Source organism: Prionailurus bengalensis, chromosome B4 (assembly GCF_016509475.1).
Source record: "Prionailurus bengalensis isolate Pbe53 chromosome B4, Fcat_Pben_1.1_paternal_pri, whole genome shotgun sequence".
NCBI classification, from domain to species: domain Eukaryota; kingdom Metazoa; phylum Chordata; class Mammalia; order Carnivora; family Felidae; genus Prionailurus; species Prionailurus bengalensis.
Window position 1 is genome coordinate 61,100,108 of NC_057358.1, and position 576,716 is coordinate 61,676,823.

The window sequence follows — 576,716 nt, forward strand, 5'->3', positions numbered from 1 at the left end:
AGTTTTGGAAGAAATAACTTCATTCAAATAGGAACTTTTAAAAAACTGCCATAGAACCATCCAAATATATCCTATATAATTATTGGAAAAATCATGAAGAGTGTTTGCCATTAATTTTTAAATGTTAAGAAGCTGTTGCTTCCATTAAATAGGAATTCCAAGTGTAGACATGAGAGTGTAGGAAAAATAGAGTGAGGCAACAGAATGTAATATAATTTTGATTGGCAATCTCACAAGAAGTGGAAGAGTAGATGAAACCATCAAAGAAATAAAGACCACGCTGGATGCAGCACAAAAGAGAATGCACTATAATAAAAACATAGGAAGGGACATAAAATATTGTAAAGGGAGCAAAATAGAATAGAAAGTTAAAAAGAGATTAGAAGAATTAGAAATGTTAGACCTGGAAAACAAATATAAAGGATCTAACAGACAATATCAACACTAAAAATAATGTTGTCTCCAAGAATGAAACATAAATTATGAAAAAATAAAAATATTTAAAGATATAATTAAAGAGAAGTTTGTAGTATTAGAAGTAGCCTTAGATATTTAGATTGAAGGGTCACATATAACATGAGGTAGGAAAAATTGCCTTAAAAAACAGAGAAACACACCCTGGTAAATTTTCTGGATTTACAAATAAAGAAAAAAATTACTTGAATATCTTGTCAAAAAGATAATTAAGATGGGCTTACAGAAAAGTTTGTAGAAAAGTTCATAGAATGCTAGAACATGGACAAGAAATAAAAAGAATAAACTAAGAATTTTATATCTGTCCAAATTTATTCAGAATAGGTAAAGATAATCCTCTAGAGGAAAACTTTCAGTCAACCAAGAACTGAATGAAAAAAAAAAAAAGTAGTGGAATGGTGCATTGAATCCATTTAACTGTCAACCCCAAATGTAAAAAAAAAGGGAGAGAGAGAGAAAGTTTATATTTTGGGGGTGAAAATATTTATTTATTTAATATTTTTTAAATGTTTATTTTTGAGAGAGAGAGAGAGAGACAGAGTGTGAATGGGGAAGGGGCAGAGAGAGAGGGGATGCAGAATCCAAAGCAGGCTCCAGGTTCTGAGCTATCAGCACGGAGCCTGATGGGGGGATGTAAATATTTAAAAAATGACAATGTAACAAATAAGTAATTAACAGAAAACAAAAGACAAATATGCTTAAACACCAAAAAATATGCTCAGTCTCACAAGAAAAGAAATGGAAAGTTTGTAATGAATAGTAAAAGACCCCAAATAGCCAAAACAATCTTGAGATTGAATTTAGAGATTACTTAAAAATAAAATTAAAAAAAATCACACACACTAGGGGTGCCTGGGTGGCTCAGTCGGTTGGGTGTCCAACTTAGGCTCAGGTCATGGTCTCACAGCTCTTGAGTTTGAGCCCCCCGTTGGGCTCTGTGCTGACAGCTAAAAACCTGGAGCCTGCTTCAGATACTGTGTCTCCCTCCCTCTGCCCCTAACCCACTCGCATTCTGCCTCTGTTCTCTCAAAAATAAATAAACATTAAAAAAACACTAAAAAGTTTCTATACATCAAAAGAAACAACAAAGTGAAAGGATACCCACAGAATAGGAGAACATATTTGCAAATCATATATCAAAGAGGAAGTAAATATCCGAAATATATAAGGAATTCATGTAACTCACTAACCAAAAACTAAGTCATTCAATTTAGAAATGGGCATGGGACATTAGACATTACAAAAAAGGCATACTGGTGGCCAACAGGTACATGAAAATGTGCTCAACACCACTGATCTTCAGGGAAATGCACCTCAAAACCACAATGAGAAATCACCTCACATCTGTTAGAATGGCTGTTACCAAGAGACAAAAGATAACAAGTGCTGGTGAGGATGTGGAGAAAAGGGAACCCTTGTGTACTGTTGGTGGGAGTGTAAATAGGTACAATGACTATGGAAAATAATATGGAGTTTCCTTAAAAGATTTTAAATAGAACTACCATATGATCCAGCAGTTCCACTTGTACATATTTATCCAAAAAAAGTGAAATCACTGCTTTGAGGAGATAGCTGCAGCCCCATGTTCATTGCAGCATTATTCACAATAGCCAAGACGTGGCAATAACCTGTCAGGTGACAGAGGAATGGATAAAGAAGATGTGATACACACACACACACACACACACACACACACACACACAGAGGAATATTATTTAGTCATAAAAAAGAAGAAAATCCTACCATTTGCAACAATATGAATGAACCTTGTGGATATTGGTAAGCACAAACTATCAGTACACAAGGTATAAAACAGGTCAAAAAGTGCAGAGCAATGATGCATAAAAAAACAAAAAGAGAAAAATTATGCTGAGAGCATATTAAACACAAGATAAACATCTCTGTGATTAAATTCAATAGAATTCAATATACTGAAGACTTGGTCAGCTGGGCTGCAAGATAGGAAGCACATTGCAGGAGGTGTCATAGTTTAGCAGTTGAGAATGTAGACTTCGGTATAGAATTGCCTGGGTCAAATTTTAGTATTTTGCATGTTAGCTACATGACCTGGAACAAGTGTCATAACTTCTTTATGCCATGAATTAAAGATATGGCAAAAGATATGCCATACCAATATTAAGCAAAGCTGCTATCTTAACATTGATATCAGACAAGATAGATTTGAAAGCAAAAAGCATTAATGGAAATGAGGACTTCCCTGACATAACAAAAGTAATGATCCATGAAGAACGTATATCATGAGCTTCAAATTATATTCAATAGACAAAAACCAAAAGAGATATAGAAGCTCTATTTTTTTAAGTTTATTTATTTTGAGAGAGAGTGTGAGTGGGGGAGGGGCAGAGAGAGAGGGAGAAAGAGAGAGAATCCCAAGCAGGCTCCACACTGTCAGTGCAGAGTCTGATGCAGGGCTCAAATTCATGAACCATGAGATCATGACCTGAGCCAAAATCAAGAGTCAGAAACTTAACCAACTGAGCCACCCAGGTGCTCCTAGAAGCTTTAAATAAAGAAATTTATATAGCTCTATACGCCCCCCCAAGAAAAACATATATTTCTTGCAAATGCATATGGAATATTTTTTTAAATCAACTATGTGTTAGGTCACCAAGGACATCCTGATAAATTATAAGAAATTAATATATATAGACCACCACATTCTCTGACCATAATGCACTTAAATAAGAAGTCAACATTAAAAAGTAGTTTTAAAGAACCTATATATGTTTGAATTTTAAAATATTTCCTGTTAGGCAAATATTTAAATATAAATAACAATAAAAGCAGTACTATATATAACACCTGAGAAATATAACAAAATGGGTACATGGTAGCAAAAGTAAAGCCTTTAACATACTTAAAATAAAAAAAAATGATTTGAAACAAATCAGTTAAGTGTTCAATTCAGGAATGTAGAAAAAAAAGGAAAATAATAAAAACATTATACATGATAGGGAAATAATAAAGATAAGAGCACAAATTAATAAGTAGAAAATAAAGAAATGATATAGAGAATCAACAGGTCTCAAAACTAGAGCTTTAATGGAAAATTTAAAAGTAAAGAGCACATATAATCACTAATTAAAAGGAGACATAAATATGGATACAATAAAGATAAAAAAACAATAGGAACATACTAAATCAACTTAAAATTTAGTTGAAATGGGGATGCCTGGGTGACTCAGTCAATCAAACGTCTGACTCTTGACTTAGGCTCAGGTCATGATCTCACAGTTCATGAGTTCGATCCCCACATCAGGCTCTGTGCTGATAATGCAGAGCCTGCTTGGGATTCTCTCTCTCCCTTTCTCTCTCTCTCTCTACCTCTCCCCCCTTCACTCTCTCTCTCAAAATAAATAAATAAACTTAAAAAAAGAAAGAAAACTACAGAACAATTCCTAAATTGACATAACAATCTAAATAAAATATTACAAACTGAAAACAGTTTATTAAAACAACACATTCATCATGTTCAAGTAGTATTTATTCAAGGAATGCAAAACTGTTTCAATATCAGAAAATTTGTCAGTCATACTAGTACATAATCAAATCACAGATGCAGGAAAAGGTAACAATATTGATACACTTATTTATTTATTCAACAGATATTGATTTAGCACCTACTTTGTGTTAGGCATTGCCCCAGGTAATGGGGAATATAACATAAATGAACAGAAGCCTCATGGATTTTACATTCAAGTGGATGAATGGGAAGATAATCAAATAAACAGCTGAATTATATAACGTCATGCATGATAATTGCTACAAAGAAAACCAAAGCAGGATAATGATATAGAATGTGATCAAGAGTGCTATTTTGAGCAGATACTTGGATGAAGCGAGGAAGTGAGACAAAGTTTTTACTCAGAGAGGACATCAGGCAAAGGGAACTGTGAGTGTGAAGTCTCCAAGCTAGGAGTATGTTTGGATCAAGGATCAAGGAGGAACATTTAGGAGCCTGCTCATTGGGATAAGAAGCAGTATAACTTGGATGGAGTGACTGAGCAAAAGACAGAAGGTGAGATTAGAGAGATTGTTAGAATCCTGATCATTTTATGGTTTTGTGTGCCAAAATAAGGACTTTGGATATTATTCTTGATATAATGGAAACCCTTGGAGGGTATTCAGAAGAGTGACAAGATCTGATTTTTGTTCTAAATAACCTCTCTAGCTACTGTGTGGAGAATAGTCTATACTAGTGCAAGCATAATTGATATGAAAGCCAGTGAAAGGGGGTAAGCCAGTCCCAAGAAAACAGCCATATCCCAGACAAAATGCGTTGGTGACTTCTACTAGAGTAGCTGCAGTGGTAAGCATGATTAAATTGATTCATATATAAAATCTGGTAGCAATGTATTGATCACGGTTTTCCAAAGAAACAGAACCAATCGGATATATATGTGTTTTGTCATAAGGAATTGGCATGTACAATTATGGTGGCTAACAAGTTTCAAGATCTGCAGTTGGTAAGCTAGACCCAGGATAGCTAATGGTGTAGTTCTAGTCCAAGTCCAAAGGCCTGAGAACTAAGAGAGCCTGTGGTGTAGTTCCAGCCTTAAGGCTGGTAAGCTTGAGGCCCAGAAAGAACCAATGTTCCAGTTTGGGCCTGATGGCAGGAAGAAAACTGATGTCCTATCTCAAAGGCAGTCAAGCAGCAGGAATTCCCTTTTACTCACTGGAGGATTAGCCCTTTGTTCTATTCAGGCCTTCAGCTGATTGGGTGAGGCCCCCCACATTAGGGAGGACAATCTGCTTTACTCACTCTACTGATTTAAATGTTAATCTTGTCCAGACGCAGTATCACAGACATACTCAGAATACTGTTTCACAAAACATGGCACCCCATGTCAAGTTGACACAAAGTTAACCACCATGGCAAACTAGGAATAGTCTCTAGTAAGGAATAGCTATGAAAAACCTACAGATATCACACTTCAAAGGTGAAATTTTAGAAGTGTTCCCAGCAGCAAGACAAGGATTTCACTATAACCACTTGTAGTCAACAGAGTTTTGAAGGTGTCACTGAATAGAATACAAGAAGAAAAAGATTAAGGGTACAAAATTTGAAAAGGAAACAAAACCGTCCTTATTTGTAAACAATGTGATTTTAAACAAAGAAAATCCAGGAGCTCTTCAAGCTACTAGAATTCATAAGAAAGTTCTATAAATTTACTGGACTCAAATGAGCATGCTAAAATAATTGTCATTTCAACAAACCAGCTAGAAGATTAGTAGAAAGGAATACATATAAAATACCTAGTAATAAACCTAATACCTGATAGTTGAGATCTGTAAGAAGAAATTAAATATATTTGAAGAACAAAAAAAATATTTGAATACAGTCATGCATTCTACATTCAAAAATTGTAAAGATGTCGATTTCCATTCAAAATACTCTATAAAGTTAGTAAAACTCTAAACAAAACATGCAACTTTATAGAACTTGACAAGCGATCTTAAAATTAATATAGAAGCACAAAGAATCAAGAATAGCCAAGATAAATCTGAAGAAGAATAAATTGGGGGAGGGGGAAATTTGTCTGAGCAAATAAATCAAGAATTTATAGAGCTATAGAAAATGAGACAGTGTGGTATTGGCATAGGAAGAGACAAATAAACCAAAGGAACATAATAGAGAGCCCAGAAACAGATACTTGCATATGTGGAAACTTGAAATATGACCAAGGTGGCACTACAAATCAATGAGAAGAGGCAGGACTGTTCAATAAATGGTACTGGGACAATTAGTTAACCATATGGAAAAAATAAAGTAAAATTGGATCCCATTCTCACACCATATACAAAAATAAAGTCCAGATGGATTAAAGGTCTAAATGTTAAAAGCAGCTTTTGATAGAAAATATGGAATATCTTCATAGCCTTTAGATGTGGAAAAACTTTTTAGACAAGACACAAAATGTAGAGCCAAAGATTGGTAAATTTGATGACACCAAGATAAATTTTAAAAGGCCTATTGTACTTAACAAAGACACAAAAACAAAATGAAAAAAGAAACCACAGAATGTGAAAAGATATTTATAATTCATATAAATGACAAAGGAATTTATTTTTCTAAGTAACTGAATGGAAGAATGAAAAAATCCATTAATAGGCAATTCAAAGAAAAAGTAACCTAACACTAAACATATGACATGCTGCTCAACTTACCAATAATCAGAAGGGAAAAATAACAGTAAGACATCATGTCAGATTGGCAAAATTTAAGTAATGACTGTACCAAGAGTAACACTGATGCTCATAGACTGTTAGTAAGCATGTGAACTGGTACCACTACTGTGGAGAGCAATATTGAAATATTTCATCTCTAACTTAGCTATTCTACTGGTAGGTATATAGCTTGGAAAAAATTTCACATGTATGGGAGGAGATGGTTGTAAGGATATTTATTGCAGGTTTCTACTGAAAACAATTTAAAATATTTTGTCAGAGAGAGAAGGAGGGAGAGAATGAGTGGGGGAGGGGCAGAGAGAGGAAGAGAGTGAGAATCCCAAGCAGGCTCCATACTTTCAGTCCAGTGCCTGATGCAGGGCTCAAACTTATGAACCGTGAGATCATGACCTGAGCTGAGATCAAGAGTCAGATGCTTAACTGACTGAGCCACCAGGTGCCCCTCTAATGAAAACAATTTATTTTATTTCATTTTATTTATTTATTTTTAATTTACATCCAAATTAGTTAGCATATAGTGCAACAATGATTTCAGGAGTAGATTCCTTAGTGCCCCTTACCCATTTAGCCCACCCCCTTCCCACAATACCTCCTGCGGTATTTGTTCTCCAAATTTATGAATCTCTTCTGTTTTGTCCCCCTCCCTGTTTTTATATTATTTTTGTTTCCCTTCCCTTATGTTCATCTGTTTTGTCTCTTAAAGTCCTCATATGAGTGAAGTCATATGATATTTGTCTTTCTCTGACTAATTTCATATATATATATACACACACCACATCTTTATCCATTTATCCATCGATGGACATTTGGGCTCTTTCCATACTTTGGCTATTGTTGGTAGTGTTGCCATAAACACTGGGGGTGCATGTGTCCCTTCGAAACAGCACACCTGTATCCCTTGGATAAATACCTAGTAGTGCAATTGCTGGGTCATAGGGTAGTTAGAGTTTTAAGTTTTTGAGGAACCTCCATACTGTTTTCCAGAGTGGCTGCACCAGCTTGCATTCCCATCTAATGAAAACAATTTAAAAGCAGAAATGTTATTCACTAGGAGAACAGATTAATAAATTATGATATAGTCATATAGTGGAATACTATATGGCATTTGAAAATAATGCACTAGAGATACATGTATTAAGGTGAATTGTCAAAAGCATAGATTGAAACACAAAAAGCGAGTTGCAGAATGATACGTACAATAGTTTACTGTTTGAGTAAACTTTAAAAACCAATAAACATTGCCACCTCACGTAGTATTATTTATATTGATGAATATATAAATGCTGAGTAAAGATATAAATTATGCATGGGACTTATAAAACATTAAATCTGTGACTGTAGTAGAAAGTAATAAATTATATGTATCTTATAATTATATTATTTATATCTATTATTTATATGCTGATTATTTATATTCCACATTTATTTTATATACATTACGTATATACATTTTATATATATGTATATATATCGAGAGAGAGATAAAAAACACATCCATACCATACTCCCGGCATGATTTCAATAAATTAAGAACTGATTTGGAGTGGTTCTTAAAGCATACAACAGTCCTACTTCTCAATACAAATACCACACACAATCCCTATCTTCTAGCCCCTCACTTGGCATGTGGAAGGCAAGGACCACTTTATATTTGTCTTTTTATCCTCAGTATCTGGAAAAATGAATAAAATAAAGCTTCTCAAAGTGTTCTTTGTATTTAGAATGTGATTGTCGGCAGTCTGCCATGTTTCTAGGGTGTATGTCAGAGGATTTCTGAGAAACCTGAACTATCTTCATAGAAGATGATTTGTTAGAGAATCAGATACTGCAGTTTTCAAATTAAATACACGTATCCAATGAAAATGATTTAAACTGGAAGCACCAACGTCATAGAACAATTTTCTACAATGGCTATTCTCCTTTCAGCTGGAAATAAACTTGGAAGGTGAGGCTGACACTAAAATGGAGAAGGGTGCCTTGGTGGCTCTGGCTCAGTTGGTTAAACATTGGACTTTGGCTCAGGTCATGATCTCAGGGTTTGTGGTTTCAAGCCCCATATCCAACTCTGTGCTGACAGTGCAGAGGCGGCTTGGAATTCTTGCTCTCCCTCTCCTTGTGTCCCCTCCTCCCCCCCTCCCCCCCCCCCCCCCCGCCTCACTTTGAATGAATGAATGAATGAATGAAATGAAGGAGAAATTTCAGAGTCTAAAATAAATGAGCTGAACAGAGTTGCCCTTCCCTGAACATCTGAAGACAAGCTATAGCTTTCATAAAGTGCAAACTACCGGAATTCCCTGCGCTGGTTCTTTTTGCCCCTGTTTACCGTGTGGCATCAACTTGAGAAGCTTGATTAAAACAGTTGTGTCAGAGGCCTTGATGAGTTAATGCCCAAATGGGTTTTTAAAGTCTTAATTCTTCATTCAACTAGTAATTAAAATCCAAAGCTTAACTCAGTTAAGACTTTTTTTCTTCCATTGAACAGGTAGCTTGCTTGTCACGGCAGGGGGTTTCTAAACTCTTTAAGCCCTGATTAAAATATTTTTACAAACACAAGACACAATCACCTGATATTATGTAGTTGCTTTTTTTTCTTTTAATCTTGTGGTAAAAATGTAAGCTGGTAACAGCAAAATTTTTTTTCTTTTTCACTAATTTAACTCTACCAATTAATTTTACTGAAGATTTATTTCATTGAAAAAGTGTTTCACACTGTAGAAAATTTGGGAACTACAGAAAAGCAGAAAATGGAGAATAAATAAAAAGTCCATAGTCCCCTCACTTAAAGATTACTCCTATTATAAAGTTGATGCATTTCCTTTATTTTCATTTAATCACTTCTGAATGCAGTTTTTTGGTTTGGGTTTTACATCATTATAACACACCACAGCATCATTTTTTGGATTTTGTTTGTTTTTGCTTTTTAAGGAAGTGATAGAAACCTAAAAACACTTCCAGGCTAGTAGGGCTTACCTTATTTTATTTTATTTTTTTTAAGCAAGATATATAAATCAAACTTTGGTTGCATTTTCTTTGGCATGATTCTTAAGCTAGATTTTTTAGCTCATTCTTTAGCTCATGTAGGACTTGAAAGGTTTATTCGTCAGGGAAAGAACAGGGACTTTGGAATCTCACCAACTTGGGTTGGAATTATAGTTTCACCTCCTGGTAACTATATGTCCTAAGTGTGTTCACTGTAACAAATATGCACATGGTCCACTTTTTGTATGACAGACACTATTATTCAGTCTGAAGCAATGTATTTAAGCTCTGAGAACCCCCATTCTTTACTCTGTAAAAGGAGAGGAATACACCCTCCCTTGCAGGGCTAATGAAGGTACTAAAGGAAATATAGGAGAAGTGTGCATCATCAAGTACAAGTTTCACTGAATGATGCTGATTTTAGTCACTTAGAAAAATCTCCATTGATTTTAAACACATTAGCATCAAATTACACACATGAGCGCTGTTAATGACAGAAATAATAGTAGTCAGTTACAAAGGAGCTAATTCTCTCAGAAGAAGGTATTTTAAGTAAATCAACAAAAGGGTTTCTGGAAGATTTCACAGTAGCTGCTGTTTGCTCAGATCTATAGAAGTCCAAAAAGTTGAGACAAAGATGAGGAAGAAAAGAGGAGGTGGAAGGCAAGGAAGGAAAGATGAGGAGAGATACAGAAAGAGACACATAGATGGAGAGACAGAGACCCATACAGAGAAAGAGAGAGAGGGAGGGAGGGAAGGAGGAGGTGTAGGAAAAAGAGGAAGGAAAGGAGGGAGGGAGGAAGGAAAGAAAGAAGAATGGCTTTGACTTGAATAGGAAGACTAAAGAAATATATGCAGTATGACTTGATTAGAAGAAATGCAAATGTCTATAAACAGCTAAAGATACAAATCGTAAAAGAAGAGGAATGAACCTCAGATGAGAAGGAAATACTAAAGAGTAGCTGCATTGGCTGGTGGCAATAAAGGATGAATTGGTTCCATAGCTGGATGGGGTGGTCATTGTGATTTTATTCCAATATACAAACATTTTAAGAACAAAAGCAAAACACTAATTGCCTCCTTCTGACATGGAAATCTGGAAAAAGTTTGTGTTACCTCAAGTCCTTCGGGTTAAATACCTTCTGGGAATAGTCTAACCCTAGTGACAGTGTATTATTCAAAAAAGTCCTAACGTTGACCAAGCTGTCACACTCCACTCCTCTTCTCCATCTAATTGTTTTCCCCAGAACACCTCTGAATGGAAAAAGAGTTTAGGGCAGGTAAGGAATGGAAGCAGTGGTATGCCTTCCTCCCATCGAAGTGTATTGATTGTAATGAAATAAATAACCTCATTGTTGGGTTTGTCTCTCTAATCTTTTCAATTAAACACCAATGGGAAAAGGAATACACAATTTATAGCAGAATATATTTGTTTATCAGTACTAAGTTGCATTAACTTGGAGTTTTATTTTCTTTGTTGTTTGTAAAGGAGAGCATATAAAATGTAAGGGTTAAAAATGTACACTGTATAAATACTAATGAAGAGGTGAAACTCTGAACTTGGCTTTGGAGGCAGATGGTTGCAGGGATGGGTTCACATGGATCAGAGGCTGCCCTTCAGCAGCAGCTCAGATCCCTCCTCACAAAGGCAATGGAGCTTTTACTATAAAGAAGTGGAAATTCTTTTGATGAGTTTTCAGCGTAATTATTGAAACGCATATGTGTGCTCCTTGCCTGATTCTCTGGTTTCTAAGTTTCGGTTTTACCTCTTTAAGAGGATTACCAGCTCTTGATGGCACATTTGAATGTCTTTTATATTTCCTTCCCTCCTTTGACCTTCTCAGATAGGTCTGATTTGATCGTAGGTAAAGAATGGACCCAAATCATGACTTCTTCCATCCCTTAATCAGTTATAATCAGTACCACTTTTAACCGACTGTAAAATCCAGGGGGGGGGGTTTCTTTTCTTTTCTTTTCTTTAATGTGAAAAGCTTCATCTTTACCTAGAGGATTTTAAGCTGAGGTATCTCTCCCATATATTGTAAATCCTTTCCTTTTATGAAATTTGGAGAAGAGTTTAAAAGAAGGCATTGAAAATAAAAAGATCTATATATACAAAATAAACATAAAAATCTTTAAGTATCGTTATGGCAAAATTACATTAGTAAGAAAGTAACATTAAAACAGAAAAGCCATTTCTACATGAAGCCAAATTAAAAAAAAAATTAAATACAAAGAAGTTCAAATAGGAATCTAAACAAAAAATGAAATAAATGTATAAGGATTGCATGTATCTAGGGAATGATAACTTTTAAAAGAAAGATATACAAGAAGGGGCAGATATTATAACAGTAGTTTTGGGATGCCCTATTTCTAAATGTTTTCTTTAAGAATGAGGTTTTAATTATCAAAGGAATGTTTAAAGTGAATTATTGCATACATGTATTACTTTAAACAATCTATTGTGAATACCATGTATCAATCATTTTATACCTTTGAAGTTTATACTTTGACATCCTCAAAGCGATGAAGAAAAATCAAATTCAAGCCCCAGGGTGTAAAGAGGAACAGGGAAAGGTCAGGTTGAATTTTTTTCCATGTTAATGATGGTGAGAGTGGGTTTAATTCTTTATTGAACAAAGTGGACCTTTGTTTTGAAACAGCTTCTCTCCTTTAGAAAATTGGATGAAAACAGCCAACTTAACAGCAGATGAGAGAATTTCTTGCTGTGAGGAACAAATGTAATGCTTAATCAAATTAAGAAGTGCCACAGAAATCCACACAGATAGGATAGAATGCCAACTGGCTTGGGCACAAAACTCACGGCTTCGTTGAAAATATCCAGATGCAGTGAAAATATGACATCTCTTTAAATATCTTCCTCTCTCTTTTTTGTTGTATTGCAAACATTTTGATTCCAGGTTCTCCCCCACCCCCGTCACTCTCTCCCCAATTTTCTAATGGCATACAAATACCATAGTTTTAAATTCTTTGGCCTGTTACAACTGGCATAACTTGTTTATTCTTCTTCCAAGAAATATCTTATGTCTAACCTTTCTTCATATTCTGATGCATACTGATAACAAAAGGGTCTCTAGTACTTTTTGTTTCAGATTAGGAAAGAAAAAAATATATCATACATCATGTACAGTCCAAAATAAACAAAACTGAAATGCTCTTAAGCATCTGCTTTGCTCTAGCTTTCAAAGTACTAGATCTGTAAAGGAGGTTCTTTTAGAAAGCACTTTAATAATAGAGTAAATTAAAGGAATAAAGATTTCTATTAGAAAAAACAACAATTTTGGGAGGGGCATTTACATTTTTTTGGTCATGTTTGGTAATTTATTTCCATTCTTACTTAAAAATTTGAGAATAGAAAGGTCTTATTTCAAATTATTGCAAAAATGTTTTTCTTTGATTAGTTAAAATGATCCTTTAGATTAGAAACTGATGATAATAGAATGTATTGACTTAATGCTATTTTTAGCTTTTAGTTGCAAAGTAATATATCATTAGTCTTAATCATTATGTGACCTGCAGAAGTAACACAGGCATTTTTCTCCTTACCTCGCAATTTCCAAAATATATTGCTGTTAATTGAGAAGCATTTTTTCCCCCATCCATATAAGGGAAAAAATTGCAACTTCCAATTTCAAGGTTTATAGATTTATCACTTTTAGCAGAAATAATTTTGAAACAAAAAATTGAAATAATCCAAATCTCATTGTATAGGTAAGTAAAAGTAGTCCCTCAATTATTTTCTTTTCCTTTTAAAACTAATCACTAGGTAACATAGGACTTTCCAGTAATTGTGGATTCTTTAGATTTTGGTTGCTGATTACACTGGTTTGTAAAGGTTTGTGTAGCTATAATATTGTGATAGGCATTCAATTAAGAAAAGAAATTGAAAAGTTTTTATCTTCTAAGTATCTTATAGATGAATTACCATCATTAACTAATCACAAAATAAGTCCATACTGAATTTTAATGCTATAATAAATGTGCCCTTTGATTATAATTTTTATTATATGTAGAAAAGTTTCATCTTACTGTACACTTTAGTTAGTTTTATGGAGAATTTATCTTTGTGTTCACTATAACACTTAGGTACAGCCACATACATAGTAGACGCTTACTAAACAATTGTTCTTTGTAAGAATGTGAAGCCAATATCATTTCACATAAAATGATCTCACGTGAACTTTCCTGTTCATTTCCCAGAAAAAAAGATTTTTTTGAATAACTCTTGTCTCCTCCTGGCCTTCTTTCAACTGTAAACACGTCCTTTGGCAGTCTTTGAGGTAGACTTTTCTGCAACTTTGTTTGCTGATTAATTTACTCACATTTAATGTTTCATTTATTGATGCCCCCATACATTCGTTAATTTCCCGTTACCCCAGGAGACCATTATGCAGGTAAGGACAATTATCTGATTTATATCAGTGATCCAACAACCAATATCTTTTACTTTCCTCTGTTTTGCTAACTCTGGAGGAAATTAAAACAAGTATCCTCCAAAGCGATGAAGGCAAAAATTACATATTTGCCCTTCTTCCCTCTTAGCATCTGACTTTTTTCCAAAATGAGTTAGTGGTTTCAAGTGTAAAAAAGTACTGAATGCTTTACATCACAATACCTTTTTTTTTACGTAACACTATTCACTCAAAAATGCTGTAGAATCCTAAACTCTAAAATACACACACATCTGGAACTGACATTCTATAGTTACGGACGCAAAGCCCTTTAGACCCCATCAGTTTCATTCTGCAGTACTGATTCTGCACCTATGAGAACTAAGCAATTATTGAGGCCAACAGTTGGAACAACAAACGTGTATTCTTGCTTTGACTCTGAGGAGAATGATAGTGTGCTGATCTGGTAAAAATCACCACAACAGGAAAAGCCGTGCAGGTGTACTCATGTTCGGCCCCCCTCCCTGACTCACTGCCATCTTGGGTATGGCTAGCCATTTTGACCATCATGTTACTCAAACGAAACTGCTGACCAAGGAATTTGCTGACCACCTACCTCACAGAAGTATTGTAAGGCTCAGCTGTTAAGCTTTTGTGAGGCAATCTGAAAACATAAGGCGCTGCGTAAGCGTTAATGGTACTGACTGAAGCGTTAATGGTACTGACTCAGCGAGGAAAGGGAGCACACCGCACATTAAATCAGGGGCATTGTTTCTTTCAGTCTTTTGTGGTCATTTCCTGAAGGGGAAAAAAGTACTCTTCCAGGGTGACCAGGTCTGAGCCTGCCCCTGGGAGGTAACTAAGAGGAATTTAAAGACCATAAAGCCACGAATGGACTGTATTACTTTTTTAATCTGGGGAAATCAAGGGTTTTTTTAATTAATAGAATTTTTTTTCAGAGCAGTTTTAAGTTCATAGAAAAATTGATCAGAAAGAACAGAGAGTCCCTACACACACACACACACACACAGAATTTCCCTTATTATTTATGTCTTGTATTAGTGTGGTATGTTTGTCATATTTGATGAGCCAATATTAATACATAATGATGTATTAATTGACTAAATTAATTGACTAAATTAATTGACTAAAGTCTATAGTTTTTACTTCATACTCTTTGTGATGTTCACTCTGTGGGTCTGAAAATGTTTTTGTTTGTTTGCTTTAGTGAGCCAGAATGGGGGAGGGTGCAGTCGAAATCACACAAACAATATGTGAGAAAGAATGACAAATGGCACCACACTTGGTTTTTACAATGGAGAATGCTTTACATCATTCACTTACATTGTAACTGAATATGCTAGAGAAGAGGGGGAAAGGCTGGAATATAAATGCATATTACCCTAGTCAGGATGATTACAACAAAATATTGATAGAAATTTATAATGAAAGAATATTTTTCTGGGGAGTCTAGAGTCGTGCAAAATTTATTTCAAGCAAATGAGGTGGGAGAAGTCCTTAAAACTCTCCCCCGTGAGGGATCAATAAAAACTTAAGATTAAACTTGGGGTGGGCTTTGGAAAAGTATCAGGGTCACAGAAAAAGGAATTTAAAGCAAAGAATATGGGAGGGTAATTTTGAGAGTAATTCATATCTTTCAAAAATAAGAGCCTGAAAATGTTTGAAATGTGACTTTATGAAGCCAAAAGAAATGTTGGAAAAGAGAAATGCTCAATCAGCATGCTGACTTTCTTATTTGGTTACCATTTTTCTTGTACAGAACCAGCCTTAATCTGTCCAGGGCAAACCCTTCACCTACTTCCCTCCAAGAAATATCAGTTTATGACTTATTATAGCTATCAATGAAATATGGAGCCCCGTGAATGAAAAAGTATTTTTGTGAGACTTCTCATTCCTTACTTAAGCTCAAGTAAGGAGTTTGCTTGCAATTAGATTAAAAAAAAATGATCTTGAAGGCTGTAATAATGAGATGACATGAGAAAGAACAAATAGACAAAATACCAGGCTTCATTGAATCTGAAACAGTCATCACCTGTAAGAAGCACTGTTATCTTATGCATCACTAAAGAAGAGAAAGCTTTCCCAATTATAATTTTAACAAGAATCTTAATTTGAAAGGGGCAAATAAGAAAAAAATGTGCCTTAGAGTTGATGAAATACAGTTTACGGAGTAATCTGGAAGAGGAAGAACTTAATTCTTTCAGACTGTTTAGAAATGTATTCGATTGCAGGTAACCTATTAAAGGGATCCTTAAATAGTTTTGCATGCAATCCTCCACTAGAAAGATTGCTCTCCTTTTTTGCCATTATGTTTTGTTGTACTGAATGTTACTTATTTGCCAAAAACATTACCGAGTTGCTCAATTTTAATCCCCCAATCTTGAGATACTCTTCTTCTCAGAAAAATTTTACCTTGAATCGGTGTCAGTTTGACTTAATTTCCAAGTTTCCTGAACTCACTGAGCTTCGGTTTTCTGATCTGTAAAAAAGCATCATAATAGTGGTGATTTTAAAAGGTTATTGGGGCGTCTGGGTGGCGCAGTCGGTTAAGCGTCCGACTTCAGCCAGGTCACGATCTCGCGGTCCGTGAGTTCGAGCCCCACATCGGGCTCTGGGCTGATGGCTCAGAGCCTGGAGCCTGTTTCCGATTCTGTGTCTCCCTATCTCTCTGCCCCTCCCCCGTTCATGCTCTGTCTCTCTCTGTCCCAAAAATAAATAAACGTTGAAAAAAAAATAAAATAAAAGGTTATTATGAGGGACAAAAGAGCACAGTGCCTAGAATCTCATGAACAATAATAATGATACCAACTACTGTCGTAAAGGAACCAGACCAACTGAGTTTACCTTCTTTCTCTACCATTTTCTAGCCATGTTAACTTGGACAAATTGATTATTCTCTGCACCTCAATTTCTTCATCATTAATGGGTTAATGACAGTGGTCTTTCAGGTGCTTATAAGGGTTCAGCGAGGTAGCTAAAACACAATATGTCACCTTCCGTACATTATGCCAGCCATATTCTACTGATTCACTCAAAATGGGATACTAGTGCATGGCATCTATTGAGCATTTAGGTGTTCAAACACTCTATTGTCATTTACTCATTTAATCCACACAATAATCTTAGGAAGTAGCTATAGTTATTATCCTCATTTTACAGGCAAGGAAACTGAGGAACAGAGTAGCTAAGTAACAGTCACACAGCTTTGGCAATGCTGAGCATCATGTCCAGGCAGCATGGCCCCAGAGTTTGTATGCTACTCAGGCTACTTCCTCACAGGCCTAGACTTTACCCTTTGGAATAATATAAGGGAGCCTGACAGGCCTTCTGCTAGGCTAAAACAATGTAGACATAACAATAACCTGAGACATGAGTGGCCACCACAGATGTCCTTCCAGTGGAAGGCAAAGGCAAGGCATAGGACATGCTGTTAAAGAGGAGGATTGCTCACAGCTACAGCATTTGGCACGCAGCTAAAGTTGAGTCACTGAGAACTCTGCACAGCCACATAAGCTGGGGAATAACATGGAAGGTATTTAACAATCTGTATGAACACGTAAACCCAGTGTAATAATGAGCAATCCGTCCCTTAAGTTAACAAAAAGAGAAATAGTTCTAGGCAAATCTGGACATTTATGAAGACAGCCATGTTTCAGGATGAAAGGAATGAAATACTTGTGCTTGAAAATATTTAATAGACAAGTCAAATGAAGTTCAAGGGAAAGCAAGCAGATCGACTAAAATGGTATAGGGAAATGGAAAGATTTAACAATCCAGGGCTGAGAAAATGGCAAGAGAGCTGGTAAGAATGGAAGAAGTATGAAAACTGGAAAATCGTGTTAGCTTATGACCTTGGACCTCCCATTGTACTTGTAAGTAATAGTGCAGAGTTTTAAGATTTAATGTTTCTTTGTTTCGTGTGTGTTTATGTGGGTTCCTAAGCAGGATTGTAAACTCTGGTGGCTGCGGCGGTACAGTGGAAAGCACACTAAATTCGGGATCAGAAGAGAGTTATCTAAGACCTAGCCTGCCTCCCCAGCCAAATGCCCACAGACACACCACTTCCTCTGTGGCAAAGCTTCCTACCCGAGACGTAAAGATAAGAATATCTACTTCAAACAAGAACGCATATGGAAGCACCGTAACAAATGTGTACCACATCACAAATATGAGGTGTTCAGCAGCAGGGAATAAAACAACGACAGCAGGAGATTAGAAGAAAACACTTGAGATCTGAAGACCTGAGATCAAGACTTTTCACTCAGCAGGTCCGTGACTTTGGCACAGAATAATCCAATAATGCCACCTCACCTCTCAGAACTCCAGTTTCCTCCTCTGCAGAACGAGTTAATGGTACTCAACTACTTCAGTGGATTTTTGTGTGTGACACACAACAGCCCCTACACTGTACAGAGCATCACCGAATTTTCTAGACAAGAGAACTGTGGGATAATGGTTTTTTTTTCTGTCATTGTTATGATTCTCGTAAAGTCTGTAAAAGTTCGGTATATGAAATAAAAATAAATACGTGTCAGTTGATGAATATAAGTACATAGTTATCTTAGTGGAAGAGAGCCATATGTCAAATAGAGAGCGGATCTGTTACCTACCCCAGAAGTTCATGTTGTAAAATGCCTTCATGGGAGGGTTGGTCCAGATGATCTCTCAATGTTCCTTTCAGTTATACGGTTCTGGGAAATCAAATAGAGACGGAACAAAGAACATAACAGCAGAAATGAAATTACTGCTTTTCTGTAGACAGTGCTATTTGTCTGAAAATTGTAAAATGTAGATGGGAAGGAGGAAATAACAGGTCTGTGATTCATGACACTGAATGTTAAGAAAAGGTGGGTTTTCTTTGTGGCTATAAAACAAACAAAAAAAGTATATAAACCCAGTGTTTAAATGTTAATTTGCTACAGCACATCATATGTTTATAGCAAGAATTTGATAGAAGCATCAGAATGAAAAAAAAAACACAAAAAACAAATCCTTTCCCATCGCTCCATGCTTATAAAGAAGACACCCAGCTGTCTCCAGCAATGCATATTTACATTTCTGCAGGGAATACCCTGACCCTTTTTGCTGTACAGACCATGAAACAATGCTTCCATGATGGGTAACATGAAATATTTCAGAACAAAGGAAAACCTTGTGGTTTCTTAGATAAAGAAAAGGATACCCTATCTTGCATTTCTCGTACTTGCTGCTATGTGCGTGGTTTATCTATTAGCGAATGTACCCTGGGTGCTTTGTGAACAGCCTTCAGACTTGCTCAGCTATCCACATTTTAAAGCAGCAATTTGAAAATCCAAAATGCCTACCACAGTATCTTATATGTTACAGATTTTTAGAGGAAATTCGGCCAACAATTAAATTAACAAGGAATTGATTATTCTGAAATAATATCCGGGCACGGGACATGTTTCTTCCCAACCTTTCTTTCTCCAAACACACTTTCATCCACTTCGAGTTTACCTTATACTGCAGCATAAATCAGTGAGGAAAAAAAGAGCTCACAAAATTCCATAGCATTCCATTTTACAAACTGTAATAACTAGGCTGTTCTGTAAAATGTCTGGTCAGGGAAAAGGCTGAAAGTACTGACTAAAATGAGGTCTGAGTTTCTTCTGAGAATTAGAATTCCTTGTGCTCTTCCAAATCCTAGATGACATAGATAATGGAAAATTAATTTTAATGCTAATGATATGCTTAAATTGGCAAAGATCAGTAGTTATTATGGCCTGGGTTTTGTTCATGTCTTAATTTTGCCATTCTAAATTTTTGAGCAGGTTTTAAAGTACTTAATACAGCACTCCCCAGACTCTAGTGTTTACCTTCCTCCAAAACTCCATCTTTCATTATTTCACTTTCTTCCCACGCAGAGAAGTTAAGTAAGAGGGCTTTGGAACAAGACTACAACTGAATTCAAATCCCAAGGTTTTTGCTAGGCTGTGTGGCTATGGATGAGTTATTTGACCCCTCCATAAAATGGGATGATATCTCACAAGATGGTCATTTTTATGAGTAAGTGAGGAGTAAATGAGATGGTATGGAGAAAATGCTCTGGATTAATTTAAGGTTTCTGACAGATGTTAGTTATTATTACTCCACCTCAGAAGTGAAAGTTTGTGAATATTTAAACTTTTTTTCTAGCTGATGTTAGGAGTACTTTCAAGTGTTTTCACTTCTGGGTTATAATAGAAGTTGGCCTATTACAACTATGTGAAACTGATGAACTCTACCCAAAGGAAATAGATTATATATGCAAACTAAAAAAATTTTAATGAAACACAAATCTGAACAACCTTAGTAAACTGATTTTTTTAAACTCCAAACTCTTTTGTATCTCTATAAAGTATGCCTTAAAAACTCTTATAGATGTGTGAGTTTGCAGTTGACTTTGGCAGTGGTGGTGGGAAGGACAATTTGAGTAAAATCGAATTTTAGAATTGAAAAGGACCTTAGATGTACAAGCGTTAACATGGACTCTGGACTTGGACTGCCTGGGTGAGAACACTGACTTACAGGCTTTGAGGCCTTGAACAAGTTACTCAACTCAACTACGTTGTCACTTAGTTTTCTCATCTGCAAAATGAGAATATTATTAGTATCCACCTCATAGTGTTACTGTAAAGATTAAACGAGTTAACATATTTGAGACTAGAGGGACGTCTAGGTGGGTCGGTCGGTTAAGCGTCTGACTCCTGATTTCTGTTCAGGTCATGATCTCACAGTTCATGAGATCAAGCCCCTACCGCCCCTCCCCCACCTCTCTCTCTCTCTCACTCTCACTCTCTCTCTCTCTCTCTCCAAAATAAATAAATTAAAAAAAAAGAATTTGAGAGTAGAATAGTGCCTGACGTCTCCAGTGAATTCCCATTAAATGTTAGCTATTGTTATTATTTATTATTATTATTTTATAAATGGGGCTATCAAGGGCAAGGGAGGAAGTGAATTTCCCAAGGTCATATTTCAGTTAATGGTAAGGGATAGGGTCCAGTATTTCTGATTTTCCATCTGTTGCTCTTTTCCCACTAACATCAATTTACTCTTGATCGTGGCCTTGCCTCTATATACCCTTCAGTTCTCTCACCCTGTCACCTACAGCTTAGCCAGTGCAGATCTGGTCATTGATTTTTATTGCTGGTGATGTCCAAAGATTAACTTTGGACAGTGAACAGGCGAATAGATAGAGTTTGAACTAGAGAGAGTTTGAAATTTCTGCTCAGTTCCCATCTATGGCCTTTTCTTTGCTTAACCATGAAATACACAAACAAAGAAAAACAGAAACAAAACTGCAGCAAAGCGAGAGAGGAATAATAAGAAAAATGTTCAAGAGAAATAAAAACTGTAGCTCTTGCTCAAAGATTCATGAGGAACTTGAGCGCACTACTTAGACCTGTCCCCAGACCCGCTAAACAGGGCACACAAGGAGAGCATTTGGGTGCAGATGAGCTGGAGAAGGGGCCTGCACAGTTTCCCCTGAGGAAACTGCCCTTTTCAGAAAGAAGCGGCAGACAGAAAGGGCGGCAAGCTTGTGAGGGGGAATATGGTGAGCCTCACTTGCTGCTTATCTCTTTGCACATCCGTGCTTCACCACCCACTGCAGCCCCTACCTGTTTAACCTCCTGTGTCACAATTCCAGGTGCACTCATCAGCGTGCAAAACAACACGTGTGAAGGTGGACAGATTTGCATAAGAAGATGGATAAATCAAACCCGAAAATGGGTAACGACATGAGCAAGTCATCAAGGTAGGCTTGTAACCAACGTTTCCAAGCGAACGAGATACTTAATAGTCTTTCTAAAAACGAGTGTGGATTTCTTTTTTGAGGTTACATTTTTTGGCTTTGTTTTGGACAAGTCTTCTGAATTTATTTTAAATGTTAGAAATTGGGTGTCTGCTATTAGGAGGTTGCTTGAGCTTGGATGTTTGTGCTAAGATTTCTTTAGGCAACTTTTTCACCAAAACAGACCTAACCAGCCAAGAATGAATACCAGGGATGAGGGACAAAACCTGAAAAGCTCAAGCAGAAGCAGAGTTTTTTTTTGTTTTGTTTTTGTTTTTGTTTTTGTTTTTTTTTTAATCAAGTCTCCCATATGTATAACATAGAGGTTAAAAGTATAGATTCTTGAAGCCCTGTGACACCACTTATTAGCTGGGTGACCTTGAACGAGCAGCCAATGTTTCCTTTGCCTCAATTACTTTATCTGTTAAGTTGGGATAGTAATAGTCCCCTCTCTATGGGCTGTTAGGAGGATGGAATGAGTTAATTCAAGCGAAGTACTCACAAGACCTAGCATAAGGTGAACACTCAGTAAATGTTAGCTCTGACTCTTTTGAAGACGATCACTTGCATTGTATGCTATGATACACTCTCGTTTGTTTAAAATAAAAATAACAGATTTCTACCCTCAAAAAATCAAGCAATTTATCCATGTATCCAAGAAGAATACATTGAGGACATATTAAGGGCTGATGCAATGGTAGGCATTGCGAGAGATACAAAAGATAAATGAAACACACAGTTGGGTCTCAGGGAACTTAAGGGCTTCTAGAGAAAATGCATGAAGTAGAGAATGGTCCAATGATAAAATAAATATTTATTTAAAAAATAAATATGTACTGACCAACTACTAGGTACCAAATTTTACTTTAATTAGCTAGACTCTAAATCCTGCAAGGTTGGTATTATTTTCACCATTTACTACTGTGGAAACAGGAACTCAGGGAGGTCAGGTAACATGCCCAAGTCACGTGATTTGCAGGTAATATGACAGGTAGTAATTTGCAGTCACATAATTTGCACGAGGATTTGAAGTGAAGTCTGAATTCATAGCCTGTGCCTTTTCTGCTGCACATCCATAGTTCCAAATCACTAAATTCGTGGTCTTGGCCTGGAAGTTGGTAGCCCCAGATAATAACTGGCAACCAAGGAGGAGCAGAGGTGGGAAACATTGTGTAGGGATGTTTAGAAAACGAGAGGAGAGAAAGATCTCAAAGAAAATCCAAATCCTTGGCTCTATATTGGAGAGCTTAAGCCAGGAAAGGACAAAGGAGAGAGGTGGGTTTCACCTCCTGTACCGGCTCTGCTTGTCGATGTCTGCTGGGATACACGGCAGAGAAGTGTTACCGATCACCTGTACTCAGTGGGAGGAGGGTCTTGTCCAGTGAGCAGTCTTCTGTGGGCACAAGGATGGGGCGTGGCAGTATGGTATCTGCAAGTTCCAGCCTGGGGTAAACAGTGAGCCAGAAAAGCAATTAAAGCAGAAACAGATGAGGATAATTAGAAGGGACGGCTCCAAAGGGTAGAAGGAGGCAGTGAAACTAAACAGAGGATTGAGTTATTTCTGTCCATCCCTTGATGTCTGGAAAAATGGCCTTTTTTGGTTCAGACTATGGTACCACGCCCTAAATAACACTGCAACTGTTCTCAGCACTGTCCCCCTAGTTTGGATTCAGTGGTATCTGCTGGATTCTGCTCCCGAATTGCCCTGAATAGGACAACAGCCTATTGGACATGTCCATGTGGACGTTCCACACATTCCTAACTCTACTGCATCAAAATTCAACTCCTCTGGGGTGCCTGGGTGGCTCAGTCGGTTAAGCGCCCGACTTCAGCCCAGGTCACGATCTCACGGTCTGTGGGTTCGAGCCCCGCGCCGGGCTCTGGCTGATGGCTCAGAGCCTGGAGCCTGCTTCCAATTCTGTGTCTCCCTCTCTCTCTGACCCTCCCCCATTCATGCTCTGTCTCTGTCTCAAAAGTAAAATAAACGTTAAAAAAAAACTTTTTTATAAAAAAAAAACAAACAAAAAACCCAAAATTCAACTCCTCATGTTTTCGCAGAAAACCTTCTCCTTTTTCAGTATTCACCATTTTACTTTAATGGCATCCAATCCATCCATTCATCTAACATAGAAACTAGTTCTATGTTTAAATAATAAAAGGCTTCCCTCAAGCTTTCTGTTTCTGTTTATGTGCTATCTCTCTCTTCTCTATCCAAAGGCCAAATGAGTGGATTCTTTGGATGAAGATATGTCACTGCCATTATGGGGTGGGCAAAGAGCTGTCAGCGCATGGAGTCCCCAGGAAAGCTCTGCCGGCAGGTAAGCCAAAGCCGTGAGATTACCAGGGTTCATTTCCCATAACTTTATAACAATGTAGGAGGAAATATTGGAAAAGTGTATCTTTCGTGAGAGGAAAGAGAAGCAGAAAAGTTGGGGATATCCTAAAGCTTCCAAAAAGAAATGAAAAGGCACTAAGAAAAATAAACATTTTCTGCTTTGTTATTTTGTGTAGAAAATATTGTCATAAGGAAACAGGCTTAGGACGTTTTAACACTGGCTGGAAAAAGACGAAGGCTGAAAATACAAATTGGACAGTCTTTTCTTCTTTTGTTCTGCTATCCCCACTAATCCTTGAACCACCTGGATATGTATCTCGATTAGACACGGCAGAGGTCATAATTGCATAATTTGGCTTTTCACTAAAGCCCTTATAAATTGAACTTTTATTGATGTAGCCCCAAAGCCTTGGTGCAATATTTATATTATGAAAGCACTGACATCATTTCATATAATTTAGTGTTCTTGGCATACTCAAGAGCCAAGAATAAAACCTAGGGTGCCACAGGTCAGGCCCAAGCTACGCAGGCAGGACTGTCTGTGGGAAACTTTTTCTGTGTCTGATCAGGTATAGATTAAAGGTGACACAAATTTCTTTCTTTATTTTAAATGTTTATTTTATTTTTGAGAGAGAGAGAGAGCACAAGCAGGGGAGTGGCAGAGAGAGGGGACAGCCTGATGTGAGGCTCAAACTCACAAACCATGAGATCATGACCTGAGCCGAAATCAAGAGTCATTCACTTAACTGCCTGAGCTACCCAGGCACCCCAACGTGCTACAAATTTCTAAATTTTATTTGTCCCAAGTTTACTAGGGGTTTTAAAGGATAAATCATATAGGTCAGAGTAAAAGAACCCCATGTGTTATATACGTCAATACATGAGTTGCCCTTTTGAACTATGTTGCTCTATTCATATATATATGTGTATATATATATTTTAATGTATATGTATATATTTTTATGTATATGTATTACATATATAGTTAGTTGTATATATATGTATACATATACATATGTATATATACATATGTATGTGTATATATGTATATATACATATGTATATGTATACATATATAGTTATATGTATATATTTTTTTTTAATTTTTTTTTTCTCAACGTTTATTTATTTTTTGGGGGACAGAGAGAGACAGAGCATGAACAGGCGAGGGGCAGAGAGAGAGGGAGACACAGAATCGGAAACAGGCTCCAGGCTCTGAGCCATCAGCCCAGAGCCCGACGCGGGGCTCGAACTCACGGACAGTGAGATCGTGACCTGGCTGAAGTCGGACGCTTAACCGACTGCGCCACCCAGGCGCCCCTATATATTTTTAATGTATATGTATATATGTGTGTGTGTGTATATATACATTTTTTTTTTTTTAATTTGCCATGCTACCCTGGGTGGGTCCTATAAGCTGCTCCAAGCTGTAATGTCCTCATCCATACAGCAGGGGCAATAATATTGCCTAATTCACTCACCATTTTGAAGATTAGGCTAAGCAATCCTGGCACATGGTGTGAGCTCAAATAATGTTGTGTAATAACAATAATAATTCTACCAGTGAACTATTAATTTTGAGACAAAGGAATGAACCCCTGGAAAATTTCTCTACTTCTATTACACAAAAGGAGAGGAAAAGAATATCTGCAAAGTACCCTTAATAGACAATGCTGGGATTTCACCTCGTTTTTCTTAGCCACCCCTTTTATCCCTTTTAAATCAAAGTACTGTAGGCACATAATCTGAAAAGTCAAGTAATAAGTGCTATAGGAATGATGGTGGAAACAGCAGCTACCTCCACTATTTCCTTTCCACCCAAATCCTGCTCCCCAGAGGTAAGCCTTTAACTCTTAGTTCTTCTGGCATTTTTAAATACCAGGCCTGTGGTGATATTTTTCTCTCTTTCCTTATATTTCAATATTAGAATGTATCCATTGACTTCTAAGTAAGGGAGATAAGATGGCTGCTTTTTAAAAATTTTTTTTTTAATGTTCATTTATTTTTGAGAGAGAGAGAGAGAGAGAGAGAGAGCACGCACAAGCAGGGAAGGGGTAGAAAGAAAGAGGGAGACACAGAATCCAAAACAGTCTCCAGGCTCTGAGTTGTCAGCATAGAGCCCGACATGGGGCTCAAACTCATGAACTGTGAGATCATGACATGAACTGAAGTTGGACGCTTAACTGATTGAGCCGCCCAAGTGCCCCATGTTGGCTGCTTTTTGAATTTTACACACACACACACACACACACACATCCTCCTTATCTATTAGGAGACTTACATTATATTTAGCATCTCTGTTTTTCCATTTTGATCACCATTAAGTCACATGATGTGCTGTGATTACATTTGACTTATTATACTTTTTAGTTGTCCTTAGAAGTAACACATAGCATGTTTTTGGCTTTGTTTTTTCAATTTCTTTGTTTTCTAGGTATATATTATTAATGTCCACTCAAATTCTGTCTTATCTATGAAACTGCTGTAAATGCAATCCCAAACATATTGGGTAATTTATCAATTCTTTTTTTTTTTTTTTAGTCACATCCTCTTCACTGTCTACTACTCTATTCCAATCCAAATGGGCTGCTCATTGGGAGTACTACATAGCTGCTCTTGGGATTTCCTTTGCCATCACCCTGGGATTTCTCTCTTCTGTTGGGGCTCCTTGTTGTGGGTTCCACATCTTCCTCTTTTTTTGATTTACTTCCCCATGTTAGTGGCACATACATATACTCCGGTAGCTAACAAAGATGCAGGCAAGGCATGTTGTTTGAGTCCTTACAAGGCAGAGGTTGCTGGTTGCTACCAATACTTCTCTTCTCTCAGGGTGACGGAGTATTTAGGTGAGCCCATGCTACCTTCCCAGAGTGGAGACTACATATTCCAGCCTCTTGAGCAGTTATGTGTGAATACTGTGACTGCAGTCTAGAGAGAACACTAGAACAAAAGCATAAGACCCTTCCATGAGAGAGAGCTGTAGTGCACCCTCTTTCATCGCTGGAATGTGGGCACCACGCTAATGATGGGACGTGGGGCAAATCTAGGGATGATGGGGCAACAAGTTGTGAGGGGTCTGGGTCCTTGAAGACATCATGGAACAAGGCCTCAATGCCAGCTCTGGACTGCACAACCCTGTGCTTTTTTATATAAGAGGGAAATAACTTCTATTTGAAGGAATAACCTGATCCTACTATTATACCTTTCACGTAAGAACGTTTCTTTATCTTTACACTTGAGTGAAAATTGGGTTGAGTTTAGAATTCTAAGTTGGAATGTTGCCTTTCAGAATTTTGAAGTTTTTTTTTAGCTGTCTTCTTGCTTCTAGGATTGTTGAGAAATCTGTTGCTATTTTGATTCTTAATACTTTTGATATAAACTTATTTTTAATCTCTCTCTCTTTAGAAGCTTTCATGGTCATTCTGATATTTCAGGATAGCCTGCTTTGATATGGGTTATTTTTCATTTGTTGTGAAAGGAATTTGAAGGGGCTCTTCAAAATAGAGATTCATGTGTCTCAGTACTGGGAAACAATTTGTTTTTTTGGATAATTTCTTCTCCCCTCTGTATCTATTTCTGAAACTTCTATTACCTAGATATTGGACTGTTCAGACTGATCTTCTCAATTTCTTCTATGCTCTTTCATATTTTCAATCTCTTTACCTTTTATAAATCTATATTCTTCCATGCAACTCTCCTATTGAATTTGTATTTCTTCTATTATTTTTCATTCATAACACACTCTTTGTTCTCTAAATGTATCCTTTTCAAATAGCAATCTATTTTTGAAGGATAATGATCATTTTTTAAAAAGTATTCTTTTCCTTTTGGGGCGCCAGGGCGGCTCAGTTGGTTAGGCGTCTGACTCTTGATTTCAGCTCAGGTCATGATCTTACCATTCGTGGGCTTGAGCCTTGAGTCAAATTCTCTGCTGACAGTGCAGAACCTGATTTGGGATTCTCTCTCTCTCTCTCTGCCCCTCCCTGGCTCTCTGTCTTTCTCTATCAAAGTAAATAAACTTTAAAAAATAAATGAATAAAAGTTGTTTTTCCCTCTTTCCTGAATTAGCTATTCCCTATGAATTTCTTTTTGTCTTTGCTTTGGTCTCTGTCATGCTGGAGCTTTCTTCAAATATATATTTGGCCATATGTTCAAATATAAAAACGATCTACCAAAGAGCACACTATGAAGTCTCTGTGTGTGTAGGGCTGGGGAGCAGAAGTTTCTCACTGCTCACAATATAAGCTTTCACTTACATCTCCTATTTTAAATATGGTGCCTCATCCCTGACCACTACCTGGCTCCTCTTATCCTGAGTCTCTGTTAAATTTCTCCAAAGACTAAACTTCTAGTGTTTCTACACACTTGAAGAAAGCTAATCACCTGGTCAAATGAAGTTGGAGAGGAGATTAGGGATTTAATTTCTCTTACAGAAATTTCAACTGATCCACCTTCTTCTTTTTCTTTTTCTTTTTTTTCTTTTATTTCAAGTTTATTTGTTTTGAGACAGACAGTGTGAGCAAGAGAGGTGCAGAAAGAGAGAGAGAGAGAGAGAGAGAGAGAGAGAGAATCCCAAGCAGGCTCTGTGCTGTCAACTCAGAGACACACAGGGCTCAATCTCACAAACCATGAGATCAAGACCTGAGCCAAAATCAAGAGACGTTTAACCAACTGAGCCACCCAGGCTTACTTTTCAAATCTACCATCTACCCACTTCTTCTGTGGCATCTGGTGCCTCCAACTCCTGAGACTTTTCAAGGCTCTGCACTAGATTTCCACTTTCTCTTCTCTATTAAATCAGTTACCTCTCATATACTTGCTTTCCAGTTTTGAAAAAAAAAATGTATTGACAGTCCTTGACCCACTAACTGACAATTCATTGACATCATTTTGCCCTTGCCCTCTCAGAGCTTATGTTCTAGGGGAGGAGATAGATAATAAAAACATTTAAAAAATGTCTAATGGTACTAAATGCTATGGAGAAAAGTATATTAGGGTGAGGGAGTGTGTGACAAGAGTGCTACTTTTACATGAACTATGCAGAGGAGATCCTTCCCTTAAGGTAACATTAAACAGCAACCTGAAGAAAGTTAGGGAAGGAGATATGCAGACATCTAGGGGAAATGGGCTCCAAGCACAGAGACATTCAAATGTAAAGCACCTGAAGTAGGAGCAGGAGGTCCGCCTTTGTAAGGAACAGCAAGGAGGACAGTACGGTAGGAAAGGAAGTGAGGTCAGAGACTAGTGATTTGGAGACCAGTAGTGGTGACCGTATTGTTGCAGGGACTTGTAGCCATGACAAGGACCATAGACTTTAAGTCTATGGAGGCCACTGACAGGGTTTTGAGTAGGGAGAGGTTGGATTAAGCTTCTACTTTGTATCCAATGTTGTCTCCTCTCCTGTTTTCTTGGTCCTTATGAACTTTTTATCCTTTTATTGTCTATTGTGCTTTTCATGAAGTTTGGTTATGGTGTGCAAGAGTTCAATCCACCTATTTGACCAGAATTCTGAGCCTCATCTTAAGAATCTAACAGGGAGTTATCTCAAAAAAATGGAATGACCTGCCTTGAAAGCCAGAAGCATGGATGATCACAGCCACTCCAAAACAAATGGAATTTTGCTTTCTGTGACTCCCTGTGGATCTACACAGCAAAAATGAGCTAATGAGACAAAGTACATTCTTGGACTGTCCCACAGTACAATGGTTCTCACTGGGATTGGACCTACCCTCAAGGGGGCATTTGGAAATGTAGCCACTCAGCCCAGAGGCATTGGAAAAGTGTGGAGACTCTTACAGTTTTCTTGCTGAGGGTTCCCCTTCCCTCTGCCACTGTTGTGCCACAAAGAATTATACTACCCCTAAATCCAATAGCAATGCCTATTGAGAAACAGCTTTAATCCTTTACCTAAGAGGGAATCCAGGAATCCCAAGCTCCTGTATCACTCGAGAATGTGAATGAGTCTGGGGTGCCTGAGTTTGGCTCTAACCCTGTGGCTTCTTCGGTGTCCTGAGTTACACATGGAGGCATACTGGATGGTTACATTTGAGTTCAAGCCTTCACTTTCCCTAAGTCAGACTGTGAGCTTCTTCAGGGAAAACTAGTGCATCTTGCATTCACCATGGTTGTAGTCACATAGTTTGTAAATAAATATTTGTGGATAACCCTGAGTTCTGACACTAATTTTATGGTTGAGGCAGTACTTGTGAAGCATGTATCTTCAATGTTGCCAAATCAGACTTGTGTCAATTAGCTCCTCTAATGAAAAATTAGTATGGCACATTTTGCTCTGGCTCCCGTGTGGTAACGCAACCTTCCTTCTTCCTCAAAACTCTGCGAGGAATAATTGCCACATGACTACAGAGCACCATGAGAGTGTGAAATATTATGTAAGAAGGAGGTGAGGTAGGTCATTATTACATAATGCAGTTCTTCCTATCATGGCTTGGCTGTAACATGGAAGGCCTTGGAGGCAAGCCGCAGAGTGCAAACTGTGTCATCAACACACATCAACTCTGAATAATGAATACTCACCGCTTATAATCATAGATACAGCTGAGCCCACAGGAAATACCTAACCTGCAATCAATCTCCTCGTCGCTGTGGTCTGGCAGGACAGGTGATACCTGTCTTCATGAATTTTTGTGTGGGGAATTCATTTTCATTTCAGAATCAAAATCACAAACCTATATTGACCAGTTGGAAACATGTTGATGGTCTATCATGCTTTTATTTGTTTTTACAACAGCAACAGACCATCCATGGCCACCGCTATTTGTTTATATGACAGCATTTTTCATGTAAAAAGTTATTTTCTTTTAAAGTACTTTCACAATCTTTCACTTGTTCGTCTTCCAACAGTCTTGTGAAGGGGTTAGTAAAAGGGACTCGAACTTATGATAAATGGAGATTGGAAAGCCCAGGATGTTGAATAACTTGCTTACCGGTATCATGGGAAAGTGAATAAATAAATGGTTAACAACCTCATGGTGAACATCACAGTAAAAACATCACATTCTTTGGGAGATTATAGTGCCATTTCTTTGCTATAATAAAAACATTTGGTTTGGTTTGTTAGCCAATTCCAAAATCTTTATCAAGGACTTGCAACGTGTCAATGTGTCAGGCACTATGGAGACCAGGATGTGGTTTATGCTGTAGTTTAAATAACTTTTGAAATAATTAGACAATCCCTACAACCATGTAAAGTATATGAAAACAGAATAAATCAATACCTTTATATTTTTAAAAAAGATACATATTGTGTGTATAATTAATAGAACTTGCCTACAATTGGCAATCAAAAGAAGAGGAAAAAGTGTTAAAGAAATGAGGTAAAACACCATATTTTAATAGCATTAAACGAATAAGAATAGTAAATGCAAATGGCTTGTTTCAGTACTAATGTAATGCCTGTTTGGACTCTGTTGAATATTCAGAAATTAAGATAAAAATGTTGCAGAGTAATGTTTACTTAAAAGGGAAACAGGGATACTTACATATATGCTAGATGGATTAAAGATTTAAGCACATATCAGAAATGATAATATTAATAGAGGTAAACTGCTTTATAATTTTGAGTCAGGGATGTCAACAATCATAAAAGAAAGGATAAATAGATAAGTAGGTAAGCATTATAAGTTTCTATAATCAAAAGAAAACCTATACAGACTAATGCTAAACTTCACATAAGTTTCATGTTAGTATACCTAAGATACCTAAGATACAAGAAATATTAACAAATTAATAAAAATATATATACTCCAGGGGCACCTGGGTGGCTCAGTTACTTAGGCGTCCTACTTTGGCTCAGGTCATGGATCTCACAGTTTGGGAGTTCAAGCCCGCATCAGTATCTGTGCTGACAGCTCAGAGCCTGAAGCCTGCTTCAGATTCTGTGTCTCCCTCTCTCCCCCTCCCCTGCTCTCATTCTGTGTGTCTCTTTCTCTGTCAAAAATAAATAAACATTAAATATATATATATATATATACTCCATTTAATATACATATATATACACTCCAATAGAAAGGTAACCAAAGACCCTAAACAGGCAATTCACCAAAGAAGAAATATATATATGATTAACAAATGGGTGAATACACATTTTCCTTCATTAGTAACCAAAGAAATGCAAACTTAAACAATATTTTTCACATATTAGATTTGCAAAGATTAAAAGAATTCAAATATCCAGTGTTGATGAAGTTGTGAGAAAATGGACATGATCGTTGGTGGAAACAAGTTGATCTGGTCTTTTTTTCAGACAGCAATCTGACAATAGATTCCACAAATTTTTATTTATTTTTTATTTATTATTTTTGAGAGAAATCGTGCATGCATGTGTGTGGGTAAGGCGGGGGAGGAACCGGGAGAAAGGGAGACGGAGGATCTGAAGTGGGCTCTGTGCTAACAGCAGACATCTCGATGTGGGGCTCAAACTCAAGAACCATGAGATCATGACCTGGGCCAAAGTTGGATGCTTAACCTTCTGAGCCACCTAGGTGCCCAATTCCATATATTTTTAGAGGCATTACCTATACCTATTCCTTAGCGGGAATTCTAAGGACAAACAAGAGCATTAAGAGTCGGATACATTAATATTCAAAGCAGCATTATTTACAGTGTTTTAAAAAGAGAAAAGTCAAGCAAAAGGAGACTACTTTCAAAATTATAGTTGGTCTATATTTCAAACTCAAGAGTGAAAATGCCCCCAAAGCCAAAAGGTCCAGAGATGAATCCTATTAACAGATGGACGTATGGCTTTTCAGGAGGTTTTATATAAATGTAAATATATAATTAACACAAATGACAGCATATTGAACCCTCTGTTCTGATGTTTGTTTTTTCTTTTTTAATTTAAATATGTTGTAGGCATCTTTCTTGGGCTGAAGAGTTGATATATATAGTCATTGGTAAAGAAAAATATTTACCACATCAAGGAAATGAGGAAAAGAAAAGTTTACAAAATAGCATCATAGCAGTGATTCTTGAACGGAGAGATGGGAAAAATGAGAGAAGTGGATTTTTCATTGATTCTTCTTTGTCTTCTCTCAAAAAATTAGATTTGCTTTTGTAGAAGTCATGTTTGAGTAAGGTAGAGAGCCATGTTTACTTTGAGAAAGATCTGCAAATGGCCCTGAATCAACAGCTTCCCCCCAACCCCCCCACCTCTGGCCTTCATATAGACTCTTCCCAGGTTCAGAATCATGGATATAGATATATCTATCTATCTATCTATCTATATATATAGATAGATAGATATATATTTTTTTAGGATAATAATGTATATGAATACAAGCACAGAAAAAATATCCACAAGAATGTTGACAGCAATTATCTTTGCAAGGAAAATATTCAGGTGATTTTTATTTTCTTTTATATATTTTTGGGGATTTTTAATAAAAAACAAGATTTTCATTTTAAAAAAATGAAGCAAACAAGAAGCTTGAAGTCCTTGAAAACCACGACTGGAGAAATCAGGTGACAGCAGCCCAATATGCAACCACAATCAAAACAAGCTAAAAAAGTTCATAACAATGGATATCTTCTGTACTAAACCATAATTACATGTTTTAACCCAAGAAGCTAGATAAAGTCAAGTGTATGGCATAAATGACCCAAAGAAGCAGAAAAAGTTTAAGAATCTACAGCTGGAAAATGATGATTAAGTGTCAAAAACATTTAAGTTTTTAAAATCATGAATCCTATTAAAAACATATAATCATCCTATTTAAAAAAGGGGGAATGTCCCCATAAAATTCGTTAGGAATTTAAAAGAAAAACATACTTTAGATGAAGGACAGAAAACTTGGAATTCATAACCTCCAGAAGAGAATGGAGACTACATACATTAATGGGTTAAAGCATTATTGCATAACAAAATTAACATTAATTAAAGGAAAATGGAGAATTGGGGAGTATGGCTCTAAATACTTTAGTTTGAAATTAGGCAATTTAACCACACAATTCCCCATCAGATATCCTCTTACTACTCTTGCCAGAGACAGAGACCTGAGTTGGATGAACCTGTGTCTGATCAAAGGTCAAAGGCTTTTTTTTTCATTATAAATTCCAAATTAATGGAATATAAATTAATGACAGCTTACTATTTATTATTTGTACTCACAACTGGTAATTTAAAGATGTAGGTGAAATATTAATGGGATAATTTTTTTTATAGCTATGCTAAGAAGATTAAAAAATAACACACAGTTAATGCTAGTCTATTTCTTGTTTTCCATGCATTTGGTGTTCAAGTTTGACTTGCAGTTTAGTAGAATTTGGCTGTATTGTGTCTAGTGCTTCCGGTTTCTGGGCTTGGCAAAGTCACTCCAAACAAGAAGAGCAAGTCACCCCAAGTAAAGAGCAAAATTATTAGTGGACATATGAGCAACTATTACAGATAAAAAGGGGAAAGATAGGGTTCAAAGTGTTTAAGAGGTAAAGCTTTGACCAGGCCTATGGCTCATGGAGGTTCCTTTACTTTTATTTCCTATTGAGAGAACTATTCTTCCAACTTGTCACTGCTTTTTCAATCTGATATCACCTATCGTCCAAAGAAGGAAGTTTCATTTAAAGGGAAATGTCTTTGCAAACTGATCTTAATCTGCACTTTTGACTATTATTCTTCACCCCATTCCCATCCGGAATTAGTAGAACTCTTCTTCCTGAAAAGCTTTATCCGGCATTACAATTATCCAGGTATTGGACTATTTAAGTTCATAATTCTTTGCTCCAAAGGTTCCCAGAATTATGACAAGTCATTCTTTTGTTAACATGCTTCTTTCCTTGTTCCCTTTTCTCCTGAACACACAAATACCTATTCTATTTAGAAGTTCACTCGATCTAGGCTCTGTTCCCCCACAATCTCCACCCCTGTTGAAGTCATAAGTTTCTGAATACGACCTGGTAGTCTAGACACACTGTTGATGTGTTTGTTGTCACGTACAGGATCTTATAAAATCAGAGACGTGCATGTAGATGCAAGCCTGCTAGAGGATTTTGCAAGGTAGATGGTGACGCACACGTCCATGTTTTGTTCGCTGGGCAGAATTGACCCCACAGGCTGTAAGATTGGATACTATTTTCCAAATATTTCATGTGGAAGAATTAACAATGAGAAAGCCAAACCTAATTGCTCTTATTTCATCAGTTAGTAGCAATAGGCAAAAGTTTCTTTCAGTTCATGTACTTGTCTTGAGTTAAGTAACCATTTCTTTTGTTATAAATGAATCTGGTTCTTAACTGTTTGCTTTACTATGCAGTTCTCTGCTTCTCTGAAACTCAGCTTTTAAGAGATTTAAGAAAATTATTGGATAATATTACCTATTGTCCAAATGGTGCAGGAAAGGAATACCAAATACTTTCAACTAGCTGTTCTAATAATGTCTGTATTTATTTATTATTCATTCAACCAACATGCATTCAGCATGTATTACACGCCAGGCATAGTTTAAACTGAAATAAAGACATTTCTCAGGGACCTCAAGGGTTCATGGAGACCCCCCCATGTTATAAACTATGACACAGTGAGAAAAATGCTAATAGAGAGGTACACCTCCATGCTTATGGATGAAAAAAGTAATAGGAAGATGCACATGTATGTGGGGTGGAGGTGGGGGTGATGTTCATGGAATTTTCAAATACCGAACAGGAATTTGCCAGGTGCCTGAGAGGGGAAGAGTATTTCAGGCAAATGCATCAGACTCTCCAAAACCTTGGAGATGTGAAATAGCCTGGCATGTTTGGGAAACTGCAAAAAGACAGTTAAGGCTGAAGCAGAGGCAGTGAGTTAGGGAAAGTAGGGAGACACAATCATAAAGGGGGGGGGAGAAGCCAGACTGTCAAGGACCTTTTATGTTTATCAAGGAAAGGAGCTGATAGGGGTGAAAAGTCATTGAAAGGTGTTAATCAGAGAAGTGTCCTGATTAGTTTTGTACTTTAGGTACCAGAAGCAATAGTGTAGAATACAGAATCAGGAGGAAAGGAAGGTGGGAAAGCCTGTAGGCAGGGAGGTCTGGTCGGAGGCTAGTGCAACAGGATAGGTTAGAAATGATGAGAGTCTGAAGAAAGACAGAAATTGTGGTCATGGAGTGGATTCCAGAGATATCCATAGACTCAGACTTAATGACCTACTGGGTAAGTGAGTAACAAAGTGGAAGTGATCCTAAAGCTTCTGACTTGGACACTAAAATCAAACCAAGTGGAGAATTGGAAAGAACATAAAGGGGATTTAATATTGGATAAGTTTAAGGTGTTGGTGATATATCTACTAAACGTGTCTGGTAGGAGCCTAGAAACACAAATCTGGAGTTCAAGGGAATGGTCTGTGCTGAAGATAAAAAGTCGAGTCATAAATACATGGTACCTGGTATTACAGGAATGGATGAGTGTGCCATGAGGAGTATATAGAGAACAGACATGAGCAAGGACAGACTCTTAGAGGAAAACCAGGGCGTGAAAGGACCTAATGTAGAAAAAAGAAGCCAAGGAGGGGGAAGGAAATAGAGCAAATAGAGATAGAAGGTGATGAAGTAACCACTACATAAAGAAAGGCAGGCATTTCAAATGGAGTTTGGTAAATATTTTGAATTCTAGGAAAAATTTGTTGCAATAATAATTGACCAGTGCCTGTTAAATTTTGCAGCCCCAGGGCCTTTGGAGACCATCACAAGACAATTTTCTGAATGAAGGAGGAAGCCAGATTGCAATGGATTCACAAGTGGAAAGGAGAGGAGTCAGTGACAACACCAGGGTTGGTTACTATCAAGTTTGAGTGTGAACAGAGGTAAATGAAGGTGAGCTTTCTTTCCCTCTTCTTTTCCACTTCTTTTCTCTTTTTCTCTTCTCTCTTCTCTTTCTTCCTCCCCCTTTTCTTCCTCCTCCTTGTTCTCTTTCTGAGAAATAAAAGAGTTTTAAGCTACAATAAAGAGGTGCTATTCTAAAGAGATGCTTTTATTAGGGACGTTACTATAAACATCTGCTTTTGGGAACAATTCTTTCATATTAGGTTTTTCTCATCTGTAGTTATGTTTCTAAGGGCACTGATCTGTAGTAAACCAGCCTCTATGTTAATAGCCTTCTCCCTAAAGCAGAATTCTACTGTATTTACTTACACAGAAGCGTATGCGGAGTGAAGCCACCAGCTAAAAATTGCAAGAATACTGAAATTGACACTCTTTCAGCTCAATGTGTAAGAGTGCCGTACTTATCATAGTCTTTTGAATTATTTTCTTTATTGAGTCTACTTGATAGATCAAACAGTAACTTTAAAACTACTCAATAAGGATTATTTTGTATAAAGTTGAAAGCATTATGGGTAATTTTATGACAATTATGTATAACATGCTCAAGTCTCTCCTCAGGTTTCTTACATATGTAAAAAGAAACAAAATGCATAAGGTGCTTTAAATCCATATGGTTCTTATATTTGGGAAACTTAAGACTGCTTTTAGATATTACCTTAGTAATCCTCATGGATTTTTAGGTTATTTTTTTTTCTGAATTCCATATCATCACCTCAGGTGGAAAGTAAGATATGTGTCATTATGACAAATTTTGCCTCTATCCCAGGAAATGTAGCTCTTGCAGACAGTTTTGGCTGACTACTTGGTTTTGAAAGTCCCACTAAAATGAACTACTCTGTTAACTGCTTTTCTACTCACAGCCTGTATTTTACAGGTGGGAAAACTTACATGTATAGCTCCACAGAACTTTAGGGCAGAGAAAAATATGGAAAGTTAGGACTGTTTGTTGCTCGTAACCGAAAAGGAGAGTAACTGGAACTGATAATAGAAAGGGTGCCATGAATCCAGGCAGGTTCTATCACTTATTTCTTGTCTCCATTTAATTTCTCTATATTTTCTAATCCTGCTTCCTCTGTATCCTGGTCAGTAAGGTAGAATATGGCCCAGGTTTACGTGCCATGACATTAAATATGCTCAACAACATTATATACTGAAACTTTCTCTCCACCACAGTTACTAAGCCTTGGGGAAGAGACATTGATTGATGCCAGATCATAGTCCAATCAGCCATGGGCCAGAAATGAATGCATGGTCTACAATGGTTTTGGGGAGTATATCCCTGTAGCTTGGGGTAGAGTAGGAGTTAGTTAAGGGTATGGTTGTAGACTAAGCAGATATTCCAAAATGTGCCCATCAGAAAAGCTACTCCCCCACTTTGTCCATACCCCCTGCCACAAATATACCATTTTATAGGTAAGGAAACATTCCCTAGAATATTAAATTATTTGGCCAAGGTTATAAAATGAGAATTCCTAATCCAGTGCTATTTTGGTATGTGACTTAACTTTCTTGACGGTGGATGTATTAGCACTAAGAAACTTTACCAAAAAACCAGTTTGCTTCTCTTCATATCACTCTGAATCTCATAGTCCCCTTTCTCTTATTTTCCTATTTGTTTCTTTCTAATAAATTAGAGAAAATGCTACATGTAAGAGAGACAATTTTTCAAAAGATCCTACCTCGGTAATATATTGACTTATCAATTTGTTTTTATGCTCAATAAGCATGTTTTATATACAAGTGGGAGGGAGAGTTGTCTCTAGAACATGAGGATGAAAGAATCAAAACACATGACTTCTACTCTCCCCAAATAGATTTCCTGAATAATCGAGAAAATAATATATCTATATATGAACAAAATAGACAGCATAAGCAAATGTATAGCAATGTAAGCCAAGCTGCATGTAAATTTCTGAGGAAATAGAAAATAAGAAAAAGGATGAAAACTTTCAGTAAGACTTTCTGAAGGCCAATTTTTAATAGATCTTACAGGAAGATAGTGGTTATACCTCAGAGGCTGCACATTTATGGTCCACAGGTCAAATCAGGTTTACTTATGTTTTCTTGAGTAGTACTTTAAAAAAATAACTTAAATTGTAATGCCTTTTTTGTGGGACCTGCTCTTCCCATTGAGCCATACTCTGGACCACTCAGTATTTTATTGCATTCTTTACTCTACCATGAGTATGTTGCCTGCCTCACCCTTGATGATATTCCCTGGATGTGGATTGCCACGATGAAAGAAATGTACAAATCATTTATTCTTGGGAGATGAATATATACAAAGGCAAAGAGCTGTGAGCCACAGATATGTGCATATAAACTAGGGATGTAGTAGAAACAGGCCTGCATGAAGCTGAGAGACTATTGGACTATGGGTGGAATTACACAAATGAAAATGGATAGTTTCAGAGGGCCCGGATGATAGAGGGCCATAAGCACTATGGTCAGAGAATTTAGATTTTTTTTTTTCCATTAAGCAGTTTTCTGTCACTCTAAGTTCCTGTTTGAGAGTTACTTGAGTTATTTGAGAAAAGGTACTTGACTACCATATAATGGTTCAACTTGAGGAGGAAGATAGGAGCTCAAAACCGTTTCAAAACCTGTAGGAAATAATAGTTTGGATACGGGTGGTAGTTCTGACAATAGAAAGACAGAAAGGAGCACTGGCAGGTAAGAGAAAATGGAATCAGACAAGAACAATACAGGAAAAAGAAGTTATGAGGCTGCAGTTTCCTCAGAGGGTAAGAAAATTGGAGAGAAATGGCAGAATATAACATTCTGTTACAAAGGTGATGAAATAAATAAAAGCTGGTTTTCATATTAGCACACAGCAGCTCTCAATCCTGTTCGTGGGTCTATTTCCTGCCAACAGTTACTCATGGCTCCAGCTACTTGACTCTGCTGCTTGTCAAGAAAAGAACAGGCAGCCGCATGGGGTCTTCTGTATTTTATTCATTACAGCTTCTTTTATTTGTTGTTTTAATGTATTTAATTTACTAAATTATTACAGATGTTTTATATTACAATGCTAATAAGAAAAATATGAAAAGATGCCCAACTTCTTTTAAGTCTGGTAGAAGTGGAAACATTTTTCCTTTTGCCTGTTCAAGTTTCAGTTGATCCTTTTTGAAAATGCTGACTGAAAATGGATGGTCCATACTAATTTCAAGTAGAAGGAAAGAGGAACAAATTTTAAGTGACATTTTGAAGAAATCATTATGTATTCGGCTTTGAGAAGGTTTGAGACATTGAGAATGTCATGAGGACCTCTTGAAGATGATCACAAAATGCATTACTATTCTTTTCTGGGATCTTCATTACTAGTTGAGAACACTAAGTATACAGGAAATGCTTATAACATGCCAGCATTATTTGGTGTTAGTAGTTGTTGGAGTGTGTGAAAATCTTAGACCCAACTTTTGTGGGTGGCTTTTGTGGGAAGTACACTTCATGTTGCACAAAGGGAAATAGTCTCCCCAAGAACTGTATTTATGTGTGATTCATATATGTGGATTAGAACACTTAGGGGAAAAGCTCAACAAAAGAAAGCAACTTTCCCTCGGGGCTTCATGATTTACACAAATTAAATTTGTCACTGTTAAGACAGATAGAGCAGGCTCACTTAAGATCGAACGCTCCAAACCCTGGGCTGCATTAAAGCTCATGAGATAGCCACAGGTAACTACATTAGATTTTCTTTGAACTGGTCCTCTAATTGGAGCCCTGTCACTGCAGAAAGCAATTGAAATTTAATTAAGGGACAGGAAACTCCCAAGTCTAATTTTGTCCTGGAGCCGCTCTGTGGGTTGTCTCTCAGGACTTCAACAGCTGTTGAGTGAAGGTTTTGGCGCGGATGCTAAAGGCTGCCCCGGTGAGGCAGCTCCCAATCATGCTAGGGCATGATGGCTTATTTCTAGGTAGGCTAACTCTCCACCTCCGTAGACACTTTGTGTTACACTGATAGACTCCTGTTTGCTTTGATGCAGTTTGTAAGGGCACCTTCAAATAAGGGCCAAATGTAATCATTATAGAAGTAAGTTCTTTAAATTTAATCGTGATAGAAGTAAGTACTTCAACAAAGAACTCGCTTTTTCTTTCCTCTATTCCACTTGTAAATTTCCTGGTTGTTTCTGATACCAAATCCCCCCCAAATAGTCAGGTCATCTGAACTTCGTGGGGAACGCTGAAATGCAATTAAGTGAGAAAATGTAGAAAATATCTTTGCAAAGAGTGAAGAAAACTTAAGATGTTATCAAATATTCTTCTAACAAAAACAAACTTCTTGAGACACATTTATAAATTTCTGTAAGATTCATGCCAAGAGGATAGCAGAACTCCACTTCTTCCCATAGCTCCTTGGAGTAGACCCAATGTGCTGTCTTAGATAGGAGCATGTCTTGCTACTCTAGTGGATTTCTTTTAACCACTCCCCAGGCATGAGGAGGATCTTTAACTGCCTGATTGGCTTAGATTATTTGGAACACAGCTGATTTTTAACGATACAATATACTAATCTGCGGAGCAACGTTGTATAAATATCATACCTACTGTGCAATGCCTCCAGGGAATAATAAAAACGTTGTATTAATATTTTCATAATATGAAGAACTTAATTGCCAATGAATAATTCCTATTTTGTCATATGATCTAATATGTATATAACTACTTGCAAGTTGAACCGGACTAAATTTTTAGAATGGCTGAAGTCCTGAAGGTTCGATTCAAAATGACAGAGTCATGCAGTGGTGAAAGCCTGGGTCTCAGACTGAGTGATGTCAGAACTACCCTTCAGGTATAAAGCAAAGATTTTGAGTGCTGCTCTTGTTGGCATGTTTTCACTGATACATGTGTTTAGGGACATCAGATGGAGCAGAGGAGAAATGTGGTGTGTTACTTCGAACACATAATAAGCCATCGGACAACTGAAAGACATACTGGGGGCCAGCACTGACTGAACTCCTTTAACTGTTCTTTTCTTTGGGAAATGTAAGGGGGGTGGGGAGTTGGATGGGAATCGTTTTGACCAGATTGCTGGTGGAGGCTAGACCTTCACGCTCTACCGACACGGGTGATGGTGGATGTTCAACTTTTGGCATTGTTGGCAATCTTTGCATATGGAGGAAATATGATTAGTGAATATCCCCAACTCACCAATTCTGACCTTCTCAACATTGCTGACGCTTCTAAAACTGGAAGTTTTACTTCAAATGAAGAAACAGTGGGATACTTCACTCTTCTTCCAAATATGTTGTTTGAGCTTCAGAATCTCTCTGACATATTGTTACCATGTTACTGTGCGCTGTAGATGCAACAGACTGGTTAAAGACCAAGTCTTAACCGCAACCATGTATTTCCTTTGTTTTATATATTTAGGTCAGATGCTAAACATAGCTGTAACATATTTTCTTTGTGGTTTAATTTCCTTTGTGATTATTTCTTTTATTTAATGGGAGTGTAAAAATGTCCCAAGGACTAAAAACAAATTGCAGCTCATTTTTAACATAGGCACTAAGAGGTACTCTGTTAGTTTGCCTTTGGGTCAAGATTAAACTTTCAGGATCATTTCGGGTTAAAAATGCAACAGTGAGACATTTACATTTTCTTAACAAAACATAGGGGACTATATTCATGTGGCATTCTTTCATACCCCCTTGGGCCCAAGTCTTATAACAAACAAGGAATGAGAAAATGTGGGCTCCACAGTGACTCTCAGTATATCTCTGGTCTGCGCCTCCCCAGAGATGCCCGCGAGGCGCCTGCACGCAGCACCAGCCCGTAGCTTATAATGACTCCCCAGAGATGTGGAGGGATTCCTGGACATGTAAGAAGGAAAGGCAAACTAAGTCATCAGGGCAGCACCCCAGGACCACCATGAACTTCACAGCAGTGCAACGAGTGATGTGTGTCCATCTTCTAAGTGTTAAAGCTGCAAAGAGGTTTTTCATTACTATCCAGCTTATTAATGTGTGTTTGCTTCTGGCACTTTATTCAGTTTATGCCCTGATAGTGAACAGGTCTGTTTTAATGGTATGTGTAATTCTCATTTCTCAGTAGAGGTGTTGAAATATTTGCTTCTTAAACAAGACAGAGTTTTTTTCTTTCTTTCTTTCTTTGTTTTTTTCTTTTTTCTTTCTTTTTTTTTTTTAACAGTCACTTACCTGTTCATTTAGTAAATAGCAGAAATATATATTTTTATCCTTTGGCCATTATGAACATAAAGTATTCATCAAATCCTAAAAGGCATCCTTAATAGAATATCCTTTGATTTTACCCAGGACTTAATATATTTAACACCTGGATAAATTTAGAGTTCTTTTGAACTAAATGAAATCACTGAGAATCTAACAGCTACCAGACAGCTGTTAATAGTTTTAACTACTTGCAGTTGCCCAGAGGAAAGAAAATGTGGTCCATATAAAAAATGCAGTGAATTACAATGGGAACAATGGTTTAACTTTAATAAAGGGGAGACCTGTTTATTTTAATAGGACTAATATTTCAATTGTTAAAAAATTAAAAATTATCATTTTAATTTCCTTGAATTAAAAATAATCCCTGAAGAAATAAATCCATGAAAAAAATTAGTAATGGCTTTCTTCCTACTCATATTCTCATTATGGTTGGAGAATATAGTTTGAAATGACATAGATATGTGCTTTTCTAAAAATATTTTTATTTGAATTACAAAGTGCAATTTTTTTCTAAAATTATACTGAGAGTCAATATTATATTAAATGAATGGCAAGATAAACATACAGACAATCTTAAACAGTCTCTGTCTTTTTCCAGGAAGATGTCAAATATTTAAGGAAAGGAAGACATAATTATTAAATGAATATTAGTCTAAAAATATGCAAAATTAATCAACAAAATCAGGCGCTTACATAGCTGATTTTTTATTTTAATATTAATAAAACTTTCCTAAGTTCTTGTTTCTTCACCCAAGAAAGGTATAATCCCCTGCACCACTTACCTAATTTGTGAAGATGTATTTTATTATATAAACAAATAATTGGGTATAAACATGATTACACAGATTTAATTCACAATGTTAAATACTAACCATGCTGATTTTAATAAAAAATATTTCCCTAATAAAATCTTATTACTAACCTTTTTTTTTCATGAAACATGTGTTTCCACCACTTCCAAAGACCTGGTAATCGTTCATGCAAATGAAAAAAAAAAGTGTATGTTTTCCATAACACGCATAAGTTGTTCCACAAACATCTGGTAACGAAGCTTTGAAAGCTGCTAGATTCTGAGCCAGCCCAGGTGTTCACTACAACATCTCTAGAACTCAGCAATTGCCTGCAGTAATTTGTTGCAACTCGTATTGGCATTTTTACGGTTATGATGAGGCAAAGGGTGATGACATCATGTTCTAATGTTACGAAGGTGCTGTGAATTCGGTGTGAAAATTCCATCAATGAGTGATTGTTACTGAAATTGACTACATTGGTGGCCATCACATTTTGCCAACTGCAACATCTGGGCACAAGTTAGTAGTGGCGCACCTTGTAAATAACTTAATTGAAATTAATTGCCAGAAGTTTGCAGCACCCTAGGTAGTTTGTAAGTACCATTTCTTATTCTGCAATGTTTTGCACTTGGAGAATTTTGTATTCTCAGATTCTGTTTTAGCAGCTTGGGATGAAAGTGAAAAGTGTAGAAAATGTGTGACGAAACAGCAGGACCACAAGGAAATAAACATTATGTATGAGGAAGAAAACATTGCTATCTATCTGTATACCTACTTTCACTGATAAAATATTTTTCTCACAGAAGTAATTTTAAAATTAATGTATAAAGCAGTTTTTTTAAAAAAGGGCAGTTGAATGATTAGACATAGGTCCCTATTTCCCCAGAAAGAAACATCTAGTATTTTGCCCATGTTGTATTAAATGCTCACTGTGCTGATATAAACACGTGAAATTATTATATACTATAAAACCACATATTTGAAGAAACGAAGAAGCTGTTCGGTGGAAAAACTAGGAGACTGAATCGGAAATACGGGTCCTGTCGTTGCTGCCATATTCTGAAGCGTTTAGAATAATTTTCTAGGTTATTCATAGCTTCATGCATCATAAATCCAAGGAAAGGTAACCAAAAAATAACAAGGATACTGTAGTCAACAAAAATGAATTTTTCAATAAATAATGATGTCAATTCCTTGCTTCTTCCCTTCTTCACTCCTCTTACCTTTGAATTTTTGCTTTTCAAAAAACATTTCAAGAATGGAAAGACGATTAAAGATATGAAATGTTGGTAGTTTAAAATTTGACATGAAAAACCAATTAATAAAGTTTACATTTGCCTTGAAAGCACCACAGCTTATATATTATAATATAAACTTCCATAATGCCCTCAATATTTCGGAAACTTTTATAAAATCTGTTTTAAAAAATAACTATTGTTTTGTTCTGTATGTTCAATAAGAAGATCTACAAAATTAACTTTTTTGACTTTAATGCAGGAAGAACTTTTTCTAACTAGTGTGATTCTTGTTATTTAAAGAAAAATTCTGCAACTTATATTTTTTCCACCCCTACCAAGAAGGTTAAAGCTAATTTTTTTGGTAAATCAGTAGTTATCCTGAGCCCACACTTTCTGAAACAACCAAATTCCTTTTTCTGCCCTTTTCCCTTTTATATTTCTTCGCTTTTGTGCTTTTGCACTTGCTTCAATAATCACTTATATCTGTGTTTTCTATGTAAATTAAAGTAGATAGGGGCTAGTTAATAAATATTCTAGAATATCTAGGACTACCAATTGGTATTCTTTCACATAAAATATTTACAATTCAAAAAATCTCTTCTTCTGAAAGGGGTGGGATATTTCAAATTTTATTTTTTTCTCCCTATAGCTCACTATAACAAAAAATTATACTTTATATAACAATATTTTGCTTTGTTTTTGATAACAGAGACCCTTATGTTCACACGTGAGCTTTTGATATGACAATACAACCTAGCTATTCCAAAAAAAAAGAAAGGATTTGAATTCTTTTTTGAACAAAAAGAAAAAAAAAATTGTATCTCTATACTTATTCATAAAAGCAATCTTAGTGCTTTGTCATAATGGACATATTGTTCAGGCAAAGTGGGTTCAAGGCACTCTGCAAATGTAAGAAAGGATTCCATTTAATCTTTGCTTTTGTTAGGAACAAGCGTGGAGAGTACGGGCAAAGAAGCAGCTTTAACTTATGGTTTTAATCTTAAATGTTTGAATCCCTGTAAGTTTCCCTGAGGTTAATATTTTAATGGTATCAGATCAAATTAAGTAGAGAATATGTGGAAGGAATGGCAGGCAATTAACAGAGCCATACAAAATCAATGACAGTTGCTTTTTAATCACATTTCCACTCAGCTGTTTTTTCCTACAAATGAATAGATTTTACAATAAAAATGTATAAATCTTTGGAGCTATAGATAGAGCTATATGATCTTAGGATAAATCTTTATGATTTAAGGAATAAAATAAGTCCCTGTTCTTAAGGATCTTGCTATTAATAACAACAGCTACATTTATTAAAGCTATAAAAGAGCCTGAAGTAGAGAAGTGAGTCAGGGATTTTTGCTAATGAGTTGCAGAACTGACTATTCCAGAAGGTTCTTAGTAGGCAGTCCTGAGCAGTGCTAGAAATAACGAACAGAATATGATTCAGATACTGAAGGCAAGCTAAAAGAGATTTCTCAACTGGATATAAATGAGTAGTTTTAATTATTTGATAAAGCATTTTTCTTGCTATATTCCACCATTTTTTTTTCGTACATTGTGGTAAGAGAATGATTTCAGTCCAAAACAATTGCAATGGCCCTGAGAAGGTCCTAATAACATTTGGGTAGTAGAAAGGTTAGTAGTGTGGCAATTGATTTTGAAGATGTATTCTTTCATTCCACTAATTTTGTAGCACCTACCAGGCTCTGTGGATATGGAGGCCAATAAGGCTATAGCCTCATCCTGTACTTTGTGCTCATAATAACTATCCTAAACTATTGAAATATGTTAGTTACATTTTATTTTAAAAGACAGGTACAGAGACAACAAAGCAGACCTACAGTGTTAGATGTCAAGAGAATAGTTATGCTTGGAGAAGATGGGAGATGGGTAGAGAAATGAAGGGTACACAAAAGAGGCCCTTGAGATTCTGGTAGTTTGTTTTTTGATCTGTGTGTTGGTTCTATTTGTGCTTCCATATTCACTTTGTGAATATTCATTGAATATACGCTTATAATTTGTGCACTTTTCTTAAGTTATATATTTGTAAAAATTTACATAGAACTAAGGAGAAAAAAGAGAGAGAACTGTTTAATACATACTTAAAAGATATGCCCTCCTTTTTCTTTGTCAACCAAGTTTCGTCATCTTTTTGTTACTATTCAATCCACTACAACATTCTAGTATAGTCCATATGATAGGGGTCTCTATGAGATTGCTAATGACAGAATCACCATCTCTCATGGCCACTCTTGGCTTGGGTCCTTTTGACTTTTTAACCATTCTTTCTTTTCTCTAAATAAGATAGTTCAACAAAAAATTTTTATCTCCTAATTTGACTTTTGTGACACCATACTCTTCGGGTTCTTTTTCTAATTATTAAATTGTTCTCTCCTACCCCCTTCACTAGATTTTCTTCTAAACATTCCTTAGATATTGATGCTCTGTTTTTTTAAAATTTTTCTCTTTGTTTACCTTCTTCCAGGGGAATTTGATTCAGAGATTTTATTTTTGTTTTTTTTTGTTTGTTTGTTTGGTTGGTTTGGTTTTAACTACAGTCTATTAATAATGCTCAAATCCTTATCTCCACCTCCAAAAACCTGAGATCTAGTTCCATATTTTAGATTGTCTACTTGGCATTTCCACCTATTTTTCATATAAATATCCCAAACTAAGTAAGTTCCAAACTCAAATTATTGTCTCAACTCCAGAAGTCTCATTTTCCTCCTTTATTTCCTGTCTCAATTAGGAGTTCATCTTTAAGCCAGTCATCCAAGGTAGATATTTCTGAATAATTCTCTATTCTATCCTTTCTCTCTTTCAATTCCCATATGAATAAGCCACCATGTTGCTATTAGTACCAATTAAATATTTCTCAGATTGAGCCTCTCTTCTCAATTCCTTTGAAATAAGTATAGTTTGGACCCTCATTATCTTTTCCCCCCAGAATATTTTTATATCCTCATATGTAGATCCCCTGCCTAAGATGTGAAAATCCTTCTCACCTGTTTTTTACATTGTTGCTGGAGTCAGCACACTGCTATTATGTTTGCAGCACCATTCAAAGGGAACTTCCTGCTGGCACAGCACCAGGAACACAGTTGGCTAACTCTTCTTTTAACATCTTCCTTTTGAGATGCAAGAATGGCTAATCTCAGCAACAGCACTAGAATTCAAGGAAGGGTGCCATTCACCTGTCATAATGTTCAAGAGATTTCCATTGGTTATAGGGCAAGTGTAGCCACATTTTAAAAAATGACATCTCATATGTATTTTAACTAAAATTCAGGAGAATGTGATCTCTATAAAATGACAGAAGAGAGCAAGTATATAAATTAAGACAAAGGGAGGTAATTAAAAAAGGACAAAATTTCAAACTAGTTGAATTAGAAAAGAGGACATTTAGAAAATTAAAAATGCAATGGGATTTCAAATAATCTTCATAAGAAAAGAAGCAACAGTGCAGAAAATAAAATCAGCATTTAGAAAACAAATATGGAGAACAAAGCGTGGGAGAGGAGATGATAGATCTATATATTATCTATTATAAACAAGAGTGTAAAGACCATATGTCTTTTCATGTTATCTCCTTGTTCCTTAGAACAAATTTCTAATTGTAGACATATTGGGTCATATGATTTAGAAAAGTTTTAGAATGTGTTACCAAATTATCTTATGAAATGGTTAGATTTACTATTTTACCAATAGTGACTACAAAAACAAATTGTTTCCTATCCAAGCTCACACAACTATTACAAATCTTTAAAAAAAAATCTTTCTTACCCTATTTTAAATCCCATTAATGTTTACCCTTAATCTTAGAAAATATTTTGTATTGGACATCTCTTTTTTTTATGTTTATTTTTGAGAGAGAGAGAAGGAGACAGCATGAGGGGGGGTGGGCAGAGAACAAGGGAGACAGAATTCGAAGCAGGATCCAAGTTCCCAGCTGTCAGCTGTCAGCACAGAGCCTGACCCAGAGCTCGAACTCACACTCACAAACCATGAGATCATGGCCTGAGCTGAAGTCAAACACTTAACCAACTGAGCCACCCAGACACCCCTTTATTAAACATCTCTTAAGAATGTTTTGACATTTGCACCAGGTTTGCATCAATAATTCCAACAAATATTTAACTTTAACTCAGTGTTGAACTGCCACTGATGCTCATTTCAATTTTTTCATTATAATTTCTTCTCCCTTTTATTGTTTATTTTTATGCATTTCCCATTGGACAAGGACACATCTTTAAAAATGTTTTCATTAAGAATATTTAGATGGTATATTTTCTGACCCCTTGCCTATATGAGAATGCCTTTCTGTTGACTTCATATGTATAGGACACTTTAGCTGAGTTTAGAACTTTTGAGTAATAGAAGATTCTCTCAAAAGTAGGATACATTTTCTTTTTCAGTGTTATAATAAAGCCCAGGACCAATCTGATTTTTACTCCTTTACAGGCAATCTGTGTTAATGGGCTGCTATGTTGTAGAATATTTTGTTTTGTCTTTGAAATTTAAAATATTTATCCTAATATGTCTAGGTATTAGTATCTTTTAATTAATTTAGACTGATTCAGTTATTGAACTATTTCCATTGCAAATGTACATGTTTCTTCAGCTTTGAAAAGTTTTCTATTATAATATTGGTTAAATTGAGAAGAAGAGCACAGATCAATATTTACTCATGGAATTGAGGTGGGGGGAAAGGGGGAAACGAGTAATAGAGGTATCAGGCCCTGAAGTTTTTGTGAGTTATTTCTAATTATCAAGCAATAGGTAATTCCCATGTGATAAATTTAAATTCTTTCAGAATACAGGAAAAGATAGAAATCTTCTCAATTCATTTTCTTTTTTTTTTTTTTTAATTTTTTTTTTCAACGTTTATTTATTTTTGGGACAGCGAGAGACAGAGCATGAACGGGGGAGGGGCAGAGAGAGAGGGAGACACAGAATCAGAAACAGGCTCCAGGCTCTGAGCCATCAGCCCAGAGCCCGACGCGGGGCTCGAACTCACGGACCGCGAGATCGTGACCTGGCTGAAGTCGGACGCTTAACCGACTGCGCCACCCAGGCGCCCCTTCTCAATTCATTTTTAAATGCAAATGTAATCTTGGTAACAAAATCAAACAAAGATAACATAATATGATATAACTGCAGAAATCTTTCATAAATATAATACAAAAAGCCCAACTAAATAAAATCTTTTTTAAGTTGATAGTATATTACCAAATACACCAAAATGAGGTAGGGAATTTTTTTCAAATATGGCTTAATACTAGAAAACCTATTAATATAATTTTATCACATTAAAAGAAATTATATATTCATTGCAATAATACTGATCTTCTTAAATTGGACTAGATAGTTGTTCTCTTGACATTACTTTTCTACCCTTTTATTGCAGAGAAGACGCCACAGATAGAATTTGCCAATAAGAAGCCCTGACATGAGATTTATTAGGCATGAGAAGGAAAGGCCATTATTCTCTGGAGGCAGTTGCAGACTGACAAATGAGCACACATGAGATTTACACTGCTTTCTCAAGAATTCTTGAGAATTACCTGCTGTGGTGTTACAAACTGAAATCTTTACTTTTGAACTCCCTGACCTTTGTTTCCCCTGTTTTTCTAAGAGTTGCATAAGCCCATGATTCCTATACTAAACTCTTGGCACCTGAATTACATGGAGTGCCTTCTGTGTTCCTGGTCGATCCCTGATTGATAAAATACAGAAATTATATTTGATAACATTCAAAATCCAATGCCTAATCCAACTTATGTAATATATATCATATATAGTAGATCAAATTTAACAAGTACATAAAAAATTAATAAAACTTTTCTTAGATAAATCTTGAATAAGTGGAAAGGTGTACCTCATTCTGGGATGTTGAAGATTCATTATTATGAAGATATCAAGTACCTTCAAATTAATTCACATATGTAATAAAATTTAAATGAAAATTCTCATCAGAACTTTTTTAAAATTTTAAAACAATTTTTTAAAATTTGATAAACATTTCATAAAGCTTTCTTGAGAAAATAATGAGCAAGACTATTTATGAGAAAAGAACAATACATAGATAATTGGCCCAATGAACATTAAACCAAATTATAAAATTACAATAATTAAAAATGCAATACAGTGTCATGTCACCATAGACACAGATCAATAGAGGTAGAATAAAAAACACAAAATCTAGTATATATAGGAATTTAATAATAACAAAGCTGTATTTAATTTTTTGTTGTTTCTCCTCCACCAGATTAGTGAACTCTACTGGTGTGTTTCAATTTTTGAATTGACAAACAACTCCAATCCTCACTCCCTCATCAACTGCTTGGGGTTTGACATTTGGGTGCCTAGAATAAATTGCTTACAGTTCTTTTCATCCAAATAAGTGGGCTTTTTTGAAATGGTTCTTGTTCGCAGCCTTAAAGATATATTTGAAATTGAAAGACAATACTGTTAAAAAGTCCATACTACCCAAAGTGACCTACTGACCCAATACAATCAAAATCCTATCAAAATCTCAACAGTTTATTTGAAGAATCAGGGAAAAACATCCTAAAATTCATATGGAATCTCAAGGGACCCGAATAACAAAACAGTCTTCAAAAGGAAGAACAAAGTCAGATGTCTCATTATCTCCTGATTTCAAAACTTACTACAAAGCCATTCTATTTAAGAGTGTAGTATTGGCATACAAACAGATATACAGACAAATGGAATAGAATAAAGAGTCCAAATTACACTTTTGCACTTATGGCCAAATGATTTTTCACAAGGGTACCAAGACCATTAAATGGGGAAATGACAGTCTTTTCAACAAATGGTGTTGCGATAACTGGCAAGACACCTACCAAAAGAATGAAGTTGGACCTTTCCCTTACATCATATACAAAAATGAATTAAAATGGATCAAAAACCTACACGTGAAGAGTTAAAACTATAAAGCCCTTAGAAGAAAACATAGGGAAAAGTCTTTATGACATCAGATGTGTCAATGATTTCGTGGCTATGACACTAAAACAAAGGCAGCAACAACAAAAAATAGATAAATTGGACTACATAACATAGTGTGCGTACTACATAATACTAGTGTGCATTAAAGGGCATGATCAATAGAGTGAAAAGGGAATGGGAGAAAATATTTGCAAATCATGTATCTCACAAGGGGTTAATATTTAGAATGTATAAAGGACGACAGCCCAAAACCAAAAATCCCCAAAGAACCCAGTATAACAATGGGCAAAAGACTTGAATAGATATTTCTCCAAAAAGCTATACAAATGGCTAACAAGCACATGAGGAGATGCTCAACATCACCAATCATTAGGGAAATACAAATCAAATCCACATGAGATAGTACCTCACACTGATTAGAGTGACTGCTATCAACACCCCCCCCCCCCAAAAAAAAACAAGTGCTTGCGAAGGTGTGGAGAAATTGGAACCCTTTTGCTCAGTGAGAATGTAAAGTGGTGCAGTAACTATGGAAAATAGTATGGTGCTTCCTCAAAAAATTAAAATTAGAATTACCATATGATCCAGCAATTCTACTTCTGGATCTATACCCAAAAGAATGGAAAACACCTTTGTGAAGAGATATTTGTATACCCATGTTCATAGCACCATTACAATAGTCAGATGGTGAAAACAACCCAAGTGTTCAGTGACAGTAAAACTGATAAACAAAATGTGATATATACATTCAGTAGACTAGTATTCAGCCTTAAAAAAGAGAGGAAATTTCAACACATGCTAAAACATGGATAAACCTTGAGAACGTTGTTAAGTGAAATAAGCCAGTCCCAAAGAAACAAATACTTGATTCCATTTTTATGAGTTACCTTGGGTGCTCAAATTCATCCAGACAGAAAATGGTAATTTCTAGGTTCTGGGGGTCGGGGGGAGGAGGGAATGGAGATTGATTGTGTAATTGGTACAAAGTTTCAGTTTTGCAAGATGAAAAGAGTTTGAGATAAATGATGATAACGGTTGCACAACAATGTGAATGTATGTAATACCACTAAACTGTACACTTAAAAATGTTTAAGATAATAAATTTTATGTCTATTTCATCATAATTAATTAGGTACATATGCAACATATGCAATATATATTGGAGATATATCTATAAAAGGGAAGACCAGAGATGTTTAATTCTCTTATGCTTTCTGATGATAACTATAACCTCATTTCCTGGTACCTCCCTTTTTCCCCTTTAGGAGAATACTAGCCAATGTTGTGACCTTTCCCACTGCCAGAAATCTTGGGACTAGCTGAATTTTCTACTCTCTCCTTGTTTTCTAACAAGTCAGTGTGCTCAGTGTGCTTCTTAAACTAGATACCATCCTTCCCCTCATGTGGTTTACAATCCAGGTTGAGGTGTATAAACAGCAAAAGGGGCAATCATAACAGAATGTGATGGTGTCAATTTCTAAAATGTTCACCTGAAGTCCTGATGGTACTGAATTCAGTAGGGCTTCCTATGGTAACTTAGCAGATGTAGGTGACTAAGCAAAGTGGTGTTAAGAATAGCATATTGCCTTACAGTTCTAATTGGACATGACATACACTGAGAATATCATATACAATATTCCAACAAGATAAAAGGCTTATTTTTGTTTTAAATTATATATGCATGAGAGCAGGGTTGAGAGGACATAATTAGCATATAAAAGACTCCTTTGTGGTTAACACAGAAAAAAATTTAAAGCTGCAGGGTCCAAGTATGAATAAGAGCTATTTGATTAGCAGGTATTTCAAGGGTCAAGAGTAAAAGATAGGAATATAGAAGTCAAATGAGGAATAGAGAAGTCAAATGTGGAAAATTTACTACTAGACCTTTTTTTTTTTTTTTTTTTTTGGTGGCTAAGAAACAAGTCCATGCCACTTATGATGTCATTTATTTAATTTGAGTAGAAAAACTAACAGATGAGATCAAGGCAACTACAAAACTTCCTATATGATTGAAAAAATTTCAACAAAAGCAGATGCTTCAACTGGAAAAGTTTCTTTCACAGCTTGGTTTCTGGGTTTTGTAACTGTCAGCAGAGTTGGGCAAAAATATAACAATGTATTTGGGCAAATGAGACTCCACCACAGGCTTTTTCAGCTAATACATAAAAAAATTCTAAAAATATTAAAGGAAGTCATATTTAGTTCTTTTTGTTTATTCAACCAGATTGTTATTGATTCCTTTAAGTGTTGTATTATAGTTTTCTGTTAAAAAGAAAAAAAATGCACAGAATATGGTTGCATCAGTGAAAGGTTGCAATTCTTTCCTTTTCATTAAGCACAAATTCACCATTTGGTGATATTATGGTATTCTTAAATTTTTAGCAACAATAAGTGTAACAAACCTTATTTTCCTCAGTGGTGGGAGAACACTTTGAAATTTGCCCCATTTAACATAATGATGCAATTTAAGTTTGGTAACCCTGCGTGCTCAATACGTTCCTCTTAAAATTTCACATTTATAAATTTCAAAACATTTGAATAAGCATTTGTTGTTTGAGTAGACTTTTGGGGGTTTCAAGAGCAATGACTCCTCCAAATGTATCTTAATTAATTTAAAAGAACAGAGAAAAGTGAGTATTTAGCTTCATACAGATTTTGACTAGGATAGTCTAAGATTTTTGGTGAATCTATCAATTTATTTCCCAAGCCTGCTTCTCCTGTGTCCTATATTTCAATGAATGAAGTTGTCATTCTCCCACACAGCTCAAAACTTCAAACTATGTTTTGACTTCTTTTTCTCCTTATCCCACCCACATCTGCTTAGGTTTTAACTCATGCCAATTTTACCTTTACAGAACCTCTTACTTGCCTCATTTTCGATCTCAAAGTATGCAGGATTATTGAAATAGCCTTCTAACTCAACCCTCTACCTTTGGATTCTTACTTGTCTAATCCATCCCTCACAATACTGTAAGATCAATTTTCTTAGTATATAGGGCAAGTGCTAATTTAGGTCCGCTCCTACAACTTCCCATTGTCAGCTCAGTTTTGGGAGCATCTCATCCTGGTATTCAATACTCTCATGGACCTTGTTCACAATATAGCTCTCTAGCATTATTTCTACTACTACCTTTTACTTTCTCTTAAGCTCATAGGTCCTTTAACCTGCCATATCCATAATGTTTTCTTTATCTAGGATGTGCTGTTATCACTTTCAATATGTCTAAGAATTTTGCCTCAGCTGCAAGATTCAGCTGAGATTCTGAACCCTTCCCAAAAGGCTTCATGTCTCCATCCTCTGAATTTTCATAACATTTTATATGTATCTACTGCTTTGTACAATTCTGATCATGTATTTAATTTTTCACTTACACTTTAGTCCCTTGATAGATTTCAAGCTCATTTTGAGCAGGATTTATAGGTGCTTTATCTTGTTATATCCCACACTCCAATTGTTCAACAAAGTATTCAGTGAATTATTCAATTGTGTATAAGATTGAAAACTCTTGAGAATTCAGGTATGAGACATGTGAAGGAAGGCAATTTATTCACGTTTGAATAATATTATGCATTTGTGAGTCTAAAGAGGAGAACTGAGTTTAGTAATCCCAAGACTATTGTCATAAATCTGAAACTATAACATAGGATTTACTAAAAGCTCATTACCTTATGTCTCATGTAGTGATTGATTAATTTCTCAGTATTAAGAATTCTATGTAGGGGGAATAGATACAACAAGTCTAACAAAACAACTTCCATAATCTATTGTCTTGCCTGATTTCTGGTTCTGATTATTTGACATTGTCCCATAGGAGACATCCAATGCAGGAAGCAGTAGGGCCGATTACTGCACACTGCCCTCTGGTGAGCCACAAGGGTAATCTGGAGGGGAAAATTCAGGGTTGAGAATATAACTCACGCTCCATGTCCAGGATGCCAGCTGGTGCCAAAGAATGATGTCACATTTTGTGATGTGATCACTTCTCTCAATTGTGCTCTCCTGAGTCTACCAGTTCTTTCCATGTAGGTCATCAAACGGCCATCAGCTGGTAAAATTTTCCTCTTCACTTAGCCAAAAATGGATCCAGAATACTTGTAATGAGTTTTACTAAACCAAGAATTAAAAAAAAAATTACTATTACTTCCACCATGACCTTTCTCTGCATCTTCAAATATCCCTTAGCATTGCATGAAAACAATGGTAAAAAATTTCTCCTCAGTTTGTAAGGAAAATGGACTTTTAGTAATTGCCATGCTAAATTCTTCTACATTCTCATTAACAAGTCCTATTTTATCTATAAAAATATAGAGCTTTCTTATTCTTAAAGAGATGGCCAAAAACCAAATAACCAACTTAACAGCATTAGAAGTACTATTTGACTTGGAAGGACAGCAAGTATATCTGGCTTTTGACCATATTAATACTGCCATACTGCTGGGTGATATTATTCATTTATTCATTACCACCTGACCAAATACTATCCATGACTAAAAGGGATAATTAAAAGTTTCAGAACAGACATGGAAATGCTCAAAACTCATATTCTAGGAAGGATACAAATAACCCAGTGACCAATGAGGTGTTTCATTGGTTTCTGCAATCAACTGTATTTGCTGTTTGTATGCAATGACGTTTGTTATTTTCTCATCTTATTCTTAACTTAGGGAAACTACATTTTGTATGAATGATGCCAGTAATGGGTAATCTTAAAATAAGTGGATATTGCCTTTCTGAAGAAGAAATAAAAAGACTTGCAGAAACATGGAATAGTGCCATCTTTTTGTTTGATGGCATGCTAATCTTGTTTAAAAAAGGAAAGTCCCCTTTAATAAAAATTTTGACTCTTCAAACTCCAAGAAACTGACCTTGCTTTAGAAGCCCATTCTAACCTTCTAAAATGAAAGCATAATTTTTCCTTATGTTCTTTATTATGTAGTTGAAAGTTTAAATTACTTTAAACTAAAATCCTTTCTTGACTCTCAATCTTTTAATTTTCTGAGGCTGTTTACATGCAAATTAAGTAAACTAGTTTTTACTTCTTGTTAATTTATTTTACTTTCAAGTAAAAAAAAACATTCTGTGGGAGGTTTTATACTGGTTTCTGCTGAATTGTTGCTTAAATGTGGGTGAAGGGATAAATGAATTCAGAGAGAAGTTTAAATAAAATAGCATGTAAGCTCCTTTAACCTCCAAAATTCTATGTTTCCCATGATATCATACACTGGTGAATACTTATTTTAAAGCTTTAAGTATTAATCATATATGTAAGATGTATTTAAGCCCAGTCTTTGTACTGTTGTATGTTATGTGACTGAAAAGTTACCATGAGGAGAACTGGTATAAACAAAATTTGTTTTTCACCACAGAAATAATGTTACTCAGGCTTTGATTAAATAGCTACCAACTCTGCCTAGTAACCATTTAATCAAACAGGATATATTGTGTATTTTTCATTATAGTAAACCCTTATAGAATAAAGTAAATATTCATAAATCAAACAGGGAAACTGATAGCATTATGTGTGAATTAACACAATATTATAACCTATTATATAAAGTTCTTCTTTTGCCTTTTCTTATGTCTAATTTTTTTTAATGGATACCAACCAAAGAGTGAAAACAACCACCAGGGTCATAGAATTTAAAAGGCTTGTTTTAAAATGACTTTGATTATTAGTGTATATGATGTTGACACCTTTTCCTCCTATAGGGCTTTCTAATTTAAAAAATTAATAAACTTTATTTTTTTTAAAGCAGTTTTAGAATCACAGGAAAATTGAAGCCTAACACATCATCAAGGGCCCCCAGTTAGAATGGAAGCATATGAAAGGCAATTTAAAAAATGGAGTTCTGTCCAAGGTTTAGCTTACAGTGGGTTCACTGGCTGCAACAGAAACTGCATGGCCTGCAAAGCCTAGAATAAGTTGCTAAAGAATGCATAGGTAGTGGGCCCATCATATCTCCATTTTGATTCACTTGTCTGGCTCCTCCAAAAACTGGATGGCACCTGGAAGTTGACCATAGACTATCTCAAGCTCAATCAAGTAGTATCCCTGATCACAGCTACTGATGGTGCCAGAGGTGGTTGTTTGTTAGAGTTAACCCACTTTGTTAGAGTGAATTAATTCAGCCTTAGGTACACAGTACATAGCCAATGATTTGTGAGTGCATTCTTTTCCATCTCATTCAGATTACAGCATCAAAAACCAAGTGTGCATGTACATGGGAAGAACAAATACATGTTAACAAAGTAGTAGCAGAAAGGAAGTAGAGGAGAGAGGGTCAAAGAGTTTCTTACAGTACTGGATGTGAGAGGGATTGATGGTTGTTCTCCAGAATACATTATCCCCTTCCTCTTTTGTAATAGAATCTCTGAGTTTTAGCAGGGCACAAAAGCTGCCCAGCTGAAAAAAAAAAAAAACAAAAAACCAAAAACATTTCCCAGCTTCCCCTGTAGCTAAGCATGGTTATATGGCAAAGTTCTAGCCAATGGGATGCGAATTGAAGTCAAATGTGTGCCTTCTGTGCCATCCACTTAAAAATAAGAAGTATTACCTTTACTTCCTCCTTTCCCTTTTTCTGCCAGTTAGAATGCAGACATGATAGCAGGAGCCGGAGCATGTCAATCAGACCATGCAAAAAAAGCCATGTGTTAAAAATTGGGAGAGCAACAAGATGTGAGGAGGGGGTGATGGCTCTCTATGGAACCACCAGACCAGCCCTGGATTACTTTGCATGTGAAATAGAAATCAAGACTTTGCTTGTTTAAGTCACTGTTTTCCAGCCTTTGTTAAAATTGCTTAAACTAGTGTCCTAACTAATGCAGACCGTACAAAAGCAATTAAGTGAGGTTGAACAGAAAGGTTTTGTGGAGGATGGATAATGAGTTTGTTGTGGAACATGTAATTTGCCTATGGGACATCTAGGTGCATATCTCATAGGCAACTGTAAGGTATATTCTGAACTCAAGAGATAATTGTGGCTGGAGAGTTAAAAAAAAACTTCCATGGGATCAAAGGTGGATAATATGCATGAGTTTTGTGGACATGTAGAATGCATTAATGTAGGCTGAGTGAGAGAAGACTCTATACAGAAGATGCCAGTGTATTCCAGAATCATGTGCATTAAGGAGATCAAGTTGGTGGACAGTAGAAAAAATTAACCACAGAGAATGGCTAAATCTGAGTGAGAAGAGAATAAAGGATGAAAACTTGTGGAACAGCTACTTGAAGTGGAGGATAAAGAAGAAGGGAGACCCTATGAATTGGAATGAAGACCGCAAGACTGGTCTGAAAAGTCAGAGAATCCACAGAGAATAATTTTGTTGAAGTTGATGGGGGAGTGAATTTCTGTAAAGAGACAGTGGCTGGTAGTCTCAAATGCATGTATATTTTAGTGAATATATATAGTTAGGAGCTATCTATCGATCTCACATTTACATGTACTGAATGTAAAGCATATTCATGTCACTATAGATTGTTAACAATAAATCTTCATGCTATTACAAACTTGGGTGACATGTTGCCTATGCAATAATCACATAGTCATCAAGGATTTATAACATTTTACTGGAAAACAGAGCATACCATTGTTCATACTCTTTGTAACAGGACTCATATAATCCATATTTTACTCAAAAGCCTATCAAGTATTTTCATAAGAGTCTAGATTTTGGGTATCTCATATACCTAATTTTACTAAAAAAAAAAAAACTTTGGTGAGGTAAAAGCTAATTTTATTGTTACTTAATCTTTAGGTACTATTATTTAAAGGCATTGTTAACATTTGTTACATTGTAATTTGGGGTAGAAAAATTAGGCAAATTATCATAATTATGTTGGGTTTAAGACACATCTTAAGCAAAGATTCTGATAAATGTGTTAAAATAATACAAAAACTTATAATGTGAATAACAGGCAAAACAATATTTTAGTTGCTGGCTTTTAGTATATTCACCTCTTCCCCTACAAAAGCAGTGGGTTTGTGGCTTATTCCCAAAACAGATTTACACAACTGCAGGTCTCATACACCCTGTGCCTTAATATCCTCATAACTTTATATCCTTATAACTATGCTTTTGAACTTAGAAAACTATTATCAAAGGAAAAATTGACTAGTCTTTCCTTTATTTATAAATTAAATTGTTGCCAGTTACTCCTGCAGTAACAATGTAAGAAATGCACAGGCAGAGTTGGTCTCCAATAGGGACAACTTTCAGATTGGTATAAAGACGTGGGATTCTCTTTACCATTAGGATTATTTAATATCCAAGACTTAAAGAAAGAGAAATAAATGGAAGGGCCTTCCACTGTTCATATGCAGTACTTGGCTTTTCCTGGTCAACTTAAAAAAGTGATCAATTCTCGGGAGAATGCTGCGTGGGGAGAATGCTGAGTGGGATTCGACCATGGTCTTTCAAACTCCATTTTTCAAACTTCAGAGTTTTCTCATGATGTGTTAATTTTGTGGTGCACCAAAACTTTTGAAAAAGTTTAATTTAAATTCAATTTATCTTTATTGTAGCAGCTCTCACATGGCTTTCTGCCCAGAGTATTGCTTGCTCCATCTGCAAAAGTGGTAGAGTAACTTCTAAAGAAGCGATATGATGGTTTAATATAGATGCAAAACTTAGCTCACTTTTTGATTTTTCAATATTGTCATAAAAAGTACTGTTTAGCAGCCAGAGATGTGACATTTAAGCATTGGGAGTTATGTGAATAATTTAGGTGTTAGAATTAATCTAAAATATAAAAAAGATTCCAGCATTGATTTTTAATGTTTTTAGACAGTTTCATTCCACTGATGCTTTCTTTTTAAGGATATAATGAAGAGTAAAGGAAGTAGAGTGGACACATGTGCTTCATCTCTGAGTTATCATTTGGAGTACATAGTTAAATGCAACTCATTATGTAAATTAGTTTTTATTAATTTATCATAATGATTACATGGATGAAATGCTGGCTTCTTTTTGTGTATTAGGCACTGAGATAATAAGAGAAGAAGTTCATATTTTTTTATTGACATATAGTTGACATACAATTTTATCCTAGTTTCTGGTGTACAACATAGTGATTTAACAAAGTGATGTACATTACAAAATAATCAGAACAAGTCTAGTTATCATCTGTCACCATACAAAGTTATTATATTATTATTGACTATATTCCCTATACTGTACTTTAAATCCCTGCGACTTATGTATTTTATAACTGGAATTTTGTATCTCGTTATCTCCTTCACCTATTTGTCCCATCCCCCCAACCTCCAACTCTTTGGCAACCACCAGTCTGTTCTCTGTATTTATGAATCTGTTCCTGCCTTTTTTAAAAGATTCCATATATAAGTGAAATCATATATTTGTCTTCCTCTTATTTCATGTAGCATAATGCCTTCTAAGTCCATTCATGTTGTTGCAAATGGCAAGATCTCATTCTTTTTTATAGCTGAGTAATATTCCTTTATGTATGTGTACCACATCTTCTTTATTTATTCATCTATTGATGGACACTTAGGTTGCTTCCATATCTTGGTTGCTATAAACAATGTTGCAACAAGTGGGACTGCATATATCTTTTCCAATTAGTGTTTCCATTTTTTTTTCAGATAAATACCCCAAAGTGGAATTGCTGGATTATAATGGCACTTCTATTTTTAACTTTTTGAGGAACTTCTATACTGTTTTCCACAGTGGCTGCATCAATTTACATTCCCATCAACAGTGCACAAAGGCTCCTATTCTCCATATCCTCATGAACACTTATTTCTTGTCTTTTTGATACTAGCCATTCTGATAGCTGTGAGGTGATATTTCATTGTAGTTTTGATTTGTAAATTTCCCTGATAATTGGTGATGTTAACCATTTTTCATGTATCTGTTCGGCCATCTGTATGTCTTTGAAAAAAATGTCTATTCAGGTCCTTTGCTTATTTGTTAATCATATATATATATATATATATATATATATATATTGGTGTTGAGTTGTATAAGGTATTTATGTATTTTAGACATTAACCCTTTATGGGACATATCATTTGTAAATATCTTCTCCCATTCAGTAGTTTTCCTTTTCATTTTGTTGATGGTTTCCTTCACAGTGCAAAAGTTTTTTAGACATTAAGGGAGTGATTTTTTGCCCAGTTATGAATCAAGCCAAACTGTGCAAACCAAAATGGTGGCTAATGACAACTTGCAAACTAGTGTGAAGTGAGAGATCATGTATCTCCTATATAATGGAGATTTCATAAATGGGTTAGATGCTGCACAGAATTCATAAGAGACCTGCTTAGAGGAGGGACCTGATTGAAGACTTTCTTAGTGTACTCTTTCCATATTTTATATATATTGTTCTAAAAACATATCTGAAATAGTTTCCATTGGTTTAATGTGAAAGCTGAGTATCATATGAATCTTAAAGAACTGCTCAGGGACAGTACATCATTTTCAGTCTCACTCTGGCATGAACATAGACAAAGGGAAAGCGAAGAAGGTGGAAAAAACTCCCATTTTAAGAAAATGGCAATTCATTTTCTGACATTTAATATGAAGATAGAGATACAAAATCTTTCTACCAGTTAAAACTCTTGGGATTGAAGGTAACAGAAAACCTAATTCACATTGGATTAAATGATAAATGAAAATTGTTTGGATAAATGAAAAGTCCTATAGAGGTGAGAGAAGCTTTAGAACTGATTTGATCAAAGCTTCAGCTGCATTTCTCTGAATTATATCATCTTTGTTCTATAATCTGTATCTGTTTTTATCCTCAGACTGGTTTCCTTTATGGTCACAAGATGACTATTAAAAGCAATAGGAATTACACGCTTTTCCGCTTGGATTCGCAGGAAGACAGAAAGTTCCTTCCAACAAGCACTGAACATTGGTCCTGAGTTTTGTGCCTATTGGATGATCCCTGAAGCAATTCTTATGGTTAGGGTAATGCCATGATTGACTTGGGACTGGGTCTGCCTGCCCCCACTTACGGTGGCAAGGGGTTTGGGAGTAACTTCTGGCCTCCACCAATTAGGACTAACCGTGGAAAAGGTTAGGGTTAAGCTCATCCAATATATCTGAATACTACCCAATGGGGGCAGAGTGAAATGCATATTTGGATAACAACTGCCACATCCACTGTAGTGTACCCTATTGCTCACCACCACTGTAATTAGTGAGCATCTTCTTTCTGTCTCTGCAAAGTGTTATATCTTCATCTGGAGTTCCTTGTGCTCTAGCAACCAGTGACAAGTCACCTACTGACCACAAATGCAAAATGCAATGAAAGAGAAAGGACAAAGTAATTGCAATGAAAACTCCCAATTAAACAGGGTATATCTGGAAACATTACATAGTAGTCACTGATCTTTGTCATAATCTGTAGACAGGAGTAGTTAGGATTCCTGGATAGCAGTGGTATGGATTCTTTTGGCAGGTACTGTTTTGCTCTCGGTGTTCTTTATGGCCCCGTCCAAGATGGTCATTGGGGGAAGATGCTCTTTTTAAGAGGTTACACTATTTTGGCAGCTTATTTCCTATCAGGTTGAATGTAGAAGTCTGAGGCTTAAGATTAAATAGTCACAGGCTATTATCAGTCAGGCTTGAGGTTTATCTAATAATATATCTTCCTGCTAATATTAGGTTTTTGAACTAATTGCTTCTTGTTGCTTCTGTAGGCAAGTAACTATGGTCAGAGACCATGTGTAGTCCAAGTTTTTATATCTTGGAATTTCTCTTTACTAGTAGCCCTTCACACTCTGCCAGTCTGAATTTAGTTTAACGGCCCATCCCAAGATCTCAGTTTAATGGCATCTGCATTGGGGATATTCTAAAAAATGAACCTACAGTCGGGAGGGAAGGGCACAGTAATTTATTCCTTGTCTCCATAATAAGCGTGATGTCTCCAGTCACCTCCATAATGAGTGTGATTTTTCCTCCAGTTAAGCAGAAATTAAACTGTTCCATCGTTGGCATACTGAAGATTATTAGGATTTTAGACATTTTTTGTTTGAGGGCCTGAAGGGTGCTGTTCCTAAAAGTGCAGACTACGGAGTTTGCTAGCTTCTTATAACCTTGGTCATGCAAGGTAGGGACTGTCTCTGAAATATTTTATTCAATCTTTGTATCATGAACACCACTGGTTCATCAATGAGAGTCAATTTATAACATCCATTATGCTAATAGAGAGCCCCTAATTTCACTTATGAAAACCTGTTTATCACATCCATTGATTAGCAAAGCCTCAGGTGTTAATGGAAGATATGATAGCAGAAACATTTATGGTTGCTACGTTTGGAATGCAGTCTTTCTGAATAAATGCCAGCTGAATACATCTAAGGTGGGAAATCTAGATTATGGCAACTGACAACCATTAGGGGATAAAGTAAATTAAGTAACACATATGTGCACATTTATATCACATTACGTACAGGAAAGTATCTTGAGGGAAAGTATAATAGTAACAAATTCAAACTGACTTAACCAATATTAAATACACTATTCAGTATTCAATACTGGGGAGAGTAGCAAAACGGTCAGACTCCATGCTGGTTTGATTTGAAGGCTCACATAATGGAACAATCGAGTATAGAAAGAGAAAGGGGCCAGAAAAGTGCTTATTTAAAAATTTCACAGTTTGTATTTTACATCCTTTTGCTTATATACAATGTTATAGATCTTTGTTTATTTGATCAAGGTTTTAGCTCCATTTCTCTTTCATTTTCTTGGTCACAAAATGACTGCCTTCGGCAACAAGGATCATATGCTTTCTCATTCACATCGAGAGGGAGAGGGAGCCATACTACACAATTTTGGGGCAAAAGTCCTATGATTGGTGCTCAATACCAAACCATATGTGACTAAGGGAACACCATAGGTCAGGGTTATCCTGATTAGACTCACTTTGGGATAAAGGTGAGGTTAATTCCACCCAAATTTCTCAGGTGTGTGCCACACAGTGTGGGAAGAGTGCAATAGATTTTGAGAAGGCAAGTATCCGCTACAATCATTTTCAAAGCATATAAAGATACAACAATTACATTATTTTCTTGTTGGAGTAAACAAAATGAAACTAAACTCTAAACATACGTAGTAAAGACTCTGACTCCATATTTGGTGTTTGAAGGTTGACAACTTTCAAGCCTTCATCTGTTCCCTCTTGCCCTACATCTGTGCAGGCTGATGAGAAAGCCTGGGTGCTCCCTTCTTTGGTGCCAGTGGGAAATTCAAGCCACACAAGCCTTGGCCCCTACGTAGGAATTTTCACCCTAGCACCATGCCCTAGCCACCATAAAACCCCCAAGAGCCAGTCTCTCTTCCAACCTCCTTCCACCCTTCTCGCGGCCATTTTGGACTTTTTGGGAAACTTACCCTGCTGTTCCTAGAAAGTCTCATTACATGACCAATAAATCTTCTTACATCCTCTTGGTGCATGTGTGGCATCAGAAGTCTTGAAATGTGGACCAGCTTTTAGGTGGACATCCATCTCATTTCTGTGGATGACTGCAACTGCATATAAACTGCAATAGGACTAAGTTGTGGTGTTTCATTATTCTTACCAGCAAGTGTAGCATCTTCTTCCTGAATCCCCTACCTCTTTGAATAGCACCAGAAACCAGGAATACACCTTCAGTTCTTTCCTATGTTTTTGCTGCCTACATGCCTTTCAAATCCTTTTAGCCAATTTCATGGGTACCACCTCTACTCGGGCTTCCACAATTCCTCATTCTAGTTGTTCTATCAGTCTTCTTTCCCTGTTTTTCCAGAGAAAAACCCGTTCCCTATCTAATAATCCAACCTGCACACAGCTGCTAAAGTAATTCTCCCCAACCCCACTTAAACAATCCATTTGTTTTCCATTGCCTACAGGATAGATTTCAAACTCCTTCACAGTTTATAAAATTCTCCAACCCTCTTGACCCATCTACAGTTCCCATTTCTCCTGTCACATTCCCACACATTCCCACCTTTGCCTCCACTATACCAACCTCCACACTATACTTACCTCTACAGTTCATAGGCAAGGAGATACATACAAAGGTATAAGTGCCTGTGTATGGAGCACTCTTTGTCTCTTTTTAGCTTGGCCAATTCCTACTGGTTCTTCAATACTCATCTTGAGCTTGACATTTTTGAGAAGTACTTCTTGTTGAATGCAGGTTGAATGAGGTGCTCCTCCTCCACATGTTAACAATAAACTTGATTTCAGTGCTTGTTCTCACCCTATTTGATATGATTATCTACCTTTTCCTCCAAATTTGATCCTCTTGAGGGCAGGAACCATGTTTCTCATCTCAAAAGGTCACAATCTATTAGGGTGATGGGCCTGCAAATACATACATTACAAAGGTAAATAATAATACAAGATGGCTTATGAAAAATACCCTGAAAAGTAATAGAGTCATAAGTCCTAACGTAACAGAGGGATAAATTCTAGTACACTTAAGTTCTTGAAGAGATAAGAAGAGGACTATGGAGAAATTAGAACCTTCACACATTGCTAGTGGGAATGTAAAATGTTTTTCACTTTGGAAAACAATCTGGCAGTTTCTCAAAAGGTTAAGCAGAATTAGCAAATGGCTCAGCAATCCCACTCCTAGGTATATATATCCATGAAAATGTTATGTTTACCCAAAAACTTGTATATGAATGTTTGTAGAAGCATTATTTGAATAGCCCAAAAGTGGAAACAACTCAAATGTCCACCAACTGAGGAATGGTTAAATGAACTATGAAAACATGATGTGAAATGAAGGAAGCCAGTCACAAAAGACTACATATTGCATGATTGCATTCATATGAAATGTCCAGAATAGGCAAACCTAAAAAGATACAAAGTGGATTAGTGTTTGTCTAAGCCTAAGGGGCAGGGAATGGGAGGAATGGGGAGTGACTGACAAAGGGTATGAGATTTCCTTTTGAGGTGATAAATATATTCCAAAGTTGATTGTGGTGATGGTTGCACAATTCTGTGAATATACTAAAAACCATTGAGTTTAGACTAAAAAAGAAAAAGTACAAATTACTATGTGAGGGAGGGAAAGACTTCATGGAGGTGGTGAAATTTGGATCCACTGATAAACAAATGATGTGAAAAGCAGAGGCAGTGTGTTGTGGTGAATAAACAAATCCTTTCATCGGGCAGGCCTGGCTTTGGATCCTACTCTACCACTTGGTTAAATTACTCTCCGTAACTCTTTATCCTTATCTAAAAAGTGAATATATTAATATACTTACTTTGGAGGATTAATGTTATGGCAAATTAGATAGTAGATTCAAAATATTTAGCCAGTCACATAAGATAATTATGCCAGCACATAGCAAATGTTCAATAAGTATTAGTTTCTATTATTATCGTAAGTCTGTTTAATATTGAATATTGGAGTAAGTGGGACAGAGGAAACATACAGACATATCAATGAAAACTCTCAGAAACTCATCTGAGGTTTCCAGCAGAAAGGGATGAGACACAAAATCATACAAAGGTAACTGTACTTGGTTTAAGAAGCATTTATTGAATATCTTTCTTCTAATCACTAAATACTATGATATTGATGCATATACAAAAACAAATAAGAAGCAGACTCACAGATATACAAATGAAAAGTGGTCTTTGACTTCGTGGTCTAGTAGATAGGTAAATAAATTTGGGTAAGAAAGCATCAATCTGCTATAATGGGAACGTGTTCATGATAGAAACACACGACAGAAAAAATGGATGTAGAAGACCGACTTTTGAGCTCAATATTGGGACTACTCACTAACCACCTGAGCCTCCACTTCCTGGAGAATTGTTAGGATTACTTGTTGACATTTTCCACTGCAAGTACACAGCAGAGATTATTAAAGGCTTGAGTCAATTTTGTTCAGTGGAAAGATGAGAAAATAACATCCAAAATGTTAAAGAATTCCTGTCATACAATGACTATGAATGTTCCAGAGATTTATGCTTAAAGTTCCCAGATTTTACTTGTTTATTTTTCCCACTAGACTATAAACTCCTTGAAGGCAAACATCTTGAATGAAATCTGGTCCATTCTCAGATTGCCACAACTTAGTCCAGTAAGCCAAGTAGACATTTAATAAAAAAATTGCTAAATAAATGTTCTTCAAATCTCTCCCCTGACAAAGATGGAAGAATCATTGACAAGTGACTTGCTAGTTGACTGTTCCTCTTTAACAGTTATTGACACTTTGATATGAACACACACAAAAAATCTATGTAACCACTCTTCTTTTGAAATAAAACCCTGACAGTTATGTCATTCTCTTTTCTTTTCTTCAGGAGAAATTATTTGACTGAAGGCTTGGAAAAAAGTGGCTTGGCAGCTGAAAAGAAACTGTCTCTGAAACAGAGATGGCATATATAAGTTGGTGTGATCCGGAGCTGAGACCAAGAACAAAAATAATTCTCAAGCAGAGTCTTTGACTGATGTCATATGGTCTGGAGAGGCTCTGGGTTTAGGTGCCTTCTGGTGCTTGAGTGTTCAGATATGCAGAGAAGAAATGGAGCAGTCGTCCAGTCAACTGTCTCTTGAGCACTTACTACCTGTCAGGCATTTGGCTAAGTTCGTTTTTATTGAACTCTGCCTGGAGGTGGTGAAAACATCAGGCAGGCTTTTCTCAGGAACAGTCCTATAGAATCCCAGATGGGAGTATCATTTTGCGGATGGTTTTATTTGCATACATTAGGCATAGGAACTGCGCCCGTCATTCTAGAGGAATGAGAAGCTATAATCAATAGGAGGTAGTTTCTGCGTCAACCCCTTTCAGAAGGCAACCCTTCATGGACTACTCAAGCCATTAGAGGCGTGGCTCTGAAGATGGGGCCCTCAGCTCGGGTCACGTGACGCGCGTGTTGGCGTTGAGTGACAAGCGCAGCTGTGGGCGGGCCTTGGAGGAAATCAACTTCCGGGGGCAGAGGTGCTTGAAGCCGGGTGGTGCGTGGGCTATCCCAACTTGTGTGGCTGGGGTCGCGTTCCCCCACGACGGGTTTGGGGTCGTGCCCCGGGTGTGCGCTTGCGGGGCCGTCTGCTGGGGTGGCTCACCTGGCTGTTTGGGTGAGCGGCGCGGAGGCGGCGGCGGCGGGAGCCAGAGCGGGGAGCAGGTAAATGGAAGCTCGCCTTCCGGGCCTGGGTCTGGGGGGCCGGGGCCGCGTGAGGCGGGGGCGCGCCCGAGGCGGCTTGGGCGCGGGCGGGGAACGCGGCCCGGCTTCCGCCTCTCGCTAGCTCCGGCCTCTCCCCTCCGAGGTGGCCGGGACCGGGAGTTGGAGGTGTGACCTGCTTCGGGCTGGAACGGATTCCTGCTGCCTCGGCCCTGAGTGCCAACCGGTACTTGCTCTGCCGGCAGGTTTCAGCCCTTGTACATTCCAGAATCCAATATTTCCGAACGTCTACGGACAAGTGCACGTGATTATTGTGTCACCGAAGCTCCCACCGAACAGAGACTTAGATCCTTGCCAAGTTTTCACCGATGGCGCCTGATTTATGTTTCCCCTCTGCTTCGTTGTGTACACCGGCGTAAAAGCTCTACAACACCTGTCAGCCACATTACCTTATAGATACTCTGGGCCACATGTTGCTATACAAGGGGCATTTTGAGGTTACGGCAGGAGACAGTAACTTTCCAAGTGGTGAGGCATCCTTCATCCCTGTAAGTGCGCCCCCTTTCCCCACAATAAAGATGTTTCTTCCGTCTGCCCAAGTTGTATACTGTGGTGGAAAGCTTTGGACATGAAATCTATTTCTGGCTTCACTTTAAGGAGTGGTAACCCTATTAAAAGTAGAGCTGGATGTTTTTTTGGTAGGATGGTGTTGCTGCTACTTTTACTTGCTTCCATGATGCGAGTTGGGGCAGAGCCTGATTTCCTGGAGGGTGAAATCCTGGCCACAGCTGTAGGTGACTCAGCGTCCCCTTAAGAATTCCGACTCTTTTACTTCCCTTCCCTTCTGAACTGTGCAGATATTGATACCACCATCCTCTCCAAATATTTATCCGGGCGGTAGTTGGTGATGGCTTTTGGGAGTAGTTTAAATGCTGCCTGGTGGAATGATTGGGTTGGGCTAACATTTCACCGTACAATTTAAGACAAAATACCCAGAATATTTAGTTGGGTGGGACCACAGGGAGTGACAATAGATTCACTTTGTTCTCTGACATCAGAGAGTTCTACACACTTCTAATCATCCCATTTGCCCTGTGCTACAATTTCTGTTGCAATGAGGGAATTGGCTGTACTTACTGTACCTGTTAGGTAAATAGAGCAAGGGGGAATGCCAGGGAGAGCGCACCTGTGTGGTGCTGGCTAGCCAGTAAATTGTGTGGTCGCCAATTGCCCTGGTTACAAAGTTGGCTGGCTAGGGTTGTTCCGTGTGCTTGGAAATCTTATTATGAATTGGTTTCCTAGCAACAGTATAAGCCAAATGGAATAAACATAAAACAAAGTGATGAAAGTTAAAATTTACCTCTTTTATTACATGGGAAAATGTATCTTCTTATTGGAGTAATCAGCTCAAAACTTTTTAGAGCTTTTTGTAATCATTTTAATACTTACACCAGAAAAAAGAAACTGCAGAGTCATCAGAGAGGGACAGCACTTATTTTTTTAGTGACAGGACAGCACTTTATTATTATTATTATTATTATTATTAGTGACAGTAAAGAAAGAAAAAGAAAGAACGATGGTTACTAATGAGTTGATCTGAAGGTTAAATGGATAAATAGGAATTTGCCAAGTAAGAGGCACCCCTAGCTTGTAGATACATGACTTATAAAGTATATAGGATTGTTACAAATAAAGAAAGCTATTTGAAAGTTTATTGTATTTCTCTTAATAGAAGTTGGGGTGGCAGTGCATTGGGCTGGATGAGACCATTTCCATTAGTAAATTGCAAGTGAAATGTTAGGTAAGTTGTTTCTGAATTCTGGCTCATAATCACAATGTTCCTTTATCAACCTGTTGCTTGTGACCTTTGGTCTTGTTAGCTAATCAAATTTTGTTATTTTCTGTTCAAACAGAACTTAATAAAAAAGGCAACTCTTTTTAGGTTAATTCTTTGTATTAGTATCTGTTCTTATTGATAAATCTTGATGGTAAATTGATTTTTTTTATTTGTAATATTTCTAAGGATTTTTTGGTTTCCTCACTGTCTTACCCCCACCCCCAAACCCAGTGAACTGGAGGTAGCTCATTTAATTTGATGTGTAATTTTCAAAAGGGCATGTCCCGTGTCCTTTGAAATTTAGGTTTATTGAGGTATAATTTACAATTAAAATCATCATTAGGTCAAAAGTTATATGTGGATCTTTGACAGTGAGAGGGTTGGTGCCTCTGACCCTTGAGTTGTTAAGGGGTCAGCTGTATTTCATTTTCTTGTCTGATTGCACTGGCCAGAACCTCCAGTATGATGTTGAATAGGACAAGTATGAGTAGGCATCCTTGCCTTGTTTTTTTATCTTAGTAGGTAAGGCATGTAGTCTTTCACCATTAAATAGTTAGCTCTAGGTTTTTTGTAAACAATTTTCATCAGATAGGGGAAGTTTTGTTAGCCTCTAGTTTGCTATTTTAGCATGGGTGAATATTGTATTTTTTTTCATTGTGGAAATCATAGTAGATTATAGTAGAAAATTGGGAAATAAAGAATCCTATGAAGAAAAAAACGCTAACCCATTTCTGTTAACATGAAATAAGTTCTGCAAACATTTTGCTGGTTTTTCTTTTGGTCTTTTTCTTCTGAAAACATTTTAAAAACAGAATTGTAAATATTGTTTTATATTTTTCTCTTTTCAGTAGCATTACATTGTAAGTGCTCGCTACATCATGAATTTTTTGATAACTTGATTTGTAAGTTCTTGATTTATAGTTAAGCTTTCCCCATTAGAATTAACATTAAACATTTTTGTGCATAACTCTGGTAAGATTTTTTTTAAAGTTTATTTTTTGAGAGAGCACCTGTGTTTATGAGAGTGGGGGAGGGGTTAGATAGAGAGAGAGAGTGAATCCCAAGCAAGCTCTGCCCTGTCAGTGCAGAACCTTACTCCTGGCTCGAACCTGTGAGATAAGGACCAGAGCCAAAATGAAGAGTTGGCTTAACTGACTTAACTGACTGAGCCACCCAGACACCTCTCTTCAGATTCTTAATATACACTGCCTCTTTGTTTTATTTGATATTCTTAGAATTTGTCCTCTGCGTTATTTATCGTAATAATTTTGGAGCAAAATGTGGTAGTCGACATATTGACTTTCTGGGCATCACTTTAAGATAGAATCCTAGAAGTTTAGAAACTCAGAGTACCTTAGATTTTATCTAGTTCAAACCATTTCTTTTATAGGTTTAGAGTCTAAAATGATTGAACAGCTTTTCTGCATACATTGTTTTTTTGCTGCCAATAATCTAGATAGAATTCTGGATGCATTTAGTGTAGTGTGAAATACTTTTCATGTTCTTCTTTTGATAAGAATTATGGAAATCTTTGAGCCTAGCATTATATAGATGCATATGCAGAGTTGCTAAAAACTCCTTGTCTGTTGTTTTATTGAATTCCACCCAGTACCTTTCCAGGTAGGTAGTATTTTTCCCACTTCATAGCCAGAGAAATTGAGTCTCATACAAGTGAGCAAATTTATCCAAGGTTGCATTAATAGTAAGTCGTAGAGCAGGGTTTTGATAAGAAGTCTTCCTGAATTTTCTTTTATTCATATGCTATACTGCCAATACTGAGTTCTTGTAAGTGTTTTGTGTATCTTGTGTTTATTCTGAATCTGTTTTAATTTTGATGCTTAGAATAAGCTCATTAAGCAAATTAATAACAACATGAGATGGTATCAGTCACTTGTAAAATGTTTATCCAAATTTATGTCTTTGTATATTTTTAAATTTTAAATTAGTTAGACATTCTTTACCTGTACCCTCTTTTTTTTTTACTGTTACAAAGAGTGTTAGCTATAGGACGTATAATCCTACTTAAAGAATTAGGGATATATTTAGTATTACTAGCAAAGGATATAATTTTTAAAATTTTGAAATGGGAAGCATTTTTTAAAATTACAGGTTTAATAGATGAAGAGCAGAGTTAATGTTATTCACTTTAAAATGCAACATGTAATAATTCTATCGAAGTGGTTTTCCTTAGAAGGGTATGTCCGTTTTGGTATTTACGTAACTCAGTCCAACACATTGTTGTCATATAGAGTAACTATACGAACTAAGTAACCACTGTTTTGTAAAGCATGAAGTCACTTTTTCCGGCTATTTGGGGAAGACTGACTTTTTTCCCTCTTTGCCAGCCTTGTTATCATTGACCATGTGCATCTCCTACCAAAAGAAGGCCTAGCTAATGGAGAGGCCAGCCAAATTGCCTTTTATGTTGTGTCCAACCTTGTGGTAAGATTTGCACAATCATTTCAAGATGCTTTACTTTTGTATTATGAGAATTCAGAACTTCTACCATTGTGGTAAGGATAGTGTTGTGGTATTATGTAAGATCCATTAATCTGTGGATGTGCTTCACTGATAGGGACTCACATGAATATTACTAGAAAAGTACATGGGTAAGGGCACCTGGGTGGCTCAGGTGACTGACTTTGGCTCAGGTCATGATCTTGTGGTCAGTGAGTTCCAGCCCCACAACGGGCTCTGTGCTGACAGCTCAGAGCCTGGAGCCTGCTTCGGATTCTGTCTCCCTCGCTCTCTGTCCTTCCTCTGCTCACACTCTGTCTCTCTCTCAAAAATAAATAAAAACATTAAAAAAAAAAACTACATGTCTACATGTGTAGACATCATTGAAGATAGTTGGTAAAAGTGAGAGTATCATTATTTTAATTATGGATTTAATAAAGACAACTTAACATGAGGTTATACCTTTCATTCCAACAGTTTGCCCACATTGGACATGAAAAATTGAAAATAAGCCTATGAAACCTGAATGGCATTAAATGGGCCACCCATTTGAATCACAGGACAAATTGAAATGAAGATTTATTTTCTATTCTGCTGAATGGGAAAACAGTGTTTATTAACTGCTGATGGTTTTCATGAGGCATTTAGATATTTTAAGTTACTTATTTTGTCTGTTATGCAGAAGAGGTATATTTTATTAATTTCTTTTTAGGACTAGTTTCTGCTTAAAGTGAATGGTGTAAAATATCTCCTGCTTATTTAGTATATGTGATTTTTTTTCCATAGTCATATTAGTTAAGGATGCTTGTATAGTACCTTTTGTTGCAAGAACCTTTTGTAGGAGACTTTATCTTCATTGGTGTGCTGAGTTTTATTTTCTATAGTTCCAAATTTAGGTGTTACTGATCTTGCTTCTCTTGTTATAAATAGGAGAGGTAAGAAATGCCACAGGGTTATTCTCAGTGTCGCAGTCATGCACATACAAAGTGATTTCCATATGGTTGATGAGAAGTCCTCTGAGCACTTAGAATCTAGTCAGATTGCAAAATGTTTTATGGTGTGATTCCTACAAAGTACTTAGGAGTAGAAAATCTTATGAACAAGTGAGGCAGCATATACATGAAATTTTTAGATGATTTTTCTTTCACATAGCAGGACCATGGATATTATCATAGTTACTTTCATCTGAGCAAAATAATTTAGCAGATTGTTTAGGTGGTAAATTGGGAATTATAAGGTGGATCTGATTCTTTAACCAGCATATACTTTTTTCCCCCCACTTAAAGTATTCCAGAAGGCATCTATTGATGAACTGTGCGTGTGTGTGTGTGTGTGTGTGTGTGTGTGTGTGTACTTTGGGAAGTATACTTTGGGAAGTAAACTTAGGGTAGTTTTTCGTCATTATTTCTTGCAGTATTCTTTTTGCCCCTTTGTCTCTTCTGGAACTGCCATAGTTTTTATGTTGGCATGCTTGATGGTTTCCTACAGGTGTCTGAGGATCTGTTCACTTTTCATTTCTTTTTCTTTCTATTCCTCAGATTGATTAGTCTCAATTGAGAAGCCCAAACATTGGCCCCTGGGTAGGTTTGTCTATTACCTATTGAATGTATTGAGTGTATTTATTGGTGTATAACACACAATGTTAATCATGGAAAAGAAACAGAGGCATTTAGAAGGATAAAGAGTGATCAAGGAAGAAATCAAGACAAAAGCTTTAGCATTATTAACAGAAAGTTGGGAGTTAGAAAGGAGGAGTTATTGATAGGCTGAGAGAATAATGAGTGGTTTGGGATACTAGAAATTTCAATAGGGTGAATAACAGGTTCGGTAGGAATGATAGGGTAGTACAAATAGAAGTATCAAAGTTGTAGTAAGAAAATGAATTTTACAGGTTAAAATCCTGGAATTGAAGCAGTTATGTCAATATCACAGGTATCATAGGGACTACCTGTGTTTATGGACCAATTACTGCAATGATATATTGTGATGTATGTAATGGCAGTAATAGTAACCACTATTTATAAGTATTGATAATGTAGCAAGTACTGCTCCTGGACACTTTCAAACATTTTTTAAAACACTTCTTTTTGATTATTTTTTTATTGAGGTGAAACTTACATAACATAAAAGTAATCATTTTAAAGTGTATAATTAGTGGCATTTAGTACATTCACAATTTTGTGGAACTCTATCTGGTTCCAAAATATTTTCATCACCCCAGAAGGAAACCCAGCACTCATTAAGCAGTCATTCCCATTTTCCCTTTTCCCCAGCCCCTAGCAAACACAATCTGCTTTCTCTATGGATTCACCTGTATTTTGGATATTTCATATAAATGAAATCATATAATGTGTAGCCTTTTGTGTCTGATTTCATCCACTTAGCATAATGTTTTTGTGGTTCATCTATGTTTTATTACTATTCCATTTCTTTTTATGCCTGCATAATTTGTTATATATATAATATATAGCACTTAGCACACTTTGTTTATCCATTCATCTGTTATGGACATTTGGATTTCCCCACCTTTTTGCTATTGTGCTGATTCACTATTGTGAATAGTGCTGCAATGAACACTTGTATACTAGTATTTGTTTGGGTACTTGTATTCAATTTTGTTGGGCGTATATGTAAGAGTGAAATTGCTGCATAATGTGGTAATTCTGCGTTTATCGTTTTGAGGAATTGCTAAGCTATTTTCCCACGTGGCTGTATATATTGTATGAGGATTCCAATTCTCCACATCTTCGTCAACACTTGGTATTTTCCTTTTTTCTCTTTGGTTATGGCCATCTAAGTGGGTGTGAACTGCTACCTCATTGTGGTTTTAATTTGTATTTCCCTAATGATAATATTGAGCAGTTTAAAGTGTCTTTTGGTTATTTTTGTATCTTTCTTAAAGAAGTGTTTATTAACTTCTTTTGCTTATTTTGAAATTGGGTTGTTTGTCTTTTTGTTGTCGAGTTTTAAGAGTTCCTTTTTAAAATTTTGTATATATATTGGAGAGCGCATGCAAGTGGGGAAGGGGGCAGAGAGAGAGAGAGAGAATTTTAAACGAGCTCCACGCTCAGCTCAGCACAGAGCCTTATGTAGGGCTCCATCCCACAATGCTGGGATCATAACCTGAACCTTAGTTCGACACTCAACTGACTGAGCCACCCAGGTGCTCCTGAGAGTTCTTTATGTATTCTGGGTACTAGACCCTTATTAGATATATGATTTGCAAATGTTTTCTCCCATTCTGTAGATTGTCTTTTCCCTTTCTTGATAATGTTCTTTGATACAAAAAACTTTTAAATTTTGATTAAATTCAATTTAGTAAGTTTTTCTTTTGTTGCCTGTGCTTCTGGTGTCATACCTAAGAATCCATTGCCAAATGAAGGTCATGAAGATTTGCCCCTATGTTTTCTTCTAAGAGTTTTGTAGTTTTAGCTGTTTTATTTTGGTCATTGATCTAGTTTGAGTTAACGTTTGTTAATTGTGTGAGATAGGAGGTCTATGAAATTTTTTAATTAAATATTTCAAACCTTTAGGGTAATAATACTGCATATATTTTTATATCCACTTATATGGTGCTTGCAGATTCTGGGCACTGTTTTAAAGATTTTACAAATAATTAACTCATTTAATTAATATCCAAGTGTACTCACCACTCATTTTTTCTCATATTGACATTGCCTTTTGCTTCATATTTTTAAAAAGCAATAATTACTATTGCTATAATTTACACCCTTGAACCCATCCTCTTCTCTCCTTGTCCAAAGTGTAGCACTATTCTGAAGTTGTAGTTTATCATTTCTTACATGCCTTTTTAACTTCACTGTGGTTGTGTATCCATAAGAAGTACGTGTGATGTCTTTTTAAAAAAAAATTCATGAAAATGGTGTCATATTTTGTGTATTTTGCTGCCACCTCCTTTGTTTATTCAACAATACATTTTGAAATTTATCTATGTTGATACATATAACACTAGTTTATTCATGTTCATTGATTTATCGTGTTGTATGATTTTTACTAATTATTAATCAATTTCCTCTCTCTAAATGACTTCTAGGTTATTACTTTTTTTTTCTTTTTGCTATTTTAAACAACCTGGCAATGAATTTTTTTCTTCACCTTCTCTGATGCACATGAATTTTTCTAGGTTCTGTCATAGAATTTGCTGGTTCTTACTGTAAGAACATCTTCAAGTTAAATATTACTAGATTATTCTCCAAAGTCATTGTTCCAATTTTTACTCTTACTATTAATATCTGAGAGTATGGCTCTCCATCCTTGCCAATACTTGGTATAATTACTTTTGCATTTTTTGCTAACCTGGTAGATATAAATCTCATTGTCACTAACATATCTTTGTCACTGATTACTAGTGAGATTGACCATTTTTCCACATATTTTATTTCTGTCCCTGATTACTAGTGAGATTGACCATTTTCCACATACTTATTAGTCACATGGATAATTCTGTGAATTGTCTATTCATATATTTGTCATTTTAGTGGGAGTTTAGAAGAGAATGGTGGTAAACATGGATGTTCAGTACTCCATATTTAACTGGAAATGCCTCCTACTCATTCTGGCTTTGGATGCAAGTACTCAAGGCTTCTGCCTGTGAGAGAACCTTAATTGACCTTCCAGAGAAGTTCAGATTCCTTTCTTCCCTCAATCTTTGCAACACTATGTGGTTGCATGTATTTTTAAGCTTATTTCTCTCTCTTTGCCAGACTTGACGGCAAGGGCCAATTTTGCTTACCATTATATCTTTAGCACCTCACAGGTGCCTTGAACATCATAGGTGTTAGTTAATATTAGTTGAGTTAATGAACAAAGGGAAAATCAATGATGAATGAGGGAGCTGATATACATAAGACATTCTGAAGGAGCCAAGGCATCCGAGGAGATGAAAGCATGGGGATGGGCATGAGATTTCAACACTTCTAAACTTTTATTGTAGTTTACGTTATATATTGATATTTTCTTTACTAGTCTAAGTGGCTGTATTGATCATTATATTCTTCAGTAGAGCATGGTTGGTTTTTATTAAATAATTGTTGGATGAATGAAAATCAGATCTTAACTGACTTTAGGTTTTAGAAATGGATGCTCCACACTTCAGATTGTTGATAGTATATTATTTTGTTTATGAAGTTACTTAGTTACCCCAATATATTATTGGTGTATATGATTTTACTTGTGTCTTTGAATCTCAGGCATGTCTTTTGTAAACAGTACCTGATTGGATCATATTTTTTTATCCATTCTTCCAATTTTTGTCTTCTAATTAGAGTTTTTATTAACCCTTGTGCATTTAATATAGTTACTGGTAAGATAGGACTTATGCTTGTCATTTTACTATTCGTTTTCTGTATGTCTTAATGGGTTATTTATTTATTTATTTTGGCTCCTTAATTCCTGTATTACTATTGCTTTCTTTTTTGTTAAATAGATATTTTCTAATGTGCCATTTTAATTCCTTTGTTTCTTTTACTATATATTTTTTTTGAGTTATTTTCTTAGCAGTAGCCTTGGGGATTATAAACAATATGTTAATTTATAATAGTCTGTTTGGTGTCTGTTTGGATTAATACCAGCTTAATCTATAATATAGTTCTATTTCTTCCCCTTCTTTTTGCTATTGTTGCACAACTTCTTTCTACACTGTATGCCTGTCAACTCAGATTTGTAGTATTTGCTTTGTGCAGTTGTCTTTTAAATCAGATATGAGAAAAAAAAGAATGACGAAAAAATATACCTTTGTACTGTTTTTTATATTTATCTATGTAGTTACCTTTACTGGTATTCTTTATTTCTTTATGTAGGTTCAAGTATTGTCTATTATCCTTTCATTTCAGCCTCTGGACTCCCTTTAGTATTTCTCATAGATAAGAACTGCTGGTGATGAGTTCTCTCTGTTTTTATTCATTTGGGTATGTCTTAATTTCTTCATTTTTGAATATTAGTTTTGCTGAATATAGAATTCTTGGTTGGCAGTCTTTTTCTTTCAGCACTTTGAATGTGTCATCCTACTGCCATCAGGCCTTCATGGTTGCTTATAAGAAATCAGATTAAAAATCTTTTCTTGGATTCCTTGTATGTGATGAGTTGCTTCTCTCTTGCTCCTTCCAAGATTCTCTTTGTCTTTGGCATTTGAAAGTTTGGTTATGATGTATTGAAGTGTGGATCTCTTCACATTTATCCTAATTGGAATTGTTGAACTTCTTGGATGTGTAAAGTAATTTTTTCATCAAATTTGTGGACTTCCATAGCCTGATTTCTTCAAATATTCTTTCTGCCTGTGCCCCCCCCCCCCCCTTTTTTTTCTCTCCTTTCTTTCTGGTGCTCTCATTATGCATATGCATATGTTGGTATGCCTGCTGGTTTTCCACAGATCTTTGATGCTCTGTTCATTTTCTTCATTTTTTTTTTTTTCTTTCTGTTCTTCAGACTGGATGATCTCAAATGATCTGTCTTCAGGTTCAGTAATTCTTCTGTCAGCTCAAACATGCTGTTGAGATCTTTTGGTAAATTTTTCATTTCAGTTGGTGTACTTTTTAACTACAGATTTTTTTTGTTGTTGTTTCATTTCTGTGATTACTGTCTTTTCATTAATATTCTCCATTTTGTGAGACATGGTTGTCATAATATCCTTTAGTTATTTAGGCATGGTTTTCTTTGGTAATTTGAGACTATATCAATGAACACATATAAAGTAGTTGTTATTGATATCTTTGTCTAGTAAGTACAATGTCTGGGTTTCCTCAGGAGTAATTTCTATTGACTGCTCCTTCCCTCCCGTATATGAGCTATACTTTTTTTGTTTCTTTGCATATCTCATACTTTCTGTTGAAAACTAGATATTAAAAATTATAGATATATAGTGTATGTAATTACATATTATATATTAGATGATCCATAAGTGTATTGTATGCTAAAAATGTATAATATATATGACATGGAAATTTTGGATATCAGATTCTCCTCACAGGGTTTGTTATTTTTGCTGTTTGTTGTTGGTATTATTGCTGTTTGCCTGTTTAATGACTTGGAGAACTCTGTAAATTCTGTATTCTTTGTCTTGTGTGGTCTCTGAGCATTATTGTCTGTTATATTATGCTATTTCATCTTTTATAATTGGGTATTAAATAGAGGAAATAGGGCTTGTGCATTATAATTAAAAAGGTCATTGAATTGTCAAAACGATTATGCTGGAAGGGGAAAGTAAAGAAGCGTTTATTGAATACTTACTATGTGCAGTGCTGTGACATATTACTTGGAGAAATTGGATTTTCTGGTTAATATATTTCCTAGTAAAGAAAGCCCACCAGAAGCCAAGTATTTTTTGCTTTGGTGAGAATCTCTTATACTTTAACTTGTGGATTTGAATGCCTTAGTAATCCAAGGTAACTGAATTCTTTTCTTCCCTGTCCTGTCCCCAAGCATTGAGCTGACTGGCTTAGCATCTTACAGTACCTGAGAGTCATCATTGGGAATATTATTTCCAGTGCTATAGAAGAGATTGGGATGATTGTTATCTTCAGTTGATAGGAACATGGGGTTAAAATGTAGTTGTATTATATCTTTGGGTTCTTAGAAAGTAAACATATGTGAGTTTTTGTATTTTACTTTATTTGCATCACCTTTGAATTTGAAGAAGACATAAATGGTTTGCCACTATTTGTAAATGTTACGAGAGATGCTTTTTTATATTTACATTAGTCTGTCCTGAGGTGCATTTATTTTTTTTGCAGTGAAGCATACGGACATTTCTTTGAGAAGTAATGCCATATTTCACCAATCAGAATTCCCAAAACAAGTAATTTCAAGTTGTCATACTCGTCATGAATTTAAGGATATGAAGGACCTGCTTAATATTACTAAGTTTTTCACAGGAGAGTGTCAGGTTAGGTATTTTCAAGGTGTATCTCTCTTTTTTCTTTTATTTCTCTTACTATGTTTGAATCCTGTGTAATTTTGGGCCAGGTATGTATTTATTTACTTATCACCAGACAGATATCCCATGCTTGGGTGCTGTATATTGCTGCCAGAGGCAGCAACATAAAGTTGTTGAAGATGATAGAATGTGTTTCTAGAAGTATAGTTAATTCTTCTGTGGTATCTAGTTAATGTAAAATACAAAACACCAACCAAAGACATTTGTACACAGTTAAGGAAGTATATGTTATTAAATGAACTTAGTAAATAAAAATAGTGTCAGTGCCATCACCCAATAGCTAGCATTCTTTGGACTTGATTATATATTTACTCATAGAGGAATAGCATGAGTTGACATTTCTGTAGGATTCTGACAATATGGCATATAAAAAATGTTGGTAGTGTCTAGATTGCCTTTTGGGAAAGCCTTGGATTTTTAGTTAAAATGGTGAAGAGAGAAAGTCTTTCAAATATTGCTCATAAGGGGTCAGGTTTGTTAGGGATATAGCCAATTGTAAAGGGAAGGAGAACTTTAAGTGTGTTTTAGACATGAGTATTGGGTTTTTTTTTCATTAACACACATATTTTATTATGTTTTTCTGGAGGAATTAGAGTCTGTAAGCATTAAAAATCTTTCATAGATAAATTTTTACTCAATTAGTAAGTTTGGTAGTGAAAAAATTACAGGTAATTCATACTAAAGTTAGGATCAGATTTTAAAAAAATTATCTTGGTGATGGTACTGGTACTTTAAATTGGAGAAGAAATTAAAATTAGTGGTTAGAACAAGTTTTATATCATCATGGAAAAAAGTGAGCAAATGAGTCCTTTATGTGTTTCCCTCGATAAACAAGTCTATTTCAGTTAAAGGGCTTAATTAGCAGACCTCTGATAAATACATAAACAAGGACTTAATAATTGTCAAAATGGAGCTTATAAAAGTTAAAATAATGGACAACTGAGATACGTTGAGAAGCAAAATTCAGTTCAGTAGAAATCTTTATTGAGCCCTGACTATATTTCAGGTACCTATAGTAGCTACTGAAGGATACAGAAATAAATGCCACTTGGTCTTCAAGAACCTCACAGTCAACTAGTTGAGAGTAATATAAGCTAATACATTGTAGTGAGGATATAGATTGGGAAGGTATGGGCTTCTGAAATTTGATCAGGGACATGTGGGAAGACCCCGATGAAGCTGGAGACATTGAGGCCCCCAATTTTGATGAGTATTCTTTCTTTGCCAGGAGGAGTGCGCCACCCCCCCCCCCCCCTTCAGTGTTGGTGACCTCCCCATCTGTTGGGAGCTTTTTTTCTTACTCCCCAGTGGGAATGACTTCTCCACCTCTGTTTGAAGTCTGAGGGGATTCATTCTGAATTGCCTAAGGGAGCTGTAATGGCCTCCCCTGAGGCAATTGCCATTGTAAGAAAATGCTGATTCTGGGACCTCATCAAAATAAAAAGCTTCTGCACTGCAAAGTGAACAATCAGCAAAACTAAAAAGGCAACCTACAGAATGGGAGAAGATATATGCAAAGGACATATCAGATAAAGGGTTAGTATCCAAAATCTATAAAGAACTTACCAAACCCAACACTCAAAAAACAAATAATCCAGTGAAGAAATGGGCAAAAGACATGAATAGACATTTCTCCAAAGAAGACATCCAGATAGCCAACCGACACCTGAAAAAATGCTCAACATCGCTCATCATCAGGGAAATACAAATCAAAACCACTAGGAGATACACCTCACATCTGTCAGAATGGCTAACATTAACAACTTGGGCAACAACAGATGTTGGCGAGGATGCAGAGAAAGAGGATCTCTTTTGCATTGTTGGTGGCAGTGCAAGCTGGTGCAGCCACTCTGGAAAACTGTATGGAGGTTCCTCAAAAAATTAAAAATAGAATTACCCTACAACCCAACAATTGCACTACTAGGTATTTATCCTAGTGTTACAGGTGTGCTGTTTCGAAGGGACACATGCACCCCAATGTTTATAGCAGTACTATCAACAATAGCTAAAGTATGGAAAGAGCCTAAATGTCCATCGATGGATGAATGGATAAAGAAGATGTGTATATATGGCAATCAAAAAGAATAAAATCGCGATTTGCAACTATGTGGATGGAACTGTAGGACATTATGCTAAGTGAAATTAGAGAAAGACAAATATCATATGACTTCACTCATATGAGGACTTTAAGAGACAAAACAGATGAACATAAAGGAAGGGAAACAAAAATGATATAAAAACATATAAAAACAGGGAGGGGGACAAAACATAAGAGACTCATAACAGAGAGAACAAACAGGGTTACTGGAGGGGTGTGGGAGGGAGGATGGGCTAAATGGGTAAGGGGCATTAAGGAATCTACTGAAATCATTGTTTCACTATGTGCTAACTAATTTGGATGTAAATTAAAAAAAATAAAATTAAGTATTATCTTGAGAAAAAAAAAAAGCTGATTTCCTTAGACCGGCCTCTACCAACCCCTCTTTGCTTCTAGATCTGTAACTAGATTCAAATCCCAGCAGGCCTCTAAAAGTGAGGTTTAAAGTGTGACTCATGAGGAAATGTGCTATACTCCAAAAGAACTACTTGAGTTTTCTGATTATACAGACAGAAATCCAAGGAATATGCGTGGGAATGGACACTTCCCAGGGAATCCAGGGAATATGCGTGGGAATGGTGAATATGGACCAAAGGTAGGCTTCAGTAGATTTGGAGATTGGGATGTTAGAGTGGATTTGTCATTTAAGACCTATTCACCGAGACTAAAAGGGTCTAGAAGAGATACCTTTAACCAGTACTAAGAGAAATATATTGTGAGAGGTCCCTGGCATCCTTGAGCTCTGTGATTACTGTTATGTATAGGCTAGGCCTTAGAATGCAGTCACTCAATTGGGAAACCTAAGTGCAATGGGAGTAAATGAATTCCAAGGTGGTACGGGCCAAGTAGTGGTACTCAACTGCCAAAGGTAAGGTGAGCATGGTTTGGACAGCAGAATCAAAGCAGCAATTAAAATAGTCTGTTTTATCTAGACTAGTGACGTTGGCTACTTGATTGTGGTGTTCCTGGTGAAATAGGAATGCTTCTAAATTCTTACTTGATTTGTATAAATAGAGAAGTTCTAGTACAGGTGAATAAAAATCTAGCCTGAATCATAAAAACAGAGTCATTACCCTTCAATCAATTCTTAGACTTGAATATTTATAGATCCAGAACCCCTTGAATGAATGGATGGCAGCGTCCCCTTAAGGAAAGACCCTGGTATATGGCCAAAAATTTATACTGTCAATTTTTCTTCAAGTTTTCCCCAAAGGGACCTGTGGCCCTTTACCAGGGAAATTGTGCACTGGGGAGAGAGTTAATTAGACTTTTTGGAACTACTGGACACTGGCTCTGAACTAACACTAATTCCAGGAGACCCAAATTGTCCTTGTGGTCTACCAACAGAATAGGGGCACATGGGCGTCAGGTGATGAATGAAGTTTTAGCTTAGATCTGTCTCACAAAGGGTCCCCAAGTCCATCCATTGGTTATTTCCCCAATTTCAGAATGCATAATTAGAATTGATATACTCAGCAGTTGGAGAATCCCCATTTTAGTTCCTTGAGTAGTGGAGTGAACACTAAGGGAGGCCAAATAGAAGGCCAAATAGAACTGCCTCTACCTAGGAGAATAGTACACCAAAAGCAATATCTCATTACTGGGGAAATTGCAGAGATTGGTGCCACCATCAAATAATTGAAACATGCTGGGATGGTGATTTCTGGCACATCCCCACTCATTGTGTGTGCATCCCCATTCATCTTGCCCAGTGCAGAAGACAGATGGGGCTTGGAGGTTAACAGTGGATTGTTGTAGGCTTATAACCAAATGATGATTCCAGTTGCAGCTGCTTTACCAGATAGGGTTTTACTGCTAGAGCAAATTATCCCCAGGTACCTGATATGTAGCTGTTGATCTGACAATGCCTTTTTTTCCATCCTTGGCAGCAAGGTCCAACAGAAGCAGTTTGCTTTCAGCTGGCAAGGTCTAAAATACATCTTCACTGTCTTACTTCAGGAATATATCAAGTCTGAAGTCCAGTGTTATAAGATAGTTTGCATAGATCTGTTTGCATAGAAAAGGAGTCTCCTTTTACTTCCATAAAATACCGCGTTTGTGTATTAAATTGATGGCATTATCTTGATTGGACCTAATGAGCATGAAGCAGCAACTATAGACTGATTAGTAAGACATTTGAGTGTCAGAGCATAGGAAATTAACCTGATAAAAGTTCAGGGGCCTTCTGTCTGAGTGAAATTTCTAGGGGTCTAGTGGTATTGTGTAGGTGTAGATACCCTTTCTTTCTTTTTTTTTTAAAAAAATTTTTTTTTTCAACGTTTTTATTTATTTTTGGGACAGAGAGAGACAGAGCATGAACGGGGGAGGGGCAGAGAGAGAGGGAGACACAGAATCGGAAACAGGCTCCAGGCTCTGAGCCATCAGCCCAGAGCCTGACGCGGGGCTCGAACTCACGGACCGTGAGATCGTGACCTGGCTGAAGTCGGACGCTTAACTGACTGCGCCACCCAGGTGCCCCAGATACCCTTTCTTTAAAAAAAGTTTTTTTTAAATGTTTATTTATTTTTGAGAGAGACAGAGTGCGAGTGGGGGAGGGGCAGAGAGAGAGGGAGACACAGAATCCAAAGCAGGCTCCAGGCTCAGAGCTGTCAGCACAGAGCCCAACACGGGGCTCACACCCATGAAATGTGAGATCATGACCTGAGCTGAAGTTGGATGCTTAGCTGATGGAGTCACCCAGGTGCCCCTGTAGATATCTGTTTTAAGTTGAAAGGTGAATTATTGTATCTGGCCCTTTCTACACCCAAGAAAGAGGCACAATCCCTAGTAGACCTCTTTGGATTTTGGAGGCAGTGTATTCCTCATTTGGGTGTGTTATTCTGACTCATTGACCGAGTGACTCAAGAAAGTGCGAGTTTCGAGTGTGGCCCAGAACAAGAGAAGGCCCTGCAACAGGTTCAGGTTTCTGTGCAAGCTGCTCTGTTGCTAGGGTCATATAATCCAGCAGATTCAATGGTGTTTGAGGTGTCAGTGGCAGATAGGGATGTTGTTTGGACCCTTGAGCAAGCCCTGATTGGCGAGTCATAGTGCAGGTCTTTAGGATTTTAGATCAAAGCCTGCCATTCTTGTGGACAATTATGCCTTTGTGAGAAGGAGCTGTTGGCCTGCTACTGGGCCTTCAAATCTGCTTAAGCAGAGGCCATCAAGTTACCATGTAACCTGAGCTGCTTATTGAATGGGTAATTATCTGGCCCACCAAGCCATAAAGTTGGGCATGCACAGCAGCACTCTAGTCAAATAGAAACAGTATGTATGTGATCAGGCCTGAGCAGGCTCAGAAGACACAAGTAAGTTATGTGAGGAAGGGGCTTAAATGCCTTTGGTCCCTATTTTGCTAGCATTTTCTTTTTCTAAGACTGTACCTATAGGCTCATGGGAAGTTCCCTCAGGTCCACAGACAGGAAGAAAAGCCTTGGACATGGTTTATAGATGGTTCTGCATGAAATGCAGGTACCACCTGAAAGTGGACAGCTGTACCACTACAGTCCCTTTCTGGGACGTGCCTGAAGGACAGTGGTTAAGGGAAATTCTTCCAGTGGGGAGAACTTAGGGCATTGCACCTGGTTGTGCACTCTGCTTGGAAGGAGAAGTGGCCAGACAGATGATTGTATTCTGTTTTGTGGGTTATGACCAGTGGTTTGGCTGGATGGTCAGGGACTTGGGAGGAACATGATTAAAAACTGGTGACAAGGAAATTTGGGTAAAAGATACGTAGATAGACCTCTCTGGACAAACATTGTGAAAATATTTATGTTCCATGTGAATGCTCACCAAAGGGTGACCGCAGCAGAAGAGGATTTTAATAATCAAGTTAATAAGATGACCCATTCTGTAGATAATAGCCTCTTTCCCTAGCCATCCCTGTTATTGTGCAGTGAACTCATGAATAAAAATGACCTGCGGGCAGAGATGGAGGTTACACATGGGCTCAGAAACGTAGATTTTGACTTATCAAGACCTGCCTGCCTGATTATAACCAATGCTGAGTGCTCAATCCATCACCAGCAGAGGCAAACACTGAATATGACACCATTCCCTGGGGTGATTAGCCAGCTAACTGGAGGCAGGTTGATTATATTGGACTGCTACCATCATGGAAATGGCAATGATTTGTTCTTACTGGAATAGACACTTACTCTAGATGTGGATTTGCCTTCCCTACATGCAGTGCTTCTGCCAAAACTACCATCTGTGAGCTCTACGGAATGCCTTATCCACCACAATCGTATTCCTAACTGCATTACTTCTTATTAAGGAACTTATTTCAGCACAAAAGCAGTACAGCAATGGGCCCATGCTTATGGAATTCATTGGTCTTATGTTTCCTACCATCCTGAAGCAGCTGGCTTGATAGAATGGTGGAATGGACTTTTGAAAACTTAATTTACAGCCCTAGCTAGGTGCATCAGTACTTTGCAGCACTGGGGTGAGGTTCTCAAGGAAGTTGTATTCTCTGAGTTAGTAGTATGTGGTATATGATGTTGTTTCTCCCATAGTTGGGATTCGTAATAGGTTCAGGAATCAAGGGGTGGGAATGGAAGTGGCTCTGTTCACTGTTATCTCTAGTGGCCCATGACCAAAATTTTTAGTAACTATTTCCATGACTTTTTGCTCTTCTGGCCTAGGGTTTTAGTTCCAAAGGGAGGAATGCTTTTACAGTGATTCCACTGAATTGGAAGTTAAGACTGCTGCATTGCCACTTGGACTCCTCATGCCACTGAATCAACAGGCAAAGAGGGGAGTCACTACTGGCTGGGTGACTGATCCTGACTATTGGGGGAGAAATTGGACTGCTGCTTCACAATAGAGGTAAAGAAAAGTATGTCTAAAATACAGGAGGTATTTAGGGCGTCTCTTGGTATTACCATGCCCTGTGATTAAGGTCAATGGAAAACTAAAATAACCCAGTTCGAGAGAAATACTGATGGCCCAGACCCTCAGGAATGAAGGTTTGAGTCATCCCATCAGGGAGTCATGACCAACTGAAGCTTTTGCTAAAGACAAAAGAAATGCAGAATGGGTAGTGGAATAAGGTAATTATAAATACCAGTTACAACCATGTGACCAGTTACAGAAACAAAGTCGATAATAGTTACAAGTATTTCCTTTTAATTTTATTATGAGGGGCGCCTGGGTGGCTCAGTCGGTTAAGTGTCTGACTTTAGCTTGGGTCATGATCTCACAGTCTGTGAGTTCGAGCCCCACGTCGGGCTCTGTGCTGACAGCTTGGAGCCTGGAGCCTGCTTCAGATTCTGTGTCTCCCTCTCTCAGACCCTCCCCCGTTCATGCTCTGTCTTTATCTGTCTCAGAAATAAATAAACATTAAAAAATATTAAAAAAATTTTTGTTATGAATCTATTTGTGTGTGAATATATATACACACATAAATTTTTAAATTCTGATTTCTTTATGTAGCATAAAATACATTGAGCGTATACATAGTATTTTAAGTAGTGTCACTTTTATGTCATAGTATGTAAAATTTGGGATATCAAGGAGAAGAGGAAATATCACTCTCAAGGACTTTATCTCATCTTCTGGGGAAGAGGTTAGTGTGTTTCCGGATGTACACAGGATAGTTGTATCATCTTAGGCTTAATTATGACCTTGTTACTGTCCTTATTTGGAGATTAAGTGTGGTTTAAGGAGATGTGTATGGGTGCCAAGTTGAGTAGGGATGGACTTGTGATGGTTAATTTTATGTTTCTAATAGGACCACGGTGTGCCTAGATATTTGATCAAATTTTACTCCGTCTGAGTGTATCTGTGAGGGTGTTTCCCGATGAAGTTAACATTTTAATTAGTAGATTGCCTTCCCTAATCTGTATGGCCCTCATCCAATCAATTAAAGACCTGAACAGAAGAAAAAGCTGAATAGGAGAGAACCCCTGCCTGATTGCTGAACTGGGACATTGGTCTGCTTTTGGACTGGAACTTACATCATTGGCTCTTCTGCTTCTCAGGCTTTTGGACACAGACTGGAATACACCATTGATTCTCCTGGGTCTCCAGCTTGCCAACTATAGATCTTGGGTCTCCTCAGCCTGTATAACCTCATAAGCCAGTTCTTTTAATCTTATTTCTCCCTGTCTCTCTTCATATATACAGTAAAACCTTGGATTGCAAGTAACTTGTTCTGCCAGTGTTCCAAGTAACTTGTTCCGTGTGTGTTTGGCAAGATGAGTGTTCCACAAGATGAGCAAACATTTCTAATAATAACTTGATAAATGAGTGATGTCTTGTAGTGCATGGTATGTGACCCTGAATGTCACATGATCATAACTGAGCTGATGGCTGTTCTCTTTCTTGCTCACTGTGGGATTGTGGGTGATTGTCAATGCAGTGTCACATTTCTGCGAAATCCTCAAAAGTAGGCAAAAGCAAGTGTCGTTGGATAGGTTCTTTGTTAAAGTTGCACGAAAAGAAAAAGATTCCATTGAGCCAATAGATAGCAGTGATTTTGTTAGTGATAGTGAAAGACATCTGCATAATAACCCACCTCTCTCTTGTCTCCTTCACACTAGCCACAGAAGGTTTTCAAAGGTAAGTGCAGGTTAATTTATTTTTCTTTATATTTTGTATTTATTATTTTGTATTATAGTATCTTAATCATTTTTATATGAGTATTTTTGGGTTGTGGAACGAATCATCTGAGTTTTCATTATTTCTTATGGGGAAATTCACTTTGATATACAAGTGCTTTGGATTACAAGTGTGATCCGGAATGAATTATGCTTGTAAACCAAGGTTTTACTTTATATTTATCTGTAGGACTCTGACTAGTATACTCACCATAAAAGTAAAAAAAAAAAGTATTTTTCTCCCAGTACAACCAACAGGTTGTCTTTGGCATAGTGGAATGTCAAAAATGGGGCTATTAAAAAATTTAAATACTGTATGATCATCTTACCACTATATATCTCAAGAAGAATTGCCTTGTAGTTTACTTAAGAAATTACCTTTATTCCTTATAGTATCCAAAAGCCAACTTGAATGTAGGGGTACCTGGATGGCTCAGTCAGTTGAACTCCCAACTTCGGCTCAGGTCATGATCTCATGGTTTGTGGATTCCAGCCCTGCATCAGGCTCTGTGCTGATAGCTTGAAGCCTGGAGCCTGCTTCAGATTCTGTGTCTCCCTTTCTCTCTCTGCCCCTCCCCTCCTTGTGCAGTTTGTCTCCCTCTCTCAAAAATAAATAAATAAACATTAAAAAAAAAAAAGAAAAGAAAAATGGTATAATCTATTTAAATTAAAAAAATGTTTATTCATTTTTGAGAGAGAGTCTGAGCACAAGTTGGGGAGGGGCAGAAAGAGAGAGGGAGACACAGGATCTGAAGCAGGCTGCAGGCTCTCAGCTGTTAGCACAGAGCCTGATGTGGGGCTCGACTGACAAACTGTGAGATCATGACCTGAGCTGAAGTCGGATGCTCAACTGACAGAGCCACAGAGATACCCCAAGAGTATAATCTATTTAAAAAATGACAATATAGAGGGGAGCTAAAAAAAATAATAAAATACTTTAGATGATAAGTCCTGTATAAGGAGAATTTATAGTAAACCTCTTAGAAATCAAGTCTAAGACCTCAGAATTAGAGACACATTTAAGTAGTGTAAGTAGATTAACAAGTATATTGATATTTAATCGCAGTTTATAATGATTTCTGACAAATAACCTGCTTTTGGCTTAAACATATTTTGTAAAACTTAGGTGCTGTTATAGCTATCATTCCCTGAGTTTTATATTGTTTTTGTTTTATTTTATTAACCCATGTGTATTTAATGTAGTTACTGGTCAGATAGGACTTATGCTTGTCATTTTGCTATTTGTTTTCTGTATTTCTTAAGTGGGTTTTTTTATTTATTGTTTTGGTTCCTTAATTTCTCTATTACTGCTTTTTTATTAGATATTTTCTAGTGTGCCATTTTAATTCCTTTGTTTCTTTTACTGTGTATTTTTTTAGTTATTTTCTTAGTGGTGGCTTTGGCAATCACTTTGGTAGTATAGACATTTTAACTATTTTTTCTTGCAATCTATGAGCATGGAATGTCTTTCCATTTCCTTATGTCATCTTCGGTTCCTTTCATCAGTGTTTTATGGTTTTCAGAGTATAGGTCTTGAATTTCTTTGGTTAGGTTTATTCCTAGGTATCTTATTATTTTTGGTGCAGTTAATTTCTCTTGCTACTGCTTCATTCTTGGTGCATAGAAATGCAACAGGTTTCTGCACTTGATTTTTTATCCTGCAACTTTACTGTTTACCAGTTCTAGTAGCTTTTTTAAAATTTTTATTTATTTTGAGAGAGAGATAAGAGCACGTGAGGGGAGCAGAGAGAGAGAGGACCACAGAATCCCAAGCAGGCTCTGTGCTGTCAGTGCAGATCCTGATGCAGGGCTTGACCTCATGAACTTTGAGATCATGACCTGAGCCAAAGTCAAGAGTTCAACACTTAACCGATTGAGCCACCTAGATGCTCCAATTCTAGTAGGTTTTTGGTGGAGTCTTTCAGGTTTTCTATATATAGTATCATGTCATCTGCAAATAGTTTAAAGTTTTACTTTTTCTTTAGTGATTTGGATGCCGTTTATTCCTTTTTGTTGTCTGATTGCTGTGGCTAGGACCTCCAATACTATGTTGAATAGAAGTGGTGAGAGTAGATATCCTTGTCTTGTTCTTGGTCTTAGGAAAATAGCTCTCAGTTTTTCCCCATTAAGGATGATGTTAGCTGTGGGTTTTTCATAGATGGTCTTTATTATGTTAAGGTATATTCCCTCTAAACCTACTTTGTTGAAGGTTTTTATTATGAACAGATATTGTATTTTGTCAAATGCTTTTTCTGCATCTATTGACATGATCGTATGGTTCTTATTCTTTCTCTTATTGATGTGATGTATTATGTTGATTGATTTGCAAATATTGAACTACTCTTGCAACCCAGGAGTAAATCCTACTCGAATGTAGTGAACGATTTTTTTAATGTATTGTTGGATTTGGATTGCTAGTATTTTATTGAGGATTTTTGTCTGTATGTTCATCAGGGATATTGGCCTGTATTGGCCTGTAGTTCTCTCTCTCTCTCTCTCTCTCTCTCTCTCTCTCTCTCTCTCTTTCTCTTTTCCTGTGGTTTCTTTATCCAGTTTTGGTGTCAGGGTAATGTTGGCCTCATAGAATGAATTTGGTAGTTTTCCTTTCTCTTCTATTTTTTGAAAGAGTTTGAGAATAGGTATTTACTCTTTAAATGTTTGGTCAAATTTGCCCATGAAGTCATTGATCCTTGAATTTTGTTTTGGAGTGTTTTGATTACTGATTCAATTTCTTTGCTGATAATTGTCCTGTTCAAGTTTTCTATTTCTTCCTGTTCCAGTTTTGATAGGTTATCTGTTTCTAGAAATTTATCCATTCTTCCTAGATTGTCCAGTTTGTTGGTATATAGTTTTTCATACTGTTCTCTTATAATTGTGCATAATTCTGTGGAGTTGGTTGTTATTTCTCCTCTCTCATTTGTGATTTTATTTTATAGGGTGCTTTCTCTTTTTTCCTGCTAAGTCTGGATAGAGCTTTATCAATTTTATTGATTTTTGTTTTCAAAAAACCAGCTGTTGATTCCACTGGTCTGTTCTTTTTTGTTTTTTAGTTTCTATATCATTTATTTCTTCTCTAATCTTTGTTGTTTACTCCTCCTGCTGGAAGCAGGCTTTGTTTGCCTTTCATTTTCTAGCTCCTTTAGGTTTAAGGTTAGGTTGTGTATTTGAGATTTTTCTTGCTTCTTGAGATAAGCTGTCTTGTTATATACTTCCCTCTTAGAACTGCTTTTGCTGCATTTCAAAGGTTTTGGACCACTGTGTTTTCATTTGTTTCTAAGTACTTTTTATTTCTTCTTTTGTTTCTGGGTTAACCCATTCAATGTTTAGTAGCATGTTCTTTAACTTACATGTATTAGTGGTCTTTCCAGATTTTTTCTTTTGATTGACTTCTGGTTTCATAATGTTGTGATCAGAAAAGATGCATGGTATGACTTCGATCTTTTCGAAATTGTTGAGGCTTGTTTTGTGGCCCAATATGTGATCTATTCTGGAAAATGTTCCATGTGCATTTGAAAAGAATGTGTATTCTGCTGTTTTAGGATAGAATGTTCTGAATATGTCTGTTAAATCCATCTGATCCAGTGTGTCATTCAAAGCCATTGTTTCCTTGTTGATTTTCTGTTTAGATGATCTGTCCGTTGATTTAAGTGTGGTGTAGAAGCTCCCTACTATTATTGTATTATTATTTATTAGTTCCTTTATGTTTGTTATTAACTGTTTTATATGTTTGGGTGCTCCCATGTTCAATGCATAGATATTTACAATTGTTATATCTTCTTATTGGACTGTCCCCTTTTTTATATAGTGTCCTTCTTTGTCTCTTTACAATCATTGTTTTAATGTCTATTTTGTCTGATTTACGTATTGCCACCCTGTCTTTCTTTTGGCATCCATTTGCATGATACATCATACTCCATCCCCTCACTTTCAATCTGCAGGTGTTTTAGGTCTAAAATGAATCTTTTGTAGGCAGCATATAGATGGGTCTTGTTATTTTTTATTCATTCTATCACCCTATGTCTTTGAATGGAGCATTTAGTTCATTTACATTCAGACTCATTATTGATGGATATGTATTTATTGCCATTTTATTATTTGTTTTGTGGTTGTTTTCTGAAGATTTTCTATGATCCTTTCTTGCTTTCTCTTTTTCATGGTTTCTTTTGGTCATGTTTTACATCCTTTAATTTTGTGAGTTCCTTGACAATTTTTTTAATAGAAATATTCATTTTTACTGCTTTTGTGTGTTCTGCCTTCACACTATCATTTTTGACCTTCCTTTTTCACTTAAAGATTCCCCTTTAATGTTTCTTGCAGGGCTTGTTTAGAGGCCATGAACTCCTTTCATTTTTGTTTGGGAAACTCTTTATTTCTCCTTCTATTCTAAATGTATCATGCCACTGCTTTCTGGCTTGGAAAATTTCTGCTGAAAAATCTGCTGATAGCCTTATGGGGGCTTCCCTTGCATGTAACTGTCTTCTTTTGTCTAGTTGCTTTTAATATTTTCTCTTTATCACTGTATTTTGTCATTTTAATTGCAATATGTCTTGTTGTGGATCTGCTTTATTGTTTTTATGAGGGGGAGGTTTTCTGTGCCTTGTGGATCTGGATATCTGATTCCTTCCCCAGATTAGGGAAGTTTTCAGCTATTATTTCTTCAAATAAATTTTCTGCCCCCTCTTCTTTCTCTTTTTTCTGGGACTGCTGTAATAGAAATATTATTACCTTTGATAGAGTCACTAAGTTTTCTAAGTCTGTTCTCATTTTCCATAATTCTTTTTTCTCTTGTTTGTTCAGCTTGATCACTTTCTGTTATTCTGTCTTCTAAGTCATTAATTTTAATTCATTCCTCTGCTACTTCCATACTTCTGTTCCTTTCATCAGTGTTTTCTCTTGTTTTGTTTATTGAGCCCTTTATCTCTGCTGTGTTATTCCAGATTTCTGTGTTAATGGTCTCACTGATGTCCTCTGGTCTTTTATCAAGTCTAGTTCATATACTTATGATCATTGCTTTAAATTCTCCATCAGGCATGTTTCTTACATTTGTTTTGCTTAGATCTCTGGCGTTGGCCTTGTCCTATTCTTTCATTTGGGACAAATTCCTCTGTCTACTCATTTTGTCTAAGTCTCTGTGCCTGTTCCTGTGTTTTAGGAATGTCAGCCATGTCTCCTGTTCTTAAGGGTAATGGCTTTATTAAGAAGAGGTTTTATAGAGCCCTGCAGTGTAGAGTCCCTTGACCCCATGGCCTGGTGCCTCTGGGAGTATCTCCAGTGTGTGCTGCATGCACTCTGCTGTTGTGTTCTGACCACTTTATCCTTCAGGGCAGTTGCCTGTAGATGCTCTCTTTGCTTATTGTGGGCAGTGTTTGGTCCCTGGGCTGCTTATGGTACATGGTTAACTAGGTGTGCTCTGGTCTGCTTGTGAAATGAGATCGTCCATGCTGTATGTTTGTGGGCTATTTGCCTGCCTTGTCTCCAAGAGCAGCTCCAGTGCCCTCTGGGCTCTCCCTGAGCCAAACACACTGACTTTTAAAATTCTAGCCCCACTGGTTGTAAGAACTCATGAAATTCAGCCCCTCTCACTCTGAAAGCTAATAGTATGGGGATTTGTTTTCCCTGTGCCCTCCCCTATGTGTTAGTCTGCCCTTCTCCATAACCATGGCTTCCTCCCCACTGCAGCAGCCAGGGTCCATTTTTCTCCCAACCTGCTTCTCTGCATTCTGCTTTCTTCAGTGTGGTCTCTCCTCTACCTTTAGTTGTGGAGTTTGTTCTGCCAATCTTCAGGTTTATTTCTGGGATATTTAGGATGATTTTATAGTTATCTAGTTGTATTCGTTGGATGAGTTGAGCCTGCGGTCCTCCTACTCCACCACCATCTTTCCCTTTTCTCTTTAAGCTTTTATTTTTATCACAATCTCATTTTATATTATTGAAAATAGTCATTAGGCCCCTGTTCTCCCTGCTGAAAGCTAAGGTGTTAATTAAATATATTGGTGGAATATTCGTGAATAATAAAATGTAATCCTATGCCAAATAAAGATACTGCTTAAATTAAAAGGAGAGGAGAAACCCATGAACAGTGGTACTCAGTACTCAGTTTGTTTTTGTTTTTTTAAAAGTAAAGTAATTTGAAGGAGTAATCATGAAGACTATAGGATTTCCCCTTTCATAAAACATTTTTAGGGAAAAAGAATGATTGTTTTGATGCTTTCAGCATTTAAAGCTGGTTAATTACCACACATTCTTTCCATTGTGATTGTGTAGCAATGTTGAGGTCTGGAATCATGGAAATAATTTCAAAACTTTTTTTTCTTTTTTTAAATCAACTCTTAGTAGAGTTCTTTCTCTGTTGGTTCTCAGGCTTAGAAAACATATAGTGATTTTCTAAGCAGGGCAAATCTGTGTTCTTCCTGCAATTCAGTTACCTTAACATGGTTTCAGGAATTAAAAGAAAATGTATATATTGTACTTCAAAAATATTACAGAACTCAGTTATTCTAATCAAGAAAGGTGTGCCATCTTTATGGGAAATAATGTGTAATGAGTTGTAGACTTTGCCAACTCTCTGGGAGGAAGGCAACCATAATAATTGAATAAAGCACCATTAATTGGTTATATATGTGAAGAAGTTGAAGCATGTATTTTTGTGTTAGGAACGATAGCTTTCTTTTAAGTAGTTATTTGTTCTTAGCCATTCTTTTTTTTTTAATTTTTTTTAAAAATTTTTTTTTCAAACGTTTTTTATTTATTTTTGGGACAGAGAGAGACAGAGCAGGAACGGGGGAGGGGCAGAGAGAGAGGGAGACACAGAATCAGAAACAGGCTCCAGGCTCTGAGCCATCAGCCCAGAGCCCGACGCGGGGCTCGAACTCACGGACCGCAAGATCGTGACCTGGCTGAAGTCGGACGCTTAACCGACTGCGCCACCCAGGCGCCCCTGTTCTTAGCCATTCTTAACATAGTGGACAATTGGTCAGAGTAGTGCTGTTCTAATTGTTCTTCATCTATGAAACCCAAACTGAGTGTTATTGATGACTTCACGTGTGTGTGTGTGTGTGTGTGTGTGTGTTGAGAGAGAAAATCATTATGAGGGATGTAAATAGCCTGTTACTTTTATTTTAAGAGTTTCTTTGTTTTAGCTTTTCTGAGTATCATGAAACTACTGTTGTAACTGGGTACAGTGGTGCAAAGACCCCTGGTTCTGGGGATCCTAAACAGAACAGGGTCAGCCACTTGCTACTGACAAAATGGTGGTGAAACAAGAAAGGAATTTATTTGAGTGAGGCCAACACCGGAAAGACAGCAGATTAATGTCTCAGAGACTGTCTCCAAAATGCTGAGAATAGTTCCAGGTTTATATAAGCAAAATGTGGGACAAAGTCAGTGGGTACATGCAAGTGGGCAGTAAATGTCAAGTTGATCATGGTCTTGGAATCATCACATTGGGTATTGCTGGTGTATGGGCATCCCTTTTGCTTGAGGGAGTAGTTTCAGTTCCCATTAGGGAGTGCTTTGCCTACAAGGTCTTTTGCCTGAGTTAAGAGATTAGCTGGAAAGAAGAATTTAATAAATTGGAAGTTTCAGACTGAGGTCAAAATGGAGGTAGTTGAAATCCTCTATTACTATCCAAGACGTCAGAGAATCAGTTATAATGATGGTGGAGGAACCAATGCTTAGGAGAATTGCACTTTTGTTTGTATCACTACCACTGCTTTCCTTTTACCATAGCACATGTGTCTTTCTCTTGTGGTAAGAAAATTATGGTAAGAAGATTAAATAAGCTCTTAATGTGTTACCAGGGAATATGTAAAATGAGCTAGATGATAATATTGTGGTACGGACAGTAGAGATGATATGACAGAATAGGCCACGTAATTGAATATGTGTATATTTAAAGATATACATATATACCTGTATATATATTTCATATTAAATTGCATGGGAATATTGAAATCCTCCACTCTGTTGTGTCTTTGAAGTACCCTAGTGTAGTACTGGTTTGCACACAAATCAAGTTTGGTTGTGCATATTTAAGTTGTATGTAGCTCTTGGGAAAGTTTTAGGAAATTTTCTGAAATAGTAATTTTTAACTGACTACCTAATCTATTCATACTTGGAGATGTGCTTCACATTTTTTCCTATATATTTGAAAAGTTGAAGTCAGTAAGTCAATCAAAAATAGTAAGTATTTATTACTGAACAACAAAAAAGGGCAAACTTTTCAGAATGGCTGGAAGAGACAGATGAGACTGGAAATGCAAATTTGAGCCAGATTTAAGGAGCTATAGGATCTTACAGTCAGAGTACCAACACCATAATGGTATGATAATAGTATGTAATCATTCTGTTATGTAACAATTTGAAAAAATAAGTTTTGTGTGTATGTGTGACAAAGGGTGGTAGTATGATAGAAATTTAAAAAGTAAGACAAACTTATACTAAGTAGAAAGATGATCATAATTTGGGTATGCCTGATAACTTCCCCAGTCTCAGGCAGCCTAGCTTACTGTACAGAGCTTTAAAAAGCCTGATGTAGTGATGTCCTGTATTTCACTTTGATCTAAGGTTATCTTTTTTTTTTTTCTTATTACGTCTATTCCACCCATCCCTGTTAATTTTCCTTAGTTTTCCAGTTTGATGACTCCATGATCCTTTCTCACTTCCTCTGTCCTGTGTTTGATCTTTTGGACAACCAATTTTAAGCTTACCTACATTAAGCACTCTGAGGCAGTTTGAATACTGTACACCTTTTTTCTCTACTTTTCAATCCCTCCCTAGTTTGGTTTTCGTAGCAGTTGTAGTTCTACCTAAGATAATTTTTCCTCTGGCCTCACTTTTTTTTCTTTTATTTTAATGTAATTTATTGTCAAGTTGTTTAGTATATAGTGTATACAGTGTGCTCTTGGTTTTGGGGGTAGATTCCCCTGATTCATTGCTTGCATACAACACCCAGTGCTCATCCCAATAAGTACCCTCCTCAATGCCCATCACCCATTTCCCCTTCCCCTGCATCAACCCTCAGTTTGTTCTCTGTATTTAAGAGTCTCTTATGGTTTGCTTCCCTCCCTCTCTGTTTGTAACTATTTTTCCCCTCCCCCTCCTTCATGATCTTCTGTTAAATTTCTCAAGTTCTACATATGAGTGAAAACATATGATACCTGTCTTTCTCTGACTTATTTCACTTAGCATAATACCCTCCAGTTCCATCCACATTGCTGCAAATGGCAGATTTCATTCTTTCTCATTGCCAAGTAGTATTCCATTGTATATGTAAACCACATCTTCTTTATCCATTCATCAGATGGACATTTAGGCTCTTTCCATAATTTGACTATTGTTGAAAGCACTGCTATAAACATTGGGGTACACGTGCCCCTATGAATCAGCACTCCTATGTCCTTTGGATAAATTCCTAGTAGTGCTATGGCTGGGTCGTAGGGTAGTTCTATTTTTAATTTTTTGAGGAACCTCCACACTGTTTTCCAGAGCGGCTGCACCAGTTTACATTTCCACCAACAGTGCAGGAGGGTTCCTGTTTCTCCATATTCTCGCCAGCATTTGTTATTTCCTGAGTTTGTTAATTTTAGGCACTCTGACTGGTGGAAGGTGGTATCTCAGTGTGGTTTTGATTTGTATTCCCCTGATGATGAGTGGTGTTGAGCATCTTTTCATGTGTCTATTTGGCCTCACTTTCAAGAAATACTCATTAGCTGGACTACCTGCCTAATGTGCTCTTTGTACTTTGTGCTCTTTGTGTACTTTGCTCTTTGTGCTAGAGGAAGGGACTTAGCACTAGTGACAAGTGTTGAGGCTGTGATGAAAACTCAGAGTTCCTTTACACTATTTATTTATGTATGCTTTGATTAAAAAATTATCCATTTTATTGAGGTGTAACATTTATACAACTAAAATCAATAATCTGGTACTATTAAAATATTAAATAAATCAAAATAACCAGTAATACTTTGATGACGTTTGACAAATATTTACATATAAGAAACCACTACTACATTCATGATATAGAACATTTCCATCACTTTGAAATATTTTCTTATGGCTATTCACAATTGATTCCCATCCTATCATTCCTGGTTCCTGACAATCTGATTTGCTTTTTGTCATTGAAATTTTGCCTTTTTTTAGAATTTCGACCAATTTCACCTGAAAGAAACATTGTAGATGTCATTTTGTGAGTTTTTCTTTCACTTGCTCTAATGAAGGTTCATCCATACTGTCGTGTATATAAGTAGTTTTATTGCTGAGTAGTATTCCATTGAATGGATATACTACAGTTCCTTTATCCATTTACCAGCTGAGGGACATTTGAGTTGTTTCTGTTTTAAAATTTTTTTACTATTATGAATAAGACTACTGTAAGCATTCTCTGACAGGTTTTTATGTGGATATATATCTTCATTTCTCCAGAAGTAAATAGCTTAGCTAGGAGTGGGATTTCTGGGTTATATGGCAAGTTGTATGTTTAATTTTATATACTACTGTCAAGCTGTTTTCCAAAGTAGCTGTACCATTTTTCATTCTCAGCGGCATCATGTGAAAATTCCAAGTGCCTACAGTATCTTTGCCAAAGCTGATATTTTGGGCTTTTTAATTTTAGTCATTGTAGTAGACGTGTTCCTGCATCTTTTAGTAGGTGTTTGCCTATTTTAGTAGATTTTTACTTGCATTTTGGTATTAGTTTGCATTTTTCTAATGACTAATGATGAGGACTTTTTTTCATGTGTTTTAATTGTCATTCTCATACCTTTTATGAAACTTTTAAAATATCTCTTGCCATTTTAAAGAATTGAGTTCCTCTTGTTATTTAGTTCTAGGAGTTCTTATATTCTAGACACAAGACCTTCATCATATATTTTTAAAATATTTTCTCCTAATCTGTGGTTTGCCTTTTTATATTCTTAACATTACATATAGTTTCAAAATTTTAAACTTGTCAAATGTATATAGCAAAATTTATCATTCTAATCATTTTTAAATGTACAGTTCAGTGGCATTCAGTACATTCACATTGTTGTGCAGCCATCATCACTATCCATCTCCAGAACTTTTATGTTATTATAATTGGTATTGTTTATTTTAATTTTCAGTTATTAGCTTCTAGTGTATAATAAGGTGCAGTTGATTTTCTTATTATCAATCTTGTATTCTTCATGTAACTTTTTAGCAGATTCCTTAGGATTTTCTATGTAGACAATAATGTTGCCTGTGAATAAAGATAATATTACTTCTTTTCTACTCTGCATGCCTTTTATTTCTATTTCTTATCTTATTACACTAACTAGGACCTCTGGTGAGAGCATGTAGAGCATGCATCTTTGACTTCTCAAGGATCTTAGGGTGGGTGAGGCATTCACTCTTTCACCATTAAATATGATGTTAGCTGTGAGATGATGATGATGATGATTTTGTAGATAGTCTGTATCAGGTTGAAGACATTTTCTTCTGTATTCACTAAGATTTTTTTTTTTATCATGAATGGGTTTTAAGTTTTGTCGACATTTTTTCCCCGCATTTATTGAGGTGATTATATGTTTTTTTCCTAGGGTGATTTATATTGATTTTTTAAAATATATTCAGTTAAGCTTGCATTCCTGGGATAAACTTTACTTTTCATGATATATTATCCTCCTTATATATTACTGGATTTGATTTGTTAAAACTTTGTTAAAGTTTTTTGCATAGGTGTTGATAATGGGGTATTATTTTGTATTTTATTTTGCCTTAATGTCTTTTTCTGGTTTTGTTATCAGGTTAATACCACGTATCAGTTCACTATTCTATTTTCTGAAAGTTTGTGAAAAATTTGTTTTTTTCTTATATTTCATACAATTCTTCAGTAAAGCCTTTTGTGCCTAAAGTTTTCTTTGTGGAAGGTTTTTAACTGTGAAATCAACTTTAATACATCCAGGGCTAGTCAGTTTGTTTTTCTAGAGTGACTTTTGGAAGTTTGTTATCTTTCAAGGAATTTGCTCATTTCATGTAAATATTTGAAAACATTTGCAAGAAGTTTTTTATAATCTCTTATTCTTTTAAATTCTGTGTGATTTCTAGAAATGTATTGATAATGAAATTCTTTCATTTTTGACATTGGTAATTTGTGTCATTTCTCTTTTTTGTTTTCATTCTGGGTACATGTTTATTAATTTCATTGATATTTGGGAAAAATCCTCTTATGTTTTCTTTAATTTTGTCTGCTTTATATTTTGTGTTTTATTGATTTCTGTTCTTTGTTATTTTCTTCCTTTTGCTTGCTTCGAATTTAATATGCTTTACATTTTTAGGTTGCTTAAGGAGAAATCTTCGACTACTTGAGTCCTTTCTTCTTTTCTAAATATAAGCATATAATGTTTATAAGTTTTCCTCAAAGCGTTTTTCTAGCTGCACCTCACAGATTTTGATATGTTATATTTTCAGTTGCACTCAAAATTTCTCTTATGATTGATTCATAATGGGTTATTTAGAAATATGTTGATAATGGGGGGAATTTCTAGATTTCTGTCATTGATTTTTTAATGTATTATTTCTGCGCTTAGAGAAGATATTTTGTGTGATTTCAGTTTTTTAAAATGCATTGAAACTTTGTGGCTCAGAATAGCATCTATTTTTAAATGTTATATGTGCACTTGTAAATAATGTCTATTCTGCATCTGAATGGTAGAAGTTTTCCAGAAATGTTAATTAGATTAAATTGTTTGATAATATTGTTCAAGTCTTGTATCCACTTACTGATTTTCTTTCTTATTTTATCATTACTTCAAGAGGACTGTTGATATCTCTAGCTATGGTTATTGATTTACATATTTTTCATTTCAGTTCTGTCACTCCTTGCTTCATTTATAATGAAGCTATTATTAGATGCATACACGTTTACGATTGTTATGTCTGCTTGATGAGTTTACTTCATCATTATGAAACCTCTTTATCCCCAGTAATCTTTGATCTGAAGTCTAAATTTATCTTTTTTCATTTATTTTTTTTCCCTAGCTAAAGTGAATTTCTTGTGGCATATAGTCAGGTCTTGCTTTTTATTCAGTGTGACAATTTCTGCTTTTTAAGTTGTTTAAACCATCTGTATTTAATGTGATTAACAATACAGTTGAGTTTAAATATATCATTTTGCTAATTATTTTCCCTTTTCCCTGCTTTTTCTTCTTTTCCTAACTTATGTTGGGTTTGAGGTTGTTTTTTGTTTTTGTTTCTAATGTTATGCCCATTATGGGGTTTCTACGTGTATATTTTGGCTAATTCATTGTTTTAGGGTTTGCAGTATATATCTTTCGTCTACTTTCAAATAATACTCTATTTCAAATATGGTGTAAGTATTTTACAACAGCATTCCTCCATATCCTCTCTCATCATTAATGGTGTTGATATAATTTGTTTACTTCTACATATTCTTTAAAACCAACAAGGCATTATTGTTGTTTTTGCTTTATGTAGTCAGTTATCTTTAAAATTTTTAATTTATCCTCATAGTTACTATTTTTGGCACTCCTAATTCCATTTGCACCAATTCAAATTCCAATCTGGTTTAATTTTTCTTCTTCCTGAAGAACTGTATTTAGCATTTCTTTCAGTGCAGGTTTGTGGCAGAGAATTCTCTCAGCTTCTGTTTGTCTGGAAAAATATTTTTATTTCCCTTTTAAATTTTAAAGATAGTTTCTCTGGACAAAGACTTATATGCTATTATATTATTTTCCCTTATACTTTAAAGATACCTTTCCATTGTTTTCTGGCTTGTATGGTTTTGAATAAAAAGTATACTTATATTCTTATTTTAGTTCTTTTTTTTTAATATAATGTGTCCTTTTTCCTGCTTAAATTAAAATTTTCTCTTTTATTGGTTTTCTGTGATAGAGTATGATGTGCTTTAGTGCAATTTCTTTATGTTTAGTCTGCTTGGGTGTTTAAATCTCTGGTTTTCTAGTTTATAGTTTTCATGAAATTTAGAAAAAATTCAACTATATTTCTTCAAATATTTTGTTCTGTAACCTTCCTTTATTTCTGGCTTTCCAGTTACACATGTTTTAGATTACTTGATATTATCCCACTCTTTTTTTTTAAAATTATTTCTCTGTATTCATTTTAAGTAATTAGTATTGCATTTTTTAAACTTCATACCTTCTTTTGCTCAGTGTTTCATTTGCTAGTAATCCTGTCCTGTGTATTTTTTATTAAAAAAAATTCTCTGGAAGTTCCATTTGAGTCTTTTTCATATCTTATATGTCTGTCATCATCATGATCATTTTTTCTTCTTTCTTATGCATATGAAACATACTTGTAATAGCTGTTTTTATGGCCTGGTCTACTAATTCCATCATCTCTTTCATTTCTGTGTTGCCACTAAGTGCTTTTTCCCCTGGTTATAGATCATATTTTCTTGATTTTTTGTCTTGGTTTTATCTTTTCTTTTTTAAATTTCTTTTTATTTTTAATTGAAGTATAGTTGACATACAATATTGTTTTAGTTTCAGGTATACAACATATTTATTCCACAATTATATATATTATGAAAAACTCACCATGATGAAGTGTAGTTACCATGTGTCACCATACAAAGTTATTACAATATTATCTTCCTTATGCTGTACTTTTCATCCCTGACTCATGTAATTTATAACTGCAAGTTTGTGCCTTTTAGTCCCCTTCACCTATATTGCCCATCCCTTCTCCTCCTCCTTTCTGACAATCACCAGTTCTCTGTATTTATGAGTATGTTTCTGTTTTTTGTTTGTTCATTTGTTTTGTTTTCTTAGACTCCACCAGTAAATGAAATCGTATGGTATTTGTCTTTGTCCTATTTCACATAGCATAATATCCTTGGTTCATTGATTTTGTAGCAGATGGCAAGAGTTCATTCTTTTACATAGCTGAGTAATACTCAGTTATGCACATGTATCACATCTTTATGTATTCATCAATCAGTGGATACCCAGGTTTCTTCTATATCTTGGCTACTGTAAATAGTGCTGCAGTAAACATAGGGGTTTATTTATATATTTGAATTAGTGTTTTCATTTTCTTTAGGTAAATACCCAACAGTGGAATTACTGGATTGTATGGTATTTCTTTGTCTTTTTCTTTTCTTTCTTTCCTTTTTTTTTTTTTTTTTTTTTTTGAGGAACCTCCATACTGTTTTCCATAGTGGTTGCACCAGTTTACATTCCCACCACGAGTGCATGAGGGTTCCCCTTAGTTCATGTCCTTGTCGACATTTATTATTTCTTTTTCATACTGATCATTCTGGGAGATGTGAGGTGATATTTCATTATGAGTTTGATTGATTTTCATTTTCCTGATGATTAATAATGTTGAGCATCTTATCATGTGTGTTTTGGCCATCTGTATGTCTTTGGGAAAATGTCTGTTCAGGTCCTCTGCCCATTTTTTAATCACATTATGTTTTTTGTTTTTGTTTTGTTTTGGTTTTGGGTTTTTGGTTTTTTTTGTTGAGTTGTTTGAGTTCTTTATATGTTTTGGATATTAACTCCTTATTGGATATATCATTTGAAAGTATATTCTCCCATTCAGTAGGTTGCCTTTCATTTTGTTGATGGTATCCTTCACTGTGTGAGTTTTTCAATTGATATAGCCCCAATTATTTATTTTTGCTTTTGTTTCCCTTGTCTGAGGAGACAGGTCCTGAAAAATAATGCTAAAGGTAATGTCCAAGAATATACATTATATGTTTTTGTTGTTGTTTTGTTTTTTAAGTTTTATGGCTTCAGGACTTCTATTTAGGTCTTTAATCTGTTTTGAGTTTATTTTTGCATATGGTATAAGAAAGTGGTTTAGTTTGTACATAGCTGTCCTGTTTTCAAGCATTATTTACTGAAGTGAAGGTCTTTCCCCATTGTCTATTTTTGTCTTCTTTGTCATAGATTATGACCATGTTAACATAGATTTATTTCTGGGCTCTCTATCCTGTGCCATTGATCCATGTATCTGTTTTTGTGTCAGTACCATACTGTTTTGTTTACTATAGCTTTGTTAGTATAGTTTTGAAATCTGGGTTATGATACTTCCAGCTTTGTTCTTCTTTCTCAAGATTGCGTTGGCTGTTTGGGGCTTTTTGTGGGTCCATACTAATTTTAGGATTCTTTTCTTCCAGTTCTGTGGAGAATACTATTGCTATTTTGATAGCAATTACATTGAGTCTATAGCTTGCTTTGGTAGTGTGGAAACTTTTACAATATTAATTCTTTCAATCCATGAGCATGGTATATCTTTTCATTTATTTGTATTGTTTTCAAATTTCTTTGATGCAGTTGTAAATGGGATTGTTTTCTTAATTTCTCTTTCTGCTAGTTTGTTACTAGTGTTTAAAAATACAGTAGATCTCTGTATATTGACTTTGTACTCCTGCAGTTTTACCAAACTCAATTTATTAGTTCTAATAGTTTTTTTTTTTTTTGAGTCTTTAGGGTTTTCTACATATAGTATAATGTCATCTGCAAATAGTGACAGTTGTATACATTCACCAATTTGGATGCCATTTATCTATTTATTTTGCCTATTTATTTATTATTTTGCCTGCTGCAGCTACGACTATCCATATTATATTGAGTAAAAGTGGTGAGAGTGGACATCCTTATTTTATTCCTGATGTTAGAGGAAAAGCCTTCAGCTTTTCACCACTGGGTATGATGTCAGGTGTGGGTTTGTCATATATGGCCTTTATTATGTTAAGGTATATTCCCTCTAAACCCACTTAGTTGAGAGTTTTTACCATGAACACATTTTGAATTTTTCCAAATGCTTTTTCAGCATCTACTGAGATGAGTATTTTTTTTTTTTTTACCAATCATTTTATTGATATGATGTATCACATTGATTGATTTGCTGTTAGCAATCTATCTCATCCTTGACATAAATCCTACTTGGTGAATGATCCTTTCAATATATTTTGAATTTTTTTGTAAATATTTTGTTGAATATGTTTACATCTACATTAATGGGGGATGTTGGTCGATAATTTTATTTATTCTTATTCTGTAGTGTTCTTGTCTGGTTTTCATATCAGGCTAATGCTGACCTCATAGAATGAATTTGCAAGTATTCCTTCTTCTGTTTTTGGAATAGCTTAAGAAGGATAGGTATTAATTCTTTAAATGTTTGGTGGAATTCACCTGTGAAGCTAACTGGTCCTAAGCTTTTGTTTTTTCGTGGTTTTTTGATTACTGATTCAGTTTCATTATTAGTAGCCAATCGGTCTGTTCATATATTCTTTCTGTTTTAAAATTTATTATTATTATTATTATTATTATTATTAATGTTTATTTACTTCTGATAGAGAGACAGAGAGGGAGAGAGAGAGGTGTGAACGGGGAAGGGGCAGAGAGAGAGGGAGACACAGAATCCAAAGCATGCTCCAGGCTCTGAGCTGTCAGCACAGAGCCTGACATGGGTCTTGAACTCATGGACCACAAGATCATGACCTGAGCCAAAGTCAGATGCTTAACTGACTGAGCCACCCAGGCACCCATATATTCTTTGCTCTTGATTCAATCCTGGAAGACTGTATGTTTTTAGGAATTTATCCATTTCTTCTAGGTTGTCCAATTGTTGCCATATGATTTTTTGTAGTATTCTCTTGTAGTCCTTTGTGTTTCTGTGGTGTCAGTTCTTTCACTTTCATTTCTGATTTTATTTCAGTCCCTTCTCTCCCCTTCCCCCCCCCCCCCCCCATGAGTCTAAAGGTGATATCAGTTTTATTTCACTTTTCATAGAACTGGCTCTTAGTTTGTTGGTCTTTTCTATATTTTGGTCTCTGTTTCATTTCCACTCTGATCTTTATTATTTCTTTCCTTCTACTGTGGGCTTTGTTTTTCTTGTTCCTGTGAGTGTAAGTTTAGATTACTTATTTGCAATTTTTTCGTTTCTTGAGGTATACCTTTATGGCTATAAATTTCCCTCTTAGAACTGCTTTTGCTGTGTCTCAAAGAGTTTTGAACCATTTCATTGGTCTCAAGGTATTTTTTGATTTCCTCATTCATTTCTTTATTGACCCATTGGTTGTTTAGTGTTATATTGTTTAGCCTCCATGTATTTGTGTTTTTCTTGTAATTGTAATTTATTATAATTGATTTCTGCTTTCATAGTCTTGTGGTTTGAAAAGATGCTTGATAAGGTTTCAGTCTTCTTAAATTTATTGAGACTTGTTTTGTGGCCTGACATGTGATTTATCCTGGAGAATGTTCCATGTGCACTTGAAAAGAATGTGTATTGTTTTTGGATGGGAATGCTCTGCATATATCTGTTTAGTCCATTTCGCCTATTGTGTCTTTCAAAACCACTGTTTCTTTTTCGTTTTTCTGTTTGGATGTGTTCATTGATGTATATTAAGGCCAGTTTTCCCCTTTATGTTTGTTAATGTTTGCTTTTTATATTTTGGTGCTTCTATGTTGGATACATAGATATTTTCAGTTGTTTTATCTTGTTGGATTGATCCCTTTTTTATTATGTAATGACTTTCTTTGTCTCTTATTACAGTTTTAGTTTTAAAGTCTATTTTGTTTTATACAACTGTTGCTACTCCAGCTTTTTTGTTTGTTTGTTTGTTTTGTTCCATTTGCATGGAATGTATTTTTCATCCATATGTGTCTTCAGGTCTGAAGTGAGTCTTTTGTAGGCATGATATAGATGGGTGTTGATTTTTTTATCCATTAGGTCACTCTAATGTGTGTTGATTGGACCATTTGAATCATTTACATTTAAAGTAATTGTTGATACATATGTATGTATTGGCATCTGTTAATTGCTTTCTGGTTGTTTTTATAGTTCCATTCTATTCATTTCTTCTTCTCTTGCTCTTTTACCTTGTGATTTGATAACTTTTTTAGTGTTATGCCTGGAGCCCTTTCCCTTTATTTTTGTATATCTATTTTTTTTTAAAGCTTATTTTATTTATTTTAAGAAAGAGAGAGAGTGAGCAGGGGAGGGGCTGAGAGGGAGGTAGAGAGAGAATTCTAAGCAGGCTCCATGTCAGTCCAGAGCCCAGCATGGAGCTCAGTCTCAAGAACCATGAGATCATGACCTGAGCTGAAACCAAGAGTTGGATGCTTAGCCAACTGAGCCACCCAGCTGCCCCTATTTTTTCTGTATCTATTATAGGTTTTGGTTTGTGACTACCAGGAGGTTCATATATAACATTCTAGCTATACAGCAGTTTATATTAAGTTGATGGTTGCTTAAGTTCAGACATACTCTAAAAGCACTTCGTTTTTACTCCTTCCCTCTACGTTATACATATACGATGTCTTTTTTTCCCCACATCTTCTTATTTTGTATATCCCTTAACTAATTTTTGAAGATGTAATTGATTTTACTACTCTCTTTTAACTTCATACTAGCTTTATAAATGATCTACTACCATTATGATATGTTTATATTTATCAGTGATATTTTTTCTCTTCGTAATTTTCTTTTTTCTAGTATGATCTTTTTTTCACATAAAGAAGTCTCTTTAACACTTCTTATAAGGCCAGTTTAATAGTCATGAACTACTTTAATTTTGGGGGGGAAACTCTATCTCTCCTTCAGTTCTTTTTAAAAAATTTTTTTTTTCCAACGTTTATTTATTTTTGGGACAGAGAGAGACAGAGCATGAACGGGGGAGGGGCAGAGAGAGAGGGAGACACAGAATCTGAAACAGGCTCCAGGCTCTGAGCCATCAGCCCAGAGCCTGACGCGGGGCTCGAACTCACGGACCGCGAGATCGTGACCTGGCTGAAGTCGGACGCCTAACCGACTGCGCCACCCAGGCGCCCCACTCCTTCAGTTCTTAATGATAACCTTTCCAGGTCGAGTATTGTTGGTTGTAGGTTTTTTCTTTTCAGCACTTTGAATACATCGTGCCACTCTTTTCTGGCCTCAAAGTTTGTACTGAAAAATCAGCTGATAGCCTTGTTGGATTTACCTTGTGCTGAAGTATTTGCTCTTTTCTTGCTGCTTTTAAGATTCCCTCTTTATCTTTAATCTTGGACGTTATTATTGTGTGTCTTGGTGTGGATCTCTTTGGAGTCTATCTTGTCTGGGGCTCTCTATGGTTCCTGGTTTATTTCCTTTTGCAGATTAGGGAAGTTTTCAGCTATTATTTCTTCAATTAAGTTTCCTGTCCCTTTCTCTCTTCTCCTTTTGTCTCATTTCCTATGATGCAAATGTTGGTACACTTGATGTTGTTCCAGAAGTCCCTTAACCTCTACCCATTTTTTAAAATTATTTTTTCTAGGGGCGCCTGGGTGGTGCAGTCGGTTAAGCGTCTGACTTCAGCCAGGTTCGATCTCGCGGTCCATGAGTTTGAGCCCCGCGTCAGGCTCTGGGCTGATGGCTCGGAGCCTGGAGCCTGTTTCCGATTCTGTGTCTCCCTCTCTCTCTGCCCCTCCCCCGTTCATGCTCTGTCTCTCTCTGTCCCAAAAATAAATAAACGTTGAAAAAAAAATTAAAAAAAAATAAAATTATTTTTTCTTTTTGTTGTTGAGTTGGGTGGTTTCCATTATCCTGTCTTCCAGATTGTTGATCTGTTCTTCTGTATCCCCTGTCTTGTATTGACTCCCTCTAGTGTAGTTTTCATTTCAATTATTACATTCTTCAGCTCTGATTGGTACTTTTTTTTACGTTTTTATTCTCTTTGTTGAAGGTCTCACTGAGTTCATACACTCTCCTCTCTAGTCCAGTTAGCATCTTTATGACCATTACTTTGAACTCTTTGTCAGGTAGATTTCTTACCTCCATTTTGTTTCATTATTTTTATGAGGTTTTGTCCTTTTTGGTTTGGAATTTATTCCTCTGATCCTCATTTTGTCTGATTGTTTCTGTGTATATTGGTCAGTTATATACTGCTCTGGAAAATAGTGACCTTATGTAGAAAACTTTCTATGGGTCCCAGTAAAGCAGTTTCCCTTGATCACCAGAAACAGGCATTCCAGGGGTGTCTCCTGAGTGGGCTGTGTGTGCCTTCCTCTTTTGACTGGGCCTCGACTACTACAGTTGTGCTGGTAGGTATGGCCGGCCTTCTACAACCTCCCCCAACTTGGAGTTGCTTTAGAGGCTGCCTGCCTCTGAGATGTGGCAAGCTGGCATTTGCTCTGGAGGGGTGCCTGCTGGGATGGGCAGGTTAGTAGGATGGGTCTGCAGGGGCACACTTGGGTGGGGTGAGCTGTTTTAGCAAGGAAGATGGAGAGTGTTAGAACTGGCTCTTGCCTGTGTCAGGCCACCTAGGCTGAAGAAAGGCTAGAAAAATAACTCCTACCAGTACTTCTGTTCTGGGGGAAAGTTCCTGTTGACCCTTGCCCCTCTGGCACATGCCCTAAAATTAGTTGGTACATCTCCTTCACCTATAGAACCCAGGTGCTCTTCAAACTGCTGCCATTGTGCTTGGTCTTGGATGAGTGATATAGTGCTCTGGCCCTCTAAGACGGATCTTGGTTTCCTATACCTCTTTGGTTCTCTTGGAGTTATACCTGCTGATTTTCAAAGCTAGACATTATGAGACTTGTCTTCCCAGTACAGCTTCCTAGGGCTCAGGATATCCAATGTGGGGCCTGATCTTCTTGCAGTGGGTTTTGTTCCTGACCACTTCTCAGTCCCTCCTGCCCTTCTTGATGTGGCTTTTTCTTTATATCCCTGTGGTCAAGAGCTGTTCTGCTAGTCTTCAGGTCATTTTCAGAATGAGTTGCATTATGTGTACTTTCAGCCTCAGTATGTCTGTGGGTGGAGGTGAGCTCAGGATGCTCCTACTCTGCCATCTTCTCTGTAGTCTCATTCTGATTTTTTTTTTTTTTGAATGGCTGTTGATTTTGATTGGATTCTGATAATTTGAATTTTCACTTGTTGATTGCTAAATTTTGTTGTATTATTTCAAATAGTGTATATTGTTCCAGTTCTCATTTATTTGAAATCAGTTGGATTATTTTGAGGTATATTTTAAAGATTTGTTAGTGTGGGTCCAGAACAAGCATATTGTAGGACAAGTTTAACCCCACTACTAAGGAGATGCCCTCCTGAGGATTCAGCTGAATCTCAATGCATTACAAGGTTTATCCACTCTGACTAGTAGGAACATAAACTGTTGCCAGCTGTGTGTGAGCTCCAGCTGTTGTCCCATCTACTCACTTTTGTTTGTCTTTTCCTAGCCTTCTGTAGTTTTCTGTCACTCGTGTATGGGTTTTACTCATCCCAAGACTTGAGCAGACTTTTTTGAGATTCTTACCCAGTGTAGTTTTCTCACTTCTATGCAACTAGAATTTCTAGTTGCCTTATAAACTTAACTTTTTGCCTTATAAACTTTTAACTCTGTTTCCTTAGCTCAGTTTTGCTTGGGTTCCCCCACTATGTCTTCTAGTTTGTAAACTGACTCCAGGTTGTAAGCAGGGCAATTATAGTGCTTGCTTTACTTTTTTTGCTTTCTTTCAGGTATTACAATCCTATGCTGCCTGTTGTCGAATATCCAGAACCCACTGTTCCATATATCTTGTTCAATTTTCTAGTTATGTTAGTTGAAAGTTAAGTCTGGTCCCCATGTCTCCATTTTGATTGGAAGTAGAATGGTATCTCTATACTGTAGTTTAAACTGTTTTTCAACCTTTGTCATACTTTTCCTTTGAAGTAACTCTAGTACAGAAGATAATTGATCCTGTAGGAGTGGGTCGCACTCAAGATGTCTGTGCGTAAACTGCTGGTGATAGGAAATATGTGTTTTATTTTTTCTGTTCACTCTTTTTATCTTTTATTATATTTTATATTTTATAAAGTATTTTATAAAAAGTAGAGTGTCTTCTTGTCCTTAAGTCTTTGTGTAAAATTTACACACTAGGAATATGCACTATATTTTTTGGTAGTTTCCTGTATCTTAGACATGACTTCCCACTCTTAGTAAACGTTGAGAAACAGACATTTCTCATTTCTGTATCCGTAATAGATTATTATAATATTTAGAAAACACACACGCATTTTGGTATAATGTGAAGAATTTTAGTCTAAAAGATTTATGCTGTTTGGTTAATTAGAGATTCCCTAATAGAGAATAGAGTATAGTTGCAGGGTTTTCTTGCTCATTTTCTGAAATGAGTCTAATCTGATCTTTCTCCAGATCTGTATTCTTTCTGACTAGGTGACAATCCCAGTGCTCTCTATCCTTGGCATTATTCTCCTTTTCACTGTATTGAAACTATAGTTTATAAGATAGCTGCAGTTGCCCTTGGAGGGCTCTAATGCTTTGGCTTTTTAGGATTCATGCATGTGGTAACAAATACCACCAGTAACATCATCTCTAAAGGATGAGGACTATAGATATGTACAATTTAAAATTATTTCTTTTGGAAACTCATCTATTTTTCCATTCTTTCTTTATTTCTTCTGGAAATTATATGTGTTCTTCAAGGTTATGCAAGCTTTGACAAGCTGTGCTTTGCCAGCCTATCCAAGGGAAAAGTCAGCACCTTATATACAGCCAAAGTAGAGGAGAAAAATCCCCAATTTTTATGTCATTGTGTCGGGAAATGGAAAGCATAGTGGGTATGTGTGCATATATATGTAAACTTGTAGCTCTGCATGCTGTTGGGTCTATATTGTGTTCTTTTTATGTCTTATAGGGACAATATGATACAGGCCATGGTAAAAAAAGGTTTTTTTTAATTCACTTTTTAAAATAGGTGGATGTTGGGGCACCTGGGTGGCTCAGTCAGTTAAGCATCTGACTCGGCTCAGGTCATGATCTCGTGTTTTGATTTGTGAGTTTGAGCTCCACCCTTGGCTGTCTGCTGTCAGCACAGGGTCCACTTAGGATTCTCCGTCTCCCTCCCTCTCTGCCCCTCCCTGGCTTGCATGCTCTCTGTCTCAAAAATAAATAAATACTAAAATAGGTAGATGTTTTTGTGATGCTGACTGTCAAGATAAAATTTCTATTTTTAGTTAATGTATCTGGTATCTATATGATATTTATATACATAAATGAAATGTTTATGTAGCCTTTGCATTTTACCCTAGACTTTGTTGTGTGCTAGCTTGTGTTTGACTCTGGTTTCATTTGGCCTCCTTTTTCTGAGACTTTACCTATTAAATGTACACAGCCTACCTTCTCGTGTTCCAGTGCAACTTTATGTTACTCATCTACTTTTTTCTTTTGCTTGTGTCCTGGACAAGATTTCTCCCTCTATATTTATTCTTTTCTCCTTTGAAAGTCACCTCTTTGGTATACCATTTCACTAGGGTATTATTATACAATTTGATAAATTGAGTAATTCTCATGTATTAATGATACTGCTACTGATCTTTTATTTAATTTTAAGAGTTTTTAGGCTTTATTTTTTCTTGCATTTATTGCTGTTTTCTTTTTTTTAATATGAAATTTATTGTCAAATTGGTTTCTATACAACACCCAGTGTTTATCCCAATTGGTGCCCTCCTCAATGCCCATCACCCACTTTCCCCTCCCTCCCACCCCCCATCCACCCTCAGTTTATTCTCAGTTTTTAAGAGTCTTTTATGGTTTGGTTCCCTCCCTCTCTAACTTTTTTTTTCCTTTCCTTCCCCTCCCCCATGGTCTTCTGTTAAGTTTCTCAGGGTCCACATAAGAGTGAAAACATATGGTATCTGTCTTTCTCTGTGTGACTTATTTCACTTAGCATAACACTCTCCAGTTCCATCCACATTGCTACAAAGGCCATATTTCATTCTTTCTCATTGCCATGTAGTATTCCATTGTGTATATAAACCACGATTTCTTTATTCTTTCATCAGTTGATGGACATTTAGGCTCTTTCCATAATTTGGCTATTGTTGAAAGTGCTGCTATAAACATTGGGTACAAGTTTCTGGGTTTTTTTTTAGATTCTTACCATGAGGAAAAGATATGTCTTTTTAAAACAAGTTAAGTAGTCTCTTAAAACCATCAGGTTCTTGGAGAAAATTGTTTTTCTTGAAACTCAGGCCAGCAGAGGTATGTCTGTATTGTTTCCTTGGTATCTACAAGTCAGGTATTTTCATGGATGTTCTGCTCGTCCCAAAAAGAGAGCCTAAAGCTGAGTTTTTCACTTGGGGAGTGCTTAAATGCTCCACAAATCAGTGACCAGATTTGTTTCATTTTGTGCCCATGTGGTTTCTGTGGGTAGTTTGTTGTTTTAAAAACTTTCAAAGAAGAGCATTTTTTTTTTTCCTGGCAATCATGTGTATCCCATGTAAGTATTTTTCATTATTAATAATCTTGAGAAGAACCAACTCCAGGTCATAATACATTTGGCTAAAATCATAAGGTTTTATCCAGTCATCCCATATGATTTGTGTCTGGTTTGCCAAAATCCATTAATTTGAAATTCCCAAAGGGCAGAGTAATGGTTTCCTCTCCTGTTTCTGTCACCAACCTGATTTTATAAATTATTTCTATCAATTTTGTGTAAATTAATAGTCTTTAAGAGAAGTTCATGAGATATATAGATTTAATTTCTTCTAGGCCTATAGGCTGGTTTTACTTTGGGGTGTTTCCACCCCTTCTTTCATACTCTATATAGAAATTTCCCTTTCTGTTTATGACTTGAATTCCAGCTTTCTTATTGTGTTTTGCTTTTCATCTTCTTCCTCATTTAGGCTTAGTGGTTAGAAATCTTGTCTTTAATTGAATTTCAAAGTGGTTGAGTTTTTGTCATTTTCCGTTCTCCTGTCCAGCAGTGAGGGTTTGCTTCTGTAGGTATGCTGCAACCTTTTAATAATGAATTTGGTTTTAAAGAGAAATTGAATTAAATTCTTGAGTTATTTCAGAAAGTTGTAACATCATGCTATTTATATTTCTGGCCACAGTGAGGGTTTTCATGAAAATGAAGTTTTGTAGTGAAGTTTTTCAAAGTGAAGCTTTTGTGTCTCAGCTTGTAGGCGTGAAAGGTGTCTTTAGGATTTGGCTAGCCCAGAATTACAATGTTAAATAGTCCACATAAATTTTTTAGTTATTAAGTGAATACTATTTATAATTAGGAAGTAAACAGAAAGAAAACCTGAAGAACCCCTTCTCTGAATTTTCTGATTTAACAGAGGACGAAACTGAAATCTAGATAGATTCCGTGACTGAGATAATCTGCAATTTAATGGAAGCATTAGGTCTAAGCGCCTAGAGCCCTGACCCCCACATCCAGTGCTCTTTCCACTCCCTTGGAATCTCTTACTATCTTATCCCTAATAAAATAACAATTTAGTGTAAAATGTGATAACATTCTGGTTTTAAAATACTCTAATACATTTTTGTGATATAAGTTTGAGTGATGAAAGCTTACAAATTCATACCACATTTTCCTCTTGTCCTATAAAAACAGTATTGTCTTTGAGGTTATCATTTGGTTTAAGCCTATTCTTCATTGTATTAAAGTAATTTTTAAAATTTTCCAAAGCTATGAAAACATGCAAATAAGAACTTCCTATTTAGCATTTATTGATAGCCTATTTAGCATTATTTTTTTCCTGTCTTTCTAACTGAACCTATTTTCTTCAGGCATCTAACCCTTCTTCACATGAGTCAGAAAAAGGGGTCTTCTTTCCTCGATCCAGGATTGAGAGTCTAAGTGAAACATGGAAATTCCCTTTCTTTGCTAGTGACAGGTTCAAAGATGGGCAGATCACAATCTCAGAATATCTTGGTCACTTTGTTTCCAGCCTGTTGGTAAAGCTCCACACAGGCACTCAGCCAGGGGAGTTTACAGAGAGTTCCTGAAGCTTTGACTTGTAGTGCTTAGAGCCTGCTGTATCTGTGTGCTTCCTCTTACATTTGACAATGGTTATACATTTCCTTATTGTTTAAGCTCGTTTGCTTTTGGAATTTCTGTTACTTCTGGATAAAAAGTATGCTATCTGATGTATCTCCTAATACTTTATTTTACACTGTGAAAGATGATTCAGTAAGAGATTTTGGCTACTAAATTGATGTGAATTCAAGGAATAGGGGAGACTTTCAATAGATTTGAAACTAGAAGAATCTCTGAAGAGATTTGTGACTGAGAGAATTATAAAATCAGGGCTCTGTAGGCATCATAACCCATTGTGGTTTACCTTTCATCTTTTAGCTCCACTGAACTTTTCCTTTTAAACCACTGACTCCCTAAATCCAGTAGTTTCTGTTCATTCCTTATCTTCTTTGATCTCTATTATGCCTGTTTCTATTCTTGTACAGTTTTTCCTTATTATTTCTAGGGCATCATTCTGTCTTTGTATATTCATGATCATCTCTTTTAAATTTCTTTTACTAACTTACTTTATTTGACCTATCCCTTGAGTAGTAATGGTTTTCTATGTTGTTGTTGTTGTTGTTGTTGTTGGCCTAATTAAAAAAAAACCCTTTTATTGTTTAGAATAATTTTAGATTTATAAAAAATTGTGAACTCAGTACAGAGAGTTCTTATATACCCTACTCACAGTTTTTCCTATTATTGATATATTAGTATGGTACATTTGTTAAAATTAATGAACCAATGTTTATACACAATTACTAATTAAAGTACATGACTTTTTTCAGATTTCCATAGTTTTTATCTACCTTCTTTTCTCTATTCCATATTCCCATAAAGCAGGATATCATATTACATTTAGTTGTTATGTATACTTCGGTTCTTCTTGGCTGTGATGATTTTTTAAACTTAACTTGCTTTTGATGACCTTGACAGTTTTGAGTAGTACTCGTCTGGTGTTTTATAGATTGCCCTTCAATCAGTTGAGGTTGGTCTGATGTTTTACTCACATTTGGAATGAAGTTATAGGTTTTTGGGAGGAGACCATGTATGTAAAATGTCATTTGATCATGTCATATCAAGGGTACATACTATCAACGTGACTTAATCATTGCTAATGTTGACTTGAATCATTTGGCTGAGATGGTTTTTGTCAGGCTTCTCTGCTTTACATTTCTTCTTTCCCCTCCTTTCCATATGTATTCTTTGGAATGATGTCGGTGTGTTCAGGCCATACTTAAGGAGTGGGGAGTTCCTCCTTCTTGAAGATAGAGTATCTGTATAAATTAATTGGAATTTTTCTGCATGGAAAATTTTTTCCTTCCTTCCTTCCTCCCTTCCTCCCTCCCTCCCTCCCTCCCTCCCTCCTTCCTTTTGTCATTTATATCAATATGGACTTGTGGATATTTATTTTCTACTTTATTTGGCCTAATTTTTTAATTACTGTATTTATATTGATGCTTTCTAAATATGTTTATCTTGGCAATTCTCACTTCTGTTTTAGAAAGAGCTCTTTCTAGTTAACTCCCTATTGGACTGTATTCCACTGGCTTTTGTTTTTGTTTTTGTTTTGAAACTTTAATTTTTTTTTTCAATGTTTTTTATTTATTTTTGGGACAGAGAGAGACAGAGCATGAACAGGGGAGGGGCAGAGAGAGAGGGAGACACAGAATCAGAAACAGGCTCCAGGCTCTGAGCCATCAGCCCAGAGCCTGACGCGGGGCTCGAACTCATGGACCGCGAGATCGTGACCTGGCTGAAGTCGGACGCTTAACCGACTGCGCCACCCAGGCGCCCCTGTTTTGAAACTTTAAATGTGACCATATTGCCTAGACTCATACTAATCATTTTATACCTCATCTTTTTCATTTTATGCCTCATTGTCCTACCTAAACTTTCTTTTCTACCTGCTTTCTCAAGCTAGAAACCAGTGGAATCTTTTAGTTTTCCTTTCCCTTTTACAACCCCCATTAGTTGCTCTTATTTGGATTATATTTATGTCTTTCATTTCCCTAAAACTAACCTATTACTTCCACCCTTAATCCACATTGCTTCATAGACCTTTTTCTAAAATACATGTCACTTATTCAGAATACTTACATCCCTTCTCAGAATCCTTCAGTGAGTTCTGTCTCTTGACTCTAATTTAACTGTGATTTTAGGCAAATTACTTGGTCTTTCTCTAGCCTAAGTTTTCTTTTTTAGAAAGTGTAGATAGATAATGATAGACATCTTCTGAGGATTAAAAGTGGTAGCATATCTAAAGAGTTTAGGTATGTGTCTGATACAAAGTAGTACACTGTACAAGATAGTTATTTTTATTGTTTTATGGCTCCAACTCCTTAGAATGACCTTTCACAATTTGGCTCCTACCTACTTATCCAGCAGCTTCATTTGTAGATATTCTTCTGCCATGGGCACCTTTGCATTCAACAGTTTCATATTACTCGTATTTTGGGTTTGCCATACTATGTGCTTTTTATACCTGTCCTTTCTCACATGTTCCTTTGTCAGAAGTGTTTTTATCTTTCTTGACTAACAGGAAAAAGTGGCTTTTGCATATCTCAATATTCAACTTAAATATTCCCACCATGCAGAGTTAATCATCACCTTTTCCTATTCCTGCCACTATACCATGTGTATAGATATCTAATGTATACTATATATATGTTTGCAAGTTTGTCTTTGTTAAATTGTGACCTCCAAGGGGAAAGGAGTAAACTTAATTTGTCATTACATTGCCAGCATTTAATATCACTCAGTTAAATTTGTTACATAGACTGCCTTGCAAGTGCTGAAATCATGTCTAAGTATCCTTTACTAATGGTCAGCAGGCTTCTACTTGAACCCACCCTGTAGTGGCACATTTATAATTGGAGAGGTGGTGATTACTTTTAGCCGGGTCTAAATTTTAGAATTTTAATTTTATGTAGATTTTAAATCTCTTTGCTTTTGGCTTTCATTTGTCTGTTCTTTGGAGCCATCATTAGTCTGCGCATTCAGCATTGTGCAAATATTTGAGCACCAAATATGTTTGAAGTACGTTTCAAAAATCTCTTGGTTAGAAATGAAATAAACCTGAAACACTCCAGCCTAAGAAAAACAAATTTGACATTGATATTCTCCAGACTTTTTTTGATTATTTACCTCTATCAGGTATCAGGTATACGTCCAATATTGGTGTGTTTATCTACTCATTGTGTGTGTGTGTATGCATGTGTGTATGACTATAGTCATACGTACATTATAAAACAGACACAAATATAGTACTTCGCCAAAGATAATATAAAATACGTGTATTTTATTTTAGATGGAGTATTTCTTCTCACATTCTGATGGATCGTCTTGCTTGTCTCCTGCTCCTCCTCAGGGTGGTATGTGCACACCATCTTAAAGACGTCTGATCTACGTAATCAGACTCTGTTATGGGTAGGGTTGGAGCTGGTCTTTGGGATGACTGAAAAGATTCATATGCCTTCAGGAGATTTGCTTTGTTTTTCTTCTTAATTGCTTCACTCTTTCAGACCAGCTTCTCTCTGGGGCTAGGGCCATGGTTGCTAGCTTTGGGCTTGAGCCTTTACAGCTTTCATTTGTTTATTGAACAGATTCCAAATGGAGAATGTAGTCTGTGCCAGGCACTATTCAAGGTATTGAAGATACAGCAATGAGTATTAAAAAGAAGTATATTTAAGTGATAAGTGCTATGTAGAGAATTAAAGTAAGATGATGTGACAGTGATTAAGTGACTGCTTAAGAAAGCCTTTGTCCAGAGGGAATGTTAAAGCTGAGATCTGAATCAAAAGAAATAACTAGCTCTGTAAATATCATGAAGAAGAGCATTCCAGGGAATAGCTTAGGCAAAATATTTAAAGTGGGACTGAACGTGCATGCTGAGGAAGTAAGATAAGGTGGTGGAGTTCATAACTTAGTAGATAAAGAGAGTTTTGTGAACAGAAAGGGAAGGGGCTTCCTCCCTTCTATATCTAGTTGGAAACATCCCAAGGAAAGATTGATTGATTGAGCTATAGTTTCCTATCCTTAGGACTAATTATTAATTGTGTTATTTTATTTAGTTCAGTTTGAGCAAATTGCCCACAGTTATGGCTAGGAGAAGCTTGGAGGGAAGGGTGTTGGGTTGGCAAAATTAAGAGATGCCACTTACTATGTGTGCCTTATAGTACAAGGGGTTTTCATTTTGTTATCTAAGAGTTCTGTTTTAATACATTTGAAGATAGCTATTGTTTCTTTGTTGACTTTTTATGAAGGCTAAACTTTTGTAGTTTTTTTCAATATCTCTTCATTCTTCTCTGAAATAAGTCTTTAACAACATGTATTATTTCAACAGTACATGGTAGTGGTGAGGGTGAAAGGTGGAAAGAGAAAATGAAAGTCTCAGTTCATTCTTCGAATATATCCATTCTACTCCCGGAACAACCATTCATGTGTAAAGGATACATGTAATGTGATGATTCTCTGTACTTTATTTTCTAAGACAGGGAAATTGACCAGTGTATTTTAGGAAGCATTTTTTAAGTTAAAACAAAAAGAGTTTTCAGATGTCTCTGCATAACGGAGAAAACTTTAACTCATATTGTTTCATCTTCCAAATATTTTGAGTGATAGTTTTGCCTATTGTTTTTTGGTAGTATTAAAAACTTTGATCCAATATGACGGTTGCAGCTGCATGGTTTGCATTTTGAATAGTAGTGGGTGGACATAATATTGATTCATTGGTGGTATTTACCATTATGGGAAAAACTGGATACCAGATTTTGATGTTTCTGAAATGATGCAGTTTGTAGCATATCAGCACTATGTGATGTTTTGTAACAATCTTAATTTTTTTTAGTTTATTTATTTATTTTAAGAGAGACAGAGAGAGCATGAGTGGGAGAGGGGAAGAGAGAGGGAGAGAGGGAGAATCCCAAGTAGGCTTCACGTGGTCGGTGCGTAGAGTCCTATGTAGGGCTCAAACTCATGAAACTGTGAAATCGTGACCTGAGCTGAAATCAAGAATCTGTCTCTTACCTGACTGAGCCACCCAGGCACCCCAACAAGCTTAATTTTTTTTTTTTAATTTTTTTTTTTCAACGTTTATTTATTTTTGGGACAGAGAGAGACAGAGCATGAACGGGGGAGGGGCAGAGAGAGAGGGAGACACAGAATCGGAAACAGGCTCCAGGCTCTGAGCCATCAGCCCAGAGCCCGATGCGGGGCTCGAACTCCCGGACCGCAAGATCGTGACCTGGCTGAAGTCGGACGCCCAACCGACTGCGCCACCCAGGCGCCCCAACAAGCTTAATTTTTGAAGTCACATGGAATAGGTGTCTATAAGGAAGCAGGAGAGTCTAATTTCTATAAATTAATATGATGTATACTTTTTTTTTAACGTTTATTTATTTTTGAGACAGAGAGAGACAGAGCATGAACGGGGGAGGGTCACAGAGAGAGGGAGACACAGAATCTCAAACAGGCTCCAGGCTCTGAGCTGTCAGCCCAGAGCCCGACGTGGGTTCGAACCCACGGACAGTGAGATCATGACCTGAGCTGAAGTTGGACGCTTAACCGACCGAGCCACCCAGGCGCCCCTGATGTATACTTTTGATAAACTGTACAATAATTGTATTTGATACCATGTTCTTTTTAAGAAATCATGTTATTATTTATTCAATTTATAGTGCTTGAGCTAAGTTAGGTTTCATTTCTAACCTAGAAAGAACTCTTACATTAGAGTTCCAAGGTGAGCCTCATATATTTGAGTATATTTTTATTTTTTTTTAATTTATTTATTTTAGAGAGAATGTGAATGCTCATGAGAGCAGGGGAGAGGGTCAGAGGAAGAGAGAAAGAATTTCAATCAGGCTCCATGCTCAGCATAGAGCCTGATGTGGGGCTCGATCCCATGACCCTGGGATCAAGAGTCAGACACTCAACTGACTAAGCCACTTAAGTGGCTAAGTACTTAAGTACTTAATTAAGTACTAAGTACTTAATTTAGATATTGAAATGCTATATATTATGGATTTTAGAAGCTTTAAGAAATTCCCTAAAAATAGAGATCTGTGGTAATTAATTGGCTTTACTACTACTACTACTACTACTACTACTACAGAATTTTAGCAATGCCTGTCTGTATTGTAAGTTTGGGTTTTGAATAGTGGGTTGTGAGAAATAAATTGGAAATCTTGTCTCTGTGGGTTGGAATCTGGTGTGGCTTCAAATGACAAACAAAATATTTTAGCATGTACATGCCAGGTAAAATTTCAAATGGATTTTCCATAGGGTACAAACTTTTGAAGCCAAATAATATAAAGGGATTTTATACTTACAGGCAGACTCCTGTTGAGTTACATTGGTTTTGTTAATTTATGGTGGGGAAATCAATAGCTGATGAAGCAAACAACTAAAGAAATATCTTGTACAGTTTGTTTCTGTCCACTTATGACACGTTGTTTGGGGAGGAGTTTTGAGGTGACGTGTAAGACTTGGTATCCTAAAAGTCTGGTGGGTTTTTTCTTTATATTTTTAAAATGACAGGTGTATTTCAAGATCTAGAATATCTTGTTTTGCTTCAAGGAATTGTCCTAGAAGAATTGAAATTAGTTTCACATTTATAATTATACTTAAATGAAGATATATATGTTTTCTTCTTTTCTTCTAATTTATTTGAGAATTTTAGGAAAGGAATATTGTGCTGCTAGTAGAGTGGCCAGTGTACAAGGGTCTAGGTGAATTTATTGTCTTTCAGCTTGCATTATTCTTATTTATATGAGTGGCTGGAGATGTCACATGTAATTTGAGGTCTACATCTGGTTTTATGTTGAGCGAATCTGATTTAGGCTCGGCTATCTTCAATGGTGATTTTCCCAGCTGTAAATTAGGAATTTGGCATAGAAAACTGTGTGGTTTTGTGTAAGTAGAATTCAGATTGTGATGTTTTCTGTCACTTCATAATTCTAATTTTAGAGTTTCGGTTTTTAAAGCAGAATAATTCACTCCAGAAAAGTCTAAAATCTGATTACTCATATATTGCCAGGAACATTGATGGTCAATGGTTTGAGTCAAACTGAGTATCTTTTATTAGAAATATGGTGAATAGTTTTACTCATCCACTCAGAATTGTAGCCATGAACTTTATTTTGTTTTCTTGATTTCAAGTTTTTATTTAAATTCTAATTAGTTAACATATATGGTAAAATTGGTTTCAGGTGTAGTGTTTAGTGATTCATCACTTAGTATAACACGCAGTACTTTTCTTTCTTGTAAAGACTACAGGAAACCCTTTGTATTTGCATTCTCAAATGTCTTGGAAGCAGAGATACTACAGGATTTTTCCTTCACTGGTAATAAAAAGGGAGGAGTAGGGGATAAATGTGCAGCATGAACCACTCGTTGCTGTTTGCCTTTCCTTAAAAAAAAAAATTCACCTTTCAAATTAGTGGTCTGAAGTGGACAGACCACTGGAATATGGCAGGTACCACAAAGTCTTTCCTTGTAGTTATTACCTACTTGTGCAGTGCCATCTATTTGATTATAAATGCCTTGAGGATTGAGTTTACTATATATTCATCTTTGTATTCTGTTACACTTAGCTCCTCACATAATTTACACAGATAAGTGTAGCGGGCAGTTGAGTTAAATTGGATTGGCTTGAATTGGAGGGGATGAGGATTAGGCAGATGGGAAAACAGGGCTAGTCTGAGGGAAGTTAAAAGTCTTTTAGTCCTTCTAGATATCTTGTTTTAGTTTAAGTAATCAAGATGGTGATGTTTTATTTACCTTTAAAACCGTTATAGTTGACGAATCAGAAATTGTAGCATATCCTTCTCTGTTGCCAGCTGGCAATTTACCTTTCAATAAGCTGTTCTGGTTAATAATTCTGGTGGCTAAAAAATACCATTACATATATTGTTTCAGAGGATAATTCTCATGAATTAATTTCTAGACTAACTTCTTCAGTCTTTTTCTGCTCCCCACCTCCCCATTTAAAAAACGAATGTGGAATTTGCATATATTGTGAAATGTACAGATAGGGGGTGTAGAATTCATTGTGTTTGACATATATATAACTGTGTACTATATACTCCAATCAAGATAGGAAATATTTCCATTTTCCCAGAAAGTTCTTTCGTTGACCTTATGCTGTCTCTATAGACCATTTTACCCCATCCTCTGATCCACTCTTCTGATTTCTTTTACATAGGTTAGTTTTACCTGTTATTGAACTTCATATAAATGGAATTACACAATATGTACTCTTGGTGACTGGCTTGTCACCCAACATGTTTTTGATTTTTTTTTTTTATTATTAAGTCTGTTGCTTTAGTCTGACACATAACATAAAATTTACTGTCTTCACCATTTTAAAGTATACAGTTCAGTGGCATTAAGTGTAATCACGTGGTGTTATCACCACCATCCGTCCACAGATCTGTTTTCATCTTGCAAAACTGAAACTTCATCCTTATTTCTTAATTAAAAAAAAAAAACAACGTTTTCTAAAAAGAACATAGGGAAAAAAGAAAAAAAGCATAGGGGTGCCTGGGTGGCTCAGTTGGTTAAGTGGCCAACTTCGGCTCAGGTCATGATCACAGGGCTTGAAGGCTCCTGAGTTTGAGCCCTGTATCGCTCTGTGCTGACAGCTCAGAGCCTGGAGCCTGCTTCAGATTGTGTCTCCCTCTCTCTCTGCCCCTCCCTGCTTGCACTCTGTCTCTGTCTTTTTCTCAAAAATAAATAAATATTTAAAGAACAAAAAGAGCTTATATTACAATCTCCTTTATCCAACTCGATTGGATATTGCTTATAACATTTTTTTTTTTGGCTAGAGTGGTTAGTCATAAAAATGTTATGTATATACCTTAAAACATAGTATATATTTATAACCCAGTGTTTTGATATTAAGCCCACATCTTTTCTATGAACATAGGTCTCCTGATTGAAATTAATCATGGCCTTTCTTAAATCACATCTATCACCATTATCTTCAATATCTAGTTTCATTTTCCTTTTAGGTATGATGAGACAGTTGAAAAATAGTCCCAGTGGTTACTGTTCTAAATTTTCTAGTCTTACTTCTTGAAAATATTTTTTTAAAAAGCAACTAGACTTTATCAAATTGTTATGAAATGTTCAACTTACTCAGGGAAATGATGACTTCCAGTTCTTATAGATTTTAAAATATTTAATCATATAATTATATTAGCAAATAAATTGGATTAAATATGTTTAGAGCAAAACAACTGATTCTTACTAGTGTATAGTCAACTCATGGGAGGATAGGTATAGGGTCATGTCTTAGTAGCCTTGACACTTTCCTTCACACAGTAAGAATCAAAAGCATTGGGGCATATATGTTTCTTTCATGATTAATTTATGAGTTACTTAATGGAAGACAAAGAAATTTGTACTGTAGATACTAAGTTGATAATTTAAAAGTCTCTAAAAGTTTCATTATTGTACTATAAACAGGTAGTCTGCTGTCTTCTCTATTGTCATAGTGAGTTTATTTGTACATAAAATTAAATTGTAGTTTTGGTTTGTTATCTGTCGTTCAGCACAGAACTCCCAAAACTTAGTTGCTTAAACAACTATTTTATTTTGCTCACAATTTTGTGGGTCGGGAATTTGGGAAAGATTTTGATGGCTGTGTACTGTTGTGTCCTCTAGCACTGAGGCTGCCATTTCTGGAAGAGTGGGAGATTCATTAGGTGTTTTTCTCTTGATGTGGTCTCTCCACATGGCTATTTTGGGTTACTTTACAACATAGTAGTCTTAGGATAGTAAAATTTCTTCTGTGGAGAAGCATCATCCAGAGCAAGTTTTCCAAAGTACAGGAAGTGAAAGCCATCAATTTCTTAAGGTCTAAGCCTAGAAAATGGTACAGTGTCGTTTCTGTCACATACTAGTATTCAAAGCCATCATGGACCTCATTCAAGGCATGCCATAGATTGACCATTTTAAATCTGATACAGGCTTAAATGGTGTATACAATTGATGACATTTTTATTTTTAAAGGCCTGAGAATATTTCTGGTGGATGTCAGCATTGAAGTCTGTGGAAGAACACATGGGTCTATATTTAACTGATTCAAATTATAAATGAATATGAAACATCTGGAAAGAGTAAAACTGATGAAGGGTAGAATGCTGGCAGCAACATCATTATAGTAATGGCTAATTTATCAGTTCTAATTTATCAGTTAAGTTCTAATTTATCAGTTCAGCTCCTGTTCTACCGTTCAGTTTGAGTTATAGTGCTTCATAGCATTAAAAAAAAAAAAAGGAGGAAAACAAAGTACAGTAACATGAATTTGAGTTTTAATCTTTTGGCAGGATGCAAATCCCATTTGGAGTCCTGGTAAAAGACATTTTAGACAACAGTGTGAGTTGGTTTTAAGTGGACTAGGTCATTTTAAAATAAATTTAATGGTTGCCAGTAACTGTTTTCTTCTTTATTACTAATGCTAGAAGTAGTGTCATTTATGTACATGTTGGTAAAATTTACTATTGATTTTAAATATAGTATCCTTTATCATCTCTAATGATAAAGGAAAATCAGATCTTCTGAGTATCATTTCATTTCAGTAACACACTATGGTCTTTTTTGATGATCAATGAAGACTCAGGGAAGAATATCTAAAATGGTCATTAGAAATAATTTATTTCATTAGGCTTTGTTGTACTTTGCTCTTCGAAATAATACACTTTTATTAAGATCAGCCAACATTTGAGCATGTGTTATGTTTTGTTAGATCTGAGAATATCTAGGTCAAAGAAAGTTGATTTACTCTGTCAAATGAATGTAATTAATAATGTTGTTGAATTATTTTTTGAATAAAGCAGGAATGGAAATACTCTTCCTTTCCTTGTGATTGTTTGGTGCTGGCACCTGTTTTCCTGATGGTGTCAAGAAGAATTACTTTCAGATGTTAAATCCACTATAATTTTAAGAGATCCTTCTCTTTAGGCAGAGTGGTATTTCCAGTGACTTTTAAAACATTGTTATTAGTTATGACTCATTAAATTTCTTATGTACTTTTACTCTGTTACATAATTCATAGAAATTAATATTTTTTGTAGTCATTAACTTATTTCCCTTATTTTATATAAATATATATTAGGTAGAGGCAGTTTTCTGTGGAAGAGTGTTTCTGTTTGGTTGTATTCTTTTATATATAATATAGATACCATGAGTGACAGTATAAAATTACAGTTACAAGCTTAATGTCACTGTGTGTTTGTATGTATTTTAATTTGGGTAATTTCTTTTGATTTATTTTGAAGTTTACTGATTTTTTTCTCGTTATTCTGTAGAGTCATGATAAGCCCAAAACGAATTTCCTGCTCTGATAGTGTGTTTTTAATTATCAGCATTTACATTTTCCTTTTTTTTTTTTTTGGTAGTTTCCATCTGTCTGTGGATATCCATTTACATATGTTTTCTAACTTTGCATTATATTCTTATATTATGCACAGTTGCTTTTTTTTTTTTAAGTTCTTGTCATCTGGATCATTTCTTGGACTAGCTTTGTTGATTTATTTGTCTCTTGAGTCATTTATTTCTTCCTTTCTCCTTCCTTTCCTTGTTTGTCTTATAATTGTTGTCACCCTCTATAAAGAAGAGTGACATAAATTGTATTTATACCATAAATTGGACATACCTCTTTTTCTTCAGGTCATTGATGTTAGGGTTTCTAAAATATACTAAATTAATGCATTATGAAACTAAGGCAGATATGTAATAAATTGACAAACTAATTCAAAGGAAAATGCATTGTAAGCCAAAACATTTTAAATGCTTTTAAAAAAAATGTTCATTTATTTTTGGGAGAGAACAAATGGGGAGGGGCAGAGAGAGGGGGATGGAAGATCCGAAGCGGGTTCTGCTCTGACAGGCTGAAAGCAGGGATCCCATTGTGGGGCTTGAACTCAAGAACCACAAGATCCATGACCTGAGCTGAAATCAAATGCTCAGCCAACTGAGCCAGCCAGGTGCCCCTTGAAACATTTTAAAAGAGAAATATTTAAGTTTCATTTTACATACTTTTTGAATGTATGTATGTATAAGTAAAAGAAAACCTTTTTATTTTAAAATAACTATAGATTTATAAGAATTTGCAAAGATAATACAGAGAAGTCCTGCTTATTACTTACCTTCCAGTTTCCCAAGTGGTTTCATTTCGTGTAACTACAGTACAATATTAAAACCAGGAAACTGATATTGATAACAATGTGTGTGTATAGTTTTGTGTCGTTTTATTGCATCTGTACATTTGTGTAACCATTACTACATCAAAATACAGAACTGTTCCATCATCAATAAGATCTCCTTTGTACTACCCTTTTATAGTCACTCCTACTCCCTCCCTCTCCATCATTCTTTAACTTCTAGAAACCACTCATTTGTTCTCCATATTTACAACTTTGTCATTCTGAGATTGTTATATAAATGGAATTAACAGTATGTGACCTTTTGAGATTGGCTTTTTTTTTCACTCAGTGTAATGCCTTTGCATCCATTCAACTCATTGCATGTTTTGATAGTTTTTTTTTTCCTTTTTCTTTTTTTTTTTTTTCCTTTTTAATGCCGACTAATACTTCAGTGGTGTGGATGTGGCACAGTTTGTTTATTATTTTAGGACATTTTGGTTGTTTCCAGTTTTTGGCTATTAAAAATAAAGCTATGAACAATTACGTTCAGATATTTGTGTGGATGTTAAGTTTTCCTTTTTCTGAGAAAATCCCCAGAAGGTCTACTGCTAGATCTTATGGTAAGTATTGTTTAACTTTTAAAGTAACTGACAAATACATTTTTCAGAGTGGCTGTACCATTTTATATTTGCACCATCAGTGTTTGAAAGATTTTTTCTCTACATTTTTGCCATCATTTGGTATTGTCACTGCTTTTTATTTAACCGTTCTAATAAGTGTGTAGTGATACTGCACTGTTTTCTTAATTTACATTACTCTAATAACTAGTGATACTGAATGTCTTATAATTTGCTTAATTGTCATTCTCTGTGTGTATCCTCTTTGGTGAAATGTTTATATTTTATCCATTTATCCATTTTCTAATTGGATTTTGTTTTGTTTTGTTTTGTTTTACCATTGAGTTTTGAGACTTCTTTATGTGGACTTGAGTCCTTTGTCAGCAGATACGTGGTTTGTAGATATGTTTTCCTAGTCTGTAGCTTTTATTATGGCATTGTATTTCCTTTTCTTTTCTTTTTTTGAAATGATTTCAGACATATGGAAAAGTTACACATAGTCCAAATAATTCCTGTATACTCTTCACCCAGATTTCCCTAATGTTAACATTTTACCACATTAAAAAAAAAAAAATTCTCTCTGTCTCTGTGTCTCTCTCTCTCTGTATGCATCTGTGTGTGTGTGTGTGTGTGTATACATACACATATAGGCAAAAAAATATACTTATTATAACAATAGGAAAACAGTCTGAACAATAGAAATACAAAAATAAAGAACCTCTGGATTTGGTCATGATGGCGTAATACAGATTGGATTACCATCTTACTATATTTTTACTTTTTAAATTTTTAATTACATCCAAGTTAGTTAACATAGTGCAATAATGATTTCAGGAGTAGATTCCAGTGATTTATCCCCTATGTATAACACCCAGTGGTCATCCCAAGTGCCTTCCTTAATTTCCCTTACCTATTTAGCCCAACCCCCCACCCACAACCCCTTCAGTAACCCTCAGTTTGTTCTCTATATTTAAGAGTCTCTTGAGGTGCCTGGGTAGCTCAGTCAGTTAAGCTTCTGACTTTGGCTCAGGTCATGATCTCACAGCTTGTGGGTTTGAGCCCTGTGTCGGGCTCTGTGCTGAGCCTGGTACCTGCTTCGGATTCTGTGTCTCCCTCTCTCTCTGCCCCTCCCCTGTTCGTATTCTGTGTCTCTCTCAAAAATAAATAAACATTAGAAAAAAATTTTAAAAAGTCTCTTATGTTTTGTCCCCCTTCCTGTTTTTATATCATTTTTGCTTCTCTTCCCATATGTTAATCTGTTTTGTATCTTAAATTCCATACATGGGTGAAGTCATACGATCTTTGTCTTTCTCTGACTAATTTCGCTTAGCATAATACCCTCTAGTTCCATCCACATAGTTGCAAATGGAAGGATTTCATTCTCTTCGATTGTGGAGTAATAATCCACATATACCACATCTTCTTTATCCATTCATCCACGATGGACATTTGGGCTCTTTCAATACTTTGGCTATTGTTGATAGTGCTGCTATAAACTTGGGGTGCATGTGCCCCTTCGAAACAGCACACCTTGGATTATCATCTTACTTCAAATGACTATAATACTGGACAAGATAATGAAGCAACTATTTTTAGGCATTCAACAAGAGACAGCACAGGGCTATGGTCCTTGAGAAATAGGAGGCATAGGAAGTTTTCCCTGACCTAAGCAATGGATACCAACTAGGGTAAAGGAAACAGAGGTTAGAATTCCAACTGATGCAGTCGGAATTTGCAGGCAGGGTATTGGAGAGGGAGTTGCATAGAAGTAACTTAAGAAATCTGCATAGGGTTTCCTTTAAATGTTAAAAATCTTAAATACATATGCACCTAATAACAGAGCTTCAAAATACATGAAGGAAAAAGTGATTGTGTAGGACAAAAAGACATATTTGCAATGGTAGTTGAAGTTTTTCCTCTCTTACTATTTGTTACAAGTAGAGAGAAGAGGTATAAAAAACTTGAACACTTTCACCAATGTGACCTAGGTGACATTTGTAGACCGCTACATTTGTAGACCACTATACCCAGTAGTTTCAGAATATACATTCTTTTCATATGCACATGGGATTTTTACCATGTCTTCCTTTTGGGTATGTAGTGGAGAGCTTCACGATGGACATTTGGATTGTTATTGTGTACTTTTAACTTTTTTTGTGTTCAGTGGCTATGAAGTAGCTGTAGCATTCCATTGTTTTAAAATTTACATTTCCCTGGTGATCTTTGAGGTTGAGAGTCTTATTTATTCAACAAAAATACATTGAGCACCACCTCTATGCCAGTTACTTCTAGGTGCTGGAGATAAATTGGTGACCAAACTGGTAACAATTCTTGTTCTTGTGGAGGTTCTGTTCACTGTGTATGTGGGAGGCAAACAATAATTATAATTCAGTAAATATGTGAAAAAGTGGTGAGTGCTGTGCAAGGAAGGAGGAATCAGGAATGCTGAGGGGAAGGTTTTATCATTTAACATTGGATAGTTTCAGTGGAAATGATACTTGAACCAAGACCTGGGAGAGGTAAGAAAGGCAAATAGTTGTCTGAGGAAAGAGTATTCCAGGTAGAAAGGATAGTCCATGCAGTCTTAAAGCATTAAAAAAAAAAAAGCTGGCTACTTGTATTAATATTATCCAAAATCAACTTAAAAATCATGTTAGGGCTTGGTCATTTTATAATGGTAAAAAGTTAACTTTATAAAGAAAATATAGCATCAAATATACAGCAAAAAATGGGTAGTTATGTAGAGAGAAAGTGGTACTATTATAGTGAAAAATTTTAACTGACCATCGATAAAGGTAAAAAAAAAAATCAGCAAGGATGCAGATCTGAATAATACACTTTGTGTACATACATAGAACTTAGTATATTTAAACTAAAAAAGACATATAGTCATGGCTAAATCAGAGATTAAAAAGATAATGAGAAATAAAAGGCATGTTAATCAAAAGGAAGAAGTAAAATTGTTTTTGTTCACAGATGATATGATATTATATGTGGAAAACCCTGAAATTACACACATACACACATAAATTGTTGGAACTAATAAATGAATTCAGTGAATCAGCTGGATACAGAGTCAATACACAAAAACCAGTTGCATTTCTATACAGTAACAATGAACAATCTGAAAAGGAAATTAAGAAAACAGTTCAATTTACAGTAGCACCAAAAAAGAATAAGATACTTAGGAGTTAACTAAGGATTGAAGGCTTATACAATTAAAACTATAAAACATTTCTGAAAGAAAGACGACATAAATAAATGGAAAGGCATCCCATGTTCATGGATTGGAAAATTTAAGATTCTTAACATGTCAATACTAATCCTAAATGATGTACAGATTTAATGCAATCTTTATCAAAATCCCAGTGATATTTTTTGCACAAATAGATAAACCATCCTAAAATTTATATGGAATCTCAAGGGACGCTGAATAGCCAAAGTAAACCTGAAAAATAGAACAAAGCTGGATGACTCACATTTTTTAATTTAAAAACTTACTATAAACTAAGCAATCAAAATAGCGTGGTACTGGATAAAGACAGGTATATAAATCTGTGGAATAGAATAGAAAGCCCAGAAATAAACCTTCCCATATATGGTGAAATGATTTTTGGTAGAGGTACCAAGATCATTGAATGGACAAAAGAGAGTGTTTTCAACAAGTAGTTCTGGGAAAAGTAGATATCCACATGCAACAGAATGAAGTTGGAATCTTTACTAATAGTATATACACAAATTAATTCCTAATGGACCCTTGATCTAGTGTAAGACCTAAAACTAAAAAAGTTTAAAAAAAATAGAGGGCAAAACTTTGACATTGTATTTAACAATGGTGTCTTCAATATGACAGTAAGGTGTCTTGCATAAGCAAGAAAAAAAAACCAAATTAGACTTGATGAAAATATTTAAAAGTTTGTGCATCAACAGGTATAAACTGTCACCAGTAAAAAGTTAACCTAAAAAATAGGAGGAAATATTTGCAAATAAAGGATTAATATCCAGGATATACAGAGGGCTCCTAAAACTCAACAACTGAAAACAAAGCACCAGATTAAAAAATGGGTGAAGGATTTGAATAGACATTTTTGCAAAGAAGGTATGCAAATGAACTTATGAAAAGATAGTCAAAATCATTAATTTGCATTAGGGAAATACAAATCAAAACTATAATGAGTGGCGCCTGGGTGGCTCAGTCAGTTAAGTGTCTGACTTCGGCTCAGGTCATGATCTCATAGTCCATGAGTTCGAGCCCCGCATCAGGCTCTGTGCCGACAGCTCAGAGCCTGGAGCCTGCTTCGGATTCTGTGTCTCCCTCTCTCTCTCTCTGCTCATGCTCATGCTCTGTCTCTCCCCTGCTCATGCTCTGTCTCTCTCTGTCTCAAAAATAAATAAAAACATTTAAAAAAATTAAAAAAAACCCCTATCCAATAAAGAAGAAATAGTAAGTGTTGATGAAGATATAGAGAAATTGGAACCCTTGTGTGCTGTTACTGGGAATGCAAAATGGCGCAGCTGTTGTGTAAAATGGTACAGTAGTTCCTCAGAAGTAAAACTAGAATTACCATGTGATCCAGCAATTCCACTTCAAGGGAAATACCCAAAAGAATTAAAAGCAGGTTCTTAAACAGGTATTAGTACACCAATGTTAATAGCAGTATTTTTCATGATAGCTAAAACATGGAAACAACCCAAATATCTATTGAGAGGTGAATGGATAAACAAAATGTGATATACATTAAACTATTATTCAGCCTTAAAAAGGAAGGAATTTCTGTCATGTGCAACAATATGGAAGAACTTTTAAGGACATTGTGCTGTGTGAAATAACCCGTCACAGCAAGGCAAATACTATATTATTCCAATTATGTGAGATACTTAGAGGAGTCATAATCATAGAGACAGAAAGTAGAGGAACGATTGTCAGGGGTTGGGGAGGAGGGGAATGTGGAGTTATTGTTTAACATGCAGAGTTTCAGTTTTGTGAGATGGAAAGTGTTTTGGAGATGGATGGTGGTGATTGCACAACAGTATGAATGTTCTTTATGCATTGTATAAGCTATACAGTGTACTGAACTGTACAATTAAAATGGTTAAGATAATAAATTTTATGTTTATTTTAGCACAGTAAAAAACAATATAATGACAATATTCTTAGCAACTATATGTCAACTGTTTTTTTTAAACTTAGTCACATTTCTAGAAAAATATTGAGAGAGAAATTAAAAGTCTGAATCATCCTATAATTATAAGAAATAGAATCTTCCCACAAAGAAAGCAACAGGCCCAGATGTTTGCTAAGCAAGTTTCTACCAAAATTTTAAGAAATACATTATTCCAATCTGTTGCAATCATTTTAATTAATAGAAGAGGGGTATTGCACCAGCTAGTTCTGAAAGCCCTCCATAACCCTGATTTCTAAAACAGATGAAGACATTACAAGAAATGAAAATTACAGGGGCAACTGGGTGGCTTAGTCAGTTAAACATCTGACTCTTGATTTTGGTTCAGGTCATGATCTCACAGTTGTGAGATCTAGCCCCACATTGGCTCTGTGCTGAGTGCGGAGTCTGCTTGAGATTCTCTCATTCTCTGCCTCTCTCTCAAAATAAATAAACCTTTTAAAAAATGAAAATTTTCTCATGACTGTAGATGCAGAAATCTCAAATAAGATATTAGCACATTGAAACCAACTTTGTAAGAGAAGGCAGACACTATTGCCATGTTGGGTTTATTTCAGGTATACAAGAATGGTTTACTATTATATGATCCATAAATGTAAATGATGACAGTAGATTAAAAAGAGAAAAATCATGATAACTTCAATAGATAACAAAAATTTGATAATCAATGTAAATTCATGGTAAGAATGCTTAGTAATTAGGAAAATAGGGAAATTCTTTAATCCACCGGGATAATTAAAAAGTCATCAGCACATAGCTTTTGAAGTGGGGAAATATTAAAAACATTTCCTTTAAAAACAGGAATGATATAGGCATGGTTACCACCCATCTATCACCCATTCTAGTTATTATTGCTACGTAACAAGTCCTGTTAAACTTAATGACATAAAACAGCTATTATGCTCATGGGTTCTGAGAGTCAGACTAAGAAGGCTTGTTACTGATCCACCCTTGGTAATACATCAGTGGTATGACTTGAACACTAGATGATGACTAGGGGATGGGATCATCTGGAAGTATGTTCATATATCTGGTGATTTGATATCAGTTGGTAGTTTGGGGACTCAGGCAGTCAGTTGGAAAATTTACATATGGCTTCTCTATGTGGTCTGTCCAGATGGTGTGGTTTGGCCTTTTTCACATCATGGCAGCTAGGTTCTAAGTGCAAACAGTACTAGAGCAGAAATGCAGTGCATTTTTATGCACTATCTGGGGAAGTTATACAGTGTTAGTTCTGGTGTTGTGTATTGGTTGTGGAAGTTGTAATTATCTACATAGATTCAAGGGGAAGGACAGAGACTCCACACATCATTGGGAGAAGTATGAATGTTCTAGTCTTAGAAGAATATGTGAGTTGCGAGATGTTTTTGTCCCTATCTTTGGAAAATATAATCACCTTGCCTCTTGTGTTGGAGGACATACCAATGCTTTAAGATAAGAAAAAGTAATTAGAGGTGTTAAATTTGGAAAGGAAGAAATGAAAGTATTATCTGGAGTCAGTATGATCACTTACATGTAAAGTCAAAAGAATATAGGTAAATTATTGGATGTAAGAGTTTTGCAAAGATGAATATATATAGACAGACTAGTATACAGAAAGTAATTGCATTTTTTGTAACAGTGACAGCAAACATACTTTAAAAGGACATTAAAATAGTGTCATGGGATATCAATATCTAGTAATAAACAGCAAAGACATGTAAGACTTCTTTAGGGAAAATTGTACTACTCTATTAGTAGACATTAAAAAAGACTTAATCACTGTATATTTGAGTTGTAAGATATACCATGTTCATGGGCAGAATGGCTGAATATCAAAGACTTCATTTCTACTGAAATAATTCTACATCCAGAAACAAATCCACTTATTTATGGAGCTTTGGTATCTGATAATGATGGAATATCAGATTAGTGAGGAAAGAAGTTACTATTTAATAAATGAAATTGACAAAAAAAATGGATCTCTGCATCCACCATATATAAAAGTTAAATTGCAGATTGTTTAAGTATGTAAGTGTCAAAAATAAAATATTAACTTTGTAGAAACTATGGGTGTATATCTTTTAGACCTAAGGATAGTAAAGGATTTAAAAACAAAGGCTAAAAATTGCAAAGTTATAAAAGAATAAATTAATAGAGTTAACATACTAAGAATTTTTGTTCATCAAAAGCTACCTTCAAGGAAGTGAAAAAATAAGTTATAAAATGGAGGATATTTGCAATATACAAAGCTGACAATGATTAATATCAAGAATATTTTTTAAAAGTTGTATAAATCAAAAGTCACAGACAAAAAGCTATTTCACAAAAGAGTATATGGTAAATAATCATGAAGAGATTTCAACTTCATTAATAATTGGGGAAATCAAATTAGGTATACACAGTGAGATACCATTTAAAACCAAGTGTTGGAAAGGGGGAGGATTCACAGATCTTTTATACATTACTCCACAACTACAATTTCTGCAACCATTTGGAAAATAGTTTTTCATGATCCCGTGAAGTTAAATTTAGACAAACTTTACAACCCAGTGATTTTACTTGTAGGCATATACCCAAGAGAAATACTGTGTATATACAAAAGTAGATGTCTTGGAGAATGTTCATAGCAGTTCTGTTCTCAATAACAAAGTAGACACTCAAATGTCTACTGACTGGAAAGTGACCGAATAAACTGTGGTATATTATGGTAGTTAAAAAATGAATGGTAGCTGAAATAATACTGGTGACATAATATGTGAAAAAGTTGTCTGCCAAATTTATATGTCATGGGATACCCTTTAAAAATAGCCAAAATAAAAATAGTATACTTTTTGGTAGTAGTTACAGATGAGATAAAACTTTATTAATTTGAAAGCAGGGGAATGATGAAAAATAAATTGAGAATTGTGTCCTAAGGAAGGGTTACATGTAATTTATTGTTAGGATCTTTAGTTTATGCTTGGTGGTGGGTTTCCATAAGCTGATTTTATAAAAAAACAAAAGTAGTAATAATAATAACAATAACAACAACAATACCAGATGCTTTAGGGCAGGGATATGACAGGGAGGCCATGTAGCTAGAACAGAGTAGGTTAGGGGGAGTTATAAATGAGGTCAGGGAAGCACTGGGGGCCTCTAATTAGATCTAATAGAAGAAAAAACACATTCTTAACAGGGGTTTAAAACTATTTATGAATAAAGTATTTGAACACTAAGTTTATAATTTCACTCTTGTCTATCCAGAAGAGTTTTGTGGATATTGTATCAGAATAACCATGTTCCAGGTAGATGTGATTAGTAAATATATCTATCCAGATAAATGGGACTTCACTATAAACAGAAAAAAAATGTAAATGAGAGCATTTGAAACCATAAAAGAAGTGAAACACTTTCTTATTGGAGAGAGCATTAAATTTGTGATCTTCTGCACCTGATAATGTCAACACTGTTTTTACTGTGTTGTTGTATAATATTTTTCTCTATTTTTTCTTGTATAGTGTTTCCTTTTATACCTTAATATTGTGATATAATTGTAGGCTTTTTATAGAACTTATTTTTACTTAAAATTTTTTTTTTCTTTTTAAATGTTTTTTATTTTTGAGAGAGAGAGAGGAGAGAGAAAGAGCAGGGGAGGGGCAGAGAGAGAGAGAGAGAGAGAGAGAGAAAATCCGAAGCAGGGTGCAGGTTCTGAGCTGTCAGCACAGATCCCGATGTGGGGCTTGAACTCATGAGTCATGAGATTATGACCTGAGCTGAAGTCAGATGCTTAACTGACTGAGCCACCCAGGTGCCCCCTTATTTTTACTTTTAATGATTAATGCCAATGCAAGTCACAGCTTTGTCTTCGTGCTTACTTTGCTTATCAGTGAGGCTCCAAAGTTCATGCCTTAGAGAGATGGATTTTTCATTCTTAGTTTGAAAGCTTTGGAGTTGACAATGACATGATGATAGTCTTAGAGTTTAAAACTTCATTGTTTTGTAAGGAGTTGTCCAGTGTGATAAATGGATTGGAGAGCAGGATGACTAGTAAGTTCTGATAATTTTCAAGAAATAGTGGTAGATATCTGAATCACAGGGATGATCACTAGAGGAGAAAGGAAAGGAAGAGTGGAGAAACTAATATAGGATTGAATAACATACTTGACTACAGTGTAAAGCAAAGAATAAAAGGTGATACCTAGCTTCTGCATTTTGCATGGATTAAAGAATGATGGTAATATTATTGACTGAAAATGACATATTCAGAATAGAAAATATTTAGAAAGTTCTTTTTTTGTTGTTGAAACTTAAAAAGAAATTTTTTGGTTTTTTTTTGTTTTTGTTTTTGTTTTTTTATGGGGCACCTGGGTGGCTCAGTCGGTTGAGTGTACAACTTCAGGTCAAGTCATGATCTTGCAGATCGTGAGTTTGAGCCCCGAGTCAGGCTCTGTGCTGACAACTCAGAGTCTGGAGCCTGTTCGGATTGTGTCTCCCTCTCTCTCTGCCAATCCCCTACTCAACGTTCTCTGTATGTCTCTCCTTTCAAAAAATGAATAAACATTAAAAAAAAAATTATCTTTTTTTTAATGTTTATTTTTGAGAGAGAGAGAGAAAGAGAGAGAGAGAGAGAGAGAGAGAGAGAGAGAGAGAGAGAGCCCATGCACGAGTGGGGTAGGAGCAGAGCAAGACTAGGACAGAGGATCCAAAGCAGGCTCTGTGATGATAGCAGAGAGCCCAATGTGGGGCACGAACTCGCTAACTGTGAGATCATGACCAGAGCTGAAGTTGGAGGCTTAACCGACTGAGCCACCCAGGTGGCCCATTCAGGAAGTTCTTTATGAAAAAGAAAGGAATTTGATTTTAGTCATAGAATAATATATTTAGAGGATCTTACAATGCAATATCTTAGAAGTCGTGTAATAATTTTTTTCATTTTACATATGAGGTCACTGAGGTCGAGAGAGGTGTGGTGATTTGGCCAGAGTCACATGGTTCAAATATAAATTCTTATATGACTGCAGGGTATGGATGTATTAGTGATGAGGATGGTAGCAGAAACTAGGTTATAAAGGGTCATTCATTCCGGCCTGACTAGTTTCTAGATTTTTTTTTTATCTCTGCAGCAAGGGTTTCTTCTACGGTTTGTCTGCAGCAAGGTCTTCTATGCTGTTTTCAAGCCCAGCTAGTATTCTTATGACTGTTGTTGTAAATTCTTGTTCAGATATATTGCTTCTATCTATTTTGAGCAAATCCCTGGCTGTGGTTTCTCTTTGATCTTTCTTTTGGGAAGAATTCTTCCATCTTGTCATTTTGTCTAGGATTCTGTCTTTTGCGTGTTATGAAAGCTTGTTATGTTTCTTGCTCCTGAGAGTAATGTTCTATTAAGAAGGGGTCATACACTGTCCAGGGCTTGGCACAAAGTTTCATTAATTTCTTGCTAAGAATTTTGACTTCGTAAAGTAACAAGGCGCCACTGAAAGGTTTTAACTAGGTGACTATTTAAAAAGATCACTTGGGTAGCAGAGTGGAGAATGAGTTGAAAGGAGAAAATTGGAAACAGAACTGTTTTGAAGGCTGATGGTATAAGCCAGATGAAATATAATGGGGCTCTAACTAGAGTAAAGATTTGGATACTGAGTGGAGGAGATGGATTCTAGAGGTGTTTAGGACGTAGGATTTGGTTATTGATTGGATGTATGAGGTGAGAGAGAAAAGGAGGCAAAGGTGACTGCAGGATTTTGTCTTGGCCAGCTGTTTTGTAGATGGTAATACCAATCACTGGGTGAAGGTATTTTGGAGGAACAGTAAATTGACTTTGATGGGAGAGATCTTGAGTTCAGTTTTGGTTGTATTGAATTTGAGGTGCCTGCCAAATTGGAAAAGTGACTATTCAATTGTCTGTTGTTTATGTGGGTCTGGAGCTCAAGAGGTGGATCTTAACTAGAGATTTCTTAGCTTATATTTTAAGTGATTCTGGGGAGTGTTTCTGAAGTGAGATAAAAAGAAGGGGTAGGTTGGAGTATTTAGGAACACCATCATCTAACTGGAAGGCAGAGGAACCTACAAGGGAGATTGAGAAGAAGCAGCCAGAGAAATAGGAAGAAAGAGGGAAAAGAAGTATGGTTGTCTTGTAAACCACGGGGTGAGAGTGTTTTGAGAAGGAAAGACTGGTCAAATGTTGTTAGTGTTCAAAGAAGACAAGGAATTGAAAGTGTCTTTTTGCATTTAGTGAAAAGGAGGTAATTGGTTGCAGGCATGGGCTGTAAGAATACAGCACTTATGAAGTTGAGCTGTGAAAAGGAGAGGTCTGTGGTTGGAAAAGAATGTGTAGTTGAGGATGGTTTTGCTTTTGTTTTTGTTTTGTTTCATTTTTAAAGATGTAGGAACTGGAGCATGTTTCAGTGTTTTCAGAAGAGCCAAATAAGAGGAGGAAGTTCAGTATTTAAGAGAAAGAACGATTGAGAGAGCCAAGTCTCTGAAAACACAGATGGAGGAATTAGCTTTAAGAACACAGAGGGATTCCTCCTTCAGTGTGAGCAGAAGAAAGTGGGATAGCTTGGTACAGATGCCGGTAACTATAGTTTTGGTAGAAAGAAGTTAAGGAACTTCTCTAAAAATGCCTTCTGTTTTAGCAGGAGGATTGGTCATGTGTTTTGAATACAGAAAGGAATGAAAAGGTTGGAAGTTTCAGGAGTATTGAGAATCTTTGACATAGTTTCTGGAGAATTAGAAGAAGTGGCTTAAAGAGAGAAAAAAATGGGTATGGATAGGCAGCACTGTGAATCCAGCGAATTACAGTGAATTGTCTTAAGTTCTCGGCAGAAGTTAGGTAATTGGGTATTGGTGGTGGTTCTTGGGGAGAGCCATTATCAGTTGCCTTGTACCACTCCAGATTTGAGTCAGTTGAGAAGTAGAACCAAGTCATAGGAATCAGAAAAGTGCTTTTATTATTAAAGGTTTAATGTAAATGTGGTTTGGACTGAGGTGGAAATGAGGTCTCTCACAAGTTCTCTTCTGAATTCCTATTACTCATCTAGTCACAAGCTAAAAAACATGTCTTCATGCTAAGGAAATGAAGTTTTTCTCTGATGAGCTTCACTCATGGGAGCTGCACTGGAGGAATAATATGTTAACGGGCACACAGTTCCCAGTGAGAAACACGAAGAGCTTGTACTGTGTATGCACAGTACTGTGTATGGGAATTCTATACATTAATCTCACCCAGTAGGACACCTATGGATGTCCTCCTGTCACTTATTTTGATTATTTTTCTCTTGGAGAGAAGTAAAGATGAGAAAGAGACTGTAGTATTTCTTAAATCTTGTTTCCTTCTATCTAGAGGACTGTGTCCTCTTTTAAAATGTGAGAAGAGGTGATATCTACCCACTAATACTCATTGAGGGTGGAGATTTTGCCAGATAGGGGTATAATTCATACAGTGAGAATTTTGAGTTGACAGTAAAATAGCCATACAAAAGTATTTATTATTTGGTTGGAAATATATGACTGAACCCAGTGAGGTGGTTAATTTTGGAAAATTTGAGTGGAGCATTAAGATCATGAGAGTGAATGCACTATTTCAAGGAGAAGATAATGAGACAGGATCATAGATCCATCAGCTGAGGGAAAGATTGCTCTGAAGGAGTTAGAGGAGGTAGAAGAGTTAACCAAAAAGGTTGGAAAATAGAAGAATTAGCCAAAGAGTTGGAAAATAGGTAAGCATTTGGAGAGTCTAAGTGTTTTGCAATTTTTGTTTCTTGTTACCTGCTGGGATATGTAAATTTTCTTGAATGAAGGCTGGCAAAGACAAAAATTTAAGTACAGATGAAAATTACATAAAGGAAAATATTTAGTTACTGGAACTATTAATTGTTTTGGGGATGTTTTCCTATCTGATCATTTATGAATAGAATGTTTTTCAGGTAGTGAATATCTCAGTTTTTTTAACTTGTGACGGTATTTTGCCATTGGCAGTGGTATTTATAGTATAGCAATTATTTTGTAATTCTGCTTCATCCGGGAAGTGTCAAAGTTATTATTAATCCTAATAATAATTGGACACTTAAGAGAGAGGAGTGTAGCAGCATAATTTCTTTTAAGATGTAGGCCTTCAAACTCATGCCTTAATATGCATAGAGCTGTTTTAGTGCTAGCAACTTGATCCTCTACCACTCAAGTTCCAACATGTTTTTCTTGGAGAAGTAAAAGGGGAAGGGAAGTCATGTGGGAACTATTAGCAACTCATTTGTTTTCATTTAGTGGTTTATTCCAAAAGCACTGATTCAAAAATATTTTTTGAGACCCTACTATGTGCTAGGAACTGCTCAGTTGAAGGTACCAGAGAGTTAAAAGTAGATAAAATTGTCCCGACACTACCTCAGAAGAGCTTACAGAAAATTAGGTAAATAAATAATATCCTTGAACAGATAAGCCTGAAATTCTGATCTTAGATGGTTAGACTCTTTAAGGTAGTTCAGTCTTAGTGGCTATTAATTTTTAACCTTAACTAAGAGGTGTGTATGTGTGTGTGTGTGTGTGTGTGTGTGTGTGTGTGTGTGTGTGTTTCCTTTGTTCTGCTTTCTTCTTAACAATTTATGTTTGCCCAGGATAGTAAAAAAAAAAATCACTTGTTTATTGCTTCTAGGAAACATGGCATGAAAAAGGATCAAATGGAAAAATACTGTGACTGTGAGGATGTTGGTTAGCCAGTAGTTTTTCAGATGGGCTAGAGATTGAAGTGCTAAGTGGACAGTGTCAACTAGTAGGACACTTTGGGATGATTGAATCATTTGGATGATCTCCGGAGATTGTACTTTTTGAGTCACTCACCTAAGGTTTTTGTTTTTTTTCTCTTAGACTTTTTTTCCAGCTCTGGTGTTTGAGGTACGCTTTTCCATTTTGTAGAAACACTTACAATAAATGTTAATGAATAAATGTTATAAAGGAGACTAACATGAAAAATTTTAATTTTTTCACTGGTTAAATACTAATTTAAAGCATTTATGCCTTTGTTTATAGTTTTGTTAAAAGTAACTTTCCCTGAATTTTATTTTTCCAAATATTTTGATAGAAATAATAGATGGTTGGTCATTGTGCCATGATGTCTTCTAATACTGTTGTTAAAGAAATCAGTTATATGTGCCCACAGTTTAAAGTTGTAAAATACTTGTTATGAAACATAACCATCTCCTATGCCTGCTCTTCTCTTCTAGCCTCTCCTTTTCTTGTTTTCTAGAAGCAAGATGTTTAGTACATATGGTTGATAATTTTAGTGTTTACCAGTATATCCCTAAACATGTTTATTATTGCTACTTCTTCATTTTTCAGTTTCATACCCAGCAACTTTCCATTATGGAAGATGAAGCTTTAGCTGTCTTTCATCACCCTCTCTACACTTCATACCACATGCTTCTTCTTTCTCTTAGCTTTCCGATATGGTTTTAGTATAATTTTTGTGCCATTAGTTATTCATTGTTTATTATTGCCATGTAAATAGTATTCATGGCTAAAAAATATAGTACTGTTATAATGTTTACTTTTCCTGTCCAACGTATTATTTTTTCTTTTTTTAATTTGGTTAATGTTTTAATCACTAATTCAACTCTTAATTCTCCCACAGTTGTTTAAAATTACTCTCATGATATGGTAAAACACATGAGAGTCTATTAATTGGATTTGCTTGAGTCCTCCCAGGAGCTTTCTGATCTGCTTTAATTTAGGTGGGTTGCTCTCTGTTCTTGTGTTATAGATAGCTTGGGAACTCACTTTACCACTATTCTGGGAGAATTTCCTTTGGTTTTCACTTTGGTTATATCACCTATTTTCTTTTCTAACCCCATTTCTTCCTTGTGTCTTATTCCCTTGGTTTACTCTATAGAATGGGAAATAAAAATTTTGACACTTTGAAGTATGAATATGACTTTAGTCTTCCCACACATTAGTTATTTGTTGGTTTGGCTGATTTTAGAATTCTATCTGCTAATCATTTTCCCTCATAATTTTAAAAGCATTGTTCCCTTGCCTTTCACCTTCCAGCAATGCTGTTGTGAAAACTCTAATGTGATTATATTCTTTATTCTTCGTACGAAACCTATTTTATCTCTCTGGGAGCCTGTAGGATCTTTTCCTTGTCTCTACTGTGCCTTAGTGTGGGTTTGTTCTTCTATTTTCTTGGATAGTTGAGGAACTATTAAATCTGGATATCGTATCCTTTAGTTTTAGAAAATTCTCTTTTTTTTTCTCTTTCTTTCTTTCTTTCTTTCTTTCTTTCTTTCTTTCTTTCTTTCTTTCTTTCTTTTGGGAGATAGAGAGAGAGAGAGAGAGAGCATGAACAGGGGAGAAGGGCAGAGGGAGAGAGAATCTTAAGCAGGCTCCATGCTCAGCACAGAGCCTGATGTGGGGCTCGATCCCATGACCCTGGGATTATGACCTGAGCTGAAATTAAGAGTTAGACACTAACGGGCTGAGCCACCCAGGTGTCTCTAGAAAATTTTCTTGAATTATTTTGTTGATGATTTCTTTCCTTTTGTTTTCTCTACTTTGTCTTTCTAGAATTCCTGATAATTAGATATTGCATATTCTGGACTGGATCTTTTAATTTTCTTATGTTTTTACTCTGACTTTACATTTCTTTTTCTTTTATACTCCTCTTTTAATAGGAATTTCCTCAGCTTTAGTTTCCACCCTGCAATTTTCATTTCTGTAATCATTTTTATTTTCAAGACCTTAGTCTGGGTGCACATCCCTCTCTCATTTCTTCCCCCTCTTCCCCCAAATGAAGGCTTCCTGTTCTTATTCCATGGATGCACTATCTTCTGTTGTTAATTCTCTGAAAGTACTAGTTAGGGTTTTATTTTATTTATTTTTTTTTTTTTAAATTTTTTTTTTCAACGTTTTTTATTTATTTTTGGGACAGAGAGAGACAGAGCATGAACGGGGGAGGGGCAGAGAGAGAGGGAGACACAGAATCGGAAACAGGCTCCAGGCTCCGAGCCATCAGCCCAGAGCCTGACGCGGGGCTCGAACTCACGGACTGCGAGATCGTGACCTGGCTGAAGTCGGACGCTTAACCGACTGCGCCACCCAGGCGCCCCTGGGGTTTTATTTTTTGAAAATTTTCTTGTGTAGTCTCTGTTTCTTTCTCTTTGGTTTGGTCTCTTATTTTTTATATTAGATACTTTCTTCGTATCTTTTATTGTCCTTGGCCATCTGCTCATATGTAAGAGTGAAACACTACTAATAAGGTAACAAACACTTATATAATACTTAGAATGTATCAGAGACTGTTGTAAGTGCTTCATCTATTTTATTTATTTAATCCTTATAATGACTTTAAGAGCTAGTTACCATTATTATTATTAGTAGTAGTAGTACTAGTAGTATCTCTGACAGATGAGGAAACTGAGGTACACAGTGTTTAAATAACTTGCCCAGTGTAACACATTTAAGTAGCAGAACTAGAATTTGAATTGAGGCAACCTGACTTGATAATCTTTTCTTTTAGCCTTTATACTATTCATTATTTTACTGAAATCAGGAGCAAATTGGAAATTTTCTGCATATGGATAGGATTTGTCAAAGTAGTGATAGCTGAGTGAACTTTTTTTTTCTTTGGTGGTGCCTCTGATGACATCCTTTTCATGAGTTGATTAGATTCACCAGAGAAGAATCTTCAACTCTGATGACTAGAGATTGAAACCTAGCTGCTGGCAGTTTGGTTGCCAAGTGATGAAAGAGGACTGGGAGAATGGGTCTCAGTACTGAATACAACTTTGACTTAGTCCAGCTGTCTCGGTGTCCTCTAATCCAGAGACCCTTGGCTTTACCCTGTCCAGGGAATAAACCCAGTCTTCTGCTGTGATGAAGAACTGTAAGTTTTCCTGTTGTGCAGATTGTAGAATGGGATCTTGGGATATACCTGCCACTTTTATTTTGAGTCTTACCTTTACACAACTTTCATTGACATGCATTCCTAAGCCTTTTGTGGATTCTTTGATGTAAATGTGATTGATCCTTATTTTCCACACTAGTAGTTTTAGATTCATCTTTCTTGTATTTGCTTTCAGAATTTTTTGCAGTATTCTCATTTCACATTCTCTTTGACCCTGTGTTTATGCAGAAGCAAACAATCAAAACAAATCTTTGCTATCTTTTAGGAAAAGACTAATAAAATGCATGTTCTTAATGTGCCATTTAAAATTCTTTGTTAGGTCTGTTGAAATAGATTTCTCAAATATCTCCCCCCTGAAGCATTTATGATGCTCCTACTAGATATATCACATCTGTAAATCTTTCCTTCCACCTTAGACACTTTTTCTTCTTTCTTAAGGCTCTTTTATAGCTCATGTTATTAAAATTTGCATTTTTTTTTACACTCTTCTCCCCACCCCACTCTTCCTAGACTGTAACACCTTGAGGATCTTGACTGCTCAGTTCTACAGAGTCGCGTAATAAAAATTTGTTACATTAAGTGTTGTATATATGTTTTCCTTGTAAAATATCAGCAATATATTAAATACTGAGAATAATAAAGGAGGGAATTTATATACTAGCACAACAGAAGAGATCAAATTCAGATATAAAGAAGTCTGAGAATTGTTAAACTAGATACTGTGAAATCTTTCAATGTAGATACCTAATCATAACAAAGTATGCATCTTATCTCCTGCCATGACACCAAAAGATGAACTAATGATCTGCCAATTTTTTGGTCAGGCTCATGACTCTATAACTTATGTGACAGGTATATTTGGTGTTGCTGTATTATAGTTGTAATTTAATGGGATATAATGTTAAATGCTAGAAATATTTTTAAAAAGGATAAATGCGTTTTAGATAAAATACTGTTTTAAATGTGATGGAGTAGCTAAATCTGTAAAGAAGACCACACTTGTAATATTTCTTTTTAAAAACTAATTTTTGTGTTTTGTATTTAGTAAAATTGATTTTCACAAATCAGTGCTGTTAATATTACTTCCTCCTGCTCTTTGTAAGGCTTAGAAAGAAACAGGAACTATTGCAGGATTTGAAAGTAAATTATTTGGAGAAATGTTAATGCTTTAAAATAATATTTCTCTAATTATTGTATTTTAAGAAACTCAAGGCACATTTATTCTTTTTTTTTAAGTTTATCTATTTTGAGAGAGAGAAAGAGAACCAGAGAGGGGCAGAGAGAGAGGAAGAGAGAGAGTCCTAAGTAGGTTCTGCACTGTCAGCGCGGTACCCAAAGCAGGGCTCCATGTCTATCTCACAAATCATGAGATTAGGACCTGAGCCAAAGTTAAGAATATTGGATGCTTATCGGAGTGAGCCACCCAGATGCCCCAAAACACATGTATCTTTTAAAATGTGTTAATATTTCATTTCTTTGAAAATAAAGTAGAAGACTACCATCTGCATTTTAATATGTAGAGGTTGTTGGGGTATGGAAAACATCAATGGTCGTTAATACATTCTTTTGTAGAGTTAAATCAGTACTTAAAAAACTGATGGTGTTTGGTTCATTACCACATGCAGACAAGCTGAAATGATTGTTAAATATGGCTATTTGTTTTTGTTTGCAAGTTTTCTGGTATCTTACAAATAATTTATTGGGATGTAATTTACAAAACACATAGAAGCATTACTCTAGAAATTCTATTTTTTTGAAACCATATTATTTGGATATAGTGTGGTAGATGCTAAAAATATTTTTTAATTGTCTACTGAGATTCGTGGGATACATGTGGAAAACACAAACTTAGTGTTTATAGTTAGACTTGGTTAATTCTCAGTATCCATATCACTCTTATTTCATAATTTCTTCATAAAAAATGTAATCACATACAGATTTCTATTTGCTTGAGACACAGAATTAATGTGAATTCCATTTTAAACTAACCACCATCAAAAGTTTCTGAAAGTCTGGTTTGTATTTTTTAAGTGTTGTATGTGGATGACTTGGTTAGCTCTGATTTTTTTGAGAAATACATCTTTAAAAAATTTTCATCAAACTACTAAATTGTAGGTAATGGGACAACAGTGGTATCTCATTTTGATTAATTTAATGCCTTTCCTTTTTATAATGTACTTCTGTCTACATATATTCCTTTTAGTGTCATTACCTACTGTGTTTCTGTGAATATAAGTTTTCTTTGTCTATTAAAACAATCCTTGAGATTGTGTTTTACTGTGTATTTTTCTCTGACTAGTTTTTGAATTTATTTTTGAAGGCATTAATATTAATTTCATTGACAAGGCAAGACATGACTATAGATGACTACTGCTTCATCACTTAAAGCAAAGTGCCTTAGAAAATCCCTTTAGAATTATCGCTTAACATGGTTTAATTTGTTTTGCTGGTTTTTTAAGAAGTTGGAGAAGGTTGTTTTCCTATAATCAGGTTCATCTTGTATTAGTGAGTCAAGGAAACTATAATTAATAATTTGGATAGTTCACTTTTGAAAGATAAGAAAGGAAACCAGTTATTGACTAGAATAGTACTTGGACCACTGAATCACAATTTATTATAAACTTATTTTTCATCTAAATGTATACCATCTATTGCTTGTTTTACTTTTCAGGGCTTTTTGGTTTTTTAGTGGTTTGTTAGATAAAAGCTTTTTCTTTTTATTCTTCTTAAAGCCCAGGTACTCATGTTTTTTTCCTTCCGTTTTTATGACACACATTTAGGACAAAATAAAGCATGTATTATCTTAACTGCTTGTCTGTCTTAACACAGTTTAAGTGTAAAGAAGAGAGGAATTCAGGATATTCACTTGTGTTTTTCTCTTCGCTGGTCTCTCGTGAATACATGACTTGATTTATCTTGATCAGCCTAGTAACTTGCTCCACATTTTTCCAAAAGTGCAAAGTAGTTTCAGCTAAAAATACACATATCAAAATGCTCCAGAAGTTGTGGCCACAGCTCAAAAATGCTGATCAATTTTGAAAATCTAAATCAACCTCGGCCATGAAACCGAGGGAAGAACCTTTGTGGTAGGGGACAGATTTCCAAAAATTCACCACAGTCCTGTTCTTAGCTGGAGTTTGTGCTGATGTTGCCAGACAACTGAGGAATAGATGCAAAAAGCAGGAAGCATTATTGAATTGAGCCCTAGCGCCAATTTGGGAAAAGCAAATTAAAATGTAAAAGAATATTTTTCCACTCCTGGCGTCTCAACACAAATGGCAAAATACATGGTTGCTGAAAAAGTCACAGCAATTGCTAATTTTGCCTGAATGGCTAATTTTGCCAAAAAACCCCCAGTCTTTTTGCATTAAAAAATGCATACCCATATAGTTTTTAAAAAGTAGTTTCTTAAAACCCAAATGAAATAGTTTTAGTTTGCAAGTCAAAATGTATATACATTTAAGTAAGAAAAATATTTTGACGTAAATAACTGTGTGTGTGGGCTTGTTTCAATGTCTTCTGATATTTTTCAGGTGTACTTGAAGAATGGATGATGATGATTTTGGTGGTTTTGAGGTATGTGCAATTACCTTATTTTGCTTATGTAATTGCTTTAACTTTGTGGGATTATAATGGAGTATACTATTTTGAAAATGTATTATCTGTCATTGGTACTCAGGATCATTTCTGGATCATCTTTAATGTAAAACTGGAATAAAAAAAAAGAAATCAAGGAGAATTAAAATATATCCCTTTTGAAAGATAAAAATGATTTATTATTATTGAACATCTGGCCATGCCCATCAGAATGGTTTGAATTGAAGCAATTAAGTGCTACTAGTGGAAGCATTAAAGAAGTTGTAAAAACTGTCAGCTGATGATTTTGCTGGGATACATGTCTATTAGGAAATACTTGTGAGATGAGGGATGAGTATTGCAGATCTGTCACATATTTTCATGTTTACACCTGTAATGATTTGATGTAGTATATTAAATACGTAGCCTTTTGGTGGCTTATAGAGCTAATTAGTATGTTTGTGTTGTTAGATTATTCTCTCAGGTTTGAGTTGGATGCTTTGTAAGTGGAAATTGTTAGCTGAAGAAGCACTGTCTTTTCCGTAATCCTTTTCAGTGTGTGTTCATTTTATTGAAATATTTTGTAACCCAGTTATTTTTATGGAGCCAGTATAGTCTTGCAGGAAAATCTCTGGATTAGGAGTCAGGATGCCTGAGCTCAAGTCTTGGAACTACTAAGTGAGCTCTGTGATTTTTTTTTTTTTCCTTTTTTTAGTAAGATTTTCACCTACTTTGGAATTTGGTAAAAAGGAGATTGTTTTTTAAAAATAGGGAGTTTAATTAAAGACATTAATAGAAACAAGATATTAAGTATATACTCAGTATTCTGAAAACCATGAAAGAATGGTGTGAGTTTTTTTAGATTAGGGTCCTTTTCTCGTCCATTGATCTTTTTATCTGTCAAAATGGAGGTATTTGGAATATGAGCATACCTGTTTTATTTCATCTAAAACTGGTGTTTGTTTTTTTTCCATTTTCTTTTTTATTTGTATGTTTTTTTTCCATTTTCTTTAATATTTTGGGTGTTTTTTGGGTGATTTAATCTTTTACTGAAATGTAACATTTAAAATTTTGTTAAAGTTCCTTTCATTTTGAGGATAATATATGTTTCAGATATCATCTTAGTTTATTGTTTAGGAGTTGTCAGTTATTTGAAGGTTAAAACTTAGTTTGGCCTCCTTTGTTTAAACCATGCTTGATTTATTATATCAGAGAAAAACAAAGTGGGTAGTTTACCTCAGAGTAAAATTATATTTCATTGTTACAGTCAGTGGATCTATTCTTTTCAGTATTAAATATTCACAATGTTAACCAATTATTCTAATTTAATTGGTTATTAGGTTTCTTTCTTTTTGCATCCAATTGTAGAAATATGGAAGGTCTCTGTCCTTGGTCATATAAACCATGTTCATTTTTCATAGTTTATAGGTAATAATTACTATATTTTGCGTCACTTAGCTTCCATGGCAGATTGTCTCAATTGACTGCTTTTTGGCTGACAACTCAATGCGGAATCCAAATTGAAATTCTGGCTCCTTTTCTCAGTAATAATTTTGCTGTGACCTGGACACTTAAGGGAGAGAAAACTCTTCACTCTTACCCACAAACTCAGCATGCAGTAATTGACTGTCCTTTACTTTTAAAACTGTTTAGTAGGAAGGCTTGTTAATTTAAAACACCAGCTTTAGGAATTCTCTATTAGAGTTGATTGCCAGTAAATCCACCTGGTAGATTATTCAAGAATATAGATGAATCCTATTTCTTTAGATTGATCTCGATTAGCTTTTGTGCTAATTAATGAAAAAGATTTGGTGTTGATACTTTTAAAGTAAAATATATTTTTTCTTACATACACGAGCAAATTTGTGGTGAGTTAGTTTAGAGTTCTTAGGTATAAAGCTCACAAGTGAAAATGTGATGAAGGATATGCAAAATAAAAATTTCATTGGCACGAGATATATTTTAATAAGGAAGGAAGGTTTTTACTTAAAAATAATGCAGCCTGAGTACTGGGGGTGGTGAGTAGTGGTTGTGGTGGTAGCAATGAAGACTGAAAAGCAGTTGAGTAATTTGGAAGGTATATCACAGAGAATATGCTTGTAGAATTTGGAAGGCTTGATTGCAATTAGCATTTCTACTTTTTAGATATTCTAAAATAAATTTGCCTTTTTTTCCTAGGCTGCAGAGATTTTTGATGGTGGAAATGGCGAAACCCAGACTACGTCTCCTGCTATTCCTTGGGCTGCTTTTCCTACAGGTACTACTATGCAGTAAGAGAGGTTTTTCTTTTTTCTTTTTTTTTTTTAATTTAACATTTTTGCCTTTTCTTTGAAAGCCTTTTTACTTTGCACTTGGCCTTCTTTGATCTGAAAAATGGAATGACCCAGATTTAATTTAGGTTTTTCTCTTAACAGATTATAAATTGCATAACAAATTCTGCAGTGTGGCTTGAGGCATGATTCCAAAAATGATATCATGAACATTAAATGAAATTAAAGTATAATTTACATTTCTAACTCATCTTAGTTTTAGGAAAATGAGGTACCAAATAATATTTTTAGACTGCCTGGTTAATTAATTAAAAAGACTCCTTATTCTTATATTCTAAAAATATTCTAAAATAATTTTACATCTTCACCAGTATTTAAATTTAGAAGTGTTTTTGTTTTTTTTTTTTAGGAAGGTCATTCATAAGTATTAAAAATAAAAATTTAGCCATCCAAGATATCAAATGCAAAAATAAATTCTAGTGTTTAGAGATATTTTATGGAAGACCTAATGTTCAGTATTAATATAATTCATGTATAAATAATATTTTGAATTTTCTAGACTTTTTGCTCTGCCAAATCATTGTAAAATTGGAGGTAGAAGATAAAAGGATCCTTCTTTAACAGCTCTGTTTAGTCTTAGATTATTAGAGTTATTCATCCTAAAATGTTTTTCTAGTGCTTATTATGCATTAAGTACTAGGGGAATGTGTCCTTTACTTCAAGAGAAGATAGGCACATACGTACTTGTAATATGAAGCAGATTTGTGATTTGGGAAGAATGATGATTTCGTCATCCATTCATTTTAGCAAATGTTTATTTTAGGCCTCATATGAGTCAAGTACTGTCCTAGAAGGTCAGTATATATTATCGATCTGGGCTTTGAAGGATATTTATGATTTCAATAGGCAGAGAGGGGAGAATGGGGAAAGATTTTGAAGAGAGAAGAATAAATGAAACAAAGGTGTAAACATGGGAAAGTATGACCTAGTTAGGGTGCTCATTCTTGTTTGAGGGCTTTATGTTTGTTGTTTCCTTTGCCTGGAATTTCTCACCTTGTTCCCCATTGCCACACTCTCCTGCTCCCTTACTATACTAACTCCTCTGTTTTTTATGTGTTATCTTTTGCTTTAATATCTCTTTTTCTGGGAGGCCTTCCCAGAGAACCTTCCCACACCTATGTACACCTATTTTTTGACTTGCATTTTAGGTTGTAAGTTTTGTGACGTTAGGTGCTATGTCTGTTTGTCCTGTTGTTATGTCTTACATGTCGAACACAGTGCCAAGCTTATAGCTGGCCCTAAATAAATATTCATAGAATAATTAAAGAAAAACATGAATGAATAGCTGAATGAATGATGACTAGGGTGACAGTGGAAATCAATAGGAAGAATTGGAATAATGATATTTATATAACAGTTTAGGATTTTCAGTGTGTTGTCACTTTTTTGCTTATTGTAAGGTAGATAGGCCAGCTTCAGTATACCTCTTGTACAAAATGATGGTTTATAAAATTTTGGAGTTTGATACAGATATATATGTTTAGGAATGAAATCTAGTCTTTCAGATTATATTTCCATTCTTTTTCAATAACTCTTTTGTGGAAAAAAAACCCCATCATCAGGGCTGTCTGGGTGACTGGATGTGAGGGAGAAGGAGAAGTCAAAATTGATATTTGAGATTTTAAGCCTTGGTTCTGAAGGAATGGTATTTCCTTGAACAGAAATAGAGACTTTTATTAAAAAGTTAATTTGGGACGGTTTGAAGCCTAATGAATTTGTCCTAGATGTGTATTTAAGGTATCTAGAGTTCAGGAGAAAGGTTAGGGCTGGAGTTCTTGGTTTGGGAGTTTCTTCATGGATATGATAGTTGAAGTTGTAGGTGATAACTGGAGGAAACAGTATGTAAAGAGAATAGGGTTAAGTAGAGAAATTTAGATGTCCTTAGTTGGGGAACAGGAGGAAGAAAAGGACAGAAGGTCGAGAGAGAAGGAGAGTATAGGCTAGGCATCAGGAGTAGAACATTTCAAAGAAGGGATGGTCACTGGTATCAAAGGCTATATGTAGCAAGGTCAATGAGATTGGAGACTGAGAAAAACCTCACAGTCAGAGGCGGCTTTTAAAGAAATGGTTTCAGTAGATTAGAAGTTGAAGACAAATTGTACTTCTTTACTATGTGTGAAAGCAAGAACAGAATCCATTTTGCTATAATTATTGTGGCAGTGTAATAAAGAATTGTATATTGTGGGCAGATTATCTAATTCCTGTTCTCCAAGAGTGAATGTTATATGTCCCATCTATGTATCTATATATCTGTAGGTCAAGTCCTCAAAGCCTAATTAGAATTAAAGAACAATTCCTTTAGTGTGCACATGCATACACACACGCACGTGCGTGCACACACACACACACACACACACACACACACACACACACAGTTTCTCCCTTACTCCCTTAAAAAGTCAGATCTGAAGTCTTTCTGAATTTCCTTGGTGACTTGCAGAAGTGGAGGTAAAGAAACCTGGCCACAAGCTAAAGTTAAGACATGGCAGATGTTTGCTCAGCCAAAATAATCTTTCTCTTTTGTTGAAGATGGTTTCTCTTCCTCTGCTTGCTGGTATTGTATTGTTTGCCTCTGATTCAGGTATCCGAAGTTGTTTAGACAAGAGTGATCTGAACATCCTAATTAGTATAACAATTTAATCATTTCCACACCAAAGTCCAGAGAAATAGGAAGCTTTAAGAGATCTAAAGTAGATTCTTTTCAGTTTTAGAAAAGACGAATATTCTCCTTTTGTCTGGTTTTCTACCTACATCCTAGCAGTCTGTAATCTATATGAAAGATCTTTTTAAAAGAGATGAATATTAACCAAGTTTTACTACATCTTAAAATCCAAGAAGATTACTCAGAAACATTTGGTTTAAGTTTTTAAAGTACTTGGGGGAGAATAGAAATTTTCCTTTTCGAGATTAGGATAAAAGATTTTAAGCAAAGAATGTAGTAGGCTTAGTGTGACTAATGATTATCTTGCTTTAGGGCTGGCAGTTAGTTGGAGGATGATTTCATAATAGCAACTGGGATAATTAATTTATCATGTAAACAGTGTCTGTTTATAGCTTACAATACTGTTAATGAATCGAGGTACCTCAAAACATGCATCTCACTGTACTATTAGGATCATTTACACAGTGGGACTTTTTAAAATGCTAGTTTCTGTGCAGAGCTGATGATGATATTAAAAAGTTGCCATTGAGAATAAAGGAAATTCACATGTTAATTTTGTATACAAACTGTTTCCTGTAAGCCTGTATCTCATGGCATTTAACCATGTATAGCATTTAACCTGTAAAACGTGTCTCCACACTTCCATCATCATGGGAGTTGGAGAATGTAAGTAAGAGACAAGTGAATATGAGGTTATCAATCTCCTTTTCTTTCTGCCTTTACTGTCAGTACAAGGGTGATAATTGTTACTTTATTTTAGTGAAAGATACTCAATGAAAACAGTTGCCTTTATCAAGCATTTTCCTCTCTATTTCATGGCCTTTCCTTCTAGCTTTATCTTCCATGGTTATTCTTTTTGAAGCCTGTAGCCAAACTTTGATCTGCATTTTGTTTCTGGATGATGTCTATTATCACTTTGCCATTGCTCTGATTTTCATACCTTCCCTCATCTCCTATCTGCTTGAGTCTCACTTTTCTTTCAAAATAAGGCATAGAGCTTTTACTGAATCTATATTTCATAACTCTTCTTTCTTCTGAGCTATTATATCAGTTTTTTTCTGCACCACTTGCTTGGGACTTAGGTCATGCCAGTTGGTATTTTTTTTTTAATTGTGGTAAAATGACACAAAATTTACCATGTAACTGTTTTTAAGTGTATAGTTTAGTATCATTAAGTATGTTCACATTGGTGTGCAGCCAATCTCTAGAACATTTTCATCTTGTAAAACTGAAACTCTAAAGCCCTTAAACAAAACCACCCATTTGCCCCTCCCCCAAACCTCTGGCAGCTACCATTCTACTTTCTGTCAACTCTAGGTAACTCATGTAAAATAGAATCATAGTGTATTTGTCTTTTTGTGACTGGCTTATTTTACTTAGCATAATGTTCACAGGGTTCATCCATGTTGTAGCATGTATTAGAATTTCCTTCCTTTTTAAGCCTGACTAATATTCCACTATGTGTACAGACCACATTTTGTTTATCTATTAATACATTGATGGACACTTGGGTTGCTTTCTTTGACTGTAAATAATGCTGCTATGAATATGGGTGTACTAATTTATATGAAAAAATGTATTATCATTATGACTGCTACCTTTACATGTCTACTTTAGACTAAACTTTGGTAGGTAGAGACTATTTAAACCTTTATGAATTCTAAATACTTAGTATAGTATTTTACCTTGATAGTAAATAATGCTCAGTAATTATTTCTTGATGATTAGTAGAACACATTTGCTTTCAAAAGTAACTCTTTTCAAAAAAGTTTTTAATTCCAGTTAATTAACATATGGTATTGTATTAGTTTCAGGTATACAATATAGCGATACAACAAGTAACTCTTTTTAAGTGTTTTTACTTCTTTGGAGGTAATTAAATAGTCTTTCAACCACAGGGTAGAGGAAGCAAACCTAAACTTGCCTTAAAAAATACAGTAATCTTGGAAATCTTAGATAATTACTCAAATATGGCAAAGAAGGTATACTCTACGGTTCACTGAACTTTCATGGTCATTACTAATACAGACAAGTGACCTGGAAATAATGATTAACAAGAGTAGTCACAGATTTGCAGAAAAAGAGAATCGCTATTTTGCTGTTTTTTTGTTTTTGTTTTTTTTCCCCTGATTTCTTGTCTGGTCTTACTGTGTGTTAGCAGGTAACAGTCGAGAACAATAGAAGTTAGACTAAATTTTAGTTGACAAATATTAGGGTCTAGACGTAATAATAGTATCCAGTTTTCTTTTTTTCTTATTTATGTTTCTAAACATTTTTCCAAAGGAAAATCATTCCAGATTCTGCATAGTATATAAGATCAGAAAGTTTTTGAGTTATAAACTCATAGAACTGTATTTTGTAGAATAAGAGTTTTTCTAAGGCAAGGAAATCTTGTTTTTTGAAATCATCTTCAAGTATCTTTTACAAATTTGTATAAGACTGGTAGTGCTCTACTTTTTTTAGAAATTTGTTTTCCTAATGTTTATTTATTTTTGAGAGGGAGAGAGAGGGGGAGAGAGAGACAGCCCAGTGAGGGAGGGGCAGAGAGAGAGGGAGACGCAGAATCTGAAGCAGGCTCCAGGCTCTACACATCAGCACAGAGCCCTACGCAGGGCTCAAACTCACGAACTATGAGATCACGACCTGAGCTGAAGTCAGACATTTAACCGACTGAGCCACCCAGGTGCTCCGGTAGTGCTCTACAGAATATGGACATACATATATAGATGGATATTCTAATTTCTTCTCTTTTCCTCATTTTTACCTTTCAATGCAATTTGTCCTCTCTACCCATACCTTTCTGAAGGACTTTCTTTTTATTTGACCTTACAAGTTCTAAGAACATTAGACTGTAGTCTTAGTTTGGGTTCAGTATGTTTTCTGATTGCTTTCCAATTGCAGCAGATCCAAAGTTTCAGAATCCATGGGATTTATTTAAATTAATTCTTTAGTTTTTTTGTTTGTTCATTCGTTCACTAATTCACTCATTTATCAAATGTTTGAAAGTCAGCTGTGTGTCAGACACTGAGTGCTGTGTGCTGTAGACCTCATTCCATTTTCAGTGATCCCATATGGAAATTGTCAGCTCAAATCACTGATATCTCATGAAATGCATTGTTAATATTGATAAGTGCTTTTATCAATAACTTTAGCTTCAAATATTTGATACAGGTTTCATGAAAAGAATATTCGGTCAGAAAGTATTGTCATGTTGCCATTGTGTACAATGTGGGTGGTGCTGTTTTAGAGGCAAATGACTGTTCACTTTTTACTTTTAACTTTAGAAATATAAATTGTCTAGAAGGCGAGGTGGGAGGCAAAACCTTGAATACTGTCCTTTCCAATATGTTTCTAAGTTCCTTGTAGCACTACACAGAACCACATTAGAATGCATTGACCATCAAAGGGAAAAACAAGCGGTCTAGATAGATACTTTAATCCAAATTAGCTCCTTCAAAACAGCTTATATAGAGGGCAAACTAAACTGTCTGTCACAAGCCGACCCTTTAGAAGGAGTAATGGGAATTGGACCAGCAGATGTTGAACCAAATAACTTAGATGTGGTTCACTTTGCATCTGGAGCTATTTGCATACAAAGCCAACAGGAAAGTTCAAACATTTTTCTCAAGACATTGGCAGAGAGAAACCTGGAAGACAGATGCCTTTTTGATTTCATGGTTCAGTTTTTCCATTCTCCATTCTCCTGGCCAGGAAAACCTAGGACAACAAATCGGTCATTTTATTAATATCCCATTACTCTTCTTGCTAACCCTGTTTTTCCAGTAGAATCTGTGTTACACATCTACAAGAGCTCAGAACCTGAGTCCACACATTTTTGTTTGAGAAAACATTGTTGTGATTTTTTTCTTCAGAATAATCTGTGGTTGGTACATAGTCATAGTAAACATTAACTGAATTCATTGGTCTGATCTATATTTTAGGTTAAATTTGAAAGTGACTTATATTCAAATACCTGTATTATAATAGGCAGTATGGGTGATGTTTAAAAATTTCCCATCCGTTCAACTTTGTATCCAATTAGACATTTTTTGCCAGGATGTAAGCTGGATTTCCATGGTAGTGTAATAATTTTGTAGTATCTTTATACAGATTACTTGAATGGATGATTACCAGATACCTTCCTTTTGCTACTTTCTTTAAGTTTTTCTTACTTCCCAGATTATTAACTCATTTTTTTCTTATTCTGGAGCCAGTTTTTATAAATGAGAACTAAGATGATAGTTTCTATGAAGCTATGAGTTATTGCTATACATGTAATATTAGTTTTCATGGAGGCTTTCAGTAATTTCTGGAAGTTCCTATCTTTATTAATACATATAGTATGGACTATATCAGTGATATTTGTTATGACCTTGAAGATTGGGTTTATAGTGTGGTTTAGAGTCAAATAACTCTGACTGTGAAGTGAGGAGTACTGGCTTTGCCTTCAACTAACTGTGTAACTTCTCTGAAACTCAATTATTTAATCTATAAATCAAAGAACTAGATGGTACCTAAGTATTCTTCCAGATTTTGAGTTCCAAGTTTATCTTTTCATTTTTTTCTGTAATATGAGAAGCTTCCACTAGGTGAATCATGGTGCCTGGTTTTAACTTCATGGTCCTAGTGACACAGCACTAATCTAATAAATTACATTTACTCTATAAATAGTTATAAACATGGAACAAAAATATGAATATGAAATACTATCATATATAAGAGAAACTTGTTTTTTTCTATGTATTTTAATTATTGTCAGCTACTATTTAAACTGAATCTTACAATATTTTATAGAACAATCTTTATGTGTTCTAATTCTGAACTTGCTTTTTAAAGACAGTGGTTTGATTTTTAGGATATTACAGAGTACATTAAAATTCTTAAAAATAGAGCTTTATAGGGATTTTCTTGTATTAATGAGAAATGAAGTTTGGCAGCAAATCTTGTTTCTTTAAGATGAAGATAGTACTCTGACTCTTTATCATCATAATCCTGAATTAGCCAAAAAAATTTTTTTTCATTAAAAAAATTTTTTTTTAATGTTTTTATGTTATTTTTGAGACAGAGGGAGACAGAGCATGAGCAGGGGAGGGGCAGAGAGAGAGCGAGACACAGAATCCAAAGCAGGCTTCAGGCTCTGAGCTGTCAGCACAGAGCCTGATGCAGGGCACGAACTCATGGGGCGTGAGCTCATGACCCGAGCTGAAGTCAGACGCTTAACCGACTGAGCCACCAAGGCGCCCCAGCCAAAAAAAAAAATTTAAGCCCTTTTTGGCTCAATGGCTCAGTAAGAGTAGGAATCATTGCTTAGTGCTTTTATGCCAGTTTATAAATTTCTGTTTAGCTGTCTTTCTGACTTATGTTTCTTTGGTGTCAGAAAATACACTTTTTATTGTTTTTGACAGTCAGGCATATACACACATATGTAGTAGTATAAAAGCATGAAAGAAATGGGATATGAAATTAAAATTCTACAGTGAAAGTTTCTTTTCTATCCTGGTCCTATAATCCCACTCCCTTGATATAACTTGTTTTACATTTTCTTTTGTAGCCCTCCAGATATTGTACAGGGGAACAAAAACATGAATGCCACTTCCTTTTCTTTTTACAAAGATGACATTATACTGTTTATTCACACTAACACCTCTTGCTTGTTTCTCAATAGTAACTTGGAGATCTTTTTACAGGAGTATTTACAGATCTTCCTATTTCATTTTAAGAGTTGCACAGCGCTCTTTTGGGTGTGCCGGCATTCATGTAACTAGTTATTTTCCTCTCAGTTTTCTGATGTTCTTGCAATGAATATTTTTTTCCCCTTGACTTTTCCTATTGTTTTGTTTTTGTCGTTCTCTTCTCATTTAACATTTTAGTGAGACTTGTTTTATAGAAGTATCCATTTATTGAGGTGTTTGGAAGCTTGCAAGTTGTGTTCCCATATTCAGGATTGTTTATGGAGAGAGATCTCGATACAAATTCAGAAAAAGGGATGCAGTGAATATTCTTGTATGTATTCTGTTTTAAAATGGGTGACAGTTTATATTGTTTCTGTGATTTAATGGGAAGGTTATTTAAAATTAGCACATAGTTCACTACTAATATAAGCAATTAGCATACTTGTTTTTTTAACTCTAAATAATGTAAAATTTTATATTTATATGGTCACACATGAATACACATTTGCCATGTTGAAGGTGATGTTAATTTTATGAGTCCTTCGAAAATGAAATCTTTAGATGGTCATGGAAAAATTAATGGTAGCATGGTAGGTTGAAATGCTCTTTAGATGTCACATTCTATTTTTATGTGTAAAATGTTAGAAGTTGTTTATAATATCTCCAAACTAGAAACAACCCAAATGTCAATCAAAAGTAGAGGCTTAATATTTGGGGGTATATTTGTATAACAGAACACTATACACCTGGAAAATTAACGAGCTCCAGTTACATATAACAACATGGAGGAATCTCACAATCATATATACTGTCCTTAGAGTATCTTTAAGGGATCAGTCAGAGGTCTCAACTGACAAACTTTTCTATAATTTCTGATCCTAGTTCTGGGATCTTTGAAGTCTAGATGATCAGCTTCCTTTTGGAACAAGAATTTTGGAATTCTTGTTCTTCCTGAGAATGGGGGCTACGTGTTTTGGTTAGGAAGCCAAGTTGAGAACTCGTTTAGAGTGAGCCCCATGTCTGAATCTTCGAAGGGCAGTAATCATTATCCTGTTCACTCTAGGCTGGCATGGGATAGGGAGCAGGGAGTAGACCTTAGATATGGGTGCTGTGGATGAATAGTACAGTGTGAGACTAGAGTAAATTTCAGTTTGGCCTAAAGTCTCTGGTATGGAGATGAGAGGCCAAGGCCAGATCTGAAGCTAACAGAACTGCTTGTGTCACTCTCTCCTTCTCCCCTGCTTTCCCTTTACCCCTGAGATTCTTGTTTTAGACTCCTAGGCCTAACTGTAGCTAGAAACAATAAGTTCTTCTATTTTGGGAAATCTCAAGTGACCAGATGGCTGGGGCCTGCAGGAACATGAGACTGACAGGACAGTAGAACCAGCATAACCAAAGGCTCTGACCTGCACTGTGCACACTTAATTTGATGTCTCTGGACACCAGTGGTGTCTCTAATGAACATTGTTGTTGCTCCTGAGGATTTCAAAGCAGCTTGCATTGATTTGCTCAGCCAGGTTGAGTTTTCTGGCACTTCCTTCTTTGTTTTGAAGGTTGGGTATTTGATGGTCTCAAACACTGTGTCTGTCCTACTCTTGATGCTATTTTCTGCAGACACTGCTTTCCTAGTGTTTCCTCTTTGGGGAGTGCCATGATTTCATGAGATTTTTGAGTCTTCTGATCCTTTTCTCCTCCTGTTTCCTCTTGGTGGTTCTTTATTCCATGACCCATCCATCAGCAAATTCTTTAGGTTACTTTTCTTTTTTTTAACCATTCCCTTAACATTGTGTGAGCATGCATCAATTAAAACATAAGGACATTTTTGCCGACAGAATTGTTCATTTGTCTAGTAAATAAACATTTTTGAACTTATCAACCCATTATGTTCCTAAAGGAACAATATTAAAGTATTTTAAATTCTTGGTCTTATAATCTAAATACAAGTACTTTGCTTTGGTGGAAATATGTTTGATAAAATTTGTGAATTTTATTTCTCCTGAATTTTTAAAGATGGACAGGCCTCTCCTTGTTTATGATCCTGTTTGAAGTTTAGGTGTGAGACTATTTACTTCTACCATATTTTAATTCATTTTTTTTCCTATTCAATAAGTATTTATTGTGTACCAAATACATGGGAAACAATGGAAAACAAACAAAATAGAAAATGCTGTGACTATTCAATTAACATTTGTTAGGTGGAGTATAGATGAGTTGTAGTTCAACAGCAGACCACCAGAAAATTGAAATAGAGAAGTTTTTCAAATATTAACATTCAAGGCTATAAGTTCCCCTACGATTATTACATTAGGTACATTTTGCCAGTTTTGTTGCTTAAAAAGTCCTTCAATGATAAATGTTTTCAAATATTCAGAAAGAACTGATGTTTGTTATTTTAATTAATTAATTTTTATTTTAGAGAGAAAGAGTGTGTGCTGCGGGGAGAGGGGCAGAGGGAGAGAGAGAATTTTAAGCAGGCTCTACACTCAGCATGGAGCCCGACATGAGGCTCAATCCTATGACCCTAGGATCATGACTTGAGCCGAAATCTAGTCGAACGCTCAGCCGACTGCACCACCCAGGCACTCCTGATCCTTTAGGTATTTTAAAAGTATTTATTAATTTCCAAGCATGGGGGTTTTTCTGATTATTTTTATTGTTGTTATTTCTTAACTTGATTGCCTTATGGCTAGAGAAAGTAGTTTAATAAAAATTATTTATAATTTATGAGACTTTCTCTGGAACACAGTGCTGTCTGAGGATGAGCAGCATTGACATCCCCTGGGAGCTTATTAAAAACACAGGCTCAGGCTCTGCTCTTCACCTGCCATTCCAGAATCTGCATTTTAGCAAGATCCCCAGGTGATGCTTAATGTACATGAATACTTGGGAAGCCTTGATGCACTAGACCTGTCTAGATACTAGATTTGACAGTTGCAGGATGCACATATTTTATATAAAAATTAAATTATACAAGTATTATAATCTCTTATGATGGTGGATTTTATAAACTTTTTGAAGTTGTGTAACTTTGTGCTTTGTCTCAAGATTATGTTACTAGGTGCATTCATATTTTCAGTATCTTTCTGGTGTATTGAGCTTTTATCATTATGTAGCAATCTTTTTATATATCTCTGGGTTTTTTCTTGTCCCTCAAACCTACTTTGTTTGATTATAAACATAACAGCTTTATTTTGATTAAAATTCAACTGGTATTTCTTTTTCTATTCTTCTGTTTTTCAACATTGCATTCTTGTGTTTTTTTATATATGTTATTCATAAAGAGCTTAAAGCTAGATTTTGTTTACCCAGTCTGACAGTCCTAGTTTTTGAATTGGCATATTTGTCCATATATGTTTTAATGTAATTACTGATGTACATATGTAGTTCTTTTTTCTACCGTTGTAGTTTTGGCTTTCTATGTGTAAGGCCATTTTATGTTTCTTCATTTTCTTTTTTAGCTTTTTTGAATTGATTTTCCTATTCCCTTTTTCTCCTGCTCAACCAGTTTGGAAATTATGTACTCTGCTTTGCTTCTTTTGGTGGTTTCCCTAGAAATTTTAACAAGCATTCTTAACTTGCTAAAGCCTGAAGCAAATTAGTGTCTTTATCCTCCTCTTGAAAAACATAAGGACTGTGGAATCTGAACTTCAATAATTTTCTCTCTGGTAATTATGCTATTGTTGGCAAGTATTTTTAACATATCTATTCCCCAGAATCTGCATATATATCAATATATAATATATATTTAACTCTACAAGGCATTGTTACTATTATTATTGTTTATTCAAAGTATATTAGATATACCTGCATATTTACCATTTTTTTCTTTATTTCTCCTTGCAACTTAGACTCTGCATCACAAGTCACTTTCCTTCTGCTTAAAGTTCGTCTTTGAACTTGAGAATTTTCCACAGGGGGGACACTGGCGAATTCTCAGTATATACTTGCTTGGAAATGCTTGTGCTTGTTCTTATTGGTTAGTTTCACCTAGATAGTTCTAGACTGACAGTCATTCTTTTCCCCCTGCACAATATGATTATTACCCCTCTGTCTTCTGATTTCCATAGTTTTTTTTTTTGAGAAATTAATTGGGTCCATTAAGTTTTGCTTCTTTGAAGTTAATCGGTATTTTCTTCATGGCTACCTTTATGATTTACTCTTTTGTAATTGGTGTTCTGTAGGTTGGCTGTGGTATAGCAGGTAGGGATATGTTTTATTTGCCTTGCTTAGGTTGTGTTGGGCTTTTGGAATGTATTGAGTTGAATCTGTGGATTCAAGAAGCCCTGTGATCTATAGATTCAAGAAGCCTTACAAATCACTTATGGAAAATTATATCATTTCTAGGAAACTCTCAGCCATTATCTCTTCAAATATTTGTTTTGCTTCATTCTCTCTCCCCTCTTCTTTTGGAACTCTAAAATTAGATAAATGGCAGTTTTCTTCTTTTACCCTATCTCCATGTCTGTTAACCTCTTCTTCACATTCTGATATGCTACAGTCTGAGCAATTACACATATATCTTTCATTGCACTAATTCTTTCTTCATCATTGTCTAAGCTGATGTGAAACCTATACATGAGCTTATAATTTCTTTTTCTTTCTCTTTTTCTCTCCCACTCTCTTCTTCCTCTCCTTCTCTTCTTCCCTTCTTTCCTTCCCCTTTTCCTTTCTGGTTTTTCCTTTTTGATCTTCTCTCCTCCTCCCCCTCCCTCTCCCTCCATCTTCTGTCCTCTCCTTTCCCTGATTCATTGCATTATTAGATACAGGCTACTTTCTTTCTTGCGTTCTAGGATGGCTATATTATTTTTAGTTCACTCTTACCAGGAGAATATAGTCCTTTGAGGTCCCAAATTTGTGGGGGAGGTCCCTTGAGTGGGGTCCTGAACTTTTACTTTTGTCCACTGTGTCTTTAAGGTCTTGAGAAACAAAGCTAAGTTTTACAAGCTTGACAAATGTCTTCAAGGCAAAAAATTGCTTATATCTTTTTGTTACATAATTTACTTAATTACTAAATTAATAGTTACGTAATTTTTGCCTGAGTGTTTCTATTTTGCAAGATCCACGGTTAAGTTGATATTTTAAAAATATTACTCTATACTTCTAATTGCTTTCTGTGGATGGGTTAGCCAGGTATGTAGTCTCTCATACTTTTTGAAAGAGAAGTCCTAGGATTTTTATTTTTAAATTAAAAAAACTCTTTACCTATAGAACCTACTTCTTTGGTGACTGGTTTTCTTTAATTTCATTTAAGGTAAAACAAAAATACTGACATGAAAAATTAAGCTTATAGACTCTTGTTTGCTAGATTCTGATAATTAGTGTATGTCTACTGCCAATACATTGTGTATTTTAATTTATTTCAGAGTCTTATACCATCACTAATTTATTTGCTATGGCTTAATTAAATATTATGATGTCAAATGTGCTTATATTAAAAGTCTTTTTTTTCTGTAGCACCTGGGTGGCTGAGTTGGTTGAGCATCTGACTTTGGCTCAGGTCATGATCTCATGGTTTGGGAGTTTGAGCCCCACCTTGGGCTCTCTGCTGTCAGCGCAGGTCTTGCTTCGGATTCTCTGACTCCTCTCTCCGCTCCTCCCCAGCTCACGTGGGCTCTCTCTCTCTAAAAAATGAATAAACATTTTTAAAAAAAAGTCTTTTTGGGGTGCCTGGGTGGCTTGGCTGAGCATCAAACTCTTGATTTTGGTTCAGGTCATGATCTCATAGTTTCCTGGGTTCGAGCCCTGTGTCAGCCTCTGGTTTGAGAGTGTGGAGTCAGCTTGAGATTCTGTCTCTCTCTTTCTCTCTCTCTCTCTCTCTCTCTCTCTCTCTCTCTCTGCCCCTCCCCTGCTCACACTCTCTCTGTCTCTCTCAAAATAAATAAATAAACTTAAAAAAAGTCTTTTTTTCCTTATATCCATGAAATATGTAAATTATAAATTTATATCCCTTGATTATCTTTAGGAATATTGGTATCTTTACACTAACTGAATATTACATATATATTATATATATAATTCTTACAAGTTTTGATTTACATTTTTTTAGAAAGAAAAGGCATTGTTGGTCATGATAGTGTTTAGAGTTTAAACCTGATATCATTTTGGATTCATTGGGTGTAAACCAAAGAAGTATATTTATTTCCTAGGCTCTTTTACGGTTAAAGTGAACTAAATAGACAATCATACTTCACGTGTATAATAAAAATAATTAGTTGTCTTTTTTCTCTTGATGGGAAGGATATGAATTACATGAATTGTTTACTTCTGGAAAGTAGTTCACATTTTTATGTTTCTGTTGTACAAGTGTATAGTTCTGAGTGTAGCCCATGAAGTGGTAAACATCTGGGTTTGACAGATAAGTTGTAATTTTTGCCTTATTCAGAGTGCTGAGTCAGTCTTAGGTTTTTGAGTCTGGATTAGTCTCTCAGTTTCTTGGGGAAACTGAATTTTAAAGTTTTCATAGAAGCACAGTGTTTTTGTATGTCTGGAAGTATAGATGTTTAACTGGTTTGATTTAGTTGTAAAAGCTCTTCATTGTTTTGTTTATTGCAAATATTAAGACTTCTTTGTAGACTCCCCAAAAAAATCTAATGTGACAGGATCCATATTGTAAACTTTTCTGTGTTTGTTGAAATTTATGTAAGTATATTTTATGGGTTAATATATAGCTATTACATATATAATTTAGAGAAATTTCAGTTAAAATTTTTTTTAATGTTTATTCATTTTTGAGAGGCAGAGAGAGATAGATCATGAGGCGGTGGGGGTGGGGGAAGGGCAGAGAGAGAGGGAGACACAGAATCCAAAGCAAGCTCCAAGCTCTGAGCTGTCAGCACAGAGCCTGACATAGGGCTTGAACCCATGAACTATGAGATCATGACCTGAGCCAAAGTCAGACACCTAACCGACTGAGCCAGCCAGGCGCCCCAAGAAATTTCAGCTTTTTGATTTCAGATTTTTAATTTTATAATTACACTTTACTTACCTGCTAAGATTTATGGGAAATTAAATTTCAGTGATTTGTTGTTAGTTTTCCTAAAGGCTAATTGAAGCTGTATTTCATTAGCCCATAGCTTATACTGATGTATTTATAGGTTTGTTAAAAAACATAAACATTTCTATGTAAAACCGACTAAGGTGAACATTAAAATTAATAAATGTTTTGGAAGTGGAAAGGTCTTATATTAAAGCATGTTTTTATCAGAATAAAGTACAAACTCATGTTTTTGCTTATTTTATACTTTTTAATTATAATTTTTTTAATGTTTATTTATTTTTGAGAGAGAAAGAGCGTGAGCAGCAAAGGGGCAGAGGGAGAGGGAGACACAGAATCTGAAGGAGGCTCCAGGCTCTGAGTTGTTAGCACAGAGCCCAGTGTGGGACTCAAACTCACAAACTGTGAGATCACCTGAGCCAAAGTTGGATGCTTAACAGACTTAGCCACCCAGGTGCCCCTTTAAATTTTTTTGAGACAAAGCGCGATCGAACTGGGGAGGGGTAGAGGGAGAGAGAGAGACCTAAGCAGGCTCCATGTCCAGCATGGAGCTTACTGCAGGGCTCGATCTTAGGACCATGAGATCATGACCTGAGCTGAAACTAAGAGTCGGATGCTTAACCAACTGAACCACCCAGGTGCCCCCAAACTCATCTTTTTAAAAGTAATTCACATTTTAGAGATATATAAATACCTTATTATGATAAAGGGGAATTTCTAATATTCATCATGAGTTCTATAGCTACTATATGCCAATGAAGTGAGATTTTTTAAATGGGGTTAGTTAATCATTTTTGGTATATCAAATGCTTTGTCTTGAAATGACATTGGCTTTGGTTATTCCAGTTGTTTCGCTCTAGGGGAAGCTGAATACAAGTATGTTGGTCAGTACTCTTGGTCTCATTCTTTTGCTTAGTGCATCAGCTTCCTCTTCGTTTTCAGTTCTGTCAAACTAGTTCAGATTTATAGAACATCTCACATGAATTATGGCAAATATTATCTTAACTGATTCCTTTTCTCCTAATTCATACTGTACATGGTTTCCAGAATAGTCTTTATATAGAGGAGTTCAAAACCCCTAAGCTCTTTTGTCTCATTTTCCAAATCCACCCTTATCCGCTAATGGCCTAACTATGTTGACTTGTCATCACTATTACCCTTGACATACCAGTGGTCCAGTAAAACTGAAATTACTTGCCTTTCCCAGCAGGTCTTTCTAGTGTGTCCCTAGCTCTGTTTTTTCTTGTTTTGTTCTCGAGCTGGAATATTCTCCACTACATGTTCAAGTCACACCTTTCTTTCAAGGCTTGGTTTACATGTCTCTTTCTCCACTGAACTTCTTTAACCCCTTCAATTTCTGCCAGAGGAAATAACCTTTCTTTTCTGTTAATTACTGTTTTGTTTTATCTATGGCATTTTATTCTGTTAGTTCGTCTTTTTTAGGTTGATGGTTATGCCAGCACATACCCCTGTTTTTTTCTACATCTGTAATCCTTGCTTTTGGATTCTTCACTTCATTATCATCTTCTTTCTCCCTTCCTCTTAAAAGTTGTTTTCTAGGGTTCTGTCCTTGCTTCTCGTATTTTTTCACTGATGAAATCTTTTAATTGAGGGTATTTAGGTTTGTGCTTTTACTCTTGCCCTTCTTCAGAGCTTCAGACTTAAAATTTCAGCTGCTCTCTAGCTCTATCTGGCTGTTTTTCTTAGGTACCTTAAAGTCAACATATCTAAATCTTATCCTCCTTTTTACTGCTTTAAACCTACACTCTTCTAATATTTCTTTTCTCACTTAATAAAGTCAGCATTCAGTCAGGTGTACCAGCCAGAAAACGGTTATTTCTAAATCTCTCTCTCTCTTTTAATTTCTTACAACTAGTTGACTAGGGCCTCTGTAATCACCATATTTCTTTTGGGCTTTTTACTTTTCAATTATGTTGCCGTTCCCTTAAACATATTCTGTGGTTTCATGTCTCCATACCTTTTTTTTTTTTTTGAGTGTAGTTGACCCATTGTTCATATGCTCTTCTCTTTGCCTAGAAAGTACCAGTAAGAATTATACAGACTTGTCTATGAATCCCAGCTTCACCATTAAGAGCTCTGTGATCTTGGCCAAGTTAATTAGCCTTTCCAGTACCTGTTTTCTTGTCTGTAAAATGGTCATAATACCTGTTAAGAAGAAGTATTCTCAAGATTAAGTGTGAATACACATATGCATATATACATGTATATTATATAATCTACATTGTATATCTCTACATTGATATATATGTAGATATCTAATCACATATATATATATATATATATGATTAAAGGTGATAGTATATACTATTAAAGATTAAATGAGTATGCCTGAGATGGTGTTATTTAAGTATTTTCCCCTTTCTCTTGCTTTTCCTTTATCTCACAAGCTACATGTCCTATTTTAAGTCCATCTAGGGATCACATCCTTTGTGAAGACTTTCTTATAAAGATAAAGATAATCTTTTTCTTCTTTGCACTTAGACTTAATCTTCTACATCTTCTATTATTATAATTTGTTTACATGTATCTTCACTACAATGTGATCCTTAGGGTGGCAAACTGTCTTATCTTTTTATCCTCTTTTTAGAAACCTTCTAAATATGGCACGTATGAAACTCATCAACTTATATACAAAATTCTGTGTGCATGAGTGTATGGACCTTTCTGGAGAGGAAAGTTCATAGCTCCTTTTAGACTCTCAGAGTTATCTGTTACTTAAAGAAGGTGAACACTCCCTGTGCCAGCACATGGTATGATACTTGCACTCTGGGGCACTCTTTTATCTAAATATATATTATATACATAAAATGTAGTATTAAATCATTCCTGTTAGTCTAAAAAATTAGGCTTAGCCTAAAATATGTTACATCATGTCTTTGTTTGTAAAGAGCCTATTTTTATCTACCTGCTATATCAGGGTTGTTCGGGAATATAAACAGAGGAAAATAAGTGCTTTGAAGACAGTAAATCTCCAAATATATTTAATTAAAAAAAAACATTGTCTCAGAAAACATTATGATATGAGCACATTGTCACCTTTAAAGTCAGAATGGCTAAAATTAACAATTCAGGAAACAACAGATGTTGGTGAGGATGCGGAGAAAGGGGAACGCTTTTGCACTCTTGGTGGGGATGCAAACTGGTACAGCCACTCTGGGGAACAGCATGGAGGTTCCTCAAAAAATTAAAAATAGAACTACCCTACCACCCAGCAATTGCACTACTAGGTATTTATCCAAATGGTACAAAAATGCTGACTCTTAGGGGAACATGAACGCCAATGTTTATAGCAGCACTATCAACAATAGCCAAAGTATGGGAAGAGCCCAACTGTCCATTGACAGATGTAGTGTAGATAGATAGGTAGATAGATAGATAATGGAATATTACTGGGTGATCAACAAGAATGAAATCTTTGCTGTTTGCAACAATGTGGATGGAACTAGAATGTATTATACTAAGTGAAATAAGTCAGAGAAAGACAATACCATATGATTTCACTCATATGTGTAATTTAAGAAACAAAACAGATGAACATAGGGGAAGGGAAGGAAAAGTAAGGTAAAAACAGAGAGGGAGGCAAACCATTAGAGACTTTTATTTTTTAAAAAATTTTTTTTTCCAACGTTTATTTATTTTTGGGACAGAGAGAGACAGAGCATGAACGGGGGAGGGGCAGAGAGAGAGGGAGACACAGAATCGGAAACAGGCTCCAGGCTCTGAGCCATCAGCCCAGAGCCTGACGCGGGGCTCGACCTCACGGACCGCGAAGTCGTGACCTGGCTGAAGTCGGACGCTTAACCGACTGCGCCACCCAGGCGCCCCAAGAGACTTTTAAATACAGAGAACAAACTGAGGGTTACCGGAGGGGAGGTGGGTGGGCAATGAGCTAAATGGGTGATGGGCATTAAGGAGGGCACTTGTTGGGATGAGTACTGGGTGCTATATATAAGTGATAAATCACAAATTCTATTCCTGAAACCATTATTACACTATTTGTTAACTAATTGGATTTAAATTAAAAAAAAAATCAGTGTACAGAACAGAAAGTATGTGACTCTTTTTTCTAGGATTTGGCCTATTTAAGTAAGAGTCTTGCTCTTATTTTTATAATACTGGAGGATCTTATAAAGTTTAATGTAATATTAGGGACAGAAAGAACTTTAGAGAGTTCAGAAAGCATTCTTTTTTTTTTAGGTCTTATGTGTGAAAACATTTTAAATAATTTTTCATATTACTTACCCATTCTTCTGCTCTCTCAACTATTTCTAGTAGGTCCTTAACTTTTTCCTTGTACACATTTCTTGTTTGAAATTACCTACCTGCTGTGTGTTTTACGATTTAATCTATGCTGAAACACTACTTTCACATCCAGAAACTGGTTATAAAAACATTTTGTGTATAAGGTAATTATATTCTGTCTTATTCTAGATGTCATTTATGTTGGATGGGTAATAGATAATACAGAATTTTTTATTTTTTAAAAAAAATTTTTAATGTTTATGTTAGAGAGAGAGAGAGAGAGAGAGAGAGAGAGAGAGAGAGAGAGAATGAGCGGGGGGAGGGGCAGAGAGAGAGGGAGACACAGAATCTGAAGCAGGCTCCAGGCTCTCAGCTGTCAGCACAGAGCCCGACGCGGGGCTCGAACTCACAGACCGTGAGATCGTGACCTGGGCCGAAGTCGGATGCTCAACCAACTGAGCCACCCAGGCGCCCCCAGAATTCTTTTTGTAATCCAGATGTCTGTAACAATTATGGTTGGGATGTTGGATTAGGAGAACATATAAATAGGTTAATGACTCCTACTTCTTTATGAGCATCTTCCTATTAAAAACAATTGCCAATTAATGATTGAAGAGTCACAAAACAAGATATTATGCAATATGGCTTTCTATTTAATCTGGGAGATTTGTACTATCCATTTTTCTGTCTGTGTTGTCTTTTTTCATTTATTCATTACTTTGTTCAAGAAAGGGTTTAAAGTATTGGGATGTTTGCTGGCAGTGGTCTGTTTGGTTCAAATAAATTGGAAGGCCTTTAAAAATTTATTTATTTATTCGTTCATTCATTCATTCATTCATTCATTTAGAGACAGAGGCAGAGAGAGAGAATGAAAGAGAATGTGTGCAAGCAAAGGGAGAGGCAGGGGGAGGGGCAGAGAGAGAGAGAGAGAGAGAGAGAGAGAGAGAGGAGAGAGAGAGAGAATCCCAAGCAGGCACCGTGCTGTCAGCGTGCAGCCAAGCTTGAGCTCACAAAACTTTTGAGATCATGACCTGACCTGAAGTCAAGACTCAGATGCCTAACTGATTGAGCCACTCAGGTGCCCCAGGAAGGTTTTTATCCATTAAGCACTTGTGGGAATATTTGAGTATTATATATTGTGTGGACATGGTATTTGTATCATACATGGTTTACTCAGAGAAGCAGAACCAGTAGTAGATACATATCGAGAGATACATTGCAAGTTTTGAAAGATAATTTTACACGATTGTGGGGACTGCTAGGCAAGTCTGAAATCCATTGGGTAGGCCATCAGGAAGGGCAAGTTCAAACTGTTAGGCACAGTTTGAAGCTGCAGCCCAAAGTGGAATTTCCTCAAGTAAAAAAAACCTCAGCTCTGCTTTTGAGGCCTTTCAATAATTGAATCAGGTCCACGCATATTATCTAGTATGATCTCCCTTACTGAAAGCCAATGGATTATAGGCTTTAATCATACAAAATACCTTCACAGCAACACCTGGATTAGTGATGCATTGAAAAACTGGTGACTGTAGTCCATCCAAGTTGACGCATCAGAAGACAATCACATTATTCTTATTCTTTTGTGTATGTCTGTGTATCTATTGTAAATTTTATGATAATCATTTAATTTCCCCTTAGTTCTGCCATTAGAAAGTAGCTTTCAGTCAGGGTATTTTTTAGGAAGTAGCTAAAGTTGTAATTAAAGAAACTATTTTAACCTAATCTGTTAATCTTATTTCTGTTATTGCAGTTTTGTAAGTTTCTCAAAACTGCTGTCTAATGCTGCTGAAAGGACATACTTTAGTTTGACTTCTACCATAGGATCCTGAATTTAATGTCAAAAATGAGATAATCTGTATGTATAGAAAGGAGTTGTAAATCTTTTAATTGAAAGATAAATGTTAAGAGGTAGCAGGAGGCTTCGTAATATAATTTAAAGGTAAAAATGTATATGTAGCACAAGTAAGAGACAACTAAAACAATGAAAAATAACTATATTCAAAATATTTACAAAGAATAAAGTAAAGCCTTGAATGCTACCATTAGGTTGGTAAGTTTTTCCTACCTTTAATGGTTTTCATCATCCTGTTCATACCAAACAGTTTTTCTATTCCAAAATAAGTCTAAATAATATGATGTAAGGAGCATTCTGGAGTAGTGATGCTATTCGTCATAGAAGCTGAAATATATGAAAGAATGCAAGTTGTAGAATCATTGATAATTTTGCTAATCTTACAAGATTATTCTGAATTGCCTATAACTCTAAAACTCCATTTTAGTTGCAAAATATCTTTATTTTTTTATTTTTTACTTTTTATTTTTAAAAGTTTTTATTTTGGGGGAGAGTGCAAGCAGGTAAGGGGCAGATAGAGGGGGACGGAGGATCTGAAGCGAGCTGTGTGCTGACAGGCTGACAGCAGCGAGCCCGATTTGGGGCTCGAATTTACAAGCGGTGAGATGATGACCTGAGCCAAAGTCAGACACTCAACTGACTGAAACACCCAGTAGCCCCTCATCTTTATTTTATTGCCATTTTTGCTTTAGATTTTTAACTTTAAAATATGCATGGCACATTGTTTCATGAAAATTAATGTTTATATATTGGCAATGATATGTCTTTCTAGGGTGAAATAAGCTCTTTTTGTTGTATCCTGGTGGGGGGAACACTTTAGAGGCGCATTTGAATAATCTTTTTTACAAGTAGTCAAGCTGCATGTTATTGTTTCAATTGTTTGTTTCTTTCCAAGATTACTATTGTTAATAGATTTAAGTCTCTAGTCTCTTTAGATTCATATAATCTTATAGGTTGCCCGCTGTTTTCACTTGGATGTCTCTTAGATGTTCTAAATTAACATGTCCTTCTCTAAAGATACATCTTTTGAGTTACACCTTCTGGTTCTCTGCCCCCTGGGAACATGATGAAGTGGAATGCCATCCTTGTTACCAGGCAACAGGATAAAAAATGACCCTGATAAATAAGTTATGTCTTGTCTAGGGGCTCTGTGAATGAGCTGTATGCACTTGGCTGGAAGGCATAGTTTAGGACTTTCCTGAGTACGTTAATTTTTGTAACTAAACATGTCTGTTTTGAGACCCTCATAGCAATGCCCATTAGGTTGTTTCAAGAGATTCTCACTCTTATGGAGCTTGTGGCTGACTTCCAAGCCAAAATGGGCTTCACCCTTGCCTATGAGGACCTTGTCTACTTGCACATGAGCTGGGACTTGGGTTGAGGGCAGAGGCTAAGCCTTTTTATTGCTGCTGGAACTTTTCTTGTGAAAGAAACTTTTGATGTTGCTTGGATGCTATGTTTCTGTCCTATGTATTACAAATGAGTCTGATGCCCCTTTATGGTCCAGGATAGTTTTAAGAGTCCAAGTGTCTAGGTGGAAATAAAAGACCCTCATGTGGGTATTACAAAGTCCAGATCTGAACTCCTCCTTTTCTGCCCTTTTTTCCAGCAGCAGGCTTTTCCATTTTAATTGTTGAAAACTGCATCCTTTCATTCACTTAATCAAAATGCTGGAGTCATCCTTGATTCTTCTTTTTCCTCTTCTGCGCTACATCTGAATAGTCAGGGAATCTTGTTGCCTATTCTTTCAAAATATATACAGTATTTTGTCAATTTTTAGAACTTCCACGCTTATCCTGGTTTGGGTCACCATTATCTCTTGAGTGTTTTACTGAAAAAGCATACTAAACAGATCTTCTGCCCTTGCCCACAACAGTCTATTCTCAACATAGCTAATCCTTTAATACATAGGATCATCTCTACTAACAATTAAAGTGACTAATAGAAGTGCCCTAAAGGGTTTTGTTTTGTTTTGTTTTGTTTTGTTTTGTTTTGTTTTGTTTTGTTTTGGTGGTAGAAAATTTATTTCTGAGACAGGTATTTCTCTCAAAATTTTAGGGTATTTTCTAGGCACATATTTGCTGTTATATGTGGAATATTAATAAGCTTTGCTTTCTTGATAAAATTATACCACACTCATGATAGCTTTTGAGGATGCCTGATGCAAATTAGGTTTTCTGCACTCTTCTAACACTCCCTGTTTTTACCCTTTGTGATTGTACCTTTTTGTACTTAATGTCTATCTATAGAAATAGCAATTATCAGTCAGTCTTTCTCCATCTCCACAAATATGGCCAAGCTTTACTTAGTTTTTTTGAATTGTGTAATCTGGGACAAAAGCACACTTTTATGCATGGTCAACAATGAGGATTAAATAAAAGTAGGTTTATTCTGAATTGATATGTTTATTTGTTTTTTTCTCTTCTCTGTTTTCTTTTTCTTTTCTTTTCTTTTCTTTTCTTTTCTTTTCTTTTCTTTTCTTTTCTCTTCTCTTCTTTTCTTTTCTTTTCTTCCTTTTGCCTGGACTTCATACTACTCCCTGTGAAATAGCAAATACTGTTTATTCCTGTAAATAGCCTCTAATGAAGCAAAATTTTTAATCTCTGAAATATAACTCTGTTTTCATAAACTTGAAAAGTTTCATGGAATGTTCACCCAAATGCTGGGTGAACCCAAATACCTCTTATGGAGGTAGGGAAAGAACTGCTATTAGGAATCAGGAAAGGTCCATTATAATCTTAATCTGTTATTGTTTAGCAGGATAATTTAGGCAAGTCACTTGAATTTTTTTAGTTCTCATTAACTGTAAAATGTAAAATTTCTTATATATGCTGTCTTGGTTACAGGTACTAGGATGTTGTATCAACATGTTAATTTTGGCACACTTTCTTGAAAGAATCCTCAGAGATGGGCACATCTTTTTTCATTAAATTTGCCTCTGTTCAAAGTTGGGAACTGGTTCTTGCTGAGTATATATATATAAATACATATATTTGTATATTAGGTTGTATATTTGTCAGTATATTGAGAGCAGATTCATTTTTCAGAGATAGACGAAGCATATTAAGCTTAAATATAGAACCAGAATGCCAATTTATTAATTTACAATGAGAAATTTCTCTGCCAGATAATGGAATATTCCATTCTCTACCTATAGGCAGAACAAATGGTAACCAGATTGTGAGCAGAAGGTGTGTGGTGAACATGGAATTAGAATAAATAAATTGAATTTAATGACTTATGGTGAGAGCATGTTTCTTTCACATTATAGAAGTGGATTTGCCAAGAGGACTGGAATAACTTAAAATGTTGGCTTAAGTGTCCTTTTCCCTGGATAATACTTGGATGAACTCTGCCAGTATTTGTCTATATATCTTTCCTTTTATTTAAGTTTGTGTAGCTGATCAACCATTCTTCTATCTGGTTGCTTGTATTTTTTATTTAAATATATTGGATAAATTAATATTTTATATTTCACTCTTTTTGCCTTTGGAATGGTTCTCTTTTATTTAGGAAACTTTGCATACCTATATGATTTGATCACCTATGTGATGATTCTTCTTGATAACTTTAGTTTTTAAAGCAATTCCCCAGTCATTATATTATTTGATTGTCATAATTTTTTAAAATGTTTGTTTGTTTGCTTAGAGAGGATGTGCACATGTGCGCACACATGGGGAAGGGACAGAGAGAGAGAGGGAGAGAGAATCCCAAGCAGGCCCCATGCTGTCAGCACAGAGCCTATAACGGCTCAATCTCATGAACTGTGAGATCATGACCTGAGCCAAAATCAAGAGTCAGATATTTAACTGACTGAGCCACCCAGGTGCCCCAGAGTTTTTCTTTTTCTAAACTATACCCTTCATAAACCATAAATTAAGCTTTCATCAAGTCAGTGTTAGACAATTGTGTTTTATTTTTTGTTAATTATAGATGGAAGACCATATTACAGTTAACTATCACTACTTTTGGTGAGTTGAATACTGAATATTCTAAACCTTAGACTGACATATCCCTTAAATGAACAATTCATAAGGCTTTGCACCAATTCCATGAGTTTGTAAGTATATGTTTTTTTAGCATTTGTATTTCTTACTAAAATTTTCATTTTTGGGGGGTGCCTGGGTGGCTCAGTTGGTTGGGCGTCTGACTTTGGCTCAGGTCACGATCTCACGGTTTGTGGGTTCGAGCCTCATGTCGGGCTCTGTGCTGACAGATCAGAGCCTGGAGCCTGCTTTGGATTCTGTGTCTCCCTCTCTCTCTTCCCCTCCCCCAGTCACACTGTCTCTCTCTCTCTCTCTCTCTCTAAAAAATAAATAAACATTAAAAATTTTTTTTTTAAATTTTCACTTTTTTGCTTAAGTCTTCTATGCTTATCAACAAGCATAACTTTGGTACTTAATTGGACTCTGTGACAGACATTCCTTAGGTGAAGGCATTTGCCTCTTTATTTTTATTTTGAGATGTAAACCGTTTTCAGTTTACTTCAGTTTATGTTTCATTAATTTTAATGAATATAATGACAATAGATCTTAAAATAACATTTCTTCTGCATTTGAGCATATACAATTTCTTGGAGGAAAAGCTGAGAGTTTAGGTGTCTAATAGCTGCTGTTGCTTTAAACTTGTTGGAAACGGGATATAAAGACATCCAGCAGAGTTAAGAAGTTTATGATAATGTAGTAGGCCCAAATTTTGCTTTAGAGAAGGCTGGTCTGGGGTTGTTGAAAACTGTTAGGACTATAACGTTTATAAAAGCTATATACATGTTTTATATACACAGTCATTAGATGCTGGCTAACTTTGATGGGAATTCTTAAATATAGCACTCTATTGGGTAGTATAGATGCTTCAGACTTAAATGTGGGCAAAATACTGCAAAACTCTAAAGTGAACAGTTTCATTTGTTTTTAAAACTTTTTTTTAATGTTTTTTTTTTTTTTTTTTTTTTTTTTTTGAGAGACAGAGAGAGACAGAGCGCGAGCAGGGCAGGGGCAGAGAGAGAGGGAGACACAGAATCCGAAGCAGGCTCCAGGCCCCAAGCTGTCAGCACAGTCTGACACGAGCTTGAGCCCATGAACTGCAAGATCATGACCTAAGCTGAAATGAGACGCTTAGCCCACTGAGCCACCCAGGCGCCCCGTGAACAGTTTTATTTGTATACAATGATGCTCATTCTTTGAAAACTCTGAAGTTATTATGAGACTATTTATTTCACTTTAGGAGGCTGAGTTAGCTTCTGACAAATAAGAATTTCTTTTTGTGATCTACTGTTACTTGTCGGTATGTTGCAATGAAGTTTGTTTATATTTCTATTTTATGATTTAGGTAACAAGAGAAAAATATTTTAATTTTAAGGCACATAGTGATTAAGTCAAAAGTATTAATATACATTATAAAAAGATTTAGAGCACGAATATCATGGGCATATAGGAAGAAAATTGTGAGAATAGTAGTTCTTTTCAGAGAATAAGAGAAGAAATCTGCAATTGAAGAAAAAAAGTACACATAGAATTGAAAATATCTCCACAGCTTAAAGAGAATAGAAATTGTGGCAAGCTTTACATTGAAGGCTTAACGAAAGAGAGGAAAGAAGAAGTAATTGTGAGACTTGCATTTTGCTAATATTCCCATACTGTAACTACATTTCCTTTACCATTTGAGTAACTGGAAGGGTGGATGTGAACTTTAAAGTAGTTTTGTTTTCCATTATTTTGTTTTCTGTTGGGAATAGGATATGGTTAAGAATTTGAGAACTGCTGGTTTTACTTTATTCTTTTAATTGACATTTATAAATTACTGCATATGTGCTATTCAGGCATGTTTTTCTTTTTAGACTTTGAATAACAGAACAGTAACTTCTGTTGTTGTTATCATTTAAATATACATTTCATTGAGAACATTAGTTTTATTAAATACTTAAGTTTTTATCTCTCTTTTTTTTCTAACTTTATGCTTTTACTATTAGGTGGTCTATATTTTGATTCCTTGTCTTGTATTTCTCATTGTTTACATCCTAAATGTGCGCACACACACATACACTTGCATGCACACACATACATACACAAATGGCAAAGATATACATGATTTTAATTAAAAAAATTTTTTTAATCTTTATTTTTGAGAGAGAGAGAGACAGAGTGTGAGTGGGGCAGGGGCACAGAGAGAGGGAGACACAGAATCCGAAGCAGGCTCCAGGCTCTGAGCTGTTAACACAGAGCCCGACGCGGGGCTTGAACTCACAAACGGTGAGATCATGACCTGAGCTGAAGTCGAATGCCCAATCAACTGAGCCACCCAAGTGCCCCGTAATTTTTTTTTAATCATTGTGGAAAGAAGGGTGTGAGCTTTGGAGTCAAACAGACGTGTATTCTGATCTAGCTGTGAGATCTTGGACATAATAAACTTTGAATCTTAGGGTCTTCATTTATAAAATTGTAGTTTTGGTAAGGATCGAATTGGTTGGCACACAATATTTCTTACAATGCCTGGTACAAACTATGTACTCAGTCAGAGGCACTTGGCTTAACTGAAATTTGAGCTATTCTTTTTGGTCATAAAGAAAAAACTTTTCAAATGAAAACTATGCATTGTTAACACTGAGCAGAGGTCTCAGGGTTATCTGAATCTATCCCTGTGTACCGACTTTGAGCTATTTTACATTTTATAGTTTTCTGTAAGTTATATGTAATTGATAGACATGTAAATTCTGTGATGTCTAGTAGAGTTTTGATCGACTTCCTTCTCTCCTTTGGGGAAAAAAAATTGATGTCCATTGCTATTCATTTCAATATTCCTTAATCATCATGAATTTGTGCTATTTTGGATTTTCCTTTGACTGATTATAACATTTCCTTGGTTCCCTCGTTGTTGGAATAGAATAAAATCTTTCCTGTGTATTCCCTTTATATCTCTGAGTCAAATTTTACCCTGTGTTGGGACAATTACCCTTTTATGTTATATTTAAAGTATTTAATATGTAAATATTTCCAAGAAATATCTAAATAAATTCTCAAGAGTAAAATTGGTTTATTAAACACCAATTATGTGTAACACATTAGTATTTTATTTTAATTATTTGATATTTGGGATGTTCCAACAGTGATATTAACTCTGCAAACAATGGGAGGCCTTTCCATAATATCTAACCAGTTAGTACTTTAGATGAGGATTTATTTATTTATTTTCATTATTTCAATACTGATGGGATATTCTTGGGGTAAGTTTTCCAAAGTAAAAGGTTGCAGATCTTTCATTGTCTTGATAGTAATGGTAACTCTGCAATTGTAGTTTGAATAAGTGAATAGGTAATAAAGGAGTCACAAAAAGAGCACAAGCACTTTTTTTCCTTAACTACCTCATCATGTTGTAATGAGTTAAAAAAATTATGTATGTATATGTATAATTGACATATTATATTCATTTCAGGTGTACAACATAATACTTTGATATATGTATACAAGTATACTTTGAAGATATTGTAGGTTCAGTTCCATACCAGCACAATAAAGTGAATATTGCAATAATGAGAGTCAAATGATTTTTTTGGTTTCCCAGTGCATATAAAACTTATGTTTATATTCTACTTTATCTCTGTTAAGTGTGCAGTAACCTTATGTCTTTAAAAATACATACTTTAATTAAAAATCTTTTTTTAATGTTTATTTATTTATCTTGAGAGAGAGTGTGAGAATGTGTGCAGGAGCAAGGGAGGGACAGAGAAGGAGAGAGAGCCCCAAGCAGGCTTGAAGCTGACAGCCTCCCCCCAACTTCCATGCGGGGCTCAGTCTCACTAACCGTGAGATCATGACCTGAGCTGAAATCAGTAGGATGCTTAACCAACTGAGCCACTCGGGTGCCCCAGTTGAAAAATCTTTATTGCTAAAAAATGCTAACTATCATGTGAGCTTTCAGCTAGCCATATGTAACCTTTTTGCTGGTAGGGAAGGTTTTGCCTCAGTGTTCATGGCTGATGATTGATCAGGGTGGTATTTGCTGCAGGTTGAGATGGCTGTGGCAGTTGCTTAAGATAATAAAAAAGTTTGCTACATCTATTGACTCGTTATTTCGTGAACGAATTCTTTGTAGCATATGATTCCATTTGATAGCATTTTACCCACAGAACTTTTTTCAGAATTAGAGTCAGTCCTCTCAAACCCTTCCACAGCTTTGTCAGCTAAATTGATGTAATGTGTTAAATCCTTCTTATCATTTCAACAACCTACACAGCATTTCACCAGGAGTAAATTCCATCTCAAAAAAACACTTTCTGGGGCGCCTGGGTGGCTCAGTCGGTTGAGCGACCGACTTCAGCTCAGGTCACGATCTCACTGTCCGGGAGTTCGAGCCCCACGTCGGGCTCTGGGCTGATGGCTCAGAGCCTGGAGCCTGCTTTCGATTCTGTGTCTCCCTCTCTCTCTCCCCTTCCCCGTTCATGCTCTGTCTCTCTCTGTCTCAAAAATAAATAAACGTTAAAAAAAAACACAACACTTTCTGTGCTCATCAGTAAGAAGCAACTCCTCATCTGTTACAGTTTTGTCATGAGATTGCACAAATGCAGTCACATCTTCAGGCTCCACTTCTAATTCTAACTCTCCTCCTATTTCCACCACACCTGCAATTACTTCCTCCACTGAAATATTTAACCCCTCAAAGTTATCCATGAAGGTTAGAATCCATTTCTCCCAAACTCCTGTTCATATTGATATTTTGATCTCTGTCCATGAATTACAAGTATTGTTAATGACAACTAGAATGGTGAATCATTTCCAGAAGGTTTTCAATTAACTTTGCCCAGATCCATCAGAGGAACCACTGCTTATAGGAGCTGTAGCCTTATGCAATGTATTTCTTAAATAATAAGACTTGAAAGTCAAAATTATTCCTTGATCCATGGGCTGCAGAATGGATGTTGTTGGCAGGCATGAATACAGCATGAATCTCAATTTACACGTCTATCAGAGCTCTTGGGTGACTAGGTACATTGTCAGTTAGCAGTAATATTTTGAAATGAATCTTTTTTTCTGAGCATAGGTCTTAACAGGGGGTTCTAAATATTTAGTAAACCATGTTGTAAACAGATGTGCTGTCATCCAAGCTTTGTTGTTCCATTGATAGAATATAGGAGAGTAGATTTAGCATAATTCTTAAGGCCCTAGGGTTTTTGGAATGCTAACTGGGCATTGGTTTTAACTTAAAGTTACCAGTTGGATTAGCCACTAACAAAGAGAATCAGCCTGTCCTTTGAAGCTTTGAAGCCTGGCATGGACTTCTCTCTAGCCATGAAAGTCCTAGATGGCATCCTCTTAAAACAGAGGAGTAGATGCTGTTGCATGTACAATGAAAATCTGTTGTTTGATGTAACCACCTTGATTAATTATCTTAGCAAGTCTTCTGGATAATTTGTTGCAGCTTCTACATCAACACTTGCTGCTTTACCTTGCATTTTTATTTTACAGAGATGGCTCCTTTTCTGAAACCTCATGAACCGACCTCTGCTAGCTTTATACTTTTCTTCTGCAGCTTCTCTCATCCTTCATAGAATTGAATAGTTAGGGCCTTGCTCTGGATTAGGCTTTGGCTTAAGGGAATGTTATGATTGGTTTGATCTTCTTTCCAGACCACTAAAACTTTTTCCATTTCGGCAACAAGGATGTTTTGCTTTCTTATCATTTGTGTGTTTGCTGGTGTAACAATTTCCGTCAAGAAAATTTTCCTTTGCATTTACAAATTGGTTAATCATTTGGTACAAGAGTCCTAGCTTTCACCCTGTCTCAGCTTTTGACATGCTTTCCTAACTAGGCTTAATCATTTTTAGCTTTCTATTTAAGGTGAGAGATGTACAACCGTTCCTTTCACTTGAACGCTTAGAGGCCATTGTGAGGTTATTAATTAGTCTGATTTCAGTATTATTGTGTCTCAGGGAATAGGGAGGCCTGAGGAGAGGGAAAAGGATGAGGAAATGGCTGGTTGGTGAAGCAGAACAGACAACATTTGTTGATTAACTTTGCTGTCTTATATGGGCATGATTTGTGATGCTCCAAAACAATTACAGTAGTTAACATTAAGATCAGTGACCACAGATTATCATAACAAATATAATAATGACAAAGTTTAAATGTTTTGAGAATTACCAGAATGTATCACAGAGACATGCAGTGAGGAAATGCTGTTGGAAAAATGTCATTGATAGACCTGCTTGATGCAGTGTGGCCATGAACCTTAAACTTGTAAAAAATGCAGTATCAGCAAAATGGAATAACGTGAACTCAATAAAATGAGGTACGCCTGAATATTGCAAAATGATCACTACAATACTTCTAGTTAACGTTCACATGTGATTGCTTACTTTTTTTAACGTATGAATATTTTTTATGATCTGTTAGCAACTTTCAAATATGCAATTCAGTATTATTAACTTTAGTCATTATGCTGTACATGACATTCCTATGACTTATCTCGCCAGTATTTATTTCTTGTCTTTTTGGTAATAGCCATTCTAGTATTACTGTTCCTTCGAGGTGTGGGGTGATATGTCACTGTGGTTTTCATTTGCATTTTCCATGTGATTAGTAATGTTGAGTACCTTTCATCTACCTTTTGGGCATCTGTATATTTCCTTTGGAAAAATGCATGTCTATTTAGATTCTCTGTCCATTTTAAAATGGGATTGTTTGTTTTTTTGCTATTGAGTTGTATGAATTCTTGATAATTTTTGGATATTACCCCTTATCAGATATATGATTTACAAATGTCTTCTCCCATTCGGTAGGTTGCTCTGTCATTTTGTTTATGGTTTTTTTTTAATGTACAGAAGCTTTTAGTTTAATGTAGTCTCACTTGTTTATTTTTGCTTGCCTTTGCTTTTGGTTTCTACAAGAAGTTCGTAAGGACCCAGCTTCCACAGACTGGGAAGTCAAAAACTGCCTCAACAAATCAGTTTTTTTTTTTTTTTTTTTTTTTTTTTTTTTTTTTTTTATTTTTTTTAAATTTTTTTTTTTTCAACGTTTATTTATTTTTGGGACAGAGAGAGACAGAGCATGAACGGGGGAGGGGCAGAGAGAGAGGGAGACACAGAATCGGAAACAGGCTCCAGGCTCTGAGCCATCAGCCCAGAGCCTGACGCGGGGCTGGAACTCACGTACCGCGAGATCGTGACCTGGCTGAAGTCGGACGCTTAACCGACTGCGCCACCCAGGCGCCCCAAATCAGTTTTAACATACTGCTTTAACTTAAGTTGTGATACATGTTTTTTCCTCCTCTTTGGAAATTGCTTAGAATTTGCCTATGTTGGGTCACTTTTGTGTGAGCAAGAGTTGAAAGATTACAAATCTCAGATAGTAAGTTGGCTTAAAGATATATTTATGGTTCTGAGATATTTCTCCTATAATTTTCAAAATTATTAGAGTCATTAGATACTACTGCCTGCATTTTATTAGTTTGTTTCTTTTTTTTTTTTTGGTTGCTATGGCATTTTCTTCCTACTATGATAATGAAGAAATAGTGGGGATTTAAGTAGATTATTTTTTAATTTCCCTGTTCAAAAAGCTTTATTATATGATATGAATTTGTGTTGACCATTCTAGTGATGGATTTTGAGGACTCTATTTCTGTATGTCTCTTTTACGAATTGAAACATAGTTTTTTAGTCATGTGCATAATTCAAAAAACTTCTCATTATAATTTGTAGTGTATGGTGTTGCCAAACTGCTTTTAGGAACACACCATTATTTCTCAGAGAGGCAAGGAGAGGTGGAGCCTGTATTTACAGAATACTCTGGAGAGTAGTTAAAAATAACTATATTGGTAGAAATTTCATGAATTTTGTAATCCCTCTTTTATTAAGAAAGTGACTGAATCTATTCCTTGTGTTCTTGTGTCTTAGCCTTTTAAAAGCTATTATATATTTCTCCTTAAGTCTCTAATCTAGATATCCTAGGTAATATCTTGACATCCATTAAGTAGTAAATCAAGGGGCATTTCTTGAAGGGAACCTTCTTGGATATAAGTAACACTTTTCTAAACACTGTTTTCTGCCACTTAAAATAAAAAAACCTATCCACTTATTTTATATTTACTAACAAACCTTCATATTATTATTATTATTATTATTATTATTATATTTAGATAGTTCTCAGTTTTTGCATATTTTTTGTTTTCTGTAACTGAGTGATTTCCTTACATGAGTGAAGTTCAAAGTCTCAGCAGTGAGCTCTGAACCCGAAGAATGGGTTCATGCATAGACCTGATAATAAATTAGGATATCAGAGGATTTCAGGGAGATAGCAGTTTGTGTAAGGTAATCACCAGCCTCTATGAAGTGAAAGTGTGCTGAAAAAGAGGAGCCTCGATTGGATGCAAGAATGTCTGGGGGTGCCTGGCCTGGGTAGCTCAAGTCAGTTGGGCGGTCGACTGCATCTCAGGTCATGATCTTGTGGTCTGTGAGTTCAAACCCCGCACTGGGCCCTGTGCTGACAGCTCAGAGCCTGGAGCCTGCTTCAGATTCATGGTCTTCCTCTCTCTCTGCCCTGCCCCTGCTTGTGCATGCACTCTCTCTCTCTCTCAAAAATAAATAAACTTAAAAAAATTAAAAAAATAGAATGTCTGAATGAAAAAGTCCAAAATTATTTTTTAAGTTAAAAGTTGTAAAAACGATTACCATTTTGTTCACGTTCTCTTTGTGAATTATTAACCATTAGCGGAGATCAACAGATTTCTTTGGGCACAGTTAAGAGTGCATGAGAGCATTTACACCTGTTTCTTGTTTAGATTTTACAAGAGTTATTATGCTTATGTAAACAAAACAGAGTTGACCACAGGCGGAATTACTGGAAAAAAATTGCATACTATTTGGAAACTTGGTCTTCCTTTGCTTATGCGGTGTTCTGACGTAGTGGGCTTTTTTTTGTATTTTAGAAGAGGTCTGTTAATGAAAAATGATATGCCCGATGACTTTGCTGATTACCATTACAAAGTGAAAGATGAAGATGTGCCATTCATTGCACTTTTGATTAGCTTTATAGCTGTAATGAGTATATGCTGACCTTGTATTCTCTGTCTTAGAAAACCAAGGATTTCACATTTGAAATGAAGCAAATTGTGTCTGTACTCTTTCTTGCTTAAGATTTAAAAGCAATCAAACAAACAAAATACCCAAAGAAACAAGATTTTGTATATTTTCACTTCTTAAAAAAATTTGGCCGAGTTTTTATGTAGATGATGTTGCTGCTGGTTATACTTGATCTTATAAAGATTTTTAACATGAAGACTGACACCAGTCAGCTTTTTAATAGACCAAAGAATACTGTAGCAGTTTGAAACTTTAACAGCTGTATGTTCTTGGCTAGGTGAGAAGATAATTATATTTTACATATTGGCATTTGTAATTTTCTAAGCAGACATGTGAAATGTGTATCATCATTATTATTACATTTTTTTTAATGTTTATTTTTGAGAGAAAGAGAGTGAGACACATTGTGAGCGGGGGAGGGACAGAGAGAGAGGGAGACACAGAATTTGAAGCAGGCCGAGACTCTGAGCCGTCAGAGTCTGATGTGGGGCTTGAACTCACGAACCATGAGATCATGACCTAAGCCAAAGTCAGATGCTTAACCAACTGAGCCACCCAGGTGCCCCCATCATTATTATTGAATAATATTTTGGTCTCTCTCTGTATATGGACAGTATTTCCCAATGTGGCTTTTTTTTAGGGTAAATTACTGTCATTGGATGGTCACCTAAAATGCAGGAAAAATGTGTGAATTATAGCACAGTGAAAAAAACTTAGAGAGTAATGCATTTATATGTTCTCTTCCCATGGCACTACCCATTTGTTTTCTCATTTTATTTTTAAAGTAGGATGTGGATTATGACATATTCAGTAAACATTCATATTATTCAGTTAAACAAATGCCTAAAACTTCCACTAATACCTCATAAGTTGAAAGCATATGTAAATTCTAGGCATTTGAGTTTCAACTTCTTTTGTCTCTGGAATAAATATTGTGATTAGCAGGATGCCACTTAGGCTTGCACCTTCAAATCTTGTGTTTATTAGTCTGTTGCTGATTCTTGACATCTTTTCAGAAAAGCATAATTTATTTGAGTGAACTAATTCATCCCTATTTATTTTTAGTTTGAATTAGAGTTTCTTCCTATCTTACTTACCCAGAGCAAGTTTTGATCAGTGGGATAACATAGCTCATGAGGGTACTACAACCAGGAAGGGCACTGAAACAAGAAGTCTTCAGAATTAAATTTTTAGGTATGTGTACTTATTTTTTTCTGGGTTATATTTGAAAATTACACTCATGAATCTGCCATTTAATTTAAGAACTAGAATATTACCAATTCTAGTACTCTTCTGTCTTTTCCCTATGCCTTCCTCCAAAGGGAACTGCTGTTTTAAAATTTTGTGTTATGTTTTCCTTACTTTTGTAAATATATTGTTTATTGTATATGTATGTGTATCTCTAAAGAGTTTTGTTTGTTTATGTGCCTTATAAAAATAGGTCAATACTGTGTAAACTCCCTATGATTTACATTTTTCCACCCAAATTTATGTTTCTAAGACTCTTCCGTGTTGTTGCATATACCTATAGTTTCCTTATGTTCACTGATGTAAAAACTCTAATGTATGATTATGCCACAGCTGACTTAGCTGTTCAACTGTCAGTAGGTATTTTGGCTGTTCTCACTTATTTGCTATTATGAAGAGTATTGCTGGGGGGTATTCCGATACTTGTTTTCCATGATATCAAGTCTTTATTTGGCAGTTCTGCACAGGCAAGACTTTTGTTTAGACTAGGTAGTTTTTTCCCTTACGAGCAATTCTTCAGATCTCTTATTTTCTATTGTATAATTTCTCTTTTTGCTCTTTCCTGTTTTTATTTTGACTTACAGAAAAGCAGTAAGAAGTGAAGAAAAGATTCCCGTATATCCTTCATCAATTTTCTTTAGATATTAACATATTACCATATTTGCTTTATTTTTATTCTTTTTCTTCCTTCCTTCTCGTTCTCTTATTTTTTCTTCCTCTTCTCAATATTTAGCATTGTTTTTGTTCTTATGCCTAGGACATATAGTCAAAATACCATGTCCCAAATTAATTTGGGTTAGTTCTTGACCTCCACCCCTCCCCCTCCCACACTTTGTGGTGTGAGAAGATTATTCATTTGAAATATGGTTTAGTTCATTTATTACTCTTTGTATTTTATTTTAGGATTCAATCCCTTTATTCCCCTGCTTGTTGATTTTAGTGTTATTTTACTATGTTTACTAGTGAAACATTAACATGGTTTCAAAAGTCAGAACCATATTAAAAAAGCACACTGATAGACAAGGTATTTCCACCATCCCTTTCTTCTGTTTTTCCACTTCATATCACCTGTCTCGCACCCAGCAGTCTCATTACTTTTGGCTTTATTCTCTTCCCTGTGTTTGTTTTATGACAAATGAGTAGGTGCATGCGTCTGCGTCTTTTCATGTATTTAAGGACTGTTTGTGTATTTTCTTTTTGGTGACTTGTCTGTTCACATTTTTGCCCAGTATTCTATAGGCTGTTTTTTTCCTAATTTTTTTCCTCTTAAGTTTTAAGTGTTTTTAATATATATTAGGAATATTATTCCTTATCTGTGATACATATTATGTATCTTTTTGTTTATTAGCTTTTAAAAATTTTATTGAAGTTAAGTTTTGATACCTACAAAGTTTTTATATATTTATTCTCTAGTCACATTTGTTAATTTTTTCTTTTATTGTATCTGGAATTAAGTTCTAGTTAAAAAGCCCATTAGTACATGCAAGGTAAAGAGGAACTCACTCATATTTCTCTTAATATTTATATGGTCTCAATTTTTAAGTATTTGGAGTTCTGATCAACTTAGAGTTTACTTTTTTGTCTATAGTGTGAAGTAGGAGTCTAATTTTATCTCTTCCCCATGGCTAATCAGTTGTCCTTGCACTGTCTATCTTTGCCTTAGTGATTTGAAATGCCATTTTTATCACGTATCTAAGTTTTACACATACATGGGTCTATTTCTGGACTTTCTGGTGTATTCTTTTGGTCTGTTTATTGCTGCACCAAAACAACACACTGTTTTATTTATAAAGGGTTTATCGTATGTGTTAATATAATTTAAAATACAGTGTGTCTTAAGGTCTGTACTATGTTTTAGTATAGTTTAATTTGGTATATTATAATGAGGGGGTAGTATCTTCCTTACACTTTTGCATGTTTAGTATTTTCCTGCCCATTTTTGCATTTTTACTTTTCTATGTGACCTTTAATGTCCATTTGTCTAGCTCATTTATAAAAAAGCATATTGATGCTTTTATTGGAATTATATTAGGACTGTTAATTAACTAAGGGAGAATTGACATCTTTGTGATGTTTAGTTGCCCTATCCAGTTCTAGGATGTCTTTTCCTTTTTTCAGGTCTACCTTTGAGTCTTTCAGAAGTGTTTTAAAATTTTCCTCAGATTTCATGTTAAATTTGTAACTAAGTACTTTATCTTCTTTGTTGTTATGGAAGATAGTATTCTTTACCATTATATACTCTAAATAGTTATTGTTTTTACAGGTGATTGCTATTTCGTTTAAGTTTATATCCTGCTACTTTATTGAATGTGTGTATTGTTTTAGTTAGTAGGAACATGAAATAGTTGTCTTCCTTTTCCTGTTTTTATACTTATGTTTAATTTGTCTTTTTTGTCTGCACTGGCCTGTCCCTTTAGAGGAATGTTCCATGGTGTGGAGGTAGTAGTCATCCTTGTTTTGTTCCTGTTCATTTAGGAAACAACTTTGGTTTTTTTCCATTAATTAACATGCTGATTTTAGGACTAAGGTCTATATCATGTTAAGAAAGTGTTCATCAGTTCCTATTTTCTTGAGTGTTTTTAACAGATACGGGTATTCAGTTTTATCAGAAGCATTTTCAGAGTCTTGGCAATAATCATGTCATTTTTATCTTCAAATCTGTTAATATGGAGTATTTTGTTAATGAATTCCTTAATAGTGAACCAGCCTTGCATTACTGGAATGAATCTAACTTGCTCATTGCATATCATTTTCTCGATATGGTATTGGATTCTTTTTACTAATATTTTACTTATAACTTTACCTCATTGTAAGTGATACTCTAAAAATCTCTAATTATTCTTTTTTTGTACTGTCTTTATCAAGCTTAGCTTTCAATGTTACATTAATGTTACATAACGCTAATGACATTTTCCTTTATTTTCAACGTTCAGTAACAATTTTAGAGCATTAGGATTTTTCATTTTTTGAATTTTTGATAGAAATTTTCTTGAAGTGCTTTATCAGTGGGGTTGTTGCCTGATAGCTTTATTTTTTTTCCAAAAGAAGTTGATCTATTTTTAAGTGGTTTTTTTTTTCAAGCTCTAATCAGAACAACTTTTATAAGCTACATTTTTGTGGAGAATTGATCATTTTATTTAAGTTTTCAAATTAATTTACTTAGAAGCCTGCAGAGGAGTTTTAGTATTAAAAAAATTCTTCTGCTTTAATTATTTCCCCTTGTCATTTAATTTGTATATTTGTACCTTCCCCCTTTTATTTAAAAAAATTTTTTTTAATGTTTATTTTTGAGAGAAAGAGAGCATGCAAGAGAGAGCGGGATGGGGCAGAGAGAGAGGGAGACAGAGGATCCAAAGTGGGCTCTGCGCTGATAGCAGCAAGCCTGATGTGGGGCTCGAACTCACAAACTGAGATCGTGACCTGAGTTGAAGTCCAGCGCTTAACCGACTGAGCCACCTAGACACCCCTCTCTCTTTTATTTTGAATAAGTTAACTACTATTTTGTTTGTTTTTTTTTTTTAGAAATTCAGGGATTTTGTTAATAAGATTTACTTTCTTAGTCTACTTCAGTATTTGTATTATCTTTATTTTCTTTATTATGCTTTTTGAATTTTCCTTCTATTTTAGTTTGTGAGCTAGGCATTTAATTCATTAAATTTTTTTAATTGATTAAAGTGTTCAATACTTAGATTTTTTCCTAATCATTGGTTTAAATGTATTCCATAGATTATATATAATGTTTTGATTAAAATTATTTCTTAGAAATTCTGTCATATGTTGATAGTGGGATATTTAAATTGTATTATGGTTGGGTGGTAATGGAGCAGGTGAAAAGAATCCTGGATAATCTTGTTTTGAATGTTGAAAAATGATAATTTCAATGACAACTGCCATATACTGAATATTTACCATGTACCTATCCGGTACAATGAAGTGATTTATATACATCATCTAATTTAAACTGTATAGCTTTGTTTTGAACTACATATTATTTCCCCATTTTCAGATGAAGAAATTATGACTTAGATGGGTTTAGGTAATTTGCCCAAGGCTGTGTAATGAGTAAATTGTTACTGTTTAAATTTATTTATTTTTTATTTATTCCATTTATTTTTTTTATTCCATTTTGTTATTTCCGTTTATTTTTTATTTATTATTATTTTTTTAAGTTTATTTATTTTGAGAGAGAGAGAGGACACGAGTAGGGTAGGAGCAGAGAGAGAGGGAGAGAGAATCCCAAGCAGGTTTGGCACTGTCAGTGTAGAGCCCAATGCGAAGATTGAACTCATGAACCATGAGATTATGACCTGAGCTGAAACCAAGTGTTAGATACCTCACTGACTGAGCCACCCAGGGGCCCCAAATTTGAATCCATTTTTGACTCCACAGCTCTGGCTTTTACTTAGGTAGTATATTGTGAGGTCACAGAGGTATTGAACAGTATGGCATAATTAGAACTGTTAGTAGCACAGTGTGACTGCAGTGAGGTTGGCACTTAATGGTATCATTTCTGGCTTGGGCAAGTAGTTCTTTGAGGTGCTGTTAATTAAGATGGAAAGCATGAAGCAAAGCAGGTTTCTATAAGATGATGGGTAAGTGTGACATACTACTACTAAGCAGCTAAATGGAACTGTCTGGTAGTTGGGTAAGTATATGGGACTGGAGGGCTATAGGTGGTGTGTGCTGAGACATATGAATTTAGATATTATTAGCTTGTAGGTCATTATCTAAATAATAGGTTTTGAAAGTGGTAATAATAATGTGGACATTGGGAAGATCAGAGGGTGTAGGGAAGAGTGAAACTTAAGATTGAATGGAGAGGAGCACCTGGGTGGCTCAGTCAGTTGAGCGACCGACTTCGGCTCAGGTCATGATCTCATGGTTTGTGAGTACAAGCCCCGCGTTGGCCTGTGCTGACAGCTCAGAGCCTGGAGCCTGCTAAGGATTCTAGGTCTCCCTCTCTCTCTGCCTCTCCCCCACTCATGCTCTGTCTCTCTCTGTCTCAAAAATAAACATTAAAAAAAAATTAAAAAAAAAAAAGATTGAATGGAGAAAGAGCCTGAAAAGGAAACAAGAACAAAATAGTCAAACTGTTCAGAGGAAATATAGGAGATGGTGGTATCGCAGGTGCCAAGGGAGGAAGTTCAGAAACAGGGAGGATCATGATAGCAAGTGCTCTGGAGAACTAAAGAAAGATCAAGTGAGAAGTGTTCATTTAACTTAATAGTAACTGAAAGGAAAATTATTATCTTAAATGATGGATCCAGTGGAGTCATGAGGGTTGGGGGAGGAAGAAAAAAAAATGGAGCAAATCATTTGGAGACAAGAAGTTTGGTTCTAAAGGGAAAGTGTGATAGGGTGGCGGTAGCTAGGGGAAAGTGTGAGGTTGAGGGTTCCTCCCTGCCCCTCTTCCTACTTTTCTCCCTCAGCCTCTCCCTTCCTCTTCCCCTTACGTATCTCTTTCCTTTCTTTTCCTTCTCCTCTCCCTCCCTTTATTCTACCCACTTTTCCTTCATGTTTTTCCTAATATGATATACTTGAACATATGTTACAGAGTGAGAATTTAACTTGGGACAATTTGACGTCTTAGATTATGGCTGTAAATATGAGTGACATAAAGAGATTTTAAAATGTTCAAGTATTAGATCAGAATGATATTTTGAGAGTTTCTTGAACCCAGGGGGCTCCTGGGTGGCTCTGTCGATTAAGAGTCCAACTCTTCGTTTCGGGCCAGGTCATGATCCCACAGTTTCGTGAGTTGGAGCCCTGTGTTGGGCTTTGCGCTGGCAGCATGGAGCCTATTTGGGATTCAGTCTGTCTGTCTGTCTGTCTGTCTGTCTGTCTCTCTCTCTGTCCCTCCCCACTCCCCAACTGGTGCTTTCTCTGTCTTTCTTAAACTAAACTAAAAAAAAAAAAAGACAAATTCCTTAAGTCTCCTCTTAAAAAAACAAAAGTTTCTTGAATCCAGGATCATAGTCACATATACCCTTTATGCCCAGAAATAAATGTAATTGTCTGACAAATTTTAATGATCTTTGAAGTAGTAATGAAAATAATACCCGCACAGTGCTAAGTGTTTTACATACTTTAGTCAATTTAAGCCTTATCACCACCTCTTTGTCAGTTTTACAGACAAGAAAACTGAGGGAAGTTAAAGTTGCTAGTTGTTCTACACCTGCTACAGCAATATGATTCTAGAGTTTATGCTGTTAATCACAAGGCTGTATTCCCTCTCAGTGTACTATAGTACTTATTTTCATGCCTTTAAAAACTCATTAGTAATATTTTTTGTTACAAGTTATAATTCAGAATTAGAAGCTAAACTATTTTGACATTATAGGGAAATCTGTTAGCATACCGAATAGTGAAGATTAGAAAAAAGAATTTCGGAAAAAGGTGTATCAAGTACAAGCATGAATTGAAATTCTGGTTTTCTGTATTTTACTTAAAATAGTGAAATGTGTGTGGGACAGGTAGAATCCCTTATACAGTATCTTAAAATTCAGCATTATGACACAATAATAGCATAGATAAGATAATTGAATGATCCTATAGGGTACCAGTCAGAAATTGATATATTCTTTAGTTTTTAAATACCTAATGACCTTATAAATGTCTTTCCTCAGAGAAAAATGCAATTTCCATTGTGAGCTGCCTTCCAGAATTTATGGTAGAACTTCACTGACGTTGCCACTGATGCCAATGTGGAATAAAGGTCTTTATAATTTAGAAAGTCAAAATGTATACATGGGTTACTGCTAAAATTCATTTAGTTACTCTTCCTAAACTTGAAAGCACATAATGCAAATACTTTTGAATTTTTAGAAGAACATTTGAAAATAAAGTAATATAATTTTTGTATTTTATCCTTATCAGTATTTTTGTCTTATTTCATCTTGGCAGGTAGCTTTCCTTTCATGACCTTTGTATTTGAACCTAATCACAATCTAGTAATGTTTTGTTGTCAAACTAATTTCAACATTACTTTTTTATAGAAGCAATTCAAATAGATTTTAATATGAAAATTCTTTTGCCTATTAGAAGTTAACACAGAGGCAGTTGGATCAGCTATTTTAAAGTAATGATTCCTCCTTTTAGGTCAGTTTATTGTAATAAATATTTAATTGATTTGACTTGCCAACTGGGTCATAGGGCCATTGCCTCATGAATGCATCTGTCTTGCTCGCTGTTACCTTCTCAGTGCCCAATGCCTGTGACTAGTATGCACACTAGTGCTTTTTCTTAACTGAATGTAGATGGGTGATACATTTGAGTACTTTCAGTCAGAAATGCACTGCTTATGGTAGTGTATTCTTATGTAAACACTAAGACACTATTACATTGTTTTATTGCCTAGGTCTCACATGGAAATGTCATGTTAAATTTAGAAATACTAGTTTTAGGTTTCAGAGAATGGTCCCTGTGGAATAGTCCTGGAATCTTCATTTTCAGTCTCATTGCTTTTACTTCCCTTATCCTTTCTCCTTTCCTTCCCTCTATTCTCTTTCTTCCTCTCAACCTATTCTTTCCTTTCTCTTTGACAATCCTTTATTTATTTATTCTCTAGTATCTGGAGTCCATCTTTCTCCAGCTTCTCCTGAGATTATACTGGACCATGACCACTCTTCTCCTTCAGTTGGCTGCCTGTCTTCGGAACCCATCATTTCATCACCAGAGAATACACACACAGATGACAGCATTGTCAGTCAAACTGTTCCTAAAGCACAGGTAAAGACAAGTGTATTTTGTACAAGAAGTTTGCACGCTTAAAAAATTGCTTGCTGGTTTAAATGAGGCCTTTCTGATTTTTTTTTATTTACTTATTTTTCTGAAAGAAATATTTTATTTTGACTTGGAGGCTAATATCTATAATTCCAAAAACTGAATAATATGTTTTGTGGCATAATTGCAAAGTATTTAAGTAGCTATAGTTACCAAAATACAGTTTTGAGTATATCATTTGTTAAAATTGGCTTAGCTTTGCATTTCAAATCTTGGACTTCAGAAGAAAACAATAATTACAAAAAAATATTTCTCTATTCAGGGAAGCTAACCCTGTGTTTTTAGATATTAGAATGTTCATTTCAATTTTAGAGTAGAAACCAAAAAGACAGTAGTCATGGGGTTTATTCATTCACATATTTATTGATCCAGGCATTGTTTTAGACGTTACAGTTAGTCCAGATTTCAAAAGTGAAGTACACAACCTTGAGTCACCTGTTATCTTTACTAGAGAGTGATGATCAAGTAGCAGTTATTGATACATTTCAAATTCTGACTTACAATTTAAAATATATACAAATTCTGGATGTGTGTATAAATTTAAGGACTGGTGGGTGTCAGATGTGTGTATAGTTAATTGTATGCCTTTAAGCATAAGAAAACGTTTTAAATTTTTAGTGCTTTGCTTGCAAAATAATAAATGCTTTAGACTCTAAAGTTTAGAGACAGTTTATTTCTTAACTACAAAGATCAGGTTGTTGTAAGTTTGAGGTCTTCTGTTGATTTACTTAAAGGGTGAAATAATTTCAGAACCTTTGCTACAACTTAATTTCCAAATGTGGTTTCTGGTGCCCTTTGGATGTTTTCATTATTGGTACAGTGTAAACTTTCCCTCTTGTGTATTTTTTTTTTTTTAATGTGGTTTAGATTCAGCAATCAACACACACTCATCTGGATATCTCACTTTTTCCATTGGGTTTAAATGATGAGAAAAGTAATGGAACAATTGCTCTGGTGGATGATTCTGAGGATCTTGGAGCCAATGTATCAAACATACAGCTTCAGCAGAAAATTTCAAGTCTGGAGATTAAACTCAAAGTTTCTGAAGAAGAAAAACAGAGGATTAAAAAGGTATATTTACATTTGCGTAAAAAATAAATGTTTGAATCGTATAAGACTTGAAACTTGATATAGTCCCAATGTCTGATTAAGAACTCATGAGTTGGCGCTCCTGGGTGGCTCACTTAGTTGAGTGTACAACTCTTGATTTTAGTTTTGGTCATGATCTCAGGGTTGTGGATCAAACCCCTCATTGGGCTCTGTGCTGAATGTGGAGCCTGCTTAAGATTCTCTCTCTCTCTCCTCCCCTCTCTAAAATAATTTTAAAAAATAAAAAAAAAAAATAAGAATTAATAAGGGGAAGAAGATGCTGTCTTCCCTTGGCTGTAGATTTAAGTTAGTTTTATGAGTGTATCACTTAGAAAAGTCTTTGATAAGCAATTGCTAATCTTAGATATGTACTTTTAAAGATATGAACATCTCTACTAGATTTTGTTCCTCTAATGTTTTTCTTCTGATTTATTTTTATTTACTTTGAAAACAGGTAGTGTTGTATTTCTTATATGATTAGAAGATGTATAACATTGACTTGTCCCTATGGGAAGTTACATATCATGGGATATTTGCCTAGAGTACTTAGATACATAGCTATTTTAGTGAATTATTTATTTACGTTCTCATTTCTTTTTCCTACAAATATATCTATAAAAAGACTTTTGCAAATTTATAGAAAGTATATGTAGAGATAGTTTGTGCTGATTACAGTTAGTTTAGATGCTATTATTCATTTATTAGTGTAAATAATTTTGGTGTTATGTTAATGTTAATATTGGTCTTGAAATGATAGGGGGGCATATAACTTGTAATATTGTTGAACTTTAAACCACACTCGTGTGAGTTCTTTCCTTACCAAATGTTTTATGCTGTGTTCATTGAGAACACTGAATATATTGTATGCCATTATAAAATATTATAACATTTATGCTTGGATTTTTCTTTAGGATGTGGAATCATTGATGGAAAAGCATAGTGTCTTAGAAAAAGATTTCCTTAAAGAAAAAGAGCAAGAGGCCATTTCTTTTCAAGATAGATACAAAGAACTTCAGGTAAACCCGGTGAATTTAAAATTTAATATGTGCGTCTTTTGCTGAAGTATGTAGTGTAATTTCAAAAAGTGTTTAATAAATACTTTATGAAGGGTCAGATGCTTGCTTAAATATGTAAAATAATTAACCAACAATGGATGAAATTGATGATAAATGCCATTTTGAAAAGTATGAATCTGTGAGAAGCCCTGAGTGCTAGTTGAGACTCAGTTTAGTGTAAGATATGGTTTCTGATGGATGAAACTTAGAAATTGATTTTTGGAAAAAGAAGAAACTGATATTCTGATTTTTCTTACTGTGATTACATTGAAAGAATTTGGAATCCTGTAAATTCCAAACTGAGATATTTAACCTTTTTCATAAATTGTAATTAATGTCTCCTCTTCTTCCCCCCAAATTTTCTTAATAAACTTGTTTCTTCTACACTTTCCCGTCTCAATAATTGATAGCTCTGTATTTGCAGTTGCTAAGGCTGATACATTTACTAACCATGTCTGTTCCTTTATCAAAACTTATTAGTTCTACCTTCAAAATGTCCAGGTTTTGACTGTTTGTCATTAGGGTCACTATTCTGAGTCATTCTTATCTCTCCCTTGGAATACTAAAGGCTCTTCTGACTAAACTTTTTGCTTCTGTCATTGCCCACTTACAGACCATTCTTCCCATTGCAGCCAATGTGGTCTGTTTAATACTTAAAGCTGATCATGTGTTTTCTCTGCTCTGAAACCTTCATGGCTTCTCATCTCACCCAAATTAAAAGCCAAGTAAGTCCTTAAAATGGTTTGCAAGGCAATGCATTCTCTTTTATACCTCCCTTCCCATCTTTTCCCTGCCTCTTTCTCCTCAATCATTGTGGCTTATCCCTATGTCTGGAACACTCTTCTCTCAATTCTCTGCATGGTTTTCTTTCTTGTATCATTCAGATCTCTGTGCAAACACTACTTTATCAGAGAAGACCTTTCCAGATAATACTGACATCCCTATCAACCTTCCCATTCTGTTTTGTTTTTCTCCATAGCACTTTTTACTCTTGACAAACTATATATTTAGATGTTTATTTGCCTAGATCATTTTAATGGTCTCCTAAGTGGTCTTCTAGCCTGTACCCTTGCTCTTCTCCTTAATGAGTTTTTATTGCAGCAGGTAATGTTTTTAAAAATGTAAATCAATTCATGTCCCAACCTCAATTCTCAGTCTCCTTCCAATATAAATCTTCTGGCTTCTCCAATTTTTCCAGCTATTTACTTACACCAAAGTTCTTAATAAGGTCCAGGTGAATGTGTGAGTCTGTGTCGGAGAGGGCATTCCTTGGCTGTTGGAGTGGTGAGCGGAGGGAAATGGTTTGTGATTCATTCACAGTCTCTCTGACTGGAATGCTCTTCTGTCTGCATAGATCTGTTAAAAGAAAGAAAAAAAGCAAAACTTGAAAATAAGGGAAAGGGTGAGCTGTGTTCCTTCACTGCCTTACGGGGATATTGTTTAATAGATTTAGGATTATATTAGAGAATGTACTTTATTTGACTCACTGTTTACTATTGATTGGAAGTCTCAGATATGTTGACATTCCATGTTAATTTTTTTTCCAGAAGAGACGTAAGTAATATCTGTTAGAAAAGATAACTTCAAAAATACTCTTTATTGCCCTATAGGACATTGGTGAGTTTTTGTCTCCAATCTACCACTCTTAGTCTAACACACCATTATTTATGTTTTCTCTGTCTCTCTCTATATAAGAAGTATATATGGAACATATAGATAGAAATATAGAAAATATAGAAATATAGACTATATATAGAAAACATGGAATATATATGAGATATATGTGTGATAAATATATATACACACATACCTTCAAATGCTCTTTGAACCAGTCTTAACATCTGATTCCCTCAATCTTAACACAAATTATTCATTTATTAATAAATGAGGAGAATAAGTTCTTGGCATATGTTCAATTTATATTTATACAATTCACATTTTAACTGTTTGAAAATTATACTTTTAACATTCTCACTGAACCCTAGCCTCCTTCAAATACCTGCTCAAGTGGTACTTTCTTGTGGATGTTTTCCTTGACCATGCAATAGAAAATAAGACCGTCTGTAAATGGTTAGCATTTCCTAGTTACCTTTCTTTGCTTTTTTCCTCTTCCTCTTAGCATTTATTCACCTGTTACTTTGTTTTGATTTGGTTATTTTTTGTTTTCTCCCATCAGAATGTAATCTATGAGATTAGGAACTTTCCTTCCCAGTACGTAGAGCAATACCTGGCATATAGTGTGAGCTCACTTAATATTCTTGAATGAATGAATGAATGAATGAATGAATTCACTAATATAATGCCGCCTGCTCCCCAAGGGCTAATTATGTTGTGTACAGCCACACTTACCAGCCCCATACTTGGAATTCTAGTGTTTATTGAAAGATGTAGTACTGAATACTAAAAGAATGTTGTGTTTTTTTCTGCCTATACTGAGTGACATTCTGGGCCCTTTAGTGAGACATATACCTTTGCAAATTCAGTTTAAGTTTTTCAGTCTATCTATGAGAACAGTAACACACCTGAGATACGATTGAAGACCTACATATACTTTGACCTTTTCACCGTAAAGACCAGTATAAATTCCAAGTGGTATTTTCATGGTTGTCATTTTGCTCTCACCATTAACAGTGATAAGAGTAACAACTTGAGTCTTGAAAACTCACATTCAATTTAAAAAGATCTGTCTTTTATAGGAAGCAGTACTTCCAAAGAAAACTTTTTTCAGATGATTTTGGTTCCGCACCAAGAAGGGTCTCTTTCCTTTTTATACCATGTGAATAAAAGGGTAAATTGACTTATGGAGTATTTTATCACCTTGGCTAGGTAAGTGACAAAAAAAATGTATTAGGTGGTCTCATAGCCAAATTGAACTAAAAGACAAGCATGCTATTTAGCAAAGCTTTTGGTTGTTGTAGGTCTATGGCTCCATGTTGTTCTCTACATTTTTTTTTCAGTCTGCTTTTGTTCAGGTTGAATAGTTTTTATTGTTTTATCTTGCAGTATACTAATTTTTTTTCTGACCCTTTCATTTTGGTTTTGAGTCAGTTTTTGCTGTTTATTTAGTTTAGTATTTTTCAGTTATAAAATACTGATTTGGTTCTTTACATCTTCTACTTCTTTGCTGAAACTTTCTTTTTTCCTTACGTTTCGGTCATATTCATAATTACTTGTTTAAGCATTTTTGTAATGGTTGCTTTAAAACCCTTGTCAGATAATTTTAACATTGGTATCAGCTTATTGCTGTCTGTTCACGGTGTTTTCTTATTCAAATTGAGGTTTTCCTGATTCATGGTGTGATGAGTGGTTTTTAATTATATCTTATGCATTTTGGGCATTTTGTATGACACCTCGGATCTTGATTAAATCATGCATTTTAATTGGTCTCCTGACACTGAACATTTGGGGAAAGGTAGACGCCACTTTGTTAATCTCAGGTGTAGGATGAGATTCCAGGTTTCCTACTTAACTGCCTTTAACCTCCTGGGTAGGAGCGGTACCTCCCTACTCCTAGGAAACAGTGGCATTTCAGGCCCCCCATAGGCTTGGCTGATACCACCCTGCTTGGCAGGAAGAGAGATACCTTGTTACTCCTCTCCATGTGCTTGTACTGATACCATGGAGCAGGGAGGTCTTGTTACCTCTGAATGGTTGTAAAAGTTCTGGTTTCAGCTTTTTCTGACACAGAAAAGGGGAGAGAGCCTCCTTGTGTCTGGGTGGGGATTCAAGTCCTTAAAATGCCTTTAAGTAAATTTGGTCTTCTCTGTTATCACCTCAGGGGGTGGGGGGTGGGATGGAAACCTCCCTGTAGCTCCTTAAGGTGGAAGTCTGGGCTTACTTAGCACTTTGGCCTTTGCTCACAGAGATGGACTGGCGTCCTATTTTGTTTTTTTCCGTGGGGTTCTGCTGTCATCAAGCTTTTACTATCTAAAAGCTTTTTGTTCTGCGGGGTTGCCCTAATTGTGGTCCTTTGGCTAGAGAGGTATCACTTTTCTGGGGGTTTTTGTTTGTGCCCATTGGTATTTCCTGGTTGCTGACCATTCCAATACCCAATTTGGGATGTATGAGGCTGAAGGAAAACTCCCAGAACTTATTGCTGCATCATTCCTTTTTGTCCCCAGGACCCTAGATCTCTCTTCTTACCATCATCTAGAATCATCCTACATTTGTTTTAAATATAATGTCTAGGTGTTTTAGCTGTACTTATTGAGAAAAATAGGGAGAAATGCATTATTTTCTCTTTGTAAGTGGAATAGAAGAGGCACCTGGCTGGCTATGTCAGTAGAGCATGGGATTCTTGGTCTTGGGTTGTGAGTTCAATTCCCATGTTGGGTCTAAAGATTACTTTAAAATAATTTAAAAAGTCTTTATAATTGGTATAGAAAAGAACATTCTGAATTTAAATATTCTTTGTTGTAGCTATCGTAGGAAATTAATTTCAGTCTTAAAATACATTAAAGCAGATATTTTTAGTACATTTTTTTAAGAAATAGTTTACATAATCAGTGAGTCATTGTAAATAGAGGAAGGGCAAATAAAAATATGGATAACTCGGGGTGCCTGGGTGGCTCAGTCAGTTGAACATCCAACTCTTGATTTCAGCTCAGGTCACAATCCCAGGGTTGTGGGGTTGAGCCCTGGGTCAGGCTCCCTGCTGAGTGGGGAGCCTATTTAGGATTCTTTCTCTCTCCCTCTGCCCCTCTCTTCTGCTCTCTCTCTTTCTCTCTCTCTAAAGTAAAAAAATATATATGGATAAGTCAAACTGGGAAGCTGGGAAATAATTCATAAGTCTCTATATTTGCCTTATACTTATGAAGTTTGTGTAAGTATAGTTGTATGTGTTAGACTTTCTGGAAATGTATTTTCGATAAAAATATTTCAATTGTATTGTAAAGACAAGGTTCGTCAAGAATTTATTAGTATTTACTATCTGACCTCCTTTCTGGGGATATAGCCTTTTTTTCCAACTGATAGGAAGCTAGTTCAGTCTAATAAATTTTTAGGAATAGGAGGAGATATAATTAAATTTGTATCAAAAGAGACCATTGTGTGTTAAATATATATATATATATATATATATATATATATATATATATGAAATACTAGTAAGAGTGTTTTTTTTAATTTTATTTTTTATTTTTTAAAATTTACATCCAAATTAGTTAGCATATAGTGCAACTTGATTTCAGGAGTAGATTCCTTAATGCCCCTTACCCATTTAGCCCAACCCCCCTCCCACAACCCCTCCAGTAACCCTCTGTTTGTTCTCCATATTTAAGGGACTCTTATGTTTTGTCCCCTTCACAGTTTTTAATTTATTTTTGTTACATTCATCTGTTTTGTCTCCTAAAGTCCTCATATGAGTGAAGTCATATGATTTTTGTCTTTCTCTAATTTCACTTAGCATAATACCCTCCAGTTCCATCCATGTAGTTGCAAATGGCAAGATTTCATTCTTTTTGATTGCTGAGTAATGCTCCATTGTATATATATACCACATCTTCTTTATCCATTCATCCATCGATGGACATTTGGGCTCTTTCCATACTTTGGCTATTATTGATAGTGCTGCTGTAAACATGGGGGTGCATGTGTCCCTTTGGAACAGCACACCTGTATCCCGTGGATAAATGCCTAGTAGTGCAATTGCTGGGTCGTAGGGTAGTTCTATTTTTAGTTTTTTGAGGAATGTCCATACTGTTTTCCAGAGTGGCTGCACCAGCTTGCATTCTTACTAACAATGCAAAAGAGATCCTCTTTCTCTGCATCCTCGCCAACACCTGTTGTTGCCTGAGTTGTTAATGTTAGCCATTCTGACAGATGTGAGGTATATCTCATTGTGGTTTTGATTTGTATTTCCCTGATAATGATTGATGTTGAGCAGTTTTTCATGTGTCGGTTGGCCATCTGGATGTCTTCTGTGGAGAAGTGTCTATTCATGTCTTTTCCCCATTTCTTCACTGGATTATTTGTTTTTTGGGTGTTGAGTTGGATAAGTTTTTTATACATTTTGGATACTAACCCTTTATCTAATATGTCATTTGCAAATAATCTCCCATTCTGTCAGTTGCCTTTGACTTTTGCTGATTGTTTCCTTTGCTGTGCAGAAGCTTTTTATTTTGATCAGGTCCCAGTAGTTCATTTTTGCTTTTGTTTCCCTTGCCTCCAGAGACGTGTTGAGTAAGAAGTTGCTGCGGGCAAGATCAAAGAGGTTTTTGCCTGCTTTCTCCTTGAGAATTTTGATGGCTTCTTGTCTTACATTGAGGTCTTTCATCCATTTTGAGTTTATCTTTGAGAAAGTGGTGCAGGTTCATTCTTCTATATGTCACTGTCCAGTTTTGCCAGCACCGCTTGCTGAAGAGACTGTCTTTATTCCATTGGATATTCTTTCCTGCTTTGTCAAAGATTAGTTGGCCATAGGTTTGTGGGTCCATTTCTGGGTTCTCTATTCTGTTCCATTGATCTGAGTGTCTGTTCTTGTGCCAGTACCATGCTGTCTTGATGATTATAGCTTTGTAGCAGAGCTTGAAGTCTGGGATTGTGATGCCTCCTGCTTTGGTTTTCTTTTTCAAGATTGCTTTGGCTCTTCGGGGTCTTTTCTGGTTCCATACAAACATTAGGATTATTTGTTCTAGCTCTGTGAAGAATGCTGGTGTTATTTTGATAGGGATTGCATGGAATATGTAGATTGCTTTGGGTAGTAGTGACATTTTAACAATATTTGTTCTTCCTATTCAGGAGGTTGGAATCTTTTTCCAATTTTTTATGTTTACTTCAATTTCTTTCATAAGCTTTCTATAGTTTTCAGTGTATAGATTTTTCACCTCTTTCGTTAGTTTTATTTCTAGGTATTTTATGGTTTTTGGTGCAGCTGTAAATGGGATCGATTCCTTGATTTCTCTTTCTGTCGTTTCATTGTTGGTGTATAGGAATGCAACCGATTTCTGTGCATTGATTTTATATCCTGAAACTTTGCTGAATTCATGAATCAATTCTAGTAGTTTTTTGGTGGAATCTTTTGGGTTTTCCATATAGAGGATCATGTCATTTGTGAAGAGTGAAAGTTTGACCTCCTCCTGGCTGATTTGGATGCATTTTATTTCTTTGTGTTGTCTGATTGCAAAGGCTAAGACTTCCAATACTATGTTGAATAACAGTGGCAAAAGTGGATATTCCTGTTGTGTCCCTGATCTTGAGGGGAAAGCTGTCAGTTTTTCCCCATTGAGGATGATATTAGCGTTGGGTCGTTCATATATGGCTTTTATGAACTCGAGTTATGGTCCTTCTATCCCTACTTTCTTGAGGGTTTTTTTTTTTTAATTTTTTTTTTCAACGTTTATTTATTTTTGGGACAGAGAGAGACAGAGCATGAACGGGGGAGGGACAGAGAGAGAGGGAGACACAGAATCAGAAACAGGCTCCAGGCTCTGAGCCATCAGCCCAGAGCCTGACGCGGGGCTCGAACTCACGGACCGCGAGATCGTGACCTGGCTGAAGTCGGACGCTTAACCGACTGCACCACCCAGGCGCCCCTTGAGGGTTTTTATCAAGAAAGGATGCTGTGTTTTGTCAAATGCTTTCTCTGCATCTATTGAGAGGATCATATGGTTCTTGTCCTTTCTTTTATTGATGTGATGAATCACATTAATTGTTTTGAGGATATTGAACCAGCCCTGCATCCCAAGTATAAATCCCACTTGGTTGTGGTGAATAATTTTTTTAATGTGTTGTTGGAGCCAGTTGGCTAATATCTTGTTGAGGATTTTTGCATCCATGTTCATCAGGGAAATTGGTGTATAGTTCTCCTTTTTTAGTGGGGTCTCTGTCTGGTTTTGGAATCAAGGTATGCTGGCTTCATATAAGAAGTTTGGAAGTTTTCCTTCCATTTCTAGTTTTTGGAACACCTTCAAGACAATAGGTGTTAACTCTTCCTTAAATGTTTGGTAGAATTCCCCTGAAAAGCCATCTGGCCCTGGACTCTTCTTTTTTGGGAGATTTTTGATTACTAATTCGATTTCTTTACTGGTTATGGGTGTGTTCACATTTTCTATTTCTTCCTGTTTCAGTTTTGGTAGTGTATATGTTTCTAGGAATTTGTCCATTTCTTCCAGATTGCCCATTTTATTGGCGTTAATTGCTTATAATATTCTCTTATTATTGTTTTTATTTCTGCTGTTTTGGTTGTGATCTCTTCTTTTTCATTCTTTATTTTATGTATTTGGGTCCTCTCCTTTTTCTTTTGATGAAACTAGCTAGTGGTTTATCAATTTTGTTAATTCTTTCAAAGAACCGGCTTCTGTTTTCATTGATCTGTTCTACTGGTTTTTTTTTTGGTTTCAGAAGCATTAATTTCTGCTCTGATCTTTGTTATTTCCTGTGTTCTGTTGGTTTTGGGTTTTATTTGCTGTTCTTTTTCCAGTTCCTTAAGGCGTAAGGTTAGGTTGTGTATCTAGATCTTTTCTTCCTTCTTCAGGAAGGCCTGGATTACTATATACTTTCCTCTTATGACTGCCTTTGCTGCATCCCAGAGGTTATGGGTTATGGTGTTATCATTTTCATTGGTTTCCATGAACTTTTTAACTTCCTCTTTAACTTCTTGGTTAGTCCATTCATTAGCAAGAGTTTTTAACGTTTTTTTTTAAAGTTTGTTCATTTTAAGAGAGAGCGCACAAGCAAGGAAGGGACATAGAGAGAGAGAGAAAGAGAAAATCCCAAGGAGCCCTCACATTGTCAACATGGAGTCCAATGCAGGGCTTGAAATCACGAATGGTGAGATCATGACCTGAACTGAAACCAACAGTCGAATGCTTAACTGACTGAGCCACCCAGGTGCTCCAGCAAAAGTGAGCTTTTAAATAGGGAATATATATTAAATTTCATGCTTGAATTATGGCGTGGCAGGCATCCTTCCGCCCTCTGAAAGTCAATATATTCTCTGTAGCATATGGCAATCTATATATTTTGTATATTAAGACATATATAACATATAGATCTTATAAATGTAGAACTTAATGAAATAGAAAAACATTTCTGTTATCTGTGATGACAGAGTTAATATATTGGTGCCTATTTCTGTATGGTATCTTAAATAAGACCAAACATTTCAGAATACAAAGAGATAGTACTAACAAGACTGGATCAAATTAGCTGAAAATCCTTTCTGTTTAAAAATGTTGGTATGCTTATGTTTTTATAAGAATAGTATGTTTATTGTGGAAAATGTGGACAATTCAGAAAAATAAACATAAAAGAAAATTCCTACCTATTCATCACCATAAACAAGTCAGGTATTTTCATGTGATCTCAATATAGGGCTCAAATTTTCAGTTTTGTAAGTAAATCTGCCTGTAATTAGACCATTGTTGGGTGTGCCTTTAAGCTTTTAGTCTACCAGATAAAGAGTAATTAATAAATGTAGTGTTTGAAAAACCTTGAATGAACTTTTTTTTTTTTTAAACATTAGCTATTACAGAGAATTCTAGCAGTGTTGTTTTTTGTGATATGGTCTAATTACCAGGATAGGTGGAGGGGTGTGAATGTGCCCATTACAGAAGGAAATAATGAATACTGTGAACTGTGCAGTACAATGGGGGCGTGCACTACCTCTCCTTTCCTGTTCTGTCCAGGGTGTGTAGCCTCACCGCCTCACCCGAGGAAGACAAGTGAGTCATGCTGCGTTTGTCAAAGGGAGCTATTTAGAGGACTTTTCATGAAACTTGAATAGAGAACTCCTCTTAGTACAACTTGGATGCCAATTTCTTTTGTCTTCTTTTTCTGACTCCCATAGCAAGTTAGTCTTTAGGTGTGAGGAGCACTGAAGAAATTGGGCATCTTAGCAGATCACAACATCTCATAATGCTGCCACCTTAAAAAAATGAATTAACAGACACAGCTGGTTATTAAACTATCATCTCTTATAGTTGTCAGAAATGTTAGCTATGGCTAGCTTTGGGCATTTTCTGGATAAACTTTTTAGAGGCTGGGCCTATTCTTCCAAGTGCCATTTCCTATTGAAATGCCTCCTGGTTATAGTATGTTGATTATTCTGTTTGGGAATTAATTAAAAGAAAATAAAACAAAAACAATTATGTGAAAATACAGTTTTCATTTTATATAGTGTTTAAGCTGATTTCACGAATGGAATTTATACTGCTTCAGGTTTCTACCTATATTCTGTTGCTGATATCACAGGTTATACTAATTAATATGAATAGATATTATTCTTAATGTTTTTGTATACTTTTTAAAAGTGAATACTAGTCAGATGTTGGATGGTTGGACCCTTAGCCAGAAGCTATTTTGATAATTGTGCTTTATGGCACTTGGCTGAGGGTAGATTTGAGCAGTGGCTTAATACCTCTGAGCATGTAGCTTGGGGAGCCAATATGCGAGGAATTACCCAATTTTGCACAGGTAACCCAAAATGTAGCTGCAGTCCTGCTAAGATGTAGAGTATGCGGAAGGAAATACAGATTAAGCTTCTCTTGAAGACATCCTATTCATTCATCGATCTTTAAGGATGATTAATAGCATTCTAAAGAAGAGGGAAAAAAAATGAAAGGAAAATAAAGATTTTATGTTTTGGTTGGTCTCATGTGCGTTTCATTTAATACTGTATTGAAAAAATATTGTTATTTTTGAGAGAAAGAGAGAGAGACAGAGACAGAGTGTGAGCAGGGATGGGGCAAAGACAGGAGACACAAAATCCAAAGTAGGTTCCAGGCTCAGAGCTGTCAGCTCAGAGCCTGGTGTGGGGCTTGAACCTGTGAACTGTGGGATTATGACCTGAGCTGAAGTTGGACACTTAACCGACTAAGCCACCCAGGCACCCCATTTTTAATACTGTATTTTAGATTGGGTGAGATATTGGGAAATGAATACATTTCAGTTGTTAGGAAACTCATCCCCTTTAAAATCTTTATAAAGGGAGGGGCACCCTGGGTGGCTCAGTCATTTAAGCCTTAGACTTCAGATCAGGTCATGGTCTCAAGGTTCATGGGTTCAAGCCCTGCATCGGGCTCCGTGCTGATGGCTGGGAGCCTGGAACCTGCTTCAGATTCTGTGTCTCCCTCTCTCTCTGCCCCTCCCTTGCTTGCATGCTGTCTCTCTCTCTCTCTCAAAAATAAACATACATTAAAAATTTTTTTTAAAGATGAAAACCTAAAAAAAAAAAGTAAAAAATCTCTATAAAGGGGGAGTCATTATAGCAGATGCATCTAAGAATTTTCTTTCTTATTCCAAAATGAATTGTCAAATCCCGTGTAAACTGGGAAGACTTTTTTGTCAAACTGTATTAAAAAAATTAGCATTGAAGCAACAGGTTTATATATTTTTAAGATTTATTCAAGACAAGCTGGTAGAATTACACATATAAAAAAAGCATAATTTTGAAGATATTTTATTTAATGTGTCAGTTATACATTTCTTAAAAATAAGATTTTGGATCAAAGTAATAAATTTGAAAATATTGCTTTATGTAGTAGTTTTCACTGATTTCTTGATTTTATCACTGATTTGACTTCCTTTAAATTTTGAAGCCATAGTCCTCAGTCATGGCTCACATTAGAATCTCTAGGAAAAGCTTTAGAAAGTGCTCCAAAACTCTCTCACCAGTTAAATGATGTGTGTTCAGGTGGTTAAAACAGCAAAAGCACATGCAGTACAAAAGGTATACCTGTACTGAAGAGCTCACTCCTCATCCCCTGAACAATCCACTTATTTCCTCTTCTCAGTAGGGAACCACTGTTGGTTCCTTTATCCTTCTAGAATCTTTCCTAATGCATACAGAAGCCAACTATGAATGAACAAATGAATGAATGAATGCATAAATACCCTTACTGTTTGAGATGATTGAGAAATGTACTTTAATTATTTGTTTTAAAAAATTTCCTCCATATTTAAGAGTATTTCTTGGAGGGGGGCATTTGGGTGGCTCAGTTGGCTGAGATTCTGACTCTTGATTTCGATTCAGGTCGTGATCTCACTGTCCCTGAGATTGAGCCCTGCCTCAGGCTCTGCTCTGACAGTGTAGAGCCCGCTTGGGTCTCAGTCTCTCTCTCTCTCTCTCTCTCTCTCTCTCTCTCTCTCTCTCTCTCTCTCCCCTCCTCCTCCTCCTCTCCCCAATCCCCGTCAAAATAAATATTAAAAATTTAAAAAAGTTTTTCTTGCAGGCCCTTCCATAGTGGCTCATTAAGAGATTTCTTACTCACTTTCCTTTTTACAGTTATCTGAATATATTATTCCATTTTTTCTATTATGAAGCATTGCTGTCAAAGTCTTAATTTCAGTCTATTTTTTTGATTATTAATTTTCTTTAGAAAAACAAATTTCTAATTTGTTTTGTTTAAAGTCAAATAATTTTATTAGAATATGCCTAGTATTAGTCAGTCTGGGTTGATTTCCCTAGATTCACAATGTATCCTTGTAATATACATAGTTTCAATTCCTTTTTTAAAATTTCAGGGAGTTTTTATTAAATTATAAATTTAATCCTTGTTTTATTTCTTATGTTTTTTCCCCTCTGGTGACCCTTATCTTGTATGTGTTGGATAGTGTTTGTCTTCTGTTAGCTTTTAGTGTTGAGTCTTTTTCATTGCTTTCTTCATTTCTTTTTGACCTAAAACATGTTTCCCCTTGTATTTTATTTCTCTTAAGGCATTTTCAATTTAGCTTATTTGGTCTTATGTTCTTTTTAGCCTAGTCATGATTTCTGAAATGATTCATTCTATTATAAATCTTTCCTGAAATTTCTCCTATCATTTGAGTCTTTCTGTATTATGATTTATGTTGTTCCTTAGTTTATCACTTAATATCTTTTAGTTCATTTTGAAATATAAGTGTGGAGTTTTAAATTTCTTTTTTTAATTTATATTTTTGCTGTGCTTCTGTTTTCTGTAAGGCTGTCATTTGGTTCCTTCTTTTATATATATAATGTTCTCTGGGGTTTGACTTTAATACTTTTCTGTTATTTGTTTTTATATGACGTTAGTTTTCTTGAACTTTTAAAAGAGAAGAGTGGTTGAAGATAGTTTTATGCCCTCATGATTATGTAGTTCTCTGTATAGCTTTTAACAGATTTTAACAATTTTAACAGATTAAAAAGTTGTTGCCACATTTATAGATTTTTCTGACTGTTCCCTTTAAAAAAATTTTTTTTTACATTTATTTATTTTTGATAGAGAGAGACAGAGCACAAGTGGGGAAGGGGCACAGAGAGGAGACACAGAATCCAAAGCAGGCTCCAGGCTCCGAGCTGTCAGCACAGAGCCCGACGCTGGGCTCAGACTCCCAAACCATGAGATCATCACCTGAGTCGAAGTCGGACGCTTAACCGACTGAGCCACTCAGGCGCCCCTGCCTGTTCCCTTCTACTTTTATCTTGAAACTCTCTTTTTCTTCTCTCTTTATTGTCACTGGCCTGGTCAGTTTAGATTCTATTCTCAGCTATTTCTCCTCAGTCTGGGGCTTTCTCCTGAAATTATTTAGTGTGTATTAGACCCCGGGTCTGCTAGGCCATTGATAACTTACTGAGGACTACTTATACTTACTCCCTATTGGAATATATAGGCCCTACGGTTTCAGCTGCTCTCCTTATATTGGCCTGCTGACCTCTCTGGTTAATATCTGTTAGCTCTTTTGGAGTTCCCATGTCTGTCTGATAGCCTGTTGCTTTCGTCTTTCTTGCACAAAATCTGTTTCCATGAAGGTCTTGGGACTGTTCACAGTTTATCTTTACTTGCTCGTATTTTGACAGTCATAGAACCCTGTGACATGTATTTTTGTGAAAGCTATTGCATATGAGTTTTTGATTCTACTTCTATAAGTGCCCTGTGTTTTTGTGAGGGACTTTTGAGAGATCTGAAAACTGTATCACCACTACTGCCATGTATCCACTATCCACTCACTGTTGTTTATTTTTGAAGGGAATTGTCTGTGATAGGAAGGGTTACATACATGCTATTACTGAGGATGCTTACCTCTTATGGAATTAGCAGTAGTTTGTAGGGAGTTGGAGGACCCAATCACACTTGATAAAATTTGAGGGAAAATACCATGTTTTATTTTTGTATACTATTATTTGATACTTGTAGGTGCCTGTGAGAATTGTTGAAATGAAGACAATGTCTAGAGAATAAAAAAAATGCTTGGGATACATTTATGCTGCTGCTGCTTTATGCTTTGTTTTTGTTTTCAGTTTTATAGAAAGTCAGTTATATTTTCCTCAGCGTCATTTAATTGCTCATGTTTCATTCCATTTTTTAAGTAAAGATAATAACTTCAAAAATTAATTTGAGGGGTGCCTGGGTGGCCCCAGTCTGTTAGGCGTGGGATTCTTGATTTTGGCTCAGGTCATGATCTCACAGTTTGTGAGTTCAAGCCCCACGTGAGGCTCTGCGCTGGCAGCTTGGAGCCTGCTTGGGATTCTCTCTCCCTTTCTCCTTGCCCCTCCCCTGCTCACACTCTCTGTCTCTCTCAAAATAAGTAAGTAAACATTAAAAACAATTAATTTCATGAAGAGGGTATTTTTGAGTGTATCTATGGAGCTACTACTTATTTGATTCTTTGTTTTTCTATGCATGTAACTTGTATTTGTACCTTTTTATCCGCCTCTGTAGATACAGACTACAACATCATAATTGATATACTTAATAAGGACCTTAAGTCATTCTCTCCCACCTCCAAAAAAGTATTAATTATCTTACGAATAAACTTTGTTTTATACTATTTCTCCTCATTCACTATCTTTAGTCTCTAATTTAGCAGTTAGCAGTCTTTCCCTAACTTAGGTGGTTAGCAACTTTTTAATGAGGATCATTTTTAGAAAATAAAAATTGTATGTTTTTTTCAAAATGAAAAAAGCTTAATCTCTTGTTTATAAAAACGTTAGCTTGTTTGGTACATTTTAAACAATGGGACAAAATTATGAACATTTTAAGAAGCTCCCCCCAATTTTATGATCAAAATAGACAGTTTTAAAAAGAAATAAAAACAATTTCTTTAGTACTTTTCTAACCAATGTAAAAAAATGTATACTTTAAAATTGGATTATTTGTTACAGTAGTAGTATGAAATTAATGTGAAAATTGAACTTTTAGTCCCCCAAAATGCCAAGATTTGGGGGCATTTTTGAAAACTGTAGTTTTTTGAAATTTCATGCTTATTCATATTTGAAGGCAGTATGTGATTTTTCTCATTCCTGTTCTAATAGTTCAGAAGTCAAATTGTTCTTTTACTTACCAAAACTTTTGAAGTCATTGGAAGAATACCATCTTCCATTCTACAGGCTAATTGGCCATTGCGGGAATGTTTTCACTCCCTCACACAAGAATAGAAATTTAACTTGTTTGCAGTATTTCCTCAAATCTATGCTGACATAGATTTTTTTAAGACACACCATCAATTTATTAATAGATTTTTTTTTAAGTTTATTGAGAGAGAGGGAGGGAGCGAGGGAAGGAGGGAGAGAGAGAAAGAGGGAGAGAGAATGAATGAATCCCAAGCGGGTTCTGCACTGTCAGTGAGCCCAATGCGGGGCTTGAACCATGAACCGTGAGATCATGACCTGAGCGGAAACCAAGAGTCACATGCTTAACTGACTGAGCCACCCAGGCAACCCAATAATAGATTTTGAGGGGACAGAAAAGACAACATTAAGTGTGTATTTCCATACATCCTAATTTTGGAGATCTTAAAGTATGATAAAATATACATCTTTGATTTGATGCAGTACATAAAATTTGTGTTCCAAATACTTTTCATATTTAGCATTTGTAAGTAGTTTAGTTAGAAATATAAAATATTTAAAAACAAGGAAACAAGTAAACTGTTTCAGTCAGTTTAAACTAAACTTCAACTATTTCAGTAATGAAATGAAGTGTTTTCTCCTGTTTTTAAATTTAAAAACAGTTCCTCAATTTAAATGAATTAGCCTCGTTAAAGAGATTTCCAACAGAAAAAAAATATTAATACCAAGAAATGGATTGAGAGTCTATCTTAAATTTAAGTCCTATCTAACTTCTCAATATGATTCTGCATAAAATGTCTTCAGCAAGCATGTATTACCGCTGTATGCTCACTTGGTTTTAAAATTTTTAGTCATTTTTAATTGTGAGTGATTCAAGCCTAGATGCTAATTTCATAGCTATAATTCCTTTAAAAGTTGTTAGTACATGTCGACTTGAGATTTGTGTAATGCAGGGAATTATTTGGACACATTTTAGAAATGCTGTAGAATTGTCATGATGATACTTATTCTGTGACATTGAATTTTGTCTTTATTATTATTTTTAATTTTAATCTTTATTTTTGAGAGAGAGAGAGAGAGAGAGAATGGGGGGGGAACAGAGAGAGAGGGAGACACAGAATCTGAAGTAGGCTTCGGGCTCTGAGCTGTCAGCACAGAGCCAGAATTGGGGGTCGAACTCATGAACCGCGAGATCATGATCTGAGCCAAAGTCGGGTGCTTAACCGACTGAGCCACCCGGGTGCCCCGTCTTTAATTTATGTTAAAAAATTTAAATAACTTTTAAAATTGTCTCTTTAGCATATAATTAGATAAAATATAATTTTAGTATTTATTTATAGTCATTCCATATGTTATTAGGATGTTTGTAAGCATATTTATCACTTTGGGGCATGTTTTATCTTCTTTACTAGATTGTAAATCATCCAAACAGTATTCTTAGATTGCACACAGATTTTTTTGTATCCACTAATGTTTTTGAGAAGTGCTTAGTGATTATGTGTGTGTGTGTGTGTGTGTGTGTGTGTGCGCGCGCGTGCACAATGGTATTGCCAAAAAATAGGAAAACATGGACTTACAATGTGGGTAAGCCTCATTCTCATCCAGTGGTGAGGCAAACCTTTTATTTTTGAATACTCTAGTTTACAATCTCAAGGGATATATTTACTGTATTTCCTTACTTATCTGAGGTCAAACTCTGACCTCAACCATTCTAGAACAAAGCCACAGGCCTCAACAGTAAATTGAAAGACTGGTTTGAAGGAAATTTATCTAAAATCTATGTATTTTATTTGATAGGTAAGTCATGGAGCCTTTGTCTCTCAACCAGACAATTGAGTATAAAGAAGTAAAGGCTACCCAGACTCATAGTAGACCAGAAATGAATGTTGAAGGAGAAGACACGCCCAAAGCTTCAAAATCTGAGAAATTTTTGAGTAGCTTAGGTGGCTTCCAAGGTCTGTGTTTTCTATTATTTGTTCAATGGATTATTTGTTTAGGACTTTTCTCAGGCAGGAACATTAAATGTGGAAAGAGGTGACTTTAGGGATATTTGCTATGTGTTAATAGATAAGAGTTGCTTTGTATAGCTCTACTGTCCCTTCTTCTTTACTTGTTGAGAAGCGTGTGTACTTTTATATATTCTGTCAGAAGGAGGGGAGATACTGTAATTTTGATGGGAATGCACAAGGAATTTACTGTCTAAAACCTTTTCACAATACAGATATAGTGGCTTAAATCTACAACTTTGGAAAGATGATTGTATACAATAAATGCTTTCCGAGCATTTTATGATTGGTTTAGCTTGTTCATTACTACTTCATCTTCATGCTTCACCTCTCAGCTGTCAGGCCACTTCCCGAGATAGCTTTCTTCTGACTTCTCTAGCTGAAGTAGTTCCTCCTTTTCTGCCTTTCTCACTCCTGGTTTACTTTCCTCAAAGTAGTTAGCAGAATACTGTTTATGTATTTATTGTTTGACTGTTCCTCCTTTCTCCCAGAATGTAAGTTCCTGGAGAGAGATATTTTCCTCATATTTAATCATTACATTATCAGCTCCAAGAATAGTGCCTGACACATAAAAAATACATGTTGGTTGATTGATTGGTTGACTGAAACGTGTGGCTTATGGAGTGCTATAGATTCAGTCTTCGCCTCTCCTCTCCCCCTCCCAGATTCGTACGTTGAAGCCCTAACCCCTCATGTGATGGCACTTATAGGTGGAGCCTTTGGGAGATAATTGGGCTTCAGTGAGTTCATGAGGGTGAGGTTCTCATGAGTGGGTTAGTGTTCTTAGAAGACAAGATACCAGAGAGGCTGGACACTCTCTTCCATGTGTCCTGTGTGGACACAAATAAAGGACAGATTTCTGTAAGCCAGAAAGCTCTCACCAGAAACTGACCATCCTGGCACCTTGATTTTGGATTTCTAGCCTCCAGAACTGGGAAAAAGTAAATTTCTGTTATTTAGGACACCAGTCTGTTATTTTGTCATGGTGGCCTGAGCAGACTAAGACACAGAGTGCAGGTATTCTATTTTTAAAGCTATAATGTATTATTTCATCATCCATTTAACACTGTTGTCATCCATCTCTATGCTAACATTTATTTGGATTCAGTTTTAAAAAGATAAAAGTCAAATATGTCTTAGTTTATAAAGTTTCTAAAGAAACTTACGGTTTTTGAAGGAAGTTTTTGTGATAAAAGTATTAGGCACATTGTGTATTTTCTTTCAGGCTAATACATGTATGATCCTTGTATCCTATTAAATAACATCTTATAAGAAAACAGTAGATTTGGTTTCAGCTGTGGATACAGAGTAGAGAGCATTTTAATAATGAAAAGTAGAGGCAAATATACTACTTACTCCATCTGCTTCTAAAATTACCGACTAACTGCCAGGGGGTTTCACAAGTTACAGTGGTGTCTGAATTCACAGAGCAGCACGAAACCTGCAGTCTGAAAAAGGCAGCCTTCATGGCAAACACTAGCCTGCTCTTTACTGCATAGGAATTTATGGATGTGGCAACAGCTCCAATCCTGCTTCTGCTTTAAGAATTTACCAAGGACCTCACACATTTTTGAAATCTTTGACCCCTCTTTTGCTTTCAGTTTCATTAGACTTTTTCCTTCCATCAGTTCAAAGCTGTTCCCCACTTGGTTTTTTGAAGTCTCTTTTATTTTGTTGTAGTTTCTTTTTCCCAAGTAATCTGCTTCCTAGACAGTTTCTTTTTCTTTTTCTTTTTTTCAGTAAGTGTGTATTTTATGTATGTCTAAATATATGGTCTCTTGTTTATTATTTCTTCTGTCTTACAAACTTTCTCTTGCTCTTTTTCTTAAAACACATAATTTTTCTAACAGCATAGTGTAGTGAAAAATTCAAGTATTTTAGAAAACTGTCATGTCGTAAAAATTGCCTATAATTTTATACCTTACAGATAACAACTTTAAGACTATCAATTTGTTCACTACGCTTTTTTACAAATTTACTTTCACAAAGAGATAAATGAGAGTGACGGTTTTAGCACATCCTTGCCTATACTAGATTTTATCAGTATTTATAATATTTGTCAATTAGACAAGTAAAATGTATCTTTTGCTCTTTTAATTTTTATTTTATTAGTATATATGATTTTTTTTTGTACGGCTATTAATCATTTTCATTTCATCCTTGAATTTCTGCTATCTCTCTTCTGTCCATTAAAAAAAGTTCTAATGAGGCACCTGGGTGGCTCAGTTGGTTAAGCATCCAGCTCTTGGTTTCAGCTCAGGTCATGATCTCACAGCTTCATAGGTTTGAGCCCCGCATCAGGCTCTGTGTTGGCAGCCTGGAGCCTGCTTGGGATTCTCTCTCTACCCTTCCCCCACTGGCACTGTCTCTCTCTCTCTCAAAAATAAATAAATAAACTTTAATAAAAATAAAAAATTCTATTTATCTTATTTTTAATGATATATAGGAACCTTTATATATATGGGTTATTTACTGTTTACACTTTGCAATATATTATGAAGATTGTTTTTGATCTATTTATTTTTGATGTTGATGGTATATTTTATAGCAAATTTAAAAAGTAGGGTAGTCTATTTTGTATGAATTTTGGGTTAGAAAATATTTACCCTTGTTTTATTTCAGTATTTTTACAATTTCATTTTACATTTAACTTCTGATCCATCTCGACTGTCTATTGATAAGATGAGGTAGGGTCCAATTATGATTTTCCCCAAGTGCCTAGCTTGTTGCCCAAACAATATTTATCAAATAACCCCTCTTTCCCTTCCTTATTTGGAATCAAGTACCTTTGCTTGACATGTACTATATTTCCATATATGCTTAGATATATTCTAGACTTTATTTTCATTTCTGTTGGTATGTGTCTGTTCCCATAGTAGTACTAGATACCTTGTTGTAATACTATTGTTTTATCGAACATCTAGATTTAATAGGACTATACTTTCTTTTCTTGACTAATCTTTTAATCTCCCAATTAAACCTTAAAATCATTAAACAAGTTAAATTTAAAAAGAAAACCCTTGGGATTTTGATAGAAGTTTTGTTAATGTCTTGTATTTATGTATATAAAATTGACATTATTGTTCATATTTAATCTTTCTACTTAGTAGGTATGTTTCTCCACTTATTCCAGACTTCTCAAATATCCCTCAACTGTGTTTTATAGTTTTCTTCTTATAGCTCCTGGACGTTTACTGTTAACTCATTCCTAAAAATTTTGCGTTTTTGTTTGCTTTGTGTATAGTAATATACTCCTTATCTAGAATCGGATTTCCCTTAATATTACCCTGCTTTCAGTCTGGAGGGTTAATGCTCTTGAGCACCTAAAATTGCTACTGATTTTGTGCTTAAATTCAGCACACAAACTAGAATACATATACTCCCCCAGAAACTTTGTCACACAGTGAAGATAGAAACATACAATTTAATGGTGAAATGAATAAAAGAATAAATGTAAGCAGTTGCCATATAAGCTGATGAGGTTTAGCATGGAGATAGTGTACAGGGTATGGAAGAGCACAAAGGAGGAAAACTCATTAAATTTAAGACTCAGAAGATGAACAGGTCTTTTTCAGGTGTTCAAGGGAGGCAGGGAGATCTTACAGAGGAAGCAGCATTTGTGAAATCCTGCAGTTATGAAATAGCATGACCTGTTTGAAAAATTGCTAGTTCTAAGGTTTCAGTAGAGGATTTTTGATTTTGTATATTAGCATAGGATATGAGGGAGAAACATTTTAGTATCTGAATCTGAAGAGGTAGCTGGAGGCTGAAAACGCTTTTAGTAGTTCAGTAACATTGAACATACTTGAATGTTGGAAAGATATTTCTTGCAGGTTATGAGTTGGAGGGAGATGAGATGGAGTTAGGGAGACCTCTCTGGAGCTTGATGGACTAGTCTGAGAGAAATATGATGGAGATATTAATGAAGTGGGGAAAGTGCAAATAAAGATGGGGAAGGCAGAGATTTTGAAAGGTATGTAGGCAGCACAACTTAGAGAATTTAACTGTTGGGAGTCAGGAAGAGGATGGAGTCTAGGATGGCTTGGTTTTCAAGTTTGCAGAATGCTTTAGGCTCTTCTTACTCATAAACTGTCCTTCTGAAGCTTCTTTAAACATAGGATTCATAAATATTGATTATTTCATTTACCCTATTAATTAATAACAGTGATGTAATATGAAATTGGTGGAGTAAGGGACTATCAGAGGTGGACACAATCTCTACTTGCACTTAATCATTAAATCTTCTTGTTTCTCTTCCTCAGTCTCTCTCAAAATTTTAATACGTTTTCCCTCATCAATGTCGTTACTCTAGCCTGGGGAGCAACCACCTTTCACTTGGGTTACTTCATGGAATTTTGCTTTGCTCTAATTTAATCCATGCTGACCCAGAATAATTCTTCAGATATGGTCATTTCATATGATGTCTTAAAATCCTTAAGTCGCTTTCTATTTTCCTTAGGATTAAGGCCAGCCTTTCAAAATGACTTACAGAGTCTCATTTTCCTTGTGTGTAAAATAGGAGTAATAATAATAATACTTCCTCTTTGGGTTATTGTGAGGATTAAATGAATTCGCGTTCTGAAGTGTTTAAGAACACTGCCTAGCACATAGCACTATATAAATGTTTGTTCGTGTTTTTTGTTGTTGTTTTGTTTTGTTCTAATTCATGTTATTTTTGCTACTTGTTTAGTATATTAACTTGATATTTAGACTGTAAGAACCATGAGGTTCCAGTATGGCTGGAGCAGAAGGAATGAGGGGAAAATGGAGGAGGAAGTAGTCACGTACCTAATAGAGGTGAGGCACGAGATGGAGAGAGCTTACTTTTTGACGTTTACTTAGGGAAAACTATTTTTATAAAAATATGTTTAATTTTACATTAAAATATTTAGATATAAAAATGTGTTTAAAGAGGATGCCACAGTAGGAAGTACTATAAGAAATAATGGACTTTATATGCTGCAAGACAGGATAGCTATTTAGTTATTGTCATTTTATAGTATGTATATCCTTTGCAAATGAAATCTGGTCAGCAATAGTAAGTAACATTCTTCATTTCTTTATGAGTGACTCAGACATGGCTCTGCATACTCAGTTTCAGCTCCTTTTGTCCAAAATATTTCTGTGGCAGTCACATTTTTCCCGCCAGTGGATCTCTCATTTTTTTCTCTGTGCCATTCCAAATATGGTGATTACGTTCTGTGTGGAAGTGAAATACAAGTCTATCTTTATTCCTCTACAATTGTGAGATATGGCTGTGGCTCAAACTAGGATTAGTTTTTAAGGAAGATTAAACTTGGTGGACCATTTGGGATATTTCTTTTTTTTTTAATATATTTTTTTTTAAATTTATTTTTGTGATAGAGACAGAGCATGAGCAGGGGAGGGGCAGAGAGAGAGGGAGACACAGAATCCGAAGCAGGCGCCAGACTCTGAGCTATCAGCACAGAGCCCGACGCGGGGCTTGAACTCACGGACTGTGAGATCATGACCTGAACTGAAGTCAGACACCCAACCGACTGATCCACCCAGGCACCCCAAGGAATATTTCTTATATAATTCATCTTTTGTACACTTTCAGGAGATTTAATGCTGTAATGATTTTTAAACCCGTTTTCTGAGACAATTTTAAGCCTCCATTCTCTATAGAAAATTTCACAGCTAGTTTTTTACGTTTTGGTTTGCTTTTAAGAAAGGAGAGCTGCTAAAAATCAGTGAAACAGATTTTATTGTATATAGAATTCAAGGAATGCCCTTGTAACATGTATCCTTAATAATATAGAGATGCTCTGCTAATTTGAGCACTACAATTTTACTTTTAAATCTCTATGTCTTTCAAAGCCATCACAAATTTAGTTGATGGTTGAATTGTTGTTATCAACCTTTCAAAGAATACAGGAAAAATAAGTCTTACAGCTATTCCTATCTATTGTATATCATATCTAGAGAGAGAGGGCTGGACTATATTTCAGCTCAACTTCCCATTTCAGTTATTTGTAGTTTGGTTGTTCTGCCGCCTACAAACAAAAATTTTTCACATAGTTTTTACATTTCCTTATTTGCAGCTCATTTCTTTCCACAGAATTCTTGAGTATATAAAAAAAAAATTTAAACATTAAAAAGTATAAACTAAAGAAAATCAGGATTAGGGAATATACTGATAGGATGGAATATTAAGGCCAAGAGAAAAATCAGGACATGTATAGTTACTTCTGAACACTTATTAAGATTGAGCCACAGGTTTTATTCTCATCACTTTTACTAAATGGAAAGGGCAAATCATAATTTCTAAATAAAAGCTTACTGCTTCCTTAGTGGAAGATGCATAGAAGTTCAGTAGAATTTTCAGAAACGAGGCTTTGGAATTTGGATGAAGGGCTTATGTTCAAGCAGTATAGTTATAGTCAGTGAAAGGTATAATAGGAGGATAAAACTTGTTTCTTTACCCATACTGATGTTCTGTTGTTCATTAATGGAGAGGCATCACATTTTCTACATGCTAGTGATGAAAAAATGTAATTATTATTGTATTTTGTGAAGGCATTATATATGAAGTAAACAGATGTCAGTTTTCTTTTAATTTAACCTCCCTTTATAAATGAGGCAGTGGAATCCCACAAGTCGAATTCAATTAAGAAATATATTCCTAATCTTTGCTTTTTAAAGCCACTCAGTTATAGGATAATTTCATTGAAAAAAGATGCTTAAAATAGGATATTTTCCTTCAATTGATGGTTTGAAGGTAGAGGCCAACGATAAGCTTCAGACAAAGGAAAAGAAATGAGAAATGATGGTGTTTGGGGAAAAATTGTAATCCATTCACTTTCCACTAACCTCATAAAATTGGTCTTTTTCAAAAATAGAAATGCATTTTTCATACCTGGACTCTACATATGATATTGAATGGAAAATAAAGAAGTCTTCCTGAAATAATACTGAAGAAAGCAAATTAAAATGTGAATCAGTTCCCTGTTATGTAAATAATGATTCAGTTCAATGTTGGACTTCAAGGGCCAATAATTTTTATGAAAGTATTACTAAAGCAAGGTGTTTGGATTGGATTTTAAAGTCTATGTCCTTTGGTTGACTTTCTTTCATTTTATTCATTTTAGAGTACTTGTTTATAGTATTGTGGCATTTATTTCATTCCCAGTGAATTCTTTCTTTTGCATCGTGGGCACAAATATGGATATACAAGATCTAAAACCTAAAGATACAGTCCATACACAAAGCTCTTTTTCCATATGCTGTCAACCCTGTTGCATATATCTAAATGTATTATATTTTATTTTATATCATTGAGGCTACAGATGCCACATATGCTTGGCACACTTTTTAATTGTATAGGAACAGTATCAGTAATTATTGACCAAATGATACAGAAAGTATACATTATCTGACATTATTAAGACCATTTTGCCTAGCATTGACATAGTTGCTAAAACAGTAAGAGAGCGCCTAGGTGGGAACACTGCTGGGTTTTGAATAGCAGCTAGATTGGTAAATAAGGCAGCTGAGTAGCTGCTCTTTGGAGCTTATTACAATCTAATGGGTTATCGGTGTTTAGTTACTACCATTTGTGCTTCAAAGCTTTGCCCTTTTTAAAAAACAACAACAACAACTTAGTCATGGGAGAAAGTCTTGACAGGAGAATATTAGTCATCACTAGTGCAGATCATAAAATTGATTTTAGCCTGTTTTTTTAATTTTTTTTTATTTTAGCAAAAAAAAAAGTTCATGTTCCCAGATTAGAATTTATTTTTATGTTTTCAGTTAAATATCCAAGTCCAGGCATCTGTGATCTGGTGGTTTTTCAATTTATTAAAAAGATCAGGAAATATTCTTGGGTAAAGAAAGTCACTTGTAGATTTCTTTTGTATTTATTTCACCTTGGTCATATAAAAACTGATGAACTGCAGGCTAAATACTGCTTTCTAACCCCAAAGGCATGTTTAAACGCTATCTTAACTCCATACTGTGGTTTTTGAGTTGTCAGTAATCTTCAGGATGAATACTGTGGACCAGTTATTTGGAGCCAACGTAGTATCCTCCTAACAGAGGTTCATGTGAGGAAAAAAAGTCAGGCTGGGCTAAAATTATAGGACAAAGAAGTGAAAGTATTGTGTTCTATGAAAATGGTGATGGTGTTGTAGTTTTTGCCATAATTCCGTTTGGAAAATCATTTTTAAAACATACTGGAAGTGCCACAGATCTTGAAATATAATTTTGCTTTTATTTTGAAGCCTAGGACATAATGGGAATGATAGTCATAACAAATTAGTCTGTTTTTGGAAGGATTACTTTGTGTGCCATAGTTCTTCATCCTGAGCTAGGAGACAGTTCACTCTTTTTGTGCAATTGTATTTGCTCCGATATACTTACTTAGTAAGCATAAGACAGGTAAAAGTAGAACAAATATCCATTCTATTAAATACATCATTTGGAAAAGTTTGCAAAGATTGGGATTATTAATGTTTGTTTAGTATAAAATCGACCGATCTGGTTTGATGCCCATTCCTCCCCTCTGACTATTCTAGGCTGTAGCTCCTTTAGTGAATTGGGAAGAAGTAGGGGAATGGGTAAACACCTTTACAGTTTTAGGTACGGTGTGAGGCATGCCTGTTCTCCCTCTGGTTAGCTCTCTCTGTTTGGCCAGTGATGGCCCCTATTAATTTCTTGGTCCCCACACAGATTATGCATGGTTTTCCTTGAGCAGTGCTGAGATTTACCTCAGCAATAGAGTTTGTTAAGGACTTCTTTTAGTTAAAGAGGTCATCTCCTGGCTCTATAAGTGGTCGAGGGTGCCAGTCTTTTCTCTAGATGGTCTGATTGCTCACTTAGTTTAGCAGCTGCCTAAGCAAGTCAAGAGGATCCAGAGTCAGGAGAGCCTCCAAAGACAATATGAGAAATTGACTCCCAGTTTTTTCCCCAACCCATTATATAATAGCCATCTTTAGTCTTGTTGACATGGGCTCTCTTTTAGAGGGTCTCATGCCTTCAGATATCTCCACATCAAAAATGGGCACTGGTCACTTAATTTATGTATGCTCACAGACTCCAGAGGACTCCGGAGGGTCCCAACAACTCCCTCACTGTACTTGGCTTTGTACCGATGGCGGGATGAAGGTGTGTCTGCATGTTTTATAACTCAGCAAGGATGGGGAAAGACCAAGATGCCAGTCTCTCTTTCTGTGAGTGGTTCTCTTGCAGGCTAAACACATGTACTTCTGGGGGAGGGGAAGGAGAAACTTTTCTCCATGTCCTTTCCATAAGACTGCAGGCTCCTATTCTTTCCTTATTCCTTTCGTGGTAGCAGTGGCATAGGCATTTGAAATTGATTAACGACCAGTTCTGCCAACGTTTAGTAAACTCTGGGAGTTAGAGGGCACATTGTATATCCTATCTTTAGTTTTGAGGCTTAATTGCAATTCTGAAATCACAGAAAAAGTCCTATCAACATCATTTCACAAATTTTGTTCTTTTTTATTCTTTGTCTACGTGCATGTGGTGGAGGGAGGAATGTTTGGCATAGTGGACATGCTTTTTGTTTTTTGTTTTTTTGTTGTTTGTGCCTGAATGGCTTTGTCCAGAAATTTTACTGGCTGTGAGATAAATATTTGTGGGTAACATGTTTTCCTACTTTATTTGGGATCAGCTTCTGATCTGTGAGGTACAACTGTGAGGCTTCTGATCCTCTGTGAGGCCTCACATTTCTGTCACAGGAGGCAATAGTTTAAGTCCAAGAACATTCAGTTGAGACAGTATTTAGATGTATTAGAATACTTGGGCTCTGACCTCTTCACAGATTTTGTTAAATGTTTTCTGTCAGTGTACCTGTTTGGTTTTTTATTTTTATTTTTTTTCCCCTCTGGGTTTAATACTTTTGAGCTTTGGGCCTTTTCCTCACCATAGTGGGTAGTTTTGAAGACTTTATTTTCATTTACCTCATGTAGCAGCCGTGTACTCTCCATTCAGAAGAAGAAAAAAGGATACTGACTGCTGGAAAAAAGCTTTCTGAGACATTGGAAAGCTAGAGGCAGAGAATCCAGCACTAACTCCTTTTCCTCTCCCAATGCCCCACCCCTTTTGTGGCCTTGATGATGCTGACTTTGGTTTAGGAATTAGGAGACTCCAATGCTTATAAACATTCTCTTAGATGGAAGGTCATGGATTATTAATGTAAGTTCTTCCAGAATGCTTGATATAAACCTTGAAAATGAGACAGGTTTTAGTCAGATGTTTTCTCAGATCTGGCAGGACACCGTGTACCTTAGCATGGAACTGAGGACTAAGGGAAACAATATGCCTTAACTAAGGTGGTAAATGGCCACCTCACTTTTAAATAAGGTATCTTTTCTTGGGTAATTAGATTAGGAAATTAAAGGGGGTTCTGGCCAATGCATAATCTACCTGAAGATAGTACCTCAGTTTGTTTCTCTTGAGAATATTAGAATTTTCAGAAATTTGCCAGTGAGACTTAGATGAATATGGGTGGGAGTGGTGCCATGATACGCTCTTCTGTGCCCCTCTGGAGTTCCTGTTCTGCTAATTTTCTACACTACATTACACTATCTGGAAAAAAAAATCTCATTAGATATTGGGAGAGGAAGGTAGTGTGCCAGAGTTTATTCTGCGATCTTAACTTGCCATTTCTTTAATTTATTTATATATGTATCAATTTACTATTTCTGTGTAACAAGTTACCTCAAAGCTCAGTAGATTAAAATGGTAAACATTTATTATCCTTCATGAATTTATGGATCAGCTGGTTCTGCTGAGATAGGCAGGGCTCTCTCACATATCTGCAGTCAGTCAGTTTGCAGCTGGAGGCAGACACATCTAGCCTCATCTGTGGTGGTTGGCTGCCTGTTGGCTAGGGTGACAGGTGAATAGGCCACATGTCTCTCATTATCTGGTAGGCTACTACAGATGTGCGCTTGTGCTGGCTGGGAAGGGTTCCAAGAACATCAAGAGGGCAAACTTCAAAAAGCAAACGCTTTTTGAGCTTTTACTTGCTTCATATTTGCTAGTAACTCATTGAACCACATGGATTTCGTGACCATGTCCAGAGCCAGCATGGAAAGCCACTACCAAAAGAGCATGGATCCTGGCAGATATAAATAATCGAGGCTCTTACTACAAAAGCACATTATTCACAATTTTTATATCATCAGACTTGTTTTCCCTTTATTTCTTTATTTTACTTTTTCTTTAATATTTGAAAGGCCCCTTTCGATGGTCCCTTTTAAGCAGAGTTTTTTTCAGTTCTGGAAAGTTCTCAAATTTCTTCATTGTTATCTTTTTACCCCCCGTGGAATTCTTATTCTAATACAGTTGATTCCCATTGTTCATGTTAGTTACCTTTCATGAAATCACTACACACACTGACTGCTTTAGCTAATACTAACCATTGCTCTTAGGAGAAATTTCCAAAAGGTTAGGTGTTAGGTTCTTAAGGGCTTCTGGTTACAACATTTTCAGCAACTGATCAGTATATAGCCTTATTTTATGTGTGTTTCTTTTAAAATCATTTTATTTAATATATGTTATTGATTCATTCACATTGACCTCACTGTCAACAACGTTGTAACTCATGCTTGAATGAAACTGAACTAACACAAATATTTCTCTGTAGGTCATATCACAACCCTCCTGCACTTAGGAACACTAGATCACACTTCAGCACTAATGCTTGGGGACCATTTTAAACAATGATGTCAACAAGCACAAATGCAAAAAACAGGACAGTGAATTGATTGTGAAAAAGACCGTGATAGAATGAGAGCTGAAACAAAAAGGTGGAGATCCTCACCTTGTTTGACCTTACCTGGGACATACATGTTGGGCACTTCAGGTTTATCATCACTCTGCACGGCCACAAATGACTGCTATAAAGTGCCTAGAGTATTAATTTTGGAGTTACAAATAGATTTTGTTTTATTCATGGTTAAATTTTAAAAGTATTTTATTTAAATTCTTTAACCATAGAACTCTAACATATGGCAAACATCTTCCCATCCCTCTTTTCTTCTTTCTGTTTTTGTTTTTAGAGATTATTAAATATCTGTTAACATTTGTTTGGTGGAGGGACAGCTTTTTGAGGACCAATTCTTACATGTAAACAGTGTTGCTATCATGGTCTATAGGCAAGTCAGGACTGTTTGTCCCTATTAAAAAACCGAGAGAAAAATAAATAATTTTTTTCTTCATCGCATATTTAGCAGAAATATTTGCCATAGATTTTAACTTCCTCAGAAGTGATTTTGGCTTATTTTCAGAGAGTAGTGTTTGAGTTACCTTTAAGCAAAAGATTAAAAAAATAAAAAAAAGCAGCTCCTCTTGCTTTTTTCTTACCCCTAACCCCATTCCCAAAGAATCACAGATCATTTTATCTAATTTCTTAGTAATAAATGGGAAAAAATAAACAGGCAACTCCCAGTCACTAGGGCGCTAATTTAAAAGAACGGGATACTCCCAGAGTGGAATTGGCTGGAATATTTTATTCTTGTCTAGCCTGGATAGCTGTGAGCAGAAAATAATTAGTAATTGATGGCAAGACAGGAAGAGAATCTGATTCATAGATACACACAATCAGAATAATAAGTATTGGAAAATTGGGACATACTCATATTCTACTGCTGTGATTTTTGAAAGAGTTTCTTAAGTTCTCTTGGAACAAACAAGATTTATACTGTATATTATTACACATATTGGACCTTTTAGCAGTGGTTACAGTGTGATTTTTGTAGTTGTGGTTACATTATCTCTTAAAGAAAACTTGTAAAAGGCTTAATAATTCAACTCCACAATTTTGTTTTAGACTAACATTTGGCAGGGTTAGGCTTAGTCCATTGATGACTAATTTATTTTCTAGAGCTTGAAGGATTTTGTTCAAATCCTAATAAATTGTTATTTCTAGCATGCATGATATTTTTTATGAAGAAGCATTTTGGGAAATGTTGTAAATTTAAACAGGAAAAATAGGAAAGTCTATCATTGCTTATGCTTTTGCAGCCACAGATAAATTCATTATTGAATCACCTTAAAGATGAAAAAACCTAGCCCTTGCCAGAATGCTCTGTTGGAAATTTTTTATTTCTGAAGTAAAATGTGATAACTATTTCAAATTTTTATATTTATATGGATCATTACACGTAAATTTCCATTTTTTTAGAGTTGCTGCTAAAGAACATATTTTCCATTTTTCGATGTATTTATTCAAATGCCTTCTGTAAAAAACCCTTTGTTTTAATAGTGCTATTTTATCTGGATGATATGCAAAATACTTTTCCAGCATCATTGTTGGTTCGAGTTACTGAGTGTTTATTAAAGCCTCAGTATCAAGTAGTTTTTCAATGCCAATTGTCCCTGGTTTGAAATGGTAAATTTTGCTATCATTCTTTCAAGTTATGGCATAATTTCAAAGGTAATCCCTATTCCTTGGAGATGTGTTTCCCATGCCAGGAATCATAAAATTATCCATAATACTTCCACTAAATAATGTGCATTTGATGTTTTTCTTTTTAATGAATGTGGTCAGAATCATACGAATTACATGCTATTATCTATCCGACATAAACATTTTCTCATATAGTTATGAATTCTTTACAAACATAACTCCACGATATTCCATTATAGGAATGAGCCATAATTTCCAAAATTATCTCGTTGTATGGTTAGATTATTATTTTTCTTTTCATTACTATTTTAAAATCATGCTATCCCAGAATATCTTTATGTAGAAAAGCCTGTCTTGATCTATGATTTTCTTTTTAGTGTATATTATTAGAAGAGAAATTACTGGATTAGAGGATGAAAATGTAGAGTTAAATCAGTCTCATGAAATGTTGGGCCAAGTTAAATCATCAGTCTTTGGCTCATACTTGACTTACTGCTCAACTTAAATTATACTTAAAAATTTTTGTTATTTGAAACTCATAGAATAGGATCACCTTAAATTTTTGAATTTTTAAATTCAAAAAGTATTTTCGAATTTAAAAAGTATTTTCATCAGGTACTCTTTGTTTGTTTTTTACCTGTTACTTATTCCCATACTTTGAACATTTTCCTTCTAGGATTGTAATATTTCTTACCAACTACTACTGATACTTTTATGTCATAGGTTTTACTGTGAATATTTTTCCTAGATTAATCACTTAATGAACGCTTAATAAGTAGTTAGCAACAAATCACCAGACATTGTTAGGGGAAAAAGCTCTGAACCCAAGAGACAAAGTCTTGAATATATATAGTCTGCCTTTTAGTGGCAGTGTAGACAAGGAACAAATAGATAAATTTATAGTTTGTCAGGACATAATAAATGCTACTGAAAAAAAATGATGCAGAATAAAGGAGCTGAAAAATGATAGGGTATAATAAAATAATAATGGAAAACCTTTCTCACAATAGGCTTTTTGGAGAGAAAAGTACAGACCTTATGGATGTTGGGCATATGTGGGAGGTGGGGCAGGTAAAGGAAATTGTGTAAAGGTAAGGTTCTATTTCATGTTTTTAGAAAGAGCAAGGAGGTTGGGTTGCTGGAAGAGATAATCATAGTGTATAAGATTAAAAAGATACCATAGTGCCAGATTATGTAAGGCCTTGTAGGCTAAGGTAAGGCCTTTGGATTTCACTCCAATTTACACGGAAAGCTGTTTTAAACAAAAGAGTGATTTGCTCTAATTAAAAAAAATCAAATTACTTTGGCTGCTCTGGAGAAAAGATACAATATAGGTGGCAGAAAACCTGTTGGAGGCTATCGCTGTATTCCAGGGAAGAGAAGATGGTTTGAACTAGGTAGCAGCAAATAAAAGTGGTGATTGAATTCTGGTATATTTCTAAAGCAGAGCTGGTAGGGATTTCTGACAGACTACTGTGAAGCATGAAGGAGATCCCTTCAGATCTTTGGTCTGAGAAGCTTGAACAATTCCCATTGACTGACATGGAAAATCTGAGGGAAGAAAATGTTTGATTGGGAGAGGGAATCTGTTCAGCGGGGAGAAAGTTAAATTTGAGATGACTTTTAGTCATCCAGTTAGATACGTAGAATAGGCAATAGGTATAAGAGTCTGGAGCTAGAGGCTTGGGGCTGGAGCATTTAAACAATGCAGCTAGATGAGATTAGCTTCAACATATATGTCAGTAGAGAGGTTTGAACCCTAAGAGGCTATATTCAGCCAGACATGAGCCAGAATGCTGAGGTTTGAATTTTAGCTCAGCTTCTTAATAAGCTTTAGCTATTTGGTTAAGTTCATGCTGCTTGCTCCTAATGACCTTCAATTTCCTCAACTATAAAATAAGAATAAACATAGTACTTATTAGGGTTATTGTGTTATGTGTGTTAAAATGCATACTACTGGGGCGCCTGGGTGGCTCAGTCGGTTAAGCGGCCAACTTCAGCTCAGGTCATGATCTCTCGGTCTGTGAGTTCGAGCCCCGCGTCGGGCTCTGTGCTGACAGCTCAGAGCCTGGAGCCTGTTTCAGATTCTGTGTCTCCCTCTCTCTGACCCTCCCCCGTTCATGCTCTGTCTCTCTCTGTCTCAAAAATAAATAAATGTTAAAAAAAAATTAAAAAAAAAATAAAATGCATACTACTTAGAGCTATGTTTGGCACATAGTAGACTCTATATCCGCGGTTCTGAAACATTGTGGTATTTAGGACCATTTTACGCCTATCAGAATCGTCGTAGATCCCAAAGAGCTTTTGATTATGTGGGTTATATCTATTGATATTCACCATATTATATTATAAAACTGAAATTTAAAAAAATATGTGTTTATTTAAGAAACAGTAGTAAATCACATAGAATAACATTTTTAATTTTTTTTTTAACGTTTATTTATTTTTGAGAGAAAGAGACAGAGCATGAGTGGGAGGGGGCAGAGAGAGAGGGAGACACAGAATCGGAAGCAGGCTCCAGGCTCTGAGCTGTCAGCACAGAATCCAACAAGGGGCTTGAACCCACGAACAGTGAAATCATGACCTGAGCTGAAGTCGGACGCTCAACCGACTGAGCCACCCAGGCACCCCTAAAATAACATTTTTAAATGAAAACATTACTATATTTTCCAAACTAAAAATGAATTTAGTGAGAGGAATAGCATTGTACATTTCTGCAAATCTCTTTACTCTCTGATTTCATGGAAGGCCTCTGGATTCTCTTATCTTCTGGTTTGTTCAGTCTTTGGTGATATCACAGGTTTTTCCATGTTTGGAAAAATCCATTGTATATTCATGAGAGAATGAGAGTAAAAAGGACAAATAATATCTCAGTATTTTTATGAAAATAGTTTGAGTTTGTGAACTTTCTGACAGTATTGCAGGAACACCAGTGAATTAGAATTCTGCGCTGTTGTAACAGCCCACATTCCTTGGCTCATGGCCTCCTTCCATCTTCAAAGCCAGAAATGACTGGTTGTGGCTTTCTCCTATCTCATCTCTCTGACCCAGAACGTTCTTTTGCTCTCTTCCACATTCAGGGACTCTTGTGATGGTATTGGACTCGCCAGGATAATCTCCCTATTTTAAAGCCAGCTGATGGCAATGCTAATTCCATTTGCTACCTCAATTCCCCTTTGCCATGTAACCTGAGATATTCACGGGTTCCAGGAATTAGGATGTATTTATCTTTGGGAAACCATTATTTGGCCTATTACACTCAGGATTCCTTTGAAAACTTCAGTTCTGTGTAGCCATTTCTTGTTATTAGTTAATCATCCCCATTATCATTACTTCTGGAATTTGAAGCACTCCAGTATTCGGAGAAGATGAAGAAGAGTTAATAAAGGGAGATTTTGGATGAAGTAGCCAGGAGGGTAGAAGGAGAACTGAGAAGTTGGCTGTCTTGTCCAAGAGAAGACAGAGTTTCTGAAAGGAGAGAATGGTCCAGTGTGTCAGATGTTGCTGAAAGTTTAGTTAGAAAGGAAGACTGAGAAATGACTATTGTATAGGTGTGTTAGGCAAAATAATGCTCCTCCCATCCCCAGATGTCCACATCTTAAACCCCAGAATCTGTGAACATGTTGCCTTCTATGGCAAAAGAGACCTTACAGATGTGATTAAGATTCTGTAGTTTGACATAGAGAAATTATCCTGTATTATCTTGTGTGGGCCCAATTTAATCACATAGCTCTTAGAAGTAGAGGAACTTTCATGGCTGTGGTTCATGTGTGCGTGTGCATGTGTACGTGTGTGTGTATGTGCGTGTGCATGTGTGTGTGTGTGAGAGAGAGAGAAAGCGAGAGATAGAAGAGAGGCACAAGAAGAATTTGACACCCTGTTGCTGGTTCTGAAATGTAGAAACTGTGTGCAAGGAACTGAATTGTGGCGACAGCAATGAAAGGGATCTTCCCTAAAGCCTCCAGAAAGGAACACAGTCTTGCCTAGCACCTTGGTTTTAACCCTGTGAGACCTATGTTGACTTCTAACTTATAGAACTGTAAGGTAACAAGTTGGTGTTATAAGTCATTAGGTTTGTAGTCATTTGTATGGCAGCAATGGAAAACTAATGCAGTAGGCCATTTGTTATCTTGATGAGCAGTTTTGGTATTTTGGGGCAATGAAGCCTGCTGGAGTGGATTTAAGAGAGTGGGAGGAAGGGAAATGGAGGCACAAGGAGTAGAGACAGTACTGCAGTGCATGTGGGATAAGGGATTTTTTTTAATAGAAAATAATATTATAGTTTCAAAAAATATTATAGCATGTTTATATCATTATAGGATTGATTGAGTTGAATGTGAAGATTGATGATCAAGTGAAGGAGGTGAGGAGGGGAGGGGAGTTGAAAGTCCTTGACTAGATAAGTGAGTGTGTGGGAGCCAGTAATTAGTAAGAAGTGTTATCTTCTGGTGGAACTGTGCTCTTCAGTTCTTTATAATATGGGTATATCTTGTTTTATTGCACTTAGGTTTTTGGCAGCCTTTGAGCAAATCTATTGATGCCTCTTTTCAACAGGATTTGCTTATTTCATGTCCCTGTATCACATTTTGGTAATCCTCACAATATTTCAACCTTTTTCATTATTATTATATTTGTTATGGCAATCTATGATCATTGGTGTTTTGATGTTACTATTGCAATTGTTTTTGGATACCATGAACTTCACCCATGTAAGGTAGTGAGCTTAATAAATGTGTGTGTTCTTACTGCTTCAGCTGGTCTCCTCTCCCTCTCCCCTAGGCCTCCCTATTTATTCCCTCAGACACAATAATATTTAAATTAGCTTAATTAATAACCCTACAATGACCTCTAAGTATTTAGGTGACAGGAAGAATTACACATGTCTTATTTTCAGTCAAAAGCTAGTGGGGCACCTTGTGACCCAGTTGGTTGAGTGTCTGACTCTTGATTTTGGATCAGGTCATGATGTCAGGATCATGGGATCAGGACCTGTGTTGGTCTCTGTTTTGAGTGTGGATCCTCCTTAAGATTCTCTGTCTCTTTGTCTCTCTCTCTCTGTCTGTCTCTCTCTCTCCCTCGCTCTGCCCATCTCCCCTCTCTCAAATGAACAAACACAAAAGCTAGAAATGAATAGGCTTAGGAAGGCATGCTGAAAGCTAAGATAGGCTGGAAGCTAGGCTTATTGCACCAAATAGTTAGCCAAGTTGTGAACGCGAAGGAAAGTTCTTGAAAGAAATTAAAAGTGCTACTGTTGTAAACCCATGATTGATATGAGTAATAAAACATCCTTATTGCTGATAGGGAGAAAGTTTTAATAGTCTGGATAAATGATCAAATCAGCTACAATATTCCCTAAACTGAACCTACTCCAGAGCAAGGCCCTAACTCTTCATTTCCATGAAGGCTGAGAGAGGTGAGGAAGCTAGGGAAGAAAAGTTGGAAGCTAGCAGAGTTTAGTTTATGAGGTTTAGGAAGGAGGCCATCTCCATAACCTCAAAATGCAAGGTGAAGTAGCAAGTGCTGATGTAGATGCTGTAGCAAGTTATCCAGAAGGTCTAGCTAAGATAATTAATGAGACTAAACAGCAGATTTTCATTGTGGATGAAACAACCTTCTTTTGGAGGAGGATGCCATCTGGGACTTTCATAGCTAGAGAGAAGTCTGTGCTGTCTTCACATCTTCAAAGGACAGGCTGACTCTCCTATTAGGGGTTAATGCTCCTGGTGACTTAAAGTTGAAGCCAACGCTCATTCACCATTCCAAAAATTCTAGGTCCCTTAAGAGTTCGTTAAATCTACTCTGCCGGTGCTCTATCAACGGAACAAAAAAGCCTCGATGACAGCACATTTGCTTATAACATGGTTTACTGAATATTTAGAGCCCACTGTTGAGACCTACTGCTCATAAAAGAAGATTCCTTTCAAAATATTACTGCTCATTGATTACATACCTAGTCATCCAAGAGCTCTGATAGACGTGAACAATGAGATTCATGTTGTATTTATACCTGCCAACAACATCCGTTCTGCAGCCTCTGGATCAAGGAATAATTTTGGCTTTCAAGGCTTATTATTTAAGACATACATTGGGTAAGGCTACAGCTGCTATAGGTAGTGATTCTTCTGATGGATCTGGGCAAAGTTAATTGAAACCTGGAAATGATTCACCATTCTAGATGTCATTAACAATACTTGTGATTCATGGAAAGAGGTCAAAATATCAACATGAACAGGAGTTTGGGAGAATCGATTCTAATCCTCACGGATGACTTTGAGGCGTTCAAGACCTTGGTGGAGGAAATACTGTAGATGAGGTGGAAATAGCAAGAGAGCTAGAATTAGAAGTGGAGCCTGAAGATGTGACTGCATTTGTGCAATCTCATGACAAAACTGTAACAGATGAGGAGTTACTTCTTATGGATGAGCACAGAACGTCGTTTTTTGAGATGGAATCTATGCCTGGTGAAATGCTGTGAAGATTATTGAAATGACAGAAAAGATTGAGAATAGTAAATCAACTTAGCTGGTAAAGGGTTTGAGAGGATTTGACTCTAATTCTGAAAGAAGTTCTGCTGTGGGTAAAATGTTCTCAAACAGCATCACATGCTACAGAGAAATCATTCATGAAAGGAAGAGTCAGTGTGGTAAACCTATCATTGTTGTCTTATTTTAAGAAATTGCCACAGCCACCTCAACCTTCAACCATCTCCCTGGCCATTAAAAAGCCATGAACATCAGGGCAAGACCCTCCACTAGCAAAAAGATTAGGGCTTGCTGAAATCTCAGATGTTGGTTAGCATTTTTAGCAATATATATTGTTTAAGTTCTATTTACTTTTGGAAGAGAGAGAGAGTGCACAAATGGGGGTGAGGAGGGGCAGAGAGAGAGAGAGGAGAGGGAGGAAATCCCAAGCAGGCTCTGCACTGTCAGCACAGAGCCCAATGAGGGGCTTAAACCCATGAACTATGAGATCATGACCTGATCCGAAGTTGGACGCTCAATTGACTGAGCTACGCAGGTGCCCAGCAAGAATTCTTAAGTAATTAATTAATTACTTAAGTAATTAAGTAATTAATTCTTAAATAATTAATTCTTAATTAAGAATGTACATACACTTTTTTTCAGACGAAATGCTATTGCACACTTAATAGACTACAATATAGTGAAGACATAACTTTATCTGCACCGGACACCACAAAATTAATTGACTCCCTTTATTGCAGTGTTCCCTTTGTTGTAGTGGTCAGGGACTAAACCAGACATATCTTTGAGCTGTGCCTGTATTCATTTCCTCCTATTTTTTTGTTTTAAAAGAGAAAAGGTATCATATGCTCTTTTACTTAAGAACGTATCTTAGATTATTTCATTTCAGTGTAATAAGTTTCTTAATCTATTGAATAAAAAAACTTTTTTATTTGGTAAGTTCCCCATGGTAATAATTTAAGTGGTTTCTGACCTTTTATTTCAGTCCCCTTGTACAGGTAACCTTATGCATTTGGTAGACATTGTTACTTAAAATGGAGAGTCTGGGTTTTATGGTTATTTATTCATTTACCTTATATAGTTATTGCAGAGTGTAAGATCTAACGCAGGTAATGCTTCCATCTTTAGGTCTTATTAAAATTATAAATATAGTTTAAAGAGTCATATAATTCTCAACACTTTATGATGAAAGCAACATTTCCAGGTGTTTTCCCTGCTCCTGCCATTTTTCTGCCCACCACCCCCAGTAGCAACCACTTTCTTTTTTTTTTTTTTTAATGTTTATTTATTTTTGAGAGGGAGACAGAGTGTGAGCAGGGGAATGGCAGAGAGAGGAAGAGACACAGAATCCTAAGCAGGCTCCTGGCTCTGAGCTGTCAGCAGAGCCTGACTTGGGGCTCAAACTTGTAAACCAAGAGATCATGACCTGGGCCAGAGTCAGACGCTCAACCGACTGAGCCACCCAGGTGCCCCGCAACCACTTTCAACATGTTAAATTAGTATTTTTGCCCATATATATATTTTTCTTTCTTTCTTTCTTTTTGTTTCTTTTCTTTGTTTCTTTTTTTTTTTTTAGATTGAGAGAGAGAGAGAGAGAGAGAGTGAGCAAGCAGGGGAGGGGCAGAGGGAAAAGGAGAGAGAATCGTAAGCAGTCTCCACATGCAGTGCAGAGCCCGATGCAGGGTTTGATCTAACGACTGTGAGATCATGATCTGAGCCAAAATCAAGAGTTGGATGCTTAACTGACTGAGCCACCCAGGTGCCCCTATGCCAGTATTTCCAAGTAGCACTCAAAATATATTGCTACTTTTGGATATTTTATTTGCTATAAATTCTTGTGTCCAATCTATACTTAGAGACCTTTATTCTTTCACTATAGTTATATCATAAATGTTATCAGATCAGTATTTAGTATTTACATTATAATGGTTATGTAAATGTTATTGATACTTAAATCACATATTATACTTGCTTGTCTTTTCTTGATCAACCTTTTATTTATCTTTAAGGGAATATTATTTTTTGTGTATTCTTACTCATTATGATTTTTTTCATGCAATTGTTCTGTTAATTTTTATTGTTAACTCATATATATTGGATCTCAATTAATTAAATTTCTGGGCCCTACTTGAGAATTCTTTCACAGGTGTTTTATGCTTGTTTTTCTTGGGAGCAGGGAGTATCAGCTGGCCTGGCACTATCCTGGTACATTTTTCAGGGTCTCTATTGTACTGTAATTGTCTAATAACTAGTTATTTTTATTTGGTGCCACCTTAGGACTTGCTATTCTGATTGAAAATCCTGTAATGGCCTTGTCCTTGAGACAACTTTGACTTTTTAGGAATGCTTCCTGTATAAAAATTGGGTTTCAGTTCACGCTTTTTAAAAACTATTTTGCTCTTTGGAAATTTCCTTACTTTCTGTAAACCAAGCAATATTGTAAATATTAAGCTGTGTGGATGATCTAGTTGTGTTTTTCCTGGAGGCCGTTTTAAGTTTGTATTAGTGCTGGAGATAAGTTCCTAGCCCACGTTTGTCCATTGTGGAGGAACTTGAGGCATCCCTTTAGTGTATAATGTTTGGATCTCAGAAGTTCCTTGTATGAACTTTGTTATTTGGATTACAATGTCTATTATCTCTTCTCTGTAACACCATTATTTGGGTCCTGGATCCACTGAATTGTCTTATTGTATCTGTTTCCCATTCCTTTATTTCTCCTCTCCTTTCTGGAGAAGAGAAACTTTCACTTTACTTTTCAATTCTTCTACTGATGTTTTCATACATACTGTGTTTTGAATTCCCAAGAGTTTTGCTTGTTCTTTGAGTCTTTTTTTTTTTTTTTATAGCATTTGGTACTTGTTTTATGGATATCTTTTATTTATTTGAAGTTGTTGATGTTACTATTTTTTTATTCTTACATAATATTTCTTTCAAGATGCTTTTTTTTCCCTTTTTTGTTACTGTTACTGTGTTCTGGCTTTAAAATAATTTTTTTTAATGTTTTTATTTATTTTTGAGACCGAGAGAGAGCATGAACGGGGGAGGGGCAGAGAGAAGGGGAGACACACAATCCGAGACACAGAATTCGAGCTGCCAGCACAGAGCATGATGCGGAGCTTGAACTCACGGACTATGAGATCATGACCTGAGCCGAAGTCGGACACTCAATTGACTGAGCCCCAGGCGCCCCAGCTGTGTTCTGGCTTTTTTTTTTTTTAAGTTTATTTATTTTTGAGAGAGAGAGAGAGTAGGGGAGGGGTAGAGAGAGAATCCCAAGCAGGCTCCCTGCTGTCAGCTTGGAGCCCAATGCGGGACTCGAACCCACGAACCACGAGTTCTCGACTGGAGCCGAAATCAAGAGTCGGACGCTTAACCGACTGAGCCACCTAAGTGGCCCATTACAGGCTTTCTTTAAATGACAGATCCATAGCTCACTCTCTGTCTCTTTCCCTTTTTTTTTTTAAGTTTATTTATTTATTTTGAGAGAGAGCATGCATGCATGCATGTGAGTGGAAGAAGGGCAGAGAGAGAGGGAGGGAGAGAATCCCAAACAGGCTCTGTGCTGAGAGCACAGCCTGACACAGGCTCAATCTCATGAACTGTGCGATCGTGACCTGAGCCCAAACCAAGAGTTGGACCTTAACTGACTGAGCCACCCAGCCATCCCCATAACTATCTCGTTTAAATAGTGGGGCACAGAAGGTTGACTGGAAGTTCTGTGTTAGTGAATGGGCTTGTTATAGAGGAGGCTTCACTGTAGGGTTTTCTGACAAGGTTGTTGATTGTCACTTCTCCATTGTCAGTGTTTTTAAGCAGGGCTGGCTTCATGAGCATGCATCTTGTGCAGTTGCACAGCGCCCTGTGATTTCAGAGGTACCATGCTTGGTTTACTGATGTACTGTTGCCATCTTGAAATTCTTAATTTTTAAGTAAGGGCTCCACATTTATGTTTCATACTGCGGCCCACAAATTATGCTCTGGTCCTATCTTTTCTTCTAGATTGTATTACATTTTGAATAGAAGGCCTGTTTAGTCTCCTACCTGCTGAGGATAATCCAACTACACAGGGAAAGATTTCTGGGGTTTACTACTTGATATAAACTTTCAGTAATTCTCCTGTTTTCAGTGGTGGTCTTGCCTTCATCTGTTCCTGGTATTCCCGTGTTGCCCTCTCCAGAGAATTGTCCTTTATTCTTCTACTGTAATTGTGTAGGAGTAGTCTCAGTCCAGGCTTGCTGTATTTCTGCTGGTACAACATTCTTAAAAACCTCATGCATCTTCTGTGGAAGTTGAGGGGATTCATGCCTTAGACAGATGGGTTCTCCACAGATCTTTCTACATAATGCTATTTATTTTTCTGGCAGATGTTTGATTGGGTTCATGACTCACATAAGTAGTTTCTTGAGCAAACACTGTCTGACCAAACCTTTGACCTTCTCTCAGAGCCATTTATTGATGTGAATTTCCTAATTCTAGCATCATTTGCTATTTGGATAGACTGAGAACCTCCCAAATGATCAAGTGTTGGTTTCTTTTTGCTTAACATATCCTTTCTCTATTTATCTCTTTCTTCTTGCATTTTACCATATGCAGCAAGGAGAAAACAGACTACTAAACCTTCAGTACTTTGCTTAGAAATCTCAGCTAAATATGGAAGTTTTACTTTCCACCCAATTCAGCCAGGTTTTCTATCTTTCTATATAACAAAGATCACCTGTCACCTAGTTTCCAATAACATGTGTCTCATTTTCTTCTGAGACCTCACAGAAGCATCCTTAACATTCACATTTCTACCAAGATTCTGTTCATGATGATATATCATTTTTCTAACTTGATAGCTTTTGCTACTTTACTCTTCACTTCCTTCTGAGCCCTTACCAGAATTGCCCTTAACATCCATATGTCTACCAGCCACCTCTTGAAAGCACATGAGGTGTTTTCTTGTCTAGCACCACAGGATTCTTCCAGCCTCTGTCTACTACCCAATTCTTAAGCTACTTCCCCATTTTTAGGTGTTTGTGTAGCACCCCTATTCTTGGCACCAAAATCTGAATTACTTTCCTGAAACTGATATACTAGAGTTCCATCAACTTAGTGGCTGGAAACAGCAGAAATTTATTCTCTCACAGCTGTGGAGGTCCTAAGTCTAAAATCAACATGTTGTCAGGGCCCTTCTCCCTCCACAGGTTCTGGGTGAGAATCTTTCCATGACTCTTCCTGTGTCTGCTGGCTTGTGGCAGCATAACTCCCATTTCTGCCTTATCTTCACATGGCTTTCCCCTTTGTATCACTGTGCCTCAACTCTCACTCTCCTTTGTCTTAGAAGGAAACTAAACAGTACTTAGGGCCCACTCTAAAATCTGAGGTGATCTGATCTTATGATGCTTAATTGTATCTTAGTGAAAACCCTATTTCCAAATTTTATTACATTCACAGATATCAGGGATTAGGGCCTATCTTCCACCTATGATAAGGACTGAAGGTGAATTTCAGTGTATTTAAAATTGTGAAAGTATATTATAATATTGTGGACAGAAACACTCACGATATAAAAACAAATGACCAAAACATATAGTGATTTTTCTTGTGAAGCCATTTTTCTTCTCTTGAGCAAGCTATTAAATATTTTAGAAGCTGTATTATTAGAAGGGCCCTTTCTATTACCAGAATTAAAATACAATCAAACTTTGGAGGGTAAGCTTAAAATGAAAAAAGTCATAAAAATTGGAAGAGTTTTAGAGAGGTTCACATCCTTATTGATTGTTATGTTGTTTGTAGATTTATTGTGTGTATAAGGCATAAGTCTTTTCTTTAAACATTGGCTGGCGAAGGATTGTTCTTGGGTACTCTCAAAGTAGGGAGGATTTGTTGTAATCATCCTGGTACAAGTGGTGCAGCCCTTTTTATGATCACAAGCTATGTGCTTGTCTGTTCTTTCCTTTCTCCTTGCCTTTCTTCTTCCTTTGTTCCCTCTTTTCCTTCATCTCTCTTCCCTCCTTTCCGCTTCCTTCTTTTTTCCTCTGCTTGGCTTGAGTTAGTTTTGTTCATCTGCTTCTCAAAGCACTTTGTTTTTCAAAATTTTAACAAAGTTGATGATAAATAGTCATTTCTTTTAAATCTGGTGCAGAGTGGAGTTTATACCTTTCCTATTGGAGCGAATAATAAAGTGGCATTGAAGTAGCAGTTGGAATAGGACCAGGCCAATCAACAAATTAGCCAGGAATTTAGCCAGAGTTATGCAAGAGGCGATTATTCTCAGGCTGTGCAGAATTTGACAATTCTTGAACAGATTGCCATTGGTAGAAGAGATGTGCTAATGGAGAAATGATAATGGCAACAATAATGGCACTGTTGTAAACGTATCATCCTCTTTTATGAATTTCACTGGTAATTGTTTTCATCTCCAGAGTGATGAATTAGGTGTGACCCGCTTATGTATTCTTGATTTTCTAACTGCTAATTCCTTTCCTTCAAGTTTTGGTTTAGACGTGGACATAATATTGTTACATATGGTTTTGTAAGTTAGGGTATAGAAAATTCAATTACTTCTTTGCTAGTGTGAATAAATTGTGGGTTTCTTTGCATACCTTCATCATTGTATTTGTTTGGAAACTTCCATAAGGAGTTTTTGTTCTCTTGTTTTTGATTGAGAGGATTTAGCAAAGCTGATAGTTTTGGAATCTGTTTGCTGATGAAATCCATACAGTGTGTTAAGGCAGCCATTAATGGGCTAGGTCCAGAGTTGAAAACTAATTCTTGGAAAAATTTTGGGAATCTTAAGCTAAAAGCACAGATATATTAACCTATGTGTTTCAGTACTGGGTATAGTTTACTATGGCGAAAGTGCTCTATTTCCATTTGTAATACTACTTTATACCTTTAAAGTGATTCTTACATGATTTTGTTACTTTTTTTCTCCTTTTTTATGTTTGGCTAAATATTTGAATTCGTCTATGGATTGACTTGGTATCATTTTGAAGGATTTTGTTATAGGCTGTTATTTGTTACTCATTGTATAGAGGGACTAAGAAATGAAGTAGAATGAGGAGATAAGAGATGAAGCATTTGTTCATTGGGAAAGACTTCTTATCGTATAATGCTGTGTCATGCCAGTGAAGCCTACTTTTTTAAAGAAATTAAGTAGGCCTGTTGTAATTGTCAACTGTAGGGTCAGTGAGAGATGGAGAAATGGTGTTTTGTCATTTTTGTTATGTTTTGACAAAGTAGATGCATATGGGATTATCTGTTCTTATTTGTGCTTCTCTGACATTTATAGTTAGGCTACTTCGGTGTGTTGGATTCTATAGATTTTGGTGTGTTAGTTGTGGTTCTGACCATTTCTCAGTCAGAACCTTTTCAGTGCATTGGTTGGTTGTTATCCCATTATCTTTATTTTGATTTCTTGCCCTGCAAATTTCCTTTTGGAATATCTGGAAGTGTTTATAGCTGCCTTATCCAATATAGTTGATTAGTTGTTATGAAAGGGATGTAATCTTGTGGCTTCAGAGAAAGTGGTGAAGCCTATATTGGAAAACGTTTCTCAATCAGACATTATTAACTAATTACTTTGTGTAAATTATGTTCACTCTAATTATAAGCTTGCTCTTGGCCAAAGAATTTAGAAGGTGAGAAGCAACTGCTTTCTAATAGGTGGAATATAATGGTTAATTGGTCTTTGAAGTTCCATTCCTTCCTTCCTGTTTCTTTCTTCTCTCTCTTCTTAAGTACTGTAGTAAGTCATTCCAAATACATCAATCAAATATTGGCTTTTGACCATCTGTGTGGCACAGGATCCTGTTACTGTGCATTTACTAGATGTGATTAATATGGGTTGTTATACTTGGTTTGTTAATGGCCAACAATAATATAATGTTAATTGAGAAAAGTTTATCAGTTTGTGCCATAAGCTTAATTTAAAAATTTTTTTTGTATAAATCTTGATTCAAATGCCCAAAATGAGTTTGTCATCAGTATAAAAAAAAGGGCTAAAACCCCATTTTTGTGTGTGAAGTACTTATATTTGTTAATTGTATAGTTCCTATTTATATATGTACTTATTCAACAAATAATTTTTCAATACCTATCATGTCCAGGCATATTAAGGGTAGTAGACTCATGTGTATTTAATAATTTTTCCAAGGAGCTACTATCCGGAGTGGTTATGGGTAGTAGAGAATTGTTAGAATGTGCTTTTGATAATCTTTGAAAAGCAACTTACTTTACACCTTTCTTGTCAGACCAAAATTTCTGGTTGGCAGAATAATTTAATGAATAACTAAGTCAAGTTTTACCAAAGAGTAACCAGTTTGTGCCATACTTTAATCAGAATGCATGACTTATGGCATATGAGTCTGTGTGTTATTGAGTTTTACATAGAAAACAAATCTTTTGATAAAGAGTTGGGAATATACTCAAGTTAGTTCAGTCTTTGATGGGATATTTTTCAGTGAACTTTGAGCTATCAGCAGATCTCTTTCAGTCTTCACCCTGCCCTTACAGAACTAAGTGGCCTTGAACAAACTACTTGACCTGTCTAAGGCTTCAGTTTCCTCATTTACAAAATGACTGCATTGGAATGGCTTACCTTTCAAGTCTCTTCTTATTTAAAAAGTCTATAATTTTATTTAAGGTGAAAGCATTTTCCTGAATCTTCCCTTTCTAGTGATGCTTTTGGGTTTGACATTTTGAAAGAAAGTTATCATTGTGGTTAAATTTGGTTTTGACTACTTTGAAGATAGGTTGTAAATTTTTGGCTCTATATTCTTGAAATAAAAATTTCAGGCCATGTAGGACTATCTGGTTATTCCTGTGTTTTCTTTTGGTAACTAGGCAGCCTTCTGTGTTATAATGTGGTTGTATGATTATGGTCAATAACTTTGAAGTAAGCAAAGGGAGGTCTATTGGTCTAGTTTTAGCATACTGTATCATAGAATAGCATGAAGAAAATTGGAAGGGTATTTTAGAAAATGATTGAATCCAACTCTCATTTAACGGATAAAGAAACATGCCCAAAAATATTTGTTAATTTATATGCTGAGCTTGTATCAGGAAAAGAATGTTGATCATAATCTCATTCATTCACTTAACAGACATGTATGTTAGTCTATTAAGTAACCTCCTTTTTGAAGCCCAGGTTTTAAATACATTTTTAATACACTTATTATGGTAGAAAATTATCTGTCTTTGATGAAGAATGAAACCTCATTGTCACTTCCCAATATATTTGGCCTTCAAGTCCTGTCCACTCCCTCTCTTCTTTATACAGGGCATCATTTGGGATACATATATTCAATGGCAAGTAAAATTTCATCTTCCCGAATTGAACTTGGATTTCTTTCAGATATCCATGTGAAAACCTTAATACATAGTCGGATATATATATCTGGGGATCAGCCATGACAAGGTTGGAGATATAAATTAAGGAGTTGCACATAGATAATATTTAAGGTAATAAAATTAATTTAAGGTCCGTTAGAGGTTGAAGAAATTAAAGAGGAGTCTGATTCCCAGGGAACCTCTACATTTCAAAGTTATGGCAGTGAAAAGACAGAAGAAATAGATAGGAAGAGAACCATGTAAACAAAATATTCCAAGAAGGAAGGGGTGGAGTTGGCATGATGATGGCTGAAGCAGTGACTGCAGGATTTTTGAATCTTATCAGATTTTCTTGCAAAATTAGACTAAGATAGTTAAAAAAAAGTTTTAAGTACTGTATTCAACAACAAAACAAGTAGATGACACTTGTTTGAATGAATTCTAAAGCCTAAGCAATAGAGCTGAACTATTGACAACAATGAGACATATATGTCTATCACATCTGTGCTAGAGTAACAGAGCGGAATATAAAGAGGGTTTAGGATGGTCCCAAGTGCTTAGTGATCCAGACAGAAATTGCTGCCCCAGAAGAACCATTGCCAGCAGAGTAGAGGACTTAGAAGACAGATCTGAGGATAGCACTTGAAACTGTAAGAGTGCTCTGAGGCCTCATTTCTCTTGGAACTAAATACCTGGTGAAAGCACCCTTCTTGAAGCACAGAGGTGCATGGTGAAGGGAAATGGTAAGGAGTAGCACAACACACTAAAGGAAGGAGAATGTTCAGGTACGGGTAGAGGAGGGGCTCAGAGAAAGCAGATATCAGAAAGTACAGGAGAAGTGGCTACCCTGATTATAAACACACACACACACACACACACACCACACGCACTTGTGCACTCATGCATGCACATTTTATTACCTTGTAATAACAGTAGAAGAGGAAGCCCTAGAATTATAAAGCTAGGGAGGTTGTTCAGGTCCATTTCATTCCTTATTCAGGAACCTCTTCCTAAAAGTCAGTTTCAACATGGGTAAGAGAAAAGGACTGTGGTGAGACCGTGTACTAAGATAGAAACATTTTGAAGAATAGCATAAATCAGAAGTAGAATGGTTCAGAAATGAGAAAAGATAACAGTTAAATAAGAAGAGATAACTGACAAACACAAGAAGAGAAGTAAAATTTAAAAAAAACCTCACAAAATGAGGACTAAGCTTGAAAGAATAGCACAATGAGTGCAGCGCTGTAGGAAGAAAGAAAAATAAAAGATGGAACAAAGAAAAAGAAATATCAAATAAATGAAGAAAGGATTTGAGAGAAAGGAATAATTATAAGAAATAAGCAAAACGGACCCAGTATGTGTATAACTGCAGTTCCTGAAGAAGAAAAACTGAAGAAGTGAAACAAGTATATGAAGAAACAAAATTAATCAAACTTTCAGGAAATAAAAGAAGACTAGCACCTTAGATTTTGAAAGTATACATGTATATCTGGAGAATAGACCCCAGACAGTTGATTGTGAGAAATATTCTAGTGACTTCAAAGAAAGTAACTTTCAAAAGAACATTTCAGATATTTAATTATAATCACTTCTGCTTTTTATAATTTTGCCCAGGACAGTTCATATTTATGCTTATTATTCTTATATTATTATTAACACTAACCCCTGTGCTCTCAAAAGTCACCCAGTTTGGAAGATAAATTTTAGGCAACCAAAATGTAAGGTAAAGGAAATTACATCCATCTGAGACTTTTAAAAAGCAAATTTCATGCCCAAAAATAATATAACACAATTAAAATACTCAAGGGAAGAAGATGTGAGTTGAGGATTTAGGTACGGTTAACTAATGTTCAGTTTTAAAAGATGCAAATGGTTCTCAACATTCAAAAACGTAAAGAATGTTATTCTAATGGTCTTTTTATAAGGAATCTTCCTGACACTTCAATGTATTCCAAAAAATAAAATAATAAAACCAGCATCTCTGATAAAAATGAAACAAAATTATAAATGAATACAAAATCAAAGGAATAAAACACCACCCAGCTTAGAAATTAAAATGACATAAACATACTATTTTTTTCTTTCATCAATTTTTAAATTAACATAAAATTCACATTATATAATATTCATCATTTAAGTCGTTTTAAAGTATGTAATTCAGTGGTTTTTAGTATATTCACAATATTGTTAAACAGTCACTAATATCTATTGCCAGACATTTTTATCACCTCAAGAAGAAACCCCTTATGCAGTTACCCCTCATTCCCCCTCCTGCAGCACCCAGCAACTGCTAATCTACTTTCTGTCTCTGGGTTTGCCTATTTTAGACATTTCATATAAAATGGAACCATGCAATATATGGCTTTTTGTGTTTGAGTATTTTCATTTAGCATAATGTTTTCAAGGTTTAGCCATGTTATAGCAAGTATGAGTACTTCATTCCACTTGTGGGTGAATAATATTCTATTGCATGGATAATTCTGCAGTTTATCCAGCCCATTGGTGTCATTTGCATTGTTTCGCCTTTTGGCTATTATTAATTACGTCATGATGAACGTTTGTGTACAAGTTTTTGTGCGAATGTATGTTTTCACTGCCCTTGGGTGTATAACTAGGGGTGAAATTTCTGGGATATTTGGTAACCCTGTATTTAATTTTTTGAGGAACTGCTATACTCTTTTGCATAATGGATGCACCATTTTGCATTTTCACCAGCAACGTGTGACTGTTTCAGTTTCTTCGCTTCCTTGCTGACACTTTCTTTGTTTTGTGTTACAGCTATCCTAGTGGATGTGAATGGTTTTAACTTGAATTTCCATAATAGCTAATGATGTTGGGCATTTGTGTCTTTGGAGAAATATCTATTTAGTTTTTTACCCATTTTAAAATTTGTCTGTCTTTTTGTTGCTGAGTTATGAGACTTGTTTTTATATATTCTGGATATTAGAACTTTATCAAATATATTATTTGCAAATATGGAGCGGGTTGCCTTTTTGCCTTCTTATTAGTGTCCTTTGATTCACAAAAGCTTTAAATTTTGATGAAATCTAATTGATGTGTTTTTTTTTTCTCATTTGCTTGTGCTCATGGTGACTTATTTTCAGAAACCATTGCCTAATCCAAGATTACAAAGATATGCACCTATTTTTCCTTCAAGAGTTTGTTTTAGCTCTTATATTCAGGGATTTATCCATTTTTAGTTAATTTTTATATATCATTGAAGTGGGGTTCCAGATTTATTACTTTTTGTGTGGATTCAATTGTCCCACCATCATCTGTTGATAAGATTATTTCTTTGCTATTGAATTGCCCTTGTTACTTTGTAAAAATTAGTTGATTATAGACATATACACTTATTTTGGATCTTTCATTTCTATTTTCCATTGAACTAAATCCCTGTCCTTATACTAGTACCACACTGTTTGGTTACTGAAGCTTTGTGCTGAGTTTTGAAATGGAAAACACAAACCCTCCAACTTTGCTCATCTTTTCGAAATTGTTTTAGCTATTCATAATCCCTTGCAATTCTATGTGAATTTTAGGATCAGCTTGTCTGTTTCTGTAAAATAAAGCCACTAGAATTTTGGTAGGGATTGTACTGAATCTATAGATAAATTTGGAGATTAGTCACAACACATTATGTCTTCCATTCCAGTAACACAGGATATCTTTCCACTTACTAAGTTTCTACAATTTTTTTGTAGTTTTTAATGTAAAAGTTTTGTATTTCTTTGGTAAAATTTATTCCTAGGTACTTTTTCCATGATATTGTAAATAGAATTTTTTTCTTGATTTCATGTTTGGAATTGCAAATGTGTAGAAATACACATGATTTTTGTGTTGACCTTTTATCTTATAACTTTGCTGAACCTGTTTATTAGGCCTAATAGTTATTGTTTATTGGATCTAATAATTCTGTAGTTTCTAGTATATATAAAAACATGTCTTCTGAAAATAGGAATGGTTGCATTTCTTCATCTAATCTAGTATTTTCTTAGGATACCTTTTATTTATATTTTATTTATTTTTCTTGCCTAATGCCTTGTACAGTGTAAAATAGAAGTGTTAGGAGTGGACATCCTTATCTTGTTTCTGATGTTAAGGGAAAGGCTTTTAGTCTCTTGCCAATAGTATGATGCAGATGCCTCTTATCAGATAGGTTGAGGATGTTGCTTCCTATTTTTAGTTTGTTCACTATTTTATCAAGAAAACATGTTTGATCTTGTGACTGTTTTTTTGCATACTGAGATGGTCATGTGTTTTTTTTTTCCTTTTTTTAATATGGTATATTAAATGGATTGCATTTTGTATGTTGAACCACCTTGGCATTCATGAGATAAATTCCACATGGTCCTTCGTGCATAATCCTTTTAAAATGCTGTTGGATTCTGTTTGCTGCTATTTTATTGAAGAGTTTTACATCTATATTTATAAGGCACATTGTTTTGTACTTTTCTTGTATTGTCTTTATCTGGCTTTGGATTAATCTAACACTGTTACTCAATCTTTTATGTTATCAGACTGAAGATAACTATTATATTTTTCATCATCTTTTTATTCCCAAAGTCAGCAGTCTGGCACTTAGTAATTGTATAAATTAAATATGATGCTTACTGAGAAAATTTGGTATGAAACAATGGCATCTGGGAAAATTTTAGGTCATCAGTAACTGTATATTCATAGTACTTGGGAGAATCTACATTTTCTACTTTGATTTATGATGAATATTACTGAATATCTCCATATAATTTAAAAATTATGAAGTACATATTGAATATAATAGTCAAAATTTTAGTTCTGATATGTAAAATGATTATCGAAACCCATTATGTCAGTAATGAGAATTGTCAGCATAATCCAGATAATTCCTTCTCTCTAGAAGATACAGCCATGGATAAAATGTTCACTGTGATTTAAAATGTAATGTCATAGAACATTTTGGTTACTTATGTCTCTCAAGAAAATACCTTTTATATGAATTGCTCAGTACATTGTACTCTGTGCTTTTTTTAAGCACATCAGTACTTTTTAAAATTAATGATTTGTGTCATTATTCAGGACTATAGTTATTGAATTATCAAACCTGATAATTGAAATGGTTCATATTTATCTTTAATTTGTAATTAATTAGGTGAAAGTAGAATACCTTCTCAGTTTTACTTAGTGGATCTAGGGTAATTTGCTTTGCTCAGACCAATTAACTCTAAGGCTTTTGACTTTTTTGGTTCCCAGTTTTCTGAATTTTAAACTGAAGAGACTAGTTAGTAATAGGTATTGTCAAGAGAGAAAAAAAGTAAATTTTTATTTTATTAGTTAAGTTTGGAAAATGCTGGTTTTGGTAAAGTTCAACATAATTCCTTCTCGGTTTGTCCGAAGTTTAATATGTTAATATATGCTGTTCATGTCCATAGTTTGACCATAGTTGCCTATTTTGTATGAGCTTCTTCTAAATCCTTGGCCTGAAGGTGGAACATAAGCATCCCAAGAATTGCCTGAGATGATCCACTATGATATGGAAAGAAGATGTCAGAATACCTATTACTATTTACATTTTTTTAATCTTGAAAAGAGAAAAATCTGTGTTAATATTTAGCACATGGATTGATGCTTTTTGTCCTCCCTAAGTCCTTGTATGAAACAGTCACATATTATTTGTGAGATATCCTGACATGAATGGGAGATCCAAACTGATGAGTTGGTAGTGATACTCTTATTTATTTGCTTGTTTTTAGTGTAAATAGTGTATCACTTGCTTAACCAAGTAATTGGATTATTATTAGTGTTTAGTAAAATAACTCTCATAGAGATGGAAAAATGACTTCAGAAAGATTGCTGAGCCATAGATTGATAATCGTAGCAACAAAAGTCTGTATTTATAACAAGTGCCTCTGGTGATTCTTTGCGTTTAGGCAGCTTTGGGAAATAGTGATTTAGTCACACTGAGGTATATAAAGGGATGTACCGGAAAGGGGGATTAGATGTTAATAATGAAAGAGAACCTGTTAAATCAGTAAGGTCTAATACATGAGGGGAGATGATGAATGAGCAAGTGGCAGCAGTAAATGGACAAAAAGTATTGGCATTATCTTTCATTCTAAATATAGCTGAAGTTTAATTTTCTCTCAGAGTCCATCAGGGTGATGATGCAGTCATTCAGGGTTACAAGCTGGCAGAGGCTGTGCCATCTGCAGAACCTGGCTTTCATTGTCATCTTGGGCATTCACATCCAGCAGCAAGTAGGGGAAGAAAGGCAATGTGTGGAAGACTGTGTGGGAGGTTTTTGTGATTCAAACCTGAAATTCTGTATGTCACTTCTCCCAACCTGATATTATTAAAATAAATCCCACTTGGTTGACATGTGTTATCCTAGTAATATATTGCTAGACTCAATTAGCTTATACTTTGTTTAGAATTTTAATCTTTGTTTAGAATTTCTGTATTCATAAAAGAAGGGTTCATAATTTTATTTTCTTTTAAATATTTTTGCAGAGTTTAGTATAAGGGATATACTGTCCTAATAAAATATGTGGGGAAGTATTGCTTCATTTCCTATTCTCTGGAAGAGTTCGTGTTTGTGTAAGATTTGTTACTTCTTTCTTTTTAATTTTTTTTACTAAAAAAATTATTTAATGTTTATTTATTTTTGCAAGAGAGAGAGACAGAGCATGAGCAGGGGAGGGTCAGAGAGAGGAAGACCCAAAATCCAAAGTAGGCTTCAGGCTCTGAACTAGCAGCACAGAGTCCGATGCGGGGCTGGAACCCATGAATCACGAGATCATGACCTGAGCCAAAATCGGACTCAACCGACTGAGCCACCAGGCGCCCCTGTTACTTCTTTCTTAAATGTTTATTAAAATCACCTGTTAAGGGGCGCCTGGGTGGCGCAGTCGGTTGAGCGTCCGACTTCAGCCAGGTCACGATCTTGCGGTCCGGGTGTTCGAGCCCCGCATCAGGCTCTGGGCTGATGGCTCGGAGCCTGGAGCCTGTTTCCGATTCTGTGTCTCCCTCTCTCTCTGCCCCTCCCCCGTTCAAGCTCTGTCTCTCTCTGTCCCAAAAATAAATAAACGTTGAAAAAAAAAAAATCACCTGTTAAGTAATCTCGGCTTAGAAATTCTTGGTCAGAAGTTTTTTGCTTGTTTTTTTACATTAATGAAACATCAGTTTCTCTTAGGTATATAGGACTATTCAGATTTTTTATTTCATCTTTTTAAAAATTTTGATAAGTTGTGCTTTTTCCTAGGAGATTTTAAATTTTATCTAAAATTTTATTTTTGAAATATTGTATAGTATCTTAATGTTTTTTAAAAGAAGTATATGTAGGTAAATGTAATATCCTAATTCATGTATGATGTTGGAAATTCACATTTTTTAATTTTTCTCATTTTATTTTTATCATCATACTGCATTTCCCTTTTTTTCTTAATTTGGATTATTTTTTTAAAGATTCTCTTTTGTGACATGTCTATTTAATCTTTTTACGCTGTCCCATGTTGTTTTAAATGCTTTCATTTTTGGTGGTTTTTTTTTTTTTTGTATTTTTTGTTTTGTTTTGTATTTTGTGTTTTCCATAGTTTTTTCCTCTCTTTTTATTGTAGTTTCTTCCCCCGCCCCATCTTTTAGGTCTATAATCCTCCTTTCTGCTGTGTTTCATTTACTGTTTACCTCATCTTTTGAGTTACAGCTGAGAAATATGCACTATTAGTAAAATATCTATTTCATGAATTCCAGTTCTCTGTTGAAAATCTGTATCCTATCAATTTTCTTTATTTCTCCTCTACTTTCTTGAACATATGAATCATAGATGTTTTAAACTCTTTGGTAGCTAATATATAAATCCTACATGGGCCTATTCTTTGGTCTTTGTGTTTTCTGTGTTTTGGTCTCATCTGTTGTCATCTCTCTGATACTTTTGTATTGAAAGCTATTCAGAGTGTTTGAAAAATTAGAAAGTCTTTGTAGGATATTAACATTCTCCAAAGAGAGTTCATCCTTTCCTTTCCTAAGAAGGTAGAATGGGGAGGTGATCACCCTAATCCAGTGGTTCTCCAACTTTGTTATGTATTAAACTACTGGTATACATATATTACTGGAGAAGTAATAAAAAATATGTAGAAGCCAAGCTCATTGAAGTAACACAGGCCTTCCTGTCTCTTGATTCAAGTCCAGAATTGCCAAATGTTCCAAGAGACAATGCCATTGCCTTATGTTTTCTCATTTCTGAGTATGGTTTTCCTCTCTCAGTTTTTGTTTCGCTGTAAGTTTTCATTGTTTCAGTCCTCCCTAATACTTTTACACAGAAGTTTATTTTTTCTCTTTTTTAGCCAAAGCATTGATGTGCCACAAACCACTCAGTCATTCATGAATGCAAAAGTCAGTGGTTTTAGTTTATAAACGAAAGAACAAATCATGGTTTATTTTTTTGTTTTTGTTTTTCAGGACAAGCATAAACAAGAATTGGAAGACATGAGGAAAGCTGGTCATGAAGCTCTCAGCATTATTGTGGATGAATATAAGGTAGAGATTTGGGAGTCTGTTTTCTTTTTTAAACTTTAGCATACTTTCATAAAACATTTATACAGATAGGCATATGCAAACATACACAAATTATAAAATTACAGTAGTCTTATTTTGGTATACGTTTCCTTTCAATTGACTGATGTGTTAATTGAAAACATACTTAGTAGATTACAAAGGTAATGCTAGATGTTGCTCTGCATTTGAGAAGTTGTGGAATTTTTTAAGAATATAGAATCTGAAGCTGAAGAAATTCAAGAACAAAATACTGTAGAATTAATTGCTAGATTAGATTTTTTTCTTTGCTGTGGTTCTACCTCTTTTAGAAAAAAAAAGGCATGATATAAATCTGATAGATATTGTGGGTGAAGGGGATTAAGAAAAAAAATGTCGTGGGGCACCGGGGTGGAACAGTCAGTTAAGTATCCAACTCTTGATCTCAGCTCAGGTCATCATCTCATGGTTCATGAGATCAAGCCCCGTGTTGGGCTCTGCACTGACAGCATGGAAGCCTGCTTGGGATTCTCTCTCTCCCTTTCCCTGCCCCTCCCTGCTCTCTCTCTCTCTCAAATAAATAAATGAACTTTAAAAATATTGTTGTGAATATTGTTACAGAAATCATGATAATGTCAGCATCAGGGACATATACAATATTACTCTCTGATTCTGGGTCTGCATAAGCTTATTCATTTAAAGCAAACTGAGGACTGGTATGTTGCAAACTTTCAAGATGACCTGAACTTTAAAGAGTTTGTGCATTAGTTGTGTCTGATGGATGTAAATTTGCCTCCTAGTTCACTTTGCGTCAAGAACTAATACTGTGAACCTAATTTTCTCTTATTGGTGTTGTAATAACTTATCAAAAAAAATCTTTTTCCCCCTAAATTTCATGTTGTGTCATGAGGAATGTGTTCTTGTTGAAATCAAATTCAAACAATTCTCCCCAGAGGTAACCACTGTTAGTGTTTGATGTGTATCTTTCTAAAGGTTTTTCTCCATTTTTTCATAAGTATATATACTATACCATATATATATATACATATATATGTGTATATATATGTATATATATAGTATATATGTACATATATATACATATATATGTGTATATATGTATATATATAGTATATATGTACATATATATACATATATGCATATATATACATACACATAAGTATATATACTGTATATAATATCATGTTATATAATTTTTTTTATTTGGTTTTACAGAAAATGTTATTCCACTCAGTCTCTTCTTTTGTTTCTGTGTTTATTCACCATGACTTGGAAATATTTTAGTATCAGTATGTATCAACTTTATTTTTTCATACAATAGTGTTCCACATTATATGTATACCATAATTAACTCTACCTGTATAGGTAAGCATTTCGTTTTCTCTTCGTTTGTTCATTACTACATCAATTTTTTTAAAATCCTTCTACCACATGTGAAATACAGAAATTTTTTATTATTGATTAACCTTTATCATTGGATTTGGTAGGAACAATGTCATTTTAGTTAGCTAATAATTTATCTTCAAAAAGCTTCTTGTAACAAGTCATTTGGATAAAAGTAGAAAAAGAAGTAGATCCAGAATTATTTTAACTGAAAGCACTTGTTTTTGTTTTTTTTTTTTTTTTAAACTCAAGGTAAATAGTCTAGTTAGTTATGTCTTGGGACATGAAAGGTGATTTTTGTGACCACACCCAAAGTAGAAACTGGTGCCATTGTTGAGACAGTCAAGTTTTTGCAGCTGTGATTACTCTTTTTTTTTTTTATATATAATAGTGAATTTTTAGTCCTTCTAATATAAACCAGCTTTGAGTTGGGTAAAACTATAGGATCTATTTTGAACTATCATCTTTTTTTTTCCCTGATGGCTAAGGGTGGGAAGAATTAAAATACTGGAATTTATATAATTTTCTTAGTGTATTAAGTGATATATTCTTAGGTGAAATTACATTTTACTTATTTTTATTTATGAATTCTAAATTAAATATTTTGAAAACATTTACATTGCGTTTAGTTTACACTTGTCTTTTTATGAACAGCTCAGTGTTTGATATTTTAAATCCTTTTTGATTCTAGCTCCACATATTTCATTTTCTGAAAGCAAGTTTATTATGTATTGAATTCTTGGGTTTTTTTTATGTTTATTTATTTATTTTGAAAGAGAAAGAGCATGAGCAGGGGAGGGACAGAGAGAGAGAGAGAGAGAGAGAGAGAGAGAGAGAGAGAGAGAAAATCCCAGTTTGTTCCCTGTATTTAAAAGTCTCTTATGGTTTTCCTCCCTCTCTGTTTTTATCTTATTTTTCCTTTCTTTCCCCTATTTTCATCTGTTTTGTTTCTTAAATTCCACATATGGATGAAATCATGAGATATTTGTCTTTCTCTGACTTACTTATTTCACTTAGCATAATACATTCTGGTTCTATCCACGTTGTTGCAAATGGCAAGATTTCATTCTTTTTGATTGCTGAGTAATATCTATTATATATAAAAACCACATCTTCTTTATCCATTCATCAGTCAATGGATATTTGGGCTCTTTCCATAATTTGGCTACTATATACATTGGGGTGCATGTGTCCCTTTGAAACAGCATTTTTGTGTCGTTCAGATAAATACCTAGTAGTGCAATTGCTGGGTCATAGGGTAGCTCTATTTTTAATTTTTTTAATGTAATTTATTGTCAAATTGGTTTCCATCCAACACCCAGTGCTCACCCCAACAGGTGCCCTCCACAATGCCCATCATCCATGTTCCCCTCTCTCCCACCCCCCATCAACCCTCAGTTTGTTCTCAGTATTCAAGAGTCTCTTATGGTTTGCCTCCTTCGCTCTCTGTAACTTTTTTTCCCCCTTCCCCTCCCCCTTGATCTTCTGTTAAGTTTCTCAGGATCCTCATATGAGTGAAAACATACAGTATCTGTCTTTCTCTGCCTGATTTCTTTCACTTAGCATAACACTCTCCAGTTCCATCCACGTTGCTACAAAAGACCATATTTCATTCTCTCTCATTGCCAAGTAGTATACCATTGTGTATATAAACCACAACTTCTTTATCCATTCATCAGTTGACGAACATTTAGGCTCTTTCCATAATTTGACTATTGTTGAAAGTGCTGCTATAAACATTGGGATACAAGTGCCCCTATGCATCAGCACTCCTGTATCCCTTAGGTAAATTCCTAGCAGTGCTATTGCTGGATCATAGGGTAGATCTATTTTTAATTTTTGAGGAACCTCCACACTGTTTTCCAGAGTGGCTGCACCAGTTTTCATTCCCACCAGCAGTGCAAAAGCATTCCCCTTTCTCCACATCCTCACTAGTATCTGTTGTTTCCTGAGTTGTTCATTTTAGCCATTCTGACAGGTATGATATGGTATCTCATTGTGGTTTTGATTTGTATTTCCCTGATGATGAATCATGTTGAGCATCTTTTCATGTGTCTGTTAGCCATCTGGATGTCTTCTTTGGAAAAGTGTCTATTTATGTCTTCTGCCCATTTCTTTACTTGATTATTTGTTTTATGGGTGTTGAGTTTGATTAGTTATTTATAGATTTTGGATACCAACCCTTTATTCATTATGTCATTTGCAAATATCTTCTCCCATTCAGTAAGTTGCCTTTTAGTTTTGTTGATTGTTTCCTTTTTTGTGCAGAAGCTTTTCATCTTGATGAGGTACCAGTAGTTCATTTTTGCTTTTATTTCCCTTGCCTCTGGAGACATGTCTAGTAAAATTGCTGCGGCTGAGATCAAAGAGGTTGTTGCCAGTTTTCTCCTCAAGGCTTTTGATGGTTTCTTGTTTAAATTTAGGTCTTTCATTCACATTAAATTTATTTTATGTATGGTGTAAGGAAGTGGTCCAGGTTCATTCTTCTGCATGTTTCTGTCCAGTTTTCCCAATACCCTTTACTGAAAAGACTTGTCTTTTTTCTGTTGGATATTATTTCCTGCTTTGTCAAAGATTCATTGGCCATACATCTGTGGGTCTATTTCTGGGTTCTCTGTTTTGTTCCATTGATCTGAGTGTCTGTTTTTGTGCCAATACCATACTGTCTTGATGATTACAGCTTTGTAATACATCTTGAAGTCTGGGATTGTGATGCCTCCAGCTTTGGTTTTCTTCTTCAAGATTGCTTTGGCTATTTGGGGTCTTTTCTGGTTCCATACAAATTTTATGATTGCTTGTTCTAGCTCTGTGAAGAATACTGGTGTTATTTTGGTAGGGATTGCATTGAATGTGTACATTGTTTTGGGTAGTATAGAGATTTTAATAATACTTGTTCTTCCAATCCATAAGCTTGGAATGTTTTTCCATTTCGTTGTGCTTTCTTCAATATCTTTCATAAGCTTTCTATAGTTTTCAGCCTACAGATCTTTTACCTCTTTGGTTAGCTTTATTCCTAGGCATCTTAAGGTTTTTCGTGCAGTTGTAAATGGGATTGATTCCTTGATTTCTCTTTCTGCTGCTTCATTATTGGTGTTCTGAAAGGCAACTGATTTCTGGACATTGATTTTATATCCTGCAACTTTGCTGAATTCATGTATTATTCTAGCAGTTTTTCATCTGGAACCATAGAGACCAGAAGGAAATAGAACAGTATTGAAATAAAATGTCAATCCAGATTATATATCCGGTGCAAATACACTTCTGAAATGAAAGGAAGAAACCAAGATGTTCCCACTTGAAGGAAAACTAAGAGAATTTGTCAGAGGAGACCTACTCTAAAAAAATGGCTAAGGAAATTATCCAAGCAAAAGGCAACGATAAAGGAAGGAATTTTGGAACATTAGGTAAAAAACAAAGGAAAGGACAAGACTGTGGGTTAATGCAATAGACTTTCTTTTTTTAAGTTTTTAAAATTATGTTTGTTAAATTAAAAAATATGTATAACATTGTCCGGTGTGACTTTAATGTATGTTAAGGAAAATTTTAAGAAAATTATATCATCAACATGGGAGAATAATAGACGTAAGGAAAAGTAAGGGTTTTACACTTGATTTGAACTGGAAAAAAAGACAACACAAGTAATGGTGTTATTTATTTATTTATTTTTTAAGAAGTAATGCAAATTTATTTACTTCTACAGTCTATTCTGTGATAAGGCTTGGGATTATTTGGAGTTTGATTGCAAGATTTGAAACTATCAAAATCATTTGGAGCCAGTTTACATTTGTATTTCAAAAACTATAGTACGTTTTCTCCATTTTTCACTCTGATTTCTAAGAACCTGATGTAATCAGTAGTGATCAAAACAGAGGAAAGTTTACTATAATTATATATTTTGATTTTGAGTAGGCTAGTGATATTTTAACATTTTATAATTTTTTATTTTTGAACAACTTTACTGACATATAATTCATTTATTATAGAACTCACCAATTTAAAGTTTATAATTCAGTAGTTTTTAGTTTTTCACAGAATTATACGGTATTCACCACAGTGTAATTTCAGAGCATTTTCGACACTCTACATGAAACCTTATTTCTGTTAGTGGTCATTTTTCACTCCCTGACCAACTACATGTTTTCCTACCCTTGGTAACCATTAATCTACATTATATCATAGTGACTATAGTCACTATGACTACATTATGTTTTCTGGACATTTTGTATAAGTGGAATCATACAACTTGTGATCTTTGTGATTTATTTCTTTCACTTAGAATAATATTTTCAGAGTTCATCCATATTGTTACATGTCTTAGTATTTCATTTCTTTTTTATTGTCCGGTGATACTGCATTGTATAGATACACCACATTTTATTTATCCTTTCGTCAGTTGATGGCCATTTGGATTGTTTTCACTTGTTGACTATTAATGAATAATGCTATGTGGATGTATTTTATTTCTCCTGGGAATATACTTAGGGTTGGAGTTACTGGGTTGTATGATTATCTATGTTTAACATTTTGAGGAACTACCAGAATGTTTCTGGTTGCAGTGTTTTATATTCCAACCAACAGTGACTGAGAGTTCTAATTTCTCTCCATCCTTACCAACACTTGTTATTTTCCATTAAAAAAAATATTTAGCCATGCTATTGGGTTTAATTAGCATTTAAGTCTTTAATCCATCCTGAGTTAATTATTATCTATGGTGTAAAGAGGGTACAACGTTTGTTGTTGTTGTTGTTGTTGTTGTTGATAATCCAGTTATTCCCAACCTCATTCATTGAAAAGACTGTTTTTCCTCATTGAATTGTCCTGCGACCATTGTCAAAAATTAATTAACCATCTTTGTGAGGATTTATTTGTAGACTCTCCAAGTGAGATTTGATTTGCATTGAATATATAGATCAATTTGGAGAGTATTGCCATTTTAATAGCATTAAGTTTTATGATCCATAATGATGAAATGTCTTTATTATATCCTTATTAATTCCTTCCAACAATCCATTGTAGTGTCTCCTGTGTACTTTATTCTTTTTGATGCTATTGTAAAATGAATTGTTTCATGTTCAGATTCTTCATTACTACCATATAATAATAGGATTTATTTTGTGTATTTGTTCTGATATATAAGTTCATTAGTTCTAATAATTTTTAATAGATTTCTTAGGATTTTCTATATATAAGATCATGCCACCTGCACTTTTTCCAGTCTGGGTGCCTTTTGTTTCTTTTTCCTGCCTAATTGTCCTGGATAGATGTCCAATACCATTTGAAGAAGAGCTGCAAGCACATACATCCTTGTCATTTTCCTGATCTTAGGGGGACAACATTTAGTTATTAGCCATTAAATATGATGTTTTAAGTGAGTTTTCAATAGGTGGTCTTTATAAAATAAAATATAATAAATAAATAAAAATAAATAAATAAAAATAAAATAAAAAAATAAAAAAAATAAAAATAAAATAAAAAAATAAATATTAAAAAAAATCAGTCTTGCATTCCTGAGATAGTCTCACTTGGCCTTGGGATATATATGTTTTTTATGTGTTGCATTAATCTATTAATATTTTGTTGAATATTTCATATCTTCATTCACAAGGGATATTGGTTTGTAGTTTGGTGTCTATTAGGTTTTGCTATCAATGTAATACTTTACTCAGAATGAGTTAGGATTTGTTCTCTTTTTTTTTTTTAAACTTTTTGGAAGCATTTGTAACAGATCAGTATTAATTTTTTTGTTAAGAATTTTGTAGGATTCACTAACACAACCTGGTGGTAGCAGACTTTTCTGTGTGGGTGAGTGTGTGTGTGTGTGTGTGTGTGTGTGTGTGTGTGTATGTGTGTGTGTTGTGGGGGGTGGGCAGACAGGGAGAGAGAGAATTCCAAGCAGGCTCTACACTGTCAGCACAGAGGCTAACATGGATCTCGATCCCATGAACTGTGAGATCATGACCTGAGCCGAAATAAAGATTCAGACGTTCAATGGATTGAACCACCCAAGAGCCCCTGTTTTTTGTGTTTGTTTTTGTTATTGTTTTTTTTAACAAATTCATTCTCTTGCTATTGATCTCTTCAGATTTTCTGTTTTCCTTCTGAGTTTGGTAATTTTATCTTTCTAGGAATTCACCTCTTTTATCTTAGCAGTCTAATTTTTAGCATGCAGTTGTTTATAGTGTGTTCTTATAATGCTTTTATTTCTGTAAGGTAAGTACTGATATCTCCTCTTTCATTTCTGATTTTGTAATTTGAGTTTTTCCTCTTCATTTGGTCAGTTTATCTAATGGTTTTTCATTCTGTTTGTGTTTGCAAATAATTAATTTTTTTTAATTTTTCTCCCATTTTCTATTCTCTAATTTACTAATTTTCACTCTAGCCTTTATTTTGCATGACTTCTTACTTTGGCTTTAGTTTGTTATTTTTCTAGTTCGTTAAAATGGATAAGTAGATTATTGAGATAATATCTTTTTTCTGACTTATGTAATCTTTTTCTTTTTTAAAAAAGGCATTTATATTATATTTCTTTATATAGGCATTATATTTAGGAATTATATTTCCTCTTGATTCTAGTTTGTTTCATCCCATAAGTTTGTTATATTGTATTTTCATTTTAGTTCGTGTAGAAAAAGTTATAATCCTTATTGTGATTTCTTCTTTAACATATTGTTTCTTAGAAAAGTATTGTGTAATTTACACACACACACACACACACACACACACAGATTCCCCAAATTTCTGGTGGTTATTAAATTCTAATTTAATTTCATTGTGGTTGGAAAATTCTTTTTAATTATTTTACTTGGGTGGAGTGTTCTGTATATGTCTCCACATGTATACAGTTGGTTCATAGTGTTGTTTAACTCTTCTGTCTGCTGTTAGTAATATGCTTAATTTTTCTATCCTTTATTGACAGTGAGTGTATCAAAGTATCCATTATTCTTGAATTCTTTGTTATTGTGTTGGTTTGGTTTCATGTATTTTGGGGGTATTTTGTTAACTGCATATGCCTTCTTTATTGTTATATATTCCTTAAGTATTGACCCTTTTAGTATTGTAAGATGTTTGTTTTTATCTCTGGTATGATTTTTTTTTCTCCTAAAGTCTATTTTTTTCTTGACCTTTTTATGTTCTCTCCAGGTCTGTTATAGTTTTTATTTGCATGGTATATTTTTTCCCATCCTTTTACTTTCAACCAGTGTGTATCTTTGAATCTAAACTGTCTTTTGTACAGATACAATTATGTAGTTTTTAAAAATGTAGTTGCTTTTTTTATTAAATATTTTTGAAATGTTTATTTTTGAGAGAGCGAGAATGTGCAAGTGGGGGAGGGGCAGAGAAAGAGGAAGACAGAGGATCAGAAGTAGGCTCTGTGCTGACAGCAGAGAGCCCACTCTGGGGCTCAGACTCACAAACCATGAGATCATGACCTGAGCTGAAGTCGGCCACTTAACCGACTGAGCCACCCCAGCACCTCAAAATGTAATTGCTTGTTAAATCAATTAAGAGAAGAGCAGAGAAGAAATATTCAATTATTTTGTCTTTTAAAACTACCCACATGATTAACTTTACTGGCATGTTTTGTTTCTTCATGTCGATTGAGTCATTTTCTGATTTTACTTGTTTTAGCCTAAATGTACTTCTGTTAATATTTACTGTAACTTGTGTCTACTAACAAAGAATTTATTTTGAAAGAGCTTTAGTTTCATTTTCAATCTTTAAAGATAATTTTCTATCTTTGAAAGCTTTTTTTTTGTTTTCTTTTGTTGGATATATATTTCTTGTGAGACAGACTTTTTCTTTAGTTTCAGCACTTTGAAAATGTCATCCCATTCCCTTCTCTCTTTCATTGTTTCTGATGAGAAGTAAGCTGTTAATTTTTTTGTGGTTATCTTGTATGTGATGAATCATTCTTCTACTGTTCTCAGAATTGTTTTTGTCTTTCAACATTTTGACTATAATATGTCTGGGTATGTATCTCTTTTAGTTTTTCCTACATGGAAGTCACTGAGCTTCTTATATGTGTATATTGTATTTCATCACTGTGGGAAGTTTTTAGCTATTATTTCTTTATTTTTTATTCTCTTCTTTCTTTGTGTTACTTTCATTGTATATGTGTTGATTCACTTAATAGTGTCTCACATTTTTCTGAGGCTTTATTCATTTTTCTGTATTATTTAAGTGCTGTAGTTTAGATTCCATGGTCTTTATTGATATTTCTTCAGATTTACTGATTATGTCTTCTCTCAGTTCAAACCTACTGTTTAAAACCTCTGTGAAGTTTTTCATTTTTGTTTCACTTTTCTACTCCAGAATTTCCTTTTGTTTCTCTTGTATAATTTCCCTCTTTGTTGATACTGTGTATTTTATGAGATGTTATTTAATTGTTTAAGCATGGTATCCTTTAGTTCTTTAAACATTTTTATAATTGGTGCTTTGAAGTCATTTTCTGGTCCAGTCTAATATCTGGGCCACATTAAAGCTAGTTTTTACTGACTCCTGTTTTTCCTGTATATGTGATGCAGTTTCATACTTGTTTCCATGTCTAGTAATTTTTTACTGAAAACTAGACATTGTATATGAACTGTAGTAGCAATTTTGTGTTTTCAATCCTCAGGAAACTTTGTGTTTTTGTTTGATCATTTAGTGAAGTCTGTTTCTTTTGAATTGTGCAACTTCTGATTTTGCTAGACAGAGCAAAATGGACATTGACATACTTATTCTGACTACCAGAAATGACTGTTTTAAAGCCATGGTCTCTTTAACTATTTCTTTCCTGATTTCCGTTTTGTGATTCTGACTTGTCTCTATTTTATCGTATCTTGCTGTTAGTTTCTGTTAATTTCTAGTTGATTGCTCTATTGTTCTGCCAGTGCCCTAGAGTGTCCACTGATCCAATTATAGACTAGTTATAGATCATTCCTTTTGGCAGAGCTGGTTTGTGTTCCAGAGCCTCGCTGTAACCTGTCATAGAACCTATAGACAATGCATAGGCCCTGGAAGAGTAGGATACTTAATTTGCTCTTTATTGGTTTCCTCACCCAGAGCCCTTTCACAGCTGGAGCTGTGTATGAGGGAAGGAGGGTAAGTACTATTCTGCTACATGGTTGCCACTGTTACTCAGTAGATATCTTCTATGACATGGAGTTCACAAGGATGGGATAGTCCAGTGTTTATAGCTGTTAAATATCTCTGTAATAGTTCTCTTGCTTCAGCAATGTAGGAGAGATGGGAACTGGCATTTGACTTGTGAGCTCAACTGAGCAGCTGTCCTGCAGTCAGAGCTGTGGAGGAAAGGAGGATTGCATTTTTTACCAGCTGCCTATTTATGTGATATAAGTCTTCTGCAGCATGGAGCTGTGGAAAATAGGATCTATTAATGTTCACCAGCTGCCAAGACTACCAGGAATAGTCTTTTACACTAATAGATTGGGGATGATGGGAACTGTCACTCAGCTGCTGAGCCTGCTGAAACAGTTCTGCAGGGCTCAGCTGTGGGTGGATGCACGAAGTCCCTAGAGTTTAGTATCATAGTTTCCCCTCTGTTCCTACCAGGTTTCTATAAACTTCATTGAATAAGTATTGCTCAATTTATTGTAAGCCCTTTGAAAAATCTCCAGAGACTTTGAATGATTGTTTTTGCTTAAAAGATACCTATCTGGGGTAGAGGTTTCTCTGAACTCCTAATATCATAATTCCAGAAGTCCCACCCCACCCCCTCTTATATCTTTTCATCCATATTAAAATAGTGGTTAGTTATTACATATGTTCTTCATTTAAAAATTATTATCTTGGGATCAGTGAATAGTTGGGCGTCATGGCATTTTTTTGTATTTCTCACTGTATTAATAAGAGTTAAAGATTTGTTTACATCGTCTTGTCATATATGAGTACCTCGACCCTTGGATCATTGCTGATTTCTTGTTCTAATGCTTTTCTAAAATGTGATACTTTTTTTATGTGATTAAATTCTAATACTGTGCCTCTTAGGGATTTTAGAATGTTTCTGGGTTTTGTTTCAGCAAATTACCATGGATTCAAATATTAATTTAAAGCTTAATAATTTAAATATGAGTTGTACTTTTACATTGGTAATCAAATAAAAGAAAAAAAAACCCTTAATTTCAAATTCATTTGGTTAGCAGACTTTGTGTGCCTAAGACCATTCAAATGAAATAGCACTTTTTAAAGCTCCCAAATGATGTGACCAACAGTTTGTGATTTTAAAACAGAAATAAGCTACGTTATAATTTAAACTTTTCACAACGAATTGAAAATTCCGTTTTGCCTTTAATTAGCCTCGTGTAGACATACCTTGGAGGTACTGTGGATTTGATTCTAGACCAGCACAATAAAGTGAATATTGTAATAAAATGATTCAAATGAATTTTTCATTTTCCTATTGCATATAAAAGTTATGTGTACACCATGCTATAGTCTGTCATGTGTGCAGCAGCGTTATGTCCAGAAAATATACATACCTCAATTAAAAAATACTTTATTTCTAAAAAATGCTTACCATCATTTGAGATTTCAGCTAGCTGTAATTTCTTTTCTTTTCTTTTTTTTAAGTTTACGTATTTATTTTGAGAGAGACAGAGACAGCGCAAGTGGAGGAGGGGCAGAGAGAGGGAGGGAGACAGGAGAATCCTAAGCAGTCTCCCACTGTCAGCACAGAACCTGACATGAGGCCTGAACTCACGAAGCTGTGAGATCACAACCTAAGCCGAAACCAAGAGTAGGGTGCTTAACAGACTGAGCCACCCAGGCGCACCTAGCCATAATTTCCTTTTGCTGGTGGAAGGTCTTACCTTGATATTCATGGCTGCTGACTGATCAGGGTGGTGGTTGCTGAAAGTTGGAAGGCTGTGGCAATTTCTTAAAATAAGACAGCAGTGAAGTTTGCCACATCAACTGACTCTTCCTTTTATGAATGGTTTCTCTGTAACATGCGATGGTGTTTGATAGCATTTTACCCATAATGGAACTTGTTTCAAAATTGAAGGTAGTCCTCTCAAGCCCTGCCACTGCTTAATCAGCTAAGTTGACCTAATATTCTAAATCCTTTCTTGTCATTTCAACAATTTTGACAGCATTCCACCAAGAGTAGATTCCATCTCAAGAAACCACTTTTCTGTGCTCATCCATAAGGAGTCACTCCTTATCTGTTAAAGTTTTATCATGAGACTGCAGCAGTTTAAATATAATAATAATGAAAAAGTTTGAAATATGAGAATTACCAAAATATGAGAGAAAGACATGAAGTGAGTAAATGCTGTTGGGAAAATGGCGCTGGTATACTTGCTTGATGCAGGGTTGCCACAAACCTTCAATTTATAAAAATGCAGTATCTGAAGTGAAATAAGATGAAACACAATAAAGCAAGGTATATACGTGTATTCAATGGATTAGCTGACCGTATCAAATTGGAATTCAGTTCTTTTAGTAAATCCTTATTCATACAACTTCAAACCATCCATTACAGGAACTGGGTGAAGAATATCTACAATTATATAAACAACTTTGAGATCCAAACCTATTTTGTACTGTTGTGTATTGCTCACTCATATTCTTATCTTTTTCTAACTTTAATAATGATATGTAATAATTTATATGTTTTTAGTCTATGAATTCCCCAAAGAGGATTGCATTTCTACAAAAATTTCTACTTTAAGACAGCCACGTACTTCTGTTGGTAGAGATAACTGATCAGACAAACTTGATCAAAGCCCCAGCTCTGGTACTTCATAACAATGTGACCTTGGGAAGTTCCTTACATATGAATTCTAGTTTCCTCATAAATATAAATGAGGGAATAAACCATAGAACCTATTCATAGGAGTATTGGGATGATCCAGTAAGACAGTGTATATTGCTTGGCTGATAATAATGCTGTTAATAAATATTAGTTATTACATATATCATTGTTTTCCCAGCTTTTTAGCATAGCAATTTCAATGCATTATCATTATCTTACAGCTGATTATTAATTAGTTTACTTTTCAAAATGACACAATGTGAATTCTTCTTTCAATTTTCTTTTTAGAAATATCCACTTTAAGGGAAAGAGATTGTGGACCAGCCCTTCATATTCCTGGGCTCCTGTTAAAAAGCCAGCGTTCTTCTGTTCATTTAGAAAATAAATAACTTGCTCCAGATTGATGAAAGGGACATGTGAAATTCCGTTAAAGTACAGCAGAAAACAAAGCTAAAATTAAGCTAATGTGCTATATATGCCAACTTTCCCCATAATGTTTACTTAATTTTCTTTACTTTTTCTTTTATGTCATGATTTTTAAAATCTTTTATTCTGATAGTTAACAGCAGTAAAGTAAATGTAGATCTTGGAAGGCTTTCCATAGGAGCATGCCACATCAAAGATTGTTTACATAAGAATTTTCCTTTACTTGTTTAATTGTGCTTTTGTCTTGAAATTGTCATTCTTCATGATACACACTGGCTCAGACTTCACAGTTCTTTCATGTCTGTAGTTTTCTCTATCAAGGATTACTATCCAAGATGTAGACTATCTTATTTTTTTTTGAAGATAACAAGCAGCTGTATTATTGTGAGCACTTTTTGTTTAAGTTGTCCTTAACAGTTGTCACTGTCAGGATTTCTTAATCCATTGGTTCTCACCTTTTTTCGGCACATAATAAATTACTTGTGATGCTTTTTTGAAATGCATATGCCAAGGCAGATTTCCTCTCTGGAAATTCTAATTTGATGTTGATAGGATCCTAGTATCTATATTTTCTTAAAGTTCTAAAAGTCATTCTGCTACCCTCTCAGGGGCAAGTTATTCATTGTCTTATCCCTTCACATTTATTTGCCTGTCAAACTATTCTATTTCAACCTGTTTCCGTGTTTTCCCCATTTTTGTCATCTAATATTGAACCTGCCAAGGTTGGGTATATGTGTGTGTTTCCCATTGAAATCACTGGGAAATTCTTCTGTAGAATAAAGATGAGAGATACTCTAACAGAGTTTAAGTGACTTTAGGATGGACTGCTCTTTGATTTTGAAAATTGAAAAGGTAGCAAAAGTTTTAGCTATAACCAAAAAACTCGGATTTATTCTACATTAATTTTTTTAAACTTATGTCTTGGTTTTGCCAATGTGGGATTAGTGATCATAGTAAGGAAGAGGGACTTCCAAAGGTAGTCCAAAGGTAGAGGGACTACCAAAGAAAGTAATATATGGAAAAAATACAGGTATATTTGCTAAAATAGATTTAATTCTGTAACTTAAGGAATAAGATGTCTTATTTTTTTTAATTTTTTTAATGCTTATTTATTTTTTTTTGAGACAGAGAGAGACAGAGCATGAATGGGGGTGGGTCAGAGAGAGAAGGAGACACAGAATCTGAAACAGGCTCCAGGCTCTGAGCCATCAGCACAGAGCCCGACGCAGGGCTCGAACTCACGGACCGTGAGATCATGACCTGAGCTGAAGCTGAGCTGAGCTCAACCCACTGAGCCACCCAGGCGCCCCATGATGTCTTATTTTTTAAAAGAGAAATTATCTCACTTTCTCCACCTCTTACACAGATGTGTTTGTTTCTTTTTTATCTTTTTAGAAGTATCTCAATATATATCTATTCAGTTAATGCACTGGATATAAGCACTTGAGCTAAAGCTATTTTAGATGCTGACACATTCTTAAAATGACTTTTCTTTTTATCCTAAATAACTTTTGGGAAGAATTTTCCAAAGGAAGTAGTAGTTGACTCAGTGTGTTAAAGTTCAAAGCTGGAACTATTGCTAACATGGCTGTTACAGTGAGTGGAAAGTGCTCAAGAAATTAAATTCAGCATATTGCTTTTATTTTATCTTACTTTGAGTCTTATTCATTAAAACTTCCAATTTGACACAAATAAGATATGAACATATTTCTTGGTTAACAGTTTTGTTTTACTACTGTATAGAGACAATGACAACAGGCTCCTCCCCCCTTCCTTGTGTGTGTGTGTGTGTGTGTGTGTGTGTGTTTGTGGTGTTTGTTTTAAGGTAGAACAGTTAGAAAAGGAGTTTTTCCTTGTGAAATTTTTCTATACAGAGTTTTTTATTTCATCCTGAATTTACATTTACAAGTTATTTTCTTGGTTCTGTCACAATTTGTGTATTTTTTAAATTAAATTATACTCTGTTGTTTTTATTGTTTAAATGTAAGGAATTTGGATATTTTTCAAACCATAGCAGATATGAGAAGCATTGAAACTTATTGAATTTTGACCTAGTTAACAGATTAGCAAAAAATGGTGTATAGAATAGCCTGAGGGGCACCTGGATGGCTCAGTTGGTTGAGCGTCTGGCTCTTGACTTTGGCTCAGGTCATGATCTCACAGTTCATGAGTTCAAGCCCACTCAAAATAAATAAATAAACTTAAAAAAAATAATAGCCTAAAAAGGGGGCATTTAGGTGGCTCAGTTGGTCACGCATCCAACTCTTGGTTTCAGCTCAGGTCCTGATCTCATGGTTCGTGAGATCGAGCCCTGCATTGGGCTCTTCACTTACAGCATGGAGCCTGTTTAGGATTCTCTCTCTCCCTTTCTCTCTGCCTCTTCCCCCACCCTCTCAAAATAAATAACCAAACTTAAAAAAAAAAAAAAAAGGAATAGCCTGAAAAAGACAAAGAAGAAAATGTAGTTTGGTTTAGGATTTATATGCACACACCAAATAAATTATAACTATACTGATTTAAGATGTACTCTATGTTTCTTGGCCCTCTTGTGCCTAATCTAAACATTTTCTGTGTCCATTTTTTGGTGATACGTAGTTCCTGGTCATTGCATTCTTCTTAAAGAGTTTTGTATACAGTCTTCTCAAAATCTGAAGCTTTCTTTTCTCATGCTGGTGTTTTGTGTACACATGTTTCAGCCAAAGTATATATACAAAACTTATCCTTACAGATATCCTTATAGATATCTACACATCTCAAGATATTTCTATTAAACTAGATATTTACACACACACACACCCCCATTCTTCTTTTAGTCTCTATTTCGGAAGCGTGACTGATGTATTGATCTTTAATTCTGTGTATTACAAACCAGATGCTAAAACCCAAAGAGTGCTTGACACATTAATAGTGCTTGTAAATACCATTTTGACCACTTTAATGAGAAAATAAGAATGAGTAGATTCTTTCTAGTCTTAGAACATCTCATGAAGAGAATTTCTCATGTATTTTTTTTTCTTCTTGTTACATTCAAATATGAGTATTGAATCAGATATGCCAGAATTTTTATATATTAGGCACATGAATTTTCTGCTATTCATAGCAGATGATGCAACATTTCTACATAAACTTAAGTTTTTCTGAAATTATCTTGATTAAAATTCTTGATATATTCATTTCCCATGTTAACCAACCTTGGTTTTATTGAAAGTGTCAGTCTTTTCCATTTTCTGTAAAGGTTAAGTATGTCTGAAATACCTTTTGGTAGGGATTGCTTTGAGTTTTAGCAGTGTACCATATGTTAAATGCCAGGTTGAAGTATCACATGCCTGCTGTATTCCATTTTTCAAAGCATCTACTTGCTAGTGTTTTATTTGAACTCTTAAGTTGTTTGTACTGTTTTATAAGGGAGAGCACATTACATTTAGGAGACTAGTTTTTCCCAGGGTGTAGAATTACTTGTATTGTATAAAGTTCTGCTCCAAGGAGGGGGAAACAACTTTGTTTTCTCTTCTTTTGATATTTTCCCTTGATTAAAGATTGCTAGCTTTTTGTGCAGAGAGGGGAGAAATAAATATTTAGGATGTGTGAGACCTGTCCTATATCTTTTTTTAAATTCCATTATTTTGTTAACCCAAAGGTATGAAATAAATTTATAGTTTCAGTTATTTGATTGAACAAGGATTCTCATAAATTCCAGCTTTTATCGTGTGATCAGATTTTTCCTGGACAAATACGGATGTTTGCTGTTGCCAATAGACTTTGGCCTAACAGCATGCTAGATACTAGTGATTGGTTTGGAACTAACGACTTGGCTTGTCCATTCTTATCCCTCCCACCAAACTTAACCTCAGCAGAGGATTGAGAAAGTTTGGTAGTTGAGAATAGCTCTGTGTGCCTCTGAGTTTCTTGGGCTAAGCCAGAATTTTGCATGCAAGGCTATTCTTGTGGTTTTTCCAGCCATGCCAAAACCAAAAGGCGTTGGAAATCTTGCAAGAGAACTTGTTCTAATATAGATTTAAAGCTTGCTTTTTTATATTATGAGTGGTATATCAGCCTGAGAGTCAAAGGAATAAAGGTTTGAATGCTTCATACTGTATTGAGGATATAAATTTCAAATTTCTGCTACAAAGCAGATATTGAAAAATATCTCCAAAGATTAAAAAAATGTAAATTTGTGGGATTTATGTAGTTAGTTGTTTCTTAAGACATGTAAGACCTGCCTTTTCCCCATTGGTTATTATCGGCTTACCTTCTAAAATGCATTTTGAATGCTGTGGGTTCAATTTTTATATCACATCAGGTTAATGTATGTAACTAATGTTGATCACATTTGAAAATTTTATCAATATGAGTCCTGCACACCCAGATGTTGTTGATTCATTATAAGATTTTTGCCTATTATCATAAAAATATATTATTATTATCATAATAATAAAACATATCAAAAATATTATCAAGCTACTCTATCATAAGTATCTTCCATTCATAATAATACTGTCTCTCCATATTGACCTGAATGAAGTTTAACCTATTCTCATGGGACTGAAAGTTTTTTTCCAAATTTTCCTTTTATCTAAGCTTATTAAATCGGTTTCTACATCTAGTAATAATGCTGGAAGAGTGATTATATTCTTTACAGAATATAATTTCTGTAACTATTCTAGTCAGTGTAATATATCAGTTATGTAGTTCTCATTCTCTCCTTTTTCCAATGACCTGAATTGTCAGCAAGGTCTATCTGGATTCAGGCATTTTCAGTGTTAGTGCCTAAAAAGTGTTAGGGGAAAAATTGATGTGTGTGTTACAGATTTACTTTTATTAATTTCTATTCTTTTTCTTTTCTTTTCTTTTCTTTTTTGGTCACCAATATTCCAGTTAGTGAAAGACTGCATATCATAGTTCTTAGAGGCAGAAAAGATAAACTGATGAAAGTTTTTCTTATTCAATTTTTTAAATCCAAATGAGGATCTCTCACAACAAGCTATTTTTAATTTTTTAAATCTTTTGCCTGTTTGAAAGGATACAAGAGAGGACTGATTACCTATATTCTTTGAATGATAAGACAGAGACTCTGAGGAAGGAAAGCAGAGATGTAATAGCCAGTGACATTTGGGACAGTAGCATCTTAAGATGTCTGTGACGTTTGTAATTAGTGTGCTACCCAGTATCAGAAGGCTGGTTTTGATTTTATATTTAAGTTCTTGTTAATCATCAGCTTTGGGGATACTTTATATATGAGAATATAGATTTTATACCAAGGATAAATTATCAGACCATAGGATTTACCCTGTTATTTTCAAAGTTATTTTTTTTGACAAGGTAACATATGTACGCATATGCAGTATAAAATTTGAAAGATATGGAAGCATCAAGTTCAAGGATTATTCTCTTTTCTTGCTTTAGCAATATATTCATGTAACCAAATGTTTTTAGTAATTAATCCATGGTAACAACCTAATGTAGGCCAATGTTCATCTAGCAAGCACCACTTTGTGCCATTTTCTAATGGTGAAATACTTCCATACCAGTTAGTATATTAATAATTCTTCTGAACCACTTTAATGATTTTGTTCCTTCCTCTGGGGCTTCTCTCTTACCGCATACAATCAAGCTGGAGCTTGGCATTGCAGGAGGTTTGGTATGTGCTCCATTACCGGGGATGGATTTCTGATTGTTTGGTGCCCAGTCTGGTTGATTTTAAATCTTTTACATATCACCTCAAATATTTTCACTTCTGTAGAAAAAGAACCCAGTGAAAGTATTTTACCTTGTCATCAACATTATTCTCTTTATGATGGAAAAAAAAACATAAAGGAAAATTTAATCTTTGTTAATAAGTCCTCTAATAAAATTGGTTTTAATGAAAACTCTAATCTCTCTCCATGTTGATGGCTTTACAGTGGGAAAACATTCTTTTCTAATCTTTGAGGTCTATATTTAATGAATGATGAATCTCGATTAATTTGGAGGAAAATGCTTCACTTTAATGATCTTAAATCTAGTAAATGAAAAAAAAATGTTGATCCTCACTTGTATTTACCTAGCATCAGTTATCATGAAAAGTAAGGAATTTAGTTCTCAGATACCAGCAAATGGTTAGAATAATCCTATATCGAAGTATCAACATAAAGAATTAAATTAGCATTCATAATTTCACAGAACTCCTTTGTCATCGGCAGAGAGGAAACTCTATTATTCTCCCCTTTATTAAAGGTAAAAAAATCTTACGTAGAGAAGCATAGTACTTTTATCAAACACATAAGCAGAGGAAATTTTATATAAAAGCCAGGTCATTCAAAGTGTGATGCAGGGCTCTATTAAACCAGTTATACTGCCTCCTTGGAACATTAATGCATGTGTATTTAAGCCAAATATTTCTGACATTGAGATAAGTTTCTTTTTTCCCATGGTCCCTGATATGTCAGAAAATGAGACGCATAGTTTTTGCTGCAACCAGGTGCTCTGTTGTTTTAGTCACAATTCTTTTTTTTTCCTTCCCTCCCTCCCTCCCTCCCTCCCTCCCATCCTCCCTCCCTCCGTCTCTTTCTTTTCTTTCTTTCTCTTCCTTCCTTCCTTCCTTCCTTCCTTCCTTCCTTCCTTCCTTCCTTCCTTCAACTGTAGCTCTTACTCAAGTCACAAGGAACAATATTGTGGCATCTGAGGGTGAGGCATATCCATATGGCAGCTTTTCAGAAGTTTAAAGTATCTGGAGGCAGACATGCAGAGGCTCTGTGCTGTACTTAATTTTAGAAACTTCTTAATTTTAATGTGTTGTCCATGGCACAAAAGAAATTTTCACTGGGAGACTTTTGTGGTGTTTGAGGTAACAACTCTTATGTTACTAGAATCCCTTAACAACAAGGCCAACAGGAATGATTCCCTCTGTCCTGAAGATTTTCTTTGGCTTTCACAGCGTCCAAAGCACTTTATAACATGGCTAGACTATATTGAATTTCCATGTTTAGATCTACACCCATAATTTAACATTTTTCTTTTTGAATTATATAGTACTATTGTATGCAATTCAAATACATAGAAAAACCTGAGGATCACTGCAATTCCAAATACTTGAAATCTGTAGCAGGATACGTTTTTTGTATCCTCAACATGACCTTGTTAATTTTCCTTTTTTAAATGAAGGAAAAGGGAAAGAGAAATCTTTTGTTTTTTTAATCCATTTTTTCCCATAATTTTAGGTAGTAGTGTTTGTCCTGTTTTTAAAAAGAACTATGACCAAATTCATCACTATCACTCCTCAGACATACTTTCAAGAAAAGATGCACCTTCATTCTCCCCAAGAGAATGTTGAATTTACAGGACCTAACTTCTGCCAGCCAGGGTAGCAGGAGATCATGAACTTAAGCCTGAATTTGCAGCCAGTTTTGAGTAAATGAAAGCCTTAAGTCCATACCGAAGTCTTTTCTATAGAGAGTTATACTTCCTAATCCTCCTTCCGTTGCACTTTTAAATCACCTCTCAATAATAGGTTTTAATCACATTATTTGTGATTAATTAATCACATTATCCCAACAAAATTTTTTAAAATATCTAAATATTGTTTTCAGAGATAGCCTGATGTTCTCTTCTAACACATCCATATGTATATATCTCAACTGGATTACTAGCTCACTCACCAGAGGCCTTTTATATATATATATATATATATATATATATATATATATATATATATATATATAAAATGTTTGATTTGTGTTACATCAAACCTCCACACTACAGGTCATGAAAGCTATAGATTGATGTCTTAGGCCCCCAAATAGGCAAGAGATATTTTTGATTAGTCAAGAGTCATTGAACACTAAGACAAGTTGGAAACCAGGCTCAACATTTGGAGCCAAATTTAGTCAGCTGCCATCATTTGGACACTCTTGTCTTAATTTTTATAGTCTTTGTTGCCAATCTATTTATAAAATGGAGAAAGTTAAGTATTGTAAATGAACTGCATGCTAATAGAGTGTCCAGATGAAGTTCACGTATTACTTGCCAGATATACTTGTAAAATATCTATGGCACTTTTTTGTGAGAGTATGAAAAACACTCAGCTTGTTCTTATTAGGATTAACTCCTCATTACCAGAGAGGAAAATTGCATGACTCTTATTTATACTAAATAAAAAATGTTTTAGGCATGGTACATTAATTATAAGTTCCTAATATTATTGTATCTGAGTTGCCCACAAAGATCAGTGCTATGGATTTTTATTCTTTCACAAATTGTCCATTGGTGGAGAAAGTTTTAATAGCATTTGAGTGCTTTTGCTACTTTGCTTTGCTTTGTTCAAATATATTTTAAAAAATGGTTTATAGATGCTTCCTTGTTTAAATCCTTTAAGGGTTTCTCTTCTCATTGCAATTAGAATAGAATTAAAATGCCTTTTGATGGTTCTCCATAGTTCTGGTCTTCTACCTACTTTTCTGATCTCTGATTCACTTTTCAGGCACAGGGTCAACAAGACCACAGTCCTTCTGGTAAGAAATTTGACCTGGTTAAGGATAAAAAGAAGTCTGGTGTAGCTATAGCATCTGATGGAATTCTCTGGTTCATATGATCCACATTGGCCTTTTTTCTAGTTCTTGAACTCATCAGCCTTATTTCTACCCTTGGACTTTGCATTTTTTCCTTTGATGGAAATGTTCTTCCCCCAGACATTTTATATGGCTGAACTTCTGTTCACTTGTGATATCTCAACTCTATTTGTGCCTCTCCACAGAGATCTTTCTTGACTATCCTTTTTAAAAATGTCTTTTCCAGTATTTTTTTAAAAAAAAATTTTTTTTTAATGTTTATTTTTGAGACAGAGAGAGACAGAGCATGAACAGGGGAGGGGCAGAGAGAGGAAGACACAGTATCTGAAACAGGCTCCAGGTTCTGAGCTGTCAGCACAGAGCCCGACGCGGGGCTCGAACTCATGGACCGCGAGATCATGACCTGAGCCGAAGTCGGCCGCTTAACCGACTGAGCCACCCAGGCACCCCTCCAGTATTTTTTTAAATCCTGTCTTTTTCTTCATAGCCTGTAACATCAGAAATGGTTTACTGTCTAACGTCCAATCTTCCTTGTCTTCCCCACTCTCTCTATCCTGTTGCCAATAATGTAAGTTCAGGAGAGTCAAGCTCATGTCTGTTTTGTTCACTCTGTATCCCCAGTACCTAGAGCAGCACCTAGAATAAAGTATACGTTCAATAAATATTAGTTGAATAAATGAAGATTAAATAAATGATGAAGGGGCTGTAAAAATAGAGTAAGTGCTTAGTTCGTGAAGAGAAATCTGTTTCATCTGGGTAGAACAGCTAAGACAAACCAGGAACAAAGTGGGTGGATCTGAATTCAATTCCTTGTTCCGTGGAGTCATTTTATATGATTTTGGGCATGTTTCTTAACCTCAGTGCCTGTTTCTTTATCTGTGAAAAAATGAGGTAGAGCCCATGGAAAAAAGATGGATGAATTGGTTGGTAAAATGACTGAGATTCATCGTTTTTCCAAATGTATCTCAGTCAAGGAGGCTCTCCTTTTCGATAACAAACTTGCTTGTAATATGTTTGAAAAGCTGAGATAATATTATAAGATATGCTAATAGTTTAATAGCCTTGCAAAATTTAAAGTAATAGTTTGTTTAAAAAGAAAAAAAAAACATGAAAGTATCCCTTAAGAGTTTTAATGTACTCATTTTGCAGATATCTTTTAGTTTTGCTTATTGTATTTTTAGTTAAAAACTGGAAAATATCTGAAATATATTTTTGAAAAGCAAACTTATGTTTTTTCAAGAAAGGTGAAATTGTGCTTGACTTCAAATGACCCTTTGCAACAATTATTTCGTACTACTGTAGTCAAAAAGCTGAACTAAGAATATAATTACAGACATCATTGACATCAAAGTTCTAATAGTTCATCTATAAAGAGGAAAACAATCAGGCTTGGACATGCCAAAATCATGATTTATTTCTTCAGTTCATCCAACACATATTTGTCTAATGTCTTCTGTGGGTGAGGTACTACTGCAGATATATTGGGTAGGTACGTGAGTGAATTGAACAAAAGATGTTCTTCTAGGGATTAAATTTTAGTCAGTCTATTTATTCTATCCTTTACTTCCAGCTTGCTCTGTAACTTTATACCTTTCTTCATTTGCAAAGTATGACTTAGAGGATTGATACAGAAAATTTGGGGGTGGCTTTTAAAATCATGTAATTACTGTTGCCTAAAATTAGCTACAGCGTGTTCTTTTGAGGTTATATCCTAAATACCAACATGATATTAATGTTTTGGAGACCATCTGGTTCTTCAGACACATCTGCTTTGCAAATCTGGACAAGTCATTTAATTTGATCCGGCCGGATCAGATCTGTAAGAATTGGACTATTTCAAGGGAGAAGAAAAACTGGATTTGTTGAGACAGTAGACTGTAGTTTGGGTTGTAGTAGTATATTTTGGCTACACTTCTCCTTTAAATTCCAGCATATATTCAGTTCCATTAAAAATATGTATCTACTGCTTATGGTATTGGTTGGAGTAGAGTGGTTTTTGACTTAATATATTTATTTTCTATGAGTCTAATAATTGTAGAATTTATAACATACTTTTCCTTCTAAGAACTTTGCGGTCCTTCACACACTTCATTTTATTTATTCAGAATTTGTCCTATGGAGTAGAAAGGATGGACATTTCTAGTCAAAAATAATAACTTAAAAATTGAAATACTTGGTAGGGATTGAATGTGCTTAGCAACGAATTTGGTAAATGAACTTGGTAGTTACAGTTTGAAGCTTAGTGAACTTTCCAGTGAATATTGGTATTGTCCGTAATATGATTTCTATAAAAAATATTCATCTTAGTACAAGGATCATCATTCACCAGATACCTATTACATGTGTGCGCTGTGTATGATTAATAGCAAATTATAATTCCTGCACTAAAGGAACCTACACTCTTGTTCACATATTTGAAATTCTTTTCAAAGAGGTATGGTTATTGGTTTTCCTTAAACTCAATGAATTAAATCCCCTAGGATGACACAGGCCATCCCTGATAGAACTGAGGCTAAAACCTAAATATGTTGAAAACTAATAAAACTTGCCCTGACTTTAATAACATTTTTTTCATTACAGAATATGTGGATACATCTTTGTTTTTCTCCTCTACATACCATGAGTCTTCATGCTGTATCTTTGTTGAGAGTAGTTTAAAATAGCTTATAAAGGAAATAATTCTTTCAGACACCTCTTTATAATGTTGTTCCTTGTATCTTTGATATTTATAGACAAAACTACGGAGGAAAAAAAATGCATTGCAGGGAAATGTTAAGATTAATGTTCATTTTTATACTTACACAAAATACTAAAGGCAATTACTATCGTATATTACATTGGAACATAACTATCCAGTTATATAATGATGGATCACACTGTAAAAGCAGGTGGCTAGTGTCAGTTTGTATTTTCAGCGTGTCCATAATGATTAATATTGTAGTTGTAAGTCAAGTTTTTGGAAATTACCTGTTTTGTTTGGACTGTGGCACCGATAATACAGTGTTGAGTAGTATTAGACCAAATTTTAAAACTCTCTTGTTATTACATACAAGGTTTTCTTATATCTGGCACCTGCTTAGTTTGCTACCTTCCTGCCTCCACTCTTAACTCCAACTATTCTTATCTATTTAATATTCTTTGCATATAACAGTGAACCTTACAGGCAGGCTTCGGGCATCTTTTCTTTAATACATACCTTGCATATTCCTGTGGTGTGTGGTTATCTAGGGAATGTTTCTCTTCAACAATAGACTGCACTCAGTGAGGAGAGACTTTTTTTTAAATCCTTGTATTCCTAGTATCTTCCTTCATGTCCCTTCTGCAGATGGGTGGATTTAAGTAACTGAATGGGGCTAAGATGAGAGGTTTGAACTATATAAAAGACTGGTTACTTCTGCATAGCTTTTCGCCATGTTCCATAACCATAGCTTTGGCTCTTATTTGACTCATTGTCCTATAGTAAGTACTTGCCTCCTTGAAGTTTGGATGAAAATGAGCATATGGTGTACAAATAAATTACTAGAAAAAAAATACTGTTTAATTGTGTTTCTTAATAATGGTGAGAAAATGTTTTGTTTCACTAACTTACCTGTTCCTCCAAAGGAGGAATCTACTAAAGATCTATATAACCTATGAAGTCTACTAAAATTGGTTAAACTGTGACATTATTTGAAACCATGGCAAATAAGAAAGTGAAAACTTTTTTTTTATTAAGCAAAACAGTCTGTCATATCCAAATTCCCAGAAAAGAATGGCATTTTTCTATCTATGAAAGATGTCATGAATATACTCAAGAGAATTGTTTATGACTATACTGTTCTTTAAATTTCCTGAAGTCCAACGCTATATTATATTTTCCCAAAGGTAAATTATAATTTTACATTATCGAATCACAGTTTAAGTGGTTAAATTTTGTGGCCTTATATAAATTAATCATTATGAAATCTTTAGAGGATGTATAATGAATAAATGAAGGGCTAAAGCAGTTCGGTAAAGCACTTCTTTAAATTTTGGTTAAATCTCAGTCAGAGCTTTATTTTCCTTTACTAATTTGCTAGTAATTATGCAGCTTCAGAGTGACAACTATTGAATTATAGGAGTGGTAGCATCATCAGACAGTTTAACATTTGCAAAAGAAAGTTAATTATCTGAAAATTTGAGACTTATCCTGAGGTTTAAAAAATATTTTTGTGTAAGTTTTTAAAAATACATGCACATTTATTTATTTAGCTCCTTAATGCATGTTGTTTCCAACCAAGTAAATCTATTTTCAAAACAGAGATTATTGAAGAGATTTGGCTTATTTTTCTTTTCTTGGTGAATGTGCCAAAGGTCTGTTTTCTATAAGACATGTGTCTGTTTCAACTTACTATTTCGATTATGAGTAGTTTATTATCCAGAGAGACCTTCAAAAATAGAATATTTGCTAAAGAATTCTTATGTATATGGTTGAATACATATTTTAGAATGATTTAGAATTTATAAATAGCATGTAATATAATATTGGGAACATGTTAAGTATAACATATAATGCTTTCATAAAAAGGAAAGAAAAAAGATAATAATGTATTAAGCATTTCCAATAAGGAAGTGAGTGGGTGGAACATCTTCAAATGCTGATTTGGCTTCCCTTAAGATAGTGTTAACGTCTTTATATTTAGCTGACTGAGGTTCCAGCATTTACACTACCCACTTAAGTTTGTCCAGTCTCCCAAGTTTTATTACTCCTTATGAATACTGCCTTGAGATTCTGACTTCCACACTTTGACTTCTACCTTTTTATATTAGGGGCGTGAACTTCCTGGGGGGCAGTTCTTTTATGTATGAAATTGCTCAGAGTTTCCATCTGCTTTCACTTGACTTGTGGTCTTGAAGATCATGCTTGGCCCATGGGATATTACAGTGTGCCGAGAGGATGTGGAGTTTTGTCAGCCAGTGAAATATGTCTGTTTTTTTTTCTTTTTCTTTTTCTTTTTTTTTTTTCAGCAGCTTTCATACACTCCTCATCCTGTGTGGTCTTCACCGAACTGAATTTATATTTAACAGAACTGCTCACCCTCTTTATCATCTTCTATGACTTGGCCTTTTTTAAGGAGAAGGTGTGTGGAAGTAACATCGGAGCCAAAAAACTGTAGTGTTGGCAATAGGAAAACTTAAAACTGAAAGCTTAAAGTAGGTTATATATGAATGTGTTCAATATTCACAAATGTGTATTTTGTAATGCAGAAGAGTGTTGTATTTCAGATATGTACAACTGTCAAAAAAAATTCCCATGCCAACAGTAGACTCCAAGTTTTGTCTGAGATCCAAATGACTTTTTTGCTTGTTTTTAGGCACTACTGCAGTCTTCAGTTAAGCAACAAGTAGAAGCTATTGAAAAACAGTACATTTCTGCAATTGAGAAACAAGCACACAAGTGTGAAGAGTTGTTAAATACTCAGGTAATAAAATTGCACATCCATTATATATTTATACTTTTCTGACTCTCCTCCCCTGAGAGCTCTATAACTGTTTATTCAGTTTCGTGCCATTTACTTTCCTTGGTGTATTTTGGAGGAAAAAACTATGCTTATGTAAACTCTATGTTAAAGTTTGGGAATTTTATGAAAGACTAAAAATAGAGCTAAAGGCCTAAAATATGTGGCTTTCCACCAAATTAATGATTCTTATGTTAATTTCTGAGTTATAGTATTATTCATCAAATAACAGAGGCAAAGAGATGACTGTGAACGTATTATGGCATGTGAAACGATTTTTAGTGCTATGAGATTTGTAAATAATATTTGCATTTTTGAAAGTACTTATTTATGTTTAAGTTACGTTTCATTGCATATAGACATTGGTTTCTATTTTAATTTTTCCATTAAATATGTTTCTTTTCTTGATTTAATGTCTTAGAAGACATAAAGAGATGATTACATTGAACAATCAGTTGAGCATTTATGGAGGTGTTATAGTGTAAATAATATATTCAAGAAATTCCCAGAAACACTTGTAAATAACGTAAAACTTGGTAGGTGAAAATAAAACCAGCTTTGTTTAAAGGAACTCTTTTATATCATGAGAAAGCATACTGAGAATTTGGAAAACAAAGTTAGGTGTAGAATTTAAATGGAGACATAAATATGCTACCCTATTACCAAGATTAGGGTCAATTCTATTAAATATTTTTCAGTGTCATTTTAATAAATGGCTTGGAAGAAGAAATACATAGGGAATTTTATAAATTTAATATAACAACTATACTCTTTTGGGTGTCGAAATACTAGGTCACCAGAACTATGAAGTGTATGACTTTGTGAATGGACAGAACAATCATGGAGAAGAGTTAAGGTCACAGAACTGTGAAATAGCATAAAGCATGTATTAGCCAGGGCAGGGCAGGTTATGCCCTGTCTCTCTGGCTTCAGACAGCAAAGACTTATATCTTACTCATGCTACAGATACAGATACAGTGTCTTGGGCCCTAGTCCCATCTTGTCTTCACCCTAGTGTAGTTCCTATGTGGAACAATACCTTTTAACATTGCAGAATGAATAGAAGCCCAAATATCCTACCAGTAATTAAATATTCTGGACTGGAAATGATGCTTCCACTCTCAATTTATATCAGTAGTGCTTTACTTCATCATAATGAGGTCAGGTAGTGAGATCCTACTATGAGTATGAAAGGGAGGGAACAGGAAATATTTGGTAAACAGCATTAATTATGCCACAGTTGGCTCTTATGGTTGCCAAATATTCCCAGTTTCCATCTTACTGGCAAATTTGCTTACCCTGTCTCCTTGGGAGAAAATCTGAAAGTTCTTTCCAAGCTATGGCCTCAAGCTCAAAAGTCCAGGATCTTTGGATGATAGGTAGGGAATGATGTACCATACTGTCTACATTATCAGGTCCAGATATATAGTCCCTTTTGATCTAAAGAACTAGAAACTAAAATACATGTTGTTTACCTTCAACATATTTAGTATATAGTAGCAAGATAAAGGTATTTACTGTAAACACCCTCAGTAGGAAGGATGAAGAATCAGATGAACAGCTGTCATTAGTATGTAGCAATTCTAAAATCTCAATGGACAGATTAAATAACGTGTGTTATGGGGATAGGATTGCTCTTTGATTGACCGTGATTCTGTTTAGGCTTTAGGGACAGAGTTTCTAGTCCATTGTTCTTCATGATCTTGTAGGTTTTAAATTCTTCAATATCTTTGTTGGCAATATCTAATATGAGTATTGGTGAGTATGCCATTTCTTAGCCTGCTTTTTGACTGTAGAAAATTGGGAGACATGGGTTACTTTAGATGGCAGATTGTGGCAGTTCAGAATAATGGTTCTTTTGGCTCCTTATCTGTTTGATTACAATCAGTTCCATTTGTGAAAGGTAAACCCACAGTTATTTTAGAGAACTACTTCCTACATTTAATTTGTTTATATGATTTTACCCCTATGGTTGCCCATTTTTCTATGTCTCTCTCTTTTTCTGATTAAAGATAACTTTGTTTATCAAGCATGGGTTTAAGAAATTCCAGGGGTCTCTTTCTCCAGACCATTTGTTCCAAATGAAAGTATATAGAGGACAGTAACAGTAATAGGCTTATTTGGTCTGTGCTTGGAGACATTTTAATCCATTGCATCCTTAATAGTGGGTGTAGCTAACATATACTTGATTCAGTACTTGCTGTAAGAAAGAATGTAGTTGGCCTTTTGTTGCTCAGAGACTTTCTCAGTTGTTTCTTTTATAAGTTGACATTGGGAAGATAGTTATTCCTGCAAGTCCTCAAATTTCTGAACTTTTTTTTGTTACCTGTAATTCGATTCTTATGAATTGTCTTCTTCTTGTGAATTCATTGCTGACTTTGTCTTTTTCTTACAATGCCTTATCAAAAATAGCCAATAGCAGAGCTAATAAATGAATTCAGCAAAGTTGCAAGTTAAAAGATTAACACACAAAAATCAGTTGTATTTCTATACATTCTTGATGAATATTCAAAAAAGAAATTAAGAAAGCGATTCAGTTTACAATAATAGCACATTAAAGAATAAAATACCTCGGAGTAAAGGAGATGAAAGACTTGTCTGCTGAAAACTACAAAACAGGCTGAAAGAAATTAAAAATAACCTAAGTAAGCGGAGGGATATCCCATGTTCATCGACGATTGGGAAACATTTGGTGAAGAACAGGCTAAGACTACCTCAGGATATTTAGAGTATGATATACAGTGTGACGAAATGCCATTTAAAAACCAAACACTAAAAGGGGATATGATTAGTAGGCCAAATCACATAAAGTATATAAATGGTGATCCCACACTTGTTTTTCTAATAATATTTCATTAGATGCCATTTGAAATTTGAAATTAATAAATTTAATTTAACAAAAATAATCGCTGGATGGTTCCTTAGGAATAATTTAAAATAGCCTGTGTGTGTGTGTGTGTGTGTGTGTGTGTGTGTGTACACACATACATACCTTTCCCTTTTTTTATTGGTTTTTTTTTTTCAAATTGAGAATTTAAGGGAAAAGCAAGTATGTTCAGAGTAGTTGCAAGCAGATGCTCAGAAATCTGGCTGTTTGACTTTGTCACTTAACTGTGTACTATGGAATGTCCTTAGCCTCTCTGTGCCTCATTTTTCTTACCTGTAAAATGTATATACAAGTAATTCCTACCTCATAGTATTGCTATGAGTATTATATGACATCAGACCTGCATAGTGCTTAGAATAGAACTTGGCACATTCTAGGTGTTCAGCTGGTATTGGCTGAATTATTATCATCTTTGCTATTCTTGGTCAAGATCATTTGTATGGCTCCTCCCAGAACCAAGGTTATGACTCACGTTTTCTAATTTCCAGTCTGTAGTAGAAAGGCTACTTATTTGTAGTTCATGTTTTATCTTGTGTTTGATTTAAAAAAGTGGTCTTTAAATTTTTATACATTTGTCTTGGGGCCTCATCTAGTATTTGAATGCTAGACCAACTTTTTGTCCTTCTCTCTCTTCCTTATTTAATGAGGGCCTTTTTTATGACTGGCATTCTGCTGGATTATATGAATATAATATGAACAAGACACAGCCCTTTTATTAAGCAGGTGGAAACATGACATTATTGTAAAACTATGGTAAGCTATGATAGAATAAATAATTATGTTATATTAAAGGGTATGTAGTTCCTTCATATAGGGTAAGGGAAGACTTACTGGACTAATGATGAGTTCTCTCAGGGTTCATGGGTCTAAGTGAGGTCAGAACTGAGAACTTAGCATGAGAGAGGTAGATGGAATAACGTATTCACAATCCTTTAAATGAGAGATTATAATATAAATGCTTGGCAAGGGTGGGTGAGGCTATTTAAGACTGCCAAATGAAAGATTATTTTATGCAATAGAAAGGATAATAAAGGACCTTGCCTGACGGGAAATTGGGTCCTTAAGACATTACTAGAGACATGACATTTGTTTGGATTTACATTTTAGTCATAATTACTCTGGCTAAAGTTTATAAAAATGAATTGATGAAAGACAGTATGAGAAGCACATAACAGCCTCTTAAACAGCCATTACAGTTATCCAAGTAAGAATGGTGGTGGCCCAAAGTAAGGTGGGTGCGTGGGAAAGAGAGATTTTGATGGTTTTGAGTCATATTAAGGGAACAGAAACCAGAGAATATGTGGGAATAAAAAAGAGGAAGTAAATGTTGATTGATAAAGGATATATTTACACACACACCAACACACACATTTTATATACATAAATATGTATTTATATACATAAATATATTTTTGTGGATGATGACCAGATTTTTGGTTTTGGCAGTGCAGTGAAATAGGAAACTTAAGACCTGGAGCATGGTTAGGGTTGAAAATTTTGTGTTTTAATTTTTTTTTTTTTAACATTTATTTATTTTTGAGACAGAGAGAGACAGAGAAAATTTTGTGTTTTAGACATGTTGAGTTTATAGTGCCTGTGGAATATACAAGATCAGAGTGCATAACAGAGTTGAATACAGAGTCTAGAACTATGAGAAATCTGGTTTTGAATTAATTTGCAAGTCAGAAGTATATAGAAGGTCATTGAAAGTATGTCTGTGGATGAGACCAGAGGATATATAGAATGAGAAAATAAATTCCATCTAGGGTCCTGAAGGACCTCAATAAATAATGGATAGGCTAAGAGAGCTCATGAAGGAAACTGTAAACTGGCAAGAGAAAAAGGAAGAAACCAAATGCCTAGTATACCTAAGTCACAGGAAGAGAGCATTTTACAAAAGAGTGAGTGGTTAACATTTTCAAATGATGTAAAATAAGTAAGTAAGGTATGGATTTACAAATGACTGCTGGATATGACAACAAGAAAGTGTCATTAACAAGAATAGTTTCAGTGGAATGGTGGAGGATCGAAGTAGATAATCATATGAGTAAAAAAGAAGATGAAAAAATAGAAACAGAAGGTAAGTCTTTGAAAAGCTTATTAGATCATTAAAATAAGACAGCACACTGTAGGTAGAAGGAGCTATGAAGGGGAAATTTTATCTTCCTTGTATTTTGGCCTAGAAGTTGAACTCATTTAAACTTGCTCTTATGGGCAAGAGCCAAGTTAGTAAGACTAAAGATTTAAAAAGAAAAAATGGATAGACCAGAGTACCCAAGAAGGAGGAAGTAATGAATGGAGGTTAACCTTTATTAGGTAAGCAAACATTTTGATGTGTGCGTGTGTGTGTGTGTGTGTGTGTGTGACTGGGGGTGGAGGGATGTATATGTGCATAGATGTAAATTTTAAATATTATTTATACTTTTGAATTGTAACACTCATAAATTTTCTTAGTTCCTTTCTGTCAGCACTTGTAAAATCCAAATTTCTGTGAAGGATATGTACAATTTACTATTTAAAATCTCTTAAGTGCTATTAACATATTTATATATGGAATGTTACCCAAGCACACAAAATAAACTATCTATATTATTACTTGCAGTGCCTTGTCAAAAATGTCCAGTAGCCACCAACACATTTTTTTTTAAGTTTATTTATTTATTTTGAGAGAGAGAGAGAGAGAGAGCACAGGAGTGCACACAAGCAGGGGAGGGACAGAAAGAAGGAGAGACAGAATCCCAAGGAGGCTCTGCACCATCAATGCAGAGCTCACTGCAGGGCTTGAACTCACGATCTGACCTGAGCCTAGATCAATAGTCTGGTGCTCAACTTACTGTGCCACCAAGGGGCCTCCCAGCATACATTTTTTAATGTATTATCTTCCAGTGTCTTCCCTAAGAAATACAAGTTATCATTTGAATCCCGTACCAGAATGTAAATTCTGTGAGAAATAGATTATGGGTTTATTCTGTATTTTGCTGGATCACCTAAGCCTATCAACTTTTTTGTGTATGCTCTAGGTGCAGGAAAATACCCTCGTTATTGAGAGATGTATACACCTGTTTATCCAGTCACAATCAAGATACAGAACATTTCCATCAACCCAAGACATTATCTCATGCCCTTCTACAGTCATCCACCCTCAACGACCCTAACCCTAGGCAACCACTGATCTGTGTTTGCTACTATTGATTAGTTTACTTGCTTTAATAACAGTTGGTTGATGGGGAGCCTGGGTGGCTCAGTCGGTTAAGCATCCGACTTCAACTCAGGTCACAATCTCGTGGTCCGTGAGTTCGAGCCCCGCGTCGGGCTCTGGGCTCATGGCTCAGAGCCTGGAGCCTGCTTTGGATTCTGTGTCTCCCTCTCTCTCTCTGCCCCTCCCCCGTTCATGCTCTGTCTCTCTGTGTCTCAAAAATAAATAAACGTTAAAAAAAATAAAATAAAATAAAATAACAGTTGATTGAGCCGCCGAGTCTTGATTTTGGCTCAGGTCATGATCCTTGGGCCTTGGGATCGAGCTCCACATTGGACTCCATGCTTAGTGTGAAGCCTGCTTAAGATTTTCTCTCTCCCTGCCCCTTTCCCCTGCTTGTGCTCTTTCTCTCTCTCAAAAAAAAAAAATTAAAAATTAAAAACAAACAAACAAACAAAAAACAGCAATGTCACCAGATACTACTAAATGTCCCCTGCGAGAATGGGGATAGTAAATCACCCCTGGATGAAAAGCACTGCTGTGATCTAGTTTTCTATCTGTACACCAATACCATACAGCTTTATTACTATGACTTTATGGTAAGTCTTAAAATTTTATGTATAAGAACTTTAATTTTATTCTTGAAAATTGTTTTGCTAGTTTAGATAATAAGCATTTTCTTTTTTTTTTAATTTTTTCTTTAACATTTATTTATTTTTGAGACAGAGAGAGATAGAGCATGAACGGGGGAGGGGCAGAGAGAGAGAGAGGGAGACACAGAATCCGAAGCAGGCTCCAGGCTCTGAGCCATGAGCCCAGAGCCCAACGCGGGGCTCGAACTCACGGACCGCGAGATCATGACCTGAGCTGAAGTTGGACGCTCAACTGACTGAGCCACCCAGGCGCCCCGATAATAAGCGTTTTCTTTTACATACATTCTATATTCAGCTTGTCAGTTTCCATTTAAAAAACAAGCCTGTTGTGATTTTGATTAGAATTACATAATCTATAGCTTAATTTAGAAAAAAAATGCCATTTTAACAATATTGAATCTTACAATATCCGTGAACATAGTGTTTTTCTCCATTTTATTAGATCATATTTAATTTCTCAATAATGTTTTGTGGTTTTCAGTATATAGGATCAGGTATACTTTGTTAAATTTATTTGTAAGTATTTCATTTTTAGAATACTCTCATAAATGGAATTTTAAAATTATATTTTCAGATTTTCTTTGCTAGTATATTAATGCAATTGGTTTTTTGTATATTGCTCTTCATTCTGAAATCTTGGTAAATTCACCTTTTAAGTCTGTAACTTTTTTGTCAGTTTTCTAGGATTTTCTCTGTACCTTATAATGTCATCTGGAAATCACTCAGTATTCCATATTATTTAGGATTATACTTTGTTTGCGATTTGTATGTCTTTCATTTCTTTTTCTTGATATTTAACTGTTAGGTCCTCCAGTATAACATTTAATATATGTGGTGACAGCGTCTTGACTTATTCCTAATTCTTAGGGAGAAACCATTTAGTCTTTAACCCTTAAGTGTAATATTAATTCTAGGTTTTCCATAGATGCCATTTGTTGAGGAAGTTATCTTTTATTACTATTTTTCTAAGAGTTTTATTTAAATCATGAGTGTTTAGTTTTTGTTCATTTATTTTTCTGTATCTATGGACATAATCGTGTTTCTTTTTTATGTAATGTTATATATTATATTATTGAATTTCATATATCAAACTGGTTATGTTCATGGGATAAATCCTATTGTTAATGAGAAATTTTTATTTTATATACTGAAAGATTCAGTGGGATAAAATTCTGTGGAGGATTTTTGTGTCTGTGTTCATGATGAATATAGGTCTGTAGTTTTTGGTTTTGTTTTTGTTTTCTTGTAATACCTATTTCTAGTTTTGGTGTCAGTAAAACTGGCCTCATAAAAAAGTATTTCTGCCTTCTCTGTTTTCTAAAAGGATTGGAATAGGAATAGTATTATTTTTCTTTAAATGTTTGGTGGGATCCACTGGAGAAGCCATATAGGTATATAATTTTCTTTGTTGAGACAGTTTTTAATTACTAATTTTCTGTTTATTAGTTTTAGTAATTTATGTCTTTCAAGAAACCTTGCTTTGCACTTAAATTGTTAAATTTATCGGAAAAATATAATGGTGTTTTATTGTTCTTTTGTAAGATTTATAGTGATGTCCTTTCTTCTTTTCTTCATAGTGGGAATTTATATCAATTGGTTTAGATTTAGTACTTTGTTAATCTTTTTTAAGAAGCAGTTTTTGGTTCCATTGATTTTTTTCTTTCTTTTTTTTTTTTTATTTCATTGCTGGTCTGACCTTTATTATTCCTTTGAGTTTGATTTGCTGTATTTTTTAAAGTTCTCAAAATGGAAGTACAAATACATGATTTTAGAGCTATCACGTTTATGCTAATAGCCAATTTGACTATATTCCACATATTGTAATATGGCATGTTTTCATTTTCATTTTGCTTGAGATGTTCAAAAATTTCTTTAAGATTTTTGTTTAACCAATGAGATATACAGTAAGTTAGTTAGCTTCACATTTTTATTTAAATTCCAGTTAGTTAACATACTGCGTAATATTAGTTTCAGTTGTAGAATTGAGTGATTCATCACTTGTATACAACACCCGGTGCTCATTAGAAGTGTGTTGTGTTGTTTACATTTCCCATATTTTGAGATTTTTTTCTAGCTTTCTTTTTTTTATTGATTTCTAATTTAAATTGTTTTGTATTGAGAATATATTCTGTATTGAATCATTTATTTTCAGTGTATTAAGACCTGTTTTGTAGCTTAACATATATTCTATCTTTATGAATATACTGTGTACATTTGAAAAGAATGTATATTCTACTGTGGCTGGGTAGAATGTTCTATAAATGACAAATTAGGTCAATATGGTTGATGTTTTTCAGTTCTTCAAAATGCAGTGATTGTATTTTCTTCTTTCAGTTACTGAGAAAAAGAGTGTTGATCTCTCCAATTGTAATTGATTTTGTCTATTTCTTTCAATTCTGTCAGTTTTTTTTTTTTGTCTTGTATTTTGGTGCTTTATTGTTGAATGCATGTGAATTTGTAGTTGTTAAATCCTCCTATTGTATTTCTTCTCTTAATATCTATTTTGTATTATAATAACATAGTTAATTTAACTCTGTTATGCTTACTAGTTATATGGTCTTTCATTTTCCATTCATTTACTTTAAAATTATCTGTGTCCTTGAGGGGTGCCTGCATGACTCTATCAGTTGAGCATCTGACTTCATTTTGGCTCAGGTCATGATCCCAGGGTCGTGTGATCAAGCCCTGCATCAGGCTCCTTACTGAGCACTGAGCCTGCTTAAGATTCTCTCTCTCTCTCTCTCTCTCTCTCTCTCTCTCTGTCTCTCTCTCATTCTCTGTCTCCCTTCCTCCCTCCCTCCCTCCCTCCCCCTCCCTCTGCCCCTCTTCCCTCCTCACACTTGCTCTTTTTCTCCCTCTCAAAATAAAAAAAAAAGACTGTTCTTTCACACATGAATTTTCTTTGTACCTTATTAAAAATTAATAAGATATGTGTGTGTTTATTACTTAACTCTCTATTGGTTCCATTTACATATCATAACTCCTATACTCCTAGTCTTGAAGTCAGATAGCAGAAGTCCTCCAATATTGTTCTTATATTTCAAACTTGTTCTGACTAGTCTGTGTTCTTTGCACTTACATATAAATTGTATAATCAGCCTGTCAATTTCTACCACAGAGCATGCTGAGATGATAGGAGCTGTGTTTACTCATATCATTTCTGCCACCAAATGTGTGAGTTTCAACATCAAGCAATTCTCCAGTTCCCCTGCTGGTTGTTGTATAAGTCAATTTAATTCTTCTCTTTTTTAAAAAAAAGTTTATGTATTTATTCTGAGAGAGAGAGCAGGGGAAGGGTAGAGAGAGAGGGAGAGAATCTGAACCAGGCTCCACACCACCAGCACAGAGCCCGAGGTAGGGCTCAAACTCATGAACTGTGTGCTCATGACCTGAGCCAAAGTCAAGAATCAGATGCTTAACTGACTGGCCACCCAGGTGCTTTGTCAGTTTAATTCTGACAGTACCCAGCGTTAGTGCAAAGTTCAGATTAAGGGCTTAGTCCCATAAGACTTACCCCACTTCATATTCCAGTTGCAAGTTCTATGCATTCTGTACTCCTAACCAACAGGATATGAGTCAGGGAGCTCCTGTAACCCCCTCTCAGTCCCTGGACCTCCTGTATTTCTGATCAAATGGCTATAAATCAAGACTTTCCACAAGCCCCTCCTGAGGTTTGATAATTTGCTAGAACAGCTCACAGAACTCAGGAATGTGTTTTACTTACTATTACCAGTTTATTATAAAGGATACAGCTCAGGAACAGCCAAACAGAAGAGATGTAAAGGGTAACATGTGGGGGGAGCCAGGGTATCGTGGAGTTTCTGTGCCCTCTCCAGGTGTGTCACTCTTCCAGTTTACCCAGTTCACCAATCTGGATGCTATCTAAATCTTCTTGTTTTTATGGAGATTCCATTACATAGGCATAGCTGATTAAATCACTGACCATTGATGATTGATTCGATCTCCAGCCCCTCCCCTCTTCCTAAAGGTTGAGGAAGGGGGTAAGGTTGAATGTTCCAACCTCTAATCACATGGTTGGTTCTTCTGACAGCCCCATTCTGAAGCTACGTTGGGGTCCACCAAGAGTCATTTCATTAACATAAATTCGGGCATAATTGAAGGGGGCTTGGTGTGAATAACAAAAGATACTTCTTTTACTCCTATCTCTAAGGAAATCCCAAGGCTTTTAGAAGCTCTGTGATAGGAGCTTGGAATGAAGACCAAATATATATTTCTTACGCTGTCACAGATGTTGCTTGGGATTGTGTTGAATCTATTTGGACGTAATTGACAACTTTACAATGTTGTCTTGTTACCTAAGAATATGGTATACTGCTCCAGTTATTTAAGTATTTTTTAATTTCTGTCAGTAACGTTTAAAATTTTTACTGTTCAGGTCTAGCACATCTTGTCAGATTTACTCCACAACATTTCTTCTTTTTTTAGTGCTGCTTTGACTTTTATATTTTTTCAACTTCAATTATCCAGTGCGTGTTGTACAAAAAAATACAATTGTATATTGGTCTTGTATTCTGTGATGATGCTAAAATCACTTGTGAGTTTTAGCACCTTGTTTTTGATAGAGTCTATTGGATTTTCTACATAGTCAATTATGTTGTCTGAGAATATAGATATTGTTCCATCTTCCTTTTAATTTAATGTCTTTTATTTTTCTTAACTTACTGCACTGGCTAAACCCCTAGTACAATATTGAAAACCTCTAGTACAATAGTACAATATGGAAGGATATCTTTGCCTTTTGCTTGACCATGGGAAGAAAGCATTTAGTTTTTCATGTTAGCTCTAGATATCTTCATGAAAGCTCTCTACTAGGTCGAGTATTTTTCTTTCTACTCCTGGTTTTTATTCTGGGAATAGATGTTGGATTTTGTCAAACAAATACATGTATAATTTATGTTATATATGTATATGTATTTTCTCATAATATTCTCTTGTTGTCCTTTTATATCTGTAGCAAGTTTTGTGATGTCTTTTATCTTATTCCAGGTATTAGTAATCTGTCATTTTTCTCTTTTCCTGATTAGTTTTGTAGAAGTTTATTGATTCTTTTAATCTTTTCAAAGACCAGCTTTTGGTTTCATTGATTTTATTTTTTGTGTTTTTCTTATTTCTATATCATTGACTTATACTCTGACCTTTATTATTTTATTTATTTAGTTTAATTGGATTTCAGTTTGCACTTATTCTGGTGTCTTAAAACAGAAGCTTAGGCCATTGACTGATACTTTTATTTTTCAGTATAAGCCTTTAGTGATATGTTTCTTTCTAGGTACTACTTTAGGTGCATGTCTCACATTTTAAAATGGCATGTTTTCATTTTCAGTGACTTAAATATGCTTTTTAATTTTTCTTTTGATTTCTTCTTTTATCCTTGGGTTATTTAGAAGTGTGTTATTTAGTGTTAAAATATTTTCTGGTTTTCTACATGTATCTCTTTTGTTGATTTCTAATCTTATTCTAATGTGGGCAGAGAACATTATGTGATTTAAATATTTTTTTGAGATTTGTTTTATGGCTCAGGATATGCTCTGTCTTGGTAAATATTCCTTATCTACTTGAAAAGAATGCACATTCTTCTGTTGGAGTTTCTTTATAAGTGTCATTTAGATCAAGTTTTTGATTGAGTTGTTCAAGTCTTCTCTATTGTTACAAATTTTCTTTCTTCTTGTCTGCCACTTATTGAGAGTCAAGTGTTGAAAGATCTGACTGTGCTTATGGATTTGAGTAGTTTCCCTTGCAATTCTATTTTTTTGCTAGTGATTTTGACACACTTCTATTTAGTACATAAACATTTCGGATTAAGTCCTCTTAATATAATTTTCTCTTTAACACTATGAAATGCCTTTTCTCTGATAATGTTTGTTATGAGATCTGCTTTGTTTGATATTAATATAGTTTCTTCACCTGTCTTTTGATTATTGTCAGAATAATATATTTTCCCCTATACTTTTACTTTTTCCCCCCTTTACTTTTAATCTATTTCTGTCTGTATGTTTAAAATGGGTTTCTTACAGGAAGCAGGTAGTTGTCTCTTACTTTTATCTAATCAAATAGCCACTGCCTTTTTATTATGTGGGATTTATTTGTTTGTTTGTTCGTTTGTTTGTTTGTTTGTTTGAAGTAGGCTCCATGCCCTGTGTGGAGCCTATAAAGGGCTTGAACTCAAGACCCTGAGGTCAAGACCTGAGCTGAGATCAAGAGTTGGACACTTAATGGACTAAGCCACTCAGGCACCCCTTTTTATTGTGTTTTTAAAACTCTTTACATTTAATGTGATTATCAATACTTTGATATGTACCATGCTGCTATTTGTTTTCTGTCTGTTCCATGTTTTCTTTGTGTGTTTTGTGTGTGTGTGTGTGTGTGTGTGCCTACTTTTGGATTATGTTAATGATTTCATTTTATGTCTTTTGCTGGTTTATTATGTACAACTCTTTGTTGTGTTATTTTGTGATTAGGGAAGGTTGGCAACATTTTTTTGAAAATGGGTAGATAATAAATATTTTAGATTCTCTGCTAAAACTGTGTTAACTCTGCCAATATAGTGAGAAAGCAGCCATAAACAATATGTAAATGAGTGACCATTGCTATGTTTCAATAAAAGTTTATTTACAAAATCAAACTACAGGTTAAATTTGAACCAGAGACCATACTTTGCCAAACTTTTTAGGATCTTGAGTTCTTAATTTCCTCTTTATGGTAATTTTTCCCCTCACATTAGCTTTCTCATGAAAATCCCTTGGATTCCTTAGTAATGTTCCCTTTCCTGCAGAGTCTGATACAGTAGATCCATTGGGACAAAAGAATATATGAATGTTATGAAATTGGCAATAGTTAGCTATTTTTAGTCAAAACCCAGCATATTTGGGGGCTTCAATGTGGTATTTTAACAAGAATCCAGGTATTTGTGAATATTTTGTTTCCACAATATTAGGAAACATCATTTGGGGCAATGTTTTCTAAGTTTCTTGATAATGAGAATAGTGGGGATATTTGTTTACTATTCAGATTAACAGGATTCTCCTCTATTAATTTTTATTCTTAACAATTTAGTTGGAGCCCAAGGCAAATCAGGTAATATCTATAAGAGAACTTTTTTTTTATTAAAATTTTTTTTTCAACGTTTATTTATTTTTGGGACAGAGAGAGACAGAGCATGAACGGGGGAGGGGCAGAGAGAGAAGGAGACACAGAATCGGAAACAGGCTCCAGGCTCTGAGCCATCAGCCCAGAGCCTGACGCGGGGCTCGAACTCCCGGACCGCAAGATCGTGACCTGGCTGAAGTCGGACGCTTAACCGACTGCGCCACCCAGGCGCCCCGAGAGAACTTTGATAGACACTGTTTTAGTATTGCCTTCATATTGCTAATCTTCAGCATTCCTTCTTCTTAATTTCTCATCCTTCAAGTTTCAGAATTGTAAGAGGAAAGAATCCCATTATTCCTACTTTCTTAGGTGTTTTTAACCTCAAACCAGTTAAAGGGATAGGTTGGAAGAAAGGACATGTAATATTTTGATATTTTTGTGGACTAAGAAGCTACTTCAAATGATATCTTTTATTAGTAGTTTGGATTAGGACAACTATAGAATTTCTTTGTACTTATTTTTTAAAATCTGTAAATTAGAGTTAATTGTAGTATCTAATAGGTGCTATATAAGGATTAAGTGAAGCAAAGTGTCTAGTATATAGTAATTACTCAATAACTTAGTAGCTGTAGTTCTATGGGAAAATCTCTAGATTTAGTTCTTTTGTTATCTGTGATTACTTTTATGCAAAGGGATGTCCGTTATCCTGAAATACAAGAAATCATTCACACATTCATTGTTATTTTTTAAGGTTTTTTATTTGAGAGAATGCTTAGATTTTTTTATGTGGTTACAATTTCCATTAGCATTTGGTAATTGATTTTTTCAAATAATTTCCATACAAATTCTGGAAAATTTCTCTATCAATTTTGAGACTTCCCGTGTCACATTTTATTGTAATTTTTGGTAACTAAATAAAGCAAACACAAAATTAGTATAATAGGCATAGCATTAGATTTAACACATGGTTTTGTAGCAGAGGAAAAATGTTTTTTTCTAATATTTTCCTCAGTTCTCTGGCTGGGGCCTTGTAAACTGAAGTGACAAAAGACAGATTAACAAAGAGATGACCATATATATTTACTTAATGTACTTTTTCATGACATGGGGACTTTAATAAGGAAATAAAACCAAGATACAATAAAACCTGAGCATTTTTATACTAGAGTTGATGAAGAGTGGAAAGTCATGGAAAAACATGATAGGACAAAAGGCTATAAGCAAAGCGAACTGGGGACAATTTAGTAAGACCTGTTCATTTGGATTCTTGACAACCATCTGTCTTCAGAAATAAGGAAGCTCCTTTTTTTCTGGGTATAGGGTAGGCACTTCTGACTACTTCCCCCTACTTGCGTCAGGGGGAAAGGAGAAGGTCAGAGGATTCTTCCTGCACCTTCCATTTCTCACATCCCTTCAGCCTAAAATATTTAGTATGTCAAGGTGCCAGAGTCTTGGATAGTGTGTTCTGAACCCTGTCAATTTCATTATGACATATTTGCTTCAGACCTTTTAAATTTGGGGGGAAAGTACTGTCTCAACTTCTCTGTCATACTTCCTTTCCTCTTCTCTAAAGGACAAATATTATACAGGCTTTACCACGTTTTTACTCTTGCCTCCATGTACCCATACTTGTTCAGTATTTAATTCTAGTCCTTAAATTCCCCCAAATATTACTGTGATTATTTACATTTTTATTGTGATGTGCTCACATGTTTACAGATTTTTTTTTGTTTACCTGTTACTGCTTGCCTTCTCTCCTTCATGAGTTCAATCTACTTCTTATAGTCTTTATTAATTATGAAGTAGAAACTTTAACATTTTTTTTCTGAAACTTTTTATTGTACCATAATTTGTGAAAAGAATTTCAGTACTGTGTAAAATACTATAGCAGTTGTTTTTCCTGAAGGTATTATTCCACTGTCTTTAATGTGTAATGCTTCTTCTGAGATGCCTGATGTTAGTTCAGTTATTGATATTTTATAGATCATCTGTCTTTATGCCTTGGTTATTTTTCATAGTTCGGTCTTATCCCTCATGTCCTATAATTTTACTCTGATGAGCTTATAATATATCTTTGAATTTAGTTTTTATACATCCTGTGCAGGCATGGCAGTGATAGTTAACTACCCACCAAAATTTGTTCCTCTTTCTTAACATATGGTTGTAACAACTAGCTGGCATTCCCCGAGTGGGTCTTTTCCTTTGCCTTTGTGGAGTTGGTGTCATTCATAAAGGCGTCCTTTTGCCTATATCCTCCCATGAAATACCTATCAAGTGAAACCACTAATATGAAATAATCCCTTTCAGATTCAACAGTTTAGTTTAGATTATGATTTCTCTACACAGTAAACAAAGTTCAGGTAGCTTAGTTTTCCACCAGTGATTGGGGAGTGCAAGTAATGTGTGTCATTCACTGGCCAAGATGGTTCAGAACTAGATGGGCGTTGTCATATCTCCTCTTTGCCTGTAAGAGAAAACATTAAGGATTTTGGCAATGGCAGAAACACATGTGTGAGGAGATTGGGTTTGTGAATTATCACTTGGAGGGAATCTGCCATTCAAGACATTTCCATGAATAACAAAGAAAACTTATGTTGTTTTTAGTCAGTGAAAATTTTGTAATTTGTTGATAGCAGCTAGCATTACCTTAATATATCAAGACTCATTTGTCATCATTATCTTTCAAAAACTTTGATACTGTTAATCAAATATATATTTTTAGAACCCAGACTTTATCACAAAAGTATATATATATATATATAGATATATATATATAGAAACCTGTTGCAAAGCTTAAAAATAAAAATATTATAGGGGCACCTGCGTGGCTCAGTTGGTTAAGTGTCTGACTTAGGTTCAGGCCATGATCTCATGATTCATGAGTTCGAGCCCTGCATCAGGCTCTCTGCTGTCAGCTTAGAGCCTGCTTCAGGTCCTCTGTTTCCCTCTCTCTGTCTCTTCTCCCCACCCTCCAAAATAAACTTAAAAAATAAATGAATAGAGTATCATAATAAATATAGGCAAGAAGTCAGACAGTTTGAATCTCACGTAAAAATTTCTTTGTGTTTAGGACAAGGTAGAAGAGTTCATTTTAGTTGAAAAGTGGGTAAAATTTAATATGAATGTATGAAAGTATCCAAAAATATAATTTAAAAGAAAAAAAGTACCCCAACATTTAAATAATTGGTTTAATTTTTAAGATTAACTTTGAACTGGAATGCATTTAAAATGAAAGAAAATTATATCTGGGTTTAATTAAGATTAAGGAATGGGTGATTTATGCTTGGTCTCCTGAATATCACATGGTTTTTTGTGTAGCACCGGCATTTGATCATACTAGGCTTTTTATTTCAGTATAAGTGTATTACATCTCCAGATCACAGGAATGTTTAAAAATATTCCTTGCATTCATTTAGAGGAAAATTGATAATGATAGATTGTTACAGGACACCCACTCTCATTCTGCTTGGGCAGAGAAGAAAAATATTGTGGTCTTGGCACCTATAGGAGAGGAAAACTTTTTACTCTACCCTTCTAGGGTCTTTTGCCTGGTCTATTAATTAAATTGATATAAGACAGATTAACAGGAGAAAAACAAATTTAATTAAGTGTATACGGGAACCCCATAAGAATGTGATACCCACAGTCAGTCAGGCAGTTGAGGCTTACATGCTATCCTGAGCTAAGGAGAAGGGGGTACAAGCCTGAGATTTCAAAAGGGAGGAACATAATTCACAGGAAGATAAACAAGGAAAACAAATGTTTGCCATGCTTTACAGATACTGTGGGATACGGAGAGGAACTTGCTCTGTGGGCCCTGCCAAGCTTCGCCAACAACGCCCCCCCCACCCCCAGTTTATTACTACACCTAGCCCATATTCTTTTTTTTTTTTTTTATAACGTTTATTTTTGAGAGACAGAGAGAAGAGCATGGGCAGGGGAGAGGCAGAGAGAGAGGGAGACACAGAATCCGAAGCAGGCTCCAGGCTCTGAGCTGTCAGCACAGAGCCTGATGCAGGGCTCAAGCTCACTGACCATGAGATCATGACCTGAGCTGAAGTTGGATGCTTAACCAACTGAGCCACCCAGAAGCCTCAAAGCCCATATTCCTTGTAGTTATCTCTGATGTTAGTTCTTTTCCTAGACCAAGCCTCTATCTAAATTCTTTTAGGCAGTTAAGGGGAGCTGAAAGCTCTTCCTGAATCTTTTGGGCCTAGAATGACTTCAGCGCAAAGTAACCCACATCTCAAAGCAGCCCATTTGGCAGGGGAAGCTTGTTCTGAACACCTTCATACCTTAAAAATAGAAAGAAAGAAACAGAAAAGTACATGGAGAAAAGAACCTAAGGGCAAGAAAGTAGAAATAACGCAAGTGCCATGTTGTTAAATCACATGCTAGTGAGATTTTACATGTGTGAATCTTTTAGAAACAATGAGAAAACTATTTCCCCTTGTTTAAGGTTTTAATACTTTAGAACAGAAATCAAATATTTTGGTGGAGGGGAAAGGTAATTTTCTTACTGGCCAGAACATTTGGAAAACAATTAAATGGATATAAACCAAGGGTTTCAGGTATAATTAGGTAACATTTTGGTAATATTACAGGCTAAGATACTGAAAATTATTTTTTTATAATCTACTTTAAAGTTTGACTCTGATTTTTTCTCCCCAATTAAGTCTTTCAACTCTTGACATCCAATTTAGGAGTCAGTTTGTAATGCTAATTATTTGTTTATAAAGTTGATTTTAAAATGAGTATTTTAAAGCAAATTTTATTATGAATAAGTATATGTTTATGTAACCATAATATACAAGGTGAAAGGTGATTTTATGTATAGTATTATGATTGGCAGATAATATATTTTTTAATTAATTTTTGTTTATTTTGAGAGAGAGAGAAAGAGAAAGTAGAGGAGGGGCAGAGAGAGAGGGAGAAGAATCCCAAGCAGGCTCTGTGCTGTTGTTGGCATAGAGCCTCATGTGAGGCTCAAACTCACAAACCGTGAGATCATAACCTGAGCCGAGGTCAAGAGTCAGACACTTAACCAACTGAGTCACATAGGTGCCCCTGCAATTAGGCTTTTAAAAATGAAAATATTCATTAAGAAAGCTGTGTGTATTTTAAAGTTTATTTTTTAGTATAGAAAAGATTAAATTGAATTAAAGTTTGTCTCTCTACCTGAAAAAATTTGTTGCTGAAGTCTATGTAAATATATAGTGGTTGATGATCAATACGGAAGATATGATTTAAAAATCCCAGAATAAAGTAGAAAGAAAAGAGTGTTGAAATGACTTTCTGAAGAATTTCATCATATGTTACAAAATAAGTCTATCTTTTTTTTCTGATACTATTCACTACAAAAGCTGAATATAATTGTCAGGCTAATTTTTGAAAATTCAATGATCTATGTTTTGTTTTTTAACTTGTGAGATAATGTATCATAAAGCAGGATGGCCATTAGAACTTTATGTTATATTTGGATGAGGAGTTAGCACCTAAATAGCATTCCCCATCCAGTTCTCACTTGGGGCTTCCAAAAATCTCAAAAGGATACTGCTCTTTACATCTGATAAACTTCCAATTAACTTTTTGTCTTCAAAGCATTATTTCTGACAGATAGGGATTATGCTCCTGTTGCTGTTATAATTATTGCTGCACTGGTTTGGTATGTATAGGTATGTGTTATTTGGGGAACTGTATTTTTCTTTTACCAATTGTTGCCTATCCAGAAGCTTCTTATGTGCAATCAGGCATATAATTCAAGAGGGTGATCATCACAGAGAGAGCAAATGTTAGTGAATATGGAAAGAGAGGTAGTGAGGTTTAATAGATACGGATGCAAACACAGAACAAGGTGAGACAGACTACCAAAAAATATAACTAAATCAAAAGATCAAAGCCAACAGGAGATGGAGGCAGGCCATTTCGTGTCTGTAATCACTCATATACATAATATCACATACATAATAAATATTATATAATTGTAGATATAGTTTGGTGTGTCTGGGTACTGATGAGTATGGATAAGACATCTCTTAACTAAACTTCAGTCAGGCTCCTCTAAACCCTCTTCTTTACTAGGTCTCAATTTTGGCCCCATCCTTGCCATGCTTGCATAGCCCGGTGTACTTTTCCAAGAATCCTGCTAAGTCAGGTTGGAGAATCCCCCCCCGACCCTTGATATCTGGTCAGTTTCCTTATCCTTCATCCTTGCTACCTAAACACCTTGGCTAGCCCTCAGCAAGAATTCTGTTACATCAGTTTAGCAAGAATCACTCCCTGTCCTTGATGTCTCATATTAATTTTCAATCAACCAATCCCCTCAACCTGCATCCCTGGCTGTAAATCCCCTCTTGATCTTCTATTCAAGTTGAGCCTAATCTCTTTTCCATATTGCAACAATCTTGGATCTATCACAATAGACTTGAATAAAGTCTTTGTTACTGTTTTAACCAGTATCAGAATAATTTTTTCCTTAACAGTATATATACACTTATACCCAGATAATGTTAGGTGGGCTCATCCAATCAATTGAAGGCCTTAAGCATAAATACTACAGTTTCCTTAAAACAGAAAAATTCTTCCTTAATAATGTAACACAGAAATCCTGCCTGAGTTTTCAGTCTGGCTGGTGCCTGCCCTAAAGATTTCATACTTTTAGCCCCTACTAATTGAGCCAATTCCTTAAAATCAGTCATCACCACTGACGCCCTCTTTCTCTCCTTTCCTACTTCCTCTTTCACTTTCTCTTTCTTCTTCCCTCCTTCCATGTCTGCTATCAGTTCTGCTTCTGTAGAGAATCTTGATTAATGCAGTTTGTAAACAAAGTTTGTATTTATTTACTTATCATTAATATTGCCATGACTTTTTAAGGATGCTTAAGTGCTTTGTTGTGCTTTTCTCTACATGCTTTGTGCTACTTGTCTATTGGAGTTTTGTCTAGCCTGTTATATAGTCCAGAAAGTTCTGGAAACCTGTATTTGGTTCTGTAACTCTTACTAGCCTCTGTTACTTTAAATAGTATTGTTTGGATATTTCAAATGTTTTCTGGAAGCCATATGATTGATTGATTGATTTAGGTAGATATTGAGGAATTCTGGTTGTCATCTTTACTGTGTATTTCCAGAAATACTATAATTACATCAAAGTAGTCAAAGTTTAGTTTTCTGATACACTCAAACAGTTCATCCAATTATATTAATTCATCACTTTCTTGGTAATTATTTTTTATGCTACTCTTTTGTATGGTAACACATAAAAACATAGGTATCAAAATCCTAGTTATAGAAGAATGACACATGTAACCAGCTCTTTTTTCTTTTTACTTAATTTTATATACAATGGTTATAAAACAGTAACAACACTAATTTTATTACTTTTATGAGTTAGGGTATTATTCTGATCCATTCTTAGTACACCATCAGGATCACTGGAGTCTCATTCTCATAAAATAGGAAAAAAAAGGTATGCCTTGAGACCATTTATCTGCCAGGAAAAACACATTTTTATTACCTGCTAATTACTGTCCCAAATGTATATAGTGATATGTTAGCAGATTGTGGCTAGCCATAAAATTGTTTTTCTCTCTTACCACATATTTCACTTTTCTTTATTCTCCACATATAGTAAATTTAAGAAAATGAATAAAGAAGGGAAATTTTAAATTGAAATTCCTACACAGAAAATACAAGGAAGCATACCTTCTAATTTTCTTGAATGCATTCTTTGAGAGAAAAGACAAATCATCATTCTAATTTAAAATAATGTAAGTAATGTTCACATTAAGAAAGCCATGGGAAGAACAGTCCTGCTTATTGTTTGGGGAATCATTTGTAAAGATGATAAGGAGAAATTAGAACTTCTTAACTTCTTAATTCAACTTCTGTTGAATTTTGTTTTCTCTGATTCCTATGTTGGTTTTTTTGTGGCGTTTTTGTTTTTACTTCACTAATCTAAGTACAAAGATGACTCTTCTTGACAAAGAACACAATTAAAGGAGAATAGAAGCCTTAGAGTACTGAAAAGGTTAGAATTGTGCACCAGCCTCCTGATAATAGGTACATAATTGTCTGTCTAGGTGAATTGTGATCAAGGAACTTGCACACAGAAACAGTGAAACATTTTCTGTTATCTTTTGAGGCATTTGAAAAGAATTATCTGAGTGACCTAGACTACAAATGGAAAAGTACTCTTAAATTTAAAAAAGAATATTTCATAAACTGGTAATTGTAAAAATGGTTCTTGTACGGATTCCAGAGTGGATTGTTAAAGAAAGAACGGTAACTTCAGGAAATGAGATTGATCTGCTAAGAAAATATTATCAGGCTAAACTTATGCTTTTGGGGGACAGATTTGCTAGGTTAGTAAGGAAAATGAGGCAGAAAAAGTTATCCAAACTTTAATAAATTAAGTCTCTCATAAGATCAATTGATAAATAAAAGTATGAAATATATGAAGTCAAGGGCATTAGATAAATTGATGAAATGAGTATAAAAATATATAAATTTATGGATTGATATCCACTTAAGGGTTTATAGTAGAATGCCACAGTACTATCTTCATCCTTATTCTGCTCAGTCTGGTCATGATTTATATGAAAATATTGAAAGCATGTTTTCACATTTGTGTATGGCATGAGGTTGTATTTAAAATATTTAAAGAAATGTTTTTAATCTATTTATTTTTGAGAGACAGAGTGTGAGTGGGGGAGGGCAGAGAGAGAGAGAGGGAGACACAGATTCCGAAGCAGGGTCCAGGCTCTGACCTGTCAACACAGAGCCCAATGTGGCGTTTGAACCCACGACTGTGAGATCATGACCTGAGCTAAAGTCGGACGCTTAACCAACCGAGCCACCCAGTGCCCCTGCATTTGAAATATTTTAAAAGACTGGGGGTGCCTGCGTAGCTCAGGGTACTATCTTCATCCTTATTGTGCTCAAAATATTGAAAGCATATTTTCACATTTGTATATGACATGAAATTGTATTTAAAATATTTTAAAAGGCTGGGGTGCCTGGGTGGCTCAGTCAGTTAAGCGACCGACTTTGGCTCAGGTCATGATCTCACAGCTTGTGAGTTTGAGCCCTGCATCTTGCTCTGTGCTGGTAGCTTAGAGTCTAGAGCCTGCTTCGGATTCTGTGTCTCCCTCTCTCTCTCTCTGCCCTCCCCACTCACACTCTGTCTCTCTCTCAAAAATAAATAAAAAACATTTTAAAAAATTTTAGAAAAAAGTATTTTAAAACGCTAAAGTAATAGTATTATACCCAAAATGAAATTTAAAAGTAATAAATATTAGTGGCTCAAAATTAAAATTTAATTTTAGCATTTCTAGAGGTTTAATAGCCAAACTTAGCTATACCACATGTATTTAACATTTAGGGTGTTATTTAACAGTAAGTTTTAAAAAGTAATATAATTTAGTCTGATGTAATTGAAATTAGTTTTCTGAAAAACTGAGGAGAGACCCACTCTAATTTGAATTTATATCCCATAATTCCCTTTAGTACTAGTTGTCATGGTTGTAAAAGATTGTAATCAAATTGGAACATATTTAAAGTATAAAGGATAAAAAGTTGAAGGGAGCTGAGAATGTATAATATGAATACTGTTGAAGGTATTGAAATAAGTTGCCCATTTAGAAAACTTATATGAAAAAAGAGTAGACTTATTTTGGAACATAATGGAACCAGGGTCAATGTATTGAAACTAGAGGGAAATATTTTAACATGAAACTACAAAGTTGTTTTAGGGTTCACCTGTTCACATTGGTGTGACATTGATATGAAATCAGTTTTATGAGACCATTCTACCTATAAAAATGGCTATTTCATATGGTTCAAGTTAATATAAAGGGATACTGAGTAAGCAGTGTTCCTTGAGGTAGCAAATTTCCTTTATCTGGATTAACTGAGAGATAACATGGACAATGTGTATATATACAGTGTATATATGTGTGGGTGTGTGGGGACACACACACACACACACACACACACACACACACACATAATGTGGAAGTGTTTTGAACATTGGATGAGTAGATTTAGTGTCTTTTTTTTTTTCTTCCTTTTTTTCCCTTTTTATTTTAGAGAGAAAGAGAGTTCAAGCAGGGGAGAGGGGCAGAGAGAGAGATGGACTCTTAAGCAGACTCCACACCCAGCATAGAGCCCAACGTGGGCTCAATCCCATGACCCTAGGATCATGACCTGAGCTGAACTCAAGAGTCAAAAGTTCAATCTATCAAGCCACCCAGGCACCCCAGATTAAGTGTCTTTTAAGTTCATTTCTGGTCCCAAGATTTTGTGATTCTAGAAACTGAATTGCATTTTGCATTTATTGTATGTACATTTGCTAAATGGGGATCCAGATAGACATGGACATGACCGTAGTTGATGTTGTTGACTTAGAATGCCCTCATTTGACTAGGTACATAAACATCTTTTACTAAACTTAAGGACATATTAAGAGAATATTCTATGTAGTGGTGGGCTGTTTAATGCTTAATCGGAATTTTTTTTTAACTATTTGTCTTTACATTGACAACCTTTTCTTTTTAAACAAGATTTTATGTCTGTAAACCAAAATCTTGGATATTTTTCTTCAGACAGATTGTTTTCTTTGAAATATCTACTCTGGATAAATTTAATACTTTGGGTAGACTTAATTTCTTATTATTTCTTATTATAAAAAAAGATCTTTATGGGTGCCTGGGTAGCTCAGTCAGTTAAGCATCTGACTCTTCATTTCAGCTCAGGTCATGATCTTATGGTTTGTGAGATAGAGCCCTGCATTGGGCTGTGGGCTGACAGTGTGGAGCCTGTTTGGGATTCTCCCTCTCTCTCTCTTTCTCTCTCTCAAAATAAATAAACTTAAAAAAAATCATTATACTCAATACTCTATCAAGTATAAAGAATTTAATAAATCAGATTGGAAATCTATTCATTATGTTGGTACCTTGAGGTTAAAGCTCATAAATCACAAGTTTGATATTAGATGAAACACAGTTTTATTACCTGGACTCTCAAAAAAAGCATTGTTTCAATAGCCACAAAGGTTATCTGAATCAAGCTCTGAAATAATATTCTGAATTTAAATTCTCATCATTTGAAGGACTTTCACGGTCTCTTTCAAGAAATGATGATCCATTAAGTATCCCAGAAGGTTTTTTTTTTTCCCACAGATGCTTATGAGTTCTGCATCTATCCTTATCGTCTCTTAGCCATTGTAAATAAAGCCTGTAACACTTTGATAGTATTAGTGTCAATGACAGAAGAAATAAATAAATAAGTAGGTGAAGTAAGGGTTAAAATTCAGATCATAAAAATATCAGATTTATAAGTAGCTGTCCAAAAAAGCATGTACAATTACATTATACAATATGTACATGTTCTAAGCATTTTACTACATTAACTCATTTAATATTTATATTTCACTTTGGATATTACTGGAATAAATGAAATAGACTATCTCAAACAGAACTACATGAAGAATTTGTAGTCAAGCCCCAATGTAATTCTGACAGCTGTCTTCAGAGTAGAAGGGCCTGGAGTAAATGGAAGTCTCTAGAATGTCAGCAGCCTCCAACTATTCCAGAGCACCTTCTTCTCTTTACACCACTGTGCTGTACTATCCATTTTCACTTTTCTCCCTAAAATGACCCTCTTTTCCTAGTAGCATACGCTTGAGGAGTTCAGCATCTGGTAAAAGCCCATGTGTGATTTTTCAGGTCTGACCATAAGCCATTCCAAAGGCTTTACCTGGCAGGTCTCACAAGGAAGAAACTACACTCCCCACACTAGACTTGGTAGACAGCCAGTGGATTGTAGTCTTTGAAGTGAGTTGTGTTCAACTATTCAGATCCATCTGGCTAGCCATGGACTTCACATATTTGCATGTCTAGCTCAGGCACCTTCTTTCCTAGACTTCTTTATCTGAGTGTTGTGCAGTTGTCTTCCATTGCTTCTGCCTAGGCCTACTTATTAGAAGGAGGGGAAACCTCAAAGACAGTTTTCCCCACTCTAATTCAGTTATTCAGTACTTTTCCACTCCTCATCCTCTATCCCCAAGGTCCTAAAAATGCCAGAGACTTTTGTTTAGGGCTCCCAGAGCAGGGAGATTACTCATTTCGGCACTGATTCACGTGGCCTTCACCTTGTGTGCAGTTCTTGCTGGAGGGTACAGGGGGAAGGAAGGAATAGTGTTTTCTCTGGTTTTAGCCACTTGCATATACGTTCACAATAAGTGATTAAAGCCTTCTCTGTTACTTTCTTTCATTTTGGCTTTTGTTGCTTAATCAGTATTTCCCACACCTGAGATTCACTCTCTGCAGATCAGCTGAGTTCTGACAAGCTAAGGCCATGGTTCTCAAAGTATAGTCCTTGGGTCAGCATCTTCAGTATCTGCATCAATTGGAAGTTTGTTAGAAATGCAGGTTTTCTAATACTACCTCAAACTACTGACTCAGAACCTCCATTCTTAGGTCCATCAATCTCGAACAAGTCCTCCAGGTGATTCTCATACATGCAAAAGTTTAAGAACCATTAATAATGTTCCCATTACACATTGTTTTGTGGGGCTTGATTACCATATATTAAGTTCTCATATACCTGGTTCTGTCCCATATACCTGGGTCTGTATACCTGGATTACTCTTTCCTTTTATTCTTGCATAAATGTCATAGTATTTTTAGACTATGTTTTATTACAGTTTGGTATGGCAAATCTCGTCTTGATTTTTTTTTCTTTCAATACTTTAAACATTTTACTACACTTTTTTTTTTGCTTGCATAGTTTCTAAAGAGAAAAGTCTATTGTAATTCTTATCCTTTTCTTCTTATAAATAAAGTGTTTTCTTCCCACTCTGGCTTTCCTCAAAATGTCCTATTTTCTTTGAATTTGTTTTTCTTTTTTTGGCATTTGAATATGATACACATAGCATGGATTTTTTTTTTTTTGTATTTATAGTCCTTGGTGTTCTTTCTGCTTCCTGGATCTCTGATTTTATGTGTGTCATTACATTTAGAAAATTGGCCATTATTACCTCAAATATTTCTTCTTCATTCTGTCTGTCTTTTCCTTTTGGTATTTCAATTACACATATGTTATGCCTTTTAAAATTGTCTCACAGTTCTTGGCTCTTCTATTCTGTGTTTTTGTTTTACTTTCCATTTTTTTTTTCCTTTAGTTTCCTTTTTCCCTTTGCACTTCAGTCTAGGAAGTTTGTATTGGCCTGTCTTCATGATCATGATTCTTTCCTTGGTTAAGTCAAATCTCATGATTAACCCATCAAAGGAATTCTTCTTTTCTGTCTTTTGTTTCTAACATTTCCTTTTGTTTCCTTCTTAGAGTTCCCATCTGCACATTATCCACCTGTTCTTGCATTGTAACTACTTTTTAAATTAGATTCTCCAACATATTAATTATTTTTAATTTTAAATTTTCAGCCTGATAATTCCAAAGTTTCTGTCATATCTGAAACAGGTTCCAGTGCTGTTTTGTTCCTTTAGACTTTTTGGCCTTTTAGCATGCCTTATAATTTTTTTGTTAAAGGATTAACATGGTGTATTATGTAATAGGAATTGAGATAAATAAACTTTCAGTGGGAAGTTTTGTTAATTTCTCTAGGAGTGAGTAGCTGTGTTTAATTGTTTTCTGTTTCTGTAAGTTTCCAGACTGTTCAGATTCCTTAAAGGTCCTTGTTTTGTCTCCCCTGTTGCCTTTGGCTCCCCTAAGAACTCCTTCTTGGGTGGAGTCTGCATCTCACAGCTCTTTCAGCTGTTATCTAATGTCATGTACTAGAGTCCAGTTGGTTTGGTGACGAGGTATTGGGGAGGGAAAGCCTTCTATAATCTTATGATTACATCTCAGTCTTTTAGAGGATCTGTGACCTTCTAAGTGTTTGTTGGCTTTTCTCCCTTTATGTGAGCCAAGAAGACTAGAGGGGCCTGGAACCTTGGTAATGTCCTTCCTCTTTCTTCAATTTTATAAGATTTTGATAAAGTCTTTTTACCTAAAGAAAGGCTTTTGTTACGAAGAATGCTCAGGGTATATTTCACAATGGCTATTATTTTTTACTCCCCTTGCCAGAGCCATAAGGGAAACTTCCTCAGTGCTTCACACTGAGATCCTGGTGGCTTTCTTGGAGAAAACCCCACAAAAATGTGGGGAACCCCCTAAGACATCATTTCCCAAGAGTTTCACTCCCATACTCTTCTTCATTCAGCCTCCAACAGTTTTTTAAATTTAGCATTTAAATCTTCCTACCAGTGTGTGTCTCCAGCAGCTTCTGCTGTAGGTAAGAATATCTTGGCTGTGACTAGATAGATTTGCCTGTCACTTTAGATTTGGGGTTAGCAGTTTGCCTTGTGTCCATTCTCTGGTAGATCTAAGGCATATATCTTTTATTTGTTCAGTGTTTTTCTACTTTTAAGAATTAGAATGATGACTTCCATGCTCTTTCATGTCATGCTGAAACCAAAAATGTGAATGTATGTTTTTATTATTTACTTTACCAAACTTGTTTTAACCATCAAAACTTTTCTTAGATTAAAAGTTTCTATTGAAGACTTTGCTAACAAATAAGACCAATAAGGCATAATGACTAGCTGATGTGGGTATGGGGATGTCTAGTACTCTTTTGGACAGAACTTGAAAACTATGTCCCTACTAGTAAAGTAATCAGAACCAGGACTGAACCCTTTGGAACACTATTGTTTATTTGTCCAGCATTCTTCTATTGATGTTGCTACAGAAGACTGTTTTTTTTTGTTATATGATGTGCTTATTCATGCCCATTCACAGTGTTTACTGTGTGCCCTCATGTACTTCATAGAAATATAGTTTATTTGAGAGAGAAAGAATGGAGTATGTTCTGTTTTAAAATCTGTGCTTTTTGTGGCTCTAGAAAATAAAATGTTCTGCTTGAAGAAACTCCCGTTACCTAGGAAATATGTTTATCTTGCACAAGGAAGAGAAAGAAGCACTGTCTTTATTTTCTACATTGTTTCTCTGGATGGGTGTATAATCTTTTAAGAAAATATGTAAAAGTGTTTTATATGATTACCTATCTAAAGAACATTCAAGGTATGATAATCTTTCCCAAGATGTTACTCTCCAGTTTTTATTTCAGGATAATTATAAGGCTTGTGTGAGGAAATTGCCAGATATTTCTTCAGTGTCCTTACAACTTCAGAGTCTTAAAACTCTCAGCTAAATTTTGAGGAGTGGGGTTGGTGTCTGATATATAATTCTTCTTATTGACTTTTCAATTTCTGTCATATATATGCTTCTGACCTATTTTTCAACTGAACCAGTAATTTAGTCCATTACTGGTCTGTGTAAATCTTACCCACAGCTATTTCCCAAGGTGGTTTTGGGTCTAACGAGTGGTTGGTGTTGATGTCCAGCAGGAAATCTTGCAAACCAGATGATTGGTGTGGTTCAAACTGTAACCTTGTTAAAGCATTGGTCAGGTTGCACTTAGGAGAGTTATTTAATTAGTTTCCCAATAATATTTGTGTACAGTTTTTAGGTGACCACCACTTTTTTTTCTTTCATCATCGTTCAGAAAAAGACAGTTGCCTGTTGTTATCAGAGTCAGATATTAATCCACTACTCTTTTTTCTTTAAGTTACCTTTGGGCAATCATTTTAATAACTGCTAGAACTTCTCTTGAACACTAGTATCTATAGTGATACCATAAATTTAAATTAAGAGATTTCAATGTACTAAGCACTGTACTAGAAAGCTTTTTTAAAAAATATAAGAACATTCTCTGCCTTCAGGAAACAGTCTTATAATGTGAGACATGAAAAATGAATTATAATACAATATAATAATTAATACCATACACTAGTGGTAGAAACAAAATGCTCTAAGGTTACAGATAGGAGAGTAGGCACTTCTTCTGGAGTTTTCAGAGAAGAATTAAAAAGGGGTAACATTGTAATGGGATTTGAAAGAGTAGCCTTTTTACTGGAAGAGAAAGTAAGGATGTTATAAGTAGACAGAAATAGTATGAGTTCAAAATTAACATAAAATCTGTGTGTATTTTTTTCTTCAAGTTTACTGAAGTATAATTCATATACAGTAAAATCAACCCATTGTAGGTGAATCGTTTTTGAATTTTGACAGACTTCAGAAGTTTTACAGCTACTACCTAAATCAATATTAAAAAACATTCTCATGACCCTCCAAAGTTCCCTCATTCCACTTTATAATCTATGTGTATATGTATTTCTAAGGGATATGGAGTAGAATTTTTGAGAGAAAAAATTTTTCAGTCTTACTTTTCTGATACTGAAAAATTTTACCCTGTGTGGTATAATTTACCAAGAATTTTTTTTCTAGCCTTCCACATTTGGGTTATTTATTTAGTTAGGTGTCTTGGTAAATTAATTTGGGAAGCACTATTATAAAAGTTAATCTTTTAAAAATTTATAGTTATGTATTATTTTTAATTAAATTATAATACCTATTTCCATTAGTAAGGGGAAATGATGAAATTTAAAAACATAATATTAAATACACTGCCTTTTTTGTGATAAAGGCCAAGTCATAACCAAAGAAAAGACTGAAGATTTTAAAAGGAGATGATAAGGGGTGACTGGGTGGCTCCGTTGGTTAAGCATCCTACTTCACCTGAGGTCGTGAGCTCATAGCTCATGAGTTCGAGCCCCACATCAGGCTCTGTGCTGACAGCTCAGAGCCTGGAGCCCGCTTTAGATTCTGTGTCTCCTCTCTCTGCCCCTCCTCTGCTCACACTCTGTCTCTCTCTCCTTCAAAAGTAAACATTAAAAATAATAATAAAAGGACATGGTGGAAACAGAACAATGGGAAGAAGTAGCTAAACTTAGTGTGTTAACATACAAAACACTTAATGAAAATAGTATTCTAAATATGTAGAATTTTATTTTGTTTTATCAGTCATTCTGAGCACATCCTTGTGTAGTTTTCAAAAAGCACCTATAGTCACTACTTTATTTTTTATTTATTTTTTTTTTCAGCATTTATTTATTTTTGGGACAGAGAGAGACAGAGCATGAATGGGGGAGGGGCAGAGAGAGAGGGAGATACAGAATCGGAAACAGGCTCCAGGCTCTGAGCCATCAGCCCAGAGCCCGACGCGGGGCTCGAACTCACGGACCGCGAGATTGTGACCTGGCTGAAGTCGGACGCTTAACCGACTGCACCACCCAGGCGCCCCTATAGTCACTACTTTAAAGAAACTCACAGTATGGAATGGAAATTGATTTCTAGCATTATATTTACATAAAACTTTATTAAAAAATAGACATTCCATTGAATATGCTGTAAAGAAACTGTATATTTGAGAAGAAACCTAAAATGATGTTTATAGATTCCATTAAATTTCTCTATTTGAAAATATTATTAGAATTCACTATTTAAAGGATAATGAATTTCATTAAAGAGTGGATACTCTATCAATGGGTTCTACTGTAATGAAGTACATATTTAAGTGTTAAGGTAGAAATGATTTTATATCCCTCTTCTCTGTGAAAGAGAAATGCTCTGTGCATGCCTGGTGTGTCCTGTAGCTTCTCAGCCCTACAGTTAACTGTGACAGATAGGTGTGTCTAATTCAGCATAAAATTGTATTTTAAATTACAAAAAAAAAAATCCAAGTATGATGTTTTTTAATCTCTTAATTATTGATTCTTAATGATTACATCATGGTCAAAGAGTGATGTTTAAATGTCAGTGAATTTTTGAAATGCAATAATTCCCCACTGTTTGTCAAATTTCTATAAATGTTTTATGTATGCTTCAAAAGAATATGTATTTTCCACTATTGGTATAGTGTTACATATATATCCATTAATCAAACCTGTTAGTTGTATTCAAATTTTATGTCACCCTGCCCATTTTCCACTGCTTGACCTACTGATTATTGAAAGAAATACATTAAAATCTCCTACTATAATAATAGAACTACCAGTTTTTCTTTGTGGTTCTGTTTTTGCTTTGTATATTATGAGGCTATGTTATTGTGTGCATATAAATTTAATTTTTTTCTATAATCCTGGTGTCATTTGTAGTGATGTCTTTATTTGGGGAAATGCCTTTTGCCTAAAATCTTTTGTTGATATTAATATGATTAAGTCTTGTTTTGATTAGAATTTGCCTAAAGCTCTTTAGGCACCCCTCATGTGTATAGAGCGTTCTTATATATGTCCTGCCCTACACATGTGCAACCTTCCCTACCATTAATATCCCACAACACAGTGGTACATTTGCTACTGTAAATATCTCACACCACAGTGGTATCTATATTGATAACCTCATTGTCATCAGAAGTCTATAGTTTACATTAGTGTTCATTTTTGGTGTATTACATTCTGTGGGTTTAAACAAATATATAATGACACTTTTCCACCACTGTAGTATCATTCAGAATAGTTTCACTGAGCTAAAATTCCTGTGTGTTTCACTTGTTCATCTTCCCTTCCACCCTATCCTAGTAACCAGTAATTTTTTTTATTGCCTCCCCAGTTTTGCCTTTTCCAGAATGTCATATAGTTGGAATATTACAGTACGTAGCTTTTTCAAATGGACTTCTTCCACTTAGTTATAGACATTTAAATGTCCCCCATGTCGTTTCATGGCTTGATAATGCATCTCCTTTTGCAGTGAATAATACTCTAGAGTCTGACTGTACCACAGTGTATTTATACATTCAGCTGCTGAAGGATATCTTGTTTGTTTCCAAGTTTTGGCAATTATGGAGAAAGCTGCTATAAATACGTGTACAGGTTTTTGTGTGGGCATAAGTTTTCAACTCATTTGGGTAAATACCAAAGGATGAGATTGCTGGATTGAATGGTAAGAGTATATTTAGTTTTATAAAAAGCTGCCAAAGTATCTTACAAATTGGCTGTACCATTTTATGTTCCCACCAGCAGTGAATGAGAATTCTGCAGCCTCACCAACATTTCATCTTGTCAATATTTGGGATTTTGACCGATCTAATAGGTGTGTAATGATATCTTGTTTTAATTCGTAATACTGAAATGACATATGATATTGAGAACCTTTTCATATGCTTATTTGCCATCTGTGTCTTTGGTCAGATATCTATTTTTGGGTTTTGCCTATTTTACAATTGCCTTGTTCATGTTGTCAGTTTTGAGTTTTGAGAGTTTTTTGTATATTTTGATTAACAGTCCTATAAGATGTGTCCTTTGCAAATATTTTCTTTCAGTATACAGCTTGTCCTTTCATTTTCTAGATATTTTCTTTGTCAGAGTAGATGCTTTCAGTTTTTATGAAGTCCAGCTTATACATTATTTCTTTCATGGATTGTGCTTGTTGTATGGTATCTAAAAAGTCATGGTCATACTCAAGGTTTTCTAGGTTTTTTTCTTATGTCATCTTCTAGGACTTTCATAAATTTTGTATTTTACATTTGGGTCTATGATTCATTTTGAGTTAATTTTTGTGAAGTAGGTAGGTTCTTTGTCTAGATTTATATTTTTGCACGTGAATGTCCACTTGTGTTAGCACCATTTGTTGAAAAGAGTATCTTTGTTCCATTGTATTGCCTTTGCTCCTTTCTCTCAAGATTAGTTGACTATGGTTATAGAGGTCTATTTCTGGACTCTCCATTCTATTCTGTTGATCTGTTTGTCTGTTCTTTTTCCAGTACCACATTGTCATTATTACTGTAGTTTTATAGTAAGTCTTGAAGTCAGGTAATGTCGGTCCTCCAACTTCGCTCTTCTCCTTCAATATTGTGTTGGCCATTGTGAGTTGTCTTCCCACATAATTTTTTGAGTCAGTTTGTCAATATCCACAAAATAGCTTGCTGGTATTTTGATTGCCATTATGTTGAATCTATAAGTCAAGTTGGGAACAACTGATACCTTGATAATAGAGTCTTCTGGAATATATTTCCATTTACTTAATTGTTCTTTGATATCTTTTGTCAGAGTTTTGTACTTCAAATAATGGCTTCAGACACACATTTATTATCTCGCAGTTTGCATGGGTCAGGAATCTGGGCAACTTTGTTGGGTCTTCTTTTTAGATGTTGCAAGGCTTTATTGAAGGTATTGGCCAGTGTTACATCCTCATTTGAAGTTTGGGGCCTTCTTCTAAGCTTGTTCAAGTTACTGGCACAGTTCAATTCCTTCTATTTGTAGAACTGAGGCCCCCAGCTTCTAGAAGCTGTCTTCTACATATGTGGTTTAAAAAGTGGCCCTTGCTTTTTCAAGGCCAGTGGCAGGCATTTCTGCTGCTTCAAGTCTCTTCTTTTATAAAATGCCTCTTTTAAAGAGCTCACCTGGTTAGATCATATGCACCCAGGATAATCTTCTTTTGATTAGAAAGCTTATTTGTATCTTTAAAAATCCCCTTACTTTCTGTCATATTCTATTGGCTAAAATAAGGGAAAGATAGAGAATATCTACAGACAAATCTACTAACATCATATTTAATGGTGGTGACACACTCAAAGCTATCCTGATCAGATCAGGTACAAGACAAGCATGCTCCTTCGTAACCATTTCTTTTCAATATTGTAGTGGAAGTTCTAGCTCAAGCAGTAAGATGATAAAGGAAAAATATACCTATTGTGGGAAAGAAGAAACAAAACTCCCTTTGTTTGCAGATTATATGATCATCTATGTAGAATTGAAAGAACTGACAAAACAAATTCTGGGGACTAATAAGTGATTATAGTAAGGTTGCAATATACGGAAGTCAATCACTTTCACATATACCAGGAATAAACAAGTGGAATTTGAAATTAAAACTACAATACTATTAGGGCGTCTGGGTGGTTCAGTTGGTTAAGTGTCAACTTCAGCTCAGGTAGTGATCTCACAGTTTGTGAGTTTGAACCCTGCATCGGGCTCTGAGCTGACTGCTCAGAGACTGGAACCTTCTTCAGATTCTGTGTCTCCCTCTCTCTCTACCCCTCCTCTGCTCATGCTCATGCTCATGTTTCTCTCTCTCTCTCTCTCTCTCTCTCTCTCTCTCTCTCTGTGTCTCTCTCAAAACTAAATAAACATTTAAAAATTTTTTCATGCAGTACTATTTAATTAGCAAGCAAAAAATTGAAATACTTAGGTATAAATCCAACAAAATATGTCCATGATCTATATGAGGAAAACTATCAAACTCTGATGAGCAAAATCAAAGAACTAAAAAGATATAGAGATATTCTATATTCATAGCTAGAAAGAGTCAATATTGTCAAGGTGTCATTTCTTCCCAAATTGGTTTATAGATTCAATCCAATCCCAATTGAAATCCTAGCAAGTTATTTTGTGGATATTGACTAAATGATTATAAAATTTTTATGAGAGAAAAAGATCCAGAGTAGTCAACAATATTGAAGCAGAAGAACACAATTAGAAGACTATCTGAATTCAAGACTTAAAGTAAAGCTATGAAAATCAAGACTGTGTGGTATTAGTGAAAGAATACACAAATAGGGGGGCGCCTGGGTGGCGCAGTCGGTTAAGCGTCCGACTTCAGCCAGGTCACGATCTCGCGGTCCGTGAGTTCGAGCCCCGCGTCGGGCTCTGGGCTGATGGCTCAGAGCCTGGAGCCTGTTTCCGATTCTGTGTCTCCCTCTCTCTGTGCCCCTCCCCCGTTCAAGCTCTGTTTCTCTCTGTCCCAAAAATAAATAAACGTTGAAAAAAAAAATTAAAAAAAAAAAAGAATACACAAATAGGACAATGGAACAGAAAAGGGAGCCCAGATAGAGACCCACATACACATAGTCAGTTGATCTTTGACAAAGCAGAAAGGGCAATAAAAGAGAGCAAAATCTTTTTAACAAATGGTCCTGGAACAAGTGAACATCCACATGCAAAAGAATGAATCTAGACACAGACTTTATACCCTTCACAAACACTAACTCAAAGTCAATCATAGACTTAAATGCAAAACTCTAAAACTTCTAGAAGATAACAGGAGAAAACCTGGATAATCTTGGGTTATGGCTCTGACTTTTTAGATATAGCACCAAAGGGAAATTCCATGAAAGAAAGAATTATTAAACTGGATTTCATTAAAATGAAAAAAAAAAACTATTGCATGAAAGACAGTGTTAGAGAATGAGAAGAGAAGCCACCGAGTGAGAAACAATTTTTGCCAAAGACACATCTGATAAAGGAAAGACTATTATCCAAAACATACAAAGAAGTTTTAAACCACAACAATAAGAAAACAACCTAGTTAAAAAATGGGCAAGAGATCTAAATAGATACCTCATCAAAAAAGATATAGAGATGGCAAATAAGCACATATGAAAAGATGCTCCATATCATGTGTTATTAGGGAAATGCAAAGTAAAACAACAATGGAATATCAATGCACACCTATTCGAATGAACAAAATCCAGAACACTGACAATACTAAACACCGTAAGGATGTGGAACAAAGGGAACCCTCATTCATTGCTGGTAGGAATACAGAGTGGTACAGCTACTTTGGAAGACAGCTTCACAGTATTTTATAAAACTAAACATATTTTTACCATATGATCCAGCAATCATACTCCTTGGTGTTTATCCAAAGGAGTTGAAAGCTTATGTCCACACAGAACCCTGCATACAAATGCACAGATGTTTATAGCAGCTTTATTCATAATTGCCAAACCTTGGAAGCAACCAAGATGACCTTCAGTAAGTGGATAAATTAACTCTTTTATATCCAGACAATGGAATATTATTCAATACTAAAAGGAAATAATCTATCAAGCATGAAAAGACATGGAGAAATCTTAAATACATATTATATGGAGGCCCTTAAATACATATTACTAAGTGGAAAAAAGCCAGTGTGAAAAGGAGTTTTCCTCGTATAGCTTCTGTACTTCTGTTGTTAGTTTTATGCCTAAGTATTTCAGTTTGAGGGATGCTAATGTAAATTATAATGTGATTTTAATTTTAAATTCCACTTGCTGCTGCTATATAGGAAAGGAATTGATTTTGTATCTTAACCTTTTATCCTGCAACCTTATTGTAATAGCTTATTGGTTTCAGGAATTTTTTTGTCAGTTCTTTTGTATGTTCTACATAGATGACCATGTCATATGTGAACAAAGACAGCTTAATGTCCTCTTCCAATCTGTATACCTTTATTTCCTTTTCTTAGCCTATTGCATTAGCTAGGACTTCCAGTATGATGTTGAAAAGCAATGGTGAGATACAACATCCTTGCCTTTTTCCTGATCTTACCTGGAAAACTTATTTTAAAAAGTTACAATGATAACTATAGTTTTTTTGTAGGTGTTCTTTATCATATTCAGCACATTCCTTTCATTCCTAGTTGCAGAGAATTTTTAATGATGGCTATTGAATTTTGTCAAATCTGCATGTGTTGGATATGACTATATAATTTTTCTTTATTATGTTGATGTGATGGATTACATTGATTTTGGATGTTGAACCAGCTTTACATACTTGACATAAATCCCACTTGCTTGTGTAATTTTACACATTTTTTAAATTTAATTTGGTAGTGTATTCTGTTGGGCATTTTTTGTATTTCTTTTTGTATGGTTTTGGTTAAGGTAATGCTAACCTTATAGAATAAGTTGGAAAGTATTCTCTCCTCTTGCTTCTGGAAGAGATTGTAGGTAGGCATAATTTACTTCTTAAATGTTAGGTAGAATTTACTATTGAACAAACCAGGTCTTGTTGCTTTCTATTTTGGAAAGATTCTATTCAGAGTGTCTGTTTTTTCTTGAAATTTGTCATATTGTAACTTTCAAGGAATTGGTCCATTTCATCTAGGTTATCAAATTTGTAGGTATAGTACATGGTATTCCTTTATTATTATTTTAATGCTTATGGGATCTATATTGATTGATCTGTATTGATGTCCCCTCTTTCATTTCCAGTGTTAGTAAATTTGTCCTGACTCTTTTCTCTGTTAACCTGGCTAGAGACGTATCTACTACATAGATCTTTTCAAAGACCCAGCTTTTGTTTATTTTCTCCATTGATTTATGGAGGAGGGGTGGGAAGGAATTCTGCTTTGTCTGTAACTAATAGAATTAGTGTTAGCAAGGTATATTTTTTTTCTATCCCTTTATTTTAATCGAGTTGTGTCTTTATTTTTAAAGTGGGTTTCTTTAAGACAACTTATATCATGTCTCTTATTTTGATTGACTCTTTCAATATTTGTCTGTTAATTAGTATATTTCAAACCATTGACATTTAATTTGATTATTGATATAGTTGAATTAATGTATACTATATTGCTACCGTTTCCTATTTGTTGCCCTTGTTCTTTGTTCTCATTTTTGTCTTTCTCAGCTTTTCTTTTTTATTATGGTTTGAATGGAGCATTTTATATTCTCTGCTTTCTTCACATATCAATTATACATGTTCTTTTACCTATTTTTTATTGGTTGCCCTAGACTGTGTAATATCATTTACAACTAATCCGTGTCCACTTACAAACAAATGCTATACCTCTTCACATGCAGTGCAAGTACCTTATAATAAGAAAGTATTTCTAAATATTTTCCTGTCTGTTCTGTGTGTCATTCTTGTCATTCATTTCATTTATACAGATAAAGATATCACATATATGTGTGTTTTAATATATAGAGACTATATATGTGCACACACATCACATATAAAAACATACATAATAAAATACATTATTGCTGTTGAGCAAACTGTTACTGGGTTGAGCAATCAAGAATAAGAAAAATTTACTTTACCGTTATTCTTTCTCCGATGTTCTTCCTTTATGTAGACCTGAGTTTCTGACCTATATCATTTTTCTTTTCTCTGAAGAACTTTCTTTTTAAGAACATTCCTTGCAAGTCAGGTCTAATGGTAATAAATTATTTCAATTTTTGTTTGTTTGAGAAAGTATTTCTCCCTCACTTTTGTAGAATAATCTCACAGGACATAATTTTAGATTTGTGGGCTTTTCTGTCATTACTTTAAATATTTCACTTTATTCTCTTATTTCCATCGTTTCTAAAGAGAAGTTGGGTATAATTCTTATCTTCCCTCCTTTAGAGGTTAGGTATTTCACCCACCCCCCAGGCTTCTTTCAAAAAGTTTTCTTTACCTTTGATTTTCAGCAGTTAGAATATGATATGCATGGGTGTATTTTGGGGGGGGAATTTATTCTTTTTTTGTTCTCTGAATCTTCCTGGAGTTTTTGTTTGGTATCTGACATTAATTTGGAGAAATTCTCAGTCATTGTTACTTGAAATATTTCTTGTGCTTCTTTCTCCTTTTCTTCTCCCACTGGTATTCTAATTACATGTCTAGTATACCTTTGTAGTAATCCTATAATTCTTGGATAATTCTCTTCTGGTTTTCCTTTTTAGTCTTTTTTTCCCCTGTTTGCTCTCCAGTTTTGGAAGCTTCTACTGATGTATTATTAGTACTGAGCTGTATGAGTCCCTTATATATTTTGTATATTAACCCCTTATCAGATATATGATTTACAAGCATTTTCTCCCATTCTGTAGGTTTCCTTTTTATTTATTTATTTATTTTTTGGTCTGTTTTTTTGTTGTTGTGTCTAAGCTTTTAGTTTGATGTTGTCTCACTTATGTTATTTGTGCTGTTGGTGCCATATCAAAAACAAAAACAAAAACTCATTGCTATAAGACTAATGTCAAGGAGGTTTTTCCTATGTTATAGGATTTATAAGGCTTCACGTATTGCATTTTAGTCTTTAATCCACTTTTAGTTATGTTTTGCATACAGTGTATGATAAGGGGCCAATTTATTCTTATGCATGTGGATATCCAGTTTTCCTGATACCATTTATTAAGGAGACTGTCCTTTCCCCATTGCATGTTTTAGCTCCTTTGTCAAATATTAGTTGATCATATGTGAATGGGTTTATTTTGGAGCTCTTGATTCTTTTCTCTTGGTTGGTATTTCTATATTATGCCAGTATCAACTGTTTTCATTACTATAGGTTTGTAATATAGTTTGAAAACAGAAAGTGTGATGACTCCAGTTTTGCATTTTTTCCCTAGGTATTGTTTTGGCTACTCAGGGTCTTTTCTGGTTCCACACAAATTTTAGAATTGTTTTGCTATTTTTGTGAAAAGCACAATGGAATTTTGATAAAGATTACATTGAATTTATTGATGGCTTTGTATAGCATGGAGATTTGGACAATATTAACTATTCCACTTTGTGAACACAGGATATCTCCGTTTATTTTTGTCTTCTTCAAATTCTTTCATTAGTGTTTTACAGTTGTGTACATATCTTTTATGTTGTTTAAATTTATTTCTTAATATTTTATTGCTTTTGATGCTATTGCAATTGAGATTCTTTGATTTCTCTTTAATTGCTTTTAAATGTCATTTATTTTGAGAAAGAGAGAAGGAGGGCACAAGTGAGGGAAAGGCAGAGGGAGAGAGAGAGAGAGAGAATTCCAAGTAAGACCCATACTCACTGTCAGCACCACAGCCCAGTACAGGGCTTGATCCCACAAACCATGAGATCATGACCTGAGCCAAAATCAAGAGTCAGAAGCTTAATGGACTGAACTACCCAGGTGCCTCATTTCTCTTTCAGATAGGTCCTTGTTAGTGTATAGAAGCGCAAGTTATTTTTGAATATAGTTTTATATCTTGCAACTTTACCGATTTTATTTATTCTAACACTTTTTGGTGGCATCTTTAGGATTTTGTATATGTAAGCTCATATCATCTGCAAATAGTGGTAATTTTTCTTCTTCCTTTCCAATTTACATGCCTTTTATTTTTCTTGCCTAATTGTACTGGCTAGGACTTCCAGTATTATGTTGAATAGAAGTGCTGAGAGCCTTGTCTTGTTTCTGATCTTAGAGGAAAAGCTTTCAGCCTTTCACCATTAGAGATGTGATATTAGTTGTGGGCTTGTTATATTGGTCTTTATTATGTTGAGGTATAGTTCTGCTATACCCAAATTGTATGTCATGTGTTTATCATGTGAAGTGTTTATTACGCTTATCATGATAGTTTTTTCATGTGCTTATCATAAGAACATTCGTCATATTTGTCATGATAGATGTTTATCCCAATAAATATCATGAAAAGATGTTGAATTTTATTAAATTATTTTTCTGCATCTACTAAGGTGAAATTTAAAGTGAGTACCACTGAATAGTACTTCTATGTAGGTATGTTGGTAAACTGTCTTTATTTTTTGTTTTTATCATAATAAACATTTCTTTTTCATTCTTATAGTTTTACTTACATATGTAATTCTGAGTTAATACTAATGACCATTTTTAATAAGTGATTAATTTTTTCTTTATGGCTGCTGACACAGAATCTCTTTTTGCTTTAAGTTCTGCTTTTATACCATAATATTACTTGGTATGAGTTTTTTTTTAATTATGTTACATATTGGGCTTTAATATGGAAAATTGATTCTACCTCCTTCTCTCTGTTATTTCCCTACAGAAGTCTAATTTACTGTGTTAGTTTTTTTTTTTTTAATTTTAACTTTATTTTAGACAGAGAGAGAGAGCACAAGTGGAGAAGAAGGGCAAAGGGGGAGAGAGAGAATCTCAAGTAGTCTCCTTGCTCAGTATGGAGCCTGACATGGGTTCTGTCCCATAACCCTGGGATCATGACCTGAGCCAAAATCAAGAGTCTGATGCTCAATCAACTGAGCCACCAGGCACCTCTAAACTTTCTTGATCTCTATTCAGTGTCTCTCATATTTCTGTAGCACATTATTAATTTTGTTGTTTATATTCTTCATTTTGTATAATCTCTTTACAGGTCTTCCTTCCTGTTCATACTTTTCTGCCTAAACTGAAGTTTAAGCCAAACATTGAGCTTTAATTTTCATTTTATGTGTATTTAGTTTCCATATTTTATATTATTTTTCCCGTGTACATGTTCATTTTTATGGTGTCTTATCTCTTACTCATACTTTTTTGTACTTTTTGCATAATTTATATTGACTCATTCTGGTGTCTGCTGTTTTAAGGTCTGATTCTGCACAGCTTTCTTCTCACATTCATGGTAGCTTGTTTTCTTGGGTATTTTGTGTTTTATGTTTGTGAGATCATCTTTATTGGAATATTAATTTTGATAATTCTTTGATGCTTAGGTTTAAGGTCTGTTCTTCCATGGAGGAATTGCTTTGCTTCTGATAGTCCTTCAAGGTAAAGTTTTAATTGGGGATTTTTGAGATACAGGGTGCATAGGAATTTTTATCCCAAATCTGCAAAGGAAGTAGCATGAGTAGCATGTGATTATGCATTATCAGGGAACCTCCCCTTTCCCCCTGCACCCCTAACTGAAAACAAAAATCTTTCACCTTCTCTTTGCTGTGTGGGTTTTTTCTAGCCTACCTACTTAGTGTGTTGCCTTTCAGGCATTGTAGCTTTATACAAACAAGTCTCCTAACTTTCCCCTTTTCAGCCCCTAGGTTTTGTTTCTGTTTTTAAGCATGGTTCATTTTAAACAAAACTCAAATATTTTAGCATTGTTTAGATTTCCCAAGAACAGTCTGTATCCAGAGCTTGTTTACCTCCTTGAATTTGTGCTTTTTATCAGTTTTGCCTTCTTACTTATCAACTTAGTAATATTTAAAGAGTTGTTTTGTATTTTTTATACAACACTTCTGTACTGGATCTTCCATGGTATATTTTGTGTCATGTAATCAGAAAAGTATAACGTTCACTTTTTATTTACCTCTTGTTTTATGTAAATGTAAGCATTATATAAGTGTTATTAATGAGCTTTAATAATTACATTCATAATTATTTTAAAATTGCTAAAATGAGGGTGTGTCTGGATGGCTCAGTAAGTTGAGTGTCCGACTCTTGATTTCAGGTCAGGTCATGATCCAAGAGTCATGGGATCAAGCTCCGTGTCAGGCTTTGCACTGAGTGTGGAAGGCTTCTCTCTCTGTCTCTGTCTCTTTCTCTCTCTCTCTCTCTCTCTCTCCTCCCCCCACTTTCCTCCCTCCCTCCCATTCTTTCTGTTCCTCTCCTCTGTTCACACTTACTGTCTCTCTAAAAAATAAACAAACAAATATAAATAAAATTGCTAAAATCAGTAAATAGCCTGTCAAGACAATAGTGGTTTAAACCACAACTTCTCAAACCACACATCTCATAGTAAAAATCTAAGATGTTCTATAAAAAAAAACATGTTAAGGGCGCCTGGGTGGCGCAGTCGGTTAAGCGTCCGACTTCGGCCAGGTCACGATCTCGCGGTCCATGAGTTCGAGCCCCGCATCGGGCTCTGGGGTGATGGCTCGGAGCCTGGAGCCCTGGAGCCTGTTTCCGATTCTGTGTCTCCCTCTCTCTCTGCCCCTCCCCCGTTCATGCTCTGTCTCTCTCTGTCCCAAATAAATAAATAAACGTTGAAAAAAAAATTTAAAAAAAAACATGTTAATAAAATACTTCTAGGAAGCATGTGTACTTTCTTCCTATCTAGTAGTTTAAAATACTCATCACCTTAATAAAGATTCTACCTAAAAATGCACAGCTCTTTATATATTTTCTTAGATCCATAAAACTCTTTTTAATTGTAGAAGAAAATAAGTTGGTTCTTAACATGTTGAAATGACTTTGAAGATAAATTAGATTGGAAAAGAATATATTAGGGTTAGATTATGGAAGGTTTTGAGTTTCAAATTGCTGATATTATACTATAGGCCAATAGGGACAGATTTGACAGTTAACATTAAATATTTACCCACAAAATTTACATAATCAAGACTACCCGTATGCCTGTGTTTTTCTTTACCTTATAAAATTTAACAAAAAAGAGTAAATTGCTTATGAAAAATTCTTCATTTTCACGGGTTTTAATTTGTTTTCTAAAATGTAGGCAAACAAATGTTACATTAATTAATTATTATCAAATATTTTATGCACATCTTAGTCTTTTCCACCATTTTCCCCCTATGTATCAAATCATATTCCTGCTGCCATTTAAAGAAGTTCTATTCTTTGGGGCGCCTGGGTGGCTCAGTCAGTTAAACGTCCGACTTCAGCTCAGGTCATGATCTCACAGTTCATGAGTTCGAGCCCCACATCGGGCTTTGTGCTTACAGTTTAGAGCCTGGAGCCTGCTTCAAATTCTATGTCTCCCTCTCTCTCTGCTCCTCTCCGCTCATGCTCTGTCTCTCCTTCAAAAATAAATAAAAACATTAAAAAAAAAGAAGTTATTCTTTGTCTTTAACTAGACTGATACTAAATTTAGAAAAGAATAATATTCATCTACCAGTTTCCCAGTAAAGCAATGTTCTTTTTACTGTTCTCGTCCCTTTCAATATTTATTCAAATATATATAATATTACATCTTTATAATAATGATGATGGCTTTAAATAATCTTATGTTTTTTCTTCAAATAATTGTATTTTATAAACATAATTCTATTATTTATGCATAGTTTTATTATGCTTAATGATCACGATACTCCTTTTAGTTGACATACTATCATTTCTTGTACTGTACCCCTTTTTTGGACATTTTAAATGTTTTGGGTTTTACACTTTTATAAGGAATTTTGCCATATACATCTTCATACATATCGTTTTTATTCTTTTGCATTATAAGCATTCTCCTACTTTTGTACAAGATGTCTTTTTGAAAATATGCTAACACTGATTAATAAACTTACCCAGTATAAGGGTTTTCATTCCCAAGACATCTAAAAACTATGACATCAGTAATTACACCTTGCCTTTATAGACAGATCTCTCAGTTATATTATTTCAGTATTAGAGACCTTATATAGACTGTCCTTAGTTCATTGAATATCCAATTAAGGGCAATAACTCATCCATTTCAGCAAGTTTAATGATTTCCATATTATCATAATTGTATTTATTTTATGAAACATATGCCTTTATCATTTATGTCAGTACTTTCCTTTTTCTGCTATTTTATATGTATAATATATATATGTGTGTATTACTTGTGTGTGTGTGTATGTACGTTTACACACACACACATAAAGAAAATGGGTGAAACAATTTTCGACACAGGAAACACAATGTAAACAGTAGGAGCTGTGCTCCTGAAACTGATTTTTGTCTGGCAGATCCCCATTCTGTAATAAATTAGAATATTCCTTTGTCAACTTTTTTTTTTAAGTCTGATTCTAACTAGTTTAGGGATATTACTGTGCAGGGTACAAAAATGGAGTTATAAAATCGACAAGCATGAAAAATTGAGAGGTAAGTACATAGTATTTTCTGATAATAAATTTTAAGAATAGGAAGCACAGACCAGACTTAAGGACAGTTAGTATGCTATTAAATTGGTTCCTGAAAGTACTACAGCAGTTGCGTTATGCTTTTTTGCTAAGGGAATCGTCTTATATACATGGGTCACTTATTTCAGATGTCAATTTGAAAGGCACTATTATATTGAAACAAGCTTATTTTATTGTGCTTAGGTAAGTGGAAGGAATGATAGGGTTAAGATGTATTTTCAGAGGGTATTTCACTTGAAAATGGTTGAAGCAGAAATATTCTATTTAAACTTAGGATTGGGACATATCCTAATTTTCCATTTAATAAAATATACACTATCCAAATAAAGAAACCTCATTATGGAAATATAAACTAGTCTTACCTTTTTTTTTATGCTGATGTATCACTCAATTTAAGAGGAATAACTAATTTGCTTATATTTTTCATGCCTATTAGAAATAAGCCTATTTCAGTGAAATAAGTCTAGTGTAGCTTATAGTTTTATTTTATTTATTTTAAGAAGTTTATTGATATTGGGCTTGTGGTAACTGCTTTGAGTAGATTTAATATCAGTTTATCTGTTTTAGGTTTTCTTTCTAAACAACATAGTTTTTAAAATGTTGATTTATTTGTTTTGAGAGAGAGAGCAGGGAAGGGGCAGAGAGAGGAGGAGAAAGAATCCCAAGCAGACTCTGCCTGTCAGCGCAGAGCCCACCACAGGGCTCCAACCCATGAACCATGAGATCATGACCTGTGCTGAAATCAAGAGTTAGACGCTTAACCAACTCAGCTACCCAGGCGTCCCTCTAAACAATATTTAATGTGTTGGCCCATGAATGGGTGAAATGTCTGCAACTCACTTTACATTAAGACATTTATTAAATTTATTTAGTGTCTTTAAAGTCGTGTTAAATGGAGGCATATATGAGCTTGTGCTTTAAAAACCTACTAGACCACTTGATCTTATTCAATGTCTGTACTTTATAGAAAGTATAAGATGATGCTTGTTGAGTTTTAATTACGTAATAATATGCTACATATACATACACCACACATGAAATTATGTGAAGTTTTTTGGACCTGTGATGGATAACCGTATACCTGAATATGAGCTTTCATGATTGCTTAGTCTATAATTTAACATGCAAAAAACTGTCCATGTATGATTGTGATTAAATCTTTTTACAGTATCTCTTGTGACTCACATTCCAAGAAAAAAGAGAGTTTTAAATATTTTTTAGAGGAACCATGTAAAAACCACATAACCTCCATATTTATATTTGAGTCTGCATCAAACATTTTTCTCTTGGAAGAACTCCTTCCAAGAGGAGGAAAAAACAATCTATTTCTGAATGTCTTTATGCTTTAGGCTAAATTTCAAAGGACTGTCCTTGAGATTCTTGCATTAAGCATCTACTCTATAAGATTAATGGAACTGTGTAGTTTGCATTTATTGTTCCAATATCCTAAAGAAAAAAACACTAAAATTTCAATATAATTTTAAGAATCAATCAATAGAATATTTTAGATAAGCAAAATGTCATCAGCTCTTCACTGTTCTTGGGTGAGATTTCCTGATACAGATTTCAATTAATTTTCATAATGCCTATTAAAATGCTATAAGGGCATGTCTTGCAAATTCTATTGAATGTTCCTCTGAAGTTTTAAATATTTAGACACAAATCTTATGATTGGATGTTGCCAATTGGCTCAATTTTGGCTCTGATGCTGGATGCTGGAGAGCCATTTCTAGGATGCTGGAACTTTTGGACAATTAAGGAATTCTGTATTGAGGCAGAATGCAGGAGTAATACAAATAATCCCCAGATACATTTCATCCTTTATTTTAGATAGAATAAAGGAAGGCTGAAACCTTTTTGGCTAAGCTGTTTCTTAACATTATAATTTCTGGTTTGCTGTAATTAACTGAAATAACCTCTGGCCCAGAGAGGAAAGGCATCCCTACTTTTGGCAGCATCTCAGACAATGAACAAACCTCAAGTCCAGTGCACTTTATACTACAGTCCTATAAAGACTGCAGAAAGAGCTATAACCACTTCCTTTTTGTGCAGATAATGCTAGTAATAGTTGGAAAGGAGTAGTACAGTATCAAAAGTAGAAGTAGCACTTGTAAAGATGTTCAACATGCTTAGAGAAATGGAAAAAGCATCACAATGAGATACCATTTCACAATTACTAAGATGACTATCATAAGAAAAAAAAAGAAAGTAACATGTTGTAGAGGATAAGGAGAAATTAGAACCCTTGCACATTGCTTGTTGAAAGATAAACTGGTGGGGTAACTGTAGAAAACAGTTTGGTGGTGCATCAAAAAATTAAACATAAATTACTATATGACCAAGCAGTTCTGCACATAGGTATATATTCAAAAGAATTGAAAACAGGGACTCAAATACATTTTTTACTCATGAATATTCATAGCATATTCAAAATAGTCAAGAGTTGAAAACAACCCAAGTGTCCATCAACAAATGAATAAATAAAATGAAAGTAGTATATTCACACTATAGAATATTATTCAACCATAAACAGGAATCATGTTCAGATACATACTACAACATGCACAAGGCTTGCAAACATTATTTTAAGTGAAATTACCCAAACCAAAAGGTGACTACTATTTGATTCCACTTATATGAAATATCTAGAATAGGTAAATTCATAGAGACAGAAAGTAGATTAGAGGTTACCAGGGCTGGGGTGAGGGGAAATTTCCCTCCAGCAACCCTCAGTTTGTTCTCTGTATTTAAGAGTCTCTTATGGTTTGCCTCCCTCTCTGTTTTTATCCTATTTTTCTATCCCTTCCCCCACGTCTGTTTTGTTTCTTAAATTCCATCTATGAGCGAAGTCATGTATTTGTCTTTCTCTGACTTTCTTCGCTTAGCATAGTACACTCCAGTTCCATCTATGTTATTGCAGATGGCAGCATTTCATTCTTTTTGATTGCCAAGTAATATTGCATTGCATGTGCGTGTGTGTGTGTGTGTGTGTGTGTGTATCAATCACACCTTCTTTATCCATTTATCACTTGATAGACATTTGGCTCACATTATCTATAGAAGTTCATAATTTGGGGTGCCTGGACGGCTCAGTCAGTTGAGCATCTGACTCTTGATTTCAGCTCAGGACACGATCCCAGGGTCATGGGATTGAACCCCATGTCAGGCATTGTACTGAGTGTGGAGCCTGCTTAAGGTTCTCTCTCTTCTTCTACCCCTCTTCCCTGCTTGTACTCTCTCTATATAAAATAAAATTAAAAAATCGTTCATAACTCTAATAAGTAAAAATTATGAACACTGACAATAGGTGTGATGCTATATAAAACATTTGATATATTTGATCAATCATCAGAACAACCCTATAAAGTGGATGCTAATCCTCATTTTTCAGAAGATCAGTACTGAATTTCAGGTTTAAAAAATGTGTCAAAGACCACATGACTAGAGTAGAACTAGCAAGGAGAACTAGTATTTGAATCTGTTTTTTGTGTCTTGTGATCCATAGTTGGTGCTATTATCCATTATGTTCAAAGTATAGTTGAATGGTCATGGTCAGATTCTACAGAGAGGACTTATTCTAGAGGGCAAGTCTAGAAACAGGAAAGACAGCAGTCATGTTGAGAACAAAAATGCATTGCAATCTTAATTTAGATCGAAAAAAGAAAGATTTTGAAAAGTTTCAAAATAGATGTCTAAAACTACTGCTTGTAGTCTTGGATAGCCTTTTCCCCAGATTCAAGTATTCTATGACAGGAATGGCCTTTATTCCTGATTATAAGGTCTACTATTTAGTAATATCCACTGAAATGAAATTGGCATGGATTACAAAGTTAATACTATAATTCAGTGAAAGGTATTTTCAAAATTATTATTGGAAAAGAGTATGGATGTTCCTTCTTAGGCCTTTACTTTTAAGTAGCAACCAATATTTTCTTCCATATGCAAAAAATTTTTTTTTCATAAATGAACTGTATTATCTTATGAGCTGCTTGACAGGAAGTCTAGTTAACATTTTTGAGTACCAGATGTATTACCTACATTACTTCATTTAATTCTCATAACTGTGAGGTTGGCATTATTAGCCTGACTTACATTTTCCTTTATTATGTAAGAAAGGCTAAGCTAAAACAGAAGCTTAGAAAACTTTAAGTTGTACCTTCCTTAAGTGAAGAACTGGTGACTGACTCCAGATCTGTCTGATTCCAGCGCCCATGTTTGAGGCAAACATGATAACCACTACACTATGGAAACAAGATTGCAGTGTCTGTGTTAGTTCTAATGAGATGTATTGCCTCCCAGGGAGATGCCCCCAAAATATAAATGGAACTGAAGACTACCTTTTTTTCGTCTTACAGAAATATATAATGCAGTCTTTATAATTGGCTACTAATAAATTAATCTATTCTTTCAGAAAAGTCTTTCCCTGAAAGTGTATGTGTCTTTTAAAAAGAGAAGAATGTGCTATCTGATATAGGCATTGATTCCTGAGCAAAGTTTTTGGCTCATTGTGTATATTTCTTGGCATTCCAGTGGAAGAGTCTCACGTACCTAAATATCCTACAGTCTTGCTTAAAAAAAAAATTATTCTTCAAGGATGAGTGTTTTCCTCTTCCCTTCTAGTTTCTATGGTCTTGCCATCTCTGTTACCTTCCCTTAAGGGGCCAGATGTAGGGGGAGGGGGAACCATGACCAAAACATAACTATAATTCTGTATTTTTTTCTTATAAATTATAAGGCTAGGTGATTAGTATGAATGTATGACTGAAACCTAGAAAGTCAAAGAAACAATCCATAGAGATGGAACAAAAAGAGCCCTTAGTTGTATGTTGGTTCTAGAGAATCTAGTGTAAAGTCTGTGATTTTGTATTCAGCCCTTAATGGGTCCCAGTCTCAGTTTTAACTGTTAAATAGTCCTATGAATGTAAGCAACTTATATTACCACTCTGAAACTCAGTTCGAAAATCTGTGAAATGTAAGTGGTAAGACATTTCTGGGTTGTTGTGAGGATTCCCACTAATACTTTAAAGTTCTTAACACAGTGCTTGACACATAATGTTCAGTCAAAAGATAAGATGTGATTAAGTGTTTTTTTAAAAGTGGTCCTAAATCTAGATAAGTATGGTAAATTAAATATACTCATCTCTTCTACCTTTCTGTATGTCTCTCCCCTCAAAAAATCACTAAAATGACACTAAAGGGGGCCCAAACAAACAAATAAAAAACAATAAAGAAACTAGCAAAGGTAAGAGGTAGGCAGTATCATGGACTTAGCAGAGGCTAAAACATTGTAAGCTTAGTCCATTAAGGTGAAGTTCATATGAGGCAGGCTGCTCTTTCCTGCAAATCCCAAGAGTGCCTCAGGAAATAAGGGCACCAGGTGCAAAGCTGAAGGAATGGTTGAAAGTCACCCTGCGGCCTATCATTCTTAATTCAGATAATTACTGTACACCCTAGCAAGACAAAGGAGTGATCGTACATGATACTCTGACCACATAAAGAGGAGTAAGGCAGGGACTAAAAACTGAGAGATTAAATCAAAATCCATTTTACAATGAGCTTTTCACCCCCATCCCCTTTGCTCATATCACTCCTAGAATGCTGCATATTTATTTGCCTTACAGCACCAGTGAGAAGATTGGGGAATTTTTTTTTTTTTTTTCGAGGCCAAAAGAGCAGCCCAAGAGAATGTGTATAGACATGACATTTGGGAATTGCCACCACAACCAGGAAAAAGCCAGCTTTTTTGTACCTACTGTGAAACTTGCCCACATACACAGAATTTCTTACCAGCTTTTTTGTGTCTGAAATTTTAGTATGCATGAACTGAAAAAGATTACCAAACATTGGAGAAATGTCTTAAATGAGAAAATTACCGACTCAAACAAACAGAAAAGGAACTCTAGAGCAGAGCCCTTGCCCCTACCCTCCTCGCTCCAAAAAGTTATAATCAGTACATTCAAAAAGAAGAGAACAGAAAAGATGCAACTAAAATTCCCATTTTTCAAAAAGGGAGTATGATGAGATAAGCAGCAATGGTTGGCCCATAGCAGATACCAAATACTGCTGATGTCTCTCTTCCAACAGTGGAATAGTTTCTTGGTTAGTTGCTCATCCAGTCCATGATTCTGTTTTCAAAGAGAATCTGCCTTATCCTTTGCCCTACTATTGTTTTTCTGGAATACAGTGTGAGGGCATGCCTCAAAATATAAACCATGCTCAGTTATCAACCAGCCAGTACCATTCCTAGGAATATTTCATAAGGCCAAAATTGTACAAGTTCCCAAAGATGCATCTTTATATTGTTCTCGATTAGCTTCATTTTACAAATTAACTGTGTTTAATTTTAGGGTTTAAACATGTCATTTAGCATTTTTCTGAATCATCTCCCTAATATTAATTATTATTTATTCAAGAAACTATCTTATTTAATATTATTCTGAAAAGAACAAAATCAGAAGCATAGATTGGTCAAATGCAAGTGAGGCCTTATCTGACACATAACTTGTAATAACTTTTACAACTTGTAGCTTTTAGTTTTAGGTAACATCTAGGTACTACTGAGGCCACTTTTAGCTAGTAGGTAATTATTACTGTTGATAATGAGTACACAGATAAGATTATTGCTGAAGTGATTCATTAGAGACCTGGCAATTTACTTAGCTTCTCTGAAGTCTCTGATCACTCATCTGAAACAAGAAAGAATATTGCCTGACTTAGTTTGTTATGGATTTAATGTGATACAGCCACATACAAAGCCCCTTTAACAACGCCTGACATCTTAAAAAAGCTCCAAAAATGTTAACTACTGTTACCTATATTTATAAGTCAGTAACTTAATTATATTTTCTCAAGTATAATTTCTCAGTTATATTTTCTCAGTAATTATATTTTATGTAGGATGCTTCTTTCCAATGGTAATTTAGGGTTTATTCTTATAGAAGAAAGCTCAAAAATAGTCTTCCATTATAGTGTACTATTAGAATTAAGAAATAGAGTTTAGGAATGAATTTTCTAAAAAGTGCATTGTCATTTTAGCTAATGTACTAGTTCTTAGACCACTAGAGAAACTTGGCCTACTTACAATTAATTAATGATTTCCATTAGTCTGACTTATTAACATAACAATTCTTTTTAAGAAGAAATAATTTTCAAAGTTATTATTAGCTCTGAAAAGTTTATTTTGTAGTTTAATCCTAATAGTTTTTATTGGTTCTATTTTGTTATGTTTACCCCTACCCCCAAAGCCTAAATTCAATATTTTTTGGTCTCATATAAGAATTGTATCATTTTTAAGTCTAATTATTTAAGTCTAACTAATAATCATTTTTAAGTCTAATTGTTTACCTGGTATAAGATTTTTTAGCTTTTTTCTTGTGTGTGTATTTTAAATAGGATTAGATTTTTTTTTTCTGATTCAGTGACATTTTGTGTGCATCTAGACTTTACATAGAATACAGAATTAAAGTCTCAGTTATGACGTAGCATGTGATAAGTCTACTGATTTGTTAGCTGCTTTTCACAAATTCTTATGGTACCAATAATTTCTCATAGGCATGCCATGATTAATATCACAATTTGGATTTGTTTTTAATGAAAAAACACATCTTGTGATTTTTCTTATTTTCTTGAAAAATAAAGGTAAAAAGTAACATTATAATTAAAAATAAGAATAATAGATTATCTTCCCAGGCATAACTATTTTGGTGACTTCATCTCCAAGTAAACTGCCTCCTTAAAAAATGCTTTACATCAGACAACTTCGAAAGACATTATAAAATATTGGGTGTTCAAGTAAGTTCATATTTTAAGGAGGCTTCAAAATCAGAGAAATCAGAAAAAGTATTCTTATTTGCCTGTAGTAACTGAATGAGAAATCTGTGTGAGTAGGCATATGTATTTTTCTTTGGGATTGTGTTTCCTCATAAAAGTACTGTTCCAGAACAAGTATCTGGCTTCTCTATATTGAAGATATTGAGGATACAAAGGTTGAATTTTCTTAGAAAACTTCAAACTCTGAGTGCCTACTCCATGATAACTGGCTGGTGGTTGTGTATGCTTTTTCACTAGCACATTGGAATAAAAGTAAATGTATGGATTCTGTATATTGTTACATTAGCTACCACATAAATTCCTTTGACTGTTTTTATTGATTTATTTCCTGAATCTATGGCAAAATCTTGAAGTACAATAATTTTTCAATTTCTTTTAGTGCTTTACTAGAAACACAAATAATATGATAGTTGTTCATCAAATATCAGTTCTTATCTGATTGCTTCTTTTGCTGCAAACTAATAATTTTAGTGAGTAATTTTTCTAAATTTAATTTTGATGAAAGATATTTAATACTTTTCTGATTTATTTTCCAATTTGGAGTAGTTGTGCGTAAGTTAGATCTCATATCATGTACTTTGTTGAGTTTGGAGCCACAAAAAGATCTCTTGGCCGATTGAAGAAAGGTGAATTCAGTGGGGTTTTTTTGGCATGTATGCCTTCATTTTAGCAATCTTCCCATTGTTTCCTCTAGTGACTACTTCAGTAGAACCAGACAAATGGATTCCACAAGCTGTACTCCTTGTTGATAGATTATTGGTCTCCGAACCATAATCATAATCCATTTATCTTTCCTTATAGCATCAGAGGCTCCTTGAAATGCTAGATACAGAGAAGGAACTGTTAAAAGAAAAGATAAAGGAAGCTTTGATTCAACAGTCTCAAGAACAGAAGGTAATACTTTAAGTTTGCTCAGAGTGTAGAAAGAACGTGTTCTATTACCTCAAATAATTACCTCAAATAATACATTCACTGTCTACCCAACTGTCTTATCGTTTACAGATAATATTGGAAAAATGTTTAGAGGAAGAAAGGCAAAGAAATAAAGAGGCTTTATTATCTGCTGCAAAGGTATTTCTATCTGTAATAATGGTTTTCTTTGTAAGTAAGTGGAATTTAAAAACTGAGTTCATAGTATAGTATAGTCAATCTACTTTTTTGCATAAAACCTCATTACAGAAAAATGAGAGTTTTTTTCTTTCTTGTTTTTCCTGTTAAAGTTAGGATATTGCTGTTCCTATTATTGTTAAATTTAGGAATAGAATGACATGGAAATATTGTAGATTATTAATTGTTAAAAAAGAATATATGTTGGGATACTAGTAAACTCTTGGTATATAATAGGTATCCTCACAAATAACGTATGAGCATGTGTGTATATATATATATGTGTGTGTGTATATGTGTGTATGTATGTACTTATAAAGATTTATGTTTTTGGGGCAGCTCAGTTGGTTAAGTGTCTAACTTCAGCTCAGGTTATGATCTCCCGGTCCGTGAGATCGAGCCCCACATCGGTTCTGTGCTTACAGCTCAGAGCCTGGAGCCTGCTTTAGATTCTGTGTCTCTCTCTCTCTCTGCCCCTCCCCCACTTTCTCTCTCTGTCTCCCTCTCTCTCTCTCTCTCTCTCAAAAATAAACATTAAAAAATATTTAAAAAGATATATGATTTTTAAAGTCAACTTTGAAATACCTCTTCTAAATAGTATGTCCGTGATATTAAATATACATATGCCAGCAAGTACATATAACAAGTACACTAACTTTTGAGATCTGGATTTAAATTTAAATTTAGTAAAGCAAATATCTGAAAAGTTTAATATTTGCAAATCTCTGTGCCAGGGGTGGAACATGAAGGATGACGATGATTTTGTCTTAAAATATTTACAGTCACGTAAGAAAAATATTACTTATTACCAATAAGGCAAGGTGGAATGCATTAAATTACTATGAGTATATAGACAGTATTTCCATGTTATAGGAGTTTTTTAACAATAAACTACTTTTTTTTTAATTTTTTTTTCAACGTTTATTTATTTTTGGGACAGAGAGAGACAGAGCATGAACGGGGGAGGGGCAGAGAGAGAGGGAGACACAGAATCAGAAACAGGCTCCAGTCTCTGAGCCATCAGCCCAGAGCCCGACGCGGGGCTCGAACTCACGGACCGTGAGATCGTGACCTGGCTGAAGTCGGACGCTTAACCGACTGTGCCACCCAGGCGCCCCAATAAACTACTTTTAAAATTAGCTTGAAGGATGACTAATATTCTGAATTGTGAGTCTGAATTTTATTCTACAGGTAAGGATGGAAACATTGAAATTTTGAGTGTAGGTATGATATAATGCTAACTTATGTTAATTTGGGGGAAATTAGAGGCAAGGAAAGAATAGAGTGTGTCCAAAGTCTATGTAAAAGATAGTGAGTGGCAGAAATAGAGTAGTAGTAATAGTTTAAAGGAAAGAAATAGACAAATTCTAGAAATAGGAGATGGAAATCAGGATATATGTTTGGTGTGGATAATACAGAAGGAGGCCATGTTGGAACTCCTAGAGTAGTGATTCAGAAACAACATGGAAAGTGGTACTATTTCTTTGGTATAGTTTGAGATGCCTGTGATATATTCAAATAAGGTAAGTAGGCAACTAAATCTACCTCACAGCTCAGAGGAGAAAGGAGACCTGAAGATGCTAATATAGTTTATTTCTTTTTTTCAGCAAACAGATGGTAATGGTAACCACAGAAATTATTGTTATGTATAATCACCTCACAGGAGAGTATAGAGTAACAAGAGATGCAAGGTCTGAGCATTGAAAGTCCAAAATTTAAAACCCAGAGAAAGAAGGAAGTTATAAAGAACTGAATAGAGTCAGCCATATAAATAGAAATAAGAGCAGCATGCTGTTATGCAAACCAAGAAAAGGAAAACAGAAATAGTCAAGTATGTAAAATGTCACTTCAACATCAAGATAAGTAATGATTAAAAAAAGAAAAAATTGTTATTTGGATTTAACAAAATGGAGAGCATTGGTGAGCACCGTAAGAGAGTAGTTTCAGAGAAGAATCGTAGAGTAAAACAGGAGTTCAGAAAATGGTAACTCAGCTTTGAAAACTTGTGTCAAATTTGGCTAACTGGAAGAAAGAGAAGAGTGTTAACTGTGGACATCAGAGGTGGAAGGACCATGAACATTACTGCATCCCAAAGTATGATGGTTTTCTAGAGAGAAATTCCTATGTTTGAGTTGCAACTGAAGTTGGTAACTTTTATGGAACACCATTTTAGTGAATAATAAGGGTTATGCAGACTTTAGTATTTGGCAGACATTTTCTCCAACGTAAATAGAGTGAGCCCAGCATCTCCAGAAAACTAACAGTTTTTGTTGCCAATGATAAATTTTGAGCTTTAAAGCAAAATTAGAATTTTGGAAAATTTGTATCTGTTTTCAGATAGTTAAAGACTTTTATTATGAAATTGATGGTGACATTAACAAATTTGACCTTTTTTGTTATGATATAATGAAGTGTGTAAACATCTAGAGGAGATGCATAATTTATTGAGTTAATATTTTCCAAATAAAAATGTTGAAAAAAATCACACATAGATAAAGGACTCATTCAAAGTGCAAGAAAAGATTATAATATAGTAAGTAGCAGAATACGAAGATTTCATTGCCATTATGTGATTTTCCTTATCGCAACTACCCTTTAAAAGCTATCCCTTGATAAGTTTCAGTATGGAATCACCAATATTTACAAAGATATAAACTGGCTACTAAATACTCCTCCCTTTTCTACTACATGTCTGTGTGAGACTGAGTTTTCTTTACATACTTCAACCAAAAACCATTTTACAAATTTAAAACAGAAGGCCGGTATGAGACCTAAATTTCTTCTATTAAGTCAGGCATTAAGGAGGTTCACAGATATTCTTTTCACTTCTAAATGTTGGAAAATATAGTTATTTTTCATAAAAGATTATTAATATACAGAACATCTAATGTTAATATAGAGTGAATTAGTATTTTTATTTTGTCTTGGTTTGAATTTCTGATATGGTAATCTTAATATGTATAGCCAGCATAAACAAAAGTTCTTTTAATTACTCAGTAACTTTTAAGAGTGTAAAGAGATCCTAAGACCAAATAGCTTGAAAACTGTTACTTACTAAGGTAAAGCTTAGTTTCTTTGAAGTTTACATATGCCTTGGAAATAATGTATGGATATTTGTACAAAAACAAATATTTGATTCTGCACCAGGTATTAAGTGCATAAAAACAGCAGTGTCAGAACTAAACCCTATGGGATTCGAGTTTGTACCTTTTAAAGGTTAACCCAAATCTTTCTTATTCAAGGACTTATGCAGTCACTCATTCAAATATTTTCATTAGAGTCATTATTTGTTTTGAAGCTTGAGAAAGAAGCAATGAAGGATGCAGTTTTAAAAGCCATAGAAGAAGAAAGAAAAAATCTGGAAAAAGCCCATGCTGAAGAAAGGGAGTTATGGAAGACTGAACATGCAAAAGATCAAGAGGAAGTATCTCAGGCAATTCAGAAAGCAATACAAGAACAGAGAAAAATAAGTCAGGTTAGTAAAATTAACTCTTTGTAACTGTCTTTTTCCTTGTTTTGCTCAAAATGAAGTTTCCTTGTTATTTATCTTAAAATCACCTTAGTGAACATATCAGTTTAATTATTTTGTCTATAATATTAATATTTTATACTGATAATTTGTAGTATATCAGTATACTTCTGCTTTCAGATATTGAAAATTCAGTAACTTGGGGCGCCTGGGTGGCTCAGTCGGTTGAGCGTCCTACTTCAGCTCAGGTCACGATCTCACGGTCCGTGAGTTCTAGCCCTGCGCCGGGCTCTGTGCTGACAGCTCAGAGCCCGGGGCCTGTTTCAGATTCTGTGTCTCCCTCTCTCTCTGCCCCTCCCCTGTTCATGCTCTGTCTCTCTGTGTCTCAAAAATAAATAAACGTTAAAAAAATTTTTTTTAAAAAAAGAAAATTCAGTAATTTATAATTTTCTTGTGACTATTTTTTAAAAAGTCAGGATCCGAATTTGTGTCTAGTTATTGCAACTATGTTAAACCTCTGGTTTATTTATTTTTTTCCTTTTTCACATACACACATACAGAGACCATCAATATAAAGTATTATATATGAGTAGAAAACAGTTTGATTCCATTAATTATACCCAATATGTGTATCTATATATCTGTAGTTGATACTGATAATTAATAGGACCTCACAGATAATCCCCATGGTTTCATAAAAGGTATCACATATCAAGTATGGCCTGCATACAAAATAAACTTTTGTCTACTTATCTGAACGATTAAAAACTACATTGTTTTCATTTCCCATAACTGAATTTGCATGGCTGTATTTTCCATGTATTTAGTCTTTTTGTAATGTAGGCAATCAGATACTTGAGTAAATCTTTCCTTAAATAAGTATATAAAGCAAAAGATAACATTTATAGAAGTCTTTGTTTTCCATGATCAAAGCATTATATATACACCACTGTTTATTCAACCATACATTATGAATGTAGCTAAAACGACTTGTACCAAACAACCTGGAAACTTTTCTTATGATTAATTAGCCAATCTAAACTCAGTGCTCTTAACATCCAGGGTAAATGTTATACACTTTTTTAAAAATGTCACTTAAATTTATACTCAAGAGCACATAGTTACTCATTTGTTATAAAAATTAAACAGATCTTTAGGTAGTATTTATGGTAAGATAACAGTTGTGTGGTGACAGATCTCATTTGTTTATTTCCTGGCCTTTTCATTTTGAGTAACGATTACTTTCTAATTCTTTTTGTAATCTGTTGCTAGTATCATCAAATGTATATTGAGCACATAATGTATGTAAGATGTTTAATTGTCAGTTCAGTTGGTTGGAATTCTGTACTAGTAAGGTCACGATCTTTGGTTAAGTTCTGATTCGAGAGAGTTTACTTAAGACTTTTTGTGACCACAGACCACTCCTCTAACCTCACATAGATGTGGGCTATTAGTCACCGTGAAATTGGGCAAGAGGGCATGAATAAATCAGCACATGGTCATCACTCAAACAGAAAAGTATATATCGTAAAGGGCATATTTCTCTGCTGGTTTGTCGGGGGCATTCTTGTCTCTAGAAAACACTACAGTGTATAATATACTTTAAGAATTGTTTGCCACAGTTTCAGAGTACTGTGAAGATAATCCAAGCATGTCATGAATAAATGCATTGTATTTATTTTCTTTCCAACGTTTGCATATTTTCCATGCATGTGAGAGAGAGAGTATGTGGGTGTGGTGTGTGTGTATGTGTTTAACTGCCTTGTGGTTAAGAGAATTGAACAGGGAACATATATAGAAGAAAGAACAATGTTTCCAGTTAACTCTCAAATTTTCAAATGTGAGGTGGTCATGTCAAATGTATTCAGCTGCCTTCATTTTCATGTAGTTGTAGTAAAGAACTACCACCAAACACCTGTCATTCCCTTACCTCCTTAGAGCTTCATAGTCCTAGTCTAGAAAATTGACAAATTACGTTTCTTGGGAGCCATATGAAGCTCATTTATCTTTTGTTTATTTAGGCCGGTAGGGTAAGCAAACAAATTCACATGGTCAAATCTACTTTTCGGTGTTTCACATTAATAACTGAAGTGACTGCCTGCTATGTTCTAGGGACTGTACTTATTTCTGGTGACAGAGTAGTAAGAAGGAGAACAACAACTTCCCTGACTTCTTATGAAGAAGACCGATAGGAAAGTATTAAAGATATAATGTGAGGTAGTGATCAGTGTCATGTATTAAAATAATGCTGTGTAAGGGGCTGGAGAGTCAGGGAACCAATATGTAGACAGGATAGTCAGGTAAAGCCTATGTTAGGAGTTAGCATTTGAGCTGAGGCCTGCGTTGAAGTGAGGAGTTTACTTTGTGAATAGTTGGGGATAGAATGTTTCAAGCAGAGGAGTAGCAAGTGCAAAGGCCTTGAAGCAAAAAGATGTGTGGTGTAATTAAAACTGTACAGTACTGTTATGGATATAGAACAGACCAATGGAATAGGATGGAATACAGATACACAGATTTTTCTGTAATTTATAAATCTCTTAATCTGAGTTGCATGGAAGGGGCCCATACAGTTGTGAATCTAATGAAATTATGCAAAACTGTGTGTATGTGCAGATTTTTCTGAAGAAATGGCCCATAGTTTTTATTAGATTCTCAAAAATATCTTACTAATGAACCCAGAAAAAAAAAAAAAAGAAAATAATTGCAACTGGCTGCCCATTTTGTTCTGCATTTTGTGTACTAAAATGAATTTCAGGTAGATTAAATGTTTGCACTTGTAAACTGAATGTACTAAAAGGAAATTGGGGGACACCTGGGTGGCTCAGTTGGTTAAGTTTCTGACTCTTGATCTCAGCTCAGGTCATGATCTCAGTTTGTGATATCAAGTCCCATGTCAGGCTCTGCACAGAGCCTCCTGGGGATTCTCTTTCTCCCTCTCTCTCTGCCCCTCCCCTGCTCGCTTGCTCTCTCTCTCTCTCTCTCTCTCTGTCTCTCTCTGTCTCTCTCTGTCTCTCTCTCTCTCTGTCTCTCTCTCTCTCTCACACACACACACACACACACACACAAAATAAATAAATAAGAAATTGGGTAAATATTAATATTCTTTGAAATGGAGAGGCTAAGCACTTCAGGACTGATAAAGATATTAACCAAAGGTTTCAACAAGCCAAGGAATATTTATTCAGCAAAAATAGTTAAATCTCACCAAGAACAGCAAGTTTGTAGATTTTTAACTTGCTTTATCCCCATCCCCTTCTCCCTGGTTACAAGGTAGTTTTAAAAAGTAGTAGTCTTTTGCACCTGAGTGGCTCCATTGTTAAGCAGACGTCTGACACTTGGTTTCAGCTCAGGTCATGATCTCACGGTTCATGGGTTAGAGCCCTATGTTGTGCTCTGCACAGATGGTGTGGAGCCTGCTTGGGAATCTGTCTCCGTCTCTCTCTGCCCCTCCCCTGCGCACTCTCAAAAATAAATAAGTAAACATTAAAAAACACACACACAAAAAAAAATAGTAGTCTCACAATCATGGTAGCTATGAAAATCAGCAATGTAGAAGCCACTGGAGTGGGCAGACTAAATTTGGAGCTCCACAAGAAAACCTGTCTCCAGGGAATTACTACTAGTTGACCTATCTGGCAGCTTCCCAGAAATTTCCCATTTGCTTAGAGCTTGCTTAAGGGCTTAAGGGCTTTAAGGAAAAGCCCTATCCTCAGAATGTTTGTGAGAAACAGTGAGTGGCAGATGTATAACCTCTGCCTAAGAAAGAAATACCACTGGATCAAACAAAAGCCTGGCCAAAAAACCTAAAAGGGAAATTTGGGAAATACGATTATTATAGGTGGTTTTGAAAAGCTCTGATTTTTAAAAATACTCCTGGAAGGGGTGCCTGGGTGGCTCAGTCAGTTAAGTGTCTGACTTCAACTCAGGTCACGATCTCCTGGTCCGTGAGTTCGAGCCCCGCGTCAGGCTCTGGGCTGATGGCTCAGAGCCTGGAGCCTGCTTCAGATTCTGTGTCTCCCTCTCTCTCTGACCCTCCCCCGTTCATGCTCTGTCTCTCTGTGTCTCAAAAATAAATAAACGTTAAAAATAAAATAAAATAGGGGCGTCTGGGTGGCTCAGTCGGTTAAGCGTCTGACTTTGGCTCAGGTCATGATCTCGCAATTCGTGAGTTCAAGCCCCGCGTTGGGCTCTGTGCTGACAGCTCAGAGCCTGGAGCCTGTTTCAGATTCTGTGTCTCCCTCACTCTCTCTCTCTCTGACCCTCCCCCGTTCATGCTCTGTCTCTGTCTCAATAAATAAATAAACGTTAAAAAATTTTTAAAAAATAATATAATAAAATAAAATAAATAAAATAAAATACTCCTGGATTTCTTGAAGGTCACATACATGCACAAGGTTGTGCACATGCCCAGGAAAGACCCGAAAAGACCCTACCTAATCTCTCACCACTGGCTGATTTTGCTTCTATTCAAGCAGAAAGTGAAGGCTAAGGCAGGGTTGTAAACTGGCAGTGTTGAAGGTGTTCCCCAACATGCAAACTCCCTTGGCAAATGATGGATCACTTAACTAGTTCAAGGTATTTAGGGAATTCACTGTCTAATTATTTGCTGACCACTGAGGTAACCCAGCAGGCACTTCAGTGGCTATACATAACAAGGAATACAGACTTGGCAGAATTAGTCCAGAGAAGTTCTTAGACAAATAACAGCAATTCCTGTTTGGAGGCCCCAGGGTGGCTGTGCTTAGAGACTACTTAAATCATGTGTTGAAGAAGAAAAGGCCCTAACCTCTTATCTTGTAGTTTATAATTCTCTTACAGCATGAATCGTATTCAAATACCTACTTATCTTACTAACTGTCCCACTGAACTGAGAGCTTCGTAAGTGTCTCAGTCATATTGATGCACTTAGGAGGCCCTAGCCTAATGTGTAGCTCATAGAATGTGTTCCAGAAAACCAATCATTGCCGTTAAATAGCAGTCTCCAAAATATACAATTAACTCAGGAAGATGACTTACAAGACTTAATTGTATTCATCCAAAATTCTCAAGTGAATGTATAGACATCATTTCGTTAATTAGCCATATTAATTCCATGGAGAAGCAAATTGAAAAAAGCAATGAAGTATTACAGGTTGGTTTGTAAAAAATTCCTCCAAGTTAATTAATTATCCTAAATTACCTAAGTTGTAGGACCAGAAATGTATTTATAAATAGACTTTACCCTTAGGCTACCAGTGATAGGAATGTGAAATTCTGCCTCTTGAACTTGTTCATAGCCTTAAAATCACAAGATTTTAACTGTGAGTTTCGGATTTATACTTAATGTCCTTGTTACGACTTCTAGGAAAATACCTGGAATATTAGACATTACAAAAGTTGACAGAATGTTATTGTTTCTTTTAGCGATAAAGAAAGCAGTAAGGATGCTTGGGTGGCTCAGTCGGTTAAGTGTTTGACTCTTGATGTCGACTCAGGTCATGATCTCATGGCAGTGAGATGGAGCTGGCGTTCCCCACACCCCCTCCCTCCACTCTGGCTGGGTGTGGAGCCTGCTTAAGTTTCCCCCCACCTCTCTTCCTCCCTCTCATCCTTCCTGTGTCCCTCTCCCACTTTTGCGCTCCCTCTCTAAAGAAAAAACAACAACAAAAAACAATAATAATTCTCTATGGTTAAGCTTCACTTACCTGGCTTTATTCTATACAAATATTTTAGGCTACTAGCTAAAAATTTATTTTTATGGAAGTTTTTCTTCATCTTTGGCTTCAGGAAACAGTAACATAATAGTAGTAGTGGTAGCAGTGGTACTGGATGGAGACAGCAATAATTCTACCACCATTGGCTACCGCTGAGTGCTAAGTACCAGGCAGTTTTCTAATTGTTTCTCATATTTGATCTCATTTAATACTCACAACCACCTTACTAGGCAGAAACTGTTGTCCCCAGTTTTACAGATGCAGAAATGAAAGCTTAGGACGATTATGTAACTTGCTCAAGGCCATGATAACTCCTTAGAAGAGATAACAGACCATATTCACAATCAGGCAGTGTCACTCAAGAGGCCTTGCAACTCACCCCTAAGCTTTCCTCTTCTTCCCAATGTTCTCATCTTAGAATAAAGCACAATCTCTTTGATTAGTTAACGTATAGATAATTTCAATAGCAAAAACTTAAAGGGACTATGTTCATTAGTTTATTCACTAATATTTATTGTTGATCCTCTTAGAAGTTTTGGGTGTATAGCATCAAACAAGATAGACAGGGCCCCTAGGTACTCATGGAACTTACATTCAAGTTGAAAAAGACTTACAATGAATAAGGTACTTCCACATAGTGGTATGGACTATGGAAAGGGTTATGTGTTTGACTGAGAGGGCGGTAGAGGTCTTGTTTAGATAAGGAAATTAGAAAGAAGCCAGACTCAAAAAATTTACATGTTACAATTCTAAATAGAATATATGAAATTTTGAAGAAGGCAAAACTGATTTGAGAGAAAAGAAATCAGTAATTGAGGGGGAGGGGCACTTTTTGAAAGTGATAGAATTATTTTAATCATAATTGTGATTACATTTGATAAAACTTACCAAATTATGTATTGTATAGTGATAAATCTTACTGTATGCAAATAATATTTTAATAAAGCTGTTTTTTTTAAACAAGTAACTATCAGAATAAATTATTGGATATATGGCAGTTTGAGATGGTGAGGAGAGTTCAGTTTCATCAGGATAAATAATCCAATTTGTGCATATTAAATTTGAGGTGCCTCTTCATAAGTTTAGAGGAAATGTTGGGTAGACAGTTAGAAATGTGTGTCTGGAGTTTAGGTGCATTGTCACGGCTAGAGATCAAAATTTGAGAATAATAACCATATAAATGGTACCAAAGTCCAATACATAAGAACAAAAATTTTCTGGAAGGGCCGGACCCTGCATGACATTTTTGTACGGAATGTGGCAATCTTCTTCCTACAAAAAATATGGCCACTTCAGATTAACTGTGTAGTAGTGGAAATAGTCTCACACTTTTGATGGTTGTATTTCAGGGGATATTGTGAAGGTGTTAAAGTTACTGGTGCTTTCTGTATCACAGTTACCCAGATCCAGTGGCCAAAGCTTCATCTACATTTTGTAGGAAGCTCAGGGTTACAAGTATTAACAAGCAGCTCCTGCCATCTTCTGCCCAACTCCTGTCTGATTTCAGAGGTCAACACTCACTCTGTCCTCTCGTTCTTTGGCAGCTACATGATCCCTGTAGCCTGGAGAACTACCAACTGCTTGAGTACTGACTGAAGGGATGACATTAAAAAAGCCAGGAAGCTGTTTTTTGTTTTTTGTTGTTGTTTGTTTGTTTTAATTCTAATACGCAGGTCACTTCATAGCACTCAGATGTTTTTTTTAATTAAAAGAATTCTGGAAATAAACCAGAGAATTAACAGGAATTAGCATGTTAGGCCACTAAGTCACACTAGAAATAAGGAAGGAATGGGGTGTGGCAAAGTGGAAAACAAGTAACTAAAATTACTCTGAAAAGCCTAAGGAAGACAAACAGCTTTTACTTTGTAATTTACCTCTAGATTTTCTCTGTGTTAACACTGACATTAACTGAAGAGATAAATGATAAACTATAACAGAAAACACAATTTCTAAGGACTGTGGCACATATTTCTCCGACTCTGAGAGATGACTTTGGCCTTCATCACAAATTAAGACTGATCCTTAGAGTTGATTGTGGACTGTGTGTTTTTTTCTGAAATATTCAGAGGAAAGTTTATGACTCTGGCATTTTTGGTTAAATTCATTCTGTATCCTTTGAAAATCGCTTTTAACGAAAGGAAAGTACATTTGTTATTGACACCGAAATGGACAAAAAGAAAGGAGTCATTAATTTTGCTGTTCTAGCAAAGTCCTGTAAAAGGACTCCAGAGCATACAGACACTTAAGCTATGTCTGACGTTGGAAGCTCTTCATAATAGTTTATAACCACAGCCACTGTAATTTGGGGTTATGTTTTCCCCCAAAGCCACAGACATTACAATCAGTGGTTAAATTTTCTTTAAGAAATTTACCATTGCCACCTGACCCTTCTTTTAAAAAAGGAAATAGCATTTCTATTTTAGCTTAGCAGGCCAGATAATTTCACAACACTGAAATAATTTTTCTGTCTTGATTTATTTAGTTTTGATTCATTAGTTTTTTGGGGTTTTTTTGTTCTTTTGTTTTGTTTTTTGGGTTTGTTTTTTTTTTTTGTATTTACAAAACTGTGATAGCTGTCTGGTTATTTAAAGGTAAGATCTTGGGGCACCTGGATGGCTCAGTCCGTTAAGCGTCTGACTTCGGCTCAGGTCATGATCTCACAGCTTGTGACTTTGAGCCCCACGTCAGACTCTGTGCTGACAGCTCAGAGCCTGGAGCCTGCTTCGGATACTCTCTCTCTCTCTCTCTTTCTCTCTCTCTCTCTCTCTCTCTCTCTCTCTTTCTCTCTCTGCCCCTCCCCCCACTCATGTTCTGTCTCTCTCTCTCTCCTTCAAAAATAAATAAACATTAGAAAATTTTAATTAAAGGTAAAATCTTAATTACACTTTCGTCAGAATCATTGCATTTAGGGACAAGTGAACAAACAGTTCACCAAGTTACCTTCTCATCTCTCAACACCTTTCCCTCCTGCTCTATTTCCTGTATCATTCATTGAGATAACCACCTACCAAGTTGCCCTGTCCAGAGAACTGGAGATTTTCCTGATCTCTCCCTCTTTCCTCCCCATTTTAATACCTTTCAATCATTAAAACCTTTCCATTTTACCTAATAATAATCCTTTAGCACATACACTTCCAGACCGCCTGCTGCCACTGACTTAATTGCAGTTCTCAGTGTTTACCTTGACCTCCTACATTGATTTCTTTGCTTCCAGTTTTGACCCCTTCCAATTAGGAATAAAAAATCAATGAACTTTTAAAGTCTTCAGTGACTCACCGTAGCCTTTAGGATAATATTCAAGCTACTTAGCATGAACTATAAATCTTTCAGTGACCTGGCCCCTACCAGTTCATCTTCACCATTCTGCTGCACATTTCATGCTTTTAGTACCAAATTGCTGGTACACGTACTATGCTATTTGGTGGTGTTGGGCCTTTAGTCATACTGTGCCTTCACCCTAGGATACCATTGCTTTCCTACCTTGCAGAAGCCAGTGTTATTTAATAACTTAGCTTTTTTTAACCTGAAAAACTTCTTTTTACACTTCCTAGATAGAGTAAATCAAGTGATTTTTCTCTCTTTGGCATTCACTATATAAGTATACCACTGTCTAGGTATATTCTATTTAGAGTATCTATTTCTATGTCTTCTCCACTAGATTTAAGCACCTGAAAAGTAGGAGCTGAGTCTTGAAAACTGCAATAGATTATAAGATGGTACACGACCAACACTATTTTAAAGAGACTTATTAATCTTTAAAAAGTGGACTTGATCTCCATCAACACAATTTGGCTCTTTGACAGTTTTGGTCGCTTTTAAATGGGACTTTTCACCAAAAGTAGTGCTGGTGTTATGATCCCTTTAAAAAATGTATTAATCAGATTATCTGTTGGGTGCCAAACTGAGATGATGATTCTTCTTGTTGCTATTCAAAGAAATACTCAGTAACCAGGAAGAAAAAAGAGTACTTTGAAAAGCTAGTATAGATTTGCTGTAAGGTGATGAGTGGGTGCAGGAGTTCAAATAGAATTTTTAGGTGAAATAGTACACTTTCTTTCACTGGTCTGATGGAAGCATCACACTCATTTCCATATGCCATGTTTTAAGATCGTTCCAAATCAGAAGGAGATCAGCTTAATTTATTGGTTTCTCTTCAGCATCTATTCCTCTCCTCCCAAAGTGTTACTTTTTATTTCTTAGCTGTATTGTTTAGGTGAGATTTAACCTACTTTTTAATTTAGACATAAGCCCTTATTAGGCTAATGATTATAGCCTACGTCCTCCATTTTGTAACTGGCTACATTTTGGAACTTGTATCCTCAGGTATATAAACACTGTCCTTCATAGTAAGAAAATGGGAAAATCCTTGGAACTGTTAGTAACCATCCTGGGACCATATGTGTAGAACTTTTGTGAAAATGGATCCTACACCAGAGGCAGAGCTAAGAAGTGGAGATGCATCCTTGATCACATTGTTTGAACACTAAAGGAAGCCTACCCTTAGTTCTTTCATGTTCTTTTGTGTGAGATTACAAATTCTTTTTTAAGTTGGTCTGTGCTGAATTTTCTGTTACCTGTGGTCAAAAGAATAATTGCCAAAATAAATATGCTAAGAAGTAGGTGGGATTAGATTTGAGTCCTACCTTGTGCTCATGTAACCTTGAATAGTTTTTAAAAATGTGTGGGGCTCCATTTCCAGTTCTGTCAAGTGGGATTAATAATACCTGCTTTACAGAATTGTTCGAAGGCCCTTGGAAATGTTTTAAAATAAAAACTGAGATAGATTTGTCAAACAACTTTAGAGGCTATAAAATGTCATGCAAATATTAGGTGGTATTGTGGTCAAACCAGTAATGGAGCAGGAAACCTCGTCACATACTATAGAAGGAATTGGAATATTTAGTTCAGAGAAGAGAAGAATAAAGATATGCTAACATTCTTCACCTGTTTGAAGGACTGACATAAAATGAGTTTTCTTCCAATTTAACTGAAGGGGGGGACAATTAGAAAAAGTAGGTAAAAAAAAATACAGTACAGTGTAAAGCTATCAAATCACAAGTTACCTAGCAAAAAAGGGTATCATTTTTATCCAGGATTGTGAAGAATGGATTGATTGGATGGAAGATTGAAGAATGTATGCATTGAGAATATAATTTCTACTGTCCTTTTTTGGTCTAAGGATCTCAGTTCCTATTCTGGTGTCATCATAGGCACATGGCAATTTCCAACTCCACAGATTTATACCTAGTTACTAACATTCCAAAAATCTGCCATTCTTATAGTCATTGAAATGCCCTTTTAGAAATAATTTGCCCTAAAGCCCCCTTTAAAGTATTTACATTGCCATTTTTTAAACATATAACTTAAGCAGCTTAAGTTAATACTATATATACCTGGGTTTACCTGACTCTCAGAGTGGTTCTGAGGATGAAATGAAAATACACATAACTATTTTGTTAACTTTAAACACCAAATATCATTGCTTTTGTAATTTTATTTTAATACTTTTTATATTATATTTTACTTAACTCTGCTGTGTCTTTCACACAGATCTCTGTTAGGGTCCAGAATCTTTAATTTTACATATCATTAATGAGTTTTAGTAAGCCAGCTGAAATTCATTAACTTAGCATAGCATAGTGTCTGGAGCATAGTGTGTGTTGTTACAGAGATGGCTGCTGCTGTTTTTGATGTATTATTATTATCATCATTATTATTAGAGCCATCTTAATCACTTTTGTAGTTTTAACACCTACCTGAGTGCTATGAATGATAAACAGTGAGCGAATGGATGTTTATTGTAATTACCTAAGGCTGTAGTTTGCAGACTACATCAAGATGCCCTGGGATGCTGCAGGATATTCTAAAAATTAGAGGGCAACACACAGATACTTGGGATCTTTTGGAAACCAGGTAACCCACTAGGGTGGCAATACTCATTTGTCTTACGTTACGTTACGTTCTAGTACATCATATCTTAGGGAAGTTGGGTTTGGTAGTTGCTGTGTTCAGAAGTAAGTACCATGCAGATATCCATGTGGAACAAATGAGAGTTTTATTATCTGATCTTATGCCAAGATTTAAGGAGCTAAGCAATTCCAGCTATGTACAAAATTCTCATGAAAAAGTAGTTTAGGTAAGGATAAAATTGAAGTATTTTTATTTCAATTTTTGTGTATCTTTTCAAATGGCTGCTATGTTACGACCTAACTAGTTAGTAAATGAAACAATGAGGTATTTCTTTTGGCCTAGAGGGCATTGTGAAAAAAAATTATTGAGGAAGCAAGGGAGCTGTGAACTGAGAAAAGTTTGGGAAGCTTTAACTTAGTGTGTACCCACCATACAAGTGCTCTGGGAAACACAAATATAAGATACAGTCCCTACCCTTAAGTAGATTTTCTTTGAATTGGAGAAACAAATTCACTCATTCATTGAATATCAACTATCCATCTATACCCTGTACCAGATACTATATTAGAATTCTAGTAATGAAGAGTATGAACTGTAATAAATATAATCCCTGATTTCAAAGGGATCTCAAGTTGATAAGATAGACAAGTAAAATAGTTGTTACAATTCCGAATTATGGAGTGCTTTGAGATATAAAATACAGGGTGCTCTTTGAGCACATACAAGGAGTGCTGAGTTCAATCACACTGTGAGAAGATGTGGAAGGTCTAGAGCATTTCAGGGAAGGCTCTTACAGATGATGATGCTCAGACTGAATTGTGCAGAAGGAGTACATTTGATCATCAGAAAAGAAGGCTAAGGGGAAATCACTTCAACCAAAGAGCATGGCATGACCAGGGAACCGCATATTGAATCCTTGCTCTACGCATGACAAAATGATAGTTTTTGCAAAGATTGCAAACATGAATGAGACTTTGCCATTGTCTTGAAGGACCTTACAATGAAGTAGGAAATGTGTCACATCCATGAATTGCTCTAATGTGAGGAAGAAGGAGATAGGACAAAAGCACATGTGGCTGAGGCATTTGTTACAAATTACCATTGTAGTTATCGCTAATGGGCAAAAGCATGAGAAAACTTTCTGTAGCATACAGGTGGTCTTTTTCTTGATCTGGGTAGGGGGCAAATGGGTGTATTTGTATGTAAAAATCCATTGAGCCAAACAGTTAAGATTTGTTATGATTTTGAGCCAAACAGTTAAGTTTTTGCTATGTATAAATTTCTTTAAAGCTAAGCACAAAGGAAAAACAATGTAGTCATTATTAAAATAGTTATTTACTTAAAAATTTGTGTATTTCAAAGGAAAATTATAGTCTTAAATATGTATGTTAGAAAATAGAAAAGACTGGCCAAGAATGGGCTAACACCCAATTTATGAAGACAAAAAGAAAGAATAGAATAATCCAAAGAAAATAGAAAGAAATAATACAGTTTATGACAGAAATTCACAGCATGCATCAGTAAGTTTAAAATACTGTCATTTCTTAAGAGGCATAAAATTCACAAATCTTTGATCAGATTGATGAAGAGGGATGTTATAAATAAACATCATCAGAGGAATGAATAAAGTGACCTAACACAGATGCAATACAAATTTTAAAGATGACATAAGCAATATAAATGACTTAATATCAATCCGTTGTAAAGCTTTGATGAGATGAAAACTTATCAAGATAAATATAAATCCCAGAACTGACACAAGAAGAATTAGAAATGCGGAATAGTTCTCTGGCTATAGAAGAAACTATAGTTTTAAAATATGCATATATCTCTAAAAATAAATGTGGATATACTCCTTTCTAGTATATGGAACTTAATTTACTTCCCCTTGAGTGTTGGCTGGACTTAGTTGTTCATTTCTAATGAATAGATTATAGAAAGGGGAAAAATGTTAACTTTAGACTGGAGAAACCTGGCAGATACCATGTTAACCAAATGATCAAGGTTAACATTGCCAGTATAAATTATGTTTAAGACCATATTCCCCTGATATGATATAAGGAGAAGCATGCTTCATCTCTATAGTATTCTTCCCCCAAATTGTAACTCCAGTCTATTCATGAGAAAAAGATAAATCCAGATTTCTTCAAAATACTTGAAAGCTGCACTTCAAAAGTATCAATGTCCTAATAAGGAAAGACTGAGAAACTGTCAGATATTAGAGATTAATGAAATACGGTCTCTGAATGCAACGTTTTACCCTGCATTAATCCATGAGAGAAAAATATTAGCGGAAAACTTGGTGAAATACAAATAAAATCTTCAATCTATTTACTATTATTATTTGATGTTAATTTGTTAGCTTGATAAATTTACCTTAATTATGTAAGATGTTAATATTAGGAGAAACTGGATAAAAGGCACATGAGAACTCTTGTACTATCTTCGCAAGTGTCTGTAAATCCAAAATTAATTCAAAATAAAAGTTTAATATATTTTTCCTAACACATACGTAGTTAAAAAGAACGGAAAGAATACTCATTTTTATCCCTTCTAAAACTCCATTGTAATTTTACTCCCTTCTAAAACCCCATTGAAATAAAACTCTATTAAAATGGAGAACTAAACTGGAAATAAGAAGACCAATATATATTTTAGAAACTCCTAAGAGCTTTCTTGTTAGTGATGCCAGAAACTTCTGGAAGTGAGAATGAACGTGAGGATTCAAAACGAAGGAATGTTTGAAAGTCTATTTAATAATTAGGCCCCCACTCATTTTTCCCCAAGTCTGGAAGAAAACTGGGGTTAATTCTCTGGAAAAAAAAAATAAAAATAAAAGGTAGGGTCTCTGGGGCAGAGATCACCAAAGCAGTGTTAACATTGGGTTGGGAGGAGAGCAAGGTGAAAAGTTTCATGCTGCTTATGGAGAACCTTAGCCATTTTTCTATCCCAGCTCTAAGAATGCTGACAACCAGACAGGAAATTGGAAGATTCTTTTCTGAGGAATTTAGACAGCCCAAGATAAAAGACCTAAATATATTGGTATCAGAAATTGCCCCAAGGAAACAACCCAGCCAGATTACTCTGCTATTAAGATCACAGTCCATAAACCACAACTGCAAGCACAGAGATGTTACTCAGCATTTTAGTGCTCTACTCTTTAAATATGAGCATAAAGTCAAGTTTGAACAGAAAACTTCCCATGAAAAACAAGGAATAAAACAGATTCTGTAAAGGTGTGGAAAGTTAAAAAAAAAAAGAAAAGAAAAGAAACTCTCATTAAGCTTCTTAAAGGTAGGAGAAGATCTTACATATACGAAACAGGAAGAACATGCTGTTTGTTAAGTCAATTAAAAAGATAGAAATGTAAAATTTAGTAGAAAGTTAAAAAAAGAAAAAGTCAGAAGATGAAGTTGTAGAAGTCTTCTGGAGACAAAGGTGTAAAAATACAAAGAAACTGAAAATAAGAGTGGAAAGAGTAGAAAATTAGCCAGTCAGTTTAGGAGGTTCATTAACTGAGTTAGAGGATTCTTGGGAAAACAAACAAACAAAAAATAAAACAAAACAATAAAAAAAACAGAAAATAGAATGCAAGAAATAACATTTATTGTTATTATTAAAGTATATCTCCCAAATTGAAAGACTTGAGTTTCTAGATTGTAAGACCTAAGTTTCTAGATAAACCTATACCTAGCTTTGTCATGAAATTTTTAAGAAATAAGGATGAAGAACATGTGTGAAATTTCTTCTAGAAGGAAAAGTTTATGCAATTGAGGAGACATCAGAATGTAATCAGACTTCTCAAAAACCTTTAAAACTGCAGAAATTTCCAAGCTAGAAATCCACACTTAACCAAACTATAAATTAAGTGTTAGGGTAGAATAAAGTCATTTTTCCAAGGAAATAAAAGTTTTACTTCCCTTGTGCCTTTTCTCAAGAATCTCTTGGAGGAGGTGCTCTGTCAAACAAAGAAGAATTCAGTGGTATCCAGAAAGCTGGACTTATAGTTCAAGAGAGATGCAGTGAATTTCTAGAAATGTACCTGAGGGAGATCCAGAATAGACAGCTATGTAACAGACCTAGAGAACAGCCAATCCAGTTTGGAGATATGTCCACGAGATATGTCTCCAAGAAGATAAACATAATAGAATGCTTGGGATCTTTGAATATACTGAAAAGAAGGTATTTAGACAACTAGATAAGAATTTGGGAATCAATTCATAATGCTTATTTGCTCAGGCCAATGGTAACATTGTATCATTTCTGACCCCATGTCTTCAGAGACCTTAACCTGTTTTCACTTTCTTTGGCACTCTGTCCGGATGCTGTGTAAAAAACCCTGAGCTAGTCCGCTGGAGAGTGGGAGACACTGGAAGGAGAAACAGGCCTTCCTACCTAAGGCTACTCAGGAATAGCATCCTTTTCAGCCCCAGCAGTTGATTTCACATAGGTGGAGGACTCCAGCCAAGGCTAAAAGAACTGCCCAGCTGAGCCCAGCCCAAATGGCCAACTTGCAGAATCATGACCTAAATCAGGGATTGGCAAGCTTTTTCTGTAAGGGGTCATGTAGTAGTAATTTTAGCCTTTAGGGGCCAATATTATTATGATAGTAATCAAGACTATTACGTAGGTCCTTACATAACAAGAGAAAAAATCTTCATAAATTTTATTGATGAAATTGAAAATAATGAAAATATTTTTAATATAAATTTAGTGGCAATAAAATTATCTTTGGGGAGATTAGCATTTTGCTTATTTGTGGTTCAAAATTAGGTATCCCCATCATGAAAAATGATTGCAAAACTCATTTATTAATTTTGATATGTAATGAGGTTCTACATATTTCATGTTTAAAAATGTCTAGCACAGATCAGTACTATCAAATGTTGATATCAGTCAGTGAGCATATGATTTTAATTGAACATGTCATTACAGCACAGATTAATTACTTCCAGTTGAAAGTTTCTCAGCTGTGCAGTAAATGTAGATATTTTATTTGCATTTGCATCAATGCCTGAAAACACTGGTAGAACTGTAGTTTGAACTCATAAATTTGTATAGCATTGGAAGTCTCACTTCTTTTGTTTAACTGTAAGGCAGCTTGACTTGACTTACGATTCAAGCACTCATTTTCTAAGGTGCATTTCCACAACCATGTGCAGCTGTTTAAATGATACATAATTGTGGAACATACATACCTTGTTCATAGAAAAGAAAAGAAGCGGGGCACCTGGGTGGCACAGTGGATTAAGCGTCCGACTTCAGCCAGGTCACGATCTCGCGGTCCGTGAGTTCGAGCCGCGCGGCAGGCTCTGGGCTGATGGCTCGGAGCCTGGAGCCTGTTTCCGATTCTGTGTCTCCCTCTCTCTGTGCCCCTCCCCCGTTCATGCTCTGTCTCTCTCTGTCCCAAAAATAAAATAAAAACGTTGAAAAAAATTAAAACAAAAAAGAAAAGAAGCACACAGTTGCCCCAGAAAATTTTTGATACTATCATTTATAGTCCACAGACCAGAATTGAGTTGATTGCTGAGATTTGTTCCGTAAATAATTTAACTGTGTTTGCAATCCTTAACAAAATTGCACTGAGAAAGAACAAACAACCACAGGTCTTTTATTAGTTCATGATCCTATGATTTCTGAAATGTGTGGTAGGTTAATGGATACTAAAGCATAACTATACTTTTAAGCAATAAGGAGAAATTACAAATCTTACACAAAATGTCACATAAACTTTTAACCCTAAATGATATTCATCATGACCTATTTAATTGTTATAGTATAGAAACTGATACCAGTCGTCCAGTTTTGTTAAGAAATTAGTATATAGAAAACTCCTTCTTCCACATTTAAAAACTAGCTGTGTAACCATTTGGATATGATTTCTTGCATATATTTAGATAAAAATATTTAAGATATGACAAGAAACATAACTGATGCATTTTAACAAACTATAACATATATGCAAATAGATGTTTTTCCTTCCAAACTATTTACTTACATCAGTGGTTCTCAACAGGAGGCAATCTAGTGAGTAGATGCTAGATCTGCCGCTTATCACAGGACCTCCCCCCACAGCCCCCAGCAAAAATTGTCCTTTGTGCTAAGGCTGAGAACCCTGCCGTAGAGAATACACCATGTTCCAGAGGTGTAGCCATTACTAAAATATTCTGGAAAATAGTCGTCTTTTTTTTTTTTAATTTTTTTTTAACATTTATTCATTTTTGAAAGGCAGAGAGAGAGCACGAATGGGGAGGGGCAGAGAGAGACAGAGCGCGAACGGGGGAGGGGCAGAGAGAGAGTGAGACACAGAATCTGAAGCAGACTCCAGGCTCCGAGCTCCAAGCTATCAGCACAGAGCCCGACGCGGGGCTCGAACTCACGGACTGCGAGATCATGACCTGAGCGGAAGTCGGCCACTTAACCAACTGAGCAACCCAGGCGCCCTGAAAATACTCTTTCATAATCACTTATGTGATCATTGTTGGCAAATTTCTTGTGAGGTAATTTTATTTCAGACTAATTCTCATGTGTCAGGAAATTCAACAAAACATGAAGGCACTTTGTATACCTGCACATAAAACTCACTAATTGTTTCCAACTAATTAAGATTTTGGTGTGGTCAGAAAATGAATGGCTTGGTTACCAGGAAGATGGCGGCATAGGAGGATGCTGGGCTCACTGCATGTCCTGCTGATCACTTAGATTCCACCTACACCTGCCTAAATAACCCAGAAAACCGCCAGAGGATTAGCAGAACGGAGTCTCCGGAGCCAAGCGCAGATGAGAGGCCCACGGAAGACAGTAGGAAGGGCGGCGAGGCGGTGCGCACTCCATGGACTGGTGGGAGGGCGCCGGGGCAGAGGGGCGGCCCACCGACCAAGCAGAGCCCCCGAGTCTGGCCGGCAAAAGCAGAAGGGCCAGACGGAGTGTGTTCCAACAGCAAGCGGGACTTAGCATCTGGGAGGTCATAAGTGAACAGCTCTGCTTGGAAAGCGGGAAGGCTGGAGGACAAAGGGAGGGAGAGTTGCTGAGCCCCGGGACGACAGAGCTCAGTTTGGCGGGGAACAAAGGCTCTAGCCAGCGCCATCTCCCTCACCCATCCCCCAGCCAAAATCCCAAAGGGAACCAGTTCCTGCCAGGGAACTTGCTTGCTCCGCCCAAACACCCAACGCTGTGCTTCTGCGGAGCCACCCCTCCGGCAGCGGCAGCGGGTCTGACTCCTTCCCGCTGCCACAGGGCCCCTCCTGAGGTGGATCACCTAAGGAGAAGCGAGCTAAGCCTGCCCCTCCTGCCCCCGTGCACCTTGCCTGCTCACCCCAGCTAATACACCAGATCCCCAGCACCACAAGCCTGGCAGTGTGCAAGTAGCCCAGACGGGCCATGCCACCCCACAGTGAATCCCGCCCCTAGGAGAGGGGAAGAAAAGGTTCACACCAGTCTGACTGGCCCCAGTGGTGGGCTGGGGGCAGACATCAGGTCTGACTGCGGCCCCGCCCACCAACTCCAGTTATACACCACAGCACAGGGGAAGTGCCCTGCAGGTCCGCACCACTCCAGGGACTATCCAAAATGACCAAACGGAAGAATTCCCCTCAAAAGAATCTCCAGGAAATAACAACAGCTAATGAACTGATCAAAAAGGATTTAAATGATACAACAGAAAGTGAATTTAGAATAATAGTCATAAACTTAATCACTGGGCTTGAAAACAGTATAGAGGACAGCAGAGAACCTCTTGCTACAGAGATCAAGGGACTAAGGAACAGTCAGGAGGAGCTGAAAACCACTTTAAACGAGATGCAAAATAAAATGGAAATGTCCACGGCTCGGATTGAAGAGGCAGAGGAGAGAATAGGTGAACTACAAGATAAAATTATGGAAAAAGAGGAAGCTAAGAAAAAGATAAAAAAATCCAAGAGTATGAGAGGAAAATTAGAGAACTAAGTGATACACTAAAAAGAAATAATATACGCATAATTGGTATCCCAGAGGAGGAAGAGAGAGGGAAAGGTGCTGAAGGGGTACTTGAAGAAATAATAGCTGAGAACTTCCCTGAACTGGGGAAGGAAAAAGGCATTGAACTCCAAGAGGCACAGAGAACTCCCTTCAGACGTAACTTGAATCGATCTTCTGCACGACATATCATAGTGAAACTGGCAAAATACAAGGATAAAGAGAAAATTCTGAAAGCAGCAAGGGATAAACATGCCCTAACATGTAAAGGGAGACCTATAACTCCTGACTGATCTCTCTTTTGAAACTTGCAGGCCAGAAAGGCATGGCAGGAGATCTTCAATGTGATGAACAGAAAAAATATGCAGCTGAGAATCCTTCATCCAGCAAGTCTGTCATTTAGAATAGAAGGAGAGATAAAGGTCTTCCCAAACAAACAAAAACTGAAGGAATTTGCCACCACTAAACCAGCCCTAAAAGAGATCCTAAGGGGAATCCTGTGAGACAAAGTACCAGAGACAATGCTACAAGCATAAAACATACAGACATCACAATGACTCTAAACCCGTATCTTTCTATAATAACACTGAATGTAAATGGATTAAATGCGCCAACCAAAAGACATAGGGTATCAGAATGGATAAAAAAACAAGGCCCATCTATTTGCTGTCTACAAGAGACTCATTTTAGACCTGAGGACACCTTTAGATTGAGAGTGAGAGGATGGAGAACTATTTATCATGCTACTGGAAGCCAAAAGAAAGCTGGAGTAGCCATACTCATATCAGACAAACTAGACTTTAAATTAAAGGCTGTAACAAGAGATGAAGAAGGGCATTATATAATAATTACAGGGTCTATCCATCAGGAAGAACTAACAATTATAAATGTCTATGCGCCGAATACCGGAGCCCCCAAATATATAAAACAATTACTCATAAACATAAGCAACCTTATTGATAAGAATGTGGTAATTGTAGGGGACTTTAACACTCCACTTACAGAAATGGATAGATCATCTAGACACACGGTCAATAAAGAAACAAGGGCCCTGAATAAGACATTGGATCAGATGGACTTGACAGATATATTTAGAACTCTGCTTCCCAAAGCAACAGAATATACTTTCTTCTCGAGTGCACATGGAACATTCTCCAAGATAGATCATATACTGGGTCACAAAACAGCCCTTCATAAGTTTACAAGAATTGAAATTATGCCATGCATACATTCAGACCACAATGCTATGAAGCTTGAAATCAACCACAGGAAAAAGTCTGGAAACCTCCAAAAGCATGGAGGTTAAAGAACACCCTACTAACGAATGAGTGGGTCAACCAGGCAATTAGAGAAGAAATTAAAAAATATATGGAAACAAATGAAAATGAAAATACAACAATCCAAACGCTTTGGGACGCAGCAAAGGCAGTCCTGAGAGGAAAATACATTGCCATCCAGGCCTATCTCAAGAAACAAGAAAAATCCCAAATACAAAATCTAACAGAACACCTAAAGGAAATAGAAGCAGAACAGCAAAGGCAGCCTAAACCCAGCAGAAGAAGAGAAATAATAAAGATCAGAGCAGAAATAAACAATATAGAATCTAAAAAAACTGTAGAGCAGATCAACGAAACCAAGAGTTGGTTTTTTGAAAAAATAAACAAAATTGACAAACCTCTAGCCAGGCTTCTCAAAAAGAAAAGGGAGATGACCCAAATAGATAAAATCATGAATGAAAATGGAATTATTACAACCAATCCCTCAGAGATACAAAGTTATCAGGGAATACTATGAAAAATTATATGCCAACAAATTGGACAACCTGGAAGAAATGGACGAATTCCTAAACACCCACAGTCTTCCAAAACTCAATCAGGAGGAAATAGAAAGCTTGAACAGACCCATAACGAGCAAAGAAATTGAATCAGTTATCAAAAATCTCCCAACAAATAAGAGTCCAGGACCACATGGCTTCCCAGGGGAGTTCTACCAGACGTTTAAAGCAGAGATAATACCTATCCTTCTCAAGCTATTCCAAAAAATAGAAAGGGAAGGAAAACTTCCAGACTCATTCTATGAAGCCAGTATTACTTTGATTCCCAAACCAGACAGAGACCCAGTAAAAAAAGAGAACTACAGGCCCATATCCCTGATGAATATGGATGCCAAAATTCTCAATAAGATACTAGCAAATCAAATTCAACAGCATATAAAAAGAATTATTCACCGTGATCAAGTGGGATTCATTCCTGGGATGCAGGGCTGGTTCAACATTCACAAATCAATCAACGTGATACATCACATTAATAAAAGAAAAGATAACCATATGATCCTGTCAATCGATGCAGAAAAGGCCTTTGACAAAATTCAGCACCCTTTCTTAATAAAAACCCTTGAGAAAGTCGGGATAGAAGGAACATACTTAAACATCATAAAAGCCATTTATGAAAAGCCCACAGCTAACATCATCCTCAATGGGGAAAAACTGAGAGCTTTTTCCCTGAGATCAGGAACGCGACAGGGATGCCCACTCTCACCGCTGTTGTTTAACATAGTGTTGGAAGTTCTAGCATCGGCAATCAGACAACAAAAGGAAATCAAAGGCATCAAAATTGGCAAAGATGAAGTCAAGCTTTCACTTTTTGCAGATGACATGATACTATACATGGAAAATCCGATAGACTTCACCAAAAGTCTACTAGAACTGATACATGAATTCAGCAAAGTTGCAGGATACAAAATCAATGTACAGAAATCAGTTGCATTCTTATAAACTAATAATGAAGCAACAGAAAGACAAATAAAGAAACTGATCCCATTCACAATTGCACCAAGAAGCATAAAATACCTAGGAATAAATCTAACCAAAGATGTAAAAGATCTGTATGCTGAAAACTATAGAAAGCTTATGAAGGTAATTAAAGAAGATATAAAGAAATGGAAAGACATTCCCTGCTCATGGATTGGAAGAATAAATATTGTCAAAATGTCAATACTACCCAAAGCTATCTACACATTCAATGCAATCCCAATCAAAATTGCACCAGCATTCTTCTTGAAACTAGAACAAGCAATCCTAAAATTCATATGGAACCACAAAAGGCCCCGAATAGCCAAAGTATTTTTGAAGAAGAAGACCAAAGCGGGAGGCATCACAATCCCAGACTTTAGCCTCTACTACAAAGCTGTCATCATCAAGACAGCATGGTATTGGCACAAAAGCAGACACATAAACCAATGGAATAGAATAGAAACCCCAGAACTAGACCCACAAACGTATGGCCAACTCATCTTTGACAAAGCAGGAAAGAACATCCAATGGAAAAAAGACAGTCTCTTTAACAAATGGTGCTGGGAGAACTGGACAGCAGCATGCAGAAGGTTGAAACTAGACCACTTTCTCACACCATTCACAAAAATAAACTCAAAATGGATAAAGGACCTGAATGTGAGACAGGAAACCATCAAAACCCTAGCGGAGGAAGCAGGAAAAGACCTCTCTGACCTCAGCCGTAGCACTCTCTTACTCGACACATTCCCAAAAGCAAGGGAATTAAAACAAAAATGAATTACTGGGACCTTATGAAGATAAAAAGCTTCTGCACAGCAAAAGAAACAACCAACAAAACTAAAAGGCAACCAACGGAATGGGAAAAGATATTTGCAAATGACATATCGGACAAAGGGCTAGTATCCAAAATGTGTAAAGAGCTCACCAAACTCCACACCCGAAAAACAAATAACCCAGTGAAGAAATGGGCAGAAAACATGAATAGACACTTCTCTAAAGAAGACATCCGGATGGCCAACAGGCACATGAAAAGATGCTCAACGTCACTCCTCATCAGGGAAATACAAATCAAAACCACACTCAGATATCACCTCACGCCAGTCCGAGTGGCCAAAATGAACAAATCAGGAGACTATAGATGCTGGAGAGGATGTGGAGAAACGGGAACCCTCTTGCACTGTTGGGGGAATGCAAATTGGTGCAGCCACTCTGGAAAACAGTGTGGAGGTTCCTCAGAAAATTAAAAATAGACCTACCCTATGACCCAGCAATAGTCCTGCTAGGAATTTACTCAAGGGATACAGGAGTACTGATGCATAGGGGCACTGGTACCCCAATGTTTATAGCAGCACTCTCAACAATAGCCAAATTATGGAAAGAGCCTAAATGTCCATCAACTGATGAATGGATAAAGAAATTGTGGTTTATATACACAATGGAGTACTACATGGCAATGAGAAAGAACGAAATATGGCCCTTTGTAGCAACGTGGATGGAACTGGAGAGTGTGATGCTAAGTGAAATAAGCCATACAGAGAAAGACAGATACCATATGTTTTCACTCTTATGTGGATCCTGAGAAACTTAACAGAAACCCATGGGGGAGGGGAAGGAAAAAAAAAAAAAAGAGGTTAGAGTGGGAGAGAGCCCAAGCATAAGAGACTCTTAAAAACTGAGAACAAACTGAGGGTTGATGGGGGGTGGGAGGGAGGGGAGGGTGGGTGATGGGTACTGAGGAGGGCACCTTTTGGGGTGAGCACTGGGTGTTGTATGGAAACCAATTTGACAATAAATTTCATATATGGAAAAAAAAAAACAGGAACCGATTTAACTATAGAGAACAGACTGATGGTTACCAGAGAGGTCATGGGTGGGGAGATTAAGAATATACTTATCACAGTGAGAACTGAGTATCATTTAGAGTTGTTGAATCACTGTATTGTACACCTATAACTAATATAACACTGTATGTTAATTCTACTGGAATTAAAATATAAACAGACAAATAAATAAGCAAGTAAGCCTCTACTGAACACCTGTGTGCATAATAAAGCTTTCCAAGTTCAAAAAAAAAAAAAGAGAGAAAATGAATGGCTTAAACTTTACTTTTGTATTATATCCAAAGGAATTTATTTATTGACCAGTATTTTTTAAGGATGGCTTCACAACCTTGACTGTCACCTAATTCCCAAGTGGAGAGGAGAGTTGAATTAAGAGATGCTTTCCTTGAAAATGGTTTTTTATCAGCTCAAAAACCAAAGAGGATTGTCAAAAATGTGGATTGAGCAAATATAAACTCTCAGCCCCCAAAAGCCAATGGAAAAACAGATTAGCTAATTCTTCATGTTTTTTCTGGATATATTCCTTTTTTTTAATTAATGCTTTTGCATTCAACCAAATAAATTTACTGATCAAATTTACTGATATGACCCCTGCTAATTAGAAATTTCTAGTTGAGGGATGCATGGGTGGTAGTTGGTTGAGCATCCAACTCTTGATTTCGGCTCAGGTCATGATCTCATGGTTCATGAGTTTGAGCCCTACATTGGGCTCTGGGCTGACAGTGTGGAGCCTGCTTGGAATTCATCCTCTCTCTCTCTCTCTCTCTCTCTCTCTCTCTCTCTCTCTCTCTCTCTCTCAAAAGAAATAAATAAACTTAAAAAATAAAGAAATTCTAGCTGATATTTAATGTGGCATGGACTTGTCTTTTACATTCAAATAATCCTGGTCTACAGTCTCTGCAGTTCTAAAATTCCAGAGACCCTGAAACTTAAGGATTGTTATAACTCAGCTGTTGGCAAACCCTAACCTGAACTAACATGAAGCTTTTTATATTTTTAATTTACCCACACAGTGTGAATGCTTACTCTTTACTACAGAACTGTTGATGTGTTGTATTTCAGGGGGCTTAGTAATATTTTTTGCATTTCCAAGATATGAAAATTTTCAGTTCAAATCAGTGTGAAACCAGTAAGAATTGTAATAGTAGATGATTTTATTTTAAATAATTTTGTTTTCATTTTTGTCTTTGAAAAATTATCATAGGTTTTCAACTTTAATCTTTCCAAGTCATTAAGGAAACAGCTTAATACTCTATTATTTATAAATGGAACTAAAGCTCAATGTATTCAGTGACTGAAGATAAAATAGTAACCATTTTCAAAGTCACCAGCGTTATAAGGATTTTCAGATTTGTGACTTAATTTTATATTTTGGATAATGAATACAAAAAATTATGAGTATATCAATATTGAAGTGGGAAGAGAAGATATGATCAAGCAAATGATAAAATGATATGTATACTGCTTATATTTCTGTGAAAAATGCTGAATATCACATAATAATCTTTTAAAAGTACAGAATAAATTAGATGTCATTCTCCCTCAAATAAACAATGATTTTTAAAAATGGGACTAAAGTTTCTAAGACAACTGTAAACATATTCAAACACAAAATTCATTCCTGTCTTTATCCTAGCAATGAAATATTTATACTTAGCTTACAAAGACCCTACACTTTGTTATTTCTACTTCTCACAGATGAAAAATGTTGTCGACAGACCTGTTCCATTCAGCGGCCCCCCTTCCTGTTTTGATTATGATCCCACTTGTCATTAGGGTCACATTATGAGAAAGTTAAAATGTCTGACATGTTTGCTACAATGCACTTTCATTAAAAAAAAAAAAAACTAATGGGACTAAATATAATCAAAGATGTAAAAAAATAGCCATTTCCTTGGGCTGCTATTGGGGGAAAAAATGTGTACAAAATGTCAGAAGCTGTAAGAGAGCTCAAAAATTATATCCTTTCACCAGAATGATTCTACTTCTTGGACTTAGAGATATCTAATATGCTTCACAAAAATACATATATGAATGTTCATCACTGCTTTATTTTATTAAAAACAACCAAAATACACATGAATAAGGATTGATAAAATAAATTCTTATACATCCCTGTAATGGAATATAAATCATAGTATGGAGGAATATATAATGGGTTAAAATATTCAAAATATATTTGGAGTGTAAAATGCCAGAATTAGAAAATAGTATATACAGTTTGCACCCCACCCTCTTTATACCCAAGTGTGAAGATGTGTGTGTATTGTTTTGTGGTAATAATTTTCTGTATCTTCAAATTTTCTGCAGTAAACATATTCACAATAGGAAATTCTTAATATTATTTCATATTTCCTGGGTTATTTACACATTCCTAAAATTATTTGGGGAAAAACTATACAAAAACAAGCATACACCACAAAGTGAAGAGTCATCAAGAATAACAAAATGAAGCAAATATCCCTACCAAAGTTCCAGGCATTTTTTAACTGATTGCCTGTAAAAGAAGGATGCTACCTATATAGATAAGTGGAAGTTAACAAAGTCTGTTTTGTGTCATTCGTCCAATCCATCAAATGCTATTTTAGCAGACAATATACTTCTTGAAGTGTTATACTTCTTTAACTTTAGCCTTTTTCTCCTTATCTGAAATTCTGAAATCTCTGAGGTACTTGATTATAATTTCAGTAAAAAAGGAAGTACCACTTTTCTCCCTAGATTTCTCATTTCAACTATTAGCACACAGGGTGGAATTTTTACCTCTTATTCATGGTGTCCAGCTCTCAACATCTTAACCTGGCAGAAGTAACAAACTAGCTGTAAATCTTTACCCAGACCACACTTGATTACTGTATGATGGGAAAATTAAACGTGAATAAAACAGCTAGAGCATTAGGGTGTTCTTGGAAGAATAAACACAAGTTGGAAGTCTTATGTGGATAGTGCAAAGTACAGGAAGGCAATCAATCATGTAAACATCAAATGAAAGGTTGGTGAGGAAGCCATTGGAGTCTGTCAGGCGCTCCCTGCAATAAATGGCTTATTCCATTTCTTTTCCCTTTCACTCAGTTTAGAAAAATGAATTCTGTAGAATCTGCAATATCCTAGAAGACTTTGTAAATTCTTATTCCTGTTTAAAGATAAGCTTTTGAACAGAATGAGCTCAACCCATTGAAGAGGAGTTTTAGTTTATATAAAAGGGACACAGACATGTCATAGTGCACACCTCCCTGACTTTTTCTCCTCCTCCCACAAACAGGAAACTGTTAAGGCAGCAATAATAGAAGAGCAGAAGCGAAGTGAAAAGGCTGTGGAAGAGGCAGTGAAAAGAACAAGAGATGAATTGATAGAGTATGTAAAAGAACAGAAAAGAGTAAGTATCCCCTGAAGGGTTTTCATTTGTCCTTCCATAAACTGAAACATTGCTTTCATACAATAGCAGGGCATTAAAAAATATTTATGTCCTTTGTCAAGCTAATTTAAGAACCTCCAAGATTATTTTTCTGATGTAATTGTATATTCTGATAGTTGTATCTTTAAACATAAATTCCATCTGTCAACAAAAAAGCAACACTGAATAACTTCTTGCTAGACTTCTAGAAGTGACCTATATATAGCATTTCCAACTAAACTACCTCATAAGAAGAGTAGACAGTTTTAGATTTTTAAGTTTTTTGCCATAATATTGTTAATTTCTTACACTATTTGTTGAAATTTACATACACCCTTTAGGCCTTCTATGTCAACACCACTGTGGTTCTAGTAGACTTCAATACAGTTAGCAAGTTAAGGCTCTTCTGTCATAGTTCCATTTCAGGAACATAATTCAGAATATACTTCTCAGAATTCAGATTACATATTGAAGCTTTTCAAAATAAATGTCACTTCAGTGCATTGTGGTCATTAATATATGGGTTTGAGCAGTGGCCGAAAATAATGAGTCAAACGTAATTTGTAGTCTTTACAACAAATCTTTAGACGTCTTAAGTAATAACCAAGATAAGATACACTTAAGATGTTTAATATAATATCTGCAATAAACATATTCTATTATAGTATATATTAAGTTACATAATAAATTTTCTTATATATGCAATGTTTTATGTTTTATTTATATGTTTAGTATAACATGTTATATATTATAGAAGTAACATGTAAGGATTATATAATATCAGGTATAAATGTGTAATATAAATATTATGTACCATTTATCCTGTGTGTTATATAATATAACATATAATAAAAATATAAATAAAACATAAAACTGTGTGTGTATGAGGAAACTTGACACATGATATCTAAATTTAATCGGTGATCAAAATAGCAAAATAAATAGAAAATATAAGATTATGTTTCAATTGGCAGTAAAGTGGAAGGCCAGAAGTACAGTAAAAAGTGCATGACACCGGGTTAATCACACACTCTTAATTTGAAGTCAAATTAGGTATGATACAAAGAAAATTCTCTCCCCTCAATTGCTACCATTATGTTTCAACAAAGGAGAATTTGTTAGCAGAGTAAAAATTGCTAATTAGGCTTTCTAGGTAAATCATCCATTCATAGAAGCATTTTGTATGGGACTAAATTTTTACACATGTTATCCAGGTGTCTTTAGAAGCAGTTTCACCCAAATAAATTCAATAAAACCAATAAAGAGGTGCTTAACCTTCTGAAGAGAAAACTCTGAGCCAAAAATAGTCAATTGACTTTTCAGGAAGTGATATATTCTCAGAAAACTGCTATTTCCATATGTATCCCCAGAATGCTTATTTTAAATCGTCTGGTTTAAAAGTAGTCATGCAGCAAAGGAATTATAGATGCTTTCCACATATGTACAGCAATTGCAGTAGTGAAAGAACTAGACTTCAGATAAATTCAAGATGTCTTGTGGGTGCATCCTTTTTTTTTTATCAGGTTTTCTTAATAATATATGACCAATCCTTACTTGAGTTCTAAATCTGAACAAGAGATTGTAGAACAAAGCAAACCCATTTATACCATTATTTTAGTATTTTTGTATTATTTAGTATTTTTTTATCAAAATGGGACATTTTTCTTAAAAAAATCAAAATGATACTACTTTCTCATCAAAAGGAGTCATGTGGCTGCCATAAGAAATATTTAAAATGAGAGCAAGAAATGCCCTTATAGGAGTTATCTGGTCTCTGGTAAGCAAAGTAACCCTTGAAGACAACTGACAATGAACTCTGCCACTTTAATCTGTATGTTCTTATGAATCGTATTAAAGGATTACTATTCGTTTGTATTGGGTAAACCAGTTCTCACATGTAGAGACATTCATTAAATAACAGCAACAAAATCATGAAAACATTTGACTCTGTTTGCACCAAAGTTCTACTTCTTTATGCTTGTTCCTGTATATGGTAAGGAGAATACACCTTACCTTACAGAATTGCTATGAGTTACTACGTATAATAAAATAGAACAGCTAACGTAAAAATTCAATAATGTGTGCTATGATTTTTATCATTTTCACTGCATTAAGGAGAAGAACAAACTCTTAGTAGCATTATTTTTTGTTAATTAAAAATGTGCATTTTAGAAAGTTTTAGAAAATTTCTTCTGAAGTTTACAGTGTGATTCTGAAAGTTTATTTTACTCTTGTTACTAGAATCACAGAAGAGTAGGACTGATTTATTCAGTGTGCTAGTAGGAAGTTTATTACTTCCACTTGGAGATTTGGGAGTTTTTTTTTTTATAACACATTGTGGAATACTTTTAACATTTGAATGTTTCCATCTCTTCAAACAGAAAAGCTATAAAAAAGGAAAATGGATAAAATATCTGAAATGGAGGACCAACTATTTACTAGACCTCTTTTTTATATAACTTTTTAAGAATTTAGATTCTCTATACTCTTCTTCTTTCCAAAACTGTATTTCAGTGTTTCAAGTTAATTTGTATGAATATCTTTGGGCTTGGAAATTTTTCACAAAAAATAAGATATCTCATAGCTTACAAAGTCATAGTTAGAAGAAACAAAAGTTTTTTAGCAAATTCATAATCTTCTAGTCTCTTTCCAAAAGAGTAAATTAGGGCAACTCATCTCTACTTCTTCCTTTGTAAGATGGATTTCTATTTGCATCAGAGAAGAACACTTTTCCAGAACGAAAATTTTCCTTTCTCCTCTCCAGCTTTTTTTAACTAGAGAGTCAACTTGAGATTTTTAGCATTAGACACCTCAAAAGCCCCATAGACTTTGGTTCCAACTGGGCTTACATTCCAGTCTGTGAAGTAATCTTCCCCTTTTGAAGTTTTCAGAAATCTTTGAAGGAAGAAGTCTAATGTTTTGTTAGTTCCTGTCTTTATATGTCTTTTGTCCTAAACAATTTTTCCTTTGACATCATCTTACCCTTACCAGATTCGCTAAATGGCTAAAATGAAGACTCTTTTCCTTACATCTTTCCTTTCAGTTTTTTGCTTTTAAGAGACAAAGAAACACAGAAAAATCCAAATGCTTAACTTTTCAAATAACTTATAACTTGTCCTACACAGTATAAGATTCAGTAGAATCACATTATCACCATAGAGGGTAACATTGCTTTTTCCATATATCTGCAGTCAACAAGTTTTTAATCAATTATCCAATCCTTTTAAGTATTACAGTTATACTAGGAATTAGAATTAAAATTGTACAAGAATTAGAATTATACTGAGAAAATGTCTTATAAACACCACTTACTAGTCTTTCTTGTTTCAAATCAATGGAGGTGTCACCAAATTTTGTAAATACTATTCGTCTGATCTGAGCATCTTTGACAGGACAAAGGGCCTACCTATACATGTACTAATTAAGTGAATTATAATTTTCACTGAAATTGGGGCACCTGGGTGGCTCAGTCGGTTAAGCGTCCGACATCGGCTCATCTCATGATCTCGCAGTTTGTGAGTTCCAGCCAGGCTCTGTGCTGACAGCTCTGAGCCTGGAGCCTACTTTGCATTCTGTGTCTCCCTCTCTCTGCTCCTTGCCTGCTAACACTCTGTCTCTCTGTCTCTCTCCCTCTCTCTCAGAAGTAAATAATCATAATAATAATAATTTACACTGAAATTGCATCCTAAATTATTTGCTAAGTTGGCTACATGGTACTTATACTGTTAGTCCAAGTCATAATAATAACCAAAAATTAGTATGGAATCAAAATATCCAAACAAGGAGAGCTTTTTAAGTGATCAATCAGAAAAATAATTCAAATTGATAATGGATCTGTCCCAGTGATAAAAATGCCTTCCTTTTAAGTATTCGAAGTAATAGGGTTTTTTTTTAATCCTCTGTAAAGTCTACCTTGTTAAGCTCAGAAGAAATAATGATTATATTGAATTTGCAGTCAGCATGCAATTGAAAAGCTAGTGTTTTGCAGCTTCAGCTCTTGTACGTTTTCTATCAGTTGATGAAAATTATCTAATTTTCAAATAATCTTATAAGTCTTCTCTATAATTTTTACAGCCGCAAAGAAAAGATAAATAGGATCATCTGCAAAGATTTCAGCAGGGTACCTTCAAGTGTAGTGCTTTGCATTGGAATGTATTTCATTAAAATTTAAATTTTGGTTTAAACTCTCTTGAATCATTATAAATTCTATATTAGAGATTGCAAACTAAAGCTCAAGGTTCAAGTCTGGTTTGCTGTTTGTTTTGTAAATAAAGTTTTACTGAAACACACAGCATACCCATTCATTTATGTATTGTTTTTAGCTGATTTCATGTTGCAACAGCAGAGTGGTTTGAGAGACTATCGGGACCATATAACATAAAATATTTACCATCTGGCCCTTTATAGAGAAAAGTTCATCAATGTCCATTCTAGACCATCAAAATCATCTTGTGGGGAAAATTTCTTCCTGTCAGGCCTTTAAAATATTTATTCTTTCATTGTGCCTCATTGTAACTAGACAATAGAAATTCCATAGGTGCCATTCTGGAAAAGACTTCTCTCTCGATATTAATTGCCAGGTAAGGTATTATATCAAATCTTGTGTTTAGTGCCAGAAACTTTATTTTAGACTAAAGGAGATTGTAGAAAAATGAGATAGGAAAGACCACATCCCTTGACTCTTCCCTAGGGAGGAAGAATTTGTGGTTTATAATGACCTATGGCCCTTGGAATAAAATGGAGTGTTCCAACCCATCCCACAAGTTAAGACTGTTACACATGAGCTTGCTATGAGGGAGGAAGTGTGAATAACATTCAGCAAGCAACAACTACTCACAGCCAAGCAGTGATTCCTAAAAAATAAAATCTTGTCCAAATGTAATAAAAGATTATTTTTTTTTCCTCTTAACCAGAATTATGGCCTGTGTTTTCTAAGTCACCTCCAGGAAAATAATCTTCACTTTAGAGGATCCTTTTAATTTAGATCTTTAGAGAAGACTAAGGAGCAATTATCTTACTTCAAAGTTTTTGTGGTCAAGTCATTGTCAGAATTTCTTAATTTTAAAAAGACTCTTTTAATCCAGTTTTGCTATGTATTCTTTAGTGTTTGTGTCTCAGACTATTTATTAAGAGTTAGTATTTGGCCGAAATGAACTCTCCAATCAGTTCTACAGTTACTTGACTTAAACATGATTTCAAGACAGTTATTTAACGCCTTGTGGTGCTTGACTTTTCTTCTCTTAACAATATGGAAGTTCCACTGTCTGATCTGTAATGTCTCTTACACCTCTAAAATCTATTAACATTGTGTGTAACATTTTCCTTGACAACTGGTAAATCTTTCGAGAGGCTTTTAATTCTTGGTATAAATCAGTTGCATCATACTAGTGATTTTATACATTATTTATGCATTAATGTGGAAAAGGACACTTTCGAACATCCCCTGGTCTTCTGCCTCATTTTCAATGATCTGTCAAATTATTACAATGACAGTTGGCTTCATTCTTCATTTTCATTCTAATTAATTAGCCTAATTAACTTGCTCCTACTCATCCTGGGGTAGGCTATATCATCACCTATGCAAGAAGCGTCTGCCCTTCTAACTGTACATTTGGGTATCATGTCAGAAAATGCTTCTGTCTGATCAAGGCCTAGTAAATTGAATGTACCCTCACATGTACTTGCTGCCCTTTCAGTCGTACCTCATTTTTTAATGCCAAAGGGAGTTAAAGCTTCTGCACACAACCTGTATTTTAAGGTCATGCATAAAAAATTTACCTTCCAAATTTATAAAATTTCACCCATTTCAAATGGCACAATAACAAATAAATAGAAAGGTAGATAGATTTAGAAATAGCCAGTGCAAATCATTTTGCCACCTGATATTTCACTAGCTCATAAATTTATCCTCTCTAGATATAAAGAACAGAAAACTTAATTCAGAGGAGGGTTAGTGAAACCAGTGAGGTGAATAGGTTTCAAAAGTTTATGTAGTTTATAGAGGTGTGGTCTAAAAAATTATTCATTTTTTTCCATCTTGCAATCTTTGAAAATTTCTTTCATACAGTATACCTTAAAATAAAATTTATTGCCATCCTTCACTTTATATTTTAACAGTCTTCTTGACCCTCTTTCTTATTTTGCTATACTCAGTTGCATAAGAATAACCTTAAAAAAATTTGCTGACATGTGAATAGTCATGGTCTCTGGTGAGGGAGATCACTGTTGATCATTTCCATTTCAACAGTGGAGTAATTGAAAAGATAGATACAACTTCATGCTGCATTAAAGCCAATTACTATATCTGTTTCAGGAAATAACAACATATGTTCCAACTTGGAATTAAAATAACAATTTAATTAAGTACACATAAGAACTAACAGGTATACCAATTAATGTACTCTGTTTGGGGGATAGTATTTTGTTTAAAGAAAAAAACTTCTAAATCAAAGTACAGTAAGTAAATACTTCTGTTGAGGTCATTTAGAATCTAAAAATGCTTATCTCTCTTTTTGTGTAGCAACTTAAACTATTCATTTAAATAATTATCCAGTCACTTCTCAAATTATCACAATGACAGTTGGCTTTATTCTTCAATGAAATGTTTTAACTCTTTTTTAAATACTCAAATGACTTTTCTCCACCAGTACGCTATACCAAAGTTATTAAAATTTAGATGGTGATAAGAATTGATTCAAAACAAAGACAAATCAACAAAATGTCAACTTCGAGTCATAGCTTGTGTCAGTTAGGAATTGACACACCTGATGGATATACTATCATGGAAGGCCTAGCATGGTATAGCATTTGAGATGGACCCGACCCAGTGAAGCTTTTACTCAGAACGTCTGGATATCTCATAATATAAATGGTGAGCAACTGGTCAAGAAGGAAAAACCAGAGGTCAGACCTAGAGGAAGCAGTAGCTATCAAAGGCCTCAAAATTGAAATGATGATAACAGTGATGATGAAAGCGAATACTTATGTACCATTTACCATATTCCAGGCACTAGTCTAAGGAGTGTGTGTGTGTGTGTGTGTGTGTTCATTGTTAAGAATATTACCAGCCACCAAATCATAAAACTAGAAAGTGATAGTCTGGCTCTGGAGCCTGAGCTGTTTACCAGCAATCTACCTATGTGAGCAAGATACAGCAATAAAGAATAGCAATAAAGAATTATCTTATTATGATATGACTGTTAAAAGAACACCTAGAAATGTTCGGCTTAAGTGGAATTGAAGTTGTTGAAGTGAAGTGTTCTGTATCAGAAAACAATACAAAACAAAAACCATTTATTGAGTGCCAAGTTTGTCCAAAATATTATGGCAGCTGCTTTATTTACACTGTTTCACATAATCCTCAAAACAACTCTGAAATAATATCTGCTTTTTGCAGACGAGGAAAATTGAAAGTCAGTGATATTTGATCATGGTGCAAGATCAGTAAGAGAGTCAAAATTTTAACTTGGTTCTGTCTGACTGCAAACCATATAGGGAGATGCCCCAGTAGCTCCTTAAGTCTGATTAGATAATTTGCTTTCTGCATTACTTTTCGTACAGTAGTCTAGGATTGTCAGTTTCTCCACTAGCAGGCTTTTAATCCCCTTTCTACTTTTCCAGGCTCTATTTGGATAAATTAAATAAATTAGCTCCATCCAGACAAATGAGGAAGAAAAGTAGAAAAACAAAGATAGTGTACAGTCATACAGAGTTCACTTGGGAAATTGCTTGCAGTTATGTATTGCATACAATTTATAAGTTATTTTTAAGTAGCTTTTTCACCTACTGGGAACTTCTGAGGACCCTAGCAAAGACTATTCATTTAGATAGCTTAAATATTATTTCTGCAGGGTTTTGAGATTTGATTTATATAGCAAAGAGGACTGGTATTTTTCTAGTTGGCGTGACCGTGTTAGGTAGTAGTGAAAGATTGACAAAGTCTTAAAATGAAGTTTTATGAAACGTACAACATAAATTAAGCTGTGACGTTAAAACCACCACCAGCTTATGTGATAGCAGTGATAAGGTAACAATAACTTTGCTTTGTCTTTTTTAAAACCATTCTAGCTCTATTATTCCAGGTGGTATTATCTCTGTCTTTAGTTCTCATAAAAGTCTTTATGGGTATATTCAAGGAGTTAGTACACATTTCTACTCACATACAGGCTAATGCCAAACTCCCTTAAAATTATACTCCTGTAGGAATTAAAAAGAAAACTAACATGTCAGATTATTTCAGTCCTTTAAAATAGATCCAAATATACAAGTCATTATTGCAAACAAGTTTTTATGTAGCGAATTAAGAAAACTGAATCATGATCCCAACATAATCTGTTTGAAAACCAATTTTGTTAAATTTTGAAGTTAGTTGGCATGGATAATATTTTTTTTATAAAAACTTGATTTTATATTATTTTAGCACAGAACTAAGTAGTATAATCCTAGTATTTACTTGTCTGACACTTCTCAATGGCTCTTGATTCTTAATTTAATCTTGCTAGAAAGATGCAGTGTTCAAACAGTAACAATTCAGGCTTTGCACTAATATCTGCAAGAGTTTCTCGTAAAACATTTACAAATAATATAACTTTCTCTTGTGTACTTTGAACAATTGGCTATAGAAATTATATCTGTGGGATTGTAGACTTACTCTATAATAAGTTAATGTTCTTTATATTACCTGCATATTTATGAATATCTGTTGTTTCCCATTCTTTGACTTATTTTTTAAATGTATAAATAATTAAGAGATGAGTTATTTTTCATGTGCTACTTTTTAACTGAAATTCTTGAAATGACTATTATTTCCTTGTCAAAATTTACTTTCAGTAGAAAGGAGATGGTATTATTACCAAAAGACACTAGTAGTTTTTACATTTCAACTACTTGATTTATGATATAGTTGTTTTCCATCATATGTATCTCCTCAGCCATCAGTTCTTTCCTTTGAAAAAATAGCAAAAATAACAATTTGGTTTGTAACTAATAGTGCCTTGGAAACAGCATGAAAAAATCATTTTCTAAGAGATGCGGTATTTTTCTTCTCATATGAAAACAGAGAAAACCTCCTTGACATTCTGTTCGTTGCTGATTCATATGCACTGACATGACCTCTCTGTGCTCCTGTCTTGCTCTGGAAGCTTTGTGCTCCCTCTTTAAAGGAAGGCCAATTATTTAATACATGTGAACTCTAGTCTGTAACAGAGAGGAAGCAGATATATCATTTATTATCATCACATTATTTCTGAATGAAATCCATTAGATTATGGGTGAATCACATGTCTGCCTTAGTCTTTGACTAGATTGTCAGACAGTTTTTCTTATTTTTTTAAATAAAGAATACTAAATGGATAGACAAGACATAATTGTACTTCTTTCTCTGGGATTGATGCAGCAATGTACATCTCTTATTTTATCTCCTTTTAAAGATATTATTCTGTATTCTTTTTCTAGTCATTTTTCATCAATTCTCCTCATCATTGATTGGTTCAGTTGAGATTCCATGCATGAGATTCCATAATCCTTAGTTTTATACATAAAGGTGCAGCATTCACATGAGTTTACCCCCTAAGAACTAATTTTTATCATTGCATCCCTTTAACAGAAAATTTGCAGTTACCCTGATTAAGATCCTATAAATATCTGACAAGTTGTTGGTCTACTTGAAAACTGTTTATTTTTAAAATTCAGATTGAATTCCTAATTTTAAGCAATAGAAGTTGACTCTGACTGCTTAAGCAGAAAAAGGAGTTTATTTATTAAGAGGTTATTGGGATGGGAAAATGGGCTTTGAAATTCAGCTTCCAAAAGCAAACCCCAAAACCATGACATAGAACTGGCCTCATGAGGAAATCTCATTGCTGCTGCTTCCCCACCAAACTCCCCCCAAACTTATTGCTTTCACATCCCCACCTAACACCACTTGTGTATCACTGACTGCATCTCACAGCCTCTCGCTAAATCTCTGCCTCTACCCTCACCAGTTAAAAAAGTCCCATATGGAGTTTCATTCATCAGATTGCTCATTTCTTACTGAAATCTCATGGGTGTAAACCGGGTTGGTAGACCTTTGATCACATGTCTGCCTATATACTGGGTACAAAAACAAGCTAAGAAAATACTCTGTGCATTCTGTCTCACAGTGACTAAACTTATAAGCATAGGATATCTCCTGATATGTTAAGGGTTTTTCCAAAATGCCAAAACAAGAAAATATGACAAACATACACTATCCTACATTGCTTGGCTATTCAACATCAATTTATATATACCCTTTGCTAATACTTAAACCTAACCTTCAAAATAGACCCTTCTTCCATACTTAACAATATCAGGTAAACATCAGGTAACATCAGGTAAAGTAAGAGCAAAATACTTCAGCTATCCCTTATAAAAACAAAATGTGTTCACAAAGGGAATGGCCTGAAATCTGTTGCAGCAACCTACCACAAGGCAAGTATAGCTGAGAGTGTGAGTGATCTGATCATATGATCTCTGCTGTAAGAACTTTCTCAAGTCTCATTCCATATATGTCACAATCACTTAATATGGCTTGCTACTGAGCATGCCTAATTTAATAGTTCAGTGAATCAGCTAAACCAAGTTCATTTGGGGCAGATCAGGTCACATTTATTTTTTCCACAGTCCAATATACAGACTCTAATAGAACTTAGTAGCAAGCTAAACGCTCCTTTCCAAAGGAACAAATTTCCTGCCTGATGGATGTTGCTCCAAAACTTTAGAGATCTCAGTTGGGATTCCTCAATCAGAACTTGCCACAGGCTCCATCTAGCATTCGGATAAAATATTGGCAGTTCTAAGTACATTGAATCAGTAGATCATGAAGGCCAGGTAGATACTCTGTAGCCCGGATTAACTAGGAGGGCTCCTTTTTCCTCTTGTGCCCACTCATAGCTGTGGACATTCAGGTCACTTTATAAATAGGTCAAAGCAAGATTCCCAATGTGATATATATTACTTTCAAAAGACACATGCCACTGCGCCTCTTTCTTGGTGGCAGGAGGCACAAGGCACAGTTACTTTCAACTTTGTAGAGGTTATCCTGATACGCTTAAGATCACTGGGCCCTCCGAAACTTCACCGAGGTGTAGCTCTTATATATTCATATAATGTGTCTCCCACCTTACTACACTTATATTAGACTTACAGATGTGTTTAACATATCTGTACAAAGAATCCTGAATACTTATTAACTCCAGCTTTCCAGGTCCTGGAGACATAATGTCATCAATATAGTTGTCCTATGTTTTGGCGAGACAGTAATGGTCTTTGTGAAATATATTGCAGTTCAGAGCCAAATAATTTATATAACCCTAAGATAGAATGGTTTATTGCTCTATGAAAGCAGCTGTTACAGGTGTTCTCTCTCTGTTGGGAAAGAGGAAAAAAAATCATTTGCAGATTAATAGTCATATACCTGGTGCTGAGAGCTTGAGTAAAGAATGTACATCTGCAATAGCAGCTGCTTATGAAATCACTATCTGATGAAGCCTCTGGTAATCTACTATCCTTCTCCAGTGCCATTTGTATACTCTGTGTGTTTAAGGTCCTAGTGGGCTGAATGTGAGGCAGATTCAGGGTAAAACTCCAGTCATCATTTTATTCCTACAATCATCCTTTGTGACCACTAATCCACAGTGGTATTCTAGGTCCCTTGTTTTTTAGGATTAGTTCAGAGCTGTTATACAACAGTACTCAAAAGACCTGGTATTTCCCTTTCTTCAGTGCAGTTACCTTGATGAGAAAGGCCAAGCTCACAGTTTACAGTTTACACCTCTGATGTCATTACAAGCTGTATCTTTAGGAACTTGCATTCTCTTCTTTGCTCAGAAAGCTCTGAGTCTGCAAATAATTGACAGGACTAGAAATTGGAAAAAATGTTATAAATTTTTGTTGTAGTGGCTCAGGACAGGCATCTCTTCATTAAACCTGGGAATCTTATAATTTTATTAAGTTGGAATTTTTTGATGCCTATCTGTTATATGGATCATTTGATCAAGTAGCCAAAGCCAATGGTCAGTGTGGGCCAAAGCATTCGGATTACAACTCAACTCCATGGAAAGCAGCATGAGCACTTCTGGACTATAAAAAATGGACAGTGTTGTCCACCAGTGCTGGCTTTTCCTTCCCCGGGATCATTCAGGAATAGTTCTTCGCTGAGATTTTTGTCTTGAACTGAGAATTTACAATTGTGAACATTTCATTATCTTTTTTAAAGCTGTGCTATGGAAATAAAAGCAAGTAATTTTGTCTTCTTCGCACTCTTTATATTGTTGTTCCATATTAGTAGTCTCTGGATCTTCCGAAGTCTTGCCGTCATTGATCACTTCATTTCAAGTGACTGTACGTAGTAATTTTTTACTTTGCTACTATGCAGGCCGCCAAATGTTGCTTTTTAATTTTTTTTTCTCTTTCAGAAAACTGGCTGGAATTTTAGAGCCATCAGCCCTTAGAGAGCCAGAACTAACCATAGATCTTTCTGATAGTCCTGAGGTTACATTGCCTTCAGCCGCTGCTTAGTAGCCATTTAGTGTCAATCAGGGTTTTTCTGGCTACTTAAACAGTAAAAAAGCTTATTAAAAGGAAATTGAATAGTTGACCAAATTGTTGAAAGCCGGAGAACCAGGATGATGGTTAAGCTTCCGGAAACAATACCAAAACTACACCACAAAACTTGTTCAAAGATAAGTCCTTCTTTGCTACAACATTCCCATCAACCACCAAAAGAACCCATTGCTTAATGCAACCATTGCAATATCCAACAGTTGAATGTGTCTCATCCATACAAGCAAAATGGTTGATCTACAGAGCTTCCTTCCTCTTGTTCTTTCTGAATCAAAGTCTATTACAGTCAACTCTGACTAGCAGAGCCTTGGGATTAGAGCAGGTTAGATAACTAAGTTTTCTGAGTTTTACCTAGGGAAGTCATACCTCATAAGGCTAGAAATTCATCAAACACAGGAAGGGTATCAAAAATCACAGAACATTATAAATGGCCACTACATATTTTGGGAATTTTTTCCAAGTTGCTATGGTTACTGTAGAAATATTTTTCCAGCTTTTTAGTCTCATGGCTAATTCTAAATCTGATCCTTTGAAGTCAAACTACATGGGTTTCATTCTTACTAAATCAGGACTTTAGCAGTCGCCAGGTTCATCAGACATCTTGTAGAAAGTTTGCCACTTGGACACCACAAGTTCATACTTTCTCAAATAATCTGAGGTTTCTACAGTTACGCCTAAGTGATGTGACACTATTCAGAGGATATGCAGTATTTGGATAGATAAGGTTTTTGTTCCATGTATTTGTGCTAAAAATAGATAGTTTTAGAAGATATATATAAATAGATTTTTTTTTTTAAGTTTTAGTGATTAAATTTGTTCTCGCGTTAACCAACAATTTTTACCTTTGGTGATTTAGGGACATCTTTTATACATTAATTATAGTACTTGTTTTCATAGAGTGATGGCCACAAAGATTCCTGAAGTAGAAAGAACTTGATTAACTTGTAATTCACCTAGATTAAATTTTAGTTGTCTCTTGTGTCCTTGGAAACATCTTTGTTCTCTGTATTTACTTCACGCTCTTATCAGTGGATCTATTTCTTCTAAATCCTCTCCATTTTCTTGCTGTCAAGCCTGTTATCCATGACCTCTGCTATGTTTTTCAACTCTGAAGAAACTAAAGAAAATAAGAAACTAAATAGCAAAGTACTCTTTGTTGTATTTAAGTCACATATGTTCTAAGTCTGAAAAAGGAGAATCTTTAGTCCCTAACTGTGTAATAAATATATAGGTTTTGTTCTGTCTATTTTCACGGATCCTTTTTACTTCTGTCTTTGTTTGAGATTGTGGGCTATAGAAGATTATGGCTGCCCAAACCCTGGCTGCCAGTCAGAACATTATTATACTAGTAAGTTTCAACATTAGATCCCTCCAATCCATTTGAGGCTTTTCCAGATAATGTTTTCCAGCCTAGATAATTTTCTGAACGTTGGAGTTGAAGTAAAATATTTTAGGATAAATCCTATATCCAACATTCAGTGTATGTTGGGATCGATTCATTAAATGATCCCACTATTCTTGACACCAAGATTTTTCAAATTTTCATATTTTTCACATGCATAATGTGATCATTACCTTGTACCAGGAACATATTAATCATAGTTTCTTTGCCATTTTACAAGAATTTTAATGTCTGCTTTTTATTCATCTGTGGGGACATTTGGCATATAAAATAACTTTGTTGCTTAGTTTTTCCTTTATAGTTTAGAGTGCTTATTCATTTAAGATTTAGTGTGACTATAATATATTCAACACTTTGCTTTTGTCCTCAATATTTATTCCATTCCTGTGGTTCACATTTTCCTCTTCTTATGTATCATGTGTTGAAAATGAAAATATCTTGTCTGGGGTGGAGCTTAGCCACTGGACTAAACAAACATGCTCTCCTTCTGCTCTTAGTTGATTTTAGTGGTTAAATTACTAAAAAATCCTGTTAATAAAAAAAGAAGTTTTACATCTACCTTTCTTTATTGTGTACTTTAATAGTTAGTAAAAGTCCCTTCCTTTCAACTCTCCCACCAAAATGCAACTTGTTCACTCATATTTCTTTCATGTTTAAGACTCTGACATTAGTAGTCAACAGATTAATGAAAATGACATAGACTTTCAAGAATCAAAGTTTTTGAATTTAGTGAAAGAAATTAAACCACTTGAGCAGAGTTTCTAAAAGTCAGAGGGTATCTATTATGGGCTATCCAAGGCATGTTCTTCTTACATCAATGGCAGAAGTGCAAGAGGGGAAACCCAAGAATGTGAACAAGTTTTTGACTGTGTCACCTCTGACATCTTGTAGGCCAGAGCAAGTCCTAGGGCCAAGCCCAAGGTCAAAAGGGAGAAAAGTACATTTCACCCAGTACTAGGCCAACCATGTTGCACAGTCAAATCAGTGCAACATCAGTGGAGTGGAAAACTAATCCTCCCATGGAGGTGGAGAAAAAGAATGGGTTAATGGTTGCCAAACAGTAATCTAATCTACCAAATAAACCAATCTCAGCAAGCTACTCTCTCTTCTACTAACATTACTTTATCGTATCATGATTCCATTTTATTTTCTTCTTAGTATATAACATTATCTGAAACTATTTTAATAGTTTATATTGCATTTTTCATTCAATCATCAAATAGCATCAGCCACCTAATATCTACTAGGAAGTACTGTAAGTACTAGAGATGCATCAATTAAAAAAAAAACAGACAAAAATCTGTATTAATTGTCTATCTCCCTCATTAAAGTATCTTGTCTATTTTGTTCACCACTGTATTATCAGTATCTCAGAGTAAGCCTGGCACATAGCAGATGTTCAAGAAGATTTTGTTTTGAGGCACCTGGGTGGCTCAGTCAGTTAAGCGTCCAACTTCAGCTCAGGTCATGATCTCATGGTTTGTGAGTTTGAGCCCCACGTTGGGATCTGTACTGACAGTGCAGAAGCTGCTTGGGATTCTCTTGCTCTCGCTATTTTGCTTTCAAAATAAATAAATTAGAATTTTAAAATAAAAAGAAAAGAAAATTCTGTTTCATGAATGAAGAAATGACATTAAACATTTATGTGACATAACTCCATTTGTTTAGATCCTCTGCTTATTAGGCAGCTTTCTGATTATGACTTGTTTACAACACAGGGAAGTTTTTATACAGTCTGGTGAACTTGACTTACTGTGACTCTTTTGAGAGAAAGATTTGTGCTTAGTTAGTATTGTGGAAATCTGAGGTCTTTACCTACACAGCTAAAAACCAGTCCTTCAATGTAGTAAACTCACCATGGTAAAATCACCCTGAGAAACTTAGAGATAGATACCATTGGCTAAGTATACTTTTAATTCCCTTCTAAGCAGATACATAGCAAGCACAAAGGATATGTGAAGAGTGAAATTAATACCATTACCAGGTTTTGAATCATGAAAAGCTGTGCTACCCATTTGCTTTGGGCTTTTAAAGCTCTGTTTCAATAACTTTTTCTCAGAATATGTATATACTGTACAAAACTAAGAAAAACTTAACAAAGGATTGTCAGTAGATCTATTCCATAGAGATTTGAACTGCATTATCAACAGTCAGCACAGGAATGTTCCCAACTTCCATCCCTGAAGCTGTAATTGTTTTATTTCTACACTCAACCTATTAGTGTCTAATAGTGTACGGTCTGGCCAATTTCACATTTAAAATTAAAGCAGTCAGTGCTCACGTCAGCGGCACATACACTAAAACTGGAACAAAACAGAGAAGATTAGCATGGTCCCTGTGCAAGGATGACACATGAAATAAAATCAGCAATTCTCATATATGCTGTAGGTTCTTAAGACTTTCTCATACGTTAGGCTGTGAAAAATATTAGATGCCCTTGATAAAGTCTTTCAAGAGCTACTACCATCTGCTAAAGAATATACTATGATTTAACTACAGGAATTTTTGTTTGTTTGTTTTTAATAATTTATTGTCATTTTAGCTAACATACAGTGTATGCAGTGTAGTCTTGGCTTCGGGAGTAGATTCCCATGATTCATCTCTTACATACAACACCCAGTGCTCATCCCAACAAGTGCCTTCCTCAGTGCCCATCTCCCATTTTCCCGCCTCCCCAACCCCCCTGCCCCATTTCCATCAGCCCTCAGTTTGTTCTCTGTATTTAAGAGTCTCTTATGGTTTGCCTCCCTCTCTGTTTGTAACTTATTTTTCCCTCCCTTCCCCTATGGTCTTTTGTTAACTTTCTCAAATTCCATATATGAGTGAAAACATACGATATCTTTTTCTGACTGATATATTTCATTTAGCATAATACCCTCCAGTTCCATCTACATTGTTGCAAATGACAAAATTTCATTCTTTTTTTTTTTTATCACCAAGTAGTATTCCATTGTATACTACATCTTCTTAATCCGTTCATCAGTTGATGGACATTTGGACTCTTCCCATAATTTGGCTGTTAACTACAATAGTTCATAATAAAATATAAGTGATTATGAACTGTTTGATAGAATTGGTGATGTAGCACTGTTGAAAAATAAGATTTTGTACAATATTATACCAATAAAAAATTTCCCAACATTTTTATTGCCAACAGAGTATTATTGATTTCTACTGTATAGATTTTACATATTCTATTCACTCATTAACAATTGCTGATTTAATATTTATATACTAAGTATATACTATAAGTAAGATAGACATGATGTCTACACTTCCAAGGATTATAGTCTTAGAAAAACTGTAGTCTGGGGAAAACCAGAAATTGCCACCCATGTGAAAGTGCTGAGACAGAAGTGGCACAGGGTGCTATCGAAGCACCTGGAAAGATGACCTAATGAAGTCCTAGTGGATCAGAGAATCCTTCTCAACATAACGATGTGTAAGCTAAAACTTTAAGAATTACTTCTCTCTCCCTATATCTAATATATAGGGGTATCTATCTTTAAAATATATCCAGATTCTGGGGCGCCTGGGTGGCTCAGTTGGTTAAGCATCCAACTCTTGGTTTCGGCTCAGGTCATGATCTCATGGTTCATGGGTTCAAGCCCCATATCAGGCTCTGTGCTGACGGCACGGAGCCTGCTTGGGATTCTGTCTCCCTCTCTCTCTGCCCCTCCCCTGCTCGCTCTCTCTCTCTCTCTCTCTCAAGAAAAAATAAACATTAAAAAAAATTTTAAAAATATATATCCAGATTCTGACCACTTCGATTGCTTTCACCACTGCCCAAGCCACTGTCAGCTCTTGCCTGGACTTCTACACAAACCTCCTAACTGGTATCTTTACTTCTTTTTTATTTTTTTTAATTTTTTTTAAATCTTTGTTTATTTTTTGAGAGAGAGGCAGAGTGTGAATAGGGAAGGAACAGAGAGAGAGGGAGACACAGAATCTGAAGCAGACTCCAGGCTCTGAGCTGTCAGCACAGAGCCTGACGTGGGGCTAGAACTCACAAACTCTGAGATCATGACCTGAGCCAAAGTCAGACACTCAACCGACTGAGCCACCCAGGCGCCCTGACTGGTATCTTTACTTCTACACTTGCACTGAAAAGTCCTTTTTGAAACTTCAGTCAGATTATATCACTCCTCTGTATAAAATCTTGAAATGAGTCCATGTCACTCAGAGGAAAACCAGAGTCATTGCAGTGGCCTATAGGGCTCTACGTCATCTTGCCTCCTATTTCTTCTCTCATCTCCTGAAAACACCAAACATAACAGTAAAAATACTACAACTTTTTCACAGATTTTTAGTGTCATACAATACTCAATTCAGTGTTTTCAAAATTTCACTAAACTCTGGAAATTGGAAAATGAGCCTCATGATTTAATAAGTAGAGTTAACTATGCTGTGTTTCAGATTTCACCTACATATTATTTTGAGGTATCTTTTTCAGCTCTGACAGCCATTGAAACCAAGTGTTGGGGTACCTGGGTGGCTTAGTCGGTTGAACATCCGACTTTTGATTTTGGCTCAGGTCATGATCTCACGGTCGTGAGATCGAGCCCCATGTCAGGCTCTGTGCTGAGCGTGGAGCCTGCTTAAGATTTGTTCCCTCTCCCTCTGCTCCTCTCCTCTGCTTGTATGCATGTTCTGTCTCTCTCTCTCTCTCTCTCTCTCTCTCTTTCTCTCTGCCTCTCAAATTAAAAAAATAAAAATAAGTGTTAAACTACATCTAGAGTCAAATTGCTGTATCAAGATTTTCAAATACAAGGAAGCATTATTCAATTGCATTAGCCTTTTTTAAATAGTACATATTTCATAACATGTATAACATATTCCTAGAAAAATACAATATGTTCATAAATTAAGAAATAACCATTTTGTTGGGCCATGGAGGTTCTATTTTAGACCAGTGGTCTTTTCCACACTTATGTCTAAGAAAAGATAACCATAAAGATTTTTTAGAGAGCCATTATAGTAAGGAGAGCACTTATTTATTGAGAAAGTTGCACTGTTTGTTGAAGACTCTCTATTTATTGTTTCATTTCTCTTAATTGGAAGACATGTTTGAGAGAGAAAATGAAGATGAAAACAGATGCAAAATAGTTGTCATAATTGATTTGTACCACAGTTACTTCAGTGCTAAGTTTCCAGTTATTTTAAAATATACCTCACTCCTTAAGACCTTTGATATAACACAGGATGGTGTTTTTTCTCATTTGTTTGGTTTTATTGTTGTAATGTTAGGAAAGCTATAAGCTTAGGAACTATAGCAGAGAGCCAGTAAGACTCTTAAAGCAATTTAGAAAATAGCTAGATTGCTTAGGGAGTAGTCAAAAAATGAAATATCTTTTAGAGCAACAATGATAAGCTATTTATTTTTCTAGAGAACAGGACTGAGATGAAATTCATGAGTAAATTCATTAGTAAGTCAAATATCATATTTATATGATGCAGAAGTATTATGAAATCTGACACTCATTTTTGAGATCTTATGGGATGATGAGTCTAAATACATATTTTAAAATGAGTGCATTGTACAAGGCAGCACACAATTGTTGTAATACATGACTCAGCCTATCATTGCTCGGAATGTTCAGAGAAGGGAACGTGAAGAAACAGGGCCAACTGTGTAAAGACCATAGTTCTTCATCTCGCACTACAGAATTGTGGCAAACAGTGCTAATTACCTACATAAAATAAAGCCTCTCCTTCTGCTGAGTTAATAGGATTCCAGGGTTTTTAAAGGCAGCAGTGTATACAGTCACAAACAGCCTCCTCCTCAAACTCCTCTTCAGTCTTTAGTGGCCACGTAACCCAGTTCTGGCCACTGAGGTGCTAAAGAGTCTACTGAGTGAGGTTTCTAAGAAGCTTCTTTTTTTAGTAAAAACTGGCACACTCCTTTGGCAAGTATACTTTGCTTTTCCTTTCACTTCCTTCCTGTTTAGTACATAAACTAATACTTGAGGATGCAACAGCCATCTTATGATCAAAGGGAACTATATATATATATACATATATATATATATATATGTATATATATATAATACACACACACACACACACACACACACACACACACACACACACTAAAGAGCCCCATGCAAGAAAATAGTCTGTTCCTGGACTGCTTACCAGCTCTGGATAGCTTACTCCCAGAGACCATGGTGCATTAAATAATAAATTCTTCTTTAAGCCACTGTTTGTCAGATTTCTGTTTCACACAGCTAAATACACCTCTGACTGATAAGAAGGGTTGGAATTTAGATAAGAAAAAAGAAATGAAGGACAACCAAGCGTAGAAGTCACAAGTGACAATAATATGAGCACCTAATTCAGAATCAGAAATGGATGTTACTTATCTGAGTATAGTGTAAAGACTAAGGCCTCTAGAGTAAAGTTTGTATTGAATCAACTACTTTTAAATATATAAATTGCCTTATTTATTTTGGGGGAGTATTTTAAATTATTTTATTTGTTATCTATGCATTATCTGAAAGACATGGCATTCTTCTCTCCATTTTTCTTAAATGGAGGCAGAATTCCGTACGTCCATGCCTTTAAGTATTCATTAGTCCATAAGTCAAGTGTAGACTCCGGTATGCTTTTCCCCATTACTTAAAGACCCCAAATTGTCATCTCAGGTAAACCCTTATAACAATTTTACCTGTCTTCCAACAAGTTTACACCACAGAAACGATATATTCAAATAAGAATTAGTTACCTGAACTGGTTGTAGTTCTCAGCAGCATTGTGACAAAGGACCAGTCTAGGATTGACACCCAGTATTAGTTCAGTGGAATCATATTTTTAAAAGCATGGTGCCATCTCTTAGTTTCCTTAGCTATAATATAGCAGCCTCTGATTTAAACTAAGGAAAAAGAAAATTCTCAAAAGTAGTAAAATATGCAAGGTAGTGAGTGTTTTAGCTTATTGTACTTGAACTGAAAAATGTCAATTTAATGAAAGGAGAAAAACTTTGCTTGTCCATTCCCATGTCTGGGCAATGGCCTCCCATCAATTATGCAAGCCTCTGGTATCCTTTCAACAAAATTTCTTTTTCTAAAGTTAGCCTGATCCAGTTCTATTGCTTAGAACCAAAAAACCCTACAGATACAGAGTAGCTATATCTTACATCTGCATATATCCTATAACTTCATAAAAGTAGTTAGCATTCATCTGGTCTCTGGTGACAAACCGCTAGTAGAGTTTTATGTAGGGAATAGTGGGAATCACTGAGATGCCTCATTCCTCTGCTCCCCATGAGAAGTGAACGAATGATTAGATGCAGCTTCACACTGAATAACATTACTCTGTGTTCATGGTTGAAATTAGCACCTTCTAAATCTCATAGCATGTTTTGAACTAGACTATAAATTTTAAAATTAGATTCTGGCTTAAAAAGTACCCACTGAAATAATTGATGACACTTGAATGTTTCTTAAGAATAAGGAAGGATATATATATTACCATAAGACATGGTGCTGAAACTGTCACTGCAGCAATCTTTAATTGATGAGTTCCATTATGTGTTCAATATAGCACAATCCATGATATAAATAAATCCCTTGCAACGAGCATCCTTAGACTGTACAAAATGTAGAATTGCTAACTAGTAGGTTGAGAAAAGAGGGCATACAACTGAGAGGAAAGAATAGTCAAAGACCACCCTGAATTAGTTGCTTCTTTACCACCGGGGGGGGGGGGGGTAAAGTATTTCCTAGGAAGATGAATAAATTATGTAATCACTAAATATTTCCATGCCTTCTATAAGTTAGGTGGGTTTTTTTTTAGGAAGATTTTGAACTAATTATTGAACTATATGCATGGAAATGTTTATGTCACTTAGAAGATTCTTATGCATGTATTTCACTCATCATATGTAGATCAAGAAAAAATGCCCTGTGGGGCAGGTAATCAACTTCAGTGAAGTTTAGCAGAACAGCTTCACTAAGGCTATAAATTAACCTGCCATTTTAGTTTTGGAAACTTGCTGCAGAATGACCAATTGGTCATGGTGCTGTAGAACACCCTAAACTGTACGCACTACAGTCGGTAAAGGCTGCTTCAGTAACACTGAAGATAGGAACTGTTGCAAATTTTGGTATCCATTAATGGACTTCTTTTCCCCTGTTTTTTCACAAAAAAACTGGAATTGGGCATAATTATTCTGTAAGAACAAGGAAATCTTTGACCTTCTTAACTACCCACTTAAGTTTTCCAAACTTTCCTGCTCAAAGAACTCCTACCGTTTGCCCTTAGAATCGTTTGCTCTGAAGTGCAGGCAAATGAGTGGAGCTCCAAATTTTGTACACCGAGTGATGGCAAAGAATATTATTTCTGTGCCCTGCACTGAAATGCCATCTTAATGGCTTGTTCATAGTGCAGCCCCGCTGACAGAGGCATGATACTCCGTGGCCTTGAAAGATTCATTCTGGGAAGTGAACGCTAAAGCAACTCAGAGATTGCCATTCTGTCTTCCCACAGTGAAAAATGAAGTGGATCAAAGCATCTGTAAAGCAAAACCAAAGTGATTATTCATTTCTTTCCTTGTTTAAGAAACATGCACTTTCACTGCTGCTACACCCCTCTCCTCTGACCCTGGATGCCAGTAATTGCAGATTCAGATTGACCACACAGAGTCTGACCCGTAGCTATACCCAAAGAGCAACCACATCCAAGACACAGAAGGAAAGCCAAAAATAATGAAAGCCTCTGTATCTGAAAAGATTCTTATTTAAGATCTCAGGTAAGCCTATAGAATTGTGGACTCAGGCAATCAGACATCAATCAGACATTCAGTTTCTTTTCACTTGCCTTGTATTTCTTGAAGCCCTACCAAGAAGTGCTCCAACAGAGAGCAAACAGAGATGACTGCTTAAACAGCACCTTTGCTCCACAGAATTTTCTTTTAGGTAAACAGTCCTCAGTTCCTATGTAGACTTCACTGTGTGGGGATATGTATTAGGGCTAAAACCAAAAGCCAAATCAATGATAAACGTATTTCTGAAAGCAGAGAGAAGTCACTAAATCTTATTTGCACTTACTATAATTAAATATCAATTAGATTAGATAATTTATGCAGATTTCAGATATGGCTGGTGTATATAGAGTTTTTTTGGTTACAAGCAATAGACCTGGATCAGGCTAACTTTAGGAAAAGGGATTTTGTTGAAAGGTTATCAGAGGCTTATGGAATTGATGGAAGGCTGTACACCAGACATTGGCATGGCAAGATAAATAAATCACCTTTGGGAATTCAGAGGCAGCAATGTTAACAATGGTGTTACAGTGAAAAGTAAACTGGTCAGGGTAGCATTACCAGGAATGGACAAAACTTACCATTTTCTGTGTTGTTTCTCCACTCGGTATATAAATTCCAGAGAAGGAGAATCTGACTGGGTTGGTTTCGGTTACATGCCTGCCCTTTGGCTAGGGGAGGGCAAGACACCTAATTACAGTCCACCGTACTAAATCCAAGGGGTAAGAATTAAATCCCCAAATGGAGTTCAAGTTGCCGTTAAGAGGGAGAACTAAGATGCTGGAAGCCAAAAAGCAACAGATGTTCAATATAACTATCATTTATTCAGTGTGCATAGTTTACCAGTCACTATTTCATATGCATTATCTTATTTAATCCTTAAAACAGGCCTCATAGTAAGTTACTATTTTACATGTAAGAAAACTTAGGCTTTTGCAGCCACTCTGGAAAACGGTGTGGAGGTTCCTCAAAAAATTAAAAATAGATCCTACCCTATAACCCAGCAATAGCACTGCTAGGAATTTACCCAAGGAATATAGAAGTGCTGATGCATAGAGGCACTTGTACCCCAATGTTTATAGCAGCACTTTCAACAATAGCCAAATTATGGAAAGAGCCTAAATGTCCATCAACTGATGAATGGATAAAGAAGTTGTGGTTTATATATACAATGGAATACTACTTGGCAATGAGAAAGAATGAAATATGGCCTTTGTAGCAACGTGGATGGAACTGGAGAGCTTTATGCTAAGTGAAATAAGTCATACAGAGAAAGACAGACACCATATGTTTTCACTCTTATGTGGATCCTGAGAAACTTAACGGAAGACCATGGAGTGGGGGGGAATTACAGAGAGGGAAGGAGGCAATCCATGAGAAACTGTTGAAAGCTGAGAATAAACTGAGGGTTGATGGAGGGTGGGAGGGAAGGGAAAGTGGGTGATGGGCATTGAGGAGGGCATCTGTTGGGATGAGTGCTGGGTGTTGTATGGAAACCAATTTGACAATAAATTTCATATTGAGAGAAAGAAAGAAGAAAGAAAGAAAGAAAGAGAGAGAGAGAGAGAGAAAGAAAGAAAGAAAGAAAGAAAGAAAGAAAGAAAGAAAGAAAAGAAAGAAGACTTAAGCTTTGAGAAAGGTTAGGTAACTTACCCAAGGTCATACCACTAGAAAATGGCAGAATTTGGGACTCCAGAGGGAACAATCCTAACAACTAGACTCCATGCTCCCACTTGACAGACTTGTAATTATCATTGGTGACAGTATATCCTGAGCGTGTTTCTCAGGGCTAAAATACAAAACAATTTTATTTTAAATGCTATGTGTAGATATATTAAATCTACCAGTAGTACTATACAATGTATAAATTCTTTATTTGAATCAAGCTTTGGGAATAAATGTTATGTAAATTCAGAAGTGTAAATTTGAAAATGATTTTTTTTCTCTGATGTGAATTCAGGCTTTAGTTTCTTAATATAATGAAGGGTTTAGTTTCATAATACAATGAATTTAGCAGTAAATGACAGTTGTGAGCCTGCAAATCACAAGCTTTATACATATGCTTGCTACCTCTTGGTTTGTAGGGATGTGATTAATTGAGATAAGTTCCAGTAGTGACTGCCATCTGGACCAGAAAAAGTTGCATAAAATAAAATGAACTACTATACCCATTTTTACTGGTAGCATTCTTTTCAATCTTTGGCAAGTTAGTTTCCTTCACAGAGCTCAATTTCCCCATCTGTAGTAAAGAGATACTAATATTCCCCATAATCCCAAGAATGTAATGAGATAATGAGTGTAATATACTTCATGACCTCTAAACCAGGGTTTCTCAGCGTTGGCTCTATTGACCTTTTAAGCCAAATAATTCTTTATTGTGGGAGGCTGGATAGTCATTGTTGGTTGGATGATTAACATCATTCCTGGCCTCTATCTAATAGATGGCCAGTAGCACCCATCCCCTACTGACAAACAACTGACTCCAAAATCACTATCAATTTTCTCAATGATACTATTCTGTTTATCAAAATAAGTACCCTAAATTATAAAGATATTTTTCCAAGGGACTCAGAAACTATTTTGAATGTTTTTTAGTTGTCTTCCTACCCTCCCACAACTTTTCTGAATTCCTTTTTAGGGAAAGGAAAGTGCTTCCCATTGAAAGCACTTTCTGGCCTCTTACAGCTCTAGAAGTTAATGTCTTTATGCCATATCCACATCTAATAATCAGCTGATACTAGTACAGCCTTATCAGTTTGTCTTAAGGCAGATGCCCCACAAAAGAAACTCTGAGATTGAGATTTATGTGCAGGAAATTTATCAGGGAATACCCTTAGGATCAGTACCTATGTGGGGAGAAGGAAATAGGATTGAGCAAAGGGAGGAGTTGCAATATAGTTTATACAAGGGCTTCAGCTAATTCTGTGGAGCCTCAGAGCTGGGGTGGCCCTTCAGAGTTGGATCAGATCACCTTGAGGCCAGGGGTCTGAACTTTGTACTCCCACAGCAACCAGTCATTGAATGTAGTAGTCTCTTAGAGAGAGGGCATGACCTTGGCCAAGGTCTCAATTCCCTGAGAGGGACTCTGCTAAAACCCACCAGTCACCAACAATCTTGGCAACTAGGGAAATTGGTATGTTCATCTTGAAAGTAGATTCTTGGTAGTGCACTACAATTCATCTTTTGCACCAATCAAATCCACTTCCATTATTTAAGTTCTTGAAACAGTTCCTTGAGGATCGTTTGGTCTTTGGTCTTCTTCTGTGGGGAAACCTACAAAAGGAAAGTTGGTGAGATGAGCTAGTAACTCTTACTTTAGCTGATCTCAAGGCCACAACTAATTCTTATCTCCCTCCTCTACTCTTTGTTCTAGATTCCTCTTACTCTTGGCTGAACTCTGCTGTTTCAGGGGCTTAATGATGAAATAACCCCAACCACATCTGTAAGACCTCTAAGATTCTGTTGCCATGTGTTTCTCAGGCTATAGCTGTTAAACTTGTCTGTTTACAGTAAAAATAGGCAAAGGAGTTCTAAGAGATGCCCAACTGGATCACCAGGATGTCATTGTGTAATTGTGTAACAGGCCTTGTCTCCTCTTTTGTTTGTTTGCTTATTTGTTGCCCCTATCTTTTTTTTTTTTTAATTTTTTTTTTCAACGTTTATTTATTTTGGGGACAGAGAGAGACAGAGCATGAACGGGGGAGGGGCAGAGAGAGAGGGAGACACAGAATCGGAAACAGGCTCCAGGCTCCGAGCCATCAGCCCAGAGCCTGACGCGGGGCTCAAACTCACGGACCGCGAGATCGTGACCTGGCTGAAGTCGGACGCTTAACCGACTGCGCCACCCAGGTGCCCCACCCCCTATCTTTTTTGATCAGGATCAATTACCTCTGCCTTCTTTCCTTGCCTACTGTTCTTGGCATGAGGAGCCCAAAGTGACCAGTTAGCAATAATAGCTTAAAGTTTAATGAGACTTATTTTGTGTCCTTTGGTGGAATATCATCACCCTTCTAGGAATCAGTACCTCTAAAGCCTAGGGTCTGCAGGAGTGAGAAGCACAGATTCTCCAATTCAGTTATTAAGAATATGATGATAAATAGGGCCACTCTTACTGCTACCTCTTAGTTCCTGGACCCATGAATTCTACTTTTTGGAAACACAGCTCCTTATAATGGTTGTTGACTTAAAGCATATTCTGTATCCTAGTGAATGAATTATAGGATATCATCTCCAAGGAGCCCTAGCTGCACCTTTAATAGATCATTCCCTCATTCTGTCAGGCCAGCAGGTTTTGGATGGTGTAGTCTGTGATAGCACTTCTACTGTCTGCCATAGCAATTACGGCATTTCTGCTTCATGTTATACGGACCATTGCTTTCTGTATTCTTCCAAGAGCCCTCATAGCAGCGTCTTAGCATCATCTCATGTGATCTTGCTAGGGTATTAAATCCTATGAGAGAATGTTTCCATATCAATAATCTCCATTATCTAAACTCAGTCTATCTCCTCTTGATTGAGTACTCTCTCATATATAGTGTCCTGTGCCCTGCTGGTATTTGCTTGACTATGTCCTACGGTTCCTTTGAGCGATAGTCCCTTTCTTCTCTTAGCAGAGAAGATTCCTAGGCTGGTTTATGATGTAATACTCAATTCATGACCTTGGTGTGGGGCCCACGTCTTGAATAGGTAGGTATAAATCTTAGTGGTGGGATGTGAGTGGGGGTGGTGGAGGCATGTGTGTCATCTTGCAAGGTGGAAGGCTATTTATTGTTTTCAAGCAGCAAGGGGCTGCTATTCTCTAGACAGAAGTGTTACATACATCACAATTTAGTAGACCTTAGTTCTGGATGATGACATGAGTGACCTAGTTTATGTTTTTAATATAATTGTTTTTATTAAGTTCTCTTTTAAAAACTAGTTTGTATAGGGGCGCCTGGGTGACTCAGTTGGGTTAGCATCTGATTGCTGGTTTTGGCTCAGGTCATGATCTCACGGTTTGTGAGGTCAAACCCTGAGTTGGGCTCCATGCCTTGGAATTCTATACTCTATATATTTACTGTACTCTCTCTGCCCCTCTCCTGCTTGTGCACGCACATGCACACTCTCTTTCTCTGTCTCTCTCTCTCTCAAAATAAATATACTTTAAAAAAAATAGTATGCATAGATTATCAGTGTGTAATTAAAGATGCATAATATTTAAAGATATACCCTGTATAAAAAGATATGTGTGATAGCTAGCTAGATACCATCCAAATAAAAACATTTGGATTACTTTTCAAGGCTGATAATGAAGATAAGAAAGGGAGAAAAGGAATGCTCTAAAGCACAAAATTACAGAATTTCTATTGCTTGTAATATGAATATAGTATTTTTTAGGTTTCAAGGCTACTTCTAGCACAAAATGTTTGGTGAAGGAGTATTATTTTCACTTAGAAGTAAATTCTGTGTCTTTTTTTTAATGTTTGTTTATTTTTAAGAGGGAGAGGGACAGAGAGGGAGACCCAGAATCTGAAGCAAGCTCCAGGCTCTGCGGTGTCAGCACAGAGCCTGATGAAGGACCCAAACTTGTGAACCACAAGGTCATAACCTGAGCCGAAGTCAGATGCTCAACCGACTGAGCCACCCAGGCACCCAAATCTGTATGTCTTGATCCAAGAACTCTTCTCACATTTCTAGACCGCTAATAATTTTGAAAGGTCTAGCAGCGTATCAGTACTTACTCTTGCACTCTTCTGAGAGTATAGTCATACCAGCAGGGAGAGGTACCAGTGTTGAAGGGAGGGTAGCCACCAGAAGTTGAATCTTGAAATTGAAAAGGGTGGAGAAGTTGGTTTTTAGATAAGAAATGGAAATCAGAAATAGTTTTCCTGAAAGTCTTTTACAGTCCCTATCTAACTTGCTAATTCTTTTCACATAATTACACTTTGAAAAATAGGTGGATAATGATTTGTTTCCTAAGTTAATTTGTCATTTGTTTTTGACACCTCTGTTGTATACTTAATCCTTTGGATAATATAAATATGAGATAATCATTTTTCCCTAGAAGAACACAGTATCTAACCTTCCTTCCTGTGAAGTATACCTGAGGACATGGGATTAGACCTGCTATGTCTAAAGTAGGTTTCTTGATTTCCACCACCTATCTCCTGCCAGATTTGCTCCTTCTGAAGCCTTTCTTTTCTCAATATCATAGCAGTCACTCAAACCATAATCCTGAAAGTCATTCTCTTTCCACAACTTACATGGTCTTCCAACAAAGCTGACGAATATACTCTAGAATAATACCGAACCCATCAACTCATCACTATCTTCCCATTGCATCCTCTCTAGACCAAGCCAGCATCATCTTTCAGAGGGTCAAATATGCCTCCAGAATATCTTCTGAGTATATCATTTTATCACCATCTCCACTCCTGTGTCATAAGACCAAGACACCATCATCTTAACCAAGACTACTTGCTACCAGTTTTGTGCCCACTGACCCTGCTACAATACATTTTTCATGCAGCATTTTTGAAGCATAAATCTGATCATGTCATTGCCAAACTTGAAATCTTCCAAAGGTCTGCCAAATGTTACCTTTTCAAAATGTCCATCCCTGACCATCTTAGCTAAAATTACTCCATACTTTTCTCCTTCCACCTACCATGCTCTACCACCGATGCTTTTTTTTTTCCTAGCACTTAACCAGTGACTGAAGTTATTTTATTTACTGTTTTAGATAGTTGCTTTCTATTTCTCTCTAAGAATGGCATGTTTTAAAGGAAAAAAAAACCATATGTTCCAATGCAGACACCAGTGCCTGATATTTTATAGTCATTCAGTAAATATCTGCTGAATAAATGAGAGTGGAGGTCATGGCAAGTACTGAGCCTGGGGTGATTCCCTCTTACTGAAAAGGAGTCTGAGGACAAGCTGTACTTATTTTGTTTCTTTGTTTTATGAAGGACCCCCTGCACTGTGTCTGCATCTCATATGTCAATTTTATGTTGGAAAAAAATGTGTTGGTGTGGTCCCTTGCTGTCATGTTGCTGTCAGGCTTCTGTCTCCACCATAACCAATGAATGTTATTTGTCACTGGCAGATGAACATGATTTTCAGCCATGAGAAAATAATAAAAGGTTCTTAGTTCTAGGGTACTCTAGGATTTTTTTATGATGTTTTCAATAAAACGAGTTAACCTCTGTTCTTTCATTTTACAGAATGGCTCTGAATGTCATTAAAAACACACGTGTTTGTGACTAGATGGATTTCAGTACTTAACATCTTGTGTTAATCTTATTTTTCAAATCCCACTGCCAACCACTTCAGCCTGGCCAGACCACCCATATGGGTTTCTGTGATGCATTCTATTATGAATAGGTTCTTTTTACCAGTGGATTTTTCCTACCTTATCTACAAATGTCAGTTTTCTGCTCTCAAGGGAAAAGATACCACAATGAGTACCAAGTCTATGCTCCCTATCAACTTGAATTTTTTGTCAAATTTATTTTCCTTTTTCTCACATAGGAAAACTCCTTACATCAGTAGAAAGTCTATTCTCTCTAGTTCTAGAATCTAATTTAAGAGTGGAAGAGGTGCATTCCAGGTTAGAAGTAGAGGGAATGTGGATATGTGCTCTTAGAGAACTCAGAATTAATGCCATTTCTCTCCCATTTCCTGCATTTCCTTTTTTAACGTCATTGACTATGTCAAGCATGATGTATTTACTGAGGCCACCTGTCTGTGTAGCACTATAAAAGGTATTGTGGGATAAAGCAGGCATTGGCCAAACATGACTAATGGGCCTAATCCAACTTGCTGCCTGTTTTTCTTTTTAAATAAAGTTTTATTGGAACACAGCTACATTCATTTGTTTACATGTTATCTATGGCTGCTTGCATGCTACAAGAGCGGAGTTAATTGTGACAGAGACCATATGGCCTGAAAAGCCTTCGTTATTTATTATCTGACTCTATACAAGTAAGTTTGCCAACCCCGGGTATATAAATCATGTCCCCCATTCTCATAGTTTCTGAATTAATTGGGTCTGTTGTGAAAACATGGAGTAACTGGTAAATCAATACCAAATTGTATGATCCTGAAGAGAACAGATACCACAGAATACTTCTTGGTTGGAAAATAAATCTCATTTACAAAGGAACTGATGATTTTAAAATGATGAAATGCAGAGAGATTTATTGTACTGCCTTTACTCGATAATCCTGTGCTTTTCTTTGTCAAGACTTAGGTATGCTATGAAAATTAAAAACAAATTTAAAACTTTATTAGCAAATTTTTTCCTCCATGCTATATGTCCTCCATAACTATATGTCCTCCATAACTCCCCCAGGTAGAAATAGCACAGGATTCTTAAGATCACAACATAACATGCCTGGCGCATCATAGATCCTCAGCTATGTTTATATAAATGAAAGAACACGCAAACTATAAAGGAAGAGAAATTCTGTGCAAATAACAGCTAATAGTATTGAGTATTCATTGTGTGCCATCTTGGAAAGGGGTTTTTTCGGCAGGAGAGAGACTGACTCTTAAAAAGTTAAATGGTAGTTGGAATGTTAATTACTTCACTTAGTGTCTGATGCATGGCACATTATAAGCGCTTGATAACTTTTTGCTGTTATTATTTAGTACATATTTTCTTTCAGACATAGTACTAATTATGCTGAGGTGCATGAAAATAAGCAAAGCATACAAATTAACCCTTGATTGCATCACTCTCCATCATTAAGAACACATTGTATTTGGGAAATACATAACAGAGTGATTCACATTAATGTAAAACTAGCTGATTCATCAGTGTAGAAAACATCTTTTTTTTTAATTAAAGAAACATTTTTTGTTATGCTGATTATTAATAGCTTACTAATATCTTTTACATATCAAGAGAAAGTAGCTATTGTATATGAGGTTGTAAGTACTCACCTGCTTCCTTTTCTAAAAACCTTTTATTATAGTCTAACATAAACTCTAAGAATAGCGCTCAGTGAATTTTCACAAAGGAGGCACACCTGTGTAACCAGCACTGTGGTCAAGCAGAATATTACCAACATGCCAGACTACCTCCTTCCAGGGCTCCTTTTCAATCACCACTACTCTCCCAAGGGGAACCACTCTACTGTCAAAGGAACAAGCATTATAAAGACTAATCGAGGAGATGCTAGCATGTCCTTTTAATAAGTCCACAGATTCTGTTAGGCCTTTGAGAACAATCTGTCATTTTAAGTAGAGAATAGTCTTCTGACACTAAAATATTTTATGCTAAATATGTCAAAGTTCTTTCTACATCATCTGTAATGTGCTTTGACATGTTTAATATGAAAGCCTTCAGGGGCAGACAATTATTTTCCTCTTCTTAAAACAGAGAGTGAGGCAGGGTTGAACTACATGAAAAGTTCATGATTGGCAACAACAGCAGCAACAGTCTGGAGTTTTCACTAGAATGTCCATTAGTCAATCATGCAAATTTAGCTAGGCCTGGCAATGTGGAAAGTGAATTTAAATAGATCTCTGTTCTGCCGTTACCCCATTCATTCAGGGAGTCTTAGTTTTTGTATTTTCCACTAATGTCTGTGAAGGAATTCATATCTCCCCTTCCTTCTGTTCTCGAAAGGCCATGCTGATCTACCTCGGCAATTAATTCTATACTCTGAGTAACATGAATGAATATCCAAGAAAATGCTTTGAATGAAAGCTATCAAGTTTTCTATTTCTTAGAGTTATTCCCTCATCCTAAATTTTCTTTGTTTTACTTTATGCTATATGTTTTTAAATTACTTCAGACAAACAAACAAAAAAAGGGGGTTATTATAATTCTTGTTCCCAAATGTTTAGTTTGGCATCTGATGCAAGGCCCCAATTGCAGGCTTATGTGCCAGAAGCTCAAGCTGAAAACCAGAAAGTAGTGGGCCGGCTTGAGATTTGAACTTGGGAGGAGTGTTTATATTTTCCCAAGGGCCTCATTAACAAGAACCCAAGCCCTCGATGTTACTACCAACACATTTTAACTCTGTTTTGTGAAGTAGAGTGTCATCTTATGTATACACATCTTTATCTTCTCTTCCGCCTCAATTGCCTTGTTAGCACCTCAAAAAAGTCTAACAATAAATCCTCATCAAATTTGAAGTTGTGTTTTTGTTCATAGCCCATGGCAAATATTCACACAATAGAATTTTATTCTTGGATATATTCAAAATGAGAAACAACTGAATTGTCCATCAGTAGAGGGCTGGTTAAATAAATTATGCTACAGTGGAATGCTGTACATCCATTAAAAAGAATATTACCTACATTTGTTGATATGGCTCCAAAATCTCCTGAATTATCTATCTCTCTGTATATGCTATATTAGAAAATATATTTAGGGGCGCCTGGGTGGCTCAGTCGGTTGAGCATCTGACTTTGGCCTAGGTCATGATCTCGTTGTTCCTGAGGTCGAGACCTGCGTCAGGCTCTGTGCTGACAGCTCAGAGCCTAGAGCCTGTTTCGGATTCTATGTCTCCCTCTCTCTCTCTCTCTGTCTCTCCCCCACTCACATTCTGTCTCTCTCTCAAAACTAAATAAACATTAAAAAACAAAACAAAACAAACAACAACAACATATATGTATATATGTACATATATACATATACATACATATATACATATTATATATATATATATATATATATATATATATATATTTAAACAAGTAAAAGACAATGGTGATTGTCTTCTCTGGGAGGTAGAATGGGAAAGATTATGCCTCCTGCTTTATACTTCATTGTTTCAACATATAATATATTGATTATGTCGTAGCTTTAAAAAGAGAAAACCAACTTAAATACATTGTTGTGTTGTTTTGTGTCTGTTTTTTATATGTCCAGTATTTCAACCCTTTTTATTTTATTTTTTTAAGTCTATTCAGAATCCTCTCCAGAGCTTTGGCTGGAGGGGTATATAGGTTGGACTTGAGTGTTCTAGACAGGAGTAAGCTAAAGTTTTGCTTTCCCATTTGAACCATGCCATACTTAGAAGGAAATGCTGACCAATGAAGTCAATGCCAAGACTGACAGTGGTATCGAGGTCAGAGAGAGTTCTTTAGCTCAGTTTCCTACTCATTCATCTGGGTCTGTTTTGTGGCTTTAATAGGATTAGAGAAACATTTACATTGAGGCTTTAGGAGAATTTTCACACTGCTCAGCTCACAGAACAATATAAACCCACAGGATTAGGGATGGTGTTTATATAAAGTCAGTAGGGTAAGATGAGTGCATACACCTGGTTATCTCCTAGTTTTCTGCTTGCTGAGGAAGGCACTCTGAGATAATGGGAACAACAATGTAAGTGTAGGCAAGGGCATGTATTTCAGGAAGACACATATATTTTAAGGAAGTTCTACCTTTTTAAAAAGAAAGGAAAATCCATTTGCAAGTGATTTGTTGAAAACAAGACTGACATGGAAAATAATTTGCCTCTCAAATATATTGTTAGCATTTGCTTAATCTGCCATATATTCTTCACTCTTCAACCTTGCTTTTTCCTGCCTTTTGAGTCCCATAAAGATTGAAGTTATTCTTTCTGACTCTGATTCAGAGACCCATATTGCCTCTTGTAATTTAGGTTAATTGCTTACTGCAACACTAGAGATAAGATTAACACCCTCAGGAAACTGAGAATGCTAAGAAATAGTATCCAATTAGGACCTGTGGCAGGTTGTATTTTTCAAAAATGATCATAGCAGTGTTCCCAATCCACATTCTCCCTGTCAGTTGCTACTCCCCATCAGTAAGCACAGTCTATATCCCCTCCTCTTGAACGTGGGACTGAACTTTGGGCCTGCCTGAACAAATCTGATAAATAGGACACTGAGTGATTTTGAGGCTAAATCAAACAAGGCAATAAGGGCTCCACTCTTTTTGTGTCTTGTAATAATCACTTGTGAATCTAGCCATCATGCTGTGACAAAATTCAAACTGGCCTATTTGGGGCAACAACATGGAAGCCCCACATGGAAAGGAACTGAGGCCTCCAACCTCCAGCCAGCATCAGCCACCAGATGGGAGAGTGAGTAAGCCTTCGGCTGAATGTAGCTTCTAGTCTTCACGTCTTCCAGCCGAGATCCCAAATATCACGGAGCAGAGGCAAGCTGCTACAGCTGCACTATGTTCAAATTCCTGACCCACAGAGTTCATGAGCATAATAAATGGTTGTTTTACACCACTGAGTTGTAGGGTAATTTGTTTTGCAGCCTTAGTAACTGGTACGGGGCCACTTCTCCACTCAGAGATGGATAAGGAAGTATCTGTAGACAAGAGCAAAATTCTTTTCGAGAGATAATTTTATATCTTCATGGTGTGGCCTGGATTCAAAGAGTAATTTTTAAGAGGCATATGTAACTAATATTGAGATGCACAGAGAAGAGGGGGCAGAGAACTGGTTATTAAAAACTGTCCGAGCAAACAGAGCTCATGCATTCAGAAACCACCGGAAAAAGTCTCTGTTAGGTCCAGTTAAGCACTCTGTGTGATTCCATGCTGTTTCAAGACTTGGAATATTATCTAGACTGTCGGAGCCATCCAGAAAACTGTCTTTCAGAGAGATTTCAACATGTCATTAACTAATTCTTCCAGCTTCAGAAGCACAAAATAAGCAGTGCCAGAAAGCAACATGGCTGGAGCTTTCACTGCATTAAATAGATCTGACAAAGTTTAGAAAATGAATGATTCTCAACAACAACAATTTTCAGTGATAGAAATTAAGAAACTTGACATTTTTTTCATTTTATTGTTAAAAATTCCAAAATGTGTATAATTTTCAAATAATTTTATAAGTTACTGTTACTAATTCTTTTACTCCTCCATTTATTTTTATTCTATCTATGTACCATGAAAACAAAGCATCTACGTACTGATGCAAACCTCTATTTCATGTGATATTGTATTTTATTAATAGATGATGTACATTTAAAGAATACCATCACTAGTGTGCTAAGTGCTTTGTAAAATAACTTGCAGTTTCTTTTAATCATTTTAAATCCCTTGTACATATTACTTTTTGTGAAGGCAAAAGTACCATTTGTTGAAATTCTTGAAAATATATTACAGTATTTTTTCTAGTACACAGTTGCTAAAATAAATTTAGTAATTATCTCTTCTCATTTTGTTCTTTATTTAGTAAATTCAGCAAACATTTAGTCAGCCCTCATTACATGCCAGGTACTGTTCTAGACTTTGGAGAGGCAGAAGTAAATACATCAGAATCTATGTCTGGTTTCCTAGGGTTTTCTTAGGGAGCCTACATTTTAATGAGGTATGAGGCTGACATTAAACAAATGTGTGATATTTGTGGATGTTACCTGCTTTGGGGATCAGGGTGATGAGTTAGTGATGCAGCTGAAGAGCAGGTGTGCTGTTTAGAAGTGTGTGAAAGCAGGCCTCAACAATGAATTGAGGTTGGCATGTAGAGAGTGATGAGGTCATGCAGTTATCTAGAAAGATATTCCAGATGGAGGGAACACCAAGTGCAAAGGGCTGATACAGAAAGGAACTTGGTTATATTTGAGAAAGGGCAAGGAAGACAGGGTGGCTGCAACCAAGTGAGCAAAGGGAGACCAAGTCAGAAAGATGTGCCAGAAGGAAAGTGAAAAAAAAGTGATTCATTGGAGTTGTAGCTCTATCAAATGCTGCCGATATGTCCAGTAAATGTTGACTTAAACTTGAGTAGCCCTTAACTAATGTAATCTGATGAGCCCACATTGAAGGGACTTCAAAATTATAATTTAATCTCTAGAAGGTATCCGATTTGGGATTATTTCATTTTTTTAACTTTTAATATATATATTTCAGAGAAGTAAAATAGAGTGATCATTACAAGTTGTAAGCATAAGATGTATGCCTAGGATAAAAATGGGGGACCGGTGGTTGAATACAGAAGTTTAAGAAAAGAGAAGGAATAGTGTAAAAGTTTCAGATGTTTGTATTTTGTTTAAATAAGTGATGTGGGGTATAAATAGGATATATCTAAAAAAGTAAGCAACTGTTCTATTTATAGATGTCAGCAAGTATAATATAATATGCTGAAAATTCCATCCTTTGTAAAACTGTATAACTTACAGTAAATAAAAGGTTAGATAGCAACTTAAAAATGTGTAAGGGGATACAAAACCAAAATATTTAGAGACCACTGAATTAAACCAATTTGAAAACAGTGTCATACATTTGTAAGGTACTAATGTGTAGTTAGTTTACTCTATTCCATGTGACACAGTGTGTCTGTAACCTTTATCAGCCATTTAGAAAATGGTTGTCATTGGCCATACGTGTGTCCAGGAAAGTAATATTGGGATGGGACAGTGTAAGTTCTGTTCAAAGAACTCAAAGCACACGGGTCAGTAGCACTCATTCTCTCAGAAAACTATTAAATATTGACCAAGAAGAAGATATTACTCTCATTATTTCCTTGCAATATGTGGTATTTGGACACTATTCATTAGTGAATTGGGGCTAATGATAGCCCCAGTGCCATATTTGATCTGGGAAATTATATCAGTGTATTTCTTTACTATTCATTATACTTGCTCTATAAGCAAAATGCAGGTCTACATGAAGTTTTAATCAAGCTACCTGCTTTTAATAATGGCATAATTCTACTTCAGAATATTTTCATTAAGTCTCTTCCTTTTTTTTGATTTGTAGAATTGTAACTGGCTTACCCATATTCAAATCAGGCACCTGTAATCTCTTTAATTAGGAGCAAATTTCCAAAACAGTCTTTATTTTTACATTAAATGTGTAATGTACAAATTTACACTTCACAGTAATGTACACTTCATTTTCTATTAATAGTTTGCTTGCCTGTGAAATATATACCCTTTGAATATTTTCTTCTAGAGTAATTATTCTGTTTTTGTCCATTTGTCAAGTAAGTTATGATTAATTTTTCAGTAACTCACATTTCAAGTGTTTGTTATTGGTAACTATAGTTATGATATTTTGATTAACTGATAAATATATTTCTCAATTCTACTTTTCCCTTTTTTGCATTACCAAAGACTATTGAGACGTATATAGTTAAACATTATGTGGTTCCCTTTATAAGAACTCTAGAATACTAAAAATATAACCACTCATAGGATCCTTAATATTTATTGTGTTCCCCCTCCCACCTACTTGTTTTGGATAAAATAGCAGGGTAATGAAAAATGATTTTGAAATGTTGCTTTGCTGTGTTTCTTTTTCAAACTTTATTTGAATAGATAAAGATGTGGCGTATAGGGGTGCCTGGGTGGCTCAGTCAGTTAAGCGTCCAAATCTTGATTTCAACTCAGGTCATGAACTCATGGTTCATGAGTTCAAGCCCCACCTGTGCTGGAAGCTTCAGGCCTGCTTGGGATTCTCTCTCCCTCTCTCTCTGCCCCTTCCCCCCTCGCACACTCACTATCTCTCTAAAAATAAATTAATAAGCATTTTTTAAAAAAAGAACATGTGGTGTATATGTGTATGACACACATACACAATGGAATATTACTTAGCCATCAAAGAATGAAATCTTGCCGTGTATTATAATTAAGGTAAATAAGTCGGAGAATATACTATGTGATTTTACTCGTGTGGAATTTAAGAAACAAAGCAGATGAACATAGGGCAAGAGAAAAAAAAAGAGAGAGGGAGAAGGAAGCAAACCATAAGGGACTCTTAACTATAAAGAACAAACAGGGAGGGAGGAGGATGGGGGAATCGGCTAGATGGGTAATGGGTATTAACGGAGGGCACTGGTGATGAGCACTAGGTGTCATATGTAAGTGATGGATCACTAAATTCTACACCTGAAACCAATTTTACCATGTAAGTTAACTAGAATTTAAATAAAAACTTAAAATTAAAGTGCGTTTCAATAAAATACTTTATTAAATTTTTAAATAAAAAAAAAGAAAGTTGTTTCCTTAGCCTCTCCATCGGCTTTACTGTTTGATTTGAACAACAGGCGTATTTTGTGGTCTTTATTACACACAGGTATTTTGTAACAATTTTCTTATCAAACGCTTTTGTTCATGTTCCCTGTATTTTTAAATATTTTAGGATAGGAATAGTCTTTTGCAGTATTGTTCATTCTTCCAACACAACTTACTAGAGTTCATTTTAAAAGATACTCTCCCCACAAATATTATTTTCATTAAATCTTCACTTTCTTCCATAATGTATTATACGTTAATTCATTGTGACAGTATGAGTTCATACTCTGGAGCCAGGAACTTACATGTTCTGTAAGTATGGTTTTACTACCAATTCTCAAATGTAGAACTTTTTAATGTTTTAATTTCCTTGTTTGTAAAATAGAAGTGATGATCATAATTTAGTCAGTTCTTACCTCTCATTCTACTTTTGTTTTTAATTTCTTTTTAATGTTTATTTTTGAGAGAGACCGTGAGCAGTAGAGAGTCAGAGAGGGAGACAGAATACAAAGCAGGCTCCAGGCTCTGAGCTGTTAGCAACAGAGCCTGATGCAGGGCTTGAACCCATGAACCATGAGATCATGACCTGGGCTGAAGTCAGATGCTTAACCAACTGAGCCACCCAGGCGCCACCCCCCCACCATTCTACTTTTGATACTTCTTCTGAAAATACAGCTGACCCTTGAAGAATGCAGAAGTTAGAGGTGCTGACATCCCACAGTTGAAAATCCATGTGTACCTTTTGACTCTCCAAAAACTTAACTACTGATACCTTACTGTTGACCAGAAGTCTTATCGATAACATAAAAGTTGATTCACACATATTTTGTATGTTATGTGTATTATATACTACATTCTTATGATAGGGAAAGCTGGAGAAAATAAAATGTTATTAAGAAAATCATAAGGGGGTGCTTGGCCGGCTCAGCTGGAAAAACATTCAATTCATGATCTCAAGGTTGTGAGTTTGAGCCCCATGTTGGGTGGAGAGATTACTTTAAATAGGGGCGCCTGGGTGGCTCAGTCGGTTAAACGTCCAACTTTTGACTTTGGCTCAGGTCATGATCTCACAGTTTTGTGAGTTCTAGCCCCATGTCAGGCTCTGCACTAACCCTGCAGAGCCTCTTGGGATTCATTCTCTCTCTCTCTCTCTCTCTCTCTCTGTCTGTCTCTCTCTCTCTCTCTCTCTCTCACCCTCTCTTTATCCCTCCCCTGCTCATGTTCTGTCTCTCTCAAAATAAATAAACTTTTGGGGCGCCTGGGTGGCGCAGTCGGTTAAGCGTCCGACTTCAGCCAGGTCACGATCTTGCGGTCCGTGAGTTCGAGCCCCGCGTCGGGCTCTGGGCTGATGGCTCAGAGCCTGGAGCCTGTTTCTGATTCTGTTGTCTCCCTCTCTCTCTGCCCCTCCCCCGTTCATGCTCTGTCTCTTTCTGTCCCAAAAATAAATAAACGTTGAAAAAAAAAATAATAAATAAATAAACTTTTAAAAAATGATTTAAAAAATAAAATTAAAGAAATAAACTAAAAAAAATAGAAAATCATGAGAAAACACATTTGCAGTACTGTACTATAAAAAATCCACATATAAGTGGACCTACATAAATCAAACCTATGTTGTTCAAGAGTCAACTGTATTGAACTAACCTGATGAAATTAAGGAAGGAATGTTGAGTCCTAATATCAATAGTTTTCACCACTTTTTGTGAACAGTTCTATACCAGTGACTGACCATTGCGGGTCATTAGCTTTTTCAGTACAAGGAAGCTGTGTGGAATGATCATCAAATAATGAGATGAAGTCCACCAAGAGAAGGAAAAACACCAGTTAGCTTTCTTTGCTTTCTGGAACTTTATCTCACTTTTTGATGATTGTTCCACATTGTGCCTCAAATAGAGCAGTTGTGATTTTGTTTCCTGTCTACAGGATACATGTAGATCATTATCTACTACACTCCCAAAGGTCTCAGTCCTTCTGCTGTCCTTCACTCAAATATGTCTTTTCTTAACTATGGTTCAAGTATCCTTTAAAAATTATTACTAGATTGATAATTTTTACACTAATCCACGAACTAATGGACTTTTGGCAATCCCAGGTTTAAGTTTACAAGAGGAAGACTACTTCTGCAGAGATATCTAAGATCTTTGTTCGTGTGGTGGTCTTTCTCTCTAAATATCATCCCTAACTTTTCCCAGTTTCTCAGCCAACGATTCAGGCAAGGCTAGACACTTCCTTTATTTTTATGTAAAGCTCTCCCATCATTAAAAGACTACTTCTTTTAAAAAATGAAGTTTGTATTTCTGCATATACTCACCATAAATTTAAGAAATGTACTTCAGTGTTTTCTTTGAAGACATGCTATAAAATGAGACCACCATATAACTTTCTTAAAAACACTTAACTTTTTAGAGTATTTTTAAGTTTACAAAAAAAATTGAGAGGAAGATACAAAGGTTTCCCATATACCCTCTCATCCTACACGTGCATAATCTTCCCCATTATCAACATTCCCCCACCAGAACAGTGCATTTGTTAACACTCAATGAACCTATATTGACCCATCATAATCGCCAAAATGCATACTTTACACTAAGGTTCACTCTTTGTGTTGTATATTCTGTGGGTTTGGACAAATGAATAATGTATCTATCATTATACAGAATATTTCCATTGCTCTAAAAAACCTCTGTGCTTTGCTTATTCATCACCTCCTACCCCACCCCTGGCAACCACTTAAGTTTTTGCTGTCTCCACAGTTTTGCCTTTTCCAGAAGTTTTGCCTTTTCCATTATACAGTACACAGCCTCTTCAGTTTGACTTACTTCACTTACCAATATGCACTTAAGTTCCCTGCAAGTCTTGTCATGGTTTGATAGCCGATTTATTGTTTGTGCTGAATAATATGTCATCATTTGGATGTGCTACAGCTTATTTATCCGTTTACCTACTGAAGAACATCTAGTTTGCTTCCAAGTTTGGGCAGTTATGAATAAAACTGCTACAAACATCCATGTGCAATTTTTTGTGTGGACATAAGTTTTCAGCTCCTTCCAACTCCTTGGTATTTGGGTAAATGCCAAGGAATGAGATTGCTGGAACATATGGTAAGAGTATGTTTAATTTTGTAAGAAACCACCAAATTGTCTTCCAAAGTGGCTGTACCATTTTCCATTCTCACCAGCAGTGAATGAGAGTTCTTGTTGCTCCACATTTTCATCAGCGTTGGTGATGTCATTGTTCTAGATTTTGGCCATTCTAATAAATGTTTAGTGGTATCTCATGTTAATATACATTTCTCTGATGGAGATCTTTTCATAACTTATTTCCCATTTGCATATCTTCTCTGGAGAGGTGTTAAGTTCTTTGGTCCATTTTTAAATTAGGTTTCTTATTGTTGAATTTTAATAATTCTTTGTATATTTTGGATTACAGACTTTAACAGATGTGTCTTTTCAAATATTTTCTCCTCCTCTGTGTCTTGTCGTCTTACCATCTTGATACTGTCTTTTACAGGGCAGAGATTTTTAATGAATCTGAGCTTATCAATTATTTCTTTCATGGATTGTGCCTTTTATATTGTATCTAAAAAGACATCACCATACCCAAGGTTATCTAGGTTTTCTCTTCTGTTATCTTTCAGGGATTTTATAGTTTTGCACTGTACCTTCAGGTCTACAATTAATTTTGAGTTAATTTTTGTGAAAGGGTAAGGTGTATGTCTAGATTCATTTTTTTTGTCCTGTGGCTATCTAGGTACCATTTGTTGAAAAGACTGTTTTTCCTCAATTGTACTGTCTTTGCTCCTTTGTCAGATATCAGTCCAGCTATATTTATGGGGGTCTATTTCTAGACTCTCTTCTGTTCAACTGATCTTTCTTCAATCTGTTCTTTCACCAGTACTGCGCTACCTTGATTACTGTCACTTTATAATAAGTCTTGAAGTCTGGTAGTATTGGTCCCCCAACTCTTTTCTTTCTCTTCAATATCGAGTTGGCTATTCTGAGTCTTTTATTTCTCCATATAAATTGTACAATCAGTTTATTGATACCCATAAAATAACTTGCTGGAATTTTTATTGCATTATTTTTATTTTTTACTATTTTTATTTTTATTTTTTACCATTCACATACTCTTAAGCTATTACAGGAGATTATATTCCATTGGTTGTTTTTCAGTCCCCAAATTAAAAATGGCTAAATTGCTGGAAATTTTCATCTCATTCACTTAACATTTTGAGCTTATGCTCGAATTCTTGAGCTTATACTCTAAAAAGTAAATTTTTGTTTCTGATGTGATGGTAGACATGCACAGTGCAAAGTTGATACCTTTGCCACTGGGATCTATATCTGTCTCCTAACAAAAGAAACTAGAAATAACAGCATCGGTTAAGTCCAGAGGTAAGCAGTTTAAAGCTGGTACAGAGCCTTAAAAAAGTCATAAATGATTCAGGATCCTTCTGTCTTTGTACTTTTTCTATCTTTAGCACTGACTTACATTGTTAAGGCTACAGAATAATAGCTGGAGCTCCAGTAAACACATTTGTGATGGAGGAGAAAGGAAAAATGAAAACATTAAAGGAAAAAGAATTTGGGATAGGAGTCTGTCCCATTTTTAAGGAAATCCCCTGGAGGTCCTACCCAGTAACTTACACTCCCATTTCTTGAGCTACCCCTGGCTGGGAGGGAGTCTTGGGAGTGATGGCTTAAGGATATTCCTATTGGTCCTAGAACTAAACTAAAATTTTATTGGTAAGAACAAGGAAAATGGAATCTTGGAAAGAGAACTCACACACTGTGCCATATTTCCTGACTTCTGATACCTTCTGTTTGGTGGGTGTTTAGCGTTAATTATTTTTCAGCATCTTCTATTTGAGCAGGTGCTATTGCCATTTTTAGGCAGCAATATCCAAGTTTAGCTTTCTTAATTGAAAGCAAACTTCCTTTACTTGTTTACAAGAAGGAGGAAGGTTAGGGTTTTCTTACATTCCTTGTTCCAGCTGGGAGGCAGCAAGGGATTTTAAAAGGACTGACTGGGTGTTTGCCCACTTGGTTTCCTCAGTAGGATAAATCTGTTTTAAAATGTGCCAGACAGATGGTATTTTTTCCTTAAGGCTTCACTGATCAAGTGCACACCATAAAATCCTGAATGAAGAGGAGGAGCGGTACTCTATATTTTAAATGAGAGAAAAAAGTCTATTCACACTAACTTCCATTTGGTTAAACGATGCTTTGTTCCATTGGTTCAGTTTTGAATGCTGAGGAGTTCCTAATGGGAATCAGATGTGCATGACAGCTGTGGAGCATCTCACACTGTATACTTAGCCAGTTATATCAGTAGTAATGGAAATACGAAGGTAAGCAAGTGAAGACTGTTTAAGTCTCAAAAGTACCACAAGGGTGAGATCCATACCGTACATTGCTTTTACAAATGTTTGCCTTTTCTTTTGTTATGGACCTAGCAGGAAGTAAGTAGTCTGTTGTTTTTATATACAGCCGCTGAGGTTTATAAGTTCTTTAAGGCAGTGATTTCTTTTTTTTTTTTAACATTTATTCATCTTTGAAAGAGAGAGACAGGGTGTGAGTAGGGGAGGGGCAGAGAGAGAGGGAGACACAGAATCTGAAGCAGGCTCCAGGCTCTGAGCTGTCAGCACAGAGCCCAACGCAGGGCTCGCACGACTGAGCCCCCCAGGCGCCCAGGCAGTGATTTCTTATATGAAATATTTAATATGCCAGTTTTTCTTTAAATACTGCTGTTGCATTTTCAGGGAACTATTTGTGTATTGATATAACAGAAACCTTCCTGAACCTATTTAGGAAGAGAAGATGATCACATGTTTCAATGACTATCTGTAGGGCTTTTGGCATCTTGACAGGTTTTTGCACAAGTGTATGCAGTGCAAGAATCTCCTACATATTTCTAGCAAAACAGGTATTATGGCAAGGACCCCAATCATAACTGCAGTTCTTATCTGAGCAGGCAGTGTAGTATTGCGGTTTAGACAATAGGTTTCGTGTCATGCTCCCCTGGATTTGAGTCTTGGCCCTGCCATTTGGCCAAGTTATCAGTCTCTAAGCCTCAGCAGCCTCATTCACAGAGTTTCAAAAGAATAAAAATGAGAAAATACATAGTTTATGTTTCCCAATGGTGCCCTGCACTTAATGCAATCTCCCTGCCCTGAGCCTGGGCTAGACTGAATGAAATCGGGTTATGAAAAGATTGTGGCTTTTGTCTTGGGTGCTCTCTCACTCTCTTGGTGTGCTTTTGATCCCTCTCATTTTCTCTTGGATTGCTTGCTTTAGGAAGTCAGCTGCCCATATTATTACGCAGCCTTGTGGAGGGCTCACATGAGCTCTGTTAGAAATGGATATTTTGAGGCCTGCCAACAGCCACGAGAGACCTTGGAAGCAGATTCTTGCCCAGATGAACTTTGAATTGACTATAGCCAAGCTGAGAACTTACTTGATGGCAACCCCTCAGTAGAGACCAGGAGCCAGAGGCATTCAGTTAAGCAGCACCCAGTTCCCTTACCTACAAACTGTGAGATGATAAATATTTTCTGTTTTAAACCACTAGGTTTAGGGTGATTTGTTACACAATGACAGGCAACTAATACAACATATAAAGATGTTCATCTCTGCCTGGCAGGTAGCAAGCACTACCAATCAAGAATTAGTTGGGGCGCCTGGGTGGCGCAGTCGGTTAAGCATCCGACTTCAGCCAGGTCATGATCTCCCGGTCCGGGAGTTCGAGCCCCGCGTCAGGCTCTGGGCTGATGGCTCAGAGCCTGGAGCCAGTTTCCGATTCTGTGTCTCCCTCTCTCTCTGACCCTCCCCCGTTCATGCCCTGTCTCTCTCTGTCCCAAAAATAAATAAACGTTGAAAAAAAAATTTTTTTTTAAATAAAAAAATAAATAAACGTTGAAAAAAAAATTTAAAAGAATTAGTAACACTATTCTCAAAACAAGACGAGACTTATTTCAACATTATGGGATTATTGATCATGCACTGTAAATCATTTTCAGTATATGTGTGCACAGAGCTCATGAACAAGCCTTGTGGACAGCCACTTACCTGTTTTTGTAGATTAAAACATAAGACAAAATTTATCAGTCATCTGAGATTATAAGATAGCATGGGAAGACAGGACCCAGGAGGTCATGTAATTCTTTCTTCTACTTCAAAATAAGATGAAATTTGAGTTGCTGAAGGTCAAAACAAAAGAGGAGATAGATAGTAATTGGCAGATGTTCCTTAGATTGACACAAAATAATTGCTAAAATCTTTTAAAGATGAATTGACAAAAATGTGAGAGTTTGTGTTTGTTACTTGAACATTTTGTTACATAGCAGTATCTATTTATATCTTTATGTTTATTTAATTTACAAAAGGCCATCCTACAGATTGCAGTATTTGCAGTAACCAAGACCTTGAAAAAATAATGTGGGAAAAGGTTGTTTCATCGTTTGGGAGCATGTAACAAATTACATTAAAAACTTTATGTGGAATGTCATATTAAAATCAGTCTTCTGCCTTGCCAGAATCAATTCATCTTATATTTGAGATAAACTCATAGCTTGCCATTGAACTCTAAAAAGTAGGATATGGAACTTATTAATGGGTAAATATAACCTTATGGCTTAGAGTCCTAAGATAGAATTTCTGCATACTACTACTACAATTTTGTTTACCTTTCCTTTTGTTTTTCTAAAATTTCCCTAAATCTATGGCTTTCTTTTTTTAAGTTGTTTTGGAAATTTTTATATTTTCTTTGGAAATTGTCAGAATTGGGACTAAAGCAGTTGTTACCAGAACCTCCCCCCACCAACCCCGCGCTTTTTTTCAAATTCATTCAACTTCGCATGGGGAAGCTCATATCCTAAAGTCTAGTGGCTACTATCAGGCAAGTAAGAGTAAAATCTTTACTCACTACTACAGTACATCCTTTTCTGGCCAGCTGTTTGTTTCAAGATCGAATAAGGTTGTATTCCAAGGTGGTTTGCCTGCACGTCAGAATCTGGAATGCATATTGACTTATTCTGTCCAGATGATTTTGCAAGGAGCAAAAATGAATATTCCCATAGCCCAGTGGATTCTATGGTAGTTTGAGATGAAAAGACAGGACTGCCCAAATATGTAGAACTTACTTTAGATGATTCAAAAACAGAGAATTTACTTGCCCTAAGACATCTTAAAACAAAACAAAAGAAAGCAAAAAAACAGTTCTTCAGTTGTGGCCAATAAGGTTTAAGACTCTTTATACCCGTTTTTCATTTACTCTAAAAGAGCATCTGTAATTCATCTTGTGCATGGTAGAAAGTTACACAATTTCTTTATATGTTGACATTTTTTAACTGTATAAATAGTCAGACTTGAAATATACTTTAAAGTTGAAAAGTATCCTCAAAGAGAAAAGGAGATGAGAACTCTGGATTGAAAGTCTTCCTGGGACATGAATGATGACCTGTAAATGTTCTGGTAAAGAGATTAGGCCTCCATTTTCTGAAGTTCATGGTTGAGGCAGTTGGCACTGCCTTAGTTCAGACCACTGCCCTGACTACATTGAACCTGTTAGAGTCAGAGTTATTCTAAACATGTATTTTATGTAACATTATTATCTTAAAATTGGTTCAGAGTCCCTTTCAACATGATTTACAATAATGACATAGTTATATTCCCAGAGAGGGGATTTCATGTCTAAACTCAAGCTTTATATACAATATATCCCTCTTGCAATCAAATTTTCTTATCTGAAAATGTCAAGAAAAGACTATTTTAAAAGAGAAACTCTTTATGGTTAATATACCAGTAATAAAACAGATAGCATAGAATCTCCATTAATGCAACTAGTAATGTTATACAAAAGTCTAAAGTTTCTTAGGCTGAAATGATGAGAAGCAGAATTTGAAGATACAAGAGAAAAGTAAAGATGGTCTTTAGAGCAAAAATATTTAGATGTCATACAATAAAAGTAATCACCACTCAAGAATAAATTGATCTTCAAGTCTGTCAGCCCTTATTATGATGGTTTCATAAAACATACCAAACCACTACAGTTATGTTTACATATTAAGTTTTAAAATCGATCTGCAGTCTACTTCCTTCATGTCTACACTGAGGCTAAGAGTGGTGATGTCACCACACCCAGAATAGTTCTCTGCACCTTCTAGGAATGACTCTTACCTACCCATTGTTAAATACTTAGGGAGGGCCTAGAATGTACTTGATACGTGGTAGAGTTTTTTTAAGCAAAGATAAACTCAGGTTGTAATACATTTAAATACATTTTAAAGAAGCATATTTTTTAAGTGTAGGAAGACATACAAGTTTGTGAAACTGGTCTCTTAACCACCCAGAGCATCAATTTAGACTATGAAATCTCAAAATATCTTCTCGCTAAAATTCCATGCTTACTTATAAGAGGATACTCGATCAGTGTAGTCTTCTTCCTATATTTGCAGTTTGTTTTGAGTCTACAGGAGTTCTGAAGAAAAATAAATTTGTGGAGCATTTTTCCAGTTATGCTTTATGCACGTGCACACACACACACACACACACACAATTCCTAAGTTTAAAAAAGTTGGAGAAATGTTACCATACTGTAGCCATTTTCGCAATTCAAATGTTTATGAGCACAAAAGCTCTGAGGAGTTCTAAAGAAAAGAAACCTTTTTAATTCCTCATTTCCCAAGCTTACCTGACTAAAAAACCCTAAAACAAAAATAGAACATGTGCTACATAGAAATGATATTTTACACATTGTGGGAAACACTACTCTCGTTTGTAAGGACCTCAACAACTTAGAAAAATCATTGTTAGTAGTTTCCTTGGGCTGCTATAACAAAGGACCACAAACTGGATGGCTTAAAACAACAGGCATTTATTCTTTGACGGTTTAGCCTTAGAAGCTAGAAGTCTGAAATGAAGGTGTTGGCATGGCCATGCCATCTCCGAAGGCTCCAGGGCAAGATCCTAGCTCCTGCTGTTGCTGGCAGTCTGATGCATTCCTTGGTCTACAGCCACATCACCCCAGTCTCTGCCTCCATTTGCACATGGTGTTCTTCCCTGTGTCTGTTTCTGTGTTTCCCTGTCTCTTGAGTAGGACAGCAGTGATTGGGTTAGAGGCCATCCTAATCTGGTATGTATCTCTTGCCCTGATCTCCCTCCTGAATTACACTCTTCTATCCAATATCTGACTTATCTGATAGGATTAGACAAACCAACCCCGTCTAAAACAAAATTCTAGTTTTCCTCACTCCAGCTGCAGTCCATCATCAGTAAATGGCAATACCATTCTGAGAATAACCTTTTATTTCTCTTCTCCATTCATCCACACTTCTAATCCATCAGCAACTCAAGTTGGTACTATCTCAGATATGTTCCAAAACTGACCTACCATTTAGCTTCCCCTGGAAGTGGTCTGAGTAACGTTATATCTTGCGCACACCAAAAGTCTCAGAACTGGGTCTTCCTCTTCCGCTCTTGCCCCACTACAGTCTGTCATCTCCAGTAACAAAATGTGGTCTTTTTCTTTTTTTCTTTTTTTTTTAACGTTTTTAATTTATTTTTGAGACAGAGAGAGACAGAGCATGAACGGGGGAGGGGCAGAGAGAGAGGGAGACACAGAATTGGAAGCAGGCTCCAGGCTCTGAGCCATCAGCCCAGAGCCCGACGCGGGGCTCGAACCCACGGACCACGAATCGTGACCTGAGCTGAAGTCGGACACTCAACCGACTGAGCCACCCAGGCGCCCCAAAATGTGGTCTTTTTCAAACCTAGAGTGTGGTCATACTCCTGCTCAACACTCTCCAATGCCCTCCTACACCTAGAGTGTCCTACATGCTCTGGCCACTGTCTTGTTTCTTTGATCCTCCCTCCTTCTCCCCATTGCTCATTTTGCTCCAGTTTTACTATATGTGTTGCCCATCCTTAGTCAAACCAAATCCGGACCTACATTTCGGACCTCACTCTTGAAGTTACATCTGCCGTAAAATTTTCTTTCCAGATGCATTTGCATGGTGCCTTTCTTCCCTTTCTTCTTTCAGTTCTCTTCCTAACCAAAAGCTCTCACCTTGGTCTTTGTCAAGTACTACTTTGTTATTTTTTATACTACTGATCTCCACCTGAAAAGTATTAGTTTGTCTCCTCAAACTACAGTATAAATTATGATAAAGCTGAGTATTGTCTGATTCATCACTGTATTTCCAGTGCCTATAATGCACATCGTAGGTGACAGAGAAATATTAAATAAATGAGCAAATGAAAGAATGTATGAATAGTCCTAAGCAGACTTTCTCCACTACAGTCAAGCCTCCTTCTTCAGTGTCTCTCAATAGTCTATCTTTGTTCTCCTAACCTGCTTTCCTCAAATTGCTAACACATCTTCTCCTCTTTATCTAAGGAAATGCTCTTGATACTCTGAGCACCTGTTCAAGTCCCACCTCCGTGAAGTTTTCACTGCAGCCCTCCTGCCATGATCCCTCCCTGTCTGTCATCCTCCATTAGACTCCATCTTTACACATCAGCATCTAATTGTTCTTCAATTACTGTGTGTGTGTCTCTCCTGAAAGATTATAAACTTCTTAAGGACAAGGACATCATTATTTTATACTTTTAGTGCCCAGACCTCAGAGCAATCATGTACAAAGAGTAGGCGATTCTGACTTTTTTATTGATCAACTGATTGACTAGCTGATTAATTGATTACCTCAATCTCCAACATGTAAATGAAACAACTTGAGGGCCTGTTGTGAGGGGAGGTGTATAATAAAGTCAGAAAAAGAGGGATGTTCATATCCAGATAACACCATTAAAGGGTCGGCATCGTAACAAATAAGTGACTAAAGAACTATTTCATTTCTTATTAGAAGGTAAACAGTCTTTCTTACCCAATATGATGATGTTAACTGGAAAATCTGCCTGAGTAATCACAGTTCCAGATCATCATACTTGACCTTTCTTCAGTGCTCATGAAAGAGTTTGTTAGTGAATGTGAAAACTGAATCCATAACATGTGCTATTACTAAACTGATAACATTTGTTTATGAATCACCTTCCATCAGTGAATTTGCCAGATATCCATTCTAGCTTTATTAAAAAATTAGATCACTTTGTAAGCATAGTTTAAAATATGGTGGAGGGCAGGTTAAAAAAGTAACATTGATAAAGGTAGACCTAGTATTTTCACATCTCTTGGTATATGTTGCTGGTAGAGGCCCAAAAGATATTGAAATTAGTACTAAGTGTATTATATATATCATATATATAAGACATATAATATATATATTCAAAAACAATGTATTAGATTTTCTGGGATGTAAACAGTGCTCTTAACAGTACTATTAAAATAACCTACATAAGGGTGCCTGAGTGGCTCAGTTGGTTAAGCGTCTGACTCTTGATTTCGGCTCAGGTCATGATCTCATGGTTGTGAGATCAAGCCCTGCATCAGGCTTTGTGTTGAGTGTGGAGCCTGCTTGGTATTCTTTCTCTTTCTCTCTCTCTCTCCGCCCCTCCTTGCTCCAGAAAAAAAAAAAAAGCCATACTTGTTTGTAATTGACTTTGAATTGTGCTTTTTAGACCAAGGTATGTTCACCATCCATTGTATTGTATTTTGGGACGAAAGCTTATGTCTAGACATGTTTTTCTTTTTCTTTGCCATAGCATGAAATACTAATGGAAAGGTAAATCTAATGCAGGGAATTACTAGGAACTCATGTGTTCTTTTTTTCCCCTCCTAATCTTATTAATATTAACTTCTGGCAAGTAGTATGCTCTGAAATGGTTTTCAGCAGTATGCAAACTCAAGAGATGCAAAGAGGGGGAAAAATATTTATAAAGCACAGGTGTCTATTTCTGAGACCTCAGAATTTCCAGGTTATTTCCAGGTATCTGAAAGAGCTGAATAAAGGCTGAAGCAACAGAAAATGAAGGGAAAACAAAGCAGTTAGAGCTACAGTGTTATTAAGAGATTGTAAACCCCATATCCAGAAATGTTTGCCACCACTACTCTGGACATAATATATTGTCAGCACAAAGTCATAGAATACAAATCTTTGATTCACTTTGAAATGAAAGTCACAAATACAGGACTAACTCCCAATCTTCAAGGGGCAAAAAGAGTTGAATATTTTGCAGAAATCTTCTTGCCTCAATAAAGGATAATAAGGTAATTCCTAATAAGACAGAAGCTGTTGAAATTCAGGAATTTGCCATGAACATCAGCTTGATATACTCGTTTCAGAGACAGGAATTCACTGTCTTCATAAGAGAAAGATCTTAAGTGTTCCTCCTCACAGATATGATGTTATGTATCATGCCCAGGAAGCACCACCAAATTAGAAGTTCAGCTCTGTGATGGCCCAATTTATCTAGGGGATCAGTGTCACCTTATTGCTCCTTGAAGTGTTGAGTTCCTGTTGATTTAATGGATCCCTGCCTTCAGAAAGTCCTGGAGAGGCTTAGTGAAAGATGCAAAATGAACTTTGGAGCTGTCTAACCCCAAAACCAGTATGGCCATCATCATATAATCCACTAATTCCATAAGCAAAAGAAGAGAAGTGCTTGATATGTTTCAGTAAACATTTTATCAAACCTTCATATATATATTATGCTTTTAAAATTTTTACAGAATATGTATTCATTCTGAATGGATAAGTAGAGATGATTATTGTTACTTAGCAACAGTCACAGGTTGCGTGTTATGTGAGCTTGTGTGATAGGCCTTCTAAAGCAGAGAAGTTTATCCTCCATCTCATATTCAGAAATTCTAATATATTCAGTTAAATTTCATTTTAATGGAACTCCTGATTATTCTAGGGGCTTCTAGAAGACTGAACTATTAAAGCTAACACTTATTATATATGAACATGAGTTATGAAACTTAATTGTAAAGCAAACACCCATGAAGCCACCTCCAAAATGAACCCATGTGTCTCACCCAGCCTGACACTATCCTCTACATACAACTCCAGATACAACCATCCTCATTTGTGATTGCATAATTTCCTTGCCTTAAAAAGAAATATATTATTGCCTATTGATGTAACTCAAAATAATACACTTTAAAATTTTGCTTGGCTTTGTGCTATATGAAAAAAAGGACATCAGACTATCTCTAGTCTGACCACTTCCATTTTAAATTCAATTTTATTACAAATATTCACTAATTTATATTCTTCTGAAATATTTGATGGTATAGTTAGTAATATGTTTCTTAACATGCAATATATTCAGGTTTATTATAAAGTTGTAATTAAGATAGCATTATATTTGTGTAGGGACAGGTAAATTGTCTATTGGAACAGAATAAGGAGACTAAAGACAGACTCTTGCATATATGGAAACCTGATTCAAGGTAGAAATAACACTGCAGATGACATATGCTTTGGCTCATGCATAATTTTTAAATAATTTTTAAGTAAATTTTAAATAATAAAATATCCATTTTTATATAAGTACATATAAAATTATAAATACACAATGGAAAAGTATGCAACGATTTAAGAGAAGAAAACAGGGGTGATCCTCTCATACACTGCAGATTGGACTAATATATTAGTATCCTCACTCTATAAAGCAATTTGGTATTATCTATCACAATTTAAAATATGCAAATATAGGGGCGCCTGGGTGGCTCAGTCCGTTAAGCGTCCGACTTCAGCTCAGGTCACGATCTCGCCGTCTGTGAGTTCAAGCCCCGTGTCGGGCTCTGGGGGCTGATGGCTCAGAGCCTGGGGCCTGCTTCCAATTCTGTGTCTCCCTCTCTCTCTGCCCCTCCCCTGTTCATGCTCTGTCTCTGTCTCAAAAATAAAAATAAACGTTAAAAATTTTTTTTTAAATATGCAAATATTATGATGTAGAAATTTCACCTGTTAGGATCTGACCAAGAGACAGCATCAAAGATCTTTTGAAAGGAGTGCACTCAGGTTGTTAATGTCCTTGGTGCTTCAAAAACAAGACAAAACTGGAGTAAATTGACATGTCTATCAGTGAGGAGAGTGACTACATAGATCATGGAACGCAGTCAAGTAATGTCTTAAATGAGATCGGGAAAATTTCAGTAATAAAATTTCCACTAAAGCAGTTGAAATAAAGTGATTGTATGCACTCTCCCATAGTTAAAAATTATTAAGATCTGGATCAAATATTTTAAAAACCTATCTTTAGGGGTGCCTGGGTGGCTCAGTCGGTTAAGCATCCGACTTCAGCTCAGGTCACGATCTCATGGTCCGTGAGTTCGAGCCCCGCGTCAGGCTCTGGGCTGATGGCTCGGAGCCTGGACCCTGCTTCCGATTCTGTGTCTCCCTCTCTCTCTGCCCCTCCCCCGTTCATGCTCTGTCTCTCTCTGTTCCAAAAATAAATAAATGTTAAAAAAAATTTTTTTAAAAATAAAAACCTATCTTTAAATGCTTGAAAACATCCCAAAATGGATAGAAACTGGGAATGGACTGGAGTTAGTTATTAGTACACTCTGCTGTACTATTTGAATTTGGACCAAGTGCAAATTTTTTAAAACTACAAGTATTTATATTTCAATTTGTTTTATATATATTAAAATAAAACTTTTAAAAATTCACCTTAATCTCCTACATATTTTTTAGATTAGGTCGAACTTGTTTTCACTTTTAGAATTAAACATGTATCTGTCATTTCCTGGTAGACTGCCTTGCTCTGTTTGAGTAACTATTTACTGATTCATTCAATCTCAGTAAATATTTACTGAGGGTCTAACATGTGCCAGACCCTCTTCTAGTTGCTGGGGTACAATAGTCAGCAAGACACACAAGGTCTCTACTCACTGGGCTTTTATATTGTCATGATGAGCTGTCTTGTTGAATAGACATGTATAAGCAGAGGTATATATTCACCTAAAGGTATATCATCTGAGAGAAGAAGGGGAAAATAAAAACAGGAAAAAGGATGAGGAGAAATCCTATTTCTGTATGTACATTAATGTAAAACTGTTAGAATTGAAGGGACTCTTAGTAGTGTTCAATTTGTTTACATGAGCATTTTGCGAAATACAATGCATTTTTATTAACTAATTTTTAGGATATTTCAAAGTTTTAATCATCCAGTTTTTCAGTCATTTTGAATGTCAGCAGATTGTAGAAGTGGAATTTAACAGAATTCTTGGTTGTATTTTTTTCTTTTATGTTGGGGAAAGCTTGTCAGAAGATTATGTCAAATTTCACATAAGTATGAAAGGTATATTCTGTGAAATGGAATTTACTTAACTTTGTGAATTCCTTCATTGTTTTCTAACCTATAGGCAATGTGTTGTCATTGGTTATTTTTATACCAGGGGCAAATTTATTTTTCATTTAAGTTTTTAATTTCAATTCCAGTATAGTTAATATACAGTGTTATGTTTCAGGTATACAATATAGTGATTCACCAATGCTATACATTACTCAGTGCTTATCATAAGTATACTCTTTAATCACCATCACCTATTTCACCCATCTGCCAATCTGCCTCCTCTCTGGTTGCCATCAGTTTGTTTTCTATTGTTAAGAGTCTCTTTCTTGGTTTGTCTTTCTCTCGTTTTTTCCCTTCACTCATTTGTTTTGTTTCTTAAATTCCACATATGCATGAAATCATACGGTATTTGTGTTTCTCTGACTTATTTCACTTAATGTTATACTTCCTGACTCCATCCATGTGATTGAGAATGGCAAGATTTCATTCTTTTTCATGGTCATGGCTGAATAATATTCCTCTTTGTGTGTGGGGTGCACACACACACACACACGCGTGTGTGTGTGTGTGTGTGTGTGTGTGCTGATCAAATGTATGCTATTTCTCTAGTAACTGAATACTAATACCAATTTTAAAATTATAATGATTATCACCTCACTTTAGATAATATAGGCCAGAATTAGTGACTACATTGTCTCTGAGTTTAAAGCACTATTTGGTTTTCTAAATCATCTTAAGCCCTCATCTAGTGGGCTTCAGTGGCATAATATTCCTTACCCCTCAACTAAGTGTATTTTTTTTCTCTTTTTCTCTCCCTCTTTTAAAAAAAATCAACAGCTTGATCAAGTCATCCGCCAAAGAAGCCTGTCCAGTTTGGAACTGTTCCTCTCTTGTGCTCAGAAACAGTTAAGTGCTTTAATAGCTACAGAACCAGTTGACATTGAATAAAGAGAACATGACAAGCAAACCCACACTGGCAATGGATAAATCATTAGACCTCTAAAATACATGCTGTGAATTCTAAAGATGCTTTTGTTTTCTTTCCAAACCTTGCAGAATTGATTTCCACTTCAAGGGTAAACTAAACCAATATTTAGAAGAACTATCACAAGATCCAATTTATTTTCTCTTGTTTTCTCCTTTACATTTACTGTTATTTTCATAGTAGTAGGAGCAGCAGCAGCAACAGAAAATAAAATGTGACCCAAAAACCGTTGAAAATTGCCACATTACCAAAAGTTAATTAAACTTCATATTCTCTGGTGGCCTATTACATAGTATTTGGTAAAAGTAGTAAATACCTTTACTTATTGCTTCACAGTGGCTCCTGATAAGATTCTGGAATGTAGCCATACATTTATTTGATTTTGCAGATAAACAGCATGGATTTCCACATCACTAATTTATCTGTGTAACTGGGATATAAAACACTGACGTGACAGAGTCATTCTGATATTACCAAACCCCTTTTCTATAGAGGGATCTATGTATTTTCATTGGTAGTGATTAAAAATACTGAACATTATTATATTAATTCAGCTTTGATCTGATGTACCACTTAAAGGGGTATGTGTGTGATATATGCTTACTTCCTGTTTCTGTTCTTCGGAGTCACTATAATTCAATAAAATCATTTTTCTTATTAATCCTATCATGAACTTAATCTCTAGAAAGATAATATAACTTAGCCATTTGTAGGAATTCAGGTTCAATATAAAAGATATGAAATCCTTTCCCATTACTTCAGAATGTATTTAAATTATGAGCAGTGTACTTTAATGCAAAATCATGAGTCTTTTTAACATCAGAATTAAAATGCTGTCATTAAAATGTATGCAAACATTTTGTCTTGTTTTCTGAAATGCTTCTATTTCCATGGGCTTTGTACTTTTCTGGGATTTCTCAATCTAATAAAAAGAACTCCAAAAGCTTACTTGGTTATTATTTTTCCTTTTTTAATCTTTCAAAAATTGATTCTTTTAAAAAAAATTTTCTTAAACTTCTATATTTATGGATGATGATGTTTTTATACCTCCACCTAAACATTTGAAATAAAATTTGCCAACAGTCATTTTTAAGTGTTGATAACTACTTAGTTTTCTCTTATAAATTTAAATGAGAAATTAAAGTAAACAGCAACATAGTAAATCAAGGAGGAGGGCTTTTAATTCAGGAACAAGCCAATAACACAATGTTATAGTCATATTTAAAATCAGTTGACTCTTAGGGCACCTTGATGGCTCAGTGGTTAAAGGTCCAGCTCTTGATTTTGGCTTAGGTCATGTCACGGTTTGTGAGTTTCAACCCCAGCCCCAACTGGGATCTATGCTGACAGTGTAGAGCCTGCTTGGGATTCTCTCTCTCTTCTCTCTCTCCCTCCCTCTCTCTCTCTCTGTCTCTCTGCCCTTCCCCCTCTCTTGCATGCATGTGTGCTCTCTCGCTCTCTCTCTCCAGATAAAGTTTAAAAAAAATCACTTGACTCTCTGTCATCAAATTTGAAATGATAAGGTATTTTACAAGTCGCTTAAATGTTAATTAGATGAAAATGAAGCATAGGTCACTGATACTAAGACTCAGACTAAGATCCAGAGACAGTGGAAATGTCAAGAAAATCTAGTCTATACCTCTCTTTCATGCCTGTACCACCACAGATTGATTTTTTTCTCTTCTGTTTGGGGTTCCAGCTTTGCTATTGGCTTAGACTAATTGTTGTCTGAAGTAATTTGGAACAAATTGGTACTGATCAGTCTACAGGTATTTGCAGAATACCCACCAAGCACAAGAAACTCCTGGATTGCTACAGTGCTTTTTTTTTCCACAGAGCTGCCCTTAAAGATAACTAAGAATAATCATCTGGGCAAAGAATCAATTATTTGAGTACATTGATCCTTCCAAACCGAATTAGCCGATAATCTGTTTCAGTGATGTTCAAGTTACGGATTTCCTCTTTAAGAACTGTATTCTCCTTTTGCTCTGGTTATCAAAAGGACATAGACCATCTCCAGTAGTACTCACTAAGAGAATTAAATGCTTCAAGACTGTGCCATGACTAAAGCTAAGAGTTTTTCCCTGAAATGTGAGCCCAAAGTCTCAAAGAAAAATACCCAAATGTTTTGTTTTTAAACTTTCTTTGCCCATTGTATGATTCTGCTAATTATTTTTATGTAGCATTTTCTACCTTTATGTTTAGGTGACTAAGGCACCATTCTGAAAGGCTGAGAGGAAGACAGCAGTTAGATGTTTTGAATGATAAAGCTTTATCAAAACAGTGACTGCATTTTTAATAGCATGCTTGAGGGTTCATTAGTAGAAAAGTTTTCTGCCCCTGCAAATGAGTATCTTCTTTGTGCCAAGTATTTTCACATCTTATACCAATACCCTATAGTTTAAACAGCCCTGTGAAGGAGATGATCTATCCATATTTATTAGTGGAGAGGTATTTACTTGCTCATGCATGATGAATGACCAAGTGGAGTTGGGATTCAACTTCAAAGCTTTCAACATGCAGTTTACTCATTCTAGTACACTGGAGATGCTTAATATTCTCTCCATGAGAAGATATCTGAAACTCTCTCTTCCATGTAATCTCATCACACTATTTTAATCTTTTAAGAGGAAGACTACCCTCCCTCCTTGTAAATAAACCTAGTTGGAATTCTGGCTCTGCCTCATTCTAATTGTGGAATGTTGAACAAGTTGCCTGACCAATTTGAGTCTCCGTTTTCTCTTTGTGAGGTAGAAATAGCGATTTTTATAGGCTTTTTTGAAAATTAAATTAAGCTTTTAAAATGCTCCATATACAGGCCATGTTAGTGTGGCCACCAGTTCACAATTACTCCCCTTTCTCTGGGAACTGTCCATGAGATACAAGTGTGGTTACCCACACACAACTGGTTAAACAATATGGTCCAGCCTCTCTGACCTAGACTGATCCACAAGTGAAGATCTGACCTCAACTGGGCCTCCTGTGCAGAGTCATCTGGTGAGACACTTAACTACTTTACCCTACGGAACCAGAGATGAGAACTTCTGAGGTTGAAAGTCCCCTGATCCCTGCCTTGCCTGAGTCCTGGATTCTATGAGATACCCAAATATTCTTGCAGTATGCCAACACCACTTACTTTTTTCCCCTAAGCTAGCCAGAGCCAGTTTCTATTCCGTGTAACCAAAAGAATATTAATCAAGGCAATCCAGCACAGAGCCCAGCGCATAATCCCTGGATACTCGGCACTTGTAAATTCTTCATTTCCTCCACCATAGTAATCCACATCCAAAATGGGAACACTCTTTGATTTATTTTAAGGAATGTTAAAAATATAACTGAACCAAAGCCCCTATTGTCTAACAAAGCCAAGTAAATCACAGATACCTAAAACTATGAACAAACAGTGCCCTATTTAGAACTTCTCTGTCACTCAGAATCTGGAGTAGAGGTTTAAACTCAGCTTTGCTAAATGCTGATTCATGTTCCAATTCAAAGGAGCCTTGCTCAGTGATTGCTCTGAAATTAAAACCAGAACAATGTCCCTATGATTGGTGTTATTCTGCACTGAGTCAAACATCTATAATGACTTTTTTTTAATCCGGCAGTTAAACTGAATGGAATCAGGAAATGCTATCTATGCTTTAAAAAACAATAAAAGCAAAAGAATTATCTGTTCACCTAATTTAAAAGATAGCCTTTGCATATTAAATCCTGAACAAGGGGGGTGGGGGGAAGCCATATGTAAAAACCTGGAAAACATTAAAAAGCCCCAAGAGAAAAAGGCAAGTTGGATCAAAGCATTTAGCTCCTAGTCTTCTGTTTACATACCAGCAAACAACTCTACTGTGTCTCCAAAGACTCTGCTAACAAGAAGCAGAAAGCCAACGTGTTCTGAGTCCATGGGCCACTTACTTGTAGCATCACCACCAGCATCACATTAAGTGGGCAGAAACTATATGAGCACTGCCAGCTGGGACAGCCAGAATTTGTTTAAGCCCGGCAAAACTAAAACCGTTCCTTCTATTTAATTGAAAACTAAACACATTTTCATACACCTCATCTGCCACAATGCAGGGGCTACTTGGGCATCAATCATTGCTCCATAAATAGAAGGAAAAGTGCTGGTAAAATTTCCCTTGCTCTTCTCTAGTTTTCTGTTTTCCTTTTCTCAGAAGCATCCATTCTCAACAAGTTGATGACCTTTATTTTTTTTTATTTTTTTTTAATGTTTATTTATTTTTGAGAGAGAGAGCATGACCAAGGGAAGGGCAGAGAGAGAGAGACACACACACACACACAGAATCCAAAGCAGCCTCCAGGCTCTGAGCTTCCAGCACAGAGCCCGACACAGGACTCGAACCCATGAACCTCAAGATCATGACCTGAGTCAAAATCGGACGCTTAACTAACTGAACCACCCCAGCGCCCCAAGTTGATTCCCTTTAAATTGTACCTCCCCCATCCCTGCATGTTACATACTGGACTTTCGTATGGAGTATTTATAGAAGCAAATATTTTGTGTTAATTGTCATTTTTAATTAATCTGTGTTCTTAGTTTTTGTTGTATAATCTCTCCTCCATAAGGGAGAACACATATCTGTTTCATTTATTGTGTCTTGAAGGCATTCCATAGTGCCTAGCCTGTGGTGTGAACTTCGTATATAATTGTGAGTTCATAAATAATTGAATCAATCAAGCAATCGATCATTGCACTTGTAATATAATAAATCAACTAATTCTGAGATAGTGGAGTCTGACTACTAATTTAAAGGACTGGCTATGATTACTGTATTTCCATTTTTTAAATGTTTTTATTCATTTTTGAGTAGGGGAGAGGCAGAGAGAGAGAGAGAATCCAAAGCAGGCTCCAGGCTCTGAGCCTTCAGCACAGAGCCCCATGCGGGGCTCAAACCCGTGAACCTTGAGATCATGACCTGAGCTGAAGTTGGACACTTAACCAACTGAGCCACCCAGCCACCTCTAACTACTGTATTTCTAAATGAAGGTTTGGTAGGAAAGTTACCTCTCATAAAACAGTAACCAGCCTTCAATGAATCAACAAAACTTGTAAACACTCTAAGGTGAATTCTGTACTTCCAAATGCTACTGAAATGACTAAATCACTATATCATAGCTACTAGAATGCAGCTCAATTAATAGAGATGTGCTACCCAAATTTAGAAGCTCTTCTAAGGGTGGGCAGAGTGAAGAACATCTAGAAAATGATGTGTGGAATAATTTCTTACGGTTCTAAGAAGTGCCTGGCCCTAAGAGTAAGAAACAGCTTTCTGTTGAGTGGGCGGTAAGGTAAGTGTTAGCCTCACTGGTCATGGTCCATCAGGTTTCGGTTACAAAACGAAATGAGGAAGAAAGGCTGGAGAAGAGATTGCGCAGGGTTCTGTGATCATGAGTAAAAGATTCAGAGGGCCCCATTGGAGTTGTGGTTGAGAGGAGAAGGAAGGTGTTTAAGAGTGGAATAGGTCAGGGAATGTCCAGAGCAATGTGGTGTGAGAGTCCTGATCACAGAATCCAAAGAATATCTGATAGGCTTTTAAAATCCACCTCTAGGGGCGCCTGGGTGGCGCAGTCGGTTAAGCGTCTGACTTCAGCCAGGTCACAATCTCGCGGTCCGTGAGTTTGAGCCCCGCGTCAGGCTCTGGGCTGATGGCTCAGAGCCTGGAGCCTGTTTCTGATTCTGTGTCTCCCTCTCTCTCTGCCCCTTCCCCGTTCATGCTCTGTCTCTCTCTGTCCCAAAAATAAATAAACATTTAAAAAATAATAATAATAATAATAATAAAATAAAATAAAATAAAATCCACCTCTAACTCCCATTTGTGAAATGAGCTGGTCTTGTGTTTTTGAGAAATACACAGAAATCAAAAAACAAACTCATTCAAAAGGTAGGAAAACTTGACTCAGTCCTGGCAAACATTCGGTTCTCAGAAGTCTGGGAGCTGACTTAAAAGAAAAATCTGAAGCCACAGAATGTACAAATCACTAATTTCAACAGAGCTCAGATACTGAAACAGATTGTAGAAAACTTGTGTCAAGATATAGAAGTAATGAATTTTGAGTTTTTGCTCTTTCGCATTGGTGCTGTTCTGTAAAATCCCTGGTAACTGCTAGACACCAGGGAAAGCACTACCCTGTAAAGTATTTTTATCTTTCTTTTTGCCTGTTTTCCATAACAACCCAAAATGTAAATATTTAATTTAAGCTATAAAAAATTTAAACAATGATTCAGGTAGTAAAATTTTAGTTCTTGTCTCAGTGAGCTGTTCTTTAAAATCCATCCTATGTTATAAATTTTATAGGCAAACCAGTATGTTTTTAAGCAACACATATTTCTCTTGCACTTTTCTTTTTGTCTCAGAAAGCAGGGGAAGAACTCTTGCACTTTGTATCAAATGAGAACTGTTTTTGAAATGTTGGTAGCCGTTATATAAAATGAAGTAAACTAGGTGGAAATATCAAATCAGACTTTTTAGAAAACTCTGGTCTGTTCTTTCAAGACAATCCAGATAAATAACCAGCTAGCTAAAGTTGTTGAAAAATGAGATTCGTTCACTTTTATATAAACGAAATTTTGTCAGTGTCAGGGTAATCGACCTAATACAACCCTTTGTTATGCTGGTAGTTCCTCACCTGAAGGAATTTTGTGTTCAGAAGTGTTTTCTCCCTATTCCTTATCATTTGAGATTCATACTCTCTATTAACACATATTAAGTAGTCTAAAAATTCTGCATAACCCATAATGCAGTGTTGTATGCACCTTCACCTTAAATGTAACAGGGCCAGTGCCCTCCTTGTTTTAGTCTCTCTTTCTATGTGATCCCATCTGATTCCCTGGCTTTTTATATATTGCCCGTATGCTGAAGACCAACAGATTTGTGTCTCCAGCCCAGTTCTCTGAAGTCCAGAGCCCTATCTTCAGCTTCCTTCTTAATATTTCCACTTGATGTGGTACTTCGCGTACTAAACCCAATGCTCTTCGCTCTTCGCCACCACCCCTCCTCTGCTACTCGGAAGTCTTTTCTCTATCTTTTGTAATATTTCCCATCTCAGCAAATGTCAATATCATCTCCCCCTTTCTCTCTTTTCTCCCTGCTCGCTCCCTACCACAAAGTCAGTCCTGTCAGTTTTCCTCAAAGGTTTCACCTGAATCTATCTACTTTTTCCCATTCATTTCACTACTACCTCCCTGACCAAAGCCTTCATTATCTCTTGCCTAGACTTTTAAAATAGTCTCCTAAGTGATCCCTTGCTTCCGTTCTTGCTCCCAAATAATCAGTTCTCCACATTACAACTAATGATCTCCTAAGACCTAAATTTATTGAAACAACTAATGTCTCTGTGGGAAAACTCATTCATAAATTCACTTTGAATGCTAAGAATGTAAACAATGTAGTAGGGATAGAATAAAGTCGTCGGTGGTGGTTTGTGTCATTGCGGCAGAGATACTAACAGGATGAAGTACAGATGGTAAAAGCACGACTGGGTTGAAGACAAGGAGAAAGTTGGTAAATGAATGGCTAAGACACCTGCAAATCTCCAGTGGGTATGTATGTACCTGGGAGCCAGCTGGTTCCTTTTTCACCCTCTTTTCTTCTATATGGCTTCAGGTTTGACCTGCCTGCCTCTCTTTACTATGACTTACTCTGCAAAGCAGAGTGTCTTTCCTCGAAGGTTTACTGTGGAACAGAATTCAATAGTACAAATATCCACAAGCTCTTATGTAATCCTTTCAAGATTGGTTAGGAATTTTATTTGTGATGGTGGGAGAAGTGGAAGTAGAAAAGATACCCTTTTTTACCCCTAGCCCTTGAGGTAAAGATAAATCTTCATATAGAATTGTGTATACTGCAAAAGAATATGTGGCTTCAAGTTATTCTGTGCATTTTCTGACTGAGTTAAGGTGTAGAATAAACAGGGTCCAGGTACAGAATAATGAAAGAATAGCCCTGGCATGGGGCACAAAGGACCAACATTTTCTCAGCCTTAATTATCCTTCTGGGGAGGAGGGACGGGCTTCTCAGCCCTCATGAAAAGAGCTTATTTTCTCCTTGCCGTGTGGCACCACCAATCTCACCATTATGGTGAACATGGACAAATAATGAGAAAGGAAGCATAAATAAGATGGGATAGGTATCATGAGGGATAAGATATGACAAAATCCAAGAGATTCCAAATAGGAGCAGTAGGAAAGAAAAGAACCATTTCACTGCCTACTGCTTGCCTTAGGTAACAGTTTCAGCCTGTCCTTTCTTGAAGAGCTATTCTAATGAGTATGCAGTTGACCAGTAGAAATACTTGAGAGGTGCAATGTGTCAGGTAACCCTTGGGCAATCAACTTTTCTTCACCAAGCAGAGATCACTGTCAGGTGGCCATGCTTCATTCCTTTATAAAATCGAGAACATGGAACCACAACATTGGAGCAATTCCATTCCCATGAAGTAAGTCAAAATAAGGAGTGAGAGTAGAGGCACAAGACAGTATTCAGTCTTACATTTTGTGCCAGAAGTATTTTTACAAACTTCTTAAGGAATAAGAAAAATAAGGGGAATATATGTTAGTATGCTCAGTGAGAAAAAAATTATAATTGAATACCTTGACTGTCAATCATTTAGCCAGACTTCCTGATAGAAATTATGGAGATGATGGAAACTGTATATTATATATGCTTTATGTAATGATAGTAGCCACTAGCTGTATGTGACTCTTGAACACTTGAAATATGGCTAGTGTGACGGAGAAAACGAAATTATTTCATTTTATTTTGTTTTAATTAAATTTAAATTTATATAGCCAGCTGTAACTAGTAGCTACCATATTGGAGAGAGTAAATCTAGAAATTCCCTTGCCAGAGGAGAAGGAATGACCAGGTTATTTTTTCCCTGATCTTTAACAAATTTGTTTTCTTATATCCTTTTTAAGATTGAGAGTAGGCATGTCACCAGTACATAGGCATATGAAACACTCTAAGAAAAGGTATGTCACCAGAAGGCTGGGAAGACTGTGATTGATACGTTATGTAATTTTATCATGAGTAAAGGGTAGAAGAGACTTTATTGAATAATCCTCCTACTAATGTATCACTCTTGGGGCTAGGAACATTTCTAGTTTAGTGCCTACAAGTAGAAGGGATTTCTCTGATCTTTGGCCAAAATTATCCTAAAAATCAGACACTCATCTTGTAAATTTGAGGAACCACTATAGAATCAGTCTTGGCCTGCTTTTGCAAGTAATGAAGATCCATATGGCTTTAATTTTAAAAATTAAGAAGATCGAATAACTTCATTATTCAATTAATTTAGAATAACTCAAAGTATTCATTATTCAGAAATTAAATAATAAGGATTCAGACTTCCATAATGGATATTTGGTTAATGAAAAATAATGTCTTAGTTATGAGTCTTCAAAAATATTTTATTCACACTCTTTTTCTAATAATTGAATTTGTTGAGAAGTAGCTTTTCACTTAAAAATAATTTATTGAGCTCCTATTTTGTGTCATGCATTGTGCTAGACATATTACAACTACTTAATGCTTTTTAAAGAGGAGGAGGAAACTAAGGCTGAGAGACATTCAGTAGTTCACCAGTGATCACAGCTTGTCAAGTGTGAAGCTAGGTTCCAACCCAGGACTGCCTGATGCCAAAGCCATGCTTTTCAGAAGGGAAGATACTTTCTTTTGCCAGCTACATTCGCCTATTTCATTTAACCTAGCCACTCAAATCTGTTTGGATTCACTTTTGTAATATATCTCCCTTTAAAGGATGCTGATGATCTTTCTCAGTACAAACTTTAGGCACAGTCTCTTGGCAACCTGATTATGCTGAGTGGTGTATCACCAAAGCCTCTACCAAAGCCTGTGGCTTCTTGGAGAGTCAGGGTTTATGCTGATGGGGCAAAGTGGTGGGAAAATCATTTCCCTTCTAAGCCAAATTCCCTTTGATTACTATTGTTTACCTGGTGGGAAAAGATTTATGTTCCACAACTCAAGTAAATCAATACTACTTAATACTGGGATTTAGCCTATAGTTATATTAGCTAAATGACAAGAAAGCCTGGCTGAAATATAAGGAAATCAACAAGCTACAAGCTTAGCTAATATAAATGTAACAATAAAGGTTCTTCCAAAAAACTCATCTTCTCCCTAATTCTAATCAATTCTCAAATCTCTGTCCAAATCAATAACATAATAGCATGATGAGCATTATAACCTTACATTTCAGCATAGAAAATAGAAATGACTGAATCAACATAATCTAATTCTGTTCTAAATCTTAGTCGTAGAGCACAACACAGAGCCAAGAACCACTAGCTCCTTTCCTTGAATTTTACCTATTAATTGAAACTGATACCACCCACCAGTGATATTAACATCAGAAACTACATCATGTATTAAGAATTTGGAAATATTCGATATTGTCCCCATTGCAAAACTTAACGGAGAGAAGATTTGTGTTCTTCCCTTTTATAATTTATCACAGTTTATGCAGGATGGAGCCAGGCTGTCTGGGTTCAAGTTTCACATTCATCATCTATCTGCTTAATATATAACCTTACCATGCCTCAGCTTTCTCACTTTTAGAAAGACAATAGAACTCCCTAAGGTTGTTAGAGGGTTAATACATGTAAAGCCATTAAACCAATGTCTGACTTGTAATTAAGAGTTGTTCTGTATTCATAAAGAAAAAGAAAGTGCTGTTTACATGACCTTTAAAATTTCTCATTATTTTTTGTTAATATTTTTCATATTGATGGAATGTCATTTTTTAACTTTTAGAAAACTTGTGTTATGTTGATTCATTTGTTCTGACTGATAGTTTTTCTTTTCTGTTAAACCATAGCTTAATTTATTGGAAAAGTATTTATGATCTGTCATCTTTCAGCCAGGTGTCCCTTTAGCTTCTAAGAAGCTTAGAATTCTGAGAAACATCTTCAGAGAGGGAGCATAATAACACTTTACTGAATGACTTTTTCTTCTGGTGGTAGCAAATACTTTGAGAATTCTAAAATGCTCTTCAACTGTTCTCTAAAATTAAACTGTGAACATCTGACTGCCATGCAGCCTCCATATGTCATTGTTGTGATTGTCTCAGGTGTTTCCCTTGAACAGAGTTAGTCCCTCAATCTCTTCATTTTCCTCCCCTCCTCCTCCCCTTCTCCTCCCCCACCCTTCTCCTCTTCCCCCAGTCTGCTGCATTCCTGTCTGCTGTGAAGAGTGGTGACAAACACTAATCTGAACTAGACCACAGTCATATGAAGTCAGAAGGAGGACTTGGCCTTGTCTCAAACCTAAAGCAGAGGGTAAGGGTGGAAACTTCTGTCTTGTAAATAGCGAGCCACCCAGAGCGTAAGCCCTGAAAACATGTAAATAACACTAAGTCCCATAAGCTTTATTCCTCAATTTTGTCATGCTACCTTTGCCAGCTAGTTTGACTGAGTATGATTTGCAATGTTATTTTATTGAACATTTTTTGACAATTTGAGTACAGTTTTGAATGTAATATTAAATCCTCTTCTGGCTTGGCAGATTGCAAAATTGCACGCTCTGTCTACACATCAAATTCTAGGTCTGGAGGGGAATTCAGACTTGATCTAGTCCAGCACATACAGAAAGTACTGCATTTGAGCTTTCCCATAGCACATGGTATTTCAAACTATCCTAAATTACATTCATACAAGAAGATTAATTATAATATTGAAGATGCTTTCACACAAAAGTTAAAATTAAGCTTGGCTTCCATTTCTTATAAATTCATGCAATTTCTTCTTCAAGGATCACTAGCCAACTCTAATGGCTGAACCAGTAAGTTTAATCACACCTCTGTGACTGAGGAGGAAACTATCATAAGTTATGTTAATAATTTAGTTCTAAATTCTTTGTGTCAGGCTTGGGATCGGTCCAGTTTTTAATCCATGAGGGATCTGGTATTGAAAAAGTCCCAGAGAAAAGCTATTCTAAACAACTCTGAGAGAGTCAACTCAATTCTGGCAACCATTTTATAGAAGTTCTGTGATGACCAGAAACTATACTGGCACAATACTTCCAGCTTTGGCCTAGCATGAATGTAAATCATAATTATATTATGTTAGAACATTTTTCCTAGAATTCCTCAAGGAAAAAACATATACAATCAAAGGAAGGGAAAATGGCTTTAATCAAAGTCCCAGTGATTGTAGACCATATATTTCATGCCAGAATGAAACTTACCTCAGAACATAATTTAATCAGCTTACTATTGGGTCTCCTATCTTCCCAGTTCTATTATTATTTGTATTTTTTATTTGGATATCAATTGACAAACAAAAGACTGCTTTAAAATATTAGATACATGTTGTTTTAAAATAAACTCACATTGACTTTTAAAGTTAGCTGTAGTTAGATTAAAAATGTATTCAAGCTGGAATTTTCCTTCATAATCATCACCTAAGATCTGTTATTTTTTTACGATTAAGTAGTTTCTTCACCAATTTATTTTTCTTTATATTTCTCCCCCTCTTCAAAGAAGCTTATTGCTTCTTATGTGTTTCCTTGGAAACCATTTAAACTGTATCATAGAGACTTCTGGTCTTATTGTACCCAGTTCTCTTCTGTTTCCGGGACACAGAGTGGACTATATTTCCCTAAACCACGAGAGTAAAGTGGAGCAGCGCCACCATCTAATAGTCTTCATCATCGGCTTCACAGAAGTGATATGTGTCACACCCATGCCAAACACATCTAACTCTTGATGCCAGTCCCAAGCTCTCTTCCCATGTTGGGGGGCAGGGGAAGAGACCTGTACTGAGACTGTGGATCTACAACATGTAGCTGACGCATGAAGGACAGTTGGCTTGGAGGGTTGCCTACATCCACAACTGATTTTAATTGAATGAGAACTAAACCAACTGATTGAATGAGAACTAAACCTTTTTTTGTGTATAAGTCACTGAGATCTGGGAATTTTCTGTTATTGCAGTATAACCTGGTCTTTTTATTTTATTTATTTATTTTTTTTACCACTTATTTATTTTTGAGAGACACAGAGAGGCAGAGTATGAGCAGGGAAGGGGCAGAGAGAGAGGGAGACACAGAATCTGAAGCAGGCTGCAGGCTCCGGGCTGTCAGCACAGAGCCAGATGCAGGGCTCGAACTCACAAACCGCGAGATCATGACCTGAGCCGAAGTCGGACGCCCAACCGACTGAGCCACCCAGGCGCCCCTAACCTGCTCTGTCTTAATAACTGGAGGAGATAAACCTCAGGAGAAAATCAGGCCTGTTTACATTAATACTTCCTTGAGAATCTAAGACCCTTGAGAATCTCTGGGTCTTGTTCCAGAGATCAGATCAACTTCAACGATTAGTATTTTCCAGTGTTTCATGTTTGTAGGCACTACACAAGATACCCAGAATACAAACATGATGAGGATACAAACCTGTGCTATGAAAGCACATGCCAGGGTTACGTTTAACTGTTCAAAGTTGGAAAATTTTACTAAACACTTTTACTCTTGCCAAAAAAAGTGTATTAATCTGAAAGTGGCGTGCATACACACACACATACATTGGGTGTATGTCATATATTGTCATGCATTTGCTCTGTATGAATGTTATAAATATATATGTGTGTGTATATATATATATATTTGAAGGGGTACAGGCAGAGACAGATACAAACCACCACATTCTTCAGTTGATCTTTCACTACATTCCAAAATCCAGACCCTGGATTATAAATAAATTTGTAATCAGTGTCCTTGTGATCTACCTGACACTATCTTACGCAGAATAAAAAATGGCTCCCAGATAAAGGAAAAATTGCATAATTCATTTCCAGCTAGTCCATAACTGGTAACTTTCCTTTTCTTTCTTTTGAAGGATGGGTTGAACTTGTCTGAAATGAATTAGTGCAATAAGAAAAAAAATGCCATTTAAAGTTTATTTATACATTGTATTAGCAATTCTTTGTACTAAAGCACAGATTCTATTGAATTGCTGTTAATGCCAGAAAACTGCTATTTAATCACATAGATGTTTCATGGTTGCACCTCAGCCTATGTCTAGCCTTGGTTTGTTCCTGGGTGCTGACAAACATACCCTTCATACTTTATGTGGGTGAAAACATTAATTAATGGAAAATCTGGGCTTAGCTTTTCTTCATTTAGTTGAATAATCTAGCTCTTGAAATTATCAAGACTAAAGAGAACTATTAATGTTTCTATCATACTTTTCATGACTAAGGTGTTTTTATTTTACATGCATTTTATCCCTATGATACCTGCTTGGAGCGGCTAATGGTGTTATTATGCTACACAGTAGGAAAGTAAAACTAATGACCTTTTTTAAGACACACAGGTATTAAATGAACAAACTACCATCCAAACTCCAGTTTGTGCTCTGATGACATACGTCATCACATTTTTTAATATAAAAAAATCCTTCTGCAAATATTTTTCTTTATACGATATTCTTTTTTAAACCACAAGGATTGAAAACTCCAGATTACTCTTGGAAATGCCTAAATAACCTCTAATAGCATTTCTGGAGGGATGGTCTGTGAATCGCCCACATCAGAATCACCGGGGATACCTGTTAAAAATGCAGATTCCTGTTTTTTTTACCTAAACATTCCAAATCAGAATCTTCTGAAGAAGGCTTCTGAAATTTTCATTTTTTAACTTCTGTTTCAGTTTATTTCAATACAAATAAAGTTTAAGAATTTCTACTGAAACTTCTACTTAAATAATGAATTACAATCATTATTCCTGAGCACTGTTACAGAGACGACTCTGACCTTATCAAAACAATACCTCAGTAAACCCCCTTATGTTTGACCGCTTCACCTATAACAAGAACCTGAACAGTGAATTAATTTTAACTAATGGTGGGAGCCAAAGAGATGCAAATGGTAAATGAAGAGCAAAGGGATAATGAGAGGAATCATTTTTTTCTTAATTTGATGTATAATTTGAAGAAACACTGAACATAAATATACTCAAGGGTAAAGTTTTTTAAATGACATTGAATGTTGGCTTTGCAAAATATTAAAAAAGTGTAGATTCAAGGATTCTTCTAAGGAAGAATTTGAATATACAAATAAAGATGAAGCAGGTGGCTGGTGGGGAAGTTAGGCAGGAGGTTGTCTATCACTGGATGGAAAGAAGAGAAAGAGGGGTGTGGAGAGCAGCACTTGAAAAAAGAAAATAACCTTTACACACATTCTTTAAACCCAAGGTTAAGTGGTAGTATCCTGTTTTGCAGCTTCAAAATTTGAGTCACAGAGAAGTTCCACGAATTGCCAAAGGTCAGTTGGTTAGTCAATGGCAGAACCAACCCCATGCTCCAGTGACTCCAAACCCACTGCTTTTTCCACCTAATTATAATGCAGTTTCTTTTGTTTTAAGCCTTCCAAACAGTTTTCAGCCCATCTGAAGATATCATATCTAAGTCAGTTCTAATTAATGTGGCAGGACCTTGGGTAACCACATTAGTATTTTTGAGCCTTTCTTACTATTTTTTCTCTTCAGAATAATTACAAACTGCTGGGTTTTAATTACAGTGACTTTTAGGATGCTCTAGATTTCTTCCAAACAGTTGGTTTTTGTAATTTCTCCCTCTATCTTTTCATCACAAAAATTCTAAACTCTCCTGCACCCCAGTGGATTTTCTCCTTAAGAAGAAACACTAACTGATGTAGTCCATCTGAATGGCATGATGGAGGTGCACAGAAATAGTCTCTGTCGAATATGAGATGTAAATGCTCTCAGGTAACTCTCCTTCTTTGAAAGCGATGTAAAGCAATATTGTTTTCAAAGCCACTTGGAGGCAATTTACAGGCAAGAAACAAGATGGTCTGCGTAAAAACAATAATTCCTATTTCCTTGTGTTACCTGCATGTCGCACAACTCTGTAAATTATTCATAGAAACAGAACTTAGGAAAAGGTAGTAGTTCTACAATATTCTGTGATTAAAGAACCACTGAGCATCCCTTACTTGGTTGATGGTAAGTATCTATATTTGTTTATAAAGAAATATAATGTAGCTCTAATGGAATGGCTCCTATAACACAAAAAGAAAACAGCTAATTGTATTACGAAGGCAGCAGGGCCTTTCCACCAATGACCCAAGAGACAGTTTTTTCTTCCCATTAAGAATCATCTCCCTATGACATATTTAGTAAAGAAAAGAGACTGTTTAGTTAATATTTGTTTCTGAATCATCCCTGATTGCTGCCTCACCTGAGGTATGTAGTTCTCCTCTCTCCTCCTCAGTGTGTCACATCCACATTGTCAAAGGATGGCCAAGAAGAGGTGAACAGGGGCCTTACTTGTATTGATAGTTCTGTCATTTCTATCTTCTTCTCTTTTGTTGTTGTTAAGGTATAACTGACATGTAAAAATTTATACATATTTAATATTTACAACTCAAAGAGTTTGGGGTAATCATACACCCGTGAAACCATCACTGCCATCAAAGTCATAGACATACCCATCACCTCCCAAGGTTTCTCCTAACCTACTTTGTAATAATAGTAATAATGTTAATAATAATAATAATAATAAGTCTTTATAATAATAATAATCTACTACTGTATAGCAAATCTCTAGAACTTATTTATTTTACATAAATTAAACTTTACAATCTTTATTTATCACTTACCCATATTCCCTTAGTCTAAGCCCTTGGCAATCAGCATTGTACCCTCTGTTTCTATGAGTTTGACTATTTAAGGTTTTTGGTACAAGTGAGATCATATAGTATTTATCTGTCTCCCTATGTCTGACTTATTTCACATAGTGCAATGTCCTCGGGGTCTATCCATGTTGCTACAAATGTTAGGACTTTCTTCCTCTTTTAAAAGTTAATAATATTCTTTTGTATGTATATATCAGATTTTCTCTATCCATCCATCTATCGGTGGGCATTTAGGTAGTTTCCATATTTTGCCTATTGGGAGTAATGTTGCAGTGAACATGGAAGTACAAAGTATCTCTTTGAAATACTGATTCCAATTCCCTTGAATAAATACCAAACGAGATTGCTGGATTTTGATGATAGTTCTATTTTTAATTATTGTGTCATTTCCTTGTTTACTGCCATCTCATAAAGTTATAGACAGGTAGCTGGCTGTTCTTAAGCTCTAGTGGAAACAAAAAAGAATTGTGGTGTATTACAGGAAAAAAAAATTGACTATCCACTTATTTCCATAGTCCAGGAAAGATTCCCCAAATTAAGTCTTTACAGGCAGTATACTATAGCCATTCCTGTTCCTAACCTTATTTCTTGATTTCAATTTTACTTTTCTCTCCCAAATATAGTGTCTTTCTTTATTGCTTTGCTCCTTGAAATCAACACCTACTTTTTGGGAAATTTCATTCATTCACAGGGGTTATCATCCCAGGATTCATTCACCAAATTCATCAAATTTCTTAAAGTCTAAGCTTATTCTTGGAACCACTAAGAATTATACAGTAAACACAACAAAATTTATGAGCTGCAACAAAAGTGATGCTTAGAGTGAAATTTATAGCATTGAATGCATATATTAAAAAAGAAGAAAGATATAAAATCAACACTCTTAGTTGCTAGCATAGGAAACTAGAAAAAGAAGAGCGAGTTAAATCCAAAGTGAGCAGAAGAAAAGAAATAAGAATTAGAGCAGAAATCAATGAAAATGAAAATGAAAATAAGAAATAAATAGAGAACACCAATAAAGGTAAAAGCTGATTATTTGAAAAGAGCAACAAAACAGTAAGCTTTTAGTCAGGCTAAGAAAAAGAGAGGACACAAATTGCTAATATCACAAATGAAAGAGGGGTCATGACTATAGATCCTGTGGATGTTAAAGAAACCTATGAACAACTCTTTGTCCACAATTTTGACAGCATGAATGCAATAGTCCAATTCCTTGAAAGACATAATTTGCTCAAACTGACACAAGAAGAAATAAACAATCTAAACAGACCAATATCTAGTTAAGAAATTAAACAAATAATTAATAACGTTCCAAAACAATAAGCACCAGGCCCAGATGGGTTCACAGAGAATTCTACCAAAGATTTAAGAAGGAAATTATACCAATTCTCTACAATCTCTTTAAGAGGATAGAATCACAAAGAATATTTTCCAATCCATTCTAGGAAGCCAGTATTATCCTAATACCAAAACCAAACAAAGACATTACAAGAAAACTACAGACCAATATCTCATGAATATAAATGCAAAAATCTTCAACAAAATATTAGCAAACTAAAACCAAAACAGTTTAGAAAGAAACACAATGACCAAGTGTGATTTATCCCAAGTATGCAAGGCTGATTCAACATTCAAAAATCAATTAATATAATCATCATATCACATGCCACTGATGATATCACCATTAATCATATCAGTAGATGCAGAAAAAGCACTAGATAATATCCAGCGCTCATTCATCATAAGAACTCTCAGCACACTAAGAACAAAGGAGAACTCCTTCAACTTGATAAAGATATATCTACAATAAACCTAGAGCTAACATCACACTTAATGAGGAACCCAAATTTTTCTGACTAAGGTCAGGTACAAGGCCAAGATGTCCTCTCAACCACTCCTTCAACATTGTACTGGAAGTCCTTGCTGATGCAACAAGACAAGAAAGGGAAATAAAAGGCATACGGATTGGAGAGGAATACATAAAACTGTCTTTGTTCATAGATGACAAAATCATCTATGGAAAAAATGTGAGTCAACAAAAAAACTTCTGGAACTAATAAGCAATTACAACCAAGTCACAGGATACAATTTTAATATACAAAAGTAAATTGCTTTGCTATATACCAGTAATGAACAAGTGGAACTTGAAATAAAAAAATACAACACCATTTACATTAGCACCCCCCCAACTTGAAATACTTAAGTTATAAATCTAACAAAGAGGTAAAAGATCTCTATGAGGAAAACTATAAAACTCTGATATATGAAATCAAAGAACTAAATAAATATAGATTCTTCATGTCATGGAAAAGAAGACTCAATATTGTCAAAATGTCAGTTCATCCCAATTTGATCTATAGATTCAATGCTATCCCAATCAAAATCTCAGCAAGTTATTTTATAGATATGGATAAATTAATTCTAAGGTTTACATGGAGAAGCAAAGGATCCAGAATAGCCAACACAATATTGAAAGAGGAAAACAAAGATGGAGAATTGACATTACCAACTTCAAGACTCACTATAAAGCTACAGTAACAAGACAGTGTGGTGTTGGCAAAAGAATAGACAAATAGAAGGGTGCCCGGCTGGCTCAGAGGAGCATGCAAATCTTGACCTTGGGGTTATGGTTTCAAGCCCAATGTTGGGTGTGGAGATTACTTAAAAATAAAATCTTAAAAAAAAAAAAAGAATAGACAAATGCATCAATGGAACAGAAAAAAAAGCCCCAGAAGTAGACCCTCATAAATGTAGTCAACTGATCTTTGACAAAGGAGCAAATGCAATAAAATTGAAAAAAGAGTCTTTGGACAGAAAAGGACATCTACAGACAAAAAAAAAAAAATGAATCTAGGCACAGATATTCCCCCTTTACAAAAATTAAAATGGATTACAGACCTAAATGTAAAAATCCAAAACTATAAAACTCCTTGAAGATACCATAGGAGAAAAAACTAGATGAACTTGGATTTGGTGATGGCTTTTAAGGTACAACACCAAAGGCATGATCCATGACATAAATAGTTGGTAAGCTGGAATTCATTAAAATGAAAACTTCTGCTCTTTGAAAGGCAATGTTAAGACAATGAGAAGGCAAGTCACAGACTGGGAGAAAATATTTGCAAAGGATACATTGGCTAAAGGACCATTATGCAAATATAGAAAGAATACTTAAAACTCAACAATAAGAAAACAAACAACCCAATTAGGAAATGATCTAAAGGCCTTAACAGACACATCACCAAGGAAGATATATAGATGGCAAATAAGCAAATGAGAAGATGCCCTACCCTGTGTTATCAGAGGAATGCATATTAAAACAATGATGAGATACCACTGCACACCTATTAAAATAGCCAAAACCTGGAACACTGACATCAGATGCTGACAACACTCATTGCTGGTGGGAATGCAAAATGATGCAGCCACTTTGGAAGACGATTTAGTGGTTTCTACAAAGCTGAGCATAATACCCTTACCATACAGTCCAGCAACTGTGCCCCTTGGTATTTATCCAATGGAGTCAAAAACTCATGTCCACACAGGAAACCTGCATGTGGACGTTTATAGCAACTTTATTCATAATTGTTAAAACTTGCAAGCAAACAAGATGCCCTTCAGTAGGTCAATGGATAAACTGTGGAAAGTCCAGACAGTGGAATATTATTCATTGCTAAGAAGAAATGAGCTCTCAAATCATGAAAAGACCTGGAGGAAATTTAAATGCATATTAGTAAGTGAAAGAAAATCTGAAAAGGCTATATACTGTATGATTACAACTATGTGACGTTCTGGAAAAAGCAAAACTATGGAGACATTGAAAACATCAGTGATGAGGGGGACAGCAGGTGAAGGGGAAAGTAACGAATAGCACAGAGGATCTTTAAGGCAGTAAAAATACTCAGTATGATACTCTAATAATAGATAAATATCATTATACATTTGCCCAATCCTTGGAATACAAAGAGTCAACCCAAAGTAAATTGTGGACTTTGGGTGATTATAATGTGTCCATATAGGCTCATCAATTATAATAAGTGTACCACTCTGGTGGGGGATTTTGGTAATCAGGGGGGCTATGCACGTGTGGGGACAGGGAGTATTTGGGAAATCTCTGTATCTTCCTCTCAATTTTGCTGTGCAACTAACACTGCTTTTAAAAAACTTAAGTCTTTTATATAGAGAAAGAAAAAAATGAGAAAAATATAAACTACAGCCTTTTAATGCTGCTTCCTTAGCCTCACAAATTCTGGTCACGGATTTGAATCTATCCCCTGGATTGGCCTAATTAAGCTCTCCTATAGATGTTGCCTTTCCTACCAGTCTCCATGGGGTGGACAGGCTTCAGTTCTGAGCCGCTCTCACTCTCCCATCATGTTCTCCCCTGTCTCTGCAAAGGCGAGTGAATTACAGATAGGCCATACTAATGCAGGCACTGAAGAAATGAATTAGTTCAGTTAATAAGTTAAGAAGTGTTTGTGTATGAATCCTTAGTAATATGATCATTTTATGATGCTATAAAATCACTTCTTGCTATAAAATCACTTGCTTGAAACATAAACATGTTTCAAGAGGAATCGGTAATGTCAGAAGATTGCGCTGGGATTTGGGTGAGGTTTCAAGGACGTGTGTTCAAATTTGGTAAAGATATTGGAAAAAATAGCTTGGATGTTGCCATCATTTAAAATAAACTGTTGGGGGGCACCTGGGTGGCTCAGTCGGTTAAGCGTCCGACTTCAGCTCAGGTCGTGATCTCCCAGTTCAGTCCGTGAGTTGAAGCCCTGTGTTGGACTCTGTGCTGAAAGTCAACTCTGTGGCTCAGAGCCTGAAGCCTGCTTCAGATTCTGTGTCTCCCTCTCTCTCTGCCCCTCCTTGGCTCATCCTCTGTCTCTCTCCCAAAAATAAATAAGCATTAAAAAAATAAAAAATAAATAAAAAAAAAAAATAAACTGTTGGGGAACTTGTGTGGCTCAGTCAGTCAAGCGTCTGACCTCACCTCCAGTCGTGATTTCATGGTTGGTGAGTTTAAGCCCCACATCGGGCTCTGTGCTGTCACCACAGAGCCCACTCAGATCCTCTGTCCGCCCCCCCGCCCCCTCTCTTCCTCCACTCGTGCTCTCCTCTTCTCTCTCAAAAATAAACATTAAAAATAAATTAAAAAGAAATAAAAATAAATTTTAAGGGAGAACAAGCCTCCCCCACGTCTCATGCAGCCTTCCATATGGAGGGAGCTTACAAGTGTAACTTCCATTTCTCTTTGCCCCTTTAGTGACTTGGCTCAAGGCAGCTACACTGGTTTTGCAAATTGGTAAATTTGAGGTAAATCTAGTGGTGACTAATAACCCTGTCCTTCTTCTCTTTGGAGATGAGCATCTACCTGAGAACTTGTCTCCACTGTTCCGCCTCACCAGTGAGAGGCCTGGCCAGACCACCACTACTGCCACTTATTTGACACCTTGACATTCAGCTGGATCTCACCCTGAGCTGTGTCTTCCAACTTCATTTTAGTCACTGGCCTTTATCTCTGCTACTCCCATGTCTGATTCTTCAAAATACTTATCACTCTCACATGGAAGCAAGATGCTATTTTATTAGGTCCCTGGCCCTCAAAGTCTCTGTGGACTCTAAATCTTCTTGGGAGTCTAGTAACTACAGCACTAGCTCACATGATGGAGATAAAGAGGATCTAAGAAGTGTTGCTTTTCAAGGTTAATACTCTTTATATTGGGTAGAACACACAGTAGGTGACTCTTCCTTCAATCCCACATAAACAGATGAGACAGAGAGAGTCTCCAGTCCCCAGTCAGTGGTACAGACATAAGAAAGACATTGGCTGGAAGGCCTAAGAGGGGGAGGTTAAGGCTTTAGCTGAGCTTTAAGGAAAGGGTGGTACACACATTCCAAAAAGTGCAGTGTGCTATTAATGGAAAAATAAGCACATCAAGCTGGTTCTGTTGCAAATATGTATTTATAATTACATCCTGTAAGTAACTGAAAACTCTGTCATTACACTAAAAAATGTGAAACCTGCTGGAGCAGCCGAGCGCACGGCACGGCAGCGGCTGCAGCATCAGCCAGTTCCGTCTCACCCGCTCCACGGACAGGACAGCCCGTGGTGATGTTCACCATGGGCTTGGGAGACGCGTTAGCACTAAAGAAAAAAGACAGAAGCTCTAAATGTTGATGCCAACACCCGGGCCTCTCCGTGCGACCGCCGCCAGCGAGCAGGCTAAGAGAAGACGGAAGCGACTCTGAGAACTTAAGAACGCAGTTGCTAGACCTGCGCAGGGCAGCCCGGGTGGGAGCTGAAACTCCGCCCCGGGGCGCACCATCGCCCCACCGGAAAGCCGGCTGCAGAACAGACATGCGCACGCTGCACTTCGTAAAAACCTCAGAGGCAGCCCCTGGCCCGGTTGTGAGCTGCCGACCCAGGCCCTTAGGTAAGCACAGGAACGGGGCTCATTCCCAACAGGAGGCAGTAATGGAACAAAGTCGCGGGCAGGAAAGCACTGGAGGTGCTCCGAGGAGGCAGGTGGGGGAAGGGTTCTGTCTATACACCATGGTTAGCCTTGGAGGGTCACCTGAGGCCACTAGCTCCCATGAACGGCGTGGGCCCCTGTGGCGCCGTGACCACACTGTTCGTCTCAGCAGCCCACTGATGGTGCGGAGGTGCTCTTGCATAGTTTTTCTGAGCAGGGTACAGTGTCCGTGCTGAGCCAGTCACACGCTCTGGCTCAGGCCTCCTTTTGCTCAATATCAGGCACTTGCATTGCTGCTGACCAGAGACCTGCCTGCTGGTGTACGCTGGAGAAAAACGAACGCCAACACCAACCTTCCGTTTGGGAGACAGGGGAGCCATTTACAGGCTCCAGAGAGCTTTCCCGTCCCTCTCATTTCCTCCTCGGGTCTCTTTCGGGTGTGCTCAGGCACAACTGAAAGATCGAATGCTGGCAGACCACATCTGGAAGAGTGTACATCTGGCACTCTCACCCACACCATCTCCCTGCCTCTCACCCGCACAGAACTAAAGATAGGGAGTCAGGACACCTGCTTCCAAGCCCCCGGCCTGCCATTGACTGAGTTCGAGGGCAACGTCATGGGTTCACTTCTCTGGGCATAACTGTGTATGAAGTGATTTCTGAAGATCCTTCCAGCTCCAAGATACGTATTTTTATTTTATTGTTTTAAATATTTACTATTTTTGTGAGGTGAGGGGTAGAGCGAGAGGGTGAGAGCAAGAGAGAATCCCAAGCAGGCTCCATGATGGTAACACCAAACCCTCCGTGGGGCTCGGTCTCATGAACCCATGAGATCATGACCCGAGCCAAAATCAAGAGCCTGAGGCTTAGCTGACTGCACCACCTAGGCACCCCTCAACTCCATGATACTATTATCCTGTGACAACCTGGAGAAGTAGACAGAATATTGATACCCTCCATGAAAGTGGAGACCCTGCTGTTCAGAGAATTTAATGATTCTGACCCTCAAGTTACCCACATGGTAAGTGGGTATGTCTCTGAACACTTCATGTAGTGTTTTTTCCACTATATCACACAGACGTGTGTATGAGCACACACACAGATTAACCGTGACCTGCTTCACTTTAGCTCAGATAACTAGACACAGATGAACAAATCCACGCTTTCAGTTAAATGACACTAATTACTTGGACAGTATGTGGCTAATTAGATTTCAGGAATTGACAGCTTGCAGACAGAATTTGTCCTAAAGCCCCATTTTATTTGGCTCCCAGAGTGTTTTCTATGTATTAAAAAAAATATGTTGCTCTCTCTTCAATTGGGCACATTTTACAAAAAAATCCACATTTTCAAATTCTCTTCAACAGATCTGGCAACATGACAATAATTGGCTGAAATGGGTTTGTCATATTGTCCTTTCAGTTAGTGTTTTTCAGCCTTGGCATTATTGACATTTTAGGCTGTGTGATTCTTTGTTGTGGGGAGCTTTCCTTGTATTTGGAGGTGTTGAATAGCATCCCTGTCCCTCACCCACCTAATGCCAACAGCAGTAGCCCCTTCCCACTGTGTGACAACCAGTTGTGCCATTGCCAGATGTCTCCTGAAGGGCCAAACTGCCTCAGGTTGGGGGGTTGGGAAACATTGCTGTAGGCATTTGACTAGTGAACCCTGGAAAGCAGAATTTTCGAGCCGGCAAAGATGGAATGAAACCTTCTCCTTTTATGGAGTAGGAAACTGAAGCCCATCCAGAGAGATGTTAAGTAACCTACCCAAGGTGGCACAACTAGGACAACTAGTGAAAGTGCCAGGACTGGGACCCAAGTCCTCTGAATCCTCGTGCAGTGCCCTTTCCCCTCAACCTGCTGCCTCCCACACTACCCATTGCCTGCCAGCTTCTACCTGCTCTCCTTGCTGGCGGGATGGTGGCTTGTTGCTCTCCCACATGTGCAGTCTGGTCCCTGCCATTGGGTTTGGGTCACGTGGAGCAACTCTTCACTTACATGGAACATCTGGGTCTAGGCAGTCCCTGTTGTCTCACTCAGATAGAAAGGGGAATTTCATAAACATTACTTTATTCTCTGTTCCAGTCACTTGACATAGGATTTTCCTCATTCCCAGTCTGGTTAGATCACCACTCTCTTCTGCATTCTTCTGCATTCCACAGTTCCTCTAAAGCCACTTACAAAAAGTGCCGCCAGAACCAAATGTTTGTTTGAAGTCATTTGTCACTCTGAAAACCCCTCTGGAATGTAGTCATTATACAACAGTTGGATGACATTGTTTATACACTTAGGATTTGTTTCGCCATCTCCAGTCTCGTCCTTTTTTTGATAAAATCAGTTTAAGAACATAGTACTGATTTCCCACAAGAAATATTTTCTTTTTAGAATAAAAGATTCCTCTGATGTCAGAAAGTTCCTGCCAAGGCTCACTGGACCAGGAGCCTCCAGTGCTCGGGTTTTCACTGTGGCTCTGCCACATATGGGCTAAGCAAATCTGTAGCTTTCTGAACCATAAAACACTGAGTTCGGGTGGCCTCTTAGATCCATTGAAGCTCTCACATTGAGTTCTATTCTTATTTTATCACTAGTTGAAGAGTTCATGTGAAATTTCTCCCTTTATTGAGTCCTGTTCTGATTGGTCAGGCTATTTCATTTTTGACAGAGAAAGCCCCAGAGCCTATCTTAAAATATTATTCCTTTCCACACCCACAGGGTGACTTTTCCATGGTTTAACTTGAAATTTTTCTAGTTGTTGGTGAAATACTATCTTAGTACTTAGTACTTTGCCAAATGGTCAAGTAATTTTCACTCGGGGTATGTCCTTCTTGGATGTCCTGCCGACTGTAAGAATCATTCAAGTGAGGAATGATGGCATGAGTCACCCTTTCTCCCCCCACCGCCATCAATTCTCCCTCCCAATATGGTAGGACATGTCTTATGTCATCCTGTATTGTGATCTGGAGTTTATGGAACACTGCCACGTGACCACCCACTATTGCAGAGTCCCACTCTGAAGTTTGTGCTTAGTGTTATGCTTTCTATTCTGGATATATAACTCTTTGGCATGGTTTCCTACTGTCTTGGCTTCTGATTGTCTTTTCCCTTTCCTTTCCTTTCCTTTCCTTTCCTTTCCTTTCCTTTCCTTTCCTTTCCTTTCCTTTCCTTTCCTTTCCTTTCCTCCCCTTCCTTTCCCTTCCCTTCCCTTCCCTTCCCTTCCCTTCCCTTCCCTTCCCTTTTTTCTTTTCCTTTTTCTTTTTCTTTTTCTTTTCTCTTTCTTTTTTTCTTTTTATTTCTCTTTTCTTTCTTGGAACTTGAGGAAAGACTCCTTGCATGAAAGGTAATGATAGCAGCATGGCAGTGTATACAAAGGATGTGAGTAATGTCCCCCTGTATAATGTTTTGGGTAGGCTTGCTCATGAGGTATGTTTGCACCAGTGGACAAGGGGAAAAAATTCACCAGAAGGCCAGATTCATGAATTGAAAAAATGAATTGGGCATTATGGGCAGACTACAATTTGGACTCCCCCAACACACACCAGATGGTACATATAGAGCTGAAAGACTGCTCACCAGTGATCACCTGATCGGGATTGGTTGGGGGACTGGGCAAGGCTGGGCCCACAGATGAAGCCTTCACTGCCTAAAACCCAGCAGGGCCAGAAGGCCAGTGCAGCGCCGGTCGCTCTATTTCCAAACCACAGCCACTCTTAATCAGACCCACGTTGTGAGTCTCTGTGTGGAGATACACGCACCTTTTTCTTTTGTCTCTATATCAAGAATGAAATAAAATCAACTTATTTAAATTTTTGCTTATTATAAAAAAACACATTACTATCGATTGAACATTGACTTTGTGTCAAACATTCTACCTATATTGTTTTGAGGATAGTTGCTAGCTGTCCTGGAGTATGTATTCTCTTTTCCTTTGTTAGCAAGACAAGTCCTGATTTTTTTTTTTAATTTAAATTCTAGTTAGTTAACATACAGTGCATTATTGGTTTCAGAAATAGAATTCAGTGATTCATCACTTACAACACCTAGTGCTCATCACAAGTGCTCTCCTTAGTACCCATCACTCATCTAGCCCATCTACCACCCACCTCCCTCCATCGGCCCTCAGTTCTCAATCATTAAGAGTCCCTTGTGGTTTGTTTCCCTCTCTTCCCATATGGGTGATCCCACTAGCCAATGGGATGCGAGCAGAAAGATATAAACAACTTACAGTTCATACCCTTAAATTTAGGGTAAGATTGTGCCCTTCCCTTCTCCTTCTTTTTCACTGGCTGGAATGTAGATGTGGAGACAAGAGTTGGGAACAGACAGTTTAGCCCTGAGGTGAAAGCTATGTGTTGAAGATGCAAAACAGGATCCAAGGAGCCTGGCCCCAAACTGGGGAGCTATGCTGTTAATTCTGGACTCGTTGGGTTCAGACTGTATCATGAGAGAGAAAACATCCCGCCTCTTTTAAACTGCGGTTATTTTGACTTTTGTTATAATAGCCAGACCTGTTTTCAAACTCATAGTGGCATTCATTTTTATACTCTTTGTGCAAATGAGCGTGTACACCTCAAAGAGATAAATAATTTGCCTGAAATTGCTTATGGAACAGTCCCCTCAAGCAGCTCAAATATGATACTTTCTCTTAGAATTCCTCTCTGGTATGGAAATGCCAGTGAAATCATGCAGCTCTTTCCCCACACCACAAGAATAGCCAAATCTGAATGACATGTGCATCCCGGAGCATCTCCCTGGCTGAGTGGGTGAGGGTACGTTCTCTGTCAGCCTCCATCCTGAAGTCCCACCACGGCAGAGGCTGAGTTAGTTTTGAGGTTCAGATAGCCTATGTGGTAAGTCAATAAATATTTCATAAAAAATGGTCGTCTTCACTTAGTATCAATTTCATTACTAGCATTTTATCCTTAAGGGCTTATGTTTGGAGTTTTGTATATTTAAAACAAAGTTATTTAGCACCAGAACAGAGATTATGTTGCACGATATTTTATTTGCTTATTTAACATTTTTAAATATGTGTTTGCGAGGTTTGGGTTGTGACAGCTGTCATGGTATCTCTGACTTGTTTTGTTTTGTTTTTTTCTTTCAGGGCTACTGAGGTCCTTACTTAGGAGATTCCAAAAAGAGATATTACCGCCAGCGTTTCTTCAGTCCTCTCTGACAAAGAAGACGATGCATCTTCATGGTGATCTCAGCGCTTCTGATGCCATTTGGAAATTCGGAAACGGCTCATTTATATCTGTGAGCCATAACTTAATCATCTCTGAAGCTGTTTCCAGGTAAGTCAGAATCATGATGGCAAACAAAGCGAGAGGCAGAAGGAGACATTTCTTCCACTTCTGTGTATGAGTGGGAGTGACTGAGTCATGAAAGCCAAAGCTGGGAATGAAAGCAGGGACCAGATGAAATGGCAGGAAAGCCAAGATAGCAAGGAGGGAGGGATCAGGGGTCAAACAAGCAGGGAACCAACCAGGCTGGGGAGGGTTCATCTGCACCAGCTTTGAAGCTTTTTGAGGTTGGGGGAGAAGGAAAGGGTTAAAAGAAAATTTAGAGAGCTTTACTTGATACGAATATTTTACTGAATGAGAAAAAAAGGTCACCGTCAGCAGTGCTTGAGACCCAAAACTGGTATGAAGTTCAGAGGCATGATGTTATAGGATGGCTTATAAACTGACAATGAGGAAGTTGCTTAACCTTTACAGTGATTGGTTATTATGGTGGGGGTTTCCAGATGGCAGGGGATTGGTTAAAAGTGCTTTTCTTATACCATTTTAGGAGGACATTTTAAATTTCTGTTATGATTATCAGTGGCATATACAAGAAATAACCTAAGGTAAGTTTCATGTACACTTAGAAAAGAAGCTGCATTTAGTTTTGCTTATTTGGCATAAATGGTTCTGTTTGCTTGGGAGATAGATGTTCAAGGCTGATCTCCATCTTATTTTATTTTAATTCAAATAAATAAAAACTGTTGAGGGTCTACTATGTGCCAGACACTGTATATTATCTAATCAAATTTTCACATAAATTCTTTAGATGGTATAATTACCATTTCTTAGCTGAGAATGATGGTCTTCAGAAGTTAGCCCAGTGATGTCACATGACTGATGAATAGTAGATCTGGGATTCAGACTCTGGTCGGATTCCAAAGCCTGTGTTCTTTCTGTCTACAGCAATGACTCCAGAGTCAGAAGCCAGCCAAGAGAAGGCAGGTTGGAATGAACTGGGTAGAGCTGACAGGGAGTCAGACGTGGACTTTGTGTAACCATATGGGGACAGGGTATCCTCTGGCGCAAGGCTTTTAGGGAGTAGACTATCTTTGGGGAAACACACTGGTAAACTGCCCTGGATGTGGGCCAAGAGATCCCAAGCTCAAGGTCTAGAAGATAAAGGCAAAACCAAATTTCTCTACAGAGAAAGTCAACTAGGATTTGGGACGTAAGCCAAGAATTTGACAGAAGAGGGGAGGAGTTAAAAGAAAAGAGGGGGCCAAGTACAAGGTGGGAGGTGGAAGCTACAGGGAAATGTGGCCAGGGAATGAGGTCCTGGTGATGAGGTACCTGAGAGGCTTTGAAGACTAGAAATGTGCAATATTTAGTCATAAGCAGATTGGTCACTGCACTGTTGACTCCAGCAGTTGTCTGAATTGTCCTGTAAAAGTATGTCACACACACTTGCACAGCCTTGTGTTTGAGACAGGCTCACGTGGAATGTCCCAACAGGAAAACAGAGCACTGCTTAGTGTGGAGGAAGAGGCGACAGTAGAAAAGAGAGTAGGCATAGAAAAGAGAGGGCTCCATACATGGAGCGATTAAGCCTCAGCCAGAGGTGGCCGGGACAGTTATAAACAACCTCCTGCCCACATGTCAAAGATTAACGAAGAGTTTGAAAGAGTTGCTGAATGGCTTACCTCATAAGGCATGAGAATTCAAAACAGTTTCATTTAAATATGAAAGGGCAAGTTGACTTTAGCTGACATCTGGTTTATGAAAAGAAGATATTTCTAAAAGAGCTACTCAAGGATGAAATGGGTGACCTTGGGCAAGCAGTAAATTCGCCATCCTTGGTAACGTTTAAGCACAGATAATAACAAAACCCAGGCATGGCAGTGGCAGAGAGGGACTCAGGTGTTGGAAGGGACCAACTATACAACCTGTTGAATTCCCTCACAACCCTGAGAGTCCAGATTCTAAGTCTATAAATTTGTAAGTCTACAAATTTGCAATTTGTAAGGCTCCTAAGTGAATTAAGTAGCCAAGCAAACAGAACCATTAACATTGGAGAGATAAAGTTGCCTTACTATTGAGACACACTTCTGGGTCACTCAGGACTTTCTCCTATGCTCCCTGACACTCCATTATGAGTGGTGTGGTTTAGGCAGCCCAGGATTTGCTTTTGGAGCAGGTGGGCTAGTGTGCCTGTCTGAATAGGGATTCAGGCTTCAGTGTCAGCTGAAGAGGAATCTAACCTTGTTTGCCTTTTGAGATTTGTGTCTGAACCTGACCACCCTTTGTCCCAGTTCTTTAGTGATGTCCGAGGGCTGGAGGCCCCTCAAGGGAGTGAAAGCCCACCAGCGTCATGAGAGATGGAAGAGAAAGAGAGAAAGAAGCAGCAGTCTATGGAGAAAGTCAGGAACAGCTAGCTCCCTTTTCTCCCTGGCCTGGCCAGAAAGAAAACAAACCAGATGCTGCTTCAATCCTAGACTGTTTGCAGGCACAAAGTATATACCAATGGCTAAAAAACAACTAAGAATATTATATTAAAAAAAAAAGCTTCCTGGATTTTCTCTCAAAATGCACCCAGAAACCCAGAATAGTATATTCCCGCAAGTTGGAGAAAAATACCTAAGTAAATATGATATCCTGCCAATGCTCAAATTTTGAATCAGCCAGGGATGAAGATAGCTTGGGTACATGAAATTCATAGATAAACCATAAACTTACAAAAAGCAGACTTTATTGGTTTGAATTTCAGCTTGTAAGGTATTTCACCACCCACTCAGGGTAGAACGACAGTGAGTAGTCAGAAGTCACGAAGGAGGAGGAGACGCAAATAACTTACATCAACCACAAACTAGATCATCAGCCCTGGAAAGTTGACTGTAGACCTCAGACAGTCTCTGATATTTGAATTAAGATTAAAAGTTCCCATATGAAGCCGGTCTAGGAAAGGCATTCTTGATGACTCTCTCAGACTCTCATGTGTTAGATTCCTCCACCGAGTGGGACTGAACACGTCTCGGGGGTTCACACCCACTCAGATTAGGTTCAAGAAGCTAAGCAGTTCAGTATTTGCCCCAGAGCTTCCTTCCTTTGTGGTAACTAGAAGTCAGTTGACCACCTCACCTAGGAGTCCTGGAAGAATTCTGAGTCCCATGTAAGCTGCCTGTAAGCTTCAGAAATGGTTTTCTTCCAAGAAACTATTTTTGAGTTGTGAAAAATGTTAGCACGCATGACCTCCTGTTCTTCCACGTTATGAGCATTTTGAAGCCATTTCTCCAATCCATATGTCATGCTAGGTTCTGCAGATACAAAGATGAAGACACCATCGATGCTTTGGAATAGCTTGGAGCTTAGTCAATACAGTGCTCATGCGAACAAGATGAAAACTCAGCAGGCTAACCACTAAAGGGCAGAGTGTACTGTGCACGCAGGGGCTCTGGAATTTGGGAAAGGCCTCCCAGCAGAAGAGGAGCCTCAGCTGAGCCTCTGAGGATGGTTGAATGCAAGTTAATCAGGTGAGAAACAGGGAATGGCATTTCAGGAGGCAGGAATGGTACCTTGCAAAGGTACAAAAGAGGGAGAGATTAGGACAGTGGCCTAAGGAGAGCAAGTAGTGCCAGGGTCAAAGCAGGACATTGTACCCTCTGGCTACCTAAGAGTTTTCCTGGAAAATGAACAAAGGCATGGCGAAGCTCAGGTGCTTTTCCGCATTTGACATTCAACAAACCTAGAGATACCAACTCAGAGCAAAAGGAAATGACACACCCTGACTGGTTTCTTTGTGATACCCCAAGACAAGCGCCAAGGGACTTAGAGATTTTTGTCTCTGGAACAGTCAGGGCTGCTCAGGTGTGTGTGACCTGCAGCCACACAGCGCTCTGTGCTCAGAAGCCTTTGGACTTGGGCGAATCTCTGCAAGTGCTGTCTTGAAATTCTTTAATACATCTTGGTCAGAGGGCCCTTCATTTTCATCTTTCACTGGGTCCCCCAAATAATGTAGCTGATCCTGAGAATAGGTCATTTTCAAAGAATTTAAAATAGTTCAGTACTGTCATATACAAAGTGGAAGGAGGGCAAGGTGGCTGAGGAGGTTGAGAAGGTAGGCAGTGGCATATATGGAAAAGCCTGGAAGCCTTGCCTTTAAAATTTGCCTGTGGGAGAAGGATAGTCATTGAAGACTTTGAACAAGAAAGTAATGCGAAGAGATTTGACTTTTAGATCACTCTAGTGTAATGTAGGTGATGGAGTGGAAATGTAACAGTTTTTCCCATATGAAATGAACACCTTTTGTGGTTTAGATTTCATTTATCAGGTCTGAATTTTTGATCCATGTCAAAATGCAAAGGTCCCTGAGAGGAATAACTGCTGCTATGGTTAATGTACATCTTAGGGTCAATTAAGATAGCAAGACCTGTGAGTACTTTTGAGAACTGGAGGTCGGAAAGAGAGAATGGAAACCAGGAGGCCGAGGGTTCTGTATGGAGGAGGGGACCTTAGAGAGGCTGAGCCTTTAGAGGGAAGCTTATAGGCTTTTTCTTTGTTTTCATTTTTCACAAGACCAGCCTGACCCACACGTAAGATTTTTTTTTCCCTAAAATTGCTTTTAGCACTCCCTACCTAGAGTCATTTAGTGCAGCGGTTCTCAAAGTGTGGTTCCCAGGAAAGCAGCATCAACATCATGTGTTAGAAATGCATTCTCTGCCCATTTTAGGTACACTGCTCAGAAACTCTGGGGGCAGAGACCCCGCAATCTGCTGATACCAGCCTTCCAGGTGATCCTCATGCAGCTAAGACCTGTTGCATCATCGTGAGTTATCTATGTCCTTGGAACTCACACATGACCAATGGAAGTGCCAATCTGGTATTAGAATGGAGAATCAAAAGTGATTTTCATACCAAGAAAAAGTTTGGCTTTGTTCTAAACATGCTTTTCATGGAAGTATATTCAGTGGGTGATCTAAGGTTATGTATGATTACAGTGTCTTCATAGGTGATAATTCCATAGTTCCAGAATGACTATAAAAGGTCATGTATTATTGCACAGACTCAGAATCATAGCTGCTGGAGCTAACTATGGCATTTAGCAAAACAAGATAAAGATGATTCTTTTTTGTGTATGCAAGCACGGTTGTTATATGGGAAGCATGTTTCACTTGTACCGTCATCTTCCAAAGGAAAATCTTTGCTGATAGTGCTGGAATTTTCATTTCTCTGCGCCTTACATTATACCAGTAGTGTCACGGCTATGTTAATACATATCCAAAAGTTGCTTTCGTTTACATAGTCTATAAAATTTCTGAAATGCAGTCTAAGTTGCTGTTAAAACCAGCATTTCTCAGATTCTTTCCATTGTCCTCCATGAGTAATCCAATATACATGGAAGGATAAAAGAGTAAACACTTTTGTGATAGTCCAAATTTTTCCAATGGAATTTTAAACAATTTGACAGTTCAGTCTTGTTAAAAAGTGATATGAAATAAATGCTTCTTAGCAAACAATTGTCCAGTAAATATTATAATTCTGTCTCATATTCTCACAGTGGATTGCTTTCTGAGTCTTTCAGTGGAATTCTTTCAAATTAGAGCTCAATGATCTTCTTTATATTTTATCCAAGGTTTGAAATACATGAACCTGTCTCTACTTACTTGAACAATGGCCTCTATTATGGTGTCTTTTTCTTTAAATCCAAATATTATACTCAGCATTTTAGGAATTCCCTATTCCAAATACAGGCAATTAAATTGTCTATAAGTTATTCAGAGCCCTAGAAAACGAAATGAAATAGGAGTTTGTACTTTGAAATGAGTTCAAAAATGTGTACCATTTGTCAATGCTAGACTCTGTCAAATAGTCCTCATTATCTTCTGGTTCTGCTGTTAACAGACGAAATAATCTGACACAGACTTCTCTAACAAAAATATTTCCTTCTAGGAGAAGTCTGGCCTTTCTCAGCAATCAGGATTCAAATTCTTGACCTTGAAGATGGGAGAGAGAACAGAATGCTTCTTGGTGCCACTCTAAGCTGGATGAAATTTGAAAACATCCCCCAGGATGAATAGGGGAACATGCATTGAAATTTGCATTGCTTTTAGCAAAATCTAGGACTAATTTGGAGCGGAGAGCGTGGTACTCCAGAATAAGAGAAAACCAAGTGTGGAACTTTGGAACCCCTGGAGATGTTGCCTGGGGACAGGGCTCAGATGCAAGGTTCACATCACTAGCCAAAGAAGGCAAGATGATTCTGAGTTGAGACCAGAACAAAAGTGGTCATCATCCTTTCCTGTTCAGTGACTATTTACCCCAACCTCCTTTGCATTTGCCCTTTTAATTTAGGATCCTGAAAGTGTGATTCTGTTCCCACCCTCTCGTAAACTTCAGTAAAACAAGGAAGTAAACAAGTGTTTATTGAACCAGCTTGAAGGAATGAAAGAATGGTGGTCTCCTTAATCATTTCAGGATACTTGAATATTAACCCAAATGAATTTCTAATTAGTGGACTTTGAGACAGTGTGAAGAAAGTGTCTGGGAGCAAGAGCCTCTTTCTAAGAGCAAAGGGGCTGGGGTTACAAACTCATTTCTTTTCTCCCCAGCTGCCTCGTCCACCTCTTTCCACATATTATCCTTCTTGGCAGGGAGCAGGGGGGATAGGGTATCCGTCAACGCCACCATTTTCCTCTTCCATCAGATCACCATTTCCTCTTCCTTGTCTGGTGCCTGAAACCCTCACTGTCTGTCTCCATCCATCAGTGAAAGGGTGGGATGGCAGAAAGTGGGAATTCCCTACTGAACACTTCTACTTAGATATCCTAGAGGGACTATAAATACCATCTGAAAAATAAACTCCCTACATCCATACCTGCTCTTTATGTTGAAGAGCCTCTGTTATTATGGTATCATCACCCAGTTGGCCAAGTGAAGAGTTTGGAGATACTGGCTTCCTTGGATGGTAGTTAAACTACCATGGGGACATGCGGGGGGGGGGGGAGGGGTTGTATGCAGCGTGAAGAGTGAGAAGAAAAGGTATTTTGGAAAACAGAGATTAGGTTTCAGCCCGGAACATGTGGAGAAAGGCAGGAGCTAGGGTCTGAAGGGCAGGCATGGGGCGCCAGAGCCCAAAGGCTCGGAAAACCTCAGCTAGAGCGGTGGCTAGAAGGTGGGTAAAGTGAAGAGAAGAGGGGCAACTACAAGTGTCTTCCCTGGATGGGGGGCACTTCTCTAACCCTCCAGACTTGAGAGGCATTCTCACTTCCTTTCCTGCTCAGCTTCCAGTGACAATGTTTCCATGCTGAAACACCCTAATGCATGTGATTGTTTCAGAGACAAGTTCTGGAAAGGACATGGTCCCATCTCCTATTGAACTCAGTCCAACAAACAAACCGAAAGTAATCAAAACTAATTCATATCTTTGCTCAGTCTCTCAGGAAACAGGGAAAGGTGGAGCTGAGATAGACAAAGTATGTTTTCATGCCCAAGAAAAGTAGCAAATTGTTGCACAAATCCATTCATCCCTCATTCACCACTTTTCATACTCCTCACTTCCTAATATCTTCTGAAAATCCCCACACTCTCAACTCCCAACTTCAGTACCCACTCACTTTCTAATGTAAACCTTCCAGCTTCTCCAGATTGCCCCCAGCTATTTACTTACACCAAAATTCATAATAAGGTCCAGGTGAATGTGTGAGTCTGCGTCAGTGGGAGGGATCCTCACTGAGTCAGGGAAATGGGCTGATTTACTCACATTGTTTCTGCCTGCAATGTTCTTCCTTCAGCTATCTGTATGGCTTTTTTATAAGAAGAAGAAGGAGGAGGTGGAGGAGAAGGCAAACTTAAAAAGGTGAGCCGTATGTCCTTTCAATGTGCCACGGATACATTGTTTAATAGGTTTACACAAGAATGTGCCTTATTTTACTCACTGTTTACTATGGATTAAAAATCCTAGATGTAGTGAAGTTACTTGTTATAGATTTTTTTTTCCAGGAGAGACCCAATTTCTGTCTGTTAGAAAGATAACCTCAAAGAATATAGTTTATATAGAATATAGTAGGACGTTAACCAGTTTAGTCTCCAATGTAACATCCTTTCTTAGTTGAGCACTCCATTGTTAAACTCCCTGTAAATGACAGATTTTTCAATGCCCTTTTGAACCAATCTTAACATTTTATTGATCCTTTACTAACTACTGAGTAGAATAAATCTTTCACATACGTTCAGCTTCTATTTATGCAAGAGTCGCTTTTTGACTGTTTGAAAATTATACTTTAACAACTCTTACTGAACCCTAATGTCCTTCAGATACCTGCTCAAATGCCACCTTCTTGTGGAGGCTTTCTTTGACCATGCTATAGAAAACAAGACCCTGTGGACATGCTCCGTGTTTCCTAGCTCTGTTCCTTTGTTTTATTTGCCTCACAGCATTTATGTCTACCTGATACTTCATTTTGATTTTTTTTTTGTCTCTAGCCACCAGAACGGAAGCTCTGTGACCTTAGACACTTTGTACCCCACTGCCTGAAGTGATAGCTGGCATGTAATGAACACTCAATGAACATGGAATGAATGAATGAATGAACATTCTAGTATCATGCATCCCTGCTCCTCAGAGGCTAATTACATTGTATACAACCACACTTGTCAACCCTACACTTGGAATGATGGTGCATATTAAAAGGTATGGTCCTGAAGTTGTATTTTTTTCTGTCACCATTGAGTGACTTCTTCTGGGCCCTTTAGAGAGACAGATACCTTTGCAAGTTCGGTTTTCCATCTGTTAATGGGACCATAACACACCTGAGAAACCATCTATACCCTTGCATGTGGCACTTGAACTTTTCAATGTGGAGACCCATATAAAGGCCAATGTAAGTGACATTATCATTGCTGTCTCATTGCTTCGACTATTAATAGTGATTGTCAACGATGACAACTTTCAGGCAGTATGAAGCCTTCCAGAGTGTTTTTTTTTCTTCCAGAGTCTTCAAGACTAATACTCAACCTAAAAACATCTTCCTCTTACCAAGACAGCACTTCCTAGGAAAACGTATTTTTCAGGTAATTTTACTTCAGTACAAGTGGGCTTCTCTCCTTGTACAGCACGTGAGTAAGAGAAGAAACTCACTTATGAAGTACTTTACTACCTTGTCTAAATAAGGGAAAAGAAAATGTACCAGGAAGCCTCAGAGCCAAATTCAGCTCAAATGCAGGCATCCTCCTCAGCTACACCTCTCAGGAAAGCACCTCCTTTAAATACATATTTGTACCACTTCAACATCAGAAAAACTTGGTATTTTCCAAAACAGTTTTTCTCCCCTGCCCCAATAGCTAGAAATTTCTTAGGAGTGAGTGTCTTCCCTAAAACAACAAACCATCTTCTTTTAGCTCTGTGCCCTCAGAGAAAATAAGACAGCCTCAGAGATTTGAGTTTCCGTAACCTCAGCACTTGTAGACAGTAAGCAGACTAGCAGGGGACTTCACCAACAGTTATGATCTGGTGGTACAGCGGGAAATCTGTTTTTGGAAGCTAAAATCAATGGGTACTCCTTGAGCTGGGAAGATTCTGAGGTTTAGCAGCTTAGATAGCAGAGATGGTAACATGCTGACAAAGATGGCTGAAGCCATACGTCAGGGAGCAGTCCTATTGTAACTACATTAGGAACACTCCAATGATTGTAAGCATAGAATATCTCTGTCCAAATTCAACAGAAATTGTAAGAAACCTCAGATTACTTCTCGGAGGAGCAGGGAGCATCGTCTGCGCTAAAATCAGAAAGTAGAGTGGCCTGGAGGCCTTCCTAGAGAAAGGTTGGAAGTTACCAGGGCATTCGAATCAGTCCACCTTGGCAGGAAGACCCTAAGATTGCTTTTCGACTCTTCCTCTGGATACTCCCTCTTTAAATTCCTTAGTGACTGTCTCCACTTTCCCAGATCAGGTCAAATATCTTAGCAAGTGGAAAATACCCTCTTATTATAAAACAAAAATATGGAGGACTTCTGCCCCATGCCTCCAAAAGATTGGTTAATGGGTGGTTACATGTTTACTGTCTTAGTGTAAGGCTAAGTGTGCACTTTGCAGGCTGATGAATTGGAAACTTCTCTTCAGTAGGTGACAGCAGGCCTGCTTGAAAATTATTTCTCCTGTCAAAATAGTACTGATAGTAATAGCTACTATGCATGGAGAGAGCATAGTGGTAAAGAGCATGGGCCATGGAGTCAGATGGATTCCTGACTCTGCTGCTTACTATTTGTCCATTTCCTAAGCAAGTTACTTAACCTCTGTATGTTTTAGTTCGCTTGACTATAAAATGGAGATACACAAGGAAACTAACAACGGCAAACGATTTCAAATGTTTGCTAGGTACTAAACATTATTCTGGTGTTTTGCCTTTATTAACTAATTTAATGTGTTCCATGACCCCATGAGGTGCGTGCCTTTGTTATGTGATTCTTGAGTTTCCTGCACTCTCCTGCCTTGAGTTCCAGAGACCCTGGACACCTGTGAAGGAGGATGACGTGCTTCACGGGCATTATCTCATGTAATCCTCACAGAACTTTTATGAGGAGGGCACTCTTATTTGACCCACTTCTGCTTGAGAAAACTGAGGTGCAGAGGTTAAGTAACTTACCCAAAGACAGTAAGTAGCAGTGCTTCGAAAAATAGGCAGACCATGCTGTTAATTATTAGGCATCATAATATTTGTTCCCCCAGAGCTCCCCCTGTTTGTTAAAGGGGAATGAAACCAACTCAAATCACATGTTTGTGAATGGGAAACATTTAAAAAGGATGGCTGAAGAGCTGCCTCCAGTGCTTGCATCAAAATAAACAGAACTGATAGACACAATCAAAATCTCTGGCTTTAATTTTGTTGTTGTTGGGTTTTTTTCCCCTTTGGTACAGGATTTTATGATGAAGTTTCCATGAGAAAAGGGATCCTGTGGTCATGTAAAATAATCAACAAAAAGAATGTAGGAAAGGGTACTGGTAAGCCATATGAGGAAATCACTAACAAGATGTTTGTCTCCATACTGACATGAAATTACCCAAATGTATGATTTCACAATCTACAAGATGGCAATAAACTGCCCCTAGAGGGCGCCAAAGTGATCGCTCTCTCGATCTCTCTCTCTCTCTCTCTCTCTCTCTCTCTCTCTTTTTTGCAAATCTGTGTCTGTAGATCTGATCTGGACCTCCTGCATCTCTGAGGGTTTCTGGATGGTCCTTAAAAAGCCCCTCAGGGCCTTCCTCTGGTTTGGGGTGTGGGCCACAGTCACCCAGAAAGCTAAATGCAGCCTCTGGGTGATAAAAGCCCTGCGGTAAACTGACTTCCAGCTAACCGCAGGGCAGGCGAGAGCGTCTAATGCAACCACAAAGTGGTTTGCTGGCACAGAACTTTCCCAACCTTTGGAACAAGATACCAGCGGATGTTGTTTAGTCTCCATCTTGGAAATCTTTCTCTCGGCAAGAGGAAAATTCTGATATCCATCAGTCTGAAATCAGCTGGGCACAGCCTTAGGTGGAGGCAGGGGGGCAAGCATGTTGTTTGTGGGATCTCACAACCTCAAAACCTATGGTTGTAAAGGAACTGCTTACCCAATTAATTATGAAACAGGCAAGGATACAGACACTGGCGGGGATCAACAAACTGCATGTAGACTAGCAGAGCTCCTTGAACTATGACATTTTTTTTTCTAAAAATGTTAAGAGAAATTAAATTTTAATGCAGAATTAGGGGTGCTTGATGAACTTCTGGAGTCTTCAGTATGCATGCAATACCTAGCATCTTGCTGTCAGCTCGACATGGACTCCTAACAGATGTCCTTTGTCAAGGTCGCTGTATTGAGCTTGAACAGAACCACTGACCTCATGCAATCAGGCTGCTGCATTGGGATCCCTGTTCTGAAGAAACTGAGATTGACAGTGTTGAGACCTTGAGTTTTTTTCTTTACAGTATCGCCACTGCTTATTCTTCAGCCCTGCCTTTGAGCTAGAAATTGATGTACTTGGCTGATGAGACTAAATTACATGAAAGAATGGCTTTCATCATATTGCTCAATTTAGGGATTTCTTTCATTTCAAAGGCAAGGTTAATTACCTCTAGAAAATGTTAAGCAATTATCCACTAATAATAGCAGGGAAGATGCTCCTGGAGCAACCAATTCAAGGTGGAGGGAGGATTTGTGAGGAAGGCAAGAGACTTAGATTTGAATTAGCGCTGAGAAATGAAAACTATGTTAAGCTTTTAAAGACTTTAATGGGGAGAGACAAGACTGTTGCTTTAGCCCTTCAGCAGCCTTGGCCGTCAGTTTACCTATTTTTTTTTCCAGGACTTGGAGGAAAGACCTAGTTGATGCATATTCCCTGTGATTTTTTCCTGTAACCGCTCATAACCGAGGGTGGAGGGGGCTCAGGTCTCTGGCAATCAGTGGGATATAACAAAGGTGTGGGCTCTGCATTAAAGGTGAAGAAGAATCTAGTCTGAGACTTTTCAGTTGCATCCAGGGATTTCCTATAATGCTGTATATTAGAGTACTCACAGTTCGGAGACTTGCTCTTGGAGTTCAGTGATGAGTGATGTCTTCCAAAAGCCTGGGCCCTTCCACGTGCACCACACACACACACACACACACACACACAGAGTGCTATTTTATCTCTCCCTCTCATGCTCAACTTCAAGTCATTGTACAATGATAAAGCTTCCAAGTAAAATTATCTGCCATTTGCTCAGCTCAAGATCCTATGGCAGGTGGACATAGAAAGCTGAACAATCAACACTCTGCTCTTTCTTTGATTCCTTTAGTTCGAGAAGGAAGCCTGCGGTTCTTTGTGTACAGAAGCTTGTTACCACATGCCGGACTTTCTCCCTGTTGTGGACATAGTTCTCACGCAGCCCCAGGATTCCTTAGCATCTGGGAGGAAAGCTGGTCAGTAGATACCAGAAGATGCTTGGAGGAGTGGGCCCAACCTGGTGCTGAAGTGGGGGCAGTTGAGATACTTCTCTATCCCAATAAGGCTTCAATGCAGGGGATACCAATTCTAAAAGCAATGCTAGCAGGCAGCTGCCTGCTGTTCAAATAAAATCCTGTTGCCACATGAATGCATTTCAGTTCCTTTCTCTCCAGACAGAGCAATTCCCAGATCTCATGGGCTAACCATAAGATGATCTTAGAGCCCCCAAATTATAGCCCTTTAACATTTCAGTATTAATCTCCTATGTGCTTAGGCCTAAATACGATAGAGTTTACAGGAATTGATCTTTAAATTGAAGCTCAGAGTTTCAAGGATTCTGCAAGGGAGGAAATTATTTAGTTGCTGGGAGAGAATTATTTATTTGCAATTATGAGCATTGAGAAATCAGGATTCTCATTTCTGACAGGTAGCAACCACCATCAGTATGTGGTGCCTATTTTGGACAGTTTAGGACCTGATGTTAAAGCCTACCTTTAAATATTGAAAGTAAAGAAAAATAAGAATACATCATGTGACAAATCTCCCAGGTAATGCAAAACAAAATATAAAACTTTTCTAGACAGAGAGTGAAATTAGTTAAATTCATGTTACAGAAACCACACAACCTAAACAGACTTGTTTTCCTTCTTTTTCTTCTGTGAAGTTCCAAGGGCATTTTGTCCACTAGGCAAAGCTCAGTTACCAACCTTTGCCTTTTTTTTTTAACCACGTTCTAGCTTGGTCACAACTGTGGGTCTACCTGTCTGTTTATTCCCATGTCTGAAATATCACTAAATGTTACATAGATGAGCTGGAAAGAACAGTCAGAGACTCTTAGTCCCATCCTTCTATTTTATAAACAAGGAAACAGAGACTTAGAGAAGTGGAGTAACTTTTGTAAGGTCCCACAGCCAGATAGTGGCAAAAGTGGGATGCAAATCCAGACTTCCTGACTCCTAGTCCCAACAGTGTTGGGATGCAGATTGTACACACGACGTGAGATCTTCCTTGAAATGCGACATGACACCGTAAGACCCCAGGCAGAGCGCACCACATGCAGCCACAAAGGAAAGGAGTGAAGCAGGAAATGAGGAAGAGTTTAATTTGGAGGCTGTGTTTCTTTGCATCCTCTAAATATTAGCTCTTAGGCACAAAGCCCCATTCTTCTGACCCAAGAAATCACCGCGACATTGAAATTACCACAGATATTGAGCTAAAGGTGTTCTTAGGTCCACATGAGATACCATGGAGTTACTACATTTAAACCTAATATAAGTAGGTTATAAAAATATAAATATAAAAATATTTAAAGGCAAGTTTCTTTAAGCATTACAGTGTAGAGTTGGTCTGTGCTGATAAACTGATGCAGGTCTGATGACTATATAGTACTCATTCATTCATTCATTCATTTCCTCATTGACTCATTCAACAATTCCTTGTTGAGTGCCTAGTCCATGTCAGGCAATGCAGTGGTGATCAAGACAGGCATAGCCTTGGCTCCCTTAGAATGTATAATTTAGTGGGTACAATGGGCACTGTACACATATTTGCAGTAATTTATGGTGGAGCACACCACAGAACTTCATGAGGAACCAAGTCCCTAGATTGACATTCTAACTCTGGTTTTTCATGAAGGTAGTTTGGAAAGTGGTAGAGACATTTGGGTTGTTATAATCCTGGAGGGACTGTACCCACCTTTAGGTATAAGGAAGCAAAGATGGATATTTTGTGCTTTGTTGCCCTGCCGTGCAACGTAGGGATTTTCCCCACATCCTTTGAGACTTTTCACAAAGGTGAAAAACCTGCTTTTAATTACCCAAGCCTAGACTCTAATTCCACTTATAGGTCTACATGAAGTATCTTTTGCACAGCTTGAACATATTAGGAATGCTCAAGGAATGAGTCCATGTGGAAGACATTTTGTTTTGTTCCCTTATGAGCACTGTCCAGACTTTCATAAGAGTGTGCCACTGGTAGCAATGCTGCTAATAAAACACAACTCTATCAGGTTACATTTAGAGCTATCTCAGCCATAAAGATGGAGCATAGAGGTATATCAAAATTCATTTGCAAATATAAATTACTTTCTTTTCATTATTCCATTATGTTAGGACAGTGTGTTGACTATAGCTTTATTTTACTTATGAATTTCATTTCTGGTTGGTTTGTGAAGGAAAGTGAACAAGATCTCAAGGACCAGGAAGAGAATTCTATTGTTTCTCCTCTCTAGTGTCTAGGAATGCCTTTGATGGTGTCGCTTAGCTGACAATTGTTGTGGCTGTGTCCACTGAATGGTTAATTGTTTAGGTAAGGTACAGGGGCTTTCAAATCTTCTCTTCTCCTGTTTCAATGACTCTGGCATCAGAAGATGACAGACTGAAGAGAAACCCAAACACATGAAGGGATGTAGAAGGTGTGACTGCCTACCTCTACGTTAATTTTTGGCTGCACAATCCTGAAAGCATATATCTATCTAGATTTTAGTTTACTGGAACACAACACTCAGAATTTTTGTAACTAGTGTATATGCTATGGAACTAAAGTGACAAGAGAGTTCAGGTGCCAGATGGTGGCAGTGAATGCAGGGAGATCCAGGAGCCCACAAGTTTAGGAACACCAGCCTTTTTACAGTTCTACCTGTGACTCCACTTTTCTGGCTGAGGCAATGCAGGACAGTCTGGATCAATGACGAACATGTAATAGATTGTGGACTTAACAGTAATGTTTAAAGAGCTTCAATGTACCTGGGAATTTCACATCCTCGAGCACCATGATGTTCTCAGGCACTTTTCTGATAACCTCTTATTTCCTAACCTTCCACAAAACAAAGATGTAGCAATGCAGGTTATAGCTGACAGACAACCATCTTCTTTATAGATGGAGAGAGATAGCAAGCCCTTGCTGACTCAATTTTATTCCTGTTGTTATTTGATTCAGCTATTTGATAGCTTAGAGTTGGACAAGCAAGACAGAGCAGGATCCGGGGAAGACAGGCATTAAAAAGAGCACATAGCCCTGAAAGATGACTTCCCTGGAATCTTTGACTGCACTTGAATATAGGGCAGACCTGGCCCCTGCTAAAGAACCTCCTGATATCTGTAGTAGCTTACAGTTACCAAATCACCATGGTGCTTTCTTAAAGAAGTCTGACTCAGTAACTAAACTTCAAACTTTAACAACTTGTTGTTGTTTTGGGTTTTTTTTTTTAATCTTTACAATTTTGACTCTCCAAAACTGAATGAGGGCCATAGAGTTGGAGTTTGTGATTCAAGCATTTTTAAAATAATGTTAGTGTGGGACTCCTATCTCTGCTCTAAAAAGAAGCCTATCAGGGCACCTGGGTGGTTCAGTCAGTTAAGTGTCCAACTTCGGCTCAGTCATCATCTTGCAGTCTGTGAGTTTGAGCCCCTCGTCAGGCTCTGTGCTGACAGCTCAGAGCCGTGAGCCTGCTTCGGATTCTGTGTCTCCCTCTCTCTCTGCCCCTCCCCCTCTCACGCTCTGTCTCTCTGTCTCTCTCTCAAAAATAAATAAACATTAAAAAAAATTTTTTTTAAGGAAACCTATAGCAAGAGAACACTTGGGATTTTTTTACTTTGGGGATGTAGCCCCTGCATGTGAGGTCAGCTCTCCTGGTAGCTGGGATGAGATGACCAACTTGTTTTGCCAAGGCCTCCAAATTGTCTCAAATGGCAACTAATTTTAGTTGAAATGGACTTAATCCAAATTCGAACCAGGGACTGAGAAGAGCAAGGCTCCATATCCCATTACAAGAGCTATCCAGATTCCCCATAATACTGTATATTAAATCCTTATAATAAGCTGCTTTGTGAGTCTTGGTGCTCGTTCAGTATTTTCATTGCAGTGATTACCCTATGGTCTGCTGGCCAGCTGAAGCTGGAGTCCTCTTTCCCTTGATACGTTTCCATAACATCTCTCATCAGCCCAGTGAAACTTGTTGTTAAGGGCAGAGCTAATCTATTGCAGCCTGCCTTGCTGCATCATGCCAAGAAACTTGGTGTGTTTCTTTCAGCTATTTCTGTGAGGACAGTTCACTTCTTTGGAAGAGTTTTAGCTCCATCGAGTCAGTGAACAATCCAGCTGCAAAGAATAGCTCTTGAAAACAGCCTCCCCAATCCATCCTAAAAGTGGGCGCCCCTCGCCTAGACTGACACCAAAATGAAGGTGTTATTTCATATAGTGGGTTTTAACATGCATGCATATGGATATTTAAATATCCATGCATTCCAAAAGAATCTGTGGGAACTTTTTTAAAAAGTACCAGGATTTACATATCCTTGAGTGACATGGTTTCCTATTTCCAGGCCCACCTCCGCTGCCCACCACTCGGGCTACTTGTTTGTAGCTTGTTAACTTTGTTGGGCGCTGGCAACAGAGAGGGTTGAGACAGCTCCAGGCTAGTAGGATAGAGCGACAAATAAACTAGACTTTTGTGTGATATATGTACAGGAGCCAAAAAACTCAACAATACCGACCAGTTTGAAGACAGCCCAATAGAGTTTGCTTTAAATTCTAGGGCTGGGTAAGTAAATACATTTGTCAGCAGCTGGGCAGAGGGGAGGGTCCCTGACAAGGGCTGAGCAGTGTGGTCCTCTCACCTGGCAGGAGGGACCTGGAAGATGGGTGGACATCTGACTACATCCCCTGTCTCGTGCTCCCACCCTCCATCTGGCTTGTCTCTCACCCTCATGTTTTCTCTTAGCAGCTCATTTATGAGACTTTCACCTCTGTGATTTGTCCCATCTACTGTGATTCCCTGGCACCCACTGCTCTTGGCTTCCTCTCCCATCTTGGACCCTGTGTTGGGAACAAGGTTTGCTCCTCTGGCTTAGCATTCTCCCCTCACCGATGATCTCGGCCTCCACCCCAGGCTGTCCTCCACCTGATCCCTTGTCTCTGGGCTCAGGGAGTAGGTGCCAGCTCAGTTCCAGCCACACCCTTGCTCCGTTCTTAACAGGGCCAAGGGTTTTTGTTTTGTTTTGTTTTGTTTCCTCTTCAGGTCCCACCCTTACGCTCTTCCTGCCATTTTGAAACAAAACCCAATGCTTTAGGCCCCGATAAAACAAACAAACTGACAAATATATTAAAGAGCCAAGTCTGGGTCAAAAATCAAAGCAAAACAAAACTAAACCCTAGAGAACATTTCTTTTGTTATAGGATTTGTGCCTTATATTCCCAGTCCTCATGGTGGTAAGAGATATCAGTGTGGTAGATACATGAGAAGCATAAGGCCAAAGAAAAGCTGCTGAGGACGCACCCCAACCATAATCCTTGTACCCAGAAGAGGCCTCCGTTAACCAGAGCTCTTGTGGCTTATACCTTCAGGACATTTTATACCAACACTGTCAATAGAAATATAATATTAACCACATACCTAGTTTTATTTTCTAATGGCCACATTAAAAACAGCAAAAAGAGGGGTGCCTGGGTGGCTCAGTCAGTTAAGCACCCAACTCTTGATATCAGCTCAGGTCTTGATCTCAGGATCGTGAGTTCAAGCCCTGCATTGGGCTCCATGCTGGGCGTGGGGCCTACTGGAAAGAAAGGAAGAAAGAAAGAAAGAAGAAAGAAAGAAAGAAAGAAAGAAAAGAAAAGAAAGGGAGAAAGAAGGTAAGAAGAGGGAAAGAAAGGAAGGAAGGAAGGAAAAGAGAGAGAGAGAAAGAATTTTAATAAATTTTGTTTAACCAAACATACCTAAAACATTCTCATTGCAAAATACTACATAAAATTACAAGATGAATTAGTTCTAGGAGTATGCTGCATGGCATTGGGGTACTAAATAATACTGTATATTGCACTTGAAACTTTGCAAGAGGGTAGATCTTGTGTTGTGTTCTTACCACACACACAAAATTTTTGGAGGTGATGGATATGTCTATTACCCTTATTGTGGGGATAATTTCCTGGTTTTATGCATTATGTCCAAACTTATTAAGTTGTACATATTAAATATGCATGGTGTTTTGTATATCAATTATATTTCACAGAGCTTTTAAAAATTATTAATGAGATGATTTACCCCCTTTAATTATCATACTAAGCCTTAGACATATCCATTCAAATGCTACATTTTCGAGTGTAATATAGTCCTACCAAAACAAACTTGTGTTTCATGGAAAAATATTTTACATTGCTTAAGCTTCTTTATTTAAAATAATTACAATAAAATAAATGAAAATATTTCTCAGTTGCCCTAGCCACATTTCCAGTCCTCAGTAGCCACATGTGGCTATAACTAACGTATTTTACAGCACAGCTTTATAAACAAAGGTGCTTACTTGTGAGCTGTACCTCACATCAGCTCAGCAAAATGCAGAAACTTTTCTCCCCATTGAGACAATGACAGTCATTGAACAGGGGAGGAGCGAAGCAGGTCCCAAACCCAACTCCCCTGGTCTTTCAAAAGTCTTCACAAATGACATGAATTTGCAAATTATTTCCTGTAATTTTTACTTTTCTTTTTAAGCTAAACTTTCTTCAAAGGAAAAAAAAAGCAACTCAAATACAACACAGATGACATTTACCAGTAAATTATATATATTTTTTTATCCATAAACTTGCCATCTTGGCAACCCAATAAATTTGCCAATTAGTGTGTAAAAAGTAAACAGAGCACCAGGCTCCATAAACATCTCTTGAAGCATTAGTTCATGCCTTGGGTCTCTTTTCAGGATGAATTAGTCTTAAACATAAGATTTCATCTACTCTAAGGCTTCAACTGTTGTCTGTTCATCACATTGCAAGCATACCTTGGAGATATTGTGGGTTTGGTTCCAGACCACCGACAATAAAGCAAATATCGAAATAAAGCCAGTCAAATGAATTTTTTGTTTTCCCAGTGCATATAAAAGTTATCTGCACACCATACTGTAGTCTATTAAGTGTGCAATAGCATCATGCCTAAAAATATGTACATACCTTAATTTAAAAATGCTTTATTGCTAAAAAGTGCTAATCATTGTCTAAGCTTCCAGCAAGTCCTAATCTTTTTGAGGGTGGAGGGTCTTGCCTCGATGTTGATGGCTGCTGACTGATCAGGGTGGTGGTTGCTGAAGGTTGGGGTGGCTGTGGTAATTTCTTAAAATAAGAACAATTTGTTTTGCCACATTGATTGACTTTTCCTTTCATAAAGGGCTTCTCTGCTGCATTAGATGCTGTTTGATAGCATTTTACTCACATCAGAACTTCTTTCAGAATTGGGGTCCTCTCAAACCCCACCACTGCTTTACCAGCTAAGTCCTTTCTGTCAACAGTCTTCACAGCATCTTCACTGGGCGTAGATTTTATCTCAAGAAACCACTTTCTTTGCATATCTATAAGAAGCAACTCCTCCCCTGTTAGAGTTTCTTTCAAAAGATGGCAGCAATTCAGTCACATCTTCAGGCCCCACTTCTAATTCTGGTTCTCTTGCTATTTCCACCTCATCTGCAGTATTTCCTCTGCTGAAGTCTTGAACACCTCATAGTCATCCATGAGGGTTGGAATCAACTTCTTCCAAACTCTGATTATGTTATTATTTTGACCCCTTCCTCTGAATCATGAATGTTTTTAATGATATCTAAAATGGTGAATCCTTTCCAGAAGGTTTTCACTGCCTATAGCAGCTATAACCTTATGCAATGTATTTCTTAAATAATAAGACTTGAAAGATGAAATCACTCCCTGATCCATAGGCTACGGAATGGATGTTGTCGGCAGGTTTGAAAACAATATGAATCTCATTGCACATCTCCCATCAGTGCTTTTTGGTAACTAGGTACATTGCCAATGAGCAGTAATATTTCAAAAGATACGTTTTTTCCTGAGAAATAGGTCTCAAAAGTGAGCTCCAAATATTCAGTAAACCATATAGTAAACAGATGTGCTGTCATCCAGGCTTTATTGCTTTGTTGGTAGAGTACAGGCAAAGTAGATTTAACATAATTCTTAAGGGCCGCATAATTTTCAGAATGGCTAATGAACATTGGCTTCAACTTCAAGTCACCAGCTGCATTAAGCTGCTAACAAGAGAGTCAGACTGTCCTTTGAAGTTCTGAAGCCAGGCATGGACCTCTCCTCTCTAGCTGTGAATGTCCTAGCTGGCATCTTCTAAAAGAAAGCTGTTTTGTCTACATTGAATATCTGTTTAGTGTAGCCACCTTCATTAATGATCTTAGCTAGATCTTCTGGATAACTCACTTCAGCTTCTCCATCAGCACCTGCTGGTTCACTTTGCACTTTTAGGTTCTGGAGACGGTTTCTTTCCTTAAACCTCATGAACCAACCTCTGCTAGCTTCGCACTTTTCTTCTGTATCTTCCTCACCTCTCTGAGCCTTCGTGAAATTGAAGAGTTAGGGCTTTGCTCGGGATTAGGCTCTGGTTAATTAGGCAATGTTGTGGCTGGTTTGGTCTTCTAACCAGACCTCTGAAACCCCCATATCATCAATAAAGCTGTTTTACTTTCCTTTCATTGATGTGTTCACCAGAGTAGCACTTCTAATTTTCTTCAAGGACTTTTCCTTTGCATTCACAATGAGGCTAAATGTTTGCTGCAGGAGGCCTAGCTTTTCAGCCTATCTTGGCTTCGGACATACCTTCCTCACTGAGTTTAATCACATCTAGCTTTTGATTTGAAAGGAGAAACATGCAACTCTTCCTTTTACTTGAACACTTAGAGGCCAAAGTAGGGTTACTAATTGGCCTGATTTCAATGTTGTTGTGTCTCAGGGAATAGGGAGGCCCGAGGAGAGGGAGAGATGGGGGAATGGCTAGTTGGTGGAGCAGTTGGAACAGGCACAACATACAGGGATTAAGTTTGCCATCTTATATGAACACAGTTCATGCATTTGGCCCCAAAACGATTATAATGGTAACATCCCAGATCACTGATCACGGGTCACTGTGACAAATATAATAATAATAATAATAATAACAAACTTTGAAATATTGTGGGAATGACTAAAATGTGACACAGAGACATGAAGTGAGTACATACTGTTGGGAAAACGCAGCCAATAGACTTGCTCGATGCAGGGGTTGCTACAAACCTTCAATCTGTAAACAACACAATACCTGTGAAAGGCAATAAAGCCAAGTGCAGTAAAACAAGGCACGCCTGTGCTGAGAGCCTGCTATGTGCCATTCTCTGTTCCTTAATGTTTAGGATCATCACACGAACTTGCCATTGAAAATGCTTTGTTTTCCCGTCCATGACTTCCACTTCCAGCCTTCTGTTCAAGTCTCCATCCCTTCCAAATAACAGTATTTTCATCACAGTCTTTATCTGGTGATCCAAAGGCACAGCATGGGACAAGGACTAAGGCACAGGTGCCTTATTTGAGGTGTCAGCTCACAAGGAGGAGTGTGGGACTGAGAAAAGACAAGAAAGGAGGAGGGGCAAGGAAAGAACGTGCTATTGATCTCATTACTAGCACCTGCAGCTGAGAGGCTCAGCCCTACTGGGAGCCCTCAGGAGTCGCATGGCACGTGCTTCAGATTTGTCCCCTCAAAGGGCAGAGGCTGGGACATTTATCCACCAACTTGCCTTCCTTCTCAGTTGATGCTACTCCCCACCTCAAAGTCATAAATTCTCACACATTTCTGGCCATTTCCATGCTAGGACTTTCCAAAACCATGAGGAAGAACACCAAAGCCACTTAGCAGGTCCTTGAAGCGGGACACTGATGGCCTATGTGGGAATTGCTCACCATAGCCACAGCCCGAATCACAGGTGCTCTGGAAGGAGGTGAAACCAGGTACCCTCCACCCCCAACCCAGTCTTCCAACTCTGAAAGCTTAGAGCTGCCCTTGTATTTGCCTTTGGTCTTCATCCTTTTCTCTCCTTCTGTTAGTGCCAAATCAGGATTAAGCCCACCTGCTAAATTTCTTCTCCAATCTTACTTCTGCTCTATATCAGTTACCTCATCTAATGACAAACCTTCATCATCTCTGGTCTGCAACCACTTCCTACTCCATCTTTTGTGTCCATGCCTTCACCAAAGCTGTTTTTCCAAAGTATGAATGAATGATTTCAGGGGCTTCCCATTGTTAACAGCAGAGGTGACAAATAGAAATGCCAACTCTTTTTAACTGGAAACCATTCTCTGGGAGTGTCATGTGGAAAAGGTTTCTAAGAGCATGCCTAGTCTGAGTGAGAAAAGTGGAATGACTAATTCAGTGTTGCCAGGGATGAGAAAGGGGGTGAGCTGATGTGCTGGGTAGCCACCAGCCAGAGTCACGTGGACCACCCAGCTTTTTTTACATGCATTCAAGAACAGTCAGCATCTGGAGCACCTGGGTGGCTCAGTGGTTAAGCGTCCATCTTCAGCTCAGGTCATGATCTTGGGTTTGTGAGTTCAAGCCCCACATTGGGCTCTGTGTTGACAGCTCAGAGCCTGGAGCCTGCTTCGGATTCTGTGTCTCCCTCTCTTTCTGCTCCTCCCCTGCTCATGCTCTGTCTCTCAAAAATAAACATAAACATAAGAAAAAAAGGAATAGTCGTCATCCGACTGCAACCCATGTCCTTCACTGCAATCATGTAGAGCTTTGTGCCATTTTCTGAATTAGCCCTGCTCTTTCATATCTTAATGACCTTGCACTCCCAGTTCCCTCTGCCTATAATGCTTGGCCTGGCTTATGTTCCATTATCCCTCAAGGGACAAATCAAAATATACCTCACTGAGAAGACATCTGTGTCTTCAAAGAAAATGAGATCCCTATCACCCCAGTTCCTCTGATCATCCACTGCTTTCTATTTCACTTTAATTCATGTATAGTTCTTCGTGTAATTATATTTTAATGGAGTATCTGCCTCCCCATATGTCCACCATCAATTAAACAAACAAACCAACACTAATTTTATTAATCCAGGTTAGCACTGCAAAATCCTCAACATGGAATGGAGCTTAAGCTTATATTCTCCTATTCCAAACTCCCTATTCCAAAATAAAAACATCGGGCTCCACAGGACAGTTTTAGCCAGTAAACCTGGTCACTGGCAGGCCCAACAAGAAGGTAGTGGTGCCTTCACCCTGCATAGACATGCACAATGGGATACAAGCTGTGCCTTAGCGCGGGTCATAAAGCAGCAGGCAGAAATAAACATTGACCATAAAAAATAATAAGACAGCAATAATCCTAATATATATTTTATATTGTTTTAAAGATTTTTTTAGGTAATCTCTACACCCAATGTGGGGCTCAAACTCACAACCCTGAGATCAAGAGTCACATGCTCCACCGACTGAGCTAGCAAGGTGCCCCTACTTTATGTTTTTGGTAACAAAAATAAACTAACATTTCAAAAAAAAAAAGAAAGCAGATGGAGAAAACCAATGTGGAGGAAAACAAAAGCAACCTAAAAGCAAAGGAAGTTCAGGGTAGTGATAAACATGAGACTTTGCTAAGAAAAAATGAGCTACATTACATGTTACATACTTAAGAGTAATCACTAAATAATAGGAAATAGAATTATAAGTTCAATTCCAACAAATGGAAAACCAGATTCAAGAAAGCATCCTTATTCCATTGGAAGAGAGGAAAAGAGGAAGATTAAAAGTAAAACACACACACACACACACACACACAAAGAAACCATGGTAAATGAGAAACAAAAAATCAGGTGGAAGAATTAAGTAAAATTTTTTTTTTAATTTTAATGTTTTAATTTACATCCAAATTAGCATATAGTGCAACAATTATTTCAGAAGTAGATTCCCTAATGTCCCTTACCCATTTAGCCCATCCCCCTCCCACAGCCCTCTTGTAACCCTCTGTTTGTTCTCCATATTTAAGAGTCTCTTATGTTTTGTCCCCTGCCTGTTTTTATATTATTTTTGCTTCCCTTCCCTTATGTTCATTTGTTCTGTGTCTTAAGTCCTCATATGAGTGAAGTCATATGATATTTGTCTTTCTCTGACTATTTTGCTTATCATAATATGCTCCAGTTCCATCCACATACTTGTAAATGACAAGATTTCATTCTTTTTGATTACTAAGTAATACTCCATTGTATATATATACACCACATCTTCTTTATCCATTCATCCATCAATGGACATTTGGGCTCTTTCCATACTTTGGTTATGTTGATAGTGCTGCTATAAACATTGGGGTGCATGTGTCCCTTGGAAACAGCATACCTCTATTGAGTGGATAAATGCCTAGTAGTGCAATTGCTGGGTCCTAGGGTAGTTCTATTTTTTATTTTTTGAGGAATCTCCATACTTTTTCCAGAGTGACTTCACCAGCTTGCATTCCCACCAGCAATGCAAAAGAGATCCTCTTTCTCCACATCCTTGCTGACATCTGTTGTTGCCTGAATTGTCAATGTTAGCCATTCTGACAGGTGTAAGGTGATATCTCATTGTGGTTTTGATTTGTATTTCCCTGATGATGAGTGATGAGCATTTTTTTTTATGTGTCGGTTGGCCATCTGGATGTCTTCCTTGGAGAAGTATCTATTCATGTGTTTTGCCCATTTCTTCACTGGATTATTTGTTATTTGGGTGTTGAGTTTGATAAGTTCTTTATAGATTTTGGATATTAACCCTTTATCTGATATGTCGTTTGCAAATATCTTCTCCCATTCTGTTGGTTGCCTTTTAATTTGCTGATTGTTTCCTTCACTGTGCAGAAGATTTTTATTTTGATGAGGTCCCAATAGTTCATTTTTTCTTTTGTTTCCCTTGCCTCTGGAGACGTGTTGAGTAAGAAGTTGCTGTGGCCAAGATCAAGGAGGTTTTTGCCTGCTTTCTCCTCAAGGATTTTGATGGCTTCCTGTCTTACATTGAGGTCTTTCATCCATTTTGAGTTTATTTTTGTGTATGGTGTAAGAAAGTGGTCCAGGTTCATTCTTCTGCATGTTGCTGCCCATTTTTCCCAGCACTACTTGCTAAAGGGACTGTCTTTATTCCATTGAATATTCTTTCCTGCTTTGTCAAAGATTATTTGGACACATGTTTGTGGGTCCATTTCTGGGTTCTCTATTCTGTTCCATTGATCTGAGTGTCTAGTTTTTGTGCCAGTACCATATTGTCTTGATGATAACTTTGTAGTACAGCTTGAAGTCTGGGATTGTGAGGTCTCCTGCTTTGGTTTTCTTTTTCAAGATTGCTTTGACTATTCAGGGTCTTTTCTGGTTCCATACAAATTTTAGGATTGTTTGTTCTAGCTCTGTGAAGAATGCTGGTGTTATTTTGGTAGGCATTGCATTGAATATGTAGATTGCTTTGCATAGTATTGACATTTTAACAATATTTTCTCTTCCTATCCAGGAGCATGGAATCTCTTTCCATTTTTTTGTGTCTTCTTCAATTAATTTCATAAGCTTGCTATAGTTTTCAGTGTATAGATTTTTCACCTCTTTGGTTAGATTTATTCCTAGGTGTTTTATGTTTTTTTTTGTGCAGGTATAAATGGGATTGATTCTTTCATTTCTTTTTCTCTTGCTTCATTGTTGGTGTATAGGAATGCAACTGATTTCTGTGCGTTGATTTTATATCCTGAAACTTTGCTGAATTCATGAGCCAGTTCTAGCAGTTTTATGGTGGAATCTTTTGGGTTTTCCATATAGAGTATCATGTCATCTGGGAAGAGTGAAAGTTTGACCTCCTCCTGGCTGATTTGGATGCCTTTTATTTCTTTGTGTTGTCTGATTGCAGAGGCTAAGACTTCCAATACTATGTTGAATAACAGTGGCGAGAGTGGAAATCCCTGTCTTGTTCCTGACCTTAGGGGGAAAGCTTTCAGTTTATCCCCATGAGGATGATGTTAACATTGGGTCTTTTGTATATGGCTTTATGATCTTGAGGTGTGATCCTTCTATCCCCACTTTATTGAGGGTTTTTATCAAGAAAGAATGTTGTATTTTGTCAAATGCTTTCTCTGCATCTATTGAGAGGACCATATGGTTCTTGTCTTTTCTTTTATTGATGTGATGAAACACATTGATTGTTTTGCAGATATTGAACCAGTCCTTCATCCTAGGTATAAACCCCATTTAGTCGTGGTGATTAATTTTTTTAATAATTGTTGGATCCGGTTGGCTAGTATCTTGTTGAAGATTTTTGCATCCATTTTCATCAGGGAAATTGGTCTATAGTTCTTTTTAGTGCTGTCTCTGTCTGGTTTTGGAATCGAGGTAATGCTGACTTCATATAAAGAGTTTAAAAGTTTTTCTTCCATTTCTAGTTTTTGGAACAGCTTCAAGACAATAGGTGTTAACTCTTCCTTAAATGTTTGGTAGAATTCCCCTGGAAAGCCATCTAGCCCTGGACTCTTCTTTTATGGGAGATTTTTGATTACTATTTTGATTTCTTTACTGGTTATGGGTCTGTTCAAATTTTCTATTTCTTTCTGTTTCAGTTTTGGTAGTGTATATGTTTCTAGGAACTTGTCCATTTCTTCCAGATTGCCCATTTTATTGGCGTTAATTGCTCATAATATTCTCTTATTATTGTTTTTATTTCTGCTGTGTTGGTTGTGACCTGTCCTCTTTCATTCTTGATTTTATTTATTTGGGGTCCTTTCCTTTTTCTTTTTGATAAAACTGGCTAGTGGTTTATCAGTTTTGTTAATTCTTTCAAAGAACTAGCTTCCGGTTTCATTGATCTTTTCTACTGTTTTTTTGGTTTCAATAGCATTAATTTCTGCTCTAAACTTTATTATTTTCTGTCTTCTGCTGTTTTTGGGTCTTATTTGCTTTTCTTTTTCCAGCTCTTTAGGGTGTAAGTTTAGGTTGGGTATCTGAGATGTTTCTTCCTTCTTCAGGAAGGCCTGGGTTGCTATATACTTGCCTCTTATGACTGCCTTTGCTGTATCCCAGAGGTTACGGGTTATGGTGTTATCATTTTCATTGGCTTCCATGAACTTTTTAATTTCCTCTTTAACTTCTTGGTTAGCCCATTCATTCTTTAGTAGGATGTTCTTTAGTCTCCAAGTATTTGTTACCTTTCCAAATTTTTTCTTGTGGTTGACTTCAAGTTTCATAGCGTTGTGGTCTGAAAATGTGCACAGTATGATCTCAATCTTTTTGTACTTATTGAGGGCTGATTTTTGTCCCTGTATGTGGTCTATTGTGGAGAATGTTCCATGTGTACTGGAGAAGAATGTATAGTCTGCTGCTTCAGGTTGAAATGTTCTGAATGTATCTGTTAAGTATATCTGGCCCAGTGTGTCATTCAAAGCCATTGTTTCCTTGTTGATATTTTGATTAGATGATTGGTCCATTGTTGTAAGTGGGGTGGTGAAGTTCCTACTATTATGGTATTATTATCAATGAGTTTCTTTAAGTGTGATTATTTGATTTATACATTTGGGTGTTCCACATTTGGTGCATAAATGTTTACAACTGTTAGGTCTTCTTGTTGGATAGACCCCTTGATTATGATATAATGTTCTTCTGCATCTCTTGATACAGTCTTTATTTTAAGGTCTAGATTGTCTGACATAAGTACGGCTACTGTGGCTTTCTTTTGTTGACCATTAGCATGATAGATGGTTCTCCATCCCCTTACTTTCAATCTGAAGGTGTCTTTAGGTCTAAAGTGGGTCTCTTGTAAACAGCATATAGATGAATCTTGTTTTCTGAACCATTCTGTTACCCTATGTCTTTTGATTGGAGCATTGAGTCCATTGACATTTAGAGTGAGTATTGAAAGATATGAATTTATTGTCATTATATTGCGTGTAGTGTTGGAGTTTCTGGTGGTGTTCTCTGGTCCTTTCTAGTCTTTGTTGCTTTTGGTCTTTATTTATTTGTTTGTCTTTTTTTTTTTTTCTATCTGTTCTCCCCTCACAGGGTCCCCCTTAAAATTTCTTGCAGGGCTGGTTTGGTGGTCACAAACTCCTTTAATTTTTAAACTTGTTTATCTTTTTTAAACTTTTAAAAATCTTTTTTAAACTTTTTACTTCTTCTATTTTGAATGACAGCCTTGCTGGATAAAGAATTCTTGGCTGCATATTTTTCTGATTCAGCACATTGAATATATCCTGCCACTCCTTTCTGGCCTGCCACGTTTCCGTGGATAGGTCTGCTGCAAACCTGATCTTTCTTCCCTTGTAGGTTAAGGACATTTTTTCCCTTGCTGCTTTCATGATTCTTTCCTTGCCTGAGTATTTTGTCAATTTGACTATGATATGCCTTGTTGATGGTTGGTTTTGTTGAATCTAATGGGAGTCCTCTGTGCTTCCTGGAATTTGATGTGCGTGTCTTTCCCCAGGTTAGGAAAGTTTTCCAGTATAATTTGCTCACATAACCCTTCTACCCCTATTTCTCTCTCTTCCTTTTCTGGGACCCCTATTATTCTGATGTTATTACTTTTTAATAAGTCACTGATTTCACGAAATCTTAAATCATGTTTTTTTGCCTTAGTCTCCCTCTTTTTTTCTGCTTCATTATTCTCCATAAGTTTGTCAACTATATCACTGATTCTCTGTTCTGCCTCATCCATCCTTGCCACCATGGCATCCATTGGAGATTGCAGCTCAGTTATAGCATTTTTTAATTTATCCTGAGTAGCTTTTACTTCTTCTATCTCCACAGAAAGGGATTCTAATCTATTTTCAACTCCAGCTAGTATTGTTATTATTGTGATTCTAAATTCTGGTTCAGACATGTTGCTTGTATCTGTGTTGGTTAAGTACCTGGCTGTCGTTTCTTCATGCTCTTTCTTTTGGGTTGAATTCCTTCGTTTCGTCATTTTGAAGGAGAAAAGGAATTAATGAAGTTAAAACATTAAAATTAAAAAAATACTAAAATTAAAAACACACACACACACACAAAAATCAAATAAATAATGCTAGATCCTAGGTGTGTTTTGGTCTGGGTGTTGAAAGGGGCTTGATAGAGTAGAGAAAAAAGGGGAAAGAAAAAAAAAGAAATTGTTTGAAAATTTGAAAAAATGAATATGCTGAAGTAGACTAAAATGAAATGATGGATGTAAAATAGAATTTGAAAAAATTTACACAAAAGTAAAAAATATGGTAGAAAAAAATTAAAGAAAAATATTTTTAATAAAAATTGAAAATAAATATGATTTTTCTTCCTGTATCAAAAACAAGAAAAGAAATGAAAAAGAGAAAAAAGAAAAAAAGAAAATTTAATAGATTGGTGAACAACTGAAATACTACTTAAATTACTTCATTTTCCCCCAGAAGTCAAACTATGAAGCGCTTTATAGTCCATAAACTAAGCTGGCAGAAAGACTTGTGCTCCTGAAGAGCAAGGTTGGCCCAGTTGGGCGGGGCTTAGTGTAATGGCTCTGTTCTCCACTAGATGGCGTTGCTTAGTTTACTGAGGTAGATTGTTGCCACGCTTGTAGGTGCCTCTGCACATGCGCGCGTGCTGTGATAATGGCGTCGCCCAGCTCCACTCTCTCTAGTATTGGAACTCTGTTCTTCCCTATCAGGATTCGCACACCCATCCTTTGTCTTCGGCTTTCGTCCACTCCCGCTTTTACACAGTCCCTGACCAAGCCCCAGGCAGAACCTTCCTCCTGAGTTTTGTCTCAGATGTGACTGTTTTTCCCGACCCCTTTCTTCTGAGGGACTGCGGCTTTGACCCATTGTGCCCCTCTGCGGGAGGGTCTCACTGAGCAGTGGCCAGGTGCCAGCCACACCCAGGAACATTCACGGGACCGTGCTGCTGCCGAAGCCCAGAGACTGCAGCTGGGTGCCAGCCCGCCCCAGAGAAAGTTCGCGAGATAGCATAGCAGCAGCAGCGTTTCAGGGATTATGGCAAATCAGAACACACATCTGGCACCTGGCTTCACCCTTAATGACCTTGTTCCAGCACCAGCGAATGTGGTTGTTCTCCCGGGTCCACTGGGGCCTTGCCTTTGGAGCACCCACACAGCCTCTACCCCGTGTCCTCCTGGCAAGGGAACCACCTCTTCCCGTGTGGCCTGAAGATACCTGGACTCCACTCTGCTCCTGGGGATTCACCTTTCTCACCAGAGCGCTGCCAGGTATTGAGCTGCAGAGCTGCAGACTCTGCGCTCCCCCTGTTTATAGTCTTAATGGAATTTAAACCCTCTCCTTTCTCCTTTCTCCTTTCTCCCTTTTTAGTTCAGTGCTTGTGGCTGTTTCCACTTTTCCACTTTCTCTCGAGCTGCTTTTTTTTGAGGGGGGGTGCTTTTCCCGTATTCTAACCCCCCACCCCGTTTCCATCCTTCCAAAGCGGCTCCCTGCCCACGGCAGCTTCTCTCTCCCACTGTTCACCTCTCCGCGTCATGCACCTGCTGAATTCTGTGGTTCAGGTTGTGTAGATTGTTGTGTTCTTCCACAGATGAGTTTTCTAGGTGTGCAGCATGGTTTAAGTTGGTCTGGCTATATTTCATGGATGGGAGACACACAAAAAACTTCCATGCTGTTCCCCCATCTTGGCTCATCCCCAAGAAAAAACAAGAATCAAGTAAAAATTTATTAAGAATCACAATAAATGCAAATGGAGTAACTTTGTCTAATTAGAGAGGGACACTCTTACATTTGAAAACATAATCTAGCTCTATTCTATTGATGAGAGACCCGGTTAAGGTGAAATGACCCAAAAAGGAAAAAAAAGGATGGATAAGAATATAGCAGATATACTGACCCAAGGAAATCTGATGTCATAAATATCTATCTCCATCAAATAAAATTAATGTTGGGCTACAATATAGCCCATTTGCATTTAAGCAAATGCAGTATAGCTATGTGTAGCAATAAGGATAGATCTCAAAAACATAATATTTAGTAAGTAAAACAAGTTGATCACAAATAAACAACATGATATGATCTATATATAATTTAAAAATGTATACAAAGCAACACTATAGTTACTTGTGGATATGTACATAAAAATGTAAAAGAATTTTCCAAAAAAGGCTTAAAGGCTATATACCAATTTATAATACTGATTACCTCTTAGAAATGGAGAATATTTTGAAAACGGGTTACAGATTAAAGAGTACTTTTATTTTCCTCTGTAAGTTTTTAATATTTTTTCTTTTAAGAAGACAATGTAGTCATACATTAGTGTAATATCTTTTAACATATTTCCATAGGAGAAAAGCTGAAAGCAAATAAGGCAAAATGTTATTAGTATTTAACTGTCAATGGGAAAGATAAGAATGTCTGCCATTTAATTCTTTGTACTTCTCTGTATTTGTGAAATTTCCAAAAAGAAAAGAAGAGAAAGGGAGAGAGGGATGAAGCATGGGGGGAAAAAGCAGGAGTAGATGATTTTTCCCACTATTATTGTTTATAATTACAAAATAGACAAAGGCACAGGCACCGAAACCCAGAATGTCAAGAAGACCTGGGAAGATTCACAATTGGTCCCAGAAGTGAAAATTTCCAACCTTCTTTACCATGGCTTGTCTAAAGTAACCAACGCTCACAGTACTTAGTGAAATAATGCAGAGTTTTGACTGCTTTTCTTACCATTTTTCTCTATTCAAAGCCAAGTGCCTCATTAAAAGAATCTTCAATACTGGGAGTTACCAATGTGCTACTACTTTCAGATTTCAAAGATCCAGGGGAATAATATTTCATAAGCCTATAAAAAATGTTAAAAGTCTTTTACCATTTAATTACATTACACACAGTTATGGCTCCCCACTTAATGGCTGCTGTGTAAGAAAAAGAGGGTTTTGGTAAAGTCCAGAGTGGCCTAGTAAAGCAAGGACTACTACATTTTATTGCTTCGTGTAACTTCACTTACAAGATATATTTGCAATAAACCTTGCACAATTTTTCATGACCATGTGTACAGGCAAAACTGAGAAAGTGGTTAATAGCTGTTCCATTTAAATATTAGGAGCGCGTTGCCGTGTTCTAACTCATCATCTGGAATATTCTGCTGCCACTGAAATCATTAACCAGCTGTAGTTACAAAAAAAAAAAAGCATTACCCTTAATTTTCACCAAATTCCTTAGATAATTAGTGTCCAGTACTGAACAACTTTCCACATTGCTCTTTTCATATATTACAAATCTACTGTATTCTCTTGAACAAAATTTTTAAATCAGTCAACTAAGTTTTTCTTGAGCATTTATCGATTTTCTCCCTCCTGCTACCTCAAAAAATCATTTGATTCCAAAACTTTACGTGTGTGTGTGTGTGTGTGTGTGTGTACATAGACCTGAATCTTTTTAGAGGAAAGTTCTGGGTTTTTTTTAAGGTTAAAGCTTTAGTGGAAGAAACAGGCCTTGGAAGGCAGATTTTACTTCATGATTTTTCTAAACATTATTGAAATGACACTTAAAAAGCACAAAATAGTGCAGAATGACACTATAGAAATACAAAATAAAGTAAATCCATAACCATTTAGGAGCAAATGGACAAGGATCATCAGCAGGCGCGATGTGTTGCTGACTTTCTAGAATACAGGAAGCAGGTAGATTGCGGGGAAACCTCAGCCACTAAAAAGAGGAAGAAATTGGTGAAACCCAGTTTCCTTGTTGAACCTCAAATAAATTCCAAGCATGGTATTAGCCAAAAAGCAGGGGCATAAGGTGGGTTGGGCATGTGGGTATGAAGCCGCAGGTCTGCTGTGAAACACCTGATTCACCTGCCTCCTCATCCTCCACTCTCTTTCCCCACCTGTGTATGGACAGAGCGACTGACAGTGGAAGTTATCCACAGGCAGAAACCAAAGAAATGCAAAGAAGTTAAACTAGCTGCCTGGAAATAAGCAGGATTTGGGTGTGGATACATTTCCATGGCAACTCTTTTCTAATTTTGGCTAGTAATGACCACTCAACCAGTTATCCCCTGGAGACAAGATACTTACCCTGACCTGTATACACAGTTCTAGAACAAACCTCCACCTGGTAGAAAGGTTTGCTGAGAAAATAGACTATTCCTCAGTGGAGGAACTTGACTATCAGTCTAATTTCTTTATTCCAAACATAAACAGGCAACCAAGACAGTTGAAGAAAGCCAATGGCATACAGACAAGAACTGAGAAGAAACACACAACAATTAACCCTAAAGAAATGGAGGTAATTCAGAAAACTGAAGAGAAGTTTTTAATAAATTGGGAAATTTATTAAATCCAAGGACAAGAAAACTTTATTTGAATTGAAAACTACCATGGCCAAATTTTTCAATAGAATGCTAAAAGAAAACTCATGGAAGTCATCCATATTTCAGAACAAAAAGGCAAGAGAAGAAAATGTAATATGAGCTTTCAGAGACATAGAGGATTAATTCAGAAGATGAAACATCTAGGAGAAGTTACAGAATCAAAGCACAGAGAAAATAGAGGGGAGAAAATACTTTTTTAAACTTTTGAAGGAAAGTCTCCTAAGCTGAAGAAAGACATTAAGTTTTTTTATTGAAAGGCAATATAGAAGACCAAACTGGAGTGAAAAGATACCCATCTTAGTACCTAGACTACTGAAGTCTTTAAACACAAATGATGAAGTTACTAAAAGGATCTACAGAGTGGGGAAAAAACGAAGCAGGCAATATGGAAAGGAATAAGAATCTGATTTGCATACCCCCCTCTTTTTTCAGATGTGTTGGATGCTAGAACTAGTGAGGCAATGACTTCATAGTTCTGAGAGAAAATTCATTTAAACTTAGAATTCTATACGGAGTTAAATTATCAATCAAATCTGAAGACAAAGTAATGACATATTGAGATGTGCAAGGCCTGAGAAAGTGTTCCTCCCTTCTTTCTATAAAAAGTTCCTTCAGGATGTGCTACTGCAAAACCAAAAAGGGATCCAAGAAAGAGGAAGGCATGAGTGTCAAGATCCAGTTGCCTTATCAGAGAAATATTATGAAAAGAATTCTTAGGGTGCTTCTGTGTGGCAGGCCAGGAAAGCAATCATTCAAAATTAGAATGGGAATGGGGCGCGTGGGTGGCTCAGTTGGTTAAGCATCCAAGTTTGGCTCAAGTCATGATCTCATGGTTCATGAATTCAAGCCCCACGTTGGGCTCTGTGCTGACAGCTTGGAGCCTGGAGCCTGCTTCAGATTCTGTGTCTCCCTCTCTCTCTCTGCTCCTCTTCTGCTCTCTCTCTCTCTCTCAAAAATAAATAAACATTAAAAAAATTTCAAAATTAGAACAGGAAGCCAGAGTTTGAGGCAGAATGTCTTTGAGAAAAAATGATACTGATTATAACAGACAAAACTTGAAAAAGCTGGGTGTGCTTGGTGATCATTAGAAACACATTATTACCCTAAGAACTGTAAAAAGGAAAAGCAAACAAAGAAAAAGAAAGATAATTAGAAATGCTAAGAAAAAAAATCAGTACAAGAAAGTTAAGGTGTAAATATAAAGGAAAGTCAAAATTACAAAATTTTTGAGCAATTAACGGAATGCAGTAACAGAATTTATTTGAATTTAACATTTGAGATAGGTTCCTGTATGAGCCCACATTTCATGTTGTTGATTACATTTGCTCTTCCCACTTTCAATCACACTGTTTGTATCTGCACTCATTAACACTTGCATGATCATGATGCTATCAATGTTCAAAATCCTTTTATTGACAGTACAGAAGACTTAATTATAGATACTGAGCAAAACATATTTTGTCAAGTTTGCTATTTTTGGAGTTCTGGTACAGCTGACACAAATTCAGAGGTAGCAGAGGTGGGACAGAGAGAAAAAGAAAAGTGCGGGGAAATTCATTTTCTAATCTTTAACTTTTCTGAAGAAGTAGATATAGAGGTTTTAGCATGTCATCTAAAGATAAAAAGATCCCCAAAGAACTAAAAATATAACTGGCAAATATCAGTAGACATAGATGAGAAAAGGAGGTAGAGGCTATCTTGGGTAACCTAAGTCTGTGCCTTTCAAAGTGTATAGAGGCCGTTTTGAGTAGAGATTGCCAAGGGGACTTTAAGCAGGAAATTAATGAAGCGTTGGGGTTCCTTACTCCTCCAGGCTCCTTATGCAGCCTGGAGATGTATACAAACTGTCAGATGAATACTTTTCCTTTAAAAGAGTTCCACAGAGTGAATACCTTTCAGGCTCCACAAAACCTAAACCTGGCCCCTTCTGGAGGTGATAAATTGAAGAGGTTGAACAACTCACCTGTGGGGAAAGATTTAGGGAGATGGAGTTGTAAGAAACTTTGTCTTTCAATGTGACTCATTAGTACTGCTTAAACTCTTGAACACGTGCATATGTTACTTGTTTGGCAGTATAATTTATTTTGGACTATTAGAATGTTTGCCTCCTTTTCTGTGCTCATCGTATTTCCTCTTTGTGCCCCAAGGTCCATCCCTTCCCCCATTTCCCTTCCACCACGCCTTCCCTGAAATCCCCCAGCCCCCACCCTAAACAACTAGACTGAGTCACCCACTTGGGGCACATAAAACAAAGGCTGCAGATACTTTTATTAATTCCAATAGACACTACTCCAAGTGTAAGACAATTAAGGTGATATTTGCAGAACAAAGTTTTTTGTTTGTTTTCAATCTCTAGAGGGTAGACTAAAAAATGCCCAAGTGCTGATGAAGACAGTGGGGGCAGGAGTCATGATACATGAGAATGAGACAAGACACTGACATGCATGCTCCGTTGCCAGTGCGCCTGGAGGTTGAGTTAATGCCTGTTTGTCCTTCTCATGGTTCTTCTTGTCTAACAGCCAAGGGCAGCTGAGGCCCCTGGAGGAGAGAGAGTTGCTTGCACACTTGGTGGGATGATTGATAGCATGAAGGGTAGCCCTGAGCCCTGACCAAGTGAGTGTAGACAGAGGCAGGAAAATAGTGACATTGACTGACTGTCCGAGTCATAGGTATGCCTATTACTGTGAGCTTCTGAAGGGCACGGAGTGGAACTTTAGTGCCAATTCTCTCCCACCTCCCCCAACAAACACATTATATATATAATATGTATATTGCATAAAGATATTTATTTATTTATTTATTTATTTATTTATTTAAATTTTTTTTAACTTTTTTTAATTATTTTTTTTAACGTTTATTTACTTTTGAGACAGAGTCAGAGCATGAACAGGGGAGGGTCAGAGAGAGGGAGACACAGAATCTGAAACAGGCTCCATGCTCTGAGCTGTCAGCACAGAGCCCGATGCGGGGCTCGAACTCACGGACCGCGAAATCATGACCTGAGCCGAAGTCGGCTGCTTAACCGACTGAGCCACCCAGGCGCCCCTAAAGATATTTATTTAAACATATTAGATCTTAGATCTTAGAGATATTACATTAGATATTATATTAAATTATGTATTAAAGATACTATATTTACTTAAAGGTATATATTTCTTTGTGCAAAAATATTTACCCATCTTTGGCTTTTCCAAAGGCTGGTGTGCTAAAACTGATGTGATGGGGTCAAATGGTGTGAACATTTTAAAGTGCCTATAAATAAATAAGTAAATAAATAAATATTAAAAAAATTAAAAGTGCTCAGTATATCGTGCCTAATCGCTTTCAAAAAGCCTGTGCCAGTTTCTACTTCTGCTGGCAGTGTATGAGCCTACTTCCTCTAGGCAATGCTATTTAGTTTATTTTTTTTAATATGAAATTTATTGTCAAATTGGTTTCTGTACAACACCCAGTGCTCATCCCAACAGGTGCCTTCCTCAATGCCCATCACCCACTTTCCCCTCCCTCCCACCCCCCATCAACCCTCAGTTTATTCTCAGTTTTTAAGAGTCTCTTATGATTTGGGTCCCTCCCTCTCTAACTTGTTTTTTTCCTTCCCCTATTTTTACTGTTGGTTATTTTCAGAGACTGCACAAGGGGGAAAGAATTTAGATTTGATTCTGCCTCTGCTTCTTGGTCGTCAAGTGTCTTTAGAAGAGTCCCTTCATCTAGCCAGGCCTCAGTTTCTTCACGTGAAAATTAAGCCAGCTTTTCTCATTCTCTTTGGCAGTTTTGTGTCTCATTCCCATTAGTTTTCATCCTCACGCTCTAGGATAGAACATATTCATAATCAAGTGGCCTCATTATGAGGGGCTGTTGGGGGTAATTACTGAAGCAGTGAGCACAGTCTACTATCACAGCAGCTAAGCAGAGTGCTTCCAACTCAAGTGATGGAACACATTTAGTTGCAAAAGAATTACTTTCAGGCCCAACCTAGCTGCCTTCCCTCTTACATTTCCCTTTCCTGTTCCTAGAAATGCCAACCTTAATCTCCATGTGACAACATTTTCACTCTTTATGGAGTTGACATTAGTGGATTCCTTCAAATAAGTGACATTCCTCTGTTACTTTAATTCTCACGGTAGAAACAGTTTCTCAGTTTCTCTACTTACTTTGCTGATAATTGAGATTTGGAAAAACATAGAATTGTGCTGAGAAGTGCTGGGAAGGAAATTACTCATGGAAACACTACACTAATCCCTACAATCGCAATCTCATTTTAGAGAGAGGTCATTTGTTTTAAACAACCAATGATATAAACTCACTCTACTTTGGGGGCACCTGACTGGCTCTGTCAGTAGAAAATGTGACTCTTGACCTCAGGGTTATAAGTTTGAGACCCACTTTGGGTGTAGAGATTATTTAGAAATAAAATCTTTAAAAAAATAATAAACTTATTTTTCTTTGTAAAACGATTTTTATCATATCTCCAATTTTGTTGTCACACAAGCCTGTATGACTAACTTCCTTACCCTCAAAAACCTAGTCTCTGATCTCCTGATCCCAATGGCTTATTGTGATGCAAGTCTTATAAACTTGCTTGGTAGGCATGGTTGGCTTGGTGAGGTGGCTTCTTTCACAGGAATTCTAATAGCCCTCCAAGTTGCCATGTGTCCTTCTTCCCACCACAATGTACTGATTGACTAACCTTCAAAGCCCAAGGGTCTACTGATTTCAGAAAATGTTGTTGGGGAGAGAACCTTAATTTGAAAAACTGGACCCACAAACATTAATCCATTGTATAAAAATGTATTCACCACATAATAAGAGGCACACATCATGCTAGTATTGGGATCATAAAAAAGAATGAGACCCAGCATCTTCCTTTGATGAGTTTATATAACATGATAAAAATATGTGTTGTTATAGAGCTATGTATCAAAGAAGTGGAGTGAGAGTTTGGTAGAACCTCACAGAGTATGGTCCTAGAGATGGGTAGGAGTTCATGTGGGCAGAAAAGGGACAAAATACTAGTTTTAAGGACTAGCACATATAAGGCATTTCCCTTAGAAAATCCTTATGGAGGGTGGTAGGATGTACAAAGGTCTAAAGTGTTTGCAAATTACAAAAGAGTTTAACGTGGCCAGAGGGAAGTGTGCATTAAGCAGAGTTGCCATTGTGAGGTGAAGATGGAGAGAATTTTTTCTATCCCAAAAGGATGGTAATACAGTCACATAGGCCCCATATGTCATGCTAAGTTTAGATAATCTGTGCCTAGTGGAAAATTATTGAAGGTTACTGAAATTATTAAATTAGCTACACCTCATTACATTCCCTTATCCAGCAATTTGATAGAAGAGGCTTCTGAAGCTGTTCTCTGTGATTCTTGGTTCTGTTAGTTAGAAAACTGTCAATTCAAGAAATTTATTTCGAATCCAATTCTCCTGAAGAAACCAACTTAACTGCTCCGATTTCAGTTTTGCTCAATAGATATTTATTTAAGAGTGTCCATGTGCCAAGCATTATGCTAGTTGTTGTGTGTGCAAGATGGGGAAGGGACAGTCTCCATCCTGCATCATTTTATAATCTAACAAAGCAACAGACATCTGATCAGATAATATCAGAAAGAGTGTACAAAACACTATGGGCTTGTGCTGGTTGGACTTTCATGGGTATAATGAAAGATTTCTTAGATTCTGTCATATTTGACTAAATTTACTGTGGGTCATTAATAAATCAGAGTCAAAATTCCAAAGGTTAATAAGGTTTGCTAAGAGTAGACGAGGACACAGATGCTGAAGTAATTTCTCTGTTTCTCATCCTGCTTCATGAAAACATATTTTAAAAAAATAAGTGATTCTCATTTGGAAACTATGCAAAAGGGTAAGCAGTTTCAATATCAAAAGTAAATTATGAATTTTCTGGGGTTGTTTTAGAAATGTGATTTTTAGAGTAATTGAATTTTTAAAGTTGGAATTCATTTCAAAAATCAACTGGTCGAACTGCCTTATTTACCTAATGAGGGAGCTGTTCCCAACTACTTTAAAATGTGTGTTCCAGGTTAGACATAGCACTTCTTTGTTCATATTTGAACGATTCATTTTAGTTACTAATTCATTGGTGAACATAATACCTCTTCTGTGTAGTCCGTCAGTATAATTCCCATTTTTTTAAAAAAAGATGAAACACAGAGAGGGTAAGTAATTTACCGAAGGCCACACAGCCAGACAGTGTTTGAGAAAGAGCAGAATTCAAAGTTCCTGATTCCCAATCCAAGATGCAGTTCATTAGGCCATGCAACTTCCTTTTGAAAACAGTTATAAACACTGTAAGGCATTTTTTTCTTGTTTTAACAAAACATGTTGTCACTGTTTTTTATACTAAGCCCTTGGAAACTCTGGGAATGAACTAGTTTCCTTGCAAATACTTTTTTTTTTAATCTGCCCACACTTGTTTATTATCATAGGACTGTTCATGAATGCTAGGTTGCTGGCATTGTTTCTTTTTTTAAGGGGGCAGTGAGTCATTTACTTTTTGAAATGTATATCTAGAATAAGATTGGTATTCTCCTATTTTGTGTAATAAAACTTGGTCTGTATTGGTAAAGCACTATGCTCAGAAAGGCTCTCTTGCTAGTCTTACTGTGTATATTATTTCTGACCTTGTTCAAAATATTCTGAGTGCAAGGTATTGAAGTCTTGTAGGGTAGCATCTTCTTACCTTCTCTTTTAGTCCCTTCATTTATATGTGTACTGGAAGAATAAAAGAAAACAACAATAACTAAAAAGACAATGAAAAAGGCATTTTGAGACATCCAAGCGAAAAGAAAGGGTTCTGGGACCATGGTAAAATAGCACCTAAGCACCAAATACTCTCTTTTCTTAATCAGAGGTTTCCTGTCAGCTCATTTTGTTACTGGTACTGGATCAATCAACAAATACATGTCTGTAATACATGGTTATTATCAGGATTGTTTCCCCTCTTTCTCTTGCATTTTCGTTCTTTCTCCCATCTGACCACCCTTTCCCTCCTCCTTCCCTTCTCTCCTCTTCCATACTTTTCTTTCCCATTATTCCTTTCTTCTCTCTTTCTTCCTTGAGTTCCAGTTACATACCAGGAACCTTGCCAGGCACTGGGAGGTAAGATTTAAGACATACACCATGTTTACAAACATCTCATTGTCTAGTATTGTGGTTTTCAAAGAGTTTTTTCAACCATATTCACATAGAAAAGGCAACTTGGCTAGCACCGATCTTATTATTTATTATCATTTTTCACTAAAAACAAAAGAGATTGGTGATAACAAAAAATTAGAGAGGAAATAATGTCATGAACACTTTACTTAATTTTCATTATGGATTAGGATTGCAGACCCTTGAGCCCAATGGCCTGAGTATGAATACTGACTGTCCCTGATGAGATATTTCACCTTCTAGTACTTCAGTTTATTCATCTGTGAAATGGAAATGTTAATAATACTTATATTGTTTGGCTGTTGTGAGGATTGAAACTGATAGAAAAAATGCCTGGTACCTAGTAGGCATCATATAAGTGGTAACAATTATTTCGGTTACTATTATTATTAATACCAGTCCTAAGTCATCGGAAAAATAAGTCTGTGCACTTAAAAATAGAAGGAAGGGGGCACCTGGGTGGCTCGGTTGAGTGTCCGACTTTGGCTCAGGTCATGATCTCATGTTCGTGGGTTTGAGCCCCATGTCAGGCTCTGTGCTGACAGCTCAGAGTCTGGAACCTGCTTTGGATTCTGTCTCCCTCTCCCTCTGCCCCTCTTCCACTCACACTCTGCCTCTCTCTCACTCTCTCTCTCTCTCTCTCTGTTTCTCTCTCTCAAAAACAAATAAACATTTAAAAAATGTTTTAAAATAAAAAATAGAAGGAAGTTTTTACATTTCAGCACATTGGGAGGACTGTCATGATTCTGAGGGATGAGGACCACATTTGAAAATCAGGTGTTAATAAAAAAATTAGTGTTAGAGATACTGCGCTTGAAGCATGTTCAGGACAAGTTTCAATGGGTGCACAATGAAGAGAAAGAGAAAGATCTAGCCTTGTATATATTAGTTATTCTAAGGAAGGATTGGAACAAGACAACATAGAACCTAAGAAAAGAGCACCAGAGAAACGAAAACACAGAAGGGATTTACTGACAGAAAGCCAACAGAGGTTCCTGTCTCAAAGGACACTTGAGTTCAGGGTACAGGCAGAGGACAGATCTTATGGCCTGAGTTCAGCATGTGTTTTCTCTCTCCCCACTTCCTTTCCTTGATTCTGAGAACCAGGAGTGATATCCCTATGGGAGACATTGTAGGACATACTCCAGTGACTTAAAGCATAGTTGGATTATCACCCTAATATATAAACAGTAGCTCTGATGTTTTTGGGTGGTAGGTTTATTTTTCTTTCCTTTCCTTTCCTTTCCTTTCCTTTCCTTTCCTTTCCTTTCCTCTTCTCTTTCCTTCTCCCTCCCTCTTCCCTTTTCCCTCTTTCTTTCTTTGCTTTCTTTCTCTCTCTCTTTCTTTCTTAAAACTTTTCTTATAATGTTGTTACAAGCAGAGAATCATAGATTGTCTCTTCATATTCCTACTCTCTTTCCAACTAGAAAGTGTTAGGAGAGGCAATTCTCCATGGGCCCTGAGTGCCCCTGCACATGTACACTGGATATGCCAAGCATGCAAGGCTCTGGCCACTCTTTACCTAGGCCATTTCTCAACTGCCTCATAGTTTACTCTGTAGTTGTATTTGCAGTTAGTGTAGTCTCAGGATTGTATTTGCAGTGGTGACCTTGAAGGATGAGATAACATCTCCCTTCAGGCAAAGAGTAGTCTTATTCACTATACCCTGTAAAAGTAATAAATACCTCAATAGTCATTTATCCTCTTCTATAATTCAACAAAATGTATTTGCAGAAATCCATTTAATCTCATTTGTGTCACCCATGGGACTTGGAGAGTCATAGGGAATCAAAGCAAACCAATATGAAACTCATGCTGCCTAGTGCGCAGTGAACAATAAAGTCCTTTGTCTCTGACCCATGAGTTTCATGTCTTATGCCAGCAACCATCCACAAAACAGTAACAAACTAACTTGTCAGCTTCCCAATAGAGTAAAATGTGAGTCCATTCAAAGACAATGACAGAAAGTACATCTGGAACCTTACAGCTAGGGTTTCTTCAATGCAAGGATTATATAGGAGTTGTATAAATTAACAGCAGACATTCATGACATGTAGCCTCTTTCTTCTTTTAAGAAGCATGTACTGTGGCTGGACAGAAGAAACTAATACTAATTCAAAACATGAGGGAATATGATAACTCAAACAGCTATCATTCTGTATACTTCATATTTCAATTCTCTACTCTTCCCACTCTACGGCGAACATATGGGTACTTCACTTCTTAATGATTTTACTCATTTTGATTATTGTGCCTTCATAATCATTGAATTTTGTAATATCAGCCAAAAATAATCTAATGAAATTACCTCACACTTGTGAAGGTCTTGCTTATGGACCCAAATACTTGAAATCTAGGAACCATGGCACCAACTACCTCACCACTATGGGAATGGTCTTCCCAATGGGATGGGGATATTTGAAGTCCACTGGTTAGGCTTCATTTCCTTTCGACTATACTCAGATCTTCACTGCAATCATTTGTCTCTTAGCTACTTTTTTTCTTCAGCTTCTTTGGATAACTTTTCTCCTGCCTTCTCTGAGTGACATTCCTTTAGAAATGTTCATTCATTTAATTGGACTAAATGCACATTCAGGAATATGAACTTTTTTTTGCTCAAATCTCTTATGTCTTGATTTTTATACTTTGGTAGTAAGAAAGAATTTTTCTTGGTTAAATACGTTTAACTAAGTTTTAACTATATTTATTTAAACTATAAAATTAATATAGGCTCATGGCAAAAAAATAAAAATAAATTCAAACACTGTAAAAAGGTATTAAATGAAAAAGAAAGGCTGATCTATGCCCTCTTTTGCCATACCTCATTCTCTCTCCCCCAATATAAAAACTTTTAGCTGTTTCTATGTAGTCTTTTAGACATTTTCTGTTCAAATATAAGTAAATATTTTTCTACTTTGAAAGTTTTTTAACATAGATGGGAATAGTCTAAAAATATTTTCTGAAAATTCTTTTCTTCTCTTTAACAATATCACTTAGCCCGTGTTTCCAAATAAACTCAGCCATATCAACCTCATTATTTTTATTAGATGTATATTATAATACTATTTGGATATCCACTAGAATAAATACTTAACAAACACGAACATCTGTGTGTGTGTGTGTGTGTGTGTGTGTGTGTGTGTGAATTATGTATAGGTTTCTGTGTACCTATGTGAATAAAAAGTGCATAAGAGAATTTATGCACTTTAGATTTTGATTAATACTGCCATATGTATTAAAAGGTAATTTTATTTCTCCGTGGTCAGTTTAGAGAGGGACAGGCACCACCACAACCCCTGAGAAATGACAACACATTGCAGAGCCTAACACTGATGATTTTAGATATGGTCAGATGAAGGCCACTCGGATAGTGGAGACTTTCAGAACAGAAACGTTATACCATGAGGAAAGAAATGGGGATTTAGCCTAAGGACAAGTAGAGTTGGAACAGAGGGGTCAGGGAAAGGGAGAGAAACAGAGGTATAGCTTTTGGAAAGTTGACATATACAAAGGAGGTGGGCTCTGAGAATGAGAAGAATGTGGGGAAAGGGAGTTTAACTGTAATGTTCTAAGTTTCTAAGAAAGGGAATGTATTTGTATGCTACTTATGTAGATAAAATCAATGAAAATAAAAAGAAAATGAATCTGACTTCTTCATATGGAGAATAGTAGGATTGATGTATGCAATAGGCAGATTTCACCTCATCTAGAGGAAGAGCTTTCTTATAGTGACTAGAGCCCATTGGGTGTTCTGACAGACACTGAGTGAACAACCCTCAGGTAAGGCCCTTCCTGCACTAGGGGAGAGGAGGTTGTGTTAAATGACCTCTAAGACTCTATTATACTATCATTCCTGAAACTAACAATTACTGTTTACTTTGTACCAGGTGTTCTACGAGAGGGCTTAATGTGGGTTATCTCATTTAACCTCACCATGACTCTGTGAGGAAAAGAAATATTATTATATATATTATTTCTCTTCAACAGACAATGAAATCACAGTTGAAAGCCATTTGTTTTGTTTCATTTTGTTTTATTTGTGTTAACCTGAACTTATCCTCAACCCTGTTGCTTCTAATCCAAGTCTTGGTTTAAACATGGTGACTCACAGACACCAGCCAGTCACAACATTCTTTACTGGGAAGATATAATATACTGAGAAAATTTGCCTCATGATGTAGTTTGCATAAATACTCTGCAGGGAAGAGGGACGGATTCTTCATTTGAAACATAATAACTGATACCTACCATTACTGGATACTGTGCAGGGTGCTAGGGACACCGTGGTGACTGAGACCCAGTCCCTGTCCTCAGGGAGGTTTCAGATTAGTGGGAGCAGCAGGCAAGTTAACAGAACATTTCAAAGTATCAAGTGCTTGGCTTGGAGCTAACACAGAGAGTGAACCTCCTTCCAAATTTGGTGGCTCAGGGAGGACATTCTAGAATGGAAGGGCTGTGAATCTAAAATTCTTACCTTGAAGGAAGAGGAAGAATTACTTAGAGTGAGAGGGGGTGGGTGGGTCTTGAGATGGGCATCAGAAGGAAACGGAAGGGCTGAAGCTACATTTTTGGCCAACCTCCAGAAGTTTAGTTTGGCTGGAAGGCACTGTGGGAGGGGCCTGAGAAGCTTAGGTCTTAGCTGGAAAAGCAGGCAGAGCCTTTTTATGGCCTAGCTAATGAGTTTGGACCTCTTCCTGAGGGCAATGCTTACTTACATTTATATAATAGCTTTATTATGTATTTATAATATAAAATTGCAGTTATACTCCCCTATGTCCAACAATAACCCCTTCATATTTGAGGTAACTTTAAATTGGCTGCATTTTATCTAGAAGCTGAAGTTCAGCCCTTTCCACATCTAGTTTAAGTAAGGCAAGGAATTGGAGCTCATGTTGACATTGACATGCTGTCTCTTCAGACTACTTCACTCAGCAAGCTTAAAAACTCAAACTGAAAGCAGTGTTCCCACTAACCTTCATAGATGAGGCTGGAGTTCAGGAGTAGAGCAGAAAGGGTCTGTCCAGAAGGAATGCTTCCACACATTTCAGCTGTGGAGTTGATCCTCAGCGCCCTGTGGGAAGATGAGAGGCAGATCAAGGAAATATGGTCAGTTAGATCAACAGCCTTAGGGAAATCTTTGCTCAGCTTCACTTTCCTCAGCTTAAGGAGGCACACAAAACCCTGGTTTCTCTCCCTTATGCTATCCCTACACCCCAGGCCTGGGAGCCCATCATGTGTCAGTCACCCTACTCAACCAAATAATGCACTTCTTACTGTGGTGTGGGCATATTACTCCTGGGGGTGAATTCTGGAAATCCATTGTAGGATGCTTGTTTCTTGTTGGTGAATTTCCTGTTTATCCCATGAAGTATTCTGTAGAATTTGACATTAAAACCCCCCCTACAGGCTGGTAGTCTGAATTCTTAGAGATAGGAAATACTTCTATAAAAGAACTCCTAAATAATTCTAAAATGACCTAAGTGCCCTCTTCTCTGTCAAAGATTCTACTGACAAAAAAGCCTGTTGCTTCTCTTCAAACACCTCCTGGTGAAGGATATCAGATAATGCAAGTATTTCCCCCCATTTCTAATCTTCTTATTTTATGATTTTCAGTTTTACATGGAAATATATGGCATCTGGTGAAATTATCTCATCCTATCTGAATTTAATTCCTTCCATCAGGGGACCCATGTAGATTTCCACTGACTTCACTAAAACTGCTGCATATGTGTCTTAGATCAAATAGTGCCCCATGGGGTTCTTTATATCATAAAATAATTTTTCCACAAAGAAGCTTGCACATGAAATATTTATATTCCAGTGGTGAAGATCCTCCCCAATCCTATATGTGCTGGAGGCAATAGCAGCTCTTCCTTCCCCCAGTGAAATCTTATGTATATTGAATAAAATAAGGGATTCAGAGGTTTCAGTTTTATAGTGAGCCAGGAGAGAAATAGTTTTTGAATGTATGAATAAGACTATGAGGTCAGTATAAAGACTCCAAGGAGGGACGTGGCATGTATAGGGCAGTGTTGAATTTAAAAGAGTTAAAAATAAATACACATATACATACACACACACACGCATGCACACAGGAAAGATGCATTATAAACATAGTGGCAAATGGCAGGCAGTTAGAAGGCCAGCAGGTGTGAAAGATGACAGTAAGCAGTGCTGGTTGCAGCAAAGGCAAGGTTTTCTTTTCTTTTCTTTTCTTTTCTTTTCTTTTCTTTTCTTTTCTTTTCTTTTCTTTTCTTTTCTTTTCAAGTTTTATTTCTTTATTTTGAAAGGGAGAGGGAAAGAGAGAGAGAGAGCAGGGGGGGCAGAGAGAAGAAGGAGAGAACATCCCAAGCAGGCTCCGTGCTGTCAGCACAGAGCCTGATGTGGGGCTAGATCTCAAGAACTGTGAGATCATGACCTGAGCTGAAACCAAGAACTGGATGCTTAACCGACTGAGCCACCCAAGAACCCCAAGGTAAGGTTTTCTGTGAAGTGATGTGAGATGTGAGCCCTAACTAATGGATTCCCATCTGTGCTACAGTTCTTATTGAGAGACTTGTCACAGGGTTCTAGGAGCAGAATCTTTGGTGATCCAGTTAGTAGGTCGCATACGCACAGACAGGACAGTTCATCCTGGGGCTGAAGATTGGCTTGGAGATAATCTAAAGTTCTTTCCAGGGGGTAGCCGCTGGCTTCACAGATAAAGAAGATCAAAGCTAGTATGTATCAAGTTAGATTTATGGCAAACTGAGTACTTGTACCTCATCTATTAGTTTAGATTTTTATCCCGAAGTGCTCCCTACTGCAGTCAAGTACAATGTGTGTCCAGAATATCTATTTCTAAAACATACTGATGTGTATCTAGGATGATTCAGGATACATAAGAGAAGAACTTGGGATCCAAATTTGCACACTAGAAAGAACCGATACCTACATTCTTAAGTAGGATATATTTGTTTCATAATGTGTTGTAACCAAGAGCCACAAACTGGATTTCTTAAGACAATAGGAATTTATTCTTTCACAGTCTGGATGCAAGAAGCCTGAAATCAAGATGTTGGCACTACTGTTTTCTTCTGAGGGCTCTGAAGGAGACTCTGTTCCCTGCCTCCCTCCTAGCAGCTGACATTCCTTGCTGTGTAGATGCCTCACTTGTATCTCTGCCTCCTTCTTCACATGGTGGTCTTTGTATAAGGACACCAGTCATATAGGATTAGGGCCCACTCTGCTCAAATATGACCTCAACTAATTACATCTGTAATTACCCTATTTCCAAGTAAGGTCACATTCTGAGGTACAAGGGGTTAAGACTTCGACATATCTTTTGGGAGGATATAAATTCACCTTATAAAACAAGGTCAGTGGTGAATACAGGAATCTTTGGGAAGTTGTGTCATAGCTGACGGTTAAGAAAACTCACATATCTGTCTATGCAATCTTAATTTGAATATGGAGCTTATTATAGTCTCCAATGAGCTGCTGATGAATCCATATGTCTCCTACTATTTATACTTGAAAAGCAAAAGCAATGAAAAGAAACAAAATAATTATATATAGAGAGAAAGAGATAGAAGAAAAAAACATGGATGGAAAGTAAAGAAAGATAAGAACTTCCAAAGTATTTCTTGCTATCACAGATGTTGTATGAGTTCAATCAAATCTTAATATTCTACTTAGATTTATAGAACTTCAGAAACAGAAAAAAACATTTTTCAAACATATATATGAAACCTGGAAGAGAGAAAAAGTCCTCAATAAAAAGCATTGTGACATTTCAAAAGCATCCTGTGCTTTTACATGAAATTCAAAGCAAATTTTAGAATTTCTATTTTCTGTGAAAGCCTATCAGTTAAAGAATCATAATAATGAATGGGAGTAGGCTGCAGTCATGGCTCTTTCACCACTACTGACTCACCTGTTGGATTCTAGCAAAATATGCCAATACCTCTTCTTCTAAGAGGAATGTGGCCTTCTGTTTCCTGTGCACAATAAGGCCCTACATTGTGCCTGCAAGCCCGTGTGTGCAATATGTACTACATTGTTGCCCTCAGGGGTTTAATATAAATGTAACATCATGTTGTGCTAAAAGAATTTCACTGTGATTTAATAACTAACATACTCAGAGGGAGTCATCATTTAAAACAGCATAAGAATGCAAGAACCGTTTGGCTGATGAGAACTGAGCCAATTGGGATCAACTACCCTGTCATCATTCATGCAACAGAACATAAATATAGATCAGATGAAAGAAAATGTGCAGGTCAAATGCAATGGGTTGTTCCAAACTGTCACAATTGAAAGATAATGCTTTGCTTGAGTTGAGAGGAAGAAATAAGTAGACATTTTCTAAACATTAAATACCAGAGTGAAACCAAAGCTTTTGAACTGAAGCAACTGCCTGAGTCTAATGACTTCATTTCTGCCTTGTAACCTGGGGAAACAAGATGTCAAAAATAATCCATTAAAAAACGGAGCAAGAAATGTACAAGACCTCTATGGAGGTAACTATAAATCTTTACCAAAGACATAAAAGAAGACTTAAATAAGTGGAGGGACATGCCATGTTCCTGGTTGCAAATATTGTAAAGATGTCAAATTACTCCAAAGTAATTTATAAATAGTACATAATCTCAGAATTCTAATGATATTTTAGGGAACTTGGTGATTTGGTTCTCAAACTAATCTGAAAGAGAATACTTGCAAGAAGAGTTAATAGAAAAAAATCAAAAGTAAAACAATTATGGGGGTCTTGCTTAATTAAAATTATGTATAAATAGTACATACTTTCAGAATTCTAATAATATTTTAGGGAACTTGGTGATTTGGTTCTCAAACTAATCTGAAAGAGAATACTTTCAAGAACAGTAAATAGGAAAAAAATCAGAAGTAGAACAATTATGGAGGTCTTGCTTAATTAAACTTTGGGGGGGGTTACTGGCGTATGAATAGGTTAAAATTGATCATTGAAATAGAACAAGTTTCAGTAATCAATCTTTTCATACTTATTAATTTTGATTTTGACAAAGGTGGTATTTTGAAGCAGTAGGAGAAATAATGCCATGGGAAAAGCTAGTAGTCTATGTTGAAAGTGTTATAGTAAGATGCTTTGTCCACCTCACATCATTCATTTAAGAAAATCCTGACGGATTGCAAGTGTGAAATGTAAAAAGTGATTACAGAAGTATTAAAAGGAAATAAGAGAACTTTAAAAATCATACAGGGAAAAGGCTTTCCTCCCCCACCCAACCCAGAAGCTATAAAATAAAATGATAGATTTAATTACGTAATATTTTTAGAGTTCTGCACTCAACAGATATAAAAATGCAAGACTGAGTTGCAGAAAATATCTGTATCATATAACATAAAGATTAATACTCAGACTATATTAAAGAGCTTCTACAAATCTGGAAGAAAAGGTAAGCAATCCAAGAGGATAAAGGTAAGGTCACAGTAAGTACTTCACAGTAAAACTAGTAATTTACAAAGCAGATATTCAAACAACTAGCAAACATATGGAAATAAATGCTCTATTTCACTACCAGAGAAGTATAAATTAAGCACAATAAAATTTTTTGCCTATCAGGCTAGCAAAAGTGAAAATAATAATACTGTTATTGGTGTTATGGCTAGGATACAGTCACTTTCTGTGAGAATATTCAAAACTTTTCTTTGGAAGCAACTTGGTAATATCTTTTAGAATATAAAGTGTGCCTACTTTTTGATCCCATAATTTTACTTCTAGTACTGCATTTGAAAACAGTTCAAATATGCATAAACATAAATATACAAGGATATTAATTTCATCATTGTTTATAATATAAAAAAATTCAAGTTGAACAAATGGCAAATAATACAGGAATGATTGAGCAAATGAAGATACAATCTTAGTATATAACACTATACCTGCAGGGTTGGCTAGGTTACGCTGCTATGAGCAAACAATCTCAAATTCTCAGTAGGTTAAATAAGCAAAGATTTATTTTTCACTAATGATACATACTCATCTGGCTCAACTAAAGGCTGTACTCTGTGTCCTCCACACTCTGGGACCCAGGCTGTTTTATCTGCCACTATTTAGAGCATTACCAGTCACTATGACAGATAGAAAGAAAGTGCTGAATTGCATATATTGAATCTTAAAGCTTCTACTTCAAAGAAATGTGGGTCACTTATGGGCACATTTCATTTCATAAGGTGGCCAGACCTAACTCCATGGGCAGAGCAATTGTTTCCTGATATTGAATTGAATTAATCATCATATAACACTAATGACTATCATAAACATTATGCAGCTATTTAACAAGAGAACATCAGATCCATATGTACTATCTATAACATGATATGCAAGCTAAGTGAAAAAATATAAAATAAAAACAAGTTGCAAATTCTGGAAAAACAGTAACATTTGTTGAATTTTACACTTAAAATAAGTGGATTTTATGGCATGCAAATCCTCTCAATTTCTCAAACAAAATTGCAGAACCTGTAAATATTACTTAATATTGCCTTTGGCTCCTGTAACAGAGCTCAACTATAGTGGCTTAACAAAAAGAGGTTTTTGCTTTTCATACAAAACAAAACAAAAAGGTCTGAACATAGGCAGACTAGGGTTGGCTTAGCTGCTTGAGAAGTCCTCGAGGATCTAGGCTTATTCTAGCTTCCTCTCATCCATTCATAACATATGGCTTTTCTCTTCACTATTGAAAGATGGGTGCTTTATCTCTGAGCATTGGGTCATCTTCCCTGCAGGCATCTTCAAGGGATGAGAGCAAATGTTCTATTAGTTGGACACATTGCCACTCCTGATAAAGTTGAGGTTTTGTTGATAAGAAAGAAAGGGAGAATGGGAGAATAGATATAGGGTAGATAACTAGCCCTTCTTATATCATACCCTTTTCACTGGTAATATAGTATGAACATTATCCCATATCATTATTTTTTCCTTTCAAATACGCACCATAATTTATTATTCCTTAATATAATTATTGGACATTATTTCCATTTTCATCATTTTACATAATGTTGCAATTAGCATTCTTGTACAAAAATTTGTCTAAATCTCTGTTTCTTTAGTATCTTTTGGGGATGATGAATCAAGTTTACAAGGAGTTTGAGGTGTTTTTTTTCTTCCACTTCCAAATTATTATGTAGTAAAACTTAAAAATCTTTTAACACTTAATAGTTACTCAGGAACTAAGCAAATCTTCCCTAATTTAAATTACACAAAAACTTTACTCCAGGACTAAAGACTATTTATTAAGAATTATAAATGCTCAGAGTCAACATTCAGAATAACAGTTTTGAGGCGCTCTCAGTGATGGTGTGACTTACATACGGTGGTGGTGGAGGAAGGTGGCAGTGTAGACTAACAGTAGTGTCCGCAGCACTGGTGATGGAGGGAAGGGTACTGGCTGGGGATGGGGGTGAGGATGGAGGAGGTGGTCGTGGTGGTGATGAAAGTGGTTGTGAAGGATGTGACAGAGATGATGATGGTGAAGGCGGATGTATGTGGCAGAGGTGGTAGTGAAGGAAATGGTGAAGATGTTCTGGAAATAAGATGATTATCACATTACTCATCACTGTCATTGTCACAGAATAATTTATAGGCATTTCTTAAGCATTCTTCCACATCCTGTTAGCGTCACCTCCTACCATGGCCAGCCATTGTTGTAGCAAGCAGTTCTGTGTAGGCTTCCATACTTCATCAGGTGTACTTCATCAAGAGTGGTTTTTACTGGATCTTTGCTTCATACTTCTTACTTCCTCTCCTGGGGCTTTGGATACTACAGCATGGGATGCTCGTGGACCCAGGCTTGCCACTTGTGCATCCAGAGTCCAGAAAAACAGGGAAGTTGATGCCCCAGGAGCTATCGTTGAAAGTGATAGTGTGATGTGATATCGTTGAAAGTGTGATGTGAAATGATAGATGAATGCTTTCTAATTTTGTTCTCTGGGTAAGCCATCCAAACATGTATTTCATTAAGCTCTTCCAGAGAATTCCATAGAATTGATCTCCATTTCTCATACTGGGGCCAACACAGTAATGCATCTTCTTATTGACTTTTTCTTATTCCCTGCCCAACTTTATTCCACTTTTTATAGCTACTTTCTAGAACTGCATCTCAAGTTTAGTACCTGATCATAGCCTTTGTTTTAGATTCTGCTCTTAAGACAACCCAGTCTAAGGCAAACAGTAAGAAAAACTATTTCAAGAAGGGCTTTATCAGAATGACACCACCCAGGTTGGTCATCCATGGTTCAGAAATTTGTTTTTATTTATTCACATATTGTAAATTTGATCCATAGGATCTTGTCCTCCATGAAACCACTAGTGAATCTCCAATACGTAACACAGTCTCTAGCACAAAGTAGGTGCCCACTAAAGCACCATAAATGAATGAAAGAATGAATTAAAAGTAGCAAATTTTAAAGCCCAAGTGCCAAGCTTACACATACACACACCTTTCTTTTTTAATTGTTTTCTTTTTTTTTTAAGTTTTTTAATGTTTATTTTTTATTTTAGAGAGAGAGAGAGACATACACGAAGCATGAGTGGGGGAGGGGCGGAGAGAAAAGGAGACACAGAATCCAAAACAGGCTCCAGGCTCCAGGTTCTGAGATGTCAGCACAGAGTCCGATGCGGGGCTCGAACCCATGAGCAGCGAGATCATGCCCTGAGCCCAAGTTGTTAACTTAACCAACTGAGCCACCGAGGCTCGTTTTTTTTTTTTTAATGTTTTTTTAATTAAATTAAAATTTTAATTTTTTAAAATTTTTTAAAATTTTAAAATTTTAAAATTTAATTAAAAAATTAATGTTTAATTTTTTTCTTTTTTAATGTTTACTTATTTTTGAGGGAGGGAGGAAGAGAGAGAGAGAGAGAGAGAGAGAGAGAGAGAGAGAGAATGACAGTGTGAGTGGGGTAGGGGCAGAGAGAGAGGGAGACACAGAATCCAAAGCAGGCTCCAGGCTCTGAGCTGTTGGCACAAGCCTGATGTAGGGCTCAAACTCATGGACAGTGAGATTATGACCTGAGCCGAAGTCAGACACTTAACTGACTGAGCCACCCAGGCACCTCCCTACACACACATTTCAATCAGGCAATGGAATCCACTTGCTAAATCAAATTAAAATTAGAAAATTACTTCATGTATCCAGAATTAGAATAGAGTTGTCATAATATAAGAAATAATACCGTGAGCAAAAGCTGTTCGATAGAACAACCAATCCAACATGAACAACAGTGTGACTTATTCAGGGTACCCTCTGAAAAACAAAATACAACTATATAAACCTAGAATCTTATTCTCAAAACTTTTTTCTTTCTTTCTTTTTTTTTTTTAACTCTGTCAACCTATCCTGTGTTTTCACTCCCCAGTTTGGTAGTAATATTACAATTTTCAAGTCTAAATTGACCCTCTTTAACCTTGGTTGCATTTAAGGGTGTCTTTGTTGGTCTCTACATAATCATAAGGTGACTCCAAATCACAATACAAAATAGGCTGTTGTAGGTCCATTCTTGCAGAAAGCTCATTTCATAGACCATATATGAATTGCCATAAAGCTTACTGTTGGGTCCTGTATAACTGATGATTTTGGTCTTGTAGCCCCATGGCTCACCCTCTGCTAAAGAGGATAGACTCTATCCCCTCAATTTTTTTTTTTAAGTTGCAGAACATGAAGACTGGGCAAGGCCCACTGGACCACCTACCCTACCACCACACACACACACAAATCTTGAGAAATCTTTTCTCAAATTAATAATCATTGCTGAGGTTACAGTTTTAAAATATTGATTCTTATATTTTGATTTCAGTTCAACAAATGAGTTGAAATAAATTTAAAACACACATTTAGACTGATTTTTAGAACATATTTGTAATTAGCCACAGGACCACCTACGACATATTGGACCACCAATGGCCCTGAGATCACAATTTGAGAACAATTTATCTGTACCACAGCAAATGTACATTCTGGCAGAGAATGAAGTGAAATAAATATGTTTCATATTTGTTAATTTAGCTTTCATCTTTTTTAAAACAAACTCTTTTTTATCCTTCTTGATTGGGTTGCAAGGAGTCAGCTTTAACAACGTCACCTCCTCTAGTTCTGGGAAAACAGAATCTAGAAAAAGAAGGAAAAGGCTAACCATGGCCTTAAAGATCCAGCTTATAGCTGACTGGTGAATCTGTTAGTAGTGAGTTAACCATTCCAGAGAGCTGGCTGAGACAGCTTTGCTCATGTTTCTGAAGGTGATAAATTTCTCTCCATAGGTGTGTTACTGCAGTTCACATATATTTGCTCATTCATGGGCACTGAAAAATTTAAAATGAGTTGTGGCTGGGACTGCTTGTTGCTACTCTAACGTCCATTCTGCCATTCCTTTTGATATTTTGCCCTACTAAAGGTCTAGATTCTCCAGTATCCAGTACTCCCTCCCCCATTCACTTAGGTGTGGGCCTGTGACTAAGGTCTGACAACTACGATATATTATAATGTTGTCTTGTGTGGAAGTTCTAGGAAGCCTTCTTGAGAGGGGACGGGAAGCATGAGAACTTCTTGATCACCTCCTTCTTCTTGCTCCCTGACATATGGATGGAAAGATAAGAAGGTGAAGAAATGTGCTAGGACCTTAGATGTGCTAAAGATGATGAAGCAGCAAGTAAAAAGGAGCTGAGCACCACTGGCATTGCCACAAAATGGGATGGAAATGTGTGTCTGATTTAAACCACTGTTATTTGGGTTTTCCTGATCTGTGCAGTTAAACATAATCCTAGCCAACACAGAAGGGAAGCCAAGATAACTTGTCACTTGGGAACATAGGGCAGCATACCCATATGTTCCATCCTGCTTTTCTGCCTGTACTCCCACCATGTATCTGGAGGCTGGAGGAAGAGGTCATGATTTGGTCATGATTTGGTCTCAGGTCATGATTTGGTGAGTACAGTGCAATCTCTCCCTTTTTCTTTACCTCAATGTCACTTTTTGTAGGAGTCACTGTAACAATAACATACCAGGCTTTCTTTTCTTTTCCTCCTCTTCTTTCCTTCCCTCCTTCTTTCCTCTCTCTCTCCCTCCCTCTCTCTCTTCTTCCAAATGTCCTTCCTATGTTTGGGAAATTCTCCTTTCTATGAGTCTTGGTGGGATCCACACAAAATAAAAACAAAACAAAACAGCAGTATTTCCTTTGCCCTGCTGCCTTAATAATCATCTAATCATATGTACCCATGTGGGTACTAATGACCCAAAGTAATGACACAAAGTCATTTTGGAACTAATGACACAAAGACGTAGGAGTGAAGCGTTCTCTCTGGAGACAGTTGCAGGGATGGTAGCATTCTTCAAGGGCAGCGGTGGCGGGGAGCCAACTATGACAACTGCCAATTCCCTTTAACCAACGACATCAAGGACCATTTCTGTATTTGGACAGGTTGAGTTTATCACCCTTTATAACAAGGGAGTATGTAAATCATAGAGAACCATGGGGTGTCTCAATAAAAGGGTGTTGGAAAGAACTTATTATAGGATTTGGAGTTTGGCTGATCATTTCAGGGAAAATCAAAGAAGGGAGGATTCACTCTAGACAGGATACTGTCAGAACAAGGAGCAATTCTATGATTCAGTATCTCAATCTTATCCATAGGGATAACTGCTAATAATCTACCATTACTGGTAACATACACAGTTGATGAATACATATTTTGTTATACATATCATATATTGCATTCTTGCAATAAAGTAAGCTACAGAAAAGCAAACACTATTAAGAAAATCATTAGAAAGAGAACATATATTCATAGTGTTGTAGTGTATTTATCCAAAAAAATCCATGTATAAGAGGACTATGCAGTTCAAACCTGCATTGTTCCAAGGTCAACTGTACTAAGCTTTAAAAATATCCTACCAAGTATAAGAGATGGCTATATCTTCTTTAATCCCCACAACAACTGAAATGGATGCCTTTTATTAGTGCTATTTTATACCTGAGAGGACTGGGACTGGACAGATTAAGTCACTTGTCTTTATTATAGGGGTAGCACATGTAGGAACTACCTTAAAGCAACATGCCCATGTATGCAAATGAATATGGTAGCATGAGAACTTCTTGGTCACTTCCTTCTTCCTGGTAGAACATTTGGCTTTATTTGACTTTCTGACCATGCTTCAAAGAATGCAGCCAGATGGAGAATTTCTGGGGCCATGAGGCGCTGGCGGGGCACGTAGTGGTAACTTGTGCTGAGAAAATGTGTGCACTTGGTCTGTGCCAAGTTCATTGTTCCTTTGCAGGCCGGGCCATGAGGAGAGGCCACTCAGTGTAAAGGGCACAGGGCCTGGCTGGGACGCAAGGACTTAACCTTTAGAAGCAGAAATGTGTTTCAGTTTTCAGGTTCAGTTCACGAGGCAATGAACAAATTATAACATTAGGTTTTCTCCTCAATTCCATCCGAGGTGGGAACAGTTGTGGCAGAGAGTCAGAGATATTCTCACTGGGGAAAAAATGGTCTTGAGACCGACCTTGTGGAGGAAGCTGGATACTTAAGGGGAAGAAGAGACTGTTGTTACCAAAGCTTTTCTCTAGCACACCAGAAAAAGGGAGTCCTGGGAGGTTAGGGTTCTTGGGATAAAGTTAAGGATGGCTTCTATCTGGGGCACACTCTTTGCCTTGGCCAGGGAAGCACACTTGAAGGTATGTAGACACAGACATGCATGAAAGCTGAGAAGGCTAAATACCTACCTCATGCATGCTTTCTCTGTTCTACATTCTTTCTTCCACTTAGTATTTATACATTATGATGTCTCATAAACAATAGCAACAAGAACAGCTGTTACCATACAGGACCTACTATGTAAGTATGGCAATATTCTAAGCAATTTTTGAAAATTGACTTAATCTTCAAAACCAATTCTTGACATACTTGACAGAGGGTACCATCATTATCCCCATTTTACAGATGAGAAGACTGAGGTATGGGGAGGCTAAAGACTTTCCTATGCTCATTCAGTTAACAAGAAGACAGAACCAGGGATCTAATGTAGGCATTCTGACTCCAAAGCGCATGCTCCCAACACTGCCTTTTGAAAAATGCTTTTTGTGGCACTCCAGGAGTAAACTGAACAATAATGGAAACAATCTCTTTTCTTATAATTCAGGTTTAACTCAGGTTCCCCATCATGAAATGAGCATAATTTTATGGTGATTACTTATATAATCCATCATGGGATTTTGGAAACATGTTTAATGTTTGTACAGCACTTGGAGGCCCATTAAACGTGCAATAAAATGTAGACAAAGAAACATTCTCGGCATTGCTTATTGATGATGGCAGTGGAAGTTGAAGTTTCCTTTAAGGGTTTTTACTACTCCAGTGATTCCTTCTTTGTAGTATTTCCTATGGCCCATTTTTCTAGGTCTCCCATGGAGAAGAAAATAAAATGGCTGAGTGAAACCTCCCACCTACATTAAGTTAGCCACTCATAACTAACTTCCTTAATCAAAGGTAACCCTCCTTTTTTGATTAATCATCTTTTTATAGTACACTTAAGAGGAAAAAGAACCAAATGAAAATATTAAGTTGGAGGCAGCACAAACTAATTCGATAATATTGCCATTACAACTGAGTAAAGAAATACATGGAGCTCCCCTGGAAATATTTTTCCTGTGAAAATTTATGCCTTTTCTAAAGGGTGTGTGCAAGGGGGTGTTTTTCTTCATACACTCTATGTGGATGTAATGAGTAAATGTTAGCTTTGTGCCTTTTTTGGCCCATTAGGAGTCACGCACCATGGCAATTTACAAACAAGAGGGTGAACAGGTAGTCAGGGCCAAAAGACATTTGATGAATCAGAAGAAAATGCAAATGATTTATAAAGCATAATCTTCCAGCTGAAATTGTCATGTCGCACTTCTTGGGAATACAGTCACCCCCTAAGTAGCCACTGGTTGAGTCATGTTAGGTTGGCTATTATCTTTAATGATTGGGGGCCACGGATTCACCCACCATTTGCAACAAAGCACTCTAATATTTTTCGGGAGTAAAAGCACTTTTCACTGGCTGCTCCAGAGTAGCTGATTGAAGTAAGAGCCAAGCGTGTAAACGACCTCCTGAAAGAACTGGCAGGCGTGAAGAACATTGAGCCCCAAAGCACGAGTTGTTTGCGAGGCGCTCCTCCAGCTGAAAGCTGGGGAGGGGAGGCCAGCGAGCAGGGAGGCAGGGAGGCAGGCGGAGGTGGGCGGCTGTCTGCGGGAGAGGGGGAAATGTTTACACAGAGCAAGTTAAAAGGTGGACAACAGACAAAATCCTGGTGTGGGGCTGCTCTAGGGTGAATTTGGGAGGTACCTACTTTGCTCCCAAGAGGAAAAGAGATGTTAAAGCCAGCAGCATTTCAACCTAGAAGCATCTTTGCCATTTGGGGTTAAAATCTTTGCTTCGTTGCAGAGCAGGCGCTAGCTCCCCTGCCCCTAATTCCCCTGGGCACAAGGAGTGCAGAAAGTTTTACTTGGTAGGTGAGTTGTTTTTATGTGAAACCATTTTGGCCAAGGTGGGGATTTTTCAATTGGGTGTCAGTGGTGCCCTTCTGATGTTTATAAAACGGAGCAAATGTACAGTTTGAACAGTTATTTTAGGTAAAAACGTCAATTTCTTCATAGAGTCAGGCACTCTAAGTTCTGTGTTTGAGACAAATTCTTAGATTTTCCAGTGTTGAGAAAACTTTCACCTTGCTTCATGCAGTTCTCAAGTTGAGTTATGACCCTGACATCCCTCTGCTCTCTAAAGTGCACTGATGGAGGTCACTTGAAAACAACTAAAAAAGAAGACAATGTAATGTTCTATCTCGTGGTGGTGGGGAAGAGATAACACAGATTCTTTCAAGGTGGAATTTCCACTGACAACTGACCTTAGCATTCATTTCTTTTTGAGACTGGGTCACCTTGCTAGGAACATCCCATTGGGTGTCACTGCCTCGACATTCTGTGTCTTAAACCCATATCAGAGCTCTTTCTGCCTCAGCTTCTGCTAACTAATATACTTTCCCGACTACTAGATTGTCCAGAAAAATTTGTCTGAATCATTTCCATCGCCCTTCTGGTTTTTCGGTGACATCTTTTGTTCCATTTTGAATGTCTGAAGTGGTCTCCTGATCTAAATTTCTGAAGTGGTCTCCTGATCTAAATTTCCTGTATTTCTCTTTTCACTTGTTTCCAAAGCTGTTCAAAGTCACTCCTAACCAATGGCATTACTATCTTGGGACTTGAGGTGTTGAGTAGTCTTTGTTTCTCTACTCTCATGACTAACAAGACTGATGTACTGTCAGAAATGGTTCTAAGCAACAACTCTGAGTATAGTTCAGATGAGACCCTCTGTACTTCCTCCAGACATGCTGGTGAGCCCAACTGTAATCTGTTGTATATTGTGTACGTTTTTTATGTGTTACTTGGCTGCATTTCTTGGAAGTTATCTGTCTTCAATGTTTGATTGTCCACTTCATCAGTAAGTCCCATTGGATATCTAACCTTGTTCTTTGAAGTGAGAAGTAATACATGACCTTTGTACAAATTTCAAATAATATTGAGGCATATAGAAGGGAGACATAAAAGTCCTTCTTCACCAGTGTGAGTACCAGTGTAATTTGGTAGATTTCATTTTCTTATGCACTTAGGTTATTTGTGGAAATGGGTAGGGAATAAACAAATAGCAAAAGCTCCATTTTAACTTTCCAATCAAAACTAACCACAAAAGATTTGAGGGGGATCCAGAGCAGTGTCATTCACCTGTTAAACAAGACACCAGTAACGTCATCTTTGACTACTTGTTGAGCTTCTTTACTTTTGGTTAAGAAAAATCTGCTTTTGCTTTTCCTTCTGGAGTCTCATGGATACAGTCTTTTCCAGGCTCATCCTTGGTTATCTCTGATCCTTCCCCACCACAACTTATCACCAGTGTTTGTTGGTTGGGTGCTGGAACTGGAGACCTATGCCTTCCAGGCAAGTAGGCAAGCTTAAGGGCAGGTGCTCTCCAGATTTCAAACAGAATGAAAATAGACTCTGCATTAGAAAAATTATGCTCTACCTTGATCTTCTCCATTGCTACTGTACTTTCTCATTTATTTTCTCTTTTTGTTTTGAGCCCTCCTCTATAGATGCTCTTCATCATGAACACACATTGTCTTGAATTGTACTTGGGCTATTCTTATATCCCTTGTTACATGACCTTCACCCCTGCCTTTCTTTATAATTGCAGAATCTAAGTTTTAACATGAAGTCCGCAATCACTGGTGTCTACATAGTGACAATTTCCCCAATTGTCTCTTCAAAACACCATAATCTCTAAGGAAATGAAGCTGGTTGTTCACTGTATACCAGAAACAGCATTTGGAATCTTTGGTTGTATTATACACATATGATTAAGTTTGACCTTGGCTGCACAATAATTACAGTGAGAATCCTTCATAGAAAGGAGATTGATTCTTCACCCTTGTTGTATCGGTGAGGATAGACCAGGTTCTGCTGCAGTTATAAACAACCCCCAAATCTCAGGGGCTCAGATAAACAAGGTTTATATATTGGTCATGCTACATGTCTATCTGGGACTGATGTAGGGGCTCTGCTCCACATTATCTAAGGAAATCTCCTATCATCTTGCTCTCCAAACACTGGCTTCAGATGTGATAACTTTATGTAAAGCTATGGGGTGTGCCCTTCTGCAGTGATTCTTGTTGGAGATTTTGCATTTAGACTTATACTTCACTTACATAATCTTACCTTTGCAAAGTTGTTGCCTACCCTTCTGTCCTTTGGGGTTCCCTAGTTCAGTAGTCATTTCATTAACCTTTTTAAAGTAAATACAGTTGTAAGAGAAAAAAACACACTCCTGATCTTGCTTTGTCAGTCTTGAGAACTTCCAGGGGATGTCTCGGCCTTTCTATTTCCCATATTTTTCTCTATCTGGTTCATTAAATTTATGAAATACTCTGATATTGTCACAATTTTTTCTTTTCACTTTTTTAAATCCAAAAATTTTATACTCTGATAGAGAGATATGTTTTGTAGCAATTTTTCCAGACTCTTATTCTAACTTCAACACGTTTTTCCTGTGTCCTGTGTATTATGCCATTAGAGATATTCAGCTCCTCTAAAATCTTTTCGCTACTTAGGTTTTCTTCTCACAAGTGGCTTCCATTTCCTGATTTTATTGTTTGTTTTCAGTCCTTGCTTCATGATCATTAATTCTGTCTTGTTTTAAAAAACAATTTCTCCCACCTATGCTGTTTTTCCTTACTACAGTGTCATAAAAGAATGACACATAAGTAGTGTCTTATGTGCAAATATATATAAACATACAGTAAAACCTTGGATTGTGAGTAACTTGTTCTGTGAGTGTTCCACAAGACAAACAAACATTTCTAATAAATTTTTAACATGATAAATGAATGATGTCTTGCAATATGAGTAGTACATGTCACCGAATGTCACATGATCACAACTAAGCCAATGGTTCTTGAAATTCACTTCGATATACAAGTGCTTTGGATTACAAGCATGTTTCTGGAATGAATTATGTTGACAAACCAAGGTTTTACATATATGCAAATATTTATGTGCATACCTGACATTCTCAAAGATAATCACATGCATTGGGGATGCTGAAAAAGATGTTTCACCTAAATGAATATTTGGAGCATTATTTTAAACGTTTCTTCTATTAACTACTGTCTATACTTACATCTCTGGTTCTCTATGAGATAGGGCTTATAATTCAATTTTTATATAATTTTTACCAAAACTGCATTAATGTATTAATTATCTAATGGTGAACCAAATTGGAACTTCCCTACCTGGGAGCTTAGAAACTTGTTATTGACCTAATATTATTAGGTCAATTATTAATTCATTCCCAGTTTATGCCCCTGCCTAAGGACATATATAGGATAACTTAATCAAACACAATTTATGCCTTTTATTGCCTAATTCTACACCTGTATGATATGTATTAAGAAAGATACATGGGTGTGATCACAAGAGTGCTAAATATGTTTACTTATCTCCATCAACACATAATATCTTCCTATGTGATATATATACTATGTAAGGTGGTGTTGTGTGTGTATGCATGTGGTTTAATTTGGAAGTGCCTAAGAATGACGTATGGAGACCAGCTACAGAGCATTAGCTTTTGCCTTAATGGCTAGAATGATCCTTGGAAATGGTGCCCAGTTTGAGGTTAGTGGATGGGGGTCAAGAGAGACCGAGTCTTCAGGGTGCTTCTCATCTTTTATCATCATCATCTGTCACGGCTGCTCTGTTGCATATAACATTTTCCATTCTTTTTTTGCCCCTGTGTTCTGGTACTGCTCAACAGCAGCAACCTGTTGATTCTGGACTGCTAAGTACTCCTGGCTGGCATATGAGGCTGCAGGGTGACTTAACTGTGGGAGACAGACAGAATTGTTTCCAATGTACACCTAAGGAGGCCCTCAGCAAAGCAAACATTGATTTTGGAGGAGTATTTTTTTTTTCTCTATTTGCTTGCTGCCACGGGACTCTAAATAGGATTCCTATTTTTTCCCCCTGTTAATATTAACCCATGTAGAGACTGAATGATAAAGTTCACGCCAGTAGGTCTTGCAGGATGTTGTAAGACGCCATCACCTTCCCGAACAGAGTAACTCCTGGTGAGGATTCAGTAGGTGGTTGAACATGAACTAAAACCTTGGAGGCAGCTCTGAGTGCCTGGGTGGCCTCTGGTTTACTGCTGGTTCACTGGGTTCCTCCTGCCTCAATGGGCCAACTCCCAGTATTATAAATCATATAGATGTGAACTTCTTCCTGAAGTAACTTGTTTGCTTTATTTATTTGGAAAATTTCGGTAACTGCCTTCTCAACGGCCAGGCTGTTGAACTTGCCATAACTGAGGCTTACTCAAGAATGTTTAGTCTTAACACTGTGTGGTTTCCTTTAGTGACTCCTGAGCCACATTTTGAAGAGAGACGTGCTGGTACTGAAGTATGGTGAATTCACATCCAGGTAACCTAGGGGCACCTCAGAATACCTTAGGTTTTGAGACAGAGTGGGTGGCAATGGTGAAGTGCAACCTCTCCCCAAACAAACCAGGCCCACACGACCATAAACATACCCACACCCACATACACCTTGATGTTTTAGGGGTTGAATATGCAAAAAAGGAATGCCGTTTTAAGAGGGAATTTTTAGAGTAATTTTTAATATTTTTAATGTAGAGATCATCACGTAAATCTCCCTTCTGAAACAAACCTGATTCCACTTCGTCTTGGTGCCTTACGTGTCTTAAAAAGTGTATTTGAATAAAAGAAAATAGGTGCCTTAAAATGAATAAAATCATTCATTGGTAGCAGTGATGTGAGTTTACATTTGGGGCTCCCCAGCCAAACTGTCAGAAAAGACCACATTATTCTTTGTAATTTGCCAAACAGCTTTCTGGTGGAGAGCAGAGTAAGACAGAGAGTGGAGGTGGAGAAAATGGGGAGGGGGTTAATATTTAAGGGTATGTCTAAAATGCAGAGGCTACTTGTATGGCTTCTATACCTGGGATTAGTAGGCAAATGAGGGAATTTTGGCAAACCTTTAAGTCCGTGAAAAATTTCCTCTAGCTTTTTAAACTAAAGTGGTTGTGTAACCTGTGTAGGAAAATGCAATCATTTTTTAACATCATGTGGATGCATAGTGACATTTTTTGTGCCTAGATTTTGGGACATTTCCATGTACTGAATTGCATTAGGGGGGAAAAAAGGGAAGGAGGAGGGATGCACTGTTCAGGAAATTTGGTGCTCACAATGCGTGGAAAAGGCAATGTCTTCCAAGACTGTTGCATGCCTTCTGTTAGCTTTTATGGTTAAGGCTAAGGGGGTCACTGATGCTTTTCTTACATCCACCCCTCAGTATCCCTAACAGCCTGCAGTTTTTTAGATGGTCTCTTTATATTTTACTGTCAAACGCTGAACATCTTTGTATCTGTGCTTATATTCCTTCCCTAACTCTTTTAAAATGTGGATTGCTGTCCAAAATCCTATATTCTAATAGCCCAAGGCAAAATATGGAGATAATTAGAAATGCCAACTTTATGATTTATCAAGGGCTCCTGAGTTCCTTGGGGACCGAGTGTTATGCAGTGTATTTATTGTTTTGAATGTACATGGATGACAATGAGGAGGCAGGGCTTAGCAGATGGAATGAGGATTAAAAAAAATACAGAGGAGATTGTAGCAAAAGATGGCAGTCCAGGAGTGCCTGGGTGGCTCAGTTGGTTAAGCATCTGACTCTTGATTTCAGCTCAGGTCATGATCTCACAGTTGTGGGATCAAGCCCCTCATTAGGCTCCATGCTGATGGTGTGGAGCCTGCTTGGGATTCTCTCTCTCCCTCTCTCTCTCTGCCCCTTTCCCCCACTCACATGCTCTCTGTCTCAAAATAAACAAATAAATAAATAAACATAAAAAGTACATACGGCAATCCAATCAAGTACAATGGCTTCCATCGCTTTTACCCACTCAATTTAGACCAACAGGGGACTGTAAGGAAAAGTGAAATTTCTCTTTCACAGTCCCTTAGATTTCCATGTGTGTGTTTGTCTAAAGGTAGGATTTTCTTTCAAAGAACGACTACACTTTTAAAATCATCTGAAAAAAAAATAAAAAATAAATAAAATAAATAAAATAAAATCTTCTGACTAGTAAGAGCATAAGTAAGGTATTGTGAACAGTCGAAATAGGCTCTTAAATAGAATGGCTCCTTGGCTGAGTTAGAACTATAAACTGAAAATATTAACACAACTGTTCTCATTGTAAAAGGCAGTATCAAAACACTTTAAAACAGTGCTAGCCAAACATTATTGTGCATGAGGATAATTTGGAAAGCATGTTAAATGCAGATTCCTAGGTTCTACCTTTGAATTTCTCATTCAGAAGACCGTCAGTTGGGCATGAGAATTTGCATTTCCTACAAGCTCCCAGGTGAAACTAAATGCTGCCCTGGCTTCCTGGATCACACCCTGAATAGCACTTTTGTAAAACATTGTTTTTGTTTTAAAATGTTTTAAAAGTGTTTGAAAATGGAAAATGGGGGTGAAATAGGGTGGTGGTGCACCAATAGTGGGGGTTAGGTGGATATTTATTTAGATGGGCAACTCAGGCTCATGCCATGGTAAGAAGATTTGGTAGAAGGACCAGGTTTTAGCCCAATATATGTCTGAGGGTGGAAGATCTTCAAGCCCATTGTCCTGCACGGTGCTTGTGCTTGGGAGAAATGCCAGCTGAGCACTGAATTATGAACTTAAATAGACTGCACCCTTCATGTGCTCTAATGCAGCCTAAATGGGAACATTTCTGTGGTTCCCTAGCAATAAAGGACATGCTGACTGCAGGGCTGCTTGAGAACTAGGACACCACATGGCAACCAGAAGCAACAGCAATGATGACCTCTAGCTATCTCCGTGCCTTGCATTGTTTTTGGAAGCAGGATTATATACATGGAATGAGTGAGCCCCAAAGTTTTTAGACAATCTGGAAATGGGTGGGAAAAGGAAAAGTCTTGGAGGAGAGACTCTTTTCCTGCTAATAAGATCGGGTATGGGGAGAAGGTTAAACTATTAGTTGTAATTCAATATGACATAATTGGCACCAAGTTTGCAGAGTGTAATACACTGATTTTCAAAGAGATATGTCAGGTGGGAGATTGGAACCATGAAGGAAACAAGAGGCAAACATGGGTATAGCATCCTCAACAGTGTCTAGAGAAGAAAGTGGGCTCTGATACAAACGAGTATTTTTTCCTTCTGGAAATTCTTTGTCCTAGCATGGAATAAATTCATCAAGGTAATTTTAGCTTGATAATGCCTGCCATTCTAATCACCCAGCTCAGTCCTCTGGCTCAGACTGCATACTCATCAGTGGGTTTTTCATCTCCACAAAAGGACTCTTGGGATTTTTATAGCAATTACACTAAACCTATAGATCAATATGGGGGAGAATCCACATCTTAACAACATTGAATCTTTTAGTCCATTAACATAGCATATTCTTCTATTTATTAAAATCTTTCACTTTCCTCAGCAATGTTTAGTAGTTTTCACTGCATAAAGATCTTTCAGTTGTTTTCATTAGATTTATTCTAGGTATTTGATGCATACTGATGCTCCTATAAATAGCAGTCCTTTGAAATTTCACTTATCAATTGCTTTGTTTTTGTTTTTACTTGTATAAAGAAATACAATTGATTTGGGTCATGTAAGAGTCTGACTCCATGTTTTGATGTTTGACTTCTGACTTCTTATAAGCCCAACTTCCTTTTTCTCTTCTGTTCCATCTCTGGGCATAATTGATAAGAAAGTCCAAGTGAGCTCCTTTGGGACATATGGGAAATTCACACTTGGCAAATTCCCAGTCCACCCTCAGGGACTTCTCTCCAGTCCTGCCCCCTTGACACTCTAAGGCCCAACCCACTCTCTCTGCTCTGCTGAAGCCTGCCTGGACCTGCTTATGCCCTTTCCGCTCTCCCTAGGAGTCCCTTGTTATAACAATAAACTTTCTTTCAAATTCTCTAGGTCTCTGGATTGTCATCAGCCTCAACATTCTACCTATGAATTAGGAAGGGTTATAGCCTACCTCTGGGAGTAAACACAAAACGGTATATTTACCTTGTATTTAGCAACCTTCCTAAATTCACTTACAATTTCTAATCATTTGTAAATTATTTTGAACATGCTATATGTACAATTATATCATCTGTGAATAATAATATTTATTTTTCAATCTTTTATTCTTGAAAATATTTTTTATTGCTTCCTTGACCTAGTGAAGACTTCCAATTTTGGAAAGAACTGGTAGTTGTAGAAATCTTGTCTTCTTGCCATGCTTAGAAGTTAGGGGGTGGAGTGGTCAATATTTTACCACATTATGTTAGCCATTAAATTTTATTTTGTAGATACCTTTTATCAGGTTGATGAAATTCTTGGTTGCTTCTAGTGTGTTGAGCATTTTCCTTTTAAATAATAAATGTATGGTGAATATGATCAAATATGTTTTCTGTATTTATTGAAATAATCATATGGCTTATCTCCCTTGTTCATTTACTAGGTGAACTATATTGGTTGATTTTTTCAGGTAAATTTCACTTAGTTTTGATGTATTTTTTATGTAAAATTAGATTCTGTTGGCTAAGGTTTTACTTAATATATTCATATTTGTATTCATAAGAAATATAGGCTCATATTTTCCTTTCTTAGTTCTTTTTAGATTTTAGTATCAGAGTTTTGCTGGGTCATAAATGAGTTAGGCGTTGGTGAGTTGAGTGTTTTGCTCTTCTTTGGGAGAATTTTTGTAAGATTGGCATTACTTTTGCTAGTAGGAAGAATTCACCAGTGAAATCATCCACACTTGGAGTTTTGTGTGTTATCCTTGCTCAGGAGCCATGCCAATCTCCTCTGTATCACTCCAGTTTTAGTATAGGCATTGCCACAGCAAGTACTACACCTGGAATTCTTATGAGAAAATATTTTTAATAATGGATTTGATTTTTTTTAAGATGTATGCATGTACAGGTGTTTCATTTCTTCTGGGTCATTTTTTGGTAAATTCTATTTTTCAAGATTTGAGCACTGTATTTTTCAAGTTTTTTGGCATAAAGTTGTTTATAATATCCTCTTATTATCCTTTTGATGTGCATCCGATATGCATGGATGTCCTCTGTTTATTCCTCATATTAGCAATTTGTGTTCCTTCTCTCTTGTTAAGTGTTAATCAGTGTTATTAATGTGTACAAAGAACTAAAGCCAAAGCTTTGTTAATTTTTCTACTTTATCAATTTCTCCACATAATTTTATTACTTTTATCCTTCTATTTCCTTTAATTTGTTTCCCCTTTCCAGATTCTTGGGTTAGAAGTGTAGGTCATTGATTTTAAATCTTTTTTCTGTTCTTATTTGTATTTAAAACAATATATATCCCTGTAAGCATTGTTTTTGCTGCATCCCACCAATTTTGATATGTTGTTTTTTTATTATCATTCAGTTCTGTATATTTTCTATTGTGTCTTGTGATTTCTTCTTAAATCTTTTGTTTATTTAAAAGCATGTTGCCTAATTTCCAAACATTTCAAGACTTTTCTAGTTATTTTTAATTCCACTCTATAATTTAATTCCATGTTGGTCAGGGGACACACACTTATGATTTCAGTTCTTGGGTTTTTCTGTTGTTGTTGTTGTTTTTTTTTTTCCCTCTCTCTTTTGAAAGAGAGAGAGAGAGAGAATGAACAGGGAAGGGGAGGGGCAGAAGGAGAAGGAAAAAAAGAATTCCAACCCCACTGGGCTCCATCTTACCACAGTGAGATATTGACCTGAGCCAAAATCAGTAGTCCGATGTTGAACCGACTGAACCACCCAGGCATCCCTGATTTCAGTTCTTTGAAATTTGTTGAGATTTGCTTTATGACCCAGAATAAACTTTAAAATAATGTCTACTTTCTCTTCAATTATTGAATATAATGCTCTTTATCTGTGAATTAAGTCACATTGGTTAGTTGTTTTATTCAAATCTTTTATGTTCTCACTGAATTTTTTGTGTTTGTTTTATTAGCTCTTGAGATTGTGTCAAGAACTGTCAATGTCTGAGAATTCATTCCATTTGCAATCCAACAAATAGTTTGCCACAGTTGCATGCATAGCTTTACTGATTATTTGAATTTCATTTTATGTAAACTTCTTTTGTATATACTTTGCTTTTTCTTTATTGTGTGGTTTTCTTTTTTAAAAATATAAGTAAGAGTTTATAAGGTGTTGTTTTGTTATATATTGAATAATGTTCCTTTAACAAACACACACATATATATACTTTAAAATAGCTTTTTTTAACCAAGGATTATTTAAACTTTTCTTATGATGTCTTTTATTGAAAAAGTGTTTTAAATTTTAATCTAGTCATTTATGTAGATTTTTTTTCATGGTTTGTATTTTCTGTATTTTGTTTAGAAAATACTTCCTTAACCCTCAGTCATAGAGATACTCAATTATGTATTTTTTTAACTTTAAAGTTTGCTTTTAATATTGTCTAAAATCTGTCTAGAATTTATTTTTGCATATGATGTGAGTTATCTACTATTTTTTTCTACATGGTTAACCACTTAAATTTTTGAATATCCTATTTTTTCCCATTTATTATCATTTGACCTTTGTCAAAATTCAGATTTCATTTATGCATAAGTCTATTTGGGAATCTGTATTCTGTTTTATTCATCTATTTGTATGCCTTTTATCACTGTTTTAATTACTAGGTGTCCATGACAGTTTTTAATATCTTATGTAAGTCTTTTCATCTTTGTTTTTATTTGTTTTTAGTTTATTTTGAAAGAGAGAGAGAGAGAGAGAGAGAGAGAGAGAGAGAGAGAGAGAGAGAAAGACAGCACATGCACAAGAGGGGGAGGGGCAGAGAGAGAGAGAGGGAGAGAGAATCCAAGCAGGCTTTGCACTGTTAGTGCAGAGCCTGACAAGGGGTTCAAAGCCAGGAACCATAAGATCCTCACCTGAGCTGAAACCAAAAGTTGGTTTAAGTGACTGAGCCTCCCTGTAACCCCTCATCTCTGTTTTTAAAATCTGTTTTTAGTTGTTCTTGTTTATGCCTTTCCATGTGAGTTTTTAGATCATCTTGTCAAGTTTTACCCACAAGAACCAAAACTTACTGAAATTGCATTGATTTTATAGGTTCATTTGGGAGAGAGTTGATATCCTTAAATTTTATTATGTAGGAACATAGCATAGATCTCTACTTATTTGGGTAGATAGTGTTCTTCAATAATTTTATTTAAACGTTTCTTTAAAAAATTTTGTACATGTTTATTAGATTTGTTCCTGGGAATATTGTATTTTTGTTCCTGATACAAATTTTTTTCTACCTCATTTTCTATTATTATTACTGGTTTTAGTTATGCTATTTGTTTTTAAGCATTGATAATTTATCTAGAAACTGTGCTAATTCCTTATATAAATTTAGTATTTTTTATGGATTTCTACTTTTTATGGATTGCTATGAAATCTATTGGATTTTCTACGTAGATATCATCAACAAAGAAAAGAATTTTGTCTTTTGCTTTCAAATTATGAAGGATTTTTTAAAAATAGCATACTGTTAAAGAGAAGCCATAGTAGCAGACATTCTTATCTTGCTCCTGATATATTGTGAATAATTCTAAAGTTTCATCACTTTGAGTGAAGGAAGAAAGAAGAGGAAGGAAGTTCCATTCTACTTTTAGGGTACAGTGTTTTTATTATGAATGTTTATCTGAATGATTCTCTCCATTTATTGATGAATGCATATATTAAGAGATCATATGTCTTATCTCTTTCTGCTAATATAGTGAATAATAATTAGACATTTCATGTTGAATTATCTAGGAATTCCTGGGATAAACTCTATTAATTAAAATGTGTTTTTTTATGTACTACCAAAATCAGTTTTTTAGTATTTTATTTAATATCTGTACATCTATGTTCATAGGTGAATTGGTCCGTAACTTCCTTTTCTTGGACTCTCCATGTCTGCCTTTGGCATGAAGTTTATTTTAATAGATTTTCCAATGTTCCCATTTTTTGAAACATATTTATGATATAAGAATTACCCATTTTTTGAAACTTTGTTCAAAGTCATCTTTGAAGTTACTTAGATCTGATTCCCTTGGGATAAGGTGACTTTTATTTTCTTTAATGTTTTTTTTTTTTTTGGTTTATTGGATTTTTTTCTTTCTTGAGTCAGTTTTAGAAAACCATCCTTTCATCTGAATTTTGACATAAATTTTTTTCATAGTATCGCTTATGATTTTTGAAAACGATTTTCTCTTAGATATATTTCTAAATACATTTTTATTCTATAATTTTAGAAAAGGACACAAGTCCTTAATATACATGACTCAGTGCAACTACCCATTTTCCCCACTATTCAGTAATCCAGGTTAAAATTCTCATTTAATCATTTAAAATTCTAATTGACATGTTTACAAAAAAGACCGAGTATAATTTGATGATTATATTAATCATGGTTTTATGGCAATCATTCCTTTATATGTAAATACATGATTCCTTCAACTGAATAGTATATTCTTGTCAAATTTAGAGAATATTGCTAAGGCACCATATATAATCACATTTTCATAAGACTGGTTCCAAGCAATCTGTTAGTTATAATTAATTGGACTGTAAACTACACAGAAATGAGACAAGATCTGGAAAGTGAAAGATGAGAGTGGTAAAGGCAATGCTAAGTGCCAGCTGGATATGTAAACAAAATGAGCAGTCTTAAGAAAAAAGTGACATCTTCTCAATTAGCAGGCATAAACATGTCAAAATTAACTCTGGAATCTGTTTTGATAAAAAAAAAACCGCTATAAACCAATATGACTAAGTTAGCAGACATTTAAACAATTTGCTCTTTGGCTAAAAAGGATGCTGCTTCCTTTCTCTGGTCACCAAATGCATAAGGTTCAAATATTTTCATTGCAATAAAATGGCTAATTTTTTCTTAGACATTTTATACCATTGTCCATATTGTCTAGGAAGATAATTTCCAGGCTGCTGTTTTTCCTCCAACATCAAGACAGGGTAATTTCTTCATTTTAAATTTATGACATTGGGACACCTGGGTGGTTCAGTTGGTTAAGCATCCAACTCTTGGTTTCGGCTTAGGTCATGATCTCATGATTCATGGGATTCTCTCTTGCTTGCTTTCTCTGCCCCTCCTGTGCATGCACACGCATGCTCTCTCTCCCTCTGTGTCTCTCTCCTTACTTAAAAAATAAGTAAATACATACATACATACATAACTTAAAAATAAAATAAAATTATGACATTGATCTTAATCAAGATCTTAATCTGAAAAATATCATCAATTATTTTGGCCCTTACACAATGATAGGAGAACATGGAACTTCTTATTTGCCTACAATCTCTGAGAATTCCCTGACCCACTCACACATTATTTGATAACACATGAAAACAGGTTAGTGAAAATGAGTTAGAAAGCTCGTTATGTAACACTTCAGAATATCAAGCATCAAAGCAATGGTGGGGTTTGGATTAGATGACTTCTGAGGTCCTTGCCTACTTTAGTATGATTTTATGACCCTAACAGGTAGTGAACCCTGATTTACTTTCAAAAGGAAAGGGTAGAGGGATCTTACCATCATTTTTCTGCCTGGTGACTGAGCTTTTAATTTATATAGTCATATTTTCATTTTAAAGGAAAGGGTATTGAAGAATTTTTTTTATTCATCTACTTTACCTTTGTTGTCTTACCTATACCTTTCTGTGATTTTGGTTCCTCTTCTTTATATATATTTCATTTTTTATTTTTTATTTAAAAATTTTTTAATGTTTATTTATTTTTGAGGGAGAGAAACAGAGTGTGTGTGGGGGCGGGGGAGGGGTGGAGAGAGAGGGAGACACAGAATCCAAAGCAGTTTCCAACCTCCAAGCTGTCAGCACAGAACTCGACACAGGGCTCCAACACACGAACCATGAGATCATGACTTGAGCTGAAGTTGGACGCTTAACTGACTGAGCCACCCAGGCACCCCTATATTTCCTTCTTTATTATTTTACGTTCCGATTTTTATGTCGTCATTATCGTTCACCTGTTTGTTGTTGTTGTTGTTGTTGTTGTTTTTTACATTCATTTGGGTGACTTTACTTGGAAAAAAGGTGAAAAGGATTATTTACTTTTACTAATGCTTATAATATGTGTCTTTCTGGACAGCTCTATAGATGGGATACTGTGGGGAAAATGTGGGAAAGAATCTTCAGTAGAATTGGTGTATTCTTTTTGAGTAATGGTTAAGTCCTATCTCTGATTGTTGCTGGCTGTATTATATAAGTTAAAATATTTAATCTCTATCCCACAGGATTATAGTTGTGAGTTCCTTATAGAATTATTAAGAAGAATAAATGAGTTAACATGTGTAAAGTGAAAGGGCCAAGGGCAGACTACCCAAGATGGACTACATTGGCATAAAAATTATTTTGAGTTAAAAGTAATCAAAACCCAACAGATTCAGGAAAAGCTCTCTCCCTCCCGTTCAACTCCTTAAATTTACATCGGAACGGGAGCGCTTGTACCAGGTAGAGAGCTATTGACAGAGACTCCCCTTTACAGATAAGGAACGTATCTGCATAATAGGATAACCTTTGTTTTTCCAAACACCTCTTTTCACTTTCCTACTAATGGCTTTCCTCTCCTTTGTATCCTCTGATCCTACCCCTCTCCTTAGCTCATGTAAGTTTCATATTGCCTCATAGTCTTTGGAATTTCATGTCTGTCTGTACATACGCCTATTAAATTTGATTTTCTCCTGTTCATCTGTCTCATGTCAATTTGATTCTAAGTCCAGCTAGAAGGATCATAGGACAGAGGAAGATTTTCCTCCCTGACTAAAGCATTATATTTGCCATTGGAGCCAGGTTTTGATTAACTGTCTACATAGAGATATTTCTGGCTTCTTTAATTAGCACTGAATTAAGAATCAAGATTTCAGGTGTACACATTGATACATTCAGCATGAAGCAAGATTGTATATTTTCACCCCTTTTCTAAAAACTTTAGAATTCATTTCTGCATGTATTCTCCAGTTTTTCTTCTGATATAAATGAATAAATCTTTACAATTCCTTTAGAGAATAATCTTTTCCTTCCAAGTTTCACTTTCCAATTGGACTTCTGAGGAATGCTGAGGTCTCACTGTCATTTAGATGTGGAGGCCATGATAGATGGAGGGACAAGGCTCCAAGAGAAGTGGGATTCTCTTGCAAGTAGCTATCCCCAGTGAGACCAGTCCATGTCTTCCAGCTGGGAATGACTCATTTCATTAAACAGAAGGAAGGAGGCTCAGTGGGATGTAGGGATTAGAGAAATTCTCTATCTCCCATATCTGACAAAATTTGATAATTCTATTTCTTGAGGTTTTTCCTTTTTTCCAATGTCTTAGCTTTCACGACCTTCAGATAAGAGATTAAAACTTCATTGTAATTTGAAAGTTTGTTTCTACCTTTAAGTTTTGACTATTACATTGTGGTCATTAGAGATAGATTTGTCAGGACAGTCATAAACTTCCTAATTCTCTGATCATTCTTGGTTCTAAGAATTTAAAACCCTAATTCTTTAATAAAGAATGTTCACTGGGGTTTTTGGAAGTGACCATTCCATCCCACAATCCTTGTGTTTCACATGACATATGTATTATATAAAAGCAGTCACCACTTGATTTGCCAACACTACCACACCTTCAATGAGCATTTTATTCCAAATAAACACAGGTAATAATTTGTGTCCCTAGATTATCAGTATCCTATCCTTGAATGCCACCCAGATGGTCAACCACTCAAAAGTGGTTGTATAAGTGAAATATAAACAATCTCAGATTCTCAACCTTGAAAATCTGTTGCCCATTGCCACTTGTGTAGAATCAACAACTACTTTATCTGTCAAGGTTCAGTTGCAGGTAACAGAAATCTCTCTATGTAGTTTAAGAAAAAGGGATATAATACAGGAAAGTGGATGCTTCTAAAAGTATTGAATGATTTAGAAAAACAATCTTTAGGTTTGGTTTCTATGAAGGACTCCCAGAAGAACATTGCACTATTGGCCTGCCAACGGGACTATTATCTCTGCCATGGTTAGTTAGTTTGGAAATCAGGAATCTCCCAGCACAATGTTGCTTCAGGACTTCACTACTGCAACCATGATTCATGCCAGCAATCAGACGCCCTCTATCTTGCCCCTCAGTGTGTATGAAGACTGGTGACCAGATACTGGGCAAAAAATGCAAATATGGCCATCACTGTGCTGGCAGGCATAAGGAGCAGAAGGGTGGTCTCCACCTCACTTCCATCTTCTACCTTCTCATAATGTATCCTAGGCTTAAATTCCTGTTAATACATTTAGGCCTAAGGAATAGACCAAAATTAATTAAATCCCATAGGATGAACACTGAGGTGGTTATTTTTCAGTAATATGAACAATGCAGAAATAAATGTCTTTGATTCAGCCTTCCTAGGCACACACTGAGCTTTTATCCAGCATAGAAACAAACACGTACAATTTTATGAATCATAGGGCTTGCTTATCTTGAGTTTTAATAGATATTACTGAATTGTTAAATTGTCTTCTTGAGTGGCTATACTGATTTACTCTCTCACACATAATGTTTAGCAATACCTACACAAATTTTGTAATTCTATTTCTTAGGGTGTCACTTTCTTGCCAATATTTGATACAAATTCTTGCTGACATTTGATATTACCAAACTTATTTAAATTTGCTAATTTCATGGGTAAAACATTCCACTGTATTGTTTGAATTTGTATATTCTTGATTATACATGTGGTTTAGCATCTTTTTGCTTATTTAACATTTTAATTTCATCTGCAACTTTCCCAATTTACATCTTTTGCTCATTTTTTTATTGGGTTGATTTCTCTTTTTCCCCTTGATTTGATTTGTCCTCAATCTGGACACTATTTGTGTTTTTAAATTTTTATAATTTATCTACCTGAGGACATAAACATATTTTTCCATATTTCTTTAATCTGCTTTGGTAGCTTTGTTTTTTCATTTTGACTTTTAATTTTTAAATCATTTATTAAATAGTCCATTTTTACTTCAAATGCTACTTTTATCATAAATTAAACTTTTATATATACATGAATTTTTTTCCTTGCTTTTTATGTTATTCCACTGAATAGTCCTGCAGAATTATCACTGTATTAATTTTTATAGCTTTAAAATATGTTTTGTATCTGGGAAACTAAATGTTTTCTCTTTTTAGACTTTTCAGAATTATTTTATTTTATTTTATTTTATTTTTTAAAATTTTTTTTTTTCAACGTTTATTTATTTTTGGGACAGAGAGAGACAGAGCATGAACGGGGGAGGGGCAGAGAGAGAGGGAGACACAGAATCGGAAACAGGCTCCAGGCTCTGAGCCATCAGCCCAGAGCCCGACGCGGGGCTCGAACTCACGGACCGCGAGATCGTGACCTGGCTGAAGTCGGACGCTTAACCGACTGCGCCACCCAGGCGCCCCCAGAATTATTTTAGCCATTTTATTTTTTTATATCAATTGCTGATTTAACTTGAAATTTTCCATAACATTTATTTTAGGATTTTTATTGAGATGACATGGATTATTGATTAATCTTCTATTTTTTTATATTCCCTAAAATACTGATTCATTACATCAAAGCATAGTATAGTTCTTTTAGTAAATTTTTAATTTTACTTCAATAAATATCTTCTACATTTTATGTTAATTCATGTATTTGTCAAGGTAAGTTACAGTAGATGCTGCAACAAACAATCCCCAAATCTTATTATGTCATAGTATAATGTGGACCAAGTTGGTTGATGTTCTACTTGACTCAGTCATTTCATTTTGGGAACCTAGATTGACCTCTCTGCCAACAATGAGAGACTTCCAGATTGTTCTGTCTTACCATCTAGTAGGGAAATAGAGAGTGTGAAAGATAATTTGGGTTATTTTTTGGCCAGACTGAAGTGGTGTGCATAATTATTGTTACATTCACAACTCAGTCATTTGCCCCACATTGCTGGGAGAGACACAAGGAAAGAATCTTCATGGAAGCCCAAGAGGTAAATAAAATGGTTTTGGTGAACTCATAAAATTGCCTTCTTCACCCACATAAAAGTCGAAAAGAATCAACTAAAATACTATTATAACTAGGAATAGAGTTTAACAAGGTGATTGGAACCAAGATTGATTTGCAAAAATAAATCAGCTTCTTTTATATTAGCAGTAACCAATAAGAATTATAATAGCTAACACGACAGAGGATTTTCTACCTGTTTCATTTAAATTGTCTCCAAACAGTGCATATTATGGCTCTTCCTTTTTAATGTTTCTAGTCTCATTTTTATTTTAAATTTAAAAACTGGAACATTCCATGATATTGAATTGAATGGTACTAACTGTCTTGTTTGTTATAATAAAATTTCAACTGGTTAAAAACAAAATAAAATGCTGGAATGCCGCTGGCTGAATTTCTGAAATGTTTGTCTTGATGAAACTCCTCTTTTCAAAATGAAAAGACATGATTTTGTGATCATTCCCTTGATAATGAGCCTCTACTTGTGTGGCTCTGAGCTTTCTCTTTCCCCAAGAGACAGTTTTTCTTTACTGTTGAAGTCGATTCAGCAAGCAATTCTGCCTAAAGGTTTCTAGAAATTAAGTTTTTTTGTTTTTGTTTTTGGTATGGTTTTAGAAAATAACAGTTAAATGAAAGTCTCGGTGATCGTTTAAATACTGACTGCCTAATTTAGCATTTCTATTAGAGTTGTTTCTCCATTTTAGATTCCCACATAACTTATAGGCTACCAAACTACATTATAAAAACTGTTGTTGTTATTATTTACTATCGTTAGTGGAAATAGCCAAATTTATAGTCAGGAACCTAGACTTCAAGCTCTTCTTTTACCATTTGTTATTTATTGAGCCAGCTAATTACCTTTTCCTTATTTTGACTCAATTTTTAAAAAGAATTAAAAACATCTTTCCTGCTGAGTGGTGTGGACTGAACAAGCAATGTCTTTCTGCTTAGTTTCTAGGGAAATCCACCTTTTTCCAGGCTTTTTACTACCACTTTGAATACTGATAACTTTTCAAACTATGTGTCCAGCATTGATCTCCCTACAGAGATCCAGCTCAGATTTCTAAATCCCTGGTGGAATCTCCATTTGAATGTAGGACAACACCTCAAATATACTTTGTCCACCATGTAACACATTGTCTTATCTCTCATACTTGATCCTCTCACTGTGTTCTCAATCTTATTGTTCCCTTAGCACCTGATAAATAAATGATCCTATAAATTTTAAACATTTTCTTTCTCTCTCAATTAAGTAATACTACTCCATGCTTGTGGCAGCATTGTTTTTAAACATTTTCTTGTACATATTGGGAGAGTTTTATTCTGAAGCAGCCTAAAGAAGTCTCTCTCAATCTTGTTGACTTGTAGTTGTGAAAGTCAGTCCTTTCTGTGAATGGCTTGATGGGCCAGAAATGCAGGATCTCAGATCTGAACCGAATACTTGGCTTAGTCATTTTAGGCCAAGGTTTCTCACTAACAGTGTTCTCTCCTGTGAAATGACTTGTCACACCAATATACCTCACAGAACTATTCTCTTTTCATCTACTTGCTCTTCATGAGTGATGCCATCTGCTCCAGCAACTTTAGTTCCTGCATGATTACCATACATCCCACATTATTTCTCTAGTACAGTTCACTCTCTCATCTGTCAACCAAATGCTGACTGCACAGCTATACTTGAATGTTCCTTAGGTATCCAAATTGTCCTTATTATTTCTTCTATTTTGTGTACTCGGATGCTAAAGCCAGAAGCTTTCTTTTCAACCTTAATTTCTTTGAATCACCTACTCCCTACATCAAATCAATCACCAAGTTCTAGTCAGCTTTCTTACTATCATTATAGACTGAGCACCATTACTCAGTCTGTATAGAACAAATTGTGATAACTATAAACTTGAATGTCTCTTTTATCAAATTGCAGAGGACAAGGAAGAGATTGTATTTTGTTCATTTTATAACCCCAGTGCCTAGGACTTGTCTGGCACACAGTGTCCATTAACTATTTTATTTTAATAATTTATTGTCAAGTTAGCTAACATACAGTGTATACACTGTAGTCTTGGCTTCAGGAGTAGATTCCTGTGATTCATCCCTTACATACAACACCCAGTGCTCATCCTCCTCAATGCTCATTATCCATTTTCCCTGCTCCCTCAACCCCCCACCTCCATCAACCCTCAGTTTGTTCTCTGTATTTAAGAGTCTCTTATGGTTTGCCTCTCTCTGTTTGTAACTTATTTTTCCTTCCCTTCCCCTATGGTCTTTTGTTAAGTTTCTCAAATTCCACATATGAATGAAAACATATGGTATCTGCCTTTCTCTGACTGACTTATTTCACTTAGTATAATATCCTCCAGTTCCATCCACATTGTTGCAAATTGCAAGATTTCATTCTTTTTCATCAACAAGTAGTATTCCATTGTTCAGGGTGGCTCAGTATGTTAAGTGCCTGACTTTGGCTCAGGTCATGATCTCACAGCTTGTAGGTTCCAGCCCTGAATTGGGCTCTGTGCTGACAGCTCAGAGCCTGGAGCCTGCTTCTGATTCTGTGTCTTCTTTTCTCTCTGCCCCTCCCCAGCTTGTGCTCTGTCTCTCTGTCTCTCTCTCAATAATAAACATTAAAAAAAATTAAAAAAAGAAATAACCCATTAACTGTTTACTAAGGAAAAAGATTAACAACTATTGCCTAAACCATTTACAAAATATAAAATATTATTTGTATATATTTCAAGCAGTGGCAATACTACTTTTAGAAAGAAATTATTATTTATTAGATATTGACACTCCTGCCTAATTTTAAACTAACCCCACAAAAGGATATATTCTTTTGGAGTTTTTTTTATAAACACTAAATTTCATTAACTTTTCCTCTGGAAGGTGACTTATAGATTTGAATTCCAACCAAAAAGGAAGAGTTAGCTCTTTAGTGTTCAAAATGAGAATTAAATATGCAAAGAAATTCTGTCATAACTCCTAAGTCAGAACACACAGACTCTTATTTATAAAATAGACTAATTTTCAGAAAGAAGGATTCTGAGGCTATTTTGAAAACATTATATTGTGCAATGGAATTATTTAATGAGAGGAGAGACACTATTTACCTTTGAAAACTACTATTTTGTTTATGTTCTCAGTCAAGGTTCAGCATTTTCATTCACATCTTTCCTTTCATATATTTTTAGTTTCTGTGTTGCTTACATTCCAATTAATTTCTTCCCAACGACATGTCAAATTATTTCTTTTATATTGAGTAAAACATACAAATGAAATATGACTTTTTTATTGAGTAGTATATGAAATGCTTGAAAGGCATTTACTGAATGAACAGATACATTTTATATGACCACCTAGGACCAATTTTCAGACTCACCATCAATAAGGAAATGAATGAATATTCCCTTAAATAAGTGCAGTTACTCAATACATAAACCTTACTTCTAAAATCCATGTATGAGACTCCAAAAATTAAGCAAAGCAAAGCAAAAAAACCCAACTAAACAAATAAAATCAAAATCACTATTTGCTATCCCTGTCCAGTCACCATACAGGAGTCCTAGCTATAAACATGCCCTGTCCATATGTTCAGAACCTCTATTCAACATATGGATGCACTAATCTAATATGACAGAAACAAAAAGAAACTAATAGAAGAAAGAGCACAGTTCATGAAGCAGAGTAGTTTTTAAAATTTCATTTTATTTTTCATAGATGGAAGAGTAGTTGTTACATCCAAAACATAGGAGCAAGCCACCATATAAGACAAACATTTAGGGAGCAAGAACTCTTGAAAATTAAAGGCACAAAAGCTGAAAAAAAAACATGTTAGAAGTTTGGGAGATAAATTTGAGGAGATTATATAAAAAATAGAACAAAAAGGCAAGGAGACAAAAACATGAAGTCTGATTTTAAAAATGGAGAATTGGTACAGGTAAAGAATATTTTTATCTCCATGCACCTTAAAAAGCTATGGTAGGTATTATTTTACCAAAACAAGGGTCAAAATCAAAAGAGAGGAATATATGGAATCTGGGAAATAGAAAACCTTACTACCAGTGATACATGAAGGGAATTTTCAGAATAAAGGTGAAGGGTAATCCCAGATTACATGTACATCAGATTGTCAGAACATCTAGTCCACAAAGAATGAGAACTGAGAAATCCTAAAGGAAGTCTCTAAGGAAGAAAAATAAGAACCTGAAATAATAACTTATCTAATGCATATGAATATTTTGAGGGGAGATTTATAATTCTTTTAAGAGTTTGGGGAAATATTAGTGATAGAGTTGCAGCTAAGTTATAGCACAATCACTATAATAAGTGATTAGCGATAATTATTGGAATTTAGCCATACAAAATGTAGGACGATATGTGAGTGTGACATCTAGAAGAGGGAATAGGAAAATTAGGGAATTAAGCCACTAACCAGATTTCATAAAGCCCTGGTACAGGTAGACAAGTTGGAGAGTATAGAAAAATCTGAGGAGCCAAGGACATCCAGCCACCAAAATGGGTCTCTCAAAGGGGAGCTTGTGGAGAGATCTATGGGAAGTTCTTACTTCTCTGTCGACATCACATCTGATGGTAAACCTAAAGTCACTATTGGAAGAAGAAGAACTGGACAGGACACAGAGGAGAGCTACCCAACCTGCACTTGCTGGGCGCCTCTGTGTCTGTCACAGTTCCGTGCATAAAAGGACCTTTGAAAACTAGTGCTCAGTGCTTCATCTCCACCTTCAAGGTTTTGTACAAGTTTCTCTTTTGGCTAACTCTAACCTGGAACCACACAGAAAAGTGAATTCTGGGAAATAATTCCCAGATTCACCACATTAACAGAGCATCCAACATAGGTAAGTAGAAGAGGTTAAAAAAGCAAATAAAGAAAAACAATCCTAGGCAACTATTAACTCCAGGGAAGAAATGTTTATACAAGAAACAAATATAATCAGATCATTTCATAGGGCTTATCTCTGAATAATATTTACATAATCATTGTAAAACTATCTGACTTATTGATTTAACCACAAATCATAGCTTCATTGAACAGATGGAAGGGAAGAGGATATTTGCTTGGAGGATGAAGTAGAAAGCAAGATTTCAGATTTCTAAATCTTTATATTCCATAATAGAATTCGAAGTATAACAAGTAAACCTGAAATTTCTTTTTAAAAAAATCAAGAAAGAGCAGTACGATGTTACATAGACTTAACATGTAACATGTTTCCTTTCCTTCTTAGCAAGGAAATAGCTAGAAGAGTTGAAGTTGTTTTGGGGAGGGAGTGGTGATGAGGGGTGGGATGGGAGACTACTGCATGTTATCATAAAGCACAGAGAACCATTGACTTTTTAAACTATTTATTGGTAATAATGTAATAAAAATGGAAAGCTTTGTAAAAATAAGCACTATATTAGAAGAATAATGCTATAATTATGTATGTAAATAGAGTTAAGTCTACAGGAAGGAATTTCTGGGAAAATTTTAAGATATAATCAGTGGAAAAGGAGTCTGTACTCAAATCAATAAAGGGAATATCATAAGAAAAATAGGGATTAATAAAAATATCATAAGTAATAAAACATTTCAGGTTCATCAGAGTAAAATTACTATATTTAGGTGCCATTAAACTTTTAGGGAAAACTCAACAATTTTATTCAATCAATGAGTAAAATTCATTTAGAACTCACTGGTTAGAACTTATTTTATAAAACAATACCAGAGAATCATGGGTAATTATAACTTATTTAATTTTTTATTTTTATTTTTATTTATTTTTATCTTTTTTTTTTCAATATATGAAATTTATTGTCAAATTGGTTTCCATACAACACCCAGTGCTCATCCCAAAAGGTGCCCTCCTCAATACCCATCACCCACCCTCTCCTCCCTCCCACCCCCCATCAACCCTCAGTTTGTTCTCAGTTTTTAAGAGTCTCTTATGCTTTGGCTCTCTCCCACTCTAACCTCTTTTTTTTTTTCCCTTCCCCTCCCCCATGGGTTTCTGTTAAGTTTCTCAGGATCCACATAAGAGTGAAAACATATGGTATCTGTCTTTCTCTGTATGGCTTATTTCACTTAGCATCACACTCTCCACTTCCATCCACGTTGCTACAAAGGGCCATATTTCATTCTTTCTCATTGCCACGTAGTACTCCATTATGTATATAAACCACAATTTCTTTATCCATTCATCAGTTGATGGACATTTAGGCTCTTTCCATAATTTGGCTATTCTTGAGAGTGCTGCTATAAACATTGGGGTACAAGTGCCCCTATGCATCAGTACTCCTGTATCCCTTGGGTAAATTCCTAGCAGTGCTATTGCTGGGTCATAGGGTAGGTCTATTTTTAATTTTTTGAGGAACCTCCACACTGTTTTCCAGAGTGGCTGCACCAGTTTGCATTCCACCCAACAGTGCAAGAGGGTTCCCGTTTCTCCACATCCTCTCCAGCATCTATAGTCTCCTGATTTGTTCATTTTGGCCACTCTGACTGGCGTGAGGTGATATCTGAGTGTGGTTTTGATTTGTATTTCCCTGATGAGGAGCGACGTTGAGCATCTTTTCATGTGCCTGTTGGCCATCTGGATGTCTTCTTTAGAGAAGTGTCTATTCATGTTTTCTGCCCATATCTTCACTGGGTTATTTGTTTTTCGGGTGTGGAGTTTGGTGAGCTCTTTATAGATTTTGGATACTAGCTCTTTGCCCGAATAGCCAAAGTAATTTTGAAGAAGAAGACCAAAGCAGGAGGCATCACAATCCCAGACTTTAGCCTCTACTACAAAGCTGTAATCAAGACAGCATGGTATTGGCACAAAAACAGACACATAGACCAATGGAATAGAATAGAAACCCCAGAACTAGACCCACAAACGTATGGCCAACTAATCTTTGACAAAGCAGGAAAGAACATCCAATGGAAAAAAGACAGTCTCTTTAACAAATGGTGCTGGGAGAACTGGACAGCAATATGCAGAAGGTTGAAACTAGACCACTTTCTCACACCATTCACAAAAATAAACTCAAAATGGATAAAGGACCTGAATGTGAGACAGGAAACCATCAAAACCCTAGAGGAGAAAGCAGGAAAAGACCTCTCTGACCTCAGCCGTAGCAATCTCTTACTCAACACATCCCAAAGGCAAGGGAATTAAAAGCAAAAATGAATTACTGGGACCTTATGAAGATGAAAAGCTTCTGCACAGCAAAGGAAACAACCAACAAAACTAAAAGGCAACCAACGGAATGGGAAAAGATATTTGCAAATTATAACTTATTTAAAATGTTTCTTTCTTTATTCTTGAGAGAGAGAGAGAATGAGCAGGAGAGGAGCAGAGTGAGAAAGGGAGAGAGAGAGAATCCCAAGCAGGCTGTGAGCCGTCAGTGCAGAGCCTGATGTGGGGCTCAAACCCACAAACCGTGAGATTATGACCTGAGCAGAAATCAAGAGTTGGACACTTAACCAACTGAGCCACTCAGGCACCCCTATAACTTAATTTTTAAATGTATTTTTATGGTTCTGCTAATAGCTCATAAGTGAACATTGATATATGAATTACTTAATTGTCTTAGAGCAGTAGCTAGCATGCAATTAGCTAATACATTGGTGTGCTCTGTTTGCAATTTTGAGGGTGGCTTGTAAACTAATACTGAACATTCTGTGTTTCAATTAAACTCAACTAACCATTTAGAGAATCCTTCTCATAGTGAGAATTTCAGATATGCAAACAAATTCTTGAGACATCTGTCATTGAAATAATCACAGGTTCAGTCCAAATGTTAAGCAAATGGAGGCCAATGTTTTTGAGATAAGTGCTTCAATTAATCAAATAATTGTTCTAGGCTGAGTTGAGTCTAATGTTTACAATATTCAAGAGAACTATAATAAAGGATTAAAATTATGCTGTCAGAAGACAGAAGTATTTCCATTTAAAGGCTCCTAAGAATTCACTGAGCTGGAAAAAGTTACTACCATAATATTCTGTAGCCTTTTCTCAAATCATATGATCAATGAACAATATGATAATTGAATAATTTTAAATTGTGATCTATGCATTCTGAGACAATACGAGCACTTTTAGGATTCTAGTCATTCATTAAACAACATTCTTGGAAAGACATCAGAACATGTTCTTGCTTGACATCCTTAATGATGATATGTTAATATGGATATGGACCTCTTAATTCCACTAAGTTCCATCCTTGTATCTTTTTACTAAGAGTAAAGAGTAAGCTTATCTGGAGAGAGAGAGAGAGAGAGAGAGAGAGAGAGAGAGAGAGAGGAAGAGGGAGAGGGAGAATACAATATACATTCAGAGAGACCTGGAATATACAAAGTAGAGGTAGAAAGAATAACTGTGTGACTGTGGAAAGATATCCAGTTTCTTATTCTAGATTCTTAAGAAGCCAGTGTTTCCTGTCCTTGAATTCTATAGGTCCTCTAATATCTTTCCAATATATTTCACTCAAGCAACAACCTGTGCTGTAGTGATGGACCATCTCAGTTCTCTAGCAACTGTCCCAGTTTTAGCACAAAAGCCCTGAATTCTGATAAATCCCTTAATTCCAGACAAATTGGGATTGATGGCCACTAATCTGTGAATATTTGCCTCTAAAAATAATGTGATGTGGGTTTTGGAAACTGCCAACCAGAAAAGCCTTAATTAAGATAGAAAATTTAAGCCACATGCCACTGATGAATGTCTATTATATTCAAAACCTCTGTTATATGTCTTACTTTCTGCTTAGTTGTATTGTTTACAATTTAGAATATGGTATAGTTGTGGCCAGGAGAATTGCCATGAACAGAGATGAGTTAACTGTAAGTAAATAAAACAGTTCAGATTAGGATGATCCATGTTGAGAGGAATTATTAGAATATGTTATAATTTTCAGTGTCAGAATCCTAAGGATCATTAAGCCGCAGAGTTGTTTTAAGAGTACAAAGTTTATCAAGCAATTCATTATACTGAAATAACACTCTTCTTCCTTTTCACACATCTATTAAAAAATTTTTTGCTATACACTGTATATATGTGTACACACATGCACACACACACACACACACACATCTACTGAATCAGAGAAGTTGTGCTTTGTAAATTGGTTTTATTCCCCAGTATCATGTGACTATCAATATTTGCAGCTAATACACTTTAATAACTGTATGCTGTGCAAGAGAGGTTAATGAATGCAAGAGAAGTCAAATCCATAAAAAAGCCAAAGAGATGATTGCTTAAGAAATGTCAGCAGCATCAGCCTGAGCAGCAGCAGACAGACCACCCAGAGAGGTTGCCTCTCCACAGGGGCTCCCCCCACACACACCCAGTTTGAGAAAAGAAATGATGACAGCCTAGTTAAGAGGCACAGCCTTCACCAATAAAAAGATTGTCAGCAGCTTTGCAGATGGGCTCAGAAAAGCCTCTTAGCCTATAAAACACTTATCTCATCCAAACACCCCTGGTTTTCTACATCTTTATTAGGATCATCAGTTAATGAAGAGCAGTGGGAGCCTGAAAATATATGATCTGCTGGGGATGTCTTGTATCCATATAGTTCTTTACTGAAGCTCTTTCATTTGATCCTCTCAACAAACTGTGATGGAGCCAATGGAGTTATAATTATTCTCTTTTGTTGATCAGTAATCAGGAGATCTCTGTTGTCTTGCTCCATTGGTTAATACCACAGTTCTATTACTATTAGCTAATATTTATTGTAACTATGTATTAGACACTGAGTTAGACACTAGAAATGGATTATTTCATTTGCCTTCACAAAACCACTTTGGAGCAGATAATATTGTTCCTAATTTACAGAATAGAAGATTTGGTCTCAGAGAGTCCTAGCAACCTGTCCAAGAAGCACTAGAATTTAAGTCTGGGGCCTAGAATCTATGCTTTCCACATAGTCTTGATCCTATAATATAAGTCAATATTTTTGAATGTCTATTGCTTGAATTATTTTGCACTCTTTTTTTTAAATGCAGTTTTTGGCACCAATCTAGTGTTAGACTGTTATCCTATGAGTTTATGCTAATTATTTCCACATTCATCTAACAGACATTTACTGAGCCCTTAATATGTGCCAGGCACTGTTACAAGTTTTGAGAAAATAATAGTTTTAAAAAAGACCACTTTTTCGGGGTGCCTGGGTGGCTCAGTCAGTTGAGCGTCTGACTTTGGCTCAGGTCATGATCTCACGGTTTGTGGGTTCGAGCCCGTGTCAGGCTCTGTGCTGACAGCTCAGAGCCTGGAGCCTGCTTCAGATTCTGTGTCTCCCTCTCTTTCTGTCCCTCCCCCACTCATGCTCTGTCTCACTCTGTCTCTCAAAAATAAATAAATGTAAAAAAATTGTTTTTAAATAAAAAAATAAAAAGACTACATTTTCTATAATAAGATGTTTATAGTCTTTGCTTTTCTTTAACTTTTAAAACAATTTATTTAAATTCTAGTTAGTTAACATTAAGTGCACTTCCATGGGTTGTTTTTTCTGCTTGTAGACATGGAGATTTTTTCTTTAAGACCTTTGGTTTCTTGGGTGTTCATAATGACTTGATATTTATCTAGCTGTGTTCAGGGAGGAGGCCAGCTTAGGGTCCACCTACTCCTCCCCCATCTTAAACCCCTCCTCTTTAATATTTCTTAATTGGTTATGCAAGGATGCTGTTTGCATTCCTACGTGTTTTCTTATATATGTGAGTAGTAGGATAAGAGTAGAAATCATGAGACTCAAAAGGGTTTGACAAGAAGTTTAAAGTTTGCTTTTTTAAGGCTTTTTTAAACAATATTTATTAAGCTTTATAATCCCATCAGTGTTTTTAATGTTATTTATTTATTTATTTATTTATTTATTTATTTATTTTGAGAGGGAGAGAGAGAGACAGACAGAGACAGAGCATGAGCAGGGGAGGGGCAGAGAATGAAGGAGACATAGACTCCTAAGCAGCTTCCAGGCTCTGAGCTGTCAGCACAGAACCTGATGTGGGGCTCAACCTCACGAACCGTGAGATCATGACCTGAGCTAAAGCTGGATGCTTAACTGACTGAGCCACCCAGAGGCCCTGAGAGGTTTAAAGTTTGAGAGACTTCCAATAAATATGCAATATAATCAGTGCTTGGGGGAAACACTCATCTCCCACTCTTCATAGTTATCTGTAGAGGACACCTCTGCCTCAGTAACTCTAGTCACCTCTCTCTATCTGCTCACTCACCCTTCCCCAGATTTTCTGAGTTTGGGAGAAGGAACTGAAAGTGTCTGGCTCAATCTCTTCTGTATTTGGTTTGGGATCTTGTTGCCTGCTGAGAGGTGCCTTTGAGTCTGCTTCTTTCAAAATGAGGTCAGTTAGTGGAGCAGATTCTGTTCCTTTGTGTGTGGAGGTCTGCTGGTGCCCTGTACCTCCTGTGATGGGTACATCTGCATATTCATGGATGAAGTGTCAAACTCATTAGGCCTAAAACTGATGTTTATTCTCTAATGAGTTCTTATTTTCTATATAAGAAATATATATATATATATATATATATATATATATATATACACAATTTTCTAATATTTTCTATAGTAATTTCTATCTCTCATTCCTGCTTCTTTCTTTTAATTTCATCTGAACTTGGGACCATGGAACTGTATCTTCTCTGGATCTATAAAGGCTATATCAGAATTGTCTGTCAGTTTACTGATTTGCACAGATCCCATACCACAGACAGTGCCTGTTAATTTCCAGTACATACTATGCATCTCAAGTCCTTAAAAGGTGCCCAGTAAATATTTGTTGAAAAAAAAATGGGTTTCAGTTTTCACATTTGTAATATAAAGAGGTTGGATTAATTTCTCCAGTTCCAACTAGGAGAGATGTATGCAATTAAAAAAAAATGCAGGAAGGATGACTTCTTCCAGTCAAGACAGAGTAACAAGGACTAAATTAACTGACCTACCTGGTTAAAAAAAAATGATGAACTGGACTTCATCAAAATTAAGAATGGCTGCTCTTTGAAAGACACTGTCAAGAGATTGAAAAAATGAGCCACAGACTGGAAGAAAATGTGTGCAAAGTACATATCTGATAAAGGATTTACATTCAGAGTATATAAAGAACTTCCAACATCAACAGTAAGAAAATAAAAAACCAAATAAAAATATGGTCAAAAAATATGAGTGGACACTTCACCAAAGAATCCAAGATGGTAAAAAGCACATTAAAACATACTTAACATCATTGGTCACTACTGGCTTTCCTGGATCTCCAGCTTGTGGATGATGTTTCTGGAATGTCTTCTTTTTCATTGACTTAAATATCTACCCTTTCTCCTACATCACTCTTAGTGAATTATCCTTTAGGATGACTAAAAATAAGAAAAATGTGTTTAGAATATTTATATTCATTTTAGCCATATTTGGGAATTTTCATGTCTTTAGGTAGGCCTTAAATCTGGTATCCCATTCCTTCTGCCTGAAGATGTTCCTTTAACATCTCTATAGAATGGATTCCTTGTAATGAATGCTCTCCTCTCAGCTTTTGTTATCTGAAAGAGTATTGTGTCTTTATTTCTGAAAGATATTCACTGAGTATAGAGTTGTAGATTGATAATGTGTTTTTGTTTTTTATTCTGTCAGTTTTTTAAAGATGTTGCTCACTGTCTTTTTGCTCACATTGCGTCTGATGAGAACTCTCTGTCATCCTTATCTTTGTTTTTCAGCACATAATGGCTGTTTTTAAGATTTTATCATTGGGTTTCAGCAATTTGATCACAATGTGCCTTAGTGTAGTTTTCTTTATGCTTCTTGTGCTTGGCCCTTGTTGAGCTTTTTAAATCTATGGGATTATATTTCCTATCAAATTTAGAGCAAATTCAGCTATTATTTTTTCAAATATTCCCCCTCTGCTTCCATGGGAACTCCAATTACATGTATTTTAGGTTAGTTGAGGTTATCTCACAGCTCACTGATACTTTGTTTTGTTTTTAAAAAACATTTTTTCTCTCTGTGTCTCTTTCAGTATAGTTTCTATTTCTATTGTTTTCAAGGTAGTGATCTTTTTTCTTTCTTTTTTTGGCAACATCTAATCCACCATTAATCCTGTCCAATGTAGTTGGATGTGTAATTTTTGACTGTGGAAATTTGAGGGCTTTTTTTTTTTACATATCCATGTCTCTATACTTTTTGAGCATGCAGAATTTAGTCATAATCATTTTAATGTTCTTGTCTCGTAATTATAGCATCGGTGTAAGCTCTAATTGGTTTCTTTTTCTCCTTATTGAGGGTCATGTTTCCCTGCTTCTTCAGATGCCTGGTAGTTGTTTGTTTGTTTGTTAACAGTATTCTATTTTAAATGTTTCATTATTTCCTTTGAGAGAGCACACAGTGCCAGCAGGGGAGGGATAGAGGCAGAGAGAATTCTAGCAATTCATGCTTATAGCACCAAAGCCCAATGATGGCTCAATCTCATGAACTGTGAGGTCATGACCGAGCTGAAATCAAGAGTTGGACGCTTAACCAACTGAGCCACCATTACCCCAAACTGTATTCTATTTTAAATAAACTTTCCATTTAAGGACAGTTGTGGATTTACAGAAAAAGTGTGAAGATACTGCAGAGTTCCCTTATACCCCATGCCAAATTTACCCTACTATTAACATCTTACATAAGTTTGACACATTTGTGATGATAGATGACCAATATTGATACATTATTATTAACAAAATCCATCTTTATTCACATTTCCTTATTTTTTACCCAATGTGTTTCTGCCCCAGGATCCCATCCAGATGTCACATTACATTTAATAGTCATGTGTTCTTAGGCTCCTCTTGGCTGTAATAATTTCTGACTTTCCCTATTTCTAATGACTTTGACAGTGCTGAGGAGTATTAGTAAGGTATTTCATAGAGTGGCCTTCAATTGAGATTTGTCTGATTTTTTTTATCATAATAAGGCTGGGGTTATGGCTCTTTGAAGGGAGAACTGCCATTTTCATCACGTCACATCAAGGATACATCAACATGACTTACCACTGTTGATGTTAACTCTGATCACCTGGCTGAGGTAGCATTTGTCAGATTTCTCCACTGTAAAGCTATCTTTCCCCCTCCTTTCCATATTGCACTCTTTTGAAGGAAGTCACTATGCACAGCCCATGTTTAAGTGAGAGGAAAGCTGTGCTTTCCCACTTCTTAAAGGTGGAGTATCTACATAAATTGTTTGGAATTCTTCTACATGGGAATAATTTTCGACTGGATGCGAGACATGTTGAATTTTACTGTTGTTCTCAAGCTTTGTTGTGGGATACAGTTATGTTACTTGGGGGAAACCATTTGATCCTTTTGGTTTTGCTTTTAAGAATTTTTAGGTGGGACCAGATTGCTGCTTAGTCTATGTCAAATTAGTCTCCACTCCTGGGGGAAGGCCCTTCTGAGTACTCTAACTAATTCCCTATGAATTATGAGATTTTTCTTTCTGGCTTGTGGAAACAAGCAATATTCCGGGGCCTAAGTGAGTGCTGGGTACTATTCCGTTTAATCCTTTTTTGGGTGATTCTTTCCCTTGGCTTTAAGTATTTTTCTTACATAAACATGGTGATCAGTACACTGCAGAATACCCAAGCAGGACCCTCTGCAGATCTTTTGAATTATTCTTCATGCAGCACTTGCCTCTCCAGTGTTCCATCTTGCTAACTCTAGCCACCTTTGTACCTTCAGACTCTCAGCTCTGCGTCCTCAACTCAGAGAATGTGCTGGACTCTGCTAGTGTTCTCTTTCCCTGCTCTGAGGCATATAAGCTCATTAAAGACACTAAGCTCAGGAAAAAAAAAAAAAACAGTATTCATTGATTTCCCAATTCTTTGGAATCATTGTTCTTCATTACCCGATGCCCACACAATATTTTAAAAATATTGCTTTTTTTAAAAAAATAAAAAAATAAAAAAAATAAAAATATTGCTTCATATATTTAGCCCAGTATTTTTTTTTTTGTCAGGCAGGAGGATAAATCTGGTCTCTGTTAGTTCATTTGGTCAGAAGTGGAAGTTTCCTCTGTCACTTTTGTCCTCTAACTTCCAGTGTTATGGAAACTGCCATTTCCACAGTATGCTGTGGAAATATCACTGGCCTCTGGTTTCTGTAGATTCTGACTATTCCATCTCTTTCATACTTCCCCTTCCTTTCTCATCTGACGCCTTCTTTGCCAGCTTTTACATCCTATTATGGAAATCTCTTCATTCATTCATTCATTCATTCATTCATTCAGTTTACTGCTTTAAAGGCTTATCAGATGCTATCATCTTATTTGATTCTCACAATATTCAGTTTGACTTAAAATGTGTCCAGTCAGTAATGGAAGTAGTGGAAGAGGGGTCTGAATTCTGATTTTATCACTCTGCTCATGTTCCTTTCATGGTGCATTATTATTTTCCTTCAGAATTTTTGAGCATATGCACTGTTTCTAGCCTTGAATTAGAGTACTTTGGAAGTGGTCCTAGTTCTAGAAAACATGGTCTTTATCCTCAAGTGTCTTAAAATGCAATCAAAAAGAATAAGCATGCATTTAAAACAAATAGGTAATAGAATAAGGAGGTATAGGACCAAAGGTTAAATGAGGTGGCACAGAGGATCCTTGCATTGTTTCTTAAGAGATCATAATAGGATAGAATAGTTGATCAGTGCTTTATGGATGGCATGCAAGAAGAGCAAGATTTTGATGAATATTGAGAATTTGACTAGATCAGATATTCCTAATTAGCTTGCTGAGGTTCAGGAGTGTTCCTAAAAGGATTAAAGGTGTATCTGAGATATAAGTCCCATCATCTTCAGGGTGCCTAAGGAGGACCAGCAATCATCCATTTATCCATTAGTACCAAATAGATACTAGATCATCTTTTTTGAACTGAAAAGATTGTGAAGTCCTGGTACAAAGGGCAAATGAGCTACAGGAAAAGCAAATAAAGATTATAACGAGCATGGAGGGGAGAGAGCTGAAGCGTGTGACGATCAGTCATGAAAAAGCTCAGTCAAGTGAAGTGTTCTGAGATTGTGGAATGGGACCTAGACCAGTCACTGTACAAATATGACACCTATTTGTAATTGCATTTGTTCAAGAAAGAAAAAGGAAGGATAAAAAGAAGTAAAAAACAAAAAACGAGGGTAGTGCAGAGGATGTCTTTCAAATAAAAATAATAATCTTGAGGCATCTGGGTGGCTCAGTTGGTTAAGCGTCCAACTTCAGCTCAGGTAATGATCTCACGGTTTGTGAGTTCAAGTGCCGTGTCGGGCTCTGTGCTGTCAGTTCAGGGCCTGGAGCCTGCTTCAGATTCTGTGTCTCCCTCTCTCTCTCTCTCTGTGCCTCCCCCACTCACGCTCTGTCTCTCTCTCTCAAAAAGTGAAAAAAGGTTAAAAAAATTTTTTTTAAATAATAGTCTCTAAGTTCTTAAATGAATCGTTTCCAGTCCAGGAAATCTTGTCTCTGTACTTCTCTGTGGTTTTATGGCATTAGTTCTTTGAGGATAGGGGGAATAGTAAGTATTTGGTTTTTATTTCATTATCTTAAACCTATTTTACTGAGGTAGGACAATATTATGAAGTATTAATTAAAATTTCTGAGAATATGTGTTTGAGCAGAACAAGCTCTCCTTATCTTTTTGGCTAATGCCTCAGATTAGATCAAGATCCTTAAGTTTTGGTAATGGAAAGAAGAGCTGAACCAGAAGAAAGATAATAAGGTCTGTATGCAGATCTCTCAGCCAAACTTTCACTTCATTAGGACTACCCCTTTCCCCAAAGTAATCTCCAGGGGTGGGAGTGGGTAAGCTTCATCATGGCATGGGAGAGAAAAAGTGAAACAGCTACATGATGTATCTAAGGGACACGGATAAGCATCCTCTCAGAGTCCCTGAGGCTTCCCCAAAGATACGTTATATATTTGACCATGGCAAATGGTGAGACATGATGCTGAGACTGGAATACTTAGAGGGTCTCATTGTCAGGGTGGTCAGGATTAGGGAATATGCTCAACAGATGGGAAATCAGACATCTCAGTGGATGCAAAAATGGAGGAAGAACAATAGTGAGGATTCAATAATGTTCAGTAATGTACAATAGATTCAATAATGTGCATATCATCAAATGATGGATGCTTCTCCTTGCCCCACTCAAACTCCACTGACACAACCTAGAGTACCCCAGGAACTTGGGTGCCATTCTGTGGAGAAGGAGTCATGGCAAAGATTCAAATTTACCAACAATAAACCTTATACTACTAGATTTATCTGAAATTTACCAAGATTACATTCCTAACACTGGGCACAATGGGGATTCAAAGTAGATACCATATTGCTTTGCCAAAAAAAAAATTATGTTAAAGTTTTGCACGTCTGATTACATTGATTTAAAATTTTGTGCACTCCACCTCTACTCTGGGGAAGTCAATTAAGCTACCAGCTTGAAGAGATTAAGAAGAGAGATCCCGGGTCATAATTCTAACTTTTCCATCAGTTCCTTATGGTGTTTTGCCTCAATTTCTCTATTTGTAAAAGCAAATTTGGCATGTTTCCTTCTCTACACTAGTGGTACCTAGGGTGAGGACACCATGTGGTTTCAATTTTTCAGAGTGCTAGTTCAGCTGTGTAAGTTTCACTGTCAGCCTTAAAGATAGGAGAGAATTTTAAGTAAGACTTTTCCTGGAGTTGGCATTCATTTTCCAAGTTTTTGCTTACTTGGTACCTTATAATATGGTAATGTATTCCTGTGACCTTGGGAATGATGTATATTCAAGGTAGAGGCTTATGTGAAAAAAAGGCTTTTATTTTATTTTTTAGAAATAACTTGATGCACTGCCACGCCTTTGTAATATGAATACTTTCAATGTGCTGAGTCTTCAGGGTTGAAAGATACTAAATTGGTTCACTCGGGCACCTGTTATTAAAAGCTATAAATGTCTAACGTACATCAGCTATTTCAGTTGTCTTGCTTAGGATTGGACCCTAGATTGATGGGAAAAGATTTCCTTGTACAGAACGTTCCCTGCCTCCATTCAAGGAGGGAGGTGAGCCAGGGGAGCTGGCTGTTTATTTTCGAGCCCATGTAAAAGGAGCTCATGAGTAGATACCTCCTGCTGTAGACCAAGCCTGGCAAAGAGGTCATCTTTGTTGCAAGTGGCTGAGGAATTGCCTCCCCTGCTGATGATTGGGGATATTTTTAGCTACAAACTGAAACTTTTCATTCTTGAAATTGTTTTCATTTCCACCCAAAGAGGCAAACTGCATGAGTTGGGGGAAAAAAAACAAAATAAGAGGCATAAGCACTAATAGGAGCCGTGTGTCGGTGTAAAAAGAAACCCGATGAAATTTCTTCCTCTAGTGCTGACAACTTGGTCCTGGCACCAGAGTGGCTCTAATAGCTGTAGGCTAAAAGAATCATTTCCATAGTGCAGCCATAATGATAATGTAAATTTCACTTAAGTATACATGATTACAGAAAATTGCACAGAATTGCAACAGACTTTGTGCTGCACTGTTTATGGAGCAATATAGATTTACCATTTTTTCCCCTAAATTCAATGGAAGGCAAAATATTTTGATTCTAGGAGAGGATAAATGTCTACAGCATTGTGTTAATGTGTTTTAACATTCAAATGCAGATTTGCCACACATTTGCTGAGTGTTAATAATGAAGTGAGAGATGGGAGAGATTCTACCACACTTACCAACTTGCAGAGCCCCACTTTGAATGAAGTGTTTTATGAAGTCTACAGGAGTCCTCACTCATATATATGTTCAGAGCAGATGGAAACTTTTCAAGACTCTCATGGTTGAAGCGCTACATGAACATACATTCTAGGGCACTTGTTGCTATGAACTCTTCTAACACCATGTGCACATCTCTTGAGGCACTTCCTTGTCCCATCACATATTACTGTGTTTGTGTATATGCTGCATATTAATCCCCTCTTGTATGTTTCTAAAGAGCAAAGACTGTTTCCCCCATTGAACTTGAGTTCAGTACTTTATACCTAGAAGGTCTTCAATAACTATCTGTTTAAGTGGAGTAAGTCAGTTCCTTATATTAAAACTACAGAAACACTTCAGTTACAAAATATTTACATAACTATTAAAATTTTATTCGATTCTTACAATGGCAGAGCCATCTGTCAGGTGTGGCAGAAAGGAGACATCAGGGAATATAATGTACTCTTGGAGTGTTTTGACAGAGCCAGCAGAGAACTAACACCCAAAAAGAAAGGGAAAGAAACTAACTAAAAGGATTACTCCCCATTTACTCATTTACTCCTCACAGCAACTCTCTGAAGCAGATACATTAATTCTCTTTTTACAGATAAGAGTATTGAAATTCAGAGAGGTTAAATACATCTCCCAACCTCATGCTCCTAAGATTTGACCCCATCTCTGTCTAAATCCCGGTCCCAAGTCTCTTCTACCACTGTCCCTTGTTTCTCAAAGTAGAGGGATATCTTACCTGTGCCCAAAGCCAGAACCAAACTTTCATTTCCATTTCAATTTACTTTTCTTAAAATAACCAAGCCTTCTTGGGGTGTCTGGGTGGCTCAGTTGGTTAAGCCTCTGATGCTTGATTTTGACTTAGGTCATGATCTCATGGTTTGGGTTTGTAGGATCAAGTCCTGTGTGGAGCTGCACACTTAACAGCATGGAGCCTGCTTGGGATTCATTCTCTCGCGCTCTCTCTCTCTCTCTCTCTCTCTCTCTCTCTGTCTCTGCCCCTCCCCTGTTCATGCACTCACTCTCTCTCAAAATAAATAAATAAACTTTAAAAAATAACGAAGCCATCTTCAGAGAGGAAAACTCTAAGGTACTGACAACAATGGTTCAGCCGAGAATCTAAGAAGAATCCTATTTACTTCTTTCCATCGTCAATGAGTGACTCATATTATGGGTGATTCCTGGGAGTCAGCGTGATCTGTGCTCATAGCTGTTGACTCTTGTTCTTCCTTGTGTGTGCTCTGGGATACTTGCTGCTTCTGGGTTATGGTGCATAATAGCATTCCTTGGTGGTAATTAATAGTAGCAGATGGGGTGCTGAAGCTAGGCAGATGTTCCTGTGTGGGTGTGATGGGACTGAACACTCAGGAGAAGGAGAAAATGGGGAAGGAGTATCATGTAGATTGTGCACAGGGTTCTGCTGTAATAGAGAAAGATGACTCCTTGGCCATGAGTTGTTTTTTAGGAAAAAAAAAGAAGAAGGAGAAACACAAAGGGAATGCTTCTTCACTGCACGCACATCCCATTGCTCGCCAATATGTATAGTAGTTAGCATGTTAATTTCATTTTCCAGGTACAAAAGCAAAAGGCCCTGTGTAATTATTCTGTAATTGGCTGGAAATTACGATGTCATAAGCAAATAGCTATAAATATTTCTAGACCTTCCGGATTGCTTGGTAATTAGACTTGGAGTTCTTAAGAGAACCTGGAATCTTTGAAAATGCTTTCCAACGGTATTTGTTATTGGTGCCATATGAAACAGAGAGTGCCTGAAATGCACTATGACTTTTGCAGCATTTGGGCTTTTAGGCAGCACTCCCCAGGTATGTAAGAGTATTGCCAACAACTAAGTCTGTAAGTTGTTTTAGCTAAAATAACTAACACTACGTACTTATTTAAAATAAGTACAAATTTGAGGTATGAAAATAGAATCCATATATTTTGTCTTCACAATCACAGTGGACACTTCACTACCTCCTACATGGGGTAGAGCACTAGTGGAAGTGATCATGTGTAGGTGCAAGGGAAAGGAGTAATGCCAGTCTGGCAATGGCATGGAACCCCGTGTTCCTTGATTAACTCCCTCTAAGGCTTTCCATCACATCATATTGAGGTTTTCAAGTGTGAGGCAATCATTTTGGAAAACTTGAGTATAACAACAAAATGAATTTATATTCAAATTCTGCCCAGAAACCTTTCCACGTTTAAAGGCAATCTCTTATGCATTGTTGTGTGTATTCTTTGCTAACCATTTTATGGTTCTTGCAGTCCTGTGGTTTCTGCGTTTTCTAACTTCTTGCATGTTGCTCAGTTGAGACTAGTTGCTCAATAAATAGTTTGGGAATGAACAAGGAAGGGAAGAAATGAGAAATTCCAAAGAAATACCAGGATTTATAGTGGGAGACTGGTATTCTGAAAGTCAATAGCTTAAGCCTTTCTAATTTGCAAATGAGGACTAAAAGCTAAAAGCTTACTTGCAAAATTTATGAGATGACAAAAAAGAGAGGAAGTAATCTCTAAACCCATTTTGTGACAGTAAAGAATTACGGAGGATTTCTTGAACTGGAATGGAATACCTGGTTACTTTTATTTAAAGATAGGTTTGTTTTACGGTGTGTTAGATGTCTTAAAATATTTATGAAGAGCCTCATGTTCAAAACTTTGTGCTAATCAGAATTTAACATGTTGTGATTATATTCATATAACTTTCAACTTTTTAAGGTGTTTATTATTTTTGACCAATAAATTACAGGCAAAAAGTTCTCAATTTTCTGGTTCTCTTAGAGATCAAACCTGTCCCCTGCTTTCTCCACAGCAGCAGTTCTCAAACATTTTGGTTTCAGGACCCTTCCATACTCTTAAAAATTAGGGAGGAGAACACAGTGCTTTTGTTTGATGTAGGTTATATCAATTTTTAACATACAGAAACTAAAACTAAGAAAGTTTAAAATATTTATTTCATTTCAAATAACAGTAAGAAGCCCATTAACTATTAGTACAAATAACTTTTTTTTAATATATGAAATTTATTGACAAATTGGTTTCCATACAACACCCAGTGCTCATCCCAAAAGGTGCCCTCCTCAATACCCATCACCCACCCTCCCCTCCCTCCCACCCCCCATCAACCCTCAGTTTGTTCTCAGTTTTTAACAGTCTCTTATCCTTTGGCTCTCTCCCACTCTAACCTCTTTTTTTTTTTTCCTTCCCCTCCCCCATGGGTTCCTGTTAAGTTTCTCAGGATCCACATAAGAGTGAAAACATATGGTATCTGTCTTTCTCTGTATGGCTTATTTCACTTAGCATCACACTCTCCACTTCCATCCACGTTGCTACAAAAGGCCATATTTCATTTTTTCTCATTGCCACGTAGTATTCCATTGTGTATATAAACCAAAATTTCTTTATCCATTCATCAGTTGATGGACATTTAGGCTCTTTCCATAATTTGGCTGAAAACTATAGAAAGCTTATGAAGGTAATTGAAGAAGATTTAAAGAAATGGAAAGACATTCCCTGCTCATGGATTGGAAAAATAAATATTGTCAAAATGTCAATACTACCCAAAGCTATCTACACATTCAATGCAATCCCAATCAAAATTGCAACAGCATTCTTCTCGAAACTAGAACAAGCAATCCTAAAATTCATATGGAACCACAAAAGGCCCTGAATAGCCAAAGGAATTTTGAAGAAGAAGACCAAAGCAGGAGGCATCACAATCCCAGACTTTAGCCTCTACAAATAACATTTTTAATGAAATGTAATGTTTTAAAACAAAAAACATTAGAGAGAAGATTGACATTATTTTATACTATGGCAAATCTGTTTAATTTCGGACTTAATAGCGACACCTGGGTGGCTCAGTCAATTAAGCATCTAACTTTGGCTCTGGTCATGATCTCACAGTTTGTGGGTTCAGGCCCTGTGTCCAGCTCTGTGCTGACAGCTCAGAGCCTGGAGCCTGCTTCAGATTCTCTCTCTCTCTCTCTCTCTCTCTCTCTCTCTCTCGCTCCCTCCCTCCCCTCCTTGTGCTCTCTCCCTCTCTCAAAAATAAATAAAAAAAAACATTAAAGTTTTTCCAGTTTTTGGCTTCACAGTAGATAGCTAAATTCTTATATTTGCTTCTGTATTCAATCCGTTGCGATAGGTTGTTTCGTTGAATTATATGAAGTCAGAAAAGTACAAAGCATTTTACAAACTTTTCAGATAATTAGGGCTGTTCACTGATATTATATACAAACGTGACAAGTGGTATTTTCTTAAAGGTTAGTGCTATATAGAATCTGGAGCTATTATCAATGAAAACATACTCTATAATATTAAAATCAGGTGGTCAATCTTGTGCTTTTTTACACATGCATGATCTTGGATCATCATGTATTGGTCATTTACAGAAAATTGGTTTGTTGAGTTATGCAGATCTTCCAAATGTTGACCCATTTTATTACATGATGTAAAAAATCACATTCATTAATAACTTTGCTTTCTTCATCTGAGAAGCTTTCAAGTGTAAGGAAGCTATAAATCTATCAGTGGTTGGAAAAACCACTGGCAATAAAACTATCTATTGTTTTCCATTTGTGACAGTCTCACTTGCTTTTTTCATTTTTTGAAAGATTATCAACCAAATGCCCAAATCTGAATAGTCATAATTTGTGTATAAATTGGTCTTTCAAGTAAAAATAGTGTTCTGTAAATAAGAGCTGATGATTCAGTTAGTAATTTTTTTAAAAATCACAGAAGAGCTTATCTTTGAGACAATTTTCATACTCTGATATGCAGCAGACATGCCTTTATGAATTCTTCCCATTTCAACAAATATCACAAAATCCAAGGAGTTGGTTTAATAAAATCTAAAATGTTTACTGTTTTATCAATGACATTCTTAAGTGAAACTGCCTTTTTTTTTCTTTTTTTTTTCCAGTGTGTAAAGTGAACAACATAGCTACTTATTCAGTTTGAGGTCATTGCTTAATTTGTGCTAAAGCACAAGCAGTTTATCCATCATTGCCTTTGCAATATTAGTGCAAATGCCAACCCAGTGATAAAGAACACCAACATTTAGTATTATCATAAGATTAGGGTTTTTTTGTTTGCCTGTTTTGTTTGTTTTCTGAGAGAGAGAGAGTGCATGCACACACAAGGATGGGGGTCGGTGAGGGGCAGAGGGAGAGAGAGAATATTTTTAAAAAAAATTTTTGACATTCATTTATTTTTTGAGAGACAGAGAGAGTATGAGTGGGGGAGGGGCAGAGAGAGAGAGAGAGAGAGAGAGAGAGAGAGAGAGAGAGAGAGAGACCCAGAATCTGAAGCAGGCTCCAGGCTCTGAGTTGTCAGCACAGAGTCCCATATGGGGCTCAAACCCACAAACTGTGAGATCATGAGCCAAAGTCAGACACTTAACTGACTGAGCCACCCAGGTGCACCGAGAGAGAGAGAAAGAGAGAGAGAGAGAGAGAGAGGGAGAAAATCTTAAGCAGACTTCACACAGCTCAGTGCAGAGCCCAAAGTAGGGCTCCATCCCACAACCCTGGGATCATGACCTGAGCCAAAATCAAGAGTTGGATGCTCAACCAACTGAGCCACCCAGGCACCACACAAGATTAGTTTTTAAATTTTAGACCCCTGAAAGGATCTTGGGACCCTCGGAGGACCCAGACTATACTTTGAGACTAGCTGTTCTACAATAATTAAATATTAAAATGGAATGAAGTTTTGTTCACCAAATATGTTTTCCATATGTATTCTGTAAAGATAGACAGTGGTCAATCAAAGAGAAATATGTGATGCTGTCTTTTTTTTTTTCAAGGAATTGCCACTTGGGAAGTAGCTCTGTTTAGCTATATACTTTAAAGCCACATTGCTTAAAAAGCATCATTACTCTCTTTAAAATATTTTTCTTGATTTAATGAATTTACACACATGAAAAAAATTAGGTGCACACAAATATTTAGTTGATGTGGTTTTTGAGATGCTCATGGCCATGATGACGAGACAAACAACCCCAATATAGGTAACAGTGTGAAAAGTGTTGAAGGAGAGGCCCGTACAAGATACACAGGCCTTTGGGAGAAAAATTGTCAGTGGGATCTGGTTTGACTGAACTTGTGGGAATGATTCTTCCCAAAGGTGAGAAGGGCTGCCTCTGTCCATCGACCATTTGCTATATCCCTATCCCAGAATATCTGAAGTCATCTCTCCTGGCTACACCAATTGCCCTCATCACTCCCCTCCTTCCCACCTCATGTTTTAGTCATCATTCATTCTTTGTCTTTCTCAGTAACCTGATCTTATGCACATACACACACCAGACAAAATAAGTGGAAGTGAGCTTCCAAAACTATATTAAACTCCATTACAACCTTTCAACACAGTCATCTTAGAAAATATTTCCTTCTCTGTATTCTTGTAATACCACTGAATAGCTGTGGGGCAGTGGGACATGGTTATTAACTTCAATAGCAAAAGAAAGGTCACCATTTGATTTTTTCCATTACAATGTTTTAAAAATTAAGACATATTGATTTCACATGGCAGAAGATTAACTAGATATTGAAGGACTTTTCGTTTCAAGTTGTCGTGTTTCATTTGGGTTTATAGAATTCTATGCCTCCTGTCTTTATTAATTTCTTATATTTTCCCACCTTCCTGGTAAAGGCAGGTAAATGCTTAGAGACAACTATGGATCAATTATGATAACAAATGCATGTACAAAAATATGTGTATATAACAACTACATATACAATAATGTATAGATCTGTGTATATACATATATTACATATACATACATACATATATATATATATATATGAATGACAAGATGAATGACAATGTGAAATATAAAGTATCAATGAAGTTGATACTTTGTTGATGATTTTTGTGGATAGGGACTTTATATTTGGCTTATTCTAAACAGGAAGACATCACTATCACAAAGTCATCATTATATCTGGACAATATTGTTTCTGGGTTCCCCCCTAAGGTTGATTGTTTAAAGAAACTCAGATGTTCTTTACTTCAAAGGGATTGTCTCTGGTTAGTTTTAAGATATACATGGGTGCGGAAATTCCGTTGGTTTTTCTTTCCAGTCTCCATTCTGAATAGAGAGACATCTAAGATAATGCTATACTCGCCAGCACTTTGTATCTTGAATCAGAAAAATTTTTTATAATGGAGGCAGATAGGGGACAGATGAAATGCTTACTGCAATAATATGAGCTAATCTTATTTCTTCTTCTTTATACATTTATATTCCCCACCCAACTCCCTTTCTCAGGGGACAGGTCACGATCATTCACAGAAAAACAGGACTTTGTTGAGTTTGGCTTATTCTGCTATTTAGAAGGTGCGACAATTTTATTCCTAAAATGAAAGAGACAGACTTTGTAAGCCAGAACACACAAGGGAAATCCACTTTCCTTGAAAAGTCTGGCATCTTTTTAACCTGGCACTTAAGGCAGTTCTACAAAAGGTCTACTTTCCATTTCCACACAGTGTCAGGAAATTTAAAGCAAGTCCAAAGTCATAGCTGCATAGAGTGGACCTGGGGTCGTCAAGAAATGAAGAGTGTCCACCTGACGTGTCCACTGTTTAGATGTCCTTAGGAACTTCCTCTGCTTACCTGGTACTTACTCCCTCTGCTTTAGATCTGGCACAAAGATACTATATATTTCTGAGACAACCCCAACACAAACTATTGGTCTTTATTTTTGTATAATAACTCGAGACAAATGGCTGATTCCTTTTGTCTACCAATACCATGTTTTCCCCCTAGAAAATTATACCACTTCTTATTTTTCAATCTGGCACTGCTGTGGGGTTTCCTCCAACTTGATTTGGTAGATTATTATTATGTATTCAAATAGGAGAAGATAGATGCTGATAATTTGCCTTACATTTTTATAGCACTTTAAAGATTGTTGAAATATTCTCAACACATTAAATCATAAGAAATTTCTCAAAACATCATTAAGAATATTATCTGCAAGTACCCTGAAAATGTTGGTGATATTTGATTAAGCAACATATCTATATATCTCAGCAAATATCTTGGTAGTTTGGCCTGGAAAACATATTTCAGATAGTTTATTAGCATGTTGTACAAAATAGTGTAAACAGGGATCCCTTATTCAAAGCCATAAAAGATAAGATATTAATATCAAACATACCTTAAATGGCTGTCACTTAAATGTTTTGGGACTATGATAAAGGTCAAAATATCAAATGGGAAAACAAAGCTCAGTAGGCATTTGTACTGAGAGGCTATGAGTGTTTGTTGTATAATCGAGGCAATCATTCTTTTTAGCATCCTTTTTCAGGGCTGTCAAAACCCAGACAAGTCTCAAATTTCAAATTGTTTCTCATTAAAACTCCAATCTGCGTAGACATTTGATTGTGATAGCATCTAAGTGACACCAATGCAATGACTTGAAAAGTGAGCATTCTGTGCCAGGCAACTGGTTTGATGGACGCTCCTTAAGTGAATTGAGTGACTTGGCTTGTTGTTTGGCCAACTTCTTTTTCATGTAGACACAGTCTAAGAGAAAAATAGCTCTACTTATTTCCTTTGGCACTTATCAGGCAAATAGGTTCCTGTAGTCAAGTTGTTCTCCAGTAATAGAACAGCTAATAAATCTAACCTGAAGACTCTTCTCGGGATACCAATTATTTCTGAGTGTTTGAATCTTGTTTTTATCCACTCACAGTTTATAGCAAATCTGGTTTTCCTCCCATTCATAAATCCCTACTGTTCTTGGCTGTATATGGAGAGCATTTGGTGCTCTCTAAAACTTTAGAGTCTTGAAAAATAAAATACAATTTCAAGAAATTAAACAGTCACTGTCCTAATGATTTGATCAATTGCTTTTTAACTCTCATTCACCCTCACCTTTCACTGGCTAGGCAAGAATTCTCAGTCTTCCTGATCAACTCATTAACCAATCAGATTCATGCAGAAGCCAACTTTTGGTTCTAAACAGAGTCATAACAAAGTAACCTTCCTTTTATCTGTATGTACCCAAAGAAAAATGGCAAACTCAGGCTGGGCAAAACTCATCTTATGGGAGTCCTATTCTATAAAATATTATATATATATTTAAAGATGAGCTCTGAGAAGTTAAAATTGCACTTGTAAGGCCATGTGCTTTCATTGTAGCCACTGTCCTATAGAACTGTCGCATCACAATCATAATATCACAGAACATTCTGTTAACATACTGATTCTACATACCAACAATTCTCTTTATCCTTACATTAGAAAAGAATTCCATATGTGAGTCTACCACTTATTTCAATGGAAGGGCCAAGTGGTTTGGATAAAACAAGATCTTAGTTGAACCTTTGCCTTAAACTGAAATTGAACCTGAATCTTGTTTAAGGTTCAAAAAGTTGAGTTAACTTTTTCCCCTTTATTTTAATTTTTGTGCATCTCTGCACTTCCTGATTTTGGTTGGGAGTAGAAACCAAAATACCGCAAGAAAAGCTATTCTTGTTGCATTTCCAGCCTTTCAAAGCCAAAAAGCACTGGAAATCTCACGAAGAAAACAGTTCCCACCTAATTTCTAGCCCCAAAAGGTTCAGATAAGTTTGAATAAACTTTGGATAATGTTGCATCTATTATTTGGAGAATATCTAAGACAAGCAATGATAAAAAGCTTTAATATGGTAGAAAGAGGGAAGGAAATAAGATGACAATAAACTGGAAATTTCTTCAAATTAAACTAAGAACACTATCATTAAGCAAATCAGAGTTTTGTTTGCTTCATGGCAAAAAAGCCAGAATATTATAAATTTTGGATGAAAATTCTGAACTCAGCTTCCTAACTTCTTAAGTGTTGCCATTCACAAAATACTCTTCAAATTTAGATTATCTTTAAACTACTTAAAACACAATCACCAAAGTCATTTTAAAATAACTTCACTTGTTACCACATTAAAAATCTGTGGGAATAAATCATAATGTATAATTATAATGTTTCTGGAGCTTTACTTGTATAACTGTCTACTGGTTCATTCAATTCTGTTTGATATCCACAAGTATTGATTGAATACTTACTGTGTATAAGATGCCATATGTGTGACGATGTGTGATGATGCCATATGTGTGAGATGCCATATAAAGTGCTAAGAAGCTGATGATGGGTAAGATATATATTTTCCCTCAAGCACTAATACTCTGGTGGGAGAAGACAGGCATGTGAACTAGCGGGATCCAGCAGGCTTTGCTAAGGGCTCTGGTAGGGATAGGCAGGGAGGGTTTGGAGAATTTGTGATGAAGTCCCTAACCCAGACTAGGAACTCATGTATAGTCTCTTAAAGGAATCGAGGTCACAAGGAGGATGCAGTGAAGAGGATGTAATAAAACCCTTCCTCTGGTTCAATGTCTTTTCCTCATTCTCTTACTTTTCCACAGAAAACTTGTCAGAATCAGGACTTGGTTGGCAGCACTAGAGGCCAAATAAGAATGAAAGAATTGTGAAAGCAAAAGAGAGACTTGAAATTCTGGTCAAGAGCTTGGGCAGGGCAAATGTCAGGCTGGGAAGATGGAGAAACACAATGTTAGGAGCATCAGGTAACAGACAGAAGCAGCATGGAGGAGGGCAGATGCCGGGGACATGAGCAAGGCCTGAGTAAGGAAGTTGAACCTAGGGATGGAGGTCCATCTTCCCTTTGGATTCTGCAGGAGCAAGACTGCTATCGTGATTATTGATGTTACTATTTAATGTAGTTTGGTGTTATAGAAAACCACAAGTCTTGGAATCAAACAGACACTGTTAATTCCTGGCTCCACATATTATAAGTTCTGTGGCTCTGGGTAATTGATTTAACTTCACTTAGCTTCTGCGAGTTGGGGATGATGATATCCTGTCCTAGGGTTAATGCAGGAATCCAATGAGACTGTCATGTGAGTGGGACTGCCATGCTTTCCAGGACACAGCTATGCCAGCAGATGGTCATGTCTTTCTCTCTAGCTTCAGGTCTCACCCATTTCATCCCTGACAAAATCTCCCTCTGAGCAGGAGCATGCCCAACTTATCTACTCTCTAGCTCTCTCCTTAGAAACAGCATTTTCTCTCACTTTGCACTGCAGCGTTTGCTTTTGGGGACTCACAGTTGTTTCTATTCCCCAAAACGCCATTTTAGAATTGAGGAAACAGGCTCAGACAGGTTAAGCAATTAGCCCAAGGGTACAGCTGATAAATTACAGTGTTAGCTTTAGACCAGAGCCTATGTGAATCCAACGTCTGTGTTCTTTCCAGTCATTCTCTCCCTGTGTCTGTATAACACGTAAGAGGTACACATACTGGGTAATTGATTTTGTAGTTTGGTGTTTGTACAGCAAACCAGACTCCAGCAACAGTCACACTGAGAGGTCCCATTTTGGGAGAGGCCTCCATACATTTCCTTATTCTACTAATGAAGTGAAAACAGGATAAAGAAAATCTTCGTAATTTTTACTAAAAACTGGGAAGGGTTGAGAGCTAAGCTATCCCTTTCTCATTTATCCAGGCAAGTGAGTACTTCATTCTTTGAAGATAAATGCATATCTGTTTAAAGATATTCTATATAAGCTGGTTCAGGTATTAAAAATATGCAAGGCAAATAATCCAACAGTCAGTATTCTTGCCAAAGAAAAGAAGGAAAAAAAGGCTTCACCCTGAATACAGACAGCTCATATGTTGGCCACCAGGGAAGATCTGAAATTTAAGTCTGTCTGAGTTCATTGCGTGAATTTTCAGTTTTGCCCTGGGCTTCTCAGCTTATTTATAAAGAGGGAGAGAGTTTATCATCAACAGCACCAAGGTTTGCCATTTTCTTCTCATAGTGGATGGGTACTTTGTCCATGGAAAAACATTTTAATTCTCTATGATTTTGTGGCTAAGAGTTTGCCACAACAGACATATTCCTAAATAAATTGTAATGACATATATCTTTATATATTGCCATTGCCTAGATTTCTTAAATGAACTTTCTCCTATGAGAGGGCTCATTCACTCTTACTAAGGAAAACTTTTAAGTAAAGACATACTCATAGCTGTCTCTTTGCCAGAAACTGCAGTGTCAGGTTTCTCCAGGGAGGATGACCACAAATGCCACTCACCAGTGTAAATTAAAGTACTCATCTATAGCTGGTGTTTGAGGTTGAGCCATATACAAATAGAATTAGGGCCAGCCTTTACCAAGATGACTCAAGAGAAATGGCCTGAGTTCTGCAGTAGGCAGGGATTCTCATCTATAGTGGCTTTCCTTGGTTTTGTGGCATCCCAAGCAGAGTGTTTTGTGGGCAGAGGGGAGATGGTGAAAGAGTTAGGGGAGGAAATTGATCTTCATATGCAGGAGTCTCAGAGCTCTGTATTCTTTTCTTATACTACATTGGCCTATTCTGACCTGACTTAAAACAATGATTTCCTCCATTTCATGAGAACAGTTGGAAAGAATAATAATAAAAGATACCTGTGGTACAGGTTGGATTGTGTCTCTTCAAAGTTCATACATTTGAGTCTTAAGCCTCAGTACCTCAGAATGGGACCTTATTTTGAGAACGGGTCTTTACAGAAGTAATTAAGCTGAAGTAAGTTCATTAAGGTAGGCTTTAATCCAACATGGCTGGTATCCTTATAAAAAAGAGAAAATTGGACATAGAAATACGCAGGGGGAGGTGGCGGGTGCCTGGGTGGCTCAGTCAGTTAAGCGTCCAACTCTTGATTTTGCTCAGGTCATGATCTCATAGTCATGAGATCAAGCCCCAAGTTGGGCTCCATGGAGCCTATGAAGCATGGAGCCTGCTTAAGATTCTTTCCCTCCCTCTCTCCCTCTGCCCCTGCCTTGAACACACATGCACTCTCTATCTCAAAAAAAAATTTGCAAAAGGAAGACAATGTGAAGACAGAGAAAGAGAAAATGGCCATCTGCAAGCTAAAGAGAGGTATATGAACATTCTTCCTCACAACCTTTAGAAGGAACTAATTCTGCTGACAGTTTGATCTTAGACTTCCAGCCTCTAGAACTGTGAGCCAATAAATTTTTATTGTTTAAGCCATCCAGGGTTATGGTATTTTGTTATGGCAGCCCTAATGTTAGCAATATCATTTGCTGCACACTTATTATAGGTACTGTCTTATCTGCTTTGCACACATTAGCTTATCTAATTCTCATAAAAAACCTATTAGGTAAGTGGTTACTAACCCTATTTATAGGTGAGGAAATGGAGGCTCAGAAAAGCTAAGTGATTACTCAAGGTCACATATTGGGAGTGGTAGAACCAGGATGTTTCTCAAACTTAGAATGTTTCTCAAACTCATGTGATTTCTACCATGCCATGCCCTCCATAAGGGCAAAGGACTGATACTAGATTATGTCAAAATTACCTTACATATCACATCATTTTCTTGTCATGGAATTTGGTGCTAAATTCTGAGGATAGTTCTTGTAACCACAATTTCGTTGAATTGAAAGTCTGGGAAAGCATCCCAAATTTATTTTCGAGCTGATACTTAGCAGCACAGGTGTGATGAGATTAAGGGAACTACACTAAAAGAGTTCTCTAGTTTTTAGATTTGTTGTTGTTTTGCCAGACCTCTTTACATGTACTATAACTGCTATCCATCACAAAGAAAAAAATAGTATATAATACTCTTTTCATAAGTTTCATTGAAGGTATTTGTTGATTAGTCCTTTTGAATTGTTGATTTACAATTGTATTGAGGACAGTGAATACAATGATTTAATTGGTTTCAATTTGTTTGCCTACTTTTATGTGATTTCATGAAATCACATTTCTTCTTTTACTGAATACAGTAAAACTTTTCTTTGTAGATCTAATAATACTCCTTACATTTATTTAATCTAGTATATACGTGTGATAAAAATAAGTGGCACTTTTTACTTGTTTGGCTTTATTCTTAACATTTTATTTTATGTCTCCCGTTTCCTATGCTTTCTTTTTTTTTATTTTTTGTTGAAACATTTCATTTTTTTGTTGTTGTTACATATTTTTTTTCCTTCTAGTGTATGGAAATGACATATTGCATTTCCACTATTTTATAGATATACTCAGCATTGAATAAAAATATTTTTTTTGAGAATACTGAAGGAGTCTAATCCTTTATCCCTTTTCTTCTGTATGTTGCACTCACTGAGAAATAGACATAGCATCATCCTGTAGCAATTAAAACATAGTATTTACCTCAAGGCTGGTAAAACTGGATTAGAGAAGGAGCTGAGTTGAGTCTGAGGCTGAAACAAAGCTTCCTACTCTTTCACCACAAATGGAATATTCCCACCTGTCAGAAGAGGAGCAGGGTGCAAGAGGCTTGCCCCAGTGTGCTAGCCTTATGGCAACAGGAAGCAGAGAAGTCAGGAGCAACTTGTGCCAGGCCAAACTCAAAGAGAGAGAAGAGGCAGCAAGAGCAAGAGATAGAGTAGTAACACCAAAAGACTCAGCAGTAAGCACATAAACCACCAGTGACCTCCACCCAGCCTCAGGAATCAGATTCTTCTAGGCTGTTTTAAAACCTTTGCAGGTCCTGGCAACTTTTATTTAAGAGGCTCCTATATGTCAAATCAAATGGATTTAAGCATATTCAATTATTCTATATACATTTTTCCTTTATAACTTTTTAAAAGTTTATTTATTTATTTTGAGAGAGAGAGAGAACATGAGAGTGGGGAGGAGCAGAGAGAGAGGGAGACAGAGAATCCCAAGCAGGCTCTGTGCTGTCAGCCTGGAGCCTGGTACGGGGCTCATACCTACAAACCATGAGATCATGACCTGAACCAAAATCAAGAGTCGGATTTAACTTACTGAACTATGCAGGTGCCCCCCCCCCTTTATAATTTTTGAAAAAAAATTTTTGGGTGTGATTTTGATTTCGAAAGTATTTAGTCCCGAATAAATCTTAATTTGTACTCAGCTATGATGTCTTGGCAATCATTATGCAGAGTCAGGTGTTTCAATTAGATGAAAAAAGTTAATCTATAAATTTCCAAAGGTAATTATTTTTTAAATATCATACTTAACAATTAATAAAGTTAATATATGGTATGTTGTTAGGAATATGATTACATATTTACTAAAGTTTCAACTTCTCAGTTTTACTTTTTTGGAAAAAACTAATTTTGTTTTCCAGTTCCAACATATTTATGGGTTCTAGACACTGGGCCTATGATTCCTAATGATACATAGCTCTGTGGGGAGAAGTTGGGGTGGGAGGTTGAATGATGGAATGTTTTCTAGAATATCCTGGAACATTTCTACAACAATTTCCTCAGAACTTCTGTGAGAGGATAAAAATTTCTATTTTAGGGACTGAGGATGGGATACTTGAAGAGGTAGAGAGCTTCCAGTAATATTATATTCTCTATTATGTCTTGATTTAATATTATACCACATATAAAACAAAAAATATTATATATTGTGCTTTTACTTCATCCGAGAACTCTCATGTGGAAATCACTTTTGATTTTCAATTAAAATGCTGTTTTATTTTTATGTTATGCATCACCAATTTAGATTTAATGATAAGTATACTGAGCAACGAATGGATAAAGAAACTGTGGTGCACACACACACACACACATACACATACTAGAATATTATTCAGCTTTAAAAAAGAACGAAATCCTGCCATTTCTGACAATATGGACAAAACTTTAGGACATTATGCTAAATGAAATAAGTCAGCCACATAAAGACAAATATTGCAAGATCTCACTTATATGTGGAATTTTCTTTAAAGCCAAACTCATAGTAATAGAATCTAGAATAGTGGTTACCAGAGGCTGGTGTATGAGGGGAAAAAAGGTAATAAAAAGAAAGAGAGAAAGTAGAGTGGTGGTTGCCTAGGGCTGGAGAAAGGGGGTCATGGGAAATTATTGTTTAATGGGTACAGAGTTTCATTTTCACAAAATAAGAAGAGTTCTGGAGATGAATGGTGGAGATGGTTACACAACAACATGAATGCACTTTATACCATTGTACTATAAACCTAAAATGGTTAAGTTTTATGTTACATATATTTGATCTCAATAAAAAACAAAAAATAATGCATTATTATAGATAGATAGATAGATGGATTTACTTTGCTAATATTTTGTTTGGAACTTCTGCAAGTATGTTTATGAATTAAATTAACCAGCATTTTATCCTTTTTTGCAATCCCCTTGTTGGATTTTGATATTAAAAATTGGCCTTAAGTAAAAAATTAATAATTTAAAATTTTATATATGGAAAAGAAAAGTTTTGCTGAATTTCTTGCTTTTTAAAATAAGTGTACTTTTGGATTCACTTTTTGTTGTGTCATTCTTTTATAGAAGGTAGATAATAAAATTCTGAGCATATACTGCAGGTCTAAGGCTATAGATTCAAAATTGTATTTCCATTGAACTATGAAGTTAATTGCTCTGCGGTCTTTTATATTCAGTGCTACTAATCTTCAGTACCTGAAGATGTAAATATTGGTTAACTCATCCTGCTCAGTACTTGGTGGACTCTCTGGATCTGAAGATTTGGGCTTTAGATCTGGAAAATTTTTCTTTTGTTTCTTTGATTTTATCCTTGCCTCAATTCTTTCTGCGCTCTTATTCTGGAACTACTATTAAGTGGCTGTGAGAAATGCTGGGTTGTCCTGTATGTACACTAACTCCTCATCCAAGTGGTTTCTTGTTGGTTCTTATTATAACCTCTCATTATTATATCATGAATGTGAGATCTTCCCTTATTCTTTTGAAGATGTGTTATTTACATTTTTTTAATGACTTTATTGACATCAAATTCAAATGCCATAAAATTAACCTATGGAAAGTGTGCGATTTGATGGTTTTTAATAAGTTCACAGAGTCATGCAACTATCACCACAATTATTCTGTGGTGGTTGAGTGGAGCTATAGGTATCTGCTAGCTATAGGTAGTTGATAGTGTTACTCAAGTCTTCTATATCCTTATTGATCTTCTGCCTAGTTGTTCTACCCATTACTGAAAATGATTAAAGTCCTAGATTATTACCATTGAATTGTCTCTTTCTCCCTTCAGTTCTGTCAGGTTTTGCTTCATGTATTTTTGGTGTGTATATGCTTATGATTATTATATCTTCTGATGTATTTACCATTTTAACATTATAAAATGTCCTTTTCTGTCTCTACTAACAAATTTTTTAAAGCATGTTTTGCCTGATATTAGGGTAGTCACTCTAGCTCTCTCGTTGCTTTATAGATGAAATATCTTTTTTCAACCTTTACTTATCAACTTACTTCCATCTTTGAATCTAAATTACTCTCATTTAGATGGTATATAGTTACATCTTGTTTTTTTTAATCCAGTCTGATAACTCTACCTTTTGATTAGATTGTGTAATCATTTATGTTTAGTGTTAATATTAATATGGTTGCACTGGGTCTTGTATGGAAACCAATTTGACAATAAATTATATTAAAAATATTAATATTAATATGGTTGCTTTATCTTTGCTATTTTGCAGCTTCTTTTCTATGTCTCATGAATTTTTAGCTCCTCTGTTACTCTTTTACTGCTTTCTTCTGCAGTAAGTGAAAATTTCTAGTGTAGTGTTTAATTCCTTTACTGATTTTTTCACCATATCTTATTGAGTTATTTTATTAGTAGTTGTTTAATGCCTCAAAATAATCTTAGCTTCTCATAATCCCCTTAAAATTTATAATAATTCTTCTACCAACTCAAATCTACTGTTGATCCTATTTAATAAATTTGTCACTTCATTTATTGTATTATTCCATTACAGAAGTTCCTTTTGGTTTCTTTTAAAAAATAATTTCTCTTTAGTGCTATTCTTTATTTGTTGAGCCATTGTCATCATATCTGTTTTTACTTCTTTTAGAATATTTTCCTTTAGTTCTTTGAACGTATGTATAATTGCTACTTTTACGTGTTTATCTGCAAAAACTGACATCTGGGCTCTCTCAAAAGCAGTTTCTCTTGACTGCTTTATTTTTCTGTATATGGATCACATTTTTCTGTTTCTGTCTATGTCTCAATTTTCTGTGGAAACTGACTTCGGCAACATATTGTAGCAACTCTAGATGCTGCGTTCTATAAACTCTATCCTTCTCTGGTCTTGTTTTTGCTGTTTTCGTGGTTTATTTGTTTTCTGGCCTTGTTTTTGTTGTTGTTTTCTTGGCTTGTATGTTTAGTGACATGGCTGGACTATTTCAGTAAAATTTATTTCCATACCAATGTGCAGCTTTTGATGTTGTTCCCTAGAGGGCATAGACTTAGGCATGTGCATGTTTATTCTGACCCTTCTCCCCAGGAGACAACAGTTGTTTTCACCAGGCTTTCATTCACTCTATCTTTTCCTGACCTGTTAGGTTTCTAGATGTTCTGCCTCTGTTGGTACTATACCCCGCTCAGCCCTCAATGATTGCTAAGTGATAGGTCTATTGTTTCTAACAACAACCTGTAGCGCATATTGTTCCTCATTCTGATCCAACCAAATTCAGGCCCCTCTGCAGGAGTACTCGTTGAGGGTACTTGCTCGGACCACCATATGGTTCTTGTCAGTTGTACTTTTTCCTGGTTTTCTTGATTTAATTTTCTCTCTTGTCTACTGTTTTGCTTGTGGGTACCACGGGGCTACAGGTCTCTTCTCAATTGCTTGCTACCAAATTCTCAATTTTTTTTTCAACAGTGCCCATAAGCTTGCACTTTTTTGTGTTCTATCTCAGATAACATTAGTTCCATTAAGGAGAGCAACAGAATTATTTGTTTTTATGACCTGCCTCTTCTTCCTGGGAAGTAACTTTGTACCTTTGCTCTGGAGTTGGTGGTGGGGACAGTGGCCCACTTCTTTCAGAGTGACACCTTTGCCCTATAAATAGAGGGATATATACATTTGGCTTTCTTGCCTCTCCCAGTATGCAGCCCTGCACTACAAGTGACCAGGGCAAGCGTTATTAGAGTTTAATATTGCATTTGGGTAGAGATTCTACCCTACAAATTGGGTCTGGGTAGAGGAAGGGAGCCCAGACCTTTCAGCTGTACCTGCCTGATATAGAGCTTCTGAAACACAGAGTTAAGAAAAAGAAGAAATATTGACAGTCTGCTTCTCCAGAAATAATAAGAAATACTGACAGTCTGCTTCTCCTAGAGAGAAACTATAACTCTAGACTGGAAGCTGTGGTGAGAGGAAGTCCTGTGTTCTTGATTGCACCCAGTGAGAGTATAGCTACTATGATGCTGAACTGAGGGTAGGGGGAGGGCAGATTGTGGCTCAAATGCCACAGACCCTTCCTGTTCTTACCAAGAATTAGTATATTTTCTTGAATAAGTATTTCTCCATTTGCTGTATACCTCTAGGATACTTTACAGGTACTTTAAATCATTATTTTTTATAATTTTCACCAGTTTTGGTTGTTTTGTTGGGGAGAAGATCAATGGAGTCCTCATGGCTAATAATGCCATTCTGAACTATCATTGTTTTTTTTTTTTGAATCATAGTTTGATTAACTATATTTGCCATGATACTTGTTATTCTAATGATAATCAATCTTAATTGCACAATGGAACCAACTGGGAATCTACAAAAAAATATTGATGCTTTGGGTCCACCCTGGATATTTGTTTGTGGTGCAGTCTGGGATCATAATTAAAAAAAAATTCTTCATGTTATTTTTATGTGTATTTAAGAGGAACCCTCTTCTATGTGTTAAGTTTTATGCTTCTTTTTCATGGGCTTCCTTGTCCTTGTTTTATTATGTTTTTCTTTGTACCAATTGTCCCTATTTACTTGTTAAAGAATGCTGTTTCTATTTAGTGTATCCTGCTTCTCATGATTGTGGGAAAAAATTAGACATTCTTAAATACATATTCAAGAATATCCAATAAATATTCTGGACATTCTGACAAAAGTGTCCGTCTTCTGGAGTGGGAGACCTTATTCAATATGGATATGACCAACACTGTGCTCTCTCTGCTAAAAGTATCTGCATTACTCTATTCAGCAAACAAACATTTCTGTTGACTACTGCTTATGTGGGAGATACAGGAGAGAAGCATCAAAGGAAAAGACTTCCAAATGGAAGGGCTAGAGAAGGTGCAAGGACTTAGGACACATTTACATAGCTGAACATGGCTGCAGCTCCTAAGGAATGCCTAGAGTCGTTAACATTGTCCAGGGCCGGATCCTCCTTCACACCTGACCCTTCATAGTGTTATAGAAACCAATTAACTCAAAATTCAACCTTGGAAAGCTAAACCATTAGGTTGATTAACACACTTGCTTAGCTGACTTTATGCACATAGTCTTTAGCAATTATCCTAATAAAAAGAAACTTCATTCTGGAGTCGGGGCCTCATTCTGACTTGGGTATGAGGACCTTCACTTAACTGTACTTCATTTGTGGACTCATCTTTTGGGACTCCAGCCATACTCCCTGCAATGTGCTTACACAAGTCAGGACAGAAGACAGGCCTTCCTGGGGAGCTTGAATGGTTCCTATAGAGACTACTTCTGCTCCTTACATTCTTTCATTCTAAATATGCATAACTCAGAATATCTTATATAAATGGAATCATATAATATGTGACTTTTGGTGTTTGGCTTCTTTAATTTAGCATGATGTTCCTGAGGTTCATCCATGTTGCATTGTGTATCAGTTCTTTTTTTCCTTTTTATGGTTGAGTAATATCCCATTGTATGTATATGCCATGATTTATTTATCCATTTATCCATTGATGAACATTTGGGCTTTTTCTAACTTTTGGCTATTGTGAATAGTGATGATATGAACATGTGTGTACATGTTTTCATTTAAAAACAAAATAAAAAAACCCAATTCTTTGGGGTAGAATATTTAGCTCATATGGTAATTCTATCTTTAACTTTTTAAGGAACAGCCAACCTGCTTTCCACAGTGGCCAAATCATTTTATATTTCTTCCAGCAAAGTACAAGCATTTCAATTTCTACACAACTTTGCCAACACTTGTTATTTTTCATTATGGCTATGCCATTGGGTGTGAAGTAGTGTCTTATTATGGTTTTGATTAGCATTTTCTCAATGACTAATAATGTTGAGCAATTTTTCATTTGATTGTTGGCCATTCATCTATCTTCTGTGGAGAAATATCTATTTGAGTACTATCTTAGCCTGTTTGAGCTGCTATAACAAAAAATATAAATTAGGTAGTTCATAAATAATAAATATTTATTTCTCATGATTCTGGAGGCTGGGAAGTTTAAGTTCATGATGCCAAAAGATTCAGTATCTGGTGAGAGTCCAGTTTTCTAGATGGCTGTCTCTTTGCTGTAACTTCACACGATGGAAAGGGTGAGGAAATTCTCTGGAACCTCTTATATAAAGGCACTAATCCGAACCATGCGGGCTCTTCCCTCATGACCTAGTATTTCCCAAAGTCTTTAATGCTATTATGTTGGGGGTTAGGATTTCAACATATGAATTTGCGGGGGGGGAACACAAACATTCAGACCACAACAAGCGCTTTGCCCATTTTTTTAACTGGGTTGTTTGTCTTTTTCTCATTAAGTTTCACAGGTTCTTAACATATTCTGAACTTTTATCAGTTATATGATCTTCAAATATTTATTTTGCATTCTGTAGGTTGTCTTTTTAATTTCTTGATAATGATCTTTGATGCACTTGCAGATCAGGTAAGATTGCCTAGAGAGACTCTCATCTTGGCCAATACCTGAAACCTAAGGAAGAGTTAGCAGATAAAGGATGAGTTGGGGAGTTGAGGGTAACAATGAAAGTATTCCAAGTGGAGGAAACAGCATATTCAAAGTTCTAGAAATAAGAGATCATGGCATAACCAAGTTAATAGAAACAATTCGGTATGTCTGGAAAGGATGGAAATCAATGGACTACAGAGTATCTCTCAAGTCAGATTAAAAAGTTTGACCTTTATGCTGAGGATAATTGGAATCCACCAAAATGTTTTGAACACAGAACCAACCAGGTGATCATCTTTGACTTTTCGGTACATTACTTTGCTAGCAGAGGGGACAATATAATGTTTAGGAGGGTAAGTGGACATCTAGAAATATAGTAAGTATCCTGTTGAAAGGATGCAGGCAAGCAAAGGAGGAAAAAAGTAAATGTATAAGAGAATTTCAGAAGATGAAATTTACCTATCTGGATGACTGATTGGATAAGAGGCCACTAGGAACCACTTTAAAGATTTAGAACCAAAGAGTGTTACCTTCTTACATACTAAGCACAGGACCTGACTCTTCATTATTCACTTACTAACTAGTTATTTAGGGTTTATAAAGTCAGTTGCTGTTCTAGGCACTGAGAATGCAGCATTTGGTAAAATAGACAAGATCCTGTATTTATGGATTTTTCAGTCTGTTGACATAGTATATTAGAAGAAATAAAAGAATGTGACTGGAATGTAAAGAATGTGTAAGAGAGTCATATAATATAGAACTGAAGAAGGCAGGAAACAGGGAAGACTCTGTGGTGTTTTCTGGACCATCAGGATTTTGGACCTTTTCCCGGAAAATCAGAAGTCATTTGTGGCAGAACAATACTAATGGACCACAAAGATTTATTCTCTCTCTCTTCCTTAGTAATATGGTTGTAGCTGGACATTGGGCCATTCAGGAAGAAGCTGCATTTCCAGTATCACTTGCAGCTAGGTATTGCTGAGTTATTGCCAAAACCAATGCCAAGTGATACATGCCACTTCCTAGTCTGAGCATTAAAATGGGCAGACCCCTCCCCCGCATGCTCTTTCTCTTCTCATGAGTTGGAAAACTAGTGACCATGACCAAAATTCAGTAACGTACAGATTAGAATAGAGCTCTAGAGTAGGGGTTGGTAAACTATAGTCTATGGACCAAATTTGGTTGACCATTTACTTTTATAAATGAAGTTATTTTGGAGCACAGACACACCCACTCATTTACATAGCATATATATATAGCTAATTTTGTGTTAAAATGGCAGAATTGAGTAGTTGCAACATAGACAGGAGACATATGACCCAAAAGTTTGTTGGACTATGCCCTAAGAAATGGAGGAGAAATAAAATGGGAGGAACTTTAGCTCAGAATGATTATGTGGAACTAAGCTGTCTGCCAATCTAAACTTTTCTCTTTAGAGATGTTACATGAAAGAGAAATGATACTTTTATGTTCTTTAAGCCACTGTATTTTGAGGCCTCTTTTATATAAAATCTTAGTCTTTAATAATTACACTTTTGAAGATTTTAAGCCAGGAAAGATAAGCATTCTTGACTTCTGTGTGAGAAAGGGCTTCAGGAAAGATGAAAGCAGTTAGGAACTTGCTGCGATCATGCAGATGCGTAATAAGAGTAAATTAGATTAGATTGGTGATGGATAGAGATGAAGTGGAGTTGGTTTCCTGGACATATAGTTAATAAATAAATCCAGTGAACTTTGGTACATAGGTACTCAATAGATGTTCATTGCACAGACCAATGGGAAAGTCTCAGGACTAACTATGTGTTCTAATGGCTTTCATACTCCTCTTGGCAGTTATTGACTATGGGCTGCCCAAGAGGGCAAGTATAAACTCCCAGATACTTCCTGCTGTCACTAAGTAGAAGGCAAAGTGGCTGAGAGCCCTCGGGTAGACCCCCAAAGAGATTCTCAGGTGCAGAGACAGAAACGTGAGAAGGAACCTTACAAAGAAACTGAGGAAATGGTGTATAGAAATGGAAAACAAGATCCAAGGGGATCTCAGCTGAGCATCGAAGGTGTCGGCTATACACCGACATATAAGATGAGGGAAGATTCTGAAAGGGAAGGATTTTTTGAGGTGGGTCTTCAAGAATAAGTAGGAATTTGCATAGTGGAAAAGGGAGGGCCTGCCTAAGCAAAAAGAGCTGCAAATCGGTGGATGTAAGCACAGTGAAGATGAACGAATGTTTATATCTGCTCAGCCTTCTGATCATTATGAAGAGTTGCTACTCATTACACCTTGTATTTATTTTGAAACTAACCTCAGATATCATATAATTCCATCCAGAAATATTTCAATATGTATCTCTAAAAATAAGAACTTAAAAAAGTAACAAAATAACACTATCACATTTGGAAAAATTAACAGTGATTCCTTAATATCATCAAATATCTAATCAGAGTTCAAATTTCCCCAATTGCATTTTATATATATAAAATATAAACATAGACTATTAGTTAATTAAGTTAATTAAATATATATTTATATTTATACATAAATGTGTATATACATGATTTTGGTCAGTGTGTTTGACTCAGGATCCAAACAAGGACTACACATTGAATTTAGTTGGTATGTCTTCTAAGTCTCTTGTATTCTACACGTTCCCTGTGAACACCCACCTTGCTTTTCTTGAAGGTTATTTGTTAGAGAAGCCAGGTTATTTGCTTAAATAGAGTTGTTTGCATTTTGGATTTTTTTTTTCATTTTGGATTTTTCTAATCACATTTGAATTTTCCTTAATTGACACTGGGGTGTCATTAAACTGTTCCTCTGTTCTGTATATTTCCTATAAAGTGCTAGTTCTGTGTAGAGACTTGATAAGATTTAGTTTTCTTTTCGTTTGTATGTTCATTCATTTTACAAGAATACTTCATAGTGTGGAGTTGGATTGCATAATGTCCTGCAAAACTAAATAAGCATTTACTTAATAATCTAACTTTTAGGAGTTTACCCTTAAGAAACATCTACCAAAATACCAATGACTTAGTAATCTTCTTTTTAGGAATTTGCCCTCAAGAAATACCTTTCAAAATACAAAATAACGTATGTAGAAGGCATATTTCTAATAGCAAAATATTGGAACAACCTAAATGACTACGTGTAGGAAAATGGTTGACTATACCATGGTACGTCACACAACAGTACCCTGTGGCCATTAAAAAAAAAGGATAAAAATCTCTATGAACTGACGTGGAATACTTTTCAGAATATATTAAGTGAAAACAAAATCAAGGAGCAAAAGAGTAGACACACCACATACAGTTTATATAAGAATGGGAAGTACATACACATATATATTCATATACTTGTAATGGTCATTTTTTATGAAAAAGAAAAGGCTAATAATCCATGAATGAAAAAAATATAATTATTACCTTTAGGGTAAAAACAGGATGACATAATAGGAAAAGGGATGATATAATATGAATTTTTGACTTTTGAGTTGCATAAATGATTTACATATTTAAAATGTTTTTTTAATGTTTATTCATTTTTGAGACAGAGTGAAAGAGAGACAGAGCATGAGTGGGGGGAGGGGCACGGAGAGAGGGAGACACAGAATCTGAAGCAGGCTCCAGGCCCTGAACTGTCAGCACAGAGCCCAATGCAGGGCTTGAACCCACAAACTGAGAGATCACAACCTGAGCCAAACTCAGATGCTTAACAAACTGAGCCACCCAGGTGCCCTAAATGGTTTACATATTTAAACATGCCAAATGTATACTTAAAATTAAATTAAGAATATATTATGAGAAAAAAAGAACATATTATGAGAAATGATTTCTAATTACTACATAGAACTTTCCCTCATATCTATCCTTTAAGACAATGGTCAGACACTTTCAATGTGGATCCCCTAAAAAGGGACCTATCACTTTAACTCACTCTATAAAAAGTTTAAAGTTATCTAATAAAAAAGATAGCTTTAAGGTGCATTTTTTGGTGATTATAACCATTACGTAATTAATTTGATCAGTGCTTCAGATATCCTAAATTGACACTTTGATGGTGGTATTGTTATATTTTACAAGTTGTGCAAAACTGATTTGATATTGCACCACTCCTGAAGGTCTTCTTTGGAAGAGAATCTTAAAATGACATAGTTGAGAATATGTCTACAAAAATAACCTGATCAAATACTCTACGACCTCATATCCAAAATATTGTTTTAGGGGTCTCAAAACAAATATATTTGTAAATATATTTCTTATAATCCAAATTAGCAAGGTGTTCCTAAACCTAAAAGAGAAAATACCCTACAACAAAACATTGTAGGCAAAATAGTGCTTTTCTCCTCTGGATTTTAGGTCTGTTTTATAACTGTAAGGATGACATTATTCTACAATTTGGGGAGCTGTTAAAAGTATTCTCAGATAATTTGAAGAGGCAGCTAAAGAGAGTACCTTCTTTTATAAAGTGAATGTGGAAAAAGAAATGAAAAGTTTAACAGTGACACCAGGAAGTGAAAATGTGAGACCACGTCACAGAGGAGAAAGAAATGCTCCAATGGGGGGCAAAGATGGTGTGGATATTGCTGACCAAGAGGTTTTGAAATGTGATTGAATAGTTGAGATCGTGGAACAAGTTTGCAGTTGTCAAATATTCTGCTTCAGAGGTGTCAAATTATTTCTCCTCCGTTGAAAGGATCAGCACCTTAGTGCCAGAAATCTGTAGACTTTGGCACATGTCTTATCCACTGTTGGCACATGTGACCAGCAATAGGAGAACATTTTTCATTGATGTTATGTAAAAACACAATATGTGGTTCTGATGTTAAAGAAGAGTGTGTCTGTTTGCCATTATCCACCATTTAAGTCATCAATGGAGTGAGAGCCTGAGGTCTCAGGGTTAAGAAGACACCAGATCTTTCATGTCCAAGGGCGTTAGATGAACTGGGGTCAGTTAATCTGAAGGTGGCATCACTAATAGTTTTTGTTCTCATGATTTTCTGCAGCCTCTACCATTCCTCATAACTTATTTTCAAAGGTTTCTAAAATTTGGCTTCCATGGAATAGCGCTGTCTTGGGTCTCAGTCCATTTTCTTCTGTTTTCCTTGTTTTTTTTTTTTAAAAGCTTCCTTTTTCTACCTTTAGAATTTATATCTGGTCATGTAAAACTACACTTTATCATTTTAAAAATACCCTTTCAGTTAGTATTCCTGGGATTTCAGGAGTATCCAATTCTATCAAATGCAAATGATGATACTATTTGTCTCCTTTTCAAAACCTTATTCCTTTTTGCTGTCCTATTTCCTTGCCAGGGACTAAACAGTTTTAATAAAGCTGGGAAATTTGAGATTCCGCTGTATTTCCGATGCAGGGTGACCCTCCATCTCCTGCCGCATCCCAGCAATTACCCAGAGGTACAGACAGGGAACAAGTAGTATGTCACAGGGAGTCATTAGGCCCAGTGATGCCACGGTCAGCTCCTGCAAATAGTCTAGAGGGAAGGGAAAAGTTTGGAGGAGTCGTCATTGAAATGTACTTCCTATTGTTTGCAATCCCAAGAGTTATTAAAGAAGTTCCCAAGAGAACCAGAAGAAACCCTTCACCCCGGGAGCTCTTGAGCAAACAGAGACGGCTCCGCCTCCCCGCCACTGAAATGCCCAGCTATGGGTACATGATAAACGACCCCCTTCCTCTGTGTGCCAAACCTCAGTAACATCCAAACCTCCACTTGGCTCTCTCAAACTTCATCTTGTCTGAACTCCTCACTGTGGATTTGATTCTCGTCGCTGTGCTTGACCGCTTTGAAAGTGATGCTTTGCTTCCGGAAACTGTCCCACCTGACATGATGTCTGTAGTTTCTCTTTGGCTCTGTGTCCTGCAGCCTGGACCTGAGAATCCAGACGGAATGTAGACAGGCCTTGTTTTCCTAAAAATCGGAGTATTTTTGATGTGTTATGTTGGTCTATAGTTACTTTTTTAAAAAGATTCTGTCAATCAAAAGACTTTTTAGGTTCTTTGTCAATTTGGCTGGCTTGCCAAAGGGAATTCTACTTGTATCTTTTTCTTTTTCGGTCTCCTTCCTCATCCAATTTCAATTATATTATTATATTTTTTTGGTCTTAATTAGTCTTCTAAGGGTTTTATCTATTTTCATTTTATTCTTTATGTGTTTCTTTCTTTTCCAAGAAGCTGCCTTAGGATTTGTGTGTGTGCTTTCTATTTTTGTTCTATTTTGCACGAATTTTACCTTTAACTTTACTAAATTCCTCCCATTGTTTTCTTCTTTTTAATTATTGCTCTTTTTTTTTAAGTACCATTATTGCTACCCTCTCCTGAACACATTTAATGTACATTTTCTTCTGAGTAAATTTTTAGCTTCATCACATTGGTTTTGTGATGGATTTTCATCTTTCATCGCTCTGAGTCTGAAATTTTATAGTTTTGACTTATAGTGAGATCTAGGTCTTCTGCAGGAGTATGTGTCTTAGCTTCCAACAAATAGCTTTAAAAAAAAAAAGCTAAGTGTAATTTTTAATTTAACTCAATATCATAAAATTTAGATCAGAGAATGTGATCTAAAAGGTCTTTTTTTTTTTTTTAAGTTTTGAGGCCAAGTACCAGGCTGATTTTTGCAAATGTCTAATGGGTGTGAAAATATTTTATTTCCAGTTTTTAGGATACACACGCATACACACACAATTTTGTTCATCGTATTATATATTGTCCGCTAGAACTGTCCATGTCTGAAAAAGCTATATTTTAAAAAATCTCACAAGAATGAATTTTTAAATTAAGTTCTCCTTGAACTTCTAATATTTTTTGGATTTGGTACATTTGGATTTATTTCTGACATATTTTCTTCATAAATATTTCCCTTTATCGTTACGCATGTCTCTCTTTGCCCTCTTTAAAGCATTATGTCTTAAAAACCCAGCAGCCGGGGCACCTGGGTGGCGCAGTCGGTTAAGCGTCCGACTTCAGCCAGGTCACGATCTCGTGGTCCGTGAGTTCGAGCCCCGCGTCAGGCTCTGGGCTGATGGCTCAGAGCCTGGAGCCTGTTTCCGATTCTGTGTCTCGCTCTCTCTCTGCCCCTCCCCCATTCATGCTCTGTCTCTCTCTGTCCCAAAAATAAATAAACGTTGAAAAAAAAATTAAAAAAAAAAACAACCCAGCAGCCAGAACTACTGTCCTTTTGTTTGCATTTCACATGATTGCTTTACTTAGTAAAGTTCTTCAGTTTTTCTATGTCACTTTAAGAATATTTCTCTTAAACAGTATAAAGCTAGCTTTTGTTTATTATATTTGGGATCTTTCTGTCTTTCAGTAGGCTAATTCAGAAAACTGAAAAATTTGGTACAAGCCCACTCTATAACTTTATGACCTTATTAAGTTCTTATATCACTTAGATTTTCCTTTTATTCTTATTTTGTTGTTAAAGTTATTATTCATTTTGATTTTCCCGTTACTAATTTAGAAGTCATATTGTGCATTTCAATTTCACTAATACTTACCTTACTCTTGAAATTCAAATATACTCTCTACTGTCAAATGAGTACCCAATCATGATATCCTGATTTGAAGAAAGATGTCAGTGTGCTGATTGAAAGAGCTCAGAATAAGGGTAATATTCCTCTGTTTCTTTTATTATTGCCTCTTCATCTCTGTTCCTTTTATTATTTCTGGAGATTTTACTATTTGCATGATTAGCTACTTGGATCTATTCCCATGTGTATTTGCTCTGTCATCATCCCATTTTTAGTTTATTCATTAAAATTATTTTTATTCAATTTTGTATATGAAAATCAGTGATTCTATTCTGTAGTAAGATCTCCTTAGGTGTGCATATTATTGTCATTATCATCTTTGTTAATATTATCAACTATCTCACCCAGCAATTCTGTTTCATGAGAGGCTTCCTAGCCTATGTATTCTACTTGCTATGATCCTCCTTTTGAACTTTCGATTGTCTTCTGTGATCTTTAATATTGATTCATGGATTGATCTCAGGGTTCACACCAAGCCATTGGAGTCTATTAAACAGTGACTGCCTCAGTAGTCTGTGCTCTGGTGAATTGTCGATGTACCCACTAGTGGACTGGCAACATAATTATTCTTTTAATAGAAGAGTTTATCTCATTTTCACAGTTTATTTTCTTTTGTTACATAAACAATTTATTTTCTCTAATCTTTTGGCATGACATGCAAAGTACAAGTATTATTTTAAACTATGTCTGTGGTTGCATTTAAGTTTTACAAATATATATTTAATCCTGCTTTTTTT

At 36.1% G+C, this 576,716-nt stretch overlaps 1 protein-coding gene, 2 long non-coding RNA genes and 2 other non-coding genes across 25 annotated transcripts; 3 read left to right on the forward strand and 2 right to left on the reverse strand.

Moving 5' to 3' along the window:
* Nucleotides 1–54,794: 54,794 nt before the first annotated feature.
* On the reverse strand, nucleotides 54,795–69,124 carry LOC122472464. Its single transcript, XR_006294443.1, has 4 exons — nucleotides 67,803–69,124; nucleotides 66,219–66,539; nucleotides 56,144–56,332; nucleotides 54,795–54,826 (listed from the first exon to the last, which is right to left on the reverse strand). It is a non-coding gene; the product is annotated as an uncharacterized LOC122472464 (long non-coding RNA).
* A 29-nt stretch (nucleotides 69,125–69,153) lies between these two features.
* Nucleotides 69,154–422,760, forward strand: CCDC91 (coiled-coil domain containing 91). Of its 21 annotated transcripts, none has more exons than XM_043562023.1 (16): nucleotides 69,154–69,320; nucleotides 69,563–69,865; nucleotides 71,050–71,118; nucleotides 120,293–120,356; nucleotides 150,316–150,358; nucleotides 152,537–152,628; nucleotides 196,016–196,176; nucleotides 197,098–197,301; nucleotides 198,231–198,335; nucleotides 253,257–253,334; nucleotides 280,790–280,897; nucleotides 334,600–334,692; nucleotides 334,801–334,869; nucleotides 338,204–338,380; nucleotides 365,822–365,935; nucleotides 421,665–422,760. In XM_043562023.1, exons 4-16 carry the CDS (start codon nucleotides 120,293–120,295, stop codon nucleotides 421,773–421,775), a joined length of 1,419 nt encoding a protein of 472 aa, XP_043417958.1. In that variant the 5' UTR covers nucleotides 69,154–69,320; nucleotides 69,563–69,865; nucleotides 71,050–71,118; the 3' UTR covers nucleotides 421,776–422,760. The 21 variants fall into 21 exon arrangements, with proteins under 21 accessions (XP_043417958.1, XP_043417960.1, XP_043417976.1 ...); XM_043562034.1 differs by lacking the exon at nucleotides 120,293–120,356 and adding an exon at nucleotides 143,749–143,775 and having other exon boundaries at nucleotides 69,158–69,320; nucleotides 152,537–152,615; XM_043562029.1 differs by lacking the exon at nucleotides 120,293–120,356 and adding an exon at nucleotides 143,749–143,775 and having other exon boundaries at nucleotides 69,162–69,320.
* Nucleotides 382,214–382,321, forward strand: LOC122474109. Its single transcript, XR_006294801.1, has one exon. It is a non-coding gene; the product is annotated as a U6 spliceosomal RNA (small nuclear RNA).
* A 27,307-nt stretch (nucleotides 422,761–450,067) lies between the features above and the next one.
* On the forward strand, nucleotides 450,068–457,069 carry LOC122472465. Its single transcript, XR_006294444.1, has 3 exons — nucleotides 450,068–450,271; nucleotides 450,768–450,825; nucleotides 453,511–457,069. It is a non-coding gene; the product is annotated as an uncharacterized LOC122472465 (long non-coding RNA).
* A 61,720-nt stretch (nucleotides 457,070–518,789) lies between these two features.
* On the reverse strand, nucleotides 518,790–518,895 carry LOC122474149. The gene has a single exon (XR_006294833.1). It is a non-coding gene; the product is annotated as a U6 spliceosomal RNA (small nuclear RNA).
* Between the last annotated feature and the right edge of the window lie 57,821 nt (nucleotides 518,896–576,716).

Bases quoted from the DNA above. Each gene is read 5' to 3' on its own strand.
- CCDC91 (XM_043562023.1), top strand. From the start codon at position 120,293: ATGGAGTATTTCTTCTCACATTCTGATGGATCGTCTTGCTTGTCTCCT. The intron at 120,357-150,315 runs GTATGTGCACAC...GATATTTTTCAG, and splicing joins TCCTGCTCCTCCTCAGGGTG to GTGTACTTGAAGAATGGATG. The intron at 152,629-196,015 runs GTAAGAGAGGTT...TTTATTCTCTAG, and splicing joins CCTACAGGTACTACTATGCA to TATCTGGAGTCCATCTTTCT.